This window comes from Anabrus simplex, chromosome 1, assembly GCF_040414725.1.
Source record: "Anabrus simplex isolate iqAnaSimp1 chromosome 1, ASM4041472v1, whole genome shotgun sequence".
Lineage (NCBI taxonomy): Eukaryota > Metazoa > Arthropoda > Insecta > Orthoptera > Tettigoniidae > Anabrus > Anabrus simplex.
The window spans coordinates 1,096,557,648-1,097,134,363 of NC_090265.1; the positions used below are offsets into that span (position 1 = coordinate 1,096,557,648).

A 576,716-nucleotide genomic window follows, 5' to 3' on the forward strand; every position below is an offset into this window, starting at 1 on the left:
AGGACTGATATATCAAATATAGTACAATTGAATGCTTTTTAATGATTGTAAGGTAAAAGAAGAGTTAGTTACACTGCTGCTCATGTACATTCTTTAAATTTGTGAAAGAGTAAAAACCACTTACAAAACTGGTTGCTCTAACAACCTTCAGCAACTTGTAAGGACAATGGTTTTCTGCACAATATTTTAAGGATGAATTATTTTCAAAATTGATTTCTTGCCACGGTCAGGAAGCTTTAGGTGCAAAGGTTTTTAAAGTTTGACCATTCCATGAAAGTAGTAACTCGTGTGTTAAATTACATTACATCATCATCTACAAGTCATCAATTGTTCACAAATCTTTTAAATGCTTCAAATTCTGATCCAAGTGATGTAATTCTTTATGGAGATGTTGGTTTAGTAAGCAGAAATCACTCGAGAAGAATTCTACCATTTTCTGGATGAGATGAGGGAGTTTCTGATATCATCTCCCTGTCAATATTATCATGGACTTGATGAGACATCTTAATAATTAGATTTAGCTTTTTGGTAGATCATCATCATCATCATCATCATCAATATGTTACAACTCCAGTTTCCTAACACATTCTTCTCCTCCTGTCTAAATAAACCTTTATACAGGGGAAATGCAGGAGTTGGTTTAATAATGAATAAGTAAATAGGGCAGCAGGTACGCTACGACGACCAGTATACTGAAAGAACTATTGTTGTCACGACAGACACCAAACCAATGCCCACCACAATAGTGCCGGTCTATATGCCTACTTGTTCAGCGGATGATGATGAAATCGAAATAATATATTAAGAGAGAGAAGATTTATTACAATATATAAAAGGTGACGAGAATCTGATTGTGATGGGAGACTGGAATGCAGTGGTAGGCCCAGGAAGAGAAGGTAATACAGTAGGAGAATTCAGATTGGGACAAAGGAATGAAAGAGGAAGTCGGCTGGTTGAATTCTGCACTGATCATAATTTAGTCCTCGCTATTACTTGGTTCAAACACCACAAACGACGGCTGTATACGTGGATGAGACCTGGAGACATTGGAAGGTACCAAACAGACTTCATTATGATTAGGCTGAGATTCAGAAACCAGGTGCTGGACTGCAAAACATTCCCCAGAGCAGATGTGGACTCTGACCACAATTTGTTGGCCATGAAATGACATCGGAAGTTGAAGAAATTGAAGAAAGGAAGGAATGCAAGCAGATGGGATCTAGACAAGTTGAAAGAAAAGATTGTGATGGATTGTTTGAAGGAACATGTTGCACAAGAACTAAATGAAAAGGCTGAAGGAAACACAATAGGGGAAGAATGGATAGTCATGAGGTCAGCACAGCTGCTGAAGAAATGTTAGAAAGGAAGAAAAGATCAAGTAAGAATCAGTGGCTAACTCAGGAGATACAGGAGTAATCATATAAAGATGGTTGTAAATAAAGTTTTCAGATCTCTTCACATGGTTATGATGGAATTTAGGGATTGTAGTAAGGACATAAAGGAGAAAGCATATAAGTCTGTGGCAAGAACCCAATTTCAGTGTATTTACGACAAAAATACAAGAATGCAAGAAATGAAGAGGGCAGAAAAGAATACAGGCAATTAAAGAATGAAGTGGATAGAAAGTGCAAGTTAGCTAAGGAAGAATGGCTGAAGGAGAAGTGCAAGGATGTTGAAGGTTGTATGGTCCTAGGAAAGGTAGATGTTGCATACAGGAAAATCAAGGTAACCTTTGAAGAAATGAAATCTAGGTGTATGACTATTAAGAACTCAGATGGAAAGCTACTTCTAGAGAAAGAAGACAAAGTAGAAAGATGGCAGGAACATATGGACAGTCCCCAGTAGTAAAATTGTATCTCAAAACTCGATGTTTAGAGATATGGCACTTTTAACATTTATGCATTTCTCACAAATCATACAGAGTAATGACTGCAAATAAAACTTACACAAGCAATGCCACCGTAAGTAATTCAGTCAAATATTATATCCTATAATGAAAAGTTAAAGAATGAAAATGCTTATATTATTATTAATAATATTATTATACCAAAATACAGACCTAAACTCATTTTTTCTTTGTTTTTGATGATATCGAGTGTCATTTGCACCATTTTCTGTGTGCGGAAACAAAAATACCTTAATGTCTCACTTACAGTACACTTATAAATAATAATAATAATAATAATAATAAGCAATGCATGCTTTAGTACCAATTTTCAGACCATTACCTATGAAATGGCGCCAAAACAACAGAAGCATGATTATGTTTTAGGAGTGTAGGAAGCATGATAAAACAAACCTACCAATTGTATTTGAAAATTTGACAGCTACACAACAATGAAAAGCTTCGAGTATTATAATTGTAACTCAAGATACAATGTTAATACCTGTAACAGGGGATATACTTACTGTTATATTATTTTTAGGAATAACTTCTTTTTTCAATTGCAAACATACACTTTTTTATGGTTCAAATGATAGACAATTTCAATGTTAGTTCAGTAGTTGACTTAACTCAAAACCCCCCAAAAAGTGAGTTACAATGTTACTGCTTGGAACAGTCATTTTCCAGCAGTTGTATCAAGGTAAAGACGTAGATGATTTGGTTCTGGAACAAGAAGAGGCTATTGATGCTGATGAAATGGGGGACCCAATTTTGAGGTCAGAGTATGACAGAGCTGAGAGAGACCTAAATAGGAACAAGGCACATGGAATTGATGAAATACCCTCTGAATTACTGACTGCTTTAGGAGAAACCAGCATCGCAAAGTTATTCCATCTAGTGTGCAAGATGTATGAGATAGGAGAAGTGCCATCCGATTTTCAGCAGAATGTTATCTATTCCCAAGAAACCTAGTGCTGACAAGTGTGAAATCTACCGCACCATTAATTTAGTATCTCACGCCTGCAAAATTTTAACACGTATTATTTACAGAAGAATGGAAAGACAAGTTGAAGCTGAGTTGGGAGAAGATTAATTTGACTTCAGAAGAAATGTAGGAACACGTGAAGCAATCCTGACTTTATGTCTGATCTTAGAGGATCGAATTAAGGACAAGCCCAAGTACGTGGCATTTGTAAATCTAGAAAAGGCATTCGATAATGTTGATTGGACCAAGCTATTTGAGATTCTGAAGGTGACTGGGATCAGATACCGAGAACGAATTGTTATCTACAATCTGTATAAAAATCAGTCTGCAGTGATAAGAATCGAGGGCTTTGGAAAAGAAGCAGCAATTCAGAAAGGAGTGAAGCAAGTCTGCAGTTTGTCCCCCCCTCCTTTTCAGTGTTTACATATAGCAGGCAATAAAGGAAATCAAAGAGGAATTTGAGAAGGGAATCACAATCCAAGGAGAGGAAATCAAAACCTTGAGATTTGCCGATGATTTTTCTCGAGACTGCAAAAGATCTTAAGTTGCTGAATGGCATGAACGGAGTCTTGGGTATGGAGTACAAGATGAAAATAAATGTCCAAAACAAAAGTAAAGGAGTGTAGTCAAACAAAGGCAGGTGATGCAGATAATATTAGATTAGGAAATAAAGTCTTAAAGGAAGTAGATGAATAGTTACTTGGGGTAATAAAATAACTAACGATGGCAAAGTAATGAGGACATAAAACGCAGACTAGCACAAGCAAGGAAGAGTTTTCTTAAGAAAAGAAATTTGTTCACTTCAAACACCCAGGAATTAGGAAGATGTTTCTGAAGACTTTCATCTGGAGTAACAAGCACAGAAAGAAAGAGAATGGAAGCTTTTTAAATGTGGTGTTACAGAAGAATGCTGAGGGTGAAATGAATAGATCGAATCACAAATGAAGAGATACTGAATCGAATTGATGAGAGATTGATTTGTCTAAATTTGACGAGAAGAGATAGAATGATAGGACACATCTGAAGATACCCAGGACTTGTTCAATTGGTTTTTGATGGAAGTGTCTGCGGTAAGAACGGTAACGTGCTTATAAACCGTTTACAAAGTATGTGCGATACGGGGTTGTTTTTGCTTTTTGTGGTATTTTGGAGTCCCAGGGTAGGTTTCTGACTTGGTTGTTAAAGTTTGACGCTTTCTGTGTCCTGCTGAGTATTTCTCGCTTGACAGTATTGTCTTTTGAGATTGAGCTTGTGAGATATTTGAAGTGAGAAACTGCTTCAAATTTGGTTTCTTCCGAAGAAAAAAGTTTGAGTTTGTTTCTTCCCAATTGATTGTCATTTCTAAGTTCTCTTACTTATCTTCAGCTCAAAGTCATTGAACATACTGTTCCATTTAGTCAGTTTTTTCTGTACTTCAGCTTCTGTTTCTCCCCATAACAGCACAGCATCAGAAAAAAAAATCAGGGCCTTTGGTCTATTGGGTCATATGAATAAAATTGAGTAATTACTCTTTGCTCACAGTTTTGGAGCAGTTACTTGCATTGGTATGAATTAAACCTGTGCTCACTTTGGGAGCAAGTTCTCCACCTTGAGCAGTCGCTCACTTCCTATTCAGTAGCAAAGCATTTACTCAATACTGGTATGAATAAAATATATATATTTTTCTCACCTGATGGAGTCCCTACTTGTAAATTTTTGAGTTACCTCTGTAGGTGACTCAAGATCGAGGAGTACACAATGAAAATGTGAAATGTATATGTTTGCAGTACAGTGCAGAAAAAATTATAAAAACCATACGGGGTTACATGTACAGTAGTTAACTACAAAGAGCTTTATAGGTTTCAGCAGCAGAATGTTCAGGGTTAGTGCAGCACTTCTTGGAAGACTCTGACAAGACGGGAGCTTTGCATAGAGAAGAGAAAATGTGAATCTTCTTGCAATATGTGTGTGATCCACGATTTGAGTGTGGAGTAGGAGAAGATGTAGGAGTGGATCAGAGCACTATATCTCTAACATACACAAAGGTAATAAATGCCATCTTAGCAAATGCAGACCAATGAATACGATTTCCTGTTACTGATGATTGGAGCTCTCGATTGTACTCATGTGTTAATCAAAAAAGCTTAGTAGATTCAGATTCAGATATGAATATATTAATCTGAAAGGGATTTGCCAGCATTTATGTTCAAGCCACATGTAATGCAAAGGAAGAATTTACAAGCATAGATGCTTCTGTGCTTGGATCTATACAGGATTCCTGCATCTGGAGAAATTGCCATGTGTGAAGATTACTAGAGAGAACACAGCAAATGCTGTGCTACTTGGTGATGCTGGTTATGCAGTTATGCCCTAGCTGATGACACCGTATCAGAACCCTGCAACTCCAGAGCAGCTAACTTATAACAAGTGCCATAAAAAGGAAAGAGTAACAATTGAAATGTGTTTTGTCAAGTACAACAACACTTTCCTATACTACAGAGTAAGTACCTTCAACTGTTCCATGCCACTTTGTTCTACATAATATTGCTAAACATTTAAATGATCAGGATTAAAATGTGCCCAAAACCGACAAAAATGCAAATACACATCTCATCTACAGGGGCTGTAGTGATGGCTAGTAAGGATAATCACCGCAAGGTTAGCGGTCAATCTTATTTACCATTCTCTCCATACACCCTGCAACAATGTCTGGATGATGTTGGAAGGATAAGGTGGAGACAGCGAGAAGCATCAATACACTATGGCATTTCTAGGAGCTCCATTATTCTTAAAATAAATCATTAAAGGCAAATAACATTGCAGCACCAGGCCATAGAACTGTTTTCACACAGGAGGAAGAAGAATCCTTTGCACAAGACACTATTATTATGTGTGATTTCATGCATCCAATCACTACTTTGGATTTGTGATGTATAGTCAAGAGATAACTGAATGAATGAGGCAGGAAAATGAAAACATTTTTCAAATACTAGTTTGTAGCATCCAGATGGAATTCAATTTCAGCAGGATAATCATCCATTCCACACAGCTCAATTATTAATTTGAGGATGGTTTGAGAGCAGATAGGATATCGAATTGAGACTGGCTTCGTCACCCACCAGACTTAAACCCAACTGAGAACATGTGGGTACAAATAACAAAGCATATGCGGAGAAATAGACCCCCATTCCCTGTCAAGATGGCCCGATGAGTTGTTGAAACTCGTACAGGTCACCTGGAATGCCGTGGCTGAGCACAGTCATTATTTGGAAAGAAGCTGGACTAAATACTGAAAGGTAGCTTTTGTTTTTAATTGTTTGAATTTTCTAAGGCAGATGTCACTTAGTAGGGGCTGCCTGGCCGAAGTGGTAAAGGCGTGCTCGGTTTGCCCGTAAGAACGTGGGTTCGAATCCCCGTCAGGAAGTCGTAAAATTTAAGAAACGAGATTTCCACTTCCGGAGGTTCATATGGCCCTGAGGTTCACTCAGCCTACACCAAAAATGAGTACCAGGTTAATTCCTGGGGGCAAAGGCGACCGGGTGTAGAGCTAACCACTCTACCCCATCACATGCCGAGGTTAACAATGGTGGAAGCCTTTACATTCCACTCCTCCAAGGGCCTTCATGGCCTGTACGGAGGTGACTTTTCTTTGCTTTTTAGATGTCACTAAGTTCTTTATTTGTGCCACAAAATATATTTGTGTTAGAATAAATATCTTGTTCTTTCTATTTGAAGAATAGATGAGTTAAGCACTTTCCATTAATATATTAAGTATATGTGGTAATTATTTTGTTCTGTTGTAATATATAATTATAAAGTTATGGTATAATGAATTCATGAACCTAGAGTTAATTACCTGAAACAGTCATAAAAGGGACAGGAGCATTTATATTCTCTCTTAAAAAAATAACAAGCAGTAGTTTCATATAAACGTACGACCTCTTGAATACCAGTCCAACTCCTTACCAGTACACCATAATAGTAGCGTGCAGAACTGGTCCGTTATAACTATAGACCATGGCCCAATAACATGTAACATAGCCTGTCTCCGAATAGTAGCAAAGGGACCCAAAGGGGATTTACCTTGAAGAGAACGGTCACTTTTCTTTTTTGACAGCTGAAACCTTTCTTCTATATCATTGCTTGATAATAGTCCTCAAAATTCCTGAGGAGAGGGAGGAGGAGAAAAGAGAGACAGTGGGGATGGGTTAAGCACTTTCCACTAATATATTAAGTACATGTGGTAATTTTTATTGTTCTGCTATAATAAACTTCTTGACATATATATCAAAGCACTGAATAACATTTTTTAAATAATGTATTTATATAAGTGATAATTTGCTATACAGTTCTATAAATAAATCAATAACTGAAATATTTTACATGGTATTGCTTATGAGATATAGAGATATCACACAGCCAACTTATTGCTTCTGTCTGCATTCAGTAAGAGAACAAACAGCATTTGTAACATCTTGATAGGTAGAAAGAAGAGAAAACATACAAATTATGTAGTCAGCAGCACACCTCAATCTTGGAGGAAAGAGAAAAATTCCAGCTGTACTTCTATGATGATAAACTCAGATGACCTAATCCCACAGGGTAACGCTTGAGGTACAGATCCTTGGCAATGTCTATTCCTCAAGTCAGGAGACTAACTATTTAAAATGATAAAAGTCCTCTGTGCTGGTATAATTTAGACTCGCAGAAAAATCATCACACTGTCAGCTTTTGCTACATTAATACAGAATTTTATATGTTTCGTATTCTACAGGAGAAAAAAACCAGCTAAGGGCACTAGGTTAGCTTCTAGCTTTCTGCCCGAAAGGTGAGGTTTCATTCCTGGTTCATTCTGGCTTGGAATTTTCACCTGAAAAATCATGTGGTGTCAGGAAGGGCATCTGGCCTTAAAAATCACCAGTCAGGGGCCTCCAGAGACCCCAGAAATAGGATAGGTTGAAGAAAAGGTTTTCTCAAGAAAAACCAGTCTATTGCACGAAGTCCGCTAACAGTCATGTAAGAACTTTTTTTTTTTTTTTGCTAGTTGCTTTACGTCGCACCGACACAGATAGGTCTTATGGCGACGATGGGACAGGGAAGGGCTGGGAGTGGGAAGGAAGCGGCCGTGGCCTTAATTAAGGTACAGCCCCAGCATTTGCCTGGTGTGAAAATGGGAAACCACGGAAAACCATCTTCAGGGCTGCCGACAGTGGGGTTCGAACCTACTATCTCCCGAATACTGGATACTGGCCGCATTTAAGCGACTGCAGCTATCGAGCTCGGTCATGTAAGAACTAGCTGAGCGCATGTGCTTATGAAAAAATTGTACTTAGGAAGCACCACCAATAAGTAACAAAAGATAATGAAATCTATTAGTTGAAAAAAGAAACCAAAGGTACTCTAAAGCAACTGAATCCATAACATGACTAGCTCTTATGCAACTAAATTTTAAAAGTACTACTACTAACAACAGCACAAAGGTGCACAAAGAGTTGTGATAACATTACTGCTGCCAGGTGCATAGTGTTCAGTGCTGATTACATGTTAAAACTGCTGAAGGCAAGTGATTTTAGGTAATTATGGCAATTAATTTTATACCACAATACTAGCAAATTAACTGAAAGCACATATTTTTGTGGGTCTCTTGAGCTCAAAACATTTTAAATCAGTGTAGCGCACAAATGATGCTAGTGAACTAGAAAACTACTGTAAGTAGAAACTTAGTACAAGTAAGCTTGAGTGGTTCCTGCTGATTGAATTTTCACCAATAGTTCTTACAAAAAAGATAATGAAATATATTGTTTGATTAAGAAGCCAAAAGTACTCTAAGGCAACAACTGAATTCATAACATGACCAGCTTTTACTCAGCCAAATTTGAAAGTTTGTAGTAATAGTATTACTAACAGCAACACACAGGTGCACAAATCGTGGTAATAACATTACATAAAGAGTACTGGCTATTTTGAACAAAACTTTTACAAAAATCTGAACTGAAAGACTGTATCTTCTGCACCCTTGTAGTCATCTGGAATGCTGGAGAGATTTTAAATATATATACTTTGAACAGAAGAATATATTCAAACATCTAGAGGGAACTAAACCAGAATTACCTTCCCAATGCGAGAATCTCTCAAACATAAACTCAAAAGACAAGTAGGAGATATTAAACAGGACACAATCAATTCAAAAACCTAATCTGGGACAGCAAAAAACCCCGATGCCAAACTTATTTAAAAAAAAAATAATTTCTCATCTGTGCTTTGGAGACTATAGTCGTCTGATGAGAAGTTACAGTACATGAATGTAGGGTAAGAGGTGCGAGGAGTAAGCATGGCCGCTGCACATGCGCTTAATCTCAAGTATCAAGGCCCGATAAACATTTGTCCACGGTGACTCTTGCGAACTGAGATGGTGTCATGAAGTTTCAAAGTGGTACAGCAATTGTGCTTTAGTTACACATTCATAATAATTGATAAGTTCAGCATAATGAATAATTTAAGAAGAAATATGCAGGAGCCCACTTTGTCTGTCATGACTAATGTTTGTAGCTGTTACTCGTGCTGCACCTAGAAGCTGCTGCGACTTCTCATTCAGACGCAGATAGTACTGACCAAAGACCTCAGCAGAATTCAATTCTTTCCATGCTTTGTTGGAGACAAAAGAGGACTTCATTAAGTTCCAGATTTCAAGTTCATAAGTACTTAAACAGAAATAAACATAAATACAAGGGCGGATCAAATATAAATGTGAATTTGAATGTACCGCTGTTGTTAATAATAATTCTGATTACAAGATATTAGAATCATTTCGTATTGACAGTTGATGGAGGTGTGCATGCACTGAATAGGAGGACACACAATATTTCCTTTGTAAAGTAATAATTCTGAGGCGGGGCTCTGCCAGGATGTTGGTAGGGGTATCTGGAGAACGGGTTTGTGCGTGCAAACGAAGATGGAGAGACAGGCTGCTTCAGTATGCCATGAGTGAGCAAGAGGTGCACACATCTGTTGCACAATGCTTCATCATTCAATTTCTCATAAAAGAGGGCACCAAAGCTACCGAAATTTTGAAACAGCTCCACGCACAGTTTGGGGAAGAAATACTTTCTCAGACTCGAGTGTATGCGTGAGCTAAAAAACTTGTGGCAGGAAGAGAAGCTGTGGAAAATAAATCTCATGAAAGGAGACCGACAAGCATCGCTGCAGAAAAATTGTTGCCATTCGTGACAATATTGGTGAAGATTGGTGAATACAAATTTCGCAAATTGTTTTAGCCTAGGAATAAGTTACGGAAGTGTTCAAACCATCATCCAAGAACACCATTTCAGAAAATTGTAGGCCAGGTGGGTTCCTTGTCTCCTCAACCAGGAACAAAAAACTTTACCTCAACCAGGAAAAAAAACTTTATGCCAGGAAGTTTGTCAGAGACTCCTGTGTCACTGTGAGGAGGAAGGAGAGGATTGTATTGTAACTTGTGATGAAACTTGGGTGCATCAATACACCGCAGACTCAAAGCAAGCAAGCAAGCAAGCATGGAGTGGCGGCGAAGAGACAAAGCAGGTCCAGTCAACGCCAAAACGCCCATTTGCTGGAAAGGTGTTTGCAACAGTTTTCTGGGACTCCGCAGGCATTTTGCGGGTGGATTTTCTTCAAAGGACAATTAAAGCAGCCTATTACTGTTACCTTTTGGATGAAGCAAAAGCTGCGTATTAAAACAAGTGACGCCGGCAACCGATCCGAAACTATGACAATGCAAGGCCACATACTGCCGTTTTAAGGCGGGAAAAACTGGAGGAAATTCACTGGACACCTCTGGAACACCTTCCGTACAGTCCAGATTTATGGCCCTGTAACTACCATTTGTTTGAACCACTCAAACAAGATCTAGGACAGCGGTTCGATGATGATGCAACTGTAGAAGAGTTCGTGTGCAACTGGCACCACACACGTCCCTCTTCTTTCTATCAGGACGGCATAAAAAACTTACCGATAGAGAAAATGTGTATCAAAGACAGGACACTATGTAGAAAAGTGATCTCTATATGTGTATTTGTTTTGGTTGATGCAATAAATTTTTAAAAATAATCCCTGTTTATATTTGATCTGTCTTTGCATTTATACATTTCTCAATATTTGAGTGTGATTTGAAACAATCTGATGACGTTCTCTCAAGAATGAAACATGTCATTCTATGTTAATAAAGTTGTTTCATTTTTGGTATAATACTCTTACCATATAGACATGATACTGTACAGGCTTTTGGGCTTGTGCCATGTCAAGTACGGGCCGTGAAAGCATCAATGGCAACTCTTACCATATGTCATTCTTTTTCACGTAGTTTATAAATTTATCACTCAAAATTAGTTTTGGCAGATTGAAGAAGCTAACAGTTAAAAATTAACTGAATTAAAACTGAAAAAAGATGGCTTCAGACATATATTTTAAAGTTAGGAAGAAGTGGGTAGTGCTTGTATACCACACTTGAGTAACTTGAGTTGGAGAATGTTGAAGTGTAACTGAATACCAGGATACATTGGCACGAATATGTATTACAGTGGATTGATATTAAGTGATGGAGTACCAGGCATTTAACATCTTGGTCATCAGTTCCAACAATAGTGAAGAATACAATGAAATGGCTGTAATGATTGGAAAATGTGTTCTATGGTTAAATATTACACCCATTATATCATGTTGATTGATTATTGACATCTTTAGTGGTAAAACAGATATCGTTAGAGCTAAATGATATCTATTTCAATTGAATAACTGAAAATATTTTAAACAGTTGAAACAATTATACTGTTGAGTTGCAGATTCTGCAAAATAAAACAGCAATGAATGCCCACAAAGATGAGTACAAGTACCTGTTGAATTGGGTGCAGAATGACTTGGTCTGTGGTGAGATCACTTCACTAAGCACTAAGAATCTTGGATATTTTCATAAAAAATTTCTTTTTGGGAGATTCTCGGATACAGTATGCTGAAACATTTTTGAGCAGGACATTTCATGATGTCATAACTTTTATACAGGTTTGCCACACTTAAAGCCATAAACATAAGAAACAGACATATATTTTTTTAAAGTTAGGAAGAAGTGGGTAGTGCTTGTATACCACACCTGGGTATACAATATTGCATATTGTGGAAGCAATATCAAAGATTACGCTGAATCTTGTAGGCCTGTACAATAACGATCCATGAGATTCTGCACATTTTCATAAAATATTGCAGTCATATATGATATTTCCCCCCCTATATAATTACTTTTTTCACATAAGAAATCACTAAAAAGTTAATAATGAACTTTTATTATAGTTTTTGTTCCTATAAAAAGGCACTTATAAATATAATATTCAAAATATTTTCTTTTAACCCTGTGTTATTTCTACATCAGTATAACTGTCGTTTCCCTTGAGACACAATACTTTCTCATTGGCAAGGTGCAGTAGGGCAGTAAAGGCAATGTGCACACTTAAATCCTCGGCCATATTCTTCGGTATCCTGCGTACCAGTTCTCGTTGCATCTCGCTAAACAGCATGCTGCATTCTGTCTTCGAACGTGGTTCACGATCTTGAGAACTCAACGGCTCAACATTTTCCTGGAAGAACAGAGAAAGGAGCTGTTAGTGTGAACGATATGGAAGACTTTACAACTCAAAACAAAAGCAAACAATTCCAGACACGGAGTGATACAAAAAAAATCTGTATCATGTGCCTAGCTGAATACTGTAAGTATTAAGGCATATAAAGTAATAAGGGGTGGAAGGAATGTATGAAATTTTAGTATGGCTGAGTAACGGCAATTCTGGATGTCATCACTTTGGTTCAGTCCTCCCCTATTTTCTTCACCCGCTCCTCCACTCATTTCAGCCCCCTATCCCTTGGTTTTCCTCTTGTTCTTGTGACTTCCAAAATATCACAAGGATGCTTATTTGCAAGAGAAGGACAATAAAACAAAGTGATTTATACACTGCATTCAACAGAATATCAGAACAAAGTGAACTCTGTAACCTGGTTATCAGATGTAAATATTTTAACAAAGTAAGCAAAAACACTGATGGAAAAACGGAGATCATGATACAGAAAATAGTTGAATGTATAAATTTATGGCTTTGTTTGGATAGGGAAAACGGAATAGCAAAATGCCACAAATTTTGTGCGACGAGCTATTGCAGGCAACTTCATCTCAATGCCCTATGACATCATAACACAGTGATCTGCTGTCCGAAATCCTGGAGGGGGTGCTGTGCTAATAATAATGTTAGCAGTGCCAAACACGTTTCCTTTGTGATAATTGTTGTTCACACTCGAGCAAATTAACCTTATATTAATGTTAACATTGAATGTCTTGTATACTTATGAAATCCTTTATCAAACACTCCACCTTTACAAATTATGTTTTTATTTTGAGATATCATTATTAAAATTCAAGTGAGCCTCCGTGGCTCAGGCGGCAGCCCGCTGGCCTCCACCGCTAGATTCGGTGGTTCAAATCCTGGTCACTCCACATGAGATTTGTGCTGGATAAAGCGGAGGCGGAAGGTTTTTCTCCGGGTACTCCGGTTTTCCCTGTCATAATTCATTCCAGCAACACTCTCCAGTATAATTTCATTTCATCTGCCATTCATCAATCATTGCCCCAGAGGAGTGCGACAGGCTTCGGCAGCCGGCACAATTCCTAGATGGGGGCTTCATTCATTCCATTCTTGACCCAGTCGAATGACTGGAAACAGGTTTTGGATTTTCATTATTAAAATTCAAGACATGTTTCGTCCTCTTTTACAACATCCTCAGTCGAAAATATACAAGTCACTTTAGCAAGGACATTGAACACTTTGAATGTTGACTGAAAGTTCAAAATCACATGCATCTAATTAAAATCCTGACTTCAGCATAAATAAAGACAAATTACTCACTTAGTTGCATAAATATAATAGGCCTAGTTACTTTGATTCTTATTAAGGAAAAAACATGTCAATTTAGGGGTGTACATAGACTTCAGTCAGCAAATATGAACTGATGTGTTTCTCCTCAATAAAAGGTTACATTTATTCAAGGTGGGAAGTTTTCAAATAATCACACAGTACATTCATATAAAATCAACTGATTCCAAACAAAATATTTTCAATATCAACCAAATTACTATTTTAAAATTTTTTTTTGCTAGTTGCTTTACGTCGCACCGTCACAGACAGGTCTTATGGCGACGGTGGGACAGGAAAGGCCTAGGAATTGGAAGGAAGCAGCAGTGGCCTTAATTAAGGTACAGCCCCAGCATTTGCCTGGTGTGAAAATGGGAAACCATGGAAAACCATTTTCAGGGCTGCCGACAGTGGAGTTCGAACCCACTATCTTCCGGATGTGAGTTCACAGCTGCGTGCTCCTAACCGCACGGCAATTAACTATTTTTTATAACTGCTATTATACCAATTTTCTTTAAAACAAATTCAACAATTTTTATAAATAAATTTTAAAAAGTATTCATCATTAACAATTCAACATCCTTATCTCTTATTGCCAACGGCCGTAGCTGTGTTGAAACACCGGATCTCGTGAGATCTCCGAAGTTAAGACACATTAGGCGTGGTCAAGATTTGGATGGGTTGCCATGTGCTGTTGGTGGAGGGTAAGGGAATGGAGGAGCGGAAAGGAACTGGCCACCCTACTGCATGTAAACTCCGGCTCAGGCACACCTCTGCGGAGGTTCGGACCTGCTTTCGGGCAGAATACAACCTTACCTTACCTCTTATTAAACTTTATAATTTCCCAACTCCTATTCTTACAATATTATAAAGTGCTCTCGTTTTACGAGGAACCTTGTGCATCATTCAGCCGTCAGCTGAGTTTCGCTTCCTGACCATAGCGTGTGAGCAGTTAGTTGCTTCTGGAAACTGTACTGGTACGTTTATACAACAGTTACTTGTGTATTAAGTTATTGATAGGAAAATGAAGTATTCGGTTGAATACTGAATTTACTTGCTGGAATGTTACTTGGGGGGGGGGGGGAAAGGACAGCTGTAAGATGTGTTCAAAGTTTGCTCATAAATACCCCAACTCTTGCATTTCAAAACGAATGAAAAGGTGATAAAACAGGGTCAGTTTGTGATGTACAGAAGAAACAGATAATGTGCGATTGTGGAGTATTGAGACTCCATGAGACTCCATATATTTTACCGGATGTGCCATTTCATTCCATTAAAATAGGTCATGGTGTGTGTTAAGTGTGTGGCAGATAATTAGGCCTATATTTTTCGTTGCCTGCGTGAATTCAGATGTATATATGAAAACCCCACGGGAAGAACGTGTTAAGTCACATTTTGCAAATTTTACAAGAGAGCAAAAAAGTGTTTAAATCTTGTGTAGAGCACACCCTGGTAACTCTTAAGGGGACCGATGACTGACATTTCATGATTTCCTTACAAAAAATAGATTTTTCGAATTATTGTTAAAAAATAACATCAATCCTTCTATTACAGAAAATGGCAGAATATTTCAAGTTCTGCCATTCCGTACGGATATTTTAATGGGCTGCCATATGGGTGTGTCTGCCACGCCTACCTTAAACTTCTGGCACTTTATCGCATATTTTGGCAGTATTTTGCGTTTCTGTTTGAACTTGGCTCCAGGGTTCGACAAATGACAGTGGTATGGTGCCAGCTCTTTACGATGTTCCACTGCTTAACTCATAATCTTTAAAATATAACAGCTGCATTCAAAACTTCAGATGCCTTTTTCTCACCTCTCATTTTTTCAGTGCTTTACTTCATGTGAAAAGCTCCATGTGTTGCAGTTCTCGTCTGACTGATATGAACATTTCTGGAGCTATCGGATCTTCAACTAATAGAACATACTTATAAAAAATGTAATTTGTTGGTTGGAAGCAACATTCAGTTGATTACAACAGTATATTATATTCCTACAGAAATTAGCAAACCATATATACAATACCGAGCAACAAAAAACCGCAACACTTAAGAATTTTCAAAGATAGTGATTTATTTTATTATATCAATAACTAATTTGTGTGGGTTGTTATCTTTATCACTGTCATTTAACACATTACTAATGTGATATCCAGAGCAATTTTCATCGAGAGAAATGAGATTTTACAGCAAATTATTCACAAGGATACAGAAATTGCTAAAATCAACCTTGTGTGTATCAAAATTGAATATTGTTTAAGGACTGTTAATTTTAATTTCCTTACACTCAAAAGTTACGGTTATTATTGCACTGCATTTCTGCACTATAACATACACTTTCAGAAAGGTGTGTTGCCACCTCTGGTACAAATCACAGCTTCCATCCTTTGAGGCATACTCATGATGAGTGCCGCAATGTCCTCTTGAGGAATGAGCTCCCATTCTTGAAGGACTTCCCGCAGCTCCTGCATAGTCCCTGGACAATGATCACGCACTTTTCTTCCCCAAATGTCCAATAGATGCTCAATCGGGTTGAGATCCGGACTGTGTGCAGGCCACTTTCTCAAGGTACTGAAGGACACATCTTGCAACATGAGGGCGTGCATTGTCCTGCATTAGTATGAAATCGTCACCAATGAAAGGTGCAAAAGAAACAAAATGTTCGAGGATTTCTTCGATGTAGCTACGGGCCGTAAGTGACCCACCTTCCACGAAGATGAGTTCTGTTCGAGCAGCCAAGGAGGTACCTCCCCACACCATTACAGAATTGCCATTGAAAGGCATCCGTGAAGAAAAGTTGCATTGGGAATACCTTTCTCCACGCCTCCTCCATACCCTTTCTTGTCCATCTGGGGATCTGAGGCTAAACTAAGATTCATCCAAGAAGAAAACTTTCCCCCACTGTTCATCAACCCAATCCCGATGATCTCTCGCGAAACGTATGCAATTCTGTCGACACTGATGCGTAAGATCTGGGCCATTAGCAGGTCTTCTGGAGTAGAGTTGAGCATCACGTAACCTCCTCCTCGCTGTCCACTCACTGACATTCACACCTTGTACCGGTTCAAGTCTACTTCTCGCTTGAACCGCAGTACTATGCCGGTCACGTAGAATGTAAAGGCGCAAGAACTGGCCGTCCCTTGCACAAGTTGACCTTTTCCTATCAGCTCCTGGCCTGTGAGTGTATGAACCCACTTCCAGACAGCTCTGAATGATACCAATATAAATGGTCCATTACTGGACATCATTTCGCCCTAGTGTGCTAAGTCGGGCTCATCAGTTGGTAAATAGCACACCCACTGCATACTGTGGAGGCCACTGCGTAGGCTACTTGGAGCCACTGGCAGTGCCAATGCACTATGAGAGATTTTGTCTCATTACCAAAAATTGATGCCTGCCTGGCCATCAGATGATATAGATGTTGATTCCCATAGGGAACCTGAAGTATTTGTCCCGAATGAGTAAATTTATAATACCAATATAAATATATAATATATATACAAATGTGGGGACCACCACACCTATTGCAGCGGGTGTTATTTCTGCATCTAGAAGCATGGTGATCCAGTTGGGGGCAATTATAGCATAATATGGCGAGAGTTGGGTGAGGTGGTGGCGGGTGAGATTTAGATGTGGAACGGGGGTGGGGGCGGTTGAGGGTAGTTGGTTGCTGAGTCGTGGGTTTTTGGTTTGATGTAGGGTTCTTCTTAGTAGCCTTGGGGGGTGGGGTGGTTTGCGTGGGAGTGGAAACTGTGTAATTAATGGCTTGAGTGGATTTATGTATGTGAGGTACAGGGGGGGTATGGTTTGGGATTGAGCGTCTTGGTTTGTGGGGTAGGTCTGTAGTGAGATATCTGCTGTGGGAGGTGTAGTTTGGGTAGTGAAATCAGTAATTTGAAGAGAAGGGTTTGAACTGCTCTGGATCGTTGTTTTGGTTTAGGAGGGAGGAAACTGACCTGTGAGAAGAAGTCTACTGTGGGTGGGGCGGCTTGACTGGAGATATGATTGACTTTAGGCTTGGTTTGTGATTGAAAATCGTGTGTGGATGGTGTGTTGAGATATGTTTGACTGTTGGTTTGGTGGGAGGGGGAGGGGAGGTTTGGGTTTGCTGATTGACAGTCGTCGGTTCTATAATGACATGCTGATTAGAAGTGTTGTACAGGGGATTTATGATGACATGGGTGGGAATATTTGTTGGTTCTAAGACTTCAAGGATGGTTCTGACGGATGTATTACGGTGGGGAGTCACCGTTAGGAGGTTATTGTGAGATTCTTCTCTGATGGCAAGGTGTTCATTGAAAAGGGGCATAAGTGTACTGATAATTGTTTTTCAGGTTAATGGGACTGGGTGAGGGTAATTTAAATTGAAAATAAGTACTTGGCACTTGGCTGAAATTGGGAAAGTGGAATTATTGCAGACACAGAATAGAGGAATAAGGGACTTATTCTTCTTTTTCTTCTTCGGTGTCATCCTGATGTGGGTACTGATTAGGTCTGGTTTGAGGGGAGAGGGTTTGGGCTGGATAATTTCGATAAGATGAATGGTGTTGGGGTTTGACTGATTGCTGTCGGAGAGGGGGGGATTGATAGTTAGGAGAATATTGTACGAAGCGTTGGGTAATGACTTCTTGAAAACGTTCCATAGTTGCATTTAAATCATTAGCTGCTGTGTACAGCGGAGTAAGGTCCATGATGGATAGGGGAAGGTTGGAGATGAGAATGAAAATGAGAATGAAGTTAAGATGAGGTACTAGAGGGTCAAACTCTGATTGAGGACCAATTTAAGTACTTGGCGCACACTCAGTGGGCATGGTCGAAACAGATGTAGTTTTTCCGTGTCACAACGGGACAAGTTTCGAGCCAATGACCACACTGAGGGCTGACAAATTGCTGGAGTGCCTGCGATGTGCTTGGTTAGCAGGCAATACTTGGTTGTGCCAGATTCTTGGCTGGCAGTTGTTGATTGTTGAGTTTGAACAGGCTGTGTTGCAGGTGGCCTGTACTGGCGAGCTAGGGGCTTGCGGATAGCTGGCAGGCTGGAGTGCGTACTAATGTACCGAAGGTCTGGCTGTTGTCGGCATTGTAACTAGCAATCAGGGAGCTAGTCTCTTGGCTGACGGGGCTTGGTTCTCGTAGGTGTGCTCCGTATGAGCGCTGGGAGTGTTTGCTCCAGTGTGTGTGTGAGAAAAGCAAACTACTTCGTAAGTATTATCCAAAAAACTTGAACTGTACATAAGCAATCACTAGTATACCATTTCATTGCCCTGATTACTTAAAACGGAATGTTAAAGTCGTCATTTGCCATGAATAACGCTAAAATTTTCGTATATCAATCGGCAGAAAATACGAGTTAAAGGATACAGACAAGCGGAATCAAAGTGGCCGTGACCGAGAAGAATCTGTTAATTTCAAATTGTTAAAATCAACAGAGAGAACAATCGAACATTGCATTGAAATAAGCCACGACAAGTTACGTGAAGAAAATAACAGATTTTAAGAAGAAAATTCTAAAATTTATCGATAAAACTAATCATAATACGAAGTCTTAACGCTGTGCATCTCAAATATGAGATCTCGAGCAAAACATTCAGAAGGAAATAGAAAAATAACTGAGCGCATATTAGGATTGCACTGAAGATTTACGAGAGTTTCTTAGGAAAGACATAAAAAAAAACGCTTACATTTTTAAAGCATATTAACGTTAAATAAGACTATTTTAAGCTTTTAAATACAGTAGCAAAATTTTTGATGTCATACCTTTTAAAAAGTAGTAATAGTAAAAGAAGGCTTTGTAAACTAAGATGATGAAATTAATATTTATCGATAAAACTAATCATAATACGAAGTCTTAACGCTGTGCATCTCAAATATATGAGATATCTTTGGATATGTTTTTCATGCATATGTCTGAAAATGTCATGATGGCCTGCTAGACTGGAGATGGGGTTGGCGACTGACAGAATCCAGCCGACTCTTCCCGTGAATGCTAATCAAACAGCCAAGACTCGGAGATGACAGAGCCGTAGTCCAGAGATGAACGTTCCCGGGGAAGGACGAAGCAACAACTATCCCACCAAAAACACACACAGAATAAGATAAGTTTTACGAATTATATTTAAAATTAATTATGTTTTTTACTGTCTTGTAGTGTGTTGCTGATTGTGTTGTTTAATAAGGAATAGGACGTTATAGCTTCGAGAAGGGCTTTAAATATGTAGTTTCAACGCGAGTGTACTAATAGTGATGTTTTAAGGAAGGTTACAGGTAGTCTTCCAAAATATTTAAATACATCCAAGGGTAGGGAAAGATGCTTACGTCGATGAAGTGTTAGGCTAACAGTATTTCAGTTTATTCTCAAAGAGCTAATACCAAAGATAGTATGTTTTGATATTGGTGCACATCAAGTTATAGGTTACCGAGGTCATAAATATCGACAACTTATTGCCAAGCGTAAGTCAATATAGGTTAAATGAGGTAATATTTTGACAAGTGAAGCACATATTACTAGGAATATGGTAGTTGTTGATCCATAAAATATTAATTTTATGGAGTTGAGAAGTTATGTGAGCCGAGCGTTACAAAAAGTGATTAAATAATATTTGCATATGCAGCGATATAAACATGTGATGAAAATATGAGGTAAGGAATGTGAGATTGATGAATAATATATTCTTGGATTTGATAAATATGACAACGTATGAGGAAATAATTTTATGTAAGGTTAATTTATGAAAGTTTAAGTAACGCAAAAATGGATCAAGGTTATAAATGATGTGAAAGATGGAATAACCTATAATATGAGTTTATGGCAATTTGATAATGGACTAACAAGTTAACAATTGATTATGGTCATCAAAAATAATTTCAAGTAACCTATAATTAAGACTCTGATGGCAACTTCAAAGAGATTTTCGTATTTTATTTAAGGTTTAAGCTGATTTAAGCTGAAATAGCACATCATTGATGGCAAATACGATTTTAGTGTCTTCATTGTGTTAGCCTATCACTATTAAAGAGTTAGGAAGTTTCATTTATGGTATTCCTTGTCAACTTAACAATCAAATGATTGAATTTTATGAAGTGATATGACTTAAATTCAACCTGTTAACAAACTTGTTGAAGCTATCTAGAAAATTTTACCTTTTTCTTAGGAAATATTCTGAGTATATCTAGTCATGATTAATAATATTTTTTAAAATATTATGATAGGTAGCCATTGAAAGCTAAAGAGGTGAAGCAGTTCTTATTCTGAGTATGTTTAATCACATAATTTGGTCGCATACATCAAAGACGAGTGAAAGATTTTCCCTTAAAAAAAAAAAAAGTTCATAGTCCTTAAGAATTTTATTATCCTAAAGTATTTTATATTATTCTTATTGTATAATTTCTATACTTTCAAGCACGTTAATAGAATTGTTTACTTTCTTAATGTCAACATAAAGAATTATTGAATTTTTATCCTTCAATAAGAGGCATAGGAGATGTGAATTATAATTTATGCGAGGTCAGGATAATTTTCCTTAAGTAATTTCAATCCGAATAGACTTCAATGAAAGGAATTATTTTTAATTACAAAGATAAGACCTTGGAAGATGATAGAATATTTTATGATTGCGAACTAGAAAGTCAAGATTAAGAGAATGATTACAAAACAATACTTTCAAAGAAATATCAATGTAAATAGTAAAATATTGGCACAATGGATTTAACTTACCTGAAGTATACTATATCATTCTGAATAAATATTCGCAATTAAGAATTTAATTCATTATTATTATTTATAGATTATAGGATTGATTATCTCGTACTTGATAATGAGTAAATGAATTTACAGTTGGTTCTTTATGACATAATGGTCCGTTAAATTAAGATATCACAAATCAAGGAGAGATGAAGAGTAATTCTCAGTCGAAGTCATGTAAAAAAAATCTTGTATAACATAATCCCTGAGATGTTCTCCAATGTTAGCTGCAGATTTTCCTGAACTCCAATGCGGGCTAAGCAGAAGAGAGTTAGGATACCCAATAGCCACATATTGGAGCACTAGCGACCTCTTATTTTTGTGAATTCTTGTAAATTGAAGGTAGATGCAATATAAGTGTTTTTTAATATCTATTGCACGATTAGCAAATGTTTTACAGTTGAGCAATGTGGTTAATTTTAGTCTTTTCACCACCTGTTCATGAATTATTGTATAATTCACTTTTGTTTGCAAGTTTCACAATGCCTTTTGTGATTTTGAACTGAAACCGTGATATATTGCAAGACATCATCCACCAATTGATCACGTGGAAATCATCAATATCAATGTATTGATAGTCAATATCTTGCAATTTGAGATATCAAAATTTATTCCTACACTATCTAGTGATTTTAGATGTGTGCCACTTAAACCTTTCAGTGCCAAGAGTCTATATTGTACGTTTAAGACTTGATCTGAAGTTTATAAACAAACAATTATTCAAAAATTAAGTTTCCAGAAGGGAACCACATTTGAATTCCCTGATTGCTAATACAGTATTTAAGTAGGCCAATTCAAGGTCTTTTGGCCTCTTCAATCGTGAAATTACCAGTGTTCTGTTGCAGCAGAGGGCTTATTTATGAGTTTAACTTTATAATACAGCGGAATCCCCTTAATACATTCCTCAGTAACATGATTTCCAGTTAATCATGTCAAATTATAAAAGTCCCGGTCTCAAAGCACTAAATTTCAAAGTAAAATAATCTTTTAGCACATTTTTGCACTCCTGCTTACTATGTTCAAATTCTGACGTTCTTCATTCAATATTTTGGCCAGTCCTTCCACATTTGTCAGTCCAGTTGGACATGCAGCCACTGATATGCGCGCATGTTAACGAAGCGGTGTGTGTTAAGGTGAGAGAGAATGCTTAATTGCCCTTACAGACAGCTGGAGCCATGCATTTTTTCTTGTAAACATTGGAACATGCCTTGGAGCATTGACAGACTTGTTTCATAATGTCGCACATATTCGATTTTCTCTGCTAGCATTTGGAAAAGAGTCGAGAGAATGGCCGTGATCTACCTTCACACCGCTTCCTATTGTACAGTATTAGAGCGGTTGGGATTTAATAGCTGTTTAAAGCATCGCCTTGTTGAATTCTATTATGGTAGTCTTCACTTCTAATATCATACAGACATCGGTATTGCTCATTAAATACTGTGAGTTTGATTTCTGTACCACTCCAACAGAATGAATCTTCCTGTAACCGCCAACAACCTCATTCGAGCGGTGTTGGTTCAGATCGTGTCACTTCGGCCAAGGTTATGTGATTGCCTAAGCTTGGCACGGTAGCAGTCGAGAGCTCAGCTCAGTTTAGCAGCGAGTGTGCTCTCTGTAGTGTCATCTATTCATTCAGTGACAACAGCTTGTCGTATAGTGATATAGTGTTCTTAGCTATTTTTATCTGGGCATTATTTACGTGTTTGCAATGGAGAGGAAGAAAGTGAGGCAAATAACAAACAGTGAAAAACCACAAATCCTTCAAGAAATAGATCGTAATCGAAATATGATGCGTGTGGATGTAGTGCGGAAGATAAACATTCCTCCGTCAATTTTAAATACAATTGTTCGCTAACGTAAACTGATTGAAACCGCTTTTGAAGAAGGGAAAAGTGCTGCCGGTAGATGGTACTGTGATTCGAGCTCAGGCAACACAGCTTCCAGTGTATGGGACCCTCACCAGGATTACTTGATTTTGAAAGAAAAAAAAAAAAAAAAAAAAAAAAAAAATCCAAAGAAAAGCAGCTCGATTTGTTCTGGGTGATTTCCGACGAAAGAGTTGCAAAGTTTGGGCTGGGAAGACTTGGGAGAAAGGAGACGAACTGCTCGACTATGTGGTATGTTCTGAGCTGTCAGTGGAGAGATGGCATGCAATGACATTACTAGACTAATAAGTTTGAGTGGTGTCTTTAAAAGTAGGAAAGAACACAATATGAAGATAAAGTTGGAATTCAAGAGGACAAATTGGGGCAAATATTTGTTTTAGGGAAGGGAAGTTTGGGATTGGAATAACTTACCATCGGAGATGTTCAATAAATTTCCAATTTCTTTGAAAGCATTTAAGAAAAGGGTAGGAAAACAACAGGTAGAGAATCTGCCACCTGGGTGACTGCCCTAAATGGAGATCAGTAGTGATTCATTGATTGACTGAAAAAAAGACACTTACTGCACAGAAGATTTTAAAGTATATAATGGCTGGATTGACAGATTCAAGAATCAACACAACCTAGTTTCTAGATGTGTGTGAGGCGAAGCTGCTGCCCTGGATAATGACACTACATTGTGTGAAACTAGCAATTTTGAAAGACTATGTGAAAGTGGAACCGAGTGGTTGGTACCACTAGTTATTGAAAAAGCATGCAATCCACGATGTTTCAAGAATGTGCGATCTTTACCATGCAAGTAAACTTCTAACATGAAAGCGTGGATAACTCCCGCAGTATTTGAAAATTTCTTACGTGCATGGGATGCAAGGCTTGGCGTACGAAACAGAAAAATTGCACTCATCATCGATCAGTGCCCCACTCATCCCCCAAACGTTTTTAATTTGAGAAACATAAAGATTATTTTATTCCCAGCCAACTTAGACCAAGGCATAATACACAGCATGAAGCAGAAGTATTGCAGGAGGCTGGTACAGAGACGATTGGCTGCAGTGGAACTGACGACGAGAAAAATTAGTCTTAGATGCCATGCATTTCATAAGACTGCCTGGGATTCGTGGAGCAAAACACTATTCAGAACTGCTTCAATGCAGTGTTTGCGCTGATAACGTCACGCTAGAGGATTTTTCTGAGAGTGAAGAATGGCGCTGAATAGCAACAGAGGTCACTTTTGAAACATGTTGGTGACGGTGCTCCAGTGTGTGAAACTATGAAATACTTGAATAGAAGATGGAAAAAGCCTCAGTGCAGGATGAATGTGATGACGAGCCAGATCCTAAGCCAGTTCCCATGGTGTCAAAAGTGATGGAAGCAATGGACATAGTGAAGCAATACGCGTGTAGTTTCGAAGTTGATGACAAAGTAATTACTTTATTAAATAGCATGGACAGTACCATTTTTAAATTAAAAAACCAAGGAAGCAATCAACTATACAAATTGGTTTCAAAGCAGTGTAAGATGTGAGGTAAGATGTATTATTAGAATTAAAGTTCATATACTGTAATTAATTTTTACACTGTTATTTATTTCCCATGTAAGTTACTGACAAACCTATGTTTATGTTGTGACAGTAGAAGTGCATGTAACTAATTCCTAAGGTCAGCAATTTCATGCACGTCTATGACACGCTTTTTGAAAATTAGTTTTACACCTTGTAGATACAGTATGGCCTTTTTTGGTAGTATGTTTTCCCACTTCTGACGTCCAAATTTCTCAGTCCCTTTGTAAACGTACTAATAAAGTTACATTGTATATTTTAATATGTGCGTCAAGTCTGGCTGGTTACCACGCTACAGTAAAGCAGCCAGTACAGTACAGCCAGTGTCTCAACACAGAGTGCTGGGCGGCAGTAAATAACTAAATTCTGTAAGGAGACTCATGGCTTTGAGCAGAGGAGTTTCCTTAGGTGGGGTGATGGACCCCTCAGTGAAGGAAATGACACTGGAACCAATCAGGCAGCGTCTGACCCCAGGTTAGGGGCAGCTGCAAAAGATGTGTACTCCATGTGAGGAACAGCCTGATCACCTATTGGCAGTAGCTCTCAAATGGCTTTGGGAGTGGCAACCACATCATAATAACAGTCTAAAATGAAAAATATCTTTAAATCAGCCTCGGAAAAGACTAGCGTGTTTCCTGGAAGCGATGCGCAGTTCTTATGCTGGGGGAACTGTGAGAAGTGAGCGACCAGTAGCATCATGCAGGAGGTAATTTTTTTTTTTTGCTATTTGCTTTACGTTGCACCGACACAGATATGTCTTACGGCGACGATGGGATAGGAAAGGCCTAGGAATTGGAAGGAAGTGGCCATGGCCTTAGTTAAGGTACAGCCCCGGCATTTGCCTGGTGTGAAAATGGGAAACCACAGAAAACCATCTTCAGGGCTGCCGACAGTGGGGCTCGAACCCACGATCTCCCGATTAGCAGGAGGTAGTAATCAACCTCATGAAAATTAGTGGAAAGTCAGAAGAGGCAGTTGATTTCATGAAGAAGGAGAACTTCGCTATGAGGGGATTGAATGAAGTGGAGAGGAAAAGGAAAAATTTGAGGAAGGGATAGACATATTACTGGAGTCCAAAAAATAATCAAATAATGGAATGGGGATAATAACCAACAAGATCTTAGATGAGAATGTGGATAAGGTGGACTACATAAGTGACAGAATAATAAAAATACAGTTAGAAAATGGAGTAAAGGATTTCATCCAAGTGTATGCATCCTAGATTGGATGCAAAGAAGAAGATATAGACAAATTCCTGGAGACACTGGAGAGAGAGAAATAAAGGATGTGGAAGTGACTGTCATGGGAGACTTCAATGTAATGGTAGGATGAGACAGACAAGGAATGAAGAATTAACTGAACCTATTGGATGTGGAAAGAGGAATGAAGAGGGAGAGAAGTTAGTGGATTTTTGCACGATAAATGGTTAAAGGGTGGGCAATGCATGGGTCAGAAGGAATAATAAAAAGATTGAACAATATGGATGGGAAACAGAAGGACAAAGACAGTACCTGATTACTTCTTGGTGGAAACAGCAAATCATAGACAGTTGTTGGATGTAATACATTGCCAGAAGTAGATTTTATGGAGACCATAGAGTAGTGGTAGCAAAAACAGTAAAAATGAAAGAAAGAAAGAAAGAAAGAAAGAAAGAAAGGTCCAAAAAATGACTGTTTTTGTTCAACAAAAATTTGGTATATCCTACATTTATACCAATGGGCGGGTCAGTAGAATACAAAACACCGTATCTCCTGCCCGTTGTAAGAGGTGACTAAAAGGGGACCTCAGTTGCTCTTGGCTTGGGTCGGCAACCATGAGACTCCTAGCCGAGTTCGAGATTGCTTTCAATTAGTTGTACCAGACTCTTAACTTTCATCTTTCCTCTCCAAAATCCCTTGGTCAACACTTGTTCCCTATGACCTTGATGGTAAAAAGAGTTGTGAGGCCTGCGATGTCCTATTTTCACACTCTACAGGGACCTTTCTTGTTCTTTTGCAGATGCCCTCACTTTTCGAAGGGTCAGTCCTCTTCCACTTTTTCCCCTCTAATCATTTCTTTTACAGTTTGCTTTACATCGCACTGATACAGACAGGTCTTATGGCAACAAGAGGATAGGAAAGGGCTAGGAGTAGCAAAGAAGCTACTGTGGCCTTAATTAAGGTACAGTCCGGCATTGCCTGGTGTGAAACTGGGAAACCACGGAAAACCAACTTCAGGGCTGCCAGGAGTGGGGTTCGAATCCACTATCTCCTGAATGTGCACTAACTTGTGAATAAAGATGTAAAGCACAACTTTCCTAGAAGCTGTAAAATACTTTTCCAAAAAATATAAAAATGATGTGCTGGTATGCTTGATTATTCTCAATGTGATACAACAGTCCTTCAGGTCAGTAACTCTATATCTAATAAAAATGAAATTAAGTCTGCCTGCCTGCCTTCTGAAATGACATGCCTAAACCAATGGGTGGAACTTCATGAAATTTTGCACAAAATTTTTTACATAACTAATCATGCTTTATTTCAAAAATACTGACCTGAAAATATATTAATTATTTGCAAATAGTCATGTAATATGTTAAAATGGGATGATGTCTATTACTCGTTCAATCACGTCAAAACTACTGGACCAATTGAGCTGAAAAATTGGTGTGGATATACCTTATGCATTCAGTTCAAACAAAGGGTTATTCTGATTTTTCAATAATTAACCATTTCAAAATGGCAGTCATTAATATGTAGGTGTTATTGAACTCACGTTTTATCTGCTGAACACCAAAATAATGGACAAATAGTCCTATCACAAAATAAAGGTAGGACGAGCACTTTCTGGAAGAAAGATCATGCGCATTTTCTTGGCAATTTTAATGGTTCTCCAGGAAATCATGCTTTTAAGCATTAAAAAGCACATGTTCTAGAGATGGTGTCCATTAATATGTAGGTATGTACTGAAGTTGCACAAATCAATCTGCTAAAAACCCAGGACTCATTTCATTACCAGTGACATATATGACAAATCTGTCAGAGATAGGTACAAATGGAAGTTGGTGACATTGTCAACAACTGACCTGTCAATGACGGGTATGTTCTGCTTGTTTTATGACAACATGTTTAGAATTTTATGTCTTTGAGTTTATATATTTGAGTTTTCCTATTTGACCTTTTCAAGTAAAGATCGTTCCATCAGACCTGAGACTAAGGAGCTCACACAACAGAACAGTTAGTCAAATCTACTGTCACTGGAAAAGTTAGGCCTTATTTTAAAGGTGTATTTCTGTAGGCACTGTCCTAAACTACACTGTTTGTTATTAGTCGCAATACGACTTACTTGTCAGAGAAATATGTCAAACAGCAACATTGGAAATATGCGAAGGATTCTGGTAGGTCATGCACCAATCAGGGAACATATAAAAAGTACTTCATTTGATGTCATGTCCATTTCATGTTTATCTGTGAAAAGAAAAGAGAGTTTGTTCTCAGAAGGGTCAGATACTCTGGAGACCGAAGCTTTTGGCAGGCTGCTTTATGTCTACAATCTACCTCAGTTATTTAGTTGTTTTCTTTATGGGAAGGGTTGCAGCTACACAGATATACCACAACATACCTTGTCAGGTTCTTCATGGGCAAGCACTACCCACATTGCTAATTTCAGTTTTTTCATGTCTAGTTTCTTTTCGTTCTGAGCATATGGAATTACAACACGTGGCACCTGAAATGATAAAAACAACATACAGTAATGTAATGGATGGAATAGAATAGTTACAGAAATCAATCAATATAAACTGAAATTCATGAACAGATTTGTTGCCATTGAAAACCAAAGTCAATGTAACAGATTCAATTTCCCATTCTTTCATTAACTCCTTATTCAATGAAGCAAATGTTGCATATTAGTCTCCTCAATGTATGTAGGAAATAATAATAATAATAACAACAACAACAACAACTAGGGATGGGTTCTCAATACTTTTGATACCTCGATATACACAATACTAGCACGGTATCGACACTGAACTATACATCAGAAAATTAGCTCGATTTGTTTTCAATACTTCGGTGCTAGTTCTGCAATTTTTATTTTTATTTTAAAATCACAAAATCATTGAAATGCCGCTAGTAGAACATTTTAAAGTGGTCACAATGACCACGTAAACAGCAGAGATGAAGACTGAGATACGGTCAGGAAGACCCTTTGTTCAATTCCTGCTTATTCATTGCAAACTCAAACATCTAATTACCTCACTGCAAGTCAAGCAAGAAACTGACTAATTAGATGTTGAGTTGAATTTTCTGGGAAGTTCTAACAATAGAGAAATTACCCTTGTTGTGTTGTGGGAAAAATGAAACTCCTCCTAAAAGAAATATTTGACAGATCAACTTACAGTTAGAGCTTTCTGGTGAAAGTACGTCACTTGATTATATTATCGGATCATAAAGTGATCTATTTTGGTATGTTCTTAATTGTCATGTTTGAATGCCAGTGGGGGAGCATCGTCTGCAGGAGATCTGCTGCAGCTGCTAGGAATTTCTTGGCGGCAGGGGTTGGTCCTCATTACCTTAATTTCTGGATTTTTCCCACTTTTTCGTCTGGAGATAATTAGAAATCTCAACGCAGGTAAACAGACAACTTCTTCGGAAAAACCAAATGTAAGGTAAGGCCTAATGAGGTTGACCGCCTGCTGTGAGCATTAGTTCTCCCCTCCCCCCTCCCGACCACTCAACAAACCGATTATTTATTCTTCAGTTGCTACCTCTAAGTGACAGATGATTGTGTATTTCGTTCCGTGGTACCATACCATCTGTATTCTATTTTGTTCAATATGAGTGAAGTGCGGAACTATTTTCAAATAGACCCCCATTGTGATGATAGTGCTATTTGTTGCATTTGTAAAGAGAGTTTTTCATGTGGTGGAAAATCTTACAACACAAGTAACCTAGAAAAAAACATGTCACACCAATGCATAAAATTGCTTTTGCGGAACATCTTAATAAAAAATTCTGCGGAAGTGGAAATTTAACTTCTTTTCTTCAGATTTTTGGATACCTATGTAGGAATAGTCGTGTAATATAGACATACTCATTAAAATAGATCAATTTACAAACTTTATTTTATTTTAGATGTCACCTACTGCAAAGCCTAAGAAATTGCCAAAAATGTGGTACCTGTACAGTAACATTATGCAAGAAAATAATCGTATGTCAGATTCACTGCCAGTTAACAGTTTCCAAGAAGAAATCGCTGCATATCTCAACGAAGATATATATGTATTATGATGATGACGTAATGCCAAGTTAGTAGGTTTGGGCGTCTACTAATAATAATATTAGTACAGCCTTCGTGGCTCAGATGGCAGCGCGTCGGCCTCTCACAGCTGGATACCGTGGTTCAAATCCCGGTCACTCCATGTGATATTTGTGCTGGACAAAGCGGAGACGGGACAGGATTTTCTCCGGGTACTCCAGTTTTCCGTCATCTTTCATTCCAGCAACACTCTCCATTCCCATTTCATAGCATTTATCAGTCATTAATAAAATCACTTTGGGAGTGGCTACCCTATAATACTAATATCCTATATGTGATTCATTCATTACATCCCTGACCTGGTCAATGACTGGAAAACAGGTTGTAGGTTTTCCTTTTCAATAATATTAGTAATAATAATACAATAAAAAAGTATTTTTCTTTTCAGTTTTTGGTTGAAAGTCAGATAAAGTAAAGGTTGCATTCATAAGAAAGTGGGATTTCCTTCAGGGACTAACTGAGACGTTTATAAATTCATCTACATCATCTAAGGAATATTCGGATATTCAAATAAGAGAGGAGAATTATTTAAATACGTGAAAGCCGGGCTGAGTGGCTCAGACTGTTGAGGCCTTCTGACTCCAACTTGGCAGGTTCAATCCTAGCTCAGTCCACTGGTATTTGAAGGTGCTGAAATATGTCTGCCTCATGTTGGTAGATTTACTGGTATGTAGGAAATATGATATTGATGAGTTGTGTATTCGCGATTGGAGAAAGAAGAAAAATGTGCTATTAACATGTAGTGGTGATCGTTTAGAGCTTTTCGTGGACTGAGTGTACAGTTTCCAGAAATTGAAAAAATACTTCATAAATATGCGACAGAAACGTTAAAAATTAAATAATTGAAACAGGGGTTCAACCTATTCAATACATAAAAGAAAGGAATGTAGTGATTACATTCTTATTTAATAGTGTTTAGAAATGGGACCGGTTTCGACCCTAGTCCAGGTCATCGTCAGCCGTTCAAAACATAAAAAACAAGAAAAACAATGCATGTGAAAAAGGATAAGTGAACTCTGGATCGGTATAAGATGAAATATAAATTGATGATGGGAGTAGAAATTGTGAGTCACTTAAAATAAAACAGTACATAATATTATGAAAGGTAGTACGGTACACGCAACGATAAGTAAAGTCACTCAATGTTTATGAATAGTGGAGAACGGTCAAATGGGTCAGTTTTTACACTCTGTCAGGTACAAAGTCACAACACTATCGAACAACATATGAAGATCCATAAATATTTTGAAGTCGCAGACGAATAGATTTACAGAAGCAAACTGCCAGCTCTCGGTGATCAGCGCGGCACATCCAAGGTCATGCGCTGTGGTCTCGAACGCCAAAGTAGAAAGGAGAATATCCTGAAGGTCCAGTATTTGCCTCGGTTGCGGGAAGTTAAGTACGTATATATAGAAATATACAACGCAATTCAGTATAATTGAATGAGTAATTGTGCTCCTGCTGAGTTCTTGGAAAACAGTTGACTTGAAAAAACAAATGTAAAGAGGAAAAAATGTAGTAAAAAGCGCAATATCGGAAAACAAATGAAAACATATATGCGCAGTGCGCTATTTTTTAAAATGAAAATATTTAGGTCATGATTGAAGTAGTCGAAGTTGGCGCAAGACAAGAGTTAAAATTTGAATGAGGAGAACCGAAATGAAGGTAGTGGGTTTTTTTTTTAATAATAGAAAAGGTAGAATAGATTAATACCGGTAGAGGAAGAGTGATAGTGAAATAAGAGAAGAATAAAGGAAATTGAAGATAAATGGTGTTGAAGAAGGATAAGATAGGGAAATGAAAGAAGGGTAGTTTAGGGTGGGTTAGGAGGGTGGGTTATTGGAGGTAGAAAATGTGGGTGGGAACTTTGTAAGGCATGGAAAATAGAATTGGGGTTTTGGAATTTGGAATTTTTGAGAAGAAGAATTAGGAAGTCGAAAAGGATGTTGGGTTTTTCAGAAATGTCGTTTAAATTGAAATTAGGGTTGAAGTACTAGTCAAGGTGGATAAAGCAATTTTCAGTTATGTTTAAGAGGGGGCCTTTGTTAATGATTTTAAGTATTTTCATGTCATTTTCAATACTGGTGAAACTATGCTTTGAGTCTTGTATGTGCTGTCCTATGGCAGAGAATCTGTTGTATTTAATGGCGTTGACATGTTCAGAGTACCTGATATTGGAGTTGCGGCCAGTTTGTCCGACGTAGGAGGAATTACAGTTGTTGCATTTGAATCTGTATACACCAGATTTAGAAAAAGCATTAGATTTATTTAGAGATTTAGAGTTGTGTAAGATATCAAGATTTCTATTGTTAGTTCTAAAAGAAATTTTCATGTAATGTTTTTTAAAAATATTAGTTATTTTATAAGCATCCTGAGTGAAAGTGAAGGTGGAAAAAGCAGTTGGTTTTATTGTGTCTTTGGATAAAGTGGTATTTGGACGGTGTTTGAATTTATTGATGATGCGGTTTATGAAGGAGTTGTTAAAGCCATTGAATTTAGCAATGTTGCGGATGGTGTTTAATTCGTTATTTAAATCTTTTTTGGACATAGGGGTGTTGAAGGCACGAAAAATTAAGCTGTTATAAGTGGCACGTTTATGAGCTTGAGAGTGCGAAGAATCTTGTCGTATTGTGGTTGCTGTTTGGGTTGGTTTTCTGAAAATTTTGTAAGATAAAGAAGAAGGATGTCTAGTGATAGTTAGGTCTAGAAAATTAAGAGTTTGGTTGTGTTCTGATTCGAGGGTGAATATAATGTTAGAGTCTAAGTTGTTGAGATGAAGAAGTGTAGAGGCTGCGTTGGTTGATTCTTCATTTAAGATTACTAATGTGTCGTCGACATATCTGGCCCAAAAGAGGATGTTGGAGAAATTATTATTATTATTAATTTTTGTGTTTTCTAAGAAGTCGAGGTAAATATCAGCAAGAATGCCAGAGGCTGGTGAGCCCATAGCCAAGCCATCTTGTTGATAAATGGTGTTGTCAAAGGTAAAATAATTATTGTTAAGAACTAATTTTAAAATAGACATGAAGTCTTGAATATCAAGTTTACTTATGTTACTGAATTTGTTTAGGTTGTTGTTTATAATGGGGAATAATTTTGAAATTGGAATACTAGGGTACATGTTAACAATGTCAAAAGAATGGAGAGAGAAATTTGGATGGATTTCAAAATTCTTTAATTTGTTGATTAGATCAGAAGTGTTCTTGATAGATTTGTTGGATAAAAATCGATAATTTTTTAGTAAAAATGCTTGGATGAATTTAGAAGTGTTGTATAGGGGACTGGGTCTGTAACTGATAATAGGATGGATGGGAATGTTAGTTTTGTGAATTTTAGGGAGGGCTTTGGCAGTGGGTAGTCCTGGGTTCATGTTTATTAATTTAGTTTTTTCTTGATCTGTGAGGAGAAAGGAAGCGTTTTTTTAAAGTATGTTTGAGTAGGCGTTGGATTTTTGTGGTTGGGTCTTTTTTTACTATAGAAAAAGAAGGGTCACTGAAAAAAATTTTGGTTTTATCTAAGTAGTCAGTTTTTTCCATTATGACAGTAGTGTTGCCTTTATCAGACAGAAAGGCGGGAATTGGGATATGGTGTGTCAACCGAGATGTGTCGACTAAAGATCACAAAGGAACTTTCATCAGAAGGGTTTAAAGTAAGTCGAGGATGGGTTTGTAATTCTTATAAAAGAAATGAGTTGAGCGTCATTTCTTTTATAAAAATTTCACAGCGTCTTTCTGGTGCCTACGATGAGAAGTTATTGTCATTTCAGCATCACATAATTCGGTTGCGGAAGGAAAATGCATATTTGCTTTCCCAAACTGGCAATGCAGATCAGACGCCATTCTACTTTGAAATGCTAGTGGAGAGGACTGTGAATGTTAAGGGTGCAAAAAGTGTTACCATTGGAATAGGTGGTAATGAAAAACAACGGTGTACGGTAATGTTGTGCATTCTCACCGATGGAAACAAATTGCCGCCATACGTTGTTCTCAAGCGAAAGACGCTTCCTAAAAAACTACCCGCTGGTGTTATCGTCAGATCTCAGAAACTCCGTCTGGATGGACAATTCACTTGTGGAAGACTGGGTAAAGTGTGTATGGCAACGTCGCCCAGTTGCATTATTGGGACAGTGCAGCTTGCTTGTTCTCGTCAGTTACTGTGGCCACACAACAGACACTGTGAAGAAACATATCAAGGATGGGAAAACCGACCTAGCAGTCATTCCGGGCGGGATGGTGTCTATGCTACAGCCGCTGGATGTCTGTGAATCGTCCATTTAAAACAGCCTTGAAACAGTTCTATACAGAATGGATGGTGGCTGATAATCACACACTGACGCCAACTGGTTGCATTCAGCACCCGGAAATTCAGCTACTGTGTACGTGGATTTTGACAGCATGGAATCGTATCCCTGGATAACTCATACGGAAGAGCTTCAGGAAATGTAGCATTTCTAATGCTATGGATGGCAGTGATGACATCTTGTGGACAGGTGATGGTGATGAAATTTCCAAAGTTGGTACTGATGGTGATGATGATGATGATGATGAATGAACTCGTTGGATATCATTCTGGAAATGTTTGTTTAGGTACTTTTATTTGTATTTTCGAATCATTTGATGTGTGTCAGTAAAGACTGTAAATAATTTTGACTTAATTTTTTTAAAAAAATATGTTCTTTCAAAATAAGGGTGCGGGTCTTATTTGGTGGCGGGTGGTATTCGAGATTATACCGAACCCATAATTCTACCATGATAAATATTGCAGAGAAATAGTGCAACTACAAACAACTATTGGTGCAGCCATATATTTTTATTGCGAGATTATCTCACTCTTCATGGCGTGAGAAGACCGTGGGTTCGCACTCACCGTGGCAAGCAAGCCATCCGCTCATAAAATGTCAGGGTACTTCGGCTGACTTCGAGCATTAAATAATTAACAATCTATAATAAACCTTCACAACGAGAGATTTTGGCAATATTAGTAATCAAGGAATAAAGAATTGAAATTTGTAACAAATATTAAATTAAGATGGAATCCGCAGGGTGGAAATGAATGTAATTAAGTTTGGAGAAAAGTTGCCTTCTGTATCGGCAGATTAGCGGCACGTGCCAAGGTCAAGCCTTCAAAAAGCGTGCAAAGTCGCATGCATGAAATTAATTAATTACACCCATTGCAAGTATGCGAAAAATATGATTGATTGATGCTTGTTGTTTAAAGGGGACTAACATCTAGGTCATCGGCCCCTAATGGTATGAAATGAGACGAAATTAAATGAGAAATTTACAACCCAAAATCCACCTTTCCAATACTTATCTTTCCTATATTTATGAAATAAACATTACAACAGGCTTTGTAAGATGGGACATGTTTCGCTTAACAGTAGTAAGCATCATCAGCCGAAAATAAATCTTAGCCTAAAGTTAGGTCAGGGCCCTGAACCTAGTGTCCTTAACATATATGGGACCCTAAGAATCAACATTGATATTTATAAAATGAAAATAGGCTTAAAACTAGTGTGAAAAAACATGGAATGTTACAACATGGCTAAGAGAAAAAACACAATCGAGTTGAGACAGAGGATAAGAACAGAAAGTAGGCTATAATACAGAGCTGGTAGTGAAATAATTAAAACCATTAGGATATCATTGTTACCAGTCAGTCAATCAGAATGTCCAAACATAAAAACAAGCGTGAAAATATATAAGAGTGTTCATCATGGCTGAGTTAGAAAAAACACGTAATCGTGTTGCCAGAGGTAAAAACATAAGGTACAACATAGAGTTGGCAGTGTAGTATCAAACTCATGGCTGCCAGTCAGTTAATAAGAATGTTCATATATAACAAAACATAATGGTTATATTCTTTTAAGTGAAGAAATAATTAAATCCCACTCTTGTATAGATACGTGAGAACGGGCGAGAGAAATCATATGTTGCAGCAGACATGGAGTAGTAACACTTCAAACAGGATTGATCATGCCTGAAGCCGCTTCATTTTTGCTGGGAGTTCAAGATTAAAACGGAAAAAATAAGATGCCAAGTGCGTGAACTGAAATCTGAAAATGGAAAAAGGAAAAAGATGTACTGGGGCCTTGAAAATAGGGTGTTCAGAATGGGAGACTAAGATCGCTTACCTCTTATGTTGGATGAGCGTTGAGCAGAGACATTAGCCGTTCAAGGAGGTCTGTTAAATTTATGCCCGTTGCTGCGTGTGTTGTATCTGTGTGCTTGCCTAGGCAAAGAGTAAGTTGGGACGGGAGGGGTAGGCGCAACAATGAGAGTGCTGGAAGCTGGTGGCGGAGCTGTATTATGGGGAGGGGGTAAGGTGGAATCTGTTATGATGACTGGAGGGGTATTTAAAGGTTTATAATTGAAGATTTTTGTGAAATTGTTATGATTTATATTAAGATTAGTAAGTAAATTGGGGACTTGTTCAATTAATGGGCTGTTGTTCTCAGGAACGTCATTCAAATTATTATTATTATTAAAATGTTGATCCAAGAAAATGTACGTATTTTCCAATTCAGTCATTAAGCTGCTTTTATTTACATATTTTATAATGTGGAGGTCCTGTTCAATTGTAGAATAATTGTGGCTGGAATCTCTCATGTGGTTACTCATGGCAGAGTACTTTTTATGCTTTAAGGCATTATAATGTTCCAAGTATCTAGTTCTAAAGCTGCGGCCAGTTTGTCCGATATAAGAAAATTCACACTGGGGGCATTTGAGTCTGTAAATACCAGAGTTTGAAAATTTGTCTTGAGAAGTATTTACCAAGTTGGAATTAAAGAATATATTCCGATTAGTGTTGCGAGTTCGGTAGACAATTCTGATGTTATGCTTCTTAAATGGGTTAGTAATGCTGTATATGGCGGGGTTAGTGAAGGTGAAAGTGGCAGTGTTTATTATTTTGGGCTTATCTGGAATTAAATTTGTAGTATTTTTTGATTTTATTTCACCAATAATCTTATTGATCAGGTTAGGTTTATAGCCGTTAAGTTTTGCAAGCTCTTTTATATATTCAAACTCTTTTTTTCGGTTAGAAGGGGATAGTGGAATATTTAAAGCTCGATGAACTAAACTGTAGAAAGTTGCTTGTTTATGAGATTGAGGGTGTAACGACTCATTCTTTATTGTCAAAGGAGCAGCGGAGGGCTTTCTGTAAATTTGGAAAATAAAATTATCACTGGCTCTGGTCAAGGTTAAGTCCAGGAAGTTTAAAGACCTGTTGACTTCGTCTTCCTTAGTGAACCTGATATTGTGGTCAAGGTCATTAAGGGTCTTTAAAATGTTATCACTATTATTGCGATGTGTGTCAATGATGGCAAATGTGTCATCGATGTATCTTAGCCAAAGCTGTAGACCATTGATTTTATTGATTATCTTGTTAGTCTCGAGGTGATCCATAAAAAAGTTAGCAAGGATTACAGATATCGGGTTGCCCATCGCTAGTCCCTTCTGTTGGTAAATTTTGTTATTGAATGTAAAGAAGTTAATGTTTACTACAAATTTTAGCAAGTTGATCAGTTCATCTATTTCACATTTGCTTATAGTGTTATGTTTCAGAAGGTTAGTTTCTATTAAACTAATGGTTTCTTTTACTGGTATACTAGTATACATATTGGTGACATCATACGAAACCATGACGTGATTGTCATGTAACTTGAATTTAGAAAGTTTATTACAAAAATCATCTGGATTTTTGACATAGGCTTCATTATTGAACTTATAATGGCTATTTAAAAAATGGTGTAAAAATTTAGAAACCTTGTAGGTGGGACTATTTCGACAGTTTATAATAGGGCGCATTGGTACATCTTTTTTATGGATTTTTGGTAAGGCTTTAGCAATAGGTAACCTGGGATTCATAATGGTGAGTTTTTGTTGTTCATGCTCTTGAAAGAGAAAAGATGAATTTTTCAGCAAGTTCTTTAAACCAAACTGGATTTAAGTGGGATCCTTGTCAATTAGTTTGTAGTTATTGGCGGAAAAGAAATCTTCAGTTTTACTAATATACTCATTTTTGTTCAATAATACAGTAGTAGAGCCTTTGTTGGCTTTTGTGACTATTACATTATTGTTCCTGATTTTGTTCTTTACTTCAATTATTTGCTTGTTAAGATTTAATGAGGGCTTGGAATTTATTTCACTGGTTAGTAACGTGAGCTTCTTTTTAATTTCGTATTTAACATAATTACGGTGTTCTATAGGAAGTTTTGAAATATTTGATTCGATTTCGGCAATGTTGGTCACCAGATCATCAATTTTATTGGGGTTGGGCCAGTTGAATTTGAAACCCTTGTTCAAAAGATCCATTTCACTGTTTGAAAAGTTAGTGTTGGATAAATTTACAGTGTTTGGAACAACTCTGATTTGAGGAGAGGGTGTTCCCGTGGTTTTGAAAGATTTGACGGATTTAGTTTTTGATTCTTTAAGAAAAGTCATTTTTTTTGTCTAAAACTTCTTGTTTTTTATTTGCCGCGATTGACACCTTGTTGTTAGCAAATTTAGAAAAGGAGTCCCATTCTAAAGGCGACATGTTGGACGAAGTTTTTAGATAAACTTTGTAAAGCTGCAAGTTCAGGAGTGATTTTTTCCTGTAGAGTGTTTTGATTTCATTTTTCAGCCAAATGGAATTAACTTTTTCTTGGGTGGGTTGTATATTTGGGGATGAAATGTTCTTTCATTGTAAACGTTGCAAGAATCTGGGAACCCATCCATATCTTAAGCACTCCTTTAAAAACGTAATGTCCCTGGAAATTCTAGTGACCTTAACTTTGAGGTTAAGATATATATTCTTTGCTTTTGCCTGGTTGGTGGTTACATTACAAGTAATAAATCTCATTGTAGACCGTACTGGACATCAGATATGAACATTAAAACAAGAATAATAGTTAACACCACCTTTCCAATCCTTATCTTTCCTATATTTAGGAAATAAACATTACAAAAGGCTGATGATGCTTACTACTGTTAAGCGAAACATGTCCCATCTTACAACGCCTGTTGTAATGTTTATTTCCTAAATATAGGAAAGATAAGTATTGGAAAGGTGGTGTTAACTATTATTCTTGTTTTAATGTTCATATCCGATGTCCAATACGGTCTACAATGAGATTTATTACTTGTAACCCAAAATCCTCCAATGACCACAATTCAAAATGTGAGGATGAAGAGTGAATGGATGGATGGATATGAATTATGAATGAATGTAGAGAGACTGTAGGGTTTCATATGAGTGATTCATAAAACAAGTGTTAATTTTTGAGCCACATTCAACTTATGAATTTCAATTCAATATTTTAAATGGACTTTAGGCATCAATCTAGACAAACTGTAGGATTCATATGAGAGTGATTATTGAGAATAAGTGTTGATTTTGAACATTTTAAAGACTCATGAAAACACATTCGACGTATGCAATTTATGAAAGGATAAATTTATGTTCAACTTTATCTGAATCAGAGGCTTTCTGGATTTTTATTTTGAGTTGATCATATCAATGAAAGGATACATTTTCAAGATAATTTTAAGAGTTTAAATGCGAGATAAGAAGAGGGTTATTTTTCGTCAAGATTTTGAATAAATTTCATTAGGAAAAATAACATCTATTATTTCGCCCTGCGAAATCCCTTCTCTGTATCGGCTCCTAAGTACCGCACACTACCTGATACCTTTCCCATGCTCAAAAACCCAACAACTTTTCCTGGTACAGTATGTAAGATGCAACATCTGTTCTGGTCTCAATAATATAATCGTATACGATAATACTATTTCACACCCTGGAGGAGCTGTCCTGATCAGATCATGAGTCTTAAGTTGATAATGGACTATAACAGGAGAAGAAACAAAGATATGGTGATAATATTTGTAGATTTCTAGAAAGCTTATGATTGTATCCATAGAGAAGCACTGTTTAAAATTTTAAGACACCTTGGACTACATCCCAAATTAATAAACATGATAAAATTGACTCACTAACACCAAATCAAAATTGAAATTAAAAATGGACTACGGCAGGGAGATGGGCTCTCACCACTAATATTTAATTGTGCTCTAGAAATGGTAATGAGGGAATGGTTTAGAAAATGTCACCCAAAAATAAAGATTGGCTGAAAAATCAAAACAAATTGCCTGGGATTCGCTGACGATTTAGCATTACTAGCAGTGGACATAAAAGAAGCCAAAACCCAGATATCAGAACCTCAAAACACTGCAAATAAAATTGGCCTCAAAATATCATTTGAAAAAATAGAAATTATGACCAAAAAACCAACACAACTAAAAGAAGTTACCATAAATGGTAATAAAATCAAAATAGTAATTAAATTTAAATATCTTGGAGAAGTAATAACACATAACCTAAATGAAAAAATCTCAATCCAAGCACGAACAAATAGATTGGCTAAAGCACAAAAATTAACATGGGATATCTACAAAAAGAAATGTCTATCAATAAATGCAAAAATAAAACACTACAACACAGTTATAAAACCGGAAGCTACATATGCAGCAGAAACACTTTTTCACCTGAATAAACAATCAAAGACCGACAGACTTCAGAAAATTGAAAGGAGGATTGGAAGAACCTGCATCAACAAAAAAGATGGAGAGTGGCGGATAATACCTAACAAAGTCATGTACAAAGAGCTTGAACCCATTACAGATATTATGCATAAGAGGAGACTGGGATTCTTTGGACATATGAGGATGCAGGATTCGAGACTTCTGAAACAACTAGTATAACACAATCTCGTCTCAAAAATACCACAACAGGATGTAAATTGATAAGAGAAGTAAGAGAGGATCTGAAGGAAATAGGCCTTACAACAGAAGACACCATAAATAAGATAAAAATGAATACAAAACTCAAGAATACAAACATCCGCTTTACCCTTACACGAAACAAACCAACAACACGCATATTTTCAACTGAGGAAAGGGCTCGAAGATCGGAGCGTCTGAAGAAGTACAGGGAGGACCGCAACGCCCGAACAATCCCTTCAAAGAGACCTGAACGATGGACTGACTAAAGTGATCCTATGTGGTCATAAATGAAGAAGATGATGATGAAAATACTAAAATTGTGTTACTTAAGAAGGAGCAGTTTCGATTTCTGCCTGAAAGCTCAGTGACTATACAGTGCCCTGAGGGAAGTGCCGAAAACCTGTTCGTTGATACACTCAAAAATGGTAAAAAAACTAAAATAAAAAATAAACGTCTAACCCTGGACATAAAGTAGACGTTAGGCAAGTACGAACATTTGACGAAACTCGTTCCGTCTTCAAGTAGAGCTGTCGAAATGTGCTCTTTCTCCTTCCTATTGTTGTGGACACACTCTGCTTTATGACTGCGATTCTCGAAACAATACCACCCAAATGCAATGCTATGATGGTCCTTTATGAAAGTTCACCGCCGACTGCTTTTCTGGTATAGTACTTCCTTAAATTACCGCAATAACGGGACGTTAACACCAAGATCCGTAAGTATGCCGTAGCCATCCTTTCGTGAGATACAGTTTCTTGAAAAACTGCGTGATCAAGGATTTAGCGTTGATGGGACTGAAATATCTCGACGGTTGATACTGGAAATTGTTTCTTTGAGGAACGGATAATGCGGGATTTTTACGTGATTTAATTAGGATGCTCACGGTATCATGTAATTTGAATGAATAATACAGGAAAACTTAGTTTCCGGGAATGTATAATTGAGGGTCTACTGTAATTATCTTGTTGTAAGAGTAACCAGTAGTATTCTCATCATCGGCTAGTATGAATTTGAGTGTTTCCTGTATTTTATTACATGTTCCAGTGGTTTTACAGTATTACTCAGCTTCTATGTTCCCGTATTCAACATTTTCCTGTCTTTTACAACATTTTTTTTTTGTTGAGCCCCTCACATTTGCGATGTTTACAATGTATTAAAATCTTCAAATTAATGTCTGCGACATAGTATGCTTCCTAACATCTACGCCATGGGCCCTAACTAATGGCTTCATTCTATGAATATGACTCCTGCTGTTGTCAGTTTAGTCTTCGATTTGCTGTGTTGTTCAATGATGGCCTCTGTGGCTTCACGACTTCCTAACTTCTCCGTATACCAATAGGTGGCGGCCTCGCGCCACACGTGCCGTGAGAAGTTTTCCTTTCCACCAGATATGTAAATTTTCTCCTTGACAAAACTCCTGTTGATTACTTATTGGAGAATGGACCCGATGCGTTCTGGCAGGGCGTTTTTGCCTTATAAACACGTTTTTAAATGCTTTAAAGATGCTGTTATTACCTCTCACACTTTATAGAGGGAATGATTTTTGTTCTTATCTTTGGGACACTCGAGGTAACGGTATCCTTTGAACCCATAACCTAGGTATTTGATTTTCTTTCCACTACTAGTGTCCTTGTATGTTTCTGTTCCTTTTATTATTTGTGCTCGCCACATTTTTCTTCTGTGTGTTCTCTATCTTTATATTTCTTGATCTCTTGGTAGCGAAATGTATCACCTTCATGATGGGTGATTATCTTGCTTTGACGTTACTGCATTCTATTTGGTATGCACCTTGTTATTCTCTGTATGTATTGGTACGTGTCCTCCCGGTTTTATATGATTGATGTTTTATGCTACAACAGAGTGGTCCATATATTTATTGTGCATGGTGTTCCTTGTGGGGATTTTCCCTTTCTCGGCCATTCATAATCCATGTCAGTGTTAGGCTTTACTTGCAATCTTTGGGATAGACGCTGTTGTAGTTTGAGGGAAGTTATGAGATTGCTACTCCTATTTCATAAAAGATGCTGATATTTTTCATATATCATGTGCCTTTTGAAATTACTCATTTGAGTATCTGACTTGTGAATTGCTTTTGTCTGAGGCCGTGGATGAATGTGTGTGAGTGTGTGCAAACAAGCAGTTTAATGGGGTGTATATCAACTATGGGATTTCCCTAGATTTTTATTTTGGTTTCTTCCTCATTACTGGCATGTTGTTTCCACAAAGATGCACACACGAAATGCTGTCAATTGTGTACACTATTTTATTTACAAATTTTATATAGATATTCTACACATGCGCACTAATAAACTGCCATCTTGAACACTTGACTACTATGCTCTTGAACAAAGCACTGTTCCGAATAATAATAATAATAATGATAATAATAATAATAATAATAATAATAATAATAATATGAGTGCAACAACAGCATGTGAACATACTACCAATCACAACATGAATTCACACACTCGATTAATGACTTGCCCTCAGAACTCTTGTTAAGCAATGACTCAACTCTACCCTCAAGACTGCCTGTTTATATATCTTGCGTGGCCAGGCTTCTGGAAGAATATGACACGTTTTCTTGTAATTTCGAGAGTTTTCAATAAACTATTTAGAATGAAAGGATGTTTTTATAATTATCTAGAGCCAAAATTACATTGTTCTGGACCATTACCGTGTGTTGCACAATATTGCATTGGATTTATACATCATATGTACAGATAAATAATAAATTGTATGCTATTAAGTACATGTTCTTACATTAAATAAACTCATACTAATATACCTACAGCAATGTTTCATGACATAACCTCAGAATAATACGATCATGATTTACATCAAATAAAGTCCGTAAATAATAATAATAATACTAATAGATACAAACAACTGAGCCACACCTCACTAGTCACAACAACAACAACAACAACAACAACAATAATAATAATAATAATAATAATAATATTCATCAAGCTTGATATTTCCGTTATTTACCCATGGGTTAGAGAATATTGTTTGCATGTAATATTAGTCCATTACATTTGCATCAATATTTTGCCCCTTTTCCCCTAAACTCCTTCCATTATTGTTTTTGGTGCTTGAGGTAAAAGATGGCGAGCATGTTTGTCTTAACTCTAGTTCCCTTTTATTTCCGCATGTGCATGGTTAATATTTAGCCCACTAATTACTTTTCTGTGATTGGCTTTGATGATTATTACCCAACTACTCCTTGAGTATTACATAAAAAAATTCTCATTGTGTGTGGGAGGTAACATTCGAGTTGGATTTTATATGTGATGAACATCTGTTAGAAAGATTTACTCCCCTTTCAGGGTTTATAATCCAAGTCATGTATTATTGTTTATTCAGATGAAAGTAACACACAAGTACGATGTGAGAAAAGCTATTGCTTTCTAGGTCCTCACCATATGTATATGTACATGATATGAAAACAAAGTTTGATGTAAGCAAGAACCATATACACTCAACTCTCGATTTACCGTAATCGGATTAACCGCGATTTGGTTTGGGAATAAAAAAAACCATTGACAATTGTGTGGTCTTGGGAAAACAATCATTCCAGATATTTCTGAAGACGATGGAATTCTCGGATTTGATGAAGTCAATACAGTTAGTACAGTGACTGAAGCCGTAAAAACTGTCTCAGGTGGAGAGGAAGTTGACGAAGAAAATATTCGTCAGTTAGATTGTGACCAGAATGACCAAGGCTACAAAGAGCTGACATATGAACAGATTGTCGACAAAATAAAGGGCAGGGAGGAAGCAGGAAGTGAAAGTGATGAGAAGGTGGAATCAGCTGGTCGCGCCGCACAAACACAGCAAACAGTTACGCATGGGGCTACCTTGGCCAATGTCGAGTCATTGCTGGAGTACATCGAAGGCCAGGATAATGCTCTCATCACCGAAGAAACTTGTTTTGAGAAACTTGAGAAGCAAAACAAGGAAAAAGACTTTCTCGGCACAAAAGCAGAAAACCCTGACCGATTATTTTCAGAACCAATAAAGTTAGGTAGTCTGAATATTTTTCTTTGCCTAATTAGTTTCAACATAAAGTGTTGTTTATTTTTCCATTTATTAACTGTGCTAAGTGCTACTTTTACTACAATGTATTGGGTAAGTTAATAAAAAACAATGCAGCAGTATCATTTATTATAATTTTTACTGTACTTTCAGAGCACCTGTTCTATTTTTAACTTTTTGCGAGTTAACCGCTACTTTACTTATCCGTGAAGACTTAACCCTTCATTATCCCAGTTAATCGAGAGTTGCGTGTATGTACATTTATATATAAATGTTCGCCCTTTCTTATTTTGAGTCGTCATCCTTTTCTCCTGATTTTTAAGTAAATATTTCTTGACTTGTATTGTATGTAGTCTAGCCCCTTATGCTTGTTTCATAATATGGCTTAGGAGGCCCATTTCCAGTTCATGGTCTATTCGCTGATCATTTCTAGTCACAGTCCAAATCCGACCTTTTGGTATCATGATTAATGTTATGGCACTTAATTTTCCACTGCGCACTCTAATCTTCATGATCATGTTTTTCCTGGATCGGATGTACAATTATATCTTCATGGGAATTTATCGTAGTAGAGATTCATAAAATTCGAGGGCACGGGTGGTACAGCCATCAGGCTGTTTGAGACAGGGAAAAATTGAAGTAAAATGGCTTTGCAACTAACCTATAACTCTTTGCAAAACCGCAGCATGATGACCAAATCGGACAGCACAAACTTGCAACACATAGGCGAAACTAGGCGATTATTAATATCAGGGGAAGCTACGCAAACTGCATCACAATTCTGATGAGCGGGTTGTCTACTATAAAAATTTACGCAAACCGCATGACAATTCTGATAAACGGGTTGCCTACCCAAAAAATTTATCTTGACCCTTTCCGCTCGTGTGTCGACCTGAGGTCAACAGCCGTCACTTAGCGTTATAGCTCGTGTGTCGACCCTGAGTCGACACAATGTTTCACCGCTCGTTGCTAGGTTATCTGGCAAGCCAGGACTTTTGTACTTCGTTTCGTAAGTGCTGGTCCCTTCCAGAAACCGAAATAAACCAAATAGGAGTGTTTTAGTTTCTCTTTGCTCGGCAAAATTGCTCTGTTTCCTTGACAATGGAAAGCAGTCGCGTGAAGCAACATGGCGGCAAACAGTCTGACCGAAGCTGAGATTCTTGAGTCTATTTCAGCTGATTTTGTTGATAGTGACCATGAAAGTGACGAAAATTTTGAATCTGGTGATGAAAGTGATATGTCCATTAGTGATTCAAGTGATGATATCGATATCAGCGTCGCAAGAAATCATAGAGGAGGCGGTAGTATTATGACTCATCCCGGTCCCAGGCATACAGTGCTGACTTCAAATATACCTAGGAGATCGTGGAGAACTGGTGATGAAGGATTACCCAAATTTCCTTACAGGTTAGTCAGTGGATTCACAAGTTGTGGCAATAGACCTAAAGTAGAACTAGAGTACTGGCAGCTATTTTTTACTGATCAGTTACAAACCTCTATTGTCCATGAGAAGAACAAATTTGCCGAAATGAAAATACAGCTAAATACTCCACTTCAGAAGAGATCTATCTGGTTTTCTTGGAAATCTGTGACTTTAGAAGAGCTGAAGGCATTTATTGGTGTAATTATCAACATGGGGATGAACAGTAAGGCAGAAATGCAGGATTATTTTAGTGAAGACTGGTTGAATAAGCAGGTGTTCTACGAAGATGTGTTCTCTAGAGACAGATTTCTACAGATATTCTGGAATCTCCATCTTTCTTCCCCTGATGCTGATAGGGCAGGTCCACAATATAGAGGTTCGAAGGTCAGAAATATAGTGTCGTACCTGGACACGAAATTCCGGGAACACTTCATTCCAGGAAAGAATCTGAGTATTGATGAAAGCACTGTAGGCTTCAAGGGTCTTGTCGTGTTCAAGTGTTACAAAAAGCAGAAACCAACAAAGTGGGGACTCCGTATTTATGTACTGTCAGACTCGAGTACCGGACACGTATGTGCTATTGAACCATATTGTTAGGCAAGATTTACCCTTCAAATGCAGGATAGTTATTCATTTGGTTACAAAAGTTTTGCAACCCACCAACGAAACTGGGTTTCATGTCTTTATGGACCGGTTCTATACCAGTTACGACCTTGCAGCTGAGCTACTGAAACTAAAGGTCCATATCACAGGCACTGTAATGGTAAATAGGAGAGGTCTGCCATTACAAGTTAGAAAAACCGCAACAAAGAGAATGAAACGACGTGACGTTATTGCACTTCGAACAGATAACACTTCTTGCTTGGTTTGGAAGGACAAGCGAATTATTGCTATGCTGTCCACTTTCTATGACAATTCCACCCAGCCTGTGCAAAGAATAAGACGTCAAGGTGCTGAGGAAATTGTAGAGAAACCTACCGTCGTATGTGCTTATAATCAATACATGGGGGGGGGGGCGTTGATTTTTCTGACCACTATGCTAGCTCATACCTATTCACACGTAAATCAGTGAAGTGGTGGAGAAAAATGTTCTTCTGGCTTCTGGAGATCACAATAGTGAATGCCTTCCTACTCTTCAAAGAAGGTAACAATGGAATCACCCATCTGAAGTTCAGGAAAAACTTGGTAAGACAACTTGTAGGAAATGTGCGGAATACACAGAGCAGGGAAAGGGGAAGACCTTCCTCAACAGATGAAGAAGTGAGGCTGAATGGCAAGCTACACCTGCTGTACCCCCATCCTGAAGGAAAAACTAAGGATTGCAAGGTTTGCAGTGACAGGAAAGTTGTTTGAGGGAGGAGAGAGACAGTCCATTTCTGTAAAACCTGTGAGAAGCAACCAGGGCTCCATCCAGGCATTTGCTTTGAACGTTTCCACACACTCAAGGTATACCGTTAAGAAAGTGAAAAACATTATTTTGTGGATTGTAAATACCATAAATTAATTAATTCTGTAGTTCCTTCCTGTATATATTGTTACAACCAGTACTTAATACAAGGTTTTAAAATATGAAGAATGCTGACAGAAATAAATATGAGTGGGGAGAAATCAGGACTTACAAATAATTCAAGTGGAAAGGGTTAAGATGGATGTGTTTTTGGGGTGGGGGTCTATCTAAAATTAGCATGAAAAAAAAAACTGGCACCGGAAACAAGCAACCAGTGTGTGTCATATGGATGGAAGAAAGAGTTCATTTTGGTGGACGGAAAGGCATGTTTTTGGAAGACATTGATGATGGATGTATTAGACTTTTCAAGAGATTGTAAATATTTGCCATTGCTTTGTTGAAATGGGAAAGCATTAATTCATATTCTGAACATTGCAAAGAAAGAAAATTTAACTTTGTCTTCTAAGCCTAAAAGAGCCTCCGTGGCTCAGACGGCAGCGCGTCGGCCTCTCACGTCTGGATACCATGGTTCAAATCCCGGTTGCTCCATGTGAGATTTGTGCTGGACAAAGTGGAAGCGGGACAGGTTTTTCTCCGGGTACTCCGGTTTTCCCTGTCATCTTTCATTCCAGCAACACTCTCCATACTCATTTCATAGCATTTATCAGTCATTAATAAATCATTTTGGGAGTGGCGACCCCATCGTACTAATAGCCTATATCTGCTTCATTCATTCCATCCCTGACACGGTCAATGACTGGAAAACAGGTTGTAGGTTTTCATTTTCATTTCTAAGCCTAAAAGCATATTTATGATTCAAAGTTTATCTGCGTAGTTGTGAAAACAGTAATTTTTTTTGGAGTAGGCCTACATAACTTAATGTTGGCTTTATTTTTTGCAAATAAAACAAAGTAAAGGCAATTTTCTTTTCTTTAAATTCTCTCCAAAACTTAGGGCACACACATTATTCAATGGCACGTATTATTTGCAAATATACAGTATTTTTGTTATTTATGTTTGTGTTACCTGAATTGACTGGTTGAAATAATTTGCAACAATCTTCTTGTAGCGATGTTTGCTTATCCTTCTTTATTGTTGGAGATTTTCCGACTAATAATGAGGAGAAAAAAAGAAGGAAAGGAAAACTTTCACTGTGGAAGGGAAGGTTCAAATCTTGGGAAAAGTTGATTTGTTATTGTACTGGCACGCCAGTTGCAGCTCTCTGTATCCACACTGAATACAACGGCAAAATGAAGAAGCATATCATCAAGTATTTTGCAGACTAAAAAGAGAAAATACTTGTCATGTTCCAAATATGAAGAACTGGAAAATATACTAAAAAGTAGGTTTGAAACTTCAAGAGCTGCAGGCATTCTAATTCGTGGTGAGCACTTAAGGGTAATTACATTGTCGGAAAAAAATATCCAAGAATCATGAAGTAAGGAATGTAGAATTTGGAAATTTTGGTAATATATTTGTCGAGGTAACATATTTAATTGATTAAAGGTTACAAGACTTACGGTTAATATCCGCATGAGAAAAGTCATCGCAAATGTGCCATGCTGGTCCATTAATAACCGGTGTAATCGCCTGACTGTTGAATGCAGGCATGCAAATGTGTATGCATTGTGTTGTACAGGTGCCGGAAGTCAGTTTGTGGGATGGAATTCCATGCCTGTTGCAATTGGTTGGTCAATACAGGGACAGTTAATACTGGTTGTGGATGATGCTGGAGTTGCCGTATAATGATGTCCTGTACATGGTCGATTGGGGACAGATCGGGGGATCAAACAGGCCAAGGCAACATGTCGACACTCTGTAGGGCACGTTGGGTTACAACAAGTGGCATGGGCGCATGCATTATCCTGTTGGAAAACACCCCCAGGAGTGCTGTTCATGAATGGCAGCACAACAGGTCGGATCATCAGTCAGACGTACACATCTGCAGTCCGGGTGCGTGGGATAACAAAGAGAGTGCTCCTGCTGTCATAGGAAACTGCTGCCCAGACCAGAACTCCCAGTGTAGCTCCAGCGTGTCGACGCCGCAGACAGGTGGAATGCAGGCGCTCACATGGCCATCACTGGCACCAAGGCAGAACCGGCTTTCATCGGAAAACATAACGGACCTCCACTCCAGGCACCAATGAGCTCTAGCTTGACACCACTGGAATGCACACCGCAGGGCGTCTGGCTTGGAGCTTTCCTTCAAGTAACCAATTTCGAATAGTTTGTTGCATCACTGCAATGTCAACTGCTGCTCGAATTACTGCTGAAGATGCTCCGCTGCGCCACAGTGCTTGGGGGAGTCTTGTGAATAAAACAAATGCAGCTGTAGTAGAAAAAGCACAGAATAAAATAAAGCAACCACTAGATTTTAATGAGAACTTAGATGACTATTCACCAAACTGGGACAACAATTTACTTAATAATTGATGCTAAGGAGGGTTTAATGTATTGTCTAGGAGGATATGAAAATCCACAGCCTGTTTCCAGTCATTCGACCGGGTCAGGAATGGAATGAATGAAACCCCCATCCAGCAGCGAGGATAGGAAATGTGCCAGCTGCCGAAGCCTGTCGCACTTCTAGGAGGAAATGCAGTATGCAAAACATCCAACGTTACAAGATGTCAAATGTGTCAGCCTACTTCACAGATAGCCTACAGAAGAAATACCTGCCATAGCCCTCACATTTATTAGGGACTATATACAGCACTGACAGCACTTTCCTCACCCATCCTTCAGGAGCCATTTTTAATGTGCTCATGCAAGTTGGAAATGTACTGTCACAAAAACTTCCCTGTGAACATAGTCTATGGGGATATTTTACAATTGCTTTGACAGTCTACACGGTAACATAATTCATTCAAAGAATTAGGGTACTGTGAAGCCTATGTAAACTTGTTTAATGTTAGACGAATTGTAGACTTAATACTGTAACAAGATATTACAAAGATATGATCAGATATTCAGAGTTTTCAAATCTGGATGGTCTGAAATATTTACAGCTTGTAGGAAGGTACACACTGAATGCATATGAACCTTATCTGTGATCAGCAGGAAGATATAGGTATAGATTTTCCTGAAAATAAGTTCTGCACTTACTTTTCTTACATTAGATGCAAATATTCCAAACTGCACTTTCCTTTTTTATCTGACTTATTTTCCCTTTGCTAAAATCATGAATACTACATAACTTGTATAAATGAAACATGGAATCTTGGATTTATATTTGTGCATTGCCTGTTACCTTTCTATTACATGTAATACCATGTATGTTACAAATAAAATAGTATGTATATACCAGTAAGATCCTTATAATTTAAACATGGAACAAAACACCATTCAATGCTTCAACGAAGCATTTAGCTGTTCTATTAATATCAATCCTTGACATCGAGTTGAACAGTTTACCTTTGGTGGCGGTGAGACCAGTTTCCAGCCTATAGTGGTGTGAACATCGTCAGCGGGTTTAAGGGTCTCATCACATTCACCATCTCCTGGAGGATCATAGTCATCGTCCTACAAAAGAGAAGGGGTAGATGTAACCTTATATACACTTGCAAAAATGACTTGTTTGATGTTCTTGGTAATTATGAACATTGCATAAAAAATTTAAAGAAGTGTTTAAGCAACTTCTTGAAGTATATAATATATGAGGTGTAACCATATGGTGAGTAATAAGGGACCTCAACATATCCATCATCAGTTGTCATAAGTAGCCTATGTGTCACTGAAGAGGCATACTAGGGAAATTAAGGAGTGAGGTAGATTGTTGTTGCTTTCGTCCCCAAGTCAGAAGATGTTCTTATCAGTCTGCCAAGTCCACTGAAATGCATACCATCAACCACTCCCATGAGCTAAACAAAATTCATCACAGGGACTGGCTGCATAAGGAATGGCATTACTAGCATCGCTCATTTATCAGTCACTTTTATATTGTCAAAGTGATGAATACCGAGCTCGATAGGTGCAGTCGCTTAAGTGCACCCAGTATCCAGTATTCGGGAGATAGTGGGTTCGAATCCCACTGTTGGCAGCCCTGAAGATGGTTTTCCGTGGCTTCCCGTTTACATACCAGGCAAATGCTGGGGCTGTACCCTCTAATTAAGGCCACGGCCTCTTCCTTTTCACTCCTAGCCCTTTCCTGTCCTATCATCGCCATAAGACCTGCCTGTGTCGGTAAAAAAAAATCACGAGTGAGACTGAAGCAGTAAAATGAAAGTAACAAGCTTGATCTAGTCCATGCCAGGACACTCAGTACAGTCTGCACAATGTATCTCACCAGATATGGACCTAGGCTGATGTAATCATGAAAGTTAAATTATGACAACAGAACAGACGATGAACAACTAACGAATAGGATAAATGTTGCTAATCCTAATCTTTCGCGCTACCAAAGAATAAGACATTTAGTTAAAGCTTGTATCTTGCAAGTCTTCTGTCACTATCACAGCTATAACAGGCATCATATTTAAAACAAGAATTTTATTTATGACTCCATTTGCACCAAAGAGGCAGTATCTATTATATTCCTGAATTGATAATATTAAACTCATAGGACACAGCATTGAGCAGAATGACTGTCATCAACCTTGTAGTTATATCCATCCTGCTGTGGACATCACTTCCAGAGATTCTACCACTTCGCATTTGGTTCCTGGAAGTCATGTTCTGTGAAAGCCTGCCACCACAATTATATTTTACCAGGGTCTCTTCAATGGAGCAGGGGATGAAAAAAATAAAACCCACAATCTTATTTTATAAGAACTGAAAGAAGTTGCAGAGGGTGAAATAACAGAAACAGCAATGTGTGATAATGCAATGTCATGGTGCAAGAGCCAGGTTCTTTGTATTACCAAATTTTGGAATAACTTCTACAAATGCATCATTCTCCCCTGTTGAATTACATCATTTTTTCTCTTCATGCAAACTTGATTCATTACCTTATTGGTAATCTAATCTACACATGCCAATCTTCTAATATTCTCCAGAAACATTTAAGTTTCAAAGGTTTCAGTCTCTTTCTCTCTGAACCACTGTGTCCATACACTCCCACACTCTGCACAACTATCTAACAAGTATATCTTTGCACGAGGTGAACCAATTTCTATTCTGCAGAAAACCCTTTCACAGTTTGGTTATATACCACTTTATGACGTCTTCGGCTCTGTATCATTGTTTTACATTACCTAAGCAGTGAAGTCCATCAACTTCCTCAAAGACCTCATTTTTTAATTTGCTACCCTTTAAAATTCCTCTACAGTATTCCATTACTAATAAACTACATTTATTTACAGTAGAAACTCGATAATTTGAAACCAGTTAATTCAAAATCCCGCCTAATTTGAAGAAACTCTCATTCCTGGACACATGAGGTACGGTTTTGCAAGTTATTTAAATTGCTTAATTCAACATACGGATAATTCATACTTCGAAGAACAATGTTTGTCCTATTACCAAAATTCAGACTTAATTCAAAACCGCCTTTATATATATATATATATATAAAAATTAGGGTAGCTTTCAGCACTTTCATTCAACTTGGTCTGTCTACAGGGTGCTTCATATATTCTAGGTTCTAGTGAAATTGTAATTCTTTTGTATTCAGCGTTTAAAGGAACGCCACAAGATCACGTAGCAAGCAGTGTGCGGAGAGGCAGAACCTGTAAACACTGGCGTTGCCGACGCTTGGCGAAAAAGAGTGGCTCATATAATCAATTCATATGGATGAAACTGCATTTTTTTAATGCCAAGCCCGAACAGACTTATGGTTTTAAATGAGAGAAGTGCCAGCCGGGAAATCGTACACGGGTGGGGGTCAATGTACTGTGTTGCAATGCACACGGAAGCGAGAGACTTCCTCCCCTCCTCATAGGAAATGTTGGTAAGCCACGAAGTTTTAAGGGCGTCGGGCAATTTTCGTGCAAATACAGGGGATCTAAAATGCATACAGAGCAGTAATCCAATGAATAAAGCACTTGTACAGGGGAACCTTTCATTGCGTGAGGTTATGTTTGGTAATGAGTTATCCAAGAGCATTATTTGAATACTGTAAATGCACCTTTTTGTATACGTTTTGGAAATAGTCGTTTTCCATAGCATATGAAAGATTTAAAAGTGTCTTAGGAAGAGTAACGAGTCTTAGAATATTTTGTGACACAACAGGAGTTGGCATTTCCGAATTGCAAGTTGGCGGTTAATTCGAAATCACGTAATTTGAAGTCCTATTTCTGCCTCCCAACGACTTCGAATTAACGAGGTTTTAGTGTATTTATTATTTATTACTATTTATTTTAAATACTAATTACCAACTGGTTTGATAGAAGGCAGTTCAGGTTTGGGAAAAAGCACATGATAATGTTTCCTAAAGACTGTGTCCTACTATTCAACTATTCTTGACATTCAAATAAAATGACAATCTCAGTAGCAAATATTTTCCATGCATTGTGATTCATTTTTCCAAATTATGTTTCGATTTCCTTCCCTTGTTTTATACACATCTTAAAAAAAGAAGTGGAATAAGCTGCTATTTCCCTCACTCCTTTCCGGTTGCTTGTTTCTGTTTCAAATCCCCCAATTCTCACCACTGATTCTTGTACAAATTGTAAATAACCTTTAGTTGATTCTGATCAACTTCAGAATTTCATAGTTATCAACCGCCTTTTATAGATTTTCAAATGTCGCATAAGTATGCTATGTATTAAATACAGCATCTGTCTCCTATAGTGTCAGTATTATACTTCTGATATTCGAGTTTTATTTGCTTTGCCAATCATCCACATTTTAGTAGAAAAAGTTACTAGTACAACATACATGCAGACATACATACATACATATATTATCATTATAGGCTGTTATGCCTTTCAGCGTTCAGTCTGCAAGCCTCTGGGAATTTACTAAACGTCGCCACAATCCTCGATTTGCAACTAGTGTTGTGGCCTCATTTAGTTCTATACCTCTTATTTTTAAATCGTTAGAAACCGAGTCTAACCATCGTCGTCTTGGTCTACCTCTACTTTTCATGCCCTCAATAACAGAGTCCATTATTCTCCTAGGTAACCGGTTTATGCATACAGCATCATCCATCGAATTCATTCCTAAATTAGCCTTTATATCCTCATTCCGAATACCCTCCTGCCATTGTTCCCACCTGTTTGTACCAGCAATCATTCTTTCTGCATTTATGTCTGTTACTTCTAACTTATGAATAAGGTATATTGAATCCACCCAGCTTTCGCTCCCGTAAAGCAAAGTTGGTCTGAAAACAGACCGATGTAAAGATAGTTTCATCTGGGAGCTGACTTCCTTCTTACAGAATACTGCTGATTGCAACTGCGAACTCACTGCATTAGCTTTACTACACCTTGATTCAATCTCACTTACTATATCACCATCCTGGGAGAACACACAATCTAAATACTTGAACTTATCGACCTGTTCTAGCTTTGTACCACCAATATGACATTTAATTCTGTTGAATTTCTTACCTACTGACATCAATTTAGTCTTCGAGAGGCTAATTTTCATACCATACTCATTGCACCTATTTTCAAGTTCCAAGATATTAGACTGCAGGCTTTCGGCACAATCTGCCATTAAGAACAAGTCGTCAGCATAGGCCAGACTGCTTACTACATTTCCACCTAACTGAATCCCTCTCTGCCATTTTATACCTTTCAGCAGATGATCCATGCAAACTACGAACAGCAAAGGTGAAAGATTACAGCCTTGTCTAACCCCTGTAAGTACCCTGAACCGTGAACTCATTCTACCATCAATTCTTACTGAAATCCAATTGTCAACATAAATGCCTTTGATTCATTTTAATAATCTACCTTTAATTCCATAGTCCCCCAGTATAGTGAACATCTTTTCCCTCGGTACCCTGTCATATGCTTTCTCTAGATCTACGAAACAAAAACACAACTGCCTATTCCTCTCGTAGCATATTTCAATTAACTGGCGCATACTGAAAAATCTGATTCTGACAGCCTCTCCGTGGTGTGAAACCACACTGGTTTTCATCCAACTTCCTCTCAACGAATGATCGCACACTCCCTTCCAAGATGCCAGTGAATACTTTGCCTGGTCTACTAATCAATGAGATACCTCGATAGTTGTTGCAATCCTTCCCGTTCCCTAGCTTATAAATAGGTGTAGTGTTGTTGTTGTTTGAGTCATCAGTCCATAGACTGGTTTGATGCAGCTCTCCATGTCACTCTATCCTGCACTAACCTTTTCATTTCTACGTACCTATTGCATCCTACATCTGCTCTAATCTGCTTGTCATATTCATACCTTCGTCTACCCCTACCGTTCTTACCACCTACACTTCCTTCAAAAACCAACTGAACAAGTCCTGGGTGTCTTAAGATGTGTCCTATCATTCTATCGCTTCTTCTCGTCAAATTTAGCCAAATCGATCTCCTCTCACCAATTCGATTCAGTATCTTTTCATTCGTGATTCGATCTATCCATCTCACCTTCAGCATTCTTCCGTAACACCACATTTCAAAAGCTTCTATTCTCTTTCTTTCTGAGCTAGTTATCGTCCATGTTTCACTTCCATACAATCCCACGCTCCACACGAAAGTCTTCAAAAACATCTTTCTAATTCCGATATCAATGTTTGACGCGAGCAAATTTCTTTTCTTAAGAAAGCTCTTCCTTGCTTGTGCTACTCTGCATTTTATGTCCTCCTTACTTCTGCCATCGTTAGTTATTTTACTACCCAAGTAACAATATTCATCTACTTCCTTTAAGACTTCGTTTCCTAATCTAATATTTCCTACATCACCTGCCTTCGTTCGACTGCACTCCATTACTTTTGTTTTGGACTTATTTATTTTCATCTTGTACTCCTTACCCAAGACTTCATCCATACCATTCAGCAACTTCTCGAGATCTTCTGCAGTTACATGTAATTAATCTCATAATAGAACCGTATTGAGGACAATATATTAAAATTATAAAATCCTTTTAATCACAACCACCTACTCAATACATTATATTACTCATTGAATTATAAAATAATCATGAGGTGTCTTAAATAAAGGAACATGTTTCGTTCGACATAGCGAACATCATCAGCCTTAATTTACAAGGATTAGGTCAGGGCCCTGAGCTGAATGATAAAAATTGTTAAAAGAGTGACAATACCATAATAAAAAGTAAAATGATAACATTAAACATGAAATTATAACAATATGTACAGATTAACAGCAAGTATGCAGAGGAATACTTTGAATGATGGTAGTCTATAAAGTTAAAACAAACATGAGGTTGTAAAAGTAAAAAGATATAGATATAGTAGATCTTAAATTATATGTCAATGCGTGAAGCGTGGATTAATTGTTGACTATGGAGTTCTTAATTGAGCAAAACAAAAGTTAAAATAGAGTTTATTGATTAGTGCGAGTCAAGCTGAGTCAGTTAAAAGGCGCAAAGCGACGAAGCTAAGGTTGAAATGACGTAAACTTCAGTAGTTAGGAATTCTGTAGGAGAGCCAACACAATGCCAGAAGGAAATACAGGTTGAACTAGTCCGTATTTACACGCTAGCAGTAGAATTAAACTTATACAACGTAGGACACCAATGTGGACTCGTTAAGTAACTATAACTTGAAAGTAGGGAGAGTTCCAGCAAACCAGAATGGATGGAGCAGATTATGGCACAATTGGAGTTAGAAATCTGAAAAGAAAGAAAAGGGAGGAAAAATAAAATTATGTTATAATGAAAAAAAGTTAGTAAAAGTTAGAAGGAGGCTTACCCTTGGGACTAGTGTGAGGTGTTCGCTAACGTTGGCTGCGCGAATCAAACTGGCGAGTAACCTTATTGCTGCTACAATACATACAATACTAGAAGCAGCAATAAGGTTACTCGCCAGTTTGATTCGCGCAGCCAACGTTAGCGAACACCTCACACTAGTCCCAAGGGTAAGCCTCCTTCTAACTTTTTACTAACTTTTTTTCATTATAACATAATTTTATTTTTCCTCCCTTTTCTTTCTTTTCAGATTTCTAACTCCAATTGTGCCATAATCTGCTCCATCCATTCTGGTTTGCTGGAACTCTCCCTACTTTCAAGTTATAGTTACTTAACGAGTCCACATTGGTGTCCTACGTTGTATAAGTTTAATTCTACTGCTAGCGTGTAAATACGGACTAGTTCAACCTGTATTTCCTTCTGGCATTGTGTTGGCTCTCCTACAGAATTCCTAACTACTGAAGTTTACGTCATTTCAACCTTAGCTTCGTCGCTTTGCGCCTTTTAACTGACTCAGCTTGACTCGCACTAATCAATAAACTCTATTTTAACTTTTGTTTTGCTCAATTAAGAACTCCATAGTCAACAATTAATCCACGCTTCACGCATTGACATATAATTTAAGATCTACTATATCTATATCTTTTTACTTTTACAACCTCATGTTTGTTTTAACTTTATAGACTACCATCATTCAAAGTATTCCTCTGCATACTTGCTGTTAATCTGTACATATTGTTATAATTTCATGTTTAATGTTATCATTTTACTTTTTATTATGGTATTGTCACTCTTTTAACAATTTTTATCATTCAGCTCAGGGCCCTGACCTAATCCTTGTAAATTAAGGCTGATGATGTTCGCTATGTCGAACGAAACATGTTCCTTTATTTAAGACACCTCATGATTATTTTATAATTCAATGAGTAATATAATGTATTGAGTAGGTGGTTGTGATTAAAAGGATTTTATAATTTTAATATCTTCTGCAGTCTCAGATAAAATAACAATATCATCGGCAAATCTCAAGGTTTTGATTTCCTCTCCTTGGAGTGTGATTCCATTTCCAAATTTCTCCTTGATCTCCTTTACTGCCTGTTCTATGTAAACATTGAAAAGGAGAGGGGACAAACTGCAGCCTTGCCTCACTCCTTTCTGGATTGCTGCTTCTTTTTCAAAGCCCTTGATTCTTATCACTGCAGACTGATTTTTATACAGATTGTAGATAATTCTTCTTTCTCGGTATCTGATCCCTATCATCTTCAGAATCATAAATAGCTTGGTCCAATCAACATTATCGAATGCCTTTTCTAGATCTAAGAATGCCATGTACGTGGGCTTGTCCTTCTTGATTTGATCCTCTAAGATCAGACGTAAAGTCAGTATTGCTTCACGTGTGCCTACATCTCTTCTGAAGCCAAATTGATCTTCTCCCAACTCAGCATCTACTTGTTTTTCCATTCTTTTGTAAATAATACGTGTTAAAATTTTGCAGGCATGAGATACTAAACTAATGGTGCGGTAGATTTCACACCTGCTCCTGGGAAAGTTTTGCAATCCAACACCTGGTTTCTGAATCTCTGCCTAATCATAATGAAGTCTATTCGATACCTTCCGGTGTCTCCAGGTCTCGTCCACGTACACAGCCGTCGTTTGTGGTGTTTGAACCAAGTATTGGCAAGGACTAAATTATGATCAGTGCGGATGGGACTTCTCCTGTCTCATACATCTTGCACACTAAATGAAATAACCTTGCCATGATGGTTTCTCCTAAGGCAGTCAGTAATTCAGAGGGAATGTCATCAATTCCAGGTGCCTTGTTCCTATTGAGGTCACTCACAGCTCTGTCAAACTCTGACCTCAAAATTGGGTCTCCCATTTCATCAGCATCAACAGCCTCTTCATGTTCCAGAACCAAATTATTTACATCTTTACCTTGATACAACTGTTGGATATGCTCCTGCCATCTTTCTGCTTTGTCTTCTTTTCCTAGAAGTGGCTTTCCATCTGAGCTCTTAATATTCATACACCTAGATTTTCTTTCTCCAAAGGTTTCCTTGATTTTCCTGTATGCAGCATCTACCTTACCCAGGACCATACAGCCTTCGACATCCTTGCACTTCTCCTTCAGCCATTCTTCCCTAGCTACCTTGCACTTTCTATCCACTTGATTCTTTAATCGCCTGTATTCTTTTCTGCCCTCTTCATTTCTAGCATTCTTGTATTTTCGTCGTTCATCAATCAGGTCTAGTATCTCCTGAGTTATCCACTGATTCCTAGTTGATCTTTTCTTCCTTCCTGACATTTCTTCAGCAGCCCTACTGACTTCATTCTTCATGACTCTCCACTCTTCCTCTATAGTGTTTCCTTCAGCCTTTTCATTTAGTCCTTGTGCAACATGTTCCTTGAAACATTCCCTCACACTCTTTTCTTTCAACTTGTCTAGATCCCATCTTTTTGCATTCTTTCCTTTCTTCAATTTCTTCAACTTCAGATGGCATTTCATGACCAACAAGTTATGGTCAGAGTCCACGTCTGCTCCTGGGAAAGTTTTGCAATCCAACACCTGGTTTCTGAATCTCTGCCTAATCATAATGAAGTCTATTTGATACCTTCCGGTGTCTCCAGGTCTCGTCCACGTACACAGCTGTCGTTTGTGGTGTTTGAACCAAGTATTGGCAAGGACTAAATTATGATCAGTGCAGAATTCAACCAGCCGACTTCCTCTTTCGTTCCTTTGTCCTAATCCAAACTCTCCTACTGTATTACCTTCTCTTCCTTGGCCTACCACTGCATTCCAGTCTCCCATCACAATTAGATTCTCATCACCTTTTAGATATTGTATTAAATCTTCTATCTCCTCATATATTCTTTCGATTTCTTCATCATCCGCTGAACTAGAAGGCATATAGACCTGCACTATTGTGGTGGGCATTGGTTTGGTGTCTATCTTGACGACAATAATTCTTTCACTATGCTGGTCATAGTAGCTTACCCGCTGCCCTATTTTCTTATTCATTCTGCTTTTGTCCAATCTGAAGGTACCTTACCAACACTCCACGCTAATTTCACGACTCTATGAAGCCATTTCATCCCTGCCTTCCCACCATACTTCACCATTTCAGGTCTAATTTCATCTATTCCTGCTGCTTTATGACAATGGAGTTTCTTTACAATTTACCAACATCTTTCTCCTCCCCATGAGCTTGGCTGTTCGCAACACCACCAGGCTGATTTCCTTTTACATTGAGATGATGTTCAAAATATTCCCTCCACCTCTCCAGTGATTCCCTGGGATCTCTTACGAGTTCACCTGAATTACTCAAAACACTGTTCATTTCCTTTTTCCCTCCCTTCCTAAGATTCTTTATTACAGTCCAGAAAGGTTTCCCTGCTGCTTGACCTAGCCTTTCCAGGTTATTACCAAAATCTTCCCATGACTTCTTTTTGGATTCAACAACTATTTGTTTCGCTCTGTTTCTTTCATCTACGTACAAATCCCTGTCTGCCTCGGCCCTTGTTTGGAGCCATTTCTGATAGGCCTTCTTTTTACGTTTACAAGCCGCTCTCACTTTATCATTCCACCAAGATGTTCGCCTTTTCCTATCTTTACACACAGTTGTTCCTAGGATTTCCCTTGCTGTTTCTACTACAGCATCCCTGTATGCCATCCATTCAGTTTCTATATCCTGAACCTCCTTACTGTACACAGTTCGAAATTTCTCACTAATCATATCCATGTACTTCTGTCTAATTTCCTCGTCCTGGATATTTTCTACCCTTATTCGTTTGCAGACAGATTTCACTTTCTCTACCATAGGCCTAGAGATACTCAGTTCACTAGAGATCAGATAGTGGTCTGTATCATCGAAAAATCCCCGGAAAACTTGTACATTCCTAACAGATTTCCTGAATTTGCTTATCTTTACTAGACCAAGCCAATGAAAAGACCGTTGGTCTGGATTGGTGAAGTCCGATCAGTAACCACTGTGCTGGGGAGCAAGCAAAGACAATCTGAGGGGCATTAGCTCCCAGGTAAAGGCCGCGAAGTAGCATCCCCTCTAGAGTCTTGCTAAATTGTGGCGAAAAGTAAGGTTATGGGATCATGCCACGACAATTTCAAATTACGCGGTTTTCTAATTTTCAATGAGGGTGGCATCCTTGTGGGCACACATGATGCAGGAACTATTGAAGGAAGCTGACCCGGCTGACCAAAGCTGACCAATAGCAACAAACAAAATGTTCACAAATCTGAGATTTATAGTTCCTCCATTTTAATTTTTCTATGTAAGTAAGAATACTGCTAGGGGTAGCTTGGTGGGTCCCTAGCAAGGATAAAGGAGGGAGCTCTCCTCTATGCTACTCAGATACCTTTTAACGTCATTTTAATTTTTTTTCACCAGGTGAATTCGACACGATACTGCTAAATTAAAACTGAAAAATCTTTGAGGACATATTTTCATGTAAATTACAAATTCCCATGTTCCTACTTTAAAGTTTTGTACTTCTGGAAACATCATCTCTAATAGCTTTTTTTATTAAACAAATGAATAATATAAATACTAAGCATTATTGTCAATTAGCCCAACTGTAAAAATTAAGATATAGGAACAACATAATTTAGGCCAATTTTATTATTTTTTTCTGATGAAATGTTAAAAAAGTACCATATAAATCGACATAGAAATACTGCGATGCATCTGACACGAGTACGAAATGCTGTATCAACGCATCCTTTCTACCAGACCACTGTGAAGAGCGACTAACAACAATTTTCTTCAGACCTACGCACTGCACTGGAACATCTTCAAACTTCAACAAGCTGCCGAGAGCAATCATCGAGTTGGAGAAGAGTGGCATGCTCCAGGTGGAGTCATTTAGGATTTTGGAAGAAATCAGGGGAAGTTCTGACCGAACCTCCGTGAAGGTAGCCGCTGTCAGCGAAAAGTGATAGGGTCCTGCAGCGGAATCCAGAATGGAAAGCGATGGTAAAAGTAACCAGGGTGCTACGAGGCGAGGTAAATGAAACAATGGAACTACGGCCAGATGAAGTAGCTTTCATTGAAGTTTTGTCCGATCACTCCATGTGATGTCGAGAGATCTTTCTCTCAGTACAAAACATCCTGCATCACGAGAGAACAAGACTGTTGCCGGAAAACATTGAAACGTTGCTTGTTGTAAATTCCTGTTACAGTAATTGAGTGTGGTATTAAATTATAAGCAATTTTTCATGCCTAGTTTGTTGCCTATTTTACATGATAATGCCTATTTTGGCTAATTTAAGAGCCTATATGCCTGCCTATTTTAACTATTTTTAGTGATTATAATTCTCGTCTCTAGTCATGTATAACTGAAAAGAATCAAGTTCACTGTTAGGTTTAGTCGCGTGATGTGGTTTATAACTAGACGTATCCGTGAATGGGAATCGTTTGAACTTGAAGTGAGAGAGAGGGTAATCCTTTCAGCCGCCAGTTATGTCATTTTGTATAATTTTCTCGTTATTGGGGTCTTCATCACTAAATTCTCTAACATAATCTAATTCCGCAATAACTTCAACGCTTAAAAAAAAAAATTGCTCCTACTATAGCTCAAATCAATATCACTTTTGTCTAAAAGTCTTGCTAATTACTTCTCATGCTCCTCGAACGATGCCATGTTGGTAAGCAACATCTGTTTCCAAACTTGCATGGTCTGCACAAAGCCTCATTTCAAAGAGATTATAGAAATACTGGGATTCAAATTGTCATCAACAGATGGCTGTAGTTCACTGTAACTATGATTCATGCATGTGTAACCCGACAAAGGAATTATACAGCAAAGAAAATCGTGTCGGGCATTGCCTGACATAGGATCTGTGTAGGATGATTTCGTTGTCGGGCATGGCCTAACAATGTGAGTTATAAGGGTAAACGAAGACTACCTTCGTAGGTAAAACAGCCCCAGAACATCAGTTTTGGAGGATGTTTGGGTGCTTGTTGAATAAGGGCCATGATATTTTCTCTGATGTTTTTTTTTTTACGCACATAAGGAACACACTAACCACAAACTTCGAAATTGCTTTAATCTGAAAATACAACTTTCTATCAATCTTCCACAGTCCAGTCTTACAATTGCGCATTACAATTGCCTTTGCATATAGCATCTGTCAGTGGCAGCTTCTTTGCTGGTCTGCATGCTCTACTTCTTGCCTCCAACAATTTGCAGCAAACTGTTGTAATATTAATATTTTGCTCAATCTGATTTCAATATTTGTTTAGGCCTACAGCTGATAGCCTGGGGTTTATTTTCCTCTTTCTAATTAGTAAATGGGCTTCTTTTGGTGTAGTCTTGTGTTTTCAATCACAGTTTCCTTCCTTCAGTGATAAAAAGGACCCTGTTTCTCGGTATCACTTCAATATAGAATTTATCGTAGTCACAGCTACTGGCGTGCTAGCCGGCCAGTGTCTTGGGATGGTGCGGTATCCAACTGAAGACCCCATGCCGCGCTAGGGTGAAACCCTGGTCATTTTTTAAGATTGAGTTTCCTGAATTTTATTTGTCTGTTAACTGACCATTCTAAGTCGGAAACCAGGCATTTCTCTTTGAGGACCAAGTGGTATCATTTTACTAAGCGTAGTCACTATTTGTCATGAGAGATTTCATACAATCAGGAGGTTTTGAACCTTCTTATTGTGAAAAATATTAGTTCGCTAATACACATGTTGATATATTCATGTTGGGACTGTACCTATATTAAGGGCACTCCTTGCCTCCTTTACCGCTGCCTACATTAGCCATCACACATATTCGTCCGGCTCCGTCTGTGTAACATACACGTTCAACATGCTGCTCAAGGTGAGTCAATCGTCATTTAATGATTCTAATGATTCTAGTAACTTCCATACATTGCTTCCAATGTCTAAATTGGAAAATTACTTCTTCAGGTTTCAAGTGGGAATTTCATCTCTAGTCATATCACGATCTTACATGACAAATTAAACTTCCCTGGAACCACCTAATATCAAGTGAATAAGTGTCACCCATACAGATAGCATAAAACAGCACAAATTCATGTAACCTGGATGTACACAGGCTGGACTAAATAACAAAAAATGAATTGCTGGAATTTTAAGAATTTTATATCACAGCATTCAATTGTAACATAATTTTAACTTGTCTCAAACATGCAGGCAGCGATAGATGGGGCAGTCTGAAAAAAATTTGGCTATAAGGTACAAAGAACATGTTAATGCAGTCAAACACAATGGGAGAGCATATGGTTAAAAACACATTTCTAACGACATGGAATCAATACATTTGGCCAGAAAGGGAAAATACATGAATGTTTTAGAAAGTTTAGAAATTTATCTTGCTTAAAAAATAAAAATAAAAAAAAGACTTCAAATCAAGTTTAATTGAAAGAAGTAAAGATGAGAACCCATCGTATAAACAAGTGTTTAATTATTTAAGGAAGAAAAGGAAAAAAAAAAATTGGAAGATCTTAAATTTATTTAAGTATTCTTCAACATCATAAAATATTAAAATTTTATGTAATGATAATTTTCATAATATTTCAGTAATGTTTGTTTATTCATTGGATATTGTGAATTACGATATAATACTTCTTTAAATTGTGGACTAAACAAAAGATAGTGTTATGTTGTTTTTATTCTTTGATTTGACGACTAATGAGTGGAATGCATATTGTTCCTGAAACATGTATGAATGAATAAATAATTTTCAATCATTAAAAGTATATTGAAAAGGTGGACCCAACATAAACTATTTCAAATAGTAAAGCACATTGTAAAAAACAAGAGAGAGAGAGAGAGAGAGAGAAGTAGAAGGAGAAGAAGAGATAATCCTGGAGATTATCCCTCAGTGCAAATAACATTATCGCCCTCTATCTAGCTATAGCCATTTCTTTTGTTAAAATTGTGTGTATCCAATTTGATGTAACACAATCGTGGAAATCTCGGAATAGAGATCGATGTTTTAATTCTGTCGAAGCTGAGGTTACTGTACTGTATGGCGATGCTAAAACATACATGGAATATAATGTGACAGTTCTCAGTAAGGAAGCCAATAGAGAGGAAAAGAGATGACACCTGGTCTACACCTGAGGATTAACACCCCATCTAAGATCCTCCCAGGAGCCCAATGACTGTATCATCCATTTGTACACCCACTACAGTAGTGATGGGACATTCGATTCATTTGATTCAGTTCACGTTACTGAATCAATACAGTGATCCGATTCATGGCACATTCGTCACTGCTCCTACTGCATCTATGTAGTATGTACTGGTAAGACACCAGCAACAGCATTCAGTGCTTGCTGCTGCCATCTGGTCTTCATACTATGAACTTCTTCTTAGAAAAAAATGCTAGTCACTCCAATACATCGAAGGTTTCCGGCAACGCAGGATGGGAAAGGTCTAGGATTAGGAAGGTAGCAGCCATGGCCTTAATTATGGTAGTCCCAGCATTTCCTGGTGTGAAAATGGGGAAACTTTGGAAAACCATCTTAACGGCTGCCGAGGTGGGATTCGAACCCACCATCCCCCGAATGCAAGTGCATAGCTACGTGATACTAACCGCACGTCCAAACTGCTCAGTAATTTTTGAAAATATGTATTTTTCTATCAGCTGAGGATTTTTTTAAATCGTCATACTTTGTACAGGCTACCCGAGATGTACAGTAGCCTGCTGGTTTTCTGATTCAACATACTGTTGGTTAAGTTATTGCATCAATCAGTTCACTTACTGTCCACATATGATTGAAGTCTTGTGCAACGATGTGAAATATGAACTGAGAGAATACTGAGCCGTTCTTCCCAATATAAAACGGGTACTTTTGAGTGGTCATGAGCATGACACTAGTCATAGGGCAGGCTAGAGTCGAGTTTAATTGTCAAATGTCAACTACGTTATAATACTAAGATTCATTAAACTAATAAATAGTATAACCTAATAGCCTACCTACTTACTAGCTACTTCAGAATTATGTTTTGACTACCTTTTTAACACTGCAAATAAATCCATCTATTATTTAAACCTCCCTGTAAGAAGAGGACAGTGAATGCAAGTGGGTATTATTTTCAAATGAACTGAGCTCGAGAGTCCACTATAGCATACGATCCTTTCAGTGTACCATGGCTCTGTATGTATTGCTTCAGAGGAAGTTTGGCTCCCCGCCAATGTTCAGTGTTTAAGAATCATGTATCGATAATGAACCATGTCTGTGTCTCACGGATCCGCGACTGCGTACGATTGTTTTGGTGTGCCATGGCTCACTGTATGTCTCGCTGCACCGGAAGCTTGGCTCTCCGCCAGTGTACAATGTGCCGATAAGGAGCCGTGTGTATCTTGTGTCTCATTGATCCGTGCTCGTTCACGATTCTTTCGGTGTGCCATGGCTCACTGTATGTCTTGCTGCAGCGGAAGATTGGCTCTCCGCCAGTGTCCAGTGTGATGAAAAGGAGCCGTGTGTATCTTGTGTTTCACTAAGCTGTGTTCGTTCATGATTCTTTCGATGTGCCACGATTCACTGTCTCGCTGCAGCAGAAGCTCGGCTCCCTGTCAACGTCCTGTGAGTGCACCGCTCAGCACTGTCCGCTGGGAGTAAGCTAAATCGTGTGCCGTGAGCTCGCCGTTCCTGTGAATCGATTCACTCGGACACTTGAATGAATCGATACACTGCTTGGAATCATGCATTCAGTAGCCAACACTACACTACAGTATTCACCCATCTCTCTTACCCTTGGTTTTGTCTGGTAGTTTAAACACATTTTGTCACCTGAGTGGTAGTCGAAGTCGGTACAGCTATGGGACTCACTGTGTGCATGATGCCATAATGGGCTTGTACATCAGAATTCCAAAAATATAATGAAGGTCTGCCTACTTCCTAGGGGTTTCAATGCCAGAAAAACCTGCCAGGTATGACCACCGACTAGTTGTTCATCTCTGCTTTAGTGGAACTATAAACAGACTACTTCCAGCTCAGTGATTGAGTATTAGAGGATATAACTTCAATCTCTCTTCATTTTTATTCCTTGATTTTACTACATAACCCAAAGAACAAACTCAGTATTTTATCCTTGATCATAAGAAATTGTCAGCATACCGAGTCACAGAGTGGACGTGAGAGAATGAAACTTACCGCTACTGCTGGACAGTAACTCTGGCTGTCATTCACGTTATTGTAATCATACATGGTTATCTCCTTCTCCTCTTCTTCAGCCACTTCCTCTTTATTCTGCCAAAAGCCAAAATGTTTAATGGCTTTACGAAGGAATAGTCTGCAATAAGAATAAATGAAACTTTGACAAATGAGTATGTGGAAGTATTTCATACACAATCATCTTCATTATAGATAGTTATGCCTTTCAGCATTCACAGTCTCTGTAAATTAAATTTTGAATAATGCCTTTACAGCCTATGATCTATACATAATGGCTCTTTTGGTTTCATTTGAGAAATGAGAGGTATTTAACATTTTACAAACATATTTACTTCAAATTCTTATAAGAAACCTCAACCATTCCTCAAAACAAAAAATGTCCGATAACAGCGAGTCAACAAATTGAAACTCTTTCTTCTGTATCAGGTTTGTAAATGACTGACTATTGAATTCGGTACAGAAAAAATTATCTCAAACAAGTAACTTCTACTATACCCTAGTGATAATACTCAAAATATTGGAAAGAATGGCTACAGCTAAGTGTAAAGAAAGCAAAGGCACTCATAATCACACCAGATTTGCTTGTTAACATAAAATCAAATCAAATGAATCAACAACAGACACAAATAATCTACAGTAACCTACGATGTTAATATTATTTATTTAATATGAAAGTACAAAGGCATAAATACCCACTGAAGTTCATTCTTGACACAAAGTAAATGACAAAAGATTTCTTTTTTCAGATATAAAATGCACAGGATAGAAAAGGACAAATAGTTAACTCAATTAGCTAAAACAAAAATTAAACACACAAACAAACCAAACCAAACCCCATGGCACTACAGCCCTTGAAGGGCCTTGGCCTACCAAGCGACCGCTGCTCAGCCCGAAGGCCTGCAGATTACGAGGTGTCGTGTGGTCAGCACGACGAATCCTCTCGGCCGTTATTCTTGGCTTTCTAGACCAAGGCCGCCATCTCACCGTCAGATAGCTCCTCAATTCTAATCACGTAGGCTGAGTGGACCTCGAACCAGCCCTCAGGTCCAGGTAAAAATCCCTAACCTGGCCGGGAATCGAACCCAGAGCCTCCGGGTAAGAGGCTACGGGGCCGACTTTAAACACACACAGAGGAAAGGAAAATAATAAGGGTGCATAAAGCTTCCATATTTCCAGCAAGATGGAATCCTTTTCTTCTTCTTCTTTTATGACCACATAGGATCACTTTAGTCAGTCCGTCGTTCAGGTCTCTTTGAAGGGATTGTTCGGGCTTTGCGGTCCTCCCAGTACTTCTTCAGACGCTCCGATCTTCGTGCCCTTTCCTCAGTTGAAAATGTGCGTGTTGTTGGTTTGTTTTGTGTAAGGGTAAAGCGGAGGTTTGTATTCTTGAGTTATCTTATTTTTGGTGTCTTCTGTTGTAAGGCCTATTTCCTTCAGATCCTCTCTTACTTCTCTGATCCATTTACATCCTGTTGTGGTATTTTTTGAGACGAGATTGTGTTGTACTAGTTGTTTCAGAAGTCTCGAGTCCTGCATCCTCATGATATGTCCAAAGAATCCCAGTCTCCTCTTACGCATAGTATCTGTAATGGGTTCTAGCTCTTTGTACACGACTTTGTTAGGTATTAACCGCCACTGTCCATCTTTCTGATATTTTTTGTTGATACAGGTTCTTCCAATCCTCCTTTCAATTTTCTGAAGTCTGTCAGTCTTTGATTGTTTATTCAGGTAAAAGAGTGTTTCTGCTGCATATGTAGCTTCTGATTTTATAACTGTGTTGTAGTGTTTTATTTTTGTATTTATTGATAGACATTTCTTTTTGTAGATATCCCATGTTAATTTTTGTGCTTTAGCTAATCTATTTGTTCTTACTTGGATTGAGATTTTTTCATTTAAGTTATGTGTTATTACTTCTTCAAGATATTTAAACTGAGTTACTATTTTGATTTTATTACCATTTATGGTGACTTCTTTTAGCTGTGTTGGTTTTTGGGGCATAATTTCTGTTTTTTCAAATGATATTTTGAGGCCAATTTTATTTGCAATGTTTTGAAGTTCTGATATCTGGGTTTTTGCTTCTTTTATGTCCACTGCTAGTAATGCTAAATCGTCAGCAAAACCTAGGCAATTTGTTTTGATTTTTCGGCCAATCTTTATTTTGGGGGGACATTTTCTAAACCATTCCCTCATTACCATTTCTAGAGCACAGTTAAATAATAGTGGTGAGAGCCCATCTCCCTGCCGTAGTCCAGTTTTAATTTCAAATGTCTCTGATGTTTCACCCCTAAACTTCACTTTTGACTTGGTATTGGTGAGAGTCAATTTTATCATGTTTATTAATTTGGGGTGTAGTCCAAGGTGTCTTAAAATTTTAAACAGAGATTCTCTATGGATGCAATCATAAGCTTTCTTGAAATCTACAAATGTTATCACCATATCTCTGTTTCTTCTCCTGTTATAGTCCATTATCAACTTAAGACTCATGATCTGATCAGGACAGCTCCTCCAGGGTCTGAAACCTCCTTGATATTCTCCTAGTTCTTTCTCAAGTTGTAAACTTATCCTATTAAGGATGATTATTGAAAATATTTTGTATGTTATGTCTAGGAGCGAGATTCCCCTGTAGTTATTAGGGTCGGTTTTGTCCCCTTTTTTGTGCAGAGGATGAATGAGGGCTGTTGTCCAGTGTTCTGGTAGTTCTTCTTTAATCCAGATAGAGACAAGTTGTTGATGGAGGGCAACTTTTGCTGAGGTTCCTGCATATTTCCAGATTTCCGCAAAGGTCTGATCTTCTCCTGGCGCTTTGTAGTTTTTTAATTTATTCAGAGCTTGGTAGACTTCCTTTATTGTGGGGGGATTGATGTTTTCTGGTGATGTTTTTATCGGGGTGTTGGTGTCCAAATGAAGGAGTTCTGTAGGTTCCTCACAATTTAAAAGCTTGTTGAAATGTTTAGCCAGAATTTCTGCATTGTCTTTATTGTTATGGGCCAGCTTACCATCTTCATCCTTCATCAGTAGGGTCGGGGGTTCATATTTTTGGAGCTGCTTTCTGAAGGTTTTGTAGTAGTCCCTTGATTTAGTTTTACTGAACTGTTCTTCAATTAACTGCAGGGTGTCCTTATGATGTTGTCTTTTTATTCTTCTTAAGACTTGGGTAGTTTCTTTTCTCTGTTTTACTAGCTTTCGATAGGATATTTCTGTCTTTTGGGACTGATGTAATAGCCATGCCTGATGTCTTTTCTCCACTGTTTCATCACATTCACTGTTCCACCATTGGTGTTTTTTACGTGGTTTAATTGGAGCTAGGTCTTCTGCAATTTGTTTAAGGTTGTGTACTAAGTCTTCAAGTTTGTCTGTGATTTTTATTTTTTCAGTTGCTTTCTGGTAATTTTTGTTGTTGATTAGCTGGGTAGGATCTATTTTTCTTTTAGTTTTAAGGGCTTGCTTTTGTTGTCTCCTCTGGGGAGTGAGTTTAATTTTAATTTTAACTACGTAGTGATTTGAACCTGTGTCTATTCCTCGGAGGACTTTGACGTTATAGATCTCTTTGTGGTGGTATTTGTCCATGCAGACGTGGTCCAGTTGCCATTCTCCTTTAGTGTAGTCAGGGTGTTTCCATGTTTTGAGTTTTTGAGGTTTCCTCTTAAAACATGTAGATTTTGAGATTAAATTATGGTTTCTACACAGGTCAACTAGTCTCTCTCCATTTTTATTTGTTTTCTTGTGTGCTGGCCATTTTCCGATGATGTCACGGCATTTTCTTTCTCTGCCTAGTTGAGCGTTGAAGTCGCCTATTAATAATTTAATAATTAATATTAATAATTTTCTATTAATTTAATAACATTCGTCTGTGTTGAATGTGTCAAGGCTAGAGAATAAATCTACATTAGTATTGATTAAATTGTCAAATAAACCAATTTTTACAAGCAGAGAATTCATGTGATGTTCAGTTCTAGGTCTAGATCTTGGGACATGAAAAAGTCTGCTGGCGTGAGCCTCCACACGCAACATTAAAACAGATAAGACCAATCAATTCTGAACAATCAATTCTGCGAGTAAGAAGTTTTCTGAAGATTTGCAGTGATATAACTGATCTGCTTTTTAATGAAATAAAGTTATAAATATTGTGTAATAATAGAGTCAAAGTGTCATATGTACAGTTAGTATTAAATGTCTTATCGCGCCTGCTACTGATCCCAGCATTTCCTCGATAAATCCAAAGATATTGCAATGAAAGTTGATCAAGAATACATTTGGTGAGAAAGAAATGGGTCTAGCATCTTAATTTGGACAGGAATACGTTGTAGAGCCTAATTACTGCAACATAAGAGTATCTGCCAGCCTGCCTCTCTGTCATTTGGTTGAGGTGCTTACACAATACTGTCCAGGTTGTAGATGTTTGTGAGTGTTAGTGCAGTACAGTATGCATGCGAGTTCACAGAGGATACGGAAAATGAATCAATCAATATACTTTGGAGGATCTATAACAGGTTTTTCAATCTGTAAAAACTAGTTCAGGATAAATAAACTTTTATGTACTTGCAAAAGAAAACATTTAATAATAAATTATACTGGCAAAAGATATTTAACTAAAAATAGAAGGAGATGTTTAGTACTTTAAAAAACATATCAAATTGTATCAAATCACACTTCAATTATTGAATATTATGAACAAATGACATAAATTTCCAAGGCGGAATGCCATATTGAAAATGGTAACAGAAGGATAAGGTAAGGTAAGGGTTGTTCTGCCTGAAGGCAGGTCCGAACCTCCGCAGAGGTGTTCCTGAGCTGGAGTTTACGTGCGGTAGGGTGGCCAGTTCCTTTCCGCTCCTCCATGGCATGGCAACCCTTCCAACTCCTGACCACGCCCAATGTTGCTTAACTTCGGAGATCTCATGGGATCCGGTGTTTCAACACGGCCAAGGCCGTTGGCTAACAGGAGGAGGATAGAATAAATTCTATCACAGTCTTCCTCCCCAAAACTTGGAATAATTACAGACATTATTTACTTCATAATACCGTGATCTACAAATATACTATATTTTTCAATATGATCCACATAATAAAAGGCCATCGGTACCAAATCCACCTTCAAATACACCACAGCATATAGATGCTTCATACTTAAATACCACACCTTCTTACAGTCCAAATTCATGTTAGGTTTTACACAGTACCGTGTAGACACAGTCATTATTCACTACACAGGCAATAGCGTTAAAATTTTTCAAGTACAGAATCAGTCAGGTTTGCTTATTACACTCATACGTTCGCTTGGAGAAATACATCAGCACTGTTCACATTTAAGTCAAAGAAGTTCGGTGCACAGAATTAATTCCAAATGATGTGGTTTTTTTCACATGTTTTAACTGACTTGAATGCAGAATTATTTGTTACACATGTTTGGCAAGTTTGAAGCACATACCAAATTGTCACATACTAGACATTTTCAAATCGTAAGTCTTGGAAGTTCCTTCACAGTTTGCAACAAGTGGTTAATGCATTAAACGGTACACACAACAGTAAAATGCCCCGAAGAGAGTCTACAAGTGTTAGTACTTCATATTTTATTCATCCAAAATTCCGTTGCATCACGTCGCGATTTTTAAATTTTACTATTTTAAACACTCCAAACTTAGTTCCTATCCTAACTATTGAGTTTCAGGTTTAAGGGAACGCAGCATCTTGTTTCGTTTCCATTGTCATAATTGCATTAAAGGACAAGAATAAAAAGCAAACAGTGCAAGGGACGATAGAAAAAAAAACTGAAAAAAAGGACAAAATTGGTGAAAATTTTTCTATGTGGATAATAAGCTCCACATATCAAAGTAACATAACTTACTATTAACATCAAGCAACCTAGGACGACAGCATACCACCACGTTAAGTTAAGGAACCACCAGAAAGGAAATAAAGTACACAATCACGATCACAGTAAATACATAGAAAATTAGAATAAGCAAGATACAACAGAACACAAACAATAGTACAGATAAAGCTTCATCTACTCTAATTCCCTGAGATCTATTTTCTAGAAATATAGCAACCCATTCTGTCACTCTTTTGTCTAGTCCAAATGCACTCATTTTTGCCAGTAGTCTCCCATGATCCACCCTATCAAATGCTTTAGACAGGTCAATAGCGATACAATCCATTTGACCTCCTAAATTCAAGATATCTGCTATATCTTACTGGAACCATACAAGCTGAGCTTCAGTGGAATAACATCTGATAAAACCGAACTGCCTTCTATCGAACCAGTTATTAAGTTCACAAACAAGTCAAATATAAACAGAAAGAATGCATTCCCAAAGATTACATGCAATGCACGTCAAACTTACTGGCCCGTAATTTTCAGCTTTATGTCTATCACCCTTTCCTTTATACACAGGGGCTACTATAGCAACTCTCCATTCATTTGCTATAGCTCCTTCATTTTGTTCCGTATTGAAGATAACAATAAGTAAATTTTTTTCAAGAATAAAATTTACTGTGTCCACCTATCCAAATAAGTACTTCAGATATGGTACTATATCCCAACCCATTGCCTTTAGTACATCCCTAGAAATCTTATCAATTCCAGCTGCTTTTCTAGTTTTCTACTTTTGTATCTTATTGTAAATGTCATTGATTTCATATGTAAATATTAATACTTCTTCAGCATTAGTCTCCTCCTCTATCTGGACATTATCCTTGTAACCAACAATCTTTACATACTGTTGACTGAATGCTTCTGCCTTTTGAAGATTCTCACATTCACACTCCCCTTGTTCATTAATTATTCCTGGAATGTCCTTCTTGGATCCTGTTTCAGCCTTAAATTCCTATACATACTCTTCCATTTTTCACTAAAATTTGTATGACTGCCAATTATTATGCTTGCCATGTTATCCTTAGCTGCCTTATTTGCTAGATTCAATTTTCTAGAAAGTTCCTTCAATTTCTCCTTACCTCCACAGCCTTTGCTAACTCTATTTCCTTCCAATCTGCACCTCCTTCTTAGTCTCTTTATTTCTCTATTATAATAAGGTGGGTCTTTACCATTCCTTACCACCTTTAAAGGTACAAACCCGCTTTCACATTCCTCAACAATTGCTTTAAACATATCCTAGAGTCTGTTTACATTTTTGTTTGCCGTTTTCCACCGATCATATTGACTTTTTAAAAACTGCCTCATGCTTGCTTTATCAGGCATATGGTATTGCCTAATAGTCCTACTTTTAAGACTTTCCTTTCTATCACATTTATTTTTAACTACGACAAAAACAATTTCATGATCACTAATACCATCTATTACTTTGGTTTCTCTATAGAGCTCATCTGGTTTTACCAGCACCACATCCAGTATATTTTACCATTTAGTTGGTTCCATCACTTTCTGAATCAGCTCTCCTTCCCATATTAACTTACTTGCCATTTGTTGGTCATGCTTCCTGTCGTTCGCATTTCCTTCCCAATTGACATCTGGTAAATTCAGATCTCCCGCTACAATCACATTCCTTTCCATGTCGTTTCCCACATAGCTGATTATCTTATTAAATAATTCTGAATCCGTGTCAGCGCTACCCTTTCCCGGTCTGTACACTGTAAAGATATCAAGTTGCCTATTATCTCTAGAAATGAGCCTTACACCTAGAATTTCATGTTTGTCATCTTTTACTTTTTCGTAGCTTACAAATTCTTCTTTCACAGAATGAATACTCGCCCTCCCACCATTCCTATCCTATCTCTATGATACACATTCCAGTTCTGTCAGTGATTTCTGCATCCATTATATCATTTCTCAGCCAGGATTCAACTTCTCTTAAAATTCCTTTCTTTACAATACTTCTATAGTTCAACACTAACATTTTTATGTCATCCCTACTTGATTTCCAGTTCCCTATTCCCTTATTATCGCTCCCTAGGCCACCCCATTTCCCTGAATGTACCTCCCTATTACCCTTCCAAACAAATTTCCTAACTTACACGTACCACTGCAGTTGAAGTGAAGTCCACCTGAGCGCAGATCCCTATCACCTACCCACCCATTAGAATCTAGAAATTTCACTCCCAGTTTCCCACATAGTCTCATTTAAATCCCCAATCACCCTCCAGTCAGTATCCCTCCTACACAGTATTCCGCTGATAACAATCTCCGCTTCCTTAAGCTTAACCCGTGCTGCATTTACCAGATCCCACACATCTCCAACTATGTTGGTACTTATACCAGCTTGCCTTACGTTTTTGGTACCAACGTGAAACACTCCCACCTTAACCTTCTCCTTCTCTTCTACTTTCCTCAACATCTGCCTCAACCTAATTCCTGGATAACACTCTACCCTGGTTCCCTTTCCTCCACACACTTTCCCTACATGTTAACCATGGAATCACTGATGACCAGAGCCTCAACACTACCCACCTCATTTGATCCCCTTCCTTCCTAGTCAACCCTATCTTTCCTGATAGCTGCAGAAGCTACTTCCTCCTCTGTTTTCTCCTTCCCATGACCATGTTCCACCTGTCTTTTCCTATCTTCTACTTTACATTTCCCTTTCTTGCCTTTTCCCATCCTCCTACTTCCACACATCTCAGCAACAGTTCCCTGTCCCTCATCTTCCCTCTGTTGTTCTACCTGGAGTGACTTGTACCAATTTCTCACAGACACCTGTCCTGAATTGAGCCCTTAGCCTACAATATCCTTCCCCTTAGAACATTAGACCACCTGTCTAATTCCCCCCCCTTTCTTTTCACTCCGTCTTTTACACCTACTTTAACCTGTACATTGTTTGAGGGAGGCTATCTTCCTTCCTCTCTTCTGTGAGAATCCTAATTATTTCCCTCAAACTCTCCAACTCTTCCCTCATACTCGCCACATCCACAATTCCTACTCTTGCACTCCTTAGCCATTCTTACGGAAATATGAAAATAAAGGAAAAATTATAAAACTTATGTGCCAAAAAACAAAAATAAAGGGCGGGAAATATTGTCTGGGATAGTACTCAAAGATCACACGACAATAAGGTAATTAATATAAGACTACACTACAATACTACTTAGTCATAATCTATTTTTATCCTACAACACCCTAACACGATAAAAACTGCTGTTGATTACTGAATATTGAAGGGAATACATAAGAATTACACAATTCTAAACTGCCTATCCTACTTACAGCAACAGAATTTTAGTACAAGAGTTTCTATGGATACCTCTACTTCACTACACAAATAGTTTACAATAATAAAATAAGCACGCTAAATTCTAATAACATATTACTCGTATACTACTGTACAGTACACTACAATAACATTAAGCTATGTTTAGACATAGACATATCAAGCACAAACAGAAATGAAAATTGGAAGTTTGAAATTTGCAAGAACTACCATACTCAAAGATTCCCAACAAAACTAAATGCTTCGACAGATTATTATTAGAACTATGCTCTAATACATACACATGGAAGATATACATGAATATAGCAGGTAGGATATGGTACTATCTCTATATACCGTATCTACACTACAATTCTCAGCTGATATGTGGTTATATGAATTTTTACCGCTGGTGGAGTACTATTATTTTCCCTACTACGCGGGACAAAGAATAAAAGTGTCCTCAAATGCTGAAAAATAAGAGGTTGTCTACAATAATTTCTGTCAAAACTACGCCGGGTACGCACACGGGTGGCACTGTTAAGCCAACGTCATTGGGCACAACGACGCACATTTGTCGCCAGTCACCAGGGATGTACACTGGAACAATGGCGTAACGTGATATGGTCGGATGAATCACGATTTCAACTGCACCATGCCGATGGGAGACACCATGTATGATGCAGACCACATGAAGCGATGGATCCCGCCTGCCTCGAAGGTATTGACCAGGGCGCTGGTGTCTCTGTTATGGTAGGGGTGCATTTTCCTGGTATGGAATGGGCTCCCTATTTGTTCTGGAAGAGACTTTGAATGGTACACGGTATGTTGAGCTGCTCGGAGACCATCTCCACCCATTTTTTGGCCTTCCAGTGCCCAGACGGTTCTGCGGTGTTTCAAGATTATAACGCGCTGCCACATCGCCTAGGAATGGTTCCAAGAACTTGCAGCGGGGGTCACACGACTGCCATGGCCACCCAGGAGCTCAAATATGAACCCTATCGAGCATATCTGGGATGTCCTGGAACGCAGGCTTCGTGCCATGGGTCCTGCATCCACGAACAGACCAGCATTGGCGGCCAGTCTGCAAATGATTTGCCAATGATTTGGTGTCAGCTGCGTCCAGAGGACTACCAGGGACTTGTCGCCTCACTTCCACGGCGTCTCACTGCAGTTTGCAGGGACAGAGGAGGCCCCCACACACTATTAGTTGACTATCCCATGACATTTGCTAAGTCAGTGTATTTTATAGCAGTGATAATGTATTTTTATCATCTCAAGTATGTTCAGGCAAACCAGCTATATCTGTAAATTTACACGTTCATATTTGCATAAAGACAACGTGGACCTCGTAGAGTGATATGATATGTTTATTTATGCCTACTTCTCTCCTTCGATGGAAGGAATTTTAGTTCATTTCATCTTTTTCAAAATGATCCTTCCTAAAATTAGGGTGCAGGGATTATTCGCATAAATATGGTATTTGATGGAGATGAACAATTAATAGTACTCTGTAAGTAATAGTAGTAGTAACAGAAGTAGCTATCTTCTATTACAAACAGAACAATTTTAAATATTTAATATCTTATTTTTTATATAATAGCTGTCATCCAGGTGTCAGATCCAGGATTGGAGGGTACCTGAATTTGAGGTCAAACCAGCAAAATGAGTTCCCTGGTCAGAGGACAGAAGAAATGCTCATATTGAGAATGAAGGACAAGTGGGCAAGGATACATAACCATGGTTGGAAACCTATATAAACGTGGTCCAATAAGGCTGTAACAATAAGGAAAGCTGTCATCCATCATGTGAAGACATGCTGAAAACACATGAAATCACAAGCACAGCTGGAAACAGTATGAAATTCCAAAATTTCTTCATAGTTGACTAATATTTTTTCACACCATACAATCCACATCAGAAGGCAGTTTTTAAATTTATCACTTCTCTTTCAGGTTTTAACAGTCAAGTAGCAAATTGTATATTAGAACGATAAGTAGATTACAAATGAAAAATCAAATACAAATATACTATAAATAAAACTGTTCTGCTCCAGATTACTGCAGATACTGTTTACCTTGTGAGGTTACTGATATCATAGTGTTCATCCAAAGGATTGGTAATTTTTGAAGCACTCCATGTTTTCTCCATGGTTTGTTTGGACAGTACTAGCGACCTGCCTTTTATAAACAACTTGGGTATATCCTCTGTGTCTGTGAAGTTTAGTTCCACCTGCTTTTTTTCTTTCTTTTCGTTCTTTGTGGTAGTGGAGAGTTTCTCTGAAAATACAAAGCCTTAATAGTAATTTACAAACAAAATTTCTAGTGTCATATACAGAAAGATAGGAACACGAAAAGCAACACACAGTATGATACAATGGAAGATCAGTGAGGAAAGAGGGAACAACACAAAGAGAAGCCAAAGACAATATCCATATATTTTCAGTGCACCCATTTGTCTATGATGTGCAAGCAAGAGCAGATGTCATCACTCCAAATAACTCTGAATTTGTAAGAGAGACAACAAATTTGAACATGGCTGCGGACTATCAAAATAATCTGTGATTGTGTTCTCCTTGCATGGGTTAAAGCCAATGGCGGCATTTGTGATGTGCATTTGTCTGCAGCTGGACACTATCTTTTCCCAGAAAGAGTGCTGTACTATTTAATTGGAAATAATAAAAATTACAACCGTAGAAATTAAAAAATGCATTCATATAAATTACCAGCTAGAAATATAAAACATTTCTTTATCGCTTTAATTTCATGATCCATCACACAGGATTTTAGTGTCCACCAAGCCAGGTATAGGACACCTGTGGACATTTTCAAAGAGGGGGAGAGAAAATAGTTTTGATGACACTTTCAGAATTTTTATAATTTAAACTTCATTAAGAACTTAATATTGATAAGTGTCAACAGGATGAAGAATTTTTGTGACACCATGTGATATAAAAATTATGAGTTCTGTGAACAGGTTTTGAGTGTCAAGTCGAAGATCTCCATTTGTTTACAAGCTCACTTATAGTGCCATTAGCACAAAGCACATGAGGAAATGACACCTATCTTCCGTTGAATCCGCAAGCTGTGATATAAACTCTGAATGAAAGTTAACCCATTTCCAGGACTCTGTCATATTTTTAGTTGTTCAGATGTTGGACACAGTCTTTATTAAACAGCACATGCGAGGAACTCAAAAGTATTTGTTGTATAGTGTATTCTAAGATTCTTTACTTTGTTTAATGACCAAGTATTAGAGCTTGTCTGTCCACAGCCTTTAGAGCCCTGATTATAGTACTAGTCAGGTTTGTGTAGCTGCCCAGCGAGACAGTATAATTAGACCAGCAGTTGAGTATTATCTTTTGGAGATACACTTTTGTGTGTTTGCAGCAGTAAGAAATTTTCTTAGCAATCAATGGTAGCCTTGTGAAAGTTATTTGCCTCTCAAGTCAGCCGCAAAGGAATTAAAGTTTTTGTGAACTATTTTAATACAAGAAAAGTTTTCAAACCAATAATGTGTTCTCATGTGAGGTGATACCTGTGTCCATCAAAGTGTTTTGATGTTTAAATAGTTATTGTATCACATTTCAGTGTAAAATTTTAACCTACAAATGTACCCAACGTTTGTACTCCACTGTTAAGAACGGATGACCCAACAGTAATGGTATTCGGTGGGCTACGCCCATGGAGAGAACCGACTAATTAAATGTAACCTGTGTTAGAAATGTTGCAATAAAGTCTGTCACAATATTTATTCTTGTAACATATTTTATTTGTAATGAATAGCTGTTTATGTCATATCAGTTGTGTATATATTTTCAAGCCTACTGGTTAGAATACTGGCCAGGGGTCCTGGGTTCGATTCCCAGCCAGGCATCGCCAGACATCCAGGACATCTGTAGGCATCAACTTGAAAGACCTGCTTAACACCATTACTTGATCCCTTTCATAAAATAATGTTTAAAGTCATATCCAGTAATGTTTAGACGGGAGACAGTTTTTATACATGTCCTGTGAGACAATGATTATGACTGAGCTCAAATATTATGAGTAATGTGTTCCAACCAGTCTGTGGATTTTGTGTAAAGCCTAAATTTCATCCTCTAGGAGTAGAGCTTGTTCTATTGAACTTCATGAACATCTGGAGTAATGTAAGAGTAATCCCCGAGGCTGATTTGTTAGGTGCAGTGAAGCAACATATTCTGATAGGAGGTGGGGTATGAGGCGTGTTCAAAAAGAAACAGAACTTTTGAAATAGCGCACCAGCTGCCAGAGGGAGCTTGCTGTGCCTACTGAATGCATATAGTGGCAGGTTTACACAACAAACTGCCGTTTGCTGCATTTTGCTCTGACCGCCAGTTGGCGATCGACAGCTGCGAAGTGAACATGTGCACAAGCTGTTCTTTGGATTAGTGCCGAAGTGACAATGAAAGAGCTTTAACCCTAGAAGCATCAACCTTTTTTGGTCACATAGAGCAACCAGGGGGGTGGGGGCGAGGGCAAATTTGCCCGTCGAATTTCTACACAAAACAAGCACTTGATTATTGAAGATATTGCTATTTTATTAATATTAGTGTTATTTAAACTACTGAACTTATTTCAAACCTAAGTAATAACAAAAACAACACACACAGTATAACACAAAAATTCTAGTTTTTACTTTGTAAACCATTTATTTTTCTGCAAGACCTTTTGAATTCTCATCCAAAATGGCGCAACATCACTCTGCACAGCATTGAGCTTGAATTACAGCGTGAATTTTGCAGGTTCTTCCACAGTTTCCTCATACAATGTTCGTTTTGGTAACAGTTTGCTTCGATTTTCTGCCGGAGCATTCTCAACGCAAACATGACATCTTGCTCTCTTCGCCGGCTCACGTGTAGCTTTGTTTCTTTTTCTCTCCAATTTCTTTTCAAGTATACCCTATGCAGTCCTTGAAGATTTTGGGAACATATTTCAACACAAGGCTTCACCAAATCAATACCTTTTTTTACCCTTATTGTAGGTCGGTACACACTGCATGAATTAAGTGTAGGAATTTAGAGCTGTAATGTCTATCAGTGTATACAATACAGAAATTGGCCATCTCCTGGTACCTCGTTTGGTACTATAGGCCTTAGCCATTTGGTCAATCGTGTCTACGCCTCCTTTTGTAGAGTTGTAATACAGGTTCTTTTTCTTTTTCGGTGTGTCTCTTTCTATCTCAGCATTCCTATGTTGAGTAGATAACATAAGTTGATTTTTCTGTGGCTTGTCTTTGGTAATACAGGAAAAAGAGCAACTGGAGGCTTCCCAGTTGACGGATCAGTGAAAGCGAACTTAGATGAGTAGAGTTCTCTTCCACTGGTGGTCTTCAGTTCTTCTGGAATTTCTTTTCTATTGGACTTTAGTGTCCTGACCAGTGTCAATCTGAAGTCATCGTAAAGTACATCCGCCAACTCAACAGAAGTATAAAATCGGTTAGTGTTACATATTGGTTGCACGAGTCTTTTCACAACTTCAAGTGGCCCACGTTCCACTGCAGGTCTGTTGTCCTTACCAGCATAAACCTCCATCTTTATACCTTTCCATTGCACCAGTCAGCATTTGTATAAGGATTCCATATTTGCCCAGTTTTTCTCTCACAAATACTTTAAATGAGCAATATCTCCTGAAAAGTGACAGAATTTTGTCAATGGTATGATGAGAGCTACATCTAAAGTATTTTGGAAATGTTTTATTTAGATTTTGAAATACCTCTGTAAGAGGTGCGAATTACCGGGTGAGTTGGCCGTGTGGTTAGGGCCGCACAAGTGTGAGCTTGCATCCGGGAGATAATGGGTTTGAACCCCACTGTCGCAGCCCTAAAGATGGTTTTCCGTGGTTTCCCATTTTCACACCAGGCAAATGCTGGGGCTGTACCTTAATTAAGCCCATGGCCGCTTCCTTCCCACTCCTAGCACTTTCCTATCACATCGTCGCCATAAGACCTATCTGTGTTGGTGCGATGTAAAAAAAACATGTGTGAATTGATATGCATCATGTCTCTCCTGCCTTGTGTCCTTATCATTGAACCTCAGAATAGAAAGTACTTGATACATTCTGGTTTTGCTCATTACAGCCTGATGTACTCTTGTACCGAACAAATTTGACCCCAAGTCTGTCAATGATATACCACTGTCAAGACATACACCCATCAGTATCAATAGACCAATGAAAGCATATGGTTCATGGTCATTATTGGAAGGAATGCCTTTTCTTGGTGCCTCCTCATTGGAACATCTTAGTATGCAATCAACAAACTCAGCTGTGATGAACTTTTGAAATGATTCACGGAAGTCTGTACTTTTCCCTTCAAGTGTTACCCCTTGCGAATGGCAAATAACATTAGCAAAATACAGTTTGGATTGCTTCTTAGCTTCTGAGAGGTAAATCCTTCCCGATTTTGTGACATATTTCCCAGATGAACTTGTTACAGTGAAACCTCAAATCTCCGTTTCTGGAGGGACCTCGGGGGAGAAGTATGATACGGGAAAATGGAAAATCCGGGAACGAATTAAAACCGCCAACAGTTCGACTGTACTTCACAGTAATGAAATATATATAATTTTATTTGTACAAAAATGCCTGTATTAAATACATTAGTTAAAAAACTTCATATTTTAAATTCAGTTTTATCGAGAAACTACATCACTTTCCCATGCAAACGTCCTTCAGGCCAGCAACTTTCATCAGCCAAACTCATTGAAAAATATTCTACTAATTAAGTTATCAGAATTAATATCTAAGAAATTTAAAACCACATCTGAAACTCCAATTTCACTATTGCTGCAAGGAGAGTGTATCGGAGTAATTACAATTCAATACGGATCAGAACCATGAAGTTTATAACCTATGATCATGTAAATTAGAAGACTTTGTTTGAATAACCTAAAAAAAGAACAATGTAACTCGTTTATTAGTAGATGTTTGCGCGCTGTATTACGAACTTACAGCACGGAATTTAACTTCGAGTTCGTCCATGTTTTAGGTCTCGGTACTTTCCATTAATGATTTTTTTGACCGATAAACAGGCGAGAAATGTGGCTTGCATGACAAGCATAATTACTAGTGCAGTTCACATGAACCTACCTGTGGTAGTTAAGAAAGATCGCTGAAAACATGTAAATAAGCATAGGTTGTAATAGGTCCAGTCACATAATCAAGTAGGCTAATCACAACGCACAAATACAAAAATGATACCAAAATACATTAAATCCCAGAGGATATCATAATGAAACAGACTCACACTCACAAAAATAAAGTGTCACATCGCACACATATAGGTTATGCACGCACGCACACAAAAAAACCACACTTAAATTGTCATCTCTTCAGTCACAGAATACAGTAGTCACTTTGTAGTGAAAAAGTCTTTAATCATCAGCTGCTTTTTGTTTTGTCGTGCCTTAACATGATACAGTGCTCCCTCAATATTTAAAACGTTCTGTACTTCCCTGCTGTCTGTGTCATACGCAGTAATGTAGTCGCGAATTTTGTCGAAGGCGGCTAATGCTTTTGCAAACGTTGGCAGGGGTTCAATTTCATCTTCGTCTTCCCCCCTCGCTCGCGATCTCATGCACGGCGCTTGCACTCGCCGTGGCAGTAGCATCATCACACAGCTGTTCTATACTCTTTACACCACAAATGGAGAGCTCACTATAAACTGTAGCGTACGTCTCGAAGTTAACATCTCTCAACGTGAGCTTCTTCCATTCCTCGCTGATAAGTTGTTCTTCACTGCCGGTGTTGGTGTCATTCGTGTCTCTGCTTTCGCCAAAGCCACATTTATGAAGACAATTTTGAATGGTGGAGGGCGAAACACGGAACCATGCTGACAAAACAAAGTGGATTGCCTGTAGAATTCTGAACTTCGTCTTCACTTCTTTCCATGCGTCCAACATACACATAGCCCTTTGCACCAGCTGCTTGCGGTAGTACCCTTTAAAGCACTTTATCACCCCCGCATCCAGAGGCTGGAGGACACTGGTACAGTTCGGGGGATAGAAAATAACATTCACATTTTGTAAGAAAGAAAGTTCCTGCGGGTGGGCGGCACAGTTATTTATAAATGAAACTATTTTTCTCGCTTGAGCACCCATAAAAGCATCCAGTCCATGAAGAAAATTCAAAAAAATGTCCATGGTCATCCAGGCTTTACCGTTCGCATAGTATCGCACTGGTAACTTCTTCACACTCTTAAAGCACCTCGGTTTCGCTGCTTTGCCTATAACAATAGGGATACGTTTGTCTGATCTGTCACTGTTACAGCACAACAAAACAGTTATGCGGTCCTTCGCATTTTTGCCTCCATGACAAGATTCTCCTTTAAGAGCTAGCGTGCGATCCGATACACAGTTGAAAAATAGGCCGGTTTCACCCGCGTTATAGATGTTCTTCGGTTCGTATCCATCAAGCAGCCCTGGGAGATTTTCCCCCCAATTTTCCACAGCCGAACCGTCAACTGCAGCACTCTCGCCGGCAAGCTTTTTATACACTAGCCCGTGGCGCTCCTTAAATCGGGAAATTCATCTATTCGAAGCAGAAAAATTTTTGACACCCACTTTTGCTGCGATGCTTCAAGCTTTTACGCACAAAGCGTTGCCATCCACAGGAATTCTCGACACCCGAGCTTGCTGATACCAAGAAAAGAGGACTGCTTTCATTTTGGAATATCACGATTCCTTCCCCGTTTTTCTATTATTTCCGGAGGATCCATATTTTTTTAATTGTTCACGTATCTCTTGTTTGTTCCCTATTATTGTATTCAGTGTCGAAGCAGGTAAGACTAAACGTTTTGCGATGTCAACTTCCTCTATAATCTGAAGTTTTTCTTGCAGGGTTTTCACGTGCTTTACAGGTCGCGCCATTTCAATTCTGTACTGTATAAGCAAACCGAAACTCTACTGTGTAAATTGTTGGTTTTCACCAGCTAGTAACACATCCAACTGAAAGAAACATTCAACAGAAAGCTCTTAACAAAGCGCAAGTTGGCGGAGGCCTTCACTGTTAACCTGGTATAGAATGTTCTGTAAGTATGATCGCGCAAGATAGCCGACCAAATTAGAATACGCTAGACTCACAAGTTCGATTCCTGTCTGAAAGTCCAGTGACTAATGCCCTGAGAGGAGCGGTGAAAATACGTTTGACGATACAAACGTAAAAAATCAGTAATAAACATCTAATCATGGACATATTGTAGATTTTTCTTACAAGTATGAACATCTGACAAAACTTGTTCCTTTATCAAGTAGAGCTGTCAGAATGCGCCCTTTCTCCTAACTGTTGCAGCCTTAGGATTTTTGTGGTTTCTCTGAATATCACCAGCTGCATGTGATGCGAAGATGGTTCCTTAAGGAACTTCATCGCCAATCGCTTTCCCAGTTCTTGCTCTAATTACCAGAGCGACGGGACGTTAACGTGAAGATCAATGGTTTCGACGTAGCTGTCCGTTCTCGAAATCTTGAAAAACGTTTGATCGAGGATGTAGCGTTGACGGGACTGAAATTTCTGGACGGTTGATGCGGGAAATAGTTTCTTCGAGGAACGGATAACGCGGGATTTTTAATACGTTTTAAATGGGATGTTCACGGGATAACGCAATTTGAACGAATAACACGGGAAAACGTAGTTTCGGAGAACGGATAATCGAGGTTTCACCGTACTCCATTTGTAGTGCTTTCGTCGTCACTTCAATCTAGCGAGCTTTCAATGTTCTCAAAAGAATCTACCTCATCTTCACTTTCATTTTTAAAGTCTTCAGGCAAATCAGCTTCTAACTCCTCCCTAATGTTATACTCTTGTAAAGATTCTTCATAGAATCTAATCATTTTCACAAACTTATTAAACATACATTGCCAAACTAAATCTTCCCTCCTAGTAACCAGAAAACTATTGAATATAACTTTTTCTTGACACAGCATAAGCCCAAAAGCCTATATCGTGTTATAAGTACAGGCCATGAAAGCATCAATGGCAATATTTCCTCTTTTTTAACATACACTCTCTCTATATTTATTTTCTCTTCTTGGTGGTAAATTTTGCCCCTCCTTGGTGATCCATGATATGTAAATTCCCAAGAATTGTTATAGTTTATAAAAAGAAAATGTTCCATTGTTGAATTAGATTTAAAATCTGTGTGTTTAGCATTGTTGTCATATAGTTGGTTACATTTTTCACACCAAGTGTCAAAACCTCTCTTGGTCCAGGAAGGTATAGACCAGTGTTTGTCCCTAGCTCTGCTGTCCCATTCACATAAATAACAAGGGAATTTAGTGTAGCCTGCTTGTTGTCCTAATATAATACCACACACCTTCAAGTCACTACACACATCCCACCGGTGCTCATGATACTTGATTTTATCTAAAACAGTTTGTGTTGTGATATATTGTAATTTTCTTATAGTGAAACCGAATGTGCCACAGGAATCGAAGCTAGAATGTTTCCGTTATGAAGTAGTACAGTCTATAAGCTCCTCTTGTAGGAATCCACAAACAGCAGATTCGTTGTTTTCACAAAGCAGCACTGTGCCGCAATGACACATTTTCAGAGAATAAATGGCAAATAACTTGAAAACTAGATGTGTTACAATAGAACCAATGACATTTCTGAAATCAGGAGACCTTATTTAGTTAAAATCACTTATTAGATGCTTTGGCGCAAAAATCATGCTGGGTAGTGTTATTTTTTCAAGATAATGTCAGCTATTCCGTAATAATTTCCCCTTTGACCATAATTCCGTAATCCTGAGGTGAAATCTGTAATAATTACGGACAATCCGTAATAGTTGGCACGTCTGTTTCAATATAGCCTTTCAAACGTAGCATAAGTTAGTTTTTAAGGAGTCAAGTTCAGCAATATGTTGTTGTTCATTGTTTATATCGCCAAGTTTTTTTCACATTCTATGATGGTGTCAAAATGAAACACCAAAACATGTTCTGTAATAAAATAAATGTAAATACCATCCAACAACATTGTATTTTGTATTGAAAAGGTGGAACCTGCTAGATTCTAATCCAATTGTAAACTCAGTTCAATACGGATAAGAAATATGAAGTTCCTTATGTTTAATATGAGATGGGTACGTAAAAAAAAAAAGGATACATAAGGCAAATGTTACTCAAAAACATATTCTTGGAGGCTATTTTCTTTTGAAATGCATACGAGTCTTTTACTTCCTCAGGAATAATCTCATCAACTTCTTCACTTATTTCATTTTTTATAGAAAATGTACCATTTCATTGCCCCTGATTATTTTGAAACGAGGTGTTGAAATCGTTATTTTGCCATGAATAACGATAAAGTGGCAGAAATCATGCGGCAGAAAATACGGATTTTAACATACAGACATGTGGAATCAAACAGGTCGTAAATATGAAGTAAGAAAGTACAGACCAACGGAATCCAAGTGGCCGCGATTTAGCAATGCAGTGACTTTAAATTGTTGAAACCAACAGTAGGAACAGGGGAACATTGCATTGAGTTGCCAGAAAAAGATTTACGATTGGATTCGTATGCAAGAAAAACTGCAGATTTAAAAGGGATATTTCCTAAATTATTGTGAAAAAAGTTGTAATATAAAGATAGAACTATATATTTCTCGTAAACATAATAGAAATCCCGAGCGGAATAACCAAAGAAAAGATAAAGTGAATAGTTGAGCGCAGATTGGAATTGAACTAGAGAGCATCAAAGATTTATTAGTGGAAACATTGAAAATCGCTAATCTAAAGTACCTAATTATAAAACAAGTCAGTATTGAAGATAACTTTAATGCCATTCAAATTGAAATATAGACGTGTGCAACGTCATAATTTACTTTGCTCAACATAGGCACAATTCAAACAAGATCTGTAAATAGCAAGATTATGAAACTAATCATGATTTTAAATGTGTTTCTTATGCATGTTTTCGAGAGCTACATAAAGACCAACTAAACTGGAGATGGGATTGACATCTGGCGGTAACTCACCAGCTATTCCTACGGACCCGAGGCTTGAGACCACAGCCCGGACGTGATACAGCGGTAACCTGGAGATGACCATCCATGTAGGAGAATGAGAGACCAGCTGTCCCAGTCCAGAAACACAGGCAGATTAAGTTAAGTTTCACAAAGTTTCTTTTTTCTTTTCAAAATTTAACTATATATATGTGTATTTTATTTAGTAGTAAGTTGTTGATGGTGTCTGTATAAAAGCTAGGTTGATATATCTTCGAGAGGAGATTCCTATATGTAGTTTCAACGCGAATGTACTAATAGTGACGTTTAACTAATGGATTTAGGTAGTTTTCCAAAACTTATAAACACTCTCATGGGTAGGAAAGATAATACTCGCCAGTGGAGTGCTTTGATAGCAATGTTCAGCTTTCTTTCAAAGAATTATACCATGCATAATGTGATCTGAAATAATTGAAATGAGAAAGTGAACCATGTTGAATTGCAGGTTATCAAGACCATATAAAACATCAAATGATTGCCAAATGTAAGTAGATATAGGCTTAATATGTTCGTACTTTGATAAAAGAAATTGTAACCTTAACTACGGTGGTTACACAAAACAAGTACTAAACACAAAAAAGGAGGGAAGTAAGAGCAACTACACATTATCAGAAAACACTAAACACTGAGAGAAACATCAGCTGGCCTGCGCAGATCTCAGCCATCAACAACATAATACGAAATATCAGTAGGGCCAACTAGTGGATAATAATTTTCTTTTTTTTTTTGCTATTTGTTTTACGTCGCACTGACACAGATATGTCTTATGGCGACCATGGGATAGGAAAGATCTAGGAAGTGGAAGGAAGCAGCCGTGGCCTTAATTAAGGTACAGCCCCGGCATTTGCCTGGTGTGAAAATGGGAAACCACGGAAAACCATATTCAGGGCTGCCGACAGTGGGGCTCGAACCCACTATCTCCCGAGTACTGGATACTGGCCGCACTTACACGACTTCAGCTATCGAGCTCGGTAGTGGATAATAAACCAGGAAAGTGGGAACAGGCAGGACCTACCGAGGGCATTGACATGGCTTAGATTGCAGATTCTGAAATAAATCGCCGTGATCTTTAAATTGACAAATATTATTTACAAGTGAAATTTTACAAATACATTCCGAACAAAATCCACCAAATTACAACTTACGAACTATAAGCTCCGTGATACACATATCTTAAAGGTTCTTTGATAATGGGCTTCACTACGAGTTTCAAACTTCAAACCAACTATACAGCTAGTTACAAATCCAGTAGTACAATGCAAGTTAGTAGGTTAAAAGCAACGTAAAAACAACTACAATTGATAGTGAAGTGAATGTACTCTCCTAAACTCTAGCGTATATCAAGTGACACTGAACTACAAGAGGCAAACCCCAAGGTAAATGTAGTAAATCTCAATCTACATATTTAGTGAAATAAGAAATGGGAATGCCTCGAAAACAAACAGCGAAACCCCAGCAGAAAAGCTAAGGCGTCGTAAATAATTAATTTGGCGAATCTCGGTTAGGCTAGGGCAGACTCCTATATGAAATAGCAACCGAACATTACGGAAATTTTAACCGGAACGGAAAGTGAGAGTGCTTACCCGAGGGTACCCCATTCCGGAAGCGAGGCGTTGCATACGACGCAGACCAACACAGACTAAAGGCAGATCAGGCCAAGACAAGACCGAATTCTCGCAAACGCAGCCTCGCTCACTATATATAGGAAAACTCTGGCCTTGGAGTAGCCAATCAGAATGCATGAGTCCGCCCATCCCCTCCTAGGTTCACCAATCACAATTCCTACTTCCGTCGCGAACTTTAACTAACATTCTCGAATACACACCTTCCCGAATCTTCCATTTCCAGAATAGTTAGAAAATTCCTTCTAGAAAACATAACCCACAAAAGGTACACACCCTGTTCAACAATCTTCTAGATACTTCCAGTAAGTACAGAATAGAAATCTACTATTTACAAATATTACACAGTACAGGTTAGGTCATTACAAATAAAACGTTATATCACACTTTACAAATCAAGTCTTCAAAAACACTTTCCACTTCCACTATATTGTTCACCTGTGACAGAAATGCATATCGATATGAAGGGTAGTTGTTTATCCACATAACATAAATTGTGATAAGATAGAGAATCTTTTGAATTGAGCGTTACTTTAAACAGATATAATGATGTTTTTATTTGCGTTGAGGTCATGCACGACGGAAATATGACGTAAGAAGTGTGAATGTTATGAGTAATATATATTTGCTGATATGCTAGGTGTGGAATTATGACAGATACGACGACGAAAAAGGAAGGAATTCTACGTAAGGCTAACTGATGTTAGTTTATGTAACGCAGTTTCAGATCAGGGTATATTTGACGCTGATAGCGACATGTTATATGGCTTGACTTATTATATGAGTTGATGACACTTGGTTAGTGAACTTGCAGGTTAATAATAAAGTATGATCATCAAAAATAACTCCAGATAACCTATAGTCTATATATATAAAATAAGAGTTTTGTCTGTACATTGCTCAGAATTTGAAAATAATGGTATTTCTGTATCGGTCATGTCCATAGTAACAAGAAAATTCACTTTTTACTTTTCCGTAATTTCTGTCTGTCTGTCTGTCTGTCTGTCTGTCTGTCTGTATGTATGTACACACATCACGAGAAGACGGTTGAAGATAATTTAATGAAAATCGGTATGTGAAGTCGGCGGATGAGCCTCTACAATCTAGGCTATAAATCATTTTACTCACGCTGAGTGAAATGGTAGTTTAGGGGAAGGCCTAAAATTGAATTCTCAACTATTTATGTTATTAGTGGTCTAATGAAAATCGGTATGTGAAGTCGGGGGATGAGCCTCTACAATCTAGGCTATAAATCATTTTACTCACGCTGAGTAAAATGGTAGTTTAAGGGAAGGCCTAAAATTGAATTCTCAACTATTTATGTTATGAGTGGTCGTATTTTAAAGAAAATGGGTGTGCAAAGTTGGGGAATAAGTTGCTACAATCTAGGGTATCAATAATTGTATTCACGCTGAGAAAAATGGTAGTTTAGGGGAAGGTCTAAAATATAATTCTCAAATATTGTTGTTATTAGTAGTCCTATCTTGATGAAAATCGGTATGCAAAGTCAAGAAATAAGTCGCTATAGTCTAGGCTGTAAATTATTTTATTCATGCTGAGTGAAATGGTAGTTTAGGGGAAGGCCTAAAATTCAATTCTCAAATATTTCTTATTAGAGGTGTAATCGATGAATCCTACATAACAAGGGTTATATAGTATTAAATTTCCTATTATTCATGTCTTATACATTGTTACCGTACTGGCTATGATCACAAAGATATTCATGAAGTCCATATCTGTGCAGAGTAACGAGAAAATGGGTAAACAGTATTTAATGAAAATCGGTGTGTAAAGTCGGAGAATAAGAAACTACAGTTTATGGTATAAAATATTTTACAAATCACAGAGTCGAAAGAAAACTAAATGTGAAGGCCTACAATATAGAAAGCTCATAACATTGATCAACAATAACATTACATTGACCATTGTTTGTCGTGATGTGCTTTGTGTCTTCTGTTGCCCCTCATCTCCGGTAGATAGGATTACTGCTGCGTACAGAGTATTTTTATTTGATTTACGTCGCACCGACATATATAGGTTTTATGGCGACGATGGGATAGGAAAGGGCTAGGAGTGCCTTAGGCCTTAATTAAGGTACAGGCCCAGCATTTGACTGGTGTGAAAGTGGGGAAACCACGGAATACCATCTTCAGCGCTGCCGACAATGGGGTTCGAATCCACTATCTCTCGGATGCAAGCTCACAGCTGTGCACCGCTAACCACACGGTCAACTCGCCCATTCGTACAGAGTGTAAAAGCCTGCCTGAATATTGATGGGAAGTAGCTGGGGAGTTAGATAACTTTCTTCTTTAGCATGCCATTCCCCTGCTTTATAAATTTTCTGATACTACTGGTACGTAACACACTGGATCATCATAGCATTTGGGCTACTGTGGCCTGGTCATCCCAGCTCTGGAACTTTGCCACCGCAATCTAACCGCAGCATTGTTCGTTAAAAGTGATAAAATGTGTGGCTTTCCATTTGATCGAGTATTTTATATGATAGCATTGCTTTTAATCGCTACATTCATACTTACGTTTTTGTAATGACCTGTGTTGATTTCAGGTTAGGAAAACCACAAAGTCAGTCTTTCTGAGAATCCCGTAGCGAAGCACGGGTACATCAGCTAGTAAAGAATAATGATGGCATTTTCACAGAGAATTTGACCTGTCTCTTAATATTTAAACTGATTTAAGTTGAAATAGCAAACCATTGATGGTAGTGTCTTCATAGTGTTATGTTATTGCTATCTACAAGTTCGGAAGTTTCATCTAAGGCATTCCTTGACTATTAGTAACCATATGATCGAATTTACGTGCATTACGACCTTAATATAACCTACTCACGAACTTGTTGAGATTTTATTGAAGAATTCTTGTGTATTTCTTACAGAATATTTTGAATATGTCCAAGTATGATTATATATATTATGTTTATTGATGTATTAGCTTAGGTAGCAATTGAAAGCTACAGATGTGAAACATTGCTTACTCCGCTTACGTTTATTAACGAAAAAGATACTGAACAACATGAAACAATGATCAGACGAAAATAAAAAAGAAGCACTTCATTTTATTTTTATAATACAGTAATTATGTACATATGTAAAACACAATATTATGTAAAGGTTTGATATTTTGATGGAACGTAGTAACACATTAAGATTTAATATTTCAAAAGAATTCAACAACTCTTAGGTTATATTCCCGAAGAATTATATTTTATTTTTCATTGATATGAGAATGAGGTGATGTAGAATGTAATTCCGCAGGAGACGAGAAGATGGGACCTTGGATGATGATAAAAATGACTGATGATGTTGAATCGAAACACAGGAGTAGTATGATAACTTCAAAACAATCAATTTTTCTTATTTTAATGAGATACCTACATGTACATAAGAATCTTTAGAATTTTCAACATATCCCATCGTACAAAAATAATTTTGAATAAAGTTAGTATTTAAGAATTTAACTTATTAATATTATTGTTCCGGGGTTACCCGTGGATTGCAGAGGTGAAAGAATGTGCCAGGGTGAACAGGTCTAACTACAATGTCAAGAATAGAATTTAAAACGTAAACTGAAGGTTATATTTTTAAAACACAAAATTTAACAATTTTACAAGTACAAGTAGTAATCATTAAACAAGTCTAGGAAAGACAAGATTGGTGGTATAAACAGATTGTGGGCTTCAAGCCCTCACTTAACTTTTCCCGAGCTCCTAGCTCAAATTTACAAAAGAGCACAAATTTTATACAAGGGCAGGCAGGGGATACCGTGGGTGTAGTCTGCGTCCCCCACCCTACAGGGGGTCAAAAACTGTGGATGCACGGTTCTGTCTGTAGGCTGCTCACATGTCTGCTGCAGTGAACGTATAGGTGAAGGGATGAATTTTAATTCTTTTTAAATTTTACAATTTGCTTTACGTCACACCAACACAGATAAGTCTAACGGCGACAATGGGATAAGGAAGGCCTAGGAGTGGGAAGGAAGTGGCTGTGGACTTAAGGTACAGCCCCAGCATTTGCCAGGTGTGAAAATGGGAAACCACAGAAAACCATCTTCAGGGCTGCCTCGACAGTGGGGTTAGAACCCACTATCTCCCAGATGCAAGCTCACAGCTGCGCGCTCCTACTGGCCAATTCATCAGGTAGCGAAAGGATGAAGGGGTTAGTAATCGGAGAATGGGAATGGGTGGTTCTAGCATGTTGCAGGCAAAGAATTTTTTAATAATCTCTTAGAATAAAACATTAGTATTTTCAGATATTTTTCATTCAAGATGCACCTATGGTCCATATTCTCAAAGATGTTCAGAAGAGTACTTTGTTGATTAACTGGAGGATGGATAAATCTTGATTAAGAGAAGTAAATGTTGGTTAAAATTGGACATATGAGTGATCATCCCTGAGAACCTGTTATATCTGTTGGCACTGATGCACTCATTATAATGGATTTGGAAGCTGTGGCCTGTCTGCCCTAACTAACCTTTTTTAGATGGTAGAATTCGCCAATGTCCAGGTCCAGCCCAAAGAGAAATTTTTTCCATATTGAAATACGAATACTCTTGATTTTTGCTCGCCAGATGATTTCGAACATCAACAATGCTGAAAGGCTTCTGAGGAACTTGTGTTTCTTCTTCTGGGGCCACATCATCAACACCTGTAACTGAGGAGACCATATAATGTTAAAACTTCAGCTTCGTCTGTAGGAGATGAAATAATTTTACATCACTGATAAACCTCCAAGTGTCAATCAGTGAATTACCAAAATGTTGAAAAGAGTTGCATACAATCAATATACTACAAAAGAAAAAAATATTTATTTATGGAAGACCATCCATCCTGAAGCACAAAAAAATGAACAAATAGGGCCAACAAAAACTTAGACCAGCTGTCAACATTTACAGGAAAATCAATGTAATTTACAAGAAACACCGCAGAGCTGAGTAATAAGGTAAAAGATATTGCTGGGCAACAGTTCTACCACATCAGTTCACAAAAAGACTCCTCAATTATCCATAAACAACAAACAGAATGTTAATGAGAAGAAAGTTAAAAAGTTTTTGGATTTATTTTTACAGCATACATGCAATAGAAAGACCATTTTTTAGTACATTATTTATAAAGCAGATGCACATGGACCTTTAAAGTCATCCTAATAACATGTACAGTGGAACCTCGATTCTCCGTTTTTCGAGGGACCATGAATGAATGAAAACCAACAATTTGGCTAAACATCACAAAAAGGAAATGTGTTTAATTCTAATCTTACAAAAACTACTAAACCAAATCAAACTACAGCCCCAATGGGACTTTGCCTGCCAAGGTAACGCGTGATCAGTGTGACGAATCCTCTCGATCGATAGTTCCGAAAATCTTGAAGAAGTCGTAGATCAAATACGCAAATGTAGTACGGAGCAAGTTCTTGAAGAGTACCAAGACTGTGCTTCCGAAAGTTTGTGGAAATCTTGACGACTTATTTCCTGTATCTTCTAAGTGGAGCATAGGGCATCAATGAACTTCTGCCACCGGACTCTGTTCTGCGCCATCGTCCTGATCTCTGTCCAGGTCTTCCTTCCTTTCTCCATCGTTTCTGCTATTACACTCCTCCTCCACGTGTTCCTTGGTCTGCCTCTTCTTCTGCTACCTTGTGGGTTCCATTCCAGGGCTTGTCTTGCTACGTTGTCTTTATCTCGCCGTAATGTATGCCCGATCCACTTCCATTTCCTACGATGCATCTCAATATCAATGGGTGTTTGATGTTTTTTTTCCACAGTTCTTCACTGGAGATTACTTGTGACCACCACATCCTCAGGATATTTCTCAAACTTCTGTTCACAAATGTTTGAAGTCTGCTAATCAGTTGTTTGTTAGTCTTCCATGTTTCACACCCATAGAGCAGTAATGACTTGACATTTGTTTTGAAGATGCGTGGTTTGGTATAGGTGTTAAGTTCCCTTGATTTCCAGATTGGTCTCAGCATTGCAAATGCTCCTTTAACCTTATTTATTCTATTTCCTATATCCTCTATAGTTCCTCCCTCAGGGGTGACTATACTTCCCAGGTAGCAAAACTGATTGACTTGCTCGATCTCTTGGTTTCCTAAAAATAATAGTGCCTTGTTTCGGTTATTATAGCGCATCTCCTTGGTTTTCTTTCCATTTATCTTCAATCCCATCTCTGATGCTTCGGTTTTTAAACCATTCAGCTTTGCTTCCATATCCTTAAAACTGTTTGCTAGCAAACACAAGTCATCTGCAAAGTCCAAGTCCTCCAACCTGCCTGTCAGTCCCCATTGAATTCCTCTTCGGTAATTCATTGCCTTCATCATAAGATCCAGCACCATCAGAAATAGTATAGGTGACAGCAAACATCCTTGCTTAACTCCTGTGTTTACTCGGCCGGGCTCAGACAACATCCCCTGATGTAAAACTTGGCATGTGTAGTTCTCATACATTTCTTGGGTTATCTTTATAAATTTCTTTGGAATCCCAAACTCTTTCATGGCTTTACACATCTTCTTCCTCATTACACTATCAAATGCCTTTTCAAAGTCTACAAATAGTAGATACAGTGACGACTGCAGCTCCGTGGATTGTTCTTTAATTATGCACAGTGTGTTGATCTGGTCTGCACAGGAGTAACCTTCTCTAAATCCTGCTTGTACTTTCCTCAGCCTTGAGTTAACTCGCTTTTTGATCCTTTCTAAAATTGCTCATGAGGGTACCTTACTTGGTATCGAAAGGAGGGTAATCCCAAACCAGTTATCGCATTCTAATAAATCTCCTTTCTTCGGAAGCTTAATCAACAGTCCTTTCTTCCAATCTGTGGGGATCTTCTCTTCTTCCCAAATCTTCTTGAAAAGTGGGAACAGAATCTCGACTCAAGTACCCACATCTACTTTCAAGGCCTCCGGTGCGATACTGTCCATACCTGCCGCTTTGCCATTCTTTAGTTGTTTAATGGCCCTTTAGATCTCTGTTCTTGATGGTGGTTCTGTATTGATAGCAACATCTTCCTGCTCTTCTAGTCATCACCTCTGTCTCCTCTTCCTCGATTGTTTCACAATTTAAGATCTCCAGAAAGTGTTCTCTCCATGTTTCTAGCTGTTCTGTTTGTGTGGACAATAATCTCCCATCTTTGGCTTTCACTGGCTTGTCATATCTAGAAAACTTTCCTTTTAGTCTCTTGGTAATGTGGTAAAGGGTCTTACTATAGTGCCTTGTTTCGGTTATTATAGCGCATCTCCTTGGTTTTCTTTCCATTTATCTTCAATCCCATCTCTGATGCTTCGGTTTTTAAACCATTCAGCTTTGCTTCCATATCCTTAAAACTGTTTGCTAGCAAACACAAGTCATCTGCAAAGTCCAAGTCCTCCAACCTGCCTGTCAGTCCCCATTGAATTCCTCTTCGGTAATTCATTGCCTTCATCATAAGATCCAGCACCATCAGAGACTGGGTACCATTCTATCAAACTCTTCCTTGTTTTTTGAGTGATCAGTAATCCAACACATCCTATATGTTTTTCTTGTGCCTTCTTTTCTTGTGTTCTTGCGGTATTGTGTCTTTTCTTATATTCCTTCATTTGATTCATGGCTTTCCATGTCTCAGAAGTAATCCATTCCTCTCTCCCTTTTGCCTAAGACCTTTTCACAGGTATTAATATAGGTACTCTCTATGCTCTTCCAATTATGTTCAATATCCTGTTCCTCTTCCTCTCTTAGCTGTTGGAATCATTTACTCAATTCTAGTGAAAAATATTGTTGCATCTCCTTGTCCTTCAGTTTATCCCAGTTATACTTTATCCTCCTCTTCTGGAGAATGTGCCTAGTACTTGCAATCTTCAGTCGGAGCGTAGCTACTACTAAGTGATAGTCACTTCCCACAGCTGCCCCCCCTCTTGTTCCTCACATCCAAAAGGGAGGTTCGCAATGTCTTTGAAATGCTCAATCTGATTCTCCGTTCTATGGTCAGGGGAAACCCATGTCACTTTATGGCAATTCTTATGAGGGAAGATAGTGCCTCCTATCACCAACCTGTGGTTACTACAAAATTCAATGTCTTTCACCATTCTCATTTCTATTACCTATACCATGTTTTCCCATTATATTTTCTACTCCTTGGTTATCATTGCCAACTTTCACATTCAGGTCTCCCTTTTCTTTGCCTTTAACAGGGTTCGATATAGCTGACCATAAAATTCCTCTTTTTCTTCTTCTCCTGCCTCTGTTGGTTCATAACACTGTACCACTGTAATTGGTCTACCTCTTGATGCAAATCGAGCTACTACAAACCTTTCTGAGACTGGGTACCATTCTATCAAACTCTTCCTTGTTTTTTGAGTGATCAGTAATCCAACACACCCTATATGTTTTTCTTATCTTCCTGAGTACAGCAACGTGACCCCTTCCTGGGTCTTTATCTCACCAAACCCAGTCCATCTCGTCTCACTCAAGCCTAGAATGTCCAACCTGTATCGCTTCATCTCCCTAGATACTTCAGCCAATCTTCCTGCCTGCCACATTGTCTGTACTGTACATTCCACATTCCAATTCTCGTGTCCGATTTCATGCTAAAAGTCAAATCCATTTTATCCATCCGGCTTCTATTCATTGATGTTTCTGTAATAGGTTAATCTCGGGCATGTAGGTTATTGGCCTTCAGCACCCAAAGCCTGGTGAAGGGGCTGCCTTCTAAGTAGCCAGGCCTACTGATTTTCTATCGGGGTTTCTTCCCTTAACCTTTGAAGTTCCCACTTCTGACTACAAGGCAGCAGTTCCTGTTCTATTTTCCTCGAATAGGAGGGTTGCCTCTTCCGTCAGTTCCACCGTTCCGAAGTCCCTCTTCTCCACCTTCATAGCCATTGAGGTCTTCACCGTAACCCTGGCAAGGGACTACTAGCCGCGTCAGCTGGACCAAGGTTTTTTAAAGAGGTGTTGCTCGCCCTTTGTCCTGACTTGTGACAGGCAGAGACTGGCTTCCCAAACATTGGGCCCAGGTTGGTGGGTTTTTTGTGGAAATCAGATGAAAAAATTTAAAAAGTTCAAGTATCAAGCCTTTAAATGCTGATATGAGTGAAATAGTACAATATAGTTGTATATTATTTGTCGAAAGAAATATATCCAAGTTAAAGAAATTATACAGTGCCTCATGACCTGCAACTGAAAAATACATATTTGATTCTAGACTTCTTCATGACATTGAAATTTCAACACACAGTGCTCCCTAAAGTGTTATAGTGCTTCATAAACACCATCTGACAGCATTATTTAATCTTCACATTTTATTTACCTGTGCAATGTCTTTTATACTTATTTGAGATCGGCTGATGACAAAGAATACTGGTCAAAACCGGTACCAATTATAATTAAGTAGGAATGCAACACATACATTCCTTATTTTAATAGCATTGAAAGGTTGAACAATCATATATCTTCTTTCAACTTAATAGTGAACTCACTTCAATACGGAACACAATGAAATTCTTATCTCTTTCCTGGGCAGGTGTTTAAAAGCAGGACTTAAAGACTAGACTGTAGTTTCTGCATAGATCGATCAGCTGTTTTCCATTTCTGTTTGTTCTCAAATGGGCTGGATATTCCCTGACTATGGTCTTGAATTTTCGCTCTTTCCCGATTTGAGCATTGAAGTCCCCAATTAGGATTATTATGTGGTGTTTTGGTATCCTGTCCAATATCTCTTCTAGTTCACCCCAGAACTTCTCAACCAATTTTCTATCTTTCCTGTTGGTATCATTGGTTACCTCCCCTGCGAACCATGTGACCTTACAAGTTACAAGTAACTATTCTCATTTTGGTTCCGTATTGAAGCTGACGTATGTTTCAAATATTATTACAATATTTTAAGTCCACCTGTTCAATACAATACAATATGATCCACTATTTCATATGGTCAAAATACATAAAAGTCAATGGTACATGTTTCACCCTCCTTTACGGGCATCATCAGCCTATATCAATCTTAAAAATAATACATCTGGAGTCATTCTAATCTTATAAATTATAGGGCAAAATGTTGAAAAATGATTTCGTAAAACATTATACAATAACATCTAAAACAACGATAATGCACCAAAGTATGTTAAAAGAGAGTAAATTAACTGTTTTTGAAGATTAAAACGTGGTTAAACATGAATTTTGAGAGTTTAAAACTAAAATGGATCCTTTTTTTAGAATATCATTAAGACTGTGATGGCCTTGAGTGTAAACACAATCATCAAAGGGGGATGTTTCTTCAATTCCCATAGTTTGAATCCAAGGTGGTAAAATCACTGTCAGTTATTTAAAACGGAAGTGTGAACGTAATAAACATGTTAAAATGCATACGGTTGGTATATCTGAAAGTAGAAAAGAAAATGGAACTTCTTGTAGATGCGTTGCTAATGATAAAACGTATGTCAAAGCTAGTGGATGTCAGTAATTATGTTGGTAGTCGATTGGATCTAAAAGACAGTCAAGTTGATGTTATAACTCTGTTGAAACATTTGTTGGAAGAAATGATCAAGTTTTTCTGGAACAAAATGTAGAAGAAAGTTGGTTAAATAATACCGTACTGTACAAGAGACTTCCCGTACGCCAAAAATGCCTAAGGCGGTACTTACTCGTACGGTGCGTATTAAGTACGTCGGGTTGTTCCAGCAACGCTAGCTTGACTGAGCTTTCTACTTCTAGTATTATAACGGTGTGGCTGAGGCAGTGAAGGACATGGAGGGGGGGGTAATGGTGGGTGGATCCTTGCACGCATGTGTTGTTATTGGAGGGCTGTTAGGAGCAAGATGGGCGGGCCTAACATTTGACGAGGTGGTGGAGGCTTTAGGACAAGAAGTTCTAAAAGTTTGCGGGATTGTATTATGTTTTGAATTCACCATGCCTAATAACTTTGGAGTAAGCTCATATAAAGGATTTTTTGCTTCCGTGGCATCGTTAAGATTATGGTCTTTGTTATAGGCTTGGTCTAAAAAGATGTAAAGATTTTCTAATTCATTCATAAGTTTTCCTTTGCCTATACATTTTAGAATAATGAGATCTGATGTCCTGTTTCACTCATGTGTGAGCTCATAGCTGAATATTTGTTGTGCTGTAAGGCATTGTAATGCTCCATATATCTCGTATAAAAGCTGTGCCCAGTCTGTCCAACATAACTAAATCCACATTGAGCACAAGTTAATCTGTAAATACCAGATCTCGAAAAACAGTTGTTTTTATAATTGACTTTATTATGATTAAAAAATATACTTGGATTTGTATTTACTGTTCTGAAAGCAATATTAGTGTCGTATTTTTTCAGTGTGTTGGCGATCTGGTGGGTGGCTGGGTTTTTGTATGTAAACGTAGCGAAACTAGTTTTTTTAGGTTTATCAGGAATGAGATTCGTGGATAGTTATATTTAACTTTATTGATTAACTGGTTAATCATTTCAACTTTGAACCCATTAAGCTTAGCCAAGTTCCTTATATAGTTTAATTCTATTTTTAAGTTGTTAGGGGAGAATGGGATTTTTAAGGCTCTGTGTATTAAATTATAGAATGACGCTTGTTTTTGAGATTTAGGATGTAAAGAGGAATTATTAATGGTTATAGGAGATTGTGTGGGTTTTCTGTAGAGTTGAAAATTGAAAGTATTATTGGCGCGCGTGATCGTTATATCTAAAAAATTTAAGGACTGTTTAACTTCGTCTTCTTTAGTGAATTTTACAGTAGGGTCAATTTTATTTAAATTCTCTAAAACTTCGTCGCTGTTAGTAACATTTTTGTCAATAACTACAAAAGTGTCATCCACAAATCTTAGCCATAAACATATACCTTTTATATGTTCTTTGATTTTCGTGTATTCTATTGAGTCCATGTAAATGTCAGCCAAGATGCCGGACAAAGGGCCACCCATGGCTAAGCCAGTCTGTTGATAAATCTTACCATTAAAGGAGAAAAAGTTGTTATTCAATACAAAATTCAGGATCTTCATAAATTCATCAATTTCCAGCTTACTCAGGCTGCTATGTTTTGAAATATTGTCATAGATAATTTTGACTATTTCTTTAGTAGGTATATTTGGGTACATGTTTATGACATCATAGGAACACATTATAATTATGGTTAGGTTGTAAGTCAAATTTACTTGAAATATCGCAAAATTTCATTGAATTCTTTAAAGGAAGTTTATTATTAAATTTATAATGTTGTTTTAGAAAACCGTGGATATATTTGGAAACTTTATAAGTAGGGCTATTACGGCAATTAATAATCGGACGTACGGGAATGTTGTTTTTATGGATTTTAGGTAGGGCTCTGGCTATTGGAATGCTGGGGTTCATGTTGATCAGTCTCTGTTGTTCCTGTTCATTGAGAAGGAATGTGGAGTTCTTAATTATAGATTTTAAATTATGTTGTATTCTTACGATAGGATCTTTGCTAACTATTGTATAAATCTTATCCTTAAAAAATTCTTCAGTTTTATTTATGTAACTGTCCTTATCCATTAACACCATAGATCCTCCCTTGTCAGCTTTTGTGACTATGATGTTATTATCTTCTATTTTCGTTCTCAAATTACGTATTAAAGACTTTTGATTAGAGTCGCGAGTCGGATTTAGCATTAAGTTCTTTAGCTAGTGTAGGCAATTTCTTTTTTATGTCAAATCTAATGTCATTTTGAACTTCAAAGGGGAGTTTAGATATTAGCTTCTACCTCAGCCACTGTGGTAATAATATCTAAGTCCTTTTTTTCACTAGGCCAGTTATACTTTGGACCTTTATTCAGGAGTTCCGTTTCTGTTCCAGAAAACTGCACGTTGGTTAAATTAACAATTGTGGGTGTGTGGACATTTGAAGTACTTGTTCTTTGTTTATCTGTATTCTGTACAATGAATTGCGTTTGAGATTCTTTTAAATGTGATAATTTCTTGTCTAAAGTAGCCTGTTTCTTGTCAAGTAAAACCATCATTTTGTAGTCTACGTGAAGTTGGAAAGAGTTCCATTCTAATGGGGTTAATGTCTGAGCTACCGTTAAATGAACTTTATATAGTTGTAAGTTCAATTGGGATTTCTTCTCGTATAGTGACCTAATTTCATTCCTTAACCATATTACATTTACTTTATCTTGGACTTTGTTCAGACTTGGGACGGTTAAGTTCTTTCTTTGTGTAGGTTTCAAAACTTTTGGGATCAATTTTTGTTTTAAACATTGCTTTAAAAATGTTATATCTTTAGACAACTTGGATATTTTAATTTTAAGATTGATAAACCTATTTAGTTTGGATTTTGCCTGGTTGGCTACCAAGTTACAAGTAACTATTCTCATTTTGGTTCCGTATTGAAATTGACGTATGTCTCAAATATTATTACAATATTTTAAGTCCACCTGTTCAATACAATACAATATGATCCACTATTTAATATGGTCAAAATTTTATACATAATACATAAAAATCAATGGTACATGTTTCACCCTCCTTTACGGGCATCATCAGCCTATATCAATCTTTAAAATAATACATATGGAGTCATCCCCCTTTGATGATTGTGTTTACGCTCAAGGCCATCGCAGTCTTAATGATATTATAAAAAAAGGATCCATTTTAGTTTTAAACTCTCAAAATTCAGGTTTAACCACGTTTTAATCTTCAAAAACAGTTAATTTACTCTCTTTTAACATACTTTGGTGCATTATCGTTGTTTTAGATGTTATTGTATAATGTTTTACGAAATCATTTTTCAACATTTTACCCTATAATTTATAAGATTAGAATGACTCCATATGTATTATTTTTAAGATTGATATAGGCTGATGATGCCCGTAAAGGAGGGTGAAACATGTACCATTGACTTTTATGTATTTTGACCATATGAAATAGTGGATCATATTGTATTGTAATGAACACGTGGACTTAAAATATTGTAATAATATTTGAGACATCCATGTGACCTTGCCGCGGTGGGGAGGCTTGCGTGTCCTAATGAAGCAGATAGCCGAGCCGCAGGAGCAACCATATCGGATGGGTATCTGCTGAGAGACCAGACTGACGAATGGTTCATCGAAAGGGGGTAGCAGCCTTTCGGAAGTTGCAAGGGCGGCAGTCTAGATTATTGACTGATATGGCCTTGTAATAACACTCAACATGGCTTAGCTGTGTTGATACTGCTACACGGCTGAAAGCAACGGGAAACTACAGCCGTAACTAACTCCCGAGGACATGCAGCTCTATGAATCATGTACTGATGATGCCTTCCTCCCGGGGAAAATATTCTGGAGGTAAACTAGTTCCCCATTCGAATCTCTGGGTGGGGACTACACGAGAGGGGGCGATCATCAGAAAGATGGATACCGACATTCTGCGAGCCGAAGCATGGAATGTTAGAAGTTTGAATTGTTGTGGTAGATTAGAGAATCTGAAAAGGGAGATGGATAGACTAATGTTAGATGTAGTTGGTATAAGTACGTTGGCAGGGAGAACAGGATTTTTGGTCAGGCGACTAACGAATTATCAACACAAAATCAAACGGGAAATGCAGGAGTTGGTTTAATAATGAACAAGAAAATAGGGCAGTGGGTAAGCTACTACGACCAGCATAGTGAAAGAATTATTGTCGTCAAGACAGACACCAAACCAATGCCCACCACAATAGTGCAGGCCTATATGCCTACTAGTTCAGCGGATGAGGAAATCGAAAGAATATATGAAGAGATAGAAGATTTAATACAATATGTAAAAGGTGACGGGAATCTAATTGTGATGGGAGACTGGAATGCAGTGGTATGCCAAGGAAGAGAAGGTAATACAGTAGGAGAATTCAGATTGGGACAAAGGAACGAAAGAGGAAGTCGACTGGTTGAATTCTGCACTGATCATAATTTAGTCCTTGCCAATACTTGGTTCAAACACCACAAGCGACGGGCTGTATACGTGGACAAGGCCTGGAGACACTGGAAGGTATCAAATAGACTTCATTATGATTAGGCAGAGATTCAGAAACCAGGTGTTGGATTGCAAAACTTTCCCAGGAGCAGACGTGGACTCCGACCACAACTTGTTGGTCATAAAATGCCATCTGAAGCTGAAGAAATTGAAGAAAGGAAAGAATGCAAAAAGATGGGATCTAGACAAGTTGAAAGAAAAGAGTGTGAGGGATTGTTCAAGGAATATGTTGAACAAGGGCTAAATGAAAAGGCTGAAGGATACACAATAGAGGAAGAGTGAATAGTCATGGAAAATGAAGTCAGCAGGGCTGCTAAAGAAATGTTAGGAAGGAAGAAAATATCAACTAAGAATCACTGGATAACTCAGGAGATACTAGACCTGATTGATGAACGACGAAAATAAAAGAATGCTAGAAATGAAGACGGCAGGTGATTAAAGAATAAAGTAGATAGAAAGTGCAAGGATGTTGAAGGTTGTATGGTCCTGGGAAAGGTAGAAGCTGCATACAGGAAATCAAGGAAACGTTTGGAGAAAGGAAATCTAGGTGTACGAATATTAAGAGCTCAGATGGAAAGCCACTTCTAAGAAAAGAAGACGAAGTACAAAGATGGCAGGAACATATCCAACAGTTGTATCGAGGTAAAGATGTAGATGATATGGCTCTGGAATAAGAAGAGGCTATTGATGCTGATGAAATGGGAGACCCAATTTTGATGTCAGAGTTTGACAGAGCAGTGAGTGACCTAAATAAGGAAAAAAACACCTGGAATCGATGACACTCCCACTGAATTACTGACTACCTTAGGAGAAACCAGCATGGCAAGGTTATTCCAATTAGTGTGTAAGATGTATGAGACAGGAGAAGTCCCATGCGATTTTCGGCAGAATGTTGTTATACCTATTCCAAAGAAAGCCAGTGCTGACAGGTGTGAAAACTACCGCATCATTAGTTTAGTATCTCAAGCCTGCAAAATTTTAACACATATTATTTACAGAAGAATGGAAAAACATGTTGAAGCTGAGTTGGGAGAAGATCAATTTGGCTTCAGAAGAAATGTGGGAACACGTGAAGCAATCCTGACTTTATGTCTGATCTTAGAGGATCGAATCAAGAAGGACAAGCCCACGAACCTGGCATTCGTAGATCTAGAAAAGGCATTCGATAATGTTGATTGGACCAAGCTATTTACGATTCTGAAGGTGATTGGGATCAGATACCGAGAACGAAGAATTAGCTACAATCTGTATAAAAATTTGTCTGGATTACAGAACGCTGTTCTTCCTTGGTGCAAACAGAGAGTGGTGCGGCCATCTTTAAGTCGCAACAGCGCAAGCTGTAATGATCTGATAACGCTGAAACCTACCACAGACATAGACAATGGTGCCTTCTAGCGGCTGGTGAGCACACAGAGCCAATCAAAAGACAATTAGAGCAAAATTGCAGATACTTATTGACTTGCCTACGCAGTTTCCCTGTCTTAAGGAGGGAATTGATACTGATTGTTGCCAAGTAGTTGATGTATTTATTCTTCTTACATGAAGGTGCAAGCTCCGAAGACCTGCAAACCCGACCAACGGCTGGTGTGGATTGGTTACCACTTGGGGTAGTTTTCCTGTTTATTGTTTGCTCCATGTATCCAGAGTTGCAAAAACATTTTGTGTGGTTACCCGAAAGTAACAAGTTGTTAGCTATCAAGGTTGTGAGCCTATCTACTGTAATTAAAACAAAATTATTTACTCAATGAAGGAATTTTGAAATGAATTACAAAATAAAACAACAATTATTGTATCAAACCGAAAGTCACTAACAAATCAAGAGGGATTATAATATATGGAAAACGGTTTTCAGTTACCCACATGTCTGGCTGCGTGAGTAAGTGGTTAGTGTGCTGGTCTTTGATCCAGGGGGTCCCATGTTTGATTCTCAGCTGGGTTGGGGATTTCAACCTTCATTGGTTAATTGCAATGGTTTGGCAGCTGGTGTGTGCACCATCTTCACGATTAGAATTCATCACAGGTAGGGCCCAATTCGCACAGAGATGCAGGTTGCCTATACAGCATCAATTCACAAGACCTGCACCAGACTGCATTGAAAGTGACATGGCATATTTTTTTCTAGTTATACACATAACCTACCTTGTGTCAAGTGTTACTATCATTCACTGTTGATAAAAGTAAGCAGCTACATGGCACGTGGACAGGAGGGATCAAAAGTGTTGGTTACAGCAGAAATAGGAATGGCTGGTTTGATCTCACAATGTTCGAGGCACGATATTAGAAAATTATGTTGCCTTTAGTAAAGACAATACAGGTGATAACTTGTCGAGTCATCTCTCGATTAACATCATCAAATTGTGTGAAGATCATGAGATCAAATTTGAGCTATAGCCTCCAAAATGCTATACACCTTTGCCAAGCTCTTGATGTGGCTTCTTTTCGTCCCTTAAATATTGCTTGGCGAATTGTACTAGATGAATGGAAGAAAACTAATAGGGAACTGGTGCACAAGAAAAATCTTATATATTTAATTTCATTACTTAAATAATCCAGGATGTACCTGATAAAAACATTGGTATGATCTCATTTGATGGTATCTTTAAATCGCACAAATAAAAATAATGTCCTAGATGGGAATCAAACTTGTGATGTGAGGATCTGTCTATGTCTACCTATGACTCAGCTGTTTAGGCCACCTGGCACAGATATGGAGTGGCCTATTGTGCATCGTGCTACTGCACTTGAGATAAACCTAATTACAAGTGACATGTATTTCTTAATTTACTGTATTAGTAAGAGCTAATGTGAACTTGAATTCCATTGTTCTGTTGCCCAGAATAATCGAATAATGTTGTTTTCAGGAATGTGTGAATTGTATTCCATGCATTCCTGCATGTGCATATACACTCATACCTTTATTGAGCAACTGTTCGTCTTTTGAAATTTAATATCTTATGTCAGTATCAGAGAGGTTAGATTGTAAAATCTGTCATGTTCGCTATGGTGCAGTGTCCTAAGTCTTACCTTCAAAGGTTTCAGGTACCTCTGGCTCCATATCTAGATCAACATCAGATTCTGCATTGTTCTTGAATAGAGTCATGCAGTCCAGGGAATCATCATCTTCATTGAGGAAAAGGCCTCGGAAAGATGAGGACACAGTCTTCCCAGACAAATCTAGCAAAACATCATGAAATGTATGAGCAAATAACCTTATCTACTTGTTCTATTAACATCAGTTAAAAAAAAAAAAAATTACAACAACACATGGATAAAATCACTTTCTGAAAAGATAACAGACCCATTACAAACACATGAAGATTTCTTTAATTCATAAAAGATGTCAACTATTTCTCAAGTTTATTATGATACACTGCTATTCTAATTTTAAATATTACAAATACTGAATAAGTGGCCACAACAATATTGTAACTCATTATTACCTATGGGTAATATCTTTAAATAATAAAAATCTACCTGATAATCTTTTCACTCCGGTGGACTTAGGCAGCAGTTGGAAGAGAACCGTGCTGGATAGCCAGCGGATTACTCTAGCAGTAGTTTGCTGTTTGGGATTTCTGTGCTATGCTATTGGATGCTGCCGGAGAAATTCAATCTTCATGAAATCTAACGATTGTTTTGTGACTCAGTAGTTACTAGCAGACACACCAGATATCAGGGGCAATCAGTTAGCAGGTAAAGGTTGGAGTGACCTTCGCACTCGTCATTTGCCGTTTAATGTTGTTGTTCACTGCCAATTGTTGAATTTCTTTTGACAGTAAAATAAGCCTTGAATGTAAACAAAAACCACGACACAGACCTCCTCCTATCTATACTTATGATAAGGATGTCTGTGATAAGCACAAAAAAATTGGAATTATTCAAAGAAGAAAATTCACGGACGGGAAAAAAAAAAATTCAAAATAGCAACATTAAATACCATAACACTGATTACTAAATGTGAGGTTCTTGCAGATCTCATGCAAAGAAAAAAGACTGGTCCTTGGACTGAGCAAAACAAAGTGGAAACAGAAAGGAAATAAATTGCTGGAGAAAGATTACAAACTCTACTGACATGGAAATAAGAAGGAAACAAGGAATGGTGTGGCATTCATAATCAAAAAGAACATCGATGCTGTGGCTGATATTGATTATGTTAATGAACAACAGTGGATGTACAGGGTACTAAATAGAATCTGGAAAGTGAATGTAATACCCAATTACTGGAAGCAAGGAGTCATCATCCCATTGTTGAGAAAAGGTGGTAGAAAGAAATGTACCAACTACAGAGGTATAACTCTGCTGTCACATGGCCTCAAAATCTACGAATCCATCCTTGAGAGCAGGATTAGAAAATATGTTGAACCTACACTTGAGGAGGAACAGCATGGATTTAGATCTCATTTTTGCAATGCTCCATGAGAAGTATTGGGAGAAAGGTAAAACTCTTGTAACTGTTTTTCTGGACATTGAGAAAGCACATGATCATGTACCATACAGGCATATATGTGAATGTTTGAGACATAAGAAAGTGCCCGATGACAATATAGCACGAGTACAACAATTATATGATGAAACCAAGTGTTGTGTCCAGGTCCAGGATGGAAGGTCAGGTTGGTTCGAAATGAAGAGTGGAGTCCAGCAAGGAAGTTGTCTTTCACCACTTCTCTTCACAATCATAATGGATGAAGTTTTAAAAGCGGTTAAGAGAAAGGATCCAACAACTAATGCCCTAGTTTTTGCTGATGATGTAATGGTATGGGGTGAGACAGAAGCGGAAGTACAAACTAGACTAGATCTCTGGCATGAAGCTTTTACAACCTTAGGTCTCAAAATCAGCAAAACGAGGACAGTTGGCTTGGTGATGAGTAGAAACTAATACGTGATATCATATTAGGTCATGACTTTCTTGTGGAATACAACAAGGCGATCCTAGACTATGCAGCTCATAAACCCGACATGGCACGATCCGGTAAAGAGGGGGAGAGCACACCCAGCGACGTTGAGGAAGAGAGAAGATACAATCTACGACCAAGGCAAAGTTGACAAGTGTGATAGACTGTGGAAATTGTTTCAAGTTATAGGGGGGATATTGACGCAAGTGTAATCTATATATATAAAATAACATGTCCTGACTGACTGACTGACTGACTGACTGACTGATTCATCATCGCCGAGCCAAAACTACTGGACATAAAGAAATGAAATTTTGGGGATATATTCATATTAAGATGTAGGTGCTCGCTAAGAGAGGATTTTTGGATATTCCGTCGCTAAGGGGGTGAAAAGGGGGGTGAAATTTTAAAATGAATGTATCTATATCTCAAAACTTTAAAAGTTTACAGATGTAAAAATTGGTATTTAGAATCTTCTTTAAAAAAAAGCAAACACGTATTTTTTTGTTTTCAGAAAATCCCAATAGGAAAGGTGAAAAAGGGTGAAAATGGGTTGAATGCCTTTAATCAGGATACCGATACTTATATCACAGAAACTGAAGATATTACAGACCTGAAAATTGGTACTTTTGATCTCTTTTAAAAATAAAGAAACACGTATTTTTTTGTTTTAAAAAAATCAAATTAATGGGAGGGTGAAAAGGGGGTGAATTTTTAAAATGAGTGAATCTATATCTCCAAACTTTTAAAGTTTGCAAATGTAAAAATTGGTATTTAGAATCTTCATTAAAAATAAATACGTATTTTTTTGTTTTCGGAAAATCGCAATAGGAGGAGTGAAAAGGGGTGAAAAAAGGGTTGAATGCCTTTAATGAGGCTACTTATATCTCAGAAACAGAAGATATTACAGACCTGAAAATTGGTGTTTGGGATCTCCTTTAAAAATAAAGAAACATGTATTTTTTTGTTTATGGGAAATCCAATTAATGGGTGGGGGAGTGAAAAGGGGTTGATTTTTTAAAATGAGTGTATCTATATCTCAAAACTTTTAAAGTTCATAGATGTAAAAATTGGTATTTAGAATCTCCTTTAAAAATAAAGAAACACGTATTCTTTAGTTTTCGGAAAATCCCAATAGGAAGGGTGTAAAAGGGTGAAAGAAGGGTTGAATGCCTTTAAGGAGGCTACTCATATCTCAGAAACTGAAGATATTACAGACCTGAAAATTGGTGATTGGGATCTCCTTTAAAAATACAGATACACGTATTTTTTTGTTTTTGGAAAAACCAATTATGGGGGGGGGGGGGAATGAAAAGGGGGTGATTTTTTAAAATGAGTGTATCTACATCTTAAAACTTTAAAATTTACAGATGTAAAAACTGGTAGTTAGAATCTCCTTTAAAAATAAAGAAACACGTATTCTTTAGTTTTCGGAAAATCCCAATAGGAAGGGTGTAAAAGGGTGAATAATGGGTTGAATGCCTTTAATGAGGCTACTTATATCTCAGAAACTGAAGATATTACAGACCTGAAAATTGGTGTTTGGGATCTTCTTTAAAAATAAAGAAACAAGACTTTTTTGGTTTTTGGAAAATCCAAATATTGGGGGGTGAATTTTTTAAAATGAGTGTGTCTAGATCTTAAAACTTTAAAATTTACAGATGTAAAAATTGGTAGTTAGAATCTCCTCTAAAAAGAAAGGAACACGTATTTTTTTGTTTCCTGTAAATCCCAATAGGAAAATCCAATTAATGGCGGTTAAACAGGAGTGACAAATTGGGGTGAGAAAGACTATATCTACAGAATATCTTAGAAACGTAAAATGTTACAGACGTAAAAAGTGGGTGTTTGTAATCTCTTGTAAATGTAAAGAAACATAGGTGATTTGTTTTTGGAAACTCCACTTAAGGGGAACTCAAAAGGGGTGAAATTTCAAAATGAGGATTTTTACAGTATATCTAAAAAAGTTAACATATTACAGAGGTGTAAAATGGTATTTTTTATCTCTATTAAACATAAAGAAACGTGTATTTTTAGTTTTCGGAAATACCATTTGGGTGGAGGGGGAGGGTGGTAAAAGTGACTGAAAATGGTGTTGAATTCTTTTAATTAGGCTACTGATATCTCAAAAATGAAGATGTTACAGACGTGAAATTTGATATTTGCAAACTGCTTTAAAAGTAAAGAAACACGTATTCTCAGAAAATCCAATGAAGGGGGGAAGGGGGGGGGGTGAAAGAATTGAAAAATTAATTGATTTAATTGTATGAGAATACATACATCTAATAAAAGCTAAAGTTGTTACAGACGTGAAAATTCGTATTTGGATCTCCTTTAAAAACAAAGAAAAGCGCGTTTTGGGGGCGGGGGGGGGGGGGACCCATCTTGAAGGGCGGGAGTGTAAAGGAGTTGAATTCCTTTCATGAGGACACATAAATCAAAAACTGAAGAAGTTAGAGTCGTGATAATTGGTATTTAGAAGATCCTTTACTATTAAAGAAACAAGTATTTTTGCGCGAAAATTCACCTGGGGGGGGGGGTTTGTGTGAAATGAAGTGAAAAAAGTAGATTATTTTTATGGGGATACTTATATCTCAAAACTGAAGGTAATAGACGTGAACATTGGTGTTTGGAATCTCCCTTAAACATTAAGAAACAAGCCTCCTTTTAATTTTTGGGGGGGGGGGGGGGTTGTCGGTAAATAAACTTAACGGCGGTGGGGTGTAGAAGGAGGTGAGACCAATTGATTTTACTGTTATTAATGTACTTTTAAGGATCCTCCGTTGCTCAGGCGGCAGCGCGCCGGCCTCTCACAGCTGGGTTCCGTGGTTCAAATCCCGGTCACTCCATGTGACATTCGTGCTGGACAAAACGGAGGCGGGACATGTTTTTCTCCGGATACTCCGGTTTTTCCTGTCATCAGCCATTCCAGCAACACATAATAATAATAATAATAATAATAATAATAATAATAATAATAATAATAATAATGTTCCGGACCGTCGTCAAATGGGCGGACCGCGCTGGAAACGGCTCCTGGACGGGTAATGACTAAGAATGCAGTCCGCCCGCGGGTTCAGTGCCGCCAAGGCACCCAATATGACACCACGCCGGATCTCCTGAAGGATTTTATCCATGTTAAAAATGATTATAGGAAAAGATGGCAAAGATTTACGGACCCAACTGACCGGGAGGAATACCTGAGCCTAGCCCGGGAGGTACGAAATCGATTACCGGAAAGGAAGATTGAAAAATGGAGGAAACGTGCCGTAAAATAATAGAAAACGAGTCAGATCGGGAATTTTGGTGGATTCTTGCAGAAAACGAGTCAGATCGCGAATTTCGGCGGATTATATATCTAAAACAATAAGCATTCAATTATAAATTTCAGTATAATACCGTAGCGCAGCACGGGTATCTTGCTAGTAGACTAATATAACTTGAAAACAATATTCTGTAACCCATGGGTAATTAATGCAAGTATCGAGGTAGAATTATTATTACTATTATGACTTGTGAGGTATGGCTATGAACTGTTTACATCCATTTATTAGTATTAGTATTATTATTTACGTAGTTAGGTACGGACGATCATATTATTTGTGAGGTTATGTCATGAAACGTGTTGTATATATATTAATATGAGTTTAGTTAATGTAAGAATCTGTAATTAATAGTGTATACTTTATTATTACCAGCATTTATGATGTATAATCCACTGCAATATTGTGCAACACACCGTAATTACCAGAATGTAAGACGAGAACTATATAGAACCTTACTTACATTGTAACTAGGTAATTAGGCATTCTACAACTTACGAGAATATATGTTGTAACATATCCTTCTAGAAGCCTGGCCAGGCACATAATCAGGGGTAGAAAAAAGTAGAAATAATTCAGTAGCCAGCACCTTTTTATCAGGAGCCAGCACATTTTTTGCAAATAAACAGTACAAAAACCACAGGTTAGACTAGGATTAAGCTATGTATTGTTTTTGAAGTGTGTCCCTAAGTAGTCTAGTCTATCAATTCATATAAGAATGGAATAGAAACAGTTTATATTTTAAGAAATACTAACCCAAATAGTCACCAGTCGCCTTCAAAGTCAGCATCTTTTGAAATTATACTACACGTGCCTGTTTGATTTCCCACCAAAATACCAACGATCAATACATTTTGTTGCATCAAAGTCCTTTATAGATGGTCCATTCAAAGATATCATCATGAGATCACTTAAGTTCTTCACAGTAAGCTTGGTTCGCAGTTTGTGTTTAATTATATTCATTGTACTGAACCCTCGCTCACATGATGAGGTCGATACAGGAATTGTTGCCACTATACTGAGGAGCTTTCCTAAAATCGTAAATCGTCCTTTCATAGTCTGCGATTTTTCAAGTAGATCACTCAGTGGAAGATCTTTCCCGACTATTTTGAACTCGTACCACTCGCTCAGTATGTCTTCTACGTTGTTTTCCTCAATTTGAAGGTGTTTTGAAAAATGAGTGGCAAGAAGCTGTATTTCACTGTTGCCATAATTTTCCAATTGTTTTCCTGAAGGCCAGGAATATGTGTCAAAAACACCAGTGGCACTTTGAATATCTTCATTTTGAAGAAATGTGTATTTCAGGAAGTTAATCCCACTTGCCAAAATATGTTCCCTGTCTGTCGTGAAATTCTTATCCGACACACCTGATAACTGTATTCCATTGAAAACTCCTGAAAGTGTTGTAGCAGAAACAAATTTTTCTTCCATTGGGCCCTTGGTGTTCTGAAGTTGCTGCAATGAATTAATTGCATTATTTACATGCATTCTTACCTGACTTAAAAATCAGATCATGCCTCTGAAATACAAGTGAAAGTCTTTTGAATATACTCAGATAATCATACAAGAAGTGAATTGTGATGACAAATTTGAAGTCCTTGATCTTCTTTAGAAGACCTTTGGCCGTGATTCCTTCTTCACCTTTCCTTTCAGAAATATTCTCTAAATGCACCACTAGGCATTCCCAGTCTTTGACAACTGCATGCAAAGCATTTAATTTGCTTGCTACCCATCTAACTTGGTGTAAGTACTGCAATTTAGATATTTCACACTCCAGTAACTCCGAAATTTTCTTCAGTTCGCGAAGTCGTTTCGGCGAATGTCGATAAAACTTGTATAGTTTCCTGAGTATAGAATCAATTTCATCAATGATTTTAAGTTTCACATTTTTCACTGAGTGAAGAACGGTGAGTTGGAGTTGATGTGCAACACAATGAACGTTTACCAAGTTCTCAAGTTTTTCAGATATTTTTGTTACCAAACCATTAGAACAATAGAGTAAAATAATATATTATTATTGGTCCACCTTTTCAATACAAAATGAAAATTACATAGGGACTAGTTTCGACCTAGTAATAGGTCATCATCAGCCTGAAGTAAATTAAAGCGTAAATATCGAAGAAAGACATAAACAATGTAAACACAAGTACAGTCTTTTTAAAGGTACATACCATGTGGGAATTTGAGTAGAGATATATTAAAAATAATAACTCTTCCAATTGACGAAGCACTGAGCGGAAGTTATGTAAAGTTCGGTGTGCCGTATATTATAAAAGACCACTGTGCACTAAATAATGTAATAAAGAAGAAGAGTAGGTTGAATGCTGGCTTCTTCTTAGCTGTTGTATATTCGAAGAAGATTACGTCGTATTTTGTAAGGTATTGAAAGACGTCAAAATACATGGATGTTGGAAAGGCTCTTCATTTTTTGGAACAAGGCAATTGTTGCGCGAGGAGGCTTAGGAAACCAGAGAAGCGCTATATTATGTTAAAAAATAGAGATCCTTAAAAAAGTTCCATGCGTCGTATAAATTGTGGAAATGGAAATCGAAAAAACTTGGTTCTTAAGCGATAATGTTGTTCATTCAGAGATCAATTGAAAATAAAGAATCGTAACATTGTCTTCTCAAGATGTTTATAAAGTAGAATTAATAGACGATGCGAAGTACGATACTAGGAGAAAGCTCTTCTGCTTCTGGAATCTTGAAGGACGATGGATGTTTCACGGGGTGGAATAACATATATGGAGTTAAATAAAGGTGGATATAAATTCGCATTTCAATGCGGACCATAAATTTGATTCTGAATAAAAGACAGTAAGATTTTTTTTTTAGCTGAAGAGAGAAACGGAGGTAGGTAAGGATGAAAGGAAAATTTTTGAGGAGGTGAAGGAAGGAAAATAAAGGTATGAGATTTTTTTTTTTTTAGCTGAAGAGAGAAACGGAGGTAGGTAAGGATCAAAGGAAAATTTTAGAGGAGGTGAAGGAAGGAAAATAAAGGTATGAGTTTTTTTTTTTTTTTTTTTTAGAACACCAATCATACATGGTGCTCCATCACTTCCTATGCTGATTAGTTTTGTACCTGTGAAGAGACCTCCAAGCCCTAACTGAAGCAATTCTGTTTCCAGAGCTTCCATATAGCCATCACTTGTTGCATCCTCCAATGACACAATAGAAAGAAATGTCTCCTTCACCTTATTTTCTTTTAAAAAACGAACGTAAAGTATGAGCTCCTCATCATCAGATTTATCTGTTGATCCATCGAGTAAGATACTGACATATGAACTTCCCTTAACCCATTTATGCCCAAGAATTTTTTTTTCGAATTTTATGGTTTTGACTACTGGAATCAGTTTATTTATGTCCAAAAAACGCCCCGAAAATTGTTTTTAAAATATTTGTTGTTGTTGTTTAAAAATTACAGCATGGGTCGTAAACGACCCACTGGGCATGGACCCCAGGGGCATATCTTCAACATGGGCTTTGGCTATTTACATGTTTGGGTTCATCATGGTATATTTTTAATGATAAAAGAAGAACAACTGGTGTATTTTATGACTCATTATTAGTGAAAAATGAAAATGACACTCTACTACAGAGAAAATGTTAATAAGAAGTTGCTCTCTACTAAATGCCATAAAAAGGAATCTCTCCTACAAATGTAAAGAGTATCAAAATATAACATTAACATTAATAATATAAAATAGACTATCAGTCGAGTTTCCTAGTCAGTCTTACACATTCCTTTGAATACTCAGTACTGAAATGGCACAACAGGCTTTGGGATCATTATTATAAAACATTTTGTCTTGCATAAAAAAACTGAATAAGTCAAAATTTTAAGCTACGAAGCTAAAACCACGTTCTCATTTACACAGTGCACTTTACTTCTTGTGGAATTCTCCAAAACAATAATGGTGTAAGGCAACAGCACATCTTTGGCATGCTCGGACAGTTTTACTTTCGCAGACGCGACGTCGCCGGGGCTGATTGTCCACCAGAAGATGACTACCGTGGCTTTCCTGCAGGGCTTCAGTCACTGGTGCACTCGTGTTAACATTGCGAGGAGGGGTTCCATGCTTCTCTAACAAGCTGGTCACAGTGAATCGTCGGAAAGCCAAGGCGTCAAGCTTCATGCCGTGAGATTTCGACAAAATCCAAGCATTGCTCATCACAACGTCTAGAAGCCAGAGCAGACTTGGCATATATCATATTTTGCCTCTTATGCTGATGCGGAAAGTAGATACATTGTCCGTTTGTTCTACTCCTCCCATGGTCTTGTTGTACTTAGAAACAAAATGTGGCTGAGGTATCTTCACAGGTTTTTTTCTGTGCGAATGAGTACCGCCCAGCTTCTCCAACAGGTTCTACGCCATGCTCGTTTGACAGGATGTTCACAACGTTGTTGTCTTTCCATGTCACAGCCACTATTTGATCTTCTTTATCAACTGCACTTTCAAAGTATCCCCTTTCTTTTTTTATTCCTCGTCTTCTTTTTGTCTGGCAATGGCAGCCGTCCATCCGGTTAGCCCAAACCGTGCCAGTGCATCGCATTCCTCCTTTTTAACTCCGACAACAACTTTGAGCAAGTAAAAAAATGTATCGCAGTAAAAAGAGAAGCATACACTGGGTAAAACTTAGACAAAACATTGCAGAATTTCAAAACAACGCTTTCCGCTAAGTCAACATCTTTAGAGCATTTTTCGTTAGCTTTTGCACCTTGATAAATAGTCTTGTGCTTCAGTCCCTAGTTGTGACCCACCCATTTTGTTTGGATTGCAGCAATCATCTTCGTCGCCCGAATAGGCTTATCATCCGGTGGAGTGATAAAAACATCTACTAATGTTCCAGGAATATCGCTGGCAGTCAATACCTCAAGCTCTGACAGAATTTCAGCAGTAGTTAAATTTTTTCGCCTGAAAAAGACGAAATAAGTATTTAAAAACTGTAATTTGCTAATTAGTTACTGAATGGACGACTTAAATGTGCTCCGAATAGTGGATATTGTTTCAAAAACACTAATTTAGAACATTTTCCGCCAATCCCTTGTGTTGTAACCATCTAAATGCAAAGATGCGCTAAAGTACTATTGCTCTGTGGTTTGTGCCCAGCGGGTCGTTTGCGACCCACACTATGTTATTCGTGGTGTATTGTTAGAACGAACTGACATATTGAAATATTAAAGGCATCTAAAGATGCGTCAGATATCCCCAAACAACATCAACACACTGAACACTACAATTTAAAACTTTTAACCACTCTACTTACCAATAACGGCGAGAGCGCGATGCAGGTTCCACCATGACTCAACTAGCTGCCGCGCAGCATCTGCGTTTTGGCGGGAAAACTGCTCCAACCAAGATACGGCAGTGCGGGCAATCTTACTACACACACTAAATGTGCTATCAACGCGAAACAACAAAAAAATACGCTCGGCAGAATTTTTTCTTTCGGGTGGGTCGCAAACGACCCGCTGGACATAAATGGGTTAATTTTACATACCAAATCTTCACGAAGATCTGAGGCAATGTATGAAATAAATTCTCTGCATTGTTTATCATTCACATACTTCTCAGAATCAGTAACATTCAACTTGCTCAACAATGCAACCAAACTTTCAAAATCAGTGTAGGGTCTGTTATTTTTTGCAATATGGTAAGATGCCATGAACAATGCGTTCATATGCTGTAACATATTAGCATCCATTTTCTTTACACACTTAGCTAAGGGTGCACATTCGGGATTTTTTTTGAAACTTTCAGCCTCCTGACACTTCGAGTGAGGATAGGATTTTTCGTGTTTTTTAAAAGTTTCCAGTTTAAAGGGTCCTGAAAATCCGGATACAACTTTAGAATTTTGGTCGGCAATACTAGGAAATTTACTGCATAATTCACACTTCGCAGTTCCTTCCTCATAGCGCAGCCACAGTAGTAATTCAAGCTACGATTGCTGAAATTTCCGTTTGCCTGACTGAAATTTCGACGTATTTTTAATGTTTGACTTATTGTTTTGAACACCACAAATTTCACTCTGGTCATTGTCGTCCTGAACACTACAATGGGCACTTCCATCAAGTGTTTTCTCACATTTACTCGCTTCTGTATCACTTTGTGTTACATTTTACTTACGAAGAAATCTGAAAGAGTACACTGTTTTTGACTCGCATCAGTCAATTTGTGCGGCTTTGTTCGTTTCATTTTCCCAATTTTCTGAAGTATAACACAGAAACGTAAAACACGTAATAGACTACAATAAATCACCAGTTAAATGGCTTACGAGTTCGCGGGCTTCGATGTCTGATGCAACGCTGCCAATTTTCCGCCGCCGCACAGGAATGAAAACAACCGTATTATTTTCTAAAGTGCAAACCGTTCAATACAAATATGCTGTAATTAAATTAAAAGTGAAAATAGTGTTCAGTGAAAATACAAGAATTGATAAACCGTCATTCTGTATGTTTTAAATGCAAAGAATGAATTCCACGGGAATTTATCAGCACTGCTTTGACGGCAATAGTTTAGGAACGGCTAGGTTGGCTATTCTAGTTACTTTTGTTCTAGCGCCTGACATTCAGGAGCCGTCATCGGCTGAAATCGCGCATTGTCGTCGTGGTAGGATATTTACATACACCCTTCCCTTTGCTTGACCTTTTCGAAACTAAGGTTTTTAACTTTCCTCGAGCTCAGAGTATTAAGGAGTATTGGGAACATAATTATACTGTAGGCTCACGCTGACAATGCTACTGCGTGCCCAGTTTATTATCACTTCTAATGCTACTTCGTACACATGCATCATTTCTAACATCCTAAACAGAAAATAAGTGGCTAATACTATTAGAAATATTACAAATATTCACATTATCATATCGTTATGGCCAGTGCTGGATTAAGGTGTTTGGGGGCCCTGGGCTATTTAAAAATGTGGGGCCCCTTCTTCGTAACATCACCTAAGACTAGCATACTGAAGTCGTTATAGAACTACTTGCACTTAAAATTAATGAATAGGGAAGTATTGAAATAGACTACTATTTTTCTCTGCTTTTCATGTTAATATTTCATAATGTCAAAACATATTTTACATTTGTCTCATCATCACTATCTAATCGACATACAACACAGAACTTACGTTGTTTGGCACCACTAGGATATTTTCTATCCATTTTACAAAAACATTACAGTTGTAACTTACGAATGGTTCAATAATCAGAGGTGAACTGGAAGTTCTCTTCCTGATGCAAAGATATAGTATAGCATCCGAATTCCACCGTGCTCCGTGCTTCCCCTCCCGCTCACTTCATAGAGCTCTTCACCCCCTTTCCCGTCTGGCCGTACTCGCAAGCTGCCAGATTTAAATTTTCGTCAACAATAACCTTTACAATAACTACAGTGCGTAAGTAGCGAGGATTCGTGCGGTGGTGGTGGTGGTGGTGATTATTGTTTTAAGAGGAAATACAACTAGGCAACCATCCTCTATATAACACTAATCAGAGGGAAAAATGCAAGGGATCCGACACTTCGAAAAATGAAGATATCGGTCAAGGAAAGATAAGGGCCACGAAGGGCGTGAAAATGAAAGACTCCCTAGCCCTCGCAAACCTAATAGCGTCGGGGTCGGAAAAGACCAAGTGTTGACCAAGGTAGGTCAGATAGGATAGATGAAAGTGAGGAGCCTGGCACAAGTAAGTGGAAGCAATGCCAGGACTCAGCTGAGGGCCCCGTGGTAGCCAACCCACGCTCCAAAGTTCAGAGCCCCTGGGGCGGATTCGTGCCTAAGGACGGTAATTGATTCTAGCAGTGATGAAATACTAACGCGGACAACTGATACGAAGGAAGGAAGAGTGCGTGTTCGATATTTTGCGAGCGTAAATATTCATATACATGCACGGTGGTGGAGCAGCAGGCCTTTTCATACAATTTTAGGTTCGGCCAAGGGCCGGGGCCCCTTGGCACGCGGGGCCCGGGGCTGCAGCCCCTTTAGCTCCCCTCTTAATCCGGCCATGGTTATGGTGGAAGCCCATATAATATTGTAGATGCAGAAGTTACATGTAAATATCACTGCTTGAATGTTTCATCTTAAAATGACGATTCAATTTTCTATAATTAAAGCATGCACAACACATGTTGAGCACGCCAAGTTATTCACGACTACTTTAGAATTAAATAATACACTAGCTTCATTAATAATTTCACTCAAGAATTCTCAAAAATGAAATAAATTCCTCGTTTTAACAAACTTCATCTGACTACCGCAAGCTACAGGTTGAGAGAAAGCATATTATTGCGCGGCATCTTCGGGAAAGCAAACACTACAAGAAAGGAAAGAAAGTCTAGTCTGTCTATAATTAAAGGATGTACCGGTAGAACATACTGGGCACACGAAGTTATTAATGACTCTTTTATAATTCAATAATACAGATTCTCAAATAATCAAAGGTGAGTGGAACTAGTGACGACACGATGCGTTCAGTCGCTAGACGGAAGTCACGGGAACGAAGGCGGTAATGTGATGTTCGTGGAATTTTAACGTAGTAGTTCTCTGCATTTCTCCATATGTCCCCATGAAAAGCTACTTGTTTGACGGGTTACAACGATGTCTCTCATGATCGCGAGGCAGCTCTCACGCAGAACCGAAACGTCAAGTTCCAAAGTACGAAGCGCCAATTACAGAATTTCAAGACTGCCAAAAGCAGTGAAAATGTTTATTGCAGATATTATAATATATCAGCTACAGTAAACACGAGAAACACCATAAGTTACGAATGGTTACTTTACAAAGTGGTGGGGACGTACATGTAAAGGAACTCCGGATTTCGGAAAATAAATTTTCAAAACCGAATTTCAAAATTAAGGCGCCAGATAAAAAATTTCAGGCGCCATGGCGACTGGGCGCCCGGTATTTTTCGACCCTTGCACATAATATATATAAGGAGGCGACCTTGATGGTGGAGTTGAGTTATTGTTTAGTTGGAGTTGTTTTCGTGAGCTCATGTTGTGTTTATGCTGACATGCTACAGTGGCAGACAGCTGTTTCAAAATAGCAGTCTTAGCCTTCTGATTCTTTGTGATAGGCAGTTGTTCAATATGGTGGTTTATGATTTGTGACAAAAGTATAACAGTTTGTAAATAAATTAGTGCAGGCAAGTGACAGCTTTTTGTGTGCATCTTTGTGAATACATCATGACAAAGAGATAAGATATAAGATAGGACAGCATTTTGAAAAATTATATAACGAAAATTTAAAAAATCAACAAGAGGAGACCACAGTGAAAGAATATATTGAAATTGAAAATGTTGTGCCCCCTATAACATGGATGGAAGTGGAAAATGCACTAAAGAACATGAGTAAAGCCAAGGCAGTATGCATAGATGAGGTAAGTGCTGACATGATCAAGGCTGCTCGAGCACAAAGATTGCAATGGTTGTTCAGAGTCGTAAACACCATTTGGAAAGAAGGGAAAAACGTACCCGAAGACTGGACTAAAGGAGTTATTGTCCTTGTATTTAAGAAAGGAAACACGCAGTAACTCAGCAACTACAGGGGCATCACTCTTCAATCTCGTGGACTCAAAATAATGGAACGAATTGTAGAACAGAGATGAAGAATCATCATCCAACTACAGCTCGAAAAGGAGTAGTATGGTTTTAGAAGGAATAGGGCAACAACATATCTAAGGATGATCATGGAGAAGCACTGGGAAAAGGCAAATATGTCATCTACGGAAGTAATGAAGAACAGTAAATGGAAGTGCCCAAAGTACAAACTACGCCATTTATACACACGCTTCGGTGTCCACAGATTCCATGGGAAAATATGCCTAACCAACAGATTTCACGCCCCAAACGAAGAATGTATTTGCCGTCTCTGCGGAATGACCTGTCCTAGGTACCACCTGATTAATATTATTATTAATATTATTGAACAAACACAATGCATCGGCACACTTGCCAAGGACTGGTAAGAAAAAACAACAACAACGAAGTGATGTACCAAAAGAAAATAATGACAAACTGTAACCTTTAACACATATGTACACATTGTGTTTAATTTCAATAAATTATTCTACATACTGAGAATACTTACAACTGTGTAGAGAGAGAGAGAAAAAAAAAAAGGAATGCTTTGAAAATAGATCTATATCATGTGCTTTAATTAACCCTAGAATACTAATATACGTAAAATTAACGTGCATGTGTCATGGTAGGCTTCCAGGATACAATGGATAAACAGTGAAATAGATAGAGTTCTTGCCGTATTTTTGAAAATAGTTTTTTTGACGTTCAGTTTCTCAGCCAATCTCTTCAGTTTTGGGGCAGATTTTCTCTCTAAAATTTCATATCCTCCTCTATCATTCCCAACTCTAGCACTGAAGTCTCCTATAATCACAGTCTTGTTAGATGTTACAGCATCCTCCAGTTTAGTGATAAATTCCTCCTTTTCATCTATTTCACAACCTACTGTATCTGAGGACCATAAATCTGGATTATATCAAGGATATTTCCTTCTGTTATTAACTGAACTTTAATTATTCTCTGTCCTGGGTACGCTTTTCTCCTTCAACTTCCATACTTTAAGCCGAGATCACTCGCGCATCGGCAAGTCATGTCATCACTCACATCGTTAGGTGGAACCTAACATCTGTATTTCTCTTATAAAATCATTAATTTCGTATGTTTCTTTTTGCTTTTATTTTATTTTAATGTTTTAATTGTATACTGGTAATTTTAACATGTTTTATTATTTTTATTGAATACGACACACAGTTAAACTTAAACATGACATTTACTTCATATGAAATAGCACTAACTGATAACAGTAGCCTATAAACGTATCAGCTTACTTACTAAATCACAAATACAATTTGGAATATTAATTAAGTCTACAGTATATTGGTTTACGGTCTAAAAGATAGGTTACTTTATCCTATGGTATTAATATTATTTTCAGCATTTTCACACAAGCAACCCATAATTATTCCCAGGAAAACTTATGTGATCAACCAAATTTTCATCTAACAACCAGGTAATAATCTGCTGTCTTTGACTCACACTCATATTGCTGGTTGTAACAATAAATATAAATCAAAATGTAGAAAATCAGACACACGTATCACTCGCACTGTTAGGTCTCCCCTAATGCTACTCACTGGTTACACATACACACATCACCGCTTGCGCTGTGAAATAGCAGCTAACACAACGCGTGACGCGCTCTTTCCTCCCCTCCAAAATATCATAGCTACTACACAAATACATCACGGCGTGCTCAAAGGACTGAATGTGGCATTTTTAAATGGATATCGATTCAAAGCTAAGGACAAACCAATTGTAGCAAAATTTGTAAAAATGTTAGATTGAACCTCGTAGTGCAAGTGACTGCGGGTTAATTCTTTTCTCTCTTCTTAATGGGTTTTTTTCTTTTTCAATCTTTCCCACTTTCAATTTTCCTATCACAACTCTATGATCTCCATCAGAGGCTTCTTCAGGCTTGGCTGTAACATCTAAAAGGTTCTTTCGGTGTTCTTTCTCTATGATTGTATAATCAATCATAGACTTGCTTTGTCTGTCTTCCCAACCATACCTTGTAATCTTCTGACTGTTCTTCCTAAACCAGGTGTTTCCAACAATCATTTGGTTCTTCATGCAAAAATCCACCAACAACTCACCTTCTGGATTTACATTTGATATCCAAAGCGCCATACAACATCTTCCTTTCCTTGTCTTTCCATTCCAACTTGTGCATTTAGATCTCCCAACAATAGCATCTATGCAACCCGTTTGTGGGGCATACAACTGAAGTAGATCTTTCATGCCATTTTCAAACTGGAGTCTTATCACCATCATCCTATTCCTGCCGCATTTTGTATATTCCACATATTCTTGAATTTCTTTACTAAGTATGATGGCCACTCCAGTTTTTGCCTCAGGTCCTCCGCTGTAATACAATCTGTATCTATCTTTGAAAGGAATCTCTCCCATACCCCTCTTCTTGGTCTCAAACAGTCCAAGTATGGCTATATCTTTTTCTTTCATGAAGTCAACCAGTTCTTCTGTCTTTCCCCATGTCAGGACATTTGCTGTTGCAATCTTGATGTAGTTTACAATAATAAAGTTTTATTATGAATCCACCTGTTCAATACATTATAATGTTGTTACATTAAAATAACTTCATTAGTTAAAAAGTTATATATGGGACATATTTCGCTCCCTTATAGAGCATCATCAGCCAAATCCGAATCTCAAACAATTGTTATTTACGTAACAAAGACTTAAGAACCATTAGAACACATTTGACAAACTTAAAACTTATTCTATTCAAAAATCATAAAATATAAAATCCTTGTATACATGGCTCAATTACATGTGCTTAATAGGAACATATATTAAAATTATGGAAGAGAGAGTACTAAAATATAAAATAAATAATATATATATCATGTCCAAAATCCTAGAAAGATGTGAAGATCAATCTTAGGAGCCAATTTGTGGATCTTCTTAGTAATGAGATCTGGTAAAAAAGTTATTTATCCCTTGTGGATAAGAGTCTATAAAGATTCAAAATTTATCGTCAAATTTGATGATTGAACTTATAACAGGATAAATGTTGGTCTTCAAGAAATTTAAATGCTTGTCATGTGACCTCGGCGAATGCTGTTGGAAAGATATATTCTTATAGTTGTCAATGACCGTTCGTTGAACTAATGGATTTTATAAAGATGATTGAAAGGATTTTGGACATGATATATATATTATTTATTTTATATTTTAGTACTCTCTCTTCCATAATTTTAATATATGTTCCTATTAAGCACATGTAATTGAGCCATGTATACAAGGATTTTATATTTTATGATTTTTGAATAGAATAAGTTTTAAGTTTGTCAAATGTGTTCTAATGGTTCTTAAGTCTTTGTTACGTAAATAACAATTGTTTGAGATTCGGATTTGGCTGATGATGCTCTATAAGGGAGCGAAACATGTCCCATATATAACTTTTTAACTAATGAAGTTATTTTAATGTAACAACATTATAATGTATTGAACAGGTGGATTCATAATAAAACTTTATTATTGTATACTAACAGATTTCAATACGGATTAAAACATGAGATTAGTCACTTGATGTAGTTTGGCGCTGGTTGCCCACTTCTCACAGTTCCCCCCAACATCCGAAAACCTGCGCATCGTTTTTAGCAGGACATGCCCTAACCTTTTCCGAGGCACCATACCTGCTTTATCCATATAGGCTATTGTTACGATGGAGTCGCCACACCCAAAGGCATTTTATACCTATTGCCAGGTTTAAGGATATCTATTATCTATTTATTATAATATATCTATTATGACTGATTAAATATGAAGACCTGGGGGGGAATAACGATGAAGGTCACATTTCCATTGTTCTGAGATATTTGAAATATAAAGTTTGAGACGCTTTATTACCTAACTAATACACATATGAAAACCATACCGGCTGTGAAACAATGCACCCACGTTCTAAGAATGTACTTACAATGTTTCACGTTTTTAAATTAAACAACAATAGAGAATAATCAACACTTATCTATTAGTGCATGTACATAAGCAGGAATATAGATGAGCGTCCAATTCTTATTCCAGAACAGGGTTTAATCATCACACTTAAATTATATATTCTAAACTTCTGGAGTGTAAACACAATAACACTTCAATATACAACACTGGAACATTATTTTAAAAACTCTTATTAATGTGCGTTTTCATTCAATGTGTGGCAAATTCTCATAAAACTGCTTTGATCATTCTGTTGTAAGAAGCTTGGTCAGTTCCTGCAAATGAAAAATTAATGAAAATGAGTTTAAATAACAATACTTAAGGGTATTAATAAAAATACTATTAAGGTTTAATTACCTTCAGATCTTTCCATTTTGATAGTGATATAGGCAGGATCTCTGTGTAAGCTGGCCCTGGCAGGATGAATTCCCCCTCTTGCAGCCCAGACAATGTCCTCCTTCTCGCCTCTGTAACAATGTCACTTCCTCAGCCAACGTTATAGCTTCCAGAGTTTAGTGAGATAATTCGTGGCTGTTCAGTTTCCACCTTTATTTCCTTTAAAGGTCTTGAGGGCACAAGTAACTTCTTTTTGTAATGCCCATTAGAAGTAAAGAATGATGTCCATGGTTTAAACATTGATTGATGACGTTCAACAACTTGGAATGGGCTTTGTTTAAGTCTGCTGTGGCGTACGACCTCATACCAATCTTTAGGTATCTCCGTTACTGCAGTGAGTGATAACAGCCCCATATTTTTGTCGCACTCAAGATATGAGTGCCCTCTTTCTGGAAATGTCATCATAATTTTTTCCAGCCTCTGGCAAACTGTTCCTACATAATGAATGTAGTAAAGTTTTTGTTTTGGCCAGCACATGAATCGCAGAATATATGAAGCCGTTTCACATCAGGGGAGAGAATGTTAAATATAAAGTGGTGAAGCATTGATATTACATCATCTGCTCCTCTCTTTACTATAGTCTCATCATAACCATAGAATACAGACTCTCCAGTACCAAAAATATGGATATTAAACAAATGAACTGTCAGCTGACGTTTGTAATATAACATGTTACTTGCTATATTTGGAACTGGTAGAAATCCGTAGCAATGGCATCTTCTTCCTTCCTTTTGGCGCAAAATTTCTTGCAGAGATGTTTTCTTTGATAAAAAGCTGCAGCCTTTCTCAAATGAAGTTCTTTCCTGGTTTCAAGTTCTTTCAGTTTTGTAGTCAATTGCTGTAATAGGCCTTGATCAATCGATTTCTGTTGCAAAGATGGCAGTTCATTTTTAAATGCATCTCTTGGGCTTTCATACCGTCACATTCACTACATGTATCCCCGATCTTGGATATCCAAATGAAATATTGTACTCCGAATTGAATATTCGCAAATAAGTGTCATAAGACACTGGATTATTTGGATACCTCCCCATGTACATCTGGTGTAATTTCTTTGCATTGAGTTCTTCTGGGAGATAAACGTTTGATGTCCGCTTCAAAGAATAGTGCGATTGATGACCTTGCAGGGACTGAATATGTTCATGAATTGCATTCCTGGTTCCATCACTTAGAGCATGTGGTCTATTTGTGTGCTTTCCTTTTCCGCCTGGTATCACCTTACCACATTCTTTTATTTGCTCTTGAATGGTTTGTAACGTTCTTGGGGTTATTCCATGCAAAGCCAAAAATGCTCTATAGCAAACGGGCACTTCCATCACAACGCCATTTTCTTTAGTTCTAACTGTGTAAGAATATGAGTGGTTATGAAGAAGGGCTTCACTCTGACCTTTCCCAGGGCGTCTCCTTTGTACAAGATTTATTTAGATCAAACCACTTAAATACAACCTTTGTGCATCTCGATCAGGAAGACTATTGAAATATTTAATGATATCATTCCTCTTTTCTTCATTCAATCTACCAAAAACCTTCAATCTGGTGCACTTACAGTCCTGTCCTATTTCATGTATCTGTGCTCTTAGTTCCTTTGCTACATCAACCACTCGGCCATACTTTATTTTCTTCGCACTTCGGCTCAATTCTGAACTTTCATCTAGATCCATTTTCACAGAAACACTGCACTGGTTTTAGATTTACACCTCACTTTTACTAAACTGCAGCATTAATAATGGAAATGTTCATTAATGTAAACCCAACAATGCCACACTAAGAATAAATAAACAGAAATACCAACACCCAAGAAATATAATTCTTCCTTAAGAACAGAGTAGAATGGACTATCATCATTTTTCCTTCAAATACCAGGACTCTCATCGGTCTTCCATCTGCCACAAAATATTTAACTGTGAATATCACCGGACCCTTAGCATTATTTACACAAATGAATATACACAAAGAAACTGCACGATTTGCTGCACAAAATAGCGTCAACACCCAAAAATTGGAAAAATTAGACCTTCATCGTTCTTCCCCCCAGGTCTTCATATACTTATTGAATACAGTTTCAAACAGCTACAAAACATGCCAAGTATGAACTTTCAAACAAACAATATGAGCATTAACTACAATTACCCATCTCAACAATGGATACCCATATTGTTAAGAATGGGTAGAAAACAGTTGTTACCTCTTTATTACTTACAAAACTAAATTTACTTGCTTGTTCACATTAACCCGTTAACTCGGTACTAAATCTATATGTATATACGTAAACTAACATGTCCTGACTGACTGACTAATTCATCATCTATTATGCGTTATAACATATAATTCTCATATTTTGATCCGTATTGAATTGTACAAATCAAAGAAATATTAATGTTTATTAAAATCCACCTAATCAATACATAAAAAGTAATTTTAATTAAGAATTAAAATTTATGAAGTTAAATATAGGGACATGTTTAGCCCCTTTTCTTCAGGGCATCTTCAGCCTTAATCTCAAACCTGAAGGATAATAAATCAGAATCCTGATTGCTCTTAATTGTAGTTTTTTTTAAGAAAAATTATAAATTATAAATGTGAGGAATGATGTTGGTATATGTGTCAAAAAATGAGCGAGAGGGGTGACAGTAGTTAAAATATTGTTATAATAAAGCTGCTTTTTTTTTTTTTGCTACTTGCTTTACGTCGCACCGACGCAGATAGGTCTTATGGCGACGATGGGACAGGAAAGGGCTAGGAGTGGGAAGGAAGCAGTCGTGGCCTTAATTAAGGTACAGCCCCAGCATTTGCCGGGTGTGAAAATGGGAAACCACAGAAAACCATTTTCAGGGCTGCCGACAGTGGGGTTCGAACCTACTATCTCCCGAATACTGGATACTGCCCGCACTTAAGCGACTGCAGCTATCGAGCTCGGTAAAGCTGCTTTTAGAAGGTCAAAGGAAACCTCAAAGATCTATCAGAAAACAGCTATTAACGTGTCCCATGAAGAAAAAGAGATTGGAATGGGCAAGAAAACATCAGAAATGGGTGCAAGAAGAGTGGTGAAAAGTCCTTTTCAGTAATCAAGGTTATTTTCAAGTGCAAGGTTATAACATCTCACACGTAAGGAGAAGCAATAATGAGAAAGTCTCGCCAAAGCACATCAGACAGACAGTAAAGTTTCTACAAAAGAAGATGTTTTGGGGCTGTTTTACATTCACAGCCCTAAATGTTTGATTCCTGTTGATGGAATGATGAACAGCAGCAAGTATATCCCAATGAAACAGTTGGAAGCCAGGGAGAAAATCACAGAAATGATGAAGGGGAGATGTTATTAGATAAGTGTCTGAGAAATAAATGGATCATTGGTAATGGATGGTGTAAGAAAAGAGATAGTCACAAGTTTACCAGATACAGCTGGAACTTGCAACAGAAATCCATAACTGATTATATAATAATAACGGAAGAAATCAGAAGATGCTTGACAGATGTGAATGTGATACCAAGCATTAATCTTGATGGTGACCACAGACAATTGGTGGGGACATTGATGAAATTCAGAAGGGTTAAATATGGAGCGAGATGACACGCAAAAATCAAATACTGTAAACTAAAAGATAGAGAAATCCAAGAGATATATAGGGAAAAGATTAAAATTCAACTTCCTAAAGATGAGTGGAAGGATGTTGAGGAAGACTGGAAAAGGTTCAAACAGGCTTTAGTCAAAGCAGCAGAAGAAACCTGTGGAAAGACATCAACAAAAGTGAGACACAAAGAAACTCCATGGTGGAATGAGAGAATTTGCAGATGCAGTCAAGAAGAATAATAATAATGCGGGGAGAGAATGGTTCAGAAACATAACGGAACATAATAGAGAAGAATGGAAACTACTAAGCAGAGCCAAATGTTGTCCAGGAAGCTGACCGATTCGGACAAGGTTGTGTGATGGTGTGGGGTGGCATCTCTGTGGTAATCTTACCGCTGCGGGGTATGTCGAGCAGATACTGCTACAACATGTGTTGGTTGCTGCACTTTACAAAAGAAAATATAAAATCCTCCTATCAATATAAGTCAAGTCATCTGTTAGATGAAGCAAAGTCTATACATGTTTCAGCCTAATCTCAAGGCCATCTTCAGTAGTGAAAACAATGATAACATAATATACAAACAAATTAAAAATCGTAATGATGTGAAGTGACAGTGATCATGATTAGTGAGTTAAAAAAACACATTGAGGTACAAAGTCCTCTCGTCTAATAGATCTTGCTGACTTTTAAATAAAAACACTATGCTGAGGAGTGTAGTGAGACCGTCAATACTACGAATATAACGTGTATAACATTTGTAACTAAAAGTTGTCGTCTCGAATGGAGATGACCTTGTCGGTCTCAAGTCACATTGACAACTTAGATCTACTAGACGAGAGGACTTTGTACCTCAATGTGTTTTTTTAACTCACTAATCATGATCACTGTCACTTCACATCATTACGATTTTTAATTTGTTTGTATATTATGTAATCATTGTTTTACTACTGAAGATGGCCTTGAGATTAGGCTGAAACATGTATAGACTTTGCTTCATCTAACAGATGACTTGACTTGTATTGATAGGAGGATTTTATAAATATTTTCTTTTGTAAAGTGATAACCGTCAATACGGAATGAGATTCATAACTTGCATTGGTTGCTGCATATGGTGCTGGCCCTGAATTCGTACTCATGCACGACAATGCCAGGGCTCATGTGGCGCGCATCACTAGAGCTGTCTTGCGAGAACTGGACATTCAAGAGATGGAATGGCCAGCAGTGAGTCCCAACCTTAATCTCATTGAGCATGTGTGTGATAAGCTTGACAGAAGTGTTCGTGGGCATCCTGTTCCACCACAGACTGTCCAAGACCTAGAACAGGCTGTGATTGAAGAATGGGACCTGATACCGCAATGTGAACTCCGTCTACTTATATGGAGCAAGCCACGTAGGTGCAAAGCTGTGATAAATGCTCGTGGAGGACATAAAGCATATTGAAGCTCTCCAACTGTGATAAAAATCCACCCCGGAGGACTGTTATCACTTTGTTTTTGCCACTATTTGGATATTTCCATTTGTGTTCTGAAAATGAATGCGAATCCATTGATGTACTTTTGTATACTTCAATGGTAAAGAACAAAGGTTTAGCTGGTAATATACCTGGGTGTGAGGTATTGTTTTGTGGAGCATGGCATACGTTCAAAAACATGTTCCCCTAATATTTTTGAACTGTGTATTTTAAATCCTCGGTGTGAAATAGGAAATATTTTTAAACCTTCCATCCCTAATGTGTTAAAATGGGGTTAGCTCCAGAAACTAAATTATTCATCCCTACAAAAGCGTTTGACGTACAAAGTTCTAATTTTACGAGAAGATTCTACTTTTATGTCTTAGGTGTAATATATGGTATACTTAAGAATATTTCTCCCCTAAGGTGTTTGGATAGTGGTTGACTCTCAAAAGCATAATATCCATTTATCCAAAACTGTTTCAGGCACAAACTAAAAATTTTACCTGAAGGGTTCTATATCCTAGATGTTAATAAATTTCACAGGTTGGTTGCTTTTACGTTCTAGATATTAAATAAGATAGGGTTTCAATCCAAATCTTTTGTACGTGTTTCAAAATGAGGGTTAGATCAGAAAATAATCATTCCCACAAAACTGTTGACGTACGAATTTAGGGTGTATTTTAGAGGCTCAACCAACAGTGGACTCTCCGAAATGTAAAAGCACCTGGCTTGTATTGAATAGGTGGTGATAATAGAATAAATTATTTTTGTGATAAATTACTTATAGTCTGTTTCAATACGGATCAGTCATGAGAATTCTCTCTTGCAATTATCTACCAATGTCGGGCTAGTATACCAGTTATCAAGGTACAAACAATATCCCTTGTCTAGTAACTCATCACTGAGTTCTAGTAACTAATAACTTTCAGTTTAAAACCGTAGTGAAGCACGGGTATTTTGCTAGGTCTCCATATGCGTAACATGTCTTGGGTACTTTTTTCCCCCACTTTGTGGTACTGAAATATTTCCTTGATAAATGTGTACACAATTAGTTTAATGTAATATGATAATGATTATTATACTTCAATAATGGGTTACCAATATTATTTACATTGTTTTGAAATGAGTTACTAATACTATTTATGTTATTTTCATTGTTATGAATCCAGTTGATTACAGGTTTTGTAGATTGTTATCTGTGTGATATAGGTGAAAACAAGGTGTTGCACACAAAAACCTTTTCACAGTCAGGACTCCAGTACAATATTTCTTTCCTCTTCCCTTTGGATGTGATATGGTTTGCCTAAATGCCTATGTCCTCTACAAGAAACAAGGTGGAAAACTTCAGAAACACTATTTCCAATTTACACTTGGCGATATATCGTCATCGTCTGGAGGGGTGGTGTAGCCAACAATGGGATGGGTCGACCTTCTAAATCTTTGGAGTTTTTTTTCCTTGATGCTGTGCTGGGAATATCTTCCGCGAAGCAGCGGCTGAGGGGACAAAATGGCCTTGGTGATTTATTATATAGTTTTATGTAGATTTCATCCATGTAGCATAGGTGGTGACAATAGAATAAATTATTTTTGTGATAAATTGCTTACTGGTACATAAGCTTTGTGAAAGGAGAACTGATATTGTAGGGATCCTGAGGACTAACAGGAAGGAGTTTCCAGACTTTGTGAAGAAGTGTATATAGTATTATGTAGATTTCATCCATGTAGCACCTGGCTTGTATTGAATAGGTGGTGATAATAGAATAAATTATTTTTGTGATAAATTACTTATAGTCTTGTTTCAATACGGATCAATCATGAGAATTCTCTTTTGCAATTATCTACCAATGTCGAGCTAGTATACCAGTTATCAAGGTACAAACAATATCCCTTGTTTAGTAACTCATCACTGAGTTCTAGAACTATTCTTGCAGTTGTACTCTCTCCCGGATAGTTCTGACCATACATATTATCCTTACCAGTATACAAAATAAATTTCCAAACATATCCAGAAATACACTCACAAAGTTTGTAGAGTTTAACGCCAAATCCACTGCGTTTTGAGAATATAAACTGTACTCAGCTTAGTCGTCCTCTCCAGAGGAGAAGGGATTCGTCAACATGAACATTTTGTTCAGGAGTATAGACGGAAGAAAATTTCTTTAGGAGATGGTTGAGGATTGGTTGTATTTTGTACAGTTTCCCATTGTGGATCTGAGGATCAAAATTGGAATTATCTGCAAAGTGAAGGAATTACAAAAGCAGGCAGAATCTTTCTTCACACATAATTTTGGAGAAATAGGCCTCTTCGGAGGCAGCCCTACACAGGGAGTGGCGCCCCTGCCTATGTGAGTCCCAGAGCACATTGACCCGGTGTGTAACATCTGGTATGGGTCCCAGCTCAGGGTTACGAGTGAAGACCTCAACGGCATCTACGGCGGAGAAGGTGGACTTCGGTACGGCAGAGATGACGGAAGGGACATAACCGTAGCGTCTGTACTCCAGAGGAGCGGCTATGAAAGGCGCCTGTCTTCATGTTAGGGGCGGCCTAATTTTGAACCTGGCAGGAGGTATAAAATGCCTTTGGGTGTGGCGAGCCCATCGTAACAATAGCCTATATGGACAGAGAAGATATGGTGCCTCGGAAAAGGTTAGGGCGTCCCCTGCTAAAAGCGACGCGCAGCTCTTCAGGTGCTGGGGGAACTGTGAAAAATGGGCAACCAGCACCAAACTACATCAAAATTGCAACAGTAAATGTACTGACACTGACGGGAAAGACAGAAGAACTGGTTGACTTCATGATAGAGAAAAATATAGCCATACTTGGATTGTGCGAGACCAAGAAGAGGGGTACAGGGGAGATCCCTCTGAGAGAAGGATACAGGCTGTATTACAGCAGAGGACCTGAAGCAAAAAATGGAGTGGCCATCATACTTAGAAGAGAAATCCAAGAATATGTGGAATATACAAAGTACGTCAGCGATAGGATGATGATGATGAGACTCCAGTTTGAAAATGGCGTGAAAGATCTATTTCAGTTGTATGCCCCACAAACTGGTTGCATAGATGAACATCTAGAGGACTTCTTAGAGGAAGTGGAGAGACAGATAGAAGATAAGGAAGTACTATTGATGGGAGATCTAAATGCACAAGTTGGAATGGAAAGACAAGGAAAGGAAGATGTTGTAGGGCCCTTTGGATATGGAAATGTAAATCCAGAAGGCGAGTTGTTGGTGGATTTTTGCATGAGGAATCAAATGATTGTTGGAAACACCTGGTTTAGGAAAAAGAACAGTCAGAAGATTACAAGGTATGGTTGGGGAGACAGACGAACAAAGACCATGATTGATTATATAATCATAGAGAAAGAACACCGGAAGAACCTTGTAGATGTAACAGCCATGCCTGAAGAAGCCTTCGGTGGAGATCATAAGAGTAGTGATAGGAAAACAGAAAGTGGAAAAGATTGAAAAACCCCAATTAAGAAGAGAGAAAAGAATTAAAGTATGGAAGTTGAAGGAGAAAAGCATACAAGAAGAATTTCAAAGGGAAATAATACCCTTGGTACCCAGGGCAGAGGTGGGGAATGTTGAAGAGGAATGGAAAAGATTTAAGGAAGCACTGGTTGGATGTGCAGAAAAGGTGTGTGATAGAACATCAGGAAATGTGAAAGACAAAGAAACACACTGGTGGAATGATAGGGTAAAGATTACAGTGAAGGAAAAGAAAATGGCATGGAAAGCATGGAAAACATCTAAGACTGAAGAAAGTAGAAGAAAATATGTGGAGGCAAAGAATTTGGCCAAGAAAGTAGTGGAGGAAGAAACGAGGAAAAGCTGGGCCTTATTCACACAGAAATTGAGAGATGATACGCAGGGCAGCAAGAAATTACTGTATGGTATCTTAAGAAACAAAAAGAGAGATCAAGTAAACACCAGATTTGTGAAGGATGAAGGTGGCATAATTTTAACAAAGCCAGTAGAAATAAGAAATAGATGGAGAGAGTATTTTCAGAAGCTGCTGAACATAAGAACGGATGGCAGTCATTCAATGGGCGACTAGGAAAGGCAATTACTTGATGAAGAAATGGATAAAGAAATTACAATGAATGAAATTGAAATGGCAGTAAGAAAGATGAAGAATGGAAAAACTGCTGGAATAGATGAAATTTCAGAGGAGATGATAAAGGCAGCTGGAGCTGTAGGCCTGCAGTGGACATATCGGGTTCTCAGAATGTCTGGGAGAATAAGGAGGTCCCTGAGGATTGGCAAAAAGGAATAATCATCCCAATTTTCAAGAAAGGTGATAAGAAAGTTTTGAAGAACTACAGGGGAATTACTCTAATATCCCATGTTGCTAAGATAATGGAAAGGATACTGGAGAGTAGAATAAGGTTGAGGGTTGAGAAGCAGATACAGGAAAATCAGTTTGGTTTCAGAAGTGGAAGGTCAACAATAGAGCCCATTTTAATTATGAGACAACTAATGGAAAAGCATTGGGAGTACGGGAATGATATGGTGATGACATTCATTGACATTCAAAAAGGCATATGACAGTGTCCCCAGGACGAAAGTTTGGGACAGTCTGGTGCAAAAAATAATTGGACAGGGATTAATAAAAATGATCATGGCATTGTATAAGGAATGTTGTAGTTGCGTGCAAACACAAGTTGGCAGGACAAGTTGGTTCAAAATAACTAGTGGGCTGAGACAGGGAAGTGTTCTATCACCAATCCTGTTTACAATGGTAATGGATGACATCATGAGAACAGCAAAAGCAGCATATGGAGGAAGAGAAATGAACATGATGTTATTTGCAGATGATATTGTGATTTGGGGAGAAGACGACAGGAAGGTTCAAGAACAGTTGAATGTGGTGAATGGGAAGATCGAAGAATGTGGATTGAAAATAAGTGTAGAAAAGAGTAAAACTCTTGTTATGACTAGAGGGGAGAAAGAAGGGAAAGGTCAGATTAGACTTGCAGACAAGTCCCTGGAAGTAGTGGAACCGTTTAAATACCTGGGGAGTGAATTAATGGAGAATGCTCGACTGGATGCTGAGATTAGTAAAAGGATTCAAGCTGGAAGTTGTTTCTATCATAGTGTAAGAAACATGTAATGGGACAAAGATGTGCCAACGGAAGCAAAAGATGCTATGTACAAGGTGTATTACGTACCCATCACAACTTATGAAGCAGAAACTTGGACAATGACAAAGAAGGATGAGAGTCGAATACAGGCAGCCGAAATGAAGTTCTTGAGGAGTATGATACAGAAGAGTAGAAGAGACAATATAAGGAATGAGAAAATGCGGGAAGAAATTGGAGTGGAAAAAATGAATGATACAAAGAGAAGAGCCGACTAAGATGGTTTGGGCACATAAAGTGAATAAGCGACGAAAGAATGCCAAAAAAGGTGATGGAAATGCAAATCCAAGGAAGGAGACGCCGTGGACGACCACGACTGAGATTGAAGGATACCATCCAATGCAGCATTATAGAAAGAAACCTGGACTGGGACACAGTGTTGGAGGAGGAGTGGTGTAAAAAACCGAAGAAAGTGGAGAGGAACCATATTTGCCCCTACCCGGCTACAGCTGGATAAAGGGAAATGATGATGATGATGATGAGGGCATAGCTATACTTTCATGTTTTGTGAAATAGAGACCGTTTTCTAGTTTTTGAACAACACCCTGTAGAAGGAGATGTCCAAGGAGAGTTTTCATTTCAGCAGCATTTGTGCTTTTCAGCTTCCCACTTGGGATCGTGATTTGAGATTAGAGCTAGCAGCTAATAATTGGTTAGCATACAAGTTAGTCTGTTCAGCTAATAACTGGAATATATCAATATCTACGAACGTGCTGAAGTATTCTGTGACATTGTGTACATCAGTAAAGTCTATATTTATCGTATTTACCCCTGTAAAAGCAAACCTTGGTCTTGGGGCATTATTTACAACGAACTGGCCGGCTGAGTAACATTCTGAACATCACCCACGTCACTTGCCTCGCCTGGAACCACTTCACTTTCACTGTCCTTCAGTATGTACCCACTCATCATCCAATAAAGAAGATACTTCACCATCACTCTCTGCTTTTAAAACAGTTGTAATACCTGCACAATCAAGCCGATCTACTTTATATTTGGAAGCCATGCTTCCAGACAAACGGCTGCACTAGAGCTTTGTGCAAGGCACCAAAACAAATCCAGTACATTTTAGGAAGCTGTGACAGCTCTACAAAACAAGATCTCGTGAAAAACATAATAACTAATACGATAGATTCCATAGCAACATCATACGCTTTCACCCTCAAGATAAATACGCGATCAATTTTACAACTGACTAATGCCGTCGCACCCACCATAGAAGCCCAGCGCGAAATCCACAGAAGTCAACTAAAAGAATAAGCAAAAGTTTCAACCCGCAACATATTCCTAATAAGCAATTACCTACAAATAACTGTCTTCATTGTTGCCATTCAAACGCACTGAATACCCATGAGTCTCCATCCACACTGACCAGTCTCCGTACCGATCTCGGTGCTGCAACCAGACAACTTTCAGCCTGATGCTTATAAAACCTCATTTGGCTATGGAATATTTCCCTACCCCTGGTGATTTTAACTAAGATAAACCACTCTGCATATTCCTGAAATGTCTATGCTACATTCTTCTTCCAGCCTTTAAAACAACAGGACGCACTTGGTACTAGATTTTTTTATATCCTTGCTCACCAAGCTGCTCTTATGTAAATATATATATAAATTGTAAAATTCTCAACTGTTCAATTGGACAATGTAAATACTGTATAGTTACCGACCATTGACATTAATTTTTGGTTACAAACATTGACGCCGAGCACTACACCCTTTCTCCCCTGATTGTTATAATGCAAATATTTTTTAAAACCTTATTTTCAACTGTTCAATTGGTCAATGTAAATACTGTATAGTTATAGTTACCAACCATTGACATTAATTTTTGGTTACAAACTTTGACGCCGGGCACTACACCCTTTCTCCCTTGATTGTTATAATGTAAATATTTTTAAAACTTTATATTTTCCTATGATTGCGTCAACTGTTCTCCAGAGCACCACTGCCGAACTCTATTTTAATTTTATGCATTGGTGCCGACTTCTTATTCTATAAACCTGTATGTTCAACCATCACTATTGTACAACTGTTTCTCATACTTAATTTTTGTAATGTGTATTATTAATATGTATTAATTTGTGCACGTCAACTACTAACCAGGTACCTGATTTTTGCCTTGAGGAGATAATTTGACTGATGATGCCCTCAATGAAGGGCGAAACATGTCTCAAGTGGAATCAATAATAAATTCCTAAATTGTAAAATTTACATGTATTGAATAGGTGACAAAACAAACCTTTTACCATCCTACATTCAGTATCTTCAATACGGATAACAATGATTTTTATCACTTGCAACGTGAACAAATGCGAGCGAGATAGCAGAGAGCACAAAGTATTCCGTACATCAGGCATGGCCGGCTACTGTAGGTATTTGTCCCCAAGGCCATGTGTCCGGTCTTACTTCACCAGAGTGAAAAGGTTAATAATGTAACATAGAACTAAACTACATTGTAAATTGAAAATTAAGAAATAATAAGAATTATGATTTTGCTGACGAAATATACATACCAGGTATAGTAGGAAGTGCAACATCAGAAAGTAAAGAAGACTGTTCCTGTTTCTGCCAGTAGGATTCTGTGGGGAACATAATCAGCTCACAGTTATCATCCCGTACGTTCATTCTGCTCATGAAGTTGATAAATCCAGGCTGGCTGTCACCAAACTTGGTTTGCATATACATGTACATGGGATCTAGACGGTAGTCAGATTCTATTTCTGCATTCAGGCTTTCTTCTGTCTTTACAATAGACTTCTTAGGCTAGGCATACAAACAACAATGGATCTAATTAACATATTTACATCATCTGAAGACAAGAAGCTATGTGGAAGAATGGTAACATATGTAAGTACACATACAATAACAAGTCAACATAACTCAGGGGGTGATAGATTAAATGAGGATAAATACAAATACACATGAAAAGCAAATCTTTGCACCTGTTGTCTTTACTGGTTGCCTCTTTCATCAGTCGACTTCTTCTAGTTCCACATCCCTGCCCCATAAATTTATTTCTGCTTCCCAGTTCTATAAGCACTCAAGGAGGGGGGCAATTCTTTAAGAGATCATCGGACTTGATGAGGCAAGTGCCAGATATGTAATAAAACTAATATTGTTGATTTTACATAACGCTAACTACTTTTACAGTTTTCGGACACACTGAGATGTGCAAAGAATTCTATTTCACAAGAACTCTTTCATGTACTGGACAATCTACAGATATGAGGCTGGCATACACTACTGGTCAAAAGTTTTTGATCACCTCTGAAAAAATAGCACATAGGAGCGAAACGCAGGCAAAAAGAATGAGTTAGCTGGAAAATTTATAATGTCCAATAACGGACCATTAAATTGGTATTATGAATTGCTGACAGATCGTCAAATTAAGTTTTTTCTTTATGAGGTTCATCATGTGGAATGTGAGTGTGCTTAAGTATGCATAGTGGTAACGCAGACTGGAAAACTGATACAACTAATCATTTCGATGAAGTTATCTTGTGTTAAGGCGATTATAACTTTACACCTTCGACATGAGTAGAGTCCAAGGATGGTCAACTAATCAGCAGCCTTCTCGAACACCATTATGGAAGCTTAAATTATGGAGGGGAGCTGAAGAATAACTCAAGTCGTGAAGGACTACCAAATTGGCTAACCATGAGGTATGAATCGTGGAGACCACCATGACCACATGGTGAGAGCAAAAGAACAAACATGAGTTTGTATCATTCTATTCATTACTCATTCCAAAAGTGAAATTATATTGGATTAAGTTGCCAAAAATTCCATCATAACAGTTGTTTAGCCTATATGATTATAGAGTTGATTATATTTTTTTTGTGGTATGAATTAAAATTGAGATGTTGATTTAACTTGTAGTTTTCAACAAAGTTCTCAGTTGGTGTACTTCGGTGCCAGTATAATGTAAATTAATTTTTAACAGGTTGAGTAACATATAAGTATATTTCTGGAGTACGTATAGGAGTGATATCAGTGATTTAACCATGTTTGATCTGTTTTATTAAGGTAAATACGAGGTAATAAATCATATAGTTTAAAGGTATATATAACAAACTATAGTGAACCAAACTAGTAAACTATTAAACTATACACTTAAGTGACAGTGTGTGATAACAAACTGAGGAACTTACTGGACATATGATAAAAAGGAAGTGAAGCCACATTTAAATGTGAAACCTATGTTTTATTTGATGGCGAGGTAAATTTATTAATTTCATTCTACTTAATTTACAATGCTTATGCCATAGCGCAGATGTCTGTTATGTATAATGCGATGCTAGATTTGTGAGGCAATGTCCTTTTCTTTTGTTATTCTTCTTATTTGTATTTCACAATATATTTGAATTCTTGGATGTCGTTCTTTTCTTTAAAATTTAAACTATAATCCTCCTTTTGGGTATCTAGCCATCCTACGCACTCGTTATCCTATTCTAACCCGTATTGACACTAGATTTCATGCTTACCCATATTCCCAAATAATTTTAGGGCACAATATGAACACCTTCAAATACTACCGGACTGAGTTGGGATCAAACCCACCAACTTGAGCTCACAAGGCCAGTATTTTTTACCATTTCAGCCACTCAAGCTGGCTGTGGAATAAGGAGAAAACTAGGAACCAGAAATGACCCATCTAGGGGTTTAAAAAGTAGAACTAGTAAAAATGGAACACAGAAGTCCAAAAGTTCATATATATGAGGATGCCCAATTTGTCTTCATTATTGTTGTCCTTGTTTCTCCTTTCTAATGCTCCCCTACTCACATTGGCTAGACACTACTTTTACCCTTGTGAGTGTTCTAATCCTCCTTTCCATCTTCCAATGCAAACTCACACACATTCATAGTTCTTGATGAAACATCATTAAGTGAACATAACAACAATTTCACTACTTTCCCTTTGAAGTTAACTGTACATGTTTTTTTCCTTGTAATTTAAGTTAATATTTTTAGAAAGAAAATATATACATACGGTAGCACCCCTTTTTAATTAATATCAGTGGGATTTGATATTTCCTCCTTAAAAAGGGTTTTTCCTTAAAAGGGGGTTCAAAGAAAATAGGTTACATATCACAAGAAATTATACATTTATGTCTTTAACTAATGTAATGTCAAGAGATAATAAATTAATATATTAATTCATAAAAACTCAAATTAACACAACAATAACAGAAAATATTTACAAAACAGCAGACATAACAAATTATTTAGTGGACCATTGGGAGCACAACCTGCAGCAAGGAAAAGAGAAACAGGTATTACTGACTTGCAGATTTAAATTGAAGGAACAGAAACTTAACATGATTTTAAAGAGAATACCGTAGTGAAAAATAGAGCACGAGTACCATGAGAATAAGCATATTAACTTTCACTTTCTGAAATACAGTAGAACCTCGATTATACGTTCCCAGAAACTAAGCATTCCCGTATTATTCATTCAAATTACGTTGTCCCACGAGCAATTAAATCATGTTGTAAAAATCCCGCATTATCCGTTCCTTGAAGAAACAATTTCCCGGATCCACCGTCCAGAAATTTCAGTCCCATCAACGCTAAATCCTCGATCACGTGTTTTTCATGAAACTGTATCTAATGAAAGGACGGCTATGGCATACTTACGGATCTTGATGTTGACATTCCATCATTGCGGTAATTTGAGGAAGTACTGGACTGGAAAAGCAATCGGCAGTGAACTTGCATAAGGGATCATCTTAGCATCGCATTCGGGTTGTATTGTTAAAGGATCATCGGAAATCATAAAGCAGAGCGTGCCCACAACAACTGGAAGGAGAAAGACCGCACTTCGACAGCTCTATTTGAAGACGGAACGAGTTTCACCAAATATTCGTACTTGCAAAGCGTCTAGGCCTGCATAATGTCCAGAGTTAGATGTTTATTTTTTACTTTCTTCGAGTGTATCGCTGAACAGGTTTTCGGCATTTGCCTCAAGGCACTGTATAGTCACTGGGCTTTCAGGCAGAAATCAAAACTGCTCCTTAAGTTAACACAAATTTAGCATTTTAATATTATCGTATACGATTATGTTAAATAACATTAGAATGTTTACATTGTTCTCCCACCTACTGAATACAATACAACCTTAAAAGTTAGGACTTTGTCCTTATCAAAATGTTAACATAAAATTAATACATTGGATGGTACATGTTTCGCCTATCAATAGTAGGCATCATCAGCCATTTTTTACCTTAGAAATAGATCAGGTACCTGATTGGGAATGACTTATGAATACTGTTAAAAACTATGTCCTGTAAAATGGATTGGAGATCGTTAAACAACTATTACAAAATAAAATGTGGTATACTTTTTTTTTTGTTTTTTGTTTTTGTTTTGATATTTGTTTTACGTTGTACTGACACAGAAAGGTCTTATGGCGACGATGGAATAGGAAAGACCTAGGGATGGGAAGGAAGCGGCCGTGGCCTTAATTAAGGTACAGCCCCAGCATTTGCCTGGTGTGAAAATGGGAAACCACGGAAAACCATCTTCAGGGCTGCCGACAGTGGGGTTCGAACCCACTATCTCCCGAAAAATGTGGTATACTATTACTTAACATTATTGTGTTAATATTTGAGTCTAAAAACATGGCAATCATTTGAAGATTACAACACTGTAAAGATATTACAATAAAGATAAAAATCAGAAAGCACATTCCATTTAATTGTCAAATGGCGTGTTGTTAAAAACTTGAGGAAAGTTGAGCATTGGTAGTGATCGTTGGTTCTTGAAGTTAATAAGAATTGATTTTCCTTTATATGCTTGTAAATTTTGAAGAATTTTCATATGGCCTAGTTCTTTTTAAGATGACGAACGTTGTTCTCAATCGGTGGGTAGCCAAGTGTATGATGAAATTCTGTAATTAAAGAGTTATTTTGAAAATTTAATGAAGGACCATAATTGGATTTAAGGGGCTGAATAGTGGAAGTTAAATGGAAAGTGTTGACACTTACCCCTATGACCACTGAGATGTTAACTTATTTTGAGGGCTTGAGAGCAACTGGCAGTTGCCAAGCTCTTACTTCGCGTGTTGTATTTGTGAAGTCTTGGTGGAGGTGGTTGAGCTTGAGAAGGCGTGGCTAAGAGCCCATTCGCTGCACGTGAGGAGGAGTTGTTGGCAGCGGGAGAATGGGCGGGGTGTGTGTGTGTCGGATTGGTGGGAGTGTTTAGGCCTACTGATTTGGTGCTAAATATTTTATAAAAATTATTATTCAGAAGGAATGGGCTTTTTTAATAGAATTGGAATCTGTTCATAAAGAGGACTTTTGTTATCTATAATGTCATTTAAGTTTTTGTCTTTGTTGAATTGTTGATCTAGGAAGATGTATAAGTTTTCATATTCCGTCACGAGCTTACCTTTTTCAATTCTTTTTAAGATTTGTAAATACTGACCTATTATAGTAAATTTGTGACCTGTTTCCTTCATGTGGTTACTCATTGCAGAGAACTTATTTTTTTGGGCGTTATAATGGTCTACATATCTAGTTGAGAAACAGCGGCCAGCTTGACCAACATAAGAAAAATTACATACTGAGCATCTGAGTCTATATATACCTGAGCTTGAATATTTATTATTAGTTGAATTGACTGAGTTATGATTAAAAAATAAATTTTGATTTGTATTCTGCATTGTGTAAGCGATTTTTACCTCGTGTTTTTTTAGAGGATTAGTAATTTGATGCATTTTTGGGTTGGTGAATGTGAACTTCGCGAATTTTGGTTTGTTGGGTTTTATTGGAGAAAGATTTGTGGTTAATTTTTGTCTAACTTATTAATGATTTTGTTGATCATGTCTGGATTGAAACCGTTGAATCTGGCTATTTCTTTTATGAAATCTAATTCATTTTTTAGATTATTCGGTGAAAGAGGGATTTTTAATGCCCTGTATACTAAACTGTAATAAGTGACTTTTTTTATGGGTAAATTTGGATATCAAATTTGTCTACAACTCGTGTGATTTTGATGTCTAGAAAATTGATTGAAATGTTGTTTTCGTTTTCCTTTGTGAACTTTATATTAACGTCTAAATTATTGACAAACGTTAGGATGTCATCTCTATTGTTAAGCTGTTTATCGATAATTGCTAATGTGTCGTCGACATAACGGAGCCATAAACTGAGCCCGTTAATGTTTTTTTACTATTTTGTTTTGTTCTAGATTGTCCATGTAGATGTCCGCTAAAATACCGGTGATTGGATCTCCCATAGCTAAGCCTTCTTGTTTATATATTTTGTTGCTGAAAGTAATTATTGTGTAAAACAAAACTTAGTAACTTTATGAATTCATCTATTTCAAAAATATTTGTAAATATCTGTAGGTTCGTTGGTTGTACTTACAAAGGCAGATTATCATAAGGAATAGTACCGTAACTTCTGCAGCAACTTCTCCGGTATTTCGTATAGATATCCGTTCAAACTATCGCAAAGGTAATAATTTACTACATTTTAAAAAATCACGATACGCCTGTAAACTACCATTTAAAAAGAAGTTAAAGAGATTACACGGTAATAGTTAACAGTCGTATTGTTATTGATTATTGTCGCTCCTCATATTCAAATATTGCATTGTTGGCTACAGTCGTGAACAAAGGGTGTAGTGTAGTCAAGTAAATATAAATAAAAATCAGCTGACCTTGTATTCCATTCATTTGTACTTCTGAGTAGGTAGTTAGTATCTGTAATTTATATTTCGCTCCCTCGATCTTTCAGTATTTATGAGCGGTTACCTAATAATAATAAAGTTCATATATTCCGGTAATTGCAGTTCAAGTCCCTGGAGTAGTAGTAGTAGTAGTAGTAGTAGTAGTTTTGATATAAATATTTGAGAAATTATTGTAGACAACCTCGTATGTTTCAGTAGGCCTAATTAAGAACACTTTTATTCTCCGTCCCGTGGAGTAGGGAAAATAATAGTAATCCACCAGCTGTAATAATCACATAACCACATTTCAGTAGAATTGTAGTGAAGATAAGGTATTATATATTAGATAGTATCTTGCTAGTTATATTCATGTTTTTCTTCGTGTACGGCAATCCTTTCGATACTTAAGCATTTAACCAAACGTAGTGTAGTGTAGTGTAGATACATTGTAGTATAGATACAGTACATTTAGATAGTGCCGTATCTTGCCTGCTATATTCGTGTGTTATCTTTCGTGTGTATCTATTAGACCGTAATACTAATAATAATTTGTCTAAGCATTTAGCTTCGTTGGTAATCTTTGAGTAGAGTAGTTCTTGCAAATTTCATTTCTGTTGTGCTTAGTAGCGACATACGGTACGGTACCGGTATCGTAATTAGGATACGTCTGAAATAGTAGTTTAAAAATTACTGTAGTGTACTGTACAGTAGCATACGAGTAATATCCTATTAGAATTTAGTGTGCTTATTTTATTATTGTAAAATATTTGTGTAGTACTGGTGTAGTAGAGGTATCCGTAGAAACTTTTACTAAAATACTGTTGTTGTAATTAGGATAGGCTTAATTGCAGTTTGGAATTGTGTAGTTCTTGTGTATTACTTTCGATATTCAGTAATTAACAGCAGTTGTTATCCTGTTAGGGGTTGTAGGATAAAAAAATAGAGTACGACTAAGTAGTATTGTAGTGTAGTCGTATATTAATTACCTTATTGTCGTGTACTATCCCAGACAATATATCCCTCCGTTCATTTATTTTTTGCAAATAAGTTATTTTATTTTTAATTTAATTTTTTTCCCCGTAAAGAATGGCTAAGGAGAGCGAGTGTACTTACTGTGAGTGTGGTGAGGCATTGAGGGGTATGAGGGAGGAGTTGGAAAGTTTGAGGGAGATAATTAGGATTCTCACAGAAGACAGAAAGGAAGATAGGACTCCCTTAAACAATGTACATGTTACAGTAGGTGTACAAAAGGGAGGGGAAGGAAAGGGAGGAGTTGTAGAAGACAGGTGGTCTAATGTTCTAAGGGGAAGGAGATTGCAGGCTAAGGGCTCTATTTACGATCAGAATTCAGGACAGGTGTCTGTGCGAAATCGGTACGAGTCACTCCAGGTAGAACAACAGAGGGAAGATGAGGGACAGGGAACTGTTGCTGAGATGCGTGGAAGTAGGAGGAAGGGAAAAGGTAGGAAAGGGAAATGTAGAGTAGAGGATAGGAAAAGACAGGTGGAACAGGGTCATGGGAAGGAGAAAAGGGAGGAGGAAGTAGCTTCTGCAGCTATCAGGAAAGATAGGGCTGACCAGGAGGGGAGGGGATCAAATGAGGTGGGTAGGGTTGAGGCTCTGGTCATGGGGGATTCCATCGCTAGACACGTGGGGAAAGTGTGTGGAGGAAAGGGAACCAGAGTAGAATGTTATCCAGGAATTAGGTTGAGGCAGATGTTGAGGAAAGTAGAAGAGAGGGAGGAGGGGAAGGAGAAGGTGGTAGTGTTTCACGTTGGTACCAACAACGTAAGGCAAGCTGATATAAGTATCAACATAGTTGGAGATGTGTGAGATCTGGTAAATGCAGCACGGGTGAAGTTTAGTGGAATACTGTGTAGGAATACTGTGTAGGAGGGATACTGACTGGAGGGTGATTGGGGATTTAAATGAGAATATGGAGTGGGTATGTGGGAAACTGGGAGTGAAATTTCTAGATCCTAATGGGTGGGTAGGAGATAGGGATCTGCGCTCGGATGGCCTTCATTTAAACCGCAGTGGTACGTATAAGTTAGGAAATTTGTTTGGAAGGGTAATAGGGAGGTACATTCAGGGAAACGGGATGGCCTAGGGAGCGGTGATAAGGGAACAGGGAACTGGAAATCAAGTAGGGATGACATAAAATTGTTAGTGTTGAACTGTAGAAGTATTGTAAAGAAAGAAATAGAATTAATTTAATAGATATTTATATACCAGATATTGTAATAGGAGTTGAATCATGGCTGAGAAATGATATCATGGATGCAGAAATTTTCTTACCGCACCGGAGTGTGTATCGTAGAGATAGGATAGGAATGGTGGGAGGGGGAGAGTTCATTCTGGTGAAAGAAGAATTTGTAAGCTACGAAAAAGTTAAAAATGAGACACATGAAATTCTAGGTGTAAGGCTCATTTCTAAAGATAATAGGCAACTTGATATATTTGGAGTGTACAGATCGGGAAAGGGTAGCACTGACGCGGATTCGGAATTATTTGATAGGATACTCAGCTACGTGGGAAACGACGTGGAAAGAAGTGTGATTGTAGCGGGACATCTGAATTTGCCAGATGTAAATTGGGAAGGAAATGCGAACGACAGGAAGCATGACCAACAAATGGCAAATAAGTTAATATGGGAAGGACAGCTGATTCAGAAAGTGATGGAACCAACCAGAAGGAAAAATATCCTGGATGTCGTGCTGATAAAACCAGATGAGCTCTATAGGGAAACTGAAGTAATAGATGGTATTAGTGATCATGAAGCTGTTTTTGTGGTAGTTAAAAATAAATGTGATAGAAAGGAAGGTCTTAAAAGTAGGACTGTTAGGCAGTACCATATGACTGATAAAGCAGGCATGAGGCAGTTTCTAAAAAGTAATTATGATCGGTGGAAAATGGTAAATAAAAATGTAAACAGACTCTGGGATGGGTTTAAAGAAATCGTTGAAGAATGCGAAAGCAGGTTTGTACCGTTAAGGGTGGTAAGGAATGGTAAAGACCCACCTTATTATAATAGAGAAATAAAGAGACTAAGAAGGAGGTGCAGACTGGAAAGAAATAGAGTTAGAAATGACTGTGGAAGTAAGGAGAAATTGAAGGAACTTTCTAGAAAATTGAATCAAGCAAAGAAGGCAGCTAAGGATAACATGATGGCAAGCATAATTGGCAGTCATACGAATTTTAGTGAAAAATGGAAGGGTATGTATAGGTATTTTAAGGCAGAAACAGGTTCCAAGAAGGACATTCCAGGAATAATTAATGAACAAGGGGAGTGTGTATGTGAGGATCTTCAAAAGGCAGAAGTATTCAGTCAGCAGTATGTAAAGATTGTTGGTTACAAGGATAATGTCCAGATAGAGGAGGAGACTAAGGCCAAAGAAGTAATAAAATTTACATACGATAACAATGACATTTACAATAAGATACAAAAGTTGAAAACTAGAAAAGCGGCTGGAATTGATCAGATTTCTGGGGATATACTAAAGACAATGGGTTGGGATATAGTACCATATCTGAAGTACTTATTTGATTATTGTTTGGCCGGAGGAGCTATACCAGATGAATGGAGAGTCGCTATAGTAGCCCCAGTGTATAAAGGAAAGGGTGATAGACATAAAGCTGAAAATTACAGGCCAGTAAGTTTGACATGCACTGTATGTAAGCTTTGGGAAGGCATTCTTTCTGATTATATTAGACATGTTTGTGAAATTAATAACTGGTTCGATAGAAGGCAATTCGGTTTTAGGAAAGGTTATTCCACTGAAGCTCAACTTGTAGGATTCCAGCAAGATATAGCAGATATCTTGGATTCTGGAGGTCAAATGGACTGTATCGCGATTGACCTGTCTAAAGCATTTGATAGGGTGGATCATGGGAGACTACTGGCAAAAATGAGTGCAATTGGACTAGACAAAAGAGTGACTGAATGGGTTGCTATATTTCTAGAAAATAGATCTCAGAGAGTTAGGGTAAGTGAAGCTTTGTCTGAGCCTGTAATAGTTGAGAGGGGAGTTCTTAAGGGCAGTGTTATCGGACCTTTATATTTTTTTATATATATATAAATGATATGAGTAAAGGAGTGGAATCAGAGGTAAGGCTTTTTGCGGATGATGTTATTCTCTATAGAGTGATAAATAAGTTACAAGATTGTGAGCAACTGCAACGTGACCTCGAAAATGTTGTGAGATTGACAGCAGGCAAGTGGTATGTTGATAAACGGGGTTAAAAGTCAGGTTGTGAGTTTCACTAATAGGAAATGTCCTCTCAGTTTTAATTACTGCGTTGATGGGGTGAAATTCCTTTTGGGAATCATTGTAAGTATCTAGGTGTTAATATAAGGAAAGATCTTCATTGGGGTAATCACATAAATGGGATTGTAAATAAAGGGTACCGATCTCTGCACATGGTTATGAGGGTGTTTAGGGGTTGTAGTAAGGATGTAAAGGAGAGTGCATATAAGTCTCTGGTAAGACCCCAACTAGAGTATGGTTCCAGTGTACGGGACCCTCACCAGGATTACCTGATTCAAGAACTGGAAAAAATCCAAAGAAAAGCAGCTCGATTTGTTCTGAGTGATTTCCGACAAGAGAGTAGCGTTACAAAAATGTTGCAATGTTTGGGTTGGGAAGAATTGAGAGAAAGAAGGAGAGCTGCTCGACTAAGTGGTATGTTCCGAGCTGTCAGCGGAGAGATGGCGTGGAATGATATTAGTAGACGAATAAGTTTGAATGGCGTTTATAAAAGTAGGAAAGATCACAATATGAAGATAAAGTTGGAATTTAAGAGGACAAACTGGGGCAAATATTCATTTATAGGAAGGGGAATTAGGGATTGGAATAACTTACCAAGGGAGATGTTCAATATATTTCCAATTTCTTTGAAATTATTTAGGAAAAGGCTAGGAAAGCAACAGATAGGGAATCTGCCACCTGGGCGACTGCCCTAAATGCAGATCAGTATTGATTGATAATTTTGCTTAATGAGCTGTGTTTGGAGAAGTTGTTTTTTATTATGGTGATAGTTTCGTTGACGGGTATATTTGAGTATATATTTGTGATGTCAAACGAAGGTGATTTGGTTGTAAATTGAATTTGTTTAAAGTTTCGCAAAGTTCGATATAATTTTTGATGGGATTTGTGTTGTGAAGTTTGAAATGTGTTTTTAAGAATGTGTGGAGGAATTGAGAAGTTTTATAGGTGGGACTGTTTCTGCTATTGATTATTGGTATGATGGGGGTATCTTTCTTGTATATTTTAGGTAATGATGTTGCTGTAGGTAGTTTCGGATTCATAGTGATCATTTTTTGATAGTCTTGTTCATTTAGTAGGAATATTGAATTTTTAAGGAGTGTTTTAGATTGCCTTGTGTTTTTACTATGGGATCTTTATTGATTATTGTGTAAGCTTTATCGGAGGAAAAATCTTCTGTTTTTTTATATAGTCTTCTTTATTCATTAAAACTGTTGTATTGCCCCTATCAGCCTTAGTTACTATTGTTGTAAATTTGTTTTTAGTTTTAGGTTTTGTTTTGAAAAGTTAGAATTATTGTTAGTACTGACTTACGGTTGTGAAACCTGGACATTGAGCGAGTTTGTTAAGCAAAAACTCAGAACAACCCAAAGAGCTATGGAACGGTTCATGCTAGGCTTGACGAAGAAAGACAGGAAGAGAGCTGATTACATCAGGTCAGTCACAAAGGTCAGTGACATTTTAGAAAGAGTATTTACCCTAAAATGGCAGTGGGCAGGCCATGTTGCTCGGAGAACTGATGGTAGGTGGACAAAGCTTGTGCTTGAGTGGTGTCCGAAAGATCATCTCAGACCAAGAGGAAGACCACCGGACAGATGGGATAAAGACATCCGGAAGATTACTGGGATCAATTGGCAGAACATCGCTCAAGACCGTCCCAGATGGAGAGACCTCATGAAAACCTACCTTGCTTCGGACTTAAAGAGGCCACATCGTAAAAACAATTGAATATGGCTGATAGTGAATATATGATTCACGAGTGTAGGTATTTTTTTTTCTTCATATTTTACATTATTTTGTTTCTCTAAGGGAATCTGTTTGTTAATATTAGATTCGGTCTCAGCAATAGTGGTGATTACATCTTCGATCTTTTGTGGATTACGCCAGTTATGTTTTGTGCCTTTATTGAAGAGATCCATTTCACTATCTGAGAAAACTGTGCCATGTAAGTTAATTGTAGTGGGAATGTTCGTCAACGAAGCGGTAGAAAGTCTGGTGTTCCTGTTCTGATTGAGGGCTTTGGGTTCGAATTTTTTTAAGCAAGTAGTTTAGTATCTTTTGTTTTCTATCTAATATAGCAGTCAGTTTATAGTCTGTGAACCTACGAAAAGAACTCCATTCAAGTGGAGATGAATAGTGTGAGATGGTCAAATGCATCCGGTATAATTGCAAATTTAGGAATGATTTTTTCTTGTACATTTGTTAAATTTTATTTCTCAGCCATATGTTCTTTACGTTATTTTGAGTGCTGTTTGACTTTTGGTATGGAATGTTTTTCCTTTGTAGTGGTTTAAGGAACTTAGGTATTAGTCCTAGTTTCAAGCAGTCCTTGAGAAATGTTATGTCTTTTGAGATTTTACCGATGTTTATTCTAAGGTTCGAATACTTATTCATTTTAACGTTTGCCTAGTTGGCTTTGATATTACATGTGATAAAATTCATTTTTGGGTCTGTATTGAAAGTATTTGTATTAAATAACACTAGAATGTTTATACTGTTCTCCCACCTATTCAATACAATACAATCTTAAAAGGACTTTGTCCTTATCAAAATGTTAACATAAAATTAATACAATGGATGGTACATGTTTTGCCTATCAATAGTAGGCATCATCAGCCATTTTTTTACCTTAGGAATAGATCAGGTACCTGATTGGGAATGACTTATGAGTACTGATAAAAACTTCTTGTACAATGGATTGGAGATCGTTAAACAACTATTATAAAATAAAATGTGGTATAATATTACTTAACATTATTGTGTTAATATTTGATTCTAAAAACATGACAATCATTTGAAAATTACAACACTGATATTACAGTAAAAGATATTACAATAAAAATAAAAAACAGAAAGCACATTCCATTTAATTGTCAAATGGCGTGTTGTTAAAAACTTGAGGGAAGTTGAGCATTGGTAGTGGTCGTTGGTTCTTGAAGTTAATAAGTATTGATTTTCCTGTATATGCTTGTAAATATTGAAGAATTTCATATGGCCTGGTTATTTTTAAGATGATAATATTAGTTGGAATGCTGGTGCCGCAGGCTATATTGAAGTTTGTGTAGACGTCATTAGGCCATCTTCTTTGATGTAGTATTTGTGGGAAGAGTTTGTGATAGGTGTGGCTCTTTGTTGTTGAACGTGTTGAGGTGAGCGTACTTGTTGAAAGGGAACGTTATTGTCAATTGATGGGTAGCCAAGTGTTTGATGAAATTCAGTAATTAAAGAGTTATTTTGAAACTATTGATAGGCAAAACATGTACAAATCAATGTCTTAATTTTATGTTAACATTTTGATAAGGACAAAGTCCTAACTTTTAAGATTGTATTGTATTGAATAGGTGGGAGAGCAATATAAACATTCTAGTGTTATTTAATACAAATACTTTCAATACGGACCCAAAAATGAATTTTATCACATGTAATAGGATTATGTTATCGAGACCAAAACAGATGTTGCAACTTACATACATAAAGCCATGGGAGGTTTTGGGGTTGTCTATTACTGTTTTCGTCCTAATATAAGACTGGGAATTTCACGTATTTGTGTTAAAATGTTATAAAAACCGGCGCACGTTATATTTAAGAACTTGGTATGGTATCATTTCGCACTCGTACCGACTTTTGTAATTAGTGACGGGCAGAATTGAATATAATGCATTCGCGAACTTGAGGATCGATACTTACACTGGAAACCATGTTCTCGAGTTCAGCATAACCTTTAAAAGTCAATGTAGGCTTAATTTACGCTGAACAAGATTTCCATAAACTGACTAGGAACAGTGTACCGGTGACCAAATTACAATGGAAGATTAAAAAAAAAAAAAAAAAGATTTTGCCATCGTGTTGGGTGCTTTTGTATCTAATGTGTGTTATTTTATTACATTAGAGAATTAAAAACTACTTGTGGTTGATTGTTGTTTGGCTAGGCGTTACGGGTATTAGATTTTTCGAAGAGTTTGGCCGATTAAATTTGCTAAACTGAAAGAAGTTTTGAAAGGAATTTCACAAAGTTTCCCCGGTAAAAATGAATGTAAAGTTTCGAGATTTTTAAGTCGCGTACCGGAAATTAATGTTTGAAGCCAGCCCCGGGGTCTCACTTGCCTGCCTCTCACACGGAGGGCCCGAGTTCGATTACTGGCCAGGCCAGGCATTTTTACCTGGATATGAGGTCTGGTTCCAGGTTCACTCATTCTACGATTACCTTTAACCGAGGAGCTATTTAATGGTGAGATCGCAACCCCACTCTAGAGAGCCAGGAATAAGGGCTGAAAGGATTCGTCACACTTACCATGCGTCACCTCGTAATCTGCAGGCCTTCGGATCGAGGGCTGTCGCTTGGTAGGCGGAAGGCTCATGGGGGCTGTAGTTTGGTTTGGTTTAGGGGCGTTTGTAAGATTATAAGTATACATATTTTATTTTTGTATTGTTTAGCCAAATTGTTGATGGTTCATTTGTTCCCGCATTTTCCATTTTTCCGTGTTATACATTTTTGTTTCCTTGGTCCCTCCAAAAACGGAGAATTGAGGTTCCACTGTATTCCAGTACAGTAGTATGCTTCCCTTTGCCCAAATGTTTCATGGAAAGAAGTTTTCTCTCAATTTGGTTGATACTGTTGATATCTTCATCAATGTTGAAGGAGGAGAAATGCCGGCAGACACTATCCTGTCCCTCCACTGCTGCCCCAAAAGTTGGTTCTGCCGGGTCTTCTTCTTCCTCTTCAGTACTTCATCTTTTTGCATCATCACAAAGGTCTCCAACATCCATCTGTGATGCTGATTTTAGGATATCATCACAAGTAACAAATTCTTCTAATGTTGTGGCAGTCGAGTCCTTTGATACACCCCTCAATCTTCCCTAATGTCATCAATAGTGTCATCTGCATTACAAACTTCTGAAATGGCACCAAAACCTGCATGGCAAAAGCAGTTTTGAATAGTGTCTGTTGCGACGTTGCCATGCTGCTACAAACAGAAGCATGGCTTGGAGTATATTCAATTTGATTTCCTCATTTGTTTCGAGGAAAAAAAATAGCTCTTTGAACCCGGACCTTCCTGTACTTCACTTTCACAGAATGAATAATGCCAACATCCAAAGGCTGCAGGTGCCTAATGCAGTTAGGAGGAAAGAAAACCACTTTGATATTCCATAGGAAAGATGTATCTGAAGGATGAGCTGGACATCAATCACCAGCACTATCTTCCTTCCTGCTGATTCCATCTTAGCATCCAAGTTTCGTAAAAATTTTAGAAATATCTCTGTCGTCATCCACGCATATTTGTTAAAATCATATTTACATGGGAGTGTACGGGTATTCTTGAAGCATCTTGGATTCTTAAATTTTCCAATTATTAGTGGGGCTAATTTTTCACTCGCGTCGCTGTTAACACATAACAATGCTGTCAAGTCCTTCTTTACTTTTTTGCCTCCGTGGCATTTTTCTTTAACAGCACGTCTTGGACGGGAACAAATTGTAAAACGCTCCTGTCTCATCGGCATTAAAAATATCCTTAGCATCATATCCTTCTAAAAGACGAAGTAACATTCTTTTACCAGTACACAACTGTATCGTCGCTAACTTCCACACTCTTGCCGCACGTTTTGGAACAAAAGATTGTGCCGTTTAAAAAAAAGATCAAACCAGCCATTAGAAGCATGGAAATCGACCAAACCCAGCATAAGTACGACTTCTCGAGCTTTTTGTTTAAATATGTTCCCATCAGTTGGAGAGTTCTCGTTCCCTTTTCCCAAGAACCATTTCATTAAAATGTTTTCAAGTTCCTCGTATGGTGAAGAACGAATATTCTTCTGTATTTTTGCCCCAGAACCACACTCCACTTCCCCGGTCAGAATTGCTTCCTTCTGCCTCATGATGCCAAACAGCGTAGAAGGTTTCAGTTTCTAATTGCTTTTAATCTTCTGAAATATATATTTCACTGTAAATCACGTGAAATTTGCAAGAGACCCTCCACCTAAATGTTCATATTTCGTGAAGTTACTTGCGTCTCGCGGCATGTACGCGTACGTCAGTCACGCCTCTAGGCCATACAGCTAGTCTTGCTGGAAACCGCACTTCGCTCCCATACAGCCGCCATTCCGGTACCGCCTACAGTTCAGTGGACATGACTAAACAATGGGATCTAGCATGACAGTGACATGCTGCTTGCTGATAACAGTGATTTTCAAAGGCTGCGCTTAAGGAGCGCCTTAATTTAACAATTTAACTTTGGACTAAGATGACACAAAAACGGCAGTTAATTAACATTTCAAGCAAGTTTATAAAAAAGTATCTTACTGCAAATTTTCGTTACAACGGGATGTGCGATCGTAATTTATGTGAAATATATTTCTTAAAAACAGCCTGTTCCTTATGTCGGAGTTCGTTCGAAGAGGGTTTAAATAACATTGTGCTTATGGCGATTTGGCTGGGTCTTATGAAAATCTTTGTTAAAAGCAGGAATTTCTCAAAAGCGGGCACGTTAAAACGGGGTTCTATTGTATATATTTTTATCTGCGAAGTGAATTTGCCAGAGACCATTATTTGCATGTCACTTAAACTTCGCTTTTACTCGTTCTTAGTTGACGCTGTCAGTCAATGACTGGTGCTTTTTAAGTGACAGTCTTCTTAAGAACTGTTGATCACGGTTCATGGAGGGAAACAAAACATTACAAAAGTTTAATTCTTGGTCTATGGAATACTCATGTACCTGATGTATGTATAATGTGGTACAGTATTTTGAGTCCACGTTGAGGGTACATGTACCATTCAAACTACTGATGGGACATTCGATTCATTTAATTGAATCAATTCATTTGATTCTGTTCACGTTACTGAATCGATACAGTGATCCGATTCACAGCACATTAGTCACTGCTCCTATTGCATCTGTGTAGTATGGACTGGTAAGACACCAGCAACAGTATTCAGTGCTTGCTGTTGCCATCTGGTCTTCATACTATAAACTCCTTTCTTAGAAAAAAAATGCTAGTCACTCTAATACATCGGAGGTTTCCGGCGATGCAGAATGGGAAACGTCTACGATTAGGAAGGTAGCAGCCATGGCCTTAATTAAGGTACAGTTCCAGTATTTCCTGGTGTGAAAATGGGGAAATTATGGAAAACCATCTCAACGGCTGCCGACAGTGGGATTTGAACCCACCATCCCCCAAATACAAGAGCATAGCTACGCGATACTAACCGCACATCCAACTCGGTCAGTCATTTTTGAAAATATGTATTTTTCTATCAGCTGAGGATTTTTTAAAATCGCCATATTTTATATAGGCTACCCGAGATGTACAGTAGCCTGCTGGTTTTCTGATTCAACATACTGTTGGTTAAGTTATTGCGTCATTCGGCTCACTTACTGTCCACATATGATTGAAGTCTTGTGCAACGATGTGACGAACTGAGAGAATACTGAGCCGTTCTTCCCAATACAAAACAGGTACTTTTGAGTGGTCATGACCATGACTCATAGTCATAGGGCAGGCTAGAGTCGAGTTTAATTGTCAAATGTCAACTAAGTTATAATACCAAGATTCATTAAACTAATAAATAGTATAATCTAATAGCCTACCTACTTACTAGCTACTTCAGAATTATGTTTTGACTACTTTTTTAACACTGCAAATAAATCCATCTATTATTTAAACCTCCCTATAAGAAGAGGACAGTGAATGCAAGTGGGTATTATTTTCTAACGAGCTAAGCTTGAGAGTCCATTATAGCATACGATTCTTTCAGTGCACCATGGCTCACTGTGTCCCGCTGCAGCGGAAGCTCGGCACCCCATCAACGTCCAGCGAGTGCGCCACTCAGCACTGTTCGCTGGGAGTAAGCTGAATCGTGTGCTGTGAGCTCGCCGTTCCTGTGAACTGATTCACTCGGACACTTGAACGAATTGATACACTGCTTCGAATCATGCATTCAGTAGCCAACACTAATTCAAACTATGGTGTTGATATTTCTCCACATTTAGTTTATGGTTCTTTCCTTCCTTCCTTGTCCTAAAATATGTATATCTCATTTAGTGACTGTATGAACATACACAACATATCTGTAAGAAGAACTGACACTGTCTTCATAATATGAGAGTACATGGCTACGATAGAGCATGGGGTGAAGTAGTTGTAGTTGTAGTAGCAGCAGCAGCAGTAATAATAATAATAATAATAATAATAATAATAATAATAATAATAATAATAATAATAATAATTTTAGGAAGCTATTGCTAGCCTGGTGCAGCTCATGCAAGGCAGGCACTCCGGCAAGGGTGACCAACATTGGCTATGTATGGGAAACTGTATGTAAGTATGGTGGAGGACAGTGTGGTGCATGGATTGCAGAAATGTTGGGAATTAACTACTTACAATTAAAATACCTCGACCCAGCTCGGAATCAGTCATGGAACTGAGCTGTATGGGGTATGAAGATAAGCAAGGACAAGAGTGAAACAATGGTGAATACAACACGAAGACAAACTGGGAGAGACATGAGTTTATTGTGGACAATGAACACCTGCAAGTAGCAGATGCCTTCCAGTACCTGGAATGTGTAATGTCAAGAGGTTCAGACTACAACAGAAGATAGCATATATAGGGTACAACTAGCAGGAAGGTTCTACCTGAGGTCTATGTGGAATGACAAGTGGAAAGGACAATGAAAAGAAAAGTAGTCGAAACCTATTTTGCCCTTATTTTATGCCTATGAATATCATCAGAGAGGAACGTATGATCCAAATGATGAAAGAATGACTAAAAGATATAAAATTCCACTGCAAAGGATGTGTGATATACCATATGGTACCCACACCCTTCTTTTCAGTAATACACCATATTAAAGGAAAGTCTCGTAGTTATTTCTTACACTTTCTTTGAGACATCATTAACACAGAACATGTCTTTGGACATTCCCGGCACTAAAATCCATACGCCATTTCATTTTCATCATTAAAATACTTCACAAGTTAGAAAAATAATGCGATTTCATTTGTTTTGTCATTAATGGCACTAACCTGAAACAAGTAATCATTGTTATTTCATATAAAGATTGTATTAATTCAAAGATGTTAATGAAATTCAATAAGATGAAAATTTAGCAATCATTCTCATAAGATCTAACTTTCAATTGAACGTGTGGGTTCAAAAACGTCCCAACCCCAAATTTTTGCAAAATTTACTTCAATATTTATATCAAAAGCATAACTCGCAACACATGTTTGTACTTTTAGATAATGTCCCAATTTCAAGTGGAAAACACAATACTTGGCATTTGATTTTGTGTATATTTCAAGAAAGTCCCAATGGAAGGAATTAGGACAGTTTTGAAATAATTATAGAGCTCGAAATGAGACACATCTAGTGTTAAGCTGCATTCAGTGTGACAAACTGGAGTCTATGAATCGTAATGAAGAATGTACTGAAATTTGTGTTAACAAAAAAAAAAAAGGAATGAAAGCAATTGGGACAAGGATATTCAAAAGAAAGCATGAGTAAGAGGCAAAGCATTTATAAACAGTGCAGGGAAACAAACTGCTGAAAGAAACACAGGTTCACAATGCAGGTAAGTTGTGTACAAATGCCTATAATTCGATGTAACAGTCAGGAATAATTATGAAATTTAATCGACTGTATAAGGAAAATGGTGGTTTACTATCTGTATTTACTATTATTTTCAGGTGTAAGTGTTGGTGCTTACAAACATTTTCCAAGGATGCTCCCATATATATGTTTCCTTCGCTAAAGAATGATGATATTCCAGAACTAACTTTTCTAGTTAAATGTTATGATAGATAAATACCAGTGAAGCCGGAGATGCTAAGAGAAGTAACAAAATTGTGTTCATAGCTTCTGATACAATCCTTTATCAGTAACCTGAAAGATAGCATAAATATTTCAGAAAATGAAAATTTGGAATGAAATTGCAAAAGATTGCTGAAAATAAACATTAACAAATAAGATTATTTTTTATTCTATTAAGCTGTATATTTCAGATATGTTCCAACACTACTCAATAATTATGATATTATTAGTTAAACCATAGATAAATAGAGCATCTTACCCTCACAGATGCACTGACAGGGTACTGCTTCATTGCATATGTAAATTTTATGTAGGTCATATTAGAGATTTAGAAGTATTTACATTTTATCTCTCCTGAAGAATTTAGTGTATGAACTCAAGTTCAAGTAGTCTGCAATATTTTCACTTCATGATACAGCTCTTTATACACAAAAGAAATGAAGAGTACTATTTTCTGGAATATATGGCCCACATCCTTCTTGCATTACACAACAAATGTATTACAGAAACCTAAACAGGGTACCAGGGTGGATAAGGGACTGAGCTTATGATCGCTATAAATTTCTTATAATAATAGTAGTAGTAATAATAATAATAATAATAATAATAATAATAATTTCAAGGTAATGTATTTCAACATACTCCTCTTTTAATTTTCTTCATCTTCTTATTTGCTACCCCATTCCCATCTCCGTCAGCATCGTCATCATCCTCACCGCCAGGACTCTGACGCTTGCGTCCAGGCAAGACACCCAGTCCACTAGCCATCTTAAACACGTCCATATAAACGCGATCCACTCTGGATGCATATATCTTAGTGCTGGCATCTAAAGTACAGCTGGCTACCTAAAAAAAAAAAAAAAAAAAAAAAAAAGAAGACAAGGTATTAAAAAGAATCCCTCTGATTCATACAGAAATGGCATACAATGACCACATCCAGAAATGATTACGAGACTTAAGAGATTACAATAAAAGGCATTAAAAGCATCTAGAGATCCTGAAATGAACAATGTACACAAAACTTAAATATTAAAAGGAATTAAAATAGGGGTCTTAGTAAGATGTAAAAACCTTGGATGCACTGCAGAGGCAATAAAACGAGGAGAGGGCTAACACGAAAATAAAAAAAAAAGGACAGGGACAGTCTCCCTATTTTTTTACATGACTGTGTCGAATAGATTTCTCTCCACCAAGTGAGTGGGTCACATAGCTGTCAACTTGTATTCAGGAGATAGTGGGTTCGAACCTCACTGTCGGCAGCTTTGAAGATGGTTTTCTGTGGTTTCCCATTTTCACACAAGGCGAATGATGGGGCATACTTTAATTACGGCCAAGTCGCTTCCTTCCTGCTCCTAGCCCTTTCCTACCACATGGACACCATAAAACCCATCTGTGTCAGTGTGACGTACTGCAGATTGGAAAAAAAAAAAAAAAAAAAAAAAAAAAAAAAAAAAAAAAAAAAAAAAAAAAAAAAACCTCTCCCTTATCAAACCCAGTTTTTCAATACCCATTTCTTCTCACCCCCATCATCAGGAGAGGAGGCATCAACACTCAATGAAGGGGACATCTTGACATATCATCAATCTTGATGAAGGAAGTGCAGGATAACAGGAAAGCGAAGACAGGAAAAGGGAAGAGATGTAAGATAAAGTATGAATGCAGATGGTAAAAGATAAAGAACACAGGACTAACACAGAAGGAGAAAAGGATCCCGACGGGTCAGTATCAGTGATGGAAAGCAAGAAATAAGAGTCAAATCAAATCATATATAGAGGAACACATTTATGCATTTCGAAGGAAAGGGAACCAGGGTCGAGTGTTTGGTTAAAGCAGATGTTGAATAAAGTAGAAGTAAATGGTGAGGGTAAGGAAGATAAAGAGGATAAGGAGAAGGTGGTATGTTTTCCACATTGGTACAACAATGTACGGCAAGCAGGAATACATACAAACACAGTTGGGTATGTGTGGGATCTGGTTAATGCAGCATGGGAGACGTTTAAGTGAGTGGAGATAGTTATCAGTGGGATACTGACTGGAAGACTGATAAGCGGTTTTAAATGAGATTGTGGAGTGGACAGAAAAGAACATGATTCCAACAAGTGACATCAATTAGCCTACGCAGTGGCCTCCACGGTATGCACTAGCCATGCGTCTTGGTAGGTGAGCTAGGTACCAACTGATGAGCCCAGCCTAGCACACGGGGGCGAAATGCTGGCAACCAGGAAGGAGTTGGCTGGAAAATTTATAATGTCCAATAACGGACCATTTATATTGGTATTATGGTTGATACTTTGCCAGCCTGTTATTTAGGTGGAACGTAGCTACCTCTGTCTTTAGTGGACTAGGTTTCAGGCACAATTTTTTGAAATAATCACCCATCTTGTCAAGGTCTTAAGATAGAATGTCTTCTGCCTCACTGAAGTCTGTTGTTTGTATGGTGAGGTTGATATCATCTGCATAGAAGAACTTGCGAGATACAGTCGCCTGCCAGTGTTTGTGCCAACATCAACACCCGTGATTACACAGAGCATATCTGATGTGACCGAGGGAAAGGGAAGTAAGTACTTTTCATGTTTCCCTTTACCCAATTTATTTTTCTTTCATCTTTCTTCCTTCTTTTATATTAGCAGTGTTACTTAAATAATGTTTTCAGGCACATATGACACTCATCATTCTATTCATTCAGTCATTCAGATTTGAAGATGTCATAATATGCTGATTACAATGATATGCAACCATTTTCCTACAGACAAACTTTTTATATTTTTCAGTTTCCCGCTATGGGTAGTTACAAAACTCATATGTAGTTTTGTTTCACCACGTCCAGTTTTTAAAAAAAACTTTTAAATTCATGAAATAGTCTAAATACTGAAATTAATATATTTTAACATCAATTATACTATTATTATTGCATTAAAGCTGATAATTTAGATATAATAGAAACACTAAAATTTTATAAAACAACAGAAATTAAAAATTATTAACAAAGTATCCTATAATTTTTTTCTTGCCTAATCTTGCAAGGACACTTCAAAAGAAAACTCAATTAATTTCTACATTTGTATGAATGTCCATTCCTTGAAAGATTTCATGATGATATAAGATACTAGGGCAGGTGGAATGAAGCATTGTTAGCGGTGCTTAAAGAGGAGTGCATCTCAAAGTCACAGCAGGGCATCAAAATGGCGCAACATTTTGACTGACAAACTGAGGATCTGAATGGCTGTAAGTACTTTTTATGAATATAATTCAATGTTTTATAGTTAATTTTATACTCTCAAATTTTATATTGTGGTGTTAAAACACGTTTAAAAAAATAATATACGGTACCTAATTTGAAGTTACTGAAATTCTTGTTCAAATTTTGAAGTACTTATTTTTAAAAATTATACATAATGGGGCACAATAGAGAAAATACACTTGGAATCTACATCCGTCATTACCTAAGCAGTCATTTAAGGTATATTTTTAATGATGAACTTTGCCAAGTTTGATGGTTTTTTTTTCAATTTTCTTCTCAAAATTTAAAAACAACCTAATGTGATACAGAAAATCTGAACATAAATATGGATTCAGAGCAGATTAGTTAACAAAAATCAGAATATTTTCCCTTGTAGCAGAAAAAAAACTTTCGAGACTGCATTTACAATACTGCACTACTATTACACAATGCCTACTGGCAGATTATACCAATAAATTTTGTCGCCCATCAGTAGCACATAATAAAAGAGAGGAAAGCCCACAAATGTTTTAAATACAACATTTATTCTTAGATTTACTTCAGGGCTTATTACATTATCTTATCAATAGGAGAACTTGAATATGCTCTAATTACCACGTGCGTTCCATAAGTAATGCGACCAATTTTTTTCTGACGCAACTGTACACCGCAGCGTGTTCTAACCTGCTGGGCTAGGTGGAATGGGGTGTTAGCTACAAACGCTCTTTGTCTCATTTGGCAGCGAGCTGCCGGAGAGTCAGGACGTGCGTTTCCGTCAAGCTCGTTTTGAGTTCATGTAACACGGCTCAATGGATCGTTCTGTAGAGCAACGGTACGCCATCAAATTTTGCGTTAAACTTGGGAAGTCTGCCACCGAAACGTTTCCATTACTTCAGCAGGCCTTTGGGACTGATTGCTTGTCCAAATCACAAGTTTTCCGATGGCACAAGTCGTTCATGGAGGGCCGCGAGGAGATTACCGACGAACCTCGCAGTGGATGGCCATTGTCACGAGTCGACGAAAATGTGCCGCATGTGCGCGATTGTTTGAATTCTGACAGACGGCTGAGCCTTCAATTGATAGCACAAACTCTATACATGGCAAAAACAACCGTTTTCCGCACTGTGACCGAAGATTTGAACATGAGAAAGGTGTGTGCCAAACTGGTCCCAAAAGTGTTGACCGACGAACAAAAGAACATGCGAGTGCTTCGGTGCCAAGAAATGTTGGAAATGTGTGAAAATGATCCTAATTTTTTAAACTCGGTTATCACTGGTGATGAGTCATGGATTTTTTAGTACGACCCTGAGACAAAAAGGCAGAGTTCAGAGTGGCACACCCCATTGTCACCCCATCCCAAGAAGGCATGCATGAGCAAGTCCAGGATCAAAACCATGCTCATTGTCTTCTTTGACGTCAGAGGCATTGTCCACCACGAATTCGTACCTACCGGGACTACAGTGAACTCAGCTTTCTACGTGGAAGTGCTCAAAAGACTGAAAAGGAGGGTCTCGCGCTGCCGAAGCGACATCAAGGACACGCGGAAAGTTCATCACGACAATGCGCTGAGTCACAGCGGCTTCATTGTCAACGACTTCCTGGCCAGGACCAACACCCCATTGGTTCCCCAGCCTCCCTACAGTCCTGACCTGGCTCCCGCTGACTTTTTTTTTTTTTTTTTTTTTTGTTTCCTCGGTTAAAAGGAGTCATGAAAGGAAAACATTGGGACATGATTGAAAGAATCCAGGTGCATGTTACATTGGCTCTAAAGGACATTCTGGAAAAGGCCTTCCAGGATGCCTTCCAAGCATGGAAACATCGCCTCCAGAAGTGTATCGATGCAAGAGGGTGCTATTTTGAAGATTTTTTATTATTTGTACGAATATATTCAATAAATGATTTTTTATGAATTTGGTCGCATTATTTATGGAATGTACCTTGTACATTCATTATTTAATTTTTCTTGTAAATACCTTCTGCTTATATACACGTCTGTCTTATATTTCAGCCAATAAGGTACTTAAGACCTTAACACGTCTTATGCACATATAGGAATTGTACTACTCACTCACCTGAAAATTGTTCATCTTGGAATCGCTCTTTTTGAGCATTGAACTCATGTAGTCTATCAGCTGTAAATTGAACGCATTCTTGTGATTGATTTTCTGAAAGAAATAAAGAAAGAAAACAGTTAAAATAATGGTGCTCTCATGGTCAGTAATCACTACTCAGTTCTCTAACGGAGAAAGAACAGACATAAAACATTGTTAAATATTTCGATACATCAGTAAAGAAATAATTTAAACATATAGAACTGTTCAGAATGGGAATGAAGAGCAAGTATATGGAAATATATACAACAACTGAAAGAATTTGGTGTAGGGATTACTAAATGTAATGGCATATCCGACAGGCACATATATAAGAGGGACTGAATGTGAACTCTAGTAAGCCTATACAAAATGACTGAGAACAGCACAGCTTGATATCAACTCAAACTCCAAAGTTTCAGAGATTACATTTAAAGAATGCCAGATGGAGGCAATATCTACTACAATTCACAAGGAATGGAAAGGAACAAATCACTGGTAAGTCAAATCATATGTAGAAAGATAGGAACATGATTAGGAACACACAACTGGTAAACACATAGACGGGTCAAGTTATACATATATACGCATCTTCATTGAAGACTGTTATGACTTTCAGCATTGAGTTTGCAAGGCTCTGTGAGTTTACAAAATGCTGCTACAATCCTCTATTTGTAACTAGTTCTGTGGCCTTGTTTAGTTCTATACCTTTTATCTTTAAATCATTAGAAACTTTGTCTAACCATTGTCGTCTTGGTCTCCCTCTACTTCTCTTATCCTCGACAACTGAGTCCATTATTCTCTTGGGTAACCTATCCTCCACTATTTTCATCATATGACCCCACCATTAAAGTTGGTTTATGTCTACAACTACTTTAATCGAATTTATTCCGAACTGGGTCTTTATCCCCTCATTACAAGTATCCTCCTGCCATTGTTCCCACTGGTGTGTACCATCGGTCATTCTCGCCACTTCCATGTCTGTTACTTCAAACATAAGATAGCCCGAGTCCACCCAGCTTTCACCCCTTCCCCCGTAAAGCAAAGTTGGTCTGAAAACAGACCGGTGTAAAGATAATGTCATTTGGGAGCTGAATTCCTTCTTACAGAATACTGTTGATCGCTACTGTGAACTCATTGCATTACCTTTGCTGCACCTTGATTCGATTTCACTAATAACACAAGCATCCTGGGAGAATACACAGCCTAAATACTTGAAATCAACTACTTGTGTCAGCTTTGTATTCCCAAATTCACATTCAATTCTCTTAGGTCTGACGTCACTTTAGTCTTGGAAAGGCTAATTTTTATATCATACTTATCGCAAATATTTCCAAGTTCCAAGATTTTAGAATGCATGTTTTCAGCACACACTGCCATTCTCGATATATGCCGAACTGCTTACTATATTTCCACCTAACAATCTCTCCCTGCCACTTTATACCTTGTAGTACACATCCATGTAAACTATGAACAACAAAGATGAAAGATTACCGCCTTGTGTAAACCGTGCAAGTAGCTTGAACCAACTCACTCTGTCAATTCTCACTGCAGTCCAACTATCAACATAAATTCCTTAGACTGAATTTTATAATCTACCCTTAACCATCCTTTCCCTCGATACTCTATCACACGCCTTCTCTAGATCAATGAAACAAACTTAACTGTCTACTCCTCTAGTAGCAGTTTTTAATTACCTGGTGCATACTGAAAATCTGATACTGACAGCCCCTCTGCAGTCTGAAACTACACTGGTTTTCAATTAACTTACTCTCAACCACTGTTCGCACCCTCCCTTCCAAAATATCAGTGAACACCTTTCCTGGTATACCTCGATGGTATTGCAATCCTTACCTTGCTTATAGATAGGCGAAATTACTGCCCTTGTCCAATAAGAAGGTAACTTACTAACATTCCATGCTAATCTTACTACTCTGTGAAGCTATTTCATTCCTGCCTTCCAATTATATTTAATGATTTAACTGTTCAGTGTTCTCTCCAGAAATTTTCAATAGCTGAGTGGCAGGAATGAATAACTGGGCGGGAAATAATACGTAGAAAATGAATATGATTACATTTCACTGTATTCCCCTCAGGGCAATAATAGTAATATCAGACAGGTAATAACTGTAAATTGAGCTATTTCAGTGTTATTTTCGAGCTCACATGCGATTCCACGCTAATCCAGTCATCACTCGCACACATTACATGATAGTCAAGCTGAGCATTTAAACTCTGATGTAATAGATGCAATTATGCTGAAAATAATGAAAATTTAGCATTTACAGAAACAATTTTAAAGTATTTACATTTTGATTTGGAGCACCCAATAACTCAAATACTAGCACATATCTAGGTTATGTTAGCTGGGCGGTCTGTAAAAAACAGCTGGGCGGTGCGTCCATTAAAAGGTCCTAGGGAGAACACTGCCATTTCATGTCTAATTTCACCATTCCCGCTGCTTTATGACAATGAAGTTCATTTACCATTCTTTCCACTTCCACAAGTTTAATTACACCATCACTGTCCTCCTCCCTATAAACTGGGTTGTTGGCAACGTCAACAGAAAGATTTCCATTTACAGTGAATTTTCAGAATATTCCTCCCAATGTCCAGTAATTCCCTGGGATCCATAATGAGTTAATATGATTTCCCCAAAATACTATTCATTTCCTTTTCCCCCTCCCTTTCTAAGATTCTTCATTACTGTCCACAAAGGTTTCCTTGCCACTTGACATAGCCTTTCCAGGTTATTACCAAAATCTTCCTAAGGCCTCTTGGATTAAACAGTAATTTGTTTTGCTCTGTTTCTTTCATCTTATGTACAATTCCCTGCCTGCATCAGTCCTTGTTTGGAGCCATTTCTGATACACCTTCATTTTATGTTGACAAGCTGCTACTTCATCATTCCAACAAGAAGTCTGCTTTTTCCAATCTTTACACAGAGTTGTTCCTTGGTATTCCCTCTTAATTTCATTGTCCTGGAACTTTTTTACCCTCATTCATCTGCAGAGAGATTTCACTTCATTAAAGTATGAAGGCTTTCACGGCCGGTGTCAATATAATAAAATTCTTCCGGGCTATTATGCCGTGGTCCACTCCTCTCGCTTCTCCCAGACGTTTCGACTACTGCTGCGACTGCCAGCGGGATACAGGAGAGCGTATCTACACGACGCCACAGAAGATGACTACCGCAGCAGTAGTCGCAACGTCTGGGAGAAGCGAGAGGAGTGGACCACGGCATAACAGCCCGGAAGAATTTTATTAGATTTCACTTCATCTATGCTAGGCCTCGAGATACTTAGTTCACAACAGATCAGATTGTGGTCTGTATTATCAAACAATTCCCAGATTACCTGCATATTCCTAACAGATTTATGGTATAGTCCACTAGCATGTACCTGCGGCTTCACCCGCATTTGTAAATTCAACATCTAGATGTTTTTAAACCATTTATTTAAAATTAATTTATTAATTCACATGGTTTTTATATAAATTGCATGAAATATATTTGTTACTTTCAATGCTTAAGATACTGGGTTGGTGGATGGCAAATATAATATTAAAACAACATAAAAGTCCATATTATATCAAACTAATTTTTCCTTATAGAGTTTCCAGATAAACTATATTAAGTGTCCTTCCATTTGGAGCTGAGATGTATAGTGTGTTTCCCTTTCCAACTCTTGAACAATCCACGTACAGTTGACAATGGGGGAAGCACTGTTTCCGAAGATGGAGTCCCACAACTTCAAGCGATTGTCCTTGTGTCTTGATGCGTATAGTGAAACTCAAACAGGAGCTCGCATGGTAGAAAAGGTACATCCAAAGGGATGATTTGAATCCGAGGAATGAATACAACTTCACCCGTGGCATGTCCAGTCATGATAGTGGCTTCAATAATATTCGGTATCAGTTCCTCGACTGAGAGTCGAGTTCCATTGCAGAGGGGAGGAGGATTCATATTCCTGAGAAGGATTATCAGTGCCACAATCGTCTGCTCCAAGATGTTCGAGCATAATCCAGGTGACTCCAAATTGTTGAAAACCTCTGCCATGTAGTTGACAGCCTCATCTGTATTGCATGTCGTGTTTATAGACTCGTAAATTTGTACAACATCGGGTAAATTTTGTAAACGTCACTTACTGACGATGCTGACAAACTTATTTTGACACAGCCATGCATGATCGGTGAAATGTAGTGCCCACCTATGACAAATATTTCAGATCTCTGTGTGCCGTAGATTTTACTGGACATCGCACTCATACACAGCGACTAATATTTCTGGATATCACAGACTGAACGAAAATGGCTTCCTATGCCATGGCATCTTGACAATGTATTACTATTCCTAGTTTATTATTATCTATCTTATGAACTACTATATTTGCTCGCATATAATTCGCACATTTTTTTTGACCAAAAATAAGTGTAAACATTTTTGGTGCGTGATATATGAGGGGATTTGTGTGCGAAAGATCGTATTCCCTAAAAAAGGTAAAATTTGCATTAGGCTATTGAAATAAGGGTTATGAATTTCATGTTATTGGTCCGAATTGAACTGAGAATAACATATGAATAATAACACAGTAAAGGTTTCCACTTATTCAATACTAATATGTATTTACAATATTTGAAATTACATGGAACTAGTTTCGACCCACCTAGGGGTCATCATCAGCCATATTAAAGCATAAACAACTCTTGTTGAATCCTAAAACATGTTATTTTAACGGTAAGAATCTTATGGATTTAAAATTTATAAAGTGAAGTGTGGTAATGAAATGAGAAATGTTAGTATGGTACAGGTGAGTAATAATTAATAATTATACGAGGAATATACATACTAAGAAGTTTGGAACAAAGTATAAATGGGGTGCTTAGTGTTGTAAAAATTATACACTCATGGATATCAGTAGTCCTCGTACTAAAGAATACAATGTAAAATGACACATATAAAAATATAAAAATATATACACAAGTATTGTACCAGGAAGGCCTAGGTCCTGGTCCATGTTAATTGAAAGAAATGTTATTTCCAGCATTAAAGATCCGACCGACGTACGAACATCCATGTAAAGAATGTTCCAGTATGTGCCAGACCCTACGAGTGCGCTAGGCGGAGTCAAGTGACGTCACCTGTCGCTTGAAGCTCACCTCCCCTAGAGATATTTCTCGAAAGAAATTTTCTTTTAACAGCTTTTTAACGCCTTAACCAATTTCAACGGGACAAACGCTGAATTATAGCAAACATCATAAAAGTTAATCCCTGTAAATTTCAAATTAATTCATCAAACGGTTGTTGAGTTATAATAATTTAAAGTCTCAACGAAATTACGTAATCACGGTCACATGGCCGAGAGAGCCGCCACCCCTCCCTGCGCTGGTATCTATATATGTCAAGGCCAGACAGCCCGCAAACTAGTACAAGGACAAGCAAACAGCTGTGTGAGTGAGATAGCGAAGAGACCGGCCCGCGTACAGTATGTTCGCGCAGTCACGGTAGAAGTACTTTCCGTCGTATCTCCGGAACGCGAAATTCTATCACCGATAGAATTATTAAAGGACGTCGCACTGCAGTTAGTATACCGCGTCGCGATTACAATATAATCCTAAAGACATTTAAGACTGTAACGCGAGTGAACTTATTGGAGTACAAATATTAACTATTTCATTACGTGTGGACTTAGGTAACTTCAAGTAACATTGAACTTCTACTGAGCCTAATACTTAGAATTACCAGAACTCATATTCACGTCACATCAACATAAGACTCACAGTAGTAATTTGAGTGAAAAAGTGAGAACTTTTCTGTGTTAATATAACATTATAGTAACAGGATTAGCAGAAAATAATCCCTAGCAACTTCAGACTGTGTTCAAAGACTGTGCTTATCGACTTACTTTTTTTTATTTTTTTTTTATGTGAACTGTGTGATTATGAACGTTTCAATAACGACTGTAAATAGCATTTCGTACAGAAAGGACTGTGATTCTTCATACGCCATAAATAGTGTTCAACAGTGTCAGTGATAAACTACTCACACTAAGTAAATTTTCGTGTGCAAAAATCACCCGAGCAAGCTACAACTCAACGTGATCCAGTTCCAGCTGTCATCACCTCATTGGGAACGTCAACATCGCCAATCCTGATTCTACATGGAACATTCCAGACGTCCATCTTTCGACATTTGGTAGCAACAGTTCTTGTCATAAGTGAGTAACAAACTGACTAAACTTTTTCATTTATTTTGAACAGTGAAACTTCAGTGTCGCGTGTGAACAATTTTCATAATTTCTCAAAAGTGATAAATTTAATTTCAGTTTCATTTCTCATAGAAAGACTGTAGGCTTTCAAGTGTGCTATATATCGAGATTGACGAACTGAGAACTGAAAACTTCGATAATTTTCTCATATCCATTTACAATTACAAAAGTGTGCTTAGGTTTAAAAAGACTTTAGGTGGAAATTCCCCATATGAAAGACTTTGAAACCAATGATATTTATGCCATTTTTTTTTTTTAAGGAGATTATTTCGACATTTAATTTCTATGCAAAATTTGAGTCAATAATCATACCGCAGGGTGAAAAATTAATAAATTGTTTTAAGAAAAAAAATTATTTACCATCTATTATTCGCTCTGCGAGACTATCCTTCTCTGTATCGGCTCCAAAAACCCAGTTCCACTCCCTGAGGTCCTACTCATGCCCTTTGCCCACAACTTTTCCTGGTACAGTATGTACAAAGTCTGGAGAGTAAAAGGTGATACTCTTTATATGCCGAGTCAGCTTGACACATCTTCTTAACCAGAAATTCAAAAATAACTTCAAGTCCAACAATCAACAATGCTGCCAGTCAACACAGCTTTAATACACCAAATGCCTAATTTCTCTGCTTAAGCTGATCAATCTCTGAGCTAATCTCGCATGCATCACTCTGGTCACCATCTTATACTGTATCATCCTGACTTCTGTCCAACGCATTTACGATGCCCGTCTTCAAGAAACTCTTCACAATAACGTCTGTCGACACCATAACCCATGAACATATCAGATGTAAGGCTTTTCAGGCGTTTGCTTTATTAACCAGCGTTTCGTCTTAGGTCTGACACTAGACTCGTCAGAGTGGGATGTGTCAGACTCTACCCACTGACGCTGGGTGTATGCAGGTGAGCTTATCAGAAGCCTATATATGAGGCACAGTCTGATAACTGCATACATACTTCTGCTGTATGTTTATTAATACGACATTATTTAATGTAAGAACACGTAATTAATAGTAGATAATTTATTATTACCTGTAAATATGATGTATGTGCAACACAGGGTAAGAGTCTAGAACAACACACCTTTGTCACTCGAGTTTTACAGAATGTTCTATTCATTTGTATATAGCTTATTGGAGACTTGAGAAGATAAGAGAAAGCATGTTGTGTCATACTTTTCTGGAAGCCTGATCATGCGAGGTATATAAGGGATGGTATCGGGTTGTTGAGTTGTTAGAGAGAGCCATTAGTCGAGTTGAGTACGTGAACACATGTAGTGGTTTTGCCGTTGAAGTGGTTATGTTGTGTTGGTACAAGTGTTCCGTAGTTGGTTGACATGTTAATGTGGCAGTCGATTTGAGTTCAAGAGGGTGGTTCATTTTATGCGCATCTATTAATGTGTATATAATAACGGAACAGATTTCCAACAACATTTCAAAATTTAAAATTAAAAACTTCATGATCGTTCCGTATTGAATAGAGAAATAAGAAGATTGTGTTTTGGACATTAACTGAATTGCTACGATATGAATCAATGTTAATTTTTTGCCTGTGTTCAATGTATTAGTTGTTTTAAGATCTTTATATCTTGCCCTACTTTACTATTTGGCTGATGATGACACTTGTAATGTGTCGAAACCGGTCCCAATAAACAAGTTGTGACTTCTTTTTAGTTCAACTTACAACGGAGTATTGAAAGGTGGATCCTTCTAATATTGTACATCTTCTTAACATTTCAAAAGTAAATGAGAAAATTTCACAAGTTAATTCCACCTTAACAGAACAATTTCACAAGCTAATTCCGCCTTAACAGAACAGCTTTCCGACAAAATTTTTCAAGCTAATGCACTTTTAACCGGACAAATATCTCAAGTGTACACGCAGGTTCACAAAGTAGAACAGTATCTAAATAAAAAATTTCAACCGTAGATGATATTTTGCAGATCAATTCCCAAACTAGCAATGTCACCAACCAATTAACGCAGCAGATATCGGGCATCAGGTCAAAACTGGGGCAGGTAAAGCAGGTCGACAGTAGGGTAAGCCGGCAGGAAGGGGATATCTCAAACCTCAAGGAGGGGGTGGAAATCCAGGTTTCTGACAACAAACAACAGGTTGAGGGAAGAATTTCTGTCATCGAGGGAAATTCTGCGAGCCGTATTTCTGTCCCTAAAGGAATGTTAAGAAAACTGGAATTTGACCATCAAGGGAGATGTTCAGAATATAAGAGAGACCATCCTTCACGCGGTAGAAGATATATTAATTTGAACAGGACCTATCGCCACATCTTCAACCCCCTCAAACCTAACTGGCAATACAGGACACCTAGACCCGAAGGTGATTAAAGAGAGCCTTTCGGAATTCCATGGGAGACTGGACGAGAACCCAACTAGCTTTATTGAGGGATTGGTCAGTCTGCTAGGAAAGACCAATCTACTGGAAGACATCTTCGTTCAACTCTTCACGTCGCATTCAAGGGGGCAAGCCGTTACTTGGTGGAATAACTTGAAGGGCTTGAACTTAAACTGGACTGACTTCAAGAGGAAATTCCTTACTAGGTTTAATTCTTAAGGGGTGAAGAGCTCTGTGAAAAGGAAGCCACAGACTGATGCACAACCCACCAGCATGAGAGCTAGCGCGTTTGTCCTCCAGAAGTACCAGCTCTTCAAGCGGTTACATCCTGAAGGAAACAAGAACGAGATCCTACCAGACATCGTAGAGCTACTCCACGACAATATTAGATCCCTACTGAAGGTATTGCAACCGAGATTCTTTGATGATCCGCGTAGAATCATCGCCCAGTTGGAAGAACACAAGAGTTAAACCACGGAAGAGACCAGCTCGGTTAGTATACGCTACCAGTGTGGAAGAACGGGGCACCGGAAAACTAGGTCCGGCCCATTCTGGATTGAGGGGGGATGGGACTGGGAACAGGAATGCGCCTCAAGAACCGACAGACAAGCAGCCCTGGACAAGTAGGAAAGGGATTGTTCAGATTGTGAGCAGAACAAACCAACGTCGCCCAGCTATCATCTTGAGGATAGGCAACAAGAATATTTCAGCCATAGTTGACAGCCAAGCAAGCCGATCATTTGTAAATGGGACTGTTGCCAGATTACTGCCGCCTATAAAGTCCCACCATATCAGAAGGGTAGTATGAGCAGCAGACGGGATAACCTATTCCATCTAAGGACAGAGTAACCTAACTGCTAAATGCATGGACCTGCCTATTGTAGTTAATGTTGCAGTGATTCAGAACCTAATACCTGACATTATATTAGATGATATAGATGTTGATTCCCAAAGGGAATCTGAAATATTTGTCCCGAATTAGTAAATTTATAATACCAATATAAATGGTCCGTTATTGGACATTATAAATTTTCCAGCTAACTCATTCCTGGTTGCCAGCGTTTCGCCCTCGTGTGCTAGGCTGGGCTCATCAGTTGGTACCTAGCACACCTACCAAGACGCTGGCTAGCGCATACCGTGGAGGCCACTGCATAGGCTACTTGGAGCCACCGGCAGTGCCAATGCACCATGAGAGATAGTGTCTCACTACCAAAAATTTATGCCAGCTTGGCTATCAGATGATATAGATGTTGATTCCCAAAGGGAATCTGAGTCCAATAATGGACCATTTATATTGATCTCAATCCTTACCACACCAGACATTGTTGCCTTTTCAAGAGAGAGCAAAAAATAATAATAATCAATCGAGAGAGAGAGAAATGCTTTGACAATTCCAGATGGTCAGATAGAGCCATCTGTCAAAGAGAAGTGAATATTACATCACATTAGGGAACATTGTACAGACTGGTTGTCATTGATATCGCCAAAGAATGGGATAATAGAATGGTGCGACACAAGGAGACCTTGGTGTGGCACACAATTTAATAAGTAAACTTAAAATGATCTGATACTTACCGAACAAAAAGGGGAAACTGTATACGGTAAATAAAAGTGTGCTGTTATTTCGTGGTTTGGCAAGTTGATATCTAAAAGTAACGTTTGGCTTCGCAAGGAAAGCAATGAGAAACAACTTCACTCCTCAGTTTTCTAGTATGTCTCTTCAGTTATGCCTAGGTCATTTATGACAGCCTTTGGGTTGAATACCCAGCATACACTTTAAGGGGAAAACTGGGATCGGTTCATTATGCGGTGGCGTCCATTACGTGATTAATACTGTATGTAGACCTAAAAATTACGTGTTCACAATTTACCATTATGTAGTAACAGTAATATTCACCATATGAAATGGAAGGTTCTCACATATTGGGTCCCCCTATCTTTTATGGCTATAAAAATGGGAGAAAATGGGGTCTAATATGCGAGTAAATACAGCAATAGCATAAGACACAATGACAGATCAACATGGGAAGAGGGAGAAATTGGAAGTTAACACAAAAGGACAAAGACAATCTCCACAGGTTTTCAGCTCCCAACAAGTTTGTTTCTGCTTCCCAGCCTTGTCAGGAGAGCATGCTTCAACACTCCTTGAGGGGCCATCTTGACAGAGTAGAATACAGGCAGCGGAGATGAAATTCCTAAGAGGTATCAAAGGCAAGACCAGAAAGGACAGAATTAGAAATGAAGAGATAAGGAAAAGGACAGGAATCTTAAAACTTCAACACAGAATAGAAACAAGAAAGCTAAAGTAATATGGCAAATGATGAGAATGGGAGAAGAGAGAGTGGAAAAAAAAAAAAAAAAAAAAAAAAAAAAAAGAGCTTTTTTCAGAGAAGTTAACAGGAAAGAGACGGAAGACCCTGAAAGAGGTGGACATATTCAGTGTGGGAGTGCATAGAGAAAAGGGGAGGAAAACCAGAAGATGTACTTAAAAAAGAAGAGTGGTGGAGAGACAGGCAACGATGGAGGTCCTTGATTCACAACCCGACCCAGGAAGCTGGAAACGGGTTCCAAGCAATATGGCTGATCACATGGCACTCCAAAATCTGCAGGTCATCTGGCTGGTTGTTGTTGTTTTGACTTACTACCGAGTGTCTTAAACCAATGCCTGCAGTCACTGCACCTCCTGATATTTGCCACAAAATAGTCGCACATGATGAGAGTAAGAAGGAAGAAGGTATGCTCAATGCGCAGTTATAGGTAACCCCCAAGATCTAGACTAAAACTGAGTAGTGTATCATGACGCTATAATTAATGTGGAAATATAAAGGAGATCGGGACAGACAAAATGGCTGATGGAGACTTCAAGCAGAATAAACAAACGCAAAATGTCCCTGAAACTCAAACTGACTTCATTATAGAAGGCACGGTGTGGCAAGGGCCATGAAAAAAAAAAAAAAAAACATTGGGACAGAATCTAGATTGTTTTAAAAAAATTCCTGAATTATAAATCATTCTTTACTGAGAAAAAAAAAAAAGGATAGCACGCAAAAACCGAGAAGAAGAAAATATATCAAATCGTCACTATAGTTCAAAAGAATTATTTGGAAGGAAGATTGAAGAAGAATTTTATGCCAAACAGCATATGAGCAGAAAGAAATACGGAGAGAAAATCAGATATTTCAAAAAAGAAATAACAATAGAAAGAGATATCTGGACCATCATGTCAGGAAGAAAAAAGAGGGCTATTCGTACCTTTAGGCAATCCACTACAAGAAGAGAAAGAACTGGATTAACTGCTTAAGATTCATATTAGCCAAGAGAAATAATTAATAAGCAGAAGCTATATCCAATACTTATACACATCACAAGTAACTCAAGAAATAACAATATAAGAGGCTAAATGGACAGTATAATTATGTATTCTGTCATTCGAATGTTGTTTTATGATTTTATGAACGACTGTGACATCATGGAGTCTTTCTAAGACCTGGGAGTGGCTTGCCTAAGATTAAATAATGAGGTGCAAGATGACAATTCATTGTGACCAGAGATGACGTGCAGAGGACCAGTTACCGGCCGCAAGGATCGCATGTAGCAGCGGAGGAGCAGCCAACTCGGACGTGATGGATGCGAGATAAGTTTCTTGTTTTCAGAATTCTTTGTATCATTTGGTAGAGAATGTTCTTTTCAGCTCAATTGCCAGTCATATTTAACCCAAGTGCCAAACATGACCAACAGAAACTAATTTATGTCATGCAAAATGACTAATGATATTTGTGCTAGTCTATATGTATCTTGGTGTAGGATGTGACATTGTTTCAAGTAAACTCTAACCTCAGCCATGGTTGTGTTAATGCCATAAGAGAGTGTATTACATATAGATATAAGATCCCAATTTATACGGAAGGGCTATGCTGTCGTAATTCAGAAGTATTGTGAAGGATTCATGCTATATGAGATTTAGATGGATTCTAGGAGGCAATAATATTGACAGACATGACTACGGCTATATAATGCAAGGAAGAAATAGATCCTATATGAATAATGGGCAAATGAAGAAGCAATATCGTCGAGGGAAGGTTAATGTTATGATGGATGAAATGTTATGAAGAAGATTTAAAGATGAGGACAATAGAGACGATGATGAAATAGATTTGAATTGAATATTTATGAAAATATAAAGATACAAATGTGTATGCATCAAGAATTATGAAGAAAGAAGAAGATATTGTGACATTAAATGACACATGAGGATAGGATCGTAATGTATAATCATTGTATTGCAAGGTTTATGTCCAGAAGAGTGTACACGAGTATGATCACAGCGGATTCCCATATTAAATAGAAACATGTAGTAATGAACAATAGTCAGTTGATAGCCTCCATATTTGCAATGGGTGTTGATGTAAGGATCTGTAGTAAGAATTTAGAGGCTCTCCTTCCCAAAAAAAGTTAAGACTAAGATCACGATGCAATTCAGTAAATATCACAACTGAATACTTATAGAGGTTAGCTTATAATTTTTTTGCTAGTTGCTTTAAGTCGCACCGACGCAGATAGGTCTTATGGCGACGATGGGACAGGGAAGAGCTAGGAGTGGAAAGGAAGTGGCCGTGGCCTTAATTAAGGTACAGCCCCAGCATTTGCCTGGTGTGAAAATGGGAAACCACAGAAAACCATTTTCAGGGCTGCCGACAGTGGGGTTCGAACCTACTATCTTCCGAATACTGGATACTGGCCGCACTTAAGCGACTGCAGCTATCGAGCTCGGTGCTTATAATTTACCAAGGAAGAAAGCATAATACATATTGGCACATATTTGGATTCTAATGCTAATTTATGGTTAATGGAAGACAGTTATAGTTTGCTAATGTGACATTTGAATTTTAAAATATAACACATAGATATATTTATTTCATTTGGCAATGATAAATTTATAACATCAGATAGTGGCTGTGTACGAGAAACTTATCGAGCATTCCAAAACTCAAAAGTCAATGAAAGTCATAATAAGATTCCAGATAATAAAATACCAAATAAGGTCCCAGATGATAAAATTGCAGATGGTAGAGTTCCAGTTAGTAAAATTTCATATAATAATGGTGATAAATAATGAGACTCAGATATAAACATCAGAATTATGTGATATGGATCAATTTAGGTTCAGAGTGGTCAATCTAAATAGATTATACTAGTGATGTTAAACTCCAATTTTCTGATAGAGGTGTAGACCAAAGATTTGAATGAGCAAAGCAGGTTTTGAATCTTGTGTAATGCCAAGTTTAAAAGATGACTGATCAGTTTAATTCAAAGGAACCTATTTCAAATATAATTATGAAGGAGATGAAGTGTAAATATGAAGGATTATTGAACTGATGAACATTTTCACTGGATATTTGTGTTATCAGAGAAAATGACTTGTATAGGACCGCATTGTTCTCTTCCCATATTTTCTTTTCCCTTTTCTTCAAATTATTATATTTAATAAATAAATAGAAATAATAATTAATTGGGTTTATTATTTATAAGGATCATGATAGAATAAGATAGATAGAATTAAGGTTTCATATATAAGATCTGACTTATTGCCAAGATGTGTCAGATGGAGACGTCCATCGGCAGGATTGTGATTGATGACATAATATTTTGGAATGACAGGAAAATGAACTTTCTCGTCTCACGTAAAATTAAATGAAACTATGACATACCCCTGAGAAGCTAACCGGGAACCCTTTACGTCGACCTGGACGCGGGCGGGGTAGAGTGGGAATTTCCTCAATTCTTCTTTCGCATTAAACCTTGCACAAATTCCTAGAGAACATTGGTGAGCAGCAATTGGGCATCTACAACTATGAAGGAAATGCTCAGACTTATTGCTGGCTAGTGATAAATAAGACTGGACCACCTGAAAGTCATTGAATAGACTAAGAACAGATGTTAATAAAACTGCAGAGACAATGAAGTAAAATAGGGAAAATCAGTAGAACTAACATGATGCAACTGTGGACAGAATCAAATCATGAAGCACATCGCTGTACGTGCTGCCCAGAGTTAAGCGAAAGGTTGAAAAGAATGAAGTGACAGTAGCCCAATTTTGGATAAATACCGTATTTCACGGCATAATCGTCGCACTTTTTATACCAAAATTTTCGAAAAAAATTGTAGGGTGCGACCATTATACGATGAATATTTAATACCAGTATTTGTATTACTCAAAAAATGTATTTATAACTAAATTGTATTTGATACAAATTTAAGATGCACGTAATACTCGCGTTTATACATCAAAATAATTAAAGTAGTCTAAAACAAAATTCATAATTTTTCGCAACAATTCGGCGAACGTTTTTCCAACCTGAAAATAAAAATGAACGTATTAAGTTAATTTGTCATTAATTTGACTATTAAAGTTAAAATATTGCACTTGCAAAAAATTATCGCTTTGTTGTGAAATGCGGACTTACCGGTACGCAATTTATTCCAAATCTTCGGTGTCGCTATCGCAGGTTTCGCTATCTGATGCGCCGTCCTCGCCTCTGTTAATACCAGTATCAGATTCTTCGTCTCCCTGCCACACTGCGTCATCTTCGGAACCGTCTAGTGCATTCGAAATCCCAGTCCTTTTGAAGCTCTTGGAGACTAGTTCAGGTGGTATAAGATCCCAACTCTTCTTCACCCACGAGCATAACAAGTCCAAGGGTGGACGCCTGATATTTACGGCGGGCGTCAATTGCTGATCGCCGCTCATCATCCACTCGTAAAATCGACGTAAGTGGTCTTTAAAGGGTTTATTAACACATACGTCTAGTGGATGCAAAGCAGATGTTAGGCCACCAGGAATGACTATCTGTCGTGTCTTATTTGTAGTGAGAATTTGCTTCACTTCGTTCACGAGGTGACCTCGGAAATTATCTAAAACAAGCAGAGCTGGTTGTTTAACCCAGTCCAGCATGAGTTCTACGTCCATCCAACCCTTTGGTTGCACTCGTACATGAATTCCACGGGGAAACTGTATATGCTTAGGCATCGTTTTCCTCTTGAAAATGATGTAAGACGGCAACTTTCTCCCGTCAGCTATAATGGCTAGCATTGCCGTGCATCGCAACTTCTCACTACCGCTGGTTTTCATTAATACACTCCGTGATCCTTTTAGCGCAATAGTGCTGTTGTGAGGCATATCAAAAAAGATTGGAGTCTGATCGGCATTACCGATTTGAGAAAGCAAGTACGAAGTTTCCTTGCGCAAACGTATGACAAATCGGTGAAAATTTACAATCTTGTCCGTGTAATTAGCAGGCAAATTTTGGCTTAGTGTTGTTCTCCTTCGCACTGACAGATTGTGTCGTCGCATGAACCCCTTAATCCACCCACGAGTCCCTTAAACTGAGTTACCGGTATGTTGTGTTTGCGCGCTACCTCCTGTCCCTTAATTTGTAACATTTCATATGATACACTGCAGCCATTGTTACGTATTTCACTGACGTACCTAAACACTTCTTTGTCAATTATAGGAAACTTCCCTGTTTTAGGACCTCTAAACACGCGTCTAGAAGGGTTTGTGCTTTTTAGCTTGTTTTTTACTTTCCGCCAGTCACGCACCAACTTTTCACTCACAGAAAATTTTCTTTCTGCAGCTCTGTTCCCGCGCTGTTCAGCGAAGGCAATTACGCTTAGCTTGAAGCCCGCAGAATAGTTTCTATATTTACCCATAATCGCTTATAAATGCTTCACACGTTAATGTTTTGCGATATAAATGACTTTCCGTAATTGTTCACTATTAAAACAAATTATTTCTGCAAACACCCAAAACACAAATTAAAAACTTAAATTCTCACGCACACATGTCTACAGTAATCACGTAAATCTGAAACAAATAAATGCATCTGTGATCTGTCCATTCCAGAGCAGCCAATACTGTTAGGCAACAAGGAAGCATGCAACAATTTATCAGTTTAGCTCGTTGGTTGCGACACACTACTGCGCTTGCGTGTCGTGTACCGACCTCCCACGGACTCGAACCGGCGGACTGCCAGGTGGAAGGCAGCCGGGCTTCGCAGCCGAGTCTAGAGCTCAAGGTGTCAGAGGAGATTAATTAGTGTTAGAATAATGATAGTCATCGACATGAGACACCTTGTAGTACTTGAGTAACTGTATAATAAGTATAATAATTATAGTTAGATTTAATAATTGGAAAGCAGAAGGAAGCTTTCAGTTAAGTATTGGAGAGCGGTTTGTGAAACGCGCTAGCTTACGAAAGACTTGTTGATCACAACAAGATATTTACTGTGTATCGACAAACAGAGCTAGTATGGCAGCGGGCCGCCTGACGCCCGACAAAGAGACAAAACTGAGTACACGGCCAGTCAAGGCCATTACAGATGCGCTTTAGAAAAACAAGGAAAGATGAGGAAAAAGTAAGACAGAAGACAGTAGTGCCTAGGTAGCAGCACTTACTGTGACAACTATTGAGAATAGCCACTTGAGGGCGCTAGTGACTGGATGATCAGTTTAGCAATGCCCGTAAGACCCAAGGAGGTAGGGATAGAACTTTGAGTTCAGGAGCGGAGATATAACCCCTGGCCAAGATGGCGCGGGGCCTTCTTCCAGCCAGTAGTTCGTACTTGTCAGAACGAGATTCTTTTCGAGCATAGCCCAAGTGCCGCAGGGCAAGATTCAGATAGACGCGTAGTAGAACAGTAGGCGCGTGGAGCAAGCTCGCTCTCTCTACAGATCATTACATTCAGACTTGTAAATATACTGTACATAGTAGTTTTAGTGTCCTCAGTAATAAAGGACAGGGAAATAACTTCTTCTTTTATTTCGGGAGTTGCGGGACGAGTCATACCTACAAATTACCTCCCTACATTCCGCTCGGCAGGTCAGGTAACACTTCAACATCCAAGTGCCTGGTGACCAACCTACGAGATCGTCTCACAGGACAGGTAGGTCACGACAGGGACGTATAAAAAATTTGGTGTCAGGTGTGGGGTCCCGAGTTCGATCCTCGAACAGTGTCAACTCACCGAAATAACGTGAGAGAACCGCGACTTCGCAGAAGATTTCCGTGTGAGAAAATCGCGACTCCGCAGAAGACTGTCCGAACCGCGCTACCGCGTAGTTTCGTTCGTGTGCCGCGCATCGCAGAAGAGGAGCATCACTACCGCAGCCTACTAAGCCAGCCCAGCAGAGGGGTAGCAGTCCAGTAGCAGACAACGCAATCCGGTGGAGATGCAGCACTACAGCTGACTACTCATCCAGCCCAGCAGTGAAGCAGCATTACAGATTAAGGTAAGCTGAATATTTATTTCAAATGGCACGACAAAATAGTTCAGTACCAGCAGACCAAGGCACTGAGATGCTTGACGAGGTGGAATCAGTAAGTATGAGTGGGCCTTTTGTTACAGTAGTAGAAGGACATCGTCTCATTGGACGAGAGTTTGATGGCAGTCAACCAGATAGACTGCATGAGTTCATAGCTAACGTAGATGCTGCTGTTCGTATGATTAAGGATGAGGATCAAGAGTTGTTTTTCAAGTATATTTTAACTAAGGTTACGGGCAGAGCCCGAGATAAATTATTGTACAGACGTGATATACATAACTGGGAGAAAGCCAAGCGGGCATTGATAGAATATTATGGCCAGCAAGGCACGTTAGATTTGTACATTTGTCAAATGTTCCAAACAGCGCAGGACCCGCGAGAATCAGTCGCACTTTGGGCGCACAAAATAGAAACATTGTCAGCTTCTTTTAGAGAGGCAATACTTGAGGATGAATTAGAGGAGGATCGTGACGCGCAGTTGAAAATAACGAGAAAAATATGTGTTGCTAGTTTCATACAAGGGTTAGCCAACCCTCGAATACAAGCTAAGGTTCAGTCAGAAAAGGGCATTACTTTCGAAAAGGCAGTTGCACTTGCTCAACAGGAGGAAACCGTAATAATGTCAAAGAAGGCACGAGAGGGCCTACAACACAAACGTAGCTCAGGGTTTAGCAAGCGCAAACCAGAACAGGAGCACAGTGCAGCACCAAAGTGGCATACTAAGCCAACACATGCTAGTGTTAGGGTGGTCTGTTACAATTGTAGCAAGGAAGGCCACATAGCAAGGAACTGTAAAAACACGGGAACGCAGGGGGCTCTCACCACACAGACCGCTAGTTCCAATACAGCTACAGGGGGCACCTTCAGTAAATTAAAATGTCGCTATTGTGGGAAGACAGGGCACATCGAACGTGAATGTAGAAAGAAACAGAGGGACAAGGAAACAGAGGTACGAGACATGGTGCGCATAGTACGTACACAACCAAACACAGTGACAGGTGAAAACAGAACTTGTTATCGTTGCGGCCGAAAAGGTCACATACAGGTGAATTGTCGACAAGGTGCACACACCCAAGGTTCACGCACACAAGGTGCACACACTCCGGTGATGCGAATGGATAGCCGTAGGTGCTATTCGTGTGGCCAACAGGGCCACGTTCAGAGAAATTGTCGAAAAGCCCAAGGCAAGTCCACGGGCAACAGGGCCATGAAAGGCCAAACTCAGAGTGATCGCATAGGGGGCAAGGCCGTAAGATACCGAGCCCAATGCGAACATTGTGATAGATGGTCACACCGAACCCAAGACTGTTGGTTCAAAAAGAAGGGTGGCAGTACGCACGCTACGAAAACCTCCGTGGCTCAGGCGGCAAACTAGAACGGGCCCGTAGCAAGGGGACAGTTACGGAGGCCCGCACACCAGAAGGTCCCAAGAATTCTGACGTAGAAGGCACGGTGCTGATCCAGGTCGCAAACCAAGGAAGACCGTTGAGATTTTTGATAGATACTGGGTCCGATGTCAGCCTAGTTAAGAGGCAATCGGTACCCAAGGAATGCCTGATTGACGGGAGCAAATCAATTGAATTAGCGGGTGTAAGTAAGGGAATAATTTACACACAAGGTACTGTACATTTTGCCATTGGAAACACAAGTCACACATTTCATGTGGTAGGGAGTGATTTCCAATTAACACAGGATGGTATAGTTGGGCGAGACCTCCTGACAGATAGCGTGATTGACTATAGGGAAGGGCATGTCACCATAAGAGGGCGACAATACCCTATGGGGGCGCGAGAGACGAAGGTGATCCGTCTCGAACCAAGGACTCAGAAGGTCGTTGTTATAGAAGTAGATCGGAATCTACCCTTAGGAATTATTGAGAAGGAAGAGGTGATACCAGGGGTGTACCTCGCAGGGTGCCTAACCAAATCAGAGCACCATGAAGCAGTGGTTAGCATGATGAATACCACTGAAAAGGCGGTGACTTTACACAGTCCACGAGTGCACATACAGGAGGTAGATAAAACCTGCCTGGCACAAATGCGAAAGGTAGAGCAGAACAGTAGAGTGGCAAACGGAGAACCGGCCACTCAGAAGCCCCGATCACAGCGGGTGATAGACTGTTTGCGAGTTGATCACCTCACGCAGGTAGATAAGGAAGGGATATACGCCATCTGTGCTGAGTACAATGATATCTTCCATCTTGAGGGAGACAAATTAACTCACACTGATGTACTACAGCATGAGATCCCTACACCGCAAGATCAACCTCCAATTAATGTATGACCATATAGACTTCCCGAAGCACAGAAGGGGGAGATACAAGCTCAAATAGATAAGATGCTGAATGATGAAATTATCACACCTAGCACATCAGCCTGGAATGCGCCATTACTTTTAATTCCCAAGAAGTTAGACGCCTCAGGGAAACAAAAATGGAGGGTCGTGATCGACTTTCGTAAATTGAACGAGATAACGATAGGAACCAGTTATCCCCTGCCATTAATTTCAGAACTGTTAGATGCCCTTGGCAAGGCGAGATATTTTTCGACCTTAGATCTCGCGAGTGGCTATCACCAGGTGTTGTTGAAGCCTGAAGACAGGCCAAAGACAGCATTCTCTGCGCTAGGACGCAAGTACGAATTCAGGAAAATGCCCATGGGTTTGAAAGACGCGCCAGCCACGTTTACGAGGCTGATGAACAACGTGCTCACAGGGTTAACGGGTATAAAATGTCTGTGTTACCTGGATGACGTCATTGTGTACGGGAGTTCAATCCAGGAGCACAATGCGAAGCTAAGAGACGTATTTCAAAGGCTGAGAGAGAACACGCTGAAACTCCAGCCAGATAAGTGTGAATTCCTAGGAACTGAAGTAGCATTCCTAGGACATGTAATTACTGACGAAGGTGTCTTACCAGACCCACGTAAAGTACAGGCCGTTAAGGACTTTCCGAGGCCTACCACTAGCCGCCAGATCAAGCAGTTCTGCGGACTGAGTGGGTACTATAGGAAGTTCATACCTAACTACAGCAAAATCGCGAAACCGCTGTATCAGTTAGTGAAGAAGGACGTTCCCTTTGTATGGGGAGACGATCAGGAACAAGCGTTCCAGATACTAAAGCAAAAGCTAATTGAGGAACCTATATTGCAGTATCCGGATTTTGAAAAACCATTCGTTGTTACCACTGATGCGAGCAACGAAGCGGTTGGGGCAGTATTGTCACAAGGACCTATCGGAAAAGACCTTCCAATTGCCTATGCAAGTAGAACGCTTAATAAAGCAGAAATGAATTATAGCGTAACTGAGAAAGAATTGTTGGCAATAGTGTGGGCAGTAAAGTATTTCAGACCATATCTGTTTGGTAGAAAATTCACTGTTGTGACAGACCATAAGCCGTTGAAGTGGGTCTTCAACGTGCAAGATCCGTCTTCACGCCTGCTAAAGTTCAGGCTGAAGCTAGCGGAATACGACTTCGACGTCGTATATAAGCAGGGCAAACAGAACTGCAATGCAGATGCCCTGAGTAGGAATCCCACTGAACCCAAGTGCCAAGCGCGAGTGGTTAACTCGGCTCAGCACAGGTCTCACTCAGAGACAACGGTAGAAACTCAGGCCTCAGACGAGAATAGAGAGGAGGTACTGTCTTCAAAACCCGAGGACGCTACGGCAGAGGGAGTTGAAGCGGACGGTAGCGAGGTTTCCGAGGACGCTAACGCAGAGGAGATTTCGCCCGAAGGTAGCTTATCTGAGGAAGAGAACGAATTAGGCGAAGCTGAAAAGCTAGCCATTTTGAAAGAATGTCATGATTCTTTGGTGGGAGGCCACCAAGGAATAGCGCGCACGTACGCCAGGGTACGTGAACGAATTCAGTGGAAGGGCATGAAAGGGGACATTGAGCGCTATGTACGCACATGTCCCTCCTGCCAAAAGAATAAAGGGACCAGACCAGACGTCAGGGCTCCCATGAGAATTACAGATACCCCGAATACGGTCTTTGAGAAAATATCCCTAGACGTAGTTGGACCTCTTCCGTTGACAGAGGTAGGAAACAGGTACATACTGACATGCCAAGATCAGCTGTCTAAGTACCTAGTAGCGAGTGCCATGCCTAATCAGGAGGCAGAAACCGTGGCACGGACGCTAATCAATAACGTAATAAGTATCTACGGGATACCAGAGCAGATTCTCACTGACCAGGGTAGTAATTTCATGAGTGATGTGTTTAAGACGCTGTGTAAAACGCTGCGCATTCGGAAAACACACACTACGGCCTTCAGGCCACAATCGAACGGTAGCATAGAGAGATCCCATAAGGTGCTCACGGAGTACCTAAGGCATTATGTCTGCTCAGGGGAGCAGAATGACTGGGACAAGTATTTGCCTACAGCTAGCTTTGTGTATAATACCACAAAGAGCACAAGTACAGGGTTCACACCCTACGAATTAATTTTTGGAAGGAAGGCAAATATCCCAGGTGTGCTGCAAAAGCCACCTGAAATGAATTACAATGAACACCAGAACGTGGTGGAGGAACTGACGGCACAGCTTAGGCGAAATCACGAGGCCGCCAGAAAGACTTTAATAGAGCGAAAGGAATTAGAGAAAGAACACTACGACAAAAAGCAAAATGAGGTCACCTTTCAGGTAGGTGATAAGGTTCTTTTGCGCAATGACGCATTGCGAAGAGGAAAATCCAGAAAGCTAAGCCCACCATTCTAAGGTCCGTACGAAATAGTAGATGTTTCAGGGGTGAACTGCACGCTACAGATGAATAAGAAGGGGAAAAGGGTTAAGGTACATAAGAACCGTTTGAAATTGTATTTGTAGAAACGAGAACTGGGAAGCGAATGTATCCATAGATAGAAGGGTAACACATATCCTGTCTTTACCTTGCAGGTAGACAGCAAATATGGCGCGAATGCTAGGATTGTTGTCCATCGTAGTAGCAGTGATAGTCGTGACGTCACATCGCTATAGAATAGCCGGAGAAATACTGGATGTCAAGGTGACACCATATGAGAGTACTCCAGGGGCATACTTCGACAATCAGGGTGAGATACAGTTATACCATACGGAATGGACATTAGTTACCTATGTAAACCTGAATAAATTAAGTGATGTATTTTCAAATGTCAAGAGACACATACACTGGACTCAATTAATATGTACACAGTTAGAAAGAAGTACTAACCTAACATGTCAACAGGATGTTAAAATGCTAAGTGCACAATTAGATAGAATTAGGGAATCGAAGGAATTAATTACGAGGATTACTAAACCAATAGGGGAAACGGATAACACTAGGCGAAAACGAGGCCTAATTAACGCAGTAGGTTCCATCGCAAAGGCATTATTTGGAACATTAAGTCAAGAGGATGCCGATAAATATGAGTCAAAAATTAGTGAGTTAGAGCAGGAACAGCTTTCAATTATGAAAATTGCAAAAGACCAGATGATTGTAGTAAAATCAACATTGCAATCTATGAACAGCACCATTTACGATGTCACAGCCAATGAGCAGAGATTAACTCAAAACATTGCAGAAATTAGATCATATCTTGCCAATAGCACGCTTCAGATTACAGAAGCACTTAAGCAAGTAGAATTAGAAAACTCAGTGAATAGGCATTTAATTGAGACTGAAGGCCTTCTCATACAACTGTATGAGCATTACAGTGTTGTATTATCAGGTATAATGAATGCTCAGGTAGGAGTCATTCAGGTGCAAATAAGTTCACCAGATGATATTATTAAAGGTTATAAGAAAGCTCAGGGAGATTTCCCTAAAGGATTGTCCTTGCCATTTGATTTAAAATAAGCTTACGGCTACTTGATTTACAAGGTAGCCACAGTGGAAGTGTTCGCTAACAAAAATTATCTAGTGTACGTCATCAAGACACCCCTTACAGATAGGGTAACTTATACATTGTATCACATGATTCCATTCCCCACATATATGAAGAGTAATCCACACCATTTTGTTTATATTCAAGAGACCAAGGACTATATCCTTATGGACAAGGAGAAACAAACTTATGTTCAATTAGACAAGGATCAGGTAAATCAATGTAAGGTAGTAACACCCAGTTGGAAACTATGTCATGTTAAATTCCCTATTAATACAGTGTACACTCAAAAGAGTTGTGCAGTCCAGCTTATCTTAGGAGTTAGTCAGATCCCAGATTATTGTGATAAAAGAATACTTCCCGTTCAACAGCTCATGTGGATACCTATCAGAGCTAACAGATATATATACGTATCCCCAGAAGAAGTTAAAGTAACATGTATGTGTAAGGATACCACCAGTGATATCAGGTTAACAGGCACTGGTATTCTTGTTTTAAGTGCAGGTTGCACAGTATATGGGCCACATAGTAAAATACAAGGTGTAGGTGAAGTGAACACTACACAAAGTAAAGACTTTGTACCAGAAGTCACACTTGATTATGACTGTTGTGAACAAATAGGTAGTGAAATCAAGTTAGAACAGATACCCGAAATTAATAAGTTGTCATTAACTAATTTGCTAAATCACATTAACGATTTACAATGGGCTACCCATAAGACACAAGAAGTGGAAGATATGGTGAGACAAAAAGAAGAAGAGCTGCAAAGACAAATAGTCTATCAGCATCTTAACGTGTACAAATATATTGTGTGGATAGTTGTTGGTATCATAAGTTTAATTTTAATTTGTTATTGTTGTAATTGTTGCTGTCCGAAACTAGGGTTTCCAGCAAAGATATGGTTTGATGATGCACGGGCTCATTGCCCTAATATATGTATAAAACAAACGGTAATCACGAAGGGAGATAAGGTTAAGACTTCAGATGAGGATTTAACTATATTCCAACGTCCCAGGCGGATCCGGGGACGCCCGGAGATGTCTGCGGAGATCATGGAATTACACTCCAGGCCTGCTGGGGGACGCCCTAGTACGCCTGTGAGATCTATAGAAGCAATAGAAATAGACGCAAGTGATAATCAGAGTAGAGAACAACCTTCCCCTTCACCACAGGTTCGCCGATCCTTACGTACCGGCAACATCAGAGTATAAATAGTGTAGGACAGAAATGGACGCAACGTATGGTTGCATCCATTTCTTCCCTAAGGGGGGAGATGTCGTGTACCGACCTCCCACGGACTCGAACCGGCGGACTGCCAGGTGGAAGGCAGCCGGGCTTCGCAGCCGAGTCTAGAGCTCAAGGTGTCAGAGGAGATTAATTAGTGTTAGAATAATGATAGTCATCGACATGAGACACCTTGTAGTACTTGAGTAACTGTATAATAAGTATAATAATTATAGTTAGATTTAATAATTGGAAAGCAGAAGGAAGCTTTCAGTTAAGTATTGGAGAGCGGTTTGTGAAACGCGCTAGCTTACGAAAGACTTGTTGATCACAACAAGATATTTACTGTGTATCGACAAACAGAGCTAGTATGGCAGCGGGCCGCCTGACGCCCGACAAAGAGACAAAACTGAGTACACGGCCAGTCAAGGCCATTACAGATGCGCTTTAGAAAAACAAGGAAAGATGAGGAAAAAGTAAGACAGAAGACAGTAGTGCCTAGGTAGCAGCACTTACTGTGACAACTATTGAGAATAGCCACTTGAGGGCGCTAGTGACTGGATGATCAGTTTAGCAATGCCCGTAAGACCCAAGGAGGTAGGGATAGAACTTTGAGTTCAGGAGCGGAGATATAACCCCTGGCCAAGATGGCGCGGGGCCTTCTTCCAGCCAGTAGTTCGTACTTGTCAGAACGAGATTCTTTTCGAGCATAGCCCAAGTGCCGCAGGGCAAGATTCAGATAGACGCGTAGTAGAACAGTAGGCGCGTGGAGCAAGCTCGCTCTCTCTACAGATCATTACATTCAGACTTGTAAATATACTGTACATAGTAGTTTTAGTGTCCTCAGTAATAAAGGACAGGGAAATAACTTCTTCTTTTATTTCGGGAGTTGCGGGACGAGTCATACCTACAAATTACCTCCCTACATTCCGCTCGGCAGGTCAGGTAACACTTCAACATCCAAGTGCCTGGTGACCAACCTACGAGATCGTCTCACAGGACAGGTAGGTCACGACATGCGCAAAGCTCGCATACCGGAGCTCTAGCTAGCGCGGTGTAGATCTACTGTATAGTTGACTGTATTCCGAGACGTCAGTAACAAACATTCATTTTTTTCAATTTCTTTTAAACATGCGGTAATTAGGTTAATATTTCTTCCCAGTTATTGATGATTTTACATTACATTACTGACGAATTTATAAAATAAAACTTTAATAGCATTGGATAATAATTATCTTGACTGCTTGGATAAAAGTTTTCATCCCATGCCCGGTCACTTATGACGTAGTAGTAAGATAAGAGTCTAGCGATGACAACTGAGACATCGTAAATAATTCGGCTGAATAATTCCGTGGAAATCTGCGTTATCGTCTTGGATTTCACTTCGTGCGCAATAACACAGGAGCCGGCCCCATGGTGTAGGGGTAGCGTGCTTGCCTCTTACACGGAGGCTTCGGGTTCAATTCACGGCCGGGTCAGGGAATTTTACCTGTATCTGAGGGCTGGTTCGAGGTCCATTCAACCTACCTAGCCGGTATTTCCTGGCGACGTTGCCGATAAGCGATAACTTACAGCCTTACGTATTTCAAATGGGAACTCATAATATGTAGGTGGTGAATAAATAGTACACTGTCTCGCGACCACGTTGTCAAACTGCCGATGGTCTACCGGTAAGCCATGCGTCGTACATATACCAGTATTATTTATTTATACGTTGTGCAACATGTCGCAAACGTGACTGTGTTGCCAAATTGCCCATAAACCATACACGTATTTAAATTGCGCATTTATGTGCAACTTGCGTTGCAGTTCCATTTACCTTTTAACCAGATTAGTGAACAAAATTTGGACGTGCGACGATTATGTAATTAAAGGTTTAAAGTCCGATTTTTGTATTGAAAATAAAGGATGCGACGATTACGCGGTGGCGACGATTATGCCGTGAAATACGGTATTGTCTAGATTTCAATTCATCCTTCTTGATAAACATTTTCCCCTTTTTTTAAAGTTGTCATTATTTTTAATGCACATGTTAATTTAACCCTTTGATGTACAAATATATCAAAATCATTTTGAGATTAAAATTTTTTTTTTAAACACAGGTTGGATAGACAGACTATATACCAAAAATTGCAGTTTTTGTGAAAAAAAAAGAAAAAAAATTAAAATGCAGCCTTGTTTACCTACAAAAATAATGTGGTAATCTCCCAATACCACTATGGAGTCCGCCTCTGTGGTGTAGTTGTTAGTGCGATTAGCTGCCACCCCCAGAGGCCCGGGTTCAATTCCCGGCTCTGTCACAAAAATTTGAAAAGTGGTTCGAGGGCTGGAACGGGGTCCACTCAGCCTCGGGAGGTCAACTGAGTAGAGGGGGGTTCGATTCCCTCCACAGCCATCCCTGGAAGTGGTTTTCCGTGGTTTCCCACTTCTCCTCTGGGCAAATGCCGGGATGGTACCTAACTTAAGGCCACGGCCGCTTCCTTCCCTCTTCCTTGTCTATCCCTTCCCAACTTCCCATCCCCACACAAGGCCACCGCTCAGTATAGCAGGTGAGGCCGCCTGGGTGAGGTACTGGTCATCCTCCCCAGTTGTATCCCCAGACCCAGAGTCTGAAGCTCCAGGAGACTGCCCTTGAGGCGGTAGAGGTGGGATCCCTCGCTGAGTCAGAGGGAAAAACCGACCCTGGAGGGAAAACAGATTACGAATGAACCACTAAGGAATCAAGACCTGTTTGACTAACTCAGTTCAAAGTATTTTTACATATGGTTTCCTTTTTCAAGACTGTTCAGTTTTTATGAAGCTCATCGAAACAATTTTTTTTTTTAAATCTCTCTGACACAAGGCAACACCACATGCTCGACACAACCACCAGAAGCGCTGTCGTTAGGTTGTTGAACTGCAGTTGGCACCTCACTTCCATGTACCCCTCACAGGCACATGTAGATTGCTGGTGACCTCGAGTTGTCCTGGGCCACTTTGGATTTTAACTTGTTGATTCTTTGTTTCATCTTAGTTGTTTCTTCAGGAGTCTTTATTGGAAGCAATCAATCAACCACATAGACACAACTGGAAGCTCTTGAGGTCCATTGATTTACCTTCACTTCTCTCATGAAATATGATGAAAGTATTTACAATGGCCACATTAAAAAATGCCAGAAAATTTGCATATACCGATGTTTACTTTTCTTATCCACTTCCTAGTGAGCTTCGAGCATGCCTAATTTGTCAACACACCCCATGTGCGCATTGTAATCAACTGCCAGAGGAGACATTTTACTCTGGAATGTCTATCATGAACCCATGATCCTCTGCAATCTTCACCTTCTGAATCTAGTATAAACTATGCTGCTGTATGAATGAAAGCCTGCAAGTCATTTTATGATCACAATAAAGCTATATAGTTTGTGAAGCATGCACTGTCCCAAGAAACATATTATTATTGAAATAATACCACTTCTATGTGTAGTCTCTATTATGAAAAGAAATTATTGTTTCAATAACTCAATACTCATTGCACCTGTCTAGTGTAACTGCAAAATATACATGCAAGTAACATACTCATTAGATGTATTATCAGCAGTTAAAATAATGTAAAAATCTGTTCAGAGTAGCACAAGTCACAACAGGGTAAGAGCACATGCACTGTATGGAGGCGGGAGAAGGCAACTATTCAAAATAATAATTTCTACATCGGTCAACAAGAGGGAAGCACATACTTGTTACAGTACATAGTAGAAATAGAATACTACTGTGCAGCTCAAGGAAGAAACACCAGAAAATACATAAAATTAGAAGGGATTATAAACGAAACCAGTTACAGGCATCTTCCAACAACTAATGCTAAAAATCCAAATGAGGTACCAATTATTGTATTAGTGACTACTTTTTGAACTCTATAGACATTCAAGAGTGGGCTAAAAGACTAATATTTACTCCTACAAAATGGAGGAAAACATACAAACTTACATTTTCAGCTGACAGCTTGATACAACTAGCATAATGAGCAACCAATTCAGAAGCCGAAAAATCAGCAATGCCACCCAAAACAACATGTTTATCCTTGAGAGATCCAAACGTGTCACTCTGACGACGACTAATATTTACTCCTACAAAATGGAGGAAAACATACAAACTTACATTTTCAGCTGACAGCTTGATACAACTAGCATAATGAGCAACCAATTCAGAAGCCGAAAAATCAGCAATGCCACCCAAAACAACATGTTTATCCTTGAGAGATCCAAACGTGTCACTCTGACGACGACGCTGCAGCCGTTCTGCTTCATCATCATTCTGAAAAAATAAAATGACAAAGTATGGAAAGAAATACAAATCATGCTCCTATAAAAAAATATAAAAACACAGATGAACATAAAGTTGAAATTAAAGAGAAAAAATTGGGGACAAACACTCGTTTATAGGAAGGGGTGGTAGTGATTATTGTTTCGAGAGGAAGTACAACAAGGCAACCATACTCTATTAACATTAAGCAGAGAGAAAAATTGAAGGGCCAAAGAAAGAGGCGTGGAAATGAAAGACTACCCAGGCCTTGGAAACCTAATACTATCGGGGTCGTAAAAGAACAAGAGCAGACCAAGGGAGATGTTTGATAAATTTCCAACTTCTTTGATATCATTTAAGCATTTAAGAAAAGACTAGGTAAACAACTGATAGGAAATCTGTCACTTGGGTGACAGCCTAAAATGCGGATAAGTGGTGACATTGATTGATTGACTGACCTCCAAATTATGGAGCTGTAGAATGGAGAAGTATGTTAATAACATGCTGCTGTAAGCTATGCCCAGTAGTTGATGCCAAGTGGTTATCTTCAGGGCTATAATATTATGGTAATACATATTTAGAATAGATTATATTATCCTTTTGCTACTGATTTTATGTTGTACGGACTCAGACGAGGGAATAATACAGTGCCAGGATTAGGAAGGAAGCGACCACACCTTTAAAGTACAGTCCCAGCATTTGTCTGGTGTGAAAATAGGAAACCACAGAAAATAATCTTCAGGGTGGTCAACGGCAGAGTTTGAATCCATTTCCCGAACACAAGCTAACAGCGCACATGGCCCCAACAATGCAGCCAGCTTGCTTAGTGATTATATTATTCACAAACAATATGATAGGGTCAGATAATGGTGAAGCAGAGTAATGTAGAATTGCGGCAAGGATGCTAGGTGTTGAGTACAGGAAGCCAGTAAATTCTTACGCAAATACACTTCTTTTATTATTTTAAATTTGTTGGCCTTTCTATTCCACATTTTTCTTCCAATCTAAAAATAAACAGTAGTCTATTTTTAGATTGCATTTAGATATCCATCTATTTTAGCACGTTTTATTACTGCTGATTATCCAAGATGGTAATCACGTTAGTGGTAATAATCACATTTCTTTACTTAGAAGTTTATATGGTGTTTAATATTTCTATAAATATGATAAAATTCACATAATCATGTAACAGGTTGCCTGCGAGCAGAATTTAATATATTAAAACAGTCAAAGATACAGTCTTATTGGCACACACAGTACTCGAAACACTTAACAGATGGCAGTAAACATGGAAGGGATCTGACACTTCAAAAAATGAAGGTATTGGCCAAAGAAAGGCAAAGGCCACGAAGGGAGTGGAAATTAAACACTCCCTAGGCCTCGAGTGCTCTAATACCGTCAGGATCGGAAAAGAACAAGTGTTGTGCAAGAAGGTCGGATAGGATAGATGAAAGAGAGGAGCCTGGCACAACTAAGTGGAAGCAATGTCAGGATTCAGCTGAGAGTCCTGTGGTCACCAACCCACGCTCCCAAGTTAAGAGCCCTTGGGGCCCCTGTTATTCAATTCTTACTACAGGCAGGGGATTCTGTGGGTGTTATTCTATCACCCTCACCCCAACGACCACAAACACTTTTCAACATAGGAACAGCAGATGTTTAAAGAATCATTAACGGTCTGGACATGACACTGCTCCTATACGCAGAAAATAGGGTACTGTGCTCCAAAAACAAGGAAGACCTTCAAGCATCAGTGGATAATCTACAAAACTGGGCACATGAAAAACAAAATCAACACAGAAAAAAACAGTACAAACGTCATTCAGAAAAGGTGGAAGAATGGCTGCAGAAGACAGGATTAAAAGTAGCAAAAAAAAAAAAAAAAAAAAAAAAAAAAAAAAAAAAAAAAAAAAAAAAAAATAAATAAAAAATAAATAAAAATTGATATACATATTTAGGGATAACCTCACAAAAGGAAAAACATTCAGAATTCATGTCTGCGAATGAACCACAGCAGTAATAAAAGCTATGTATGATATTACAGACCTCATAACGGCTGTGGAACTATTCAAGCAAAAATAATGCCATCTGTTACTTACAGATTTGAGATAACAAAGGAATATTTAAAAATCAGCCTATCGCTATAGAACTGATAAAGGAAAGATTTCCGTTTTTTTTTTTTTTTTTTTTTTTTTAAACCCTAAGAGTATCCAAAATGACACAAACAAGATTGGTCTATGAATTGGCACTAGAAACATTTTTCATCGAGGACAAAAGAACTACTTTGCTACTGTCTACCAAACACCACATAAAGAAGCATTTAACATGGAGAAAGAATAAAAGAGCAGAAATAAATGAGGATGTCTATACTACAGATGCCAAGATGGACACACGTTGGTCGGGAACAAACCAGGAACTACGGCATGCTATCACACAGCTGCCAACAAACCGGTTTCACTATAAGTTCTGCGAGAAGTTATACTTTCATCAAGAAGATGCAAGATGCATTGTGCAAGCTCTGTGGGAAATTGTGTGAGACTTATCACTTCACCAAATGCCAGTAGTGTACAAAATCTCTCCAAGAATACAGGAAGGAACAAAACAGATATTATATTATGCACATTCATGCGCTTTTCCATAAATAATAATTATATTTTGTAAAGTTATATTTTTTAAATTTTAAAATGATTTAAAACTGATGATCAGGAAAAAAATTCCAGTTTATTTAGAGTGACTATGAGCATAATAGGCATATTCTTTGATTTCAGAAAAAATTTTTTTTTTGTTAACTGGTGTTAGATCAATAGAAATACCAATGACAGCAATTTTGTGTGGCTATGGGTAAGATACATTACTGTTGTCCAAGAAGTCACCTCACAATGTATGTTCCAGAAACACCACCTCACAATTTTTTTTTTTTGCTAGGGGCTTTACGTCGCACCGACACAGATAGGTCTTATGGCGACGATGGGATAGGAAAGGCCTAGGAGTTGGAAGGAAGCGGCCGTGGCCTTAATTAAGGTACAGCCCCAGCATTTGCCTGGTGTGAAAATGGGAAACCACGGAAAACCATCTTCAGGGCTGCCGATAGTGGGATTCGAACCTACTATCTCCCGGATGCAAGCTCACAACCGCGCGCCTCTACGCGCACGGCCAACTCGCCCGGTACCTCACAAATTAAGGGTAAAAATTAACTAACCGGCTGTCAAAATAGCGGCATTAACTTTCAGTCGGTCGGTCAGTCAGTCAGTCAGTCAGTCAGTCAGTCAGTCAACCAACCAACCACTGCTGATCTGCATTTAGGACAGTCGCCCAAATGGCAGATTCCGTATCTGTTGTTTTCCTAGCCCTAATCAGGGAGATCTCTATTAAAATTAATCATTAAAATTTGGAAAAGGTCATTTATATATTTTCACAAATTAATCGACCAGTACAAACTATTACAATTTAGTGGCACAAGGGTTAGTATATAACACCACAAAAAATCAATTACAAAATCTGGAAATACATGCACTTGTGCAAATACTGTATACTATGCATTTGTATTGTATTAGAAACTAGCTGATGTACTCGTGCTTTGCTACATTCTCAGAAAGACAGACTTTATGGTTTACCTAACCGAAATCAACATAGGTCACTACAAGAATGTCAGCAGGAATGTAGCGATAAAAGCAATGTTATCATATAAAATACTTGATCAAATGAAAAACTGCACATTTTCTCACTTTTAAAGAACAGTACTACGGTGCCAATCTAATAGTCCAAAGTTCCAGAGCTGGAATGACTCAGGCCGCAGACAGCCGTGAACACTCCTCTGCCATTATTTTGTTAAATATGCACACCGCTCATTCCAATCAGTGCCTCAGAGTAGGGATTAAATAGTTTGCATGCTATGATGAACCAGTGTGTAACGTACCAGTAGTATCAGAAAATTTATAAACCAAAGGAATGGCATGCTAAAGAAGAAAGTTTTCTAACTCCCCACCTACTTCCCACCATTATTCAAGCAGGCTGTTACACTCTACATGACTGGGCGAGTTGGCCGTGTGGTTAGGGGCGCGCAGCTGTGAGTTTGCATCCGGGAGAGAGTGAATTCAAACCCCGCTGTCGGCAGCCAGGAACATGGCATTCCGTGGTTTCCCATTTTCACACTAGGCAAATGCAGTGGCTCTACCTTAATTATGGCCAAGGCCGCTTCCTTCACACTCCTAGCCCTTTCCTATCCCATCATCGCCGTAAGACTTGTCTGTGTCGGTGCGACGTAAAGCAAAGAAAAAAATACTCAGTACGCAACAGTAATCCTATCTATCGGAGATAAGTGGCAACAGAAGACACAAAGCACATCACAACAAACAATGGTCAATGTCATGTTACTGTTGATCAATTTTATGAGCTTTCTATATTGTAGCCCCTCACATTATTTTTCTTTCGACTCGGCGATATCAGCGTGTCTTATATAATTACTAACTGATGTACCCGTGCTTCGTTACGGGATTTTCAGAAAGACACTTTGTGGTTTTCCTAACTGAAGCCAACATAGGTCATTACAAAAACGTCAGTAGGAAAGTAGCGATTAAAAGTAATGTTTTTCATATAAAATACTCGATCAAATGAAAAACTGCACATTTTCTCACTTTTAACGAACAGTACTACAGTGCCGATCTAACAGTCCAAAGTTCCAGAGCTGGAATGACGAGGCCACAGACAGCTGTAAATACTCCTCTGCCTTTATTCCCTTAAATATGCACTCCGCTCATTCCAATCAGTGCCTCAGAGTAGGAATTGAATACCTTAAATGCTTTGATGATACACTGTGTTACGTACCAGTAGTATAAGAAAATGTATGAACCAGAGGAATGGTATGCTAAAGAAGAAAGTTTTCTAACTCCCAGCTACTTCCCGCCAATATTCAGGCAGGCTGTTATAAAAAAACGACCAGACGACTTGGCCGTATGGTTAGGGGCGCACAGCTAAGAGCTTGCATCCAGGAAATAATGGATTCGAACCCGACTATCGGCAGCCCTGAAGATGGTATTCCGTGGTTTCCCATTTTCATACTAGACACATGCTTTGGTTCTACATTAATTAAGGCCAAGCCCGCTTCCTTCACAATCCTAGCCCTTTCCTATCCCATCGTCGCCATTAAGACCTATCTGTGTCGATGCAACGTAAGGTAAATTAAAAAAAAACTCTGTACGCAGCAGTAATCCTATCTATCGGAGATGAGTGGCAAAAGAAGACACAAAGCACATGACAACAAAGAATGGTCAATGTTATTGTTGATCAATTTTATGAGCTTTCTATATTGTAGGCCTTCACATTAAGTTTTCTTTCGACTTTGTGATATTAGGGCGTCTTTTAAAATTATTTATAGCGTAGACTGTAGTGTCTTATTCTCTGACTTTACAGATCGATTTTAATTTAATTCTGTTTACCCATTTTCTTGTGACTCGGTGCTGAATTGGTAATAAAAATACAAATGATCGGGAATTTAACACTATATAACTTTAGTTATTTAGTATTTATATCGATACGACCACTAATAACACAAATGTTTGAGAATTAAATTTTAGGTCTTCCCCTAAAATACCATTTCACTCAGCGTGAATAAAATTTATGGCCTAGATTATAGTGACTTATTCCAGAATTTGTATACCTATTTTCATTAAGATAGTACCACTAATAACATCAATATTTCAGAACTAAATGTTATGCCTTCTCCTAAACTACCATTTTCCTCAGCCTGAATAGAATTATTTATGGCCTAAATTGTAGCGAGTTATTCCCCGACTTTGCACACCGATTTTCATCAACCCTAGAATCATAAACTTTTGCCTCCGAGACTAGACACACCCCTGTAATTTCCACGGGAATTTCCAGACGCTAACGAACTGTGCCTTCCCCCTCCATCTATTCTTCCCCAGCTATCAACAATCAGTGCTAAACTTGGTTTCAAGCATAAAGAGCCAGTTGTTTGTTCGCTATGATATGAACGTCGTCTGAGAAACAAAAGTTTATGATTTGTGAAAGTGTTCATGATCTGCACATAGCTGTAAATAGTGTGAATATTTGGTTTATTACAGTAATGTTTTTTGTACGTAATACATAAGCTTAATAAGAAACTGAAATGGAAAATCTAGCGCACGATGATGAATTGATAATGGCAGTTCTTTCTGAATTAGACAGAGAACCACTCTCTTCAGGAGACATTAGTGGTAATGAAAGTGATGTAAATGTAGTTGAAGATGTTGTAGAAGAATCATTGCATTGGTCAGACAGTGATGCCGACCCTACCTCATTGCTCAACAGCTCAGAAGATGAAAACGACCAATGGGCAAATGAAGAACTTCGAACTTCATCTCAGGGCGCAGATCAGGCAAGTAATAGTAATCAACATTCGGAATCTGACAGTGATAACGATAATGATCGAAACAACAGTAGCCACCCAAGTATAATTGTTCCAAGGAAAACGATTCTCAGAGGACGAGACGATCATAAGTGGTCCGCAAAAAAGTTACAAAGGGCTGGAAACCGAACACCAGCTCGAAATATTATTTATACAAGACAAAGGCCAGTAAATGATGGAGCAAAAGTGGAAAGTCCAATAGATGCTTTCATTTTATTTTTTCTGATGATATGCTAAACCAAATAGTTACTCACACCAATACTGAAATCACTGATAAAAATTTTAAAAAAATACCTAAATATAACATCAACCAATTGCACAACTAATTTAGTAGAAATGAAATCTCTCATGGGTCTGTTAGTACTGTCAGCTGCTCAGAAAAGTAACCATCTGAACTCTAAAGAATTATTTGACTCTAGTTTAAGTGGATCACGCTATGTATCTTGTATGTCAAAAGACCGTTTTGACTTTCTTATAAACAGTCTTAGATTTGACGACAAGACAACCAGACCTTTGCGTCGTGAACATGATAAGTTTGCACCTATACGTGAGCTTTGGGATCAGTTTGTTTCAGCCTGCACTCGTAACTATATCCCAGGAGGTTTCTTGCAGCCGATGAACAGCTGATCGCATTTCGAGGCCACTGTCCATTTCGCACGTATATGCCCAAAAAATATGGGACAAAAATAATTTTGTTATGTGATGTTAAAAAGAAGTACATGCTCAATGCGATCCCATACCTTGGTAAAGGTACTAATCCAACAAACCTCCCTTTGGCCATGTATTTTGTGAATGAAATTACCCAGCCAATACGTGGATCAAACAGAAATATTACGATCGACAATTGGTTCACCTCAATTCGTCTGGCTGATTCTCTGCATTGCGACCATAACCTGACAATCATTGGAACAATGAGAAAAGACAAGCCACAGATACCACCCGAGATGAAAATAGTCAAAGGAAGAAAGCTTGGGTCCTCCATGTTTTGTTATGATGGTATAAAAACAATGGTATCCTATAAAGGAAAACCAAACAAGAATGTAATCCTCCTTTCTACATGCCATGATGTAGGAACAATAGCAGCCAGTGGGAAACCAGATATGGCGGAAGACTACAATGGGACTAAAGGTCCTGTGGACACTTTCGATGAAATGTCAACATTGATGTCAAGAAAAAAGAGAAGATGGCCAATGTGTACCTTTTATAGTATGATTAATACATCACTTGTCAATGGATACATTATTTATGTGCATAAGATGGTTCAAAAAGGCCAAATGCCACTTTCAAGGCAAGAGTTTACAAAGGATATATCCGAAATACTAATGGCTCCAAAGCTGCAAGAGAGACTTCAGACACCAACTTTGAGGCGCAGCCTGAAGAGGACCATCGCTGGAATTCTTGGAAAAGGTGGCATTCCTGAAGAGCCTCAATCAGGTACTGCTGAAGGAAGAAAAATTTGTGCATTTTGTCCATCAAAGAAAAGAAGAATGACCTGATTCTTTTGTACGACATGCCAAAGGCACATTTGTCTTGATCACCAGGCAAAACAGTGCATTGAATGTGCCTATTGAGGAAAAACTGACCAAAGTGTATTGTCATCACTAACTGTGGTAGTTTTAAGTATAATATTCTGTACTTTGTGTAAAATGTTGGGTTTATGTTTATTAACCCTCGAAGTCCTATCATCTCACTATGAGACGATTCGGATCCCAGCTGAAGTGCTATCGTCTCGCAGTGAGACGATTCGTAAGAATTTAATTTCGCAGCGAGAATATTCCTATAACTGATTGTTATACCGATTTTAGGAGTTATATAGATTTTACTGCGAGATGATAGCACTTCAGCTGGGATCCGAATCGTCTCATAGTGAGACGATAGCACTTCGAGGGTTAGAGTGCTTTTCTTTTTGGTAGTCCGACAGACGAAAGTTTATGATTCGTATTTCACTGGAGGGACTTTATGATTCTAGGGTTAAATTCGCTTCAGCCGTTTTCTCGTGATGCGTATACAGACAGACAGAAATTACGGAAAATTAAAAAGTGCATTTCCTTGTTACTGTGGACACGACTGATACAGAAATACCATCCCTTTTAAATTCTGAGCAATGTACAGACAAAACTCTAATTTTACACATATATAGATAGATAGATGTCCTTTAGGGCTAACTGAAATGTGTAATGCTATAAACAAACTAGAAATGATTATCTGAAATACGCAATCTTTCTTGAAAAGTGCCAGCACTTTATATCACCCAAGTCCAGTCTGTAGATGTACACAAATGTTCAACTAGTTATACTGTATATTGCAACAACCTAGGTGACTGTTCAATTACAACTACCAATTTATTCGAATTCTAGGACTGAATGATTACATGGCCGGGCAAGTCCATATTTCCCATGGCCATTGGCTGCATTAAATTATATTAACTAAGGGAAATATTTTGGGAGTAAAGGAGAATTAGTGCAATTTGAAAGACTGGACCTGAATAGTTAAGGATTAATAACGGCAATCATTAGAGATAGCATTAAAACAAATTTTGTTCTAAATTACTAGCAATGAAAATGAAATGAAAAAAAAGAAAGAACAATCTGAAAAATTGATCTGCACTGAGACCATTGATATTGAAAAAATTAATGTCACCAATTCAGATTTTCAGATTAAAATAAAGCTCAATACATTCTTCATTGATATTTGCTTTAAGTATATTATGTAATTATTAAATATCAATTTCAATTCCTCCCAGAAAAAAGGAATGAAATCCTTACCCTGCCATTCATGTTGCAAGAGAGAAACGACAATAACTAAGCAACTGCCAACACATACAGTACATTGTAGCTAATGAACAATAATTTTGATGACAACAATAGCAAAGTAGAGGCAGTGGATTATTGGAATAAAATCTCCTACACTACAGTAGGTTGAAAGATTAGATATGGTATCCTGTTCTATTTGAGTTACCAGTTTAATCAGAGAGAGATGCCACCATAACAAGCTACCTTAACACTGGAGCAGGTTCATACACACAAATGGTCACACTGGAGATGCATGATATCCCTAGTTTTCGTGGTAGACTGTAAAGAAATATCTTTATGGATACAATTTTCACACATAACATCATTTATCATTTATTGCACATTTCCAAAGCAATTGAAGGGAAAGCATTACTTACAGCATTTTATGTGTAAATAGGCTACTGCAGATATTTAATAAAAACCGTACATTTTAAACTTAATTTTTAATTTGGACTATTTATCATCTATTTCCAGCATGAACTACTTTTACCATTGTAACAATTTCTAATAATCTACTCAAAACTAATGATATATCAGAAATACAGCACAACAATGCTAGTCAAATTTCTGACATCAACATACATGATGATTACATTGTCATGTACTCAATAGAACCACCCTAGACCTTTCAAATGCTTAAAACAAATGTACAGCATTTAGAACACCATCTTCCGGTACCTTTATCATGAGTCAGCCCAAACATTTAACATGTTCCTCTAAATCTGTGGTGATCTTCAACCCGTACTACCTCTACAATCTCAGGGAGAATCAGAGAGGTGGTCTTATCCTTGTCGGTATTATAAGGTCATTCCATGTTAAGAAAACAGTATGGCTCTTATGACAAAAGTGTTGCCATAATTAACGGCTCTACTCAAGAGCATCACAGGAAAACCGTGGCATATATATTGGTGAAACTCTGTACTTAAGTTCAAAACAAAAGAAGGAAGAAACTAGGCTGCATTTTAAAAACCTAAGGTACAGGGGTTGTAAATGGAGGGGGGGCCTTATTTATGTTTTTACAGCAATATGGGTAAACTACTGCACATACAAAACTGTGGCAAAAAATGTGCTTGAGAAACAAAAGCTAAATAACAAAACCAAGCACAGATAAAAATCATAGCCAATTTCTGGATCAGTACAAGACCTGCTGTGATGTATCGCTGCATACCATAGCATCAAAATAGACGTAAAGCTGAAAATTACAGGCCAGTCAGTTTGACATGCATTGCATGTAAGCTTTGGGAAAGCATTCTTTCTGATTATATTAGATATGTTTTTGAAATTAATAAGTGGTTTGACAGAAGGCAGTTTGTGTTTAGGAAAGGTTATTCCACTGAAGCTCAACTTGTAGGATTCCAGCAACATACAGCAGATATCGTGGATTCAGGAAGTGAAATGGATTGTATAATGAGATTGACCTATCTAAGGCATTTGATAGGGCAGATCATGGGAAACTACTGGCAAAAATGAGTACAATTGGACTAGAAAAAAAGAGTGAATGGGTGGCTATATTTCTAGAAAACAGAACTTAGAGAATTAGAGTAGGTGAAGCTTTATCTGTCCCTGTAATAATTAAGAGGGAATTCCTCAAGGCAGTATTACTGGACCTTTAAGTTTTCTTATATATATATATCAATAATATGTGTAAAGAAGTGGAATCAGAGATAAGGCTGTTTGCAGATGATTTTCTTCTATAGGCATACAGAGTAATAAATAAGTTACAAGATAGTGAGCAACTGCAAAATGACCTTGATAATGTTGTGAGATGGACAGTAGGCAATGGTATGGTGATAAACAGGGTTAAAAGTCAGGTTGTGAGTTTTTACAAATAGGAAAAGTCCTCTCGTTTTTAATTACTGCATGATGGGGAGGGTGAAAGATCCTTTAGGGGGTCATTGTAAATGTCTACGTATTAACATAAAGAAAGATCTTCACTGGGGTGATCACATAAATATGATTGTTAATAAAGGGTATAGATCTTTGCACATGGTTATGAGGGTATTTAGGGGTTGTAGTAAGGATGTAAAGGAGAGGGCACATATGTCTCTGGTTAAGTCCCCAACTAGAGTATGGTTCCAGTGTATGGGACCCTCACCAGGATTACTTGATTCAAGAACTGGAAAAAAATACAAAGAAAGGTAGTGAATGCGACAAAAGAGTAGCGTTCCAAAAATGTTGCAAAGTTTGGGCTGGGAAGACTTGGGAGAAGGGAGACGAGCTGCTCGACTAAGTGGTATGTTACAAACCATTATTCTCGTCATTATTCCGTATTGAAAAATTGCTAATCACAAAGTTTATACAAGGAGTAATTTTAATACCACCTATTCAATACAATTTATTCCACTATAGTGTGGTTAAATACACATGGAAATTAGCAGAAATTTGAAGGGTACATGTTTAAACAGACTAACGCTGCAGATACATTAGGACATACATTAGGCCTCCATCTTGAGAATAAATTGACAACATTGTTTACTGCGGACATCCACGTCCACAGGAGGCATTTTCTGGCTACACGAAATTGTCGTCCAGCCTACCTTCTTTCATTTGATATTTTAGCAGCGTTTTACGGCAAATTCTTCGATGTTTTTTTAGCACTTCACGACACACCACGATTTTTATCCAACTTTCCAAGACGTCTTAAACTATACCGCCTCCAATTAAACTACATATTTCCATCCTTATTTTAAATATTGACCTCAAACATGAGCATATACTGTATCTTTTAACCGTCGTCTTCTTATCCTGTGAACGCTTTATTTTTTATATTCTGTTTTCCTAATGTAATATATATTGTTCAGGTTTATCATCAAAAAGATCCATTTCAGTGTCAGATATGGATTATTTTTTAAAAACAATGTGTGACAATTACTTTTAGACGAACATTTCAATTTTTCAAAGTGATTTTTGTATAAGTTCTGTTTTATTCAATATTTTTGTACTGTAAACATATTGCATCCACAGTATTAACACTTGTAAATATTAATCAATACGTTTTACGTAAGTTATCATGACGCCTTAGACCATGTATGTTTTAAGATTGATTGAGGCTGATGATGCCCAATAAATAGTGGACGAAACATGTACCCTTCAAATTTCTGGTAATTTCCAGGTGTATTTAACCACACTATAGTGGAATAAATTGTATTACGCCTTAGACCATGTATGTTTTAAGATTGATTAAGGCTGATGATGCCCAATAAAAGTGGGCGAAACATGTACCCTTCAAATTTCTGGTAATTTCCATGTGTATTTAACCACACTATAGTGGAATAAATTGTATTGAATAGGTGGTATTAAAATTACTCCTTGTATAAACTTTGTGATAAGTGGTATGTTTCGAGCTGTCAGTGGAGAGATGGCGTGGAATGAGTAGACGAATATGTAGGCGTGGTGTCTTTAAAAGTAGGAAAGATCACAATATGAAGATAAAGCTGGAATTAAAGAGGACAAATTGGGGCAAATTTTTCGTTTATAGGAAGGGGAGTTAGGGATTGGAATAATTTACCAAGGGAGATGTTCAATAAATTTCCAATTTCTTTGCGATTTAAGAAAATGCTAGGAAAACAACAGGTAGGGAATCTGCCACTTGGATGATGGCCCTAAATGCAGATCAGTAGTGACTGATTGATCTTCAGTAACAACTGTTGTACAGTACACAAATATTAGAACACACAAATAAACAGATGGCCGTTGCCGCCATTGTGCTTCCTTCCTGTGAATGTATTTCTGAAACAGAAAAGCTACAGTAGATATTTTAATAACTCATGGACAAAAACATGCCCCACTCATTTTCTTTTTTTCATAATACAATATAAAATGCATTATGATATTCTTTAATCATGAGGAATTATGATTGTCTAAAAGGGGGTGTGTTCATTCCTTGTAGGTCCATAAGAGCAATACTGTTTCCTTAATATGGAATGAGCTTATAGTGGAAACATATACCAGCTTTGAACTTTGGGGTTGATAATTTCTCATGCTATGCTCTTGATGAAATCCATTCTTTTAATATTCATCTCATGCTTTTGGCTTCTGTTGTAGATGACAAATGTATTTAGAGTTCCAACACTAATGTTGACCAATGGCATGTCTAGCAACACCATATTTCTGAGATAATTAATCCCACTTCTTCTTCTTCTTATTATTATTATTATTAATCGATACGGCCACCTGTGGGCCACGTTTACACAATCTTCCTTCTGTCACGCAGACTGATACCCTTCTCTTTACACTCTCGCCAAAGATTCTTGAGTCTTTGACTTCTTCTTGCTCGTTCTTCCACCGAGATGTTCCGTGGCTTCGCATGTTGCTCTTCAGACGCATCCCTCAATCCCGCAACCTTCTTCCTAAATGATGTCCTTTCTTTTATATCCTCCTCCTTGATACCTATTTCTGCCAAGTCATTGTGCACGTGTGTAAGCCATCCCGGTTGTTTTTTCCACCTTTCCTGCAGAAGAAGTATCCTGTTGGTCAATCTCTCAGGGTTCATTCTTTTGATATGTCCATAAAACGTCAGTCTCCTTTTTCTCATCACAGTCGTGATTCTTTCTACTGTCTTGTAGAGCTCCAAATTCGATCTTAAGCGGAATGTGTTTGGGCCACTCGTCGACTTTCTAGGGCCTAAGATTTTTCGCAAGAATCTTCTTTCTCTTTTTTCAAGGACTGGGTCAGCCATCCTCGTCAAGGTTTCTGCTCCATAAAGGCACTCTGTTCTAACCACTGTGCAGTAATGTTTTAACTTGGCCTGAATTGAGAGAGACTTGGACTTATAGGTGTCATGACATAGTCTGAATGCCAGCTCCATCCTTCTCACCCTCTCCTTTAATCCCTCCTTTTCATCTCCATTGGGGGTGAGTATTTCTCCCAGGTATTTAAATTTTTGCACACGCTGGATATCCCCATACAATGTAACAAGTCTATCCGTGTCGCCTTTTTTTATAGAATCCATGAATGCTGTTTTCTCGAAAGATTCTTAACCCTGTTTTGACTGCAACATTTTGTAGTTCTTCGACTTGTTTCTTGGCTGTTTGACGGTTGTCTGTAATAAGAACGACATCGTCTGCGAAGGCAAGGCAATCCAACATCATCGCATTTTTTCCACAACCTATCTTTACCCCATTCTTCATTTCATTTTCAGTCATTCTCAGCCTCCATTCCCTAATAACTTTTTCTAAAATGCAATTAAAGAGTAGTGGAGACAGGCTGTCTCCTTGCCTCAAACCCGTTTTTATCTCAAATGGATTTGAGAGTTCGCCCATAAATTTGACTTGAGAAAAAGTGTTGGTAAGAGATTGCCGAATTATGGCCAGAGATTTCTCATCCACTCCAAACTCCTGCAGAACGTTCATGAGCACTCCACGATCTATGGAATCATATGCCTTTTTGAAATCAACGAAGGCTATGATCCCGCAGTGGGCGGTGTTGTGGTTAGCGTCTGTATCCAGGTCAGGGTCGGCTGTTTAAGCATGCTCCAGGTCTTACCAATCTGGTTCTAATTGTTGTGGGACCTACGGGTTCCACCCTCATGTGAAATGATTCACACAATCTACCATGATGGTACAACGCACATCGGAAACTACCCCAGCTGGTAAAATCCGGGGCCAGTTAGAGTCTGGTCTAAACAGGGCATTGGATTCTGGGGGCCCTGCACCATCATGTTGGGATCAGTCGGAGGATCCCTCACCCCACTTCTTATTACGTTATCAGAGTTACCTTAACTCAGTTCATCTGAACACACTGTTTACGATGGAACAGGAATCCTACAGATGTTAACCCTTCCAGAACGTTTTTATAAGGAATAAACAATACAGATATAAACACAAAACCTCTGACCACCACTCCAGTTAAAAAAAGGGCCATCAAAAACTCTACTGGGCACGGCATAATGTTCATCACTCCACCCTACATGTCAATGCTAACTTCACAAATAATATAAACCAAGTACTATGACTCTCTAAACATTGACACAAAATCAAACATCTACAAGAAATAACAAAATATATCTATCCTACATCAAAAAGCTAATGGATCATGTTGGGAGACTACTAAACTATAACAAGTTCATATAATTTTTTTTTTAATTCAGCATATTTCTAAGCAACATTAAGGACAAGAGGGACCTATCTTCAACTAGCAGCATATACAAAACTGTGTGTATTCAAGTAAGCTTACACTGGGACCACAAAATGTAGTAAAACCACTAAAAAAAGCATAAAAGATACTGAAAACTACAAATGCCAAAAAAATCAGTTCAGTAGTAACTGAATTTACAAGAATACTATTATGTGAGACTACACGGGGTAGTCACTGAAATTTATAAATCCCTGATTAATTTCAGAAAGGGGCAACTCTTCCTCAATAATATTTCATATCTGGTTCTGAATAACATGCATGGCTATAAGCGCTATTACCACCCTCCAACAGCAGGATTTCATCAAAGCTGACCGTCCATCCTCTCTTCCTCTCATGAACCCAACAAGGTAAGTATAGAAAATTTTCATACTGAGGCATACCTCTAATTTTGATGGTTCATTGTATGTGTTGCAGGGAAACCCCATGCAAAAAATGAGCTGCCGCTTTGCACTGGAAGACTGACAAATCTTGGGCCAAACTACACACAATTTATGTGACTGCAACTGGTTGGATTGGATGGCCTTAACTGATGGCTGACTGCCAAGCTTCAGAAAAGACTGCTGATTTCAGTGGTATAACTATTTTTCATATAAACCACTTTAAATAATTATTAAAAATAAAATCCTGAACGAGTACATTTAAATCTGTAGAATCATATATTGAAAATTTCAGTAAGCGGCCAAGTTTTTATTTCTTCCGCCTGCGGGAAAAAATGTAAAAAATTGCCTGACTTATATTTTTTATCTGAAACATATTTCCGTGAGTCTTGTAGTTTGCCTGGAAAATGGCTCGAAAAGCGATCATGTAAATGTCGCTAGCTGAGGTAGTTCGGGGCGTGCATGCCAGCATAGGCTGCAGGACGCCGTAAATACTTTCGGATTACATATTAATCTGTATCAGTTTTATTACATTATAACTTTAAATATTTGAATACTGTATACTGGACTGAGTAATATAGAAAAATAACTACTTTAAAGAATAAGTTTATATTAATTTACAATTAATTAAGAATCGGTTTCTAGCTACAAGATTTCTTAGTCACTGTCATCATCACTCATCTCACTATCTGTCGAGTCGTCATTTACACTGATGACGAATGGCTCTATTCTTTCGTCCCTTACTATTTCCTTGGCCCAATCGTCTGCTTGAAGACTTTCCGGGCAATTGAAGCACTTTTCCCAATCTGCAGCAGTCACACAGTCGATGGCTTCTGACGCGAGTTTTTCTACGTCCTTTATTTTGAATGTCTTGCTCCTCTCTGCCACTTCTCTCTTGACTTGAGCCCAAATCAATTCAATTGGATTGTATTAGCAGTTGTAGGGTGGCAACCTTACTACCTCATGGCCCCAGGAGAGAGCTAATTCATCAAGTTTTTCCTTGGAGATGAAAGTATTTTTTGGTTGGGTGAATATTTCGCTTCATTAACACATCTTTGGACTGAACGAAGGCTAACATTACACACTGTTGCAGTCAATTCTTGGCTTTTCTTAAAGTTCACAGTCTGCAAAATATTTGATTCAGCCAACTTCTGCACATATTGCAATACATTCAATATTACGGATTTTGTCTGGCTGGCTAAATCCTTCTTCTTAAGCCCTCAAACCGATGACGCTTCAGAGGAGTTTCTTGTTCATTTCTCGCACTTACTTCGTCCTCTTCAGATGACAGACCCGAAGAAACACCAGGCTGAACACATTCACTATCCATCTTTAACAGCACTTACGATGCGAGCTCAGCAGCTGCATGACAGGGAATGACTAGGGTTAAGGTGGCCTGGAGCGGATGGGCTTCAACTAGACAGCGTTGCCAATCCGTGCTCGGAGGTAAGCGACTCTCAACCATCTGTCGCTTCGCCGTTCCCATATCTGACGACAGCGCAGTTTTCCTCAACCGCCTAATTTGGTGGCCACGACATTAGTCTTCAGGGCATTTTGCCACGAAAAACCATCTGAGTTACTTCAAATTCTTGTACAATTGGAAAAATCCAACCCCAGGATAAGTCCTCCTTCCAACAATGGATATCTTTATACAGTAGACTGTTAGAGCTTGTCAATACGTTAGTGATGAACCTTACCAAAGAGACACTGTTCTTAAATCACAGTCTTTCATTCAATTTTAGTTATCTCTAAGATTCAGGAACGTGATAAATTATTCCTACTTTGCGGCAAAACACACAACAGTGTGAAGTGCATAAAGTTTGTAGTGCCCGTTAAATACTACCTGGAAATAAAAAAATATGCAAGGAATAGTGTGGCAATGAAGTGCTTATTCAATGTACAGTACTATACATAGTGACAAAAAGACTTGTGTTCTGAACATTCCAGTTCAGTCCAGTATTACTACGAGTCATTTTTTCTTCACTTTCATCCCTCAAAAGCAATAGTTTTCAAAACACGCGCAGCGAAAGACTCCCGTCTCGCTGGCTCAGTTGATTGCAGTGTACCCTCACTACGTGGCTCTCACGCAGGGATGTCCAGTCAAGCTACATTGCTTGCGTGACATCAAGGATTCCAACTGTGATGTTTCAGTGGAAAGGAGCAGTTCATTTTTTTGCATGTGGTCTTTTAACACCTTATGGAAACAACCATTAAAGTAAGAGGGGGTAGTTTCTACAATTCCTTCATAAGACAAGCCTGACACAAGCACAGAATGGAACAAGGAACACCACTGACCAACCTGAACCACATGGTGATACTGTAGATTGACAAGTTCCAGACATTACAATTCTCACCTCATGTTTAATTTTCTTGTGAAGTACCTAAATGCCACTACTATTCTATTCATTCAGAAAAACAAGATCACTAAAACTACTTTGAAGATGCTAGCTGCACTTCCCGAAAAAAAAGTTTGTTCAACATAAAGTCCTACACTCGAGATGGCCAACAAAAAAGACAGTGTTTGTGTAAAATGATCTTTTGTTTTTCTTTACTTCAAAATTCCCCAAATGTCATATCCTCATGTTATAATTTATGTTATCTCTCTGAGAATGTTAAAACTTCCTGCTGGCTCAGCAAGGACAACTATAACAACTCTCTAGTTCCTAGTATTTTCTCATAGAATTATGAAAGTCCAATATTAATAGTTAAGGTACCTCTGGAAGAATTTCATTTTTCTCCACAACAATAGCAACTTTCTTAAAGGATCTCCTTCTCAGTGGTGACTCAATGATCTTGCTAGGCACTTCATCCAGCATGATTCTATAACACAGAAGAAAAAAAAAAGCATTTATGATAGGTCTGAAGTATTCAGTGTTTAGCCACTGTGCTTAACTATAAGGACTAGGACTAGGGTTCTAAATCTCAGGTGGTAGGGTGATGATAAAGGACAGTGGGAAACACAGTTTGAGTAAATTTACATCTGAAAGAATTTCTCTTTGGGTTACAAGTTTTTCATAGTTTTCCCATCAAATTCTCAAATGAAATAAACTTGGACTATTGATGTTATTCTGTGAAAAAGCCGTTTGTTTCAAGCAGGCAGAAAAAGCGTACCAAAATTATGTTCAAGTATGGACTTTCATCACCTTAAAACCTTAACACAGTATTTAAAGGCAAAGACAGATAAATTAAGGATTTAATTCTGGAAGCAGGTGAGCTATATACAGAGCAAGTTGGTCATGCAGTTAGGGGCGTGCAGCTGTGAACTTGCATTCGGCAGATAGTGGGTTCAAACCCAACTGTCAGCAGCCCTAAAGATGGTTTTCCATGGTTTCCCATTTTTCACACCAGGCAAATACTCGGGTTATTCCTTAACTAAGGACACGGCTGCTTCCTTCCCACTCCTAGACCTTTCCTCTCCCATTGTTGCCATAAGACCTATCTGTATCTATAGAGCGTTCCAACCTTAAATTGCAGTACAGCGTATATGGAGCGCGCTGTTGCGAAATTGACTCGTGAACATCACGCTCGAGTGTGACTCAAACAGGGCGTCACAGTTCCACATTTTTCATTTGTAATTTTGTAATTTTAAGTTCATTCGTTTATAAATTAATATTTGTAGGACGGTAAAATAAATACAACATACCTTAATCACTGGCGTTGCTCTCAGACATTGGACGTACACCTTCTAACATTTCTGCAAGGCCCGATGTTCCCGCTTTGGATGAAACGGGTTCGGGAGATGAACTTGAGGATGATCCGGACGATGAAGAAAGTCGTATTAAAAACTTTTCATCGTCGACATCGTCCTGTAATTCGTCTGCTTTCCATAAAACTCCTTCATTTTTCTTTACTTCGTTCACGTAATTTGCCCAATTGTCTTATGTTATGGCATAAAAATTTTAGTTCAGCATTTGGAACAAAACCATGTTCATTACCCGCGTAGACTAAGGGAAATCAAGTTCCTCGGCTTTTCGGTGGCCTAAGTCCCGAACTCACCCCTTCAAAAGCGGCCTGCCGTGCACTTTTCACTGTCATATCCTTCCACTCTTTTGTCACTGTCTGCCCAATATTTACCCATGATTCTTCTCTGTAAATGATAGCTTTATTTTGTGCCCTCAAACGTTTTATCACCCTGAGATATCTGTGCCTCCAATTAATAATTTCATCGGTTTCAGTGAAAGCTGCTTTATTACCCTGTCTTAAATAACAGAAGCCTATATCATGTAAGAAGCGATACAACATAGTTTTGGAAAATCGTGGCAAAGAATCTTCTCCATTTACGCGACTCAAAATCACGTTCATTGTCGGAGGTATGTTAGCAAATAAAAGAGAGTGAACCACCCGACGCATCCACTTCTAACAATTTCATCATATTTAATTTTTCTGTCGTTCTTCTCTCTCTCTCTTTTTTTTTCTTTTTTTTTCGAGAGTTCGCAAAGCACGATGTGTGTGTTCCTTCCTTCTAGCGTAGATTGTTCTTTCGGAACAACCTGTAGCTTTAGCTTTTTCACTGATTGCGCTGCTCATATTCATAGTCTTTAAAAAATAATCCAGGACACTCATTATAATATTGCATTCTTTTCCCCTGAGTTTACCTACGGAACGTTTCTTTTTAATTTGAGGATCCATTATACATCCTTCTGCGCTTTTTCTTCGAACTAAGAACTATACATACGAGCACGAACTGACAACTACACAGACTACACAAACACAATCCACTTGTCCTCAAGAACTATACATTTATCACTGATCTTGTCCGGCTCCATGGCTAAATGGTTAGTGTGCTGACCTTTGGTCCAGAGGACCCCAGGTTCGATTTCCGGCTGGGTAGGGGATTTTAACCTGTATTGGTTAATTCCAATGGCTCGGGGGCTGGGTGTGTGTGTGCCGTCTTCAGCATTAGAATTCATCACAGGTAAGGGCCCCATTCTTATAGATGCGCAGGTCGCCTATGCTGCGTCAACACTGGAAAGACCTGTACTCGGCCTCTTCGGAGGCCACATGCCATTAAATATTACATATCACTGATTTTATTTAATCAATCTTATAATACTGATTAAATGAACACCACTGCACACGGCTGCCAGTATATTTAAAAGCTCAGCCAGCCAAGTAACTCCTGAAAATTAAACAAACGAGACGTTCTCCCTGTCATAAATTAAGAGATAACGAGATAGGGACTTGAGGTATGATTTAAAAATAACTTCCATATTCGAAGAGCGTTTGCTTTGCTTTAACCACGTCATGATCCTTCTGCACATTTTCTTTGAAAGTACATCCCCACGCACGAGCACGAACTCACGAAGCACACAATCGAAATACACTTTCCCTCAAAAATTGTACATATCGTCGTTGCCGGAAAGAAACCTCCTATGTGATAATATTTTTGGAGATATACTGACCCGCAGCACATACATTATGAAGAGCGAGAATGCCTTGACAATGTTCACACAATATTGCACCTTAGATGACAGAACCTTACCGGCCAAAGTTCTAAGGTAAAATATTTCACATAGGAGGTTTCGTCCCGGCAGCAACGATATGTCACTGATATGTACTTAATCACTATTATACATACTACTGACGAAATGAGCACTGCACTGCATGCGACTGTCTGGAAATGTTAAAAGCGCATGTTTGGGAGATCACTACCGGTACTTCAGCCAGCCAGCCAGACAGCCAGCCGAGTCACACGCGACACCAAAATTCAAGGAGATATTCTTCCTGTCAGAAATTAATAACTAAGCAAGATAGGAACTTCGGGATTGTTTTAAAAACAACTTCCATATCTGAGGACCATTCGCCTCGCTTTGACCCCCCACGCAAATTCAATAGGAAAGACGCTGGCCAGCGACTGACTTTTTCGTGCCTACACATAAAATTCCCTGAACATGACTGACAATAAACGCATATACTGCATTTTGTTATCATTTAAATTTAAAAATAAACTTATCTACATTGAGCTGAAATGTTTCTTTACCAGCAGTGAAAAAATTAGGAAAATAATGATTATAAAATAGGAGTTATGGCATGATAAGTTCTATGCAATGAAGATTTTGCATTTAGCGAAACTTTATATTACCATTTTCACACTAAATTATTTTTTTACATTTTTTTTTTTTTTGTTAACGGCATCAAATGCGCCTTGAAATTCTGTACATAACACAATATGCACCCATTTTAACCAATAACATTCTGATTCACGGATATTTGGCAAACCCGCTGCATTAGAGTAGGACATGGGAGAAGGAAAGAGACGGAATTATCCCATTACTGCTGTACTGCAATTTAAGGTTGGAACGCTCTATATTAAAGAAACTACTTAAAATAGTTTATGTAGGGTCCACCTTGTCAATACACTTTTAATGATTGAAAATAATTTGTTTTATCATACATGTTTCAGGACTATTTTAAATAGTTTCTTCTTGTTATTAGCTTTATGTCGCACCGACACAGATATGTCTTATGGTGACGATGGGAGAGGAAATGCCTACGAAGGGGAAGGAATCGGCCATGGCCTTATTAAGGTACAGCCCCAGCATTTGCCTGGTGTGAAAATGGGAAACCACGGAAAACCATCTTCAGCGCTGCCGACAGTGGGGTTCGAACCCACTATCTTCCGATTACTGGATACTGGCCGCACTTAAGTAAATAGTTTCTTTAATAGATTCAGACAAGTCAATACAGGATCAAATAAAATACCTATTATGATTAAGTTAATCAACAATAAGACCTATCTCTGTTGGTGCGACGTAAAGCAACTTGGAAAAAAAAAAGAGCAACTATATTTTCAATTTATTCTTTTCCCAACCAATAGAGAGCAGTTAAAAGCAAGATATAGCGATTATAGGAGATCTTTCTAAAATGAATCCTTTCAGTTCTCACTTAATCTTTGTCCTCCTACCGCTTTTCCCAGACCTCTGGGGTGTGTCAAAATCTGTCGTGCTTCTGTCATTGCAAACTTACTATCATCTCTAATTTTTACTCTGTTCTTTATCAAATCATACACCTTTTTACTGCCTTTAATATCCAGCAAAGTGTCTGTGAAATTTCCCCAAAATTCCCTTTTCTCTCATGTACATCCTTTTCAGCACACTTCCTTGGCTTCTTGATATACTGACCAATTTTCTGCTTCTTTTTCACTTTCTCCCAAGCCATTTGAATTATTTTTTTTTTTGCTGCTTCCACCAGGTTGCCTACTTTCCATTCTTTCTACCTGATACTCTACCACAGGTCTCCTGCACATTTTACGAATACCTTTAATAATAATGTTATTGGCTTTACGGCGTGATGGGTTGGGTTCCCGCCATAGGTAGCTTGCCATGCAAGATAGGGAAGGAACACAGTGTCAGCAAGTATCGGTGAGATATGGTATCCGTTCTCACGTGGCGAGGCTGGTGGCTGCGTCAATCGGGTTGGTGGGCATTCCATACCGGGGCTGGCGCAGCGACTAGTCCATAAATTTTTTTAGGTGGTGGGTAGGAGTAGGTGATTAGGGTAGTTTGTAGTGCAGTGGCATCCTGCATGTGTGCTGGCTATCCGCACACGTGTGGGATGATACTGTGTAGATGTAGTTAATTTAGTTAAGTAGTTTTTAAGAGAGATGCCGTGGCTATTTTTTTTGTTTTTGTTTCGTTCTGTCTTCATTACCTGTAAGCTGATGGTGTATACTAGGGTGGGTAATAAAGATATGTATATATTAGCTTTATGTCCTACCAATTATTTTTATGGTTTTTGCAGATGACAAGGTGCCACAATTTACTCCTGCAGGAGTTTTTTAAGTGCCAGTAAATCTACCGACATGAGGCTGAAGTATTTGAGCATCTACTAGGGTGTCTCATCCTTTGGGGCATTCGGGGCTTAGCCCTGCACGAAAATTACTGTCTATTCATCATAGTAAGTATTTCAATAATATTATAATATGGCAGTACAGTGAGCATGGCTACTGTCCTACTGGCCTAGAACTCAAATAACCTCTATGTAAAAACGGTCTCACTGGGGTGGGTAGCTCAAGCGGTTGAGCACTGGCCTTCTGAGCTCCAGCTGCGGGTTCAATCCCAGCTCAGTCTGGTGGTATTTGAAGGTGCTCAAATACATCAGCCTCGTGTCAGTAGATTTACTGGCACATTAAAGAACTCCTATGGGAAAAATACTCTGGCACCTCTGTGACATCAAAATTTGTAGTAGTAATTTATGAGACATTAAACCAATAACAATATTATTATTATTATTGTTATTATTATTATTATTATTATTTTATTTCTTTTACATCCCACTAACTACTTTTGAAGATTTTCGGAGATATTATTATTATTTCTCTTTCTATTTTACTTGACAGAAATACTAGATTCCAAAAACAGGAGGCATCATCTCATCCGGGGCAAAGCACTTGAGCTTGGAAATGCTAGGTCCTCTGTCAGATGAAGGCAAGTTAAGGAACATTGTTTGACCAGGAAGAGTGAGAAGGATGAGAGGGGAAGTCCAGTGATCTGGGGTCTCTGAGTTCTGTCACACCACATAGGCAAGACGCATGGGATATGCATTGATATTTAGAATAGGCTTACAGTAGACTTTTTATCGTAGAATCCATTTCAGATGTTCAATGATCAAACTTTCATGTTCAACAGTTATAACCAGAAATTCAATATAATACAAAGACACAAACAAGATATTCAGTCCAGACCAGTACAACAGAACACCATGACTTAGAGCTAGTGAGAATAAGAAATTCCTGTTATAATTTGATTGTTCATTGCCAAGACCATAAAAGGGCTGGCCCACTCTGGCTTGGAATGTGTTGCCATGGTGAAGCGATGCGTCATGTCATCGGACAGACAGCAATGGGCAGTGCTAGTGTAAGTCAGGTACAATGCTTTCTGGTCTGGCTTAATTCGTGCTATTGATGACGATGATTGTTGATTAAAGGGGCTAGGTCATCGGCTCTTAATGGTACGAGGTGAACGAAATGAAAATTAAAATTTTAAAATGTATCCACTGATAAGTCTACAATGAATGATGAAAAAATGATTGTGAAACAAAAGCAATCAGTGGATCCTATTCACAATGCCTTAAGTACCGGGATGATACTTATCAAAAGGGGTCCAAAATCCACGTCACCAGCTACTCATAATGGTATTAATCACCGGTAAAGCAAGCCATGGCTCCTATAGGCTCCGTATATATAGCAATGTGCTGCTGCTGGTGGAAATTATGGGAACTACTTAGAGGCACCTTCGTCAACAGCTGACCATAAGAAACGGGAATATGTGTGATGTTTATATATATATATTCAATCATTTTACAGTGGTCCTCTGTCACTGAATTCCTTTCCATGGTCCTCTGTCACTGAATTCCTTTCTATGGTCCTCTGTCACTGAATTCCTTTCTATGTTTTTGTTTGAAGCCATTATTAGAATCTAAGACCACATTCCATATGTATTAATCCGTCCATGTTTGTGATGTAGATAGCCGCCGTGATGGATCACACTGCTGTGAAGAGTACATTCTCTATCCCTAGTTCTTTTTGTTTTATTTTTGACACTGTGTATGATACCTACGTATGTTCTTTCAGCTAATTTCTTATCCCCCTCCTTTACAATTAACATACCATCCTTCATAGTTTTGGCTTTACTCGATAAAAAGACTAGTGGCTGGATATAACGCGAAAGCAGAACCAAATAAATAAATTAAGAAGCAGAAGAAGAATCATTTTACAGTACTGTCTTCAGATTATTTTTTAACATCATAACGTTCGGGCAGAACTATATGCTTGTCACTGGCTGCATAAATAATTTAATGGTTAATGGCGTGTGGCCTCCGAGGAGGCATGGCGCAGGTCTTTCAAGATGACGCTGTATAGGCGACCTGCGCGTCTATGAGAATGGGGCCCCACTAATGATGAATTCTAATGATAAAGATGGCACACACATTCATCTCCTGGAGCCACTGCAATTAACCAATGAAGGTTAAAATCCCCGACCCGAACGGAAATCGAACCCGGGACTCTCTGGACCAAACTCCAGCACGCCTAACCATTTAGCCACAGAGCCGGATGGCTGGTTTCAGACCGCACAGGGGGTGTCAGGATCAAATTTTCAGTATGCGCCACGTAATTTAAAAATGCTACGAGAGGAATAGACAGTTCTTTTTATGTTTCGTACATCTAGAGAAAGCATGCGAAAGGGTACCTAGGGAATAAATGTTCACCAGGAGGGTATTGGAATGAGGAGATAAATACTAAGTTAGGAATGAACTTGATGGACGAAACTACACAAAACTGGCTTCGGTGGTGGAGTCATGCGAGGCAAATGAAGGAGGATAGGTTACCTAGGAGAATAATGGTCTCTGTTATGGAGGGTAAGAGAAGTAGACTATGGATAACTTTGTAGATTATTACAATCAATCCAAGTCATTTATGTTGACAATTGGGCTGCAGTGAGAATTGATGGTAGAATGAGTTCTTGGTTCAGGGTACTTACAGGCATTAGAGTAGACTGTAATCTTTCACCTTTGTTGTTCGTAGTTTACATGGATCATCTGCTGAAAGGTATAAAGTGCCAGGGAGGGATTCAGTTAGGTGGAAATGTAGTAAGCAGTCTGGCGTATGCTGCATTAATAGATGCTGTGATACAGAGGTTTCCTTCACAACCTCATGAAATGCATTTGAAAAGATGGTGTATCTTAGCATTATATCGCAAGAAGTAATTTGGGATTTATACATTTTAATAAATACAGAATAACTGTTTAAAAAATGTATTTTAACTATTTTGGAAATAGGTTAACAATTACTATTTGCTTTACGTCGCACCAACACAGATAGGTCTTATGGCGACGATGGGATAGGAAAGGCCTAGGAAGTGGAAAGAAGAGTTTTTTAACACTGGTACCTTGTCCCACAGAACTGAGTCTGTCTACTCACTGCACATAAACATTTCACAGTTAGGGGAGAAACAGCAGGGAAGGTGACGAAAGCAGAGATAGGCCGAACGGGTGAGACTGGTGTAACAAAATAGGAAGGGGGTTTGCATTCTGGTCAACCTAGTAAAGTCATCTCCTGCATCTTGCGCCATCCAGTGCAACAGTGCATGCACCCTGAGAGGCCCTGCCTTATGTTATTGGTATCAAGGTGGAAAATTACCATCTTATCCTTACCCTCTTCCTATTTTCCTAAATATCCATCTTAACCTAATTCCTGGACAACCCTCTACCATGCTTTCATTTCCTTCACATACTTTCCCCATATGCCTGACAACTGAGTCACCCATGACCAGAACCTCAACCCCACCCTCATTAATCCCCTCCACTCGTGGTCTCACTAAAATTCCCCGACGCCTGCAGATAACAGTTCACAACACGCTACACACTGCAGCAAGAAAGACTACTCTGAACAACCTACATGCTATCAGGGCTGATCTGACTCCAGAAAATCTTCAATTCAATACACAATCCGGTAGAAATTTGTTAAAGAGGAGGAAGACAAAATACCAAGAGGATCAGGACAAGAAGCGGAACAACACCCATACAAGATCTTGAACGCCAAGAAGGCTGTATTTCCCAGATAAAACCCTCTGCAAGTATGGGAAAAGACCTATTAGACAGGACCATCATGGCAGTCAAAGTAGTGCATGACATCAAAGACTGTCCATGGAAGCAGTGATAAAATCCTCCCTATAGCTACTTATGGACGTGAGATCGTACCTAGAATGGGAAATTCAGAAGAAGAAAGTGGCTAATTTTCTTTTTCACCACCATGACCTCAGAGGATTGGAAGTAGGTGAACTATCTGTTGCACCATCTTTTGACCCAGCTTGCAGTACATTGCTTCCACCACAGACTTTGTAGAACAGATGCATTCACAAATCAGGACCAAACTGTGTAAAATGCTTTATGAAAAGCATCACGAGCTAAAGCATAAAAACAGCTACATCCATAAGTTCTGCATAGAAAAATAAGTGCATTATCATGCACATTGTGTGCCATCCCCCTCATTAATAAATTAGTGAGAAAAGAAGATCTATTAGAGTTTGGCCACTGCAGGAAAGAGAATGAAAATACATCTGAAACCTCTGGGAGATGACCACTTAGTTTTGGAAGAAAGAGTGTGGGGAAGGAATACTATGGGGAGGCAAAGACCTGAACAGAACATAAATGAGAGAAAATGCGGGTCACTTCATTTAGCCTAAGAGCAGATATAAAGTTTGTACAATAGGGCAGATATTAAGGCTTGCTGCTAACCATCACTGAAATTAAAGAGAGAGAGAATTTCTGATAAAGAGTATAAGAGGACCAAACTCCTTACTAGTCTTCATACTCATATGGCATGGAATGTAGCTTCCTACTAGTCTATGGACTGATGACACAAGCAGCAACAAGGGAAAGATTAATAAATTACTACCGTCGGTGGAGAAACTGTGAATAAATGGAGAAATATGCAGATTCTATTTTACAAATTGATTCCTAAAATAAAGCATTCCAAAGAATTCATACCAACTTCAAACTAAACATACGATGGTCAATGGAAGTGCCACCACTGAGTCACAGAATAGGAATACTTGCATGATTGAAACAAACAGTAGCCTAAAGTTGGTATAATTTTCTACAGAACTTTCATTATCACTATACGTAACTTAATGAATGCTAATACAGAAAAGAAGGAAGTGCAGGTATTGCTAAATAATAGCCTATACACTGAAGCTTGTTGCTGAAAAATAACAATGGTTTGATAAATAAGAAAAAAATTCACAAGGAAAGAGGTAACATGAAAAACATCTTAGGTAATGTAACTCTGTATGATATAGGTCTTTAATGCACCAATACAGGCTGATCAATTATCTGTATTTATGGCTGTCACCCAGGTGACAGATTCCCTATCAGTTGTTTACCTAGTTTTTGGAACTTGGAAAGAACGACTAAGTTTGCTTTGAAAAAGGGGTAGCCTAATGACATTAAGATGCTTGGAATTCCCTGGACTGCCCAATAAACAGGTGTTATGGTACTCAAGTGTCTAAAGCATATGGTACTTTGCAATAACACTGTGGTCATCTTCATAGTATTTCCACCATTCCCAAATTTGTTTTATGAAAATAACCTAGAAAAAACAAAATTAAGCTGCAGAAGCAATCAACAAAGTCTCCTATATTTAGCCATCCAAGTCACAGGCAATACTTTTTATGTACAGCTGATCACTTTGAATTATGATTCAGTTCAAAGGCACCGAGGTCAACAGTTCCAATGTGATCGCTCTAAATCCATTACAAAAGAAAAAATGGGAACAAATTGTGTGGTATCTATAGACGACACATTTCACGAACCATAAAACTCCTTACTAGTCTTCATACTCCTTTATTTAGGTCTGTCTGTTAGGTCATCAGCCCAGAGGCTGGTTGGATCTGCAAATAGCACCATCAAAGGCTATGCAATTATAGGGAAACAGCTAAAATCAATGGCAGAGCCCAAATGAGGTGTACTAGGCAAGATGAGGAGTGGGGTAGTTTGCCACTACTTTCCTCACTGGGCCAGAATGTGCCACTGCAGCGCGACTGACCCTATGAGCAACACCTTTCATAACACTCAGACACTATTTGTGCTCCAAATGTCATTATTCACCACCACCCATAGCCCAGCAACTTCAATATTGTCAAGAAATGGCAACAGGCGGCTTTATTTATTAATAGGTAAGCCTACTAAATCTCACAATAATCCTGTAACAAATTTTCCATTCTCTCCTAACGTAAATTTATTGAAATAACAGCAAAAGGATCATGTTGTAATCGAAATATCGTACCAAACGGTTGATAATTCACTAGAAAAATATTTTGTTAATAACTGGTGTAGGAAATTTCCAAGTTCCATAAGGTTTACAAACAGCAGATGTCATGTTAAGGACAAAATTTATATGAAAGCAGTCACATTATAAACATAAAAGGATGTATATACATTTTTAATGAATTCGCACTTACAATAACTTACTAAACACGTAGGATACAGAACTGTTTAATCACAAGCAAAATGTCACACTGCGCCATACGTCAACCAAATTCGAAATCGAAAACAATTTGGCGCGGAAGTCCTAGTTGTAGTATCGAGACGGTATTGTAGTTGGTTTGAGCAATGGTTTGAGTTGGTCTTGGTCGAGAGATTGCTCGATAACAAACTATCGACAGTTATCGTTACCATATCGCGAATTACCGCCAAATCTAAGTTACTTGCAGTGTGTCCCATTTACTGCAAAGTGATATTTATGGCAAATAATTTGTTATCTATGAAGCATGGCTGTTGTACAGCTACCAGCATCTACTAGGAAGCTTATATCTAGCTCTCAAGTAATAACATCAGTTTCAAGTGTTGTTAAGGAATTGGTTGAAAATGCTATTGACGCACAAGCAACGAACATTGAGGTTAAGCTTGTAAGTGAAATTGTATTTTCCTCTCAAATGATTGTCAATTCACGGATGATATATAGGGTATTATTCAACGTCTGAGTGTTTTATCTTTAATACGCGAATCATATTATAGTTTATGAACTTTCGAAGTATCAGTTCATTTTAGGTTAAGTATATAATGCTTCAGTGGACTTGTCGAATCCTGATGAGCACAATTTGAAATGTACAGACATCACTATGACCTGATCCACCAGTTGACCAGTTGTAGACTAGTCAGCATTAAGGAGTGGTTCTGCTGTGATCGCTCATTGTTGCCGACAGGTTTCTCATCTTTCAAGGAACACTATCCGCGCATGTCAATCGGTGAAGGGTGCCTTGAGAAGAAACAATAGTGCACAGGTGCCAGTTCATCCGCAATGAAGTACGGTAGTGTCTTAGTTCTGCTATGGGAAATAAATAAGAGTCCTCCGAACATTAGGACTGTTACTATCTAATACAGTTAAATGCAACTTGTTAGCTTTGGTGAAGCTGCTGACATGCTTAGGATCCTTTCATGAATTCTTGGCTGTTATTAGGATGGTTGCGTAGCAGTAACTTACTTCCTCTTAAAACAATAATCACCACCATCATCTTAGTTGTTGAGAGTTATAACTGTAAGTTAGTAAGTAGGTAAGTAAGCAAGCCTAAGTATCAATAGATTACACCGATGTATTTACTAACCCTGCAAGTAATGTTCTGTGTAAGCCTCCAACCTGTGGGAATAAATCTATTATAGAAACTATTTAAAATAATTTTTGTTGTGTCCATCTTATCAGTACACTTTTGCTATTTGCTTTATGTCACACCAACGCAGATAGGTCTTTTGGCGACAATGGGATAGGAAAGTCTTAGGAATGGGAAGGAAGTGGCTGTGACCTTCACTAAGGTACAGCCCCAGCATTTGCCTGGTGTGAAAATGGGAAACCACAGAAAACCATCTTCAGGGCTGCCGACAGTAGTGGGGTTTGAACCCAATATCTCCTGGAGGCAAGCTCACAGCTGCGCGCCTCTAACCTCATGGTCAACTCACCCGGTCAATACACTTTTATTGATTGAAAATTATTCTAGCATGTTTCAGGAACAATATGCATCCCCTTCATCAGTGAAGTCAAGTATATTGACAAGGTGGACCTAACATAAACTATTTTAAATAATTTCTGTAGGTCTAATAGCTTTAGGCAAATTCGACAAACTTGACCATTACAACTTTTATTATAATTTTCGGTCCACCTTATTCAATATGTAAAAATTGTTGCGTAGATGTCATAACAACATATATTTCACGTAATTGAAAAAGAGGTTCAACCTATTCAATACATAAAAGAAAGAAATGTAGTGATTACATTCTTATTTAATAGTAAATATAAATGGGACCGGTTTCGACCCTAGTCCAGGTCATCGTCAGCCGTAAAAACATGTGAAACAATGCATATGAAAAAGAAAAAGATTAAGTAAATTCTGGATCGGTATAAGATGAAACATAAATTAACGATGGGGGTAGAAATTGTGAGTCACTTAGAAGAAAACAGTACGTAATATTGAGAATGTTAGTATGGCACACGCAATGATAGACGAAGTCTCACAATGTTTATGAATATTGGAGAACGGTCAAATGGGTCAGTTTCCACACTCTGTCAGGCACAAAGTCACAACACTATCAAATAATATATGAAGATCATAATTAACTTGAAGTCGCAGACGAATAGATTTGTAGAAGCAAACTGCCAGCTCCCGGTGATCAGCGCGGCACATTCCAGGTCATGCGCTGCGGTCTCGAACGCCAAAGTAGAATGGACTAGGGTCGAAACCGGTCCCATTTATATTTACTATTAAATAAGAATGTAATCACTACATTTCTTTCTTTTATGTATTGAATAGGTTGAACCTCTTTTTCAATTATTTAATTTTTAACGTTAATACTTTCAATACGGAACAATGAAATGTTTATCTTTAAATAAACATATATTTCAGTCAGTACTAGTTTTGACGCCCCACTGCGTCATCATCAGCTGATAGAAGTTTGTGGAAAAATTGACAATCATATAGGTTTATCAATGTCATCACAATTTAAAATTATATTAACAATATGAAACTGTGTTAAAAACATACTGTCTCTGAGTTCATATTTTCAACAAGTCCAAGACTTACGAGTCTTATGCCATAAACTGATAACATATAGAATGATTTATTGCAGAGTTAGAGCGTTACAAAGTGAGGACGTCAATAAGGTTTTGGTCCACCCCCTGGCCTGGATGCAAGCTGTCACTTGACATGGCATAGAATGATAAAGTTCCCGGATGGTGTCCTGCGGAATTTCGTACCAAATGGTCTCCAACTGTTGGGCTAAATTGGCGACATTCTGGGATGTTCGCAATTGCATTCCGATGACATCCCAAATGTGCTCTATGGGAGAGAGATCCGGCGACCGAGCTGGCCAAGGAAGGATAGAGCAAGCTTGAAGACAGTTCATAGCAACATGTGCTGTGTGCGGTCGGGCATTATCCTGTTAGAAAGTAAGGCCTGGATGTTGCTGAAGGAACGGTAACACAACCGGCTGTAGAATGTCATCAACATACCGCTGTGGTGTCAGTGTGCCAGGAATGACTACCAGAGGGGTCCGGCTATCAAAGGAGATGGCACCCCAGACCATCACCCCCTGTTGTGGGGCTGTGTGGCGTGCGATAGTCAAGGCAGGATCCCCACGCTGGCCTGCACATCTCCAAACATGTCTGCGGTTGTTGTCAGGTCACCGTTGGAAATGGGACTCATCACTAAATACTATACGTCCCCAGTCAGGGCAGTTCTACGTTGCTCTGTAATCTGGCTTGACGGTGAACTGGCGTGAGTGGTAAGCGGTGTAACGGGCGGCACAAGTGCAAATTCCTCTCCCTCAGGCATCTTTGATGGTCATGGTGGACACGTGTGCGGGTCACATGCTGGATCGTTGATAACGGCGACTCCGGTGCTGTCACAGGGGTTCTGACAATCGCTCTGTCTGCCCGTGCTGTTGTGGCACTCGGTCGACCACTGCCATCCTGACGCTGATGCCTGCCGTTGCTGACCCACGCTTGCCAGCATCGTCTGATCGCTGCATCACTTTGACCCAAATGTCCAGCAACAGCTCGATTCAATCAACCAACTTCTTTCAATCTGATCACACGACCTCTTTCAAACTCTGACATCTGCTCGTAATGAGCACGAATCCTTCGGCGTGACATTATTACAGCCGACGTTACAATAGTGCAGTCGAATGCAACAGCTACTTTGAGCACATGCTTCAGAATCGCGCCTTATATACACCTGATGCATGCGCAGTTCGGATGCGCAGGAGCTCCTGCTATTCATTCATTGGACACAAAACTTTGATCATTTGCATGTTCAGTCCGAATGTCTTTGCATACGTAATTTCCTTACAATCGGACAACGCCTTGCCGGTGGGTCGGTTCTTTTGTTGTAGAGTATACATCTTGTACATAGTTTCCTCTGCTTCCCTTGGCACATCTTTGTCCCATTACATGTTTCTTACACTATGGTAGAAACAACTTCCAGCTTGAATCCTCTTGATAATCTCAACATCCAGTCTCCATTAATTCACTCCCCAGATATTTAAACGTTTCCACTACTTCCAGGGGCTTGTCTGCAAGTCTCATCTGACCTTTCCCTTCTTTCTCCCCTCTAGTCATTACAAGAGTTTTACTCTTTTTTACAATTATTTTCAGTCCACATTCTTCGATTTTCCCATTCACCACATTCCAACTGTTCCTGAACCTTCCTGTCGTCTTCTCCCCAAATCACAATATCATATGTAAATAACAACATTTTCATTCCTCATCCTCCATGTGCTGCTTTTGCTGTTCTCATGATGTCATTCATTACTATTGTAAACAGGATTGTTGAAAGAACACTTCCCTGTCTCAGCCCACTAGTTATTTTGAACCAACTTGTCCTGCCAACTTAAGTTTGCATGCAACTACAACCTTCCTTGTACGTTGCCATGATCATTTTTATTAATCCCTGTCCAATTATTTTTTGCACCAGACTGACCCAAACTTTAGTCCTGGGGATACTGTCATATGCCTTTTCAATGTCAATGAATGTCATCACCAATTCATACCCGTACTCCCATTGCTTTTCCATTAGTTGTCTCATAATGAAAATGGGCTCTAATGTTGACTTTCCACTTCTGAAACCAAACTGATTTTTCCTGTATCTGATCCTCAACCCTCAACCTTATGCTACTTTCCAGTATCCTCTCCATTATCTTATTAACATGGGATATTAGAGTAATTCCCCTGTACTATCTGCGCACCTTTTCTGGATAGATTTACACCCTGGTGCTGAATTGGTTGACCTCGGCAATCTTCGAGATTCGTACTGGCAACCTTTGAAACACAAACTATGAATCGCTTATGCATCGCTGTGCGACATCTGGCGTACACTTTACGTCCTAGTACTGTTGTTATTTACACAGCAAAGCCAAACTATAGAATTCACTCTAGGAATAAGATTTGCACCGAGAAATGTTATATAATGTATGTGTGACACAGTTGTTGGCTTAAGATAACAAAGGTTTAGAAAAATTCATATCGATCGATCATATTATCCATTCAATTCATATTTCATTTCCATTCAGTTGGCAGTACTACTGGAACCAGAATTGCTCCCTCCTTACTCCTCAAACCCATACACAAATCTATCGATAAAAAGTGCGCAGATAGTAGTTCTTCAATACTTTCTTATCGCCTTTCTTCAAAATTGGGATGATTATTCTTTTTTGCCAATCATCAAGGACCTCCTTATTCTCCCAGACAGTTCAGCAGCTTCTGAAAATACTCTCTCCATCTATTCCTTATTTCTTCTGCCTTTGTTAATATATGCCGTCTTCATCCTTCACAAGCCTGGTGTTTACTCAATCTCTCTTTTTTTTCCTTAAGATCTTACTTTCTTGGTCAAATTCTTTGCCTCCACATATTTTCTTCTACCTTCTTCAGTCTTAGATGCTTTCAATGCCATTTTCTTTTCCTTCACTTTAACCATCAACGTTACAACATCAAAATCAACCTTCCCCAAATCCCGAGAACTAACATCGTACCATATTTACATTAAACATTGCTTTATATAATATTAACTTTGTCCGATATATATACACTGTTCTTTTCTTGATATTGTCTGTTATAAAGTCTTTATGGGACACTTTGAAACACTCTTGAACAGTTCACAATTCCTCCTATATTTTTTATTTTTTAAATTTTTTTTTTTTGCTAGTTGCTTTACGTCGGCCTGACACAGATAGGTCTTACGGCGACGATAGGACAGGGAAGGGCTAGGAGTGGGAAGGAAGCGGCCGTGGCCTTAATTAAGATACAGCCCCAGCATTTGCCTGGTGTGAAAATGGGAAACCACGGAAAACCATCTTCAGGGCTGCCGACAGTGGGGTTCGAACCTACTATCTCCCGAATACTGGATACTGGCCACACTTAAGCGGCTGCAGCTATCAAGCTCGGTCCTCCTATATTTTACACTCTTATAAATATGTATCATCACCTTAGATGGGTTTATTATCCGAGATGGCCACTGATAAAAATGTTGTTTGCCACTGTTTGTATTATTGTTGCCTCTGTCAAATTAGGCAAGTCAATACAGGATAACATAAAATACCTATTATGGTCATGTTTATAAACTGTGGGAGAAATGTATTCCTTCTCCAATTCAACATTTGAGGAACCTCTATGAAAAACAACCAAAGACCTTATGCTAGAACAAAACAGGACAGCTTTTAGAAAAACTAGTGAAAACTGTATTTAGCATCCTTAGCAGCAGTGAAGTGATACTATTAGACAGACCGCATTCTACTGTGGGTTGTGATAGTAATTAAAGTAGCTTTTAACATACATACATACATTATTATTATTATTTCGTATGGCAAAACAAGGATACATTATAAGTACATATAAATACATATTTCTTAAATAAGAATGTGATTTACAAGTCAGCATACATTATCATTATAGACTGTTATGCCTTTCAGCGTTCAGTCTGCAAGCCTCTGAGAATTTACTAAACATCGCCACAATCCTTGATTTGCAACTAGTGTTGTGGCCTCATTTAGTTCTATCAGAAATTTTTGGAAGATCATGTATAATATGAAATTATAATAATAGTAATAGAGCACACAAATTTTGCTTTGATTAGAGAGAATATCTGTGTGGTATCGAGTGGTTTACTCATTGTTCGTACAGAACTCTATTTTAGACTTCAGCAGTTTTTTCCTCTTCACAATGTGGTAGCGTTCGCAGAGATTATCACAGAATTCACACTCGTTCTTATCTCCTGGCTTGTGGAAGGATTTTAACTTGCAAGCCCTGTGGCGTTATCCATGTACTGCTATTGAGGTCACGAAGTGTTGCAGCTCCTGACTTGTGTCCACCATGGCCTCTGTAGAGTAGAATTCTGTTCAGATCTTGGTTTTCTTTGTTTCCCTTTCCTGCAGTACCCTCTTTTAACTATCCATAGAGGGTAAGTGTAGTTTATATTTCAGCGTTTCAGTTAGGAAAGTTTCTCTGAGAAGTTTGCATAGGCCTATTAATCTTGATCTTGTATATCTAAAAAACACCAAGGGTAGTCTTTAGGAAGTGTGCCTTGACCTTTTCTAGCATTCTAAGATTGTTCGTTGTTAGCTTATCCCCAATAATTTCTATTCCATAAGTTAAGATAGGAATTATTTTGGCATCAAATAGAGCCATGGTAGTCTTCAGAGATAATCTGTTGATAAGTTTGATGTTGTGTATCACATTTATTGCCGCTGTTGCTCTTTGTCTTTATGTAATCTGTAGGAACGTGCAGTCATATGTATGGTTAAGCCAAAATATTTGAAGTTGTTTACAATTCGTAGTGCATCTTGCTTGTAAGTCAGTTCGTCCTGTGAGGAAACCCACTCTCCTTTTTTGAAGATCATGTATTCACTCTTTTTTGACATTGACCTTTAATTGGTTAGCTTCCATCCAGACATCTAGAGCATTTAATTCTTTCTGCGAGTCTTCTGACCCTCTAACCATATATATTCTTACTGTCTGTCTCTCTCTCTCTCTCTCTCTCTCTCTCTCTCTCTCTCTCTCTCTCTCTCTCTCTTTTCTTTTATTGCTTTTATGACATCATATGTGGCAACATTGAATAATAGAGAGCTGAGAGGATCCCCCTGCAGCACGCCATTAGTCTGAGTAATCCCTTTGGATGTTGCTACGTTGTCTGAGATTATGACTTTGTTGCTCTTCAACATGTTATGGACAAGATTAAAGAGAAACTTATTTTCCTCAACTAAAGTATCAAATTTCCAGGAGATGATGATCCTCTTCAGTGTGTCAAATGCCTTCATGAAGTCGATGAACACAGCATGGAACTTTCCATTTGGCTGTCTGAGAGAGTTATCTGTATCGTCTATTAGATTACACTTATTGCCTGTATTGTGCTTCTTCCTCTTCTGAAGCCAAACTACTCTTCCAGGGCCGGGCTGAATGGCTCAGACGGTTGAGACGCTGGCCTTCTGTCCCCAACGTGGCAGGTTCGATCCTGGCTCAGTCAGGTGGTATTTGAAGGTGCTCAAATACGTCAGCCTCATGTCGGTAGATTTACTGGCACATAAAAGAACTCCTGCAGGACTAAATTCCGGCACCTCGGTGTCTCCGAAAAACCGTAAAAGTAGTTAGTGGGACGTAAAGCAAATAACATTAACATTAATTCTTCCAGGATTTTTGTGTTTATTTCTTTGCTTACTCTATCTGTTACAAGTTTTGTAAGCAGCTTCAATAAGTTGTTCTCCATTGCGACCCCCCCTCCGTATAAGAGTTGGGATCCTGTGGGTCTCCTTAACCCTTTTTTATTTTTGTTAAAGTTTTCCATGCCTTTGGAATGTCCCCTGTTTGTAGACACATATTCATGAGGTTCGTAATGGTTGGCAACAGAATGTCCGCTGCTGTCTTTAGGTGTTCAGTATATATGCCATCCGGCCCTGGTGCTTTCTTGTCTTTCAGACTGAGTATGATTCTGTGCATCTCTTCTTGTGAGAAAAGTATGTAGTCCTTGAACTCTGCTCCACTAGGTTTCATTGAATATACCGATGAATTTTGATGATTATCTCATTGATGTCTATTTTACCAGCTATCTGTGACTTTCTAGGTTTTAATGCTAAATAGCGATACTTCCTTGCTTCCATCACCATTCTGTTTGCTTGCAGTTCAATGTACTCCTTCTGCACCGTCTTTAAGGTGCCTTTATATTTTCTTCTGAGTTGGCTATAGTTTGCTATATCTTCTATGTTGTTACTTATTTTTGCTATCTGAAGAGCATGCAGGACCTGTTTTCTTTTTCCAAGTAACATGCTTTGTTGAACCAGATTTGCAATCTTCTATTTGTTATTCTTGTGGTTGTGGATTTAATGAGGTCCTCAATTCCGAGAGCTGCTGAGTTCAGATCTTTCTTTTGTATGCTGTTATTTAGGTCAATGATCCTGTTTTTATTTTGCTTAAGGATATCTACGTTAAAATTTCGAGATGTAGGTTTTTGGAGATCTCTCTCTTTGTTTGTGTTTGACTGCCCCATTACAACGAAGCTTGCCAGAACAGGGCATTGTTTCTTCAGAGGGTTCTCTGCAACTTCGTGCTCCACTAGATGTATTCCAGATCCTTTAAAGAGTATTAAGTCAATCGTACTGCTATGAAATTACCTTAGCATGGCTGGCCGTATGTGTGCAGTGTATGGACATTCAGTGTTGTGAAAAATCAATCTAAATCTTATTTTCATTTTCCAAGAGACGTGAACGAGTATGCATATTTTACATATGCACATGTTTTCTTTATTCCTAACTGACTGATACTGCATGGTATTTGTTTCTTCTGCCGGCCCCGCTAGGGGTACTGTGCTTGCCTCTCCCCAATTAAGTTTTCTGATAGTGGGGAATCGGTTGAGCAACAACAAGCTTCTGCCCCATTATAAGATATAAAATTCATAAGATATAAATTTTTGCCCCATCTGAACAAGTTGATGATCCACAACGTCTTCCTCCATTTTTTTAAATTTGTAATGTAGCTCTCAACCTCCGGCACCCCCTCCGGTCATATCACTGGGCTTTAGCAGCTTACTCCACCCTTTAGCCGTGTTGCTTAAGGGGATTTTGAAATTTTCCATAAATTCAACAAGTGACATCATAACCTTCGTAAGATTTCTTGTAAAATTCCAAGACCGTGCTTTTGTGTTTGCTCTGTCGCAGTCACAAATCTTACTGATGTTTTACCCCCACTCAGGTGTCCTTTCAGATAAGATCGTCAAGGCCATATCGGAAAAGAGTTCAGTTAAAACTTTTCATGCTCATTTGTTGGCAAATTTCATTCCTGCGAGAGCTGTATCATCTCTGATCCAGAAATATTACTTCCGAGTTCAAAGGCTAGATGAAAATCTAGCGGACTTTGTACAGGACATTAAGTTTTATACTAGAGTTTTTGCATTGCAATATTCCGAAGGTCAAATCATTCAGGCTATCATTGAAGGGATTTCTCCATCTTATATATATCATATTTATGTTTTGCTTCCCGTCCGCAAACGTTTGCTGAACTTGAGGCCATGTCCTTGTCTGCGGAAGGAGTGAGATGTGCAGATACTCTGCAAGTCGCTCGAGGACCACCACCTTCTTCTAATATTTCTTGGCCACCACCTCGCCGAATCTTCTCTCCCCGCAAATGTTATGCATGTGGGTTGGCAGACCATCTAAGAAATAAGTGTCCTCTAATAAAAACGAATAGACCTAAAAATGGAGTGTCATCTTCTCAGGGATGTTTCAAATGCGGGTCATTCACGCACCTCGCTAAGAACTGTAACTCATCAAATAGTATACCTTCTTGCTCTATTTCTGGTTCTACCTCTGTCAACCAAAGCAATCGGAAATGACTAGCATGCCTGGCTAAGTCCTCGCCAGTATCAGCTGCTCAAGGCTCAGCCCAGTCATCGTATTTTCTGAGGAGGGAAGACCCTCTAAAACTTCTTTTGTAGGTCCTAAAAAAATGCCTCAAAATTGCCTCCAGTACTCCTGGATTCGTGCCCTTCCTCAAAATTGAAATAAATAACGAATCGGTCTTAGCCCTTTTAGATTCAGGAAGTATTGGCTCTATTATTTCAGAAGAATGGTATTCCAAATTAAAGTTTTGTTGTAAATTTCCTGAATATGTTTCTTCTTCTGTAAAGTGTCTTTTGGCTAATTCTTCCCCTATAGAAATTTTAGGATTTATCCAGCCTAAAACTCACATTTCTAAATTTACATGGAAGTTTAAGTTATTTGTTGCTAAAAATTTGTCTAGCGCTGTGATATTAGGGGTAGATTTCATGTCACATTCCGGTATTGTGCTCGATCTTCAAAGCAAATCCTGCGCATTCAAATTTGAGAGTAATTTCCATATACCTCTTTTAAAACATAATTCTGTATCGTCGTCTATGATTTTGCCTACCCAGAGTGATATGTCGTTAGACCTTAGCCATCTACTAGGCTAATTGCATTCGTAAATTATGTCAGTCATTTTCCGACGTGTTTCAGAACATTTTGGTGTGACGGACTTAAATGAATACAAGATCGAGGTTACGGTTCGGTTCCCATGAGACTTCCTTCATACAGACTATCTCCACCTAAAATGAAGGCCCTGAAGGAAATCAGACCAAATGCTGAGGGATGGTATCATTCGACCCTCTTAAGTCGGCATATTCTTCACCCATTTTTCTGGTGCCGCAACCTCAAGGCAGCTTCAGGACAGTAATTGATTACAGGGCATTAAAACTTAAGATTGTTCTACAATCAGTACCCCTTCCCTACTTGCATTCATGTTTTTCTTGGTTTCGTAAGGCTAAATTCTTCACCGTTCTAGATCTTAACTAAGTCTATAACCAGATACCTCTGGCGGAAGAATAGAAACATCTGACTGCTTTTGCTACCGACTGGAATTTGTATGAATACAACTGTGTGCCTTTCGAGCTCCCCACGGATGCAGCGGTACTTACTAGGCTGCTACTAAATAGGGTCTTCTCTGATATTAAATTTGAATATCTGTACCATAATCTAGATGATTGGTGATTTTTCTCTGAGACCTTTGAGGAACACTTAGCTCGTCTAGAGGAAGATCTAAAACACCTTATGAAAGCTGTATTGATGGTTAAGTTGTCAGAGGTATCTTTCGCTAAACCATCTTCTGTCCTTCTTGGGGCATATTGTGTCACTGGATGGAGTTTCAGTCGATCATTGCAGAACGCATGCGATCCGTAACTTTAAACCTCCCAAAGATGGTAAAGGGGTTGCTAGATTCATCGGCATGGTGAATTTCTTTAGGAAATTCATCCCCAACTTCGCTAATAGGGCGGCACCCTTAAACCTTCTCTACAAGAAAGGTGCGGCGTTTGAATGGGGTCTGTCACAGCAAGCTGTGTTCGAGGATCTGAAATTAGCTCTCTGTAACGCCCCGGTCTTCGCTATGCCTGATTTCTCCAAGAAGTTTATCATACAGACAGACGCCTCATCATCTGCGGCCGCTGCGGTTCTTCTTCGGGAATCAGAACTAGGAAGGCAGCCAACTGCCTAAGCATCTAGAAACTTGTCATCTCAAGAAACCAAGTACTCTACATACAAGTTATGACTGACCGTCCTATTTGCCTTAGAAAAATTCCGTCTTTACCTTGAACATGTTAAATTTGAATTAGAGACCGACAATCAGGTTCTGAGCTAGGTTTTGGCTAGGCCCCATCATACTAGGTGAATTTCAGCATTTCACTTTGACGTTAGACACACTTGGGGATCTGAGAATGTGGTCACCAATGGATTAAGCTGAATGTTTTCTGGCGATTTTGGTTCTGTTGACCCGGAGGAAAGTCCTTCACCTTCTATTTCCATATCTTCTGGTATAAGTGCAATTTTGACTGATGCCCCTATGCTGTTTCAAGATAGCGAAATACCAACGTGAAGATCCGGTGCTGGCTCCTATGATGGAAACCCGTTCTTCTGGGGAACATGTTGTCCCTTATGTTGTGAGGAATTGGGTGCTGTGTTGCCCTTCGGGGCACGATCAGAAGATTAAAATTTGGTTCCAGCTGTTCTAGTGCTGTTCAAGTATTACCATGAGACCCCATTAGGGGTACATCTAATAATAATGTCCTTTGCTTTAGGTCCCACTAACTACTTTTATGGTTTTTGGAGACGCCGAGGTGCTGGAATTTAGTCCCTCAGGAGTTCCTTTACGTGCCAGTAAATCTACCAACACGAGGCTGATGTATTTGAGCACCTTCAAATACCACTGACTGAGCAAGGGTTGAACCTGCCAAGTTGAGGTCGGAAGGCCTCAACCTTCTGAGCCACTCAGCTCGACAGAGGGATATCTGGGCATCTTCAAAACTAGAGAGAAGATAAGGGAAAGGTTTATCTGGAAGTGTATGGGTGGCGAGATTAGGGAACTGGTTAAAGCATGGTTGTGTCATCACACACAACCATTAACTCGGCGCAAGGGAGATAGGGTCATCTTCCCTATCCTTCACTTGAGTAATTCTTGTCTGGTGCATCCACGTTGCAGGACTTGGTATCCTCCACATCAGTAGGCCGATGTGAAGGAGAGCTAAGTTCAGGCAGGGACCCAGTCTCACGGGGTATAACATCGAACCCATGCGCAGGGTTATAGGTGAAGACCTTAACAGCATCTTAGGCAGAGAAGGAGACCTTCAGTATGGCAAAGATGGTGGATGAGGCAACCCATCCTCTCTGGGGAAAATTAGAAGAGGAAACCACTGCTTTGTGGAGAAGAGGGATCTTCAAAGGCTAAAGGAGTAAACCCTGAAAGAAAATCCTCAGATGCGTTAGGCTTAGTAGGTTAGCAGATGAGTAAATTTGCACTTGCTTTCAACTACAATACAAGCCTCGGATGGAAGTTTAAAAATATAAATGGAATTGACAAGTCTCTGACTACAGTTGCACAGTATGATGGTAATGCTGATGTTCGTGCAAGTGTTAGATCAGAGAACAAAACCTGATTTGGGACAATAAATATTCTAACAATGAATGGGAATGAAAATGAATTGATTGACTTAATGGAGAGACGAAAACTGGACATCCTTTGATTGAGTGAAGTAAAATGGAAAGGGAAAAGAATGAAGAAACTAAAAAAGGGGTACACCTTGTACTGGATGGATAACAGTAAAGAGAAAAGAAATGGAGTTGGATTTGTAGTGAATCAAATGTCGAACCAATAGCTGAAGCAGAGTATGTAAATGAAAAAATTATAATAATGCACGTACATTTAAACAAGGAACTACTGCTCCACAGACAGGATGTAGCATGGGAGAAAAAGAAGAGTTCCTCAATGAACTGGAAACACACATTGTTGGAGATGGGATCATGGTAATGGGAGATCTGAATGCTCATGTGGATTCCGCTGGAATGGGATATGAGAATGTTCTGAGCTCACATGGGTACGGCGATAGAAATTAAGATGGAGAGAAATTGTTGGACTTTTGTATCAGAAATAACCTGATGATAAAGAACATGTGGTTTATGAAGAGGAATAGCCATAAGATCAGCCGATATAGTTGGGATGGACAGTATGGAACACTCATCGATTTTATAACAACAGACTGAGAATGGGGAAGATACGTCATGAATACGAAGATAATCCCCAGTGAAAGTATGGAAGGTGATCATAGATTACTAATTGTGGAATTAAAACAAGTAAAAATCCGTAAAGTTGTATGAGGGATATAATAGATACACAGCAAGAGGAAGAACAATGTGGCTTTAGACTAAATAGATCAACAATAGACCTGATATTTACAGTGCGAACGATAACGGAAAAACATCTGGAAAGGAACAAGGAAATCATATTCGTATTTTCGGATTTGGGAAAAGCTTATGATACAGTTACGAGAAAATGTGTATGAGAATGCTTACTGAAAAGGAATGTACCAAAATCATTGATTAACGAGATAGAAATGTTGTATCATGAGAGTAAAAGCAGTGTACAAGTGGGACGTGGTGACTCTGAAACATTTTATACAAAAAAGGATCTCAAGCAAGGAAGTGCGCTGTCACCATTATTGTTTATTATATTGATGGATGAAATCATTTAACGTGTAAAACAGAATATCAGTAGTGATGAAGTGAATACTTTGGTATTTGAGATGATGTGGTGATTGGGGAAAGGGAGAAAAGGAAGTTCAAAGGAGACTGGACATTTGGAATGAAAATCTGAAGTAGTTTGGAATGGTAATTAGTAAAAAGAAAACTGTAGTCATGCACTGTGGAAAAGAGAAAACAGATGCCAAGTGAACATACTGTTGATGAAGAACAGTTAGAGAATGTAGAACTATGTACATATCTGGGTAGCATTATTAATGGAAGTCATGAAATCAACCCTGAAATTAATAACAGACTAAGTAAAGGTACAACATTTTATCACCAAGTCAGAGAGCTTTTATGGGATGACAAAGTACCCAAGAGAACGAAATTAACATTATTTAAACATACCAATTGTAACACATGGACTAGAAATGCTGGTAACTAATAAGAGACAAGATAGTAATATCCAAGCAGTAGAAATGAAATTTTTAAGAACATCAGTTATAAAGACAAGAAGAGAGAGAATTCAAATTATTAAAATCAGAGAAGAGCTAAATGTACTGTAGAACCATTAGTACAGAACATACAGAAAGCAAGACTGAGATAGTTTGGACATGTAAAAAGAATGGGAAAGGAATGAGTAGCAAGAAGGGAATTAGAAAGAGAAGCTAAGGGAAAGAGACCAGTTGGAAGACCAAGAAGAATGTGGATGGATCAGATTTGGAAGGACATTAGAGAAGCTGGATGGGATGTGGCAGAAGTAATGGAGCAGGAAAAGTAGAAGGACAGAAAGGAGTGGAGGAGGCTTGTTAACCACACCCGGGCGACTGGAGTGGCACATTAATGATGATGTTGATTAAAGCATGTAAGTCTTGTTTGATTAGCAAGCCCACATTGTCTACTAAGGTAGGGCTATTGTCATCACGTCAAGCATCTCGCCCTATGGAGCGATTGTACATAGATTACGTCGGGCCCTTCCCTCAATCTGAAGGGAATGGAAATAAATTCATTCTTGCGTGTGTGGATGGTTTCACACGGTTCTCATGGCTGTTTCCGACTAGGCTTGCAATGCTCAGTCCACTATTTCTGGTCTCAGTACTATTTTTGCATCTTTTGGAGCCTGTCAATATATTGTTTCTAATAACGCTAAGGCGTTCACCTCCAGTTTATTTCGTAAGTTCTGTTTCGATCTCTCTATCTCACATGTGACGAATCTGCATACCAACCACAGCAAGTTTAGCCGAGCGGGTTAATCGTAATCTTCGATCTGCACTGATTGCTTCTCACCACAAAGATCATTCTCGCGTGGACACTTCCATACACTGGTTATCATTAGCCTTTAACTCAGCCATTCATGAGTCACACAAGTTTTTTCCCATATCTCTCATGTTTAAGTTTGTTCCCAACACTCCCTTGTCTAATCTGTGATCAATGAATGAGCTTTTACCAGGGACAAAGACCCAGAGAATATCTGGGATCTCTGGATAAAAGCCAAAAACAATCTTAAAGCCTTTCATCAGAGAGTAAAAATGATGTGCGATCATGGACGAAGACCTACGAATTTAAATGTTGGGGATCAGATCATGGTTGAAAATTTTGTTCCAGCTGGCAAGCTTGCCCCCAAGTTTCATGGACCTTGTGTAATACTTGACTTTCTTACTCCTTTCACCTTCTTGGTGAGTAACCCTGAAACAGAACGGATTTTTCATGTTCACCTGTCTCGGGTAAAACCTGTGAAGAATGTTGCTCTTTATCATAGACCACCAAGTGATGGCGTTGCCGATTGAATTATATTTCCTTCCTTAGCAGCTTATTAATTTTAAGTTTTTGGTAAGCAAGTTTAAATAAGAAGGCCTTCTGCCCCTGTAGGTTGTGAAAAACTGTAGGTATTTTAAGTTATATCCAAAGTTAAATTGTATTTTTATTTAAATCCCTTTATGAAAACCTTCCCTTCAATAATTTCATCACAGTTCTGCCATTACTGCCTCTGCCTCCAAACCTGAGCCAGAAACTCTGCACACTCACCTTCCATATTCGCCCATCTTACCTGCACCCCTTGTAACACTGTCTAAGAATCTGTTACTCTCTCCCACAAATTCAATGTTACAGCACCCTACTTTCACCTGAGGCCAAGTCTCGTTAACTTGCGAGGGATACCGGCATGGTGTATGAACCCGCCTTGTGCCGGCCGAGTCACCTGCTAAACTGCCTCCTTTAGGACTGTCATCTTTGGGAGTGGCTTGGAAACCTGACTCCAACCGCCCACACTATACTTGGGCCGAACAATTCTACTTGGTCCTTGGTGACCATCGCCTTGGCTGCTCCTCTCAGTATACGGGAGGATAGTATCTGAGGGTACCTTGGGGATCCGGGCGAACCCATCCTGACATCGGCAATGGTGGCCGCTCTTGCCGTCAACCCTGGGTGCAACTGACTGGATTTCTACTAATTTGCCAACTCCATCAAGATTACCTTACTTCAAAAAAGAAGTTAGATCAGACTGTCTATCAAGGGATTTTCTAACTTAAATATATATATATTTGCTTAATTTCTGTGTTCCAAGATTCAAGACTTAAAAACTGTTCAGAGCGTGGTAAAACCTTAGGGGGTCGAAGTCTGTAGCGGGGCGTACACATTCTCCGTACAGTTAAACTGCGCACCTTCTATAAGGCCATCTATGTTATGGAACTGGAACTAATGTAATGTAAGATACTTGGGCTTGCAATTATTAGATGTCTCTACCATCGGCCTAAGTGCCCCCCTCTGGCAGGATTAAGGACAATTAATTCTTAAGGGAATTTCTAGTTTGCAAAAGTTGTTAACTTTAGTTTTTGAAGATTGTTTTGTTCATGTATCAAAGTTGTCAACACTCCTACTGCTTCCTTCTTCTTTAGTTGCTAACCAATCAGGAATAATTGGAATATTTTCTCTAGCCAATTAAAATAGGGGGTGTGTATTGAAATCAACCCTATCTGTAAAGAATTCTGGAAACTTCCCCTCGGCATTGCTATAGAAAAAACCAAACCAAACCCCATGGCACTACAGCCCTTGAAAGGCCTTGGCGTACCAAGCGACCGCTGCTCAGCCCGAAGGCCTGCATATTACGAGGTGTCGTGTGGTCAGCACGACGAATCCTCTCAGCCATTATTTTTGGCTTTCTAGACCGGGGCCGCCATCTCACCATCAAATAGCTCCTCAGTTCTAATCACCTGGCCGGGAATCGAACCTGGGGCCTCCGGGTAAGAGGCAGGCACGCCACCCCCACACCGCGGGGCCGGCCATTGTTATAGAAGCTGGGCGCTTTAAGGTCGTATTGTCATCTTCATCGCTCCGGTTTAGGTAGTGCGGCGTGTTATTTGGAGGCAGGGGCTGCAGATCGGCGTTCAGAAGGCCTAACAAGCAAGGTAATGGCAGAATTTTCTTAATATGTGATAGCTCCGGCAGATAGCTTGAGGGGAAGGTTTCAAACTTCTTTTATTTTATGTAAAGTCCTAATTTACAGTTTTCAGCAGGTCTGAGGACTCTGTTCAAATCCCGGCTGGGAAACGTGTAAACTAAGGGAACAAAGTGTGATTACCCTCTGTTGATTCCCATGCAACTTGGTATGAGGTGACTAAAATTTTCTGAACATCTAAATTCTTAAGACTCTTTTGGCATTTAATATTTCTCGTTTAGTCACCTCTCTGTAGAATAGGATTAGCCTCTGCAATTTCGGGCCATAAACCCATTTAAATTATTAGGAATTTTTTTGAAAAGGGGTGTGTGTGTTTCGCCTCCTAAGCCTTGTGTTCATGGCCATTCATATTAAACCTTTTCTTTTATTACATTAAGGCCATATAGAATGGGCACACATTGCCCCTTTTTATGCCTCTGAGAGGCCAGACTATACACTATTAACTTCTGGAGCTCAAACTCGTAGACGATGTAAGTGAGTGGAGCAAATATGCTCTTATGAAATATGTACCTGTTCAGAGCGATAATGCTCATCCCTTGTATACTATCATGTTGATAAATCTTTCTAGTTATTGTACCTGATTTTTGTACTTAAAGCCTGCTGTTGTTATCAGAGCTGACAAGCTCATTTGTTATTCTATTTAAATGTTATTTGTTCCAAATCTTCTATTTATCAAATTTTAAAAGAAAGAAGGAAAGAATTAAAATTTCAAAATTTAGTGCTTTAACTTATGCTCTGGTCATTGTCCGCCCATTCGCCCGGGCACCTTCTTACACCTCTGCATTTGACGAAATTCCTATAACATTAACATTTAGGATGAAATTGAACGCATTAAATATTTAGCGGTGACCAGTAATAGATAAGTGGATATATAAAATTTTAAACATTTAAAAAAATCTTATTCTAGGGTTGCTTGGAAATTAGATTTGTTCATCAGTAGAAATGATAAAAGGCAATCTTGTTTCTACAAGGCCTTGAATGAACTAGTGATAAGGGTAGAGAGTGATTATTGGAATTACAGTGAAAATTGTTTTATTATATTCACCATTTTATACTACAATGAATATTCCTTGTTAAGATCAGTTTAATTTCTCTACTAGTAACAAATTGACATTTAAAAAAAAAAAAAATTTTTATGTCTTTCATCACCATATTTAGAAGGGACAAGGTTTATATCATTAGTATGCCTGAAATTTTAAATTAACACTGAATTTGGGTAATCTGGAAAAAAATACCATGTTATTCACAGTATTTAAAAAAAAGATATGCTCCATGATCTTAACTATGGTTACAGTAAAGAAGCCGACCATCGCCAATTCATTTTTAGGCGCTCCGAAATGGTATTAAATAGTATAACTAATGGAAATTGCCCTTGTATTTTTTTTTGTTTCTTTAGGTAAATAATACAATGGTGATTGTTAAACATCTCTTTAGCTGCTTTTGGTTTTATATTTTTAGAGCAAAATGATAAGTCTGTCTGCCAACAGACAAGGTTGGAAAAACTACGTGATTCAGGAACTGTTTGAAATAAGCTAGTAATTCACTTATCATGGATTTGTAAGGATTTTATTCCATGGGTAGGTAATTAGGTAGTCTAGGTTACTGAAATTGAAAGTGTGAGATAAAATAGTACAAATTAGTACGATAAAGGAAACAAGTGATGAAATAAAGCCATGAATACATAATTGGATAAGCAATGACAGGTCACCATTGAAAGAAGAAGCAATAGAATAGAAGACAAGGACATACAGTCGAATCTCGATATCATGAACCTCCATTACTCGAATTTTCAGTATCTCGAATTAACTTCAGTTTCCTTAACATGTATTTATTTCTCTAGTACTTGAAATTCAGTTACATGAATTTCTTGATTTTTGAAGCAATAGTTTTCCTCCCTTGAAGCAAAAAATACTCTGTAACTCAAATTTTGTACAATATTCATTGTGCTATACAGCACTACTAGTTTGTGAGGAACAGTTCACAACCAAGGAAAGGGTTACAGTGATGCTGGGAGCTAATATGACGGGAACTGAAAAACAAACTTCTAGTGCTAGAAAAATCTGTGAAGCATCGTTGTTTTTCGGGTGTGAATTCATTACCGGAAATCGTAGATGACAAGCTCCATTTACAAATTGTGGATGCATGGTTTCGAACCTACATACAGAGTCAATCGAATATAAATGACCGTGTTTCTCACAGCAATAAATGTTGTTGAAAAGTATGTGGAGGAAAAGAAGGTTAACAGTAAAAACATAGAAGAGACTAATGAATTTATGTCAGAGGTGTTAACTGAGGTATTTCTTGTTTCACTACTGTATGTAATGTACTGTATTCTATCCTCTAAAAAGTTACTTTAATAAGAGTCATAATTAAAATGATGTCATAAAATACGAGTTTGTTAGAATATTTTTAAATACTGTAAAAAAAAAAAAAAAAAAAACTATTCAGTATAAACCCGTAGATACATATGATTCAATTATGCATTATATATGCTCAAAAACAATATTCTCTATATCTCAAAATTTCGATAACTCAAAATAAAGTCTAGCTCCTGAGGTGATTCGAGATATCAAGGCTCCACTGTAGGCTATATGAAAGCACAAAAGGATGAGGACAATTTCCTGATGACTGAGATGTTTAAACATCATCACATAGATAGGGTCTTTCCTCTTCAGTCACACTTCTACGTCCATTTCTTCTCCTGTAGAACAACAATCTCCACCTTCTCCACCAATCTGTTGCAGTTACAATTCTTGGATTCAGTTGAGAATGATATGGGATGTAAACTTTTTTAAGACTACGGATTTGTGCTCTCTATCCTTGATATAGTGCCAGATCCATCTTTGGTGAGATACAGAGTGCAGACTGTACTGTGTCTATGGGCTGATTAGGTTTGCAGTTTAATTTTTCTGTGTTTGTCTCTTCCAAATGTCTTCGAAGGAAAGGTCCCAGGGAAGAAGCCGAGAGGAAGACCACGTCTCTCATACCTTAGGAACATAATCACTCAGCTGGGTTTTGCTTCCTATCTCTCAATGAAAAGGATTGCGGAAGACTGTGGGATGTGGCTGCAACGACAAGGCTTAGCCTTTAGATCAGGGCCTTTCAAACACCCTAAATCTCACGGGTCCAAATTGAGGCGCAGAGTTCCTGTGCACAGTGCATCGGTCCCAATCAGCTCGGCTCGGACCAACACTTTGTCTCTGGGCTTCTCGGCTCAACTCGGCTCGGATTTTGAGCGCTACGGAGCAAGTGAGGAAGAGGGAGACAGGCGGAGTGAGCAAGACAGAGCTATTGCTCCAAATCGAGGAGTGGGGGTCTGCACTCTGGTCAACCAAGCGAAGTCGTCTTTTGCACTGAGCACAGTGCATGCGCTCTGAGAGGCCCTGCTTTAGATAATGGATGGATGGAGTCTTATCCTTGGCTTTGACGATATAAAAGTGACTGAGATATGAGTGATGCTATAATCATGCAACCAGTCCCAGGATGAATGGTGTGTAAATCTTCCTCATAGTGTCGTTTGGTATATACATATCAATGGGCATGGTAGGCCGTTTGAAATGACACCTTCTGGCTTGGTGAGGAAAGCAACATGAAACTACCTCACTCCTCATTTCTCTAGTACACCTCTTCAGTGACCTAGGCTACTTCTAACTGCTGATGGTAGACCTGTTGAGGTTCCAACCAGCCTTTGGGCTAAGGACTCAACATACGTGCATCCTTGACATAGTTAATTATAAATGCAGAGACTAATGGATAGTTAACCACTCTTAAGGATTGTAAACTGAATGTGCATGCCTGTATTTAAAATATTAGACTAAATGTATATGCCCCTATTTAAATATTAGTTTTAACTTTTTTTTAAAAGAAGGCAAATTTGTAGCTTTACATGACTGTTAATATTGAGATCGTAGCCACATGATGCCAGTTTTATAAGGATTCCGAACCATAGGGATGTGACTTTTCATTTTTAAAATTCAACATGCTTTGACCAATAGTTGGACCGTGGCCATCTAGGTGAGAAGCCAGTAATAATGTCTGTGTCTATCACGTTCTTGTTTAAACAGGGTGAACAGAATTTCTCACATTGCAAATCCCACCAAAAATCTTGACTACCTGTTGTGGTCAATACAGACCTCTGGTCAATCCAACGGTGCCAACTTGCATGTATTGGGGATGGGGTGCAGCAAGCCTGGATCCTATCCATTCTCCTAGGTTTGGTTTTAAGTCTCAAGTGGAGGGTCATCCCCATTTTCCTGTTTGTAGGAAATACCCAACAAAATAGACAATGAATACAGGTTTTTTTTTTTCCTTCTATTTTTTCAATTGCTTTATAAATATTACACATTGCACCACTGTATGTTGGTAAAATAAAGTAGACTTGTTTGCTCGTAAATAATATTTAGGTTGCATTTAACAGTAGAAGTTTATTTTCATATTTCTACTCTAAATCCATTAGTTATAGAATAAATGTCCGAAGAGTTGGCCTCCTCATAATGAAGGTTCAGATTTGGAAGATTGTTTAGGAGCTTAGAAATCATTGTCAGCCTTGAGACTGAGTGAATTGGCCACACGGTCACGGTTGAGCAGTTGTGAGCTTGCATTCGGGAGATAGTGAATTCGAACCCCCCTGTCGGCAGCCCTGAAGATAGTTTTCCATGGTTTCTCATTTTAACCAGGCAAATGCTAGGACTGTGCCACAGCCGCTTCCTTCCAACACCTACCCTTTCCTACCCCATTGTAGTCATAAGACCTATCTGTGTCAGTGCAACATAAAGCAAATTGTAAAAAAAAATTGACCTTGGGTTGTTTTCAATCTTCCCAGACTTGCAAATGACCTTTCTGCTCTAGAAATTAATATAGGGTTTGTTTATAGGAGTCGAACAAACTTCAACAACTCTGGGGGCATGGTCTTCATTTATTTATTTATTTATTTATTTATTTATTTATTTATTTATTTATTTATTTATTTATTTACACTGTTTATGCCCACATTGGAACTCCAAAATCAACCTTATACAATAAAATCTTCAAAAAAAAATGTACACCAAAAATAAGTTCATTTTTTAACACTTGATAATTTCTTCTCTTCCCAAAACTTCTTCATTCTAAACGATCTTGCAGCCCGTTCTTCTGCTGATATAACATGCACCAGGCGAGTTGACCGTGGGCCTGGGGCTGTACCTTAATTAAGGCCATGGCCACTTTCTTCCCACTCCTAGGCCTTCCCTATCCCATCGTCGCCATAAGACTTATTTGTGTCGGTGCGATAAAGCAAATGGCAAAAACAAAAATAACAATAGACATAACATACTGCTTACATTTTCATGTTTTAAGTTATAGTTTTGTATATTTGTTGTTTAGAATCTTCTTCCCTTCTCCCTTTTCAATTTGCTCTGTAGTAATTTTCAGTTCATCCACATCCATTTATATTTCTTTAAACCAAGTGTTTTTTGTTTTACTATTCCCAAAGAAATCAAAAAGCTGTTTTAGGAGTCTAAAATTTGGCAAATGGTGTATGTATCCAAAAAAAATGCGATCCTCTGTTTTCTCACTGTGTCAATAATTGATTCACTTTCCTTGTAAATTACTGAATTGGGTAAAAGTCTCCACTGGCCATCGTCCTGATGTGTTTTATTATAATTATCTGGAGAATTCTTCTATCCACTTTCTGCAGTTTGTCTGTAGTTGCTTGGGTATTTAGTTTGAATAATGTTTCACTTGCATACGTTGCTTCTGGTTTGATGACAGTTATAATGGTGAAATTTAGCATTAATTGAAAGAGACTGTTTTTTGGAACTCGGTCATGTAATTTGTTTTGCTCGTCTCAGTTTTAGAGTTCTATTATCTAAGGATGCTTTTTCATTAGCATTATTCCAAGTGACAATTTCACAAAGATATTTAAATTTACAGCAGCCACCTAGAGCGGGAGGACAACCGGGCTCTGCTCCAGTTACAAATACCTCTCGTTGCCCTTTCAAAGTTGTAAATTAGCTTATAAGTATTTCATCATAACTTGTACCCTGCTAAAAGCAGTTTATTTTATAACTTCTGCCATAAGATGAAGGCTAATTCATTTGATTTCTTTGTCCTTTATCCTTTAGTTGGTGAACATGTACATTTTGTTTCAGGAGAATAATGGTTTGAATAGAATTGAAGTGAAGGATGATGGTTGTGGAATCCGTGGGCAGGATATTGTAAATGTGTGCTTACCTCATCATACATCTAAAATATCTGAATTTTCTGATCTTGGTAAGTCAGAAGATCTCTTTGTTTGTGGCCTTTTGCAACTTATTCAAACTATTCTTAAATTTTCCATCATATAGTAATAATGATTATGATTATTATAATATTAAGGGGGTGGTGGTGGTGGTGATGATGACACTTGGATTCCACATAAAACTAAATCCTATGGCTGTAATCATGATATCAAGTGATATGTAAAACTGCAAGCTTGTTTGTTTTGCCTTTCTTTTTTTGAAAGATTATGTGACTCTCTTTGTTTTGTTTTGTTTTAGTGATGGGTGTTTCAGCATATGTAACTGTCATTGTTTGTGGCTAGGATTACAAAAGGTATTTTGGAATCCTTCCACAAACTCGCATTTCTGAATGTTCTTCCTTATTCACTGTGGTTCACTTCCTCTATAAATACTGGTCAAGTGTTTCATCATAGGTCTACCATCTTGTTTCCACATTCTAACAAAGTTTTAAGTCACAGAGTCTGATGATGATGGTTTCGAAATCATCAGTGATCTGCATTTACGGCTGTCGTCCAGGTGGCAGATTCCCTGTCAATTGTTTACCTAGCTTTTTCTTAAACATTTTCAAAGAACTTGGAAATTTATTTAACATTTCCCTCAACAATTTATCCCAATCCATTACTCCCCATCCTCTAAATGAATATTTGATCCAATTCGTCATCTTGAATTCCAACTTTATCTTCTTATTATGATCTTTCCTACTTTTAAAAGTTCCACTCAAGCTTATTCGTCTATGAATGTTATTCCATGCCAGTTCTCCACTGACAACTTGAAACATACCACATAGTCGAGCATCTCGTCTCCTTACTCCCAAGTCTTCCCAGCCCATAGTTGGCAAAATTTTCATAACACTACCCCTTTGTCGGAAATCATCCACAACAAATGGTGCTGTTTTCCTTTGAATATTTTCCAGTTCTTGAGTCAAGTAGCCTGGAGCCACACTCTAAGTGTGGTTTTACTAGCAGCTTATACACTCTTTCCTTAACATCCTTACTACAGCCCCTAAATACCCTCATAACCATGCGAAGAGATCTGTAAAGTTTCTTAACAATCTTATTAATATGATTCCTTATATTAACACCCAGGTACTTACAGTGTTCCCCATGAGATACTATCACCCCAGTTAAAATTGAAATAATTGATAGAGAGATTCAACCTATTCAATACAAAAGAATAAGAAATGTAGTGAATTACATTCCCATTTAATAATAAGTAGAAATGGTACCGGTTTCGACCCTAGTCCAGGTCATCGTCAGCTGATTAAAACATGAAAAACAATGCATAGGAAAAGGAAATAAAAGATTAAGTACGCTCCGGATCAGTAGAAGAGGTGATATAAAAATGAACGGGGGTAGACACTGTAAAACTCAGAAGAAGTAAAATGCAAGTCACTTAAAAGAAAACAGTGCGCAATTCTCTGAGCGGCAGCATGGTACACACAGCGCTAGGCAAAGTCCCACAATGTTTGCGAATAGCGGAGAACGGTTAAATGAGCCAGTTTTTAAACACTGTCAGGCACAAGGTCACATCACAATCGAACACATACGAAAATCCATAATCATGCAGGAGTTGAAGACGAGTAGAACCATTGAAGCAACTTGCCAGCTCCCGGTATCAGCGCGACACATTCAATATCAGGCACTGTGGTTGCAAACGCCAAAGTAAAATGGAGAATAGCTTGAAGATCCAGTAATTTTCCTCGGTTGCGGGAAAGTAAGTATATAGATAAATATAGTACAATTCAATATAATTGAATAAGTAGTTGTGCTCCTATAGAATACTTAGAACAGTTGATGTGAAAAAACTCGTATGAATTATAGCTTTTGTTTCACCCTTCATGGACTGTTTCCAAATGTCATTACTGAATATCTACAATTCGAACCTTCACTGCCAAGTTCATCTCGCACCATGAGTTCAGATGTCACGTGCAATTCTAAGAGGCTGTTAAATCCTCACGCGCATTTGAACTACACTCGCACCAGTGCCATTCAGTGAATGATTGAACGCAGACCTTTCATGCCAAATCCATCAAGAACCTACATTTCCGAGTGTGTTACATGTGTTTTTTGCATTTATCGAGTCCAAACTCACGCTTGTGCAATTTTTCTGTCTCACCCTTCACAGCTGTTTTTTTGAATTGACGCTTATTGAATAAGTGATTTCAATCCCTAACTGCCAAATTTCATCTCAACCCAAATATTTTTTAAAATGTTATGTGCATTTTTGAGACAATTGTGTTTATTGAAATCTAACCTATGTTTTGTACTACACTCGCGGCAGGCAACATTCAATGGAAGTGTGTCTGAAATAATTTGAATCTCCAATGCCAATCATCTCGTACTTCCACATGGTTTTGTTACAGTTTATATGTATATATGTTTTTTGTTTATGTGTTTATGTTATCTCATGTTTATACAATTTTGACTCGCCCTTCGTGACCATTTTGAAACTGACATTGTACTTCACGTCTTCATATTCTCTCATTTAATCACACTGATGTAACACCTTGTATAATATAAATGTCTACATGCTATGCCTATTTCCCACATTTTGGCTGAAGATGACGCCAAACAGCGTCGAAACTAGTTCCAAGTGTAAATACATGTTGTAAATAAACTATAACATTTATTTGTATTGAAAAGGTGGACCCTTTTAAGTTTCCTATCTTCCATTCCTAGTATGTACTTAAGAAGAGAACCTCACTCGCTACAGGAGAAATACCAGTGGAGAAATCAGAGGCACACTGCACAATTATTTTAAATAAACATCAGAGAGATGAAGCATATGACATCTCTGCAACAAACTATAAACATATGCACAACCCAGTAACAAAAGAAGAGGTACAGGTAGCAATAAAACATGGGGAAAGTAATAAGGCTGCAGGACCAGATAAAATATCTATACAGAACACTTAAAGGATCCCATGGATATGATGCAAGATCTGTGGATGGATTTAATCAACGAGTGTCTTGAAGTAAGGGAGATACCTGAAATCTGGAAAACAGCAACTATTAAGATCCTGTATAAGGGGAAATAAGGCAATGCAAATCTAAACTCATTCAGAGGCATAGTATTGGAAAATACTACATTTACACTGTTCACAAAAATTCTCAACATGAGACTCCTAATGATGACCAACCAGTATATACCAGAATGCCAGTTCGGCTACAGGAAAGGGAGAAGCACCCTTCAAGCTGTTGCATACCTATTGGAGCAAATAGGGGAAGCACTAAGACACCCCAGAGGAAAGTACTACTTGGTCTTCATAGATTCCCAGAAAGCTTTTGACCTGGTAAACAGGGAACTACTGATGGGAAAATTGAAAGGAATGATTGGGAATGACCACCCTGTAATGAGAATCTAGAAAAACTTCTGGCATATAATATTTTCCAGTTAACTAACAATGTTGCAACCTCAAGGAAAATCACTCAAACAAATGGCATGCTGCAGGTAAATCCAATCAGTCTTACGCTGTTTCATATCTACACGGCAAATGTCACGAAAATATCGAATGTAACTATAATCTTATATGCAGATGACATGGTGATCAGTTCTAAAACCAAGAAGGAAGTACAAGTAGCAATTGACGAACTCGAGAAATGGGCTAGGGAAAATGAGCTTATGGTCAACCAGGAGAAGACTGTACAGATGACCTTCACGAAGGGAGGGAAAACTGTAGCTGGAGATAATATATCACTTCTAAGTACCCACTAGAAATTATAAAGAGATATAAATACTTAGGAGTAACACTGCAGACAACTGCAACATCCTTCAGAGTGACATAAATCAATTTGTAAAAAAAAAAAAAAAAAAAAAAAAAACATCCTTCAGTATTCACATTATTTACATAAAAGAGAGGTCAGCAGCAGCTATCAGAGCCATGTACAACAAAAAAAAGCATAAGCAATCTCTCCTCTAAAAGCACTGCAATGTCACTATTCAACACAGTAATAGCTCCTATCATAACTTATGGAATTCACATCATATGGGAAAATCTTACAATTGATGATTTAATCAAAATTGAAAAGGTCCAAGCAATGTTCATGTAAAAGAGCAAAGGGGGGTAAGAAAAAATAGTACCCTCATGACTAGTATACAAGCTTATGAGAGAAACCTACTTCGTTAAGGATATTAAAGCAAACACCATCTACTGTCCACAAGGCCAGAAACAGAAACTGGGAAGAGATAGAGCTGGAATCTTACAGCATATCTGCTGTGCTAAAGAGGACCTGGACCAGAGAGTGCCAAGAAAAAAAACATGTGATACCTGATAGGCCATACATGATTTTCACCATCAAATCTGTGTAAATACAAGATACCACAAACCCGACAAATACTGTGTTTGTATGCTGTGCAGGAAGATTTGTGATACATATCACATAACAAAGTGCAAAAAATAGACTAACATCAATAACTGAATATAGAAAGGAATAACTCATGTACAAATGCTCGCTTGAGTGCACCTTTCTCATTTATTATTATTATTATTATTATTATTATTATTATTATTATTATTATTATTATTATTATTATGAGGGCCATCTGATAAATGTTTCTCTACCGAGCTCGATAGCTGCAGTCGCTTAAGTGTGGCCAGTATCCAGTATTCGAGAGATAGTAGGTTCAAACTCCACTGTCGGCAGCCCTGAAAATGGTTTTCCGTGATTTCCCATTTTCACACCAGGCAAATGCTGGGGCTGTACCTTAATTAAGGCCACAGCCACTTCCTTCCCACTCCTAGCCCCTTCCTGTCCCATCGTCGCCATAAGACCTATCTGTGTCAATGCAACGTAAAGCAACTAGCAAAAAAATGTTTCCCTATTTTGCAAAAAATGCAAGCAGGTTATTTACACATGTGAAATATTTTATTTTCATTCTACAACTCTTACACTACTTCTCCACATAGTCACCATTTATGTCCAAACACCTTTGGTATCTTGGCAGCAGTTTTTTGATACCTTCATCATACTAGGTCGGGTCCTGTCTCTGTAGCCAGCGGTTCACCTCCGCTTCCACCTCTTCATCAGTCGCAAACCGCTTGCCTCGAAGGTGCAACTTAAGTTGTGGAAAGAGTTGGAAATCACTCAGAGCAAGATCCGGAGAATAAGATGGATAGGGAAAATGTCCCATTGAAGTTCTAAATCACATCCTGGGTCCTTTGAGCTGAATGGGGGCAAGTGTTGTCATGAAAGAGCAACACTTTCAGAGACAGAATGCCAGGACGCTTTCGTTTGATTGCAGCTCTGAGCTTTGTGAAGACCGTGCAGTACCTCTCAGCTGTAACCGTAGTGCGTCGGGGCAGGTAGTCAACCAGTCGAACACCCTTACAGTCCCAAAAGATAGTAGCCATAACTTTGCCCGCAGAGGCTGAGGTCTTGGCCTTTTTTGTGCACGTTCGCCAGGTTTTTTCCATACCATGCTTTGTCGTTTTGTTTCTGGAGTTGAATGATGCACTCAGCTTTCATCTCCAGTGACAATGGGGGAAAACAGTTGATCTTCCTCTCTTTGAAGCATTTGCAGGAAAGCTCGAGCCACCTCGATCCATTGTTGCTTGTGAGCATCAGTAAACAAATGTGGGACCCATCTTGCACAGACTTTTCGATACTGGAAGACATCTGACAGGATCGTCGCAATAGAGGAGCGACCAATATCCATACCAGGAGGCAGTTGATTCATTATCTCATCAATACTGACACATTGATCTTCGTCCACCACATTCCGAACTGCAACAATGGCTGCATTGCTTGTTGCAGTATCGGGCCTGCCGCTGCGCTCTTTATCATGCACATTTTGCCATCCTTCCAGGAACCTTGAACACCAGGAGCAAACCATTTGGATGCTTATGCATCCTTCACCATAAACACACACTAAATGGCGATGAATATTGATAGCCGTAACATTTTTCGCCATGAAAAAGCGAATAACAGAACGGAGTTCACAAGCGGACACGCTTTCAAGTGGTAGCTCCATGGCAGCTGGTGCCATACTGGCGATCGCAGAGCAACCGCGTGCTGTTGAATGTCAAGCGCAGCCACCATACCCCAATGAAAGTTCCTATAGTAACTTATTTATTGGAGGATTTCCTTATATAGGGTGTCTCAAACCTTTTGGGTCAAGTTGAAACAGGTTATAATGTGTCCACAACCGATTATATTGAGATGGGGAACCAATGGCTGGAATTGCATATTTATTGTGTCATGGACATACACAGCGTATACCACATAACAACAACATATCTCACAGTATTTGTTCAAAATGCACTAGTTCCTACAGTACATGCATGCATGGCAACAATGCATGAAGTTCTGCCGCACTCTCGCAAAGACCCTGGTGTCTGTTGTACCAGGAGACAGGCAGCTTGGGCCCTAGCAAGCAGGTCTTCATCTGTTTCTATGGGGGTTTCATACACCAACGACTTGACGTGAACCCAGAGGAAAAAGTCCAGAGGTGTGAGATACGGCGATTATGCTGGCCATTGGACAGGACCTCCCCTTCCAATCCAGCGATGAGAGTACGTGTTGCCCAGGTGCTCACAGACATTAACATCAAAGTGGGCTGGTGCACCATCGTGTTGAAACCACATCCTTTCGCGGACAACAAGGGGTACAGTCCCCAGGAACTGTGGCAATACATCTCACAGGAACACCAGGTAACATGGATCACTCAAATGGGGAGGCAGCAAATAAGGTCCTATTAGGAGATATTGGACAATGCCTGCCCAAACGTTGACAGAGATTCATTGCTGGTGGCCATCAATATGGGTGGCATGGGGGTTGTCCTCACTCCAGACATGGCTATTGCGGCTGTTGAAAACACCATCACAGGTGAATGAGGCATCATTTGTGAACAATACAAACTGTCCAAAGTTTGGCACTACAGCACTGCAGTGGATAATCCATGGATAGAAGTGAACGTGGGTCTCAAAATCCTTTGGTCCCAGTGCTTGCACGCGGTCTTTATGATAGGGGTGTAATACCTTTTCAGCCTGTACTCTCCACACTGTATCCTTCTAGGTGTGCATTTCAAGAGCAAGTATTAGTCACCTTCTCTAACTGGACATTATCCCTGTTAGATACTGCTGACCGAATACTTCTGCCTTTTGAAGATCCTCGCATACACACTCCCCTTGTTCATTAATGATTCCTGGAATGTCATTCTTGGAACCTGTTTCTGCCTTAAAGTACCTATACATACCCTTCCCCTGTTAATTATTACAGGGTCTGATAAAGGTTCACCTACTTTAATTCTCTGAGATCTATTTTCTAGAAATATAGCCACCTATTCAGTCACTCTTCTGTCTAGTCCTATTGCACTCGCTAAAATTTGTATGACTGCCATCATGTTATCTTTAGCTGACTTCTTTGCTAGATTCAATTTTGTAGTAAGTTCCTTCAATTTCTCCTTACTTCCACAGCCATTTCTAACTCTCTTTCTTTCCAACCTGCACCTCCTTCTTAGTCTCTTTACTTCTCTGTTATAACATAGTGGGTCTTTACCATTCTTTACCACCTTCAGAGGTACAAACCTGTTTTCAGATTCCTCAACAATTGCTTTAAACCCATCCCAGAGTCTGTTTAAATTTTTATTTACCGTTTTCCACCAACCATAGTTACTTTTTTTTAAACTCCCTCATGCCTGTTTTATCAGCCATATGGTACTGCCTGATAGTCCTACTTTTAAGACCATCCTTTCTATCACATGTATTTTTACCTACGACATAAACAGCTTCATGATCACTATTACCATCTATTACTTCGGTTTCTCTGTAGAGCTCATCTGGTTTTTTCCAGCACCACGTCCGGGAAGTGTTCTGTTCATTGGAAAATATTCCATGTTAATCTCTTTGTCATTCTGTGTTATTCCTCAAAAGATTATTTAAAGAGTTGGATTAAATATTAACCATTTTAAAGTGTTTCATTACTTGTAGCTTTGAAATAAGAAATCTGTAATATCTAAATGTATCTGGTGAAGGCTCTTTCCCTTATATTGAAGGATGTTCTGTTTCAGAGAAGCTAAAGAGCTATGGCTTTAGAGGAGAAGCGTTAAGTTCATTGTGTAATGTTGCTGAGGTCAGTATCACAACTCGGACTGCAGAAGATCAATATGCTGTGTGTTACTCCTTCAGTCGTGATGGAAGCATCACTAATTCCAAACCGTCACACCTAGGAAAGGGTAACATTTTAATTTTTTAATTTTTTTATTTAGCTGTTATTCCTTTGCTTTCAGAATATTTCTGCTTCATTTCAATTACTTTTTTTTTTGCTAGTTGTTTTACATCACACCGACACAGATAGGTCTTACGGCGACGATGGGACAGGAAAGGGCTAGGAGTGGGAAGGAAGCGTCCGTGGACTTAATTAAGGTACAGCCCCCAGCATTTGCCTGGTGTGAAAATGGGAAACCACGGAAAACCATTTTCAGGGCTGCCGACAGTGGGGTTTGAACCTTCTATCTCCCGAATACTGGATACTGTTACAAGTGATGAAAATCATTTTTCGTCCGTATTGAAAGTTTCATAAACCGTATATAGGATAATATCTTTTGTTTATTTCCACCTATTCAATACATTACAAGAAGTTGGCATTTACTTTAAAACATTATTCAGATGAGACATGTTTCGCCTCTCACTGTGAGGCATCTTCAGTCATTATCAAAAACCTTATTATTTTACCAGGCATCTGGTTAAAGATATTCAAAAATGTGTTTGATGATTATAAGAGAGGTAAGATTTACGTTAGTTATAAACATGTTCATGAAGTAACTAAAAATCTAATATATTGATAAAAACATATGTAGTTCTTTGTTGAATAGGATTTGTTTGATTGTACTATAGTAAAAGAAGGTGGCTTGAAGCCGTAGTCATTAATAGATGTCTAATACATAGTGGAAGGCATAAAATATCAGTTCTATGAGAATATACATTACATTCAAATGATACTAAAAACTAGTGGATTCAAAGGTAGTACATATAAAATGTTCAATGAAATAACTATAGATCTAATAAAATGATAAACACATATGTAGTTCTTTGTTAATTAGGACGTCGTAAGATTGTACGGCTTAAGGCCGTAGTCATTAATAGATGTCTAATACATAGTGGAAGGCATATGAAATCAGTTCAATGAGAATATATAATACAAACAATTGATACATAAAAACTGGTAGATTCGTAAGAGGTACATTTAAAAAATGAAGGCGTCATGTGACTATAAAAGACAGTTGATGGCTTAAAGCCGTAGTCAAAGTTTGAAATGTAGGTCAAATAACTGCTAAATATATGGTAAAAAGATGTAAGTCAAAATATACAGCTTAGTATAAAAAATATGAAGGAAAAACATTCCAATTGCTTGACAAAAGTTACTTGACGTTGGCATGCGTTTGTCCGTGATATTTATTGGTCAACATTTCGTAGGTTATTTTAGATTTATTCGGCAAGATTGCGTTGACAATATTTATGACAATATTTATTCTTTCATGTCTATTTATTTATAGGTCAAAACCTTGTCCTTTAATATTCTATTAATGTAATATTATAATTATAATTATAATTATATTATATTATATTATATTATAATCCTCGCGTAGATCAACAAACTCTAAACTACAACTTGAGTGTTCACTATGTAAATGCGGGGTAACGTCGTGGAACCTAAAATAAAACAATCATTGACATTCAGAATAAGATCTGCAGCTAATCTCAGATAAATAATCGCCAGAACTGTGAAATAAAGAACAATATAATCCTGGTGTCCTCAAATCGTTGCACCTAAAATAAAGTAGACATTCAAAGCTACATAATCTATATATATAAAATAACTTGTCCTGACTGACTGACTGACTGACTGACTGACTGATTCATCATCGCCGAGCCAAAACTACTGGACATAAAGAAATGAAGTTTTGAGGATATATTCATATTAAGGTGTAGGTGCTCGCTAAGAGAGGATTTTAGGATATTCCTTCGCTAAAGGGGTGAAAAGGGGGGTTAAATTTTAAAATGAGTGTATCTATATCTCAAAACTGTAAAAGTTTACAGATGTAAAAATTGGTATTTAGAATCTTCTTTAAAAACAAGGAAACACATATTTTTTTGTTTTCAGAAAATCCCAATAGGAGGGGTGAAAAAGGGTGAAAATGGGGAAAAATGGGTTGAATGCCTTTAAACAGGATACCGGTACTTATATCTCAGAAACTGAAGGTATTACAGACCTGAAATTTGGTACTTTTGATCTCTTTTAAAAATAAAGAAACACGTATTTTTTTGTTTTTGGAAAATCCAATTAATGGGAGGGTTAAAAGGGGGTGAATTTTTAAAATGAGTGAATCTATATCTCCAAACTTTTAAAGTTTGCAGATGTAAAAATTGGTATTTAGAATCTTCATTAAAAATAAAGAAACAGTATTTTTTTGTTTTCGGAAAATCGCAATAGGAGGAGTGTACAGGGGTGAAAAAGGGGTTGAATACCTTTAATGAGGCTACTTATATCTCAGCAACTGAAGATATTACAGACCTGAAAATTGGTGTTCGGGATCTCCTTTAAAAATAAAGAAACACGTATTTTTTGGTTACTGGAAAATCCAATTAAGGGGGGTGAAAAGGGGGTAATATTTTAAAATGAGTGTATCTATATCTCAAAACTTTTAAAGGTTATAGATGTGAAAATTGGTATTTAGAATCGCCTTTAAAAATAAAGAAACACGTATATTGTATATTTTGTTTTCGGAAAATCCTAGTAGGAAGGGTGGAAAAGTTTGAAAAAGGGGTCCAATGCCTTTCATGAGTCTACTTATATTTCAGAACCTGAAGATATTACAGACCTGAAAATTGGTGTTCGCGATCTCCTTTAAAATAAAGAAACACGCTTTTTGTTTTTGGAAAATCCAATTAATGGGGGGGGGGGGTGAAAAGGGGGTGATTTTTTAAAATGTGTATCTATATCTCAAAACTTTAAAATTTACAGATGTAAGAATTGGTAGTTAGCATCTCCTCTAAAAATAAAGGAACACGTATATTTTTGTTTCCTGTAAATCCCAATAGGAGGGGTGTAAAAGAGTGAAAAGTGGGTTAAATGCCTTTAATGAGGATACTTATATTTCAGAACCTGAAGATATTACAGACCTGAAAATTGGTATTTGGGATCTACTTTAAAAGTAAAGAAACACGTATTTTTCGTTTTTGGAAAATCCAAATATTGGGGGGTGAACAGGGGGGGTGAATTTTTTAAAATGAGTGTGTCTACATCTAAAAATTTAAAATTTACAGATGTAAAAATTGGTATTTAGAATCTCCTTTAAAAATAAACATGTATTCTTTTGTTTTCGGAAAATCCCAATAGGAAGTGTGTAAAAGGGTGAATAATGGGTTGAATGCCTTTAATGATGCTACTTATATTTCAGAACCTGAAGATATTACAGACCTGAAAATTGGTATTTGGGATCTACTTTAAGTAAAGAAATGCGTATTTTTTCGTTTTTGGAAAATCCAAATATTGGGGGGTGAACAGGGGGGTGAATTTTTTAAAATGGGTGTGTCTACATCTTAAAACTTTAAAATTTACAGATGTAAAAATTGGTAGTTAGAATCTCCTCTAAAAATAATGGAACACATATATTTTTGTTTCCTGTAAATCCCAATAGGAGGGGTGTAAAAGAGTGAAAAATGGGTTAAATGCCTTTAATGAGAATACATATATCTCAGAAACGAAAGATATTACAGAACTGAAAATTTGTATATGGGATCTCCTTTAAAAACAAAGAAACACGTATTTTTTTAGATTTTGGAAAATCCAATTAATGGCGGTTAAACAGGAGTAACAAATTGGGATGAATTTTTTGAAAGACTATATCTACAGAATATCTTGGAAACGTAAAATGTTACAGACGTAAAAAGTGGGTGTTTGGAATCTCCTGTAAATGTAAAGAAACAAAGGTGATTTGTTTTTGGAAACTCCACTTCAGGGGAACTCAGAAGTAGTGAAATTTTAAAATGAGAATTTTTACAGTATATCTAAAAAACTTAACATGCTACAGAAGTGAAAAATGGTATTTTTTCTCTATTAAACATAAAAAAACGTGTATTTTTATTTTTCGGAAATACCACTTGGGTGGAGGGGGGGGGGGGTAAAAGTGACTGAAAATGGTGTTGAATTCTTTTAGTTAGGCTACTGATATCTCAAAAATGAAGATGTTACAGAAGTGAAATTTGATATTTGCAATCTGCTTTAAAAGTAAAACACGTATTCTCGGAAAATCCAATGAAGGGGGGGGGGGGATGAAAGAATTGAAAAATTAATTGACTTAATTGTATGAGAATACATACATCTAATAAAAACTAAAGTTGTTACAGACGTGAAAATTCGTATTTGGATCTCCTTTAAAAAAACAATGAAGTCGGTGCGACATAAAGCCCCTGGCAAAAAAAAAACAATGAAAAACGCGTTTTTTGGGGGGGGGGGGACCATCTTGGAGTTCGGGAGTGTAAAGGAGTTGAATTCCTTTCATGAGGACACATAAATAAAAAAACTGAAGAAGTTAGAGTCGTGATATTGGTATTTAGAAGATCCTTTATTATTAAAGAAACAAGTATTTTTGCGGGAAAATTCACTTAGGGGGGGGGGGAGTAGTGTGAAATGAAGTGAAAAAAGTAAATTATTTTTATGGGGATACTTATATCTCAAAACTGAAGGTAATAGACGTGAACATTGGTGTTTGGAATCTCCTTTAAACATAAAGAAACAAGCCTTCTTTTAATTTTTTTGGGAGGGGGGGTGGCGGTAAATAAACTTAACGGCGGTGGGGTGTAGAAGGAGGTGAGACCAATTGATTTTACTGTTCTTAATGTACTTGTAAGGATCCTCTGTTGCTCAGGCGGCAGCGCGCAGGCCTCTCACAGCTGGGTTCCGTGGTTCAAATCCCGGTCGCTCCATGTGACATTCGTGCTGGACAAAACGGAGGCGGGACAGATTTTTCTCCGGATACTCCGGTTTTCCCTGTCATCATCCACTCCAGCAACACATATTAATAATAATAATAATAATAATAATAATAATAATAATAATAATAATAATAATAATGTTCCGGAACGTCGTCAAATGTGCGGACTGCGCTGGAAACGGCTCCTGGACGGGTAATAACTAAGAATGCAGTCCGACCGCGGGTTCAGTGCCGCCAAGGCACCCAATATGACACCACGCCGGATATCCTGAAGGATTTTATCCATATTAAAAATGATTATAGGAAAAGATTGCAAAGATTTACGGACCCAGCTGACCGGGAGGAATACCTGAGCCTAGCCCGGGAAGTAAGAAATCGATTGCTGGAAAGGAAGATTGAAAAATGGGAGGAAACGTGCCGTAATCTAATAGAAAACGAGTCAGATCGCGAATTTCGGCGGATTATATATCTAAAACAATAAGCATTCAATTATAAATTTCAGTATAATACCGTAGCGAAGCACGGGTATCTTGCTAGTCTATATATATAAAATAAGTTGTCCTGACTGACTGACTGACTGATTCATCATCGCCGAGCCAGAATTACTGGACATAAAGAAATGAAATTTTTGGGATATATTCATATTAAGATGTAGGTGCTCGCTAAGAGAGGATTTTTGGATATTCCGTCGTTAAGGGGGTGAAAAGGGGGGTGAAATTTTAAAATTAGTGTATCTATATCTCAAAACTTTAAAAGTTTACAGATGTAAAAATTGGTATTTAGAATCTTCTTTAAAAATAAGGAAACACGTATTTTTTTGTTTTCAGAAAATCCCAATAGGAGGGGTGAAAATGGGGAAAAATGGGTTGAATGCCTTTAATCAGGATACCGGTACTTATATCTCAGAAACTGAAGATATTACAGACCTGAAAATTGGTACTTTTGATCTCCTTTAAAAATAAAGAAACACGTATTTTTTTGTTTTTGGAAAATCCAATTAATGGGATGGTGAAAAGGGGGTGAATTTTTAAAATGAGTGAATCTATATCTCCAAACTTTTAAAGTTTGCAGATGTAAAAATTGGTATTTAGAATCTTCATTAAAAATAAAGGAACACGTATTTTTTTGTTTTCGGAAAATCGCAATAGGAGGAGTGAAAAGGGGTGAAAAAGGGGTTGAATGCCTTTAATGAGGCTACTTATATCTCAGCAACTGAAGATATTACAGACCTGAAAATTGGTGTTTGGGATCTCCTTTAAAAATAAAGAAACGCGAATTTTTTTGTTTGTGGAAAATCCAATTAAGGGGGGTAATATTTTAAAATGAGTGTATCTATATCTCAAAACTTTTAAAGGTTATAGATGTGAAAATTGGTATTTAGAATCTCCTTTAAAAATAAAGAAACACGTATATTGTATATTTTGTGTTCGGAAAATCCTAATAGGAAGGGTGGGAAAGGTTGAAAAATGGGTCGAATGCATTTCATGAGTCTACTTATATTTCAGAACCTGAAGATATTACATACCTGAAAATTGGTGTTTGGGATCTTCTTTAAAAATAAAGAAACACGTATTTTTTTGTTTGTGGAAAATCCAATTAAGGGGGGGGGGGGGTGAAAAGGGGGTGATTTTTTAAAATGAGTGTAATTATATCTCAAAACTTTTAAAGTTTATAGATGTAAAAATTGGTATTTAGAATCTCCTTTAATAATAAAGAAACGCATATTATTTTGTTTTTGGAAAATCCCAATAGGAAGGGTGGAAAAGGGTGAATAATGGGTTGAATGCCTTTATTGAGGCTACTTATATTTCAGAAGCTGAAGATATTACAGACCTGAACATTTGTATTTTGGATCTACTTTAAAAGTAAAGAAATACGTATTTTTTCGTTTTTTGAAAATCCAAATAATGGGGGGGGGGGTGAAAAGGGGGGTGAATTTTTAAAATGAGTGTGTCTACAACTTAAAACTTTAAAATTTACAGATGTAAAAATTGGTAGTTAGAATCTCCTCTAAAAATAAAGGAACATGTATTTTTTTGTTTCCTGTAAATCCTAATAGGAGGCGTGTAAAAGGGTGAAAAATGGGTTGAATGCCTTTAATGAGGATATATATATCTCAGAAACGAAGGATATTACAGAACTGAAAATTTGTATATAGGATCTCCTTTAAAAATAAAGAAACGTGTTTTTTAGTTCTTGGAAAATCCAACTAATGGCGGTTAAACAGGAGTGAAAAATTGGGGTGAATTTTTTGAAAGACTATATCTACAGATTATCTTGGAAACGTAAAATGTTACAGACGTAAAAATTGGGTGTTTGGAATCTCCTGTAAATGTAAAGAAACAGAGGTGATTTGTTTTTGGAAACTCCACTTAAGGGGAACTCAAAAGGGGTGAAATTTTAAAATGAGAATTTTTACAGTATATCTAAAAAAACCTTGACGTTACAGAAGTGAAAAATGGTATTTTTTATTTCTATTAAACATAAAGAAACGTGTATTTTTAGTTTTCGGAAATACCACTTGGGTGGAGGGGGGTTAAAGTGACTGAAAATGGTGTTGAATTCTTTTAATTAGGCTACTGATATCTCAAAAATGAAGATGTTACAGACGTGAAATTTGATATTTGCAATCTGCTTTAAAAGTAAAGAAACACGTATTCTTGGAAAATCCAATGAAGGGTTGGTGGGGAGGGGGTGAAAGAATTGAACAATTAATTGACTTAATTGTATGAGAATACATACATCTATTAAAAGCTAAAGTTGTTACAGACGTGAAAATTCGTATTTGGATCTCCTTTATAAACAAAGAAAAACGCGTTTTGGGGGGAAACCGTCTTGGAGGGCGGGAGTGTAAAGGAGTTGAATTCCTTTCATGAGGACACATAAATCAAAAACTGAAGAAGTTAGAGTCGTGATAATTGGTATTTAGAGGATCCTTTACTATTAAAGAAACAAGTATTTTTTGCGGGAAAATTCACTTGGGGGGGGGGGGGAGGGGAGTAGTGTGAAATGAAGTGAAGAAAGTAATTATTTTTATGGGGATACTTATATCTCAAAACTGAAGGTAATAGACGTGAACATTGGTGTTTGGAATCTCCCTTAAACATATAGAAACAAGCCTTCTTTTAATTTTTTTTGGAGGGGGGGGGTGGTAAATAAACTTAATGGTGGTAGGGTGTAGAAGGAGGTGAGACCAATTGATTTTACTGTTATTAATGTACTTATAAGGATCCTCCGTTGCTCAGGCAGCAGCGCACCGGCCTCTCACAACTGGGTTCCGTGGTTCAAATCCCGGTCACTCCATGTGACATTCGTGCTGTACAAAATGGAGGCGGGACAGGTTTTTCTCCGGATACTCCGGTTTTTCCCGTCATCAGCCATTCCAGCAACACATAATAATAATAATGTTCCGGACCGTCATCAAATGTGCGGACCGCGCTGGAAACGGCTACTGGACGGGTAATGACTAAGAATGCAGTCCGGCCGCCAGTTCAGTGCCGCCAAGGCACCCAATATAACACCACGCCGGATCTCCTGAAGGATTTTATCCATATTAAAAATGATTATGTAGGAAAAGATGGCAAAGATTTACGTACACAACTGACCGGGAAGAATACCTGAGCCTAGCCCGGGAAGTACGAACTCGATTGCTGGAAAGGAAGATTGAAAAATGGGAGGAAACGTGCCGTAAAATAAGAGAAAATGAGTCAGATTGGGAATTTTGGTGGATTCTCGCAGAAAACGAGTCAGATCGCGAATTTCAGCGGATTATATATCTAAAACAATAAGCATTCAATTATAAATTTCAGTATAATACCGTAGCGAAGCACGGGTATCTTGCTAGTGCCATCATAAACAATCATGATTTGATATTATTAAGACACCACAGCATCTGGATTCATCCATAGGTTTTCCTCCAAAAATCTGAAATTCTACTAATATCTACAGGACAAGAGCACTACAACAACTGCTATTCTACAAGAAACGCTAAGTTGTACATTACCTAATATGACCCTTACTTCATTTGCAGTCATTATATAACTCGTATGTCTCATTGGTATAACATGATGTTGAAGATCTTCCTATTATATTTATCTATTCATTCATATAACATTTGTTCCATTACCACATCTCAAATTAATATTATTGATGACTATTCACATGTCCAATAAGAAAATATTCTTCAGAAACTATACCTTTGAAACATAATTATCAAATTCTAAATGCTTGTCTATTCCTCCATATCATTTTAATATTCGCATGATGAACATTTAAGTAATAATAATAATAACTTAAATGTTTCCACCTTTTCAATACAATATATTCACAAAATTACAAAATTAAACGGTACTAGTTTCGACCCATCTAGGGGTCATCATCAGCCGTATTGGAGCAAAGATCATTTGTGGCGAAATCCTAAGACAATATTATTTTAAAGAATAACAAGTGAAATGAGATGTTATGGTAATAGTTAATAATACAAGGAATATACATAATAAGAGGTTTTTAACAAAGAATAAAGTATAAATGGGGTGTTGTAAAAATTATAATCATGGAAATCAGTAAGTTCTTGTATTGAAATGAAATATGGCTTAGGAAGAGGGCTTAAGGTGGGGCTGAAGGGTGCGGGAGAAAGTGTAATTGTCTTGGAAAAGTACCTTTGATTAAATTTAGGATTGAGTTTAGGTTGGCTGCATTATTGTTTCTGAGGAAAGTGATAAATAGATCGAAGAGTATGTTGGGTTTCTCTGAGATTTCATTGAGATTGTGACTGGCATTAAAGTATTGGTCTAGGTGTATGTAGTAATTTTCCATTATGTTCAGTAAAGGGCCCTTGTTTGCTAATACGAGGATGTCCATGTCTTGTTCAATATTGGTGAAATTATGGTTATAATCTTGCATGTGTTGGCCGATGGCTGAAAACTTGTTGTATTTTATTGCGTTAGTGTGCTCGTGGTATCATAACCATCAATGATGAACATTTATTCCATTACCTTCACTATCAACGTTATTGGGATTCTTTGAAGACGACATTACATTACAAGTAATGCTTATTTCCCAACAAAATATTCCAACATAACCATCACGCATAACATCATTTCATTTACTTCGATGACCCTATCATTCAACCATATCATATCATTTCATCTACGCATCATGCTTGTTCAAAATCCTTCCTTTAAATACACAAGCTCAGAATTGCCGAAGAAGACTATTTCAGTTCCAAATACCACCATCTACATCAACATGGTTTAATAAAGTATTTCTCTCATGAAGACTCATTCGTGTTCTATAAAACATTGCTTTACACAGAAACTTCTAATGTCTACAGACATAATAAATATTTGTAATTATTCCAATAAGAACTATCCAGATAGTGATTGGTACATTAAATTAAGTTAGGAAGACCGTACTTCAGAAAACAATTAATCAATTTGTAGTAAAATTCCCGTCTCATAATCCATGGTTGTGTGTTGAAACCAGATGAAATAGCACATTATAAATTATGATTCCAATTACGCCATTATTTAAGAGGATTATCACACTCTACAAATATCATAAGATGCTTAGAGATGATCTTATAGCGTCGCTCAAGTTGTATTTACATATAACACGTTACACTTATAAACGAGAAAGAAAATCTACATCCACGTAATGTACAATTCTAACAAAATAGGAAAAAGGACAAGTTTTTGGTACTCATCATATCTGACGAATTCTTGAAGACACAGCTTCATCGTTCTGGTCATTGGAATATTATCGTTTTGTTTGTTTCAACACATCTTCCAGACCCACCGGGATTCCGACCCGGTTTAGGCCTGCATGACCATACTGGCGGATATCTCAGTATAACAATTTTCCATCCGACTTGGCATCATGAAACCTGCAACTTATATAATACGATTAGTACAGTATTACACGCCAAAACAGATTATATTAATGTTTTGATACAACACTCGCCTTGTTATTTTTCTATTGAAAGCTATGCTTTATATCTTTACAATTGACTTTTCTTATTAGCATATTATAACTTACCGAGCTCGATAGCTGAAGTCGCTTAAGTGTGGCCAGTATCCAGTATTCGGGAGATAGTAGGTTCGAACCCCACTGTCGGCAGCCCTGAAAATGGTTTTCCGTGGTTTCCCATTTTCACACCAGGCAAATGCTGGGGCTGTACCTTAATTAAGGCCACGGCCGCTTCCTTCCCACTCTTAGCCCTTTCCCGTCCCATCGTCGCCATAAGACCTATCTGTGTCGGTGCGACGTAAAGCAACTAGCATATAATAACTATACAAATTCAATCAGGCTGCAACCAGCTTTCATCTCATTCATGAATGTATATGTCAATGTCGATGCTCATTCTCCTTCTCTTATTGTTTTTAATAGAAACAAAACCATATTCTATAATAACAATATAATTGCGTGCATTTTTGTACTTGAGAATAAAATATTGTCATATAACCTCCTTTTTAATATTTCTGATGTTCAAGGAACATTCTCCTTGACGTAAATTACTCTCTCAATCGGGAATGCTAACAATGGAATGCACCTAATAATTTATATAGTTTTCTTCAATTGTGTCTTAAACGAATTCTCGACCACTTGTAGATGTTCACAGCTAAGTATTTTTTATTTTCCACGTTGTCAATACACTAGTTGCTTAAGGCAACTTATTGGTTAAAAGTATTACATGTTTCGTATATTATTAACATCTTCAGCCACATAACACTGTTTAGATGAAAAATTCATATATTGACAAAGTATCAATGCTTTGAGAGTAAGTGTCCTTAAAAATAGCATAAGATGATTAAAATGACAACATTGAAAACAAAATACTCATGTGTTGTATCGACAAGGTGGAAAATAAAAAATAGTTGTGAATCTGTTAAATTGTGATACGGACCATGAAGTTGATTTTATGTAATCACTTGTAGATGTTCATAGTAGTCTGATAATGTATGAATGGTGCAAATTAAGGTGAATTTGACATGCATCATTCATAATACTTAATTCAGTCCATGACCTCCATCGTATAATCTGTTCTCAGTACCAAACGTTGCGCATAAGAAATCAGTATAGTCCTTTTCATTCAACAGTAGTTGATTGTACTTCAATATTAAACTTCTGGACATGAATTTGTTGGATACCATGGGGTTCTGAGCTTATAAATTCTCATATATTTAATTTTTATTAAAGCTTACCACTCAGTTGAGCAAGTTACTTTGAATTATCAATGTATCTGGATATAAACTTTCACATGATTTCAAAAGCTTCCATACTATCATAAACTTCAATGATTCCTTCACCTTCAACTCAGAATACATTGAAATGTTATAATACAAAGTTTAATTTTACAGTATTTATATGTGATGCATGTTTATTTGAGGGTTTTATTCAGTATATACTCATGAACAAGGTATTTTTTTTCCTGTCCTCTAGGTACTCAAGTGGTAGCCTCCAACCTGTTTCGCAACCTTCCAGTTCGAAAGCAGTTCTTGAGCTCCTCTCATCGTGCATCCATGGAACTGAAACAGACTTTAGCGGTTGTAAAATGTCTGGCCATTATCAACCCAGAGCTGCGAGTATCATTGTGTCATAATAAGTGCATGGTGTGGCAAAAGCCAGGTGCAGCGACTCTGCGCGAGTCCGTATTGCTGGGACTAGGACATGGCGTGGTCAGCCGCTTGGAGGAGTTGATGGATGTTCAAAATGAGGTACATATTTCTGTTTTCATCTAGCAGAAGTGAATGGTGGTTTGTGGTTTTGGTTGTTCCTGTTGTCATGTTGTCTGAATCTGCAGAGGATCAGAAAGTGTGGTAAAAAAAAAAAAAATAATAATTAGCAGAAATTAGTGCATAGATATTCACATTAGAAGAAATTACTTTTCTTTGGAGTGTAGCATCGTATGTAAGTAAAATGTGCTTAATAACTGGTGCAGAAAGGAAGATAATAGAGGTATTTGAAATACAGTATATTATAGAAGATTTTTGACGATGAGGTGAGTAGGTTCGATTACGAATGAAGAGATATTAAATCATATTTGTAATAAATGGTTAGAGTAGATGTTGGATTCATACTTACGTAGAATTAAAATATTCAATTTTTGCCTACAAATCAACAGAATCGAAATTAAGCAACAGTCCATTATAATTTATCTGCTTGTTCCATTCAGAACCATAGTGGGCCTAGTGCCATTTAGTTTTAGATGGAGAAAATTAAGGTCAATCAATCAATCAGTCAGTCAGTCAGTACTGATCTGCATTTAGGGCAGTCGCCCATGTGGCAGATTCCCTATCTGTTGTTTTCCTAGCCTTTTCTTAAATGATTGCAAGGAAATTGGAAATTTATTGATATTTATTGATATTGGTCACTTACTCAAATCCCTAACTCCCCTTCCTATAAACAAATATTTGCCCCAATTTGTCCCCTTGAATTCCAACCTTATCTTCATATTGTGATCTTTCCTGTGTTTAAAGACACCACTCAAACTTATTCGTTTACTACTGTCATTCCACACCATCTCTCCTCTGACAGCTCAGAATGTATCACTTAGTCGAGCAGCTCACCTGCTTTCTCCCCAATCTTCCTAGCCCAAACTTTGCAACGTTTTTGTAATGCTACTCTTTTGCCGGAAATCACCCAGAACAAATTGAGCTGCTTTATTTTTGTATTTTTTTCCAATTCTTGAATCAAGTAATCCTGGTGAAGGTCCCATACACTGGAACCATACTCTGGTTGGAGTCTTACCAGAGACTTATATGCCCTCTCCTTTACATCCTTGCTACAACTCCTAAATACCCTCATAACCATGTGCCCTTTATTTACAATCCCAATTATGTGATTACCCCAATGAAGATCTTTTCTTACATTAACACCTAGGTACTTACATTGATCCCCAAACAGAACTTTCGCCCCATCAACGAGTAATTAAAACTGAGAGGACTTTTCCTATTAGTGAAACTCACAACCTGACTATTAACCCCATTTATCATCATACCATTGCCTCATGTCTATCTCACAACATTGTTTAGGTCATTTTGCAGTTGCTCACAATCTTGTAACTTATTTATTGCTCTATACAGGATACCATCAATCGCAAAAGCCTTATCTCTGATTCCACTTCTTTACTCATATAATTTATATACTGCATATAAAAAAACATAAACATCTAATAATATTTCCTTGAGGAATTCCCCTCTTAATTATTACAGGGACAGATAAAGCTTTGCCTCCTCTAATTCTCTGAGTTCTATTTTCTAGAAATATAGCTACTCATTCAGTAACCTTTTTGTCTATTCCAGATGTACTCATTTTTGGCAAAAGTGTCCATTCATTCATTCATTCATTCATTCATTCATTCATTCATTCATTCATTCATTCATTCATTCATTCATTCATTTATTTATTTATTTATTTATTTATCTATTTATCTATTTATTTATTTATTTATTTATAGGTCTCCTCCAAACTAGACCCTGTGCTGTTAGTAGTAAACAAATCAATCTAATATAAATTTATAAGTAATAAACATGCTATGATAGGTATAGTGGCCCTCCACGCAGTGATCATTGCTCGGTGGAGCCTGGTGTTTACTATAAATTTGGTGATTGCCAGGGAATCGCAAGGAAACTCACGATGATACTAAGAGTTTGTAATAATACAGATAATAGCTCCCTCATGCATTTTAGAGTGTTTAATATACCTGTACTTTTTAAAAATTAGCTAATTTACATGAATTTTAGGTCTAAAAACAAACTCGCTTTCAGCTATCTAGATTGTACCATATAACAAATTTTTACTCTTAAACATGCCCAGTTTGAATGCTTGGACATAGTGCTACCCCACAACTTCTCCATTTGGAAAGGCAATTCAACCAACCAATATTTGACTTATGTAAAGGTACCAATGTACAGCTGATGATGACTGTTCAAAAAGTTGAAACCGGTCCTGTAAGTTAAACCCGGGGTGAGAGGCAAGCAAGTTAGACCTCAGGGCCACCATCAAACATTAAGTACATCAGTTAAAAATCTTGATACCTTACATTCAATTTTACCGCAGAAATGTTGTCAATTTCCCGTGAAATTTTCTTTCAGGTCAGCAACTTTGATCAGCCAAGCTCATAAAAAATTTCTAATAAATAACACCCAAGCCAAACAAAGTAGTTTTTAAATATCTAATCTAAAAGAAAAGCACATCCAATACAAAAGTGTCCAACATGATGGCAAAATCCCTCTTCTTTTTTTTTTTTTTTTTTTTTTTACTATGGTAGCCCAGAAACTAATTCACCACTTTTTTTTTTCTTCAACAATTATTCATTGAACACAATGAAAATACACAAGAAAGACTGATGTTTCTTCTACACTCCCTACTTTTCCACGTAATCTCCTTCTCTTTCTATAACCTTCCTCCAGCGAGACAGAAGAGCGTGTATCCCCTGCAGTACCATTCCTTGTTCTGTTCACAAAGCCATTTCTTCACTGTGTGAATCACCTTTGTTATCCTCAAAATGCCTCCCACGAATGACATTTTTCAATGGCCCAAACAAGTGAAAGTCTGAGGGAGCTAGGTGAGGGCTATAGGGTCATTGGAGTAACACTGTCCAACGCTGTTTTGTGATGTATTCCAATGTCCTCAAACTTGTGTGAGGGTGTGCGTTATCATGTTGAAGCAAACAATCACCTGGGTTGTTATGGCATCCAAGTCACTGGAAGCGTTTCTGTAGTTTGGTTAATGTGTTCACATATGTCTCAGAATTGATGGTGCTGTCTCTCGGCATCACATCAATGAGTATGACACCATCACAGTCCCAAAACACAGTGATCATGACCTTACCAGCGATAGCAGTTGTTTGAATTTTTTCTTCTGTGGAGAGTCAGGATGGCGCCATTCCATCGATTGTTGTTTCGTTTCGGGCTCAAAATGATGAACCCAGGTTTCATCACCTGTCAGAAGAAGGCTTCCCCCTGAGCTTCAGAACATTGCAGCTACTCAGAAGAAAATTTTTTTCTGAGACTTTCGTGTTCGTCCGTAAGACAGCGTGGAACCCATCGTGAACACTTTTTTGCATAATCAAAAGCACTTATGATTACACCCACACTTCCTTTGTTCATTGACAGCTCCTGCGCCAACTGCCGAGTCGTTCTGTGTCGGTCCTCGCGAATGAGCACATCAGCACACTCCATCTTGTCAGGTGTGACAGCCGTGGGTGGCCTTCGCGATTGCTGCAAATCTTGGAGCTTTACTGAACCACTTTCATATGACCTCGCCTTCTGTGCCCAGCAACTAACCATACTTCTGTTGACTGCTGATGCTCCATAAACTGCACGTAAAAATTTGTGAATGTTTCGAACCGTTTCTTGCGCCACAGTGAAAAATTCAATGACGACACGCTGCTTTTAACGTACAACACTTACAGACGCTATGCTGAACCATTGCTGCAAGTACGCTATCTGTCGGAAGAAACGGAAACTTTGCGCGTACACTTTGAAAACTTCAAGGAATTCATATCTTTATTCGTGGCATTGTTGGGGGCTGAGGAAAAAAATGTGGTGCATTGTTTTTTTTTTTTTCCTCCTAGCATTTTTGTTCTGAATTGCTGTTGGCTTATTTACCGGTTCTTGAATCTGTATAAGTAGAACTTATTTCCCATGGTGAAGGTGAAGCTTAAGATGATAACTTTACTGATGGCTTGCTCTGACGGGAAGGTGAAATATCAAGGATTTTCCCTTCTTCCATTTTGTTAAGAGTATACGAGAACTTAGGTAGTTAACTAGATTGGATCGAAACTACCTAATTTTGAGCCACTGAAGCTATTTTGCTAATATTTAATGTGGTTTAACGTCACACGAATACATCAGATTTTTTCGTCAATACAACACTGGGATTGGGAAGGTAGTGGCTCTGGCCTTAATTAAGGTACAGCCCCAGAATTTACCTGGTGTGAAAATGGGAGGGCTGATGGAATTTTAACTTGTTGTCCCCCAAATGCAAGCTCATAGCTACATGACCCAAACAGCATGGCTAATTCGCTCGGTCCACTGAACTTTTCCCTTATCTACAGATCCTTTATGAATCCCATGTAATTTGTCTGCTTGTTCCACCTTCACACAAAAACAACTGGATGCATTTTGTTAAATTAATAATTTAATAAATCCTTAAAATTAAAGAAACAAATATTTATTACATAGAAATAATTGCCAGTAAGTACTTTGTTTTCTTTACCATCCCTGTTAGTATTAATTTTTAAATGTTTTCCTATGGTTTTGTTCTTTCATTTTTATTGCTTTTCTTATCCCACATTTATTTTCCATTATGTGTATTTTTTACTGTAATGTTTTTCTATCCTAGTTCCCAGTTTTTAAAAATAGTGTATGAATCTATATCTTGTTGCAGCTGTCAATCATCATGCTGGTGCCCAAGAAGCACAGCAAAGATGTTTCTACACTGTTCCAGACAACGTCTGATGGTACAATGATTTATTTCAACCACCGGCCTGTATTGCACAAGAAGTTGCAGCAGGTACAGTAACTGTTGAATTCTTGAGTGCATGAATCTTTAGAATTAATTTGCCTGATTTTCTGTTCCAAATGTGAATGGGTGATGATCAGACAGAAATATCTTGGAACAGAATTTTTTTCCCCCTCATTCTTTGGCATCCAACTTAAATATCCTCAACCAAACAAGTTCTGTTGAAACAGAGCAACATCTTAAACTATCTAGTGTGGAACTATACAGTAGAAGTATATTGACATGTTATGTAAGTGGACTGAATAAATAAGAAAAATGGATGAGTTATTTCACCACATTTGGGGATAAGTCTTCCGGATGATAAAGACATCAAAAAAAATCATAATCTCATCCACAGGTTAATGGTTTAAAACGAAATATATTCACTCTGTCTCTCAACGACTCCTTCATCACCAAGTACCAGTCCACATCCCGTTATCTTGTGGTGTTCTACCATCATGATTTGGGCCTTCCTGAGCCCCTCTTTATTTCTGTCGTTGTTGCTGTTGTTATTATTCACATTTCACACTGACCGAGTTGGCCATGTGGTTAGGGTCACACAGTTGTTTGCATTTGGGAGATAGTGGGTTCGATCCCCCGTCGGCAGTCCTGAAGATTGGTTTTTCGTGGTTTCCCATTTTCACACCAGGCATATGCTGGGGCTGTACCTTAAGACCACAGCCACTTCCTCCCCATTCCTAGCCCTTTCCTATCCCTTCGTCACTATAGGATTTATCTGTGTTGGTGCAACGTAAAGCAAATTTTAAAACAATTCACATTTCATTTGCTGTGGCGGTTCACTGATCAGAAGATGGACTGTTGTCAAGTTGTCCCTACCGCTATTGCTGTTAAGGGAAGGTTCTTGTCATGTAGCAGGTGTTCATAATGATAGCGTTCAGCATTTGTGGAAGTGTGTAAGCAATATCTAGGTCCTGCAGGTGTTGTTGCAGCATATTGTGCACAAGTCCTGTGGTAGAGATGACTAAAGGCCTCACTGTTGCCAGGTCCTTTTCCCACAGTTTTCAGACTTCTCGTGCAAGGTCAGTGTACCTTTCAATCTTCTGGACATAGACTGGACATCACTTCCAGAAGATCAATCTTCTTGAGCTCTTTGTCTATAAGGACAATATCCAGCCTGTTTGGTCTTATGGTCCTGTCTGTCTGCAAAGATCAATTCCAATACAGCTTGAATCTTTAATTTTCGAGCACGTCAGATGGTCTGTAGGCCTACTCAAAATATGGGATTTTCTCATCTTCACCTTGAATCCCAGTTCTTGGTGCACACTGATGAGTATATTCTTTACCTGCTATTACCTTACAACCACCCACATTATGCTCCACTATCTCAGCTATTTCTCCGCATCTCCTGCATCTGTCATTCACTTCTTCCTCTAAGATATATTTGCTGTTGTTGTGTTTGTTTATGACTCTATCCTGAATTACTATCGAGAACCATTCTGTTTTTCCATGGAGATAGTCGTGTTTTAGCCAGAGAGTGGATTTCAGTCTGTCAACTGATGGCTGACTTAGATGGTGAGGATATGAACCATGGATTTCTTTCTGCTTCCAGGCATGCTGTAGTTGTTCTGTATTGACAAATTTTGGAGGAGGAGTCGATATGCTTTTAAGATTGAGTAGAGTAAATTATCATCAGCACAACAGACGGCTGCGAATAGATTTTGGCCTCACTTTAAATGGAAGTATCTTCGTAAGTTTTCTGTCTGTGAGATATCTTTTAGATGTAGCAAGTTCATTCGCCGCTCAATTGCAGAATTAGGATGAAGCATTCTGCTTTTGTCAGGCATGTCCTCAGTTTTTCTCTCCAAGTCAACTAAATTTGTTTCAGACCATTTAATGATACTAAATGAATAGATGAGAACAGGAATTGTGAAATAGTTCATTGCCTTACTTTGTTTTCTGTATTTAGGAATGATTTTGAGACAGCCGAGGCTCTCTCAAGGAAAGCAGTCTTTAGTCTTTCTTTGATGGTTGAGTGACTGATCTCTTTGGGCCGATGACCTTAGGTGTTAGGCCGATTTAAACAACAAGCATCATCATTATCATCATCATCATCATCATCATCATCATGACTGATCCCTTTAAGCTGATGGAACCCCAAGTACCTGTAAAAGTCTCTTGGTTTGAGATCTTTCATTACTTCCTTTTCAGAGATCTAAAATCCATTAGTAGTCTCAAGTTTCCCTCCTTTCAGATGAACTACTCTACATTTCTCCTTCCATACTCCATTGTATACAATCAGAGAATATCTTTATTAAGGCCAGAAGCTGGGTGAATTGCTTATTGCTGGTGGCATACAGCTTAAGGACATCCATGTAGAGAAGGTGAGTTAAATTGTGGTTGATTTCATAAGTCTTTTTGCTGTTGCTGTTGCATGTGACAACTTACAGATTCACTTTACTGATGCCTTTTACTGACAACTTGCTGTTATTTTCTACCACAATCTTTTGATGTGCAGTAGAATTCTTTGTCTGCAGCCAATCCTTGCATTTCATCACGCACATTGAAGCCCTAGAATCAAAATAAAAATCTTCAGGATTAACGTCATAAGTTGATAAAACAGTGCAGAATGCTGTTGATGTGTCTTTCTTTTGGAAACCTTCTCTCTGCCTTGTTCCGAATTCACATTTGGTTGCTTCTAACTTTCTTCTGGAAACCTTTTCCCTGCCTTGTTCCAAATTGACATTTAGTTGTTTCTTACATTGAAATTTAAATTGTCCATAAATTCTGCATTGATAACAAGGTCATTTTAATTTATAATTGCCTTTGCTATTTGCATTACCAAGAAAGGCCGACTCCGTATTTCGCTTCTGTAATCTAGGGGCAGATAACATTACATCTTGCAGAATTTTCTCCTTGATCGAGTCACTTGTTATTGCTGTACCTGAGCTTTATATTCCCATGACCATCGGCTCGCATTCATCTGGTAAACCTGCGAGCAAGAGTGTACCAACCCATTTGTCTCTTACTTTCAAACCAATGTCAGATAATTTATGAGCTGTTATAATAACAGTATTTATGTATTCTTCAGTAGAATTACAATTACTTAACCTCGTAGTTACAAATTCTCTTAGTAAACCTACTCACCATGTGAAAACCGAATCTTCAAATAATTACTGAAGTTTGTCCCATACTTTTACGATAGTAGTGTCTTGGACATGTACTTAAAGCGTAAGATCTAGATTAAAATCAACTTACTGGTAGTACGTGTTCTCTGAATGTTTCTTACATTTTGTTCAGTTCCCTCAAAGCAAGACCAAAATTCCTAATGGTCAAGGTATGTTTGCATCACAAATTTCCAGATATTATAATTATCACTACCAACTAACCTTTCACCGAGCTCGATAGCTGCAGTCGCTTAAGAGTGGCCAGTATCCAGTAGATATAGATGTTGATTCCCATAGGGAATTTGAAATATTTGTTCCGAATGAGTAAATTTATAATACCAATATGAATGGTCCGGTATTGGACATTATAAATTTTTCAGCTAACTCATTCTTGTTGCCAGCGTTTCGCTCCCATGTACTAGGCTGGGCTCATCAGTTGGTACCTAGCACACCTACCAAGACGCTGGATAGTGCATACCATGGAGGCCACTGCATAGGCTAATTGTAGCTACCGGCAGTGCCAATGCACTATGAGGGACTTTGTCTCATTATCAAAAATTGATGCCTGCTTGGCCATCAGATGATATAGATGTTGATTCCCATAGGGAATCTGAAATATTTGTTCCGAATGAGTAAATTTATAATACTAATATGAATGGTCCGTTATTGGACATTATAAATTTTCCAGCTAACTCATTCTTGTTGCCAGCGTTTCGCCCCCATGTGCTAGGCTGGGCTCATCAGTTGGTACCTAGCACATCTACTAAGACGCTGGATAGTGCATACCATGGAGGCCACTGCGTAGGCTAATTGTAGCTACCGGCAGTGCCAATGCACTATGAGAGACTTTGTCTCATTATCAAAAATTGATGCCTGCTTGGCCATCAGATGATATAGATGTTGATTCCCATAGGGAATCTGAAATATTTGTTCCGAATGAGTAAATTTATAATACCAATATGAATGGTCCGTTATTGGACATTATAAATTTTCCAGCTAACTCATTCTTGTTGCCAGCATTTTGCCCCCATCTGCTAGGCTAGGCTCATCATATTGGTATTACAGTATCCAGTAATCGGGAGATAGTGGGTTCGAGCCCCACTGTCGGCAGCCCTGAAGATGGTTTTCCGTGGTTTTCCATTTCCACACCAGGGGCTGTACCTTAATTAAGGCCACGGCCAATTCCTTCCAATTCCTAGGCATTTCCTATCCCATTGTCGCCATAAGATATAGCTGTATCGGTGTGACGTAAAGCAAATAGCAACTAACCTTTCAATTGGTGGCAATCCATTGTGCTGATTTCTCGAGCTTATTTGAGGTACAGGTGCCTGCTGCTGATGAATTTATGTTCTCAGTCATTGTACTAACTTCACCCATGTTCTATCTCAAGTTTATAAAGAAGATATTACAATATCATTAAATATCATTACTGGATCCTAGTCTAACTAATATTATACTTAGCAGTCCTCCTGTCACCACCTCTTCGCTCAGGAGGTATGTCACCCTTTTCCAAAAATTTTCGACACAATGCTTGCACCCTATCCCTTGATATGCACAACGTTTTGATAAACAGCTGTGAAGTCAGCTACCAGGATGTAAGGCGCATGCATCAGAAATTTTATGCCAATCCGGACAGACAATCTCAACACAATTTCATATTAAGACATGTTACAGTTTCCACCCCACAACGTAACAGATAAAGAAGCGGGAATAGTGATTATTGCGGCAGGAAGACACTCAGGCACTCAGCGAGCACACACTCACTCGCTTAGACTCATTTTTATTCACACCACCCGATAATGTGTTTCGAGGACTTGTATAGACTCTATAAATGTGGCTTGTAAATTTGTACACGAGTACAGTCTACAGTTCCGATAGCACAAGGAAATGAAAAACATTCTTGCCACTTAGCCTGTGCTTCCTGCATCTCAGCGTCATTTGTTGGAAATTTTATCCAATAATCTGCTTTCATTTCTTTTGAAGTCAAAACCTGCGAAAATGTTTTTGACACGGTGCTCCGACTTATACCGATGTCTTCACCAACTCCACCCTGAAATCCTGGCTGACCAACATAACGCAAGAAGATTCTCAATTTTTCTTCGTTTGTTAGTGCACCACCTCTTGTTTCTTCGGAATGCCCAAGGAAATGCTCCACTAACCATTTAACATGTTCCTTACTGAACCTATATAACACTTTGTAATCAAGTTGAGATGATTCTCTGCGAATTTTATATAATTTCCTTCTCCGATTAACCACTGTCATAAACTCTGCCATGGTACTGAACTTGACACTATCGCTTTGATTCACCTACTGAACTAGCTCAAGGAAACACGAGCAGGCACTAACGGAAATGAGTGCCTGCTTTGTCTTTATTCACCAGACATCTAAAGCGCCCGCTCTGCTACTCGAGCGACTGGAGTGTGTGCTCAAGCTCACAGGTCTGCTGTGAGTGATGGCTTCCGACAGGCGGTTTTTATTCACCTCATTGCGAGTGCCTGCTCTAAATTCGCGAGTAAAGAGTGCATGCTCATTTTTATTCACACCACCCATTGTCGTAGCAAAAGTACGAAACGGCAATATTTGCCAAGTGAACTGAGCATCAGAGCTCTCTGGGTACAATACAATGATAAGCATGAACCAGACTTTCATGTCAAATATGAATTTTTTCGGCAAATCTTTGTTAGTGATTACAATCTAGGCTTCGGCTCACCAGCCACAGACGTTTGTTCTCAGTGCTCGTCTCTTAAGGAACGTATACAGAACTGCCAAGACCCCGTGAAGAAGCAAGATTTGCAAACAGAGTTAAACATACATACCAAAAAAGCTGATGCGTTTTATGATCAACTACGTTCAGCTAACAAAGATGAATGTGTTTTCAGTTTTGACTGCCAAAAATATCAACCCATTCCGAAGACTGCTGATCAGACAGCATACTATTTACGCCAGCTATACCTGTACAATTTCACCATATGTGAGGGAACATCAAAAGACACTCAAGGTAGAGAGAGAACCTTTTCTTATATTTGGCTCGAAAATGATTACCCAAAAGGTGCAAATCAAATAGTTTCTGCGTTATACCATAGGCTGGCAGCAACAGATCTTACAGGATACGATTCAATCAGACTGGTTGCAGATGGCTATGATGGCCAAACAAGAATAAAATTATGATTGGTATGTTAGGCAAATTTCTGAGTCAAGATGCCCCAGCGACAGTAAGGAAAATTACACTAGTGTTTCCTATAGTAGGCCAGTCCTATATACCTCCAGACCGAATTTTTGGGCAAATGGAGGCTGATATAAAAAAACATACAACATTGCTAACTGACAAAGATTATCTGAAGATTTTTGAATCTCATGCGACTGTCATTCATTTGGGAGACCAAATGTGTCCAGTGCTAGACTGGAAGAGTGCTGTTTCAAAAGTAGTTGAAGAACCCGCTCAATGGCATTTTAAGTTGCAACCTTCGAAAAGGGTTATTATCAAGAAAACAAAGCAAGGAAGCTGTGTTGTGCAAGGTGAAATAAATTACAACAGTGATTTTGGAGAGGCCAAAGGTATTTTGAAACATGGAACAATGTATATGAATATTGTTCCTAATATCATGGAGAGAGGTATACCCATAAAAAAACAAAAACTTGCCGATTTAAACACATTATTGTCCAAACATTTCAAAGAAAACTGGAAGCAAAATGACAAACTATTCTTTTTTAAGAAATTCTTTGAACAACAAGAAACCTTACATGAGGCAGATGATGACATGGAATCTGATTCTGGGGACTTCATTGAAGAACATGAGGGACTGGTGTTGTGAGAAGTGTGAATTTGCGAGAAGCAAGTGAACATTATTTTTATGTACTATTGTATGTAATTTGAGTTGATTACTGTAAACGTATTCATATAATTATATTTTGATTAAGATATGTGTTGTTTTTCATTTCCTATCACTTGATAACTCACCAGTCTCAACAGTTACAAAAATTTTTATATCCGTTATACTGTTGCAAAACTCGTTATCTTCATGATACTGTTGCAAATCACGTTATGTCCAAACTATTTTATATAAAATCTCAGAATATATGAGTCAGAGATTTGTTGGCATCTGGTGATGGAGAGGAAACATATCCTACTGTTAATTGGTTAAAGATTCATCCTTCTAACACTAGGCATAAGGAAATGACAGTTTTTCCTGGTTTCTGAAAAATCTGTTATCATGGACAAAACGAGTTTTGCAATTGGACGCCTCATTTGCAAAGTCCATTTGTACATAATATTTTGAAAATTAAGGATCACGGTTGATTATTTCTGAAACTGCAACTAAGCTGTATCCATGCCCTTGGTTCCCAGCTCTGTCCCACCTTCCTGGTTTATTGTCATCTAGTTGGCCCTACTGATATTTACTAGTGGCTCTACCGGCAGAGATCCGTATAGTGTCAGCTGATGTTTCACTGAGTGTGTGGTGGTTTTTGTTACTGTATAATTGCACTTACTTTCCTCCCTTTACTGTGTTTAGCGTTTGTTTATTGTAACCTCTCTAGTAATTAGTGTAACTGCTGTAGTAAAGGTTACAGATAATATGAACATCTCACCTAACTGAGTATTTAATATGCTAGAATTATGTTTTCTGTGAATCCATGGATTCTCATCTAGTTCTGAAATTTATTACCCACAGACTTCATCTGCCCATGCTCTGAACTTCACTGACAGTTTACTTAGTGAACAAACACTACTTCATATGGCTGTGTCATCGTTGTTGTCGCCATCATCAATTTGCCTTTTCCAGCCGGGTTGGAATGTTAATGGCATATTTCCATTGTCCTCTATCTAACTACCATTGTTACTCCTTAACTATGTTCCAACCCAAGTGATGGAAAGAATCAAGCAAGTGCAAATCAAGTCATATGTAGAAAGATGGGAACAACAAAAAGAACACAACATGAAAATTATAATGATAGATCAGTGTGGGAAGAGGGAGAAATAGAAAGAAAACATGAAAGGACAAGGGAATCTCCATATCTTCATTCAATGCTATCTTAAGATAGATTGGCTCTCTCGTCATCAATCCCAGTTTTTCTACATTCATTTCTTATTAATTATATTTACCTTCTGGGTTCTTTTTCTCATTTTGTGTTTGTCCTGTGTTACTAATCTTTTATCATCTGTATTCATCTTCATCTTTCTTATCTCCTTTTCCTTTCACATATCCAGCGCTCTCCTTACCTTACTCTTTCCACATCAAGACTGAAGATTTGTCAAGATGGCCTGTCAATTAGTGTTGTATCCTGCCCTCCTGATGAAGCTGGAAAGCAGAAACAAGCTTATTTGGGGATGAGAAGAACAGGGATTGATGAGGAGAGAGCCAATCTATCTGAAGACAGCAGTGTATGAACATGTGGAGATTGTCCTTGTCCTTGTCCTTTTGTGTTTTCTTTCTATTTTTTTCCTCTTCCCACACTGACACATCATTGTGCTTTTCCTGTTATGTGTTCTTTTCAGCATCCCTATCTTTCTGTATATGACTATGTTCCAATCCAGGTTCCTTATTATTATGAGTCCAGCCTACTTAGTCTGGGTCTACCTCTTATTCTCCTTCCTTCAATCATAGCCTTTCCTCTTCCATCTTCTGAATTTGTTCAAAACTGTCTTAGTCTTTTTTTTTTTCCCTCTCCATTCTGTCAGAAAACTTTTCCACTTCTAATAATTTCCCAATACAGTATTGTATCTTCTTACTCTGTTCTTTCTTGTATGTCCTGTTATACTTTTTAAAAATATCATCTTACTGTCCTGGATTTTACTCTCCTGTCCTTTTTGTCAGTGTCCAGATTCTGCTGCATATGTCTGTATGAGGCAACAATACATTTTATACATCACCTCATTACACTGCCTTGGTATTTCTTCTTCTTAATCAAATTCCTCACATTCTGGTAAAATGTATGTTCCCATTGTATCCTTTTACTAATCTCCTTGTCCAGTTCTTCATCCTACATCAGTTCGCTTCCAAACTACTTTAAACTTTCCACACTTTTAAGATCTTGTTCTCCAGGTTGTATAGTACCTTTCTCCTCTTGTTAGTTAACTGCAGTGGAACCTGGATTCTCCATTTTTGAAAGGAACAAAAAAAAAAAAAGGTATAAGACGGGAGAACGGAAAATCTGAGAATGAATCAACGATTTGTATGAACATCACATTAATGAAATATATATAATTATAATCTTACAAACATTTCTAAACCCAACCAAATTACAGCTCTAATGGGCCTTGGCCTACCAAGCAACCCCTGCTTAATTTTTTCTTTTGTGGATAGTCAGGATGGCACCATTCCATTGATTGCTGTTTTGTTTCGGGCTTGAAATGGTGAACCCAAGTTTCATCACCTGTCACAAGAAAGCTTCCCTCTCAGCTTCAAAACGTTGCAGCAACTTGGAAGAAATGTTTTTTTCTGAGAGTTTTGTGTTTCTCCGTAAGATGGCGCAGAACCCATCATGAACACTTTTTTGCGTAATCAAAAGCACCTATAATTACACCCACACTTCCTTTGCTCATTGTCAGCTCCCGCGCCAACTGCCGAATTGTCCTGAATCGGTCCTCGCGAATGAGCACATCAGCATACTGCATCTTGTCAGGTGTGACAGCCGTGGGTGGTCTCCCCGATTGCTGCAAACCTTGGAGCTCTGCTGAACCATTTTCAGATGGCCTCGCCCTCTGTGCCCAGCGGCTAACCATATTTCTGTCGACTGCTGATGCTCCTTAAACTGCACATAAAAGTTTGTGAATGTTTCTAACCGTTTCTTATGCCGCAGTGAGAAATTCAATGACGACACACTGCTTTAAACGTACATCACTTACAGACACCATGCTGAACCATTGCTGCAAGTATGCTATCTGTCAGAAGAAATGGAAACTTTGCACATGTACTCTGAAAACTTCAAAGAGTTCATCTCTTTAGTTTCACATTTGTAGCATTGTAGGGAGCTGAGAAAAAAAATTAGGTGCATTATTTTTGGGGTCACCCTCATATTTGATCTTCCTTTGTAATTTTGTCACCAGTGTACTGTTCGTAGTAAGTTTCTCGAAGTCTTCTACCACATAAATTAGACCTACATTGAATTTTAAAGGTTATGTTAAACTCAAGAATATGGTTTTGAATATGTTATCATTTCTCAAAAGTTCTTAAATACATTATACTGTATTCTGCCCGTCACTAATCACAAGCAATTGGAAAGAGGAAAAAAAATACTGAAAACTCCAGAAATGTTGGTTTATTTGTGATTTTGAACTCAGCTGGATAGTGCGTTGAGGTACACATGACATTTGCTGCACAAGCCAGTAAGAGTGAGAAATGATACAAACGTTTTCAATGGAACGTTGCGCATATAAACCGACTGTGGTTTTTATAAGGATATTTTAACATAAAAATGTAAACATAATAATCCCCGTCTTATATTAGTACCAAACCAGTAATACGCAATCCCAAGACCTCCCATGGCTTTACATATGTAAGGTGCAATATCTGTTCTGGTCTTGAGAACATAATCGTATCCGATCATACGAAAATATAAGATTCGTGTTAGGAAGGGGCAATTTCGTGTCTGAAAGCCCATTGACTATATAGTGCTCTGAGAGAAGTGCCGAAAACCTGTTTGGCGATACAGTAGGAAAAAGTCAAAAATAAACATCTAATCCTGGATATAATGTAGATGTTTTACAAGTATGAACATTTGATGAAACTCGTTCTGTCTTTGAGTAGAACTGTTGAAATGCACTCTCTCCTACCAGTTGCTGCGGCCACTCTCTGCTTTATGACTTCCGAAGTTTCCCTAAATAATACTAGCCAAACGCGATGCTAAGATGGTCTCTTTGCAAGCTCACCATTAATTGCTTTCCCAGTACAGCAGTTGCTCTAATTATCGCAATGACGCAACGCTAACGCCAAGATCCATAGGTATATTGTAGCCGTCCTTTTGTGAGATACTGTTTCTTGAAAAACACTTGATTGAGGATTTAGTGTTGATGAGGCTGAAATTTCTGGGTGGTTGATGTGTGAAATTGTTTCTTCAAGGAACTGGTAATGCAGAATTTTTAAAACATGATTTAATTAGGATGCTCGTGGGACCATTTAATTTGACTGAATAATCTGGGAAAACGTAGTTACTGGGAATCGAGGTTCCACTATATATAGTTTAGGTAGCAGGAGAAAACAAAAGAAGACATTTTGAATAAACTAACCTACTTGATATTTTGATTTTTGTATGAAATGAACTTGATCCCCTGGTGCTCTGGAAAAAAAAAAAAAAAAAGCGTATGAGTACTGCCCATTGGCATGAAGGAGAATTCATCCATAATGTTATGAATAAGTGATTCTGATGCGCAGAGTCGTTGTCTGTTGTCTCATAAATTGTCTTGTTTTCATGTAGTTGCTGCTGAAGACCATCACTGGCCATTTTAAAGATCAGCAGATATGCAAGAAGTACCCAATCTGTGTACTGAGCATAAAAGTGGAGCCCTCTCAGCTGGATGTAAACTTAGAGCCCAATAAGACTCGTGTTCTCTGTCATAATGAGGTAAGTCTCTGTCATTACTTGTTGGGATTGAGAAAAATACTGTTTACATAATGTAAAATAATTCATATGTTATTTGAAAGAAATAGTCAGATAATTGCCTCCATTATTTTTGTTCTTAAATGTTATTAAAGTGAATTGATTAATCAGGGTGTTCAAAAGATGCTGCAGCCGTATGGAAAAATGGGTAGGTTACAAAAGTTGTTGAAAGTGGTCTCCACTGGATTTGCATAATTGTATATGACATTGCATGCTCTTAAACATATGGTGTAACATTTGTTGAGGAATTGCAGCAACACATCATGCAACTTCTCTCTGAAATACAGTAATAGTTTGAGGACGAGTTTTGTAAGCAGTGTCATTAAGGTATCTCCACTAGAAAAAGTCAGGTGAGGGTGAATCAGAAGATCGAGAGAGGTACAACTCCTTCAGAATCACATGTCCATGAAAAAACTGATCCAAGAAAGTCATGGTGTTGTTGACTGTATGAGCCCTACGATTGTCTTGCTGAAACCACGTCTTCTGCTGCTGTTCTCCAGGTATAGTGTTTACAAATTGTTGTTATACCATCTGTATGTAGCTCTCACTGTTCACTGTGCCATGAAAGAATGTTATGTCGTCGCCATAAGACCTATCTGTGTCGCTGCGACGTAAAGCAAAAAAAAAAAAAAGAATGTTATGACCTTTGTGACATTGCACACCAAACACCCAGTTTTTATGTGTGCAGTGGGAGCTCGTGCAGCTGATATGGATTTACCATCGCTTAAATGTGTGAATTCTGCACACACATATCAGTCAAGGTGGAACCGTTTATTGTCAGACCAAAACCAATAACTGAGTTTTTTCCCTTCTGGCGTTATTGATGGACTACTACGGAAAGGTATACATTTTCCATTGTCTTCAGTAACAACTTACGAACAGCTCATATTTTGTCATAATGCCGTATGGGCACACTACCAATTGAGAGACCAGACTTGCTAGATAGGCGTTGCACAGACTTCATGGGACAAAAAGAATATGCTGCTTGCATGTTGATCAACTCTGGCACTAGCACTTTTGGTTTTGGTTGACCACTTTTGGCTGCATCTGCCACACTCCGTATCTCATGGAACTTGTTGTAAAGCTGCTTGGTGGTGGACTTGTTTGATCCTTACCATACTTTGCTGCGAAGGCATTCTGAGTCTTGGCATACCTGGCACATCTAATGTACTGGGTGACAATAAATACTCCGCTGTTATGTATAACCAATTTTTCCTCAGTTAAACAAGGTTCTTACCTGTAAGTGTCGACTGAGTAATAAGAAATATTTTATAAAAATATGTTAGCATTTATAAGTAGCATTTGTTTTGTAAGTGTATTTAATTCAGCAATACTTATGCATTTTACTTTAATGCAGCAAAACAAACATGTAATCTTAGCACCCCTACTATAGTTACAGTTCTTCCTGATGACATAGAGCAGCATTTTGCAACCATTATCAACCTGTGGTACATTAAAGATGTAATTCTAAATCACACGCACACTTGTATCATCCTACACATTATTCTCAAATAAAAATATCATTTTCATTTTTTTTTGATAGATATAATTTAATGGGAAGAAACTGTTTCCCTCATTTATATTTTGTAATTTTTGTTTATATAGGTAAATTATGGCACAAATAATACATTACAATTTTCAGTAATAATTAAAACAAGATTGTGGAAGAAGCAAAATTAACTTGGTGCCCTTTCCTAATCTTCTTCATTTGTGGCTGAATATTTCATAAACTCACTCTCATATCATCTTCCAGAGTTATCAGCTGTGACCTTTACTTACACTTCAGTTTGTTCATTTTCGAAAATTTTGCTTTGTGTAAATAGGATGTAGAAAAGAAAACTTTCACAACAGTTGTAGAAATAGCTGGATATTTTTTCCAAAGAGATATCCAGAAAGATGTAACAAGTGTTGATACATAGGATTCGATTAAAACACTTTCAAACCGGTCAATAGTATTGTGCACTTTCAAAACAGAAAGCTAAATAAAAACAGTAATTTTCTGTTGAACAGAATTGGTCTTTAACAACAAACAGAACATAATACAATACAATAGCAGACACTTGAAAATGAATAGGTTGGTCTTCCAAGCAGAACTCCTCTTCATCTGTGAGTCTATAGGTGACTGTACAGCCCAATACAGGAGAAACACAGTTTTCTGCAGTGATGGTGAATAGTCCCTGGTAGAGGAGTCACTGTTCATCTATTTTGCTCTTTAACCTTTCTACGTTGCCTCTTCATCATCATAATTTCTTTGCTCCAGTAAGATGGGTGTGGTTGTGCACAAGCCTCCTCCAGTTTGTCCTGTGCATCCACAGATGTTCATATATGTGTGACGCCAGTTTACATCTCTAACTTCAAGGTCCTTGAAAATCTGCTTCTCCCAAACATCACAACATTTTCCTCTTGGTCTCTTCCCAGGAATGCTGCAGTCAAAGTATGCTCGAGGAGTCCTGTGGGGATCCATTCTTTTCTTGTGACCATACCATTGTAATCTCTTCACTTCCAGACTCTCCAGCAAGCTTTCTTCCAATCCAAGGTGTTGTCAGATATCCACATTCCTCATTTTATCCTTTTTTTTTATAGACAAGAACAGAGGAACTTCATTTCTGTTGTCTGAAGATGACTCAACTACTGTTACAGAAAGTCTAGGAGTCCTTGCTATTAGACAGCTAAAAGTAAACAGTTTACCATTCAATCTACAGTATGTGTTATCTGTTTTCCTGGAGAAGTAACGTCCTTGACTAGCTGCATGACAGTGGCAATATATAATGAGAACAAAGTTGGGGGCAATCACACAACCTTCCTTAACACTGGTATTGCCTGTTATCGTTTGTTATTTGCCTACAGTTTTCTTCAAAAAGTAGTGTACCATGATGAACTAATGACCTCCAGGATGAACAGTTGAGGACTGAGGTCTCCCAGTCGTTCACATCAATGTGACACATCATCATGTTAACCTTAATTACATCCTTAAATTGGTTCCTCTGCCCAGACAACATTTACCCACTGTTAACTCAGAGTAAAACACTTGCTTGGGAATGCGATTATTGGACATGCATATTACATGCTCTGTCCATCGTAGCTGCCATCTTAAAACCATGGCTCGATAGCTGCAGTCGCTGAAGTGCGGCCAGTATCCAGTATTCGGGAGATAGTAGGTTCGAACCCCACTGTCAGCAGCCCTGAAAATGGTTTTCCGTGGTTTCCCATTTTCACACCAGGCAAATGCTGGGGCTGTACCTTAATTAAGGCCACGGCCGCTTCCTTCCCACTCCTAGCCCTTCCCTGTCCCATTGTCGCCAAAGACCTATCTGTGTCGGTGCGACGTAAAGCAACTAGCAAAAATAAACCAAGGGTTCTATACTGGTGGTCTGCACCTCTTCAGGGACACTGACATTTGTTTGTCTGTCTTGCCAAGTTATATGCAGAATTCTTCTTAAGCATTGCTGGTAATGTTATTCCAGCTTTTTATATGCCATCTGTTGCATGTCCAGGTTGTCAAACTTTGACAATACAAAGAGGTGTGGCCAAATTTCTGGTAGTTATAGTAACCGGTTTTTCCCTAGCAAGGGAAAAGGAAAAATTAAATTACACGGCACTTCAACATCCATAGCACCAAACCCAACCTCAGATAAACTGCATCAAGTCTAAACAAATGAACATCAGGTTGGGCAACATGACGACTATAGTAAAGGATGTGGAACGGGCATAGAAACCCTACCAGGGGCATTTGGGATACGTAGGTTGCAGGTTTCTAGAAAAATCAACGGTGATCCGTTGTTCTGCGATATTATATTCCAAAATAAAACATTGCAAAATAACACTCGACATCCACATGACTAAATGTAATTTACCAAGGACAACTCCTTTGAGTCAAGAGGCTAAAATACAGAGGCAGAGATGCCAACTTTCAAGACAGGCAATTCGTAATGCAGCCATTAGGGCACCAGGGAGGGGAAGTGCACGGCCATAGAATATTTTTTCCGAGATCTTACTAACTTACATATTATTGAAAAATCAAGGAACAACATACAATTCAACCAGATGTAACATATTCAAAGACTGGCATATAAAGAGTGGATGATTCTTACCTGAGAAAGTAACAGGTGATCTGTAGTACATATCTGGGTGGAGATTGAAGGATCATTTCTTTTGTTGAGTACTGTAGTTACTCCCTTAGCAGCTTGTAGTTCCTGTTTGCTAAACGTACACTGGTGACATGCTTTTTCTTTTGATATAATGTGCATCCTTTGCACTAACAGAGCACTTAACAGTTCGGTGTTCATATTACCACAGAATTCAGTCTTGTTCTTCCACATGCGCATCTGAAAAATCGCAGCTACACACACTACAAAACACGTGTGAATGAGATTTTGAGGAACGCAGTAAACAGGGCCATTCTTTCGAGCATTCCTCCCTAAATTTTTGAACTATTTTTGATTTATTACTAGCATCACTACTCACGGTAACGTCATCACACGTATTTTCCTGCACAAGATATCCCTTCATTATTTCAAACCTTTTGCATTTCGTAACACACGCTTAGCATATATCCTATGTGTATGTCTAAATTTGGCAACCAAAATCGCAATAAATACTTCAACAGTCATGCACACAGTATTCACAATGAAACGAGTTTTTGTCACCACTTTGCCACCAAAACACAGACAAAAGAACTAGCATACTTGCATGGAAGTCTGATCATGTGACGAACAAAGACAACTCCGCAACATATACCACTTCACAGGTGCCTATTTTTCCAGTGGATGATGGTGATAATGATGATGATGATGCTGGAAATACACACTGCGTTCAGCGCATGAAAACTCGAAATATTCTTATATGAGGGACAGGAAAGGGGTATAAATGATTACTGAGAAGTACGAAAATAATTTCTGAGAATTCAAGCTGTAATGGCATTCCTTGTGTAACCTTTTGAACACTTCATACACTTAGATTTAACAATAAACAAAAATCGTAATTTGTGGTGTGTGATTCGTAAAGGCGTAATTATGATAGGTAATTTGTAATTATTATGATTGAATCCTAATAGTTGGCATCTCTGCATAGACACCATTTTAAGGGTGCCACACCTTCTAAAATTTGAAGTAGAGGGTTCTGTTTTTTGGTCCCAGGGGCAGCTACTGAAAAACTAGCAGAGTAGCCATGCATCGCCATGCAACGACCCAAAACTTGTGAGAGGAGAATGAAACCTCCACACACTCACACATGTTCAGAAAACAACATACTACCCAAGGTAGTGAGGCTGGCTAGACAGTCAGAGAATATAATTTAAGGAGGTTAGGAAAGAAAAGGAAGAAATAGAAGAATAAGAGCACAGAGACCTCTCAGACAACTCGGAGGACACCTTGTTAGTCTGGCTCTACTCTGAGACCAATCCAGTATGGATAACCCTGAACTGGCCCAGCCATCAAGGTTAACTAGCGCACAAGTCCCCACATTGACTTGGTCATTGTTTCCCTAGAGGGGTAGTCTTGTCTCGAGAAGGTCTATGGGAACATTGCTGAAACATAGACACTCGTGAATATTTGACCTCACTCTACTAGTATAGAAGATTACATTTTTCATTAACTTAACTCTGTCTTGATATTCTGTTTTTCAAGAGTGAGTGTGAGCCCAAAAATATATATAATACATATTATTTCAGTTTTTGTATTTATTATTTGTTGGAACAGGATGAAATACTTGCTAGAGTGGAGAAGATTTTATTAACTTATTATCAGCCAGTAGAAGAAGCGGCGAGTGTTCCTAAACGTCCAAGAAGAGAGCAATGTGAGGATCACCTGGTAAATGGCACACATGACCAGAATTCTTTGGCTCCTGTAGGAATGCATACTCATTCTTCTCCTGAAACTACTTCACTGCCTTCTGAACAAATCGGAGCACTATGGAGCAAAGGACACCTGAAGACTTCTGATGGAGAATTGATACAGGTATAGTATTATTATTATTATTATTATTATTATTATTATTATTATTGTTGTTGTTGTTGTTGTTGTTGTTGTTGTTGTTGTTGTTGTTGTTGTTATTATTATACATGAAAGGACACGTGAACTTTGCAGCTACAAAATAGCTCAAGAAAGCGGGTTTATATTGTGAAGGTACTTACCAAAATGAGCTTGTATGGTTATTTTAAGCCCCATTGCATGGTAGATGTGTTTGTTTACAACTGGAATGACAGAATATTGAGTGAAATATTGAAAAGTTTGCGGTGAAATAATCCTGTTGTGAGCAGCCATCTTGCCAAAGATCAAAATCACGTAGAAGGAACACTGCGGTAGATAGACGATCGTGTTCTAGTGTAAGCGCTCCCAGCGCCCACTCACAACTTCATCTCCTTGACTCAAGACACGGCCAGCTAGACTCCTTCATTGGCATGATGGCAGAAGCAGACATTCTGTGTGATACAGTGGAGCTCCCTGGTGTATCAAGGGAAAGTATCCACAATGGCCGAAATGGTAGGAGTATTGACCTAAATCTGATTGCTGATATCAGTCGGCAGGTAATGGAGAATCAATACAAAGAAGAGGTGCATCTTGAGACTGCAAGATCACTGTTGAAGAACATAATGGCTATTCCTCTCAAAAACCTAAAAATGGAAATAAAGAATGGCCTCATGAAGCTGGAAGAAGCTTTAGAGGCTGGAGTAACATGCAGGATGTCATGGAAGAAATCTGCAGAAGAACTAAAGCAGAGACCAACTACCATGGAGAATAAGGAATTGTCCAACACATCATCAGTGACAAATAACTCGGAGGAAGATCAAGGAAAATTGGAAACGTTTCTGTCCAAGAAGAAGAGAAAGAAGAAGAGTGAGGGTAGGAAGCACAAAGATATTCCAACGAAACAGGCCAGTAATGATCCTGAAAGTACAGCGTTTAGCGAAAGTGGGAAACGACCTCATTCTAAATCTAGGAGTCGTTCAGAAGCCGTAATCATCAAACCAATGAACGGTAAGACTTTCGCTGATGTTTTGAAGGATATCAGGAACAGGGTGAAGCCGGAAGACAGTGGAGCAGGCATTCAATCTGTCCGTAAAACAAGAGCTGGAGCTGTTCTTCTTGAATTACACAAAACAACAAAGATTGAAAATAGGGAGGTATTCAGTAATTCTCTGAGAGATGCCCTCGGACAAGATGGCGATGTAAAGGATTTAATCCCCCGAACTACACTGGAGATTCGAGACATGGATGGCGTCTCTACCGCTGCAGACGTGGAGGAAGCTGTAAGACGAGATTCCGGCAATCCCCATGGAGAACTGAAAATATCGGTCTCGAAACCAAACAGCTGGGGACAGAAACTTGCCATCTTTGAAACCAAAGACGAGGATGCTTGGAAACTACTGGAAGCAGGAAGAATTAAGATAGGATGGCTATACTGCAGAGTACGAGCTAAAACCATGTTACCTCGCTGCTTTCGATGCCTATCATATGGACACCTGGCAAGAAACTGCACAGGCCCCGACAGAAGTAAGCTCTGTTTTAAGTGTGGAGAATCTGGCTACAAGGCAGTAGACTGTAAAAAGAACAATCCACGATGCATGCTTTGTACAGACAAGGGTGTCAATGAAGCTAAACGAAATCATATTCCTGGATCGGGAGCATGTGCAATATTTCGTGAAGCTCTGGAAAAGGCAAAAAATCACAGTAAATGATGCAAATACTTCAAGCAAACATGCACAGAAGTCAAACAGCTAACGATCTTATGACATAGCTGATTTATGAGATGGAAGTAGACATCGTTATTATTAGCGAACCATGTCAAGAGAGGGACCATCCAGGGTGGTTTGTGGATAACCTCGGAACAGCTGCAATTTGGATACCAGATCTAAGAAAAGTTCCAGTAACACAGCATGGATGCGATGACGGTTTTGTTTGGGTACAGACTGGGGGAATCACTATTGTAAGCTGTTATTTTACGCCAAATGAATCTGTTTCCAACTCTCAGATAAAACTTGATGATCTTGAGGATGTAATATGCAGAATGGAAAAAAAACTAGTGGTCGCTGGTGATGTAAATGCTCAAGCGTCGGAATGGGGCATGCCACAAGCAGACTCCAGAGGACGGCGTATAATGGAGATGGCAGCCAGAACGGGTTTGGTGGTCAACAACATTGAAAATGTGCCAACATTTCGACGGCCAGGATGTCAGGGAACAATACCGGATGTAACCTTCTCATCAGAGGATATTGCGCCTAAGATTTCTGAATGGTAAGTGATCGAGAACTTCACGGGGAGTGATCATCAATATATCATCTTTCGACTGCTCCAAGAATCTCCTCAAGACAGAAACATCCTGCGCAGGCCAGCACGGTGGAATGTAGCAGGTATCAACAAAGAAAAGTTCATTGATGTAATACAGAATGGAATGGAGAACATAACTGAGAAATGTTTTGCTCGTAGGGGGAAAGAAGCAGGTGGTGTATGTGTTGAACTCGCTATGCAGCTAATCCATCAAGCATGCAGCGCCTCAATGTCGCGAAGGAGACCGTGTAATAGCAAGCACCCAGCATACTGGTGGACCGAAGAGATTGCTGAACTGAGAAAGAATTGTCTGCGACTTCGACGCAGGGCTCAGAGGATGAGAGGCAGTCAAGAGAATACCTCAGTCACAGCGGAGTACAAGTCAGCAAAGAAGGAACTCCGTAATGCAATCAGAAAAAGTAAAGCTGATAAATGGTGGGCACTGGCTAAAGAAGTAGAAGATGATCCATGGGGACAAGGTTATAAGATTGTAATGAAGAAACTCGGGACATTTTCAACCCCGAGTGCAGATCCGCAAACCATTAAACAAATTGTGGATACACTATTCCCAGACCATCCAGAGAGGATTGACTGTGACGATGAAAAAGAACTGGATGATATACCCCTCTTCACAGTAGAAGAGCTAAATAGAGCTATTAGCTCTCTTAGAAACAAGAAAACTTCAGGACCAGATGGTATACCTACAGAAGTGCTAAAGATAATATCAGAACTATGTCCAGAACTGTTGCTGAATATATACAATCATTGCCTGCAAACGGGTGTTTTTAGTCCCCGATGGAAAATGGCTCGTTTGGTTCTGATCAGCAAAGGAAAACTTGGTGGTTATAGACCTTTGTGTATACTGGACACAGCTGGAAAAGGCCTGGAGAAACTTCTGCAGCCCAGAATACTCTCAGCAGTTCAACTAGCAGGGGATCTATGTTCGCCAACATGGATTTCGGAGAGGACACTCGACGCTAGATGCAGTGTGGGAGGTGGTGAATACAGCAGAAAGGGCACAAATAGGCAACCATCATTCCCGTAAATTGACACTTCTTGTGACCCTGGATGTGAAGAATGCCTTCAATTCTGCAAGGTGGAGCGACATGTTGGTAGCTCTTGAAGAAACTTTCAAGCTAATGCGCATAATGAGAGATTACTTCAAAGATATCACTCTGTTGTATGATACGGAAGATGGACAAAAGACAAAACGTCTGACGGCTGGTGCAGCACAGGGATCGATCCTTGGTCCTGATCTTTGGAACATAATGTATGGTGGCTTGTTACGTTTGGAGATGCCAGAGGACACGAAGCTTGTGGGCTACGCTGATGATGTGGCCGCCTTGATAGTAGCTCGTAATGTTGAAATGGCTCAAATCAAACTGAACCAGGTGATGCGGCGCATAAAAGAATGGATGATGAGCCACAGTCTAACATTAGCCGAACCAAAACGGAGATAGTTCTTCTGACGAGGAAAAGGATCGAAACTCTTGTACCAATGACTGTTGGAGAGTTTGTGATTGAAACATCTGCGAGCACAAAATATCTAGGAGTGACACTTGACTCCAAGCTCACATTCTGGAATCATATTCAGAGAGCGACAGACAAGGCAGTAAAATACATGACTGCACTTAGCAGACTAATGGGAAATTCCAGTAAACGACGTCTTCTCATGTCGATGGTTCAGTCAGTGCTCCTATATGGCTCTGAAATCTGGGCTGAATCCTTGAGATTTGCTTGGTATCGGAGAAGGATAGCTGCCGTACAACGGAGAGCGGCTTTACGCATTGCACGTGCATACCGCACGGTTTCCGAACCTGCAATCCTCACGGTGGCAGCAATAGCCTCAATAGACCTACTTGCATTGGAGCGACATGAAATCTGGCGTACCCAAGGAGAGCTGGGAAAGAAACGTGCAAAGAAGCGTGCCTTCAGTCAACGGATGAGGTGATGGCAACTCATATGGGAAAGTGACCCTCGAGGCAAATGGACCAAGCGACTGATACCACGCTTGGATATCTGGGTTGAAAGTGCCCATGGTGAAGTAAATTACTACTTCACGCAGCTTCTAACAGGACATGGATATTTCCGGAAATTCCTGCATGAAGTGGGCAGAGCAAGTGACGCAGCATGCATATACTGTGATGACATTGACGACGTATTTCAGACCTTTTTTGTATGCGGCCATTGGACGATTCAGAGAAGATGTGTGGAAACTGAACTAGGAGAATTGACAACAGATATTATTCGGTGATGCTGCGAAACCAGGAATCCTGGGATCGCGTGGCAGTGCATGTGGAGGACATCCTTCGTCAGAAGAAGAAGGATTTGGAAGCATACGAATTTTTCGTAGAGCAGAAATGAAGAAAGAAGACGTCTGAAAGACAAAGCACGATATCACCCTGAAGTAATGCGAGAGCAGTTCCGGGGTGATGACACACATCGTGGGAAAAGGGTGTGTGGTTTTTAGTGGGTAAGAATCCCACATACTTGTGGAGTGCGGACCCTTCACGAGTGTCTTTTGAAGATTTTCCACAATCCCTTGTAAAAAAAAAAAATAAAAAAAAAAAATAATAATAATAATAATTATTATTATTATTATTATTATTATTATTATTATTATTATTATTATTATTATTATTATTATAATACGCAGCAGAAACATTGGACATGATTGGAAAGGGAGATCTAGAGAACATCAGAAAGAAAGAGAGGAAAATGCTCCGGAAGATCTTGGGCCCGAAAATGAAAGGTGGGGAGAGGAGACTTAGACCCAACAAAGAACTATACCAGAAGACAGAGGAAGTCGTCGTATTGATGAAAAAGCGAAGGCTTCAATTTTATGGACATCTACAGAGAATGGACACCAACCGACTGACAAAAAGGATTTTCAGCTTCTTCAGCCTAAGGAAGACGGAACCAAAATGGTTTCGGGAAGTAAGGACCGACCTGGCCAGGATAGGAGTAGAAAAAGAGGACGTACTGGACAGAAACAAATTTAGACAAAAAGTGAAGGAGTTCAAGGGTTTCCAGGAGACTGGGGAAGAACTTGTGAAGAAGAAGAAGAAGAAGAAGAAGAAGAAGAAGAAGAAGAAGAAGAAGAAGATAACCTACACAGAAGAACAGAAGAAAGAAGTCAGTGCAAGGATGGAAAAATCAATCAATACTGATCTGCTTTTAGGGCAGTCGCCCAGGTGGCAGATTCCCTATCTGTTGCTTTCCTAGCCTTTTCTGAAATGATTTCAAAGAAATTGGAAATTTATTGAACATCTCCCTTGGTAAGTTGAAGGAAGTACTGGCAGAATGTGAAGTCAGGACTGGTGAAAAATAACGTAAAGACTGTAAAACGTGGTCCATAGATGGCCGGAACGATAATAAATAATAAAATTATTATTATTATTATTATTATTATTATTATTATTATTATTATTATTATTATTATTATAATGGTTTGTTATGACCCCTGAGGATCACGAGTGACTTGTTCAGCATGTCTTTTTCTTCCCAATGTCTCTTCATTCTCTCACTTCTCCTCTTTCTCTCTGCTTCCGTGATCTGAATTTGGATCCTGGTATCCATCTATCTGTGATCTTCCACAGCTTTCTGTATTTGGACCTATCCTGAACTGTCATCAGAGGATATTTTTCCTTTATACGAATAGTCTCCCAATCTTCTCCGACTTCCTTCATCCACTTATTTCCAGTTAAGCAGGTTGCATTCCATATCTTCTTCGTCAGCCTACTGTCATCCATCCTCATGAGACGTCCAACAAATCTTAACCTTCTCTTTCTTATCACACTCAAGATTGGTTCTATACTCTCATATGGGTCCTGCCTTGATCTGTATACCCAGATTTCACCTTGCTTTATGGTGCCCCATATATGTCTCAAGATTCTTCTTTCCTCCTTCTCCAATTGTATGCGTGCTCTCTTGCCCAATGTCAGCGTCTCAGTTGCATATAGGTATAGTATAGAAGATTACATTTTTCAGTAACTTGACTCTGTCTTGGTATTCTGTTTTTTCAAGAATGAGTGTGAGCCTAAAAATCTATATAATACGTATTACTTAAGTTATTGCGTTTATTGTCATCATCATCATCATCATCATCATCATCATCATCATCATCATCATCATCATTATTATTATTATCTGTTGTTTTACCCCGAATGAGGCTGTTTCTGACTTCCAGACAAAACTGGATGGGCTTGATGATACTCTGCAAGGGATGAACACTACTAACCTAGTTGTTGCTGGTGATTTTAATGCTCAAGCAGTTGAATGGAACATACCTCAAACAGATTCTAGAGGGAGACGTACAATGGAGATGGCCGCCAGATTGGAATTAATGGTTATCAACGTTGGTAATGTGACAACCTTTCGGCGACCAGGATGTCAGGGAACTATACCAGACGTAACCTTCGCTTCTGAAAACATTGCGTCTAGGATAACTGAATGGCGAGTAATTGAAGAATATACTGGAAGCGATCACCAGTATATCACTTTTCGTGTACTTCAAGAGACTCCACATCTAAGGATTACCACGCGCAAGCCAGAAAGATGGAACATAGCTACTATGGATAGAGAAAAATTTCATGAAGTAATACTAAATGGAATGGACTCTATGCCGGATACATGTCATGGAGGCAGTAGAAGCATAATTGCCAATAAATGCGTGGAACACACCATGAGACTCCTTCAGCAAGCATGTGACGCATCAATGACCAGAATCAAACAACGGAGAGGCAAGCGTCCAGCATATTGGTGTAATGAAGAAATTGCTGAGTTGAGGAAACAATGCCTGCGACTCAGACGAAGGACACAAAGAGCACGACATAACGATGAAGCTCTCTCAGTAGAGTATAAGACTATGAAGAAAATACTGCGAAATACAATTAAAAAGAGTAAAGCCGACAAGTGGTGGGAAATGTCTAAGGAAGTGGATGAAAATCCATGGGGATTAGGGTATAAAATCATTATGAAGAAATTTGGGATGCTGTCAAGCCCTATCATGGATCCACACACAATGGAAGAAATAGTACACACACTATTCCCTGATCATGCAGAGAGGATTGATGATGAGACCGAGAAAGAACTAGTTAATGTACCACCTTTTACAACTGAAGAACTGATAACAGCAATTAATTCCCTTAGAAATAAGAAAGCCCCTGGACCAGATGGTATTCCAGCAGAAGTACTAAAGGTGGCAGTCGAATTATGTCCTCAACTGCTGTTGAGAATGTATAACCATTGTTTGAAAGCGGGAATTTTTAGCTTTCGTTGGAAGATAGCTAGACTGGTTCTGATCAGTAAAGGGAAAACTGGGGGTTACAGACCTCTATGTATGCTGGACACTGCTGAGAAAGGTTTAGAGAAGCTATTACAACCAAGAATACTAGCAGCAGTCCGATTAGCTGGCGACCTATCTGACCAACAACATGGATTTCGCAGAGGTCACTCAACTCTAGATGCCGTGAAAGAAGTGGTGAAGACAGCAGAACAAGCTCAAATGGGTAATCATTACTCTAGAAAGCTGTCGCTTCTTGTGACTCTAGATGTTAAAAATGCTTTCAACTCGGCAAGATGGAGTGATATTTTGGAAGCTCTAAAAGAAACTTTCAAGCTACCAGAATATCTCGTGTATATACTGCGAGACTATTTGAAAGACCGTACATTGTTATACGACACGGAAGATGGTCAGAGAAGAAAACGGCTCACAGCTGGTGCAGCGCAAGGCTCAATTCTCAGACCACACCTTTGGAATATCATGTATGATGGTTTGTTACGGCTGGAGATGCCAGAAGATGTAAAACTTGTGGGTTATGCTGATGATGTGGCTGCTGTGATAGTAACTCATAACCTAGAGCTGGCTCAATTTAAATTGAATCAGGTGATGCGACGTGTCAAAGAATGGATGATAAATCACAAGTTAGAACTCGCAGATCATAAAGCGGAAATTATCCTCCTGACGAGGAAAAGGATTAATACTGTTGTACCGATGCAGATCGGGCAGATAGCCATCGAAACAACTAGGAGCACAAAATATCTTGGTGTAGCGCTTGATACTAAGCTTACATATTGGGACCACATCCAACGGGTAACAGATAAGGCAGCAAAAACCATGACTGCACTTAGTAGACTCATGGGAAATATCAAGGGTATACTAACAATTTGTTGGTTATTTTGATCCACCTTTTCAATACAAATTACAGTTTGTGTTGTGTTACATGTAAATATCAAGGGGCCGAAATCTAGTAAAAGGCGGCTTCTCATGTCAACTGTTCAATCGATACTGCTATACGGTTCGGAAATTTGGGCTGAATCGTTAAAAACTGTGAAATATCGGAAAAGAATTGCAGCTGTACAACGGAGAGCAGCTTTACGAATTGCTTGTGCATATCGTACAGTATCAGAACCTGCGATTCTAGTAGTAGCAGCAGTAGCTCCTATTGACTTGTTGGCCTTCGAAAGACAAGAAATTTGGCTCACACAAGAAGAGCTAGGAAGGAAAAGGGCAAAGGCTTTGGCTCTTAGTCGCAGAATGCAACGATGGCAAACAAGATGGGAAGATGATTCTAGAGGGAAATGGACTAAAAGACTGATACCTTCTCTGGGCGTATGGGTTGGCCGAAATCATGGTGAGGTGAACTACTATCTCACACAGTTCTTGACAGGTCATGGATACTTCCGAAAATTTCTTCATAGACTAGGGCTAGCAACTAGTCCGGCGTGCATATACTGCGGTGATATCGATGACGTATTACGTACTTTCTTTGTGTGTGTTCATTGGCTGCCACAAAGAAGATGCTTAGAAGTTATGCAGGAAGAAATGACACCAGAAGGGATCGTGTCAGTAATGCTACGAAGTCAAGAATCTTGGGACCAGGTGGCAGTTTACGTAGAAAATATTCTGCGTCAGAAGAAGAAGGACCTGGATGATTATGACAGACAGTAAAGCAGAAGAAGGAAGATGAAGCACAAGATGCATTAAGCACGACATCCGTCCTGAAGTAATGCGAGAGCGGTTTCCGGGGCAGAGATAAACGTCATGGGAAAAGGGAGTGTGGTTTTTAGTGGGTAAGAATCTCCACACACTTGTCGAGTGCGGACCCTCACAAGCATCTTATGAAAGATTTTCCACACTCCCTCGCAAAAAAAATAAATATATATATATTATTATTATTATTATTATTATTATTATTATTATTATTATTATTATTATTATTATTATTATTATTATTATTATTATTATTATTTCCTTCTTGCTTATATAAAAGCAAGTTATTGCAAGGACAAAGAGTACCAATTCAGTAAGCACAGATGCATTTTGTGAGTATTACTGTACTGTACATAAATACTGTACGTTACAGAGTCTAAAGTTATCAATATATACAGTGTGTCCCGCTCCCAGCAGGGCCGGTAGTTGACATGCACATGCACGCTCCGAACGCTGTATTCATAACCTCATGCTTACTCAATACATAACCAAGAGGCAGTCAGTTACTCGAGTTTTGTGTGCCTTGGGAAGCTGTGAAGTGATACATTTGTTGCAAGAACCTTTGTGGCTGAATTGCAGTAGAATTAATTAGATTAATTACATTATTATACTGTTGAAATGCCAGTGAAATTCATGCTTGAACATACAGTTTTTATGTATGACACATATGCAACAAGCTAGTCATGTAGGGAAATGTGTAGTTGATTTCAGGAGAGATTTTCTGGTGTTCCAGTTCCAGGTAGAGAAAAAATTAGATGTCTCGTGAATAAATTATGAACAACGGGATCACTTAATGCTGTCATTCCTAAACAGAAAGAAACAAAGGGTTCTATTGGAAGAAAAAATTGACGACATTAACACATCATTCGTATGATCTCCCGCTAAATCTGTACGACATGTTGCATATCATGGGACTATCTCAAAATCCTCAGCACATAGAGCTACTAAGATATTGAAGTTAAAACATTACAGAATGACTATTGTCCGCTAATTATGACCCTGTGATGATGAAGCCAGAGTAAATTTCTGTAATTGGACATTGCAAAATATTGCTGACGATGTTGTTGACCCACATTTAATAATTTTCTCAGATGAGGCATGGTTTGATTTGAATGGTCATGCTTCTTCACGAAACAACAGGTATTGGAGCACTGGAAAACTGCAATTAATTCACAGATTTCCATTACAGGACCAGAAAATTGGTTTATGGTGTGCTGTCATTGCAGAATGGATATTAGGCCGCATATTTTTCAACGATACCATAAATTCTAAAGATACCGCACAAATATTCTCGCACTATCTTTTTCAAATGAAGACATAGAGGCAGTTTTTCATAATAGGATAATATCAAAAGGGTTATGCCCCCTCCCCATACTCTCCCGATCTTACTGTGTGCGACTTTTATTTGTGAGGAACCCGAAAAAATAAAGTTTACTGAAATAATCCTCACCCTGTACTGTAGATGAACTTAAAAAACAATATAACAACAGTAAATAGGATAATTACACAACAGGAACTTACGTGTGTGAATAGCAATTTCATTAAAAGATGCCAGGAATGTTTGAATGCTGAAGGACACCACTTTCAACACTGCCTGTAAAGAAGGTTAGTACTCATAATAAAGGCTATTGGGTGCATAAATAAGCAATAAATGTAATAATATCGGTAATAGAATACGCGGGAGGCTTTGAATATACCGTTTGGGACATGCACATTGTCCCCTGGCCCCACTGAGAGTGGGACACACTATGTATATACAGGGTTTCTCTTATAATCCCAGACCGTCCAGCAGTATTTCTACTCTCTGAGACTTAAACAGCTGTACGGGAGGTGCACATATAGTTCTTAACCTTGCAAGTAGCATGTATGTGTTTGACCTAGCACCAATAGCCAGTCTGAACCTCAGCTGTTGAAATGTCGTATGGCTTTTAGTGCCGGGATATCCCAGGACGGGTTCGTCTCACCAGGTGCAGGTCTTTCTATTTGACTCCCGTAGGAGACCTACACGTCTTGATGAGGATGAAATGATGATGAAGACAACACATACACCCAGCCCCTGTGCCATTGGAATTAACCAATTAAGGTTAAAATTCTCGATCTGGCTGGGAGTCGAACCCGGGACCCTCTGAACCGAAGGCCAGTATGCTGACCGTTCAGCCAATGAGTCGGACACCTCAACTGTTAACATGATGAGACACATCATTCCAACACCTTATTTTCTTATGTAGCACTTATTTTAAGTTTCATACAAAATTGTGCAAAACTATTTTAATCCTCCTAGTCAAGAACAAAGAGTACCAATTCAGTACGCACAGATGCATATTTGTGAGGCTTAGTTGTTGTGTTTCAACCTGGGCTGATGTACATAAGCATTATTAAAGTTGAACCGTCTGATTTTTAGTCTGTAAAATGGATAATACAAATCAAATTAAAGTTGAGAAATGGTGACTAACAGGAACAACATTTAGATTAAGGTATGAAGAACAAAAATGAACTTGCATTACGTGGTCCGCTTGTATCACCCGTGTTCTCTGACTACGGAGTCCAGCTCTCAACTGACTTGCTCCCACAGTCGAGACGCAAGATGTGTTGCTACAAGGAAGTGGAGTGGGGAAATCCATTTTACAGACTAAAAATCAGACGGTTCACCTTCAATAATGCCTATGTATATCAGCCCATGTTGGAACACAACAACTAAGCCAACAGTGCACAGATACCACTTGAACCACACCAAAGGACAACAAAAACATTGAAACAGAAAGACCTCCAGCTCAAGACTGTTTTAATGATCAACATTTCACAGTTTTTTAACTTTCATTTTGTTTTTAATCCATCATACATGTCTTACTATGCCTTTGCTGGCAGGACCTAGTGTTTACAGTGCACTGTCTTCTGGTATGGGCTAGAGCAATTTTGTTACTTTCATTGATCTGTCCCAGTCTTATCCTTGGCTTTGACAAAATGAAAGTGACTGAGGTATGAGTGATGCTAGTAATGCCATTCCTTATGCAGCCAGTCCCTGCTATGAATGGTGTGAAAATGTTGCTCATAGGGTCGGTTGGTGCAGGCATTTCAGTGGGCTTGGCAGACTGATAAGTAATAGCAACTTCTGGTTCGGTGAGGAAAGCGACGGGAAACTACCTCACTCCTCATTTCCTTAGGACGCCTCTTCAGTGATGCCTAGGCCATCTATGACAGTTGATAGTGGAGCTGATGAGGATCCAACCAGCCTTCGGGCTGAGGACTAAACATACATACACATGTCTTACTGAGGATGACCCACTGCCGGGTCGAAACATGTCTATTTATGTGTGAAAATTGGATGTAAAATATATAATATTGACTAGGAGGATTAAAATAGTTTTGTACAATTTTGTAAGAAGTTACGGAGTTAACATGAGATTCATAGTCTCTAAAATTATTGTAAGTACGAGTCAGCTCGACGGGGATGAAATGCATTTGCTCAGCAATGACATTGGTGCAAATCTTGAATGGTCACCGATTAAATCACTCACAAAAGTAGCACAAATAGGGGTTTTGATTTCTTCTGCACACAGAGCTACAGAGCTGTTACACATAAAACCGTACAGGCTTACATGGGCTCATTGTTTAAAACCTGCTGATCCAGCCACAAGAGTGAGATATTATGTGTGGTATCTTGCATCATTGAATGATAGTTTATTCGACCCACAGCTTGTGTTCTTCTCGGACGAGGCCTGGTTTCATCTTAATGGTCGTGTGAACAGTCATAACTCTCGCTATTGGTGTGCAGAAGCCCCTTGTTATAAAGGCTGAAACTTCAAGTATCTTTTATAAGATAAGATTTCATATAAGATTGTATACAAGCGAACGACCTAAGTTGGGCTGAGGCAGCTGCTGTAGTGCAGAGTACATACATCGTGTGCTCGGTCTGGATTTATAAGAGAGACCCTGTATATTGAAGACTTTAGGCCAAAAAGAATTGATCTATTTATTGGAGCGCTCAAATATGCTACCTGTTTTTCAAGTAAATTACTTATAAAAATTTGCCTGGAGGCTGTTTGGACACTCAGAGCTTATTTAAGTTTATATAACTACAAGAAGAATACAAAAAAACCAATGGTGGTGGTATAATGAGACATAACCTGTTCTAAGCAAGATGAGGAGTGAGGTAGTTTGCCATTGCTTTCTTCTCTGAATCATAAAGTGCTATAGCAGCATGACTGATCCTGTGAGAAACACCATTCACAGCAAGTGGATGGACTAGTTGTGCTCTGAATGGTCATTACTCACAACTACACATTCCTCAGCAGCTTCCATACTGTCACAGCCATAATTAAGACTGAGACCTAAGGGGAAGCCACACTTCACTATGGCCTCTGCCAAGAGACATGCAAAAAATACTGCATGGAATAGCCGAACATATAAATTATTTGTCTTTGCACTTAAAATTCTTGCATCATACTTTGTTTTTATTGTGGATTAGGTGTACAAAAGTTGAAAGTGTATTCAGCTCCAATTTTATCTGCCTGCCTGTTTGTTTGTTTGTTTGTTTGTTTGTTTGTTTGTTTGTTTGTTTGTTTGTTTGTTTGTTTGTTTGTTTGTTTGTTTGTTTGTTTGTTTGTTTGTTTGTTTGTTTGTTTGTTTGTTTGTTTGTTTGTTTGTTTGTTTGTTTGTTTGTTTGTTTGTAATGACATCACACAGAAATAGCTTAACAGAATTCTTCATCTGTATTGAAGTTCAGGGATAGCCATGTCTTGCTCTAGGCTATGGTATATATCTTGCAGGTGAAATTTGTAACATATCATTTGATAAGTGTACAGTGGCGTAGCAATATTAACCCTCCATCGATCGCGCTCTAATTTCAACATGATAAGTCACGTGGCATCTAGGAGGCGCCATTATGTTATTAGTTTTAAAAAATACATTTCCTGTTGACATGTTTGGATATAATTGAGTTAATGTTCACATTCCTTTTACTCTTATTTCCATTGTTAACAGCTACAATAAAGTCCTGCAGGTTGTTTTTATCTCATTTCAAATATTACAAAAATGCTCTGTGTCATATCTCTTAGGTAGTATTTATTTCACACACAATAATATACTCAACAATAAGAACTATAACATGATATACCGTAACCTTGTTCACAGAATTTAAAGCAGGTAATAATAACAACGTAAAAACAGAAAAGTATGCAATGTAGTACAGAACTAAAGAAAAAATAGAGAATGAACTGTTCATCTTTCCTTTTATTTTCCCAAGTCCAGATTTTCGAAGCATTCATGACAAAACATTCTTCCGTGTTCCAGGCAGAAATGTTTCTTACACTTTCTGCTGCTGTGCCTTGTCATTCTAGCGATCCTCTTGGGTTTAGCAAGCTTGCAAGTGTCACGTCGTTTCTTTCCAGCAAGCGGAGGAAGGGTAGTTCCAGTGGCTATTGATTCTTTGTCTTTCTCTGCAGGTCGGTAATTTTCAAGTTGGAAACGCAGTGTCAAATGGAGACCTGTTGGATTCATACCACTTCGCCTAATCTCTTCTGACACCAACTGCTCAGATAGTGTTCTCAGAAACAGTCTCCTCCTACCGACATTCCGTTCCCAATAGCCACTACTTGAGCATTTATGCCAGCTACATTCAACATAGCATTGAAAATAACTAGTGGCCAATGTGTGGTATTTCAGGCTACATTGTAACTCCCACACATTTTATCCACGACATCTACTCCACCCTTTGTCCCGTCGTTGATGTCATAATTATAGGTTTGACATTTTCTTCAGTTTCATCATCAATCGAGTCATCATCTAAATAATCACTGGAAACAAGCAGGACAATTCTGTTTTTCTTAGGAACATAGGAGACTAAAGTGGCATATTTCATTGAAACCAAACATTGATGACTTTACTGTTCTTTGTTTCACATTCGTAAGCTCAGCTGGCAAAAATCTTTTATTCTTTCTAATTGTGCCGACATAAGATAATCTCTTCTTCTTCAAGTCAACTATCAAGTCAAAGTCTTTGAACCAATTATCGGCTGTAATATTATGACCTGTGTTATAGATATGCTGTGCCAACCACTTAACAACATCTGATGGTTTATTACGGTTATGAAACGGCACCTCGCTCTGTTTCCCTAGCTAAATTTCCAAATTATGACAATAGAAAGTTTTTGCATCCACTAGGGCGTATATTTTTATCCCTTATTTGGCTGGTTTTGACGCGATATACTGCTTAAACCGGCATCTTCCACGAAAGGCTTCTAGCTTTTCATCTATTGTTACGAACGCCCCAAGGGAATAGTTCTTACAGTTGTCAACAAATGATTGAAACACTTCCCGGATAGCTGCCAAGTTGTCTAACTTCTTACACTCCTCTCTTATAACCCTGTCGTCAAAACAAAAGCAATGAAGCAAAAATTTAAAACACCTCAAATTCATAAAAAGACGGAAGTTTTCCACTCCATTGCCATCCGTGCCCCACAAGACCTCCTACATTATTTTGTTTGCGTGTAAAGTACCAGCCAAATATAAAAGTCCTAGGAATGCCTTTATTCCAATAATATCAATCACTTTCACATCTCTTTCCCTTTGAAAATGTCATTTTACGTGTTCTATATACTGATTTGTATATCGAATGACATTATGTAACATTTCTTGGTTATAAACAATTTCCAACACTCGCCTTCATCTTTTACGTGACGTGCATCACCAATAACTTCTGGAAGTTTCGTGAGCAAACTATGTGGGGGTGTTTTCTTCCTACGATTAGATTCAGGGTGCTTACCCCATTTTGTGTTTCACAGAGCTCTATAGCTGTAGTCGCTTAAGTGCGGCCAGTATCCAGTATTCGGGAGATAGTAGGTTCGAACCCCACTGTCGGCAGCCCTGAAGATGGTTTTCCGTGGTTTCCCATTTTCACACCAGGCAAATGCTGGGGCTGTACCTTAATTAAGGCCACGGCCGCTTCCTTCTCACTCCTAGCCCTTCCCTGTCCCATCGTCGCCATAAGACCTATCTGTGTCGGTGCGACGTAAAGCAACTAGCAAAAAAAAAAAAAAAAAAAAAAAAAAATTGTTTCCATCCTTCCCTGCATAAAACAGGATGCGCCTGAGAAGAGGTTCATCTTACGCTCCATTTTTCTCAGTATTGGATGTCTTCTCTGCTCTCAGACGGAAGATATTTAGCGTCAGTATCACTGTCCTCTTCATTCTATTGCTCTTTGTCGAAATTATCATCAGTAAGTAAACTGTGCATTAATTTCAAGTCACTAAGATTGTTTAAATCGAAAACCTGATGGTTACCGGCCATACTAAAAACACGGAAGGTTTAGGTTGCATGGCATCTGGTAGGCGCCAACGTTCAGTATCCCAACACTAATGTTATCAACAATGAAAACTTCTTAACGGTATTGTAAGACACTTGGAGCTATGTATATACTGTGAGTGCAGGTTCACCAAGACGCATGCACTGTTAAGTAGGGCATGAAAACTAGCACTGGTGCCTTCTGGATACGGCGTGACCGACGGAAGGTTAAGGGGACCAAAATAGGAAATGTTTTAATAATAATCTCACACTTTTAAATTAGGTGCCTTCGAGAATGACATCTGAAATATAAACCTTGCAACAACTAGTACAAGATGTTTGAACATTTCTCAACAGATGTCACTACTATAAACTTATGTTGTGCCCTCTGGTGTAAAGTTGAACTATTAAAATTCTAGATATATTTTTATGTAAAGGTTTCCTAAACTGGAATGTTTACTGTTTGTTTTTTTTGTTCAAAAACTATCAACACTTCTGTATCTTCCCACCAACTTAAAGCGTTGGCCATTCAGAAATTTTGTACATTTATTTATTCCAATGACAAAATTTTGATATTTATTTTATTATCCAATGAGAATTAGGGGTGTGTCAGGCCCTTGGCCCAGAATTCTGGAACCTTCCCCTCTACTATAAAAGCTGGCACTTTTTGGACCAGGTTGTCTTTGTGATCGCTTCAGTGTACAGTCTAGTGTGTGTTCATAACGGAGGCGGGGGCCACCTCATCCATCTTCGGGAGGTCCACCCACTCGAGGTAATGGCAGATCCAGATTAAAATCTGATAGTCTTTGAAATCTAGCTCGAGGGAGAGATTTCAAATCTGTAGTAATGTAACTTTAGTTTCTAAAATGTAAGTTTTAAACTCTTAATGTAAATTTCAAACAAAGGCAAAAGAACTTAACCAGAAATCAGGAAATAGAGAGTGAGGTACCCTCTTGTATTCCCTCTCAACTTGATTTCCTCTCAACTTGAATTTGAGGTGACTATGATTTTGTGACCTTTTCTGTTTTGTAATTTCTGTAATTTAAATATTTTTCTCCACCTAGTCACCTCCGTAGTATAGTCTTAGTCTCTGTAATGTGGGGCCATAAGCCCAAATAGGGTTGTATGCAAGGAGTGCAAGTGTTCGCCTCCTCACCATTTTGTTTTTTGGCCCAGTAAATTTAATCGTTTGTTTTTACCAAAGGCCTTGTCGAATGGGTACTTGTTTCCCCTGTTAAATTCCATTTCATTCCTTTCATAATAAAGATATGAGACTGTTGAGCATTTAAGACTGTGAAAACTCTTTGATTTTGTTAAATGTAGGTTGTGCTTTTGATAGGCCTGAAAAGTGTGAATTTTCAGAAATAGATTCCTAAGTGTAAATTTGTAGAGCAAAGATGCTCTTACTAGTGGTGTAAAAGAAATTGGGAGATCCGTCTCCATGATTATAGATTGAGAGGAGCAGTAGTGCTCAGGTAAAAATGTAATTGGGAGCTTCAAGCTCCACCTGTAAATTTTATTATCTGATTATTTTTGGTCTCTCTAAAAGTGTTTTCAAGCTTACGAGCTAACTGTTGTAACTAATTGTTAATTACTTGGCAAAGTATTCAGATTTTTAAAAAAAGGTGGGGGGGGGGGAAGGTTAAGTTTTAATTCAGCCTTTCAATTTTCGTATATCCATCCATTCTTTCACATCTGTGATCCACAAAATCACAGTAATAATAATAATAATAATAATAATAATAATAGTACGGTATTCATGAATTCAGATTTTTATTTCTATGTCCATCAGCAGTGAGAATCACTGATACGGAAATATTGTTCAGTCATCATGGTAACAAACTAACTGGCAATAGCAGTGATGGTTGTCATGACTAATTGTGTCATTAGCCCAGCATCGCCCACCACAAGTCTGATTGTGGGTGAAATTAAAGACATATTAGATAGTCAATTCAATACAATTTTTTTTACAAGTGTCCAATTATAACTACAGTAAGAGACAAATAGCATCGTAGTGAGCGGTTGTCATGCCAATAAATGGGTAAAATTAAATAAAAACTGATTAAATGATTTTATCTTGAGTGTTTTCTTATCAAAGTAACTTACTGTGAATTAACTTTACTGACTGAAATCTTGGGAATAGAACAAGCTTTCGGATGGTTAGGCCATGTGCGTTTGCAGAGTTTTGCGCAGAAAAGTGTGACACATGCTTTCCTGTACCTTCTCGAGTCTCCAATAACCTATGTACAAATGAATAGAACATTCTGTAAAACTCGAGTGACAAAGATGCGTTGTTCTAGAATCTTACCCTGTGTTGCACAACATTACATCGGATTTATACATTAATTATGTGTTCTGAGTTTAAATAAAGTCGTATTAATAAACATACAGCAGAAGTATCGTGACATAACCTCACATGTTCTGTTACAAAAGACAGCTCATACAACACACAAATAATAAATAATACGACCACGATTTATACAAAGTAATGTCTGTACTGACAACCTGTCGTACGTAACTACGTAGATAATAATAATAATAATAATAATAATAATAAAAGATCTTCATGAATCTTTGGAAGAAAAAGTCAACAACCACTTGGATTCAAGAGATCAAAAAAGACTTAGAAAGAAACAACATCAGAGAAGAAGTAATGCAAAGAGAAATTTTCAGGAAGAAGGTTTTAAAGATGGAAGGATTCCAAAGGAGAGAGGAAAGAAAACTGGTACAGAGTGGTCTGAAGAATGAAAAAAAGAAACAGTGAAACTATGAAGGAATATTGGAAGAAAAGGAAGGAACAACAACAAAGGATTAAGAATTGAAATTGGAACGTGGTCCCTAGTAGGCCCTAATGCAAGAATAATAATAAAAAGAAGAAGAACACCTAATTGAGCTCTATATTTTCACTATTTACCCATGGGTTTAGAGAATTTTTTCCAAGTTATACTAGTCACACTTGCATCAAACTGCACACGCTTTGCCTTTTGGAACGTTGTATTTCTCCTTGTGATCATCCAGCTAGAGAGGTAGCCCATATTCAATGGCAGATGTGGTGAGGTTATGTATGTAGTTATCTTCATCCTTACTATTTGCTTTCACAAGTGGAGTCACAGTTCTCAGACGCACTATCACTGCTAAAACTACTATCAGATAATTCTGAGTTATCTTCATCACAACTGTCAAGAAGAAATTGCAGAATTCTTTCCTCTTCCTCCTCACAATTTTTACACGACATCTTGCTCAGTAGTATTCATTTCATGAACAAGATGATCAACTTTAGAAGCAAAATATACATTGACAAAAATGGCCTTCAGATAATAACATTGGCATGTAGACACGCTAGCACTATCTAGGAACATAATTCTCAAGTACAACATCACAGCTGAAAGAAATTGATGGTCAGACAGACGTATTTCCGACTTGAGTACATGGTGACGGTTGTCCCCGTCATTGCGTGCTAATGAATGTGGAACCCTTGGCGATTGTACCGTCATTGTAGCGGAATGGGTTAAAGGCATATGACTTGCATGTACCTCATAATGTCAACACTGACAATGACATGCTGATGAAGTGTTCAGTGTGTATTTGAAGCAAACTTGCTCTGCAAGGTCATAGTGGTGCTACTAGCATCACTCTTCGTCAACTAGCGTACAAATTTTAATAGGCATTATCTTTCAGATGTGCAAACATGTCTCCTGAATTTTGTTTATCTAGCACAACTCCTCATTGGAGTGGGGATTTCATTTTCTGCCATTGAATTTGGGCTACCTCTACAGCTGGGTGATTACAAGGAGAATTATAATTGACCCACTAAACAGCCTGTGCAGTTTTGAGAGACCAATGTGATATGTGTGATTTGTAACATGGATACACCATCAGGAGGAATTCCTTTTTATGGCTTGTTTCTTTTCTGTCACTCTCTCTCCATCTTTATACTTAGTTTCTATTATGAAGTTTTATTTCTTTTAAAAGTCTGGCTTAAATTGCTTTTTTTTTTTTTTAAATACAATCTTTGTTTTCTTTCAGTGTAACACTCTTCTTCTGCCAGGTGTACCTGTCCATAAAGACAACATTGTAGAGGACCAGTCTAGGGCAACACTTACGGAAGATGTCCTTAGGGAATCTGTTCCTCAGGAAAGAAGAGTATCACATAAGGGACTAGAATTTAGAGAAACAAATCAGGATAGTCCCCTACCATTATTTCAAAGGGAATCAATTAAACAGAATGAGATTATACAAGAAAGTCCACAAGTTACAGAGTCAGTTTGTTTAGATAAAATTATGCAAGAAATATCTCTGCCACCACATGAAAAACTAGACTTTGAGGAGGTGATCCAAGAAAATTTGATCAATAAGGATGAGAACATAGAGGAAAGACTACCAGTTAAGAATACTGCTTGTTTGGATGGAATCATGAATGAAGGACCTAAACTGCCACCTGAGGCTCTACAACAACACAATGAGATTATTGAAAAAGATACTGACCTGCCAGTTTTTCAGAATGATTCTTTTACTTTCGACAACTGTCTTCAATCACCCAACAAGCTGGCTCACATAGATGATAACTCCAGTATTTTACCAAATGACCTGTGTGACAAAAATGTGCCTTATGTTGAGAAAGAAGGAAAAGACAGGACAGAAATGAAGTTAGTACTTAATAAAAAAACAAGAGGTAAATCAAAAGATGTTTTCAATACATCTGTTCATAGTGTTACCAGTCAGATGGGGTGCAAGGAACAAAGCGGCTTTACCAAATTCTCTCGAGAAATCCGTCCAAAATGTAAGTATACTTTGTAATGTTGAGTAACTTTTTCCTTTAAAAGGTCGTAAAACCATTCTTTTAAACAAGGGGGGGGGGGGAAAAAAAAATTCAAGTGTTAGAAAGTTACTAGCTGTAGTACCCAGCATTAACCAGATAGTTTTTGACGATTCCTTTTAAGATTTGTGTTACCAGTTAGCTATGTATGAAGTGAATTTTTTTAGCTTTCCTTTTAGAGATGTTGATTGATATTTTATGATTTATTATGTAGTTTTAGAGTTATTTAGATGTGTTTGATTTCAAGTTTTAGATTATTTAATTTTTGAGTAAAACTTTGTCCTTGTTGAGGCTCAAATTGACTGGGAAGTATTTGATCCTTTCAAAAACATAATGTGATAACTATATTGTTTGTATTAACTCGTCGTGCCATAGATATGATACACACAATTTCAGCTGTCATTGAGACTCACCAATCAGCCTTGCGACCTCAAAGGCAGTGGATTCAACACGAATCTCGGTCATTTTAGACTATTTACTTTTAAGCCTCTCTCAGCCCCCCTGGCCCCCCATCTCAGTGGAGGCTGAACATGGACTTAAACGGTATCCAGAGTATCACAATTCATATCAGCGACCTTGTATACAATGTATTCAACCTTAATATTAGTTGTTTTTGTTAATTTTTATATCTCACTTGCCCCCCACCACAAAGGGTGCTGAACTTGGACTTATAAAAAAAATCTGGAGTGTCACTTTTCATCTCAGCAACACTGAAAACTATGAATTCGACACTATTTTCGATTATTTTTATATCTTACCCCCATCCCAAATATAGCTGAACTTGGACTTTAAATAAGTCTGGAGTGTCACTATTCATCTCAGCGGCCCCAAAAATTATGGATTCAACACTATTTTGGATTATTTTTATATCTCACCCCCCTTGTCCCCCACCCCTAAGGCATAAAAAATCCAGAGTGTCACTATTCATTTCAGCAACCCCGAACTCTGTGGATTTGACACTATTTTAGATTATTTTTATATCTCACCCCTCTTCGCCCTCCACCCCTGAGGATGCTATGGGTGCCATACCCCCACGCAGTTGTCTCCTGATACTAAGTCATAAGTGTACGAAGTTGGTTGAAATTGCTCCAGTGGTTTAGGAGGAGATATAATACATACATACATACATACATACATACATACATACATACATACATACATACATACATACATACATACATACATACATACATATATACATACATCATTGTACAGTTCCAGTTTCCCGCATAGTGTTAGTGAGCTGCTTCCACTTCTCCCTGTCCATGTACAACTTGTCATGGAGAACATCATACACTGTCCCTCCTCTGGTAACTAGATCAACCTTGATCATGTCCTTCCATTTTGTTTTAGGTCTTCCTGCAGATCTTTTCCCCTCCACCTGTCTTTCCAAATTTATTCTGGCTGTTCTTGTAGGCTCCATCCTCATCACATGCCCATACCACTGTAGTGTGGATGTGCCAATTCGGTCTAATAGGGATGTCTTTATTCCAGCTTCTTTCCTCACCTCCTCATTTCTTAACTTGTCCATCTTGGTCTTCTGGGTGGTGGACCTAAGAAATTTCATCTCTGATGCTTGCAGTCTTGACGAATCTCTTTTTGTGAGCGTGCACACTTCAGTACCATAGGTAAATATTGGTATGAAATCATGTCATCCCATAGAAGTGTTCTTACTTGTTGGTAGAATTCTGATCCCTTTTGCACTTTGTAGTTTCTTTTCTGATCAAATTATCACTGGAGATTACACTTCCAAGGTAAGGAAAACTATCCACACACCCTAGTTGGTGGTCTCCTAGTTTTATACTTGCTGGACGCCATTCTCTGTTGACTACCATCACCACTGTCTTGGTCTCGCTAATGTTGAGGTTATATTCCTGGAATTGGGATTTCCATACGTTGAGTCTGGGCTGTACTTCCTCTTTTGTTTCACCCCAAATCATGATATCATCAGCAATGGCCACTGTATTCAGTTCTCTAACTTTTCCTTGACGTTCTTCATTATATTGTCCATAACAGTGATGAACAGTGGCAGGGACAGTGCACTTCCTTGCTGAACTCCACTCTTGGTCTCAAACCATGATGATCGACTTTCCTCAATTTGTACACAGCTAGTACGTTCTTTGTACAACATCTGAAGTTTCCTTATCAGTTCTTCAGGCACATTTTCTTTCCTCAGACACTCCCAGATCTTATCTCTTATAACACTATCATAGGCCTTTTCTATATCCAGGAATACAATGACCAGGTTCTTGCCTTTCTCCTAATACTTTTCCATCAGCATGCGGCTGCTAGAAATTAGATCCATTGTTGATCTGTTACTTCTGAATCCATATTGCTCCTCCTCTAACTGTGATTCAGTGATGGTTCTCAATCTCCTTTGTATGATCTTCTCTAGAATTTTTAGCCCATGAGACAGCAGTGTTATTCCTCTATAGTTGGTGGGTTTCCGTCTGCTCCCTTTCTTAAACAGGGGAATTATAATGCCCTTGCTCCAATCTGCAGGTATTTTGTTGTCTGTCCATATGGCATACATACAGTGACATTTATATAATATATTTGGATTACTGAGCTGTAATGAGAACTTGCATGCAAAACTTCTAAATTATAGATGTTCAGAATGCAGAAATTTAATCTAAACTGTTTCTGATTACTTCACTGGAAACATAAGTGGGTTCACATTTAACAAGTTATTTGTTTATTGAAGTCATAAATTTCCTCTTTTACCACATTCAGCTGACGGCAAAAGGGAAGCAAGCATAGTGGGTCCAGCTGGGAGACTCCCTACAATGCCTCAAAAACATTTTATTCAAGAATTAACCTCAACTTCAGTTTTTCTCAAGGAGTTTCCCCTGGGCATTGTATTTTAAATTTTAAGTCCATTGTCAATCTGAAGTTATTTAGAGTTTGTATGGAATAAAAATAGCAACATTTCCAGTATTCTGTAGAAAGGAAATCACCTTCTATGATCACTCATGTACACAGATTTTATTATGAATTTGAATATCAACTTATTGAGTGTTTTTTAACTTAATATGAAGGAACATTTTTTAACCTCATCACCATGTTTTTTATCTATATGTGCCACTTTTCATATCTTAGCTGAAGATGTTCCAAACCAGAGGAACAAAACTAGATTTTAAGCTAGAGTATGTTTGTAATTACATGAACTAGCTGTTAAAAAACAAAAAAATATTGGCAGGTAGGATTCTTCCTTTAACCTTAATCTTACTTAAGGAAGCCATGTTGCTTAGTTTACATTGTTCGCCTTTTGATTTCATTTCGTATATTTTCATGCTAACACAGATATAACATACTGCATTAAGTTACCACTATCCAAGCAGTGCTCGCATGAACTAATGTTAGACCACAGTGCTCCTTTTATTAATGTGTCACGTATTTCTTGTTTATAGTTAATGATTGACTTGCTTACTTACTAGTCGGCGCTACAGTCCATGTAGGTCATTGATCACCTGCCTCCATTCATCTTGATCCTCAGCTTTCCTTCTCCAGGATTTAACTCCCATCTTTCTAAGGTTGTCTTCAACATCGTCAATCCATCTTTTTCTGGGCTTTCCTCTCCTCCTCCTTCCTTCAAACTTTCCTATAAAGACCTTTTTGACAGTACGGGTTCCTTCTATTCTCTAGATGTGACCAGCCCACCTAATTCTTTCTTGCTTGATTTTTAATGACAATATCTGGCTGGCCAAACAATCCTTGCAACTCTACATTTGTCCTCATTCCCCATCCATCCTGATCTCGAACTGCTCCAAATATCTTTCTCATTATCTTCCTCTCCCATCGTAACAGCTGCTGCTCTTCTCTGATTGGTCATCACCCAGCATTCTCAACCATACATCACTATAGGTCTTAGTACTGTTGTGTATATTTTTATTTTCGTATTCCTGCTAACATTTCTTGATTTAATGATATTTTGCGAGACGTAAACGTATCAGTTTCCACTTGTTATCCTTTCCTTTATTTCCATAGCAGTTTCATTGTCCGCTGTTATAATTGAGCCTAGATATATGCAAGTTGTAACCCTTTGATGTTCCTTCCCATGTATTCTCACTGTGGTCCTTCCTCGTGCTCCCTCTGTATCTCCCATTTTCATATATTTTGTTTTATTTATATTCACTTCTAGTCCTACGTCCTGTGCTTTCTCTTCTAACAAAGCATAGTTCTCTTCAAGAGCTCTTCTTGCAATAAATGCTACATCATCAGCATATGCTGTTACTTGTACTAATCTGTTGTCCCCGTTTCTATCAACAAGACTAACCAGCTGCTCCCAGGCATGCTCACTTCGAACTATGATAAAATAATGCCCTAAAAATTACATACACCCTGAAATGATGCAGAACATATAACTAATATGGACTCGGTGAGGTCAAATAAAGCAAGGCGAAGCATAACATCAGTTTTTGGGGAGAATCTGTTTATTAAAATAAACAAGAAAAATATGAAGAAATAGCAAAAAGTATCAAATGATCCAAATTTTTACATGACTCAGAATTTTTCTTTCAGCTTGATAAAGTCCATCTTGAGAATCAAAATAGAAATCATACAAGTATGCAATTGTATGCCGACACACATACTTAACATATATAAAATATTGAAATTTCATTAATATTACACCTTGGGCTTGCGTGCTCGCACCACGCTCCTAGCTTTACTTTTTGTTAACACTTTGAACTGTAGATGAGTACGTTCCCCTTTCCTGCACACTTGACATTGCAGTGGGGGTCCCTAACCTTAACAAAAGATGTGATTTAATGTGCAAAGGGGAGACAGAAACTAATCTAACTGTACAATATATAACACACTGAGTAGTAAAACATCCTACGCACCAATATATACACCCTGAATCATGAGCAGTCTCATGATCACAACAAAATACAGTGGATCGGAACCACACACTACAAAATCACATAAATGGCAAATATACACATTCAAAGACAGAAAAACATGATGTCGTATTTTCCAGGGCTCACCAAGAATGCATGCGGCATTCACGCAACTCACATTAATTCGAAGCCTCGATGGAAAATATAAGGATACATAATTTTACACTTTAAGCAAGACATCCTATTCAAAGTAGGTTCCTGAACTATATTACATTACACAGATCAGTCAACTGGTGAACTTTATAATGACACGCACAAATCTACGTGGATTCCTGAAATAAATTATATGACACAAATTCATAAAAATAACAGAGTAGGCTTTAACTTTCAACACATAATTCATCGTTGGTTTCTGAAATAGATTACATGACACAAAAATATTCCTCAGCGTGGTTAAATCACAAAGGAAAATCCAAACTAAACATCGCGATATAAAAATCTCATATACTGCAACAACCATAGTGACAAGGACCAAAAAGAAACAATAGAATCATCACGAAGCATAGGCTGCTCAAATAAAACTTTCCTCGGTAGACAAACATATCACCCTCGCCAACACACGGTGGAAAGACTCAAAGCGGAGAATCATTGCCCCAAAATAAAACAGCAAATATAAAAAACACACAGGGTCCAACCCTTAACACACGCTGCTCAACAGTCTATCCGAGGCAAGTCACACAAACAAGAAAAATGCAGGCCTTTCCAAATGAGGAACACATCCTCTTACTCAAAATCACAGTAAGCCATATCACTTGTCCTAAAGTGGCCAAAAACTGAATAAGTATATAAAATTACGACGTCTAACATTCACTCGCATGAAAAGAAACAAGACTGTGCTGGTCACAAATCAAATCAAAGCACTAGCACTCGTAAAGTTTAAACATGAATAATACAGTGGCCAACTCTGTAATAATATCATAATCTGAAACTAAGAAATTGCCACATAAACAGTCGATCATGTCTGAACATCTGAAAGTTACAGAAATATCTTATCCTCACAACATAAATAACTTGCATGATTAATAATAATAATAATAATAATAATAATAATAATAATAATAATAATAATAATAATAATAATAATAATAATAATAATAACAATAATAATAATAATAACAATAATAATAATAATAATAATAATAATAATTTTACAGATAAATTGATTCTAATATTCAGAACTTGAAATACGAAACTGCATTCGAGGAACTCGTGAATCAAACACTAATTTACACTCACCTTGATATTCAAATAGTCATGAAGATGATGCTATCAAAGTTTGTGGATCCAAACTCCACCATCTCACACAAACTCATTCACACATCATACAAGAAATCCCAGAAATTGTGACGGCATGTTTCCATACACTTTGAGCTCCAATTAATAATACTTTAATCTAGTCCTTCCTGACTTTAATTTGAATCCTTATTTATATTTAAGCCCCGAGACCTTCACTGCATCGCGGAACAACTTCTTATCTAATCCTGTAACACCGGCAAGCTGCTAAACATTGAATGACTATCTGGAAACAGTCTTTCCCTCTGGAAATTGAAAAATTACAGCCATCTCAAAAGTTTAACATCCTGAATAATTGAAATGAAACTGAGCATCTTAAACCAAAGTTCACATCCCCACATGATCAAGAAACGTAAGTTCTGACCCACACTCGTGTAAATAATACTTTTCTCGATGTTACCTGCACAGAATCTCGCCAAATAATAAGGGTAGCTAGCCCACGCGCTAATCGCTTTTATTAATTCCTCCTCTCGTACGCTGTTGTATCCTCGATTAGGGCCATCACTCACATAGACCAACGCCTAGCCAAAATGGCGGTGACACTATCAAATCATTGGTCCAGCATATCACACTCGTGATGCTTACTTCAAACGTATATTTCCAACTCCTCTAACCTCTCGTCGGGCCTCCAAAATGTTTTCCATTGGTCTGGCTGTTGGAATTCTATTGTTTCCTTGCTCTACTTTGTGTAAGTCATGTCAAAATTCCTCCTTCTAAACTTAGCTGGCGAGCAAATAAACTCGAGCTCCAAACTCCCTGCAGAAATTGCGACATGTGCTGCTGAATGTAGATGTTCCTGGCCAGTTACTAGTACTTAATAAAATAAAATCTTCTTTATACGTTCGAATAGATGACTGATTAATTAAATGAGCACTTCAATAAGGGCTCACTGTTCAGAATGTTTTCCTCTGGATTGGTAGGTAGTCGGCAAATGCCTTTTTCCAGTGCTAAATTGAAGAGCAGTGTGGAGAGAACATCTCCCTGTCTCAGCCCTCTCTTCACTGAAAACGCCTCTGACAGATCCTGTTCCACTCCCACCTTACATTCAGATGTTTTCAAGGTAATTTCTATCAACCTAATCAATTTCCTCAGGGTTCCAAACACTCTCATAATTTTGTAAATTTTACCTCTATCTAGACTGTCATATGCCTGTTTAAAATTGACTTACAGCTGATGAAGACGCTTGTTATACTCATAAAACTTTTCCTGTAATTGTCATAATATATCTGGTCCTATGTAAAGCAGTTTTTCCTAAAGCCCGCTTGGTAATCCCCTAGTATTACATGTGATAAAAAATTCATTTTTGGGTCCGTATTGAAAGTATTTGTAATAAATAACACTAGTATGTTTTTATTGTTCACCCACCTATTCAATACAATACAGTCTTAAAAATTAAGACTTTATCCTTATTAAAATTGCTAACATAAAATTAATACATTGGATGGTGCATGTTTCGCCTATCAATAGTAGGCATCATCAGGCATATTTTTTACCTTAAGGATCAGGTACCTGATTGGAAATGACTTATGAATGCTGTTAAAAACTATGTCTTGTAAAATAGATTAGAGATCGTTAAACAACTATTTAGACTCAAATATTAACACAAATATTGTTAAGTAATAGTATTCTACATTTTATATTTTAATAGTTGTTTAACGTTCTCTAATCCATTGTACAAGACATAGTTTTTAACAGCATTCATAAGTCATTTCCAATCAGGTACCTGATCTATTCTTAAGGTAAAAAATATGGCTGATGATGCCTACTATTGATGTACCATCCAATGTATTAATTTTATGTTACCAATTTTAATAAACTAAGTCCTAATTTTTAAGATTGTATTGTATTGAATAGGTGGGTGAACAATAAAAACATACTAATCCCTAGTATTCTTTCCATCCAGAATTCACCGGGCGAGTTGGCTGTGCGTTAGGGGCGTGCACCTGTGAGCTTGCATCCGGGAGATAGTGGGTTCGAACCCCACTGTCGGCAGCCCTGAAGATGGTTTTCCGTGGTCTCCCATTTTCACACCAGGCAAATGCTGGGGCTGTACCTTAATTAAGGACATGGCCGCTTCCTTCCAACTCCTAAGCCTTCCCTTTCCCATCGTCGCCATAAGACCTATCTGTGTCGGTGCGACGTAAAAACAAATAGCATCCAGAATTCCAGTCGTGTGGCTAATATCTTACCAAAAACCTTGTAAGTTCCATCCAGCAAAGTGATCCCTTGGTAATTTCCCATACTGTCTTATCTCCCTTTTTCTGTATTGGATAAATTATGTCCAATGTCCAATCCTTGAGCATTTCTCCTTCATCCAAACCTCCTTTACCAATTCATGAACAGCCTTCTCTATTCCCTCTCCTCCATATCTCAACAACTCTGACTCCAATCCATCTTCACCTGGGGCTTTATTGTTCTTTAATGCTTTAATTACAGTCTTGACCTCTTCTAAATCTGGCTGCTCTACTGACTCCTCACTGAATTTTCTTTCTTCCCCATTGTCATTGGTGTTTTACTCTTCTCTATCATCCTCATTATTTCCATTGAGTAACTTGTAAAAATACCCCTGCTATCTTTCGAGCACTTTGTTTTTGTCGCAGATGAGGTTTCCATCCTTGTCCTTAAAGGAAACCATTCCTGGATGAAATCCTCTCTAGTTCTCCCGTAGAACTTTCATACCTAATTTTTATCCTTCATTTCTTCCAGTTCTTCAGTTCTCTTTATTTCTAAAGCTCTTTTTTTGTTTTAGTCATATCTGTTCTTCTCCACTTCTCCCTGTACTTTTCCACTGTTTGCCTTGTCTTTATTTGAAGCATTCTTTTCCTAGCTTCATTCCTCTCTTGAATTAGTGTTAAGCATTCCTCATCAAAACATTGTGTTCTCTTTACATGTTCCTTTTTCCGTAAAGTATCATCTGCAACTTCACTAATAATTGTTCTCAGTATCTCCCACTTACTTTCCACTTCTACTTTCTCCCATAACTTCTTTTTCATTTCCAGAGTTTATGCTATTTTCTTCCTGTATTTCTCTTGCAATTCCTTACTTTTTCATTGCTCAACAAGTTTATCTTTTGTCTATACTTGATTCTAACAAGATAGTGGTCTGAATCAGCATTGGCACCTCTACAGCTTCTGACATCCATGATGTTTGATGCATGCCACCTATATGTAATTACATGGTATATTTGGTTTCTTGTCACTCCATCTGGTAATATCCATGTCTCCTTCCTCATGTTTTTCCGAGGATACCAAGTACTTTCGATTATCATCTGTTTTCCATTCACAAAGACAGTCAGTCTCAATCCATTATTATTACTGACTTTGTGCAAGATTTCTTTTCTTACTATGTGTTTATACAACTCTTCTCTTCCAATCTTAGCATTTAGATCTCCAAGGATCATTTTCACGTCATGTCTTTGAACTTTGTTGATTTCTTCCTCCAGTTTGGTGTAAAATGCATCTTTTTCCTTATCTTCTGCTTCCTCTGTAGGGGCATACACACAGAACACTGTTAACATTGAAGAATTTTGCCCGAAGTTTCAAAGAGCACATCCTATCATTGATTGCAGTAAAATTAATCACGCTTTGCTTTACAGACTTTTGTATGAGAAATCCTGTGCCGTTACTGCCTTCTTCTCCTCCACTGTACATCAGAATATGTTGTCCAGATACTATCATCCCTGCCCCTTCCATCTTAGTTCCTACAATGCTGCTATCTTCACTTCATACTTATCCAATCCATTCCTTAATTCCTTCAACTTCCCAGGTCACTTCAATGTCCTCACATTCAAAGTTGCAAAGATAATATCAGTTTTCCTTCTCTTTAGCAGTTTTTCTCACTGAGTCTTCACCAAGTTATCCAATTTTACTTTAGACAATCTTAAGGTATCCGTAACAATTTTCTTTTTACGACTAGGGGAGTTAACCCTACGTCCAATCCCCAACTTGGAAGACCAGGGTATCACTCTTAGTCTGGAAAGTTGATATTGATTACACTTTTTTTTTTTTTTTTTTGTTACCTTTCATTATTACATATTGATGTACCTTCGAATAGGGATGGAATTCACATTAAGAGTTCACGAAGATCCATCTGCAGATATTTCTTGAAACATTGACAACCTCAGACAAGACATCAGCAAAGAAAATGTCAGAAGTGAGGGTAAAATTTGTGTGTCCTGTCCCATTGTGGTAAATCATAAGGATTAACACCTACATAAGTTGCTCTCACCGTGAAATCCATAGACAGATAATAGTGCAGAGGCAGCCCAGCACTAGTCTTTGTCCTCCTTCATAAGAACAGGGTTCCAATAAACATCAAGAGTCCACCACATGAATCCCTAGACCAATAGCATCGTCTGTATCTGGTCCTGTTGACAAATTTAAAGAACAACTACGTCAGTGGTAGGATAAGTTTTCTTGTAAAATGAATACAGATCATTTTGACAACATTAATGGGTTCACAGAAATTTTATCTACTGCTGTTGATCTCCTGAGTCCTAAACATCCTGCAAAAAAAGTATTTTGAGACTAGGAAAGCTAAGATAGATGCCCAGCTTCAAAGAACTTACAAGCAGCAAATCGAACATTCAGAGGGCTACTAAGAAGGACCGAGTGAAAAGGTGAAATAAATATCGGTACCAGGAAACCCAATACCTGTATTATAATCAATGAAGGAAAGCCATCGGAAACATATTACATGTTAAAAGTTGCTTTACGTTGCACCGACACAGATAGGTCTTAATGGGACAGGAAAGGTCTAGGAGTGTGAGGGAAGCATCCATGGCCTTAATTAAGGTACAGCCCCAGCATTTGCCTGGTGAAAAAATTGGAAACCACCGGGTGAGTTGGCCATGCGGTTAGGAGCCCACAGCTGTGAGCTCGCATTCGGGAGATAGTGGGTTTGAACCCCACTGTCGGCAGCCCTGAAGATGGTTTTCCGTGGTTTCACATTTTCACACCAGGCAAATGCTGGGGCTGTACCCTAATTAAGGCCACGGCTGCTTCCTTCCCATTCCTAGGCCTTTCCTGCCCCATCATCATCATAAGACCAGTCTGTGTCGGTGCGATGTAAGGCAACTATCAAAAAAAAAAAAAAAAAATGGAACCCACGGAAAATCTTCAGTGCTGCCGACCGTAGGGTTTGAACCCACTTTCTCCTGAATACTACATAATGACCGCACTTAAACGACTGCAACTATCTAGCTCCTACATATTAAATGATCAGATGTCTCTGTGTAAGGTGAAAATTCAAGACATTGGTGAGCATTTCTCCTCTATATTCTCTGTGCGCAACAACTGTGGGCATGAGATAGATGAAGATACGATGACCAACAGCGAACTATCAACTTAAGACGATGTGTTTGATGAAACCATACATAAGAATGAAGTAATTATGGCAACGAGAAGAATGGCAGTGGACACATCAGCTGGAGTATAGTTCTAGTTAGAACAATAAAGAGCGACATAGTACCAGCTGTCATAGCTAAAATTGCTACTGTTATGTTGAAAACTGGGCATATTCCTTCCCTGTTCACAAAGGCCTTCACCGTTGTACTACCTAAGAGCAGAGATTTCACAAATTTGTCCAACTGGAGGCCAATAACAATAAACTCCATCCTTCGGCACGTCATCTAGAAGGTGTTCTATACAAGTCTCAGGAGTTATATCCAGTTCAGCGAACATTAAAGGGGATTCACTAATTTAAGAGGTACTGTCATCAACACTGCCCTACTAAGATGTATTTTAAGTTGAGCAAAACAATGGATGCTTGACATAACATTGATATTCCTGGATATAAGTGAGGACCTTCAATAACGTTGGCCACTCTTATTTGAGGAAAAACCGAGCTCGATAGCTGCAGTCGTTTAAGTGCGGCCAGTATCCAGTATTCGGGAGATAGTAGGTTCGAACCCCACTGTCGGCAGCCCTAAAAATGGTTTTCCGTGGTTTCCCATTTTCACAACAGGCAAATGCTGGGGCTGTACCTTAATTAAGGCCACGGCCGCTTCCTTCCCACTCCTAGCCCTTTCCTGTCCCATCGTTGCCGTAAGACCTATCTGTGTCGGTGCAACGTAAAACAACTAGCAAAAAAAAAAAAAAAAAAAAAAAAAAAAAAAAATTGAGGAAAACCATAGAAAGCTCAGGAATCCCACATAAGCTGGGAGATATCATATGCAAGCTTTAGGAGAATAATTCCACACAGATCCAGTCTAATTTTCAGAGAAATTAAGTTATGCTGTGCTGGTGTTATTCAAGGTTAACACTTTCCCTGACGTATAATCTCACCACAAATCATTATAATTCGAGAAATCAGCCAAAGAGAACTCTATGATAAGTAGGGTTATTCCATGGTGAATGATCTCCAACTGTTAGTGATATTGGGTTTTGCCAGTGATATCATTACACAACCCAGAATTTTCAAACTTTCTTTTTGCGGCAAGAGGTGTGATAAGTGATCTTCACTAATTTTGAGTCGCTGAACACGAATCCGTTGTCCGTTTCTACGTATCACGTCACATTTTCTCGCAATAGGTATATCAAAGTAAGAGATAGACCTGAATATTGCATATGAAAAGTACTGAAAAATGTTGATAATTTTGGAAATATTTCTAATTTTTTGTATAATTATATATATTTTGAAATAGTTAATATTGTGTTGAATTATTATACACAATTGAATAATTATTGTGTATAAAATTACAATGAACTATTTAGCATTTATTGTAATATAATACTGATTTACACAAAACACATAAACAGACAACTCTGAGGCATTGAAAGCAATTTATTTTGACAATTAAACGTGATTTACAAGCAAACAATGTAACTTTTATTCAGTATCTTTATGAATTCATAAATGTGAACAAGGTAAACTTTAACAGTCCTAGATGTCCCCTTGAAATGAATGCTTGCTGCCCAGAGTCTGGCTGCATCAAGTATGTCTTCTTTTTTCAAACACCAACCATAGTCGGCCATCATTGGTTCATCCCACCTCCCTTGGTATCTTCTTTCTGCCTCCTTGAAACCTCTCTCTCATCTCTTTGCTAATAGCCCCAAGATTTTCCGGAAAGTGATTGAAATGAGAATGAAGAAAGTGCAGCTTCGGACTCACTCTACACCCCAACTCTTTCATATCATCCGACATCGTTTTCACTATTGTTTTGTATTGTTAATCCTTTACATTTCCTAGGAATGTCATTATGACATCTCTTATTGAATTTCATGCAGCGAGTTCCACGGCATTCATCGTCTGTTCAAAGTTTCCGTCTTTTAGATGCTTTCTAATTTGTGGTCCATTAAAAATGCTTTCCTTTAATTTTTGCATCAGATAAATATGGAAATTTGCTTGCAGTGTACTTGAAACAGGGGCTACTTTTGTCCAAGGCCTTAACGAACTGCTTCATGATTCGCAGTTTGATATGTAGTGGTGGCAAAATAATTTTTTGTGGCTCAACTAAGGCATCGTTTGTAACATTATTCACACCAGGTGTCAAAACTTGTCTCTTGGGCCAGGAAGGTGTAGACCAGTGTTTGTTCCTAGCTGTGCTGTCCCATTCACATAAATAACAAGGGAATTTAGTGTAGCCTGCTTGTTGTCCTAATAGAATACCACATACCTTCAAGTCACTACACACATCCCACCGGTGCTCATGATATTTAATTTTATCTAAAACAGTTTGCATTGTGATATAATTTTCTTTTAGTGAAATGGAATGTGCCACAGGAATCGAAGCTAGAATGTTTGTGTTATGAAGTAGTACAGCCTTTAAGCTAACAGCGGTTTCGTTGTTATCACAAAGCAGCACTGTGCCACAATGACACATTTTCAGACAGTAAATGGCAAATAACATGAAAACTAGATGTGATACAACAGAACCAATGACATTTCTGAAATCAGGAGACCTTATTTAGTTAAAATCACGTATCAGATGTTTTGCCGCAAAAATCATGCTGGGTAGTGTTATTATTGAAAAGCATCAGGATTTAACTGTAAAACTTATGTGATGTTGGCTATCCTAAGATTTTAGGGACTAGGAATAAACTTAGATTTTGAAAAGTCTGTTGGTACTGATCTGAAGAAAGAAAAACTTACAGAGGGATTCATTGCAATTCAGGAAGGAATGGTCAGTAAATGCATTTCTAAAACAGAGTGTGTTAAATATGGAAGAGTAAGATACGCTGATGCAATCTCGATTGATTCGAAGCAAACAATGACACTCCTTCAACAAAAACTCAGCTTATTATCTTCTTGTCTAAGGCTTTATCCAGGCCAGAAATACTCAGCTTATTATCTTCTTGTCTAAGGCTTTATCCAGGCCAGAAATTTATTATTTTGAATTTCGCAATATCCCATGTTAACATATTGGTTCTTGTGTGTTGCTTTGGAGAAAATCCCTAAGCGCTTCCTAGAAGATACTGATAAAATATTAAAATGTACATTGAAAGAAATATTATCTCTTCCTACAGATACTCCAGATTCAATGATCTCCGCCTATAAATGATATAACGGGCTTGGCATGTTTTGAGCAAGTTGGGAGGCTGTGCTTTAACATATAAATAGCTGTAATATATTGCAACAGTTGATAAACAAATATATTGAAGCCATGAAGAACTTGAATGAAGAAATTAACAACTGCATGAGTAAGTTTAATGTGGACACTTGTAAAAATAACATTAAAAACAGGGATGGTACATACAATACCAAGGAAATTAAAACTATACTCAGAGATCAGGGTTAGGGAAGTGGTGTCAGCTACGAAAGTAAAGGGAAGGGAATTTGCCTTTATGAGGAATTCACTCTTTGTAACCATTCTATAAGAAGACATGATGGTCTCTCTTGTTCAGATTGGAAGAATGCTCTGAAAATTATATGCAATGTTGCATCTGTAAGAGCCATATCAGGAAGATCGAATTATGATACCTACTGCAGAAGAAGTGATGAGACTGAAACATTAGCTCACATCTTGGGTTTCTGTTCATTTGGCGAAACTCTTAAAAACACCTGCCACTACATCATGAGGTTGTCTATTGCTCAATCCCTCGGAGGCAAAGGCTTTCAAGTACACAAGGAGCTTCATGGTCTTGCAACAAACTACAGCACAAGGAGAATTTATATGATCGCCATGAGGTAAAAGTGGGCTATTTTCTAGACCTCGCGATAATATGCGAATCGCATATAACTCAGCAAGCCAAAGTTGGTGATAAAAAGAAACATATATCTATTTGCCTACTGTTCAATATTACGCAGAAAAGTACCGGCTAGAGGATATTCAGGTGACGAGTCTTATGATCATCTATACTCATTGGAATATGATCAAATATATGCCTCAAATCTAAATCATAATTTTAAACTCTATGGAAATTAATTTCTCAAGTTGTTCTTATAACTTTTTAAAAGTTTTTATAGTTTTTAATTTCACTAATTGCTTATTAGAATTATTTAAAATTGTAGATCTAATTTCAAAACTTTAAAAAAATTATTTTGAGTTCTTTTTAAACTATTTATTTTTTAAATCAATATTCAGTGTATTATATTCTTTGTCTTTGGACAACCTCTAGGTGGAGGAAGAATTTAAAATAAAATAAGATGTTTATTACCCTATTTATTAAAAAGAAATGATATTTTAACTACAAAGTGACCATGTGATAGCAGCAGCACACTGAATTCCAAGGTTTTCATGATTTTGATGGTTGAAGATCATAAAATAGGTTTAAGAATATTAATTACAGTCTAATATTGACACAAAAGAACACAACAGATTTGGCAGGTTATCTATGACCTCAGCGCTTGGACCCCACTTCTCTCTCCGTGGCCCAGTGCAGGCATTAGCTTCTATTCCAGCCCACCATCTCGCCTGCAAGCTCGATTTGCACTCAGGGGCTTCCATCATATCCCTATTGCTCTGCAAACCCAGCACCCTTATGATATCCTTTACTGGGGGCGGGCGCCGGTACCGCTGGAAACCCTGCCGATAGGGCATAGTCTGGCTCCATCCATCATGCAACGCTGGGCCACTGCTATCCAGAAACTTCTGACGCAGGAGTTCGGCGTCCAGATGATTCCCTGTCTGGACAACTGGCAGATTCATCGCCTGGATTTGACCGATGCCCTGATGCATGACATCGACCTTTACCTCACTGTGATCCTTGGCATTACTATTAACTATTCCAAGTAAGTCCTGCACCTGACACCCATTCTTACTTACTTTTGAATCACTATTGACATCGCCGGCCAAGATATCACCGTGCATCACACCACTTAGCAGCGTGCCCTTTCCCTCACCCCGTATCAGCTCCAGCAGGAGGCTGGATACTTCTCATGACTCGGGTGGGTCATGGGTTGGTCTGACATCCTACGCAAGCATATCCTTTCAGGTGAATTCTTCTGGGCCCGATGACTACTCACCCAGGATTTTGTTGCGACACCTCGTCGCATGCTGCCAGGACAACATCTGGTGGAGGTCTTTGCCGATGCCACCCTGTGGTCCATCGCTGCCGTCGTGCTGAGGTACCAGCAGGTGTGGGCGCAGGCTTTCCAGGAACCTGCCCACATCAATGTCGCGGAGACCGCTGCAGCTACTCTCGCAGCGCATCATTTCATAACTGACATGCCCTTTGTGCTTTGTTCCACTCTGATTGTACATACAGACAGCTCCTTTGCCCGCTACACGCTGTGTCACAGGCACTGGGCTGCTCTGCAGTCTACCCCTTATGTTTTGGCTCTGTATTGTGATTTTAAAATGTTGGTAGCAAAGGTGGGGGGTAACCCTCTCGTGGCGGGCCATTGCCTCTGCTGAGAACCTAGCCGATGCTCCCTCCCAGGAAGTGCTGGATTCAGTACACGCGAGCCTCCTACCTATATGAGCGAGGCTCGCCTCGGGAGGGACGTCGGTCGGCTATCAGCGAGGCAATGGGGCGCCACCACTAACTGCTGTCAGCGGAAAAACTAGTCAAGCTATAAACATGAGCACGTGTTCATATTAACATTTATTGGTTGATGCTACCGCAGAACGCCTGCACGGAGACATCAAAATAGTTCATTGGCCAGATCATAGCATAATGCGATCCTACATGCTCAATGTCCAAAATATAATTCCTCAAATAATTTCAGTCAGAATAATATGCAAGAACCAATTCATTGCCATTAATATAAGCAAGTAATTCAATCTGAAGAATACCAGGTACCCATGTCCTCATGCTTGACCCGCCATGTAGAATCTCTAGCCTTTCTGACATCATCCATTCGCACCGTATTGGATCTTTAACCACAATGACATCATCCGTTCGCGAAAGCTCGATGGGAATTTTACCTCCATTCACCTCCATAGAGTTGATGTGGAGCGCGGCAAACGGATGCATTGCACGCAATAATAAAACTCGTAGAAGTCGGAATATTGAGACTTTGGTGAGTGTAACAGCTGTAATGTAACGTGCCTTTTCACATGGTGACAGAAGACCTGAGATTCTGGGAATCAGACTGTCTGTGCGATATGACTGTTGATCGTCTTGGCATTAATTCGAATGAGATGAGTAACTTTGAGAAAGAGGAGAGAAAGGCAGAAGAGGAATCCGACTTTGAAGGAGTTCGTCCTTTATTATATTCTAATTTGGTAAAGTGCTTTTTTTTTTTTTTTAAATTGCCTTTTCAAAACTATTTTTCCCTTCTAGAATTTAATTTAATTGAAATATTGAATATAAAATAATGTGAATTTTTCCTTATATGTGTGCTGTGAATGATTTATTACGTATTTACATTTTGGGCATAACCTCAAATCCATCAACCTTCTGTAATTTATTTCTTTTCTGAGGTGTTAAATATCCAGATATGATGTCATTCGCTTGTACTTTATTCCTCGAGGACAGTGAATATAATTTGCTTCGTATCCATATCATCATCATTGCGTTTCATCTCCATGTTGACATCAGTGGCAACCAGCAGGTGTCTGATGTAATCACGGCAATCAGCCAAGGTTATGATAGTTCCTAGACAACCCTACGTGGCTCTTGCCATGTGCTCGGAAATAGTCCAGTCATTCTCCAATCAACACAACGACTGCAGATGGATACATGATGTTCATTGTTTAGTTTCGGTTCTTTCAATGGCGGAAGAATAGTCAGTGCTCTTGAATGAAACTTGGACTCCTGGCATTAAAACTATGACTGCATAGAAGAATGGTTCAGATTTTGTGGATTGATAAGTCTTGCAAGGAGCTGTTGTAAATAATGAGGTTTTGAAAGAATAAGGACGTGTGTGGAGCCAATTGCGCACAAACTCTTGCGTCATCATCAAACCGCTGTCCTCCCAGGTCTTATTTGAGTGGTCCAAACAAATGGTAGTCATGGGACGATAAATCTGGACTGTATGGAGGGTGTTCCAGAGGTGTCCAGTGAATTTCCTCCAGTTTTTCCTGGGTTAAAGCGGCAGTATGGGGCCTTCAGTTGTCAAGGAGAAGAATGACGTTTTGGATCGGTTGCCAGCGTCGCTTGTTGTGATACGCAGCTTTTGCTTCATTCAAAAGGCAACAGTAATAGGCTGCATTAATTGTCCTTTGTTCTTGAAACAAAATCCACCAGCAAAACACCCGTGGAGTCCCAGAAAACAGTTGCAAGCACCTTTCCAGCAGATGGACGTGTTTTGGCCTTGACCAGACCTGCTTTGTCTCTTCATTGCCACTCTGTGCTTGCTTGCTTTCACTCTGAGGTGTAATGATGCACCCAAGTTTCATCACAAGTCACAATACGATGCAAGAAATCCTATTTGAGATGGAAATTGAGGGATTTAGTTAGCAGTGACTACCTAAGGATGGGATATTTTGACCTCCTCCAGTCACACATTACTTATGGACTGTTATTATGGGGGCATTCTTCTTATGTATATAATATTCTTCTAATACAGAAAAAAGGTTGTCCGAACAATGTGGAGGGCTGGTGCAATTGACCATTGTTGACCTCTCTTCATTAAGCTTAAAATACTGACAATTATAAATTTGTATATTTATATATCTTTGACATATGTTAAAAACAACATAAATGAAGTCAGTACAAGGGAAAACATTCACCTTCATGATACTCGGGGTAAAGCAGACATTGATATCCCAATTCACAGGCTGTCAAAAACTGCTCACTCACATAAAATCAGTTGTTTAAGATTATTTAATAAATTACCATATTCTGCACGGTCCACTCCTTTAAGTAATTTTAAAAGAAAAATGTATGATTGGTTAATAGAAAATCCATTTTATAATACCTCTGAATTCTTAGAAATGCGTAATGTTAGTATTCTTGATTCTTGATTCTTGTAGCGATGCAGGAGTCTCTGACAAACTTCCTGGCATAAAGCTTTTTGTTCCTCATTGAGGAGATGAGGAATCCACCTGGCAGGTAATTTTCTGAAATGGAGTTCATCTCAGATGATGGTTTGAACACTTAAGGAACGTATTCCTATGGCTAAAACAATTTGCGAAATTTTTATTCGCCGATCTTCACCAATAATATTACGAATGGCAACAATGTTGTCTAGAGTGATGTTTGTCCACGGTCTTTTTTCATGAGGTTCATTTTCCACAGCTTCTCTTCCTGCCACAAATTATTTAGCCCACTCATACACTCGAGTCTGCTAAAGTGTTTCTTCCCCAAACTGTGCATGGAGCCGTCTCTAAATTTTGGAAGGTTTGGTGCCCTATTTTGCAAAAATTTGATAAGATGTGCTGCGCAACTGACGTGTTTACCTCTTGCTCACTCATGGTGTACTGAAACAGCCCAGCTCTTCACCGTCATTCACATGCACAAACCCATTCTCCAGACACTCCCACCAACATCCTGGCAAAGCCCCGCCTCAGAGTTCAAGAACACATGCGGGCCATCCATAGCTAGCCTCAAAAGCTGTAATTTTTAACTGCCTTGCCGTTGCTATAGCTTTTGACCCACATCCAAACTGTTTCTGATTTCTGGAAACTCTGCCTTTTGTCTGTGACATACCCAGCAGTTACTGATTGCCTGTTTAAGGCAAGCTTTATTTTTCCTCCCATCACATACAGCAACTCTTGTTCACATCTTACTTTCCCCCAGCAGCATGCTTACTGGCTTGCTCTGCCTCTTCAGTAATGTGGAACTTTTCTTTAACCGTGAGTACTTGAGAACTCACACCAGCTATCCTAAACATATGCTACTACTTGAAACTGATACCATGCAAATGACATGATATGTACACAACATGCTTCTTGCTTGTGTTAGGAACATAGGAACTATTTGCATACATCGGTATTTACATTAAAATGAAAAATTAAAGTACATACAACATAAAATACATGATTAAATGTTATAAAACAGTGGGTGGGGGAAGAGCTTGCACATGGCAATTTCTGAGGGTTGATGACAGGAAGGGAGAGTAAGAAATTTGCCTGATCAACCAGCTCCAACTCCACCTTATGAACTAGGGCCTATATACAAAATAGACTCATTTTTTTGTTGTATTATGAAAGGCTGGAACAGATCTTGCCGGCCCCATGGTGTAGGGGTAGCGTGCCTGCCTCTTACCCAGAGGCACCGGGTTCGATTCCTGGCCAGGTCAGGGATTTTTACCTGGACCTGAGAGCTGGTTCGAGGTTAACTCAGACTACGTGACTAGAATTGAGGAGCTATCTGACAGTGAGATAGCGGCCCCGGTCTAGAAAGCCAAGATTTGTCATGCTGACCACATGACACCTCTTAATCTGCAGGCCTTCGGGCTGAGCAGCGGTTGCTTGGTAGGCCAAGGCCCTTCAAGGGCTGTAGTTCCATGGGGTTTGGTTGGTTTGAAAAATATAAGGTATATACTGTATGTTGGTACCACAGAATACCTGACACTGTAGACAAGGTGTCGCTGAAACCGATATCACTATAACAAAGTTCTACTGTATAATAATGAATGTAAATTATGAGATGTTTATCTAAGTTTCTTGAATCCGGTTGAATGAAAACAATTACATATATAATTCATAAAAACTGCAAAAAGTTTAGGTGTGTAAATTATATTAGAAATCCGAAGCTACATAAATATGGTAGTTGGTTCTAATTGCTTTCTATTTTTATACATTAAATCTCATACTTGAAAAAGGTGAAGTTATGCTGTTGTGACTGTGAGTTGCACTTAAGTGACTGTATTATATACCTTAGCATAATAAAAACAAACGAACAGTGTAGCATGGCAGTTTTCCATTTGCTTTTCAGGGTTGATTTCTCCCTTACCTTATACTTGAATCATCTTATGTAACACTTACATTAGAAATAAGTTGGAAGTGACTGTTTCCAGATTACTTCTCTCTGAAGCCTTTCCCTAAAAAGATGAGGTCAACTTTCCTGATTACTTTTGTCCAGCAATCTCTCTCTTGTATCCTATTGACATAAGCATTGGATGTAGTCTACGTCCTTCATAAGGCAATCGTTCAACCACATTTTGAATTGCCACACTGTTGGCCTGCCTTATAAAGTCAGCCTCCCTATTTTATGTACCACATACTCCTCTGGACTATAATGAAAGTGACCTAACTATTATAGTTTAATGTGTTCTCAATTTCTCAGAAACTGATGTTACTCTAGGGATGTCATCACTTAGAATTTTATCCATTCTTCTTTAGCACTCTCCAAACAAGACTGTGAGGCATTCAGTCATATACCTTTTCTAGATCTCTGAATCCCATATGGATTTCTTTTCTGTATAGCCTGTATTTGTTCATTAACTTTCTAATGGCAGAGATCACCTTTCTTGTTGTCTTACCAGACAGAAACCAAAATTGACTTAGTGGTATTCAGATCTGTTCCCTTAGTCTCACCTCAAAAATGTAGCATGGCTCAGAAGCTTGATCCCTCAGCAGTGTCCTCATTCTTGAACATTCCCTTGTGTCTTTATAGATTAGCACATTGATGCTTTTCCTCCATTCTTCAGAGATCTGTCTGTAGTTCATGTTTTTTACTGAGGATGTTCATGAACTGCTGAATTTCTTCATTTAGATTCCTCTGTACTTCAATGAGGATATCATTTGATGCTGGATCTTTATTCGTCTTCATTCTCCTCATGGCTTTTTATGCCTCTTCATAGGATAGAGGACATATAAGGCTGGAAAATTCTCACATAGTTGCATAGGATACTTTTCACAATGATCTGTGACTTTTCTATGCAAAACTCAGCAGTTGTCTGCTAGCACCATTAAATGAAGGCTTGTTGTATCTGGACTGACAAGTAGAACTGCAGTACAGTCTTCATGTAAAATTATTTCCTGGAAATGTACTTTCCAGCTCATATTTTTTTGACAAAACAATTCATTGTCATTTTTTAATGCTTTGAATATGTGTTTGTAGTTTTTTACATTACTGAGAATATATTTCTTTGCCAACTTACAGCTTTCTCGGCTGCTTGGTCGTTGGTGAGGTCTTCAAGATCACTTTGACAACTACTAGTTCTTGAAGTGCTTGTTGCAGTGGATGCCTCAAATTGATTGCATAACGATAAAATAATTTCACCTTCTGTGGTTTATGACTAGTGGTTTCTTGAAGTGAAGACTTAATACGATCCTGAACTAAGCCTGTTTTCTCCTTCTGCAGAGACTTTGGAAAATACCTTCTATGGCTTCTTTCCTTCTGCTTATCTTGACCCATCTTGCTTCCAAGTTCTGATCATCATTTCTTTCCCTTATGAGTTCTTGAAAGTCACATCCTGTGCTCATTGTCTTGAAACAAATACATCTTATAAAATTATTTCCTACCTTGGTTCGATTTTCATTACATTCCCTTCTCCTTCCTCTCTGAGTTTCCTGTTGTGTATTTTCACATTAAAAACTTTACTTTGCAGTGTTGGCAGATAATCCTGGAGTTCCTTTCACGAAGGTTGCCAGGATGTTGGTAGATCAGTGGCGGGAACTTTCTGAGGAAGAAAGACTTCGTTATAAGATCATGGCTAAAGAAGAACGTAGCAAGCCTCCTCAACAGAGTGTTGTGAGTCACAAGTTGTCTGATTTATTTGGAGGATCACCCCAGAGGGTCCAGCCTAAAACTTCACAGATAGAACTTGATATCACTTTCCATGATATCACTCTGAGGAGGAACACGAGGTATTCATTAAAGGTCTCTACTTGATGTGATTGCCATGTAACATCAGTGCATTTGTAACCACAATACCCATCCACAGTGAATTTTTCCTCGAATTTTCCTCTCTCATCCCATGTAACATATCAGTTTCTTCTTGCTGAATGCCATTCACAAACACACTTTCATACAGATATTCATTCCCATAAAGAAAAAGAAAAACATGTCACTTTGCTGCTAAGAAAGTTGGCTTAACATAGAAGATGCAGCTGGTTTTTAAAGATAACTGAGGAATAGGAGTGATATGTGATGGAAATCTTGCTACATTTTATTACCTGTATCCTGAGGACAGAAAACCCAACTGCAGTGAAACTAGTTTATATGTAATTCAAGGTGAACAATTTCACTTATAACTCAGAACTACTTGCAATTAAATTCTAGCATTAGAAATGATTTTCGTACAAGGTACATCCGTGAATTCTAACACCCTGAACCACACAAAATTATGCTTAGAGTATAGAACTATTTACAATTAAGTTTTTGTGTTAAAAAATCTTCTTAGAAGAAACACCCTTGATTTTGAACGCTCTGAACTATTAAAAAAAACATGCTTAGAATATAGATCATAAAAAATGATGGCCTATGACTTTTTAATGCAAAACTCAGCAGTTGCCTGCTAGTGCCATTAGATGGCAGCATGTTGTATCTGGACTGACAAGTATAACTGCAGTACAAGTGCATCTTGCAGAGTGTTCGGTTGTGGGTTAGAATGTAAACTGTGTACGTAGGTATCATGAAGAGAATTAATCCCAGGAATGCTCTCAAAATAGTAGAAACAAACTTGGAACAAGTTGAATATCAAAACACAATTGCAGTTGAGGCTATGGAGTTTGCAAACATGTTGTATAGCCTAATAATGCAAAAATATAATGGGTATAACACAGAAATGCATGACATTGTGTTGGATAGATATACTGTACTGATTTTAAAGGAGAGGAGGAGCCTTCACTTGAAGGTGGCTATTCAAGCAGTACAAGACTTTCATCTCCAGAGCAACAGGAAACATTAAGTCAAAGTGAGTACAAACTATCTCCACCCAAAAAGTCCATGCACATTGTATTAAAAGATATTGATAGCAGCATACTGGAGTATATTTTTAAAAACTATTACAATCAGGTCTTCACTCTTATAGTAAACTAATGAGGTGTTAGAAGAAAATCAAATTAGATGTTAATTTTAAATTATGTGATTAGCAAACTTCAAAGGAAACAGGCCGTCACAGGTTTCAAACTTTGAAAGAGCATGTAATGTTGCAATTTGATAGATTAAGGACAAATGGATCTAACTATTGGTGTTGACAAATGTGGGCACTAGAAGCATCTAAAATGGTTGACCTGGACAGTTCCAGAGCTTCGATGACTTTTATTTACAATCTTAAGGTTGAATGTAGCATTTCATCCAGGTATATTACTACATTCTCTATGTGAGAGGACATAGAAGAAGATAATAGTATGTCGAAAAGCACAAGAGATTTTGGACGAGGTGAGCAGATTTATAACAGACAAAGGACATGTTTGGAACAGTGACCAAAGTCAATTTCATTATGGAATGGCATGTTCAAAGCACAGATGGATCAAATCCGTTTTGTAAACAAATGTAGATAATGTATTAGTTTGTTCAGGATACCCTCTTTCTATTTTGCCATCAGCGAGGCTCTGTAGTTTATTGGCCACAAGAGGTAGAGATTGTTTGTGCACTGAGTAGAATGCTGTTTGTCTGCGGAGCACAAGTAGTACAAGTCCTCATTGTCGGCTACTCAATTGCGAGTCTGGACTCTGATGTATCAAGTGGTAACTCCAGCATAACGACACAATTTCAGGTAAGATTCCTGTTATTTACATTGTTTTATCATTACTGTTTTATATATTTGTTTTATTTTTTATATTTGATGGTCCTGCAAAGCAAAGCTTTTCAGCAGTCAAACTGCACAATAATAGCATTTACAAATATAACAATTTACAAATTATGTACGGTACATATTTTCATACATCTAGTGATTCCTTGATACATTACTTAATACATCAAATACAATAAAAAATATCCGAGATGATAAGTATTAATCATACATGATACTAATAATAAATGTATGCATTGTAATTTTACTGAATTGAACAGTTTATTTTTAAACCTCAAATTTCCCTATAAAATAATTTGTTCGAGAGAACATTTTCATACAAACATTTTTAAGTCTGTTTTAAAAGTACATATATTAGTGGAATTTAATAAACTACCTGAAATGTGATTATTTTGGTTCTTGGTATTCCAGTATTTTTTCACCAAATTTATTACATACTAGCTGATGTACTGTGCTTCACTATGGAATTCTACATTGTATACAGAATTGTAGGTTAGGTAGTGTACACGTTGTGGGTAAGATTTTATTAATTTGCATAGCATATGCGGAAGTCGCCAGACATCTTTTCTCATGTGTAGACTGGGTTAGGGAATTTTCATTGTAATGGTAGGCCCCCTTGCCTCACAATCAAGTTGGGGAGTTTTCATTATAATGGCAGACACTCACTCTCCATCTTTCTTCCGATTCTGAAATACCACTCTTACCATAGTCATTACGGTAAAACTGAATAAAACATAAATGATCGGAAATGGTATTCTCTATAACATTTGTTATGTAGTACCTTTTGATAGGACCAATAGCATAGCTATTTAAAAATTAAATTTTAGGCGCCTTCCCCTAGTCCAAAGTTCCAAATCTGGAATAACCAGGTCGCTGACAGCCATGAGCCATGAACACTCCTCTGCCATTATTCCGTTAAGTGTGCACACTGCTCATTCAAATCTGTGGGAAAGAGTAGAGATCGAATTGCTGGAATACTATGATGAACCAGTGTGTTACGTACCAGCAGTATCAGGAAATGTATGAACCAGAGAAATGGCATACTAAAGAAGAAAGTTAACTAACTTCTTGGCTATTTCCTGCCAGTATTCAGGCTGTTATATTCTATACGCAGCAGTAATCCCATCTATCAGAGATGAGTGGCAGCATAAGAGACAAAGAATATCACAACAAAAAATGGTCAATGTAATGTTATTGTTGATTAGTTTTATGAGCTTTCGACATTGTAGGCCTTCACATTAATTTTCTTCCGACTCTGAAATACCACTCTTACCATAGTCGGTACAGGAAAACTGAATAAAACATAAATGATCAGAAATTGTATTCTCTATAACTTGTGTTTATTATCTTTCGATAGGACCTCACTTCTCGTCTTGCCTATTATGCCTCATTTTGGTGCTGCCATTGTTTTTTCCAGTTTCCTTATAACCACATAACCTTTGGTGGTGCTATTTGAGGATCCAACCAGCCTCTGGGCTGATGACCTAACAGACAGGACCAATAACATAGCTATTTAAAAATAAAATTTTAGGCGCCTTCCCCCAAACTACCATTTCATCCAGGGTGAATACAATTATATATAGCCTAGATTGTAGTTTCTTATTCCCCGACTCAACACCAATTTTCAATAAATTCTGTTTACACATTTGCTCGTAGCTCGGCGTTGATATGGACTTAGCAGTAAAAATACAAATTCATGAATATATCTGTTATCGCAGCCGATACGATAAAAATGTATAAAATATAAATGATCGTATTTTAATTCTATGTAACTTTAGTTGTGTAGTATTTATCGATAGGACCACTAATAACATAACTATTTGAAAATTAAATTGTAGGCCTTCCCCTAAACTACCATTTCACTCAGCGTGAATAAAATGATTTACAGCCTAGATTGTAGTGGCTCATTCCCTGATTTTCATTAAATTCTCTCCAGCCATTTTCTTGTGATGCTTGTACATACATACATACATACAGACAGACAGACAGACAGACAGATAGACAGACAGACAGAAATTATGGAAAATTAAATAGGGCATTTCCTTGTTACTGTGGATTCATCGGATACAGAAATATAACTCTTTTTAAATTCTGAGCAATGTACAGACAAAATTCTTATTATATATAGATACGGTATTTGTAAATAGGAAAAAATGCCCCAGATTTCAGGTGTTGTATTCGTGTTGTAATATTATTCTGACCTCATTTGTTTGATAAAACTTCAAAATTATTAAATATTGGTAAGAACCTCTTGAGGTTAATGTATTAATGAAATTAAATAAATATGTTTTATTTATTACATTTTGATTGAGTTTGGAATTATTTTTTAAGATTAGTTTTTGATTGTCAACCCATTTGACAAACTATATGTTTGATAGCATAGATTTAGCTCGTTGTTTAATCAGTTTTCCTTAGTGTGTAATGTAATTTTCAAGACAATTTATTCTCAGTCATTGCATTCCAGATTATACGTTTTTCAGACATCATTCTTATTGTTTTGCAGCTTAGATGGCGAAGGATTGCCTACATCTGATGGTGATGGAGAAGTAGCGAACAGTATAAACCACCAGGACCAGGGCCACCGTGGAAGGAAGAGGGCAAAAGAATCCATCGAAATGCAAGAGAAATATGAGAAAAAAGCATCAAAACAGAGGACAGAAATACACTAGATGTTAAAGAGATGTAGTACGCCACAAAACTCTGCCAAAGAACATCAGCTGCTATTGTAAACACCAGCAGTGCAGCTCGATAATTCTAATACTAACTGACAGAAGATATTGATTTCTTTTGGAAAATATATTATTTTTCAAAACAGAACTTTTAATGTGGGTAAATACTGTTATCAAAAGTGGCTCGACACCATATCAGAGATGGATCCGGCCATTACAGACAGTGTTCTTTCAAGTACTTTTTGCAGAGAGAAAAAAGAAACAGTACCAGTTTATATACATACAAATCAGCGCAGGTCAATTGTACAGATCTGCGACTCAAGAAATGTTTGTGTGAGACAAACGAGGATAAAAGACTCCAGGCAACAAACTTGGTGACTCAGATGTTATTGCGCACATAAAGTCATTCCCGGTCTATCAAAGTCATTACAGTCTGTGAGTTAACCCTGACCAAAAGTAATCTTTATCCCTTCTTTTTTTTTTTTTTTTTTTTCGTCACACCGACACAGATAGGTCTTATGGTGGTGATGATAGGATAGGAAAGGGCTAGGAGTGGGAAGGAAGCGGCCCCATGGCCGTAATTAAAGTACAGCCCCAGCATTTACCTGGTGTGCCTGGTGTGAAAACTGGTATCTTCATTCTGACTTAATGATAAAAAACATGTATTAACTGGATGCTGAAAAAGGCTGAAAACAAAATGCTAGTCAAAAAATCGTTTTACTACCTTGTATTCAGTTCCAAGTTCAACTTACATTTTAAAATGCCCAGTAAGGATTCTTGCCGCACATGATGACCTCCAACAAAAAAAACAAACATGAAGATGATGTAAATATAAACATGGCCTTACAGTTGAACCAAGAAGCTCACCTAGCTGAATATTCAGTGGCTTTATTTAAGAAAAGAATATTACCTTAGCTTTAAATTTAAAACGTCATTCAATTCAGGAGAAGAATTTAGCTCTGTTTCTTTAGAAAAGAAAGGTCGTGGTTGCCTTTGCACAATGTTATCCACCACTGAACAGCCAGCACATTATTCCACGTGCCGTATAATTACAGAAACACAGAAAAAGAAGGACTTACTGCCGTTTATTCCACCAATCAATGTTTCATGCAGCTTCCTGTTGAATTTTGGACAAGGTCTTCGAATTGCTATAGGGAACCAGAAGAGGGTGAGACAGAAACGATAATATTTTTCATGATTGAGGCACCGAGAAAAATTCTGTGAACGTACAGTATTTACTGTATTAACTTATGAAAATCCATAGCACAAATATTCCACCTTTACAATACTATAAATTGTCTTTGTTGATCAGACTACATTAAAATACATTAGTGATTCATGTTTTGTCCCGCTTTCGAGATATCTTCAGTCGCAAACAAAATCATTCAGAAATATGGTAAGGACACGATAATTAGATAAAAAGTCTACAGATCTTATGACACGATGTATTGGCCTCTTGTCAAGTCTTGAGTCATAAAAATAACACGAACATGACTATGATGTGAATCACCAAATGTTACGCGGGTTAAAATATCGCTACATCAGTCAGATGTAATACAACATGAGTGGCTTTATAAAATGAATTAATCATGTAGATAACCCAACATTGTAAAAATATTGTACTCATTATTGACATGTATACATAGACTGTGCAACATTAATGCCACATTGAAATTAGCTTTGTACGATGAGTCACAGAAAGGCAGACTTTTTGTTGAATAACACAAGTTGATCGTAGCTGACGTTGACAATATGGGTCTAAAAAAGGAAAATAGAACGAAATGAATAAGTGTAATGTGAAGTATAAAGTGTGTGCCCATCTGGTCACTCACCTCCTCACCCGTCCCGTGCCATCCAATTCACATCAAGTGTTGAAACTGACTGAACGCAGTACTAGAAGTTTGTTGAGAATTGACTGGAGGGGAGGTTGCGCAGAGTATGAAGTGTGAGAAGAGGTGTGGGGTTGTAATGCTTTACTTTGGCACCTCATAGTAAAGAATGTAATGATTATCTCTTTGATACGTATATTAATTTCCTCTGAGATTTCTTTCAGATTATGTGCCTGGGTACATTTTTAATCAATAGTTATAAAACATATTTTCAAACATATTCACTTGATTTCCTTTCCTACTTAATTGGAGAATTCGATGGTCTTGCTTTATATCTGTGAATATACGATTGGTATCCACCATATGAGCACCCATTGCCGAGAATCTGTCATATTTTGACGCATTAACATGTTCCTTATATGATGGAAACATTGCTCCCTGTCTGTCCTATGTAACTTACGGGAGATTGCTGGCCCTTTCATTTATAAACTCTGCATTTCTGAAATTTATTATTGACCTTTTTATTGTCTTGAAAGACACTCTCATATCATGTTTTTTTAAATATTTGTAATTTCATAGATTTTGCTGTGACTGTAGGTAAAAAGGGCGTAACTATCTTCTTTCCTTTTAGTATCCTTAGTCGATATCAAAAACTATTTCTTCTTGACTTTGCTAAAAATTTTGTCAACGAACTGTATATTTAACCCGTTTCTTCTTGCTATTAAATAAATAGTATCCAGTAGTAATGAGCAATGTTCTTGCTTGAGACTCTCGAGACTGATGTCACAGATCTCAAGAATCTCGAGACCGATTCTCCTGTGCTGCGATCTGTGCGATGTTCCAGTAACTACGAGCAGAAACTTGTTAGTATACCATAAGCAGTTATTGCATGAAATAACATTCCCGGATGGAAATATGTGAGCCCTTAATTTTTTTCAAAAGCCTGGAAAAGTACTGCATATTCAGTTATGAACCCTTTAATACCGCAAACAAAAGTGAAAACAGAATGTCAGTATCATAAACTGTTCACGACTTATTTGAGGTAGACATCTTTATCCTTTATGTTTTCTTTTATTATAATATAAATGATATGAATAAAGAACTGGAATCACAGATAAGGTTATTTGCAAATGTTGTTAAACTGTATAGAGTAATAAATCAGTTACAGGATTGTGAGCAACTACCTAAGACCTTGACAGTGTTGTGAGACGAACAGCGGACATTGGTAAACGAGATGAAAAGTTATTCAATATTCAAGTAAATAAGAAATGTAGAGTTACATTCTTATTTAATTATAATTTAATTGTATTATATACATGTATTATATACATTTTCGCAACCGAAACAATTACAGGTGTGATCATTAAGCTACTCGCAGAGTTTCTTCGGCATTTGAAAACACAGTGCCGGACATTGAGTATGTTGCACTGATCTTCAGGAGCTAGCATCTTGTTTCAATCAAGCGACTCGTCTTCGACTTCTACACAATTTTGGGACTTCATATTTATTAAATTGTGTTGTGACTTCGTGCCTGATAGTATACGCAGACTGGCTCACTTAACTGTTCACCTCTTCTCGTAAACATTTTGGGGCACAGTGCCGAACAGTGCATGTGTTGTGCTACTCTTCAGAATATTGCGCCTTACTTCATATAAGTGACTGACCTTCTACTTATTCTAGATTTTACGATTTAAAATCGCGCAGTGCCAATCCCCATTATCTTATATTGCTTCTTCAACTGTTTTTGTGAAAGACTCGTACTTTAATATCTTGTTTTCCTATGCATTGTTTTTGTATTTTTATTCGGCTGATGATGACCCAGATTGGTGGTCAAAACCGGTACCGCTTCCACTTATAATTAAATAAGAATGTAACACTACATTTCTTATTTACTTGCATTGAATAGGTTGAACTACGTTATTTGTTATTTCAATTTAATTGAGACATGGTCACAGGCGATGAAACATAGATTCATCACTTTGAACCGGAAACAAAACGGCAATCCAAGGAGTGGCACCACACCAACTCTCCCACGAAGAAAAAGTTCAAAACCGTACCTCAACTGGTAAAGTAATGGCTACAGTCTTCTGGTACTCTGAAGGGATTATTCTGTACGATGACCTCCTTCGTGGTGAAATTATCAACTCTCCAGGAAACTAAAGAAACAACTTCAGCATGTTCATAGCCAAAAAAATGCAAACAAACTTCTCCTTCTCCACAACAACGCAAGACCTCACACAGGTCTGCGCACCCGACAAGAGCTCACAAAACTTCAGTGAATTGTTCTTCCTCATCCACCCTACAGCTCTTGCGTCTTCTGACTTCCATCTGTTTGGCCCAATGAAGGATGCACTCCACGGGAAGCACTATGTGGATGATGGAGAAGTTATTAATACAGCACAACGTTGGCTCCAACATCGACCAGTCGATTGGTACCATGCAGGCATACAGCCCTCACATTACGGTGGCATGAGGCCATAGCATTGAATGGAGAGTATGTTGAAAAATAGGGTATTGTAACCAAAGGATTGGGGAATAACACAGTGTATTTGAATCCCTAATAAAACCAACCTGCTTTTAGAAAAAGAAATGTGTTGCATTATATATTGAACTCCCTTCGTGTAGGTTTGTAGTTGTAGTCTTGTTATATCAGTCTCCAGGTGTGAAACAAAGTTTTCCCAACTTCCTATATGCTTTTTCCAGACTTCGCTTTTTACTATTGTTCTCTTATGGTGACACACTATTTAATCTTTTAATTTACCAGTCGTGAAAAAAATGTTGTATGCATTTCTTTTGTCTAAAATAACTTTTTCAATTTCTTTATCCCAGATTCTTAGAGCCATTTTCCTGTGCTATTTCTTCTTAACTCCCAAACTTTCAAAAGCAGGCTGTTTTAAAATTGAACACAAATTGACCATTCTTCTTCCATATTGTCACTAACTGGTGACTTCTGGGTTAGATTATTGAGTCTGTTCTGGTATAGCCATTTTGTACTATGGTCTCTTAATAGGTTAACCTTGTAAGAAGTTTTGATTTCTTGTTTTCTTTGTTTCTTTCTCTCGAAAGATCTGGGCCTCAGACAAATAGGTTCAACTAATAGATAGTGGTCTGTTTCTAATTCAGGACCTCGCTAGACTTTTATATCTAAGACTAATTCTACTAATTATAAATGACATAATCAATAATTGATTTCTGACCACATGTACTTGTGTGTGAGAACATTGTCTTCATAATCTTTAATAGATCAAAGACAGTAAAATCTATTAATTTTGTTCTATTATTATTACAGGTTGTTTTCCATGAATTCATATATTATTCTGTATTTTCTCATTACCAATTCTAGCATTGAAGTCTTAATCTTATTGACTAGTTTTTGCAGATCATTATCTCTTTCTTTTGAATTGCCATCGACCAGAGCGTACACTCCTATAACTATAACATAGCCTCTGGATAGTTTAACTCTTAATCAGATGATCCATTTATTCCAAAACATGTAGCTATCAATTGTTGACCGTATTCTTTCTGTTGTATGTCCGGCGCTCCCGTCTCGCTCCGCAGCCAGCTGCACGCGCGCCTGTGTATCATTCTGCTAGCTTCGACGCGCAGCCCTCAGTGCGCGTGCCTGACCATCGAGTGTACTATAAATAGGAGCTCCCTGCCTGCTCAATTGCCCACTTGCCCGGTGTCCAGCTCCAGAATACACCCTACGTCGAGCACGGAGGCTACTCCTCTTGAAAATGTGCTTCGACCAGGTGGACTGAATTTCTGGCAGTACGAGGTTTCACCTCTGGTCACCGCTCCCTGACCTGTTTCCACTGCCTATGTTCCGTAATTCTTTTACAAGCCATTTTCATTCCCTAATTTACGCAAGATCCCTTAGTTTCGCTAGGTGGAATTTCTTCAATCTATTGAACTTGCTTTTTAGGAATTCAGGCACTTCAACAAACAAGGACTCTCAAAGACATTCATGTTAGTGTGCCAGATAGTTCTCGACTATCAACGTGTCAATTCACAAAGACTATCTTTTCAAGATAGAAGTGTATATAAAGACTGTAAACCTGTACATATTGTATAAAGACAGACTTTTCTCAAGATACAATATTCCTTTTTGCTTCAAAATAAATTTCAGTTATTTGTGTAAATATCATAAAGTGAAGCAATAAAAGTTGTGTTTGTAAAATTCAACCTTGGTTACAACACTTTCGTGTACTGTACCATGAGCATCACAACTGCCTGTGCTCTAGTATTTCTTTCAACCTCACTGTAAAACTGTATATAATTTAATGTCTATTTTGATCCCTGAAGCTTCCCTTTTGTTTCTCTATTTTGATCCCTGAAGCTTCCGTTTTGTTTCTAAAATCGCTGCAATTGAAATGTCTTTCTTTTGAGAGAATGTAATTCAGTTGATTGTCTCTGTGTGGGATACCCTGGACATTCCAGTTAGCATATCTAGTAATGTTCTTCTTTTTCTTTGCCGTCTTTTCTGTCAAGTTTGTCATTTTTATTATCCGTCCAGCTTTTCTTTCTTTTGCAGTACTTCTGATGGACTGCTAGCTTAAAGGAAGTAAGGCTATTGATGGTGCTGCCATTTCTCAGCACGTGGACTGGCTGCAGTACAGCATTTCCTCTGTACTCGATGTGATGGTTATTCTGCCTTGACTCGGTCTATCATCTTCATCATCATCATATGTGTTAATGAGTATGGTGCTATATTTAAAGCTTGTTTAATAATGATTTCACACCTAAAATTTGTTAATGAAAAGTTTTCCTACTTTCTTCCAGCTCTCTTTTTTTAATGCAAATTCTCTCTAAACTTCCTTTTTTACTTCCATATCCGTACAAAATGAGATGATATTATTCCTAGTAATTTTTAATCTGTGGTCAACTTGTCTTAATAGTTTTCTCAATACTTACAATACTGTTCTTTATGTTTTTGAAGTGCTGCAAGATATTATTTCTAAGGGCATGTTCAAAGTGTTATTAAATAGGTTCTTTCTTTACTCATTAGACAAAATGAAGAATCTCATGAAGTAGCCCTGATAGGCCAGTTAAAACCCTGTGGGACATGGATTTACCGCAAAGCCAGAGAGCTGGGCATTGTGAGACACTGGGGTCTGCAGGAGTCTGTCATCTTCCAACAGCTTTTAGCTGAACACAGCATACCAGTCAAACTTCTGGATCCTCCTTTGTTTATATATGAGAGGTGAGTAGGAGAGATACGTAAAACTTTACTTGTGACTTACAAATGTGTATTTGAATTTTAAGGAAACACAGACTTACCTGCTGGAGTAGGTTCTTGAGTATAAGATATAATGTTGTTATATATGGATGCTGTCTATTATTTTTTTAGTTTTCTTAAGTATACACTTTTGTATGTTATTAAATGAAGTTTTCATAACCATTTAATGATGGGTAACAAAAACCAAATCATATCACTGTTTTCGGGCTTGTAGGCCGTGGTCCAGGAGCATGTGATGGTCCCGACGTTTCACCAAAGACTGCATTCGGCATTGTCAAGGGTGATATAGACGTTGATTCCCATAGGGAATATGTCCAATAACAGACCATTTATATTGGTATTGTCAAGGGTTCCGACTAACTTCATTAGCAGCGAAACTCTCAGTGGAATGAAGTGGTGTTGTAATTCCACCTCATTATATTATGGTGCAAGCTACAATACACTACTCGCATATTGGTCCACCATGCTGATTGGCTGTTCTTCGGCCAATGGTTGAAGCATTAAGGAGCCCAATGTACTCGACCTGTCGTGGCGAAGATAGGCAACTGATCACCCATTGCTTTTTCTGTTCTGCCTCGGCCATTGTGTCCTTCAGGACTTAAGGCTTTCAGGACTGGAAACCAGGCTTTGTTTACCCATTCGGATCGGATTCCTCTTTATGGTTGAAGCTGTTGGTGTGCTTCAGAATTTCAATGGCTTCCCCCTGTAACCAGGCATGATAAGACACAGTAGTTGACAGTATTTTGGTATGTCATGGCCTTCTAGCAACGAGTGTTCAGCGATTGATGATCTTTCTGCTTGTTCCAGCCGGCTATGTCTGTTGTGTTCCTTCAATCGTGTGGCGATGCTGCATTTTGTAGTGCCTATGTACACCTGGCCACAGCTGCACAGGATCTTGTAGACAACTGCTGTGGAGAGAGGATGGCGCTTGTCTTTGGCAGACCTAAGTAGTTGCTGGATTTTCTTCATTGGCCTATATATGATTTTAACCCATGAGACTCCAGCAGCCTCCCTATTCTGTCAGTTGTTTTCTCAATACACGGCAGAAAGGCTTTAGCTGCCGGCTGCTCCTCTTCTTTCTCCCTGGTTGTTGGACGTCTGGGATGGAGTGCTTGCTGGATATCTTTTTGGCTGTACCCGTTGGTGATTAGGGCCATACTGAGGTGGTTGAGTTCCTCAAGTGCTGAGGTAGACAAATTCTCCTAGCACGGTCAGCAAGCGTCTCAATCACTCCGTACTTTTGTCATGGGTGGTAGTTGGATGTTTCCTGAAGATAGTGGTCTGTGTGGGTCGGCTTGCAATACACTGTGTCCCAAGTTTGAATCAGCAGTCTTCATTACCAGAACATGAAGGAAAGGTAGTTTTCTTTTGTTTTCTGTCTCCATATTGAACTGATTATTGGTGTTACTACTATTCAGATGCTGTAGAAACAGCTGTAGTTGTTTCTCTCCGTGGCTCCAAATCACAAAGGTGTCATCTATGAAGCACAACCACACCTTAGTTTTCAGTGGTTTCCATAAAGAAATTTGCGATCACCAGACTCAGAGGACTGCCCATGGCGACACTGTTGATTTGTTTATAGAAATTGCCATTCCACAGGAAATAGCTTGTGGTGAGGCAGTGGTTGAACAAGTTGCTAATGTTCTCAGGAAATGACACTGTTGATTTGTTTGTAGAAATTGCCATTCCACAGGAAATAGCTTGTGGTGAGGCAGTGGTTGAACAAGTTGCTAATGTTCTCGGGAAAAATCTGAGCGATGTGGTCCAGGGCCTCATTCACAGGTACCTTAGTGAAGAGTAAGACCACGTCAAAGCTGACAGGCAGGTCTTTGGCTTCTTACTGGATGTTCTTCAGCTTTTCTATGAGGTGGCCTGAATCTCTGATGTACGATTGTATGCCACTGATGTAAGGTTGTAGAAAGGTGGCCAGATGTTTAGCAGTATTGTAGTTTGGTGATCCAATAGAGGTATGTTGTCCTTGTGTATCTTGGGTAAGCCATATAGTCGCGGAGGTAGAGCTTCACTTTTGGAGGTTTTCTTCACATTGTCTGGCAATGATGAGGCTATCTTCAGAAGACGTCCAACCACCACCCACGACAAAAATATGGAGTGATTAAGATGCTAGCCAGCCGTACTAAGAGAATTTGTCAACCTCAGCACTTAAACGAGGAGCTCAGCCACCTCTGTATGGGCCTACTCGCTATTGGGTACAGCCATAAAGACATCCGGCGAGCACTCCATCCCAGACGTCCAACAACCAGGGAGAAAGAAGAGGAGCGGCCGGCAGCTAAAGCCTTTCTGCCATATGTTGGGAAAACAACTGACAGAATAGGGAGGGTACTGGAGTCCCATGGGGTTAAAACCATATACAGTGAAACCTCGTTACTGCATACCTCATTAACACGTTTTCTCGCTTAGCACGTGGTAATTTCTAAGTCTCGGTTCTCATCGCATTAAATCTATATTAAAATACCTCCCTTATCGCATCACGAATTTTCGCTACCGCTTAGTTCGATCACATTTTTCCTAGCCCTGAAAATGTTATTTGTCATCCCTTGCAAAACAAACGTGATTTCCAACTTGGGTAAGATCTGTCGCCACAGTTGTGTGATTGCGTAAAAAGGCCTTAAATTCCTGAACTTCACAGGATAAGTTGCACGTTCTGAGAGCAAGCTGTTAGCCTCGGGAATGTTCAGTTTTTGTGCTTGTATTTCACATTCCGTTCAGAAGTGTATTTTATGTTGAGTGGTACAGTGAAGTGTAACGAATATTTGTCAGATGATATGGTAGCCTATATCTGGATTAGGAACATATAAACATATCGTACCTATCACATCATGAATTTTCGCTATTACCGCTTACAACAGGTATGATCATATTTTTCCTAGCCCTGAAATTGTTGTCATCCCTTGTGAAAGAAACTTGATTTAGAACTCGGGTAAGAGCCATCACCACAGTTGTGTGATTACAGAAAAAGTGAGCCTATATGTGCTGTATTGCATTCAGAAGTTAGAAGTGTATTTTGTGTTGAATCACACAGTGAAGTTTTGTCATGTGATACAGTAGCCTTTATCTGGATTAGGAACACAGTCGTCTGAAATTTACTAGCGTGGTGCATATTTGTCTTGTGATAGCCTAGGTTTGGATACGGAAAAAGTGAAATTCCTTTCGAATGAAGACAACATTAAAATCTTTCAGAAAGTGGACTGGCATCCGCATCTTAAAGGGTGCAGAGGTCGCAAATGTTGAACTCGCACCTTCAAATTTTGACTTGGTCGATTCGACTTGGTCAAAGTTTTTCAAAATGGAGGCCAAACTAATTCTGTGTCTGTCGCAGTCGCACATTACTGAGTATAACCTCCAATTCATTGTCTAACAGTGTGACCAGAAAATAATGTTTTATAACCACTGCTCTGAAATAAAAGATATCTACTAACATTTGTTTTAAAAAGAGTGTGATCTGCAATAATACTTGTATATATTTATTGGCCCCCGTGCATATGTTTTCATGTTTGTTGTTTGGCATTTTTCACACCGTTCAGTGAACTTGTTATTTCATAAGCCCCAGCAGAAAAGGTTTTCATATTTGTTCTCTTGTGTTTTTCACACCTTTTAATACTTCCCTCTCATCTTGAGAAATTGTAGATATGGTTTTCAATGTACCCGCAGATACACGATGTAAAATGTCTTCATTACAAGTTATTATCCTCATGATTTTGTATTGAAAATTATTAAGAAGAAAATAACAAAGGTATTTTATTGGTCCACCTATTCAATAAGGGGCTGCCTGGCCAAGGTGGTAAAGGTGTGCTCAGTTCGCCTGGAAGGATGTGGGTTCGAATCCCCATCAGGAAATCGTAAAATTTAAGAAACGAGATTTCCACTTCCTGAGGTCCACTCAGCCTACACCAAAAATGAGTACCAGGTTAATTCCTGGGGGCAAAGGCAGCCGGGCGTAAAGCTAACCACTCTACCCCATCAAGTGCCGAGGTTAAGGATAGTGGAAGCCTTTACCTTCCACCCCTCCAAGGGCCTTCATGGCCTGTACGGAGATGACTTTGCTTTGCTTTTACCTATTCAATACTATCCACTTTTATGCGGTTACAATTTTTATACAGCTATAGAGTTTTACAGTACATGTTTCGCCCTCTCTAGAGGGCTTTTTCAGCCCTTAGTCAATCTTGAAATGTTGAACATAATATTAAATAAAATGTGAAACAAGAAGCTAGATAATTAACATTGTAAAGCTAAAACTAGTATACAAAGTCATTTAAAATATGGGCAGCACTATATTAAAACTGTGATAACATAATAGATTAAAACTATCTCAACGTCAGTCCAAAACCATGCGTCTGAAACTAAAACTAGATCTTCATCTTTCTAGAATGTGTGGAACTTGTATATTCTCAAATATGTAATTCCAAGAAAGTCACAAAATATCTTGCCTAAAGTTAAAGTTCATGTGTTTAAATTGAATAAAGATGATTGCTTTTGTACAAGAATATAAATTTTTGAGTGAGTTGTGAAATATGTAGTTGGTGCTATTGTAAATAATTTAACGGGTGAGTATGCAAAGTTTTTCAATAGAAACAGTTATAAATATGGCGTTAGCTGGAATCGCTGCTAAGAATATCATAAAGGTGAACTGAAGATAACCGTGTAGTCACATTGGATGTAAGGCCCTTTGTAGAGTGTACTAGATAGTTGAATGGACCGTCATTTCTGTGTGAATCTAGATGTTACACGTCCTCCCATTACAGCAGTGTTAGCTTGTTTGTTGGTCCTACTCCTAGTGTTGGACCAAGTATGGTGTGTAGGATCTTTCTTTCTTTTGTCTCTAAATCTGTGAGCAAACATTTCTCGGACAGGATAAGGCATTCAGATGCATACAGTGATACTGCTTTGATGACTGTTATAGTGACAAATTTTTGTGTTCAGAGAAAAGCACTTTTTGTTGTATATGTTGCGGGTGGTTTGGGAAGTGACTTCCATTTTCTTGATTCTTGCTGCTGTGGGCTCTTTGTCAGGTCCATTTTGCTGGATCCATTCCCCAAGGTATTTAAATTTATTAACACGGCAGCTGTCTGATGCCACTTCAGGTGTGGAAAAAGGTGACAACTACTGTTTGTGCACATGGGTTACAATAGGAAGTACTGGAACACTCGGTGTTTAGTCCTGATTTAACACTATCATACTGTCACGCAGTCAAAGAAAAAGACATAGAAGAAAAGAGACATTATATTATGATCCAAAATTTCTGTTATAGCCTTCATTCACAAAAAAATTCATAGCATGATTCTTCTTATTCTTCTTCCATATCTCTTCTAATGGCTTTTTTTCTTCTTCTTCTTTTTTCCAGGACATTGGGACCTGATCTCTGGCAAGTAATGCTGTCTTTAGAAACAACTTGTGATTTAATTACTAGCTGTCGGTCCATTACCAGTCCAGTGATAGTGAAGAATGGTTTCCGCATTTTGTTGAAACCAGGTTGGTTATAATATCTACTAATCATTTGATTTGATAAAATTAACATGTACAGTAGAAGTCCGTTATAGCGAGAATTTACAATAGCGGAAAATTTACTCGCCATAGCGGATTATCGTTATATTTGATGTTTGTATAAAAGTCGAAAAACCCCCATACATATTAAAATCGGTATGAAACGGCAATCAGTTTGTTCAAAACTTGCGTTTCCGCGGATGATATCCACACTACGGCTTACTTGTTTGTTAATTTTCGAAATCTGATACTACGTGAAAGTGTATGTTTAATTTCATTCTGAAAAAATTACAGTACCGTATTTCTCCAAATCGAAGACAAACCCCACTTTTTCCTTCAAAAATATTAAATCAGGCTCAAAAAGTGCTTTGTGAAATCATATGAATGCCTTTGTTGTACAGTACACATTTTAGACTATTTTTAGACGCTGAACATTGGTTTTCATTATGCCGCATTGTTTTGCGGCTGCGCAATTATTCTTTATTTCCGCGGGTTTAGTGACCATTAACTTAAAATTGGCATCATAATACTGAAGAGAACCATTTGAAAATTTGCCGGCAATACCTATTCCATGCATCTCTACAATACGGCGATCCATCAGGCAAATATTCTTGCTGTCTATAAAACTGTCATGATACTTTTACTCAGCGTCAGATATAACCGGCTACCGCTACACGCACGTCTCGCTTGCCGTGTTCGGCCAACTTCAGCAGCTAGCGATGTATAGGCCTAATCGCGGACGTTGAAGGTCAACGACGAGCTTATTGCGCCACTGTATGCCTCTTCCGCCCTTGCGTTTTCCGTGCACATACCTCATAATTCCATCTTCGACTTCTTTAAAGTGTCCTTGTTGCGGACCACTGAATTCATTTTTTTGAACAGTAGGCTACATATTTCTTTAGCTGTCTTTGTCTTCACGCTGACGCCAAATATTGACTTTAGTTAGGCCTATGCCATATTTTCTTGCGGCTGCACAATTATTCTATGTTTCCAAGTGTTTAATAACCATTAACTTAAAATTGGCATCATAATATCGACGAGAACCCGTTGAAAATTTGCCGGCAATACTTGTTCCACATATTTTTACGACTATCCATCATGATAATATTCTTGCTGTCTATAAAACTTAATTTTACTAAGAGTCAGGTACAGTAGACGCGGTATACGTAACTCTGCCACTGAGTAACCGTGGCCTTTCTAAGAATTCGAAGGCTCACATGTTTTGATGCCATTCTGCAGATTTGAGAAACTTTTTTGTAGAGGCTAACAGAATGTCATTTTATCTTCACTATTTCCTGAGATCCAGGGACTTTACACACAGGCACTGAGCAACCGGTTGTCATGGCTAGCGATGTGTAATAAAGAGGCAGTCGTATATTTTCAACGAATTTTATGTGCGTGCGCGTGCGGGGGTGAAAAGAAGCAGAGTGGTTACCGCGAGAGTTGCCAGTGGTATTCTTTACTGTTAGGCCACGAATGCAAAACGACCCTTGATTTTTCACATGAGATTCTGAGGGGAAAAGAACGTTGTCTTGGGTTCAGAGAAATACGGTATCACTCCAGAGTTTTCTTTTTCAAATAGCATCACCTAACCTAACCGTATGTGTGTCATGAAAACATATTTGAAACGCAAGTACAGAAATGAGTTATCTACGCTAAAAATTTACATGTGAATAGCCTTTCTGAAATTTAACTAGACGCGAGAAAGTATGAACTATCCTCTGAAATCAGTGATGTACTCTGCCATATTGTGAGGTGTATGACATTCTTACCTAATTTCGGTAGGTACTGTATCATCATGTTGCACTCGAGGCGATCATACGCAAAAATAGTAGCGGACAAAATGGTGCATGGCAGCTTCATGCAGCACAATCATATATGAAATATCACCGAGGTGCAAATCTATCTCAGTTAGAAGGCGGAGAGTCATAAAAGACCATTGAAAAGGAGTTTCAAGATGGAACATCTGTTGTTTCAAAAAATAACTGAAATCATCTAATTCTTGATACCTTGTGAAAGAAGAACGCTGTTAAAAAAATATAATCCACTTGGAAGCAAGAAGAGGCTGTTTTTCAGTGAACAGGAAGAGAACTGCGAAGTAAAATACAAATATTTACGAAGGATTCGATCATACATAGCTAAAGACTAAATCAAGTCGTGAAGAATCGAGTACCTTTCAATTTAAGATATTAGAGAGAAGGAACATACGGGCCGTTACAAGAAAACGTAAACGGACGATTTGCTGCACTATAAGTGACCGATTATAGTCATGAATATTTGAAACTATAACTAGAAGCAGCAGTCATCCTGAAGAGAAAGACTTATTTAATAAAAATAAGCCAGAATTGAATATATATAGAAGCACAGTTTTGAAATATAAGAGAAAACACTAGCATTTATCCATATCTGTTTAAAGGCTTAAAATGATTGAATCAGTTATTTGTTCAGCCCATGTAATATTGTTTTCTTCTTTCATGCACTTCCGCAATATCATGAGAGCCGCTTAAACTGATGGGAGGAAGATTGCCCAGGCTACCATGACGAGGACCAATGCTGCCATCCCGAGAAACCAGCCATGACGTGTCTGGAGGTGGAATCTAACTACATAGAGATGGCATAACACGCGAGCAGAAGCCAGCAGCTGACGAGATGATATATGAAATAAGCTTCCTTTATTAAAATATTAGTAGTATTTGTTGAAATAAACTTAAGTCTGTGGAATATTACCTTTAAATATGTGCCAAATTGAGAACGTTAGTGGTAGATCCTAAGCATTTAACCACAAGTGTGTGCCAATTTAAGTAACAGATATACTCAAACATGAAATGATAGGGTTATATTAACATATGTGATGTGTGTATCGATTTCAACATACTAATCTACATGGAAAGTTTAGTTGACTATGAACTGGGAGGCATTGAGAAGTATACATGAATTGTAGAGGTTAGTCTAGTCTTAAGGAATCCAAATCGACAGGCATGGCCGGAATTAATTTATTAATATGAAGAAATGGATCATACTGGGAAATACTTATTATTATGAAGATTATATCGTCGAGGGAGTAACGAACCGTAACAAAGATTATATTTAAAGGAAGTGAAATGAGATTTTATATATTCAGGAGGATTAATAAGAAGAGATGGATGTGAAATGTGTGCCAATGAGAGTATTGAGATGTGATGTTTGTTTCGTCGTAAGGTTATATGAAGGAAGTTGTTGTTACGGATTCTTACTGATAGATATTGGTAATCAACAAATTAATCTAAAAAGCCACCTAAAAAAATAAAAAAATAAAAAAATAAAGTATCGATTAGGTGGCTTTTTAGATTAATTTGTTGATTAAACTCATCGATACGGCCATGAAGTGGACAGCTTGCAAGATAATGGTAATGCGTGATAAATACAATGAAAGTTATAAGGTTAGGTCATGTTGAGATGAACATAGAGCAACAGTCCAGCTGATATGATGTCGATTTGTGACATATCGTAACAGATAAAGTATAGTTATTGAGTTTCAGATAAATATTGGTGTAGATGTAGGGACATTAAGAATTATCGTCCTACAGAGAGTAAATGTCTCCCAAATTAACGGTAGATTGAAAAATTAAATCACATTGAACTATTGGCACAGTGGTATATGGAATGAGATTATTCATCATTAATGGTAGGACATATTTAAATGATTGGCACAATTTCTCAGTTAATATCAATGGATTATTTCATGAAAAGCTTTGATTGACCATTTTCTAATTGTAATGATATTTTTAGAGTGTGGTAACAGTTAATAGCCACAAAAAAAGGAAACTTGTTGAATATCTCGTATCTCGTAAATTTCATACGAGCTCCCAAATATGAAGAATCCTCCACATCCAAATGAAAATAAAGAAATTAACCTTGTAAAAAAATAACCCCAATGACCAATTATCAAATTATATTAGACATTTTTGGAACATTGGATGTTATTACTGTAGTCATGCCCACATGGTTAAACTTCAGCTTTTTCGTTGCTTGGACTGCATTATAAGTTAGGAAGGCATATGATGGATTCAATTAATTCAATGAGGTATTTATTGAGAGAGAGAGAGAGAGAGAGAGAGAGAGCGCGCGCGCGCATTAGCATTTCAGCTATGTTGACTGCAAGAATCACTGTACATAAGATGACTGATTATCAAATGTCCATTTTCTTTTCTCTACAAGAATTATTTGACTTTTATTTTCTTTAATTCAAAGTTAGCATGCTAATAAATGAGTGTAAGGATCATTTCTGAGTTTCATTTTGAAATATAGGTAAAGATATGTAGATGTAAGGTAACCATTAATGATAGGAATTATTCGTGATATTTGGTGAATGTTGAAGTCCACCGGCAGAGTTTAGGGGTTGAATATATTTTAGAGGATGTATCTTTTTTTTTTTTTTTTTTTTTGCTATGGGCTTTACGTCGCACCGACACAGAAAGGTCTTATGGCGACGATGGGATAGGAAAGGCCTAGGAGTTGGAAGGAAGCGGCCGTGGCCTTAATTAAGGTACAGCCCCAGCATTTGCCTGGTGTGAAAATGGGAAACCACGGAAAACCATTTTCAGGGCTGCCGATAGTGGGATTCGAACCTACTATCTCCCGGATGCAAGCTCACAGCCGCGTGCCTCTACGCGCACGGCCAACTCGCCTGGTAGGATGTATCTTTACACTTCAATGGAACCTGCGATATTTTTATGTTAAGAGTGAAATTAATATCTTACCCTGAGGAACTTCTGGGAATTTTTATACGAATGCCTACTTGGACTCGGACAGGTATAGTACCAGTATATAACATTAAAATTAAGAGATCGTTTACTTCACCCGTTATTTTTAATGAGTTAACAACTGCTATCGGCCACGTTATTTAAGCATTTATAATGAAAACTTATCTTCTTTCATTTCGGATTTTCTTTAGAGAACAGCAGTCGTTGGGTATTACTAATCGACTCCAACATTACCTTCGAATGTTGACGAGACAGCTTGCAAATGCACATAGCGAGAAAACTATACCGCACCGATACCAAAGATGATATATCACATTTTGTGGCGAACGTTTCAGTTTCCTTATTCAAACTGCATCACCTATCCTAACTTAACTGTACTATACATATGATGAAAACATACTTTAAGCGCCAGTAGAGAAATTATAACCTTTTTGCTATAAATTTACATGATCTGTAATTTAACCAGATGCGAGAAAATGTAAACTAACCTGTGAAATCAATTATGCAAGCTGCCATATCTCGAGGTGTATCCGATTTTCACTTAATTGCAGTATTTAGCATAAAGCGATCATTTAGTCAGCCTTTTAAAAAGTTAAGAAATCTTATCGGACATGTTATTTACATGTTTATTACAAAAATATGTTCTCTTTCATTTTGAATTTTCTTTACAGAACAGCAGTCAACGGGTATTACTAATAGATCCGACATCGCCTTCGTATGTCGGTGAAAGAACTTGTTAGTGGACATAGTGAAGAAACGATATCGAAGATAATCGAATGCAAGATAATCACTGGGGTGCATAAATATCTGTAATGGTAAAAATCACGCGCGCTTAATCGCTCGTAATAACGGATGCATCATTGATAAGATTCTCGCTGTAACCGAAGGATAATACACAGTTTAATATAGGAATTTTGAAGGGACAGCACAACACTGTCGGTATAACGGGGTTCTCGTTATATGCCGTACTCGCTATATCGGACTTCTACTGTATATATTACTGTTCTTTTAAGCGTATTTATTTTCTGAAGAAAATTTTTTGAAAATAGCTCAGGAAGAAAAATACTCTGGACAAATATCCCCTGATATGAACAATCCATATTGAAATTTTTCATATTAACCCATTCTTCTCCCTTTAAGTGACAAACTTTAGAAATAACTTTTTTTTGACCTGAAAAATGATAAAAGTTACGTAATAAGGTAATCTTTACTACAATCAATATCAAAGCTGAGATCATACTTGGTGACTGTAGATTTAGAAACCCTGGTAAATATTTCCTTATACTTACTACAGATTGTGATGGTATTATTTTCCATTTTTCAGGCAGAATATATTACAAACATACAAGCACAAAGTCTGGTTTATTTTCATTTCATTAAGGTAGAGAATTAGAATTACCTGCTGGTAAACATAGAGGTTAGACCATTGGAATGAGTCCTCACTGGCATGGCATTATCAGAAAGTGAAGTGCTATCAGTATCTGTCATCTCGTGTGAAATTTTATTTTCGATGTTGATGGTATTGATAGTATAATTACTGGGGCCAGGTATAACATCTGAACCATGAGCAGAACCTCTTGAAAATTTATGAGCATTCTCTGTATCACTGCCACTACCTGCTTCAGAGTCCACAGCCTTTTCTTCTGCGACATCATGTAGGATGCTTGTTACTACCGTATTTACCCGAGTATTAGACCCCCCTGGATTTTCGAGATGAAGAAAGTGAAAAAATAAATCTTGCATACAAGACCCCCAACGTCATTCGTCAGAGAACAATAATTCTGCTTCGAAGCCGGTACACGTCTTACTGCAACCCTGATGACATTGCACAAATTTGTAAATAGTTTTGTCTGTATGACTCACGCAATGAAAACACTCATTGAATTCATGCAGTACATCTGTGTTTTGTATTTAAGAAGTGTCTGCCTCTGTAGCGTAGGCCTACTGCAGCTCTGCTGGCGTCGCACAAATAGGTGAATAGTTTTATGTCCGACCCGCGCATTGCAAGCGCGCATCATTCCTGTATATGTGTCTGAGTTTTTTAGTGAAAAATGTCCGCCAGTGTAATGGTTAGCACAATTAGCTGCTGTTCTCGGGAGCCTGACTTCAATTTACGGTACCGTATTGCCAGAGATTTACGAATGGCAGAAAGACTGATATGTGGTAAAAATGGTAATGAAACTCCCTTCCACTGGAGGCCTACCTGAAAAGAGCTTCACCACCTCGAGATGAGGAAACGAGTTAAATTTAGTTAAGAAATATTCACTGTTGTTGCTATTAATATAGCAGGCAAGATCATTAACAAAGTGATAGTTTAATATCACGTAACTTGGCCCAATATAGTTTTTTTTTTTTTTTTTAATGAGAGAAGTAGATTTAAAACATGATAAAAACAATCCATTCATAACTATTGTTTTACTCACCAATGTACCTCAGAAATAAAAATAATAATAATAATTTTACGTCCCCATTTAATGATTTTCGGAGACACCAAACAAAACATACTATGCATTTATAAATAAAAAAATGAAGACAACGATCGTACGAAGTTAAACATTATGATAATAAAACACATTACCACCACACGGGCAGATATCCATAAATGTGGTAAACTTTCCTGTTATTTATTTTTAATCTTCTCGTCATGGAACTTATGGCACTATGCGGGCATACCTGAACAAAGCTATCTCTCTTATCTCATTTACAGCTGTTTAGGTAAATCCTAATGTTATAAATGTGGAAAACAAGCATGAAATATACTTAAAAATAAGGATTCGGCTTTCAGTAGCCGCAGTTTTGCAAAGAATGCTTCCAATCGCTATGTATTAGGTTCAGAAGTACAACTCGTAACATATGATAGTTATCGCTGGTGGTTTGGCACGCTTTCTGCAGCACGTCCATATTCGGAAGAAGTGGCGCCTTCTACACATACACAAACTCTCCAGAAACCATTATTTTGGGAATAGATTCTCACTGTTTGGACTCTATAGTCGGGAACAAAACTATATTTTAAAAGTTTCAAAAAGACAGGACCTCGAATGCTCTTGATGCATGGCTGACGAGATGGCAGTGAAGATGACGTCATTTCACAAATGATGGCATGCCGGTAGCAGGGAAGTTGGCAACACAAGACATTAATTCACATGAAAGCAATGATTAGGTTTACTGTGCGATAGGCCTACTGCTCAACTGACAGAGACAAATGACTGGCCATTAAGTTCTTTTCTATCAATATTGCATAATATGATAATACGATACGCTTATCCCTTTTCTCTACGGGGTCGAGTATTAAGTGAGACGAATTTTCGTAGTGAGTTTTTACGATTGTATGCCCTTCCTGACGTCAACCTAATCAGAGGAATTAATGAGATGAAACGAATGATGTGATACGAGTAAAACTGACTATAGTTACTTTATATGTAGACCTAAAAGTCGTGTTAACGATTTATTGTCTTTACATTTAGAAATAGGGGCTGCCTGGCCGAGGCGGTAAAGGCGTGCTCGGTTCGCCCAGAAGGACGTGGGTTCGAATCCCCGTCGGGAAGTCGTAAAATTTAAGAAACAAGATTTCCACTTCCGGAGGTGCATATGGCCCTGAGGTTCACTCAGCCTACACCAAAAATGAGTACCAGGTTAATTCCTGGGGGCAAAGGCGGCCGGGCGTAGAGCTAACCACTCTACCCCATCACGTGCCGAGGTTAACACTGGTGGAAGCCTTTACCTTCCTCTCCTCCAAGGCTCTTCATGGCCTGTACGGAGGTGACTTTTTACATTTAGAAATACTGCCTTCCAATGAAAATAGCCAGTATAACTCAAATACCTACATTCATAAGTTTGTTAAAGAATAATGTAGAATGTTTACATGTATAATTTATAGCCTAGAAGCCATGTGTTCACAGCAAAAAATTTCAGGTTATCGCACATTAGAACCCCCGTCAATTTTTGGCTGTAAAAGAGGAAGATAAAGGGGTCTAATATGTGAGTAAATATGGTAATTTGATGAGAAATTGTGGACCCTATGAGTACATTGCTGTATTTAAAATTAAAATAAAACGAAGTAAGATAACTAAAATTGCAGTAATATGTGCCTATACAATATATGACTGCAAAACACTACAGTAAAGCTCTCTGTTTTTCATGTTTGTAGTTTGGATATAAGTAAAAATATGTGCTGGATACGGAGATGTAGCAAACAAAAATGCTTGATTTGATTTTAGATAAAATTTCAGGAAGTTCGCCAACAATTGAGACTACGTTACCAATAAACACAACATCGTGCCTCTACTTCTGGAGAAAAAATTGTGACCAGGCGAGTTGACCATACGGTTAGGGGCATGCAGCTGTGAGCTTGCATCCGGGAGATAGTGTGTTCAAACACCATGGTCGGCTGCTCTGAAGATGGTTTTCTGTGCTTTCTCATTTTCATACCAGGCAAATGCTGGGGCTGTACCTTTATTAAGGCCGCGCTTCCTTTCCACTCGTAGGCCTTTCCTATCCCATCATCGCCATAAGACCTGTCTGTGTCGGTGCGACATAAAACAAATTCTAAAAAATAAAAACAAAGAAAATAAAGAAGGAAAACTTGACGTTATAGCATTATTATCTTATCAATAGGGAACCTTAAAAAGAGACAATCTCTCTCATAATGCATTGGCACTGCCGGTGGCTCCAAGTAGCCTATACAATGGCCTCAACGGTATGCACTAGCTATGCGTCTTGGTGGATGTGCTATTTACCAATTGATGAGCCCAATTTAGCACACTGGGGTGAAACGCTGGCAACCAGGAATGAGTTAGCTGGAAAATTTATAATGTCCAATAACAGACCAACTACATTTGCATTATAACATACCACTTAGTCGAGTAGCTTGTCTCTTTCTCTCAAGTCTTCACATTCCAAACTTTGCAACATTTTTGTAACATTACTCTTTTGTCGGAAATCACCCAGAACAAATCAATCTGCTTTTGTTTGAATTTTTTCCAGTTCTTGAATCAAGTAATCCTGGTGAGGGTCCCATACATTGCAATCATACTCTAGTTGGGGTTTTACCAGAGACTCACATGCCCTCTCCTTTACAGCCTTGTTACAACCCCTAAATACCCTCATAACCATGTGCAGAGATCTGTACCCTTTATTTACAAACCCAATTATGTGATTACCCCTATGAAGATCTCTCCTTATATTAACACCTATGTACTTACAATGATCCCCAGAAGGAACTTTCACCCCATTGACGCAGTCATTAAAACTGATAGGACTTTTGCTATTAATGAAACTCATAACCTGACATTTAATCCTGTTTATCATCATACCATTGCCTGCTGTCCATCTCACAACATTATTGAGGTCATTTGCAGTTGCTCACAGTCTAGTAATGTCCTCCAAGGAGCTTTCGCTTGACACCACTGAATTCACAATTAAGTATTTATTTATTTTCCACCTAGTCGATACAATGATTGCTTAAGGCAATTTTTAATGGTTAAAAGTGGTACATGTTTCGTATATTATCAACATCTTCAGCCACATAACATTGTTTAGATGAAAAATATATAAATTGACAAAGTAATGCTTTAGAGGAAGTGTCCTTAAAATTAACATAAGATTGACAACATTAAAAGAAACAAACAAACAAATAACACCACTGAAGTCGCAGACGGCAGTGGTTTGGGGTAAGTGGAATGCATGCCGCAGGACATCTGTCTCGGAGCTGTTCTTCAAGTAACCAATGTCTGAAGCCCGATCTTCTTGCGAGTGTACCTTCTTGTGTACACTGCTGCCAGCACGCATATACAGTTGAACATTCCTGCCAAGTCGTTCTGCAATAGTGCGGAAGGAAAATCCACCTTCACGTTGAACCCATAATTCTACGATGAGAAAATTATTTTTTATTTTTCTCAACATTTATTTCAAATCACAAGCTATTTTTATTTTTGAGAGTAGCCATGTTGCACTTCCAGAGCCTCGCTGTCGCGTGGGAACGAACTCACCCGCAGCAAGCTCGTGAAATACCGTGACACCTCGGTGGACTTCGAGTATCCAACAATATTTTAAATTCACAGAATTCTGCATAACGAGAGATTTTGGCAACACAGTAAATACAGAAATACATAATCTAAATTATTCTTAAACCCTACGTGAAGACAGAACCCCCAGGGTAAAATATAAATGCAGTTAAGCCTAAGTACAAATCAGCGTCAGATCAGTGGACTAGCTCCACGTGCCAAGGTCAATGGATGAAGAAAACCCGCGAAACGCCCGGGCAGAAATAATTTATTTCACCTGTCCAAAGTGTGGTAAAATTATGAGATTAACATCTAAATAAATCGCAAGTTTGTCCGGAATTCTGGAACAAGTTTCATGAAAATCGGTCTATTGGACGCGAAATTAGCAGATTACATAATCAAGCTTAGTGGTGTGAGTAGCGTCACCTCCTAAGACTATAAAAGAAACACCCCCCTCTGCATATTTCTCAGTGTCGGTCTGGTTTCTGAAGTAGCGGAAGCTTACGCCCGTCGTCAGCAGAAAATTGCGTAAGATTGATCTCCAAATAACTTAGTACATGTTCGTGGCTGTGGTCCACATCTACTGTTAGAAAGGGAAGGCGATAGAAATTTTTCTGAACTTTCGCCAACAAAACTGTGAAAGCATAGGCGTCTGTTTAAATACATAGCAGATTTTATTGTATCACCTCGTGTGTGTTGGAAAGTGTTAAGGGAGTTGGGAAGCTAGTCAGAGTAGGTCTGATTTTGTTATCTGTTGAACACCTGTTGTATTAGGGTGAATGAAAGCTGAGTCTGGGGAGAAGGTAGACAGTCGCAGTCGACTGCAGAACGAAGGAGGTTTGCTATTAATAATCTTGACCATGATAGTCAGGATTGGATCCGTATTGGATCACCAAAGATGAAATGTGAAACAACAACACATACACGACAACACACACATTTTATCCGCCACTCAAAAACCTGACCAACGTTGATTTCAATGATGATGAAGTCGAAATCTTAAGTAAGGGTCCCAAACATAACTGGCCACACACGAGTAAGACTGTCCAAAATAGAGAAGTAGTGAAACTGATAGCAGAATCTGAAGTAGCAATTGCAGAGGTACCCATAGACGAACAAGAGAACATGAGGTTCGAGGCTAAAAATAAAATTTGTAAAATAATGGAACATAAAACCATCGCAGATACCCACACAAAAGATTAATAAGAAGATTAAAGATAATAACATAATTGTCACGAAAGTTGACAAGGGTAATACTATAGTTTTAATGAATAAAGATGATTACATCAGTAAAACGAATGATTTCCTGAAGGGAGACAACTTTCGTCAGATAAAGAAGGACCCCACTAACAGCATGCAAAAGACTTTCAAACAAATTTTAGCTAACACTAATTTTTTGATGAATTCGAATGAAACAAAGCGCTTGGTAAATATGAACCCAGGATTACCGAAATTGAGGGCTATGCCTAAGGTACACAAAGAAGGCATACCTATCAGACCGATTGTAAACTTCAGAAACAGTCCTACATATAAAACGGCCAAATTTGTACACACGTTTTTAAAGAAACATTACAGATTTAATATAGATACAAGTCTCCGCAATACCATAGATTTTTGTGATAGGACAAAAAATTTAATTTTATCGCAATATAATACTATCCATAGCTTTTATGTGAAAGATATGTATTTGAATATTCCGATCACGGAGACTATCAACATTGTTAAGAACAACTTAAACACACATAGTTCGTTGAGTAAAGTAGAAATTGATGAATTCATCAACTTATTAAAGTTTATATTAGAAAACAACTCTTTTTACTTTCAACAACAACGTGTACAAACAAGTTAATGGGTTGGCCATGGGATCACCAGCGTCTGGTATCCTTGCAGATATATTTATGGACCATATGGAATCTAATAAAATTATCGGTAAAATAAAAGGATTAGACTTATGGTTAAGGTTTGTTGATGACGTGTTCGCTATCATTAACGAACAAGAACTCAAGCCAAACGAACTGTTAGACCAATTAAACAACCTTGATAAACATATAATGTTTACAATCGAGTCGGAAGATAATAAAAGTCTAAACTACTTAGACGTAACATTAACTAGAGACAATAAAAACCTGATTTACCAAGTATTTAGAAAACCTACACACACAGATGTTGTTATTAGGAAAGACTCGAACCACCCAGGAGAACATAAGAAAGCGGCATTTTACAGCTTCATCAATAGAGCAGTAAGAATACCATTAAACAGAAATGATTTTAATAAAGAGATAAACATTATACAAGATATTGCCAAAAGAAACGGTTACCCCAAAAGCTATGTCAATAGGATAAAGAGTAAGGTCGTGAATAGACCTAACACCCTACTTGTAAATAAGGAAGAAAAAAAGAAATTCGCTACATTCACTTACATTAATAAACAATCATACAGTTTGGCTAAACTATTTAGAAAACACAATATCCATGTATCCTTTAGGACAGATAATAATAATAATTGTACCGGGCGGTACACCTCCACACCGTTTATTTAAAAGTTGCGCCAGTTGAAACTCCTCTTCTGGAGGAAGTCTGAACTTTATCTACGGTCTTAATTTCCAAATTTCTCAGAAGATGTCACTACCTGGAAAATTTTGAGTTTGTGAACTGTGTCATTTTCGACGTACTTTTGTCTTGCTTGTATTAAGAAGTGTGAACTTTCTCTTCTAGAGGACACTACTGAAGATCAACAATAGTGCACCCTAGTGCGGAGTCAAAGAACTATTTTGGTGGAGAAAATTTAATTTCAGGAGTTTGTTCTTTGTTAAATTTCTTTCTGTCATTGTTTAAGTTGGCAATATTTACCCCTTTCTTCCCCTTGTTTTGAATGTATCCAATCACGAATTTTTTCAATTAATTTCTGACCAATCTCGTGTATCTTTCCCCAACTTGAATCTGTTGCGGGGTCCTACCCAATAAAATCTTTGTGGGAGGGTGTTTTCTTTCCCCTAACGCCTAGAACTTTCTGCGAGAGTATTTAAACTGCTGATTTTAGGGTCTCCGAGCCACTTCTGTTCCATCTTTCAGTGTATTAAGTACATAGCGGGAGGCGGGAAGCGCCTCTTTCCTCGGCAGCGGTCAACAATAAGGTAATGGCCGATTAATAAATTCTTTCTTTGCTAGCTCAGCAGTTTAACTTTCGGGGCGGGTTCTAAGCGTTCCCCTATGTAACCTTTTCCTAAAATGTAACTTCTCTTTTCTTCTATTCTCTTGTAAAGCTACATACTGGGATAGAGAGTGCTAACCCTCTCGAGCTCCCACTCACATTGTCTTGAGGTGAACTTATTTTCTCAATCAATTCTTCCGTAATGTAATGTAAATATTTCTTTTTTAAGTCACCTCTGTAGTATGGGATTAGCCCTTGCATCAGTGGCCTAAGAGCCAAAATAGGTCTTAAAGACAAAGTGTATTAGGAGTGCAAGTTCGCCTCCTCTCAAATTGTTACCTTAGAGGTCATTTAACTAACCCTTTTTTTATTTCCTAGACCTCAGTAGATTGGGTATTTTACCCCTGTGTTTAGGTCCGTTGAGGACAACTTGAAGGTTGAGTTTGGTGTGGCCTGGGAGAAGGCTTAAATTTGAGAGCGTGTGGCTCTTTTAAAAATCAATTGTGGTATGCCTCGTGGAGGCTTATCGGTGTAATTTGGAGCAAGGGCTCCGAGGTATGAATGGGGTTTTCTGCCCCTCTGTTGAAACTTGTGTTTTGGAGGTAAAACTTGGCTGATTGCCCAAGCATTGTGTTTTCGGGGCTCGAAGCCCAAATTATGTGAATATTGTGACTCCCCTTTGATTTGCTACCTTGTACCTGCCATACTTGTTATTTCTTTGTTTTTGAAAAGAAAATATAACCTTGTTAAATTTTACATTAACTTTGATTCCGTAGTTTGAGACTCATTCACGCCCGCACCTTCTTTCACCTCTACCTACCACCAAAACACGGTAACAATAATAATTTATTGTTCAATTCGAATAGCGTAAACACCAACAGTAGGTTCAGTAAATCAGGAGTATACAAACTGTCGTGCCAAGATTGCGGAAAAAAATATGTCGGACAGTCAGGTAGAAGTGTGGTGGTACGGTATAAAGAGCATGTCAATGCACGAAAACATTCTAGATACTCTGCAATGTGTGAACGCATGCATGAAAGCAACCATCATTTCACAAATATTGAATGTGATATGACTTTATTACATTCATTAAGCAAACAAATGAATGCCCTAGAGAAATTAGAAATATACAAATTGCAAAAATTTGATAATGAGAACAGCCTAAATGAACACATTGCAGAAGACAATCAGTTGTTTAAATTGGTAACCCAATACCCTAGTAAGAGGCCAAATGATGTCAAGTGTGTAAGGGGGGAAGTATGACTGTAGTATCAGGGGCGGTTCCTTCCACCCCTCCTTCCATCCATCACGCAACCCAATGTAATTCCGTAACCAGTTGCCATACAACATCAGGTGCCTCAACATCTATCTAACACATGCCTACCAACAGCTAAAGCACTGCCCAAAATCCACAAAACCGGTGTCCCTATTCGACCCATAATAAACTACAGACCAAGCCCCTTATATAAATTATCTCAATTTATCCAACAATTCCTTAATAAACAGTATAAATTCTCATCAAATAAATCCATCAGGAACACTGTAGAATTAGTGAACAAACTAAACAGTTTCAAGCTTCAACCATATCATTCAATGCACTCCTTTGATATAGTCAACATGTATCCCAGTATAAAAACCAACTCATTATTCCCGATCATCGAAAAGAACTTACTTGCTAACAATCAACTAAGTAAACTAGAAGTTCAAGACTTTATGACCATATTAAGATTACTAATTAACAATAACTATTTCTCATTCGATAAGATCATTTACAAACAAGATGGTTTGGCTATGGGTTCACCAGCCTCAGGAATTTTAGCAGAGATCTACCTTGATTTCCTAGAGCACACCGCCATCGACAATAACATCAAATTTGCTAATATCCAATTCTGGGCTAGGTACGTAGATGACACATTTATAATCGTAGATGAACGCTCCATAGACGCGCCATCCACCCTCAAAAACCTTAATAACATTGATCATGACATCAAATTTACCTTAGAATCAGAGATAAACAACTCCATCAACTTCCTAGACCTAACAATCAATAGGCACCCCTCTTCGTTCACATATAGTATCTATAGAAAGCCCACTCAAACGGCCACTACTATAAGAAATGACTCACTACACCCCCAAACACACAAAGCGGCTACATATAATAGCTTAGTAGACCGAGCATTCAAAATTCCGATGTCAAGAAAAAACTTAAATAAAGAATTGAACACCATTCGCTCTATAGCAAAATTTAATGGATATAATGAATCCTTTATTGAAAGAATAATCAATAAATTCAGACACCGCCCAAAAACCACCCTAATAAAAGACAATACTAGCACTGCCACGTTTTCCACATTTACCTTCAATAAAGAAATTTACAATGTCACTAACGTTCTTAAAAAGCACAACGTTAAAATAGCCTTTCGTACTAACAATAGCAGCACAGAGATCCTACACAACTCTTCATCAATAAATAAAAGTAGTCCTTTTTCTAAATCAGGTGTATATAGGTTTTCTTGCCAAGACTGCAAAAGTTCTTACCTAGGGCAAACAGGACGCAGCTTTAAAATCAGATATGCAGAACATGTCAATGCCATAAAACACAACCGTTTTTCCACGGTCGGCCTACATATAAAAGAATTTAAGCACAACTTTACTGAAATAAATCAAGATCTTGAGGTATTAGATATTCTAAACAAAGGTTCTTTCCTAGACGTCACTGAAAACCTCTATATTCATTTAGACCAATATTTCAATCCCAACCTAAACTTAAATGATATCTCAGAGAAACCAAAGATCCTATTCGACTTTCTCATTGAATTTTTCAAAAACATGAATATCCCGAAAAACAGATCTGTCTTTCACATTATGCATAATACTTTGTCACGCCACACACTTTCACCACATCACCCTCCATATTTCCCCTCCTTCCACTCCTCCTCCCCTACCGCTCCTTCCCTCTCCCCTCCTAATCCAACATTGGCCGCTCCCCAGACCTAAACTATCCAACACGCCCTGTTCCTCTTCATCTCGCGCCATAGCTTTACCGCCTTATGTCCCGCAATAAACATCATAGAAACCTGCCCCCACCCTACACGTAACGCTGCAACAATACACCACAAATACTGGCACAGTCAACCTCCAAACTGTCAGAAAACGTATTCCATAATACCAATTTTATATTCTTGTCGAGCTGAATACTGGACCTGTGAAGATTACAAGATTATTTTGTGCATCTACAGAAGGGTGGTGTTAATGAAGCTACGTAATATAGAGAGAGTCTTTCAAAGGTGGTTAAATGAAGAAGTTATATCATGTTCAAGATCATGCTTTCACGTCTCTACACAGTATTTAAAATACAATTTACTGTTGGTCTTTATAGCTATTGTTGAGAGTGAAGGAGATTTTCCTGTTGTGTATGTTTATCAGGAACTCAAGGGAGACTTCATTAGTTAGTCCGAACATAAAGAAAATGATGAACTCTTCTCAGAAGAACTCTTAAGGTTTCACCTTACTTTTTCCTGCCTGCTGGCTCTTCAGAAGTGTGTACGCGTGCGTTTTGTATTCAGGAATCATTCAAGGCAAATATTTTCGCACTGCAAGATGTGGTGTTAAGGTTATTTTTAATATGTATAACTTTTACTTTCTCAACGATTCATTTGTTTCTATATTCGTCCCTGTTTTTATCTCCTCGTAAGATGTGTATTGTTTAATGTAACACCTTGTGTAAAAAATTGGGTTAAATGAAGAAGTTATATCATGTTCAAGATCATGCCTTCACATCTCTGCACAATTTTTAAAATGAAATTTACCGTTGGTCTTTATAGCTATTGTTGAGAGTGAAGGAGAATTTCCTGTTGTGTATGTTTATCAGGAACTCAAGGGAAACTTCATTAGTTAGTCGGAACATAGAAAAAATGATGAACTCTTCTCAGAAGAACTCTTAAGGTTTCACTTTACTTTTTCCTGCCTGCTGGCTCTTCAGAAATGTGTGCGCGTGCGTTTTGTATTCAAGAATCATTCAAGGCGAATATTTTCGCACGGCAAGATGTGTGGTTAAGGTTATTTTTAATATGTATAACTTTTGCTTTCTCAACGATTCATTTGTTTCTATATTCGTCCCTGTTTTTATCTCCCTGTAAGATGTGTATTGTTTAATATAACGCCTTGTGTAATATAAATGTCTACATGCTAGCCTATTTCCCACATTTTGGCTGAAGATGACGCCAAACAGCGTCGAAACTAGTTCCAAGTGTAAATATATGTTGTAAATAAACTATAACATTTTTGTATTGAAAAGGTGGAGCCTTTTAAGTTTCCTATCTTCCATTCTCAGTTCAATACGGACAAAAATGAAATTCTTAGATTTAAACATGCATGCCACACGTAATATTTACATCATCACACTGGTAAGGTTTAATATTTTTACAAAAAAAACGTTGTATTCTCATTTGTTCATGTCGGAGCCTTTTGTTAATTTTTATTTCATTTCCTTTTTATAGACCATTTTAACCTATTTTCAACCTGGCTGCATAATACATCTATCAACCGAAGATAATGCCAGGACTCCAAGTTTTAACGCAACTTCATTTATTCTTGTACAAATCCAATTGAACTACACAAGATAGTATTATAATTCCTAGGACACCGTAAATTCACATCATTATACGACGCTGTGTCCAATATTTTAATTTAAATAGACATCATTTTAACACCCATTAACGGTGGATATCGGCAGGACTTCAAGTTTTAATGCAATTTCATTCATTCTTAACTCAACATTTTTGAACTACGCAAGGCAACCTCAAGGACACTGTGAATTCATATCATCACAAGATGTTGTATTTAATTAGACATTAATTAGACTATATTGTGTTTTTAATTTGTACTTGATAAAATGGGATTTTAATTCTATGTTTGTACTCTCCAAAATTTTTAAGTGTCACATCGTCCTACTCACTGTTTTGAATTTTGATGGGGGCCCCCATATTTTAGTCAGGTCTTATTGTATACTGAATTTTAATCCACTAGCTGAGGAAGAGAATGCATAATATTCTCGAAACATGTACTAGATGTTAAGGTGAAAGGTAAATAAATGAATAGTATTGACTAGGCGGACTATCTTCCAACATATTTACTGATACAAAATCATAACGAAGACAGTGCGTGATTTGCGTTGTCATTTAATAACATGTGAAAAGGCAGTATTTGTAAGATAGATATGTTAAAGAAGATGATGTTCCTTGTACCAATGTGCGGCTAAGCACGAGGTCAGCTGGCAAAATGTAGCCAGAATACTGGAGATGACATCAATGCAGGTCTGTCTATATTTTGTATTATGTTGTAGTTAGACTTTTTGTTTGTCCCAACCAATTTTTCAAGGTAAGTGTCGGGTTGATATTCATAATTATCAGGCGAAAAGTGTTATAATTTTGGTCAGCGTGTGAAAATTTTTAGTTTTGTAAAATTTCACGTCAAGAAACTGAAAAATGCGACGTTTAAATCTGGTGTTAATGTTGTATGAGATATTGTCCAAAGTGAGGAAAATTAGGAAAGTGATAATGGTAAAGTAGTCGTGGCGAATGTCTTAATTTCAAATATCGTTTGAATTCAGAAATTTTTGTCGAAATTAATAATAATAATAATAATAATAATAATAATAATAATAATAATAATATCTACCGCGGGATAAAAATTTTCCTATGTTAAAAGTGCATTTAACAAGTATGTTTTACAAGGATCGCAGGCATTTAGAAAAGTTCCAGTGAAATCCAATAAAGTTATGTTTTATTCATGGGAAGTAAAATTTTGTGACATCGTGTATGTCGATGATACCGAAAATCGCGGTGTGTTCCTGTATTCTCGAGGTCCGAAAGTTGTAGTAACAGTAAAATAAAGAGGTGTATTTTATAATGGTTATTGTTTTTCACAAAAGGATTGAAATTTGAAAAGGGTCTTGAAATATAAGAAAATGGATTGAGAGCGAAGAATTTATATATGTGGAGATGAGAGTGGTAGGAATATTGAAGGTAAAAGGGAGCCTGGATTTTAAGTAATACCGCCGGGATAAGGCGAGGAGAATGAGTTTTGAGACAGGCTATGTTTGCCGAGGAAGGATTTGTGAGACAGGCTGTATTGTGGCAGGCTGTAGTGTATTCCGCTAACAATCCGAAAATTGAGACGACTACTGTGTGAGGCACCGTAGATTTCTAGTAAGATCCCAAGTGAAAAACGATTCTAGTAAAGATTAAAAATCTTGGTAGTAAAAGTTAAGCGACTAGTTACGTAAAGTCAGTATGAATGTTAGGATAATGTGACCTCAAGGATAAAAGAGCATTTAGAATACACGGTTGGTGTTGTGTGACCGTGTACATTTATTGAATTTCGTTTCACTGGATAGTCATGGATATAAATATTTGAAATTGACGGTAGGCGATTTGAGGGTTTCCAGTGCGGTGGTGATGATTATTATTTTTGGACAACATCCACTAAATGGTAGATGTGTGTTGGGAATTATTCTTTCTTCCCTAAAACTTCATTGCGCATGCTGAGATCGTGTTTGAGTTGGGGGATTGTTCGTCACGTAATATTTATTTGTTTCGAGTTCACGTTTTGTAACGAGATAGAGACTTACTGCATTTTCCGACTTGCATTTGTTTAATAGTAAGAGACGTTGTTCCGTTGTGTGTTATTAGTCTGACCAGGTTTACAACTGAAATGTCAGGGTTTGTTTGAAATTGCTGGTTCGCCTGATATGCCAGGGGAAGCGTAATACGACCCAGTTTCCGCCCGACAATAGATTTAGGACGTCACATGTTATCCTAGGAGTATACTGATGATGAGACGTCCTAGTTCACGCTCAACGATAGAATTAGGAAGGTATGGTGTATATAGAGATTTGTGTTAGGGTGTACAGACTTTAAATAAGCCTGAAGATAGGTCTGGGATGTCAGCTGTACATACTCAAGTCTCAGATTAGATGTTTTTTTTTCCCTTTTGGCGAAGTGACTTGGGCGAAGGTAGCATCTACAGTAAAATACGAAATATGAAGAGGGTTAGATTGGTAATAATAAGGCCAACTTGTGCGCAGCTCCCAACAGCTGGAAGGTGCTCCCTAAGATATGGGACCGTTATCGGCAAATGAGGGTTGCGCAACATTGGATATCGACTTAAGGGTGATTGAATATTTTACTGTAATTCTCCATGCGTGTTGAGTTCAAATAACTTTGATATAATATTTTATTTTACGGACTTAATTGTTTTGTGGTTCTGACATCCGTTTCGTTTTGATAGTGTGCATATTGACACTCAATGTATTAGTGTGAGACTTGAGTTGCAAATGTGGTTTCGATTCGTCGGCCAGTAATATTATTTTTATTTTCAATCTTTGTCGTTCTTTCATTTATATACATAGTTGAGTTTGATTAAGTGATAACTTTGTAGGTAGTGTGTTGGGACAAACAATAAATAGATGGATCTGTAATGGTAGTCATTGTTTAAGAAGGAAAGAATTTCTTAAGTTTGTTGTATTTTTCAATGTGGACTGGTAATTTTACTAAGCATAACATAACCATTTCTAACCTGAAAATCGGTTTGATAATAATACTTTTCAAGTGATTTACCACTTTTTAATTAACTTCAGTGTTTGGCATTTCTTCTAAATGCATGATGAATAAGTGTTTCCTGCATTTCGCAGTTTTGTTCCTTCAGAACGATGTAACGTAAGATCCTCGCGGATCATGTTGTTGTTGGTTCCTTCTGAACAGCTGTTTGGGTGATGCACGTTTAGCATCGGGGTTATTTTATCACTTAAGTGAGTCATGAATGACAAATACATGGTGGAATTTTATTTCAAGTGTGAATGATGCTGTTAACTCGTAGTGAACACCATGCTTTCCTATAATATTTTGCAACCTATCCAAAGCAACTGATAGTCAATTTGGTTCGATTAAGGGTCCATTTGGCGGGTGTTCCGTATCCGCAAGTGTATTCGACTGGTGGATAACCTTAATTGAGAGGAAATCAGGCATTCTACTTGTTGAAAGTCAGATTTTCCACGGATCGTGTGGATTAATTCTCAGTTATCGTTTGGAATAATAGGTGCCCGGTTTTCAGGTTTTTCCCTTTTCAGTTTTTTCAGTTTCGCTATCCACTAATTTATTACTTTCCCCGAAGCAACTCTTCAATATTGTGAGAAATAAATCAACGCTATGCAATGTGACTGCGTTTGAAACATTCAATAATAAATGATTTATAATTTTTTTTATTTCAAGGATTTATATAAAATAATAATGTTGTCGTGCCATTTCGAATTTAATAAAAGTTAGTAAGCACATATTTGCTCCTCATTTCAAGTAGTTAGGCTCTCTTCTGAACCCCATAGTTTGGTTAAGATCGTGACAGAATTTCTTCCCGCAACGACCCAAGATTTAAGAGTTCAATATTGCTCTGCTGTAGCAGCTGTGGCCGACCAACGATGGAATGGTAAGTTCAAGGGTTCAACGTAGCCCTATTATACGGCCTCGTTCAACCGCAGTGAGCTGTTGATACTGGCCTCTTCATCATTGTTAAGGCAATCTTGACCCACTTACAGTCACTCTGTCCAATCTCACAGGTAACTAACGCTCTCACACAGTAGAGCCCTTATTTAAAGCAAACCTGATGTGCAAAGTCATGGGGTCACTAGTAGTGCCACACTAATGTGATTTGCGGGAAATTTGAACCGACATCATCGTTCAGATGTATAAACATGCCTACCAATGTTTGTTAATCTTGGTGTTTGGATATTTTTTTTCTGCCAGTGTATATTACCCCCACATCTGACAAATGCAATCTATCTAGTTATTCTTTGAGAGGTACTGCTGGTAAATTATATTACTCACACATCTGACAAATGCAATCTAATTATTCTTTGAGGGGTACTACTGGTAAATTGTGAGGAAGTAGTGTCTTCAGAATGGTGCTCCACCGTATGAGATCTATATATGTAATATAATCTCAGTGATACTTTTCTACAGCATACTATCAGAGAAGATGGACCCTATTTGTTGGTTGGCTTGATTTCTTTGTTTCAAATCCTTGTATTTTACATATGGGTTCAAGAATCTGGTGAAGCCTCCATGGCTCAGGCGGCAGCCTCTCACTGCTGAGTTTCGTGATTCAAATCCTAGTCACTCCATGTGAGATTTGTGCTGGACAAAGCAGAGGCAGGACAGGTTTTTCTCCTGGTACTCCAGTTTTCCCTGTCATCTTTCATTCTTGCAACACTCTCTAATATCATTTCATTTCATCTATCAGTCATTAATCATTGCCCCAGAGAAGTTTGATAGGCTTCGGCAGCCAGCACAATTCTTATCCTCGCCTCTAGATGGGGGCTTCATTCATTCCATTCCTGACTCAGTCAAATGACTGGAAACGGGCTATGGATTTTCATGTTCAAGAATCTGGTGTATACTGGTGATTGAAACAAAGATTAGTTCTAGCAATGAAGTTTTGCTGAACTGAATCCGTATGGCAGATTCACTTATGTGCATGTAGCAGGTTTAAAAACACAAAAAATGCCTGCTGTAGAAAGTGGGTGTTGTTCAACTTACTTTATAGTAAATTGAAAAGGTTAATGTTTCACCTTTTCAATACAATGACAATTTATTGATGTAATTTAGATCACATGTCGTTTATACAAGATTGGTAATAGTCTCGACACTCATTGCGCGTCATCATCAGCCAATGATTCAATTGAGCAAATCACAACTAATCAAAAAACAATATTAAACACATGACAGCACTTACAATGACGTTGAATTCCAAACACAAGCACGATCTTTCAAGCTATGTGCAATACACATGCCCGTCAATTACCCCCACTACCTCGTTCTTCCACTCCACCTTAGCCCTACTCCCTTGCTTTGGTCCCTCCACTTCCCCCCCCTCCTTACCCCCCACTCTTCCTTCCCCTCTGCTACTCGGCCTCTATTATTGCATTATTCAGTAGCCCAGCTCCACTCCTTTCAACAGTTTTGGCAACACGCTGCTCAAGGTGAGTTCGCCTCTTTTCACTTGACTTTCTTTTCGTCTATGTTAATTTTATCACACCTAATTTAGCTTTCAATCTTTTCATCAGGTCTCCACGATTCCATATCGAACTGGGAATCATAACATTGGTTCAATTTAAGATCTTCACACGACCACATTGTTTGCTTCGCAACCACCTGAGTTAAGTCTGTTGAATACTACAGATTAAGAGAACAAGATTTATTCTTCCCACGGATAACACATGTTTTGCAGTTTCTTTTTAACAAGACTAAAGATACGCCTTATGATCTATACGTCTCAAGCTAGACTATTTTCTTGTCTATCAAGACTTAACAACTAAGAGTCACCTTCTCAGATTTTATTGAATTTTACTTTATGGTCAGACGCACCATACTCTCATCATCTTGTACCACAGTTTTAACTTGTTACAATTTAACATTTGTCATTGTAGGTGCTGTCATGTGTTTTATACTGTTTTTTGATTAGTTGTGATTTGCTCATTTGATTCATCACCTGATGATGACACACAATGATCGTCGAAACTAGTACCAATCTGGGATAAATGACATGTGATCTAAATTACATCAATAAATTGTCATTGTATTGAAAAGATGGAACCTTAACATTTTCAATTTACTGAAATCCCAGTTCAATACGGAACATAATGAAGTTTCTAACTTTTAACTTGCTTTATGTTGCACCAACACAGATAGGTCTTATGGCAACGACGGGATGGGAAAAGGCTAGGGCTAGGGAAACCACGGAAAACCATCTTCAGGGCTACCGACAGTGGAGCTTGCGGGGAGGGTTCAAACCCACTATCTCTCACAGCCGCGCGCTGCTAACATGCCTTGTGACTGTCATCTATTTTAGTTTAAAATGTTGCAAGCTGCTTTCATCATGGTCACTGTCTACAGTAACTAACTTTGTATATATTAACACTCAATGTATGTCAGATATTTAAAAAATATTTATTGCTCTTTTCATTTTTAATCTTAGATAACTATATACAGAGAACTGCAACAGTTAAAGGTCTTGTTTTATCCTATCTCTTATTACCTGCAACTTCCCAAGCCTTTATTAATTTTCAGATGGAGCAGTTTTAACCCATCTAGCTAGTGTGATCAGGTTCTATGGCCTGGATGAGCTGCGCGAGGTGCTGAGGTTATCCCAAGTTAGTCACAAATTAGCTCAATGTCGACCACAAAAGGTGGTTCATTATATCAAGGTAAGTTTTGTATCTTTTGTAGTTCTAACCAATGGAAGGAATTTTACATCTAATGAATGACTTATTTCTAGAGTGAAGCAGTCCGTATCACTCGCCAGGCTCCTGCTGCCATGGATTGTGAACAGTTGATTGAACTGTTAAAGTCAAGGAAAGAAGATTTCTGTTTGCACCAGAAGAAAATATTTGAAGTTATTCACACAATAGAGAGCTAAGTTTTGTATGTATTTGTATACAGCTATTTTGAAAATACAGTATATTTATAGAAAATGTTTTGACATCCTTTGATTGTGCTTGATATTACTTCTCTGCTCAGTCGTTACTGCTACCGAATAAGCGTGCTGACGTTTGTTTACATCTGGGACATGGACTCGAAAACAGCTTGTGAAATAAGAGAGCCTCTGCATACACTCACTGCACAGCACTAATCATGATTGTTAGCAGGATGGGAATATAGAATACATATCGTGCCATTTTGCTCCTGAATACTAATATTGTAATCTACTTGAATGAACAGTGTTGTGCAGACATGCAGTATATTACCCACATTAATGTGCAATATCTGAATAAAATATACAGCATCAAAATCTTCATCTGTCACATTGCTTGACACATCAGCTGTGCTTATCAAACTACTGTCAAAGTTGCTGGCTACCACAGCAACTGTTTTAAGAGGAAAAGTGTTCAAAGCTGAGAAAAGGACTGCTAAGACTGTACACAAGCAATGTGAATGTGAAAAAGTGTGCCACTGCTTTCAAAATCAACATCTATCATAATCCTTTTGAGTGCCTACTCCATTGTGACATGATGCCAATGGGAATTTTTTCATACTTCATAATAGGTACTGCAAGAAAGTTTGGTATACAGCACTTTTATCAAAATCTAGTTCTATCTTCTTTGCACATGGTCAATGTTCACCTGATGTTAGGTTTTGACTTCCATCCTTATCTGATAGCACATGCACAACAGCAATATTGTTGCTAAGACATTAGTTATTATAGGGGCTGATGACCTCGATATTAGGCCCCTTTAAACAACAAGCATCATCATCAAATTAACTATTAAAAAACAGTTCACTAGTGCTCCATGAAGACTTGACTGTACCACTCGCACTGAGACAAGAAATGGTGCCACTCTGTTTATAGCAACTAATTCCCATTGCTACCATTGGAAATCACTCATCTGACACCTAATATATTGTTTTCACCTTCCCTCAGGAACTGCTGTTTGATATGGATAAAGTGAGTCTGAATAAAATTCATACTCTAACAAACAATATGTCACAATACTCCTTGTTCTGGAGTCTTCTGCTCTTGCTTCTTTCCATGTCAAGTCTCTCAATGCCAACAATTTTAGATACTTTCTTAATTTCAGACACTTCATTACAATAACACCATATACACATGAATAATCCCCGCACCCTAATATGAGGAAGGGAAGTGTTTAATTTTTAGATTTTATGTAACTTTGAAAACTGTAAATACTACAGTACAATAAATTATAAAATTATGAAACAACTTGCCACATCGTAATCTGCAAAATATACCAACATCTGGTCAGCATTACCAATTCACAAGAGTAAATACAAATGTCTGTGGTGCAAACCGATAGCAAACCTGTAGAAATTCACAATCTTTTCTTCATAATTGGCTGAAGACGTTACGCAATGCGAATTCCTCTACGAAAACTGGAATTTTTCATACAAAAAACACAATATTGCATCCATGATTAGCCTTAAACCATAATTTTTAACTCTCTTGCTATTGCTGTGGTTTTCAGCTGACACCTTTCGCTTGTGATTGTACATCTAAACTGTTTCTTTTCAGTCACATATTCGCATATCCTGTCTTCAAACTTTATTTGCTTTTTCTCCACAAAATGCCTGGTGGTTACTGTTTGTATGTTCAAGAAGAGCTTTACTATTCCTCTAATCACATACTGCAACTCTTATTTCCTTCATACTTTTCTCCCACAGCATACTCACCAATTTTCTCTGCCTCTTCAATAACTTAGAACTTCTGTTTAGCTGTGAAGGACTTAAAACGAGAACTCACGCCAGCCATCCTGAACACATACTGTTCTGCTACAAATCAGTGCCACAGTGATACAGTATACACGCAGCATGCTTCTCAAGGTGGCAACAGAGTAGATGCAAATAATACCTGCACCCTAACATTTCGCTGCCAAATTTGGAAAAAAATACTTGTGGGGAATATTCACATATAAATATATACAGGGTGAAGTGTAATTCGCGCACTCGGGCGTCACAGCGTGACTCCTCACATGCCAGCAATAAAAAAATGTCTCTTACAAAATTTCATCTTGCGAGTATATCCGGCAGAAAAACGACGTTGAAGATTAGCAATCTGGCAACACTGTAACCATATGTAGGGTAACTACCTCTGTCAGCAGAAGTTAGCCGTATTGTACAGTTGGTGCAATGGATAGAGTTTTGGGTTAGCATGCAGGAGTTCGAATGGTCGATCCTGGGTTGAGGCGTATGTTTTTTATTTCGTAAATGTAGTCCGGGTGGTATGGTATCTGGCATCTTAATCGTCAACAGCGATTGCAGCAGGTCCTCTAGAAACCATTTCCACTTACATACTACGATCCTAGAAATGGACGAACAATCGTTTTCATTGGTCAGCTTTGAAAGGCGTCGTGGGCATGAATTTATTCGCACCACTTCATTTACTAGATGTGAAACCTGTTTTCTTTGTACCATCCTCCAATCGTCCCATAGATTAGTACCAACTATTATTCTTGCCTCGATCAGGTCCATTACATTTCGTTAGGGCCTTACGTTACCGGTAGGCCTAGCAACGTGCTCTGCGAAGAATGTCCAAACTCGGTTACAATTTGTAGGCCTAGCACCGTGCTCTGTGAATAATGTCCAAACTCTGTTACAATTTGTATGTGTTATCACCATGGTCCCAATAATTCTGCCTTTCAACATTGCGTGTTGTGTCTGGTAACCGCATGCTGTTTAGTACGTATCTCAATGTATTATTATTATTATTATTATTATTATTATTATTATTATTATTATTATTATTATTATTATTATTATGTTGTAAATGTAGGATACATGTGACCTCAGAAACGGTGTCTTACTGTATTACAGTAGGTAATGTCAAATGGAAATTAGCAAATAAAAAATGCGCCTCAACCCAGGATCGAACCATCGACCTCCTGCATGCCAACCAAAAACTCTACCCACTGCACCAACTTTACAGCACGACGTGGACGGGCTGACAGCGGTAGTTACCCTACATATGGTTACAGTGTTGCCAGATTGCTACACTTTAACGTCCGTTTTCTACCGGATATACTCGCAAGATGAAATTTTGTAAGAGACATTTTTTTATTGCTGGCATGTGAGGAGTCGCGCTGCGATGCCCGAGTGCGCGAATTACGCTTCACCCTGTATAGTATCCTACTAAGCAGTGGATTGTAGTTGTTAAATCTGTGGTTAGTTAAGCAATACAATTCCGAATAATATCACCATTGATTATCAGTTTCGAAATGTAATGGATTTATTATTATTATTATTATTATTATTATTATTATTATTATTATTATTATTATTACTACTACAAGATATTAGAATCATTCTGTATTGATGGTTTTCACTTTACAAAGGTGAAAAAAATGAGAGTATCCTCCTAATTCAATACATCATATATTCCATCATTAGACGGAGTAAACAAATTCAAGCATGTTTCGGCTTGTTTGAGCCATCTTCAGTGAAAAATGACGGGGGTTGAAATAATTTACATAATACATGTTAAAAAATGCCAAAAAACATAATGAAGGAACAAATGAAAAAGCAAACAAAAGAGAGCCTAGACAGAAACAAAATTAGCACAAATATACAATATTTACATCAGTATGTGGAGCAAAAAACAACTCACTGTGACAAAATTCAGTGAAACCGGTGTTAATACAAAAATAATAATTGAAACTAAAAACTGTGCCAACCTAAGAAGAAAAGAAATGAAAAACAAATAATACAGATGGAAATGAACCTTAGGTGCACATGGTGAGGTTGCAGACCTCATAGTTTACAAAATATTGGTTTTGTAACAATAACAAAACAGGTTGAAATCACTGTCGAAAATACAGGCAGAAAATCATCCTGTAGAAACCCATCACATCAAATTGGTTAGGAGGGAAGCGGGAGCGAAAATGTTCTGAGAAACCAAGCCTGATATAATGTGCAGGCGAAAAGCCTGTGACAAGGAAAAACACCGATGAAATTTAAAGCTTTAGAAATAGCAGCATTCTCAATATCGTTGCTCTCGAGAACGTTGAGCAAGGTGCCTTTTTGCATCCACATTGATTTAGATCAGTTTATGAACCCCTCTCACAATTTAAATGAAGTCAACAAGAAAAAGAACATTCTACTTGAAACATTCATTCCATATATTTGTCAGAACTTCTATAACACAAACAAACCCCACCTCCATCTCTCCAGCTCACCACCACTCCCCCCTCCTCACACCAGCCCTGCACAACCCCTTCCGCCTCTGCTCCTTCCATCCTTGCAAACAGAGCTGAACCAACAAGAGACTCGATCACGCGAAAGAAACCATTGCTTTGAGAAGGCCTGGCCGTTCGAGAGGACAACCACCTGCTAAACACCGTAAGTTTAAGCTTTTTACACACCCATTCCACACTTTTTACTTATCAGCCCACGTTTCTCACACAACCTTTTTTGTTTTCAGATTGGAACTTCATTGACGGTTTCCACGAAGTCACTTACAGTTTACCATGCATCTATCATCTGCCTAACACAGCTTCTCAATTTTATGTTGCGGCCCTTCCGACCCTTTATAATAAGGCAAACCAACCAGCCAACATTATGAAACGGTAATCAAGAAAGGGACCGCTAGATTGAGAAGATATTGAGAATGCTGCTATTTCTAAAACTTTAAATTTAATCGGTATTTTTCCTTGTCACAGGCTTTTCGCCTGCACGTTATATCAGGCTTGGTTTCTCAAAAAAAATTTGCTCCCGCTCCCCTCCTAACCAATTTGATGTGATGGGTTTCTACAGGATGATTTTCTGCCTGTATTTTCGACAATGATTTCAACCTGTTTTGTTATTGTTACAAAACCAATATTTTGTAAACTATGAGGTCCGCAACCTCACCATGTGCACCTATGGTTCATTTCCATCTGTATCATTTGTTTTTCATTTCTTTTCTTTTTAGGTTAACACAGTTTTTAGTTTCAATTATTATTTTTGTATTAATACCTGTTTCACTGAATTTTGTTGCAGTGAGTTGTTTTTTTGCTCCACATATTCATGTAAATATTGTATATTTGTGCTAATTTTGTTTCCATCTATGCTCTCTTTTGTTTGTTTTTATATTTGTTCCTTCATTATGTTTTTCGGCATTTTTTAACTTGTATTATGTAAATTATTTCACCCCTCGCCCCCACCCCCTCATTTTTCACTGAAGATGGCTCAAACGAGCCGAAACATGTTTGAATTTGTTTACTCCGTCTAATAATGGAATATATGATGTACAGTATTGAATTAGGAGGATACTCTCATTTTTTTCACCTTTGTAAAATGTAATGGATTGCTATTTCCGGAAGGGCGTGTTCAAGATAAAACAAGTTTGTTTGGACCACATCTCTTTAATTAGTCATATTATGAGTGTATTAAACCTTTCCTAGTATTATTAGAGTTGAATCATACTGAAGGTGTTTCCACTTGAATTTTCTCCAGCTATTGCTTCACCTGTTCATTATTTTCTTGTAACAAATGCTGGTCCATGTTTCACATGTAGAAAGGTACTCATCAGTTAAAAGCTACTTTGAAACCATTGGTAATACATTTTGTTAACTTCCAAATCTGTGAAATATTGGTGATAACCTCCATTTATATACATAATAATCATCTGTCTGGAAAAGGCTTGTTAACCATGCCTTCTGGGATAGCCAGGGCATAGGTATGTCACATTCAGTTTTCTTATTTGGCTTACGGAGATATCTGCTGGGCTTGGACAAAATTATTTTGAATTCACTTGACATTGCCCGGAGTGGTCTGTCAAACCACGAGTACATTTTTAATAATGTTATTAGCTTTACGTTTCCAGTAACTACTTCTGCGGTTTTCATAGGTGCTGGAGTCGCATAGGAGTTTTTTTATGTGCCAGTAAATCTACCAGCACAAGGCTGACGTATTTGAGCACCTTCAAATACCACCAGATTGAGCCAGGATTGAACCTGCTAGGTTGGGCCCAGAAGGAAAGGAAGTTGATTGTAGCGGGTGATCTCAATTTACCAGGTGTCAATTGGGAAAGTAAAGGGAACGCTAGGAAGCATGACCAACAAATGGCAATTAAGTTAATATGGGAAAGACACCTGATTCAGAAGGTGATGGATCCAACTAGAGGGAAGAATATTCTGGACGTGGTGCTCGTAAAACCATATGAGCTCTATAGAGAAACCGAAGTAATAGATGGTATTAGTGATCACAAAGCTGTTTTTATCCTAGTTAAAAATATATGTGATAGAAAGGAAGGTCTTAAAAGTAGGTCTGTTAGGCAGTATCATATGTCTGATAAAACAGACATGAGGGAGATTTTAAAAAGTAACTATAATCGGTGGAAAACGGTAAATAAAAATGTAAACATACCCTGGGATGGGTTTAAAGCAAATGTTGAGGAATGTGAAAAGAGGTTTTTATCTTTAAAGGTGGTAAGGAATGGTAAAGACCCACCATAGTATAACAAAGAAGTAAAGAGACTAAGAAGGAGATGTAGATTGGGAAGAAATACAGTTAGAAATAGCTGTGGAAGTAAGAAGAAATTGAAGGAACTCACCAGGAAATTGAATCTAGCAAAGAAGGCAGCTAAAGATAACATGATGGCAAGCTTAATGGCAGTCATACACATTTTAGTGAAAAATGGAAGGGTATGTATAGGTACTTAAGGCAGAAACAGGGTCCAAGAAGAACATTCCAGGAATCATTAATAACAAGGGGAGTGTGTATACAAGGATCTTCAAAAGGCAGAAGTATTCAGTCAGCAGTATGTAAAGACTGTTGGTTATAAGGATAATGTCCAGATAGAGGAGGTGGTTAATACTAACGAAGTAATAAAATTTACCTATGATCGCGACATTTACAATAAGATACAAAAGTTTAAAATTAGAAAAGCATTTGGAAATGATAAGATTTCAGGGGATATACTAAAGACAAAGGGTTGGGTTATAGTACCATATCTGAAGTACTTATTTGACTATTGTTTGCATGAAGGAGCTATACCAAATGAATAGAGAGTTGCTATAGTAGTCCCTGTGTATAAAGGAAAGGGTGATAGACAAAGCTGAAAATTACAGGCCAGTCAGTTTGACATGCATTGCATGTAAGCTTTGGGAAAGCATTCTTTCTGGTTATACAGGGTGATTAATTTAGAAGTTCAGAGCGGAGTGCCGAGGATTAGGCGCGCTGGCAAGACAGCAAGCGCAGTGCCCGCAATGACAAGCAGGCATAGTCGGCTCAAAGAAGCAGCATGATTATGCCTATAGAAACTAAGCGAAACTGAACTCACCGGCTACATAGATGCTCTGGACAAATAAGTAAATGGATAAACAAATAAATAAATCAACTAGGAAATTAAACTGAACTCACCAGTATTTACAGATGATGCTGAAAGTGATCTTCAGCTGCAATCTCTTGTAATGAGATTTCAAAACACACTTTGTAGTTCATGGACACCGATAGAACGCACAATGTTCCTAATTTCAATTTTTAATTCTTCTGCAGTTCGAGGATTATTCCTGTAAACTTTTGCTTTGAGATTTCTCCATAGATAAAAATCACATGTGCTTAAATAAGGCGAATAAGGGGGCCATAAGCCTTTACTGATAATTTGATCATCATCGAACACTTCCCGTAACTGTCGCATAGAGCTACGCGCCGTATGAGCCGTTGCACTATCCTGCTGGAAATAGCCGTACTTTTTCTCTTCTTCAGACAGTTCAGCAAAAAATGGTTCCAGAATGTTGTGAATATAATGGTCAGAAGTAATCATGTCTTTAAAAAATATTGGACCGATAATTTGTCGGGCACTGATAGCGCACCACACACCCACCTTCACATCGTGTAGAGGTCTCGGATGTAAAAAATGCGGGTTGTCTGTATCCCAGATTCTATTGTTCTGTGAATTGACATATCCACTGAAATGAAACCAGGCTTCGTCGCTCATAAAAAGAAAGTTTGGATCCACAATACTGTCGTGGACACTATTCATTAGCCAATTGCAAAATCGTATTCTTGCATTGAAATCTGTAGGCAGTATGTTATGGACTGAATGAGTCCGATAAGATCGTAAATGTAACAATTTTGTTGCATTACATGCTGAAGAAGGTGAAATACCACTTTCCTGAGCTACTCTCCAAAGCGACTTATGTGGACTGACCTGGAGTCTTGCCTGTATATCTTCTAACCTCTCCCGTGTGAGAGCTGTTCTCCTTCGCTTCTTTTTCTTATTGCTTACGGAACCAGTACTACACCACTTGTAAACGAGCTGATCCACGTAACGTTTTGATGGTAGTGTCGCACAGGGAAATTGTCTACGGAATTTTCAAAGGCACCTTTTTACTGGTTTCTTCTTCTTGTGCAAATAACACTCGACCAAAAATATTCTTTGCTCTATAGTGTATTTAACCATCGTGAAAATAACCTCACAACACACCAGCAGTTTCTAGCGAACTGAGGGACAGTGTGCTAAACAGCTGCACGCTGGCAGGGAACACTTCTTATCTCACCAGTGTTGACAGAAGCCATATGGTGCTCGCTCTGGACTTCCCACGGCATGCAAGCAGAAGTCTGAACACTTAAATTATTCTCCCTGTATTAGACATGTTTGTGAAATGAATAACTGGTTTTATAGAAGGCAGTTCTGGTTTAGGAAAGGTTATTCCACTGAAGCTCAACTTGTAGGTTTCCAGCAAGATATAGCAGATATCTTGGATTTAGGAGGTCAAATAGACTGTATCGCGATTGACCTGTCTAAAGCGTCTGATAGGGTAGATCAGAGATGCTCAGCTGGGCGCCCATTGAGGCGAGCCCAGTGCAGCCGGGCTAGCTTGGCATAAAGGCAGGCAGCTTACGAGCAAGCATAAGTCACAGTGAAGTGAGAAAGCAAACACACTTTGCAGGAAAGTGAGGGAGCAGTGACGTTCGATTGTGATTACAAAGTTCTCCACTATTCAGCGAAGTGCTCATTGGGGTACACTATTAAAAATAAAACTCTATAATTGCAACAAAAAAAACCCCTACCTTTTCAAGATATTTCTGTTTGATTTATACTGCGATTGATATAATCAGTTTTATTTTCTTATAGCCGGGCCGAGTGGCTCAGACGGTTGAAGCGCTGTCCTTCTGACCCTAACTTGGCAGGTTCAATCCTGGCTCAGTTCGGTGGTATTTGAAGGTGTTCAAATATGTCAGCCTCATGTCAGTAGATTTACTGGCACATGAAAGAACTCCTGGGAGACTAAATTCTGGCACCTTGGCATCTCTGGAAAGCATAAAAATTAGTTAGTGGGGCGTACAGCCCATAACATCATTACTATTATTATTATTTTCTTGTTGTTGTTTCAGTCATCAGTCCATAGACTGGTTTGATGCAGCGCTCCATGCCACCCTAGACTGTGCTAACCTTTTCATTTCTACGTAACTATTGCATCCTACATCTGCTCTAATCTGTTTGTCATATTCATACCTTGGTCTACCCCTACCGTTCTTACCACCTACACTTCCTTCAAAAACCAACTGAACAAGTCCTGGGTGTCTTAAGATGTGTCCTATCATTCTATCTCTTCTCCTCATCAAATTTAGCCAAATCGATCTCCTCTCACCAATTCGATTCAGTATCTCTTCATTCGTGATTCGATGTACCCATCTCACCTTCAGCATTCTTCTGTAACACCACATATCAAAAGCTTCTATTCTCTTTCTTTCTGAGCTAGTTATTGTCCATGTTTCACTTCCATACAATGCCACGCTCCACACGAAAGTCTTCAAAAACATCTTTCTAATTCCAATATCAATGTTTGAAGTGAGCAAAGTTCTTTTCTTAAGAAAGCTCTTCCTTGCTTGTGCTAGTCTGCATTTTATGTCCTCCTTACTTCTGCCATCGTTAGTTATTTTACTACCCAAGTAACAAGACTTTGTTTCCTAATCTAATATTTCCTACATCACCTGCTTTCGTTCGACTGCACTCCATTACTTTTGTTTTGGACTTATTTATTTTCATCTTGTACTCCTTACCCAAGACTTCATCCATACCATTCAGCAACTTATCGAGATCTTCTGCAGTCTCAGATAAAATAACAATATCATCGGAAAATCTCAAGGTTTTGATTTCCTCTCCTTGGACTGTGATTCCCTTTCCAAATTTCTCTTTGATTTCCTTTACTGCCTGTTCTATGTAAACATTGAAAAGGAGAGGGGACAAACTGCAGCCTTGCTTCACTCCTTTCTGGATTGCTGCTTCTTTTTCAAAGCCCTCGATTCTTATCACTGCAGACTGATTTTTATACAGGTTGTAGATAATTCTTCGTTCTTGGTATCTGATCCCTATCATCTTCAGAATCATAAATAGCTTGTTCCAATCAACATTATCGAATGCCTTTTCTAGATCTACGAATGCCATGTACGTGGGCTTGTCCTTCTTGATTCGATCCTCTAAGATCAGACGTAAAGTCAGGATTGCTTTACGTGTTCCTACATTTCTTCTGAAGCCAAATTGATCTTCTCCCAACTCAGCTTCAACTTGTTTTTCCATTCTTCTGTAAATAATACGTGTTAAAATTTTGCAGGCATGAGATACTAAACTAATGGTGCGTTAGTTTTCACACCTGTCAGCACCGGCTTTCTTGGGAATAGGTATAACAACATTCTGCCGAAAATCGGATGGGACTTCTCCTGTCTCATACATGCTGCACACTAAGTGAAATAACCTTACCATGCTGGTTTCTCCTAAGGCAGTCAGTAATTCAGAGGGAATATCATCAATTCCAGGTGCCTTGTTCCTATTTAGGTCACTCACAGCTCTGTCAAACTCTGACCTCAAAATTGGGTCTCCCATTTCATCAGCATCAACAGCCTCTTCATGTTCCAGAACCAAATTATCTACATCGTTACCTTGATACAACTGTTGGATATGCTCCTGCCATCTTTCTGCTTTGTCTTCTTTCCCTAGAAGTGACTTTCTATCTGAGCTCTTAATATTCATGCACCTAGATTTCCTTTCTCCAAAGGTTTCCTTGATTTTCCTGTATGCAGCATCTACCTTTCCCAGGACCATACAGCCTTCGACATCCTTGCACTTCTCCTTCAGCCATTCTTCCTTAGCTACCTTGCACTTTCTCTCCACTTCATTCTTTAATCGCCTGTATTCTTTTCTGCCCTCTTCATTTGTAGCATTCTTGTATTTTCGTCGTTCATCAATCAGGTCTAGTATCTCCTGAGTTATCCACTGATTCTTAGTTGATCTTTTCTTCCTTCCTAACTTTTCTTCAGCAGCCCTACTGACTTCATTTTTCATGACTCTCCACTCTTCCTCTATTGTGTTTCCTTCAGCCTTTTCATTTAGTCCTTCTTCAACATGTTCCTTGAAACAATCCCTCACACTCTTTTCTTTCAACTTGTCTAGATCCCATCTTTTTGCATTCTTTCCTTTCTTCAATTTCTTCAACTTCAGATGGCATTTCATGACCAACAAGTTGTGGTCAGAGTCCACATCTGCTCCTGGGAAAGTTTTGCAATCCAACACCTGGTTTCTGAATCTTTGGTTAATCATAATGAAGTCTATTTGATACCTTCCAGTGTCTCCAGGTCTCATCCACGTATACAGCCGTCGTTTGTGGTGTTTGAACCAAGTATTGGCAATGACTAAATTATGATCAGTGCAGAATTCAACCAGCCGACTTCCTCTTTCATTCCTTTGTCCCAATCCGAATTCTCCTACTGTACTACCTTATCTTCCTTGGCCTACCACTGCATTCCAGTCTCCCATCACAATTAGATTCTCGTCACCTTTTACATATTTTTTTTTTTTTTTGCTAGGGGCTTTACGTCGCACCGACACAGATAGGTCTTATGGCGACGATGGGATAGGAAAGGCCTAGGAGTTGGAAGGAAGCGCCCGTGGCCTTAATTAAGGTACAGCCCCAGCATTTGCCTGGTGTGAAAATGGGAAACCACGGAAAACCATTTTCAGGGCTGCCGATAGTGGGATTCGAACCTACTATCTCCCGGATGCAAGCTCACAGCCGCGCGCCTCTACGCGCATGGCCAACTCGCCCGGTTTTACATATTGTATTAAATCTTCTATCTCTTCATATATTCTTTCAATTTCTTCATCATCCGCTGAACTAGTAGGCATATAGACCTGCACTATTGTGGTGGGCATTGGTTTGGTGTCTATCTTGACGACAATAATTCTTTCACTATTCTGGTCATAGTAGCTTATCCGCTGCCCTATTTTCTTATTCATTATTATACCAACTCCTGCATTTCCCCTGTTTGATTTCGTGTTGATAATTCGGTAGTCGCCTGACCAAAAATCCTGTTCTTCCTGCCAACGTACTTCACTTATACCAACTACATCTAACTTTAGCCTATCCATCTCCCTTTTCAGATTCTCTAACCTACCACAACGATTCAAACTTCTAACATTCCACGCTCCGACTCGCAGAATGTCAGTATCCATCTTTCTGATGATCGCCCCCTCTCGTGTAGTCCCCACCCGGAGATCCGAATGGGGGACTATTTTACCTCCGGAATATTTTACCCGGGAGGAAGCCATCATCAGTACATCATTCATACAGAGAGAGCTGCATGTCCTCGGGAGGTAGTTATGGCTGTAGTTTCCCGTTGCTTTCAGCCGTGTAGCAGTATCAACACAGCTAAGCCATGTTGAGTATTATTACAAGGCCGTTTCAGTCAATCATCTAGACTGCCGCCCTTGCAACTACCGAAAGGCTGCTACCCCCCTTTCGATGAACCATTCCTTAGTCTGGTCTCTCAACAGATACCCATCCGATATGGTTGCACCTGCGGCTCGGCTATCTGCATCATTGGGACACGCAAGCCTCCCCACGACGGCAAGGTCACATGGTTCGCAGAGGAGGATTATTTTCTTATATTTATAAATTTGAAGGAAACCATCATGTTATAATTTTTTTGTTACAGTCTACAAAGATATAGCATGTAAGCGTACAAGCAACAATTTACAATTCCTTGGATGGAAATGACAGTATTTTCATTTAAAGAAAAGTAAAATTCCTTTTATTCATTAAGCAAAACCTAACATAATTACATAATGCAACAATGATTTTGCATAGTGTTGTGTTGTTTGACTTTCCCTGTTCACTGAATTTCTGAAAATAATTTAACAGGCTTCTGGTGATAATAGCTAGCTTCTAAATGGCGAGAGGGAGTTTCATCATGAATGAGGACATAGATATTTACTATCCAAGATTAGTACAACAATGTATCTACCAGATAGATGTACAGTATGCCTGCAAATAACTAACCTTGTTAATTTTATTCCCGGTAAGCACGACTGGATTGTTGGTGAGTTTATCAGATAATTTAAACCCAAACAACCACAAGCCACAGCTTATCCACCTTAACTCTGTATTACATTAGAACTGTTTCTAAAGCACCTCTTAAAATGTAATAGTGAAAATTGTCATTCATAACGTACATTATAAAACTATTTGATGTTGTAGGGTTAACTCTTTATTATATCCAGTCAAAATGCATAACTGCAATGAGTGCAGTTGGACTAGGTAAGAGAATGACTGAATGGGTGGCTATATTTCTAGAAAATAGATCTCAGAGAATTAGAGTAGGCGAAGCTTTATCTGACCCTGTAATAATTAAGAGGGGAATTCCTCAAGGTAGTATTATCGGACCTTTATGTTTTCTTATTAGTCTATATATATAAATGATATGAGTAAATAAGTTGAATCAGAGATAAGGCTTTTTGTGGATGATGTTATTCTGTATAGAATAATAAATAAGTTACAAGATCGTGAGAAACTGCAAAATGACCTTGATAATGTTGTGAGATGGACAGTAGGCAATGGTATGATGATAAACAGGATTAAAAGTCAGGTTGTTTCATTAATAGGAAAAGTCCTCTCAGTTTTAATGACTGTGTCAATGGGGTGAAAGTTCCTTCTGGGGTCATTGTAAGAACCTAGGTGTTAATATAAGGAAAGATCTTCATAGGGGTAATCACATAAATGGGATTGTAAATAAAGGGTACAGATCTCTGCACATGGTTATGAGGGTATTTAGGGGTTGTAGTAAGGATGTAAAGGAGAGGGCAGTGATAAGACCCCAACTATAGTATGCTTCCAGTGTATGAGACCCTCACCAGGATTACTTGATTCAAGAACTGGAAAAAATCCCGAGAAAAGCAGCTCGATTTGTTCTGGGTGATTTCTGACAAAAGAGTGACTTGGCTTACTTGACTTATTTCCTTTAATTCCATGTGGAACATAGGGCCTCGACGAAATTTCTCCAGCTTGTTCTATCTGCCACCAATGCTTTCACCTCACTCCATGTCTTGTTAACTCCAGCAATCTCCTTATCTATGTTTCTCTTCCCGGTCTCTCAGCCTGCCAGTTTCATACATAGTTTTAACATTCCAGAATCCGATTCGTGTTCTGTATTTCATTGCAAAAGTCATCTCCATAAAATCCGTCCGGTATAAATTTTGTCTGGCTTCTGTAATAAGTTTAATTCAGGTGTGCGAGTTATTAGCCCACAGCACCCTAAGTCCAGTGGAGGGGCTGCCTCCTGTCTGCGCTAGACCACAGGATTTTTCTGTAGGGGTTATCTCCCTTAGCCTTTAAAGATTCCTCTTTACCACAAGGCAGTGGTTTCTTCTTTATTTATCCCCAAGAAGAAGAGTTGCCTCATCTGCCAGCTTCACCGTACCAAAGGACCCCTTCTCCGCCGTTGCTGCCGTTGAGGTCTTCACCAGAGCCCCGTTAGCCATCACTTTTCAGAGTTCCTGTAGGGCCTTCACAGCTACCATAGCGGTTATGGGGCACACACAGTCCCCGCTGTACATCACCCCTACAGGCAATCCCCTACTTCATGCCGTTGCCCACCTCCCACGTCGTGGACGAGGAGTTGGCCTTGTGGGAGGCGACAAAAGAGTAGTGTTACAAAAATGTTACAAAGTTTGGGCTGGGAAGACTTGGGAGAAGGAGACGAGCTGCTCGACTAAGTGGTATGTTCTGAGCTGTCAGTGGAGCGATGGCGTGGAATGACATTAGTAGATGAATAAGTTTGTGTGGTGCCTTTAAAAGTAGGAAAGATCACAATATGTAGATAAAGTTGGAATTCAAGAGGACTAATTTGGGAAAATATTCGTTTATAGGAAGGTGAGTTAGGGATTGGAATAACTTACCAAGGAAGATGTTCTATAAATTTCCAATTTCTTTGCAATCATTTAAGAAAAGGCTAGGAAAACAACAGATAGGGAATCTGCCACCTAGGCGACTGTCCTAAATGTAGTTATTGATTTGATTTGAAGGCCAGCGCCTCAACCCTCTGAGCCACTCAGCGCGTGAGTACATTTTTGATGTTAAGAAATGGTTTTAGAGATTAGCTTCTCTTATCATCATAATCATCATTTCCAGCTCCAGTTTCCCTGGTGTGGTGTATAAGTGCTCGCCACTTCTTCCTGTCAAAGTATAGTTTCTGTTCCTCTATCTACTCCCACTTGACATTCCTCTTGCTGTCCTCCAATCTCACTGTGTCTATCCATCAATTTCTTGGCCTCCCTACAGGCTTCTCCCCTTTCATTTCTCTGTCAAAGTAGTTCCTTGCTGTTCTTGATTTGTTCATCGTCATAAGATGTCCAAACCATTGTAGCCTGCGTCTTCCTAAAAGCTCAGTAACAGGTAACATATTTTTATGCCAGCCTCCTGTGTTTGCTTCATTTCTAATCTTGTTGTTCCTGGTCTTTTGGTTCGCTGTTCTGCTGAATTTAATTTCTGTTTTCTGGATTTTACTATTAGCTTTGTTATGTAGGGTACATGTTTCGAGTCCATAGGTGAGAATTGAATTGAGGTAGGTATGAAACGTGGTCATTTTTGCTTTCTGGGGTATTTTATCATCCCAGAGTAAATTTCTCACTTAAAAATAAAATTGAGAAGCTTTCTGAGTCCTATTAAGTATTTCTTGGTTAATTGTTTTATCTTTTGAAATGATACTTCCAAGGTATTTGGAGTTAGAAACAGATTGTAACAAGAGAATGTTTGAATCTGTGCCTTTCATGTTGATAGTCATTTCAACAGTTTTTGTTTTACTAATGTTTATAATCCATATTCTTTAAATTTGCCATTCCAAAGATTTAGTTTCTCCTGTACTACTTCGTCATTTTCTTCCCAGATCAGAATATTATCTGCTAATGTTAGGCTCTTTGCAATGTTTTTTGATGGATTTTATGATCTTATCCATGACAGTGATGAACAGGAGTGGTGACAAGGCACTTCCCTGCTGGACTCCTCTTTTGTTTCAAGCCAATCTGATCTTCCATCCCCTACTTGGACACGGGTAAAACATTTTTGATAGAGCATCTTTACTTTATCAATCATGAAGTTTTGCACACCTATACCTTCTAGGCATTCCCAGATTATCTCCCTAGACACACTGTTGTAGGCCTTCTCGATGTCCATAAAAACCATCACCAAGTTCTTACTATATTCCCAGTGTTTCTCTGTTGGCATTCTGATGGCAAAATATCAGGTCTGTAGTGCTTCAACTCTTCCTGAACCTGTATTGCTCCTCCTCATCCAATAACAGTTGTACTATATTCCTGATGCTTCTTTCAGTTATCTTCTCCAGAAGTTTGAGTGAGAAAGTAAGAGGGATGTCCTTATAATTTCCACATTTCTTCCTCATTCACTTTTTATACAGGAGGATAATGATACCTTTTATCCACTCCTCTGGTATCTGGTACAACCATTGTACACCTTGTGCTCCAGCTGCCTTTATCATGTCAGCAGTGAGGTCATTAAATCCTGGGGACTTCTTTATTTCTTATGTTCTTTAGCTCATACTCCATTTCTAGCCATGTTAGCTAGTGTTTTGCTCCATCACTCGCACTTAAACTGCAGGGTTCAGTGATATGATTTTGAAGACTTTCGCCATTTAATAAAGCATTGAAGTAGTTATTCATTTCTTATCTGTTTTCACCAGGTTCCCATCATCTGTTTCCAGTGCAAGGATATTGCCATGCTCACTACTTCTATTCTTTACTACTTTATGAAGGAACTTCCTACTACTGTTAGTCTGGTAGTGACCTCGTCCCACCAGTTTTCCTTTTCTTCTTTAATTAGTTACTTCACAAATAGTTCCTTGTTCCGGTACTCCTGTGCCAGGTATTGAATTTCATCTTCTTGGTGGACTGATTTCTGTTTTCCATTATCTAACCTCTTTACTGCATTTCTTTCTTTCACAGCAGTTTTCACCCTCTCATTCCACCATGATGTTTCTTCCTCCCTGCATGTTGCACTTGTCTTTCCACATAGTAATTTGGCTTCCGAAACCAGGGTGTTCTTGAATTACATCTACTTCTCTTTTTTCGTGAGGCATGAGGCAGTTTCTAAAAAGTAACTATGATCGGTGGAAAACGGTAAATAAAAATGTAAACAGACTCTCGGATGGGTTTAAAGAAATTGTTGAGGAATGCGAAAACAGGTTTGTACCATTAAGGGTGGTAAGGAATGGTAAAGACCCACCTTATTAAAATAGAGAAATAAAGAGACTAAGAAGGAGGTGCAGACTGGAAAGAAATAGAGTTAGAAATGGCTGTGGAAGTAAGGAGAAATTGAAGGAACTTACTAGAAAATTGAATCTAGTAAAGAAGGCAGCTAAGGATAACATGATGGCAAGCATAATTGGCAGTCATACGAATTTTAGTGAAAAATGGAAGGGTATATATAGGTATTTTAAGGCAGAAACAGGTTCCAAGAAGGACATTCCAGGAATAATTAATGAACAAGGGGAGTGTGTATGTGAGGATCTTCAAAAGGCAGAAGTATTCAGTCAGCAGTATGTAAAGATTGTTGGTTACAACTATAATGTCGAGATAGAGGAGGAGACTAAGGCCAAAGAAGTAATAAAATTTACTTATGATAACAATGACATTTACAATAAGATACAAAAGTTGAAAACTAGAAAAGCGACTGGAATTGATCAGATTTCTGGGGATATACTGAAGACAATGGGTTGGGATATAGTACCATATCTGAAGTACTTATTTGATTATTGTTTGGTCGGAGGAGCTATACCAGATGAATGAAGAGTTGCTATAGTTGCCCCTGTGTATAAAGGAAAGGGTGATAGACACAAAGCTGAAAATTACAGGCCAGTAAGTTTGACATGCATTGTATGCAAGCTTTGGGAAGGCATTCTTTCTGATTATATTAGACATGTTTGTGAAATTAATAACTGGTTCGATAGAAGGCAATTCGGTTTTAGGAAAGGTTATTCCACTGAAGCTCAACTTGTAGGATTCCAGCAAGATATAGCAGATATCTTGGATTCTGGAGGTCAAATGGACTGTATCGCGATTGACCTGTCTAAAGCATTTGAGCATTTGATAGGGTGGATCATGGGAGACTACTGGCAAAAATGAGTGCAATTGGACTAGACAAAAGAGTGACTGAATGGGTTGCTATATTTCTAGAAAATAGATCTCAGAGAATTAGAGTAGGTGAAGCTTTATCTGACCCTGTAATAATTAAGAGGGGAATTCCTCAAGGCAGTATTATGGACCATTATGTTTTCTTATATATATAAATGATATGAGTAAAGGAGTGGAATCGGAGGTAAGGCTTTTTGCGGATGATGTTATTCTCTATAGAGTGATAAATAAGTTACAAGATTGTGAGCAACTGCAACGTGACCTCGAAAATGTTGTGAGATGGACAGCAGGCAATGGTATGTTGATAAACGGGGTTAAAAGTCAGGTTGTGAGTTTCACAAATAAGAAAAGTCCTCTCAGTTTTAATTACTGCGTTGATGGGGTGAAAGTTCCTTTTGGGGATCATTGTAAGTATCTAGGTGTTAATATATGGAAAGATCTTCATTGGGGTAATCACATAAATGGGATTGTAAATAAAGGGTACAGATCTCTGCACATGGTTATGAGGGTGTTTAGGGGTTGTAGTAAGGATGTAAAGGAGAGGGCATATAAGTCTCTGGTAAGACCCCAACTAGAGTTTGGTTCCAGTGTATGGGACCCTCACCAGGATTACCTGATTCTAGAACTGGAAAAAATCCAAAGAAAAGCAGCTCGATTTGTTCTGGGTGATTTCCGACAAAAGAGTAGCGTTACAAAAATGTTGCAATGTTTGGGTTGGGGAGAATTGAGAGAAAGAAGAAGAGCTGCTCGACTGAGTGGTATGTTCCGAGCTGTCAGCGGAGAGATGGCGTGGAATGACATTAGTAGACGAATAAGTTTGAATGGCGTTTATAAAAGTAGGAATCATCACAATATGAAGATAAAGTTGGAATTCAAGAGGACAAACTGGGGCAAATATTCATTTATAGGAAGGGGAGTGAGGGACTGGAATAACTTACCAAGGGAGATGTTCAATAAATTTTCAATTTCTTTGAAATCATTTAGGAAAAGGCTAGGAAAACAACAAATAGGGAATCTGCCACCTGGGCGACTGCCCTAAATGCAGATCAGTATTGATTGATTGATTGATTGATTGATTGATTGATTGATTGATTGATTGATTGATTGAATTTGGCTGAGATTTTTCCTTGGTATTTTTCTTTCTTCCCATTCTTGTCTTAAAGTGGTTGACTGTTTTAAGAAATGCTATCCTCTCAAGGAAGTAAGGAAGGACCTGAAGAGCATGAGACTGAATCAAGAGAACATCTCTAACCGATCAAAATACCGTACAGATCAGTGATCAACAACCCACGATGCGCAAAAGCAGAACAGCGGCTGGACAGAAGAGAGACGACAGGCAGCCAGAGAAAGAATGCAACACTTTTGGACTGCAAAAACGGCTTCCAGAAATGCCTTATAATTACTTGACATGGTCTCTAATGGTCGTAAATGAGAAAACAATAAAATATAACAATAATAATAATAATATATTGTATGTCTACCCCCCTAGTCCCATTTCCTATGAAGAATTTATATGGCATGTTTTTACAGAAACTGGATGCCCACCTTGAGGAGCTAATGAAGATGAAATTAATCAGGTTAATGAAATTAGGTAAGGAAATGGAAGGAATCAGTTCTGGGATATGAATAGGAACTGTCCAAACCACGGAAAACAATTCTTAGGACAGCCGACGGTGGGGTTCGAACCCACGTCTCCTGAATGCAGAGCTTGGCTCCATAGCTGTAATGCGTTCATCCGCAGCCACTTCACTTGGTTCTAAATAAACAATAATAATGTTCAAAAAATGCTTTCACAGCCGCAGATCTTAAAATCACAGCAATAGAACCAGCTTTTGGGTGGTTAGGCCGTGTGCATTATGCAGAGTTTCGTGCATAATGCACACGGCCTAACCACCCAAAAGCTGGTTCTATTGCTGTGATTTTAAGATCTGCGGCTGTGAAAGCATTTTTTGACATTGTATCTCCAATGGGGGAGCATTTTTTTGAACGGAGAAATGATTTCTCCTTTAGCAGGTTAGCAAACTTGATTTGCTAACTCGGCGGGGCCACACAGTTTGGTCTGCCTGCTAAGCAGAGTCCTGGAGGGGCGTGCCATTCCAGCTGATGAGTCCAAATGGCACGTCTGGACGAAACTCTGCATAATGCACACGGCCTAACCACCCAAAAGCTGGTTCTATTGCTGTGATTTTAATAATAATGTTCTCCATGAAAACAGGAGAAATAGAACAACTAGAGAAAAAGGAAAGACAATTTTAAGAAAAATATCAGGCCCATTAAAGACTAAAATTAGGGAGTTCAGACACAGGAAGAATGCAGATCTCTACAAAATTAAAGAATGTCTGATATGATCAGGAAGAGGAGAGTTAAGTTCTTTGGTCATATAATGAAGATTCACAAAACAAATTTTGAATCAAGTTTACAAGAAGAAGAAAGGCAATCAGTGGATGCAAAGTGGAAAGAGAGAGATTGGAATAACAGCAGATATAATACAGGACAGAACAACATTTAGGAGATTGATGTAAAGTTGCAAGGGTTTCCAGGAGAAGGAGAAGAAGGAACGGAATATCATCTGGACAGAAGAGAGGAGGAAAAGGCACAGTGAATTATATCTAGAACTATTGGAAAGCAAAAAAAGGAAGCAGGAAACAAACTGAAATGAATGCAGTGGGTTATTTTACATGGTCCTAAGATGGCCAAAATCAATAGAAGAATAAGAACAGTAGTAATCCTTCTCCTTCACTACTTTTCCCATACCCTAATGAGATTGCTGATACGACTTGTGTTGTTTATGTGGACTTTATGTGTATTTACGGCTAGTTGCCCTTTCTGACGCCAACCCTATGTATTCAGCTATTATGTATTTGTGTGATGGTTGGTAGTGTGGTTTACTGCATCAAAATGAGGGGGTGTGCATTAAGTCAAATGCCTAGTCCCAGAGTCAGAGGAATTAACCAGACATACAAAACTTCCCGGTCCACCTGGGAATCAATAATAATGTTATTTGCTTTATGTCCCACTAACTACTTTTTCGGTCTTCGGAGACGCTGAGGTGCCGGAATTTAGTCCTGCAGGAGTTCTTTTACCTGCCAATAAATCTACCGACACGAGGCTGACGTATTTGAGCACCTTCAAATACCACCGGACTGAGCCACCCCCTGGGAATCAAATGCAAGGCCTTCTGAACCAAAGACTGCCGTAATGACCATTCAGCCAAGGAGCTTGATGATGAAGATGATGACGATGTCCCAACAATGAGGAAATCAGAAAGGTTGACAAGTTTTAACTGTGATCCTAAATGACTGAAACAATATGTAAAAAAAATAAGGTGCACCTTTGAAAAATTGGAGTAATGATGTTTGACAGCTATAATACTTACAATTTTTTTGATACTGTAATTAGGAAAATCAAATGTTACATTTAGTTTACCTGGAAAGAGCATTTCCTTTAATCTATCAGAGAAAGAAGGAAATATCAAGTCAGGCTCATGGAAATTACCTTTCACCTCTGTAAACCCACTTATCACTCCAGTTCAATCCCATGTCAGGTCAAATACCACCATTACACCACGGTAATATGTCCAGAATCCCTATATGCTGCTGAGTACCACAGCGAGGTAGAGAGGAAATTCTCACAAAAGATCTTCAACCCACTTCAAAATTCCAACGGTGAATATCACCTGAATTCCTCAAAATTTGAAAAACTCTCACTTTCTCACACTAAAATATCATGCAGAATTGTTGATCTCCTTATGACCTAGAAATGGACCATGAACGATGCCTCTGAGACACAGGTTCAAGAAAGAAGTTTAGGACATGGGTGGATGGAAAACAGATGAGAAAAAGAACTGATGCAGAGTGGTACATAGAGTGAAGAACTGCCTTCTCTACCAAGATGAAGGAAAATGCTGGCAAGTGTTCACTATAGTGGCCAAAACGATAAGTGGAAAGAAAATGTGTCTCTTCTAGTTCAAAAATATTTGAGTGCTGAATTTTGCTCTGAGAAAAGGTTTCTAAAATGAGCCAGTAAATCTACACATGCATTTCTAGCACGAGTAATCTTTAAATATCAAGAAACGATACTAGGATTCAACCCCACTATTCTAAGTACAGGAGACCTGTATCTAATAAAAATCTTATATCGATCTCTGTCTGTATGAATGTTGAATCTTCATTCCAAAAGCTGGTTGGATCCCCCACCAACAGTTCCATTATCATTATAGTCTATTAGTTTCATGTCTGTATTGATAGTTTAGTATACACAATTGTAAAGGTGGGAGTTTTCCACCTAATCAATACTTTATTGATATATAGCTTCTAATAATGTTAATATTTGGTTCTATAATCAGCTGAAGATGACCTGAATAGGGGTCAAAACTGGTCCTGTATACTAATATGACATAGATATATGTCAATAAAGTACTGATTAAGTGGAAGATTCCCATCTTTATAATTGTGTATAGTTCCACTATCAGCTCTTATAGAAAGCCTATGTTGTCATTGGAAAGATGTACTACTGTCGGATTTTTTATTATGGACACTCGAGTTTAGGCTTTAATTACAATCGAACCAATAGGCCTATTGAAATTCGAGTTATACCAATATTTTCCTTGTTTAATTCTACATTATCGTATATAAGACGCATTGTTTTCGACGTTCATTAAATATTTTTTATTTGTGGTTGTAATAAATATTGCCCGGGTTTTTGGCTTCTTCTCTACGAACCGCTCACTTAGGAATATGTACAAGGAAAACGACTTGTCTGTTTCTAATGAAATTTTTATATGTTATAACCACATGCATTTGTAGTGTAATACTCAAGTCACAATTTTTTTCAACGACCCTGAAAGAAGTTCTTATAATTTTTCTAAAGCAACTCTTTCTCAGCCCAGGATAAACGTACAGCAGCAAACTTGGGCTTATTTTGAAGCACGCAGTCATGGTTATCAAAACTACAACAACTGTAACCGTACAGTGTGGTACCGAATTTATGAAGAGTAATATTGAAGGGAGGTTTTGTCCACGCCGGACCGTGCGATTAACAGCAGGCCGGGTGGTGAAATTGGGCGCAGTGTTGCCGCGTTCAGTAGTATTCACGCGCGCAACGAACACAGCTTTTCGTTTACTTTCATTCGTTTACTTTCAACCTTTTATTTCCTCTTATAAATTCCACTTCCCATCACTTCTCATAAGGGCTTTGGACCTTCAACGGCAGGTTTAAAAATGGTTAACTTCCTAATTTAGAAATATCACACTGTACAATTTTTACAAGTGCCTCCTGGCTCAGACGGCAGCGCGTCGGCCTCTCACCGCTGGATACCGTGGTTCAAATCCCGGTCACTCCATGTGAGATTTGTGCTGGACAAAGCGGAGGCGGGACAGGTTTTTCTCACATTGAAAGAAACAATAGCACTCAAAATCATTGCAAACCGGGTGAGTTGGCCATGCGGTTACGAACGAGCAGCTGTGAGCTCGCATCCGGGAGATAGTGGGTTCGAACCCCACTGAGGGCAGCCCTGAAGATGGTTTTCCGTGGTTTCCCATTTTCACACCAAGGCTGTACCTTAATAAAGGCCACGGCCGCTTCCTTCCCATTCATCGGCTTTTCCTCTCCCATCGTCGCCATAAGAACTGTCTATGCCGGTGCGACGTAAAGCAAATAACAACAACAACAAAAATCATTGCAAGTTCACCCTCTGATAACGGCGGTCTCGGAGGCATCTTGAAGTGACATGGTCAACATGCAGAACATAGGAAAACTGAAAATAACTTCCGGACAAACCAAGGTCACGGGCATTCAGTTTCACAACTGCCCAGGGCGAGTGTACTGTGTTCGTTGCGCGCGTGAATACTACTGAACGCGGCAACACTGCGCCCAATTTCACTACCCGGCCTGCTGTTAATCGCACCGTCCGGCGTGGACAAAACCTCCCTTCAATATTACTCTTCATAAATTCGGTACCACACTGTACGGTTACAGTTGTTATAGTTTCTGATAACCATGACTGCCTGCTTCAAAATAAGCCCAAGTTTGCTGCTGTACGTTTATCCTGGGCTGAGAAAGAGTTGCTTTAGAAACATTATAAGATCTTCTTTCAGGGTCGTTGAAAAATATTGTGACTTGAGTATTACACTAAAAATACATGTGGTTATAACATATAAAAATTTCATTAGAATCAGACAAGTCGTTTTCCTTGTACATATTCCTAAGTGAGCGGTTCGTAGAGAAGAAGCCAAAAACCCGGGCAATATTTATTACAACCACAAATAAAAAATATTTAATGAACGTCGAAAACAATGCATCTTATATACGATAATGTAAAATTAAACAAGGAAAATATTGGTATAACTCGAATTTCAATAGGCCTATTGGTTCGTTTGTAATTAAAGCCTAAACTCGAGTGTCCATAATAAAAAATCCGACAGTAGGAACTTGCAGCCCATACCAGAAGATACAGTACGCTGTGAACAAAATGCCACACCAGAAAGGGATCTGGGTTTCATCTCTCTTTGATAACTTTTGTAAAGGAGAAATTTTCTCAGACAGTATAGTGTTTTTATGTACTGACCATGATTGGGGCTTAATACTTATAAATTACACTTCTGTTCAAAAATAGGATTCATCAAAGGAGTTGTACTTGGTATATAAGAAAAAAATTGTAACAAACTGAATTCATATTCATACAGCACGAGAAGCTGTTCATTTTATTTTGTTTTCAATAGATATCTTGTCAACAATTCCAATTCAGATAATCAGAAGGAGAGATTCATCTAAAAATAATAAACATCCATGCAGCAATCAATGTATACATATACATTCTGTTAAGAAATTTCACTCATTCACACATATAATATTGGTCCTCAAATATTAAGCAACTTCCGAGCATTTTGTAGCTTGTTAAAAAGTGATCAAATAAACAATGTTCACCACCTATCATCTAGGTGTGATAAAGGTGTAAGAAGAAAATCCCTTTTTCAAAAACTTTAAAAAATGACATTGTTTAAAACAACTGCCTGAAAAATTATATTTCTCTATTTTAAATTAGGGATCTCTTTTGTGGACTGTGGCCAGCATTGGTTGTTGCTCTTTTATGTTTATATTTCTCAAGTTTGATTCCCTTGTCCGTAACTGGAAACTTCCGTCTGATACTACCTTGCTTTGTATTTGTATGTCTATCCTGTAGTCCCATTTCCTGATACGAGGTTGGGGATAAGGTGAGATGAAATTATATGCCATGTTTTTATGGCTGGCTGGATGCCCTTCCTACTGACAACCTCAGTTGAGGAGCGAAATAAAGATGAAATACAGTAAAGTCCGCTATAGTGAATACGGCATTTAACGAGAACCCCGTTACAGTGAGAGCCCTATCACTGACGCATCCGTTATTACGAGCAATTAAGCACGTGCGATTTTTTTCCATTACCGATATTTATGCACCCCAGCGATTATGTTGCATGCAATTGATTATCTTCGGTATTGTTTCCTCGCTATGTCCACAAGCGAGTTCTCTCATCGACATTCGAAGGCGATGTCGGAGTCGATTTTATTAATACCCGTCGACTGCTGTTCTGTAAAGAAAATTCAAAATGAAAGAGAACATATTTTCGTATAAATGCGTAAAAAACATCCGATAACAGTTCTTAACTTGTTAAAAATAAAGGCTGACTAAACGATTGCTTAATTTTAATGTTAATTTAATGCTAAATACTGCAATTAAGTAAAAATGGGATACACCTCGAGATATGGCAGAGTGCATAATAAATTGATTTCAGAGGTTAGTTTATATTTTCTCGCATCTGGTTAAATTACGGAAAGGTTGTTATTATGTAAATTTTTAGCGAGAAGGTTATCATTTCTCTACTGACGCTTGAAGTATGTTTTCATCATATGTATAGTAGGGTTAAGTTAGGATAGGTGACGCTGTTGAATAAGGAAACTGAAACGTTTGCAACAAAATGCGATCAATCATCTTTAGTACAGTATAGTTTTCTTGCTATGTGCATTTGCGAGCTCTCTCAATGACATTCGAAGACAATATTGGAGATGAGAGAGGATAACAAGTTTTCATAATAAATGCATAAATAACGTGGCCAATAGCAGTTGTTAACTCGTTAAAAATAACGGCTGAAGTAAACGATCTCTTAATTTTAATGTTATTTACTGAAATTAAGTAAAAATGTGATACACCTCAAGATATGGCAGAGTACATCACTGATTTCAGAGGATAGTTCATATTTTCTCGCGTCTAGTTAAATTTCGGAAAGGCTATTCACATGTAAATTTTTAGCGAGGATAACTCCTTTCTCTACAAGCGTTTCAAATTTGTTTTCATGACACATATACGGTTAGGTTAGGTGACACCATTTGAAGAAGAAAAAACTGGAGTGATACCGCATTTCTCCGAATCCAAGACTTTTTTTGTCAGAATCTCATGCGAAAAATCAAGGGTTGTCTTGCATTCACAGCCTAACAGTAATGAATACAACTGGCAACTACCGCGGTAACTACGCTGCTTCTTTTCACCCCCGCAGGTGCACACATAATTCGTTGACAATAAAAGACCGCCTCTTTATTATACATCGCTAGCCATGACAACCGGTTGTACAGTGCCTGTGTCTAACATCACTGGATCTCGGGAAATAGTGAAGAGAGAATGACATTTTATTAGCCTGTACAAAAACATTTCTCAAATCTGCAGAATGGCATCAAAACATGCGAGCCTTCGAATTCTTAGAAAGGCCACGGCTACTAAGTGGCTGAGTTATAATGTGTCTACTGAACCTGACTTAATAAAATTAAGTTTTATAGACAGCAGGAATATTTTCGTGACGGATAATCTTAGATACGTGGAACAGGTATTGCCGGCAAATTTTCAATGGGTTCTCATCAATATTATGATGCCAATTTTAAGTTAATGGTTATTAAACACTCGGAAATGTAGAATAATTGTGCAGGCACAAGAAAATATGGCACAGGTCTAACTAAAGTCAATATTTGGCATCAGCGTGAAGACAAAGATAGTAGACGAGCTGCTCGACTGAGTGGTATGTTCTGAGCTGTTTCTTAAAGTATTCAGATAGGAGTTGTAATTTAGGAAGGAGTGGATATTGAATCAGCGAGATTTTTCTCATTAGAAACTTTCTCTGAAGGAATATGGCATTTCCCCGGTCTCAACCAGCAATGCATTAGTGGGGGTTGGTTTCAAAGCCCCAATGAAAAGTCGTAGCGCTTTGAATCGAGTAACATCCAAATGTTGTAAATGGGTTGCAAGGTGCCATATCAAAAAAGAATCGTCCACAGTCTAACCTAGCTCTTATTGTATTTTTATATATGGTTAGGGTAGTGACTGGATCCGCTCCTCATTTTCTCCTTACTATGGCTTCTATAATACTAAGAAAATTACTTGTTTTAGATTTTAATGACTCAAAAATATCTCCAATTTGACTTATTATCTAAGTATATACCCAGATATTTATATGTTGTACAGAGCAGAATAACTAAATTACTGCATACCTACCCCAATCCAGTTCTCACCTATGGACTCGAAACATGTACCTTACATAACAAAGCTAATAGTAAAATCCACCGGGCGAGTTGGCCGTGTGGTTAGGGGCACGCAGCTGTGAACTTGCATCCAGGAGGTAGTGGGTTCGAATCCCACTGTCAGCAGCCCTGAAGATGGTTTTCCGTGGTTTCCCATTTTCACACCAGGCAAATGCTGGGGCTGTACCTTAATTAAGGTCACAGCCGCTTCCTTCCAACTCCTAGCCCTTTCCTATTCCCTTGTCGCCATAAGACCTATACGTGTCGGTGCAACGTAAAGCCACTAGCAAAAAAAAGGAAAATCCAGAAAACAGAAATGAAATTCATCAGAACAACGAACCAGAAGACCAGGAATGACACTGAAAGGCCATTAATTTTTCTTCATGCGCCCCAGGGAGACATTGTGAAGCAGACGTACATCTCCGAATGCACAATCCTTTTCTCCAATAAAAGTTTTGGATCCATCTGCGGCTTGCAGTAAAACCCTGTGTTTTGAGTTCTTCTGAGATCTGTAGTGCTTTCAATTGACACATTTCACTAGAAACACCATATCCTAACTCACGTTTTTCTATCACAAATTTGTGGAGTCGTTCTTCAATTTCCGGAAACACTGCACTCCACCCGCGGAACGCTCTGCGATCGCTGTTACTTTTTAGAAGTTTTCCCTTCTTCTTCCACCAATCACGAATACACGATTCATTAATATCGTACTTTCTGCCAAGTTTTTCATGCACAGTAAATGACCGCAGGCACCGTTTTGAATCCATCGCTTACTATCGAGACAGCACTTTCACGGGACAGATGAGGAACTCGAATGTGAGCGAAGTAGACTTCCATAACCCACAGTCTCGACTCTCGCAAAGTACGATATCCCGTGAGATCAGCTATTGGTGCACCCAGCATGCCAGCAACACTTGTAAAACAAATTATGATTGAGCATCCACAGCAGCAGCTTTCATATTTACTGCATATTTACCCATATTCTTTGATTTACCATATTTTATTACCTTACATTTTGTGTTTACATGTCCCTGTAACCATATTGAGAAAAATCAATCTAGTTTTCTAGAACGCAACTAAAACACAACAACAACTGATTGCCCATCTACATGTGGTATATTGAGTACAGTAACCGTATTCAAATCTATTTCAATACTCCATGTAAACGTAGTAAATATTTACAAGAATGAACGGCTTGAATACGACCCGCACCCAAGATTTAGAACCAGTGTTTTGGGAAAAAAATTGCGGGTGGTATTCGGTATTACACGGTATATGCAAGGTTAAATACCATCAAGAACACTTACAGAATTTGTAAAAATATATTTTTTAACACAGATAAAACTTGTCTTGGAATCAACCGTAAATCTACTCACTAGTATTTTTTGAAGGTGGTTTTCGTACCTTTTAAACATATATATCTACTAGTATTGATTGATATATAATAATTTTCATACTTGTATTCAACATTCTTAACTGTGTACATTTTGCATCAATACGACGACAAAATGCTCAGGAAGTTTGAAGATTAATAGTAACATTTGTGCACATCAAACTTGTGAAAATGCCTTCTCATTATTGAATAAAGTGGTAACATTTTTGTATTTTAGTGGTATCTTTTGATAAGAACAGTGATATGAAACTGAAGTTCATAAGGTAGAACAGTAGTAGTACATTAAATACAGAGCCTTTTGAAAATGTTATTTTAAGCATTAAATTTACAGATGATCCCTGAGCTCTTTCTCTTTGTTCCTGGCAATAAAATGTTAATTCTAGTAAAATAACCTTAATCCACACTAAGGTTGTCATATTCTTCTGAACATAGTAAAATGTACTGCTACAAAACAATTACCATACTTCAATATACAAACTTGATATAAAGAGAAGGCATAGAAAGGCACTCTGGTGTCTTACTCTGTGAACAAATCATGATTGGTGCTTCAGTTCAATAATTAATATGATTTTCCTCAGTCAGATGAACTTTGATAGTTCTTAACATCATATGCACATTTAATATGAAGAGAATATAAATACTGAGCCAGATATCTCAAAAGTATGTAGTATTTAGTAAAATTTTCAGGATGACAGTGAATCATGCAGATTTTTCTTTAGATTCAATTATTTATTCATTAATAATTTCCCAAACTGAGCTGAACAACAAGCAGTGAAAGATATATGACCTGTCTATCAAAGCTTTTTGTTCCATGGCAATATCTGGTTTCTCTTAACGGATAACTAGACCTCGGATTTTTAGGTGCTAAAAATGTTATTTTAGGTGCCTAAAATATGCTCTCAAATTTGAACTTATAGATTCTAAACATATATTTTAGGCAGCTTCAGTTTTAAATATTTTAATAAGCATTTACCAACTAAAGCAGCATTTTTGTTTTGATAACTTGATAACGCTTTAGGGGGAAATATAAAATATATTTCATTCATCTCTTTGTTGCAACCGTGACAGGATATAATTTTACCATCCAGTGTGAAATGGGGTAATTCCTATAACCACTGTTTAATTAGGGACGACTTGGAAGCAGACACTTTCGGCGTAACACTGAATAAATGGACACACTGAAATGTTCTCACAGAATGAAATGAAGGAGTTTCGTTTCCAACAAGTCAATAGACACTGTCTCTTGCCTCGTGAGGTTTGCACCTTCTTGCTTTTAAGATTTTGTTTGAAAAGCATTTCAATAATATACCATTCAAAATACTGAAAACGAGTCAGCAAATACTTTAGTTTCTTAGAATAAATTAATGGAATTTCTAATTGATTTAGGGAACAAAAAAAATAGGAATTCTACAAATATGGACAAATATAGGTTCTAGCATCAATGTAGGCACTATAGGACCAACATTTTTAACCTTGCAATTTATAAAATTTGTAAATAAAAATTAAGTTCTCTCTTCAGGAACAAAATAGGTTTTTGCCTAAAATCCGAGGTCGAATTACAACAACCAGTTATTTTAATGACAATTAAATAGCTTAGGACTATATTCAACAATATTACATTATTTTGTTCTTTAACTCTATATATTTTTAATTACAACTACATTATTCTTTATTTATCACTAGCCCTATTCAACCCTATGTATAGGCACAGGGCTTAGAATATATTCACATTATAAATAAATAAATATTTTGTCCAGCTAGAACCATTGTTTTGATGGTGATATAAAACAATGATGAAAAGATATGCAATTAAATGAAACGGAGGTTACTGGTAAAGATTTGTTCCCCTGGGTGGAAACTGATGATTTACAGTATAAAGCTTCTAATAAAATCCTAAGTTGTATGGAAAATATAAACTCTTCACTGATGATTATAATGGAAATATTTAAGTAATTGAGAACATAGGATGTGATTTCTAATGCATAGGATTCACTTCCAAATCTTCCTTTTAACCCACTGATTAATTCTTATGATATTTCCAAGAATGACAATCTGCTAATTAGAAAAGAATGCTCATAACCCTATGACATGATTAAAAGTTCAGTCCAAAAGAAGCAAACAAACACAAAAGGCAAATAATATGGGTTGACCAAAAAATCAGTTGAAATAGTTTTTTGTGAAGTGTATTTCTATTGCCTTCTTTATATTTAATCCCGAGGTCATGCAGCTCTTTTTAGGCATACCTCCAATGGAGGTGAGCTGAATGTACCATTTTAACCCATACCGGCCCTCCTGTCATCCGTAAATCTTTGGCAGTACTGGGAATCAAACCCAGGCCTCTGAGGACTGCAGCTAATAGTACTAACCATTACGCTACAGAGGTGGAATTTATATTTAATGATTTCCTATCATAAGATCTATAACTGTGAAGTCAATGATTTTCAATTATTATACATAAACGAGGTGAAAAAAAAAAAGCTAACCAAAATAATATTAACGATCACACACAACTGAAAGATTCCCCACTATTCACTTTATTACAGTAAGTCACATATCAATAACGCACAACAATTCGAACCCATGATGTTTTGGAAGATCTGTATCAGATGTGATCTGACATCTAGAGAGTAGTGATGAGCAACACTCTCGCTCAAGACTCTCTAGACCGATTCTCCAGTAGTGCGAGCTGTGCAACGTACCAGTAAGTACGAGTGAAAAGTATATTATCAGCAGTTATTGCGTGAAATAACGCTTTCATATGGAAACGTGTGAGTCAATAAATTTTGTCAAAAGCCTGGAGTAGTAATGCATATTTAACTATGAACCCCTTAATACCATTAACGAACGTTAAAACAGAATGTCAGTACCTTAAACTGTTCAAGACTTATTTGGGGTGGACATCTTAGCTGAATAACCATGCATAATTTGTGAATAACTGTAGATAGAATGTACGCCTACTTGGATACTAGAGACGTGAATTATTCAAACTTGAAACAGGGAAAGATGTGCTTTGCTACATATGCAACCACCATTACACATGAGTGGAACGTGTAATCTAAAATTCCCAAGTTTGCTCCAATTCTTTCGACAGGGGTGATGGGCAACGCTCTCGAGACCGATTCTCGTGTGCTGCGAGCTGTGCGAAATCCCAGAAACTACGAGCGCAAGCTTCATAGTATATCATCAGCAGTTCTCATATGGAAACGTGTGTGACAATAAATTTTGTCAAAAGCCTAGGAAAGCACTTCATGTTAAACTATGAGCTCCTTACCTACCATTAACGAAAGTGAAAACAGAATGTCAGTATTTTAAACTGTTCAGGAGTTATTTCAGGTGGACTTCTTGCCTGAATAACCCATTTAATTTGTTAATAACTGTAGATAGGATGTACATCTACCTGGATACCTCACAATCGTTGTCAACAGGGTAGCTTCTTGTGAATATAGACCGGGCCGGAGGTGTTCTGTGTTGATTCTTCTTCATTGATGTTATGCGTTTTTAAGTGCCGGATCACCCCAGAAGTATTTCTGTCGACATATTTTACTTCTTTTGAACAAGCAACACAGCGGGCTGTGCTATGTGTCATCTCTTCAAAATAACCGACATCCACGACTTACGTTGCGTTTCAGACATTGTCTTCAAGTTGTCGCGTACAACTGGACACAATTACACATTGCACAGTCATATATCGAAGTACCTAATTATGACGCGAATACTCTATAACATTGTAAGGAATTATTTCCATCGTCACCAAAATATCGGTAAACACAAGCGGTGGTCATATGATATTGAATGTGGGGTCTGATAACAATGTACACCTACCTGTCGAAAGAATTGGAGCAAACTCAAGCATTCTAGATTACACATTCCACTCATGCGTAATAGTGGTTGCATATGCAGCAAGGTGCATCTTGCCTCGTCTTGAGTTCGAATAATGTACGCCTCTAGTATCCAGATACGTGTACCTACAGTAGCCATCAGTTTCTGTACTTAGCCTATTCATTCGTGAACCTTCCAGTGCAGACAATGCCGGAATGCGTATCCTTTATAATTACGTTATACTGCGTCAAAATAGACCTCGGTAGAAATGAATGTCCTAGTCGCTTGTCGACACACATTTACGGAATGAAGAAGGCGCGTGGTTTGCTATTCGCATACTCGGCACAGACAGCATTCAGCTCCGACCACCTATAGGCCTACGACACGCTGCTCGCCACACAATGAGGGGACAACGCTCTCAAGATCTCTCAAAATTTCTTGTGAGAAATAATGCTTGCGCTTGTCTCGAGAAATATCGGGACCTTATCTCAGTCTGCCCATCACTACTATAAAGTGAGTGTAAACACCATCGCTGCTGGTTGTGGAAAGGTGATGTGAATTATCGTCCTTCGACCGGGGCATGATAGTGGAAGCCAGATGGATGGAACATTATTGTCCAAGTTGTGTGAATATTTAGGCCTAACATTCCTAGATTGATGGTGTCACCTGTGTATCGGGAAGACCTCATGGAAGGCATTACCACCCACAGTGAATAGCACAGTGGCCGACCACGGATGCTAAATTATCACGATTAGCAGCGTCTGGCTAGAATTGTCCGTGGAAACAGACGAGCCACACTGGCTCAAATCACATTCAAACTAGGAGGTACCAGACATACATCCACCAGGTCGGTGCAGCGTTCTTCAACATCGGTAGGATATGAGAGCAGAAGACATACTAGAGTGCCCTTGTTAACACCACAACACCGGGCATAGCATCTCAACTGGGTGAATGACATTGCTAACTGTACCCTGGAGGACTGGCAACATGTAGCTGAGTCACTGTTCCAGTTGTTTCGAATTGATGGTAGGGTTTGGATATGGCACAGGCCCCAAAAAGTTGTGGACTCCAGTTGTGAACAAGGCACCATGCTGGCTGATGGTAGCTCCATAATAATGTAGGGTGTGTTCACATGACATGGCCTGGATCCACTGATCCACCTAAACAGGTAGCTGACCAGTGACTGCTATGTTGAATTGCTTGGTGACCACTTGCAGCTCTTCATGGACTTCATATATCCCTACAATGATGAGATATTCCAGCAGGACAATGCACCTTATCATTGGGCCCAAGTTGTCCACAATTGGTTCCAGGAGTGTTCTGGATGGTTTCAAAAACTACTGTAGCCACCTCATTCACCTGCTACGAGCCCTGTCCAGCATTTCTGGGACATGGTGTTGAGGTCCATTCACACCCAAGACGCTGCACCTAAAAATAGCAGGAAGCTGTGTGTAGCTATCTAAACGGCATGGGTCAGAATCTCTCCCCAGGTGTTTCTTCCACTTGTGGAATCAACACCACAAGTTGCTGCACTAGGCCAAGCTAGAAGAGAGCCTACACAATACTTAGACCCCTATACTATGACTTTTGGCATGACAGTGAATGATTTATTATTAATTCACTAATGCTCATTTAACATCTCCTATATCACCCCAAAACAATTTAAAATACAATAATAATAATAGTAATAATAATAATAATAATAATAATAATAATAGTCTACAAGTACAGTTCTGTAAAAGCCAATGATGTCACCAGAGCATGAAGTAACAGAAAGTTACCGGTAAACAGGCCAGCTGAGATGTCAGGGACAATACATTGCAGTCCTAGCTGGAACAGTGAAGAAGAGAAAACACAATAGGTGTACACCATTAAGATAAGGTTAAACATTTCAGCAATTATTAGGAAGTTGTGTACAGAATTTTAATACAAATATTATACACTTGTTCTTGATATTCACAAATTATTTAAAAAATTAAAAGTGTGATTTGATAAAATGCGATGTTCATTCATGAACAAAACGTGTCATTCTGTTCTTAATTAAAGGATATCTTCTTCAGGTATAATCTGTTATTACATGTTTTCTTTCCAGATATTTTCTAATTTTGTTTATCCTGCATTACTTTTGACAGACTGAAAAATTGAACAGACACAGATTAACTAAGTCAAAACTGAAAGATATGGCTTCCACTATAACATTTTTTAATAATTTGTGCATTAGAATGAACATCTTCACTTTCAAAATGTAAATCCCTTTAAAAATTCTCCTTAACCAATGAAAAGTTCATATTTAGTATTTTAGTAGATGTTTATACTGTAAACCATGGGTTTTCTCATTACCAGTCATCTTCGTTTGATTTAGTTTGGCATCCCTGAATGCTGTAAAAGTAATTATTGTTTCATTTATTTGCATATTTTTTGCCATCATTCCAGTCTTCCCCACCAAAACAATGGCTCTATAGTTATGTTATTTACATTGAATTTCAGTAAATATTTGTAATACTTTCTTTTTTTTTTTTTTCATATATCAGATTTTATATTGTCACACATTAAAATAGAAAAATTGATAAAAAACTTCTGGTACCGATAAATAATAAACCTCTACTGAAATTATTGTTGGCTTTGATTCCCATTATCTGAGGTATTGCATATAATCCTTTTTGGTTCCATATGATAAGGCTTCAGTAAGTCCAAATATGTGATATCTAATTTTAAGTTCACACTGAGTAAAACAGTTCATCTATATACTGGAGCACCAAACATAAAACAATAAAATTTATATTTGTACAAACTGACATAATTTCAACAGGAATAAAATACTTTGTTTGCAAATCTTCAGTGCAAGTTCTTCATTCAGATGTATCATGACATACTTGTATACTGTAAACAAAGAAAAGAATAATTAAAAGACAGAAGCAATATTTAAAAGCATTATACTAAAAGTTTTAATTAAGAAACAGTAGAAAGATAGGAAACTCTGCCTGCAGCACCCACTAGGTTGATTGAGTAGCCCATTAGTTGCTGTTGCCAGTTCTAAGCCCGGGGAAAGGAGGAGGGTTGGCTCAATGCAGTAAAATGATACCCAAAGAACATCTTGAGGCAACCTCTAAAGCTAGTTGTAATTTTCTCACAAATTCATTAATCACCAACTCATAAATCATTATCACCTCATTGGATCACATCCAGCATTGTAACTCGGGGCCTAGTCCCACCTCAGGTGATACCTCAACAATCAACTATGGAAAGTCTACAAAGGAATATTCTACCATCTGAACCAAATGGTCAGAGAAGGCAGTACTCGGATACGGTGGGTTGCCACCTTGAAGATCAATATGCAGTCAGAGGCATTGAAATACCCACATACAGGCAAGACTACTGAACCTAAGTCAATAGTTAAACCAAACCGTATGTCTTATTTTGCAACACACAATGTAAATTCCCTTCTATAAATTGGTAAATTAAAAGTGATAACTGACATAGGAAGGGAGGGAAAAGGAAATGAACAGTGTTTCGAGTAATTCAGGTGAACTCATAATAGACCCCAGGGAATCACTGGAGAGGTGGAGGGAATATTTTGAACGGCTTCTCAACATAAAAGGAAATCTTCCTGGTGGTGTTGCGAACAGCCAGGCTCATGGGGAGGAGGAAAATGGTCTTGGTGAAATTACGCTTGAAGAAGTGGAAAGAATGGTAAATAAACTCCATTGTCATAAAGCAGCAGGAATAGATGAAATTAGACCTGAAATGGTGAAGTATAGTGGGAAGGCAGGGATGAAATGGCTTCAAAGAGTAATAAGATTAGCATGGAGTGTTGGTAAGGTACCTTCAGATTGGACAAAAGCAGTAACTGCACCTATCTATAAGCAAGGGAACAGGAAGGATTGCAACAACTATCGAGGTATCTCATTGATTAGTGTACCAGGCAAGGTATTCACTGGCATCTTGGAAGGGAGGGTGCGATCAGTAGTTAAGGGGAAGTTGGATGAAAACCAGTGTGGTTTCAGACCACAGATCAGATTTTCAGTATGCGCCAGATAATTGAAAAATGCTACGAGAGGAATAGGCAGTTGTGTTTATGTTTCGTAGATCTAGAAAAAGCATATGATAGGGTACCGAGGGAAAAGATGTTCGCCATACTGGGGGAGTATGGAATTAAAGGTAGATTATTAAAAATCAATCAAAGGCATTTATGTTGACAATTGTAAAGCTTATTTCCAAAAGGTACCAACTCCAAAAAAATCGAAATTGAGATTATGATGGAAAACGTACGTTGGTAGGTAGCTCCATCGTATGAAAGAAAAAGAAATAGCCAAAACGACCTAAATCCATATCAAATAGGGCATTAAAAATCTCGTTTGATGCCAATAAGTACCAAATCCTGTGGCCTGAATGTGCCAATACGTACCGTATCCATGCAGCCAATGAGAGGCCATTGCTGGGTCACGTGAAGAGCAGCAAAATGGCCGCGCTATGTTTACATGACGTGAAGTGACAATTTTCTTATGAAGTTGGTTTTGTTACTGTGTGCTATTTGCTTTTCAAAAGTATGGAATCAGATATCTCAGATGAGTACTGTGATACTCCTGAAGAAGTAAATAAAGCAAGGAAGAGGGTATTAGCTCCAGATAAATGGAAGAAGACGCGTGCTAAAGTGCAAAAATACGAGAGTAAAGCGAGTGTTAAACCAGAAATTGCTTGTTTCCACAATGTCGGTGAGTTTTGTAGAGCCCGCGATTTAATAGAACAAGAAATAGTAGCGTTTCATGGTGCCTTCTGGGAGAATAAAGATGCTGTTTCTTAATAAAAATGTATTGCTTCGTGTATTGATGTTGTATCACCAGAAAGGCACAGGCCTAATCAAAAAACACAATGTACGCGTGCTTCAAAGAAAATGACGATTAAATATAAAGCTAGAAGTGATAGTGGTGTTGTCAGTGTGTGTAGGGATACATTTTTAAGCCTCCTGAATGTCAGTCAAAGGAAAATTGAGAATGCTGCTAAGGAGAAGAAAGAGAATTCCTTTAGTTCAGTACTTGTACTTAGCATTATTTTCATTGTTTTGTTCTATTTTATAACTAAATACAGTCAGTTTTATCAAAAATTCTGATGACTGCAGTGAAATTTATGTCTTTCAGGTGAAGATATTTAGAGTTTCAGTGCCAAAAAGTACCAAATCCATCATTTTCTTTGAATATTTCCTAAACCACAAAAGCTTCAACAGAAATAATTTGTACAACAATGTATTTATTCCATCTGAACATAATAAAAGTGCTCAAATGAATTTTCAGATGAAATTTTACACTCTGAGCGTTTTTCCTCTCTCCTGTAAAATATTACTTTTTGGATTTGGTACCTTTTGGAAATAAGCTTCTCAATTGGGCTTCAATGAGAATTGATGGTAGAATGAGTTCATGGTTCAGGGTACTTACAGGGGTTAGACAAGGCTGTAATCTTTCACCTTTGCTGTTCGTAGTTTACATGAATCATCTGCTGAAAGGTATAAAATGGCAGGGAGGGATTCAGTTAGGTGGAAATGTAGTAAGCAGTCTGGCCTATGCTGACGACTTGGTCTTAATGGCAAATAATGCCGAAAGCCTGCAGTCTAATATCTTGGAACTTGAAAATAGGTGCAATGAGTATGGTATGAAAATTAGCCTTTCAAAGACTACATTGATGTCAGTAGGTAAGAAATTCAACAGAATTGAATGTCAGATTGGTGATACAAAGTTAGAACAGGTCGATAATTTCAAGTATTTAGGTTGTGTGTTCTCCCAGGATGGTAATATAGTAAGTGAGATTGAATCAAGGTGTCGTAAAGCTAATGCAGTGAGCTCGCAGTTACGATCAACAGTATTCTGTAAGAAGGAACTCAGCTCCCAGACGAAACTATCTTTACATCGGTCTGTTTTCAGACCAACTTTGCTTTACAGAAGCGAAAGCTGGGTGGACTCAGGATATTCATAAGTTAGAAGTAACAGATATGAAAGTAGCAAGAATGATTGCTGGTACAAACCGGTGGGAACAATGGCAGGAGGGTACTCGGAATGAGGAGATAAAGGCTAATTTAGGAATGAACTCGATGGATGAAGCTGTACGCATAAACCGGCTTCGGTGGTGGGGTCATGTGAGGCGAATGGTTGAGGATAGGTTACCTAGGAGAATAATGGACTGTATTATGGAGGGTAAGAGAAGTAGAGGTAGACCAAGAAGACGATGGTTAGACTCGGTTTCTAACAATTTAAAGATAAGAGGTATAGAACTAAATGAGGCCACAACACTAGTTGCAAATCGAGGATTGTGGCGACGTTTAGTAAATTCACAGAGGCTTGCAGACTGAACGCTGAAAGGCATAACAGTCTATAATGATAATGTATGTATGTATGTATGTATGATGTATGACACAACGGACCAGCACAAGATTCTCATTATAGGATTACAGGAAATTAGAAACATCGATCGATCGATCAGGACGCACTGGAATCTCAATGATACACAGTGGCGTGCGCTGCTGGGGTAAATAACTTTGTGTTAACATTTTCTAATTGTTCCTTAAAACTCTTTTTATAATGTTTAAAAAACTGCGATGATCTAAGCCAAGCCAAGTACAGCTGTCTCAACAATCCGCTCGCACTACTGCAGTTCAGGTTCTCCAGCAAGCTGGGTTTCCTTGCAGGGGTGAAAAAGAGCTATCCCAGCGAAATTTAAGGTCACTTGGTTGACGCATACACTTGAAGCTTCCTTGTCCTGGGAGCGGGGCGGAGCTGTGGGCCCTCCCCCGACAGCAATTTCTGGCGACAGGCCAGATAGCTTGGGAAAGGTATGTCAGTTTTAATATTTGACACTCGAAGTGTTCAATGTCACAAACTAGAGACTACAAGACAAAGTCAATATGTTAACAGTATAGCCACTTGCACATCATCTTGCTAATAAAAATAGAGCCATTTTATAAAATAAATTGTATTATAGAAGAATATATTTCATTCTTGGGTTTCGGCATGTATAAAATTTTTTCGAGCAATTCACTGATGGCACGTGTAGAGTATGTTTTCCGATAGCCGCAGAAAAATATTTAGGTTGTCCAGCATGCACACATAGCTAAGCACAAAGTAAAGGAATTTTGTATTTGGTTGTCTGTGATAATGGTAAATGGTGAATTTTTCTAGTGTTCCTCTTGGATTATAGCTGAAGGTTTCGTGAGTTCTGTGGCATTCTTCATTAATATAACGCATGTTATAAGTCGTAACGAATATTTTCCCTCGTTTGTCATTAATGCACGTACACTCAGTATGCGAGTGAAACTATAAAACTTCGGTGACGGTAAAATACCAGTAAAATTTTGCTGCTTCAGTTTAGAATAGGCCTTTTAAGTACAAAACAAATAGTTAGTCCCAGTGTATTTTTGCGAAAACCATGACTGTACTTTCACAAAGCGTCACCGGATGAAACTGAAAAGTACATTATTTAAAATCTGCTATAGATTAAGTTATGATGGTGTCGTCACTGCCGTGAATATCCATTTGGAATTATGTGCACGTGTGTGGTTGAAAATATTCTTGAAAGGTCTTTCTCAGGTAGACCTTTCCACAAAAAATGCAGCCTTATAAAATGGTAATGTTGACTTTAGAGAGTGTAGTAGGGCTGCGATTGTTTATATTTAAAAAAATATTTTTGCAACTGGGCAATAAATATGTTCACCACACGCCACTGAGGGTACAGACTCTACAAAGGTACACCAGGAAAGAGAGTGACAAAAAATATTCCCCAGTAGTAATAATTTTGTGTGGCTATTTATAGCCGGGTGCAGCCCTTGTAAGGCTGACCTTCCGATGAGGGTGGGCGGCATCTGCCATCTGTAGGTAACTGTGTGTTATTGTGGTGGAGGATAGTGTTGTGTGTGGTGTGTGAGTTGCAAGGATGTTGGGGACAGCACAAACACCCAGTCCCCGGGCCATTTGAATTAACCAATTTGAATTAACCCAGCAGGGAATCGAACCCGGGACCCTCTGAACTGAAGGCCAGTACGCTGACGATTCAGCCAATGAGTCGGACTATTCCCCAGTTTGGAACAGGCTTTTTGATTAGCCTTAAAATAATAAACTCTATACAAAAGTTTAAATCTCACTCCTCAAGGATCTCCACACTTACGATCAAGACAGCTAATAAAATGTATACCATAAATAATGCACATGCTCCTACTCTTTAAAAGACCACATAGAGATAGAAAACTATTGGGATCTACTTGACAATATCCTAAATGACATTCTTAAAACCCATTAGTTGGGGATTTTAATGTCCAACCAGGAAGAGAGTGATAACATTCTTAAAAACCATTAATTGGGGATTTTAATGTCCAACCAGAAAGGGAGCGTAGATATCATGATGTAAGTGGTAAGTGGCCTGCTCAGATGAGAACAAACAAACATTGGTCAAAAACTCATTGATCTTTGCAGGAATCATGGCCTAATATCAAAATCTACGTATTTTAAGAGAAAACCACAAAAACTCAACATGGAAACATCTCGATTACACTAAAGGTGAATGGCAATTAGATCCTATATTTATGGATAAATTCTATCACAAAGAAATGTATAATGTCATGGTTGTTTGAGGAATAGACACAGGCACAGATCATTATGTCGTTAAAATTAAAATCAAATTAAGTCCCCAAAGGAGACTACACCAACAAGCATATAAACCAAAAAGGTATAGATCCTAAACTGCTAATTAAAAATGAAAATTATCAAAACGCAACAGAAAAAATGAAAATCACATATTAATAGATGACCTAGTTAATAGCCTTCAGCAAATTGTAGAATTGACCCCAATAAAGCCTCGTAAAAAACATCAGTGGTGGAATAATGAATGTGATGATATGATTGAGAAAAGATGCATCATCATCATCATCATCATTAATGTCCCACTCCATTCGCCCGGGTGTTGTTAACAAGCCTCCTCCACTCCTTTCTGTCCTTCCACTTTTCCTGCTGCATTACTTCTGATACATCCAATCCAGCTTCTCTAATGTCCTTCCAAATCTGATCCTTCCACCTTCTTCTCAGTCTTCTAACCGGTCTCTTTCCCTTAACTTCTCTTTCCTATTCCGTTCTTGCTACCCGTTCCTTTCCCATTCTTTTTACATGTCCGAACCATCTCAGTCTTACTTTCTGTACATTCTCTACTAAAGGTTCTATATTTAGCTCTTCTCTGATTTTGATATTTTGAATTCTATCTCTTGTCTTTTTAACCAATCTTCTTAAAAAAATTAATTTCTACTGCATGGATCTTACTATTTCTAGTCCATATGTTACAAATGGTATTAAATAATATTTATATAATGTAAATTTCATTCTCTTGGGTACGTTGTCATCCCATAAAAGCTCTCTGACTTGAGGATAAAATGTTGTACCTTTACTTAGTCTGTTATTAATTTCAGGGTTGGTTTCATTACTTCCATTAACAATGCTACCCAGATATGTAAACTGTTCTATATTCTCTAACTGTTCTCAGTCTATGTTCATTTGGCTTCTCTTTTTCTCTTTTCCACAGTGCATGACTAGTTTTCTGTTTACAAACTACCATTCCAAACTCCTTCAGATTTTCATTCCAAATGTCCAGTCTCCTTTGTACTTCTTTTTCTCCCTTTACCCAAATCACAACATAATCTGGAAATACCACAACATTCACTTCATCACTACTGATACTCTGTTTTACAAGTATTATGATTTCATCCATCAATATACTAAACAATAATGGCGACCGTGCACTTCCTTGCTTGAGACCTTCTTTTGTATAAAATGTTTCAGAGTCACCACCTTCCACTTGTACACTGCTTTTACTCTCATAATACAACATTTTCATCTTGTTAATTAATTATTCCTCCCCTGCGAACCATGTAACTTTGTCGCAGTGGGGAGGCTTGCGTGTCCCAATGAAGCAGATAGCCGAGCCGCAGGTCCAACCATATCGGATGGGTATCTGTTGAGAGATCAAACTAAGGAATAGTTCATCGAAAGGGGGGTAGCAGCCTTTCGGAAGTTGCAAGGGTGGCAGTCTGGATGATTGACTGATATGGCGTTGTAATAATACTCAACCTGGCTTAGCTGTGTTGATACTGCTACACATCTGAAAGCAACGGGAAACTACAGCCGTAACTAACTCCCGAGACATGCAGCTCTCTCTGTATGAATGATGTACTGATGATGGCTTCCTCCCAGGTAAAATATTCTGGAGGTAAACCAGTCCCCCATTCGGATCTCCGGGTGGGGACTACACGAGAGGGGGCGATCATCAGGAAGATGGATACTGACATTCTGCGAGTCGGAGCGTGGAATGTTACAAGTTTGAATCGTTGTGGTAGATTAGAGAATCTGAAAAGGGAGATGGATAGGCTAAAGTTAGATGTAGTTGGTATAAGTGAAGTACGTTGGCAGGAAGAACAGGATTTTTGGTCAGGCAATTACCGAATTATCAACACAAAATCAAACAGAGGAAATGCAGGAGTTGGTTTAATAATGAATAAGAAAATAGGCCAGCAGGTAAGCTACTACAACCAGCACAGTGAAAGAATTATTGACGTCAAGATAGACACCAAACAAATGCCCACCACAATAGTGCAGGTCTATATGCCTACTAGCTCAGCGGATGATGAAGATATTGAAAGAATATATGAAGAGATAGAAGATTTAATACAATATGTAAAAGGTGACGAGAATCTAAATGTGATGGGAGACTGGAATGCAGTGGTAGGCCAAGGAAGAGAAGGTAATACAGTAGGAGAATTCGGATTGGGACAAAGGAATGAAAGAGGAAGTCGGCTGGTTGAATTCTGCACTAGTCATAATTTGGTCCTTGCCAATACTTGGTTTAAACACAACAAATGACGGCTTCATACATGGACGAGACCTGGAGACACTGGAAGGTATCAAATAGACTTCATTATGATTAGGCAGAGATTCAGAAACCAGGTGTTGGATTGCAAAACTTTCCCAGGAACAGACGTGGACACTGACCACAACTTGTTGGACATGAAATGCCATCTGAAGCTGAAGAAATTGAATAAAGGAAAATGTGCAAAAAGATGGGATCTAGACAAGTTGAAAGAAGAGAGTGTGAGTGATTGTTTCAAGGAGCATGTTGCAGAAGGACTAAATGAAAAGGCTGAAGGAAACACAATAGAGGAAGAGTGGATAGTCATGAAAAATTAAGTCAGTAGGGTTGCCGAAGAAATGTTAGGAAGGAAGAAAAGATCAACTAAGAATCGGTGGATAACTCAGGAGATACTAGACCTGACTGATGAACGACGAGAGTACAAGAATGCTAGAAATGAAGAGGGCAGAAAAGAATACAGGCGATTAAAGAATGAAGTAGATAGAAAGTGCAAGGTAGCTAAGGAAGACTGGCTGAAGAAGAAGTGCAAGGATGTCGAAGGCTGTATGGTCCTAGGAAAGGTAGATGCTGCATACAGGAAAATCAAGGAAACCTTTGGAGAAAGGCAATCTATGTGTAGGAATATTAAGAGCTCAGATGGAAAGCCACTTCTAGGGAAAGAAGACAAAGCAGAAAGATGGCAGGAACATATCCAACAGTTGTATCAAGGTAAAGATGTAGATAATTTGGTTCTGGAACAAGAAGAGGCTGTTGATGCTGATGAAATGGGTGACCCAATTTTGAGGTCAGAGTTTGACAGAGCTGTGAGCAACTTAAATAGGAACAAGGCACCTGGAATTGATGACATTCCCTCAGAATTACTGACTGCTTAGGAGAAACCAGCATGGCGTGTAAGATGTATGAGACAGGAGAAGTCCCATCCGATTTTCGGCAGAATGTTGTTATATCTATTCCCAAGAAAGCCGGTGCTGACAGGTGTGAAAACTACCGCACCACTAGTTTAGTATCTCATGCCTGCAAAATTTTAACACGTATTATTTACAGAAGAATGGAAAAACAAGTTGAAGACGAGTTGGGAGCAGATCAATTTGGCTTCAGAAGAAATGTAGGAACACGTAAAGCAATCCTGACTTTACGTCTGATCTTATAGAGGATCAAATCAAGAAGGACAAGCCCACGTACATGGCATTCGTAGCTCTAAAAAAGGCATTTGATAATGTTGATTGGACCAAGCTATTTAACATTCTGAAGGTGATTGGGATCAGATACCGAGAACGAAGAATTATCTACAATCTGTATAAAAATCAGTCTGCAGTGATAAGAAGAAAGAGAAAAAGAAGCAGCAATCCAGAAAGGAGTGAGGCAAGGCTGCAGTTTGTCCCCCCTCCTTTTCAATTTTACATAGAACAGGCAGTAAAGGAAATCAAAACCTTGACATTTGCCGATGATATTCTTATTTTATCTGAGACTGCGGAAGATCTTGAGAAGCTGCTGAATGGTATGGACGAAGTCTTGGGTAAGGAGTACAAGATGAAAATAAATACCCAAAACAAAAGTAATGGAGAACAGTCAAACGAAGGCAGGTGATGCAGGAAATATTAAATTAGGAAATGAAGTCTTAAAGGAAGTAGATGAATATTGTTACTTGGGTAGTAAAATAATTAACGATGGCAGAAGTAAGGAGGACATAAAATGCAGATTAGCACAAGCAAGAAAGAGCTTTCTTAAGAAAAGAAATTTGCTCACTTCAAACATTGATATAGGAATTAGAAAGATGTTTTTGAAGACTTTCGTGTGGAGCGTGGCATTGTATGGAAGTGAAACGTGGACGATAACTAGCTCAGAAAGAAAGAGAATAGAAGCTTTTGAAATGTGGTGTTACAGAAGAATGCTGAAGGTGAGGTGGATAGATCGAATCATGAATGAAGAGATACTGAATCGAATTGGCGAGAGATCAATTTGGCTAAATTTGATGAGAAGAAGAGATAGAATGATAGGACACATCTTAAGATACCCTGGACTTGTTCAGTTGGTTTTTGAAGGAAGTGTAGGTGGTAAGAACAGTTGGGGTAGACCAAGGTATGAATATGACAAGCAGATTAGAACAGATGTAGGATGCAATAGTTACGTAGAAATGAAAAGGTTAGCACAGGATAGGGTGGTATAGAGGGCTGCATCAAACCAGTCTATGGACTGATGACTCAAACAACAACAACAATTAATGATTTTGGTACATTCCTTTTCAGTAGGCATTCCCATACAGGTTTTCTCAAGAAAAGAAATTTGCTCACTTCAAACATTGATATAGGAATTAGAAAGATGTTTTTGAAGACTTTCGTGTGGAGCCTGGCATTGTATGGAAGTGAAACATGGACGATAACTAGCTCAGAAAGAAAGAGAATAGAAGCTTTTGAAATGTGGTGTTACAGAAGAATGCTGAAGGTGAGGTGGATAGATCAAATCACGATGAAGAGATACTGAATCGAATTGGCGAGAGGAGATCAATTTGGCTAAATTTGATGAGAAGAAGAAATAGAATGATAGGACACATCTTATGATACCCTGGACTTGTTCAGTTGGTTTTTGAAGGAAGTGTAGGTGGTAAGAACAGTTGGGGTAGACCAAGGTATGAATATGACAAGCAGATTAGAACAGATGTAGGATGCAATAGTTACGTAGAAATGAAAAGGTTAGCACAGGACAGGGTGGTATAGAGGGCTGCATCAAACCAGTCTATGGACTGATGACTCAAACAACAACAATTAATGATTTTGGTACATTCCTTTTCAGTAGGCATTCCCATACAGGTTTTCTCTTAACTGTATCATAAGCTTTTTCCAAATTAAAAAATACGAAGATGATTTCCTCGTTTCTTTCCAGATGTTTTTCCATTATCGTTCGCACTGTAAATATCAAGTCTATTGTTGATCTATTCTGTCTAAAGCCATATTGTTCTTCCTCTAACTGTGTTTCTATTGTATCACTCAGTCTTTTGTCTAAGACTTTCTCCATTATTTTTAGCCCACGTGATAATAGGGTTATACCTCTATAATTTTCAGATGTCTTCTTATTTTTTTTTTTTTTTAACAATGGTACAATGCTTCCTTGTTGCCAATCTTCAGGTATCCTTTCATCCTTCCATATGGCATTGAGGGCTCTGTATAGCCACTGTAGTCCAATGCTTCCTGCTGCCTTAATCATATCAGCATTGAATTTGTCTTTTCCACTTGCTTTACCTTAGGTCATTGCTTTCACTGCCTTTTCAAGTTCCAACCATGTTATCGGGTTCTCTTCTTTTTTGCCATCTATTATTTCCATTTTCATATCTCCTTCTTCCTCTGAGCAGTCTAAAGTTTTTCAAAATACTTTGCCATCACCTTCTGAAGTCCCTTTTCGTCATGTACTATCGATCCATCTTCTCTCTCTAATGCTTTGATTTTTTCCTTGATTTATTCCACAAAGCATGGTTATTGCACCAGCCCCAAAAATCTGAAGCATCTTTTCAAAATTTAGTTAAACAGCAGAAGGATACACCTTAAGAAGAATAAAATGACAGTATATTAAAGAAACTCTGAACTAAATTGAAGAAGAATTCAAAATATCACATTCACACAATTATTACAAAATATTTAAGAAACATTTGGCTAAATATGGAGCCTCAGCCTTAATATTACAAGATGGAAATAGTGAATTATCCCACAACAATCATAATGCACAAATCCTGGCTAAATATTTCAAAAACTCCTAAATTGTGAAGAACCAACAGAATTCCTTCACTTAGATTTTAATACACCATCTGAGAATATAAACCCTCCTATATTAAGGGAAGTTTACACAGCAGTGAATGACATGAAGAATATTAAAGCACTTGAAGAAGGTGAGACCTTTGCAGAAATTTCTAAATATGCTGGAAGTTCAGCAATAATTGCCCTTCATCAACAACTAGTCAACATCTGGATTACAGAAAAATTCCCAGAACTTTGATCAACAGCCATCATCCATCCACTACATAAAAAAGGGGGCAAAACAGACCCTAATAACTACTGAGGGATTTCACTCCTGGTCATTACTTATAAAATCTTCTCTAGAATTATTCTTAATAGAATTATATTACAACTTGACAATGGGAGTTAGGGATTGGAATAACTAACCAAGGGAGATGTTCAATAAATTTACAATTTCCAAAACCAGATAGGGAATCTGCCACCTGGTTGACTGCCCTAAATGCAGATCAGTATTGATTGATTGATGGACTAGGAGAATATCAAGCAGATTTCAGGACTTGGTGGAGTTGCCCTGACAAAATTATGACCCTCAAACTGATAATGAATTACAACAGAAAAAGAAATAGAGATATGGTGATAACATTTATCGACTTCAAGAAGGCCTATGATTGTATTCACCGGAAATCTGTATTAAATTTTTGACACATGGGATTACATCCTAAATTAATAAATATGATAAAATTAACTCTTACCGAGACCAAATCAAAAGTAAAATTCAAACTTTTTTTTTTGCTAGGGGCTTTACGTCGCACCGACACAGATAGGTCTTATGGCGACGATGGGATAGGAAAGGCCTAGGTGTTGGAAGGAAGCGGCTGTGGCCTTAATTAAGGTACAGCCCCAGCATTTGCCTGGTATGAAAATGGGAAACCACGGAAAACCATTTTCAGGCCTGCCGATAGTGGGATTCGAACCTACTATCACCCGGATGCAAGCTCACAGCCGCGCGCCTCTAAAATTCAAACTAACTACTGGGTTATGGCAGGGTGATGGCTTATCACCATTACTATTTAATTATGCACTAGAAACGGTAATATGAGAATGGTTTAGGAAATGCCCTCCAATTATTAAAATAGGTAGGAAAACCCAAACAAACTGCCTTAGTTTTGCAGATGACATGGCGTTACTAGCCATAGGTTTAGATGAAGCAAAAACTCAAATATCAGAGCTTCACACCATTGCAAATAAAACTGGCTTTAAAATATCATTTGAGAAAACAGAAATTATGCTCCAAAATCCAACACTATTAAAAGAAACACATATTAACAGTACTAAAATAAAATTGGAACACAATTCAAATATCTAGGTGAGTTAATAAATAATTTAAATGAAAAACCTTCAATTCACATAAGGGCAAACAAGTTATCTAAAGCGCAAAAATGAACATGGGAAACATATAAAACGAAATGCTTATCCATTAATTCAAAAATCAAACATTACAATACAGTCATAACGCAAGAAGCCATATGTTGTAGAAACATTATTCCATCTAAACAAACTATTCAAAACTGACAGATTACAGAAGATAGAAAGACGAATTGGAAAAACTTGTATCAATAACAGCTATCAAAAAGATGGGCAATGGCAAATAGCACCTAACAACATTGAATATCAGAAATTAGAACCCATTACTGATACCATGCACAAGAAAAGACAAGGATACTTTGGCCACATCCTGAAAATCCCAGATTCACAACTTCTGAAACAGCCCTTTTCTTTATGTTCTGTGCCCTCCACGCTGGTTTTGTTAATGCTGCTGCTGGATCAAACTAGCTACTTGAGGTGTTGCCAGGTCACTATTGCTAACTACTAAATGAAAGCGAAATTTTCAATAAATCAACCTTTACTTAAAATTTAGGGAATAAGGTAAAATTTATGAGTGATACTTAAATATCTATAACTTTCTGTAATAAGTTGAAAAATAAACAAAATCAAGAACAAATAATAGAATGTTAAATAATCTCTTTGAATTATGCATTAAACCAAATCTATTTTTAAAATGATAAAAGTTTGAGTGTACACTCAGATAACAATGAAAAATAATTCTTATGCTGTAATAAAATAAGTAAGTCGAAGAACTTATACCCACATAAGGAAAAAATCCTTATTAATTCATTGACAAAGGAGGCAAACATCTTTTTTCTTCAAATAATTAAAATCGTGAAATCATTGTGAACTTGATCTTACTGTTAATGGAAGTAGAAAATGAAGGCAAATTACCTTTTCTTGATGTGTTAGTATACAAGAAGAACGATGGTACACTAGGCCATGCAATGTACAAGAAACCTACACATTCTGAAAGATACCTTCATAAGTCTTCACATCACCACCCCTCCCAAAAAGCAGCTCTCCTTCGAACGTTATATACTAGGGTGAATAATGTTGCAGACGATGATAACCGCTCGAGTGCAATGAGAGAACTGACAACATCCATGAAGAAAAACGGCTATACATCTGGAGACATAACACGAGCTGTGAAGATCAAGGAGCCTAACTTGAATAGCACCAACCAGGACTACAGCAAAAAGAAAAAAGTATTCCTTCCTTACGTGGCAGATATAACTGACAGAATAGGGCGCATTCTTAAGAAGTACAATATAATTCCAGTTTTCACCGCAGACCGGAAGCTCAAATCCCTGTTTCGACCAGTCAAAGAGAAGCCACGTCTTGAAACACCGGGCGTATATGAAATTCCATGTGGTTGTGGTTGTTCATATGTTGGCATGACAAAAAGGCTTGTTAGCACCAGGGTGAAAGAGCACATCAGATCAGTAAAGAATGTCACTCTTTCATCCTCCACGGAAAATGCTATAAGCCAGTCTGCCATAGCAGAACATTTCTACAGTACAGACCATGAAATCCTCTTTGACCAGGCGAAGGTCATCGCGCCTGTAAAAGACTTCTATGCTTGTCTTGTGAGGGAAGCCATAGAGATAGAGCTGCGCCCAAATAACATCAACAGGGAAGACGGCTTCAAGTTATCAAATACATGGAGACCTGTACTGCAGAAATACATGCATAACACCACCATGGCACAGCGGGACGCACTCAAACTGTCGACAGAGGGCGGTGCATCAGTAACTTCCCTCCCAACCACCACAGCACAGCACTACGATCCTTGAGTCCAGTTAGTAGGGTAGGCCGTGGATGGTACGGGCATGACTTCCATGTTCCTTCAGATAATTTCTTTGCTCACTGTTGGAGGCAAAACTTCACATGCCCTGATGAAGGCCAATGTAATTTGGCAGAAAGCTTGGCTTTATTATTAATAAATATATATATAGTGGCTTTAATCCAGTTCATTTATTTCTTTGTGTTAATACAATGAGCCACAAAAACTTACGATCATTAATTACACTACAACATTATTGCGCTACAACTAAGGCAAATGCCTTAATTAACGAGGCTATTAGCCTGGTTTATCAGACTCCACTCCAACAACTCTCAATCGCATTTAGTACACGACTCCTCCAAATGCGTCCATCATGGCGATCTGCTGGGAACAGACTGGCGTGCCGGCCAGTCAAGCCGTGCAACACTCCGTTCAAGAGAGATTGCACATGCTCAAGTCAAAGATTTGATTATTGAGCCAATGAGGAAAATCGAAGTTATTGACGTAATAATGGCAAAATATGCATTTTAAATAGGCATAGTTCAGGCACATAAATTAACGGCAATTCAAACAATGGCCGATAATGGCAGACATACATTAATTATGATACGAACATGACAATAACATCACCTTACATGCCATTTTAATACCTCCAATACCACCAATTTTCATTAAAATCCATCTCGGATTAAGAAAGTTACTGAGAGGAATGAAACAGCTGCAGTCTCTGTGACTTCAGTATAAAAGAAATGCGAGAATTCAACACAACACAGTCTTGTCCCACAGTCGAACCAGGACTGTTGGCTGATGTAAGTTGGTGCTAAGATGTAATATTGCAGAATCAAAATCTACGGTTTCAACTCTACTTAATTATGCTGAGAATAACTTTGAAACATTTCAATAGTCACTGCGAACTCATTCGTAAAATCGAGAAGTGCGATACTTTGAATATCTCAAGGTGATGGAAATATTTCTGCTGACAGCAAACTGAAAATCTTAAACAGTACATCAGGACTTGTATTTTCTCAAGTGGAACTTGAATGTTAGGAAAACGTTAAAACTTCATGTGTGAATCAATCTGTCTAATAGTGCTACCTTCTTGTCATATGTCTGCATGACAGTGCATGTGAATGGAACTAAAATCACATGTGAAGCATTTAACTTCATCTACCAAAGTGAAGTAACTGCCATTTACAGTGTCATGGCAGTGTTTAATAAACTTTGTAAATATATTCAAAGCAATCCTAAAACAGTAGAACTCAACAAACAGTTGCGTTATCCTCTTCAAACATTAAAATCATAAGTGAACTATTTGTTTCGTGTGAAAATTCTCATAATCTGTGCCAAGTGTAACTTGCATTAAGAAGAATACGGGTTCGATTCTATTGACATTCAGCCACATGAAAGTTAATTTCTTTATTTTCACAAGTCAGTGACCAGTTTATTTACTTTAAAGGACATTTGTTTTCGATTCCATTTACATTTCACATGGCACCTTTGCTTTTTTTTTTTTCTTTCATTATTTCATGGGAACGATTAAAGTTAATTCAAAAATTACACCTCAGACTAATCCATCCAATATGTCCAGGGGCTTAAATATGTGTGTGTTCATGTGATCCTTCTGAGTGAGTGAATCCGGTGACCCAAACTCCTAGACCTTCAAGATCTTCAAGAACTTCAGGAACATCTAGAGCTGCCCTCGTTGGTGTGAACATGCTCCCATGGTGCCAAGAACTTCTCCACAGTGAGGATGAGAGGAGCAGCAGAGCAACGCAGGACATCGCTAGCCACAGGATGGAGAAACAACATGCTAAATCCATCTTCCACCGTATTGAGGTTATATGAACTTGATTTTATACAACAAAGAAACAGTTTTCTAAAATTCAGAACTTCATTCAAAGCAAATCCTCTCACTTTCTGTACCCACTCCAATTTGATGAGCTGTACATGCCCTGCGTATTATCTCATGCTCATCTAACTATATAGTACGGGCATTTCCTGGTACAGAGAGGAGTGTTAATAAAATGACACTGCAGCCGTTTTGGGCTCGAATGGAGTGCAATAAATAAAGTGGCGACCAAGACATTAGGTACTCGATTCACCTAGAGCAAGAATAATAAAGTGACTTAATTTACCTGAAGCAATCATACAATAATATTCAATATTCAAGTGAACTTTCAGTTTAAAAAACTTTGTTCTTTCAAGAAATTAACAAATAATAATATGAGGCACAATACTAGGCTAGTAATTCAGACAATATTGAATAATTAACAGATTAAAGAGTATATAAATATTTGAGTGAATATTTCTAATGGAACTTTAAACCACTGGACACTAATGGTAAAATTAAGATCGTTTACAAGTGAATGATAGTATTTTCTGCTGTTAGACATTTTCTATCATTCATATATTATACCAACAAAAAAGGAAAACATATTAGCCACTATAGATGCCTTAAAAGTTAGTTTAAATGAAAGGATCACCGAATCCAACACTAATTTAGGACGGCGAATAAGCAAATCTAATGCTACTTTAGAAGGCCACATTAATTAATCTAATGCTCATCTAGGAAATGGCATCACTCAGCTCAGGGAATCTAATGCTAATCTGGAAGGTTTCATTGTTCAACTTAATGAATCTATTGCTGCAACCAATACTAGTATCACCCAACTGACTGAAATTGTTACACAAGTCCAGAAGGGGACTGACACTAAGTTAGCAGAAGTTAATGTCAATCTACAATGTAGACTTACTCAAGCTGGTACCGAAATCGAAAAACGATTTACCGAGTCCAACACAAAAATGTATTCTAAGTTCACGGAAATCAATGAACGACTTACACGTGACTTAGAAGACATGAAGGGGAATATTAAAACCCAAGTAGTAGAGGACTTGAATGCTGCCTTTCCTACTTCTCAACAAATTATTAAAAAAGTAGAAAGCTTGAAGGCAGACTTCAAGGAGTCTCATGCAAAGTTGTCACAGCACAAGCTAAGACAGCATCCATTCAAGATAATATCCATGATTCCTTCAAAATCATTTTCAACAAGTTAAGTAACGAAATTAACCTGTTGAAAACACAGCAAGAAGAAGCCGATAAACATTTAAAGTCTCAGATAGCACTCTTACTCAAATTACTCGTATAGGTCGCAATGTAACAGAGGTGAAAGAGAACCTTGAAAATTGAAGTGAAGGAAGTCGAAAATTCAATACGAGGACAAGTCAAGACTATTAAAGTTGAACTACAAGATAAAATTGAAACACTTAACAACAAAGTATCTCAGATAGAAAAGGACGTATTATCATCTAATTTCCAAAGAATTAGTGGAGAAACACCTAATATTTCTTCAGTGATGAGGATATCGAAAGATAAACCAGCAAGATTTTCTGGAAAATAGGAATATACAGCAAAGGAATTTCTTCTAAATGTAGAGGAATATTTCCAGGAAAATAGTATAAGTTCCGATAGTCAGTTATGTATAGCGTCCAGGTTATTAGAAGGACGGGCGTTAACGTGGTACACTGCGTTTAAATGTAATATAAAGACTTATGATGAGTTCAAAGTGGCACTAATCACAAGATTTTGGAATAAGGAAACGCAACATTTAATTAAACTTCAATTATATACTCGGAAATATGATACAGCCATAAATTCTTCACCTTATACCAATTTTCTAATTTTGCAATTAGAGAAGATGCAATTCTTTGATCTTCCCCTAATGGAACAAGAATTAATACAGGTGGTGACATTGCAATTTCCAGCGAATGTACAGGAAATCTTGGCATTGCCCAACGTGCAAGATCTGGAACAGCTAGATGACGTTCTGAGGAGGCTTGACATTTCTCATACACAGAATTTACCGAAACCAAGCAAGACAAAAGATGTTACAGCTAATCCTGTAGAACTCAAGGTGCAAGTTAGACCGAACCCCAAACCTCAAGAAGTGAAAGAATTTCAAAGAGACCCACCATATCGTTATAGGAGATTCAGGAGACATCTGTATTAAGGAAGGACACCATACGAACGAGAGCAAACTTAGAGGAAACCTACAAACACACAAAACCATGATAAAGAATCCCAGAGGGCGCAACTTGAAAAAAAGATGGATGGAGACACGTGAATACGTTCAGAACCAAAATAAGAATGAACGGTTACCAGGCGCTACTTCTCTGGAATACCAGGGAAACATTAGGAGGCGAAACGATAGTCTGAAACAAATCCTGAATCAAAGGGTGCAATAAAAAAAAACCACCAATGATACAATAAAGAGATTACCTAAAAACCGAAGTGATGGTTTCTAGATGATACAGAATTATTGTATGAAGACCCAATACCAGCACAACCAAAAATACAGCTTAGTCTTCTGGCCATCAACATTAAAATAAGCAATATCAATGTTAGTTCTTTGATAGATTCTGAGACTTACCTCTCAATACACCTATGCCATCTCACTAACACATTCTCTCATTAAATTCATTATATTAATTTTATCTAATTTATTCAGGTTAACTTCATGGGCACCGCAATGAACTGCAAATTTTATACCAGACACAATGTGTCTGTTTTAACCACATCTTCATGTGCTGTCCTGAAAATGTCCAACAACATTTCAGCATGATTTAACAAGCACCACGAGAGCATCTCATTTTATTACTTTGACTGATGTTGAAACAACATCTAACAGTTCTCTGTCAGCTAGTGGTTATTTACAGCAGTGTCCATTGACTTGCATATGGCTAACACCACTCAAATAGATTTGGTGATGAACTACGGGATCAACATTTACCAGTTCCCATTTACAATTGAATTATTAATGATTGGCAGTATTAGAACTAACAGTTCTGTGTATATTAATACAGTAAAGAGTCTCAATGGTGAGCATACTCACGATGTTAGAACCTAGTTATTTTCAAATGGACTCATAATTTCATCTGTTTTTAATGTCAATTTTTATATATTTGTTTCATTTGTTTTATGTCAGTTGTGTGCATGTACATTTGTTTAGTTATTAGATGGCCAGCCCCAGCCGAAACTAGCCCCTAATTAATGTAATTTAGAATATTGCATATTATAGTATTGAAAGGTGGACCATTACTACATTAATTTAATAATTATATTGTAATTACAATTCAATATGGATCAGAACCATGAAGTTTATAACCTATGACCAATTTGATGTGCCGTACACACCCTGCGTACCATCTCATGCTCATCAAGCTATAAAGTACGGGCATTTCCTGGTACAATATGAATGTTAGAGTTTTCTACAGTTATTGACTGAACTGAATGTATATTAACAGAGAAATCATATGTCAGTCAACAATTCTGAGGTTATATGAATTTACAATACATATTTACAGGGAAAACATATGTTAGTCATACTTCGCATTTAATAAAAGATAATTAAGATATATATTAAACATAATAATTGAAGGTTTCACAAGGGTTTGGTCAGGTATAAGGTAGCGTACATACATCAAATTTGAAGGTGTTCCTCGGTGAGAGCTCATTTAGGACGCCGCTTCTTCCTGTCAGAAACAGAGCTTGTTTCTCTCTACATCATAAACAGCTGCATTATGGTATATTTTGACGGCCAAGGACCCTCCGGATAATGATGGTAAAATTTATGTAAACACTTTTCATACAATTTCTTCTGTAAAAGATACATCTCAACGAGAAATATCCACTGCTCTGTAGTGTATAACATCACTGCTATCACATCTAAAACATTCATATAACCCCATTAGACTGCAACTAACAGATGGTGTGATACCCAGCTTGTCGATCAACCACTAGATGCCAGGAGCACGTGTGGCGCTAGGTTCTGAATGCCCTGTATAAGGTAAACAATAATCATAGCTAAGAAAAGGCATTATACAACTGACATTACCAGTGGCAGCAAGGGGAACTATTTGCTATAAATAGTGATGCAATCTGTTACCTTAGAACAAGTTGTACAATCATGTCCTCGTGGAATACTAGTTAATTATCTCACCAATAGTGTTAACATGCAGTGAATAGCTGTCGGATATCTGGGGTTTTTTTCTTCTTCTTCTGTGGGGGTTAATGGAACTGTATTTCTTTATAGAATGGAAATGCCTCCGAATAAATCAAATGACATGATCTGTTCTCAGAGCTGAAAGATTATATACAATATTTGCAGTACTGTAAAGAATAAAGGTCTCCAAAGCTATGAAAATAATTCTAAGGCTAGGCAGAGTACAAAGCAGATAAGGATGGCACTCAGATCCTAACTTCAGGTAATTGTCAATCATGAGCAAAAAAGACAAAATTAAATTATTTTGATAACAGTGTTGCAGGCCTAAATTTCCTGGAGTATCATGAACTACCAAAACAAATTCCAACTGGTGCTATGACACATTAATGGAGTAGAAACTCAAAACAATTGTGATAGCCATTGGTTTGGAAAGCAGTGATCAAAGTGATGAGAAAACTAACATTTTGGATGTTGAAACTAGTGACTTTCATGGCAGTTCAACAGACATGACTGATTAGTCAACTTATTCAATGAATTAAGATTTTGACACTGGATGTTCTAGTACAAATAGTTAGCATTTGTCAGCATGAAGTTATCAAATAGATTATAATATTGGTATTAGCAGCATAATAGCATATCATATGTATTCTGCACTCCCTGTCCACTATCAATTGCTAACAATGTTTTAAGGCTCCCTAGCTTTGCACGCTGCTTCCATGCCAGCGCTATAGATGTCAAATGTCAGCCCACTCGCTTAGCAGTAATCATCAGACAAGTAATAGCAATAGCTCCTGAAAACATTTAAGATGGTCTGTAAGACTCGTATAACTATGTTACCAATTTTTAAATTGTAAAGCAAATATAGTATTTTCTTTAACAAATGTTCCTTTTAATTCATATGATAATAACTGAAATGTTACAAAATTTCAAATAAAATCATTCAATTAACTAATTAATTAGTTTCAAAATTGAGATATCCATAAAAATGACAGTTGCAGATAGAAAGAGAGAAGAAAATATAACAGGAGATACAATGTGAATGCATTTGGTCAAGACAAACAATATGTGAAATTTTGTCTCACCTGTTATTCACTGATGGATGCCTGATGGGATTCTGGGTCTGGTGAAGAATACAAGGAAGCCTGGTGTTCTCTGGACATAGACACAGAACTACCCGTCATCTGGGTCTGTGCATGCATCTTGCGAGCAACACTGTGTACGTATGTGACATCAGGACGATTATCAGGCTCAGGATCAATGCAGGCTGCCACCAAATTCCGTAACTAAAACATTACATTTAATACGATCAACTGTTCATACCATACATATCAGAAAGGAAAGATGTATTTAGAAAAGTATATAGCAGGGTAGGATTAAATCAAAGATATGTCATCATAACTTGAAGTGCAATAAATAGAGAAACTAACATATGATAACTAGAAATCTAACTTGTCACAAGGTGTCTAATTTATAAAACCTTCCAGAATTTAACCATCTTATAATATATTTGTTGCTTTCCTAAATTAAAGAAAGACATGAGTACATGCTCCTGGGGTTCACTCAGCCTATAACAGAAATGATAACCAGGTTAAATCCAGGGAATAAAGATGGTTAAAAGTCAAGTTAATAATGTTATTTTTTTTTGTGTCCCACCTCTATTTTTATGTTTTTTGGAGACAATGAGGTGCCAGAATTTAGTCCCACAGGAGTTCTTTTATGTGCCAGTAAATCTATCGACATGAGGGTGATGTATCTGAGCACCTTCAAATACCACCGGACTGAGCCAGGATCAAACCTGCCAAATTGAGGTCAGAAGGCCAGCGCCTCAACTGTCTAAGCCATTCAACCCGGCAACATAAAGTTAGCCACTCAATCCCATTCAGTGCTTCACCTTACTCTCCACCAGTGTTTAAAAATGACTTAGTTTGCTGAGTACTGAATTAGATAATTACGGTTGAACCTGACTTATACGTATATCAAGGGGAAGAGAAAAAACTACTTATAACTCAGAATTACTTAGAAATCAGACTTACGCAATACATCACATATTTACTCCAAAAAACAATGGAATAGACCTACATGTGTAAATCGTTGCAAATAATAAACATATTAAGAGAGAAAATATTATTTTGAACTTAGTCCAGCTTTAAAGAAATCAGATAGTTTGGCTTGTTTCACTTTTCTTGCATTAAGAGTATAAACCCCCTTTTGCAAACTTAGCAATGAATTCAAAACATTTTCACTACAAATTTTTGCATTGATGTAACTCCTACACACATCGATTGCACTTAACACTTCACTCAGTTCAGGTGTTTCAAAATTCAAGTTGTTATCTCCATCTCCAATGTCACTATCGCTTGTAGCTGGTCCATCACCGCCGCGTTGTTGACATACATCAACAATAATCTCTTCATCCGGTAGTTCTCCACATACAGCCAGATTGTCATCGAAATGTACAAAAGTATCGACTTCTATGCCTTCCGGTAGCGTTAGCTCATTGCCAGACAAAACTTTGTCCCCATAATCATCATTAGAGGCAGCCTCTTCTAGTAAGACAACAGCTTTGCGGGAACAGTTGCTGGTTGTGGAGGATGACTCCTGCTTCCAGGCAGCCGAAATAAAGTCCATGGCTTGTAGCAAATTAATGGAGAGAGGTTCATTTCCTGCATCACTCTGTGTTATCAAATGTTGAACCAGCATTTTTCTATAATGCACTTTGAAATTTGCAATGATGCCCAAATCAAGCGGTTGTAGAACACTGGTACAGTTAGAAGGGAAAAATTCAACTCCGACATTCTCCAGAACAATTTGAGGTGTATGTGCTGCACATCGATCCATAAGAAGAAGGATCTTCTACTGTTTCTTTTTCATTTTAATGTCCAGTTTTTTCAACCACTGTGCCATTGGATTCATATTCCGTAGGTTTTGTTTTCGCACCCTTAAAACACCTCGGATTCTTCGATTTTCCTTTCACAAGTGGAGGAAGTTTGTCAGATCCATCTGCATTGGTGGCGAGAAGTACTGTTACACGAATTTTACTTTTTTCTTCCCTCCATGGCATGAGTCATTTTTTCAGCTAATGTTTTATTAGATGGAGAGATTGTAGAATAGGTCGGTCTCATCACAGTTGTAGATGTTTGGAGGCTGATACTCGCTTACGATACCCGGCAGAACCTCTTCTTTCCACTGTTGCACAGTGACGTCGTCCGCAGATTTTGAGTCACCGCAAATTGTTCTCCCTGTGATTCCTTGATGATCTTTAAATCCTTGCAACCATCCTGATGAAGCCTTGAAATCATCGGAGATACTCATCATTTTAGCTAAATCTATCGCCTTTGCCTTCAGCATGTTGCCACTAATTGGTAGAGCTGCAGCCCGCTTTTGCCGGAACCATGTGAAAAGTGATTTCTCGAAATCTGCGTACCATCCTTCTTGCTGACGGCTGCGCTTTGCTGATTTTGAACCCAGTTTTAGGAACTCATCCAAAATAGCGTTTCTTTTACTGATGACTGTACATAGCGCGGTCTAAGCAATTTCCTTTTTTGTCTTGTGTGGATTAGCGTCTACTTCTCGTATAACCTTTTCTTTTTCTGTTCTCCATGGCTAATCAAAAGCAACTGAATGACAAAACTACTATTCAAGAATGAACACCAGATACCGGCGCCGTGGACATTTTACTTCACCGTTGTTCCTACGAAAGAAATTCTCATATTCAAACAAATTTACTGTATTTTCTTTGTTTCCGCACCGAAACCGCCCACTTTGTTTATAATGTATCTTAATCTTTGGCGGCATGTAAAAAACGACGAAGTAGAGGAGGAGCGAAGAGGACTTGCCTTTGTTTAGCCGCCAGTAAGTAAGGGTTAACAATGTCACTTGGCGAAACTCTGTGTGTTCTGTTTGAGCACCGAAACCCGATCGCTCTACTTCAGCCTACGCCGGCAAAGGAAAAACTTCGTAAATACAGTAGTTTCTTTAAAAAAAAGCACGTTCTCTTTACAATTACGCAAAACTCAGTTATATTTCACTGACACTTAATACGTATAAAAGCGAATTACGTATAAACGGATTACGTATAAATAAGGTTTAATTAACACACTTTTAAATTACATTTTGCCGGGACCTAAAGGAAATTACATACAAATACGAATTACGTAGAACAGAGTTACGTATAAAGCAGGTTCAACTGTATTTTGAATGGGTAGTTACCAAACAATGTATAACTTAATTAATTTTGTTGCATGATTATGTAAATTCTTAAATGCTGATTTCTATTACATAGTGATAAGAGTTTAATATGAAAAGTAACAACTTCACTAGGTTTTGTCGTAAACAAGTTACTTTGCTGGAGTACTTTCAGGAACCATACTTGGCTGTCTTCAATAATGGACTCCTGAAACACTACTGTTACTACTACTGGAAAACAAAATAATAAACCACAAAGAAAAAACTTATATATTCTTCATGTGTCAATAAAATAAAATTAATACAATTAAAAGAGAAGTTCAAATGTTCAAAAGTGGGTGAAAACTGGGTAACTCCCCTTCCCACTATATTTCATATTGTTTTAGAGTGTAAAATCTATATTCCTTCAGAGTGATGAAGAGAATTTCCTTGCATCTGTTGGTATCTACATATTAATTTTCTTAGTCTAGTGAATGGTTAGTAAATACAGATTCTGTTTTAGGTTTGAGTGCTCTGATATGTCCTTTTTAGCTGGTTTTGAAATTCTGACCAATTTGTCCAATGTAGACTCTGGTGATGTTGTTTCTAGGTTGAATTTTGTTGTGTGTTTTGTCTTGATCCTAATTTTCTTCAGTTTCAGGCAGTTTGTTATGTTAGTGTAACATAAGTGTATTTGTTTTAATTTTCAGGTGTGTTGTGATTTAGTCCTGGAGTGTATTTTATAACTAGAGCTCAGGAAATAAACAGTTTTCTTGGGTACACTCAATCTTTGTATCTGGAGAGTAAATGATGCCTAAAAATGCGTACACAGATGAACACAGATACCTATTTTACTGAACACATAAATGGAATCACCTATAGGTTTTGAACTCCGTGTAGGTGGTTACAAACTTTTATACACTGGAAAAAAAAACTGACAAGAGTAGCCAAGAGTTACCGCATTGGCTTCTCAATCAGGTGATTGGGGTTCAATTCTTGGTGACATTTGATGATATTTGGTGATATTTCTGGCATAAAGATGCATGTTTTTGAACATTTTGGAATTTTTTGACTTTGCCACAAAAACTATAGCCAGCCTTGTAGTATTGGTCTGGTGTGTCTGCCTCTTACTCGGAGCCCCGGCGTTTGATTTCCAGCCAGTCCAGAAATTTTAATTCTGGGCTGGAACAGGGTTCTCTCAGGCTTGAGAGAACTGGCCAGTACCAGAGGCAGTACACCCAGTCAAGCAAGCCAAGCAATACGGCTGAAGATGCTGTCACGTTGACTGCTCGGAACTCCATTATCTAAAGGTCATGTGGCTGGCCAGCAGTTAACTTGGCAGGGCACGGCCCTAAAGGGCTGTTACATCACTGTTTTTTTTTTTTGTTACTATTTGTTTTACATCACACTAATACAGGCAAGTTTTATGGTGACAATGGGACAGGCAGGACTAGGAATGGGAATGGGAAGAAAGTGACCATGGCCTTAACTAAGGTAAAGTCCCAGCATTTGCCTGGTGTGAAAATTGGAAACCAAGGAAAACCATCTTCAGTGCTGCCAACAGTGGGGTTCAAACCCACTCTCTCCTGAATGCAAGCTCACAGCTACATGACACGAACTGCACAGTCAACTTGCTAGTCCTCTCTCTTTTTTTCTTTCCATGCATAAATAGTCCTATATCCTGTATCAGGGTACTTACCTATGCTTTTTTTTTTTTTTTAAAGCTTGAACTTTCTCATCTTCAATACTTGTCACTTCATAAAAGTTTAGGAATGGCATACTGAATTTAGTCATTTGTACAGTTTTCAGGCTCAAATAACACTCAAGTTATAACAAAAGTTTTCCACTATAAATTATGTTTTAATAGACCTACTTATTTTGTCTTATCTTATTACAGAATTAGAACAGGAACTTATTCAAAAGATATAACCTGAAACTGTGAGTGCACCTAAGGCTGAATTATAGGTTAAGAGAGCAAAGTGCTTAAGCTTCATGGACATAGAATATTTGCCAAGTTTATGTAGCACTTTCAAACCTAATGATGGTCATCATACTGCAGTAAATAGTGAAGTGTAGAAGAAATCCCTTAACATCAGTATAATATTTCTACTTCAACACTTTATAATGGAAAACATATTTCAAGAAAATATAAAGCTTGTCAATATGGGTGAAGGTAAGATTACACTTGGCTTTAGGATGCCTTGCTGGATAAAACAGTATTTGGTAGGAGAGGGGACAAAATTGGGAGCAGATTATGAGAGAACAGTGGTTCATGGACAGACAAAGATGGAGGGGGCTCATACATCACACCCGGGCAACTGGAGATGGTCAGCGATGATGATGATGATGATGATGATGATGATGATGATGCTGATGCTTATAGAGACTTCAGCATCAACCCTAGTTTTACTGGATCAGTGGTTCCAAACTTTTGGCTGCTCCAGAAACATGAGATAAATAGAAGCAGAATTAAATTAAAGAATAAGATACAAAAATTAGGATCAAAATTTTAAAAATTAACATTAATTTCTGAATGGAAATTTGCCAACTTGAATTTTGTACCTCCTCTAACAGATTATGCTTGATCATTCTGCTGCAAATAGTTTCAAAATTATTGTAGCTGTAGTCTGAGACAGATGACTCTGAGCGGGGCACTGGCCTGTTGTGTGCTGTGTTTTATTGGCCCTTTCTGGAACTGAATATCTGAGTAATTTCTTGGAAATGCTTGTTTGAGAAGTTTCTCGCTCATTCTTGACCTTTTTGTGTTATCTGAAGCCATCTCTTTTCACAGTTTCAACTCAGTTAATTTATAACTGTTAGGTTTTTCTATTTGCAAAAATTAATTTTGAATAAATACATTTTTAAACTACCTAAAAAAGAAAACATATGGTAACAGAATTTTACCTGTAAAACGAAATGACTTAATTAAAATTAATTCAAATTATACCTGAAAAAGAAACAGCTTCATTAAAAGTAATTAAAATTAATTAAGTTGTTTCTTTTCCAGGTAGTTTATAAATGTATTTATTCAAAATTAGTTTTGGCAGACTGAAGAATTGAAGAGTTATTTAAAAAAAAACTTGACCTATAAAGAATTCCTTGAAATCTGCTAAAGCTTCTTGAAACCTAATCGAATATAAATAGAGGCTGGCTAGCCAGTTTGGAGTCACGTCACAGTAAAGTTTCATAGCGATAACGTGATCTCTGTGCAATTCTTCCACGAGATTTTTGTGTGTTTGCAATCTTTGTTATGTTTAGTTGGATAATTAGTAAGGGTTTGTTATTTAAATGCTGTATTTTGATTTATTCGTATGTTCAAACCCTGAACTACTTCAATACATTATAACTACTCGGCAAAAATTAAAACACAAAATGCATAATTTGTAACCAGAATAATATATAAATAACAAAACTGGGTGCCACCTTCAAAAGATTTACAGGAATAAATAATTCAGTTGAGCATGAAAAAACTTCTCCAAGGTGACAGTCATCAGGCTGACGAGGCTCCAAACTTGCTTCATTCTTCCCATCTTTTCATTATTTCTTGAGATTCACATATAATTGTGCCAGCTGTAGCCTCTATTTCCTTATTGCTGTTGTTCCTCCTCTTTTCTTTGAATACTATATTTCTTTCTTCTTTGTACATCAAGTCATATTTCCCTTCTTTCTTCAGTTGCTCTATCTCATCACACTTTTCTGACAACCATTTCTTCTTTGCTTTTTCTGTTTCTCTTCTTAATTATTTAACTTCCTGTAGTTATGCTTTCCTTCTTCTGTATTTACTGTTTTCCATTTGCTGCGTTCCTCCATTTTGCTTATCATTTCTGATGTTATCCATTCCTTCTTTGTCCTTTTCCTCTCCTTGACTCCAAGTGTTTTCTTAACTACTTCTTTTATCCCATATCTTTCTACATTTTCTGTTTCATTTCCTAGCGTATTATTGTCACAATACTCATCCTCTAGCTCTCTGCACTTGTCTTTGTCTTTCAGTTTCTCAATATTAATTTCTTCTCTCTTCTTTCCTTTCCATGTTGTTTTCAATTTAATTAGTACCTCTGCTACAACTAATGTATGGTCAGAATAAATGTCTGCTCCTGGGTAACATTTAGCATTCTTTAGGCAGTTTCTGTACATTTGCTGTATCATTATATCATTATATAATCAATTTGGTATTTCTTGTCATCTAATCGAGATATCCAAGTATACCTTCTTCTTTTGTAGTTGTCAAACAAAGTGTTTCCAACCACCATGCATTTTTCATTACAGATTTCAATCAACCTTCCTCCCCTCTCATTTCTGTCTCCCAATTCAAATTTACCAATGATCTTACCATCTGATCCTTCACAAACAACCGTGTTCCAATCACCCATTACAACAATACATGCATTCTTTCCTCTTTCTCAATGAGTTGATCTATCTTCTCATATCCTCTACATCTTCTTCGGAATGATTACAGGTCGGCATATAAACTTGTATGATCACTAAGTCTTTTCTTTTCCCTTTCAGTCTTATCATCATAAACCTTCCATTGATATATTCAACCTTCATAACTTTGTTCTTCAGTCATTTTCCAATCAATATTCCAAATCCATACAGTCCATTTTTATCTTCACTTGAATAGTATATTCGAAAGTCACTGTTATCCAGTTCTCCACATTCACCCCATCTCACTTCACACATTCCAAGTACATACAAATTATTTCTCTTCATGTCACATTTTGCGTATTCTAATTTTCCTTCTTGTAAAAGGGTTAGAACATTCCACGTCCCTATCCACAATAATTCTTCTTTCTTCTCCTTCCTTCCATACTTTAAAAACCTCGTTGTATACCCCTCCCGGAGATCTGAATGAGGAGAATCTTTACCTCTGGAATCTTTTGCAAAAAAAACATGGCATAGACGTGCGTACTAACTCACTGACCTCAATAATTAGTTATATGCACTACTACAGTCAGATCATAAACAAAGTTTATTAGTAACTTACACAGGGAATAAATAATAATGTAAAAATGAATTACAGTACCTCTACACTAATATATTTCAAAATATGGGCTCCGATTCATCTTCTTTTTCACTTTTCTCCTGTCACTTATCTGCCGTTTGCTAATTGAGAATTTCGTCAATCGTCAGACTGACAGGCCACAACACTGTCGTCAGCATCACAGTCTATATAAGCATCTACACCCACTATCAGTCTTCATTCATCAGTTGTTGCAAGGTTTCCATCTACAGGCGTGACGTTGTCTGCAACAACACAACAGAAACCGGACGTGTTAAAACACTTCTTGATTGTGTTCAGTTCAAGTGAATCCCAAGCAGAATTCACAAAATGCATCACTTTCAGTACTGTTGTTTTCCTCGTAGTGGTTTGAAAAGATGCCAACCGCTTCTGAACGACCCTCTTCCTATATTTTTGTTTCACGCATTTGATGATGCCCTGATCAAGCGGCTGCAGGCAACTAGAGCAGTTAGCCGGGGGGAAAAAACCACATTCCGTAGATATGCTGTGTCAATGGGGTGTGCTGCACATTGGTCAACAAACAGCAATTTTTGCATCCAGCGCATGTAAATATTGCTCAAATATTGCAGTTGTTACCCAGACGTTTGCATTAGATGTGTACTTGCAAGGAAATGTTTGCATATTTATAAAGCAACATGGACTCTTTGCTTTTCCATTCCACTTTCATTGCAGCTCAACAGGACTGTTAGTCTTTCTTTACTCAACTTTCCTCGTGACATTTCTAAATCCAGTGGGAACACTGTAATTTTCAATAAACTGAGGATTTGTCGTACTTTTCAGCGCTTGTATTGTGTAAATATTCATGCTAGAAGCCTTGCCTCGTACGAATCTGTACACCAGCTGGTGCCGATTCTTGAATCTTGCAATCCAACTATTTGAAGCTTTAAAATCAGTGACGCTCATCTAAATTACAGGCTGTGCTAAAACCACGGGCTTACTTGAACCACCTCAATAACATGCTTTCTAGTTCAGGAAACTGTTCCTCTTGCAGAAATTTCCTTTCGCCGCTCACCCCTTCTTCAAATGCATGCTCTATTTCCTTCCTTTTGATGAGTATCGTGTTCAGTGTAGGAGGAGGAATGTTCCACGTCTTGCACTATCGCTTCATGTCAGGATTACAGTCCATGTCTTGAATATATTTCAACTTATCATCAATTGTTACCTGCCATACTTTCTTCTTATCCACTATTAAAAAAAAAAAAAAAAGAAAAAAGAAAAAAAAATGAAAAAAAAAAAAACGGTTGTAACACACTGAGTAAACTTTTATCACACCACTGAAATACACAAACACAAGCAATCGGGTGTTATTACAAGTTATAAACTTCATATTTGGTCCATATTGTCAACCTTAATGGGCTTGTTAAATTACAGAATACAGCTTGTATTGTATAGGTGGGACTTTTCTGTAATTTAACAAGACCAGCAATCAGGTGGGCAAACTTGCACATACTAATGAGACGCTCATGAATACAATACAGTATAAAAAGTCTCCAGATCTAGTGAGAGAAATTCTGACGCTGACAAGAACAAAACTATCACTTCTTCACTAGCTTAGAAGACAATGAATTTCTTAAAACATTGAATTGAACAGAAAACTTCCATCTACTGTATGTACTAATAATTCAAAGAACAATGTAGTGACTGGATTAAGTGAACTACACGGAAAATAGACATAAATCTTAAGTTCTGTCATGGGCTACGTGATTGTTCTGTATGCACCACTAAACTAAATTTATAATCTGAAACAGAAACAAGCCAACTACCATCTACCAGTAATTCAACAACTATTTGTAGCGACTGGGCATAGCACTGTGCAAAATCCAGGAAAACGCTTAGATGAACAAGACGACAACGCGTCAAGGAGAGAAAAAAAAAGGGAGGGAAAGAGAGAAGTTATTACTTCTATGTAGCATCATAGCTCAAATCAGTTCTACATCATTCAACAAAATCATCTACACTGTCAAAAACTATCACAGATAGGAAGCAATATCACATCGTGTTTTCCAGATGCCTAATTCTGTATTTATAAATGAAATGTGAAGAAAACCTGGTTCCCTAACAAATAGTACAATGAAAATTTGATCACCATAAGTGGGAATAGAAACATATTAAGGGGATATATTAACATGTATTTAGTAGGACTGGAACTTAAGAAAATCATCGTGTCAAATGGGAAAACTTGGTAACTGAGAACGTGCTAATGAGATTCAACTGTATATACCATTGCAGTTCAAGTGAACTCAATATATCTGAGTGTAGATCCCTATCTGTTACTCACACATTAGGATCTACAACTCTCATTCCCAGTTTCCCACATACCCACTCCATAGACTCATTTAAGTCCCCAATCACCCTCTAGTCAGTATCTCTCCTTCACAGTATCCCAATGATAACAATCTCTGCTTCTTTAAACTTCTCATGTGCTGTCATAACAAGATCCCACATATACCCAGATATGTTAGTACCTATTTCTGTTAGCCTTACATTGCTGGTACAAATATTACAAAAATTACCATCTTCTCCTTACCTTCCTCCTTCCATTCTATTTTTCTCAGCATTTGCCTTAATGTAATTCTTGGATAATACTCCACCCTCCTGGTTCTCTTTCCTCTACATGCATAACAATTTAGTTTCCCATGACAAGAGCCTCAACCCCACCCACCTAATTAGATCCCTCTCCTCTCCTGGACTCCCTTAACTTCCCTGACATCTGTACAACTTACTTCCTCCTCCCTTCTTTCCTTCTTACTACCCTGTTCCACCCCCCTCTTCAAATCCTCTACTCTACATTTTCCTTTCCAGGTGTGGGTTACTGCAGTCACATCCTAGTTCGTGAACCATGGGCAATGGCTGAGTGGCCTTGTAAGTGGTCCTGAGAGTCGAGATACCAATTGCTACGGAATGGGAGTGGGCATCTTGGATACATTCTGAGTCATAGCCTTCCTTGTGCTCAGATGGCTAGGGCTATACAATCCATCGGTGGTCCCTAACCCATTAGAGGAGAGATCCTCACTTGGACTATGTGTAAGTAGGGCAGCAATCTTGCTTCATGAATTTACTGAGCTCAGAATATTTTAAGCAAGCCTCGGACCTATGGGAGTAACTCCCATTTGACAGGCGAGGGACTCTTTGGAAACAACTTGGCGAATGAAATGGAATTTGATGGGGAGGTATCAATATTAATGGTGCTTATGGAAGAAAGAAAGTAGAACTGGCTGAGTCAGCAAAGAGGATGCATCTGGATGTGCTAGGAGTAAGTGATATTCAGGTAAGGGGAGATAATAAGAAAGGAGATTATAAAGTTTACTTGTCAGGTGTTAGAAAGGGAAGGGCAGAGTATGAGGTAGGGCTGTTTATCAGGAATACCATTGCACGCAACATAGTTTCTGTTAGGCAAGTAAGTGAGCGAATGATGCGGGTTGATTTGGCAGTTGGAGGAATTAGGACGAGAATTGTCTCAGTGTATTCACCATGTGAGGGTGCAGATGGGGATGAAATTGACAAGTTTTATGAAGCATTAAGTGACATCATAGTTAGGGTCAATAGCAAGGATAGGATAGTGCTAATGGGCAATTTCAATGAAAGAGTTGGAAATAGAACTGAAGGATATGAAAGGGTCTTTGGTGTGGTGAAGATATGAAAGTGAATAGGAATGGGAAACATCTGCTGGACTCCTGTGCTAGTATAGGTTTAGCAGTTATTAATACATTCTTCAAGCATAAGGCTATTCACCGCTCCACATGGGAGGGTAGGGGTACCAGATTCATAATAGACCATATCTTAATCAACTTCAAATTCAGGAAATCTGTTAAGAATGTACGTTTTGGGGGGGGAATTTTTCGATGAAACAGACTACTATCTGTTCTGCAGTGAACTAAGTATCTCTAGGCCTAGGGCAGAGAAAGTGAAATCTGTCTGCAAACGAATAAGGGTAGAAAATCTCCAGGACAAGGAAGTTAGACAGAAGTACATGGATATAATTAGTGAAAAGTTCCGAACAGTGAACAATACGCAGGTTCAGGATATAGAAAGAGAATGCGTGGCATACAGGGATGCTGTAGTAGTAACTGCAAGGAAATGCCTGGGAACAACTGTGTGTAAAAATGGGGAAAAGCGAACATCTTGATGGAATGATGAAGTGAGAGCAGCTTCTAAATGTAACAAAGAAGGCTTATCAGAAATGGCTCCAAACACGGGCTGATGCAGACAGGGAATTGTACATAGATGAAAGAAACAGAGCAAAAAAAAAAAAAAAAAAAAAAGTTATTGAATCCAAACAGAAGTTGTGAAGATTTTGGTAATAAACTGGAAAGGATAGGTCAAGCAGCAGGGAAACCTTTCTGGACAGTAATAAAGATTCTTAGGAAGGGAGGGGAAAAAGGAAATTAACAGTGTTTTGGGTAAGTCAGGTGAACTCACAATAGATACCAGGGAATCACTGGAGAGGTCGAGGGAATATTTTGAAAATCTTCTCAACGTAAAAGGAAATCTTCATGGTGGTGTCGGGAACAACGGAGCTCATGGTGAGGAGGAGATGTTGGTGAAATTACGCTAGAGGAAGTGGAAAGGGTGGTAAATAAACTCCATTGTCATAAAGCATCAGGATAGATGAAATTAGACCTGAAATGGTGAAGTATAGTGGGAAGGCAGGGATGAAATAGCTTCATAGAATAATAAGATTAGCGTGGAGTGTTGGTAAGGTACCTTCATAATGGACAAAAGCAGTAATTGCACCTATCTATAAACAAGGGAACAGGAAGGATTGCAACAACTATCAAGGTATCTCATTGATGTGAAAGTATTCATTGGCATCTTGGAAAGGAGGGTGCGATCAGTGGTTGAGAGGAAGTTGGATGAAAACCAGTGTGGTTTCAGACCACAGAAGGGCTGTCAGGATCAGATTTTCAGTATGTGCCAGGTAATTGAAAAATGCTACGAGAGAAATAGACAGTTGTGTTTCTGTCTTGTAGATCTAGAGAAAGTATATGACAGGGTACTGAGGGAAAAGATGTTCACCATACTGGGGGACTATGGGATCAAGGGTAGATTATTAAAAACAATCAAAGGCATTTATGTTGACAATTGGGCTGCAGTGAGTATTGATGGTAGAATGAGTTGTTGGTTCAGGGTACTTACAGGGGTTAGACAAGGCTGTAATCTTTCACCTTTGTTATTCGTAGTTCACATGGATCATCTGCTGAAAGGTATAAAGTGACATGGAGGGATTCAGTTAGGTGGAAATGCAGTAAGCAGTCTGGCCTATGCTGACGACTTGGTCTTAATGGCAGATTGAAAATAGGTGCAATGAGTAGGGTATGAAAATTACCCTTTCGAAGACTAAATTGATGTCAGTAGGTAAGAAATTCAACAGAATTGAATGTCAGATTGGTGATACAAAGCTGGAATAGGTAGGTAATTTCAAGTATTTAGGCTGTTTGTTCTCCGAGGATGGTAATATAGTAAGTGATATTGAACCAAGGTGCAGTAAAGCTAATGCAGTGAGCTCGTAGTTGCGATCAGCAGTATTCTGTAAGAAGGAAGTCAGCTCCTGGACAAAACTATCTTTACATTAGTCTGTTTTCAGACCAACTTTGCTTTACAGAAGCGAAAGCTGGGTGGACGTACTGTAGGATATCTTGTTCATAAGTTAGAAGTAACAGACATGAAAGTAGTGAGAATGATTGCTGGTATAAACAGGTGGGAACAATGGCACGAGGGTACTTCGAATGAGAAGATAAAGGCTAAGTTATGAATGAACTCAATGGATGAAGCTGTACGCATAAACCGGCTTCGGTGGTTGGGTCATGTGAGGCGAATGGAGGAGGACAGGTTACCTAGGAGAATAATGGACTCTTATGGAGGGTAAGAGAAGTGGAGGGAGACCAAGACGATGGTGGTTTAGACTCAGTTTCTTATGATTTAAAGATAAGTGAGCCCACAACACTAGTTGCAAACAGAGGATTTTGGCGACATTTAGTAAATTCACAGAGGCTTGCAGATTGAACGCAGAAAGGCATAACGGTCTATAATGATGTATGTATGTATGTATGTATTGTGACCGTATAGTCACATGAATAATTATTTTGAATTATATATTTAAGAAATTAGTAGGCTTGTAGCTTCCTTTGTGTGGATGCTGGCAGTAGCGTCATATTGCATAACACTTCGCGACATAGAGGCGCCTAGAGCACCCAGCGGGTGGCTCAGAAAAACTCCCGAACTGCACGCGTATCATTGAACAAGGGGAAGAAGAACACAATTTTGCTGACTCCATCTTGAAAACAAACGCCAACGCACAGCAATGCCAAAGCGATGGGGTGATTTCAGGGGTGTTTTCAGCTCAAGGCTAAACTAACCAGAAAACATACGTCAGAGTAATAAGAGGAATATTGGATGAATGGCAAAATTGGAAATCAAGGTAGAATAATCTCGCCTACGAAAATGCATCTTCATAAGATTACGTAACCGGCTCGGCGTACCCACGCTTACAGTGGCGCCAAATGCTAATAGCGAGTACTACCCCCACCCCGATTTTATTGGAATTAATTACTACAAATCCACCGATCATCCTGAGTTCCGCATCACATCTTATATTTCGGAGTAGTTGGCCACACAATTTTGCCGCATCGCTGAGATTCGTAAGCCTTGTAAATCTGGAAAACTGAAATTTGTAGGAGGGAGATGTCTCCCAAGCATCCCCCACCCGAGGGTAGCCCTTATATTTGCCTGCACATATGAGGGTGGACACGAGTCTTCGAGGAGCCTACGAGGTGACCGCACGGCCGCTTTTTGGTCTGATTTCCCCTCTCTGTATGAGAAATTTTTGTAAACAGAAGTGTGAAAAGTCGGATATCAGTGCAAATATTCAATAAAAATCTGAACTGTGTGATCATGATGTGCGCATCTATGGTTTGATCGCGGCATGACACGAAGGATCGTGAGTGACATAAGTTCGCACCGAGAACTGTGAAACAATGAATTGCCGTCTGTCGAACGTGGAACGTTATTTTTCAATCAGTATCCCGTAGTGGAGGCAGAGAGCCTCTTAATTATAAACTATGTTAGAAACTGTGTAAACGGCAGACGAGTGAATAGTAAGAGTACGAAGAATTAGTGGTTATCACATAAACAAAATTGTATCAATGTTTATCGTGCTTCAGAACAGCGTAATTTGAGGAGCGCCCTGAACAAAGCATACAAGACAGGGTTGATAATAAACATAAGTAGCCCACCTTAGGGTAATGCGGGAGGTTAAACTGTTCCGGTAATGAATCTGTGAGCTCGGATTGGCATATGTCAGATTAGGATAGGCGAGCAGTGTCCTGTACCGGGGTATCGTATACATTCATAACTTTCATTCTGGTTAGAAGAAAGGAAAATTTGCCTGTGACGTGAGCAGAGGAAGTTTTTGTGAAAACAGTGTAAACAGTGTCATTTCAGTGTTCAAACCCCAACGCTATGGATTATTCCAGGAGCATCATGGAACATCCTGAACCAGCGATCTCCCACTTCAGCATGATGGGCTAAGACCTTCAAGGGAGCCCTCCCCTGGGCTCGGACGGCGTACGATGGACAACGGACCAGCACTGTTGAGTACAAAATTATGATTTTATGATATTCATATTCCCTGTAGATAAATCATATCAGAATATAGGAATAGCGTGGGATGATTTTATATTGAATAATTGAAGTAGTAAGATTAGAGTGGTCGGTATTTTTCTTTTAATTTTAATCATTTAAAGTTGTTCGGGAGGGAAACAAATTAGGAATAGAGTATGAATTTCCCATCTAGTTGTCTTTATTGCATGAGCATGGTTGTATCCTTGTTTTATGAGTACTGTCAGAGGAGACGGGGGTAAAAGGCTAATTAATTTCGTTGAGGTAATAAAGGAGCCTTCGTTCTTGGAGAGATATATGAAAGAAGTCAGGTTAAGATGACGCAAGAATCTTTGCCATATATCCTGTGAACCAGATAAAGTTGGATAGATGAAGTACTCGATAGTAGTTGTATTTTATGCATGATAACTTAAGGCGTTGCTGCATCATATGTGTGTGAAGAGTCATGGCGCCGAGGTACAAATGTCCACCCACCAACACTAGCTAGGGCCCCTGTTAAAGAAAATCTGTTTGTTGTGATAGTTTAAATACCTATTTGTTCGTTCATTTTATTTTATTTCAACAAATTCAGTTGGTCGGATAATTTTATGCCGATATAATGAAGGTAGTATAGATTCAGATTAGGTACACAATTATTATTATTATTATCATCATCGTCATCATCATCATCATCATCATCATCATCATTATTATTATTATTATTATTATTATTATTATTATTTGAGATAGTAGAAAATTCTAGCTTGCTATCTGACGGAATTGTGGTAATCCTGCGATGAGGGTAAATAATATTGAACCCCGGACCTCCGTTGAGGCGAGGAATTGTGAAGTGATATAATGGCACAAATACTGAGAGAACATTTTTTAGTTTTTATTTGATATTAATGAGGTCTGGGCTAATTTGAGCTGATCAAATGTGGGTCAGTTGGTAAGGCGTGAAATAAATGACCCATTGAATTGGGATTGGAGGAGGGGTATTTATTCTGGTGAAGGAAACTTATTGTTCGCATGAATGGTTTACGGATGAAAGGGATGAAATATTAGGGATAAAATTAGTTTGTGATAATATGAAGGAGGTGGGAATTATAGGAACATATAGGCCTGGAAGAGAGGAAAGAGACATGGAAATATTTGAGAAAATAATAGATTATACTCATAAAAACAATAATGATATGGTAATAATTGGGGGAGATCTAAACTTGCCTGAAGTTGAATGGAATGGAGCTGCAAGTGAAGCCCATGAACAGAAACTGGCAAATAAGTTAATTTGGGAGGGAGGATTTACACAAGTAGTACAAGAACCAACTCGTCTCAATAACTTGCTAGATGTATTCTTGGTTAAACCATGGAAAATTGTTGATAAAACTGAGGTAAATGAAGGAATAGGTGACCATAAGGCTGTAATAATGGATGTAGGACTCGTACCAAAAATGCTTCATAAGAGGGTCACAAAAGACAAGAAATTATACAGAAAAACTAAAGTTGATGAATTTGGGACTTACCTTAAATCACAATTCAGTTGTTGGATAAGTGAAGGGAATAATGTGGATACACTTTGGGCTAAATTTAAAGGAATCATTTGAGAAGGTGAGAAGAGATTTGTACCTGTTAAGCAGGGTAAAATGACCTCAAACCCTGTTTATTACACAAGGGAAATAAGAAAATTAAAAAGAAAATGTAGAATAATAAACAGAAAAATCAAAGAAGGTAGGGAGAATAGAGAAACTAGAAAACAGCTAATAAGGGAACTGAATAGAGTGAAAAAGGAAGCAAAAGAGAATTATATGAATGGCATTCTTCAAGAGGGTAATGACCACAAAGGGAAATGGAAAAAGCTGTATTCATATATTAGGAATCAAAAAGGAAAAGGAATCCAAATTCCTACAATGGTGGGAGAAGGGGGTGAACACTATTTAACAGATACTGAGAAAGCAAACCTCTTTAGCAGGGAATTCAGTGATTCAGTAGAAGATTGTCAGGACTTGGAAACCGCAACAGAAGATAGAGAGGGAGAGACAGGGATGAAAAAAGCTTCTCATTCACAAATTAAGATATTTTCAGAGAAATCCAACTGCTTCAGCGAGGAAAAGCAGCAGGAAGTGATCAAATTACTGGGGAGGTATTAAAGACAATGGGGTGGTATATAGTGCCTTATTTAAAATTTCTCTTTGACTATGTCATAAATAATAGTGTAATACCAAAGGAATGGAAGGAATCTATAATAATACCAATTTATAAAGGAAAGGGTGATAAAAGGAAACCAGAGAACTACAGACCAATCAGCCTGACCAGTATAGTTCGTAAAATACTGGAGAGTTTAATAGCAAAGTACATCAGAGGGATATGTGATGATAAAAATTGGTTCATGAGGAGCGAGTATGGATTTAGAAAGAAATTTTCTTGCGAGGCACAACTGGTGGGATTTCAGCAGGACATATCAGATCAGTTAGATTCAGGAGGCCAGTTAGATTGCATAGCCATAGATCTTTCCAAAGCCTTTGATAGAGTGGAACATTGAATATTAATAAAGAAATTGGAGGGAATAGGATTGGACGTAAGGGTTACACGTTGGATAAAAGCATTTCTAAATTCAAGGGTTCAGAAAGTCAAAGTAGGAAATAATGTATCTCAGGAAGAGAAAGTTTGGAAGGGAATTGCACAGGGTAGTATAATCGGTCCGTTACTTTTCTTAATATACGCAAATGATTTAGGGAACAATATAACATCGAAAATAAGATTGTATGCAGATGACATAATTGTTTATAGGGAAATAAATAACATTGAGAATTGTTCAGAAATTACAAAGGGACCTTGAGAGTATCCAACAATGGGTTGAAGAAAATAATATGAAGATTAATGGAGGCAAATCAACTGTTACAACATTTACAAACAGGAGCTTTAAAACTGAATTTGAATATACTTTGGATGAGGTAGTTATCCCAAAAGATGGCAAGTGCAAATACTTAGGTGTGAGATTTGAAAGTAATTTGCACTGGAAGGGTCATGTTGATGACATTGTTGGGAAAGCATACAAATCGTTACAAGTCATAATGAGGCTACTTAAAGGATGCAACAAAGAATTAAAAGAAAAAAGTTACTTAAGTATGGTTCGTCCATTATTGGAATATGCAAACAGTGTTTGGGATCCTCACCAAGAATACCTAACAAAAGAACTAGATGGTGTGCAGAGGAAAGCAGCAAGGTTTGTAACAGGGGATTTCAGGAGAAAGAGTAGTGTATCAGAAATGTTAAAGGAACTTGGGTGGGAAACTTCAAGTAAGAGAAGGGAGAAAACTAGACTTATAGGATTATATAGAGCCTATACAGGAGAAGAAACATGGAGAGATATCCGTGAAAGGCTTCAGTTGGAAAATAATTATATTGGTAGAACTGACCACAAGTACAAAATTGGAAGGAATTTTAGCAGAAGCGATTGGGGTAAATTTTCTTTCATTGGGAAGGGCGTGAAGGAGTGGAACAGTTTACCAGGGGTAGTGTTTGATCCTTTTCCAAAATCTGTACAGATATTCAAGAAGAGAATAAACAACAACAGAGATAATAAATTAAATGTTAGAGGGCATTCGACCAGTGCAGGATATTGTAAATAAAAAATGTGTGTGATTAAATTAATTCCATCCCCTGGTCTAAGGAGTTTGGACATGCCCAAGTAGGGGACTGCCTGTAGGGGTGAAGTACAGTGGGGACTTCGAGGGCCCTGGGACCGCTACGGTAACTGTGAAGGCCCTTCAGGAACTCTGAAAAGTGGTGGCAAAAGGGGCTCTGGTTAAGACGCAGCAGGTCATTATGCTACTTAGGTTCCAAAATGGGTAAAATATAAATATGCAAGTAAATTCAATGTTAATTTTAATCTTATACCAGTTGTATAGTATTATTAGAAGTAATTTGACATACCGTACTGTATATGAGTTGACTATGTTTGTAAGATATTATAAGTAGAATTTTGTAAACAATATAAATTTATTAAGGATGATGTGTGTGTTTAATAGAAAAAATTATTAGCGTAAATTGTATAATATTGTATTCTAGGAAAATTTTCTTCATCTCCTGTTAATTTAAAATTTAGTGCTTGACAATAATGTATTTTAGTGTACCATTTGCCACAGAGGTAGACACCTCATTTGCAAATAAAGATATTTTGATTTTGATTTGATTGTGAACGCGTCAGGGTGATTTTTAAAGAGGTGAGCGCCCAGTGCGAGGGGGCAGGGTCAGGCAGGATTTATTGCCCTCGGCTCGTGAAGGTCGAGTTTGTTTTTCTCGTTCTGTTTGTGTAACAGCAGGCCAGACTGAACGAAGGGTAGATGCCACTTCGCTGAGGAAGTTGAATTCTCCCAAATCTTATGCTCCTGGTATTAAAATGTTTTATGTTAATCGATTATCACATTCTAATAAGGCTAGGTTGAATGAATGCAGGAACACTTAATTCATACACATGGAGAAGCGATAGGTAGGGTCTTGATTTTCCAGGGTCCCCGACTCGAGAGACCTGTTGGTCCCCCTTTCGTACCTCGGACATGACAAAAGGAGTCAATCACACAAACGACGGGTAATGGTAAACCAGATTCAGCTACCATGTATGGGAAATGTTATAATATGTGTTTCTCCTCCAGGTGTGATAATAGTGTAAATAAGAAGCTGTTGTTCTGATGTTTATTGATTTGTTTAATTTAGACTTCGTGAGAAATCCTTTGGTATTTCGTTTGAGTAGAGGGTTTCGGCCCTCTGATGTGTATAGTTAGTCCTCAAGTGAGGTGATTTGGAGTAACTAGAATTGTGTGCATCTTATATTTCTGGGATAGGTTATAACTCCGTGGAGTTTGCCTATCATTTTATGATTCTTTTTAAATTCTTTTAATATTGTGTTTTCGTGTTATGTTCGATGTAGGTGGCCACTCTAATCTTAGGGTAAATTAGTGTAACTTGCTGTGTTTTAAATATGTAATTTGGGAATTAATCCCGGGAATATTTATATTCGTAAGGTCATAGTTTTCTTATTTTTTTTCCCTGTAAAAAATTAGGTTCATTATAATACTGTTTACCGTACTCAACAGGTAAAATAATCGTGTCCTTAAATTCGAAACCAAGCTTAACAACGAAGATTGTAGTAAACGCAACTCAAATTTCTCCGAGTTGTTTGAAGCTATATGTGAACACCCAGGTGCTTGATCTGAATAGGTGATTGTTTTGTGTTCTAATATTCAACAGCGTAATGTCAATAGACCACATAAAGACTCTCAGAATGATGTGGATCTAATTTTCACTTGGGTGATAGCCCGGACATGGTTGTCCGTTGCTGGTATTAAAATTCAATGGATGCAAGTTAACTTTGATGTTCAAGGTTGTAGATTGTAAATATGTTCAACGGGAGTGAATTAAATATCCAGAAAATTTTATTCGTGCCTATTTTTTTTGCCGATAATTAGCATCCAGAACCTCTTCCGTTCATGTTATGCCTTTAAGTTAGTTGTAAGATATTTTATTTTTATCGCCGCGGACGGTCTGCGACTCTGAGTAGCCGGGGGTTCAGACCTTAGGAAAGGGAGAGTTAGCAGCGACCTTGCTGGGCCGTAGGGCGTTGACCTCTCATGTGAGTGGATTACTTATTCAATCCCAATGAGAGGGAATCGTCACAGTCCCTTGACCATCGCCTTCCGTGGAGCATGGTGCCATGTGTTCATGACCCGACAGGGTCACCTCTTTGTTGCCACATGGTACCATGAGCTATGGGGGATGGTGGGAAAGGTCCCATATGGCGCCCTTCGTGTTGGCATTTTCGGCATTTCCAGTAGGTTTTTTCGGTTTTTTGCGATAGGCACTTTCGGATTTTACTGTTCTGAAAAATGGGCGCATGGCATGGTAATGCCAGAATTAAAATTTATAGGAATGGCCAATTATGATAAAGAACTGATTTAGTTCACAGTACTGGATGCACATGATTGGACCAATAGGTGAAAATGAATGACGGGTGGCAATAGTAAAATTTTGATTTTAAGGCTTACGGCGAAGATTGTCGTATGTCATGGTTATTCTTATTATTAGTATTATCATTATGGCAATAGCCATGACGGTCCTTCATAGCAATTGACATACCCAGAAATTAATAAAGGATTCAATTGAATCCGGGAAACAATGGAATGATTTTCCCGAATCTGAGGAAAAACGAATATTGATACCTTTCAGGTAATCATATTCATGGGTATTATTCGGGAGGTACTACTTGCAATAGGCCTCATTGCTAATAGTGAGTGTTTATTCATGTGACGAGTTAGATTCTCCGCGGAGTAGCAAAGGTGACCTCAGGCTTTTGAGCAGATTCTGAAGATGCAGTAAATTAGGATTCAGACGGAAAGTCTTGGGACGGTATTACCCATTGTATCAGGTGTATTTGCCTCAATGCTGGAAGGATGACCTAATTTATTGGCATATACCACCTGTGTTGGTATTTTATTTTCGGATCGTTAATTTATTCAAAATTCTATCGTTAATTATTATGGCAACATTCTTTAATTTTGATTATGCTCTCGGTGCAACAGGGGTGTAAAAGTTAGGCAACTTCGAGTTAGCTTTTTCTTTTTGAGGCTACGTTTTGGACTTAATTCTATTAATGTTAGAAATTTTCGAAGTTGAGTGGGGAAACAACCTTGAATAAAACTTGGTTTCGAGTTAATTGACCCAGGTCCTAAGTTCGGGTCTAAAGGGGGGCTCATTTAATGAAAATTGTGTTCGTAATGGAATTACAACAGATGAAAGAATGGATGCAGGAGATGATTCGCGTTAATAGCGAAAACATTTTGGCGAAAATTAATCAGAATATCGAGGACATTCAGAAAGACATGCAGGGTATGAAGGAACTGATGCGTGAATATAACGAAGACATGCAGGCGTAACTAAATGAGACTAAATCAAATCAAAATCTCTTTATTTGCAAATGAGGTGTCTACCTCGGTGGCAAATGGTACACTAAAATACATTATTGTCAAGCACTAAATATTAAATTAACAAGAGAAGAAAATTTTTCCTACAATACAATATTATAAAATATACGCTAACAATGTTTTCTATTAAACACACAGCTCATCCTTAATAAATTTATATTGTTTACAAAATTCTACTTATAATATCTCCTGTACTACTTACAAATATAGTCAACTGATATACAGTATGTGGAATGATATTATACAACTGGTATAACATTAATATTTACATTGCATTTATTTATTTACTTTTTTTTTTTTTTTTTTTTTTTTTACCCGTTCTGGATCCTAAGTACCATAACGACCTGCTGCGTCTTAACCAGAGCCCCTTTTGCCACCACTTTTCAGAGTTCCTGAAGGGCCTTCACAGCTACCGTAGCGGTCCCAGGGCCCTCAAAGTCCCCACTGTACTTCACCCCTACAGGCAGTCCCCTACTTTGGCTGTCCAAACTCCTTAGACCAGGGGATGGAATTAATTTATTCATACACATTTTTTTATTTACAATAACCTGCACTGGTCGAATGTCCTCTAACACTTCATTTATTTTCTCTGTTGCTGTTTATTCTCTTCTTGAATATCTGTACAGATTTTGGAAAAGGATCAAACACTACCCCTGGTAAACTGTTCCACTCCTTCACACCCTTCCCAATGAATGAAAATTTACCCCAATCGCTTCTGCTAAAATTCCTTCTAATTTTATATTTGTGGTCAGTACTGCCGATATAATTATTTTCCAACTGAAACCTCTCACGGATATCTCCCCATGCTTCTTCTCCTGTATAGGCTCTATATAATCCTATAAGTCTAGTTTTCCCCCTTCTCTTACTTAAAGTTTCCCACCCAAGTTCCTTTAACATTTCTGATACACTACTCTTTCTCCTGAAATCCCCTGTTACAAATCTTGCTGCTTTCCTCTGCACACTATCTATTTCTTTTATTAGGTATTCTTGGTGAGGATCCCAAACACTGTTTGCATATTCCAATAACGGACGAACCATACTCAAGTAACTTTTTTCTTTTACTTCTTTGTTGCATCCTTTAAGTAGCCTCATTATGACATGTGATGATCTGTATGCTTTCCCAACAATGTCATCAATATGACCCTTCCAGTGCAAATTACTTTCAAATCTCACACCTAAGTATTTGCACTTGCCATCTTTTGGGATAACTACCTCATCCAAAGTATATTCAAATTCAGTTTTAAAGCTCCTGTTTGTAAAAGTTGTAACAGTTGATTTGCCTCCATTAACCTTCATATTATTTTCTTCAACCCATTGTTGGATACTTTCAAGGTCCCTTTGAAATTCTGAACAATCCTCAATGTGGTTTATTTCCCTATAAACAATTATGTCATCTGCATACAATCTTATTTTTGATGTTATATTGTTCCCTAAATCATTTGCGTATATTAAGAAAAGTAACGGACCGATTATACTACCCTGTGCAATTCCCTTCCAAACTTTCTCTTCCTGAGATACATTATTTCCTACTTTGACTTTCTGAACCCTTGAATTTAGAAATGCTTTTATCCAACGTGTAACCCTTACGTCCAATCCTATTCCCTCCAATTTCTTTAATAATATTCCATGTTCCACTCTATCAAAGGCTTTGGAAAGATCTATGGCTATGCAATCTAACTGACCTCCTGAATCCAACTGATCTGATATGTCCTGCTGAAATCCCACCAGTTGTGCCTCACAAGAAAATTTCTTTCTAAATCCATACTGGCTCCTCATGAACCAATTTTTATCATCACATATCCCTCTGATGTACTTCGATATTAAACTCCCCAGAATTTTACAAACTATACTGGTCAGGCTGATTGGTCTGTAGTTCTCTGGTTTCCTTTTATCACCCTTTCCTTTATAAATTGGTATTATTATAGATTCCTTCCATTCCTTTGGTATTACACTATTATTTATGACATAGTCAAAGAGAAATTTTAAATAAGGCACTATGTACCACCCCATTGTCTTTAATACCTCCCCAGTAATTTGATCACTTCCTGCTGCTTTTCCTTGCTGAAGCATGATAGGAAAAGCAGTTGGATTTCTCTGAAAATATCTTTGTTTGTGAATGAGAAGCTTCTTGTTTCCCTCTGTCTCTCTCCCTCTCTATCTTCTGCTTCGGTTTCCAACTCTTGACAATCATCTACTGAATCTCTAAATTCCCTACTAAATAGGTTTGCTTTCTCAGTATCTGTTAAATAGTGTTCACCCCCTTCTCCCACCATAGTAGGAATTTGGATTCCTTTTCCTTTTTGATTCCTGATATATGAATACAGCTTTTTCCATTTCCCTTTGTGGTCATTACCCTCTTTAAGTATGCCATTCATATAATTCTCTTTTGCTTCCTTTTTCACTCTATTCAGTTCCCTCATTAGCTGTTTTCTAGTTTCTCTACTCTCCCTACCCTCTTTGATTTTCCTGTTTACTATTCTACATTTTCTTTTTAATTTTCTTATTTCCCTTGTATAATAAACAGGGTCTGAGGTCATTTTACCCTTCTTAACAGGTACAAATCTCTTCTCTCCTTCCCAAATAATTCCTTTAAATTTAGCCCAAAGTGTATCCACGTTACTCCCTTCACTTACCCAACAACTGAATTGTGATTTAAGGTAAGTCCCAAATTCATCAACTTTAGTTTTTCTGTACAATTTCTTGTCTTGTGTAACCCTCTTATTAAGCCTTTTTGGTACGAGTCCTACATCCATTATTACAGCCTTATGGTCTCCTATTCCTTCAATTACTTCAGTTTTATCAACAATTTCCCATGGTTTAACCAAGAATACATCTAGTAAGTTATTGAGACGAGTCGGTTCTTGTACTACTTGTGTAAATCCTCCCTCCCAAATTAACTTATTTGCCAGTTTCTGTTCATGGGCTTTGCAGCTCCTTTCCATTCAACTTCAGGCAAATTTAGATCTCCCCCAATTATTACCATATCATTATTGTTTTTACGAGTATAATCTATTATTTTTTCAAAGATTTCCATGTCTCTTTCCTCTCTTCCAGGCCTGTATGTTCCTATAATTCCCACCTCCTTCAAATTATCACGAACTAATTTTATCCCTAATATTTCATCCCTTTCATCGGTAAACCATTCATGCGAACAGTAAGTTTCCTTCACCAGAATAAACACCCCCCCTCCCTTTTTATCTCCTCGGTCTCTACGATAGACTGTGTACCCTTCTGGAAATACTTCTCTATTACCCACCCCTTCTTTCAACCACGATTCCACTCCTATCACCACATCAGTCTCATAAGATTCCATCAATGTACCGAATTTTAATTGTTTATTTACTACACTTTGACAGTTTACCAAGAGCAATCTCAGACCCCCTTCCTCCCTAAAACTTGACTGTTGCAATTGGGTAACTTGAAATTCCTTACTATCCTGAGTTTCTTTTTCTAGTTGACTAGTGAGGATATTCAGGGAAACATTAAAGAAAGGTACAGGAGGAATGCAAGGAAGGGAGAGAGGAGATCAATAAACGGCTAGGTGACTTTGAGGAGCGGTTAGAGCGAATGACTGAACGTCAGAACGAACTAGTTGACCAACTTAAAGTCGATCGAGAACGTTGTGAAAAGGTTACCGAGCAATTAGGAGCGCGAGTAGACGGTGTAGAGGAACAGCAGGAAAATTTCGGCAAGATGATCAACACAGCGGTTGAGCATGTAGATTGTATTGAGGCCCAAACTATCAGTATGGCGGAGCAACTCGAGGAACACATTAAAGCGACAGTGGCATATCAGGAAACTACTAGTAGGGAGATCGAAGCAACTAAGAGGGAGATATATCAGGCTCAGAGTAAACTGTGTGAAGTGCAACATCAAACCGTGGCGTTGCGTAAGGAATTTGCTGAATCAATAGAGAAGCAGATATCCAAAGTCAAAGAAATAACGTCCGAAGAAATCATTTCGATCCGAGAAGAGGTTCATAAGAGGGACGATAAAACTTCCGATAGAATCGAAGAGTGGTCACATAAGATCCGGAAAGGGAAAAACAAGGTAGATGTTCACGAAACCTGTCCAGGAACTAGAGAGGTCAGACAGGAACCATTAAAGGAAGCTGGGCGTATGCCAGAGAGGCACGAGCGGACGGCTGGTATAGTCCTTTTGAAGAGGAAAATTAACGAGGAGGCAAACATGACTGATTTAGCTAATGGGAAATTTCAAGCTAAATGGTGCAGACAGCAAATTCGTGCTGACTCTGAGGAGCATTTAAAGAAGTCTGCTGGTAAGAATATTAGCCGAAAGAAGAAACACAAGAAATGTACGCCACGGATGACGAGAGGATGTTTTTCCAGCCTACACCGAGGTTCGCACGGCAAACCGAGATGGCGAAGAAGAAAGAAGCGACTTTCCGGAAGTCAAATGAGGCAGCCACCAGTACAGCATGCAAGACTAAACGACAGACCGCGGAATAGGGAAGACCGATACCATTGTGGCAAATCCAGCAGAAGGAGAAAGAAGAAAAATGCAGGTTTGAACTTTGTGTTCATAGAAGTCGAGCCAGGGATGGTCTGTTAAATCCCCAGGTTACTGATATTGTTATCGAAGAAAAGGAGAGGACAAGCAAGACCAATAATGAGCAATGGTCTAACACCTACTGTACAATACATTCCATTGTAAATAGTATATAATTAAATTTAATAGACTTTGAGGTCGTGGGACCAACGAAGACCATTGTACATAAGAATGAGTAGGCTTCGAAATGGTTTTAGAAGAGAAATGGACTAAATTACATTTGAAAATATACCATCCTCCAGGGAGCAGCAGAATAGACGCCAATCAGGTGGATGAGAACGTCGAAGAAGAGGGAGATGACCTGGAGAGAGACGAAGATGAGGATCCACTGGACGAGGAAGAGGACGTTCAAGAGGATGCAATGGTCCACGTGATGTCAACGGTCGAGCAGGAGAACCAAGACGGCCAGTGTTGTGAAGAATGACTAGGATTGTATCAGAAGCATGAAGCCTTGGGACGGATATGTTTCCTTCTCGAAAGAGAAAATGCCTGGCTGAATTTAGAGTCTCAAAGATTAGGGACACGCAGAGGAGATGTTCCTTAAAGCAAAATTTTAAACCAAGAAATTCGTAACTCCGTTCCAAATTTCTTGAAACCAACGGAGGGGCAGATGTGACCGTATAGTCACATGAATAATTATTTTGAATTATATATTTAAGAAATTAGTAGGCTTGTAGCTTCCTTTGTGTGGATGCTGGCAGTAGCGTCATATTGCATAACACTTCGCGACATAGAGGCGCCTAGAGCACCCAGCGGGTGGCTCAGAAAAACTCCCGAACTGCGCGCGTATCATGGAACAAGGGGAAGAAGAACACAATTTTGCTGACTCCATCTTGAAAACAAACGCCAACGCACAGCAATGCCAAAGCGATGGGGTGATTTCAGGGATGTTTTCAGCTCAATAAAGGCTAAACTAACCAGAAAACATACGTCAGAGTAATAAGAGGAATATTGGATGAATGGCAAAATTGGAAATCAAGGTAGAATAATCTCACCTACGAAAATGCATCTTCATAAGATTACGTAACCGGCTCGGCGTACCCACGCTTACAGTGGCGCCAAATGCTAATAGCGAGTACTACCCCCACCCCGATTTTATTGGAATTAATTACTACAAATCCACCGATCATCCTGAGTTCCGCATCACATCTTGTATTTCGGAGTAGTTGGCCACACAATTTTGCCGCATCGCTGAGATTCGTAAGCCTTGTGGATCTGGAAAACTGAAATTTGTAGGAGGGAGATGTCTCCCAAGCATCCCCCACCCTAGGGTAGCCCTTATATTTGCCTGCACATATGAGGGTGGACACGAGTCTTCGAGGAGCCTACGAGGTGACCGCACGGCCGCTTTTTGGTCTGATTTCCCCTCTCTGTACGAGAAATTTTTGTAAACGGAAGTGTGAAAAGTCGGATATCAGTGCGAATCTATATATATAAAATAAGAGTTTTGTCTGTACATTGCTCAGAATTTGAAAAGAATGGTATTTCTGTATCGGTCATGTCCATAGTAACAAGCAAATGTACTTTTTAGTTTTCCATAATTTCTGTCTGTCTGTCTGTCTGTCTGTCTGTCTGTCTGTCTGTCTGTCTGTATGTATGTATGTATGTATGTATGTATGTATGTATGTATGTATGTATGTACACGCATCACGAGAAAACGGCTGAAGAGAATTTAATGAAAATTGGTATGTAAAGTCGGGGGATGAGCCGCTACAATCTAGGCTATAAATTATTTTATTCAAGCTGAGTGAAATGGTAGTTTAGGGGAAGGCCTTAAATTTAATTATCGAATATATATATTATTAGTGGTTGTGTCGATAAATACTATATAACTAAAGTTATATAGAATTAAATTTCCAATCAATTATGTCTTATATATTTTTACCGTACCGGCTCTGATAACACAGATATTAATGAATTTGTATTTTTGTTGCTAAGTCCATATCAACGCCGAGCCACGAGAAAATGGGTTAACAGAATTGAATGAAAACCGCTATATAGAGTCGGGGAATAAGAAACTACAGTCTAGGCTATAAATAATTTTATTCGCCCGAGATAAAATGGTAGTTTAGGGGAAGGCGCCTAAAATTTACTTTTTAAATACCGTTACCTATGTTATTGGTGCTATCGAAAAGTACTAAACAAAAGTTATAGACAATACAATTTCCGATCATTTATGTTTCATTCAGTTTTACTGTACCGACTATGATAAGAGTGGTATTTCAGAAGGCCTACAATATCGAAAGAGCATAACACTGATCAACAATAACTTTACATTGACCATTGTTTGTTACTGATCAACAATAACTTTACATTGACTATTGTTTGTTGTGATGTTCTTCGTTTCTTATGGTGCCGCTCAACTCCGATAGATGGGATTACTACTGTGTACCGAGTATAACAGCCCGACTGAACATTGGCGGGAAATAGCTAGGGAGTTGGAAAATCTACATTCATTTAATTCCAAATTAGCAGTGAAGAGGGGGCTTCTCATCTGACTTGGAGGAAAAAATTGCCTCCATGTCAAATAGATTTTTCCGTTGCCAGTGTAGTGAATTGAGATTTTACGACTCATCGGGTACTCCTAGGAAACAGAGTATTAAAAGGGCATAGTTTTTGCGCTGGGACTCTTCACTATTCGCCTCCCCTTCCACCCCCCCACCCCCCACCCCCACCGTCGCAAAAAGACGAAGAGTATTCACGGATCAGAGCTGTCTGCGGCTTGGTCATTCCAGCTCTGAAATTCCAGCATAGTACTGTTGGTTAAAAGTGAGAAATTGTGTGGTCTTTCATTTGATGGAGTCATGTCACTTTATACCTTTCAGCAGATGATCCATGTGAACTACGAATAACAAAGGTGAAAGATTACAGCCTTGTCTAACCCCTGTAAGTACCCTGAACCAACAACTCATTCTACCATCAATACTCACTGCAGCCCAATTGTCAACATAAATGCCTTTGATTGTTTTTAATAATCTACCCTTGATCCCATAGTCCCCCAGTATGGTGAACATCTTTTCCCTCAGTACCCTGTCATATACTTTCTCTAGATCTACAAGACAGAAACACAACTGTCTATTTCTCTCGTAGCATTTTTCAATTACCTGGCACATACTGAAAATCTGATCCTTACAGCCCTTCTGTGAAGTTATATAATGGCACAAATACTGAGAGAACATTTTTTGTTTTTATTTGATAATAATGAGGCCTGGGCTAATTTGAGCTGATCAAATGTGGGTCAGTTGGTAAGGCGTGAAATAAATGACCCATTGAATTGGGATTGTGAACGCGTCAGGGTGATTTTTAAAGAGGTGAGCGCCCAGTGCGAGGGGGCAGGGTCAGGCAGGATTTATTGCCCTTGGCTCGTGAAGGTCAAGTTTGTTTTTCTCATTCTGTTTGTGTAACAGCAGGCCAGACTGAACGAAGGTTAGATGCCACTTCGCTGAGGAAGTTGAATTCTCCCAAATCTTATGCTCCTGGTAGTAAAATATTTTATGTTAATCGATTACCACATTCTAATAAGGCTAGGTTGAATGAATGCAGGAACACTTAATTCATACACATGGAGAAGCGATAGGTAGGGTCTTGATTTTCCAGGGTCCCCGACTCGAGAGACCTGTTGGTCCCCCTTTCGTACCTCGGACATGACAAAAGGAGTCAATCACACAAACGACGGGTAATGGTAAACCAGATGCAGCTACCATGTATGGGAAATGTTATAATATGTGTTTCTCCTCCAGGTGTGATAATAGTGTAAATAAGATGTTGTTCTGATGTTTATTGATTTGTTTAATTTAGACTTCGTGAGAAATCCTTTGGTATTTCGTTTGAGTAGAGGGTTTCGGCCCTCGGATGTGTATAGTTAGTCCTCAAGTGAGGTGATTTGGAGTAACTAGAATTGTGTGCATCTTATATTTCTGGGATAGGTTATAACTCCGTGGAGTTTGCCTATCATTTTATGATTCTTTTTAAATTCTTTTAATATTGAGTTTCTCGTGTTATGTTCGATGTAGGTGGCCACTCTAATCTTAGGGTAAATTAGTGTAACTTGCTGTGTTTTAAATATGTAATTTGGGAATTAATCTCGGGAATATTTATATCCGTAAGGTCATAGTTTTCTTTTTTTTTTTTTCCTGTAAAAAGTTAGGTTCATTATAATACTGTTTACCGTACTCAACAGGTAAAATAATCGTGTCCTTAAATTCGAAACCAAGCTTAACAACGAAGATTGTAGTAAACGCAACTCAAATTTCTCCGAGTTGTTTGAAGCTATATGTGAACACCCAGGTGCTTGATCTGAATAGGTGATTGTTTTGTGTTCTAATATTCAACAGCATAATGTCAATAGACCACATAAAGACTCTCAGAATGATGTGGATCTAATTTTCACTTGGGTGATATCCCTTACATGGTTGTCCGTTGCTGGTATTAAAATTCAATGGCTGTAAGTTAATTTGATGTTTAAGGTTGTAGATTGTAAATATGTTCAACAGGAGTGAATTAAATATCCAGAAAATTTTATTCGTGCCTATTTTTTTTTGCCGATAATTAGCATCCAGAACCTCTTCCGTTCATGTTATGCCTTTAAGTTAGTTGTAAGATATTTTATTTTTATCGCCGCGGACGGTCTGCGACTCTGAGTGGCCGGGGGTTCAGACCTTAGGAACGGGAGAGTTAGCAGCAACCTTGCCGGGCCGTAGGGCGTTGACCTCTCATGTGAGTGGATTACTTATTCAATCCCAATGAGAGGGAATCGTCACAGGCCGAAAAGGTCCCTTGACCATCGCCTTCCGTGGAGCATGGTGCCATGTGTTCATGACCCGACAGGGTCACCTCTTTGTTGCCACATGGTACCATGAGCTATGGGGGATGGTGGGAAAGGTCCCAGTATGTATGTATGTATGTATGTATGTATGTATAGTCCGCGCACCTTTTAGCGATATTTCTTTGTACAGGGTGAGGAGTAAGGAGGGAGATCTTCCGGTTCCGGTAATAGTGCCAACTCAATGGAAATGAAATCATAATTGAATCGATAATATGATCGATCGATATGAATTTTCTAAACCCTTAATATCTTAAGCCAACAACTGTGTCATACACACATTATATAACATTTCTCGATGCGAATCTTGTTCCTAGCATGAATTATATAGTTTGGCTTTGCTGTGTAAACAACAATAGTACTAATACGTAACTGTACGCCAGATGTCGCACAGCGATGCATAAGCGATTCATAGTTTTTGTTTCAAAGGTTGCCAATATGAATCTCAAAGATAACCGAGGTCGACCAATTCAGCACTAGGGTGTCCATGTATCGTTAAAAGGTGCGCGTACTATATGTATGTATGTATGTATGTATGTATGTATGTATGTATGTATGTATGTATGTATGTATGTATGTATGTATGTATGTATGTATGTATGTATGTATGTACCATTCCCTTTCTTCTTGCCTCACGCCTCCTTCTGTAATACTTCTCTGAACTCCTTCATCCTTCTGCTGTTCTATCAGCAGTGACTCATACCAATTCCTCACCGATACCTCTCCTGGGTTGAGTCCCAACCAAAAACCTTTAACCCACATTTTCCTTCCCCTTGAAACATTAGCCCACCTGAATTCCACAACTTCTCCCCTCCCTTCCTCTCTGTGTTGCCTACCTACCCTATCCTGTACATTGGCTGAGGGAGACTTATCTTCATTCCTGTCCTGTGTCACAAGCCTAATTATCTTCCTCAAACTTGCTATCTCTTCCCTGATCTTCCTTAATTACTGCTCACATTCACTGCTCCTAGACGTAAGGGTTGGGCAGACCGGAACATTCAATTGTTCTGCAACATTAGGAGCTTGAGGCGGAGGGTTTCGGTATAGAGTGCCAGCACACGGGACTGTAACTGCATAGTAGAGAGAACTTCAAGAGGCAACATTACATGCTCCGCGCCAGCGGGAATGTACCTGTACCGAACGTGCTGAGTGTAGTTATGGCCATGGCCAGCATAAAGCTGCACGGAACGTGAATGAACAGTCAGAACACTGAAATTCGCGCCCAATAATCACATTTAAAGGCTGCTTTTAGGTTAAGATTTTTCCGGTCAATATGTAATACACATAACATGGTTACAATGGCAGTACAGGTGTTTAAAAGTAACTAATTCAAGAATATTTTCACCGTTTGAATGTATCAGCCTGTATTGTGAGTAATTAGGGCCGGGATAAAAGTTCATGGCAGTGAAAAAGCCGTCAGAACTCTGAATGAAATAAGCACCCAAAAAATCATGTCTAAATTTTCTTTTTAGGATAAGAATGTTTTCATTCATTCTGAAATACACCTGTCACAATTACACTGGCAGTACATATGTTTACAAATGTCATAATGTTATTTTCACCAATTAAAAGTATACTCGCACAGTTGAAGAAACATTCGTCAGTACTCTATTTACGTACACAGTATACAAGCGGAACACGTAAATTATAATTAACCCATACAAGCAAAACACGAAGATAAAAATTAAACACTATATACAAGCAGGATAGAAGATTAAAAATAAAACTATACAAGAAGAACATGAAAATAAAACTTAAACACAATATACATGCAGAACACAGAAATCAAAACTGTGGGATGTTTAAAGTTTGAAATGTCTTGTCATTGTGCCAGTTGAAGATCCCTTTGCAGACAAAATAGAGGAACATAAATTGTATTTCACTCTGTCCGGTTTTATTCTAGTGAAAAGGTCCTGAACAGGACTCTGATGCAATATTATGCAAAGTTTACCACCTTTTGTACGGTTATATTACTAGTCTTCAATGAAAACACTCTTACGAAACAGATGAAAACAAAACAGAACACATTACATTAGTCGCATGTACCGAAGGCCAGTTGCCAGTGCAACGGAACTCACAGAACAAAGAGGATGTGATTTAACACGGAACAATCCAGCACAGGGCGGCACACAGCCAGTATCAACAGTCAGCTAGTAGGCAAAGGGCAGTGCATAGTGGCGCTTCTGACGGGACAGCGAGTCAGTGTCTCCGTTTCGCTTGAGAATGTTTCGGAACAATTGACACTCGGTGTTCCGCTTATATGCACCGGCACAGTATGCTGAAACAGGGAGATAGTGCCCAACCCTACTACACCTGCCTCCTTCAACTATTCTTTTATTTCTTCTAAGAAGTATAAAATAATTTGGAAATATCAACAAATATAAAATACTGTATTCTATAACTACATGTAAATATGTCAGAGGAAGGAAACATTGTATACTACACAAAGTTTCCATGGCAATAATGCAATCAAGATACTAACTGATGAAATAACTACACTACATTTATTCTACTTAGACATATCCCAATTATAAAATACTAGGAATAACAGGCTTTTTTTTTTTTTTAATATAAATTGCTTTACGTTGCACCGAAACGGATAGGTCTTATGGCGACGATGGCGATGGAACAGGAAAGGCCTAGGAGTGGGAAGGAAGTGGCCATGGTCTTAATTAATGTACAGCCCCAGCCTTTGCCTGGTGTGAAACTGGGAAACCACGGAAAACCATCTTCAGGGTTGCCGACAGTGGGGTTCGAACCCACTATCTACCAAATACAACACGTTAACTACAGAAATGTGTATACTTATGGACAAAACATGACAACCTCTCCTCGCACCACTAACCCCCAGCGACACCCCTGTGTCTATTAGCAGCTTATAGGATTTACTACGTCTGCTGTAGCCAGAGTTGCCGTATAGTTTACTGCACTCGACACGAAGAACGTGAGGGACTGAAGAAGAGTGTGGAAGAAAGTGGTTTGGCAACCTGTCCACACCAAACAAGGATCACTTAAAACTTGTTAACTAAGCATGGTGCAAGGTGTAATTGACTGCTGGCTTCAAGTTCACTTCCAGGAACTGAGACAGTCATGTTTTGTCCCCAAGTATAGTTGCACTAAATACTTAAATATATAAACAGATTACTACTACTACTACTACTACTACTACTACTACTACTACTACTACTACTACTGCTGCTGCTAAACCTAAACTAAGGCTATGGCCACTTCCTTCCCACTCCTAGCCCTTTCCTATCCCATCGTCACCATAAGAACTATCTGTGTCGGTGTGACGTAGAGCAATTAATAATAACTACTATTGCTATTATCATAGGCATTTATTCATCAAACAAATATAAATATGTCTTTTGGAAAATCAAATGAATCTTCTCAAGTGGCTGATTAGTCCAATTCTTGACCCACAGACTCTATTACAGTAACAGTACACACTAGTTGTATCAGCAGAGGATCATAAGAGAGCACCATTCTTCGCTCTTGCTCTTTCTTTCCTGCAATTCCGTCTCTCAGATTCTAATCTTCTTCCATCCTATTTCAAAATTGTTTACTCTACCATATACGACTTGGTACCATTTTGCCTCATCATTCGCTGTAGTTTCCCAGTTGACAGTATCAGTTTGACACTTCTTCAGATTCTATAGCTGGAATACATTATTTGCTTTGGGATGCATGTTTCCGGCATGCGAACAGTATGTCCAGACCTGCGTAGTTGATTCTTCATTATCTTTGCCTCCATGCTTGTTGTGTTGGATTCTTTGAGGATACTGACATTCGTCCAATGATCTTGCCATTCAGTTTTCGATGTCCTCCGCAAGCATCATTGATGGTTATCTCCCCAGGTATTTTAGATGCTTTCTATAAGTAGTGTAGGTCTTACAGGTAAGTGTTGGAATTATAACATCATTGTAGACATAGAGCTTTGTTCTAACACTTACATCATGGCTCACGCGGCAGCACGCCGGCTCTCACCGCTGGGTTCCGTGGTTCAAATCCTGGTCACTCCATGTGAGATTTGTGCTGGACAAAGCTTGATTCAAAATATTTAAGATAGCTAACTCAGAGAAGGATCTGCAAACTAAGATAACACTGCAGCTGTCTTAGAGCCTTTTCTCAAAAATGCAAGATGCTACAAGAATTGACTCCAGCATTCTATAAATTGTGTGCAAATTTCTATGTGATGGTGTCACATTTTAATGCAATGATCAACTCACTGTAAATTTTAGTATTAAGATATCGAATTATTTAAGGTATGTGTGAATTTGTATATGAACATGCTGTATTTACAATGCTAAGATAATAGTAATTGGACCACTCGGTACTCTAAGTCATAGTGTAAAATTTTGAAATACTTCAGGTACTTGTGAATTTGCGTATGATGGTGTTGTAATGTTAAGCTAGTAGTAAGCTCAACCTATAGTAATGTAAACCGTAGTGTTAAGCACTGGAAATACTTAAGTTGTGTGTGAATTTGTATATGATGATGATGCTGGATCCATAATGTTAAACTAGTAGTATTTCTTGTAATATTTTCTTTCCATGGAATTGCTTGTTGTTGTCGTTGTTGTTATTATTATTATTGTTATTGTTGCTATTGCTGTTGGGGTAATTACGTTTTAACTTTATTGTCACACTACTGTAAGTGATCATTGCCACCGAGATATTTCCCAATTGTGATTACTTGTTAATAATAATAATAATAATAATAATAATAATAATAATAATAATAATAATAATAATAATAATATTTGAGACCCACAAATTAACTGCAAAACAATTTATCTGCATGCAAATTACTGGGAGTCCACTGTAGTAATTTTTTTTTACCACAGTTCAAATCAACCTTCACTGCCTGGGTGAATGTTTTCCTTCCTTTCTTCGGCTATTCCTTTTTGTCAAATTCTTTTCTCTTCCATGCATCTCGCTCTACTCTCTTCAGTCTTTTGTGTTTCCATTCCTTCCTACTTTTATTCTTTTCCTTTACCTATTTTATCTTTTATTCTACCAATTTACCATGTTGTCTCTTTCTCTCTTATCTTTCCTGATGTTCTGCACACCCTTACAAATGCACTCTTAAAATTATTCCATTCCTGTTCAACATAACTAATATTTGTCCTTGCTATCAGTTTTTGTAATTCTTCCCTGAATTCTTCCTGAACATCCTATTCCTTCAATCTCCAGAACCTAATCTTTCATTCTCTTCTTTTCTTGTAGTTTTGTGACCTTGCCTACTTTCAACTTTGCTATCACTGCTCTATGGTCAACCCCAAAGGCTTCCTCAGGCATAGCTGTAACATCCATAAGATCTTTCCAATGTCCTTTTCCCACTAATATGTAATCAATCAACGTTTTCGGTCTTCTGTCTCCCCATCCACACCTGGTAATCTTCCGGCTATTTTTCTTCCTGAAGCACGTGTTTCCTATTATTAGTTGGTTCCCCTGGCAAAAGTACTGTAATATATCTCCTTCTTGATTCTTGTTGCCATATCCATATGTCCCCAAAATCTCTTCTCTTCCCAGTCTCTCTCTTCCCACGTGTATGTTCAGATCTCCCATCATAATTACTTCCGTATCTTCTATGTATTTCTCCACGTTTTCAAGGAATTGTTCTGTATTCTCTTCTTTATTTCCAGTTTGTGGAGCATGTACTTGGAACAGGTCTTGTTTTATTGTCTCAAGCTGTATCCTTGCTATGATTATGCTGTCACTGATCTTCTTCACCTCCTCCACATATTCCAGGACATCCTATTTATGGGTACGTCCATGGTGCACCACTTCTTGCTTTATCATGCAAACTACGAAACAGTTGCAAACAGTGAGGTGAACCTGTGCTATTCTAGCTGGTGGTAGTTATAGTGGACCCATCACGAGAGCTTCTGTCAATTAGCATCACGGAGCTATCATGTGAGGATCTATCGAGTATTTTGTTGACAACAGATAATATTTATCATAAAATTAAACAAGAAAGAATAACAAACGTTTGAGAGGTTTCTTTGCATTCCTTCTCAGTCAATTACTATATTGTGTAAAACGCAAATGCATTTCACAATTCTGTGAGCAAGATGCACTGAAGTCTCTATTGACTTTGAAAGTATGGAGTAGGTTCTGGCAAATGATAAGCGTTCATTAAACATTTGCTTTGTTTCAGTTAGTCCTTCATGTTTGTATGGTTTCATGATGAACTGAAGCAAAGGGTATGTCTCATCTGCAAGGATAATAAATATGTAAAAATAAGAATCTGGTTACGAAACATACTATCTGACCGTTTAAATTTGAAAAAGAAACGCTTGTTTTATGTAACACAATATATGCCTACAAGTACATAGAAACGGAATTATTTTACTCAATTATTTACTTAGTTTTGTACTGATAACTAGCTGATCATCTAAAGTAACGTCCAAAACTATTCAACCATTATGAAAAATCTAACCATACATTACTATGAAATACTGTGAGTTGAGTAACTCTTCCTTCCCACTCCTAGGCCTTCCCTATCCCATCGTCGCCATAAGACCTATCTGTGTCGGTGCGCCGTAAAGCAAATACCAAAAAAAAAAAAAAAAAAGACTAAGTTGTGTTATTATTTCTCACTTACCGTTTCAGCAGTTATTTCCTTGCATGTTTTGTCAACAATGTTGCGGTTGGCTTGGCCCTTCAACCTTCTGTCACAAATGATACTTTTTATAAATTCTTCCTCTTCTTCTTCTTCATTCCCTTTTCCAGATCCTCTCAGGGTAGGGTAGGGTAGTGTACCAAAGCCCTCCACCTTACTCGATCTTTCCACCAGTCCTCTTCTAGTACCGGTACTTTATTGCTATCAACACCTCCATTTCCAATACAGTCCACAACAGAGCTCCTCCATCTCATTCTAGGCTGTCCCCTAGGCCTCTTTGCAGTCTCTGTATCCATGAATGTTCTGTTTGGTATTCTCTCTCCTGGCATTCTCATCATGTGCCCAAACCATTTTAGCTTTGCTATATGAATATCTTCTTGAAGTTTACACACTCCCACACTTCTCCTTATTTCCTCATTTCATATTCTATCTCGTCTTGTCTTTCCCTGTATGCTCCTCAAGAACCTCATTTCAGCTGCTTATATCTTACTTTGGTTCCGCTTAGTCAACGTCCAGGCTGCTGAAGCATAGGTCAGTATAAAAATACTCAAATTCACAAATACTCCGGAGATTAAAATGTATTTATCCGCTTCTATTTCATATAAACAAGAGTACGAACAACATGCACAGTCAAAAGATAAACAGCAGACTGACCGGGCGTGCTGGGCAGTAAGCGGTTCAAGCAGGGAAAAATGAAATAATAATTCATTCTGGTAAAAAAGGGTAGAAGCGGTCTGAGCCGGTCAAAGCATGTAGGCGGGTGCACTATGGTTGCTTCAAGTAGTTTTCACTACCTCTCTTTGCCCGGTCGCCCATCGTGATAAGGCAGGAAGCAGGAAGTGGTACACTAGGATGCACCAAATACAGTAGAGACAATACACGACACTCAGCGAGATATCGAGGGACAGCTATTAGAGCTCTCTCTAGCGGGTGTACCTGAGAACTAATGATTCTGTCATAAGAGCATGTGTATTTGTGTGTGAAGTTTTTGGTGTTATTTATGCGTTTTCAGTGAGTTGACATAATAAAATAGTAGCGTGTGTCATTCCTTGATATCTCCTCTCAACATGAGGGGAAAGGTATGTGCTCTGTTTGGCTGCAGTAACTATGAAGTAGAGAAGAATGCGCATCCTTCGCTTACCTCGTGACAAGAAAATGTAAGCAATATTGTGTTTGCATATATATTCTTCCAGTGACAAAGAGATTTTTATAGTACGTTCATAATCTTCTGACCTGCTCGACCCATATTTTAACTGGCTTAAAATATAATACGCATATTTTATTGTATAGTGCAGCAGTTAACCTTCAATACCGATGTGTTGTTGTAAGTGTGATCTGTGGGTTTTGAAATGTCACAGAAGTGATTTGGATAAGGTGTACAAGAAAGAAGGGACATTATGCTTATATAAGAATTAAGAGGAAAATTGTCCTGCTTTTAAACGTTAATTCATTGCATCATGTGTGTAAGGAATGTGCTGATATTTTTATTGACAAGTGTCTTATTGTGATGATAAAATGTCTTTTAAATGAGAAAAAAGACAAATCTAACCATAAAAGTTCAGGCAGGAATGCTAACGCAAAAAAAGTAATGCAAAGATCAAGCCCTTTCACAGCAGTCTATTTCACATCTTGCTTGTATGTCTAATTTCAGTCTTTAAATAATAACCTTTTAAATAATTCTTCATTCATTTATCCAGAATTACTTTAGCAACTTTGAAGTAAATATCTCCATAACACTTTATTTTTAGACGTAATTTATGTATCCATTTTCGTATATGCATTTCCATTGATATTTGAATTTAGTGCGACTTTTCAGGTCCAGTCACTAGGAGCGCCACCATCGAATTGTCTCCCATTTTAACAAGGCTAAATCCGTAAGTGTCGGATATTGTCTCTACCGTATTTGGACGCACCCTAATGATTGTTCCTCCTCCATTAATTGCATCCTATCCTCCACTGTAAAACAGCCTGTACCCTTCCTTTAGGACGGCTATATCCTTCTCTTTCATGAACTCGAACAACTCTTTGGTGTTGTCTGTCAGGGTTAGGATGATGACTGTCCCAATTTGGATAAATTGTGATACTGGTCGCCCACTTCTCACAACTCCCCCAGTACCTGAAGAACAGTGCGTTGCCTGCAGGAGTTGCCCTAGCATTATCTGAGGCCTCACCATATTTCAACAAAAGATACTATCAAATAGCTACACTACAGTTCTACAGTGCACTTAAACCTCTCATAATTACAACAGGTTAAATTAAACAATAGAAAGAAAAGATCCAAAGTAAAGCAGCACGATTTTTTCTGGGCGATTTCCGCTAAAAGAGTGGGCTGGAAAGCCATGGGAGTAAGGAGACAACCTGCTCTATTAAGGGTATGTTCCAAGCTGTCAGTGGAGAGATGGCCTGGAATGACATGAGTAGATGAACAAGCTTGAGTGGAGTTTTTAAAGACAAGGAAAGATGACAATATAAAGATAGTTGGAATTCAAGAGAACAAATTTTGGCAAGTATTCATTTATAGGAAGAGGAATTAGGGATTGGAATAATTTATCAAGAGAAATGTTTGATAAATTTCCAAGTTCTTTCAAATCATTTGAGAAAAGACTAGGTACACAACTGATAGGGAATCTGCCACCTGGGTGACAGCATTAAATGCAGATTAATGTTGATTGATTGATTGATTGATTGATTGATTGATTGACTGATTGATTGATTGATTGATTGATTGATTGATTGATTGATTGATTGATTGATTGATTGATTGATTGATTGATTGATTGATTGATACTACAGTATTTCTTTAGCACCAATCAATGAATGAATCAATTACTCAATAAACGACTTGAATTAATGTTAGCTTATATCTTTTTTGGGCAAAATGGTTACATAAGCGGCATTTGAATGAAATAATACCAATATAATGGTCCGTTATTGGACATTATAAATTTTCCAGCTAACTCATTCTTGGTTGCCTGCGTTTCGCCCTCGTGTGCTAAGTTAGGCTCGTCAGTTGGGACTTAGCACACCACCCAAGATGCACTAGCCTTAGCTGGAAAATGGTATTATAAATTATAAATTTACTCATTCAGGACAAATATTTTAGGTTCCCTATGGGAATCAACATCTACATCATTTGAATGAAAACCAAATACCGCCATAACATACATTCCACGTGAGAAGTGGCAACACTGCTTTACGTATTGATACTGCCATTGCTGTAGTAGTAGAACTCTACTCACAGGTGCATGCAGTTGTTGGGTTATGTCCTTGTTGGTGCACAGACTTGTCTAGTGTGTTCGTCCAGCTGTAAAAATTGAGGGGGGGAAAAAAAAAAAGCAGAGAAGTATGTGTGGTTCATTGTCTGATGGCTGAGGGTGCTGGAGTATGCAAAACTCATCATTGCATTTCTGCTGTGTATGGCAAACACTGCATGTCCATGACAAGTGTCATAAGTTATTCTGAGATGGGCACATATCACTGCAAGTAAACTTAAATCATAATAGGTCTTTGTTCCGGTACTGGCTTGTTTAAAGCTATCAATCAAAGAATAAAAAACATGTCTGAATAAATGATTTTCAATTATAAAAGTGTATTGACAAGGTGGACCAAACACTTACTATTTTAAATACTTTTTAATAGCTTCATCACTGCAAGACGATGTGCACCCAAGACAGGCCCATCAAGCCATTACTCCTGATGTGATAGGGCAAACTGATGGCCTTATCCGGGAAAACCGACAAATCACGGAGGAAGAAATTTGTGTTCAGGTCGGCATTAGCCATGGCTCCGTGCATGCCATCATCAAAGATCACTTGCATTTCTGCAAAATTTGCGCGCAGTGGGTTCCGCATCAACTGACGGAGAGACAATGGATTGACAGAATGGCATTATGTATGAGTCATCTGCAGTGGTACCACAAGGAAGAGTATGCATTTCTGTCCGCATCGTCACAGGAGATGAAACATGGTGCAATCATTTCAGGCCCGAGAGCAAACGGCAAATCCAACAATGGAAACATCGCAATTCTACCTCGCCAAAGAAATCCAAAGCTGTTCACACAAGTTCTGGTAAAGTCATGGACTTCCTTCTTTGACTGCAAGGGCCCTCTGTTTGTCAATTTCCTCGAGCGTGGAACCACAATCAGTGCGCAGCACTATGAAGACACTTTTCAGAAACTGCGACATACCATAAAGTCAAAATGCTGTTGGACAGAGTAATCCAGTTGCATGATAATACTCGCCCTCATACATCCAATGTGGTGAAGGCTACGCTTCAGCAATTTGGTTGGAAAACACTTTCGACATCCTCCATACAGCCCGGATATTTTACCTTGTGATTTTAACATTTTTGGTGACCTGAAGAAAGACATTCGTGGATATCAGTTTCAATAGGACAAGGAAGTGCAAGAGTGGGTGCAGGTGTGGATCCATCAGTGACCTACCTTTTTCTACAAAACTGGAATTGATAGTCTTGCCTCCCAGTGGGATAAATGGTTTTCTCTTTTTTTTTTTTTTTTTTTTTTTGCTAGGGGCTTTATGTCGCACCGACACAGATAGGTCTTATGGCGACGATGGGATAGGAAAGGCCTAGGAGTTGGAAGGAAGCGACCGTGGCCTTAATTAAGGTACAGCCCCAGCATTTGCCTGGTGTGAAAATGGGAAACCACGGAAAACCATTTTCAGGGCTGCCGATAGTGGGATTCGAACCTACTATCTCCCGGATGCAAGCTCACAGCCGCGCACCTCTACGCGCACGGCCAACTCGCCCGGTGATAAATGTATTAACACTTATGGTAATTACTTTTGAATTCTATGGTCACATTGTAGCAAGTGTTCAGTTTTCATTTGACTGCCCTTACATATCTGACACTTATCTTCATGTATTTCAGCTAGCTGGTTTTCAAGCATTGAAATGGTTGGTTCAATAATAAAGCCATTACTGAAGCAAAGTATAATAAGCCTATAATTAGTATTCACCAGTGTTGTCTGTTTGTAAAACTTAAAATCGTTCCATTTAAAATCTAATGGCCTACCAATGTTCAAGAATCTACAGTCTCATCAAGCTTCTAAAAAAATCACAGTTTCTTACCTCTTCTGAGTAAATGTCTTCTGGTAATGGAGGGTAATCGCATTGCTCAATCTTCTTACATAATGTGTAGAGATTCATCTTCTCTCCATAGAATGGAGACTGCAAAGCTGCCATCTGTAATGAGATTTAAGTATATTATCAAAAGTTCAGTGCATTCTCACAAACCATGAAAATATTTAATTCGTAATTCAACTTGTGGTATTAACAATAAACTCTTCCACCTCATAACTGAACATGGGTGAGACGAAAAGATTAAACTCCTTAAAGGATGGAAAAGCATGTTGTGTGAAGAAGGGAAGGATCGGATTATTGAAGACTCATCTAATCTCTTGTGCACCCTTCAGAGACAACCATGAATAGAACACATGTATTCTAGGGGTCTGTAAGCCTCTAATGTTAATTTTAAATCCACCCCCTTGCTTGTGAATCTAAAATAATCACTTATCCTTCAAGAAGCAAGTTTAGTTGGCCTGTGGTTGCCAATAGGCTACATGTATGTCTACCTATTAGTTCCCTTTCCTCATACAGGGTTGAGGATGAATTGAGATGAAACTTTATAATTATAACATTGTTTTATGGCCAGATGCTCTTCCTGATGACAACCTCAGCTCAGGAGCTAATGAAGATGGAATAAACGATGGTGAATGAAATTGGGTAAGGAGGTGGAAGGAATTAGTCCTGGCCTATGAATAGGAATTGTACTGGTATTTGCAGGGAAGTGAAAATGGGATATTACAGAAAACCATTCTCAGGACAGCTAACAGTGGGGTTCAAACACACTTTCCGAATCCAGCTAATAGGATACATACACTTTCATTAAAGAGAGATATTTCTATTATCAACGAAACAACAGTTCAGTGCATTCTCAAAAACCATGAAAATATTTAATTCATAATTCAGCTTGTGGGGTATTAACAACAAACCCTTTCACCTGGCCTTAGGCCAGCACTGAGACTTTTGAATTACCAGATACATGACTATAGATGTTTGCTTAGGAAATTAAACTGAACTCACCAGTATTTACAGATGATGCTGAAAGTGATCTCCTTCAGTTGCAATGCAAGCTTCACATCTTTTAATGAGATTTCGAAACACACTTTGTAGTTCATGGACACCGATAGAACGCACAATGTTCCTAATTTCAGTTTTTAATTCTTCTGCAGTTCGAGGATTATTCCTGTAAACTTTTCCTTTAAGATTTCCCCATAGATAAAAATCACATGTGCTTAAATCAGGCGAATGAGGGGGGCCATAAGCCTTTACTGATGATCTGATCATCTGCGAACATTTCCCATAACCGTCGCATAGAGCTACGTGCCACATGGGCCGTTGCACTATCCTGCTGGAAAGAGCCGTAGCTTTTCTCTTCTTCAGTCAGTTCAGCAAAAAATGGTTCCAGAATGTTGTGAATATACTATCAGAAGTAATCGTGTTCTGAAAAAATATCGGACCGATAATTCGTCCGGCACTGATAGCGCACCACCCACCCACCTTCACATCGTGCAGAGGTCTCGGCTGTAAAATGTGCGGGTTGTCTGCATCCCAGATTCTATTGTTCTGTGAATTGACATATCCACTCAAATGAAACCAGGCTTCGTCGCTCATAAAAAGAAAGTTCGGATCCACAATACCATCGTGAACACTATTCATTAGCCAATTGCAAAATCGTATTCTTGCATTGAAATCTGTAGGCAGTATGTTATGGACTGAATGAGTCCAATAAGATCGTAAATGTAACAATTTTGTTGCATTACGTGCTGAAGAATGTGAAATACCACTTTCCTCCTGAGCTACTCTCCGAAGCGACTTATTTGGACTGACCTGGAGTCTTGCCTGTATATCTTCTAACCTCTCCCGTGTGAGAGCTGTTCTCCTTCGCTTATTTTTCTTATTGCTTTTGGAACCAGTACTACGCCACTTGTAAACGAGCTGATGCATGTAACGTTTTGATGGTACTGTCGCACCGGGAAATTGTCTACAGAATTATCGAAGGCATCTTTTAAGTGGTTTCTTCTTCTTGTGCAAATAACACTTGACCAAAAATAGTCTTTGCTTTATAGTGTATTTAACCATCGTGATAATAACCTCACAACACACCTTAAAAGTCCAATAGTTTCTAGCGAACTGAGGGACAGAGTGCTAAACAGCTGCGCGCTGGCAGTGAACACTTCTTATCTTGCCAGTGTTGACAGAAGCCATATGGTGCTCGCTCGGGACTTCCCACGGCATGCGAGCAGAAGACTGAACACTTAAATTATTCTCCCTGTATAAGTATATAGAATTAGATGACAAAATATCTGTACACCCAATCATCAATGCTCTGCATTTAGAGCTGTCACCCAGATGGGAGATTCACTGTCAATTGTTTGCCTAGTCTTTTCTTAAATGATTTCTTAAACAATATTGGAAATTATTCACGGTAAGTACACAATACAAAACAAATAAGTTGAAAAAGAAATGTAGGAAAAAATAGGTACTTGGGTTCTTGTGAAGTACTATATAGTACATACTTATTATATTGCAGCACAAAGACTTATGTAGTTAATAATAATAATAATAATAATAATAATAATAATAATAATAATAATAATAATAATAATAATAATAATATAGGAATAACAACTAACATAACTCAAATTTTTTACAATAACTTATAGTTTTTCACAGTTCTCTGAAAGTCACAACTCTATTATATATACAGAATTAGATGTAAAAATACCTGTGTTTACAATAAGTAGCCTACATATTAATATAAATAAGTTGCTTTACATCGCACTGACACAGATAGGTCTTATGGCAACGATGATATAGGAAAGGGCTAGGAGTGGGAAGGAAGTTGCCATGGCCTTAAGGTACAGCAACAGCATTGCCTAGCGTGAAAATGAGAAAACACGGAAAACCATCCTAACGGCAGCCGATGGTAGGATTCAAACCCACCATCCCCCAAACACAAGCTCATAGCTACGCGACCCTAACTGCACAGCCAAATCACTCGGTCATCTTTGGAAATATGTCTTTTTCTATCAGCAGAGGATTTTATCAATCGTCAGTTTTTTTTTTGTTTTTTTTTTTGCTAGTTGCTTTATGTCGCACCGGCAGAGATAGGTCTTATGGTGACATTGGGACAGGGAAGGGCTAGGAGTGGGAAGGAAGCAGCCGTGGCCTTAATTAAGGTACAGCCCCAGCATTTCCTTGGTGTGAAAATGGGAAACCATGGAAAACATTTTCAGGGCTGCCGACAGTGGGGTTCAAACCCACTATCTCCCGAATACTGGATACTGGCCGCACTTAAGCGATTGCAGCTATCGAGCTCGGTCATCATATTTTTTTATTTTGTATAGGATACTCGAGATGTACAGCAGTTCACTGGTTTTCTGATTTAACATCTTTTTATTTAAGCTATTGCATCAATCAGCTCACTTACTCACTGTCCACATCTCGCGATTCAATTATTCAAGTATTGTGCAATGATGGGAGATATGAACTGAGAGAGTACCATGCAGTTCTTCCCAACATAAAACAGACAATTTAAAGTGTCATGAGCATGAGTCATAGTCATAGGGTAGGCTAGAGAGCTGAGTTGAATTAATTGTCGAATATCAAGTAAGTTATAAAAATACTGATTCATTAAACTAATAAACAGAATAATCTAATAGCCTACCTGCTTACAAGCTAGGTACTCTGGAATAATGTTTTGACTACCTTTTTAACACTGCAAATAAATCCACCTATTATTTAAACCTCCCTGCAAGAAGAGGACAGTGAATGCACATTGGTATTATTTTCTTTCAGTGTGCTATGGCTCTGTATGTCTCGCTGCAGCGGCAGAAGTTCGGCCCTCCGCGAATGTCCAGTGCACCGATAATGAACCATGTGTGTGTTGTGATCCATGAGTGCACCATTCAGTACCCTCTGCTGCAAGTCAGCTGAATCGTTTGCCGTGAGCTCGTCACTCCTGCGAATTGATTCACTCGGACATTGGAATGAAACGATACACTACAATGAATTTTTATTAAGAGATAAGAATTATAAGAATTAGAATTATACAGTGCCTCATAAACTACAACTAAAAATGTGTTTTTGACTTTAGACTTCTACATAACTTTGTAATCTCAATGCACAGTGCTCCCATATGTGTTATAGTGCTCCATAAACTGCATCTGACAGCATCATCTAAATTTCATTTTTTCCTCTGCATCTTATTTATGTTTTTTGGCTATATTTCAACGCACAGTGCTCCTTAAAGATTTTAGTGCTTCACTAGCAGAAACCAAACAGAATTATTTAAACTCTGCATTTTATTTTTCTATGCATTGTTTTACATTTATTTGTAATTGGCTTATGATGACCATGAATATTGGTTGAAACTAGTACCAATTTTAATTAAATAGGAATGTAAACTTACATTTCTTATTTTAATCATATTGAAAGGTGGAACCATTATGTATGTATGTTGTGTATGTTGGGTATTCAGCCCAAAGGCTAGTTTGATCCTCTGCAGCTCCACCAACAGCTGTCACAAATATCCTAGGCGTCACTGAAGAGGCGTACTAGGGAAATGAGAAGTGAGGTAGTTTCCCGTTGCTTTCCTCACTGAGCCAGCAGTTGTTAGTACATATCAGTCTGCCAAGCCCACTGAAATGCATGCACCAACCGACCCTATGAGCAATATTTTCACACCATTCATAACAGGGACTGGCTGCATAAGGAATGGTATTACTAGCATCACTCATACCTCAGTCACTTTCATATTGTCAAAGCCAAGGATGAGACTGAGACAAGTCAATGAAAGTAACAAATTTGATATAGCCCATACCAGAGGACATAGTGCATGGTAAACACTACATCTCGCCAGCAAAGGCATGGAACCATTATATACCTTCTTTTAACTTAATATTGAACACTGCAATGAATCATACACTCAGTAGCCAACACTAATAACCATATGAAGAGATCTGCAACCTTTATTTACAATCCCATTAATGTGACTGTCCTCATGAAAAAGTTACAAGCTTGTGAGGAACTGCAAAAGGCCTCGATAATGTTGTGAGATGGACAGTAGGCAATGGTATGGTGATAAACGGGGTTAAAAGTCAGGTTGTGAGTTTTACAATTAGGAAAAGTCCTCTCAGTTTTGATTATTGCATTAATGGGGTGAAAGTTCCTTCTGGGGATCACAATAAGTACCTAGGTGTTAATATAAGGAAAGATCTTCATTGGGGTAATCGCATAAATGGGATTGTTAATAAAGGGTACAGATCTCTGCACTTGGTTATGAGGGTATTTAGGGGTTGTAAGAAGGATGTAAAGGAAAGGGCATATAAGTCTATAAGTCTCTGTAAGACCCCAACTAGAGTATGGTTCCAGTGTATAGGATTACTTGATTCAAGAACTGGAAAAAATCCAAAGAAAAGCAGCTCGATTTGTTCTGGGTGATTTCTGACAAAATAGTAGTGTTACAAAACTGTTGCAAAGTTTGGACTGGAAAGACATGGGAGAAAGGAGGCGAGTTGCTCGATTAAGTGGAAGGTTGCACATTACAAAATTCATTAGCTAATCCATATTGAGTCTCAATAATTGCAATGAATTTAAAGTCCTTTGAGAGTCCACGTACTCAATACACTTCATTTATTTGTTTACTAAGTCACATAAACACACACGACATCCTGAAATGGAGGACATCTTCAGCTGTAACCTGGCTAGAGATAAAAATCAACAAACATAAGAAAAAACATGCAATTGCTACAATAAAATAATTTTTTCTACTAGAAACAGTTCAGATTCAAAATTTGAGAGGTCCCCTCTCTCCCATAATTAGTTAAAACTTCGCCTGGATTTTAACATGCAGAATTTTTAATGCAACAAGTTTTACTTTACTCTCTTCAAACTACAAGATTTTGGGAAGAACTTTTTAAGATGAAAAATGACCAATTTTAAATCTGAACTGTTTTTAAATAGAAATTATTTTATGGTAGCAATGGCATGCGTTTTTATTTCTTTCTTATGTTTCCTAGTAAGTTCCTTCAATTTCTCCTAACTTCCACAATCATTCCTAACTCTTTTAGTTTCCAACTTGAGTATATTTGTGAGGATTTATAGAATTATTATTATTATTATTATTATTATTATTATTATTATTATTATTATTATTATTATTATTATTATTATTAGATGTCCTAATAATCTAATAACAGGATCATCAGGAGAATAATAGAAAAATTATGGAATAGTAAGTGCAACATTAAGTGGATTAAAGAAATCAAGGAAGATATGGATGAACTACAAATTACAGTGGAAGACCTAAGAAACAAAACCGACAAAATCAAGAAACTCACAGACGAAATCAAGAAACTCACAGACAAACAAACCAGACTTCAAATCAGAATCAACAGACAGACAATAGGAAGGGTTATTTCCTATGAAGAAAGAAGGATAAGATCAGAGAGAATGAAGTACTGGGCTGACAGGAAACTGAAAAATTCTTTGTATAAAGTTGGCTAGAGTGGTCCAATGAAGGCCATAAAATGTTAATAATAATAATAATAAGTATTATTATTATTATTATTATTATTAAGCATTTAGCATCACATGCTTAAAATCTAAATCACAGTAATATACAATACAATTATTTTACAATAGTACATTCATATTTTTTATGTATTCTATCGCCTCTGGTTTGGTATTCAAAAAATCACTGAGATCAGCAACAATATGCCAAACTGTCCGCTTTGCAAAGCCACATCTACATTCTGGAGAAGGAACCTTGCCCCACTTGTAGAGTAGATCGTTGCATCTGCCGTGGGTGGTCCATATTTTGTTTAATGTTGACCATGTCCTACATGGCAGATCAAGTTCCCATGGTTTCTTTCTTACACACATAAAACTTAGTAGCGTTGGGAGTGCTGCTACACCATTCTTTCATCCAGACTTGCTCACAGTTGAAACAGTGTTACACCAATGTACCGGCTGTTCTGAGTGGTGGGTGTCTTGACCGAAGCCTGTTGATTCCAATGCCAGGTATTTTCTAGTATTCCCTTGTAAGGGCACATTTTCTTCTCAAATTGGGAGAAGGAATGTGGCTCAGAGCAGGTAGCCAAAATGTTGGTGTGGACTTGATTGTGCTGGTTATAATGTGCATGGCCTGATTGAGTTGGGCATCGATTCGCGCCGTGTGACAACTGTTTATTCAGACGGGCCAGCTGCATTCCGCAGCAGAATATACTATGTATAGACAAGAATATACTAGACCAAAGGCAAATGATCGTAATGTACATGCTGTAGAGCCCCAGGTGGTACCACATAGCTTTTGAAGGATGTTATTTCTGGTCCTTAATTTAGCTGCTGTCTTTGTTAGGTGCTGTCTGAAGGATAGCGTTTTGTCTAGGGTTATCCCAAGATATTTTGGATGTTTATTATGGACTAGCTGATTTCCCTCGAAGCTAATGTTCAGCTCATTAATGGTTAACCTATTGCTTAGGTGGAAGCAAGCAGTTTCCGTTTTGTTAGGGTTCGGTTGAAGTTAACATTTACTGTCCCAAGACAGCTAGATTCCCAGTTAAGGCGACACTCCAGAGATAAAAAGATATATTTATCTAATGCATGGATTTTCATTAAACTTGTCAGAATGTCACCTACATAAAAGTAGAGATATCAGGAAAATTTCATTCATACACAATTAATAGTTTTTCCAAAACAAAATTTAAAAATCTATTTTTTTGGAAATTATTAATTCCATTTTTTCATGAAATTTAATTAACATGTTAATGTAAATTTATAATTAGGTAGATAATACATCTTTTAAAAGCACTACATATCAATTTTTCTGTACATAATTTATATAAGAAGATATTTAAAAGATATAAATTTCATTATGATAGATCCGTATTGACTGTGATTACAACAGTATTTGAATACTTTATTATTAAGGTCCACCTTTTCAATACAAACTGTACAATGTTTTACATCACATTTACATTCAGGGACTAGTATTGACCTAACTGTAGGTCATCATCAGCCTTAAAGCAAATCAACACAAATACATAGAAAATAAACAATGTATAGTCACAAAGGTCTTAAAAACTGTCTGCGCAACTCATAGAATTGAAGTTAAGATTGGTTACATAAAATAAAATTCCGTTGAAAGTTCAAGCAATTTAAGACACAGTGCAGTGTCAATGACATAAAAATGAAATATACATACTGTGTAAGAAACTAAGGTAAGCTTCAAGAGATGTGCTGCACTAAGTTAAGAAGTTGCTCTTTGATATAGATTCATAAAAATCTGGTGCGCCGCACTACATTAAAAAGTTAATTATGATAAGAACCTTAAAATTGCTGGTCAAGGATGATGCATAGAATTTCAGTAAAGTCTGGTTCCTTAAATATGCTCCTTTCTATTCAAAGAACAACTGAGCTGAAGTCACGCTGTCCTCTCATCAAGATATTCATATATTCAGTATACATGAATGTGATGCATGATGTTAGAAAGGTTCTTCTGTTTTTAAGAATCTTGAAAGATGATGATTGTTGCGCATGGAGGTCTAAATACATAATAGTAATTAAAGGTGGTTGATTTTGCAGTTCAATGCGGACTATACAGTTGACCTGGTTAAATGACAGCTAAGATAGAAAGAGTTATGTTAGGGGGAAGAATATACTTAAATGACATATGTCATATGGGAATCAATTCGTGTTGCAACAAGTTGAGCGAACAAAGCTTTAACAAAGCTTTAAGAAGGAGGTGCGGGGAGGAAGAGAGGAGAGAGGAAGGAAGTGAAGCGGAAAGAAAAGGGAGGGGCTTTTAAGGTGGGGCTGAGGCAGTAGCGTAGCCAGGATCGCCCAATGGGGGGGGTTACAGTTACCATATTAAGATATAACATAATGAAACTGCTTGTGCGGGTCTGGTACGCGCATGTATGACTGTCATAAGGATACGCCCCAAGGGCTCTGAACTTTGGAGCGTGGGTTGGCGACCACGGGGCCCTTAGCTGAGTCCTGGCATTGCTTCCACTTACTTGTGCCAGGCTCCTCACTTTCATCTATCCTATCCGACCTCTCTTGGTCAACTCTTGTTCTTTTCCTACCCCGACGCTATTAGGTTTGCAAGGGCTAGGGATTCTTTCATTTTCACGCCCTTCGTGGCCCTTGTCTTCCTTTGGCCGATACCTTCATTACCTTTGGCGCTTTGCTATACGAGGAATGGTAATTTGTGTGTCCAATTGAGAAGCTTTCTTGCTTGCTTGCATAAATATGTTTATGAACTCCTCTTCTGCGTTTCCTCTGATCTTGATAATTCTGTCCTCCACAACATTAGCATATGAAAATGCTTTTGCAATGTCCAACTCTTCACTTTGAAAAAATCTGCTAAGAAGAGCACTTACATTAAATACTTTATTTAGTATATGTAGAGCATTAGTGCAGGCTTCTTTATTATTCTATTGTACTATATTTTCAAGAACTGCAACGACGGCATCAAATAGTTCTAGAAATACTGCAATTGAGTCATGGCGCTCCACCCATCTTGTTAGACACAATGCTTTAAGCCTCGTTTTGTCACTTTCAGGAACAGTGGCATCTATCGATTCTTAAATGCATTTAACCTTTCAGGAAACCTAAGAAATGAACAAATATTCCCCACAGTACCCAAACAGTTTCTGACTCCTTGGATTGAGCATGCATGGGTTATAGTAAGATTGAGAACATGTGAGCTGCAGTGCACGTACAAAGCCTACGGGTGGGTCTCCCTTATTATCGCTTGGACGCCATTAAACTGCCTACTCATAGCGTTAGTTCCATCATATCCTTGTCCTCTTAAATAGTTTAAGTTAACTCCTATCTTCTTAAGCACATCAATTATTTTGGCAGCCAAACCTCTTCCAGAGGCATCAGTGATCGGTACAAACTGGAGGAAGTCCTCCCTGAGTGTCTGAGAGTCAGGGTTGACATACCGAACACAACGTGACATTTGTTCCATTCCAGAAATGTCACTTGTCTCATCGGCCATTATAGTGAAACACTGTGATCTGTTCACTCTGCGCACGATGTTTTCAACAATAAAGTCATTGCATACGTGAATAATCTCGTTTTGAGTTTGTGGGCTAATGTACATAGCATTGCGGCTGCTTTGTAAGCAAATGAGTTTTTATATCCTCATCCCCATTTCTTGCACGAAAATGAAGAAAAGTACTAAAATTTCCATCATTTTCAGTAGGCTCTTCATCATTCAATATAATGGGTCCATCGTCTCTATGTCCTCTAAGGGGTAAACCTTGGCGGCCACACAAAATGATAGTTTCGATAATAGGAATAATCTTCTTTCTGTTGTCTTCAATTTCCTTTTTCACGTTCTTGTCGATTTGTATGTCGATTGGGTCTTGCTTATTCTCAGCCACAAGTTTGAATTCGCTCGCCCGTAATACACAATTCTTGTGGTACTCGGTTTTTTCATGCCTATTGGACTTTTCAACAGCATCTTTCCACATATTGAACTTAGCTTTAACAAGTCTTCCCAAGGGTTGATGTCCTACTCCAGCTCCATGAGAAGAAAAGAGCACACAGTATCTACAATAAGCACCATCGTCGATTTGAGAATATGTTATCCACTTCCATCTATTTAACCAATGGAGTTGACATTTTAAGTTCCTCTTGCCACTACCTGGAAAACTTGAAGTTGTAATCTGGCACCCAAACATCAGTCAGAACATTGTGCCTAGTTTCAACGTCCATCTGAAAAATGTACATAAGTGAATGTAAATTTTCTACTTTATTTGTAACTATACGATAATGATAAAATACTTATAATTATGGAATTAATCATCAAAGTGTAACAACTGATAATAATAACCACTTCCGTACGTCTAAAAATGTACCCACCAGCAGTTCAGGGTTGTAGTTCGACCTGCTGCACTATTTTGATAATCGTACTAATACTGTATGTGTGATGCCTTACCTTAGCAGATTTTCCCACAAAGTTTGCTATGTCCCTTGCATTTGCATACAATTCACTGGCACTAGAAGTGGATGCAGATGGTAAGTCCAAGCTTTGATGGCCTTTAGTTGGTGAGCATAGATTTTTAATCGGTTCTGTTTCAGCTTCAGCAGATGATTCAGGTTTTATACATTCCGTTGAAATATTCTGTTCACTTTCCTCCGTTTTGGATTTCTTTTGGAAAAATGTGACTAAGCTAGATTGCCTTTTGCGTACCGGTGGATCCATAATCGTATTTTGGTGAATCTGATGTGGTAAAACAATAGCTAACACCAAACAAAACACGTTACTACTTTAAATGCACTTTGAGTCACTCGCTAAGACCTAATACTGTCGTCCAGTAACCAGTTACGTTTCTACTCCAGAGCTGATAAGTGAAAACAAAGCATGGACGAGGGGTTTGTTCGTTGCCACGGAGACGAGTGTAACCTTGAGGTATCGAATATTTCACTTCTCAGCTCTGATGTCGACACACGGCGCTCTTCCGTCTCGGACTGCAAGAAAAGCAGTGTTTCGCGATGACGTGGTGAAATATGAACCATTATTCTTCACAAAACACTTACAATGATACTAAATGGGGTCCGGTTTACAGTAAAAAGCACACCATAACAGCAACTCATTTAAATAATTAAGAAATGATTAATTACATTTCGGAAGAATACAAAATACCGTATTCTATGTACCGTAACAAACTTTCTAATCCAGTTACAAAAGCATAGTAGTCTAAGTAAGTGAACTAACTTTAAGAATTATAAAATGAGTAACCAAATCTAAGAAGAGTCCGAAATAGGAATTTTACGGGTTCTTCTTACAATTTACTTTTCGTCGCACCGACGTAGATAGGTAGATAAGTAGATACGTGGATGGGACAGGGAAGCATGGGAAGGAAGCAACCATGGCCTTAAATAAGGTATAGCCTCAGTATTTGCCTGGTGTGAAAATGGGAAACCACGGAAAACCATTTTCAGAGCTGCCGACAGTGGGGTTCAAACCCACTATCTCCCGAATGCAAGATCACAGCTAACCGCACGGCCAACTCGCTCGGTTTTACGTACATGTAACCCTGTAGTTACGAAAGCATGGTAAGATAGTTAACAACTAAGTGAACTAATTTAAATTATTATAAAATGAGTAATTAATCTAAGAAGAGTCGAATATCGGTATTATTTTTATTTTATTTTCAAAATCCACTTGGTGGCTGCGTAAAGAAAAAGAATACACTATAACAACTTCGTTAAATATAAGGAATTTCTTTTGTAAATGATAAATCCATGATCTTTGTCTGGCGAATATAAGTGGTGTCTGAATGAGTATCAGAAGAGAACCCCTGAGCGCTTTGTGCTCCTTGGTACTGATGTTGAAACTCGTCTTCTTAGGGATTGTCCCTCTTGCACCGATCATGAGACCCCTCACTTCTACGTCGTCAAGCTCGTATTTATTGTTGTTATATGGCTCTGTAGGCAGGTAGATATACTTCTTTTCTCTGTCTACTTCATCTGGTTGGTCGTACAGTAACAGATTTGGCCTAATCCAGCTTTAAAATCTAGTTCAATTTGAAGTTTAAAAACATAATTTTCGAAACGTTTGCACTTGACAAATGGGAGCATCTTCCTGCCATAGTATGACCCTGCTTTGAGAACAATAATGTCCTTTTTCTATGTACAACAAATACCTTACAATGCGAAGTACATTGTTCTTTTAGTAACTTGACTTGCGGTGCGGAATATGAAGCGTCTATTAACGAGTGTCGGTTCAACTTCAGGGCAATGTCAATCGGAGTGTTTCTATTGAAGCGAGAAGATAAACAAACCACCGTCACCGTTTCAAAAATCTTTTCTGTTTCAAAGCATCGATGTAGCTGACATGTACGGAAGGACTGAGCTTCTGTTCACGCGACACACGGTACACGAAACGTTGTGGTGTCGAGGCATCGAGACAGCTGATTGAGCCGGCGGTGTTTCGAAACACACACGCACACACTACGACCAAAGAGCCGGTGCGGCAGTCATGCAGACACTGAATCACCTCCATACTGAATTTGCATATTCCAACAGTTAATAGACATTATCTATTTTCTATTATCTATTATTATCTATCTATTTTAAGCAATGTGCATTTAGTTTATTGTTAACTGTCAGTTTATATTTATTTTCTTTTTGTGAAAGTTCCATCGGGGGGGGGGGGGTTCTAACCCCCAGTAACCCCCCCCCTGGCTACACCCCTGGGCTGAGGGATTCGGGCATTGACATTTCGAAGTATCTTATGTTAAAGCGCCTTCCAGTTTGTCAAACATAAGATAAATTACAGCTGTTGCATTTTATCCTATATACTCCTGATTTTGAAAAACTATTAGTCTTATTAATAGAAGTAGAGTTGTGTAAGATTGTTGTGTTATTATTGATAGTGTTAAAGGCTACTTTAACATGATGTTTTTAAAAATGTTAGCGACTTTATAAATAATTTCTTCATTGAATGTGAAGGTAGAAAATAAAGTAACATTGGGTTTTTCTTTTTCCAGAGTGGTTAAAGGGCGATGTTTTTTGTTTATTGATAATCCTTTCAGTGTAATAACTATTATATCCATTATGTTTTGCAATCATACGAATAATGGTCAATTCTTCTTTTAAGATCACTTTTGGGCATTGGTACAGTAAAGGCTCGATAAACCATGCTATTGTATGCCGCTCGTTTATGGATTTGAGGATGTGAAGAACCTTGATGAATTGTAGAAGCTGTTTGTGTAGGTTTTCTGAAAATATTGTATTTTAAGGAGTCTGGTTATCTAATGATAGTCAAGTCTAAAAATGTATTCTTTATGTGTGGGTCAATATTGTTGAGGTTAAAATGAATGGTAGCAGCATCTGTTATGCTTTCATCTAAGACCACTCAAGTATCATCTACATATCTAGCCCAAAAAATGAATATTGTCTAAGTTATTATTGTTATCAATCTTAGTATGTTCTAAAAAAATCTAAATAAATTTCCACCAAGATACTCGAGGCCGACGATCCCATGGCCAAACCTTCCTGCTGATAGATAATATAATCGAAAGTGAAATAGCTCATTTAAAACTAATTTCAGGATAGACATAAAAATCTTGTATTTCTAAAGTACTTAGGTGGCTGTATTTACTTAAATTGTTTTCTATGATAGGGTATAATTTAGACGTTTGAATACTAGGATACATATTTACAATGTTGAACGAGTGAAGGGAATGATCAGGTTGGATACAAAATTTATTTAGTTTCTCAATCAATTCTGTAGTATTTTTAACAGATGTTTTGGATAAAAAAATTATAATATCTTCTTAAAAACTTTTGAATGAATTGAGATGTCTTATATGGAGGGCTTGGTCTGTAATTGATGATCAGGCGAATGGGGACGCCGGGCGTGTGTATCTTCGGAAGTGCAGCAGTGGGAAGGCTTGGGTTCATACTAGTTAGTTTTGTTTTTTCTTGACCCATTAAAAGGAATGAAGTATTCTTTAAAGTTTGCTTAAGTAGGTGTTGGATTCTTTGAGTAGGGTCCTTTTTAACTATGGAAAACGAACTGTCTGAAAAGTATTATTTAGTTTAACCTATAAATTAATTTCTTTCCATTATAACGGTTGTGTTGCCCTTGTCTGCTTTTGTGACAATAACATTAATTATTATCAGTAATCTTCTTTTTAAGAGCGTGTATTCAGTAAATTACCAATAGAAAAACAGGATGAAGTGAGTTTCAAAGTAAAACAAAAATTAATAACATCCTTAACTCAAATAATAATAGCAACCCCCCTAACTATAATAGCAATAAAGAATCAGTCATTGGACAGAAATGAATACGCAGTCTTAAAAAGAAGATTACTGATAATAATCTTATTTCCACAAAAGCAGACAACGGCAACACAACAGTTATAATGAAAAGAAATGAATATATAGGTAAAACTAAAGAATTCTTTTCAGACAGTTCATTTTCTACAGTTAATATGGGTCCTACTCAAAGAATCCAACACCTACTTAAGCAAACTTTAAAGAATACTTAATTCCTTTTAACGGATCACGAAAAAACAAAATTAACGAGTATGAACCCAAGCCTTCCCACTGCTAAGGCCCTTCCTAAGATACACAAGCCTGGCGTCCCCATTCACCCGATCATCAATTACAGACCAAGCCCTCTATATAAGACATCTCAATTCATACAAAAGTTTTTAAGAAGGTATTATCATTTTTTATCCAAAAAATCTGTTAAAAATACTACAGAATTGTTTGAGAAACTAAATAAATTTTGTATCGAACTTAATCATTCCCTTAACTTGTTTGACATTGTAAATATGTATCCTAGTATTCAAATGTCTAAATTTTACCCTATCATAGAAAAAAAAATTTAAGTAAATACAGCCACCTAAGTACAGTACTTTAGAAATACAAGATTTTAATGTCTATCCTTAAATTACTTTTAAATAATAACTACACTGACTTAGCAAATGTCATGGGATAGTCACCTAATAGCGTGTGGGGCCTCCTCTGGCCCTGTGAACTGCAGGAGACGCCATGGAAGTGAGTCGACAAGTCCCTGGTAGTCCTCTGGAAGCAGCTGACACCAAATCGTTTGCAGAGCAGTCGCCAATGCTGGTCTGTTCGTGTGTGCAGAATCCATGGCAGGGAGCCTGAGTTCCAGGACATCCCAGATATGCTCGATAGGGTTCATATCGGGGCTCCTGGGTGGCCATCGTCGTTGGACCTCCGCTGCATGTTCCTGGAACCATTCCCAGGCGACGTGGGAGCTATGTGGCGGCGCGTTATCATCTTGAAACACCGCAGAACCGTCTGGGCGCTGGAAGGCCAAAAATGGGTGGAGATGGTCTCCGAGCAGCTCAACATACCGCGTACCATTCAAAGTCTCTTCCACAACAACTAGGGGGCCCATTCCATACCAGGAAAATGCACCCCAGACCATAACAGAGACACCAGCGCCCTGGACCACACCTTCGAGGCAGGCGGGATCCATTGCTTCATGTGGTCTGCGCCATACACGGTGCCTCCCATAGGCATGGTGCAGTTGAAATCGTGATTCGTCCGACCATATCACGTTACGCCATTGTTCCAGTGTCCACCCCTAGTGACTGGCGACAAATGCGCGTCGTGCCCGATGATGTTGGGTTAACAGTGGCACCCGTGTGTGGCGCCGGCTCCCATACCCCATAGAATCCATGTTTCTATGGATTGTCCACTGGGAGACGTGTCTAACACGGCCTGTGTTGAATTGAGCCGTGATTTGTTGCACAGTTGCCCGTCTGTCACTATTGACAATCCGTCTCAGATGTCGCCGGTCACGGTGATCGAGGGTGGCTGGACGGCTGGTCGTTCGTCTGTTGTGGACGGTGACACCCGCATTCAACCATTCACGATACACCGTGGACACTGTTGATCATGTGAAGCCAAATTCCCGCACCAATTTCGAAATCGCACTTCCATCCGTCGGGCACCGACCACCATACCCGCATTAGAACGGTGTCAGCTCTCGACGACGTTCCATGTTACACCTGTCACATGCACAGCCACTGCTCAAAAGGTCTCCTATACAACTGCCACTGGCACAGGGGACGTGTGGTGCGCAGACAACACACCTGCGCATCAGTGCTCCGCTATCCCATGACATTTGCTCAGTCAGTATCCTAGTATTCAAACGTCTAAATTATACCCTATCATAGAAAAAAATTTAAGTAAATACAGTCACCTAAGTACAGTACTTTAGAAATACAAGATTTTTATGTCTATCCTGATATTAGTTTTAAATAATAACTATTTCAATTTCAATGATGTTATCTATCAGCAGGAAGGTTTGGCCATGGGATCGCCGGCCTCGGGTATCATGGCGGAAATTTAGATTTTTTAGAACATACTAAGATTGATAACAATAATAACTTCGACAAAATTCTATTTTGGGCTAGATATGTAGATGATACTTGAGTAATCTTAGATGAGAGCACAACGGTTAGTGCTATCACTCTTTTTAACCTCAAAATATTGACCTACACATTAAATTGATGCTTGAATCTGAAAATGAACAAAGAATACATTTTTAGACTTGACTATCATAAGACAACCAGACTCCTTAAAATACAATATTTTCAGAAAACCTACCCAAACAGCTTCTACAATTCGTCAAGATTCTTCACATCCCCAAATCCATAAACGAGCAGCATACAATAGCATGGTTTTTCAAGCCTTTACTGTACCAATGCCCAAAAAAGATCTTAAAAAAGAATTGAACAATATTCGTATGATTGCAAAACTTAATGGATATAATAGTTATTTCATTGAAAGGATTATCAATAAATACAAACATCGCCCTTTAACCACTTTGAAAAAAGACCCAATGTTACTTTATTTTCTACCTTCACGTTCAATGAAGAAATTTATGAAGTCACTAACATTTTTAAAAAACATCATGTTAAAATAGCCTTTAAAATTATCAATAATAACACAACAATCTTACACAGCTCTACTTCTATTAATAAGACTAATAGTTTTTCAAAATCAGGAGTATATAGGATAAAATGCAACAGCTGTAATTTATCTTATGTTTGACAAACTGGAAGGCGCTTTAACATAAGATACTTCGAAATGTCAATGCCCTAAAATACAATAAATTTTCAGCAGTAGGACAACACATGCATGACTACAATCATAAGTTTACTGACATTAAGCAGTATACGGAAATCCCCAAAGTTATGAATAAAGGACCCCTCCTTAACATAGCAGAAAACTGCTTTATACATTTGGACCAATATTTTAATCCAAATTACAATCTTAATGACATTTCAAAAAAAAAAAAAAAAAAAAAAAAAATTTACCTGCTCATTCATATTTTCAGAAGCACAGAATCAAATAGTCCAGATCCGATTTTTTGTTCTATTTACAGTACTTTATTTAGGCAATTGTCTGTATTCCCGAATCCCTCAGCCCCGCCTTAACCCCCCCCCTCCCTCCCCTTTCTCTCCGCTTCACTTCCTTCCTCTCTCCTCTCTTCCTTACCGCACCTCGTTCTCAAGGCTTTGTTAAAACCTCAACCACTCCACTTCTCATTCACGCTTCATTTTCCAGCTTCACTCAACTTGTTGCAACACGAGGTGATTCCCATAAGACATATGCCATTTAAGTATATTCTTCCTCCTAACATAACTCTTTCTATCTTAGCTGTCATTTATCCAGGTCAACTGTATAGTCGGCACTGAACTGCGAAATCCAACCAACTTTAATTACTATTATGTATTTGGACCCCCATGCGCAACAATCATCATCTTTCAAGATTCTTAAAAACAGAAGAACCTTTCTAACATCATGCATCACATTCATGTATACTGAATAACAGTATATGAATAACTTCAGCTCAGTTTGAACTTTGAATAGAAAGCAGCATATTTAAGGAACCACACTTTACTGAACTTTACTTTACTGAACTTCTATGCATCATCCTTGACCAGCAATTTTTAAGGATCTCTATCATAAACAACTTTTTAATGTAGTGCGGTGCACCGGATTTTTATGAATCTACATCAAAGAGCAACTTTTTAACTTAGTGCAGCGCATCTCTTGAACCTTACCTTAGTTTCTTACACGGTATGTATATTTCATTTTTATGTCATTGACACTGCACTGTATCTTAAATTGCTTGAACTTTCAACAGAACCTCTTGCTTATATCATTATATCTTAACCAGTCTGACATAATTTACAATGACAAATCTGTTCTGATGTGGGTGAAAAGTCATATTTAACATATTTATTGAAAATCTGAAACAAACTAACTGGGCTTTGTATTTGAATTTGAAATGGGAGAAAATGATATTGAAACTCTATTTGGAAACTTTTTAGATAAATTGATTGAATTGTGGCATTTATGTTCACCACTGGTAAAAATTAGTCATAATGGTAAACTTAAAAGCAAGAAGGTGAATTGGTATATTGATGAATTGACTCAGTATAGAGAAAGAATGCTTTTGCTGTATAGAATTTGTAAAAACTCTTGTCAAGGAGGAACCGAGCAGAATGGAGTGTATAAAGCTTATATTAATTGTAAAAAGTTATATAAAAGAAAACTTATTCATGTCAAAACTTTAGCTTGTGAAAAATATATTGAGAATGCACCCAACAAATGCAAAGCGGCATGGGATGTTATAGTACAAGAAAACATCCCAACTCAAGACATATTTCTCGATCCGGAAGAACTGAATAATTATTTCTTAAACCCTTTAAAAGAAATCGGAGATCAAATTAAGGCAAAAGGTACAACTGCAAGTCACTTTCTTCACAATCAACCCCCTGCCGGAACACTTTCCATTGGGTTGAAATCACATCTGACGAAGTAATTAAAGTTAGCTTAAAATTATCAAACTCTAAGAGTATGGATTGTTATTGGTTATCTAATTACATCATCAAAAGAATAATACATTTGATTTCTGAACCTCTAGCTTTTATTTTTAATAAGTGTTTAGAATTTGGAGTTTTTCCTGATCTACTTAAAATTTCTAAAGTTCCAGTATTTAAAAGTGGGGACAAAGAATTTCTTCAAAACTATCGTGCAGTCTCAATTGTTCCAATAACTTCTAAAATATTTGAATCACTTTTGTACAATCAACTTAGCAACTATTTTGAAACCTACAATCTCCTATCCGACTGTCAGTTTGGGTTTCGACAAGGTAAATGTACTACTACTGCTGTTCTTGAAATTGTTAATCAGATATTAACAGCTTTTGAAAACAAACAGGCGATCTCTTTGGTGTTATGTGATCTGAGTAAAGCTTTTGATTGTATTAATCATGAAATTTTACTTGCAAAGCTTGAGATGTATGGTGTCGAGTATCGCTTGCTGAACATAATTCAGTCATACTTAAATAACAGATATCAGTTTGTCTCAATTAAAAATAGGTATTCCACTTTGAAGTAAGTTACAACTGGTATGCCACAGGGCTCTGTCCTCAGTCCATTTTTATTCATTCTGGCAGTCAATGATTTATCGCAAAATGTCAAATGTCATGCTCTTATATCGTACGCGGATGATACAACGTTAATTACAAAACATCAGAGCATCTCAGGTTTGCATCGGATGTCACAGGAAGGTCTTGCAACTGCAATGCATTGGTTTTCATCCAACAGGCTGTTGTGCAATCAAGATAAAACTCAATTTCTCACACTAGGATTATCCAAAGATATTGAAAGTCAACCAGTCAAACTTTTGGGTTTTCATATTGATGCCAAATTGAACTGGGAAACGCACATTGATCATGTTTGTAAAAAAAATATCACGAGTGGCCTATTTGATATGGAAATTGAGGGGTTTAGGTAGCAGTGACTGCCTAAGGATGGCATATTTTGGTCTCTTCCAGTCACACATTACTTATGGACTGTTATTATGGGGGCATTCTTCTTATGTACATAATATTCTTCTAATACAGAAAAAGGTTGTCTGAACAATGTGTAGGGCTGGTGCAATTGACTATTGTCGACCTCTCTTCATTAAGCTTAAAATACTGACAATTATAAATTTGTATATTTATATATCTTTGACATATGTTAAAAACAACATAAATGAATACAGTACAAGGGAAAACATTTACCTTCATGATACTCGGGGTAAAGCAGACATTGACATCCCAATTCACAGGCTGTCAAAAACTGCTCACTCACATAAAATCAGTTGTTTAAGATTATTTAATAAATTACCACATTCTGCATGGTCCACTCCTTTAAGTAATTTCAAACGAAAAATGTATGATTGGTTAATAGAAAATCCATTTTATAATACCTCTGAATTCTTAGAAATGCATAATGTTAGTATTAAGTTTTAATAAAAGGTGTATATTCATTTAGCCTTAGTAATATTAAATACTAAATTATTATCAGTTGACGAAGCCTATTTCATTGTATATGGTCAATGGCAAATAAAGATTCTTGATTCTTGATTTTATGTAACCAATCTTAACTTAAATTCTATGAGTTGCACAGACAGTTTTTAAGACCTTTGTGACTATACATTGTTTATTTTCTTCGGTATTTGTGTTGATTTGCTTTAAGGCTGATGATGACGTACAGTTAGGTCGAAACTAGTCCCTGAACGTAAATGTAATGTAAAACATTGTACAGTTTGTATTGAAAAGGTGGACCTTATTAATAAAATATTTAAATACTATTGTATAAGAAAATATATCGTACTAAAGTCTGTGTAATTTTTACGTTCTAAAATTCTCTCCTACTTGAAAAAGTTCTGCAATCAAAAATTCCAAATGCAGGTTTCTTAATATAGCTGTGATACATATACCAGACAAATTTAGATACAATTGGCTGAATATTATGGGAGAAAAATGGGATTTAATTGTAAAAATTACAACTGGCAGGAAAATTAAATCAAAGTTCAAGTGACGTTTTCTTCCCGATTCATTACCTAAAAGACACCAGAACCATATGTTTTTCCTTCCCTTCCTTAGCAGCTTCTGTATGAATACTGGTAACTCTGGAAGCTTGTCTCTTCTTCTTCTTCTCCTTCTCAAAAGAACGGAAAATGATTCACCTGCATTTTGTTTTTCACAATGCTACCTTTCCTGAGTCGAAGTTATGAAGATCATAGTTTCTGTCATATCATGATTATTGGGTATAGGTGCAGGACTTACATGGCTTGAAGTTGATGCAACACTTTTCTGATGAGAACAATCTGATTCTGATAACATTTCATGACCTTTTGTCCCTGATTTCTTCAATGGAGACTCCTGTCTGGTAATAGCTGATCCCCACCTCTTTCCTATCAAAAGTTCAGCAATTTGTCGCTTAGCTAAGGCTGATTTGTGTTTACGCATATTGTTTATTCTCTTGAATACAACCTATCAATTATTACAGCACACTGTCTTTCAATAATAACAGTATCTTGATACGCAACTACAAGATGTTACTTGCGCGCATACTTCACAAAAGTAAACAGACTGGCTACCACCACAGAACCCACAAAAAAAGATTCAACATACAAGAATAACAAAACTTAGTTGTCAGCACTATTGTAGTACCATCAGGAATACCAATACAAGCATAAAATTTTGCTTAATGACAGTCGAGTACTGAAATATTAGTCCGTAACAGGCTTTATAAATTCATTCAGAAATATGGTAGATCTTACAACTTGAGTCGGTATAAATATATCTGGAGAAGGTGGAGGGGCTTTCAGCCCATCCAATGGATGCGTAATTGCAAAGAACAGGCATATTTGATTGAATGGAAACATGATAATGACATCATTACCTAACAAAGCAGTTCAGCAGATGCCCATGCCCATTTCTGCTGTGTGTAGACTGGTAAACAAAGCATTATTAAAGTGATAAATTGTTTTAATTCAACAAAATAACTTTATGACAAGAAAGAATAAACTCAATCCTTTCAATTTCAGTCATAAAATAAATTTGCCAAAATGATCAAAATATCCATTTTTATCTCCAGAGTGTCACCTTAATATTCTTTCATTGATTTCTATGGAGTTGTGTTGAGTTGCTATCACCCACTCATCAGCATATCCAAACTTCCTGGATTGTGTTGGAGGCATGTCTGCTATATACAAGCTGAACAATATTGGAGCACCAAGCTCGATAGCTGCAGTCGCTTAAGTGAGGCCAGTATCCAGTAATCAGGAGATAGTGGGTTCGACCCCCACTGTCAGCAGTCCTGGAGATGATTTTCCGTGGTTTCCCATTTTCACACCAGGCAAATGCTGAGGCTGTACCTTAATTAAGGCTATGGCCACTTCCTTTGCACTCCTAGCCCTTTCCTATCCCATCGCCACCATAAGACCTATCTGTGTCGGTGCAACATTAAGTAACTTGTAAAAAAATGTATATATATTGGAGCTAGTACAGAACCTTGGGGCAGACCATTATTAAGGACCTTTTGACAGCTGGTAGTGTTGCCTATGACAACCTGGAAGTGTCTTTCAGTGAGCATATTACTCAGATGTTGGGTGACTCTTCTAGAGGGTATCACACTGAGCAGTTTGTAGATTGTACCTTGTCTTCAGACTGTATCATATGCCACAGACAGGTCTATAAAAACAGCAGAGGTCTTGTATTGTTTCTGGAAACCAGCTTCAATATAAGTTGTCTCTAAAAGTACCTGATCAGTACAGCTGCGGTTCAGTCGAAATCCTGCCTGTTCTAGCGGGACCACTTTGAGTATCTCTGAACTTATTCTATTATACAGCAGTCTCTCCTGTAATTTGTACTTCATGCTCAAAAGAGCAATTGGTCGGTAGCTCTGAGATCTGTCGTAAGGCTTGCCTGGTTTTAAGATGGCAATGATCTTTGTCCACTTCATAAGCCTAAGGATGCAGCCTATTTGTAGAATACTGGAAAAGAATTGAGCTAGCCATATTCTAGCATATTTACCACAGTGCTGAAGGAATTCTGGGTGTATGCCATCAAATTCTGGGGCTTTATATTAGGCTTTACATCGTGCAAAGCGTTTGATGTGTCTTCTGCAGTGAATGGGCATCTTTTGGACATCCTGCTTTCAAAACTTTCAGTTCGCATTTCACTATCCTGTTGTGACAGCAATCAATGGGGGACCTAGATGTTGAGACAATATGTGAGGCAACTATGTATTAGGTCTTATGAATGTGGTTTTACATGTTTTTTGGTTTCCATCGCCTAATTTACGTAAAGGACCGTGCCTTCCTAGTGGAGTGTTTGTAGTCAAAAATTTCAACCATTTCTTCCCATTTCTGCCGATGAGCTGCATCCAGGCTATGCAGCAGTGCATCTGCTACTTCTTGATCTCCAGTTGAAAGAAAATCTTCACATAATTTCTTGCTTTCTTCAGATAATCCAGGAATGTATTCTTTCCGGTATCCTCTGGGTATAAACTTTTTGGCTGTACTCAACAATGCACTCACAAATCTCTCATAACTTTTGCTTGTAGGTGGAATCCAACCTAAGACTTTATCAAGGTTTTCAGAGAAACCAAACCAGTTTGCCTTTTGGTAGTTCCAACGTGGACGAGGTATAGAGTTCACCAATGGGACTTTCATGCCAACTTCTAATATCACTGGACAATGCTGACTGTGTGGAAAGTCAGACAGAACCCTTCATGTAAATGCTAGCGGTAAATGATTGATATCTGAAGTTACAAAGCAGAGAGTTCATTTGTAATGCTTCTTTTGTTTTTCAACATACACTTCTTAGCATTACTGAGCAAGTAACCAAACGGTTTGAGTCACTTAGCTATCAGCTAGCATTTAGGGGATAGCAGGTTCAAACCCCACTGTTTGCAGTCCTGAAGATGATTTTCCATGGTTTCCTATTTTCACATCCAGGCGAATGCTGAGGCTGAACCTAAATTAAGGCAAGTCGCTTTCTTCCTACTCCTAGCCCTTTCCTAATCCATCATCGCCATAAGACGTATTTGTGTCAGTGCGATGTAAAGGAAATTGTACTTCTTGGCATTGTGTATTATTGAAGTGCTTAAGTTACACATTTATAAAAGATAAACGCCATCATATTACTTACCATGCAATAACCTGTCACATTTACTAGAGGATATGGGCCCGAAATATTTGTAAAATATGATGTAAGTAAATAAGTAAGTAAGTAAGTAAGTAAGTAAGTAAGTAAGTAAGTAAGTAAGTAAGTTTTTATCACACATGCAAATCAGGCAAGTCTCAAGGTTAAGCTTGTTTCCTTGACCAAAGTATCATCGTTTGGAGGGAAATAAGTGCTGCTGACATGAAATCTGAAATGTTGAACAAAGAGAACTATGACACCTGGAAAGTTCAGAGGCAAGATGAGCCAAACCCAAAACTCCTGGTTCCATATGTTTTGTTTTTCTGTTCTTTGGCTCAATTTCATTGGAAGGGAGTGTTAATCTCCAACATATGTAAAGCTGTGACAGCTTTCTTGACATCTTTCTCTCCACCGCTTGGAGGCTGTAGGACTCGACCTCATAATTGATTATTTTTATTTCTCTTTCTCTGTTCTGATCTGGGATTATCTGAGGGGAGTGCTGCTGTAAAATGCTGGAAAAAATTATGAATTTATTTTATTGGGAAGTGTTTTTGAGCTACCACCTGACTTGCAGTCATTTTAAGTATATTCTTGTATGAGGACTCTCATTTAAAAACCTTATTTTCTTCTTTACTTCTGAAGCTGTAAGTTATGTTATCTGACATTAAGGCCTATGTCCATTCCATCTCAATGTTAACTATCATGGCGTTAGTAACCCAGACGACTGAAGAGATTCTGACCAAAGACCTGTCTTTACAGGCAAACTACTTCAAAATCTGGAGACTTCAACCCAGTGTGAGTAAAACAGAACTGTCTTGGTTCCATTTAAATAACCATTTGGTGAACGTGAAACTGAATGTTAATTTTTTTTTTGCTATTTTATTTTACATCGCACTGACACAGATAGGTCTTATGGCGATGATGGGACGGGAAAGGCCTAGGAATGGGAAGGAAGCGACCATAGCCTTAATTAAGGTATAGCCCCAGCATTTGCCTGGTGTGAAAACGGGAAACCATGGAAAACCATCTTCAGGGCTGCCGACAGTGGGGTTCGAACCCACTATCTTCTGGATGCAAGCTCACAGCTGCGCACTCCTAACCACATGGCCAACTCGTCCGGTAATGTTAATTTCAGAGGGAGAATTCTTCATTATAATTGGAACCCAAAAATACCTTGGTGTCATCCTGGATCGTACACTATATTTCAAACAACACCTGAAATTAGCACAAAAAGTTGAAGTCTCAGAACATCATCCTCCATAAACTGTGTGGAACTACCAGGGGATCTTCAGCAACCCACCTTGCGATCTTCGGGCTTGGATTTGGTGTATTCAAGTGCTGACTATAATGCACCTGTTTGGTTGAACAGTCATCATACAAGGCTTGTTGACACCCAACTTAATACCACAATGCGCATCATATGTGGCGCAATCACATATACTCCAGTTAATTAGCTTCCAATGCTAACTGGTATAATGCCAGCTGATCTACGCCGATCTAATGCCCTTATGAAGGAATTCCACAAGATCTCAAGAAATCCTAGTCTACCAGTGCATAGTGACCTGCCACTTTTGAATCTTAATAGACTAAAATCATGCCATCCAACTTGGCGTAATGCTACTGACATCGATGCTAAGAATTTTAAATCTCTTTATGAGTGGAAAAGTAGATGGGAAGCAGCAAACAGATGTGCGCCAGCATACCTTCTTCTCAGGTCCCAGACTTCCAAGCATATCCCACCTACCATGCAAGACCTGGACTGCCCTGAATAGAATCAGAACAGGACATGGCCGGTGAGAGCCGCTCTGAATAAGTGGAAAAAGCTACCTGATCCAGACTGTGACTGCGGAGCTCCACACCAAACTATTCATCATATCGTCAGGGAATGTAAGATTCGAGCCTATCACGGTGATGACGATGACTTCCTGTTGGTAACTCCAGATGCTGAACACTGGATTGAAAAACTTGATATTCAATTGTGAAGCACAAATTTCTTTGTTTCTCATCTGTAAATATATTACTGATATCGTCTGTATAACCCATACGCTAAATAATAATAAGTAACCCAGATGATAAATGTTTTCAGTTAGTAGCTGTGATTTTCCCCTATGATGAGAGTTTGTTTTAGGTTGAGGCAGAAATACTGTTTATCTTACCTTGTATCTTCTTCTTCTTCTGCACCACCACCACCACCACCACCACCACCTCCTCCTCTTCTCTTCTCTTCTCTTCTCTACAGTTCATTGTAAACCTTGGTCTCTTCAACAATCTTCCGCCATTTATGTTGATCCAGCGCTAAAGCTTTTCAACCACGAACCTGCTACGCTGGCGTAGCAGGGGGAGAAGTGATACTCCCACATGGCGCGTCCCAGGTGGCGGATAGGGGGGTCTTAACCGGCTTGCCGGCAGACTTGAGGGAAATAAAATACCTCTCGCAGACCAAACACACTACCCCCTGCGAGTGAGGACGCACATGTAGAATACACCCGCGGTATCCCCTGCCTGTCGTGAGAGGCGACTAAAAGGGGCGACCAAGGGATGATTGAATTAGAACCATGAAACTACTTTTGATTCGTACCATCACACGGGGAACACCATCGGTTGCCTGTACTTGCGAGTAGTACCACTATATTAGGTACGAAATAGGTTTGTGATTAGTAGTAGTATAGAGCCTGGCCTGGGAGTTTTCCAGTACCCGTGCGTCATACCCATGTGAGCAACACCGCGGGTCTGGGCGTTGCCTGTGAGTTGTACCACTATATGAGCGACACCGTGGGTCTGCGTTGCCTGTGATTAGTATCCACTATGTGAGGAACATCACGGGCCCCGTGGGACCGGCACCCGTGACTAGTACACCTAGGTGAGGAAACTCATCGGTTTGCATTGGTTACGAGTTTCGCCATTGTGTGAGAAACACCATAGGTCTGCATTACCTGTACAAAGTACAATGCTTGTGAGTAGTACCATCTTGTGTGAACACCGTGAGTCTTCACTACTTTTGATTAGTACCGCAACATACAAATAACATGGTTCTACTTTACTCGCCTTAGTCATGGATTTCGCACCCCTGTAGACATCAAGCATCATTGTGCTTTATGAGTGGTCCCTTGGTCAATAATACTATTATTTAGATCTTTTTTGAGTTAGATCCACTGTTTTGGTTTGTCTGTTTGTTTTTTGTAGGGATCATGTCCATCCATTCATTCTTCATGACTTTTTTTTTAATTTTGGTCAGTGGATTATTTTGAACCTTTTTTTTATTTCATTTCATACCATTAGGTGCCGATGACCTTGATGTTAGGCCCCTTTAAACAACAAGCATCATCATCATCATCATCATCATCATCAAAGCTTTCCAATTTCTATAGCCCATTTCCTGAAGATCTTCAATAACTCCATCCATCCATCTGGTTCTCGGTCGACCTCGTCCCCTCTGTCCCCCTGGATTTCTATTTAATATATTTTTGGATACTTCCACATCACTCAGCTGTGCTACATGCCCAGCCCACCTCAATCTGGCTGATTTCACTATTCTTCTAACAATAAATGGTGTACAATTCATGATTGTACCTTCTACTCCACGTTCCTCTTTCAAGGAATGGACGGACAGATGGATGGATCATCACTGGGCTGAAGATGTCCGTAGAAAATTAATGAATTCCACTTAAAAAGCTTAAGGAATGCTTCAACAATGTTAAAGCACAGTAATGAGAACTCACTGACTTCACGTACTTTAAGGTAATTTTCAGATGCAACAACAATTGATTTAAGGCATACGTACAACAGTTGCCAAATGCATGTTGCAGCTCTCAAAGTACTTGGCTTTGAGAATGCCATGCCTCGTCCCTTTGTATCAGTACATATTTTACATGCATTCCCAGAGGAAACACAACTCACCTGCTATACAACGGTAGAAGAAAACGATGATAGTAACTAGAGACGTTTTGATGCAATTTCTAGATAAATGGGTGCTCAGCAAAGAAAAATCAGAGAAGTTGAATGAGTTCAGCTCCAGTTTAGAAGAGCATTTTCTGACAACAATGAACCAGCATGCCAGTAACTACAAGCAACAAGAAAAGAACAGTAAGGAACAGCGAAGCAACCCAGCTAAACCAGAATATCAACCAGTGTATAAAGATGGAATGAAAAGAAACCCAGTCATGTGCACCTTTTGTAATATGAAGGGTCACTGGAGCAAAGAATGTCATAAAATTGTCTCAGTTACAGACAGAATACAAAAATTAAGGGAAGACAGATGGCAGCCATTGTTTCATTTGTTTCATGGTCTTCTCTAATCAATGTATGATATGGAATGTAGAAAGTTTTCCCTCTAACGGATTCTTCGCTTCCCATCTCGACATGTTCATTTTCTATGTGTTTCTGCATAGCTTTGTATTCATGATCTCTGGTGAACTGTATCTTTAAATTCTTGAAAGTCCTAACGCAAGATTTCCTAGCGTGTAAGGAAGGTTCTTCATTTCTCCAAGGTAGGTGTACTGTGCCTGTTTCTCAGTTACTGCGAACGGCTCATTAGTATTCATCAAAATCTTGCATTCCTTGTCAGTGAACTTTCGAGTTTCATTATCAGTGATTCCGATCAGAATTTTCTCAAAAGCTGGTCTGTTTCTGAATGGTGGATTAAATACAAACTTGTTTCTTTGACTGAAACTCCTGTGTGACTTGAAAACAGAATCCAACCTAAAATACTTCTACTAATGGTAAGTGCCTTTGATAAGTGGATAATATCTTTAAAAAATGCATTCAGGTAGTCAGCACCTATCAATATTCTGATTGGAATGTTCTTTGACACTACATCAGTATATAAACATTAAAATAAGAACAATAATACATACCACCTTTCCAATACTTATCAGTCCTTATATTTAGAATACAAACATTACAACTGATGTTATAAGTTGGGACATGTTTCGCTTAACTGCCGTAAGCATCCTCAGCCAAAATAAACCTTAGTCGAAAGTTTTGTCAGGGCCCCTAACCTAGTGACCTTAAAGTATATGGTTCCCTAAGATCCAACGTTAACATTAGAGACAATCAATAGCCTTAAAACTAGTGTGAAAACTTCTAACAATGTTCGATATAGCTATGAGTAAAAACACTACAATCGTATTGACGGAGGTTAAAAAATAAAACACAAAATAGAGCTGATAGTGAAGTAAATAAAATCATACAGGATATCACATTGCTTTCAGTCAATCAATAAAAATGTTTAGACATAAAAATGATTATTTTATGTTTGTTGGAATGAAGAAGGTAATAGTCACTATTTAAATCTCATTCCATTGTATAGACATGAGAGTCATGTGAAAAAATCAGATATAGTAGTTTTCTAATGGAGTAGTAACACATCACAGGAATGATCACGCTTGCGTATATGTAGAGACAGCTACTATCTGGGCAGAATTTGTTCATCTATCTGGAAGGTAGAGAATGCTAGCTAAAATTCTCAAAGATGGTCTCTTATTTGTTGTAACCACACAAAGATACACACAGGAGATGCTGACAATTGTGTACACTGTTTTATTTACATATTATATACACATTACCCACACGCACTATAAACTGCTATCTTAAAACAAAACACTGCTACGAAGAAGAAGAAGAAGAAGACGACGAAGAAGAAGAAGAAGAAGAAGAAGAAGAAGAAGAAGAAGAAGAATGCTCCATTAGCATGTCAACTGATTACCAACAAGACAGAATCACAACATGGGTTCACACACTCGGCTAACGACTTCCACTAAAAGTCTCGCTAAAAACTCAACTCCAACTCCCAAGACTGCCTCTTTATATACACACACTGCCTGGCCAGGTTTCTATAAAAATATGACACAACATATTTTCTTGTATTCTCTAGTCTCCAATAACCTATTTACAAATGGATCGAACATTCAATAAATCTCTACTGACAAAGTGTGTTGTTCTGGACTATTACCATCTGTTGTACAACATTACACTGGATTTATACATCATATTTACAAGTAATAATAATAATAGGAGCCTCCTTGGCTCAGGCGGCAGCGAATAGCAGTTGACGGGTGTTACTGATGATGATGATGATGCTTGTTGTTTTAAGGGGCCTAACATCGAAGGTCATCGGCCCGACGGGTGTTACTAATTGACTCCAACATTGCTTTCGAATGTCGACAAGAGAGCTCGCAAGTGTACATAGCAAGAAAGTGGTACGGTTCGATGATCGTTTGTGTCTTGTGGCAAATGTTTCAGTTTTATTATTCAAACAGAGTCAGCTAAACTAACTTGAAAACATATTCCAAGTATCAGTAGAGAAATGATAACATCTTATTATAAATTTACAAGGGAATAGCCTCTCTGAAATTTAACCCGACGTGAGAATATATATATATATTTTTGCTAGTTGCTTTACGTCGCACCGACACAGATAGGTCTTATGGCGACGATGGGACAGGGGGGGGGACAGGGGGGGCTAGGAGTGGGAAGGAAGCAGCCGTGGCCTTAATTAAGGTACAGCCCCAGCACTTGCCTGGTGTGAAAATGGGAAACCACGGAAAACCATCTTCAGGGCTGCCGACAGTGGGGTTCGAACCTACTATCTCCCGAATACTGGATACTGGCCGCACTTAAGCGACTGCAGCTATCGAGCTCGGTAAAATATATTTTAACCTCTGAGATCAGTGTAACGCTATACCATATCTTGAGGTGTATCGCATTCTTACATAATTTTGATGCAGAATATTAAAATTAAGCGACTGTTTACTTAGCCTTTATTTCTGCTACCAACCATGTTAGTTATGTATTTGTTACAAAAACATGTTCTCCTCTTTCATTTCTAATTTTATTTATGGAATAGCAGTTAAAACTAAGAAACAGTGTTACGTTATGGTCCACCCAATCAATACACATCACTTTACAAGTGAACTATTTAATTAAAAACATATTAAAAATATTTACAGACATAGCAGTTGACGGGTGTTAGTAAATGACTCCAACATCGCCTTCGAATGTCGATGAGAGAGCTCCCAAGTGCACATAGTGAGAGAACGATACCAAGGTTGCATTTTGTGGCAAACACTTCAGTTTTCTTATTCAAACAGCATCTCTTAACCTAACCTAACTTAACTGCGTACCTACCATGAAAACATGTATCAAATGCCAGAAAAAAGTGATAACTTCTTTTTGCTATTTGCTTTACATCGCACCGACACAGATAGGTCTTATGGCGACGATGGGATAGGAAAGACTTAGGAATGGGAAGGAAGCGGCCGTGGCCTTAAGTAAGGTGTAGCCCCAGCATTTGCCTGGTGTGCAAATGGGAAACCACCAAAAACCACCTTCAGGGCTGCCGACAGTGGAGTTTGAACCCACTATCTCCCGGATGCAAGCTCACAGCTGCGCGCCCCTAACTGCATGGCCAACTCGCCCGGTAATGATAACTTCCTTGTTATAAATTTACATGGGGAACAGCCTTACCAAAACTTAACCAGACATGAGAAAATATAATCTAACTTCTGAAATCAGTATGCGCTCTGCCATATCTTGAGGTGTATCACATTCTTACTTAATTTCAGTGTAGAGTATTAAAATTAAGCGATTGCTTACTTAGCCTTTATTTCTAATGAGTAACAACTGTTATCGACCACGTTATTTATGTATTTATGTATTTATTACGAAAACATGTTCCCTTCTTTAATTTCTGACTTTCTTTATGGAACGGCAGTTGACAAGTCTTACCAAACAACTCCAACATCACCTTTGAATGTCGACGAGAGAGCTCGCAAGTGCACATAGGGAGAAAACGATACTGTACCGAAGATTACCAATCGCATTTTGTGGCAAATGTTTCAGTTTTCTTATTCACACTGAGTCACCTAACCTAACTATACTATATGTATCAACTATACTATATGTATCATGAAAACATATTTCAGGCACCAGTAGAGAAATTATAATCTTCTCACTATAAATTTACATGATAATAGCCTTTCCGAAATGTAATCCGGCGTGGAAAATATAAACTAACCTCTGAAATCAATGATGCACTCTGCCATATCTTGAGATGTATTCCATTCCTACTTAATTGCAGTGTTTAGTGTTAAAATTAAAAGATCATTTACTGCAGCCTTTATTTTTAACAAGTTAACAACTATAATTGGACACATTTACGCATATTTTATGAAAACAAATTGTCCTCTTTCATTTCCATTTTACTTTACGGAACAGCAGTCGATGGGTATTACTTAACGACTCCGACATCGCCTTCGAATGTCAACAAGAGAGCTCGCTAGTGGACGTAGCGAGGAAACAATACCAAAGATGATCGATCACATGCAATATAATGGCTGGGTGCATAAATATCGGTAATGGAAAAAACTCGCACACGCTTAATCGCTCGTAATAACGGATGCGTCAAGGATAGGGGTCTCGTTGTAACCGGAGGATAACACACAGTTTAATATAGGAATTTTGAAGGGACAGGAAAAAAAAAAAACTAACGTTATAATGGGGTTCTTGTTATATGTCGTACTCGCTATAGCAGTCTTCTACTTATTTCAGATTACATCAGATTAGACTAACAGAGATGGAATAAACTTAAAATGTGCTTTGAAATAGTTCTCTTATTCATATTATCTCTCATATTTCAGAAGCTTCAGTATATGCATTAAAATGTAAGGCTATATACAACAATATGGATTCAGAACTCTACCCCCGAAAAAAGCAAACAGGAACATATCCCAACAATACTGCATGTATGAGATACTGGTAATTTTACTTACATACCTCATAGAGCAGGCATCCTAGAGACCATATATCACTCTTAAAGTTATAACCATGTTCATGAATCCTCTCAGGACTCATGTAATATGGTGTTCCTACAAGAGAATGAGCTGCTGTTGTTTTGGAACTGAAGAACCGACCCAATCCAAGATCACCAAGCTTCACCACTCCTTGTGCAGTTATAAAGACATTGGCTGGCTTAATATCTGAAAGGAACAACATGTAAACCTATTTTCACCATATTTATAAATAATCACCACAATCAATGATTCTATATTATAGGCTACTCTTAAATTTGAGTACATAATAAATTATTTAGGCAGTAAATCTGTACATTTTCTGAGTAGTTAGTGTTAGATACAAATTATTGTTGTCCAAGATTTGTCCAGTTTCTCTCTAGGGTCAGGTACAAAGTGAGATAAATCTTTGTAGCGAGCTTTTGTGACTGGATGCCCTGTCTGACATAAAACTCATCAGAAAAGTTAACGAGATGAAATGAATGACGTGATGTATGATAGAAGGAAGGAAGAGGGTGAAACCCAGTGCTGGCACATAGGCTACTCCTGTCAAGTAGCACCAAAGGATCTACTCAAAGCTTTAACATTCCATCTGACAGACAAATCACAATCAACAGTGTCATATGCCCTAACTCCATATGAACAATGTGGAAAGGTTTGGAACTGAATCTAGGCTTTTGGCACACAATCTAGTGATTAGTGTATACCACCACCACTCCGAGCCGGCCGAGCAACATTCTGATGGTGAAATTTTTTCGAACAACGGGACTTCAACCGTCTAAGCACAGTGTCAGACCATATAGACTTGATGCCTTAATGTTCATGGCCACAGGGTGGGCTTAGTGTTAGATACAAATGCTAAACATAAACCTTAGCCTGTGAAGCATTTATATCATTTTTGTACACTTTTGAGTAGCCTATTCCTATAGAACTTCAGTTAATGTCTGGCCTCATATTCAGATTCTACAATAATAACGGGGTATCTTCCAGAAGTCCTACCAACAAGTATCTTCCACTTCTGAAAAAAAAAAAACCCACCAATATTAACATTATTATTCAAGTTGGCAACAAGGTCAATGCCCCTGTAGAATGAATCAAGGCTGTTTACTCTTATCTACTCTAGTTATTATTTGAAGCAAAGCAAAGCCATCTCTGTACAGGTCATAAAAAGCCGAGGAGGAATTGAAGGTAAAAGCTTCTTACTACTCATAATGATGGCACTAAGTGAAACAGAGTGGCTGGCTCTATGCCTGACCATCTTTTCCCTTGGGAATTAACTTGCCACTCATTTTCTGATATAAGCTGGTGAACCTCAGGTCCATATCCTTCTTCAGAAGTGGAAATCTTGTTTCTGAATTTGTTGTCTTCCTGACAGACTGGAATTAAAACCCTAACTCCTTCTGGATGAACCAAACACACATTCACTGCCTCTTCTATGCAGCCTCTACATTAATTACAGAATCACTTGAAATTATAAACCTCAGTTTTAGTATACCAAATATTTCAGACTTTCTTATCCATAAATATCTGTCATTTGACATTTTAGACTCATCAATCAGGTCTTCATCTGAGTTGTAACAATAAAGATTTGCTGTCAACGTATGATATTCCTTTGCTATTCTTGAGCAAAAAGAGTGCGCCTGTAAATGTCTTAGTAGAAATGGAGTGTTTAATATAACAGTTGGATAAAATATATTAGTCTAGGAGGAACTTGCTTGTCAAGCAGGAAGTAGACATGACACGAGTCACAAAATATGCAACACAATGGGTGATATGAATAAAAATGAGTTGTAACTCGGAGACAAGTCTCGAAGGAGGATTGAGACGGAAGTCACTTGCGAGACACAACTCGTCATGTATATGAATAAAGTTTGTTTCTCGCTAACGAGACTTGTCTCCTTCCGCTTGAGACGAGTCTCGCACACTGGCTCTGGTATCTGTCAGCTGACGAGTGAATTAACAATCCGAGAGCTACGAAGAGTGGTTTTGTTGGAACAGATAAAAGTGTTAGATTTAAAAGCAAAAAGATTGAAAAGCGACAGTGTGTTCTCGAAAAAACAGAAGAACTCATGTCAGTGCAAAAACAGATTTTGCAACTGCAAATGGAAAATATTTTACATGAAAGGGAGAAGAGAGCAGAACAAATAAGTACAACCGAAATGGAACACCCACCGATATTTTTTTCATTTAGAATAGTTCTTGACAGACTTTTTTTCTTCTTCACTTATGTTTCACTTGGGAGCCTATTCTACCTATCAATTCAGTAATCACTAGTTCTTATTTCAATTCTTTCTAGGCTTACATAAACGTAGTGGCTCGTACACTTAGTATAATTGAACCCCAGCTTGGGAACGACTGATTTAAGGTTTCTTTTCTTGTAAGTTTCCTTCAAGATATTGTGTAAGAAGTTACATTGTATTTATCATCACATTTAGGATCCACATACAAATGCATAATTTTCTGCGGTCATTGAAAGTCATTCAAATACTTTTTAAACACGCTTTGTACTTCATTCTTCACGAATATGAGGAGTTTATTGATCATACCTGTGCATAGCTAGGGGTGTTTCTGCATATAATGTACTTTTTCTACAATTTGTTTTACGTCGCACCGACTTAGATAGGTCTTATGGCGACGATGGGACGGGTATGATGGAAGCGACCGTGGCCTTAAGGTACAGTCCCAGCATTTGCCTGGTGTGAAAATGGGAAACCACGGAAAACGATATTCAGGGTTCCCGACAGTGGGGCTTGAACCCACTACCTCCCGGATGTAAGGTCACAGCCGCGCGCCCCTAACCACACGGCCAACTCACCCTGTAAATAATATACAACCAATACCTATATACTGTTGCATAAACTGTCTAAATTTCAAACTTTCAAAACATAGAAGTAATACAAAATGCTATCCATATTCATTAACGATTATAACTAACAAGGGAGTTGTTTGATTTGGACCGGACAAATTGCAATGAAACTTTGTAACATGATGAGCTAAGACATCCGGAACTCAATGGTGATAACCGTTCTGCCGTGAAATAACATTTTCGTACCGGTATCTATTGACAGTAAATTTTTGCTCCAGTTGTACATGGAACGTGGTGTGTAGATGGCAGCGATTTCAATGAAACATGGTAGGATGATCAATTAAGACATCAGAACATCGCTGCATGATTGACGTTGTTATATAGGTTACCCGCAGTGTGACAAAATGAATCACTCTCAACAAGAATCCGAAAGTTTGTTGCTTGTTGTTTTAAGGGGCCTAACATCGAAGGTCATCGGCCCAATCCGAAAGTTTAAGGCTATTTATAGCCTGCAAGTTTATATACAAATGACGAGGATTTCATATTACATATTTTAGCCACAATTGTGAACGACAAAGAAGTATTAAAAGCCTAATATTTTGAAATATTCATATCCTGTACATGTTAGTAAAATGGGTTTGACGAGCAAGACATTCTGTTCATATTGTCAAAATCTAATTTTCACTCTATAGCGCACTGTTTAATGTAGCTTTAAAACAGAACTATCAGTGCATTTCTACAGTGTATACACGAGTTCAATACAGCTGCAAACCACCCCGCTGTTCTTTAGCAATTAATTATAACAATGTCGTTGATTTTATGACAAAGTGAATATCAGCAATAAATTTAAGACAGGTAGATTGACAATTCATGGAAGTTTCATCGAAATCTGTCTGATCCAAACCAAATGCTTCCCTCGTAGTATTCGGCGCAAGTGAGATTTTGGTGCGATGGTTGAGAAAGAGCAGCAGTCATAGAGGCAGCAAATCATTGGCCGAATAACGTCATTATGCGAATCTGTTAAATGTTGTGAAACCAGTTACAGCATATTTTTTTCAAGGGCACGAGCCGCCGGTTGAAACTTTTAAATACACTTAGAAACAGTGCAATCGAAAAAGGCATGGGCAGGGAATTTTACGGCACTTAAACATAAATGGGATAGCTTACACCAGGACCAAAGATACTCGCACATTCGTTCAATACCATTTGGCCAACATGTGATAGAGAGCGATAATTTTCAGACTTGAAGAAATATCCTTCCAGATATCAAAATGTGAATAATAATAATAATAATAATAATAATAATAATAATAATAATAATAATAATAATAATAATAATAATAATAATAGGTAGTAATTTTACGTGGCTATTTCTAGCCTGTTACAGCCCTTGTAAGGCAGACCCTCCGACGAGGATGGGTGTCATCTGCCGTGTTATTGTAGTGGAGGATAGTGTTGTGTGTGAGTTGCAGGAATGTTGAAGATTTAAGGTTAAAATCTCTGACCCGACAGCGAATCGAAGCCGGGGGCCCCCTGAACCTAAAAGTACCACGCTGACCATTCAGCTAAGGAGCGGGACAAAGTGAATAATGAAAGCCTTGAATAATTGTAGGTCATATCTTAAACATAGCTATGTTTTGTTTCGGCCTTTTCCGTGATTGTGAATTAATTTCATTTATAAAATGTTAGTCGCATTTTGTTAATATAAAAAAATGTTAACGTACAGAAAAATCACAAATGTAGAATAGATTAAGAATAATTAAATTAATTTAATAATTACTAAGAAAATTATCAGAATTGTATGTTGCACGGTTTTGCATATTTCTGGTTTGATTTTGAACATCTTAGACTTTATGATGCATGTAAATCCTATCGCAAATGGCTATCATCGTCATCATCTTTATCATTATTGTTATATGAATATCTCGTGTATTGGCTCCAGAAAATGTGCTAACCATTCCACATTTTCTTTCCGGTAACGGTAGAGATCTTTATAATCATGTTCGAGAGAATTTATTCGTGCTTGATAAATTTTTCTTCTCCGTTGTAAAACCATCATAAACTCCACCATCACGTTTTCAGCCTGATTCTATCGGCTTGAGTCACCTTCTGGGCTGTCTCAAGAAATTCTGAGACCAGTCTCCATTCAGAGAGACTAAACTCCAGTTTATTCATATACATTTGGAGATGTGTCTCCGGGAGAATCCGCTAACGAGCTGTGTCTCAAGGAGCAAAGGTCACTGCTGAGACATCGCTTTTTTATTCATATACATTTGAGACGTCTTAATATTTATGAGACAAGAGTTACGTCTCCGGTTTATTCATATCACCCAATGGTAGTGAAGGGTTTCTTCCCGCAAGTCGCACGACAGTGTACCACTGAATATTTAACGTCAGGAAGTAGATTAATAACTTAAGCTAAGAACTGGGTAAACTCTCATACTTCAGAACTAAATGTTTAGTCGTCATGTTGATTCTTGAATTGAGATTTCCATTCTTGTAAGCTCTTCTTGTATAGATCCAAGTTATGGTTCCATGTTTTGAGCATTAGAGTTCCCAAAGTATTGACATATCCCTTTCAGAAGAGTTGAATTCTCAATAAGTATGACATGAATATGGCAAAAAGCACTTATTTAAACCTATTTGGCTTGTGTGCTGGGATTTTATCACTCCTTATCATCCATCATTTGGAATATCTGTTAAATGGTGTGATCTACAATGTCATTGTACTTAAATCTGCAATCTGCCATTATTATGTCGAGAGCTGGGATCATCCCATTTGTTCGATAAAATATCAATACAAGCGCGCAAGCGCGTAGCTCGTTTCTTAACCGGCAACTTCGGATAGCGGCTGACTGTTCCTGCAGCCAAGCTCCATGATGGATGGCCCCTTGCGTGTGTGCTGGAAGACATATTGGTGTGATTGGGGACTGGAGTCTGATATTCCAGGGTAGTGTGCCCATAAACTAAGGCTATGCATTAAATGTTATTAATATTATTTTATATCCATTTTCTTTTGTGGTCTAATAAGACAGGTGAGCACTGAATTGCTACTGTGTGAACTATTTCGAACATGACCTAAGGACGTAACCCATTGGATTACACTAATTTGGAAAGTGAATCACCAACATGTAAGTAAATATTCTTTTAAAACATTTTTTTGGAAGCTCTCCTACGGCTGTGGATTATTGAAAGAACATGTTATCGTGAATTGAATCTACGTAACAAGCCGTCGCTCATCATTGACATTATTATAATTAGGCCTATTAAACTTTTCGGCAATGATTTACCTTGTTAATCAGAACAACTTTCTCTTCGGTACAAAATTTTGTAACAAATTCAAAAATGTTAAATTATAATTGTTAAAATCTAATAATGTAATAGTAAGTACATCAGGGGATAATTTGGAAAACCAGTATATGTGCCTATGAGTGTTAATGTCATGGTGTCTGTTTTATTTAATTGAGATTATCGTTCATGTTTAAATTTAGCTCCTAAATTTATTATTATTATTATTATTATTATTATTATTATTATTATTATTATTATTATTATTATTATTATTTGGTCAGTGTATTTCTTTCTACATTTCCTTGTTCTTATTATGTGATGTCCTGTTGTGTCATTATTTATTGTGAGATGTCCTGTGTTTGTTAATTTAGCATTCTGCTTTCTTAGGTTGGGTGAAAATTATACCTCATATGCACATTATGCCGTGTCCAAAGCCTCCTTGACATAAAATTATTAACAAGATTTTGGCCTACTGTTAAATGAAATGTAAATCAAATTCTATATTATTATTATTATTATTATTAGTTATCTGTAAAATCGCAGTTGTGGAGAATTGAAATTTGTTTCTCGTGTTTCTTAAATCTCATTTCGTTTATGTTCTCCTGTCTTATTCTTCTGCACGTTTGGTTTCCTTCTCTTTTATTGTTTGTTGCATCACATCCCTTATCTCGTGTGTTCGCTTTAATTTTGGGAGGCATTGACTACTATTAATTAATGATAGCTTTACTTGGGTAGCTGTAGGCTTCAGTTCGTGTATCTTTGTTCTGTTAATTGTGGAACATAAATATTGTTTTCCCCTTGTAATATTGTAATAGGTTTGGGAAATTATTCTGCCATTTATTATTGTTCATTTAAATTTATTTATTTATCTGTATGATTTTATTTGCTGTTCATGTCACATTTTCAGTTTGGTGTGTGTGACTGTGTTACTGTAACTATTTAAACATTTACGTGATAGTCACTTGAAATAAATTTCAATTTAATTAGTTTAATTATTGTACCATACTGGCCAGTATTCTAGTTTTTCAAGGTTTGAATTTGATATTACTTATTAATTTATTTTAAATATCAGTTTTTTAATTTTCCTAATATTTTAATTCACTGTAATAATCTATGAAGGTATCAGCTTTTCAGTATTTTTTTTAAACAAATGATTCAGTTTAATATTATTTTGTAATTTATTAATTGGTATCTGTTTCTCCAATTTTTTTTGTTATTTTCATTGATTTTATTAATTAGAAAGGTACCAAGTTTTCAATTGTACAAAGGGCACCAGGAAAGTTTTGCAATGTGAGTGAATGCTTTAGACTTTTTCAAAATAATTTCCACCACACTCAATACACTTCTCCGTATGTCGAAACCAGTCACTGAACCAACTCTGCCACTTTTCTTCGATTACATTTTCACACTCTTGATCCCATGCTGCCAGAAGCTCCTTGTCGGATGCAAAATGCCGCCTGAAATGGCTTCATCTTCACTTCTGGGAAGAGTGCAAAGTCACACAGGGCAAGATCAGGACTGTATGGAGGGTGATCAAGCATTGCCAACTCTGATCTGGCAAGAAAATACATTGTTACATTAGCACGATGTGCTGGAGCATTGTCGTGATGCAAGAGCCAAGTGTTGAGTCGTGACCTTGGATGGAGCTGGTTGAGAGCTTGGATGACCTGAGGCAGACAAATCTCACTGTACCACTTCGCAGTAACTGTCCTTTGTGTTTCTAGCACAACCCGAGTCAGGATGCCCCGTTTAGTGAAGAATACTGCAATCATCCTTTTCTTCACTGACTTTGACTTTCCCACAGTCACAGGAGTACCCTTACCTTCAAACAGCCACACCTTGTTCTGGGATTTTGTTGGGACATCGTAAGAATAAAGCCAAGTTTCGTCACCTGTAACAATGCTATTGATGTTACGCGAAATCCCATTTTCAAACTGTTTTAGCATTTTTCGGCACCATTTCACTCGATGTGCCCTTTCTTACTCAAAGTGAATGGGACACCCAAAGGGAAAAAAACCTTTCTAACATGGAGATGGTCATGTAGAATTAAATGAATAGCTGCTGCAGGGATGCGGAGGGTCTCTTCTACCTGCCAATATGTCAACCGCCTTTCTTGCTGCAACATTTTCCTCACAGCTTCAATGTTTTCCTCAGTCACTGGTTCAGACAGTCGCCTAGAAAGAGGATCGTCTTCAACCCCAAAATTTCCCTTCTGGAACTCTTTGTACCTGCGGAAAATTATGTCCGATGTGGACAGTCTTTCCCCAGCACAGAGGTCATTTCCTCCAGGCACTGGTCAACAGTTAATCCACGAGCAAAATTGTAGCAGATAATTGCGCAATATTCACCTTTAGACCACACTGACATCTTAGCTTGCTTTCAATCCCACTGCTTGGTAACAACTGTTGTGAAGGTCGCACCTTGCTGTCTTCTAGACCGGGTGTCCAGCCAACCGTTTTTGCATATTGCAAAGCTTTCCCGGAGCCCTTTGTAAATATTCATGAAATTTTAATCTTTTTATTAAGTAAATATTTTACTCCAATTCTAATTGGGTTTCTTCATTTGGTAGTGTTAATTACTTTGATCTGGCAACTAGTTAAGTGATTTTTTAAGATCCTGACCTCTTACCTCTCTACTTTCCTGGGCCCCTTCCATGCTTTACATTTGTATGCTACTGCCCCAAGATAAGTAATTTTGTGCTTTGGTGTTGTTTTTTGTTGTTTTACCAGATTCATTTCTTGTGTCCTTGGGCCGCTGCAATAACCAAAGGGGCCAAATGAACTATGGTATGTACCCACAATTATTTCACACTCATTCATTCACCTAACTGGTTATAAAGAACTTTTTTTTTTTTGCTATGGGCTTTACGTCGCACCGACACAGATAGGTCTTATGGCGACGATGGGATAGGAAAGGCCTAGGAGTTGGAAGAAATCGGCCGTGGCCTTAATTAAGGTACAGCCCCAGCATTTGCCTGGTGTGAAAATGGGAAACCACGGAAAACCATTTTCAGGGCTGCCGATAGTGGGATTCGAACCTACTATCTCCCGGATGCAAGCTCACAGCCGCGCGCCTCTACGCGCACGCCCAACTCACCCAGTTATAAAGAACTAACTGAACTCCACATAACATAAATCATCACTTACATTTAAAGAAATTCTAGCTGATGTACCCGTGCTTCGCTATGGGGTTCTCAGAAAGACTTACTTTGTGGTCTTCCTAACTAAAGCTCATTACAAAAACGTCAGTAGGAAAGTAGTCATTAAAAGCAATGTTATCATATAAAATACTCGATCAAATGAAAAAACACACATTTTCTCATTTTTAACGAACAGTATTACGGTAATACCAATATAAATGGTCCGTTATTGGACATTATAAATCTTCCAGTATTGCGGTGCCGATCTAACAGCCCAAAGTTCCAGAGCTGGAATGACCAGGCCGCAGACAGCCGTGAACACTTTGCTGCCATTATTCCATTAAATATGCACACTGGTCATTCCAATCAGTGCCTCAGAGCAGGGATTGAATAGCTTTAATGTTATGATGAACCAGTCTGTTACGTAGCAGTAGTATCAGAAAATGTATGAACCAGAGGAATGTCATGCTAAAGAAGGAAGTTACCTACTTCCCCGGCTACTTCCCGCTAATATTCAGGCAGGCTGTTACACTCGGTATGACCGGATGAGTTGGCCATGTGGTTAGGGCCGCGCAGCTGTGAGCTTGCATCCGGGAGATAGTAGATTCGAACACCACTGTCAGCAGCCCTGAAGATGGTATTCAGTGGTTTCCCATTTTCACACCAGGCAAATGCTGGAGCTGTACTTTAATTAAGGCCCAGGCTGCTTCCTTCACCCTCCTTAGCCTTTCCTATTCCATCGTTGCCATAAGATCTATCTGTGTCAGTGCGACGTAAGGCAAATTTTTAAAAAATACTCGGTACGCATCAGTACTCCTATCTATCGGAGATGAGTGGCAACAGAAGGCACAAAGCACATCACAATAAACAATGGTCAATATAATGTTATTGTTGATCAATTTTATGGCCTTTCTAATTGTAGGCCTTCACATTTGGTTTTCTTTCATCTCTGTGATATTAGGGCGTCTTATAAAATTATTTATAGCGTAGACCATAGTTCCTTGTTCTTCAACTTAACATACTGATTTTCATTAAATTCTGTTTACCCATTTTCTCGTGACTCGGCACTGATATGTACTTAGTAAAAAAAGAATCCAAATTCATGAATATCTCAGTGATAATACCTGTACGGCAACAATGTATAAGACATATATGATCAAAAATTTAATACTATATAACTTTAGTTATGTAGTATTTATCGATATGACCACTAATAACACCAATATTTGAGAATTAAATTTTAGGCCTTCCCCTAAACTACCATTTCACTCAATGTGAATAAAATTATTTATGGCCTAGATTATAGCAATTTTCATTAACATAGGACCACTAATAACAAATATTTGAGAATTAAATTTTAGGCCTTCCCCTAAAGTACCATTTCACTCAGTGTGAATAAAGTTATTTATGGTCTAGATTGTAGTGACGTATTCCCCGACTCTGCAATACGGCTTTTCATTAAATTCTCTTCAGCCGTTTTCTATTGGTGCACGTACATACAAACAGACAGACACACAGACAGAAATTATGGAAATTATAAAGTGCATTTCCTTGTTACTGTGGACACGACTGCTACAGAAATACCATCCTTTTTAAATTCTGAGCAATGTACAGACAAAACTCTTATATACAAAGTATCATACGCATTCCAGATATGAGCGTAATTTTTTGCTAAATGAAAATCATCATGACTAATGCCAAGTTAACTTAATATGATAATAGTGGAAACAGTCCCCATCTACCATGCAGAGTAGTGGTGACAGCACACAGTGCTGCCATCTAGCAGCTCGAGATTATCACTAACATAGCGAGCTATTAAAACATTACACAGACATCCAAAACACAACGAAATACAGATTTTAAGCCATTTGCAGCATTGTTGTAGGATAATATAGGAAAAGAAGGTGGATGTTGATCTGAAGGAAGCAGTAGTAAGAATGAAACAAATGTATAATTGAATTAAAACACTCCATTATATTATGACTCCAGTATGATAACACTGCAAAGATTTTCAAAGGTAAATCACACATTTATAACTTATTTGGTTTGGTATTTTCAGATTTTTCTCTGGTAAATAATTGGTTCTGTTACAGAGCAGAGTAGATTCAGCTAATGGTGGCCATGGCTTTACAGCAGTTTTACAGCTCTGCACGCAGAAGGCGGTGGACCGGTCCCACCGTCGGCTGTTCTAAGAAGGGTTTTCCATTCTCCTCATTAAGGCAAATGCGGGGACATATCTTATAGGCCATGGCTGCTCCCCTCTCACCTTCTCCGCACCTCAAATCACCTCAACACATCTCCTGGCCTGAGAGTGGGTGTCACACACTAGCAGGCCTGCCATTTACATGTGCCTCAATAAAAACTTTGAAATACTAGTTATTCAGTACTTTTATTCCACTGTTACAGATACCTTCACTATTGATAGAAAACTGTCAGTTAAATCACTTCTAATCCACCAAACAAGTTGGCTGAGCGGTTAGGGGCACACAGCTGTGAGCTTGCATTCGGAAGATAGTGGGTTCGAAACCCACCGTTGGCAGCCCTGAAGATGGTTTTCTTTGGTTTCCCATTTTCACACCAGGTAAATGCTGGGACTGTACCTTAATTAAGGCCAAGCTCACTTCCTTCCCACTCCTGGCCCTGCCCTATCCCATCAGATTCATAAGGCCTATCTGTGTTGGTGCGACGCAAAGCAACTTGTAATCCCTTCTAATCCTATATGTGATTTACAAGAAAAACTGACCAAAAGCATTTTCCAATATTTCTGGCATTTTGGCAGACAACTTTCCCCACATGCATCTGCAAACAGCATTTTACCAATATCACCATACTACTTCATTTCTATGTGCATATTTCTTATAATATAATCATTACCATAAGATGGCGATACACATACGAGTCAATAGAAAGTTTGCTGCATCAGATTCACAATTACTGTCATCAGAAGCAGAGAGCAATTGATTTACCATTACACCTCTTATGGCACTGCAAAATTTGGTTGCATTTGTTACTTCTTTTTGCTCTAATGATTGAAAAAATGTTTTCAATGCAATCCTGTGTGATCCTCCTTGTTAACAGAGATCATAATCTTTGTGTAACTCGGACCACAATAGTTTCAAAGCAGGAAAATTGTGTAACCTACCCTGAATGCAAAGCAGACTGCCTTTGGTGTTCTTCAATACTTTTAGTTTTTTTTGAGACAATCACAAATTTCATCAACCTTTTGCACATGCCTTGAGTCATTGTTATCCTGTACACTTTGGGGTTACTGAGAGTAAAAGATTTAAAACTATCAGACATATCAAGTTAGCTGACTACAATATCAATTGTAGTTATCTGTGCGAACCGCTAGACGGCATGCAAAAGCACTCTCGCCAGTTATTCGCGGATGTTTCCATTATTACTGTATCATATTAAGTTATTTGTTAACAGTCATTGTTATCTACACTACGGTTAATGCACTATGCATTAATGATACTGGGAGCCATGTAAAACCATCACGCCAAGCACAGGACAGCAAAGTAAGGAAAGAGCAAGAGGGAAGATGCCATGGTTTAAATGTTCATATGTCGACAACTATCCTTTGCTCTACATTTATGCCAGTTTTGCTACGTAAGAGTGAAGGGGAGGTGGACTCAGGATATATTATTCATAAGGTGGACATAGCACATATGAAAGTAGAAAGAATGACTACTGGTACAAAGTGGTGGGAACAATGGCAGGAGGATGCTTGCATTGAAGATATAAAGGCTAAATTTGAAATTAACTTGTTTAATAAAGCTGTGTGTATTAACTAGTTTCGGTAGTGGAGTGATAAGATGGATGGAGAAACATAGGTTTCCCATGAGAATAGTGGACTATTTGAAAACATGATTTTGAAGGTGCTTAATTTATCCACAGAGGTTTGCTTCAAATGCTGGAAAGCAATGCAATTTTTTTCTATTTTTTTTTACATCATGCCACCATAGACAGATCTTATGGCAACGATGGGATAGGACAGATCTGGGACTGGAAGGAAGCAACCATGGCCTTAATTACGATAGTTAAGATTTGCCTGGTGTGAAAATTGAAAACCACAGAAAACCATCTTCAGGGCTGCCAACAGCGGGGTTTGAACCTACCAGCTTTCAAATGCAGGTTAACAGCTACGTGATTTGAAACGTATCGTCAAATCGCTCAGTGAACTGCAACTAAAATGAAGATGTATGTATGTATGTATGTATGTATGTATGTATGTATGTATGTATGTATGTATGCACGTTTCACTATCTCTCTAAAATTCCTTCCATTGCCCCACTGCCAAATATTACACCTCAGAAGATTCAATGAGACTAGAAACAAAATGACAGAGCGACTTACCTCGATGCATCACTCGTTTGGAGTGCATATGTTCCAGGGCACTGCACAGCTGAACAAAATATTTCCAAATAGTTCTTTCTGGTATGAGCCGACGCTGCTTTCGGAAATGCTTTATCATTCGTGAGAGGTCTCCAGCATCAGCGAGTTCAAGCACGATATTAAGTTCATTGTCCTCAATAAATGAAGATAAATATTTTATGACATTAGGGTGATTTAATTGCTGTAAAAGAACAAGGAATATCAAATACAATTAATTCATAACTGAGCACATCTGTAGATCTGGAAAAAAATGATCTGACCATGCTCTTTTTAGATTCTAAAGGAGACTGAAATCAAGTCCAGAGAAAGAAGCTTATGTCCTATCTGTAAAAGAATCAAACCACAATAATAAGAAGTCAGATGTATGAAAGACAATACGTAATAACGCATAGGAGTGAAGCAGGGCTGCAGGTCATCTTTCCTTCTACTTAATGTGTAGGCCTATTACAAAACTGTGGTAAAAGAAATCAAAGAGATACTTGGAAAAAGTTTCACAGTTCAAGAGTATGAAACTAAAACTTCAAAGAGGAGCTGATGATACTGTATGCGTTACTACCCATGGGCTTACCAATTTCACATACATTTACTGAAATATTTATAAAACACACTAAAGGGATGGAGGAGGATAAGGAGGTGGTAATTTTCTTAGTTGGTACCAACAACATAAGCCAAGCAGAAATAGGTACTAACATAGTTGGGGATGTGTAGGACCAGGTTACAGCAGTGCTGAACAAGTTTAAGGAAGTAGAGTAGGGTGATTGGGGATTTAAATGAGACTATGGAATGGGTATGTGGGAAATTTTGAGTGAGATTTGTAGATCTTAATGGGTGGGTAGGATATAGGGATCTACGTCAGATGGTCTTCACTTGAATCAAAATGGTACATACAAGTTAGGGGGTTTGTTTAAAAGAATTATAGGGAGGTACATTCGGGAAAATGAGGCGGACCCAGGGAGCGGTTATGTCAGTATAGGAAGCAGGAAGTCAAGAAACAATGACATAATATTGTTAGTGTTAAACTGTCGAAGTATTGTAAAGAAGGGAATAGAACTAAGTACAGTAATTTAATATATATACTTACCAGATACAGTAATAGGAATTGAATCATAGATGAGAAGTGATACTATGGATGTAGAAATTTTTTTTTACGGGACTGGAGTGTTTATTGTAGGGGCCAGTATTCATACTGGTGAAAGAATTTGTACCCGGTCTAGAAAGCCAAGGAAAACGGCCGAGAGGATACGTCGTGCTGACCATACGACACCTCGTAATCTGCAGGCCTTCGGACTGAGCAGCGGTCGCTTGGTAGGCCAAGGCCCTTCAAGGGCTGTAGTGCCATGGGGTTTGGTTTGGTTTGGTTTGGAGAGAATTTGTAAGCTATGAAAAAGTTAAAGATGAGAAACATGAAATTCTAAGTGTGAGACTCATCTATAAAAATAATAGGCAACTTGATATTTTTGAGGTGTACAGACCTGGCAAGATAATTAGCTATGAGGAGAATAACACACAAAGTAACATTATTGTAGCGGTGATCTGAACTAACCAAATGTTAGCTGAGAAGGGAATGTGAACGGCAGAAAGCATGATCAACAAATGATGAATAAGTTAATAAGCGAAGGACAACTGAATCAGGAAGTGGTGGAACCAGCTAGAGGGAAAAATATTCTAGACGTGGTGCTCATAAAACCAGATAACCTCTATAAAGAAACTGAAGTGATAGATAGTATAAGTGATCATGAAGATGTCTTTGGCATAGTTAAAAATAAATGTGACAGAAAGAAATGTTGTAAAGTAGTAGGCAATACCATATGGTTGATAAGAAGTGCATGGGGAAATGTTTAAAAAGCAATTATGATCAATGGAAAGTAGTAAATAAAAATGTAAACAGTCTGTGGGATAGGTTTAACCCATTAGTGCATACAGTTCATTTTTTCTGTTTTATTTCAATTTATCTACACAATTCTACTCTTAATAATTGCAGAAACATGTTCCAACAATCAGAATGTTCATACAAGTGATAGTTTTATTTACATATGCCATCCAATATATCGGACGCTATGCACTCAGGTCTGTACAACATTTGTTACTCAGCATTATATTGTACAATAATGTTGCAAGCTAGGCAGTGTTACAGAGTCGGATATCATAATCAGTAAATACATAGGCCTACCTGTAAATAGCGTATAGAGTAACACCTTAAACAACATTTACATGAAATGAAAAACAATAGATTACTGCAGCAAGCATCAAATTAATACGAGACATATAAGAACATTTCTCACTATTTCGACATGAACATCAAGACTCTTTAGCCTCAGACACTACTGAATTTTAACAGGGTTTATGAGTCAAATTTTAAACAGCACAATACAATAGCCAAATCTTTTCACTGTTGTTGGGATTTACCATGTTTTGGACATCAGTGTCAATAGAATTAATGTCTATTCCAATTTTAACAGTGTTATTTTAAATGTTAATCTGTTCGTTGTGTTCACAAATGTCTTTCTGTTAATGTATTTTACTACTTAATATTAAGACTAATATTAAGTACAAAATTGTTATAGGCCTAAGTAAAGTTAATAATGTTATGTCTTAACTTTGAGAAAAGTTATAAAGGCTGAAGATGCTCAAAGTCGAGTGAAACATGTCCCTGTTAATGTAGTATTGTAGTAAAATGATTTTCTAGCAACAAAAAACAATTATGTATTGAATAGGTGGAAAACAAAAATAAAAATTGTATGCAAATTATAGCAAGTTTCAATACGGGTCTAAACATGAGAATAGTTACATGCAAAATAAATGGTGTGTTCTGAGCTGTCAGTGGAGAGATGGCGTGGAATGACACCAGTAAATGAATAAGCTTGACCGGAGTTTTTAAAAGTAGTAGGAAAGATCATAATATGAAAATATAAATGTAATTCAAGAGGACAAACTGGGACAAATATTCATTTATAGAACGAGGGATTGGAATAATTTATCAAGGGAAATGTGTGATAAATTTCCTAGTTCTTTAAAAATATTTACAACTGGTAGGGAATCTTCCACCTGGGTGACAGCCCTAAATGCAGATCATTGATTGATGACTGATAACAGTGTTGTGAAGGAGAGTTCAGTCCTAGTGGCATATACTGTGCTGCAAGTACTGAACACGAACTAGTAAGCTAAAAGCTTATTTCAAGTATGATGTGGTGATGAAAATGAAGTATACCCATAAATGAGGTTTGTTTCCTGATAGATAAATTGCAATAAAACCTGCAGCAGCAAAACAAGTCATATGTGCAATGTGTTAGATATCTCAAAACATTTTTTTTTTCATGTTAAAATACCACCCAAATTTTTGTGAAACTGCCAATCACAGTCAAAAATAAGATGCAGTTAGCAATTAAGGAAAAAGGTAACCTTACAATATTATTATTTGAGACTTTACCTCAGCATTTTTTGTTTGCTTTGGAAATACACAAAAATGTTTCATTACCAACCCAACATTTTTCGCTTTTGATGATGATGATGATGATGATGATGATGATGCTTGTTGTTTAAAGGTGCCTGACATCTAAGGTCATTGGCCCATAATGGTACGAGATGGACAACATGATACGAAATGATAATTAAAATTTTAAAATATATCCATTGACTAGAGTTTAAAATAAATGGTGATGAAAAATGATTATGAGATTAAAACAATCAGTGGATCTAATTTGCAATGCCTTATTTTCTATTAAAATTACAGAAAATGCAGGTGACAATGGAATGAGGCATTACCTGGAAGTACAGACATATATATAATTCAAGTTAGAAGTTAAAATAACACATTAAAATATGCAAACACAAACTAAAATAAAGTCAAAGGGATAAAAGTGCAGTTAACATAAACACATTAAGACAAAGAACATTTTTACACTCGATAAAAAGACCACTATCCCTCATAAAATGGATGACGAGGTCTGCTGACTACTCGTCATCTCGCAGGATGAGGGAGATGGTACTCGAGAGTTCTAGCCTACGGCGCAGATCGACCAGGTCCACGTACTCCGTAAGGATGTGTACCACGGTAAGATGATCGCTGCAAGTACCCACCGGAGGGGGTTCTCCTTTCAGTAAATGGGAGTGCATTAGTATACCGTGGACAATCCAAAGACGACATAATACCACTGCTTCCCTCCGAGAAGCCCGAAGGGAAGTCCTCCATACCTTCGCCATCACTCTCAGCTGGCCTGCCATTCCCTCTCCCAATGGGACATAACCAAAAGTCTCAGCTGAGAGCGAATATCACTTGCTGGAACCTTGCAAGGCAATGGGGGTAGTGTAACTCCCTCCTTGGCAGGCTTATCTGCTAACTCGTTTCCCTCTACACCCATGTGGCTGGGGAGCCAAATAAACGTGATTCTGGTGCCAGCATCCGAACACCCGGCCAGCAGGTCCTGGATCTGCTGCACCAGAGGATGCCGAGGGAAACAGGTATCGATAGACTGTAGCGAACTCAAGGAGTAAGTACATAGAAGAAAGTGTCAGCGTTCATCGGACAGTGCATACCGCAGAGCTTCACAGATAGCATAGAGCTCCACTGTGCACACACTACAGGTTTCCGGGAGAGCAAAAAGAGACCTATCATTGTTGACAACGAACGCACAGCCCACCTTTGTTTCTGTCCCCGAACCATCCGTGTAAATGATGACTGAACCTGGATACTGGCCAACAACGGATAGGAAGAGCCTCCGATAAATCAAAGTTCCATGTGCAGATCCAGAATTATTTCAGGTCATCATATTATCCACGGAGGTACCCCACTTGGTTGTCTGACAAGGCAAGGAACCGAAGGTCATCAAACAATCTGTGACTGCAATCCAAGCGTATTCCAACTGGCTGCATTGCTCAAGGACAAGCAGCGTACAGCCGATGGTTTTCATTGTTGAATATGCAAGGATAGCAACAGTGTTATTGTATTGAAAAGGTGGAACATTTTTCCTTTTTTAACATTGTTACTATTTGTTCAATACGGATCAGTTATGAAGTTTTTAACTTTAAATGAAGTGGCATCTGTCGCAAATTTGCACCATATGACAGAAGCATTTGCTGGCGTCTCAGGTGTAAAGGCAAGCAGGTAAGCAATGAGGCTTGTTCGAAAATCTCCTGTCGCCATCCTAACCCCATTGTGGTGGATGCTGTTCAGTTTTGCAAGGATGCTTTGCTTTACTGAGCAATATGCTGCACTTACATAGTCTAACCTAGATAAAATATGTGCCCTATAAAACTGTAGGAGCACTGTGCGGTCAGCCACCCAGTTAGTGCTGCTAAGAAACTTCAAGATATTCAACTTCTTGGTGCATTGCACTTTTAACTGCCGCACATGTGGCTCCCACGATAATCTGCTTTCAAAAAGGAGCCCAAGAAATCGGTAAGTGTCAACTACGGGAAGAGCTACATTTTCTAAATAAAGCTCAGGATGCGAGTGAAAAGTGCGTTGCTGGCAAAAGTGGACAACAGAGGTCTTTGCGGTTGAAAACCGAAAGCCATGTTCTAAGGTCCACTGTTCCACTCTCTTAATAGCTTGCTGTAATTGTCGCTCTTCAACCGCCATAATATGCGAGCTATAATGCAGAGCAAAATCATCCACATATAGCGACGGTATTACTGCTGAACCAGCAGCAGCAGCGAACAGTGACAGTACGAACCGATCCCTGTGGGACTCCATTTCCTTGAACGTGACAATGCGAATATGCCCTCCCAACTCAGACATGGGATAGACGGAGGGACAAAAAATTCACAATAAATACCGGCAAGTTACCTCAGAATCTCCATTGAAGCAGGGCTGAAAGGTTACCATATTGCCATGTGGTGTCATAGGCCTTTTCTAAGTTGAAGAAAACAGCCACCAAATGCTGTTTGTGGAGAAATGCATCTTGGATAGAACTCCCCAGGCATACCAGGTGGTCAGTGGTCGAGCGAGCGGCTCGAAAACCTCACTGGTACTCTGACAAAAGTCCTTGTTTTTCCAGCCACCACACAAGTCGGTGATTTACCATCCTCTCAAACAGCTTACACAAACAGTTAATAAGACAAACAGGTCTATAGCTGCCTGCATACTTGGGATTGTTGTCAGGCTTGAGGACAGGAATGACTATGCCTTCTCGTCACTGAGATGGAAACTCACCCTCAATCCAGATTTGGTTGAACACACGAAGGAGATATAACAGACTACCTCACTAAGGTGTCCGGCTCCATGTTAAATGGTTAGCGTGCTAGCCTTTGGTCCAGAGGGTCCTGGGTTCGATTCCTGACCGGGTCAGAGATTTTAACCTTAAATGGTTAATTCCCTTGGCTCAGGGACTGGGTGTCTGTGCTGTTCCCGACATCCCTGCAAATCACACACCACACATAACACTATCCTCCACCACAATAACACGCAGTTACCTACACATGGCAGATGCCACCCACCCTCATCGGAGGGTCTGCCTTACAAGGGCTGCACCCGGCTAGAAATAGCCATACGAAATTATTATTATTACCTCACTAAGGTGTATCAACATCTGGTTATGGACATTGTCTGGTCCAGGAGACGTGTCCTTGCAAAGCGCAGGCGCTGCAGAGTTCCTACGCCATAAAGGGCATGTTATAGTCCTCTGAAGCTTCAGTGGCAAAACTAAGGTGATGACATTTTGCCTCCCGCTTCCCAGGAAAGGGACTCCTCAACAGCAGTAAGAATAACTTGTGTTATGCAAGTTATTTTGACGTCTACGGTCTGCCTGGTCTCCTCGTTAAAGAGAGCTAGTGATGTGAACTTTGGTCAATCAGCATGTTTAAAAATCCATCGAGGAGGAGCCTCAATGGATTTTTGTTTCAACAAAGTAAGGATAATGGGAAAATAGTCACTGTCACAGAGATCATCGTGTGTATTCCACTGAAACAGCGGAACCAATGTTCGGCTGCATAGACTTACGTCTATGCGAGAATATGTGCTATAAAGTACACTGAAGTGAGTTAGTTCCCCTGCGTTCAAAATACATAAATCTAGCTCTGTTACTTATGTTTCCAGCTCTCTTCCTCTGGGGCAAGGCGCCATATGGGGTGATGGGCGTTAAAATCACCCAATAAGAGGAAGGGAGGTGGAAGCTGATCAATATGATCAGCGACATCATTTATATTAAGAGGCTGGCCTGGTGGAAAATAAACATTACACACTGTTTCTATGACAGGCAGTGGTACCCGCACCGCAACTGGTTCCAGTGGGTTTCTTAGAGGAACTTCTTCGCTATAGGTATCAGAACGATCAAAAATACCCACACCACCAGACGCCCGGTGAGCATAATATCATTCTGTCAAGTATAGTCTGAAATTTCTCAAGACCTGGTCTGAAGTTTGTTTTCTGAATACAGACTATACTCGCCACGAACTCACTAATGAGCTGATGCAGCTCAACAAGATGCCTGTCATAACCATTACAATTCCACTGTAACGGTGCCATAGTGTGGACTAAAAGAGAGAGTGTTAGGTTATGAGTGACAATATGCTCTTAAACCTAAACACTATCAATATCAACATCTATATCTGTAGATGTAGATGACCGCTCGACATCCATCCCATCATTGACAGATGGCGGGACTGACACCCAGAACTTCGAAGCTATCCGGGGGCGGGAAGTCCCTCTACGAGGGGAGCGCGCAGGTTTTAGAGCACGTGTACCTGTTGGCGCAGACTCATAACCTCCAGATGGAGGGCATGATTTTCCCTTTGCAGGAGAAGTGCGGGAGCGGCTGGTAATGGCGCTCCTCTTCTCCACCTTCTTTTTGTATTTAGATGGGCTGGGAGATAATTTCCCAGCCCGGGTCGATGAGGCCACCTCCACCGGCTTGGGCACGGCTTTTGTCGACCTCTGACGGGGGGGAGGGGGGAGACTTGGCCTTCCCCCCTGCTGCGCCGGCTTAGGAGTCCCAGCCGGCACAGACTTCTGTGTGGTCGAAGGTGAGGTGATCTCCCCCCCCCCCCCCCTCGAGCTTTTACTCTTTGCAGCTTTGCTCACAGAAGCAACAGCCGCCTTGGGCGCAGCGATCACAACAGGTTTAGACGGTATAAACGATGAACCTAGAAGACTCAGTGCAATCTTCGTGTAGTCTAACATCTTGGGGGGTGCATTCATAGCATTGAACTTACGGCACACTTCCTGGTAGGAAAGACCATCCAGGGTCTTGATCTCCTGGATCTTCTTCTTATGGAGATATACCAGACAGTTCTAATCTCAGGGCAAGTGAAGACCAGGGCAGTTAGTGCATTTATAAGGAGTTGAGCACTCCTCCGCATCATGAGCTCCTCTGCCACATGTACCACATACAGACTGATTCGAGCAATGAGATACCATGTATCTGAACCTCTGGCACTGATAGCAGCGCATGGGAGGTGGGATGTACGGCCTCACATCGCAGCAATATGTTGTTACCTTAACTTTTTCTGGTAACACTGACAATTTGAAAGAGACAATGAACGTACCCATGGCAACATCCTCGCCGTTGACTTTGTGCGTAACGAGCTGGACGTGTGTCACGCCACGGTGCTTCATGTCTTCCATCAACTCATCGTCAGTGTTCAAGGTGAGATCACGGTGGAAGATAACTCCACCATTCAGATTCAAGGTTTTGTGCTCTTCCACTTTGACGGGAATATCGCCAAAGTGCTTGCACTTGAGCAACAGATCAACTTGCAAGGCAGTGCGCATCTTTAGCAACAAACTACCATTGAGCATTTTCTTCAGATCTTCCAGTTCACTGTAGACACCTTCTATGTGCCTGCTAAACAAAATAGACTTTACCAGTCTGAAGTCACTCCCATCAGTTCTGGTAGCAGCCAGAAACCTAGGGAAGCTGGATCCCATTCCTTCACACTGTGCTTGTTTCCAGGGGGTTGAACCCCTCAAGGAATCTCTTCGGTGAGGGACCACCTTGGGCAGATCGAAGACTTTTTTCGAAGCCATGCCCAAAATCATCCTCCTCGAATGCTACCCACTCCGATCAAGGGTCTCTGTAGCCGAACCAAACAGCCAAGGCAATACCCACCTGGTCGTAGCCGGTATTGCCTGGGGTCCGATGATGGACGATGCCTAGTATGGGATGACTGAAGCAATGAGCACTAGGACTCCCTTCCTCCAATCACCCACAATAGCACGTACCCCATAGCTGTACAGAGCACTAAATATAGAGAAAAAATAAAAAACAATTAATAATAATATGTCCTTCTGGCATTCGGCTGTGCGAGGACCTGTGTTGTCTGGCGGATACTACTGGAAGGGTACGTGACACTCCCACCCACGGATCCCTGGGTGGTCACTGTGTGGACTTTCGAGCGAAACAGCACACGTAAGAGGCCCATTTCCGAGCAGCACACACATCAAGAATTCTGAATCAGTCTACAACTAACCCTCAAAAAACAATAAAAAATAAAGAGGGGACCATGGCTATATGACCCTCTGAGTAGCCTTCTATGACAGGCAGGGATTAGCTGTGAATGTATTCAGCCCCTCCCATCCACACGAGGTCCAACCAAGCCGCAACACATGTACGCGCCAAAGTCGCCCCTTTTAGTCGCCTTTTACGACAGGTAGGGGATGCGATGGATGTATTCTTCGTCTGTGTCCCCCACCCCTTTTAGTCACCTCTTAAAACAGGCAGGGTATAACGCGGGTGTATTCTACATGTGCGCCCCCCACCCGCAGGGTTTTTTTCACTTTTATACCCATATTTTGAACAATTACAAACATTCTTACCTAGAATATACAATGTACATATAATGAAATGAAAGAAAGAAAGAAAGAAAGAAAGAAAGATAAAGACAAACATGCATGCAGTGCTACTTGCACCAGCAATACTTTGATCTTGAACGCTATCCACCGAGCCATGTGCTTGCTTGACACTTTGTTAAAGTTTAGTTAAAATAAGCTACTTAGAACTTTTCAAAGCCACTTTTCTTGAGATTGCCTGGATATCAGACCCAATGACTTCCAGATATCAATATTTGAGGGTCCCCTTAACATACTATAAGAATGAAAAAAATTTGATCTGTCTACCTGAAGGTCCCCTTCTCAGAGGACAATGGCAAGACCGTCAAACAAACATCAGTATTTTGGTAGAGGCCAAACTACAAACATTGAGGCAATGATTAACAAAAATCAACTTTGATGGGTCATCTATGTTGCTTGCATGCCTAGCACATGCCTTCCAAAGCAAATAATAACAATGATGCGTGGCTCCCGAAGAAGCCTGCTGCGAGTCTTTCAAGGGGGTGCCCTATAGGCGACCTGCGTGTGTATGAGAATGGGGCCTGATGAATTCTAATGATTAGGATGGCACGAACACCCAGCCCTTGAGCCAGAGGAATTAACCAATAAAAGTTAAAATCCCCAATGTAGCCAGGAATTGAACCAGCGACCCCTTGGACGAAAGGCCAGCATGCTAACCATTTAGCCTAAAGCAAGTGATTTATTATCAATTGAGCAATGCCATTAGGGAAGACAACAAAAATGATACATAGTCATTCTGGAGTCTTAACATGAAGAAGTGCCAAACTGACATTGGAAACTGGGAGGTAGCAGCATCTGACTGACCGATGTGGCAAGGTATTGTTCACAAGGACCTACAACAATTTGAACAAGAGTAATGAAGGAATGAGTCTGATAAAACAGATCGTAGAAAAGAATGAGAAAACAAGAGAAGAAGAGACTACCAGGTTCTACAACAGCAAGGAACTTTGGTAAATTTGAATGCCAGCATAATGGCAGAGCTTGTGGCTGTAGATTGCTCTCTTCGTCCACATAAAAACTCAATCAGCAATACTGATGTGCTCAGAAGACAACTGTTATACTTGCCAGAGAGTAAATCCCTATGATGATGAAAGCCAAATGCCATTCCGCATATTCGATCCCGATTCAGTCCAGTAGTAGGTATTTGAAGATGCTCAAATACATCAGCCTCGTGTTGGTAGATTTAGTGGCACGTAAAAACGAACTCCTGTGGGACTAAATTCTGGCACCTCAGCATCTCCAAAAATCCATAAAAGTAGTTAGTGTGACGTAAAGCCAATAACATTATTATTAACCATCCCTCATAACACATATTGGTCCTACTGAATATCCCACTCAAAGTCATTGGGATTTGATCTCACAACTCTTGATTTGGGCATTGAAACACTTAACTATGAGAAAAATAAAAAGTTTAGTTTATCAAAGAATAGAATAGAATACTCCCATCACCTACTTCTGGATCAACTGGAACTGGAGAGAGAGTAATCATTTATTGCAATTCATATCATTCTCATAGCTGCCTCTGTGGATCAGTGGTAGAGTGTCGACCTCCAGATCCCAGAATAGCGGGTTCAAACCTGGCAGAGGTAGTAAGATTTCTGAGGGGAGGAAAAAAATCCATTCGACCTCCATGTCGTACGATGTCAGCATGTAAAAGATCTCTGGTGACACATTTGGTGTTTATCCGACAAACTTATTAAATCTCAGCCACAGATGTCCAAGAGAGTTTCTGTTTACTAGGTCTGCCATCTAGTGGGCCTAGAGTAAAACTGAATGTCAAAATTGACGAACAGACAGCCAGATGGCGTCAAGTTGAAATGTCTGCACACAGTAGCTGAGACCATACGATGATGATGATGATTATTATTATTATTATTATTATTATTATTATTATTATTATTATTATTATTATTATTATTATTATTATTAATTATTCATTATTTGCGAATGAGCCCATTAGGACTACGCAAAGTACTTAGAGACAGGCATTTGCCTTTCTTTGTGCCCACACTTCCTTCATTCGTTTGCTGTGTGCTTCTTTTCTCTCTTGAGACCATGTTGTTCTGGTCTTCTTCTTTGGTTCCTCCTCTTGGTCAACTTGCCACTTATGAACTTTGGCTCTGAAGATAACCCGGCTTTGGATGTCTTCAGGTGTAATTCCTGCCAGTTTAAGATCTGTTTTAATTTCGCCAATCCATTTTATTGTATCCGTTTTGGCTTTACTTCGGTTTTCATAAAATTCAACTATTTGCTTGGTAAGTCTATCTGGGTTCATCCTTTTTATATGTCCAAAGAATCTTAATCTGCGTTTTCTGATGTCGCTGTGAATGTTGTTATTATTATTATTATTATTATTATTATTATTATTATTATTATTATTATTATTATTATTATTATTATTATTATCATATATGAATGTTTTTCTTATTACATTTAAATTTATCTACTACTACCTTAAACACTACACTTACACCTAATTACTATTTAAATCCTAATCTCTAAATTGTAGTTTAAAAACAAGAAAACTATTTATTTTGTCCTAGGCATTGAAAATGTGATATTGTCTAGGACAACATGTATCTTACATCAAAGAAAGGACAATAAGTTCCACCTTTTCGATACTATATATTGTGTGAAAGTTTTACATTACAGTTAAAACATCACAACTTTTGTACATTCGGTACCGGTTTCGACAGATTCCCTGTCATCATCAGCCGAGAATAATTAAACAAAGACAAGTATAGATCATGATTCTTATGGTGTGATTACAATGGTGGATTGAAAATATACATTATATGATTAAAATAGTATATATATATATACACAAATAAAAGGTAAGTAAAATGGGAATGGTCATTATTCTATGAGGTGTACACCTTAATATTTCTAATTAAAAGGTTAATTTGTTAAAAGAAATTTTGTTCTTGTAATATATAATTAGGGCCTATAGTGAAATTTGATTGTAGGCTTAAATCTGTAATATTTTAACTTTTTGACCAGTCAATTCATTGAAGTTATGTAGCCATGTTTGACACATTAAAAAGGTAAACAAACATTTAGTCGAATGGTGTTCCACATAAAATATGTACAATAAAATTCGATTGGAGCTTCAACTTGTACTTAAGAATGGAAGAATTATATTAATGTTCAATGCAAGCAGAAATAGATGAGTTAATTTTTTCACTATGTATTGATGTTGATAGTTAGAATGTCCATTGAACAGTTCAATATGTCGATTTGTATTCTGGAATGGTTTACATTATTTTGAGAAATAGTAATTGAGGTTCTTGCTAATATGGTACTTGAACATGTATCTTATCTTATTGTTAATTGGCGCAAGTATTTGTTTTGTTATGAGTCCAAAAAGATTTCTCCTTAGCTTACAATAGACACTGAATTTTCGACCTACAGTTACGGAATTCCAGCAGTTGAGGAAGACACATTTCATCTATTGTAAGCTAAGCAGATTCACATGCAATGTAATACATTAACAGTGGCAACAACAATACAACCATGATTCTAAACGTTGACTTTGTTCTTGGTTTCTTTTCATACTTTTAGTTAGTGCTATTCTTTTTTTCATTTCCTTTTGCCACATACTTCTTAAAATACAAAAAAGCTTTGCTATTTGCCCTGGTGTGATCCATTCTTTGTTTAACAATTTAGCAACTGCATAGAATTCTTCCTCTTTGTATTTTTGATTTATATTCACCACCCAAATATCTAATTCTAAGTGCATCAGTTCCCCTACATACTCTCAACAGATGAGCCTCTTCCATTATTTCTCCACAGAGTAAACAATGATTTTCATTATGTTTCTCTCCCAGCCCCTTATTTTTATATATCCCCATTAGCCATCACACCACACCTCTTAGTTCTCTATTTGGGAGCCTTTCTTTCCTTACTGATATAATTTGGATAATTTCACAAATTCTGATAATGTTCGTTTAGTCTCACATTCTGACATAATCATCTGCTTCTCAGTGTCCTTCACTCTGATCATTACTTTTTTGATGAATCTCATCTCTTTACTGTGCATCTCTGTATTGCAGTATTCTCCCATTCCTATTGTTTAGCATGCTTTTCACTTTCATCAGCCAATAATCATCATCTAGATGTTTCATTTAGTGTTGGTGTGTTAGGTTCAATATTTCCCTCCCATCTCCCTCTCTTAACCAATATTTTACCACTTTCCTAGTTATATCTGTTTGGATGCTCATACCTTCGCATAGTCTTCTGGCTCCACTATTTGTTGTACATTCTGGTAGACCAATTATTATTTTACAGAATTTATTACTGCATCATCATCATCTTCATTTCCCATTTCCAGCTTCCCGGGTCGGGTTGTGAATCAAGGACCTCCATCGCTGCCTGTCTCTCCACCACTCTTCTCCTGTTTTTAAGTACATCTTCTGGTTTTCCTCCCCTCTTCTCTATGCACTCCCACACTGAATCTGTCCACCCCTTTCGGGGTCTTCCTTGTGGTCTCTTTCCTGATAACTTCTCTGAAAAAGCTTTTTTTGGCACTCTCTCTTCTCCCAATCTCATCATATGCCCATACCACTTTAGCTTTTTTTGCTAGGGGCTTTACGTCGCATCGACACAGATAGGTCTTATGGCGACGATGGGATAGGAAAGGCCTAGGAGTTGGAAGGAAGCGGCCGTGGCCTAAATTAAGGTACAGCCCCAGCATTTGCCTGGTGTGAAAATGGGAAACCACGGAAAACCATCTTCAGGGCTGCCGATAGTGGGATTCAAACCTACTATCTCCCGGATGCAAGCTCACAGCCGCGCGCCTCTACGCGCACGGCCAACTCGCCCGGTCCACTTTAGCTTTGTTGTTTCTATCCTGTCTTGAAGTTTCAAGATTCCTGTCCTTTTCCTAATCTAATTCTATCCTTTCTGGTCTTGCCCTCGATACCTCTTAGGAGTTTCATCTTCACAAGTAAGCTCCATGGGTTAGTATGGGTTCATAGTAGGTTGAATATAATACTTCCTTACATATCTTTGGGACTTCTTGGTTCCACAAAATACACCTTACAATCTGGTAGAAGCTGTTTGCTTGTTGTATTATTTTCCCAATTTCCTCAGTTATCTTTCCATCTTCTGTGATCACACTTCCAAAGTACTTAAAACTTTTAACCACTTCCAGAATTTTGCCATTCAGTTTTATCTTTCCTCTTCCTTCCTTCCCCTTGTCATCACTATTGTTTTACTTTTATCTGTGCTTACTTTCATCTCAATTTTTTCTATCTCTTGATTCCATACCTCTACTTGTTTTTACACTTCCGTTTCATCCTCACCCCGTATCACTATATCATCTGCAAACAACATGGCTTTTGTTGCCTGTCTTCCCAATCTCTGTTTAATGTTCTTATGAATTTCATCCACGACAATGATGAATAGTATGGGGGATAGTATACTTCCCTGTAGGAGTCCAGTTTCAACTTTAAACCATTTTGTTTTTCCTATACTAGTCTTCACACTACTAACACAATTACCAGGCGAATTGGCTGTGCAGTTAGGGGCGCGCTGCTGTGAGCTCGCATCTGGGAGATAGGGGGTTCGAACTCCACTGTTGGCAGTCCTGAAGATGGTTTTCTGTGGTTTCCCATTTTCACACTAGGTAAATGCTGGGGCTGTGCCTTAATTAAGGACATGGCAATTCCTACCCATTCCTAGGCCTTTCCTGTCCCATCGTCACCATAAGACCTATCTGTGTCGGTGCGATGTATATCAAATAGCAAAAAAACTAACACAATTTTTGTATATAGCTTTTATCATTTGCACTTCCACTTTGTTAACTTGTTTTTTCCTTAATGTGTCCCATACCAACTATCTGGGCACAACGTCATAAGCTTTCTCAATGTCAATAAATGTCATCACTATGTCTTTTCCAAACTCCCATCTTTTCTCCATCATATGTCTTAATGTAAAGATCAGGTCAAACGTTGATCTGCCCTTCCTAAAACCATACTGTTACCGAGCTCGATAGCTGCAGTCGCTTAAGTGCTGTCAGTATCCAGTATTCGGGAGATAGTAGGTTCGAACCCCACTGTCGGCAGCCCTGAAGATGGTTTTCTGTGGTTTCCCATTTTCACACCAGGCAAATGCTGGGGCTGTACCTTAATTAAGGCCACGGCCGCTTCCTTCCCACTCCTAGCCCTTCCCTGTCCCATCGTCGCCATAAGACCTATCTGTGTCGGTGCAACGTAAAGCAAATAGCAAAAAAAAAACACCATACTGTTCTTGTTCCATTATTCCTTCTAGCTTCCTCCTCATCTTCCTTCCAATACTCTCTCACAAATAGCTACATGGGCAATAAGGGTGATCCCATTCCCATTTATCACCTTTTTAAAATATCGGGATAGTTAAACCCTTTCCCCACTCTTCTGGGATCTCTTTCTTCCTCCATATTATTTTAAATACCTATACAGCCACTGTAGCCCTATTGGTTCTGCTGCTTTTATCATTTCTGTAGTTACCCCTCATCCACTCCTGCTGCTTTACCACTTTTCATCTTTTGTATAGCTTCCTGTATTTCTAACATTGATATCTCCTTTTCTTGTTCTTCTTCTTTTCCCACTGTTTCTTCTTGCTCCTTCTCATCTACCAGTTCACTCTATTTAATATTTAGCAATTCTGAGAAGTATTCTTCCCATCTTTTTAGTATGTCATCTCTTTGCACCAATATCTGCCCTTTTTCAGTTTTTACAATTTTTGTATCTTTCCTATTTCGTATACTATTCTTCACCAAACCATACAAAACCTTTTTACTTCCCTTTATATCCTCCTGTAAAGTTTCTGTGAAACTTTCCCAGCTCTTCTGTTTCCCTTCTTGTACTATTTTCTTACATACCTTTTTGGCTTCTTTATATTTCTGCCAATTCTCTGTGCTATTGCTGCCCATCCACTTCCTCCAAGCCACTTGTTTCCCTTTGGGAAATGCTTCCTTTACCCCGCTGTTCCAACAAGGAGTCTCCTTTTCCTTTTTCCTCCCTGGTAGTCTTCCACAGGTGTTTACTGCACACTTTACAAAACCATTTCTGAAACATGTCCATTCCCCTTCCACACTGTTTACATCATCTGTGGGAATTTATTTCTTCAGATCCTCTTGAAACTTTTCCCTTATTTCTTTCTCTTTTAACTTCCATCCCTTTATTTTTCTTTCCCTCTTTTTCTATTAACTTTGTTATTTTACCAAGTCTTAAATTGGCTACCACCACTTTATGGTCTCCTTTGAAATCTGCTCTTGGCATTGCTGTCACATCTTCCAGTTGTCTACGTTTCTCCTTCTCCACCAGAATAACATCAATCATTGTCTTTGTCTTTCGATCTCTCCAACCATATCTAGTTATTTTTTGTGAGTTTTTTTTCTAAACCACATATGGCCAACAATTAATCCATTCCTTCTACAAAAATCTATTACCAAATCTCCTTCTTTATCTTGGTTTCCATAACTATAGGGGCAAATTATCTCTTATTTTCCCTGCCTGCCTGTTCCAACATATGCATTCATGTCTCCCATTATTATAACCTCTTTGACTTCAATACAAGTTTCCAGTTCTAGAAACTCTTCTAAACATTAATCTGCATTCCCCAATTGGGGTGCATAAACCTGTATAAAATCATTGATTCCATTCTCAAGTCCAAGTCTAACTTTAATTATCCTGTCACTGATCTGGTCAATTTTGTCCACGTATTGTGCTAGGTCTTCTCTCATTCGTCCCCTCCAGTATAATCTATATCCTTTCTTCAATTTTTTTTTTTTTTTTTTTTTAACCTTTCCCCTTCCATTTTGTCTCACTCATTCCCACCACTGCTATGTCTTTCTTCTCCATATACTCTATCAGTTCTTCTACTTTGCCATTCAAAGTCATGACACTGATGATACTGATTCTTGTGATGTCTGGTAGCCCACTTCTCACAGTTCCTCCAGAGCACCGGGAACTGCACGTCACTTCAGTGTGACGCCGCATTTTCCGAGGCGTCAATCCACTCACACTCGTTTTTTAGGTTGTTTGTACAATAATGGGTTCGCCACTCCCAAAGGCATTTTATTACCTTCTGCCAGGTTCAAATTAGGCCGCTCCTAACATGGAGTCAGGCGCCTTTTGTAGCCGCTCCTCTGGAGTACAGACACAACGAGTTTGCCCCTTCCGCCATCTCCACTGTACCAAAGTCCATCTTCTCCGCCGTAGATGCCGCTGAGGTCTTCACCCATAACCCTGGGCAAGGGTCCTCCATATTTATGACCCCTGAAGAGAGGGTGACCCAGTATTTTAAAGCCCCCTGGAATCGGGCTACCTGTTGGTCCGCGGGTTGTACTGGGTATTTCAACCAGACCTCAATACTGTAGGGACCCCCCATCCGCCACCTGAGGACGCGCTCTGTAGGGATCAGGTTCCCCTGGTTACTTATTGGAAGTTAACCCTACCCACAAAGGCTGAGGTTATTTGCAGAGAGAATTTATTACTTATTACATCTAATTCTTCTGTGTCTACTGCAATACCCCATATTTCCGGTCTGTACAATGCTCCTGATAACACAAGCGCATTTTGTGCAGCTGTATTCAATATGTGACATCTTCCTCTCTAAAAACCTTGTGCTTGATCAAACGGCCAATCCTTTCATTTTGGCACGTCTTATTTGTTTCTTCCACGTCCCATTCGATGTTATTATAATTCCTAAATATTCTAATTTTTGATAACTTCTAATTCTACACCTTCTAACCATCAGCACCTTTCATTTTTCTTTAATTTATCTTCTCTTTTACAAACCATTACTTTTGTTTTCTTGATATTGATTTTTAAATTCCATGTTCAGCAATATTCAACAGTTTTTTTAAGACTGTTTTGCATGCCGAGTGTTGTTAGTGAGAGCAGAAGGATGTTGTCTGCAAAAACTATGCCACAAATTTCTTCAGTGTTTAAGCAAGAGCTTGTCCAATCCTCCTTCCCTTGGCAGCTCATTACATCATTAATAAAAAGTATAAACAATATTGGTGATAATTTACATCCCTGCTTAAGTCCAATATTCAAATGTATCCTGCCTATCATTAAATCTTCCTTTACCTTAAATCGAGCATACCACTTCTGCATATAGTTCTTCTATGGCTTTAATCATTTTATTTGACACCCCTATCCTAGCCAGCTTCACAATGACAGCTGAATCAAAAGCAAGTTAATATACACAATATTTCAACAAGAAACATGGTCGACTGTGAACAAGGAAAATTCACAGGTGAATATTGTCCTTCGATTCACTGCAGTGCTTTACCTGTCAGCTTAAGAATGCCATTCCAACTATATGTATAGGACTGCAGTTCCACGTACAGTAGCTCCACTAATAAAGTGAATCCCTGTGCGTTCCATGGTTTGTTCCAATTCTGTTTACTGTTGACCACACCTTCAGACAGTAAACGGAGCCCACTGATAAGGTGTTCACCAGAGATGATATTGCGGAGAGACACATCTGTGGTGATTGTCCAGAGAACCTTCCATTCCTTAAATGGGTCGAAGTTGTTAGCGACCACATGTAATGGTGGGTGATCTGACTTGAGCCTCTACAGTCTGAGAGCATGGATGTCTTTTAGAACAAGTGATTGACAGTTCCTAAAGACAGATGGTAATATACCAGAAAGAACTGGAAGCCAATGATGCACTGTACAGTAGATGGAATCAGATATTAGACATATACTGGTACTGGTACTGCTGTTCAGCTGTGTGTTAATTAATCATATCTATGGGCTATTTTGCCACTCTTATGTACAGTCTTCAGCACAAGAACAACAACGTCCACATTAGAACAGTGCAAAGTATTTTCTGCAGTTCCCAGCTTGACCTACAAGATTTCTGAAGGATGTTACTGCAAGTTTTGAACTATTTGGACAGATTCAAAATATGTTTTTTTGCAAGAAAGTGTGTGTGATCTAAGGCAACACCCAGCAAAAGTAAATAAGATAATAAGTAAAAAAAAAGTTTTGAAGAAATTCAAAGCAACCTTTTCAGAAAGATAGACCTATACTTCTACTTTAAATAAGACCGGAAAGTGTTAAATTGAAGAAAATATGAACCATTGCAGGCCATCAAAATTGAATTATAAGACAATGATGTTAAGGAACAAGATATCAACCTCATGAAAGGGAGGTTCTAATTCTGAAGTTCCCAGGTTAGGTTATATTAGTGCTATAACAGTAGAATTTTTCTCTTCCACACTGAAGCTCTAGAAGAGAACGAAAGCGAACAAGAGAGGTCGGACACCCAAGCGTCAGTAAAGGAGCAGGATAACATTTGAAGTATGGTACAGTCAGATCTAATTTAGGGATGCTAAGTCACCATCTACCTCTCACCAATGTTAGGCGTTTGCGTGATAGAAAACCTTCACTGAAGGGTATTTCAGTGAATAAATAGGTTATATCAAAATAGTAACTTTCTGCAACTTACCTGGAGTAAGTTTATTTCTTTCATACAATCCAACCTAGCTTTAGCATCCATCATCTCAAATATCTGTACTTTCTTCAGCGCAACGATAGACCCATCGTTTCTGCACCTGGCTCGATAGACAACACTGAACTGTCCTTTTCCAATTTTCCTTTCGATATCGAACAAAGACAGTGACTGGTAACACGAGTTTCCAAGATTGGCAGTCAGTGCTAGAATCTCAGCGTCAGTCATTTTGAAGGTTGTAGACTAAAACAAAACATGTAAATGATGATAAAGAAACATTTTACTAGACGGAATTAACGGCAGATAACATGCACCAACCCTTCATAACACAACTATTGTACATCTGCCGTACCTTACAAAACACCGTTTAGAATACTTTTTCGGCAGACATCGCCGATCAATATGACCTGTAGCATAATAAGCCAGAAACTTCAGGTATTTACTATAATCAATATGTTCACTTGCGCACATTCAAACATGTATTAAGCTTTCGCGCTATTGAACCTTCCGCCCGCATGGCTTCTTCTGTGAGAATAGTGGCGTTGAAGGTCGTGACAGTAGTGATGAATGTGTGCGTGTTAGGACAGAAAATAGGACACCTACATTCTAAACATTTACGGTATTGTGAATATGGTCAGCAAAATACACCGCACATGATCTTACAAAAGAAACCAACAACTTGGGGATGATTTTTCTTCTAGAAATGAAAAATGAAATGGCATATGGATTTTAGTGCCGGGAGTATGGGCGACTCCTATAATATTTTGAAATATATCCCTTACCCCCGTTTTTAAAGATATTTATTGGGGGGTTATTAGGATATTTACAATGGTGTTATTACTGGTTATTTACAATACATTTGTCATGATGAGGATGAAATGATGTTGAAGACGACACATATACCCAGCCCCCGTGCCAGCGAAATTAACCAGTTACCGGTATGGTTTAAATTCCCGATCATGCCGGGAATCGAGCCCGACACCCCTGTGGCCAAAGGCCAGCACGCTAACCATTTAGCCATGGAGCCCGACTTTCTTTCAAACATCAATTTCTTTCAGGACGTATTTTTCAATAGCGGCTGCCTCTAAAGGGTAGAGGGGCACGTGTCCCTCCAGCTAAGAAACTATTGTAGGGTTTAAAAAATACTAACACTGTGAATGATAATGCATTCAGTTTTAGCACTAGCCGCAGCATGCAGCTAGTGGGGAATGTTTTCATCTGGCGCGTAGTTCGCTTCCTCCAACTTGCTTGCCGGTCATGCTGAGCCTCTGCCCTTCTCTGTAGAGTGTATAAAAAAAATAGACACTTTCCTGGGTAGGTTTGATTCGCGCCTGCGTAGAACCTACTACGTACTGCTAAGCACGCAGAGAACGGGAGACCAAGGACCAAGGGGAAAGTTTTCATTCCCCTTCCCAAAGGGAAGGGGCGGGCCACCTAGAAGGTTACGCCTTCTCTCTGGCCAGGAGATTTGGCGGGGTTGGAGGATTTGTTGGATTTGGAAGAGAGGGATGGAGATTTGCTATGTTGAAGGAGTTGGGAGGGGGTCTCGACCTCTTGGCCAAGTGTTTGTTGTTCCTTCAACAATATACAATCTGGTTATGATTTACATTTGACAGATACAATCTGGTTACAATTTACATATGTTTTTACATTGTGATTTTACAACCATGGTTGCTTCATTTTTCATTATTTTCTTGAGTATGGGCGACTCCTATAATATTTTGAAATATATCCCTTACCCCCGTTTTTAAAGATATTTATTGGGGGGTTATTAGGATATTTACAATGGTGTTATTACTGGTTATTTACAATACATTTGTTGATTACAGAATTATTTACAATGTTATTTACAGTTGTTAATACCAATGTGTTTACAGTTGATGATGATTATCAGAATATTTACAATTACTAGTTATTTACACATTTACAAGATTTGTTGTTTTGGTGTTGTTAGATTGTTTTTACGTTGCTTGTAGGTAGTATTCACTGCTTCTGAAACATACAAGAAGTACGTTAATAAATGAGCTTGTGATTTTTTTTTTTTTTTGCTTTACGCCGCACCGACACAGATATGTCTTATGGCGACGATGGGATAGCAAAGGTCTAGGAAGTGGAAGGAAGCGGCCGTGGCCTTAATTAAGGTACAGCCCCGGCATTTGCCTGGTGTGAAAATGGGAAAACACGGAAAACCATCTTCAGGGTTGCCGACAGTGGGGCTCGATCCCACTATCTCTCGATTACTGGAGACTGGCCGCACTTAAACGACTGCAGCTATCGAGCTCGGTGGCTTGTGATTTAACATACATTCTGATGTTGGGGAGAAGGTCGCCTGGGGCTCTTTAGGTATTTTGGTTGTTTTACAAATGGTGTAGGGGGTGGGGTTTTTTTGTTTGCTAGGGGGTGGGGCTTTACGTCGCACCGACACAGATAGGTCTTATGGCGACGATGGGATAGGAATGGCCTAGGAGTTGGAAGGAAGCGGCCGTGGCCTTAATTAAGGCAAGCTCACAGCCGCGCGCCTCTACGCGCACGGCCAACTCGCCTGGTGGGGTGGGTTTTTAAGGGGTTGGGGGGTTATAGGATGGGGTTTTGCGTCAACGGGAGATTTGGGCACTGACGAGGCCAGCCCCTGCTAACGGAAATACACAAAGGCTTATCGCTCCGAGTCCAATATGTGTTTCAAATGCAAGCGTTGCAAATCTGTCGTCTGAGAAGCATGTTATGCTGGCTAATGAAATTAGTCAATATCCTATCACATGATATTTATTCGGGAGATAGTAGGTTCGAACCCCACTGTCGGCAGCCCTGAAAATGGTTTTCCGTGGTTTCCCATTTTCACACCAGGCAAATGCTGGGGCTGTACCTTAATTAAGGCCAAGGCCGCTTCCTTCCCACTCCTAGCCCTTTCCTGTCCCATCGTCGCCATAAGACCTATCTGTGTCGTTGCGACGTAAAGCAACTAGCAAAAAAAAAAATAATAAATAATAATATTTAATGTGGTGTAGTGATAATTGAATCTATCCTATATAGTGTGCGGATACAGCAGATCATTTAAAACGAGAACAAGTGGGTCAATATAAACGTGCGAATACCGGCGTAAATTCCAGCAAGGGTTGTATAGAGGGCACGAATGCTTGTGTGGCTGGGAGTCAAAATGCCTAATGAATTTTGCTGTTTTCCATGCATGTTATTCGAACTACTTGGACGAAAGCTGGTGTAACAGATCTCAAACACTTGAAAGGAAAAAATTAAAACAGGAAAATTCCTTACAAAATATTAATTTATGCATGGAGTAAGTTATAGGAGTACTTATGGTGATTCAAATGGATTCTGCTTATCGCCAATCGATTAACAAACATGACGATCAGGTTAAGAAAAACAGAGTATGCATTTGTTTACTTGTGTGTGTTGAGTAAGAACGCAAATTTGTAAAAAAAAAAAAAAAAAAAAAAAAAATAAAAAAAAAGAAATGTAATGCTCTTTTTTTTAAGATTTTGATTCAATTTGCGATTTACAACACAATAAAACTTTCACCAAAGGAACAATATTACGCATTTATTACAATTAAATAGAAGTCTGGCGTGATTGTACAATTAAAATCATTTAGTACTTGACTACACACCAAGAAACTAAGAGACACTAAAGCCTCCAGACTGATGAATGGGCGCCGCAAGCGGATGAGTCAAATTACCTCAGTGTCCATGACCTGCTTCATTGAATTTTTCCGTAGCCACAAAACAAAACCCAAATAGTAAAGAAACTGAAAAAGACCTAGTAGAATTAAAAATTATAGAAAATTCACTATTTGATCGAACAGTTAAAGTAATGACTATAAATGAAAACATAAGGTTCCAAGACAAATCTACGTTATAAACCTTCGATCATATATCCAATAGATGGCTGATGACGTCACATTCTTGAAGCAAGGATCTCAATCAGCTGACAGGTGGGTAGTGCGAGAGTTTTGAACATTGTGTTATAGGCGAGAATAGTGATCAGCGTACTTAAAAGTGACTTTTAGCTACTGTTAATGAAGCGATGGTGCACTATTGCGTAGCGTATGGATGCAAGGAGACCTTCAAAAAAAGGATCTGGCATTTCCTTTCACGGGTAAGTAAATATTTACGTAAATATGATGATGATGTAAGGGGTTTCATACAGTTGTTGTCAGGTGTCAGTAGAATACGTACAATTACTTGTAATTTATTTTATTGGTTACAGTTCCAGTTTCCCGGTTACAGCAATTTTGAATACTGTGCTTTTATTGATTTCAGTTTTCCTGCTGATGAGACAAGAGAAAAGCAATGGGTAGTTGCATTAAGAAGAGAGAATTTCTTCCCTGAGAAGCATTCAAGATTATGCTCTAAGCATTTATCACCGGAATGTTTTGATAATGAAGCATTTGGTGTAGGAGTTGAACTGCAGCCAAATGCAGTACCAACAATTTTTAATTTTCCACCCCACCTTTTACCAGCTGAGAAGAGGAGAAAACCTCCTGTGAAGAGGAAACTTCAAGTGGATCAAGTTGTGTGTGAGCAGATTTTCTTATTTTTAAAAAATTATTTTCCATAGTTTTATGCAGGAATGTGCCCTGTCACCCTTATGTGAAATATTTGTGTTTAAGACATTTAACATACTGTTCAACTGCAACATCTATTGCAGCATATCAGGTTACTATATTACACATAGGTAAGACATTTTCGTTGTTGACCCTTATAATTTTCTTATTTTTTCAGTGTTCCTCAGGAAGAGAAGAATGAGTCTTCCCAAAACAAAGGTGTTCAGAAAATCTCATGTTGGTGATTACACTGAGGAAATGGTAAAGTCACCAAGGAAAGTCCAGACCTTCAAGCAGGTTGCCAGGGAAGTTATTCATAAATCCCATAAGAAGCTAAAATTGGAAAGGCAGAAGTATCGGCGAGCTATTAATCAGTTGCAGAATGGGAAAGCCTTAGTAAACCATCTGAAGGAGAAAATGATGATAACTGAAGATGCCGCTTGCATGCTTGAGGTAAGAAAACAACAGCTTAAATATTTTTTTCGGTTTCCCTATATCTGCTAGCCTTTGGTGGTGCTATTTGAGGATCCAACCAGTCTCTGGGTTGATGCTCTAACATACAGACATACATAAAATTTGGAGCCTTTAGAAGTCTGCAATTTGTTTTTATTGTATCACAATCTCTGTTAAACAAATATTTCAAAAATAATGTAATACCATAAATTAACTTGTGAAAAAGCATAATGCACCTTTCAACTTCCATTGTTCCAGAAATGTATTTCTCCTGCTGCTGCCCAACTTCTGATGTAACAAAGGATGGTGATACAAGAGCAGAGTATCCTGAACTACGCTGCTTTGCACTTACATTGAATTTCTATTCAAGTCGTGCATACAGCTACTTGAGGGATGTATTTCCTTAAGGTTTGCCCCATCCAAGTACACTGCGGAGGTGGTATCAGTTGGTGGATGGTAAGCCAGGATTCAGTTCAGAGGCCGCAACTGCTCTCATTTCCAAAGGGAAGGAGATGGCTATCAATGGAAAGCCCCTAGTGTGTGCACTAATGATGGATGAAATGTGCATCCGGAAGCACATTGAATTTGATGGAAAACAATTTCTTGTTTATGTGAATTGTGGTACTGAAATCGAGGATCAGGATTTACCAGAAGCCAAGGAGGCTTTAGTGTTTATGGTGGTCTCACTAAATGGACACTGGAAAATTCCAGTGGGTTATTTTTTGATTAACGGTTTAAGTGGCTCGGAGAGAGCAAACCTAGTGATTGAGTGCATTAAATTTTTAAATGACGTAAATGTAATTGTAGTGTCACTCAGTGGCGGCTCGTGAAAAAATCGTCCTACGTGCTACCAAAAACAAGCTAAATACGCTGTTTTAAATCTGCATATTGCCATGATGAACAACGCATGCTTCAAACTTGGTAATAATAATAATAATAATAATAATAATAATAATAATAATAATAATAATAATAATAATAATAATAATAATAATAATAATAATAATAATAATAATAAAACAACTTTTCCCACGATTTATAACTCAGAACAAACAAAAACAACATAAATTTGGAAGCAGATTAATTCTTCGACAACTGTCTACGAGATAAATAATTCATTGGAGAAATATTGTTTTTACTAACCTAATGGCGCAACTTACATCAGTGCAAATAGAATCGTGGGAATATAGATCCCCACTAAGAACACTAATTTAATTTCACTTTATATACACTGCAGTGGATAAATAATTTGATAAATCTTCGTATAAACTTTAGCACTAACCCAATGACAGAAAAAACACGCACCAGTAATATAACCGCGAGATTAAAAACCGCACAAAGCAACTGAAAGAGCCACCAACTGATTCATTGAGACCTCCCCTATTACCAGAGTAAATGTCCGGCTCCATGGCTAAATGGTTAGCGCGCTGGCCTTTGGTCACAGGGATCCCGGGTTCGATTCCCGGCAGGGTCTGGAATTTTAGCCATCATTGGGTGTACGTGTTGTCTTCATCATCATTTCATCCTCATCACGACTCGCAGGTCGCCTACGGGAGTCAAATCAAAAGATCTGCATCTGGCGAGTCGAACATGTCCTCGGATACTTCCGGCACTAAAAGCCATATGCTATTTCATTTCACCAGAGTAAATGACATTGTAATGCGGGATAACATTTAGGGTCAGTCAAAGATTCTTTGACTCACCTACGAATTCCTTATTTTTGACACAAAAGGTAGATGGATATTTTAATAAGCATGTGTGAGATAGATTGCCTCCACTTACGCTTTACTTTCGAGCCCAGACGATGCTACTCTCTAGTGGCAGGTTCGCTTACCACGTTCAACATAAGCACGGCCGACTGGATCCCTCGCTGCGCTCCGGGTAGCAGGAGACATCGAGTAATTCTACCCCCTTGCGGGAGAGGAAGTAACTATAAACGGGATCAGTGAAAGTTGATCCCGGTTTACGGTATACTCCGCCGGCTAGGGGGAATGTTGCAAGCTTGGCTGCGCCTGCGTATTGCTTCCTTCAGGCTACAGGCAAGGGCTCACTTCACATGAGCACGGGCCTTGTTCCCCGGGAGAACGGCGCTAGGTGTTCGACAGATCTCGTCCTGATTTTCACAAAACACAAATTCATATCGTACTCAAAATAACGAAAAGGCACCAGGATAATTGCACTGTACATAAATAATATTCCTTACAGTTCCAAGCTACGTGCTGGAGCCCGGTAGCACGTACTGACCGGCCGCCACTGGTGTCACTTACAGTAGGGCCCACGAGAGTTGAAGTCTGACAGGTGAGCGGCGAAAGCTGTAACTACGAAGTACGCTGCGTTGTCATAGTTACCTCCATTTGCGGTCTACCACCCTTTCAGACAGGCTGAGTGTTTAATAAAACATGTAGGCCTAGGCCTAATGCAATTCATTTACCCTTGACCGGTTCTTAAGCTCGTGTTAATAATTCCAGCATTTAAGACAGAACACGGCATTATCGATATATATAAAAGATTTCATAATCACTAACAAAATCATCAGTTTCTGACAATAACCTCAACAAATGCACATTTTAATCACAGAATATAACAACACTACCCACATTGATAGTTTTTTATTATTTAACTCCGATTGTTAACGGTACCTGTACAATTCAGGAATAAACTACGGTATAATAAGCACAACAGGAAGACGATACTTCATCGAGAAAAGAAATCAGTCAGAATATGAATGACAAAGGCAACTGAGAGCCAGCCAAGCCACGTGGTGATAGCGTCCTAAAATGTTGCAACTCTGTTATCGTTGCCATAGCAACAGACCATTTTCGAGCAGCGTTAGTCAACTTTTTCTCGCCGGTGGCGCTAAACGTCAGACTTCAACTCTCGTGGGCCCTACTGTACTTTTGATGGCGCTGCTTCTAATTTATCCATGGCCCGTTGTCTGGGAGCTTCTTTTGATGAAAATAATATGGTGAACTGCTTTGAAAATCCCTCAAATGATTCTAAAGTGTTTATTCTTCTAGATGCTTGCCATGCTATGGAATTAGTGAGGAATACTTTAGGAGCTAAGAGAACTTTTGCCAGGGGTAATAATGTCATAGATTGGAGGTACATAGAAGAGTTAGAGAAACTTCAGAGTATCGAGGGCCTTCATCTAGGAACAAAACTTACCAAGAGGCACATTCACTGGGAGAAGAAACCCATGAAAGTAAAGCTCGCCACACAAACATTCAGTGAAAGTGTTGCAAGTGCAATGACATATTGTGACAGAGACTTAAATCTTCCTCAGTTTCAAGGGTGTGAGGAGACTGTAAAATTTGTTAGACTCATGAACAACATATTTGATATCTTGAACAGCCGTAATCTTTGTTCAAATGGATGGCAGTAACCATTGAAAGCAGAGAATATCCACAGTATGAGGCTTTATAATATAATTATTGCATTTGCTATAACAAGGTGTTAGAGTGTGTAGGCCTATATGAGGGTTTCTATGCTTCCTGTGACTGGAATATTTATATAGACTCAAGTTGCTTATGTAAGAGGATGCTGGTGTGGTATGCTAGTTTCACTGATTTATATTAGTGTTCTACTTTTAGGCATATTCCCTCTAATCATTCTGTCTATGAGTCAGGTTGATTTTTATAGAAATTCATTCTTAAATTACTTTTATATTGGCATGTCTTGTTTCTGTACTTGGGAACAACATTACTGAATGCTGCAGGATGTTTTCTTTTCTTCAGATGTGACCTCCTATTTTTAGGCCTAGGACTTCAAATGTGGCATGTACATTAGTTTATGTTGGGCTTTAAACTAAGCTTAATTTAGTAGGTGGCAGTGGAGTGAAATTTTACCTGTGGAGCATTTTATGTATCCCTTTATTATTATTATTATTATTATTATTATTATTATTATTATTATTATTATTATTATTATTATTATTATTATTATTATTATTTTGTTGAAGCAGCATACTATAACAGATCCCTGCTTCATGGGCATAAATAGGTACTACAATCAGTGCCAATTGATATGCAGTTGACCCTACTGTATTGTGAATTTTTATAACTTATGATAAGTAAATATTTCTTGTCATGGTGCCTGTTTATCCTTTACCCTGGAGAGTTCATTTTTGTTGTCATCTGTTGGTGGTGTATGGTTCACTGAAGTATGATACTTGTGTTCTTTTCTTTCCATAATGGTCCTGTAGGCTATGTGTCACTCTTTGCATCTTGTGTTGTTGGGCATTGGTTTGAAGTAGGGCTATTTGAGTCAAAAGTACGCCAAGCACGGTAAATACAGTATTTTAAAGTTGTTTGTGGAAGTTATGAAGTGTTTATTGTAGATGTCAGTCGCATTAATATTTAAAATTAGGCAACAATTCCTTACGGACAACTTTCAGAGGTTACCTTTCAGCTATTAATCCCAATATGATGCGGTAATTGGAAAAAATACTTGTCTCTTACATTATAATAAATAATTAACATTAAACAATTAGTGTTACTCACGGGGATGTAATACTTGCAAAAAAATACGATCATAATGAGGGTGTATCATATCGTAGGTCTCTTTTGGTTTTAAACATTTTCGTCGTAATTACGCATTTATGACCACGGTTTTTATTGTAAATCACGCTTAACCACATCAGCTAAGCAGGGTAAATCTCATATTCCGATTTCACCGCCTTTTCGAATGTCACTGTTTGACAATTTCCTTATATCCTCTCGGACTCTGCTTCGAACTACCCCCCAGTCAGCTGATCGAGATGTTGGCTTCAAGCCGCAACATGGACGAGGTGGCGCTAAGCGCACTCTATAGTATTAATGCTCTAAGTTATAAACCAAATCTGATATCTAGGAAGATGTGAGGAAACTAAGATCAGAAACAATGAAGAAATACTGGACACTAAGAAAAGAACAACACAGAGAGATTCAATGCACCCCAAAGAGGGTGAAACGAAAGAAGAAAATACCCCTGTTACCCTTCCTCAAAGCATGTACAATGGCTCCAATATTTCCTGTGACGCTATACAAACCGGTTAGCCGGGACGAACGACATTTCGTGCGTATTTCCGCTACTAATTTTGTTAATAATTAAAGAAAATGAAGGAAAGAATTAGCTGATAAGACAATAGGCCTTGTACAAATTGCTTTTTTTTTAAATGATTCATGTAATTGCTAGTTTCAGCCGGCTAAAATGCGAACAAAAATGTAATATTTCCTACAAAAAGTGGGGGGTGACTGCCCCCCACGCCCCCTCCCCAAATCGCCGCTACTTCTCAGTAGCCGTTACGGAGATCAATCTTAGGCCGCGAGCACTCCGAGTGCGCTTCGCATAGTGTGTCGCGTGTAGCGTAAAATGCTATGCACAGCGCAAGGCGTGCTTGTTGTTCACACCGAAAACTCTACGCCGTGCTCTCAGCTTAGTTTGGTGCGAAGCGTTTTAGGGTGGTCACAAAATAATGCCGTTATCCAAGTACACTAGAAACAGTTTACTGATGGATAACAGTTACCTAAAATTTAAAATAAAAAGAATCGAAAGTGGGTTCATGAATTTAATGAAGAACGAATTACGGTACTTTCAGAGAATTCCATCGTTTGCACAGAGATGCAAGACTTTATCCCGATAAATTTTATGATTACTTAAGAATGACAAAAAATACCTTTGACCTTCCAAACCCTGCAACTGAAATGTGGCGTCAAGTAGCAGAGAAGTATTGGGAGAAATTCAATTTTCCGAATTATCTAGGAGCACCGTGCAGCAAACACGTGGAAATTAAATTTCCGGCTAAATCACGCTCTTTATACACAGTAATAATTATAAATAGAATTTTGCAATATTGTTACAATTAGCATACACAATTAATCATCGTAACAAAAGTGGAGTAAAAGTGTGACAAATATAATTAATAAACAGAAATATTTACTTGCAAGCCCACTTTTTCACAAAGTGTCCAGCTACATGGCTAAATGGTTACCGTACTGGCCTTTGGTCACAGAGTCCCGGGCTTGATTCCCGGCAGAGTCGGGAATTGTAATCATAATTAGTAAATTGCATTGGCACTGGGGCTGGGTGAATGTGTGTATTTATAATCATTTCATCCTCATCATGATGCAGGTCATCTACGGGCGTCAATTCAGAAGACCTGCACTGACAAGCCGAACTTCTCCTCGGACACTTCCGACACTAAAATCATACCCAATTTCATCCTGTCACAATGTTAAGCCCAGTAAAGTGTGACAGTAGAAGTAATATTACTGTATATGTTTACTGTAGGAATGCGATACAACTGTTGTACATACCTAAGTCCACTTATTTTGCAAAACAGTTACATTTTTATAGTTTTTGTGTCTTGGGTTCCATATTTCTTCTCTTTGAAACACTGCATGAATAATTTCTTCTTCCATAGATTCAGAACCACCTAGGTAACGCTAAGCAATTAACCAACACTTCGCTTAGCTGTAAGATAGGCGTTCAGCGCAGCAGAGCGCGGGCGGTGTGAACACCTGGATTACGAACAAAGCACTGGTTATGCTTAGCGTGACGCTTAGCGTTGAGCAACACGCGACACACTATGTGAAGCGCGCTCGGTGTGCACGCGGCCTAAGTGATTAACCAACACTGCGCGTTGTCTGGCGCTTCGCTTAGTTGTAAGGTAGGCATTCAGCGCAGCAGAGCGCGGACGGTGTGAACACCTGGCTTAGGAACAAAGCGCTGGTTATGCTTAGCGTAGCAACACGCGACACACTATGCGAAGCGCGCTCGGTGTGCACGCAGCCTAAAGGCGGGTACTCACTAGGAGGCTGCAACATGCAACGCAACGGTTGCTGCAACCATAATTTTCTAATGAGTACGCCTTGAGCTTTGTTGCTGCAACCGTTCGCAGTGAGGCGCGCTGTGATCCATCTGGTGGTCGGTATTCCGGCGAACACAAAGCGGCGCGCATTGTGTTCGTTGACGTGTTCCAGGCACATTTCGTAGTCTGGACGCGCAGAGGTTATGGGAGTGGACTGAAGAATCCTGAGAATTATATCGCAATTCTACATTATTATGGGACCCTTTAGTGAAGTGCCAAACTATTTCAATATCAATTACGTCTCATACAAAAAAAAATGAAATACCCTGACTGACAGAGCAAATGCAACACCAAGAAGGAGTGGTCAGAACTTTATGCCAATTGCAGGGTAGACTGACGTCACTGAGGTATGCTCATGATGTGAAATGCGCCGCTGTGCTGCGCACGTAGCGAACGATAAATGGGACACGGCGTTGGCGAATGGCCCACTTCGTACTGTGATTTCTCAGCCGACAGTCATTGTAGAACGTGTTGTCGTGTGCCACAGGACACGTGTATAGCTAAGAATGCCAGGCCGCCGTCAACGGAGGCATTTCCAGCAGACAGACGACTTTACGAGGGGTATGGTGATCGGGCTGAGAAGGGCAGGTTGGTCGCTTCGTCAAATCGCAGCCGATACCCATAGGGATGTGTCCACGGTGCAGCGCCTGTGGCGAAGATGGTTGGCGCAGGGACATGTGGCACGTGCGAGGGTCCAGGCGCAGCCCGAGTGACGTCAGCACGCGAGGATCGGCGCATCCGCCGCCAAGCGGTGGCAGCCCCGCACGCCACGTCAACCGCCATTCTTCAGCATGTGCAAGACACCCTGGCTGTTCCAATATCGACCAGAACAATTTCCCGTCGATTGGTTGAAGGAGGCCTGCACTCCCGGCGTCCGCTCCGCTCAGAAGACTACCATTGACTCCACAGCATAGACGTGCACGCCTGGCATGGTGCCGGGCTAGAGCGACTTGGATGAGGGAATGGCGGAACGTCGTGTTCTCCGATGAGTCACGCTTCTGTTCTGTCAGTGATAGTCACCGCAGACGAGTGTGGCGTTGGCGTGGAGAAAGGTCAAATCCGGCAGTAACTGTGGAGCGCCCTACCGCTAGACAACGCGTCATCATGGTTTGGGGCGCTATTGCGTATGATTCCACGTCACCTCTAGTGCGTATTCAAGGCACGTTAAATGCCCACCGCTACGTGCAGCATGTGCTGCGGCCGGTGGCACTCCCGTACCTTCAGGGGCTGCCCAATGCTCTGTTTCAGCAGGATAATGCCCGCCCACACATTGCTCGCATCTCCCAACAGGCTCTACGAGGTGTACAGATGCTTCCGTGGCCAGCGTACTCTCCGGATCTCTCACCAATCGAACACGTGTGGGATCTCATTGGACGCCGTTTGCAAACTCTGCCCCAGCCTCGTACGGACGACCAACTGTGGCAAATGGTTGACAGAGAATGGAGAACCATCCCTCAGGACACCATCCGCACTCTTATTGACTCTGTACCTCGACGTGTTTCTGCGTGCATCGCCGCTCGCGGTGGTCCTACATCCTACTGAGTCGATGCCGTGCGCATTGTGTAACCTGCATATCGGTTTGAAATAAACATCAATTATTCGTCCGTGCCGTCTCTGTTTTTTCCCCGACTTTCATCCCTTTCGAACCGCTCCTTCTTGGTGTTGCATTTACTCTGTCAGTCAGTGTAAAATAAAATTAACCTTACCTCTATGTGATCTTTTAATTCGCTGATGATTCCTTGACACACTTGTGGTACAAATTTGCATATGACTGCCGGGCGAGTTGGCCGCGCGGTTAGGGCCACGCAGCTGTGTACTTGCATCCTGGAGATAGTGGGTTCGAACCCCACTGTCGGCAGCCCTGAAGATGGTTTTCCGTGGTTTCCCATTTTCACACCAGGCAAATGCTGGGGATGTACCTCAATCAAGGCCACAGCCGCTTCCTTCTCAGTCCTAGCCCTTTCCTATCCCATCGTCGCCAAAAGACCTATCTGTATCGGTGCGACGTAAAGCAAATAGTAAAAAAAAAACTTATGACTTGCTTGGATATACTGAAGAGATACTGCAAGCTAGTGAAGCTGTCACCGGTGGCTAAAAATCTCATAGTAAGTGCCAATTTGTCTTGAACAGATATAGCTTTTCTAAATTTCGTGTCTATTGTTTTGATTTTCGGTTCCACCAAATTTTATAGATATTCGAAATCGGTCGGTGATATACGAGTGAAATTCTTAAAATATCCACTTATTTCTTTCGATTTCATATCCAGAAGCAAACTGGAATTAGCTTTACCTTTGTAAAAGCCAGCTTGCCACCAACGACGGGGATGTAGTTGGAAAAAGTTATTTACAGGAACTCACCTTATTAATTCAGCAGTTTCCAGATGGACTCGTATTGGGTGTCAAAATCAGCGGCCTCATGTTTCCGACAAGTCGTTTCATCAGATGAAGGTCTCCCCTTTCGTAGCCATGACTTGACATATAAGTGTATGGTTGTGGGTTAAATATATGCACAGGAGATCAAACGCTGCTTATGAAAATAAGTCCGCTTGATCTTGCAACCAGCAGCCTATTTCTCTTTTCGGTGTGGATCTCATTCATGGTACTGAAAGCTCTTTCAGCTTCTGCTGAAAAGATGGGAATAGTCTGTACATTCTTGATTAAAGGCATCAGCTCCACTGGAATTTCCTTGGTCTCGACATACTTTCTAAAAGCATTAATGTACCTCCTCCTGTCTGACATGTGGAAAAAGTCGTTCCGGAAAACATTTTCCCGCTTTAGAATGACGTAACATTTTTACATTCAGTAAGAAAATCTTATAATCCATACATAGCGCTGAAACGTCATGGGTGTACTCTAGCGGACTAATACTGAACCTTACGGTTTTATATTCATAATTATCAGTGATTCAAAGGTACTATACAAAAATAATTGGCCCTCCACTTCTACTTTGGATATCTGCTATGGTGATGAGAGTGTTGGCGACACACCCCCCTCGACCCCTCAATCGCTTCCACTAACTTGGGACAACAGTTTAAAAATTAACATAGTTTACTTATGGTAATAGTCCTGATGGTATTATTATTATTATTATTATTATTATTATTATTATTATTATTATTATTATTATTATTATTATTATTATTATTATTATTTAGCCAACTCTTCGAGTGCTATAGATTTTAATAGATGCTGTAAAGTCATCATTTTGCACAAAAATTTGTTTTTTTAAAGTACCGGTACCAATAAATCATCTGGCACGGGTCTCCGGTAGTATTCGAGCTCTATGGCTACCGAGTGCGCTTGGCTTCGATCTCAAAACTTTAGCAAGGAAAGTGAGTGCTTAAACAACTACGCTAAGCAGGCTAGTAACGATAAAGGCCTCAACCCTCAACCTTACGGCGCGAACTTCCTTCACCACCTTACGACATTTGGTATAAAAACTCTCCTTTTTCACCGCATTATCACACCATGTTGTTTTTTGTCAACAGTCCATAGACTGGTTTTATGCAGCCCTCCCTGCCACCCTATCATATGCTAACCTTATTCACACAGAGAGAGCTGCATGTCCTCGGGAGTTAGTTGCGGCTGTAGTTCCTCATTGCTTTCAGCCGTGTAGCAGTATCAACACAGCTAAGCCATGTTGAGTATTATTACAAGGTCATATCAGTCAATCATCTAGACTGCCGCCCTTACAACTTCCGAAAGTCTGCTACCCCCCCCCCCTTTCAATGAACCATTCGTTAGTTTGGTCTCTCAACAGATACTCATCCGATATGGTTGGACCTGCAGCTCGGCAATCTGCTTCTTTGGGACACGCAAATCTGCCCACAACGGGAAGGTCACATGGTTCTCAGGGGAGAATCACACCATAGCGAGTAGAAGGGACAGTGTGATCTCTCCCCTAGTTCATCGGTTCCTCCGCTAGGCCACAGAGAATGCGCTAGGCGGCTCTTCCTCGAGGAAATGAGCTTAAGCATACATGTCAGCATCCGAATAAAAGACAATTGTTGCGTGCGGAATATTATGTATTTGCTTACCATTCCAGAAATCAGTTCTCAGATAGTTTAGATAGATTCAGGGTAGACTTTGTGGTCTTAGAAGACTTCAGTTCATTTTTCATATATCCTGTTACAAAATGAAAACGGCATTTCATTTCATATAAAACGAGTTTAGGGATAATATCCATAACATGGTCATCACAGCACACTGATTTTTCGAATTAAGAGTGATACTGGCCGAGTAAACTGTACAAACACACGTAAAACACATCGCCCAATAGACTATGTTTACATGAGAGTATTTGTTTCACTACGTTATTATCACCTTGCACGAACACATTAAAAACGGCTCTTAAAGGATGAGTGAGGAAAGTGGTATCAGTGCTGTGTTTATTGATAGTCTCTAAGAAATCTGAGGGTTGGCGTAAGTATTTCTTCTGTAGGTTCTCCGTATATCTTCCGTGAAGCAGGGTGACACATTTATGACATTCTGTGACTCTGCATGCGTTGCATTCAACGATCTAGGAAGAGGACTAAATAGTGGTTAGCGTCGCGTAGATGTAAGCTTTTATTCGGAAAATAGTTGGTTCGAACTCTACTGTCGGCAGTCCTAAAGAAGGTTTTCGGTGGTTTCCCATTACTGACGTCTAAAGCTATTACTAACGTGGTCGAAGCCTATCCCACGTCAAGATCTGCCTTTAAGTGATAGTACCCTTCACATAATTTTTCAGTCAGATTAGAGCCATGGCAAAAGCTGTTGTCAAAGAGAATGCCAAAATCGTATGCACAGCTCAGAAAAAAATTACAGCCAGCTTACCTTTGATCAGCCACTATTATCTAGCTGGAAAGATGAACAAATAGTTCCTTTCACCAGTTCAAAAATGAATGTTATTCATCACCTCCGTGGGCATATTGTTAAACATGCAAGCAAAGTGACAGATTTTACAGCATGTATTGGTGTTCTGCAAAACAATACAGAGGAGTCCGGCTCCATGGCTAAATGGTTAACGTGCTGACCTTTGGTCACAGGAGCCCGGGTTCGATTCCAGGCAGGGTCGGGAATTTTAATCATAATTGGTTAATTTCGCTGGCACGGGGGATGGGTGTATGTGTCGTCTTCATCATCATTTCATCCTCATCACGACGCACAGGTCGCCTCGTCAAATTAAAATTCATCTGGCGAGCCAACTTGTTCTCGGACCCTCCCGGCACTAAAAGCCATGCGCCATTTTATTTAATACAGAGGAGGCAAAAGGCAGTCAGTTTTCAGTCCTAAGAAGTCTACTAGAATACATAACTCATCCAACTATCCCATTTAGCCATCGAATTAATTATCATTTTCGTTTTCTCATGTAGAGAAAGTGTGAGAAATTTTAATGTACAAGAAGCATTATGGGGAGACATATTTCAAGAATGCCAGGATAGTTTACGTCCAATTACTGTTTCTCATGGACTTGGGTGCTGTACTGAACATGCTCAGTACTTGTTACCAAAATTAATTCTCCATTAGGGGATGTAGGGGAGGATTGATACACAGGGAGGTTTGATACAATGCTAATTTTTATACGTAATCTTTGCTATTATATTCTCTATGATGGATATTACACTCTCTGCGACCTGATAGCCACGTTGTGAAATTGTGTGAGTAATCCAAAATAACATTTTGAAGCACACGAAGTATTTATTTGAATATTGTTTGGTTGAAGGAGCTATACCAAATGAATGGAGAGTTGCTATAGTAGCCCCTGTGTATAAAGGAAAGGGTGATAGACATACAGCTGAAAATTACAGGCCAGTAAGTTTGACATGCGTTGCATGTAAGCTTTGGGAAGGCATTCTTTCTGATTATATTAGACATGTTTGCGAAATTAATAACTGGTTCGTTAGAAGGCAGTTCGATTTTAGGAAAGGTTATTCCACTGAAGCTCAACTTATAGGATTCCGGCGAGATATAGCAGATATCTTGGATTTAGGAGGTCAAACGGACTGTATCGCGATTGACCTGTCTAAAGCATTTGATAGGGTGGATCATGGGAGACTACTGGCAAAAATGAGTGCAATTGGACTAGACAAAAGAGTGACTGAATGGGTTGCTATGTTTCTAGAAAACAGATCTTAGAGAATTAGAGCAGGTGAAGCTTTATCTGACCTTGTAATAATTAAGAGGGGAATTCCTCAAGGCAGTATTTTTGGACCTATATTTTTTTCTTATATATATATGATACATTAAAAGTTCAGTCCATCTCACGCAGCATTAGTACCATGGTTACCGCTTACATCGGCAATATCTACGCGCGGTATCACTGTCCTATGTTTATTTCTCGCAGACGACTCGCCGATGACGAAGCACAAAGCTGCCAACCACTGTACTTACGAACTAGTCCATCTGTTGATGTTACGGCACTTTGCCCTGGACCACAATTACCTTTCTTTTCACATGTTAGGATACTTAGCCCTGGAACACAATTACGTTTCTTTTCACATGTTACGGTACTTAGCCCTGGACCAAAATCACCCTTCTTTTCACATTACTGCACCACGGCATTCTATGTGGGTTACTGGTCAGGAAATGATACGATTGATAGCAGCAAAGCCTACTACGTCTTTCTTCGTACATAGCTATCTACCGCACCATGTTATTTTATGGTACGTTTACTTTTTCTGATATCTTCACGTTCCTAGCGAACTATAGTATCTATCAACTATTGCTCTTTCCTATCATGTGTGGTTACCACTATGTAACCCTTCTCTATTCCGACAGATGGCGTCTTATACGATAGGATAGGTCAAAGCATTTCTTTTTGCCCCGTCTTGTGGGATTATCTTTCTGATGGATTTTTTGAGACCTTTTCGACTTGAGAAGATGGAAGGATTCGATTTTCAAGTCGCCTTTATGACTTATAAAATATATTTTAAGAAATTCAAAATGTCCTTGTAAACATCTCAGCCTTTTGTGTATGCTGTTTGCTTATGCAGTCGGGGTATTTAATTTTCTTTCATCATCTTTTAGTTGGGTTAGAAAGGCTTCTCTCATTACGTGTTTTTCTGATTTATTCGTGTGTTAACCTTGATTTTCTTTTACTGATCCACTATGCTTATTTTTAGAATAGAAGGTAACACGGATTCATGTGTGTGTGTGTAGGAGATTGTTTGCTGTGTGCTTCCGAGATCTTTCACCCATGTCGCTTCATTAACATTCCGCTTGAGCTCATGTCGTATTATTTTATCGCGTGTTCTGTATAATTCATATCCATTTCATAAATCTGGTATGGATTCAAGCTAACTACGCGATTTGCCTGCTTCTCTGTGTTTTGTTGTTGAAGATACTCCGTCTCTTTTGATGGACCACTTTCTGGTTCATTCTGTCTGAGCTCGTGAGCCGTTGTTTATTTATTATGTGCTTGGTCTTGGTCTCTGTGTGAGCGTGGGTGGTTCCGACTTTTGATTCGTGCTACCTTTTGTGCTTAATTTATCTGTCTATTGATCGTTTCATATCGCCGTCATTGGCTTTCCTTGCTTATTTTCTTGTTTAATATGTTTTATTCCTTGAGGTTTGCCTTTCCATATTTTCTTGTTTTGTTGCGTGAAACTATGGTAACCGCCCCTTTTGCTTTTTCTCTCTGGTTGAATTTTAAGTGCTCGGTGCACCTTTCCCTCTTCTCCTTTTATGCTCTTTTTACTTAATGTTATTATTCTCGGGGGATGTGATTATTATTGTGGAGAGTCTTGATGCCTTGACGGTAGAATCGAATGAGAGTACGTTATGATGTGAGGCTATTACCCCCTCAAATCTTATGATTGTCTTGACCTGACGTGCTATAAAGAAATGTTTTTACCGTCTAAACTCATATGCTTCAGCTAATTGATATAGATGCCATATCTTTATGTTAAACTTTTCTTCACGTCCTTTACGAAGGTAAGCGTTTGCGAAGGTATTATTATCATTGTGTCTGGTGTATTTTAATCACGGGCCACATATTATTAATATTACCCATTTGATTTTCGGCCCCTGTTTTACTTATGCTATTTTCTTTTGATTTTCTTTTCATAATAAATTTAAGTTCTTACCCTTGTCACTGTTATGTTTTATTTTCTTTGCGTCTCTTATATGTTTCTTTTACCTGTAAGAGGCCCGAGTCCAGTTCCTGGCAGTTTTCTTTTCGCTAGTTTTGACCAAATCCACTGCACTGGGTCTTCATCGTATCCTTAGTATCAGTTCAGCTAGCATCTACATCTAGGCAGCAGTGCATCTGTCTTTTGTTGATACAGAAAACATATCTAATTCTATTGACATGGCATCGTGCGATGGATGCGTTATTAATGTTACAATTTTTTCATCTAATTACAAGAACAACTTTAATGATTTAGTTCAATTGTATGTACGTCACAATTTGATTTAAAATAGCAGAGTATGTGAAAGGTGTGGCCGTGACGTTAAATTATTAGTGAATGAGAAGTTCAATCGTGTTGTTTTTTCATGTCGTCGCCGAGTACAAGGGGGTCAGGTATGTGGTTGGTATGCCAGTGCTAGAAAAAGTACTTTCTTTGTATGGTTAGTAGTGTTTAGAATCGCAATTACTGCATCGAAACGTCTCAACTATTTCAACATGTTCTTATATAATCGTGGCAGGCGAGCATTCTACCACTGAACCACCGTTTATACACCCTAGTAGAGGGAGCAATACCAGAAGAACAGTTTGGATTCACAAAGGGAAAGTCAACCTTACAGGCAATAAAATGTCTATTAGAAGATATAGAAGACGCATTAAGAATCCCTAAAGGAAAGCTACATGCTGTCTTCGTAGACTAGAAGAAAGCTTTTGATTTATTAAACAGGACTATGATCATTGAGAAACTAGAAGCAATTACTGGTAAAAACTACATCACAAAAATTTTGAGGAATATTCTGAATACCACACATGATACAGATAGATGACAATGTGGACGTGTCAGACCCACTACAGCAGAAGATTGGCGTATTACAAGGAGATCCAATCAGCCCCTTGCTCTTCAATATTGCGACTGCGGACATTTCCAGGATCATTGCTTCAGAAAATGTAAAAATATATGCATACGCAGACGACATGGTACTGGTATCTCGTGAAATAAAAAACCTTCAAGAAGCATTCAATAAACTTACATCACGGGCTACACACAATGGATTGCAACTAAATGAGAAGAAAACAGTGACAATGACTTTCAGGAAAGGTGGCAAGCCAGCAGCCAGTGATATAATATACTACAGACGAGAACCTCTAACAGTTGTCTCACAGTTTAAGTATCTTGGATTAACAGTACCGACAAACGGAAACACGTTCAGCTACCACATCAAGGAAAAAGTGGCAATTGCCATATCTGCCATGAACAGCATTCAGGATATACAGAAAATTTGATTGGAAACTGCGTTGAAAGTGTTTAAGCGAAAGATCTCACCGATATTAACCTACGGCCCGACACTAATCTGGGAACAACTGCAAAAGAAAGACATCAAAGAAATTGAAAAGGTAAAAGCTAGATTTCTGAAAAAAGCTTTGGGAGTCTCTAAGTTTAGCCCATCACGCTTGGTCTACCTGCTTGCCAGAGAACCCTTCTATATTGAAGATCTAAGGCTTGAATTATCATTGCCCACGTCAGTAGCATACCAGAGCCTATTAAAGGAACTTCAGGACAAAAGGGAAGATATATGGCTAGATTTCTTCTCCACAGACGCGATGATCAACAGGGAATGGATAACGGCTAACTATGAACTGAGGCACACCATGACTCGCTTAGCGGTCTATGGTTTCCACTACAAAATCAGCAAGAGAGAAACCTACCATGATCCAAGTGAACTGTGCCAGTGTAGACTCTGTGGCGACCAATGTGATAGATACCATGTGATAAAATGCAAAAGCAGACAAATCTCACTGACAAAATTATCTAATAGTTAAATGCTATGTAAACTATACATTGACCACTATGGCTTTATAACTGTACCGGTATTATTATATGGCCATTGGCTGCATTAAATATTATTATTATTATTATTATTATTATTATTATTATTATTATTATTATTATTATTATTATTATTATTATTATTATTATTATTATTATTATTATTATTATTATTATTATTATTATTATATAATCGTGGCTGGCGGTGGCGCGAATGGACTGTGCCATCGACTGAAGATTTACCCTATGAAATGTCGCTGCCATACTTCAAGATAGGCAGATATTGTTACTCTTATTTGTTTCATATGGTTATTCTTTTACATTGCCTCACTCTTAGGTCTTTCCATCGCGTAAGTTGGTCATAACCATTGCTTACGCTATTATACAAGGCTGGGAAATGAGCCATGAGAAGTGGGGTCACGGAATTTACTTTTCAGTTCTCCCGCTAGCATTGCCTTTCTTAGACACAAGTTTTAAATGTCTTCCTATGTTCAGCATGGATTTTGTGACAAGTGCTCGTGGAAATTCGCTAATATACAGCCAATTATGATACTTCCGGAGAACCACGTGTTTTGAAAGTTGCTCGTGATCCATCTTTGTTGTAGTGCAAATAATCCCGTCAATATGACATTAACGTGTCCTGTTGGCAAATTATTTACATCAGTATCCTGAGGTTATGAGTCGTCGTATTATGGACCCACAATCAACACGAATTTATACATATTTACAAAGTTGTTTTAAAGAGTTTGGGAAATATATAGTCAGTTTGTACTCGCGTAAAAGCTGTTACTTAAAATGTAGTATTTGTAATGGGTCTCCAGTTCAGAGTCACCGTCACTGCCTAGCCTAACTTAACTTTAACACTTTTCCGTTCAAAGGTTTTCGGTCCAGATACGGGATATTTTGGCACTTTGATGAAACATTCCTTGCAATATTGTCCAACAAAGGCTTGAGTAATTTCTGCAGCAACAATAGTGGCAATGTTTCTTTATTGCAGGTCCTGCACATGAGTTCCCTTAAAAACCTGCTTTTCAGGTAGTGCGTACAGATCGTTAGATAGTGTTTTCTTTGGAGATAGTGTACTACTTCAATAACGAAATCGTAACACATTTGTATCATACCCCTAAAGAAAGCGTTAGGGTACCTTAACCCTCCCCAGTCTTGAAAACGGATTAAGCATACGCAGGACTATCAGTTGCAGTGCCTTTGCTTCAAATCCTCGTATTAGCACTAAATCAATTGCACTTCCACCATTGTAACATAGGTATGTCTGCATATTCCGATCATTCACTAGGGTTATACCCTCTTCATTTAGGTAGTTCAGTATTAATTCTGTTTTCCTACTCGCTCTATCAATTGGGCAGTTTAGATCTCCTGCAAGGATAATGCTTTCCCCTTGCGGGATTATGTTGAAGGCACTTTGCAGGCTGTCAAGTATGTATATTGGACTGCAATCAGGGCGGAAATATACACATATGATTATACCAATATTTGCACGGACCATTAGAAAGTCTTCTTCTGTCATCAGTACTTGGAATGGGGCCAGATTTGGTTTAATCAGACAGGCCACCGCCCAGATGGTCTTCCTCTGACATCTTTCTTTGCTAAAGCATGTATTTTATAGTATCCCGGGACATTGGTTTTGTTTTCTGGAGTAGCAAATGTCTCTGTCAAAAGGCATATATCAAAATCTCTAAATAAATCGTTTGGGGAATTATTTATCACACCTCATAGACCTTCCACATTCCATAGGAGTACACTAACCTTGTTATTTATCGGTCGTTTATTGTCTGGTTCGGATAATTTGGTTTCAAGTGGGTTTCTTGTGATCGGGATCCTAGAGTTCCACGCCCGTGTTCCTCTGGCGACGAAAATTTTGATTGAATCTTCTGACTGTTACCCCTTGTGGCCAGAAATCTGACTGTTTCACCTTTTCCAGTTCTGCGAGTGGTATGTCAACCTTGAAGACGCTATTCGTGCCTCTTGATGGCAGCTGTTCTACTTGTGTGTTACCCACTATTCCGTTGTCCTTTAGGTATTTCGTTAGCTTCACTGCTTCAGTGTTGTCGTACAGGCCTCCAACGTATAGCCAGGCTGACCCTGACTGGAGTTCTTCACTTCCGACAGTCTTTGTTCCTCTTATGACGGTGACTCCATTTCTCTGTACTCTAGTGTTTACAAATTGATGGTCTGGCGTCTTATTCGTTTGTATTAGAGTAGGATTAACTTGTTCGTTTGTACTTCCCCTTCTTCCCGTCATGATTATTGTTTCCTGAGGTTGAAGGCTGTCTGTTGGAAGATTAATCTGTGTACTGTCCAACTCATTATATTTTTCTATATTCTGGCACGTTGCTGTGACATAACTGTATGCTGTTTTATTATTTACTAGACAGTCTGCTATGTTATAAACTTGCGTTAGTAAGGCTGAACTTTTACCAATGATATGAGTAAACAAGTGGAATCAGAGGTAAGGCTTTTGTGTATAATGTTATTCTGTATAGAGTAATAAATAAGTTACAAGATTGTGAGCAACTGCAACGTGATCTCGATAATGTTGTGAGATGGACAGCAGGCAATGGTATGTTGATAAACGGGGTTAAAAGTCAGGTTGTGAGTTTTACAAATAGGAAAAGTCCTCTCGGTTTTAATTACTGCGTTGATGGGGCTGAAAGTTGCTTTTGGGGATCATTATAAGTATCTAGGTGTTAGTATAAGGAAAGATCATCATTGGGGGTAATCATATAAATGGGATTGTGAATAATATATAAACTTTATTGCGCACAAGTTGTGCAAAATTAGGATACATTAATTAACACAGAGATCTGTGATTGATTTCACACGATTTTTACACGTTAGTACGTGATATCGGTCACAATGCTTTCCACAGAGTTCATAATGCACATCGAGTCCGGGCAATACCTCCTAAATAATAAGGCCTAACAACAGCGTGGTGACGTCACACTAAGGAGGCGATGGCAATGCAGAGAAACGCGGAAGATGGTCAAACACAGACATGATTTTAATATTTCTTGCCAATGGAATAATTTATTTACTAACAAATAGCGTTTAAAATTTAAAGGATATTGAATTATACTGTCGTTATTACCGCATTTTAATGATTCTGCCATTAAAGGTAAACAGCAAACAGTTGTAAAGCACGACTGCATTTTACAATGTTAACTTACTTAGGCCGAATTGCTCACAGCACGACAGGAAGTTACAAACATATTTCAATTTAAATAGGCATTACATGATATTAAAAGAAAACTAGCACGTATAATATTAGCTTAGGCCTAACATCTAGGCTGATGTAGCATCACTGGCAGTATTTGCACATGAGCCTACAATGTTTCCTCCCTTGAAGTTCTTGTATGGTTTAATGAGAATTGCACTTACCATCGATGTTACCAATTTGTCATTCTGTTTGAAACCTTGAACTTTATGTTTAATGCATTCCAGAAAGTATGTCAGTTTCTGTCCTAATATTGGATTACCATTCCGATTGGAGCCTACTCTTTTAAAAGTATTGACATGTGGCAAAATGAAATTGCTACTATGTCTGATAAATTTGTAAAAACCACACGGCGCAACAGCCCTGAAGGGCCTTAGCCCGCCTAGCAACCACTGCTCATCCCGAAGGCCTGCAGATTACGAGGTGTCTTGTGTTCGGCAGGACGAGTCCTCCTGGCCGTTATTCGTGGCTTTGAATACTGGGGCCTCATCTCACCGTCAGGTAGCTCGCAAATATAATCACGTAAGCTGAGTGGACCTCGAACCAGCCCTCAGATCTAGGTAAAATCCCTGGCTTGGCCTGAATCGAACCCGGGCCTCCGGGTAAGATGCAGGCATGATGTCCCTTCACCACGGGGTCGGCCATAAATTTGTAAACATGAGGAGATATCAGAGAGAAGGTTGAACAAATAACAAGAAAATCACAAACATACTCCTTTATGAACTAAGAAATGTTTTAACTGTGAGTATTAAATTAACTGTGGGGACATCATTCTCGGTATTCAGTTCACCAGCGAGGACTGGAATTAACTTATTTCTTGAACCTTTCTGCACATTGTTACACTTATTCCTTGTAATGCACCTATGAAGTTTTGTAACTAAAGAATATACCGCATTTGTATTAGTAATTTGGATTCTAAAGACAATAAATATAGTGAGTCAATAGAGCTCAATTAGTGGTCATCAGTACGAAACGTAAAGTGAAAAATTGCACACCGGCACTACAGTGGAGGAAATACGAAGCCAGGTTTGCAACTTAAGTAGAAAACCAGCGAGGTCAGTGTTCAAGAAAGAATATGCTGAGTGCGAACCCGGCCGGAAGTGATATACTCTTTGTTTAAAGTGCAGATGCAAATCTGACACAACATCGTACTCTACATAGCAATATGTTACCACTTTAGCTTCTCATTGCCATACTGACATACTGTCTTATACTAGGGACAATAGACCATTCTGCCCCGGTGCCATTTGATTATTATTATTTACATCAATTTTTGCCTTGCTTTGGTGTTAGTTATGTTTATTTTACAAGAATTAGTATATGTGTATGTTAGATTGAGCTGCCTAGGTTGGGCAATATTATTTTTCTCCTTAATAGATCAATAAGGCTTCAATGCTGCAGATCGGAGAAAAATAAAGACATTTAAAAATATATTTTAAGAAAAGTATTAGTAATTTTGTCCACATATACATTAGAAATATTTTATACTTTAATAAAACCCGTTTAGAATAAAGGCCATGTCCTATTCCATGATTACATATGCTATGCAGTATGGTTGTCCTGATGTATCCACGTACAGAAAAATTACTTACATTCCCTTCATCACAGTACAACAATCATCAGGTAATAACTTGTTTATTGTAGTTTTCAGCTGTGTAAGATTGTAGACTGAAATTCTGTGTATGAAATATGATTGATAATACTATCTTCAATAGCTCTGTTTATTGCTTCTCTCTCTATTCTACTTGTTTGCCTGGTTCTTCTCTTCACCTGCCAAAATGTGACGATAAATAAGATGGGCAGTTGGGAAAGATATAAGGCATTGCACTCTCTGACATGTATGATCTTGGAAATGGCGTAGTTAAAAGTTTTTCCTGAGGACCAGTACCAGTTACTTCCTATAACATATCACTGACTTTGAAATGTCTGTGGCATACCTGTAAAATAATATAGCACCGTGAGCGAAATTCGTGCGTTTACAGAGTGAATCGGTCTACATCAGCAGCTCTTGTAGGTGGTATGTTTTAATGCGTATAATAATACCGTTGAAATACTGTATCCCATGATAGTAAACTAACATAAACTTATATCTTTGAAGAGTAAATATGCCTACATATCACCAATTGTTGCGTGTAGTTAAATACGGCATAGGCCTATGCTCATTATGATGGTGTGAGAATGCAGTAATAATAGTTACTCACCGTTCAGTTATTAGTAAATCTGTACTCTTATCTTGGGATTGCACGTAAACATATCTGCCGCATAACCTCGTCTGTCGGAAACTTAATGCATGCACTTCGTTATCACTGTCGCAATTCTCCTTACAGTTGAGTGCGCAACACATCAGTACCATTACGTAGAATGCTATTAGCTATTGGCACCATTAAACGAATTAAAACTCTTCTAATTTCAGCTTTACATGGCCAAACTCATTGCTGTGTTATTACTGAAAAGGTTCAATCTTGCCTCGCGATGCTGACGTCAATGTACATTCCCAGAACGGTTGAGAGGCCTTGTATCTAGGAGGTGTTGGTCCGGGTCGTGGTATGTCTTCGACCTTCTTCTTCTTCTGGAAATTTATGGACTCTTGTCGTGTCGCCCAGTCACAAACACATAATTTTTAAACAATAGACACATTAAAACACAGTCCACTTGTTCTAAAACATTGAAGTATCGATATTCACTCACAGACTTTTCGGGGGCAGTAACATATCCACATCACTGGGTCAGATAACGTTATCCTATCCAAGAGATACATGTATATATACAAAATACAAGTGGAAGCAGGAGCAATTAGCTTACAAGGATACAAATGCAATTGTAATGCTTACAACGTTAGGGGGGAGTCATCAAGAAAACGATTGATTATCTGAATCATTACAGGGGTGGGGTCAAGTAATATACAAGAAACACTGGTTAGGAAAGTGGTGTTTATGCGTGCTAATCGTTCGAAAAAGAATCTCCGTTTGGGGGAATAAACAGGACATTGGAAAAATAGGTGGTTAATGTCACCATCTCGATCTCCACGTATGCAGTGCGGTAGGTTGATGAGGTGAAAGCGATATTTATATTGTGGGCTAAGGGCATGATTAAAGCGTAACCGGATTATGTTGGTAATGTGTCGCCTAGTGTATGAACCTTGTGTGTACCAAGACTTAGTAGGTATGTGAGGTTGAAGTTGATA

At 38.3% G+C, this 576,716-nt stretch overlaps 3 protein-coding genes and 1 long non-coding RNA gene across 4 annotated transcripts; 1 reads left to right on the forward strand and 3 right to left on the reverse strand.

The window, feature by feature from the left end:
* Positions 1-10,827: 10,827 nt before the first annotated feature.
* Positions 10,828-195,029, reverse strand: LOC136876476 (condensin complex subunit 2). The gene is made up of 11 exons (XM_067150472.2): positions 194,908-195,029; positions 165,915-166,007; positions 161,265-161,468; positions 140,394-140,643; positions 108,596-108,745; positions 95,127-95,306; positions 79,079-79,280; positions 67,841-67,979; positions 51,346-51,453; positions 28,557-28,661; positions 10,828-12,451 (listed from the first exon to the last, which is right to left on the reverse strand). Exons 2-11 carry the CDS (start codon positions 165,960-165,962, stop codon positions 12,221-12,223), a joined length of 1,617 nt encoding a protein of 538 aa, XP_067006573.2. The 5' UTR covers positions 165,963-166,007; positions 194,908-195,029; the 3' UTR covers positions 10,828-12,220.
* An 82-nt stretch (positions 195,030-195,111) lies between these two features.
* LOC137501357 (uncharacterized) lies at positions 195,112-224,966 on the reverse strand. The gene is made up of 3 exons (XR_011018508.1): positions 224,888-224,966; positions 213,644-213,749; positions 195,112-195,234 (listed from the first exon to the last, which is right to left on the reverse strand). It is a non-coding gene; the product is annotated as an uncharacterized lncRNA (long non-coding RNA).
* Positions 224,967-225,130: 164 nt separating this feature from the next.
* Positions 225,131-379,495, forward strand: LOC136858043 (PMS1 protein homolog 1). The gene is made up of 13 exons (XM_067137277.2): positions 225,131-225,334; positions 249,057-249,177; positions 257,193-257,357; positions 269,559-269,833; positions 274,512-274,637; positions 286,164-286,310; positions 292,043-292,300; positions 312,908-313,661; positions 336,716-336,974; positions 348,370-348,564; positions 353,960-354,087; positions 379,115-379,251; positions 379,323-379,495. Exons 1-13 carry the CDS (start codon positions 225,197-225,199, stop codon positions 379,461-379,463), a joined length of 2,844 nt encoding a protein of 947 aa, XP_066993378.2. The 5' UTR covers positions 225,131-225,196; the 3' UTR covers positions 379,464-379,495.
* Positions 379,496-437,575: 58,080 nt separating this feature from the next.
* Positions 437,576-549,027, reverse strand: LOC136858125 (serine/threonine-protein kinase Nek7). The gene is made up of 6 exons (XM_067137443.2): positions 548,861-549,027; positions 548,506-548,751; positions 528,238-528,457; positions 514,629-514,831; positions 481,355-481,468; positions 437,576-437,773 (listed from the first exon to the last, which is right to left on the reverse strand). The coding sequence occupies exons 2-6, from the start codon at positions 548,734-548,736 to the stop codon at positions 437,576-437,578; spliced, it is 966 nt and encodes a 321-aa protein (XP_066993544.2). The 5' UTR covers positions 548,737-548,751; positions 548,861-549,027.
* Positions 549,028-576,716: the final 27,689 nt, after the last annotated feature.

Excerpts from the sequence above, each read along its gene's own strand:
- LOC136858125 (XM_067137443.2), bottom strand. The coding sequence starts at position 548,736 with ATGACTGACGCTGAGATTCTAGCACTGACTGCCAATCTTGGAAACTCG. Across the intron at positions 514,832-528,237 it reads CAAACGAGTGATGCATCGAG|ATATTAAGCCAGCCAATGTC; the intron begins GTAAGTCGCTCT and ends TGTTCCTTTCAG. Across the intron at positions 481,469-514,628 it reads TAGGATGCCTGCTCTATGAG|ATGGCAGCTTTGCAGTCTCC; the intron begins GTATGTAAGTAA and ends ATCTCATTACAG.
- LOC136876476 (XM_067150472.2), bottom strand. The coding sequence starts at position 165,962 with ATGAGTTCAATGCTCAAAAAGAGCGATTCCAAGATGAACAATTTTCAG. Across the intron at positions 140,644-161,264 it reads TGAAGAAAATTAAAAGAGGA|CCTAAGAAGTCTATTGTAAA; the intron begins GTATGTTGAAAT and ends TTGTATGCCTAG. Across the intron at positions 67,980-79,078 it reads GATATCAGTAACCTCACAAG|ACTATTCCTTCGTAAAGCCA; the intron begins GTAAACAGTATC and ends TTCTTATTGCAG.
- LOC136858043 (XM_067137277.2), top strand. The coding sequence starts at position 225,197 with ATGGCTGTTGTACAGCTACCAGCATCTACTAGGAAGCTTATATCTAGC. Across the intron at positions 269,834-274,511 it reads TGATGGATGTTCAAAATGAG|CTGTCAATCATCATGCTGGT; the intron begins GTACATATTTCT and ends ATCTTGTTGCAG. Across the intron at positions 313,662-336,715 it reads TCGAGAAATCCGTCCAAAAT|TGTTGGCAGATAATCCTGGA; the intron begins GTAAGTATACTT and ends TTTACTTTGCAG.